The sequence below is a fragment of the Phyllobates terribilis genome, unplaced genomic scaffold (assembly GCF_046119375.1).
Source record: "Phyllobates terribilis strain yellow unplaced genomic scaffold, ASM4611937v1 Scaffold_2__4_contigs__length_985480577, whole genome shotgun sequence".
Taxonomy (NCBI): Eukaryota; Metazoa; Chordata; class Amphibia; order Anura; family Dendrobatidae; genus Phyllobates; species Phyllobates terribilis.
In genome coordinates this window covers 584,168,532-584,745,247 of record NW_027362762.1, presented here as the reverse complement: position 1 = coordinate 584,745,247, position 576,716 = coordinate 584,168,532, and the positions used below count along the sequence as shown (strand labels likewise).

Sequence of the window (576,716 nt, the reverse complement as noted above, 5' to 3'; positions counted from 1 at the left end):
TTTCTGTTGTGCGAGGTTGGGGGGAGAGGACAGAGGAAGGAAGCATGATTGTTACCTCGCCACCAACACAACAGGGACTTGGTGCTCCTGGATGCGCAACACACATGAGTGCCTTCTTGCTGCACTACCTGCAACATGACCCTCGAATTGTGAGAATTAGAAATAATCCTGACTACTGGGTTGCCACACTGTTAGATCCCCGGTACAAAAGTAAATTTGCAGAAATTATTCCTGCCATAGAAAGGGATGCACGCATGCAGGAGTATCAGCAGAGACTGTTGCAGAATCTTACATGTGCTTTTCCACAAAATACCAGTGGTGCACGTAGTGAATCTCACAGTTCCAACTTGCCAACCGTGGGACCGTCAAGTGTTCAGCACTCAAACCGTAACAGAACCACAGTATCTGCTGGTAACATCAATTTTGCGGAATCATTTCACCACTTTTTTAGCCCATCCTTTGCAAGGCCACAGGAGACAAGAAGTCTGAAACATAGTCAACGCCTAGAGACGATGGTACAGGAGTATCTCCAAGTAAACATTGAAGCCACGACTGTGTCACTGGACCCTTGCTCTTTTTGGGCTTCCAATCTGGATAAATGGCCGGAGCTAGCCACTTACGCCTTGGAGATCTTGTCATGCCCCGCAGCCAGCGTTCTGTCTGAACGTGTGTTCAGCGCTGCTGGTGGTGTGCTGACAGATAAGCGCACGCGGCTCTCCACTGATAATGTAGACAGACTCACGTTCATAAAGATGAACAAATCATGGATCCGAAACGACTTTTCTACCCCTGTGTCATCCTGGGGAGAGTAAAAGCTTGATGATTGGTTAAAATCACCCTACCAACCGTTTTAAGCTTTCAAATTACTAAATCATGTTTATCTGTATCTTGGCTGGAAAATAATTTGGGCTTTGTAGCAGTGTGCAGCACTGATTCTATTAGGCCATCTATAATAAGCTCCACCAGATTTAAAATTACTAATCATGTTTATCTGTATCTTGACTGGAAAATAATTTGGGCTTTGTAGCAGTGTGCAGCACTGATCCTATTAGGCCATCTATACTAAAGCTTCACCAGATTTAAAATTAATAATAATTTTTAGCTGCATCTAGCCCGGAAAATAATTTTGGGGCTCCGAGATGCGCAAGACACATAAGTGCCTTCTTGCTGCACTACCTGCAGCATGACCCTCATATTGTCAGAATTCGAAGTAATGATGACTACTGGGTTGCCACACTCTTAGATCCCCCAAACTTTTCGATCAACCTTTTCATTTTAATAAAGACCAAAAAAATGGTAATTTTTAAAATTATAAGCATTAGCAGGTTGTTAGAAACTGAAATCAAACAGTTTTCAACTCAAAACTTTATTCTAGGTGATGTTACATTTTCACATAGGACCCCTTGTTCGAAAGGAGCTTCTGAACTCTCTCGTCCATTGAATTTGTCAGGTTTTGGATGGTTTCTGCTTCAATTGTTTTGCATGAGGACAGAATACCCTCCCAGAGCTGTTGCTTAGATGTGAACTGCCTCCCGCCATCATAGACACTCCTTTTAATGATGCTCCAAAGGTTCTGAATGGGGTAGAGGTCAGGGGAGCATGGGGGTCACACCATAAGTTTGTCCCCTTTTATGCCCATATCAGCCAGAGATGCAGATGTTTTATGTGCAGCATGAGATGGTGCATTATCATGCAGAAAAATGATCTTGCTGTGAAATACACGGTTCTTCTTCTTGAACCATGGCAGGAAGTGCTGTTTGAGAAAATCCACATACATTATGGAGTTCATCTTTAACGCCTTCAGGGATCCTAAAGGGGCCGACAATCTCTCTCCCCATTATTCCAGCCCAAAACATTACTCCACATCCTCCTTGTTGGCGCTGTAGCCATGTTTGCGTGGGGTGTCCATCAACCAGCCATCCTCCACTCCATCCATCTGGACCATCGAGCGCTGCACGGCACTCATCCGTGAACAAAACAGTTTTGAAATCAGTCTTCATGTAATGTTTGGCCCACTGGAGCCGTTTCTGCTTGTGTGAAGTGGATAGAGGAGGTCGACAGGATGGCGTATGCACAGCTGCAAACCTCTGAAGGACCCTGCATCTTGTTGTTCGGGGGACGTTGGAGGCACAAGCAGCTTCAAAAACTTGTCTGCTGCTATGACAAGGCTTTTTTGCCGCTGCTCTTTCAACCTGATGTAATTGCCTGTAGGAAAGAGTCCTCAATTTGCCCTTATCAGCACGCACACGTGTGTACTGTGAATCAGCTACATACTTCTTGATTGCCAAGACACTTCATCCTGATCATCGCACAATGTTGATTGTAGTCATGCCTTGACCTAAACACTCCACAATTTGTTGCTTCTCAGCAGCCGACACATCCTTTTTCTTTCCCATTTTGGCAGAAAATGTAGGCTGCTTAATAATGTGAGACAGCCTTCTTAAGTAGTCTTGCCTTTCATTGGACACACCTGCCAAACTAATTAGCACAGGTGTCTGCAATTGCTTACAGTGATATAAAGAGCCCTGACACACATCACCATCAATGAGTTTAACTGACAAACAAACAAATTCTTCCCTTATCACTCCTAAACACTTTTTGCATAATAATTTGGAACACAGTGTACATGTGCTTTTCCACAAAACACCAGTGGTTCACGTAGTGAATCTTACAGTTCTAACTTGCCAACCATGGTCTGTATGGAGTTGTTCAATAAAGGGCCCAAAATTAAGATAACATAGATGGGAGAGGTCTCTATGAATAGGAATTCCTAAGTATTTGATACCCTGTGAGGGCCAGGCAAAGGGAAAGTTGGACTGGATGGAATCCTATATGGATTTGGGGAGGGAGACATCGAGGGCCTCAGACTTCGCTGCATTGATTTTAAAATTTGACCATGTAACAAAGTGATCTATTTCAGCCATAACAGCATGGATGGATATATGTGATTGAGTGATATATACTAGGACATCATCAGCAAATAGAGAGCACTTGTACTCGGTGCCTCCCACCTCAATCCACCTAATATTGGGGTTATGGCGAATTGATGAGAGCAGGTGCTCCGTCACTAGGATGTATAAGAGAGGGGACAGAGAACATCCCTGCCTTGTCCCATTGGTGATTGTGAAAGGTGATGAAAATGTTCTGACGCGCCCCCTGGGCCTTGGGACACCCGGAGCCGGACCCTTTTTGGTGGATGCTGGTGGTTGTAGTCTCCGTGGCGGCAACCCGGTTCCGTGGCTCAGGGCGGTCAAACCAGTGGCGGAACTATTTATGTGGTTTTGATGTTTAAATGTCCAACTACGCCACCCGTGGATTGCGGTCAGAGTGAACCGCCGCTCCAGGGCAGACCGCTGAGGCTGGTGTTGTGGGTGCAGCAGAGCGTAGCATAACTCCCCACGGGAGGAGTATAGCCTCAGGGCAGTGTATGCGGAGGATGGAGGTGATGGTGCAGGGCAGCAGCAGTAATGACACGGAGTCAGTGATGCAGTCCAGGGCCTTTACTCACAGTTCTTATTATCCAGACCACGTCTGCAGGTAACGGCTGCCCACGTCGTACTGTGCTCACCAGGTGAGGGGCTCAGACAACTCCCAGATAACTTTGGAGTGCTTCACAGGACCCCCTTTGTGTGTCCTTTGTCTGGCCTTTCTTACCAACCCTTCTGTCCGGCTGCCTCGGGCCTCCTCTTGGTAAACTTGGCGCCAGTTTCCCTGACCCTATGTGGTGCCTTCCTAGCGGGTATAGCGAGGGGCTGCGCCACATAAAATGTCACAGCCTCCTGTTTCTAGCTGAGGGTCGTTTCCTGCCTCCACTAGTTTCGGGGACCGGTCTCCCCCTTTGGCCTGACTCATCCACGCAGGTGGATTCGGGCGTGCGGTGGCGACTCGCCCGTCCGCACCCCTGAGATCCCTTCGTTCCTCGTTCCTGGAGCCTTCTCCGCTCCTCTTCCTTCCTTCAACCTCTTCCAGGCCTGGGCCTCTGTTACTAGGCCCGCCTCCGGAGCAGAGCTCATGCAGAACCCTTCTCCCTGCCACTTCTGCTCAGACTTCTCTGCTCTGAACTAAGATGGTGCCCACCTTTTATACTCCCTTCTCAATGCACCCAGGAACTGCTTCCTCCCTGCTCCTGCACTACAGGGTTCCCCTTCCTCAGTGTTCCCTCCCCCCACTCCAGCCAGGGACAGGGACTGTCGTGCCCATCTCAGGGGCATATTGGTCGCCCTGCCCCACGGCAATGTGGTGTAATGCATGCAGGTGTCGGGTCCTGATCCACACTACATCCTTACCTGAGAGTGAGATATCACACCTCTGGGTGAGGTGCAATACCTCTGTAGCAACCGAGCCCTCAGGGTGCTACAGTTCCATTTATGTTCAGCCTAGGTGACGTATTGCGATACAGGGCCGTGATTTTGGCTATAAAAGGGTCCCCTAGACCCCTACCCCAAGCTTTTTAAGAGAATCATATATGGCGTGCCAGGAGACTCTATGGAATGCTTTCTCAGCATCCAACGAGAGTATCTAATTACAAATTTTTAACTGCATCTAGCCCAGGAAATACTTTGTGCCTAGTAGCAGGGTCTGCTAGTCAGCGGATTATCCCGGCTGTTAAGCAAGCTACACCACCTGTAGTTTGGACACTTAATTTTTTCAAAGGAAATGCTTCGGGACCACGGGATACTCAGTGAAGAGCATCAGGAGGCACCCCAAGGCATAGGGGCTCGGACTGGCAGTAGGATGCCTTGCGGTGGACAGCCGAGCTCGATCCTTATAAAAGCTTTTTAACTGCAGCAGCTTTAGTGGACGCTACTGGAGCTGGAATTACGCGGCTGCTGGCATGAGACTTGCCCTCCAATAGATCCTTGTAAATGGATTTAAAGTGTATTTATTCAAATTAGAGAGACAAATTAAATTAAAAAGCTTAGAGCTGCCTCCACCACAGGGGGGCTCGCTCGACCCACCAGCGGACAGGCACCAGTATTGGGAGAGGGGGGCTGGCCGTCAGGGTTCACCGCGGCTCTGGCACAAACCCGGCGACACGGAGGTGGCACGGGCAGGAGCGGACTGAACGTGTCGGCTTCTCACTTTTTGGATTTTAGAAGGGCATGACATGCCTATATCTGTGTCTCCCCCTCCTTTTACTCCTCCACCTCTTTTCTTTTCGCATGACTATATGTACTTGTCACTTTTCCATGTGTTAGTTGTGTCTTCTGAGCAGTTTGTCAGCTTTTGGACACCTTTGAAGGTGTTTTCTATGTGTTTCTATGTGTTTTTGTTTGCCTGCCATTGGTTTTAACGGTGGACGAACAGTTCGGCGGACACACGGGTGTTCGACGAACCGAACCGAACTCGAACACTACGGGGGTGGCTCAACACTACTCTGGAGGTGACCAAGCTCCAACAACACGTGAGTAGCTGTTCTGGAGCGCATTTTGTGGAACCTAAGGTACGTCTGCCTGATCTATTTTTTGGCGAACAACAAGATTTTTTTTCTTTTAAAAATGCTTGTCTATTATATTTTCGTTTGAGACCCGGATCCTCTGGTGATGAATCACAGCGCATAGGGATCATAATGTCACTTTTGAGCAAAGATCCTCAGGGATGGGCCTTCTCTCTCCAACCTAGTGATCCGTGCTTTAGATCAGTGGATAGTTTTTTTTCTGCTTTGGGTTTGTTGTACGATGATCCTGATCGTGTCTCATCTGCTGAGTCTGAATTAAGACGTTTGAGGCAGGGATCAGGTAATGTGAAAAAATATTGTTCTCACTTCCGTCGGTGATCTGCCCAGGTGGGGTGGAACGATTCTGCTTTGAAAAGCTTGTTTCTTGCAGGGCTATGTGAAAGGGTAAAGGATTTACTGATTGCTTATCCCACACCTGGAAACTTGCAGGAGGCAATGTAATTAGCTATACGGGTAGACAGGAGACTGCGTGAAAGGGTTAATGAGAGCAAATCCTCTGCTATGTCAGCTTCGAGTCCTGAGAGGCTCTGTGCTGACAATGGAGAGCCGATGGAAATTGGGGCGATGGCACCCCGCTCTCAGGAAAAAGACCGCCGACTTTCTGAAGGCTTGTGTTTCTATTGCGGAAATTCTGGTCATTTTATTAAGAGCTGTGTGCTTCGTAAGAAGAAAGAAAAAAAAATGGTCAGTTATGTCCGTATTGCCTGTTTAAATTCTAAGGGAGTATTCCTATCTGCCACTACTGCTGCTCAGGATGAATTAATTGAATTTCGGGTATTTGTGGATTGTGGATCTACTCTGAATGTGATTGATGGGGGATTCTTGGAAAAACTTAGATTAGAACCTAAAACTTTGTCATCCCCTATTGCTGTGGTTTCTGTCGATGGCTCTCCCTTGAAGAGTGTTACTCACAAGGTCTGTGAATTTCCCCTCACTATTAATGGTATTCATCAAGAGAATTTGGATTTGGTGGTATGGGATAATTTGCCTTCTCCAGTAATATTGGGGTTACCCTGGTTAAAATTGCACAATCCTGTACTGGATTGGTCTACCAATGAAATTAAGTCCTGGAGCCCTAAGTGTTATGACAAGTGTTGTAACGGGCGCATTGCTGCTGTGGATAGAGGGGAATTGCCTGTACCTATTCAGGATTTTTGGAGAGTTTTTTCTGAGGAGGAGTCGCAGGTTTTGCCTCCCCATAGAGACTATGATTGTACCATTGAATTTGTCCCTGGCGCGACTCTTCCTAAGAGTCGTTTATTTAATCTTACTATTCCTGAAAGAAAGGCTTTGGAAGAATACATACAGACAAGCTTGGCCACCGGTCACATTAGGCCTTCCAAGTCTCCTGTGGCTGTTGGATTTTTTTTTGTAAAAAAAAAAGATGGCGGTTTACGTCCTTATCTGGACTTTCGTGAGATTAATAAAATTACTGTACGCAATCCTTACCCACTGCCATTGATTCCTGATTTATTTAACCAGTTAGTGGGGGCCAAGTGGTTCTCTAAAATTGATCTCCGGGGGGCATACAATTTGTTGCGCATGAAGGAGGGTGATGAATGGAAGACTGCTTTTAACACTCCTGTGGGTCATTTTGAGAATCTGGTTATGCCTTTTGGTCTCACCAATGCTCCAGCATTTTTTCAGAATCTTATTAATGATATCCTTAGACCTTTAATCGGCAAAAATGTGGTTGTGTATTTGGATGACATTTTGATTTATTCGCCGGATCTGGAGTCTCATTGGCGGAGCGTACGTGAGGTATTACAGTTACTAATGGACAATTCGCTTTTTGCTAAGCTGGAGAAATGTGAGTTCGCTGTACAGAGAATTAGTTTTTTGGGCTATATTATCTCCAGTGAAGGTTTTGAGATGGACCCGGTTAAAATTCAAGCTGTGCAGGAATGGCCTAGGCCTATTGGTTTGAAATCGATACAGAGGTTTTTGGGTTTCGCCAATTACAGAAAATTCATAAAAATTTTTTCTATTATTGACAAACCGCTGACCGATCTCACCAGGAAAGGTGCTAATGCGGTTCAGTGGACTTCTGAGGCCATTGAAGCTTTTGTGTTTCTAAAGGAGAGGTTCACCTCTGCTCCCATCCTTATGCAGCCTGATGTGACTAAGCCGTTTTTGGTTGAGGTTGATGCTTCTTCGGTGGGGGTTGGTGCGGTGTTGTCTCAGGAAAACAAGGATGGAGTACATCCCTGTGCCTTTTTTTCAAAAAAAATTTCCGAGACTGAACTTAATTACGATATTGGTAATCGGGAATTGCTGGCGATTAAACTCGCATTTGAACACTGGCGTCATCTCTTGGAAGGTGCTGAATTTCCCATTCAGGTTTTCACTGATCATAAAAATCTGATCTATCTTGATGCTGCCAAGCGCTTGAATGCCCGTCAGGCTAGGTGGGCACGTTTTTTCTCGTGGTTTAATTTTTCCGTTACTTACATCCCGGGTACCAAGAATGTTAAAGCGGATGCTTTGTCTCGCAGCTTTTCTCCCATGGTCGGTCTTGAGGAGGAAGAGGAGAGCATTTTACAAGAAGGTGTTGTGATTGCTGCTTTGGACTCCGTTTTGGAGGATGAGATTCTTAAAGCACAGGAGAATGCCTCATCTAACACTCCCCATGGGAGGTTGTTTGTGCCTAGGACCTTTAGGAGAGATTTGTTTGTTGAGTGTCATGAGTCTCGGTTGGCAGGTCATCCAGGAATTTCTGAGACCAAGAGACTTGTGGGTCGCAGTTTTTGGTGGCCTGGATGCCAGAAGGAAGTCATTAAGTGGGTGCGCCAATGTACTGTGTGTGCAAGATCCAAGTCTTCGCATGCTCCTGCTGCGGGGTTGCTTTACCCTCTGGAGGTTCCTAGTGCACCTTGGACACATCTGGCTATGGAATTTATTACTGACCTTCCTCCCTCTGAAGGTTTCACGGTCATCTGGGTGGTCGTGGACCGTTTTAGCAAGATGTGTCACTTGGTTCCCTTCATCAAACTGCCTTGCGCTAAGACACTCGCCAAGGCCTTTGTCAGGGAAATTGTCAGACTACATGGTGTTCCTACTGACATTGTTTCTGATAGGGGACCTCAGTTCGTGGCTCGTTTTTGGCGTGCCTTTTGTGACAGGTTGGGAGTTCATTTGTCGTTTTCATCCGGATATCATCCTGAGTCTAATGGCCAGACAGAAAGGAAGAACCAGGATGTTGAGCAGTTCTTGCGTTGTTTTGTGGCAGACAACCAAGAGGGGTGGTCTGAGTTTCTGCCACTTGCTGAATTTGCTCTTAACAACCATACATCCTCTTCTGCTGGGTGTTCGCCTTTTTTTTGTTGTTCTGGGAGACATCCGTCTTTTGGGTCATTTTCCAAATTGGTTTCGGCTGTGCCTCAGGAGGAGAGTTTTTCCGGTGATTTGGAGAGAGTTTGGACGGATGTGCGTGGTAATCTTCAGGAGGCTAACAAGAAATCTAAGAGGTACTTTGATAGGAAACGGCAAGAGGTTTTGTTTGCTGTTGGTGACATGGTTTGGTTGTCCTCTAAGAATCTGCGATTGAGGATTCCTTCTAAAAAATTGGGTCCCAAGTTCGTAGGGCCCTTTAAGGTACTTCAGATAGTTAACCAATTTGCTGTTAGGCTGGAGGTTCCTACGTCCTGGAAGATTAATCCGGTGTTTCATGTTTCTCTGTTGAAAAAGGCTGATGTGTCGGATGGTGACGCCTCTGCCACTGTTCCTCCGGTGGTGGAGGACGGGGAATATGAAATTTCCCGCATCCTAAATTCTAGATGGTATAGAGGGAGTTTGCAGTATCTCGTCGCTTGGAAGGGTTTCGGACCTGAGGATAACTCATGGGTGAGGGCGGATGATGTTTCTGCTCCCAGACTTGTCCGAGCGTTTCACAGGAGGTTTCCTGGTAAGCCTGGGCCTAGGGGATCCGGAGGATCCTCTTAGAAGAGGGGGTACTGTTACAACTCTCCTGTTAGTTTTTTTTTCATTTGCTGGTCACATGACCATTTTGCCTATTTAATCCGGCTCCGCCCTCCTGGCTTTGCTGGACTTCATTTGTATTTACTACTGTTGAGCTAGCTTGTTGCTCTGTTGCCGTTCTCTGTTAGTTTTGCTAGGTCTTCTGACCCCTATGCCTTTTTGTTGTGTGTTTGTCTTTGACTGCTACTATTTCTGCTAGGAGGTGTCCAACTTTTCCCAGTCCCTAGATCTTGTAGGGATCCCTCCCTCACATCTATAGGTCTGCGTTCAGACTAGCCGAGGACTTTAGCGGGTCTGATCGCAGGATCAGGTTCCCCGTTACATCGTAGGGATCTAGTTTAGTTCTATTGTAGGGACAGATCTCCTCTCTTTTCCTTAGTCTTCATAACACAGGGTGAAGAAGCTGAAAGTCAGTTGTCCCTGAAACCTGAGCTGGTTGATCGTCTGGAAACCACTGGTGAGACAGAAACGTCTTGCTACAAATGTCTCATAGATGTACCCGAGGATTTGAGAGAAGAATGCACCAGTGAGTCCGTGCATGAAGTGTTTAAGAAGGCCATGGGAGCCTGTAAGGTGTACTCGACCTCAGAAGCTAAACAGCTGGTGGTCCTGTCCACAACCGAAGTCACAATGAAGAGGGCGGCTATCCTAAGTGACATGCACTGGCGATGTATTCGCACAAAGCGGTTTGTCCGGTTGAAGACGGAACAAGCCGTTAGACAACTGGAGCTTATGAGGAAAGCTCACAGTCTGCGGGAAGAGGTCATCCGGGTGCCTCATGTTCTGGTGAGAAAGCTCATTGGGAGAAATGGTCGAGCCATGCAGATGATGGTAAAGAAGTCTGGTGTGATGAGAGTAAGCAGTCCACGTGATCGACAGGACTGGATACCAGATGAAGACGGCATGGTGTCATTCTCCGCTGCAGGAACGGAAGAAAGTCTTACATATATACGCATGCTGATGGAGTACCGAGTGACCTACCTGCGAGAGGTAGAACAGTGGAATCTCGCTAGACTGCAAGTGGAAAGACAGAATCGCCTGAGTGGCAGATGGTGGCAGCCGTCTAGAAAATGTGAGACCAGACAGAGAAAGGGCCCCCTAAATAACAGAACGGCTACTGCTGAAGTTAGGGATCTTTCAAGATGTCCTGAGAGTAGTGGGCGTGGGTTTAGAGGTAGGGAGACATCCAGTAACTCAGGTCTGAGTGGCCTATACAAACGACCCAATAGAGGACTGGACAGTGCGGAGTCAAACCGGACCTTAGATACCAGGGCATGTGAGTCACACCGCTGTATGACTGACCGCTGGGAGCAGGGGAGACCTGACAAGGTTACAACTGACCGCTGGGAGCGGGGGGGGGTATGACAAAGTTACGACTGACCGCTGGGAGCGAGGGAGGTCTGACAAAGTTACGACCCGGAAATGTGACCTGACAAAGTCGGTGACAATGACGGATGGTAGGTCCTTAAGGAATGGGCTAATGTCGATGACTAAGGTTCCAGGGGCTGAGCGGCACAATTGTCAAGTACATGGTCTCTGTGTGAACTGGGGGTTATAATGTGATTGCGTATACTATGTGTTCAACCCCACAAGTTTGAACAGAGGGGGGGGATATGTAATGCAGCGGCTTGCTTGGCATTACTGTAATGGTCCAGGGTGTGTTTTAGCTGACCATGTACCTCGCCCTCAGGTGACTGTTCACATGACTGTGACATAGCACAGGTCCTGTATGCACAGACTGTCTGATCACATGACTGACATCAGCACAGGTCCTGTATGCATTGGAAGATATATAAACCCTGGTAGTTTTGAGACAGGGGTGTGTAAGGCATGAGGCCTGTTCCCATGTGGGACACAGTTAGTGTGAAGCCTGAAAGGTGGAGGCTGGATCCTTAGGTGTAAGCGATGCCAGTGGCCTTGGAGGGCAGAGGCTTGAAAGACAAGAGTCCTGAAAGGCAGAGGCTGGATGTTGAGTGTGAAGACATACCAGTAGCCTTTGAAGGTACGAGGGCTGGAGACCCCCACCTGGGAAGCCTAAAAGCCACAGTGGTGGCAGAATAAGTCTGAAACCGTTAAGACCCGGCAAAAGGTAAAAGCGGTACGTTATATGGACATTGTTAGTTACTTTGCTGAAGGCTGTAACTGGAGCCAAGTGGGCATAGCTGCCACCGGAAAGGCTCGTGGACATTATATGTGTGATAAGCGGTTTATGATAAATAATAAACTGCTGCATTGTGAAATACCGGAAAGATATTGCATGTGTGCTTTAATTGACCCGGTGCAGCGAGTATCCCCCAGTATCATGACTAGCGCTGCCTTATACTCTTCAGATTTTGTGGTATGCTATGCCTGATGAAGAGACCCAAGTAGTCTCGAAAGCTTGCAATTTGTTACCATCTTTTCAGTTAGCCATTAAAAGGTATCAACCACTGAGGATTCTCAAATCTAAATATTTTACAAATCTAGCAGAGAAGGATGAAATAGCGGACACACATTGTAGGATTCTGGGTAGTAAGGAGGTGATATCAGGTCCAGAGAGGTAGATCTATGAGTCATCAGCATATAGGTGATACTGAAAGCAGTGAGACCATAAGCTGTCCCAGACCGAAGGTGTAGATGGAGCAGAGGAGGGGTCCTAGAACTGAATCTTGGGGGACACCGACACATAGGGGGTGAGATGAGGAAGTGGAGTGTGAGTGTGAGACACTGAATGTCCATTTGGTTAGGTATGAAGAGATCCAACATAGGGCCAAGTCAGTGATGCCGGGACAGCGGTACGCTTTGTAGATGAGAGCCAGAAATAACATGTGCTACAGTAGATAACAAGTACTGCGCCAAGTGGCCTCTGCTCCTCTTCCTCCACCTTAACATCACACACAGTACAGTCCTCAGAGGTGCCACCCCAATTACCCTTGTTTTCCCCCACATCACAACTCTACAATTGCCCAACTCACTGTGGGGAACCACAGATGGGCGAATTTGCCAAGCTGTTCACGAACATGTTCTATTATGGGGCATCAGAGGTCTGATACAAAGCTTAACAGACTCAAGAGGGGGAAAGCAAGTGTAGCGATGCCCAAAATTTTTTCAGTTGATCCGGGCCAGACGAAGTAGGGTCAGAGCAGAATCCAAACCCTCGTCACCAGATGTTAACCCCTGGGGGTGGGCATGGATGGATTGGAGAATGAAACAAATACACACCAGAACATGGAGAACTAAACTAATATACAACAGGGGTTGGAAAACTAAACTACTAAACAGCTAGGATTGGAGACATTGAAGACACTGAGTGGCAATAGGTGCACATTTCTCCAGCATGACCTGTTTGTTATTGTTAGATATCAGAGTGAGAACAGAATTTTGCTTTGCGAAGGTGCCAGATTGCATCTTAAGTCTTATAGACCCTGCCCTTGCAGGCTTATATTCTACAGGATGGTGGGGAAGGAGACAGTAGTTGGGGGGTTGCAGTAGCTCCAGTGGTGTTGAGGTGGCAGCAAGGTAATGGCAGGCTGTAGGCTGTCTTGAAGAGATGAGTTTTCAGGTTCCGTCTGAAGGATCCGAATGTGGTGGCTAATCGGACGTGTTGAGGCACAGAATTCCAGAGGATGGGGGATATTCGGGAGAAGTCTTGGAGGTAATTGGGTGAGGAACGAATAACTGTGGAGGAGAGAATGAGAGGAGGACCGGAGATTACATTAGGGAATATATCGGGAGATTAGTTCAGAGATGTACGGATGAGAAAGATTACGGATAGCTTTGTAGGTCAGTGTTAGTAGTTTAACTGGATACACTGGGCAATTGGGAGCCAATGAAGGGATCTTATAGATTGCTGGAACCAGTCCACAGTAAAAAAGCAGCCATAAAGTGTCCGGGAACCTTCAGGCTATGTGCACACAATGCGGATTTGGTGCGTTTTTTTCCGTGCGGAAATGCAGCAGAAACACATTGCACATCTTATTCCATGACTTCCTATGAAATTTTGAAGTTCTGTGCACATGGTCAGAATTTTTTCTGCACGGATTTTAGGTGCGGAAAAAAAACTAAGCATGACCATTTCTTGTGCGTTTCCGCATGCGGATTTGCCTATACAATGCATTAGAAAAACGCATGACAAATCCGCAAGTAAAAACGCTTAAAAACACGTGCAAAGTCAGCATGCGTTTTTTTTGCCAAGGACATTCAGAAATGCTCCGAAAAATTTCTGCTTCGTGGGCACATAGCCTCACACAGACTTTTTTTTTAGCCAGGGCTGCTTTTCAACAGAGTTGGACGGACCCACCAGAGAACTGGAGAATCCTCCTGTTGGCCCTGGCTTCTCCTTCAGGAAAGTTCATAATGCAAACCTTGCAGGTTGTGATGATGATAGAGGCCACCATTTCCTTAGCTTGCTGCTGGTACTTTTCTGTGGTAATGAGCTTGTCGCCAACCAGCATGGAATATTTCTAGTGAATTATGGCATGCCATGGAATTGGCAGTGCACCCAGTACCCAAAGCAAAGCCATCCACAATTTCCTTCTCAGAAATTTTATTTGGTAGACTGAGTGGCTGCCCAAACTTTAGTTTCTCACAAAGGAGCTGAAGACACTGAGTGTCAGTAGGTGCACATTTCTCCATCATGTTAGGTATCAGAGGGAGAACAGAGAGGGCAGCACGGTGGCTCTGTGGTTAGCACTGCAGCCTTGCAGCACTGGGGTCCTGGGATCAAATCCCACCAATTACAACATCTGCAAGGAGTTTGGATGTCCTACCCGTGTTCTCCTGTTTCCTCCTCAGTGAAAAAGCAGCCATATAGTGTCCGGGAACCTTCACACAGACTTTTCTTAGCCAGGGCTGCTACTCGGCAGGGTTGTACGGGCCCACCAGAGAACCGGAGACTCCTCTGGTGGGCCCTGGCTTCTCCTTCAGTAGAGTTCATAGCGCAAACCTTGCAGCTGCTATGGGGCTCTTGAGTGGGGGAGAAAGGTGGGCCCTCAGAATCAAATCCTCTGGTGGGCCCAATGTTCTTCAGTCTGACACCGTTTCTCGGTGAGAGTTGTATTTCACCACAGCCATATTCTTTTGCTCAGTGAAAGGACTGTCATAGAGGGAAACTGTATCTACTCCAACTGTCATTTTTCCCAGGAAGTCCTCTAATGCAGCTTTTTTGCATAAGCAATGGCAGCCCATCCAACATCATCTGACACTTCTCGGTGGTGCTTTGACACACAAAGATCTTTCTTTACGCCTTGAATTTCATGACAGTATATATAAAGAACTTCAGCACTCCAGTTGAGATGCAAGAAAATTATTTATTAAATGAAAACCCCTAGATGGCAAAGCAGCAGAAAAAATAATATGCCGACGTTTTGACCTCTATCGGTCTTGATCACGGTATTTCAAAATAAAAGAAAAATAATGGAATATCAGAATCAAATATATTGAAGAAAATTAACATCTATGAAAAGACAAATAATCTTTCTAGGGACACATTGAAAGTCAATAATATAGGGAAATACAATGGTAATTAACATAATTTCAATAAGTCAATACCCTTCTTATAGTACCGGGTGCCTCCAGGGAGATCACAGTGTGCGCGCTACTTGGGGACTTCTGGACATGTGCAGTGGTGAGTGAAACGCATGAAATGCGGAATGGACCGCATATGACTTCTGGACGTGCGCACTATGCACTTCCGGTTTGAAGCTGGAATGCATCCATGGAACGCAAGCGGTAGTGGCATTCCCATAGAAGGGGAAAGGATGTATAGGAAGATATCAACCGCTATGAGGAAGAAGAGGAGAGAAAAAAGTGATGCATAAGCTAGATTTATCGCCCCAATCTATAACATGTATATTGAAAAGATCTTGGGCACCTCTTTGTAAAGGTACTAGTTGGTGACCTATTAAAGAAGAGAAGGAAAGAGATCAGATACAAACAATTGGGTATGCCGATAATTTTAGCATTTTCTGGTAATGACAGTATATCAATAAGTGGTATAACATGGTATAGCAAAGATACTGATTAAATATTTCAGTAACAGTGATAATGATTCAGCACATAATGAATATGTTGAATCTTTAGTGCAAGAAACATCATAAAATATTAGTTAAACAGATATTTATCCAAACATAAACCTTTACAGACGAAGTTGTACTTCATCACCAGGCCGCAACTCATAGACCGACAGCGAGAGGGATACAAGTTATTCTGGTCATTTTTTACACTAACGCAGACCCTGCCCCGTCAAAACAAGACGAGGAGGGGGAGGCGCGCATCATCAACTAGACAACACCAGGATGACGACTCGGTCCCAGGTAGGACAAATAACATCGTCTTCAACAGTTCATCATTCAACTTGGCACCGGCCGAGCTAACTGTACTCCAAAAAGGATTTTCTTTTTGTCCCACTCCTCCATTTAATACATTCGTTCTGGAACAGGAGTTATTTCGCTTTTACAGGACTTTGAGACTTAAAGTGCATTCTTTCCATGGATAGGGGTCCTAAGGATTCCTCTTTAGAGAACTGTAAGGATGATATGTTTTATTTACATGATTTGCAATTACGTATCCCGAATAATTTTCAACCCCCATGGTCATACCATCATGTTGAAGCATATATTGACTTAGTTCAGAGGGATATTAATGACATTCTACAGGCAATCAAGAGGGACCAGTTCCATAATAAAAACAATCTGACCAAAGAAGAAAACAGAGCTTTATCTTCTCTTAAAAATAGGGAGGATCTGATCATTAAGCCTGCAGATAAGGGGGAGCAGTGGTGGTGATGGACCACTCATACTATGTTTCAGAGATCCATTCACAGTTAATGGACATAGACACATACTTACCTATATCATACAATCCCACCTCCGAAATAACCAGCCTTATTGCTGATTTGATCACCAACCAGCATGCAGGCATGATCGATTCAAAACTTGCTGAATTTTTGGTTAATACTCATCCTACTATGCCTGTATTTTATACACTTCCCAAAATACATAAAAATTTGCAAACACCAACTGGTAGAAAGATCGTCGCCTCAACTGATTCCATCCTATCCCCCTAGCTATTGTCCTAGAGAAGATTCTGACCCCTCATATCTCCAAGATCTTTTTATTTTAAGGATACCTCCCATTTTCTAACTACAATTGGTAGCCTACCCACAGTATACTGGTCACTATGGACGTCAATAGTTTGTACACCAGTATTGATCATGAAGGGAGCATCCGAGCAACATCTCATTTTCTTCATACTTGTACTAACTTCCCAACACAACCGATTCGGCTTTGTATTGATCTACTTACCCTTATCCTAACGAAAAATAATTTTGTCTTTAAAGACCAATTTTATCTGCAGAGAAGGGGGACAGCGATGGGCTCAAATGTTGCTCCCCCCTATGCTAATATTTTTATGGCAGACTTTGAGAACAATTTCGTACATACTCATACCTCCTACCAAACACATGTGCTATATTGGAGATGATATATTTTTGATTTGGACAGGCACAGATAATGAACTTACAATGTTTTTCGATTATCTTAACACGAGAGTACCCAATCTCACTTTTACTAAACATTGTGATCTACACTCCATCCATTTCTTAGATCATATTGCCCTATACAGGAATATTCGAGAGTGATTTATATGTGAAACCAATAGACAAAAATAGCCTCCTAATGTATTCCAGTTGCAATCCGCAGCATGTGAAAAAATCTCTCCCAAAGTCCGAGCATTGTAGGGTTGATCTTATTGTGCTGTCAGAAACAATCCGGAGTATGAGACACACAGAAATGGATGTAAAGTTTTGTCAAAGAGGCTACCCCAATGATTCTTTAAATCAGCAAACAAGACGGACCCCCATTGTGAATAAATCTCCACGATTAGCATTCGTAAATACATATCACCCTTTCAGTGGAGCAATTTATAAATGTATCCAACACCACTGGCCTCTGCTGGGACAGTCTTACCCACGGTACCAGAAATTTCAGTGACACCCTTACTCTGCCATAAAAGATCTTGTAATGTTCATGACTATTTGGTCAGGGCAGATGTTGGGTCCACAAGGGTTGGACCAATCCAACGTACTTTAGCCACTCCACGCCGAGGCACTTTGCCCTGCATGGGACGTCTACAATATTCTAACATCATGAAGGTCAATTCCTTCACACATCCTCAAACCGGAAAACGATATCCCATTAAAGGATATTTTTCATGTGACTCAAGTTACATTATATATTTAATCAAGTGCCCGTGCAGTCTCGGATATGTTGGGAAGACCACTCATCATAACTGGGACCACATCTCACAACATAAATCTACTATTAGGTGTGGTTGCACAATGCTACCAATCCCGGCCCTGTTCTCGGTCATGTCCCATACTGTGTCACAGTCAGGGTCGGCTCCAGGTTTTTGTGGGCCCCGGGCGAAAGAGTCTCAGTGGGCCTCTTTAGCACATACCACCATTCATGATGCACAGATACGGCAGAGAAATTATACATATACACATTATATGGACACAAGACCTACGCATTATACACATACACATTATATGGACACATAACCTACGCATTATACATATACACATTATACGGACACATGACCTGCACATTATACATATAGACATTATACGGACACATGACCTACGCATTATACATATAGACATACGGACACATGACCTACGCATTATACATATAGACATTATACGGACACATGACCTACGCATTATATGGACACATGACCTACGCATTATACGCATTATATGGACACATGACCTACGCATTATACGCATTATATGGACACATGACCTACGCATTATACAGAGACATAATCTGTTGGCACATTATACAAATACATTACCTATATACACATGACCATATATATATATATATATATAGATATATATCTACACACATTATACTGGGACATGACATATACATACTCTCTTCATCAGCATTTATCCAGTGGCAGCAGTGGTGAATCCTGACCTTGGAAATCCGCAGTAGGAGCAGCTTGTACACCCCTTCAGCCCTGCACACCCTCCCCCGTCACGACTGCTGAGCTGTCTGTAACATTACAGGAGGTGGGGGATGGGGTGCTGTGCAGGCACAGAGGAGAGAGTTGTGATTTCTATCACCTCTCCCTAAAGCCAGTGGCTATATTCCCTGACAGACCTGGCCTGAGGCCTCATTAACCTCCTTTCTCCCCCCATCCAACATATACTCCCCCTAGGTGGCGCTGTGCAATTGCTCTGCACTAGAGATGAGCGTTGTTCGACTCGAACTGTTCGCCAATCTCAAATTCGAGCTGTTTTGGGCGGTGTTCGAGCCGTTCGGCGAACACGAACGATTTGAGAAAAATTCGGCTGTTCGAGGTTATGTTCGATAACTGTTCGTGCACAAAAAACATAACTGGATTTTTTCTCAGTAACGATGAAAATTAATGTTAATACGCAGTTTGAGTGTACAGCGGGGCGGGGGGAGGGGCAGGGGATGGATCTCTGCAGGAATAATGAAGATCTCCATTTTTTTTTCTCTTTCCCGCATTTACAGTGGGGAGGTGCAGTCTGTCAGCCTATCAGCAGCGCACACACGGAGCGAACTGCTTTTTTTCACACAAGCAAGGGCATGTGTCATTGGCAGTGTATGTCACATGTCCTTGCCCTATAAGACCCAGCCATTTTCCCCGTCGCCACCATTTTCTCACTGCTGCAGCTGCGTGTTAGACGGCACCGCTGTTGCTGTGTGCGCTATACCTTGTTAATGTCAAGCCAATTTTCGTACAAATCTACAGATAGCTTGGGAGTAGGGAATAGTTGTGATTGCAGTCCTTTTAAGGACTAGGTTACAGCATTTCCTACGACTTTTATCAGGCAGGTCTGTGCTCTTAAATAGATAGGTTGGGAGTAAAGACTAATTGTAATTGCAGTCCTTTTCAGGACTAGGTTACATCAGTTCCTATCAGTTTTTGCCAGGCAGGTCTGTGCAAGTTTTTTTCACAGCATTTGGCTGAATCTAGCAAAGCTAATCCTTTTTGGCCTATTGCTGAGTGTGTTAGTCAGTGGATGAGCCTATCTGTGTTGCAAGATATACCACCTGTGTATAGAATACCAATTTTTTTACTGCACCTAGTGAAGTAAAACCTTTTGGGCATAGCATCATTCTATTAGTCCATCTATACTGACCTCCATCAGGTTGCAAATTGAATAGAATTTTTTTCTGCATCTAGCTCTGAAAAAATATTTGGCCTTCTAGCAGTGTGTGGGACTTGTTCTATTAGTCCATCTATACTGACCTCCATCAGGTTGCAAACTGAATATAATTTTTATCTGCATCTAGCTCTGAAAAAATATTTGGCCTTCTAGCAGTGTGTGGGACTTGTTCTATTAGTCCATCTATACTGACCTCCATCAGGTTGCAAACTGAATATAATTTTTATCTGCATCTAGCTCTGAAAAAATATTTGGCCTTCTAGCAGTGTGTGGGACTTGTTCTATTAGTCCATCTATACTGACCTCCATCAGGTTGCAAACTGAATATAATTTTTTTCTGCATCTACCTCTGAAAAAATATTTGGGCTTCTAGCAGTGTGTGGGACTTGTTCTATTACTCCATCTATACTGACCTCCATCAGGTTGCAAATTGAATATAATTTTTTTCTGCATCTAACCCAGCCAATAGTTTTGGCCTAATACCACAGTTTGGCCACTCAGCTCTGCTCGGTTCACATCCATTGTTTTTTTGTGCAAACAACTCCAGAGTTGTGAATTAGTTAACCACCAAAATGAGTGGAAAAAGGCCTGCTGCTGGTGGAAAGGGGAATAGGCGTGTTGGGAAGGGGAAGAAAGGTTGTGTCCGTGGGGTAGGTGTTAAAGCAATAGTAACATCTGCAGAAGAAAGACCATCTTCCAGCCAAACTAAAATGTCTACTTCTTTTAGCGGACAATGTGATGAGATCCCTTTCTTACGGCCACGCCAATCGCTACAAATTCCAGATGAGGCACAAAAACAGCAGGTGCTTCAACGGATATCAAGTGTTCCTTTAAGTGGGCTCTCCTCCACATCAACTTCAACATCACAAATACTCCAGTCCTCAAAGGTGTCACCCCAATCGCACTTGCTTCCTCACAGCTCCCAAATCTCCAGCTGCCCCTCTGAGTATGAAGTAGAACAGATGGTTGAGTCTGCAGAGCTGTTTACTCATACTATAGCCTGGGAATCAGTGGTCGACTCCAGCGCTTCTGTGAATCCAGACGAGGAAATGATCTGCACTGATGCCCAGAATCTTTATGAGTCAGATCCAGGACCAGACGCAGAAGGTTCTGACCATAATGTAGACCCTCATTCCCAAACTGTAACTCCTGTTGGTGGAGACAATGAGGAAGACGATGATGAGACTCAAATACCTGATTGGAGCGACAACTTTAGTTTTTTGTCAGGGCAGGAACAGGTTGGCTCTGAAGACGACGGGTGTGATAACGCACAGGGTGATGATGATGAGGTTGGAGATCCCACTTACTGTCAACCCACAGTCAGCCAAGAGATGAGGTCAGCAGAGGAGATGGAGGAGGATGCTAGTGACGACGAGGTCAGGTTGCGCCTTCCTGGACAGAGACGTAGTACTGGAAGCACGTCAACAACTGCATCCTCAAACACAACTCTGCCTCTCACCACAAGTCGTGGTGGCTCTTCAGGTTGCATGGGTGCTAAGCCTTGCATAGCCTGGGCATTTTTTCAGATCGATAAAGATGACCCAACTCATGTTATCTGTAACATTTGTCAGCAAAAGCTAAGTAGAGGCCAAAAAATACATAGTTTGAGTACTTCATGCATGAAGCGGCACATGGACATGAAGCATAAGTTGCAGTGGGAAGCTCACTGTGCTACAATGTGCATCCGCGGCCTCTTCATCCTCTGTGACTGGGGGGACAGCAGTCACACCTGTTTTGGGGCGCAGACCTGCCACCTCTTTACCCGCAACAGCCAGCGTGATTGGCAGGTCATCATTTTCTTTGGAGGTGGTAACAGCAGCTGGTGTTGAGCGCTGTCCGACATCGATAGCACCACCTTTGGATCAAGGCAACCTAACATGTCCGCCTGCATCTTCCTCACAGACCGGCAGTTTGCCAGGGACACCCTTATCAACCCCGTCTAAGCACAATAGCCAGCCCTCGGTCCCTCAGATGTGGACAAGTAAAAGACCATTTCCTCCTAGCCATGAGAAAGCTAAGAGGTTGAATTTCACCATCTGCAAGCTCTTGGCTACAGAAATGCTGCCTTTCCGCCTGGTGGACATAGAGGATTTTCGAGACCTTATGTCCGTCGCAGTGCCCCAGTACCAGATGCCCAGTCGGCACTACTTCTCAAAGAAAGGTGTGCCTGCGCTCCACCAGCATGTCGCACACAACATCACCACTTCTTTGAGAAACTCTGTGTGTGACAGGGTGCATTTCACCACAGACACTTGGACGAGTAGGCATGGACAGGGGCGTTACATGTCGCTGACTGGGCACTGGGTAACTATGGTGACAGCAGGACAAGGGGCTGCTGTCCAAGTCTTGCCGTCCCCACGAGTTGTGCGTCAATCCTCTTTATCTCAAAGTTCCTCCACTGCTTCTGCCTCCTCAACCTCCTCTCGGTCCTCCACCTGCACCCAAAGCCTGTCTGGTCCTGCCACAAGCTTTCTAACTGCACAGAAGGGATCCTGCACACCTCCTTACTATGCTGGCAGTAGGGCTCAACGTCATCAGGCGGTTTTTACTTTGAAATGTCTGGGAAATGTGAGTCACACAGCTGAGGAGTTGTGGTCAGCTCTGGAGAACCAATTTCATGAATGCTTGTCTCCACTGGACCTGAAACCAGGGAAGGCAGTGTGCGACAATGCTGCATACCTGGGTGCGGCCCTTCACCGGGGCAATGTCACACACATGCCTTGTATGGCTCACGTGTTGAACCTGGTTGTCCAGCAATTTTTAGCCCACTATCCCGGACTAGATGGCCTTCTGCAGAGGGCACGGTCGCTGTGTGCTCACTTCCGCCGTTCGCATCCCGCAGCTCAGCGACTTACATCTCTACAGAAGTTGTTGGGCCTGCCACTTCACCGGCTAAAATGCGATGTGCCTACCCGGTGGAATTCAACTCTGCACATGTTGCAGCGACTGTGGCAGCACCGAAAAGCCCTGGTGCAATACGTTCTGACGTATAGCCTGGGCCAACGAGATCCAGAGGTGGGGCAAATCACGCTGGAGGAGTGGTCTCAGATCAGGGACCTATGCACACTTCTGCACAGTTTTGAAATGGCGACGAAGATGTTTAGTGCTGACGATGCCATTATCAGCATGACTATTCCGGTGATTTACATGCTGGAGCACATGTTAAACAGAATTCGGAGTCAGGTGGTGGCACAAGAGGAGGTGGAGGAAGTAGAGGAGGAGGAGTTGTATGCGGAAGGGCTAACATCTGCAAGGTCCAGACGGTCGGCAGCACCAAGGCGGCAGGCATGTGAGGGTGGGGGAGATGGTTTTACCAGGGCGCATGGTAGCAGCCAAACTAGTGAGGAAGGTGCAGGAGCCCAGGAAGAAGTGGAGGACGAACTGATGGAAGACTCATCAGATGAGGGAGACCTTGATCACATTTCTGTTGTGCGAGGTTGGGGGGAGAGGACAGAGGAAGGAAGCATGATTGTTACCTCGCCACCAACACAACAGGGACTTGGTGCTCCTGGATGCGCAACACACATGAGTGCCTTCTTGCTGCACTACCTGCAACATGACCCTCGAATTGTGAGAATTAGAAATAATCCTGACTACTGGGTTGCCACACTGTTAGATCCCCGGTACAAAAGTAAATTTGCAGAAATTATTCCTGCCATAGAAGGGATGCACGCATGCAGGAGTATCAGCAGAGACTGTTGCAGAATCTTACATGTGCTTTTCCACAAAACACCAGTGGTGCACGTAGTGAATCTCACAGTTCCAACTTGCCAACCGTGGGACCGTCGAGTGTTCAGCACTCAAACCATAACAGAACCACAGTATCTGCTGGTAACATCAATTTTGCGGAATCATTTCACCACTTTTTTAGCCCATCCTTTGCAAGGCCACAGGAGACAAGAAGTCTGACACATAGTCAACGCCTAGAGACGATGGTACAGGAGTATCTCCAAGTAAACATTGAAGCCATGACTGTGTCACTGGACCTTTGCTCTTTTTGGGCTTCCAATCTGGATAAATGGCCGGAGCTAGCCACTTACGCCTTGGAGATCTTGTCATGCCCCGCAGCTAGCGTTCTGTCTGAATGTGTGTTCAGCACTGCTGGTGGTGTGCTGACAGATAAGCGCACGCGGCTCTCCACTGATAATGTAGACAGACTCACGTTCATAAATATGAACAAATCATGGATCCGAAATGACTTTTCTACCCCTGTGTCATCCTGGGGAGAGTAAAAGCTTGATGATTGGTTAAAATCACCTCATCAACCTTTTTAAGCTTTCAAATTACTAATCATGTTTATCTTTATCTTGGCTGGAAAATAATTTGGGCTTTGTAGCAGTGTGCAGTACTGATTCTATTAGGCCATCTATACTAAGCTCCACCAGAATTAAAATTACTAATCATGTTTATCTGTATCTTGGCTGGAAAATAATTTTGGGGCTCCGAGATGCGCAAGACACATAAGTGCCTTCTTGCTGCACTACCTGCAACATGACCCTCATATTGTCAGAATTCAAAGTAATCCTGACTACTGGGTTGCCACACTCTTAGATCCCCCAAACTTTTCGATCAACCTTTTCATTGTAATAAAGACCAAAAAAAATGGTCATTTTTGAAATTATAAGCATTAGCAGGTTATTACAAACTGAAATCAAACAGTTTTCAACTCAAAACTTTATTCTAGGTGATGTTACATTTTCACATAGGACCCCTTGTTCGAAAGGAGCTTCTGAACTCTCTCGTCCATTGAATTTGTCCGGTTTTGGATGGATTCTGCTTCAATTGTTTTGCATGAGGACAGAATACCCGCCCAGAGCTGTTGCTTAGATGTGAACTGCCTCCCGCCATCATAGACACTCCTTTTGATGATGCTCCAGAGGTTCTGAATGGGGTAGAGGTCAGGGGAGCATGGGGGTCACACCATAAGTTTGTCCCCTTTTATGCCCATATCAGCCAGAGATGCAGATGTGTTATGTGCAGCATGAGACGGTGCAATATCATGCATGAAAATGATCTTGCTGTGGAATACACGGTTCTTCTTCTTGAACCATGGCAGAAAGTGCTGTTTGAGAAACTCCACATATATTATGGAGTTCATCTTTACCACTTCAGGGATCCTAAAGGGGCCGACAATCTCTCTCCCCATGATTCCAGCCCAAAACATTACTACACCTCCTCCTTGTTGGCGCTGTAGCCGTATTTGCGTGGGGTGTCCATCAACCAGCCATCCTCCACTCCATCCATCTGGACCATCGAGCGTTACACGGCACTCATCTGTGAACAAAACAGCTTTGAAGTCAGTCTTCATGTATTGTTTGGCCCACTGGAGCCGTTTCTGCTTGTGTACAGTGGATAGAGGAGGTCGACAGGATGGCTTACGCACAGCTGCAAACCTCTGAAGGACCCTGCATCTTGTTGTTCGGGGGGCTTTGGAGGCACCAGCAGCTTCAAAAACTTGTCTGCTGCTATGACAAGGCTTTTTTTGCCGCTGCTCTTTTAACCTGACGTAATTGCCTGTAGGAAAGAGTCCTCAATTTGCCCTTATCAGCACGCACACGTGTGTACTGTGAATCAGCTACATACTTCTTGATTGCCAAGACACTTCATCCTGATCATCGCACAATGTTGATTGCAGTCATGCCTTGACCTAAACACTCCACAATTTGTTGCTTCTCAGCAGCCGACACATCCTTTTTCTTTCCCATTTTGGCAGAAAATGTAGGCTGCTTAATAATGTGGGACAGCCTTCTTAAGTAGTCTTGCCTTTCATTGGACACACCTGCCAAACTAATTAGCACAGGTGTCTGCAATTGCTTACAGTGATATAAAGAGCCCTGACACACATCACCATCAATGAGTTTAACTGACAAACAAACAAATTCTTCCCTTATCACTCCTAAACACTTTTTGCATAATAATTTGGAACACAGTGTACATGTGCTTTTCCACAAAACACCAGTGGTTCACGTAGTGAATCTTACAGTTCTAACTTGCCAACCGTGGCCTGTATGGAGTTGTTCAATAAAGGGCCCAAAATTAAGATAACATAGACGGGAGAGGTCTTTATGAATAGGAATTCCTAAGTATTTGATACCCTGTGAGGGCCAGGCAAAGGGAAAGTTGGACTGGATGGAATCCTGTATGGATTTGGGGAGGGAGACATCGAGGGCCTCAGACTTCGCTGCATTGATTTTAAAATTTGACCATGTAACAGCATGGATGGATATATGTGATTGAGTGATATATACTAGGACATCATCAGCAAATAGAGAGCACTTGTACTCTGTGCCTCCCACCTCAATCCACCTAATATTGGGGTTATGGTGAATTGATGAGAGCAGGTGCTCCGTCACTAGGATGTATAAGAAAGGGGACAGAGGACATCCCTGCCTTGTCCCATTGGTGATTGTGAAAGGTGATGAAAATGTTCTGATGCACCCCCTGGGCCTTGGGACACCCAGAGCCGGACCCTTTTTGGTGGATGCTGGTGGTTGTAGTCTCCGTGGCGGCAACCCGGTTCCGTGGCTCAGGGAGGTCAAACCAGTGGCGGAACTATTTGTGGTTTTGATGTTTAAACGTCCGACTACGCCACCCGTGGATTGCGGTCAGAGTGAACCACCGCTGCAGGGCAGACCGCTGAGGCTGGTGTTGTGGGTGCAGCAGAGCGTAGCATAACTCCCCACGGGAGGAATATAGCCTCAGGGCAGTGTATGCGGAGTATGGGGGTGATGGTGCAGGGCAGCAGCAGTAACGACACGGAGTCAGTGATGCAGTCCAGGGCCTTTACTCACAGTTCTTATTATCCAGACCACGTCTGCAGGTAACGGCTGCCCACGTCGTACTGTGCTCACCAGGTGAGGGGTTCAGATAACTCCCAGATAACTTTGGAGCGCTTCACAGGACCCCCTTTGTGTGTCCTTTGTCTGGCCTTTCTTACCAACCCTTCTGTCCGGCTGCCTCAGGCCTTCTCTTGGTAAACTTGGCGCCAGTTTCCCTGACCCTATGTGGTGCCTTCCTAGCGGGTGTAGCGAGGGGCTGCGCCACATAAAATGTCACAGCCTCCGGTTTCTAGCTGAGGGTCGTTTCCTGCCTCCACTAGTTTCGGGGACCGGTCTCCCCCTTTGGCCTGACCCCTCCACGCAGGTGGATTCGGGCGTGGGGTGGCGACTCGCCCGTCCGCACCGCTGGGATCCCTTCGTTCCTCGAGCCTTCTCAGCTCTTCTTCCTTCCTTCTCCCTCTTCCAGGCCTGGGCCTCTGTTACTAGGCCCGCCTCCGGAGCAGAGCTCATGCAGAGCCCCTGCTCCCTGTCACTTCTGCTCAGACTTCTGTGCACTGAGCTAAGATGGTGCCCACCTTTTATACTCCCTTCTTAATGCACCCAGGAACTGCTTCCTCCCTGCTCCTGCACTACAGGGTTCCCCTTCCTCAGTGTTCCCTCCCCCCACTCCAGCCAGGGACAGGGACTGTCGTGCCCATCTCAGGGGCATATTGGTCGCCCTGCCCCACGGCAATGTGGTGTAATGCATGCAGGTGTCGGGTCCTGATCCACACTCCATCCTTACCTGAGAGTGAGATATCACACCTCTGGGTGAGGTGCAATACCTCTGTAGCAACCGAGCCCTCAGGGTGCTACAGTTCCATTTATCTTCAGCCTAGGTGACGCATTGCGATACAGGGCCGTGATTTTGGCTATAAAAGGGTCCCCTAGACCCCTACCCCAAGCTTTTTAAGAGAATCATATATGGCGTGCCAGGAGACTATGAAATGCTTTCTCAGCATCCAACGAGAGTATCTAATTACAAATTTTTAACTGCATCTAGCCCAGGAAATACTTTGTGCCTAGAAGCAGTGTCTGCTAGTCAGCGGATTATCTCGGCTGTTAAGCAAGCTACACCACCTGTAGTTTGGACACTTAATTTTTTCAAAGGAAATGCTTCGGGACCACGGGATACTCAGTGAAGAGCATCAGGTGGCACCCCAAGGCATAGGGGCTGGGACTGGCAGTAGGATGCCTTGCGGTGGACAGCCGAGCTCGATCCTTATAAAATCTTTTTAACTGCAGCAGCTTTAGTGGACGCTACTGGAGCTGGAATTACGCGGCTGCTGGCATGAGACTTGCCCTCCAATATATCCTTGTAAATGGATTTAAAGTGTATTCATTCAAATTAGAGAGACAATTTAAATTAAAAAGCTTAGAGCTGCCTCCACCACAGGGGGGCTCGCTCGACCCACCAGCGGACAGGCACCAGTATTGGGAGAGGGGGGCTGGCCGTCAGGGTTCACCGCGGCTCTGGCACAAACCCGGCGACACGGAGGTGGCACGGGCAGGAGCGGACTGGCCGTGTCGGCTTCTCACTTTTTGGATTTTAGAAGGGCATGACATGCCTATATCTGTGTCTCCCCCTCCTTTTACTCCTCCACCTCTTTTCTTTTCGCATGACTATATGTACTTGTCACTTTTCCATGTGTTAGTTGTGTCTTCTGAGCAGTTTGTCAGCTTTTGGACACCTTTGAAGGTGTTTTCTATGTGTTTCTATGTGTTTTTGTTTGCCTGCCATTGGTTTTAACAGTGTTCGAAGGTGTTCGACGAACAGTTAAGCGAACACACGGGTGTTCGACGAACCGAACCGAACTCGAACACTACGGGGGTGGCTCAACACTACTCTGCACATGGATCCTCTGCTCTGACTTGCCAGAAGGACGAGCAGGGAGAGAAGCACATCCACTGCATGCAGGGGAGCCTGAACCCTGCCTGTTGTGTGGTGCGTGCACTCGCACTTATGATCCAGGCCCCGGATCAAAGTGCATAGTGACGCCCCTGACTGGGCCTGATTGGTGGAGCAGCAGCACATGAAGCAGAACAGGGCTCGGACAGCACCTGCGGCCCTGCACAGATGCCGGGGAAGCTGCCCGGGCCCCCCTGATGGTCCAGGGCCCCGGCACTTGCCCGGGTACGCCGGGTGCTGACGCCGGCCCTGGTCACAGTTAAGATATCAGGTGATTGACCATATTCCACCTAATAGGAATAAGGGTAACCGCATTATGAGGCTAAAAGAACGTGAATCCTACTGGATACACACATTGCAAACTTTGACACCAAGGGGTTTAAATAGAGAATATGAAGTACAACACCAATAAAACAGTAGGGATCTGAAATCTTTTGATAAATATCTGTGATCTCCCTGGAGGCACCCGGTACTATAAGAAGGGTCACGTCCTGCCACTTCACACATGGCCCTGTCACCAACACACTCATATGGAAGGCACCCCTTCACACAAGCAGGTATGTCCGTGATCCTTAACCCTTCCTTGTTTTAAAGACACGGTCTGGTATCAGCTCCATATAGGAACTAAATACTCTTTAGATATGCATATTCTCATGTCACCCTCTCCGTTTATCTAGTACTGTATTGGTCTATTCAGCACCCGGTTTATACCTATACTGAACTAAAGCCATTACTCAGTAAGTTTTGAATACGTCATGGTTTCTTCCTAATCTCTTGTCTCTACTTAAATATTTTCTGTATGTCAGTGACAGTGTGTTGCTATCATTCTCTCCATTACATATTGACTTATTGGTATTATGTTAATTACCATTGTATTTCCCTATATTATTGACTTTCACTGTGTCCTTAGATAGATTACAGTAGTTGTCTTTTCATAGATGTTAATTTTCTTCAATATATTTCATTTTGATATTCCATTATTTTTCTTTTATTTAGAAATACTGTGATAAAGACCGATAGAGGTCGAAACGTTGGCATATTATTTTTTCTGCTGCTTTGCCATCTAGGGGTTTTCATTTAATAAATAATTTTCTTGCATCTCAACTGGAGTGCTGAAGTTCTTTATATATACTGGATTTCTATTTCTTCAGAGCACACAATAATTACAGTGAGCGACCCCTCATTTGACTTTATATTGAATTTCATGACTACAGAGTTGGGCAATGGCCTGATCTGCAATGCGTTTTGAGAAATAACACGCATAAGCAAAGCCACGGTTTAGGCCACTGAGGTCATCATTAAACGAAACTCATACAGCTTTCCCACAGACTGAAAGAGGGGTATCAACACTTCCAAGACAGCAAAAACTTCCCTGTTCTCACCATGAGGACAACTGTCCATGTTCTCTTCCTCATCCTCATTATGACCCAATCTGCGTTAAGATGAGATGAGGCTGGGCTCTGTAGCATCACGCTGTATAGTTCCTTGCTTCGCCTGCAATGCCTACTCTTTAATTGTGAGCAGCGAGCATTTCAATACACAGAGAAGCGGGATGGTGACCAGTGTTGAGCCACCCCCGTAGTGTTCGAGTTCGGTTCGGTTCGTCGAACACCCGTGTGTTCGTCGAACTGTTCGTCGAACTGTTCGTCGAACACCTTCGAACACCGTTAAAACCAATGGCAGGCAAACAAAAACACATAGAAACACATAGAAAACACCTTCAAAGGTGTCCAAAAGCTGACAAACTGCTCAGAAGACACAACTAACACATGGAAAAGTGACAAGTACATATAGTCATGCGAAAAGAAAAGAGGTGGAGGAGTAAAAGGAGGGGGAGACACAGATATAGGCATGTCATGCCCTTCTAAAATCCAAAAAGTGAGAAGCCACGTTCAGTCCGCTCCTGCCCGTGCCACCTCCGCGTCGCCGGGTTTGTGCCAGAGCCGCGGTGAACCCTGACGGCCAGCCCCCCTCTCCCAATACTGGTGCCTGTCCGCTGGTGGGTCGAGCGAGCCCCCCTGTGGTGGAGGCAGCTCTAAGCTTTTTAATTTAAATTGTCTCTCTAATTTGAATGAATACACTTTAAATCCATTTACAAGGATCTATTGGAGGGCAAGTCTCATGCCAGCAGCCGCGTAATTCCAGCTCCAGTAGCGTCCACTAAAGCTGCTGCAGTTAAAAAGCTTTTATAAGGATCGAGCTCGGCTGTCCACCGCAAGGCATCCTACTGCCAGTCCCAGCCCCTATGCCTTGGGGTGCCTCCTGATGCTCTTCACTGAGTATCCCGTGGTCCCGAAGCATTTCCTTTGAAAAAATTAAGTGTCCAAACTACAGGTGGTGTAGCTTGCTTAACAGCCGGGATAATCCGCTGACTAGCAGACACTGCTACTAGGCACAAAGTATTTCCTGGGCTAGATGCAGTTAAAAATTTGTAATTAGATACTCTCGTTGGATGCTGAGAAAGCATTCCATAGAGTCTCCTGGCACGCCATATATGATTCTCTTAAAAAGCTTGGGGTAGGGGTCTAGGGGACCCTTTTATAGCCAAAATCACGGCCCTGTATCGCAATACGTCACCTAGGCTGAAGATAAATGGAACTGTAGCACCCTGAGGGCTCGGTTGCTACAGAGGTATTGCACCTCACCCAGAGGTGTGATATCTCACTCTCAGGTAAGGATGTAGTGTGGATCAGGACCCGACACCTACATGCATTACACCACATTGCCGTGGGGCAGGGCGACCAATATGCCCCTGAGATGGGCACGACAGTCCCTGTCCCTGGCTGGAGTGGGGGGAGGGAACACTGAGGAAGGGGAACCCTGTAGTGCAGGAGCAGGGAGGAAGCAGTTCCTGGGTGCATTGAGAAGGGAGTATAAAAGGTGGGCACCATCTTAGTTCAGTGCAGAGAAGTCTGAGCAGAAGTGGCAGGGAGCAGGGGCTCTGCATGAGCTCTGCTCCGGAGGCGGGCCTAGTAACAGAGGCCCAGGCCTGGAAGAGGGAGAAGGAAGGAAGAGGATCGGAGAAGGCTCCAGGAACGAGGAATGAAGGGATCCCAGGGGTGCGGACGGGCGAGTCGCCACCGCACGCCCGAATCCACCTACGTGGAGGGGTCAGGCCAAAGGGGGAGACTGGTCCCCGAAACTAGTGGAGGCAGGAAACGACCCTCAGCTAGAAACAGGAGGCTGTGACATTTTATGTGGCGCAGCCCCTCGCTACACCCGCTAGGAAGGCACCACATAGGGTCAGGGAAACTGGCGCCAAGTTTACCAAGAGGAGGCCCGAGGCAGCCGGACAGAAGGGTTGGTAAGAAAGGCCAGACAAAGGACACACAAAGGGGGTCCTGTGAAGCGCTCCAAAGTTATCTGGGAGTTGTCTGAGCCCCTCACCTGGTGAGCACAGTACGACGTGGGCAGCCGTTACCTGCAGACGTGGTCTGGATAATAAGAACTGTGAGTAAAGGCCCTGGACTGCATCACTGACTCCGTGTCGTTACTGCTGCTGCCCTGCACCATCACCCCCATCCTCCGCATACACTGCCCTGAGGCTATACTCCTCCCGTGGGGAGTTATGCTATGCTCTGCTGCACCCACAACACCAGCCTCAGCGGTCTGCCCTGGAGCGGCGGTTCACTCTGACCGCAATCCACGGGTGGCGTAGTCGGACATTTAAACATAAAAACCACATAAATAGTTCCGCCACTGGTTTGACCGCCCTGAGCCACGGAACCGGGTCGCCGCCACGGAGACTACAACCACCAGCATCCACCAAAAAGGGTCCAGCTCCTGGTGTCCCAAGGCCCAGGGGGCGCGTCAGAACATTTTCATCACCTTTCACAATCACCAATGGGACAAGGCAGGGATGTTCTCTGTCCCCTCTCTTATACATCCTAGTGACGGAGCACCTGCTCTCATCAATTCGCCATAACCCCAATATTAGGTGGATTGAGGTGGGAGGCACCGAGTTCAAGTGCTCTCTATTTGCTGATGATGTCCTAGTATATATCACTCAATCACATATATCCATCCATGCTGTTATGGCTGAAATAGATCACTTTGTTACATGGTCAAATTTTAAAATCAATGCAGCGAAGTCTGAGGCCTTCGATGTCTCCCTCCCCAAATCCATATAGGATTCCATCCAGTCCAACTTTCCCTTTGCCTGGCCCTCACAGGGTATCAAATACTTAGGAATTCCTATTCATAGAGACCTCTCCCATCTATGTTATCTTCATTTTGGGCCCTTTATTGAACAACTCCATACAGACCACGGTTGGCAAGTTAGAACTGTAAGATTCACTACGTGAACCACTGGTGTTTTGTGGAAAAGCACATGTACACTGTGTTCCAAATTGTTATGCAAAAAGTGTTTAGCAGAGATAAGGGAAGAATTTGTTTGTTTGTCAGTTAAACTCATTGATGGTGATGTGTGTCAGGGCTCTTTATATCACTGTAAGCAATTGCAGACACCTGTGCTAATTAGTTTGGCAGGTGTGTCCAATGAAAGGCAAGACTACTTAAGAAGGCTGTCTCACATTATTAAGCAGCCTACATTTTCTGCCAAAATGGGAAAGAAAAAGGATGTGTCGGCTGCTGAGAAGCAACAAATTGTGGAGTGTTTAGGTCAAGGCATGACTACAATCAACATTGTGCGATTATCAGGATGAAGTGTCTTGGCAATCAAGAAGTATGTAGCTGATTCACAGTACACACGTGTGCGTGCTGATAAGGGCAAATTGAGGACTCTTTCCTACAGGCAATTACGTCAGGTTGAAAGAGCAGCGGCAAAAAAGCCTTGTCATAGCAGCAGACAAGTTTTTGAAGCTGCTGGTGCCTCCAACGTCCCCCGAACAACAAGATTCAGGGTCCTTCAGAGGTTTGCAGCTGTGCATACGCCATCCTGTCGACCTCCTCTATCCACTTCACACAAGCAGAAACGGCTCCAGTGGGCCAAACATTACATGAAGACTGATTTCAAAACTGTTTTGTTCACGGATGAGTGCCGTGCAGCGCTCGATGGTCCAGATGGATGGAGTGGAGGATGGCTGGTTGATGGACACCCCACGCAAACACGGCTACAGCGCCAACAAGGAGGAGGTGGAGTAATGTTTTGGGCTGGAATCATGGGGAGAGAGATTGTCGGCCCCTTTAGGATCCCTGAAGGTGCTAAAGATGAGCTCCATAATGTATGTGGATTTTCTCAAACAGCACTTCCTGCCATGGTTCAAGAAGAAGAACCGTGTATTTCACAGCAAGATAATTTTTCTGCATGATAATGCACCATCTCATGCTGCACATAAAACATCTGCATCTCTGGCTGATATGGGCATACAAGGGGACAAACTTATGGTGTGACCCCCATGCTCCCCTGACCTCTACCCCATTCAGAACCTTTGGAGCATCATTAAAAGGAGTGTCTATGATGCGGGATGCAGTTCACATCTAAGCAACAGCTCTGGGAGGGTATTCTGTCCTCATGCAAAACAATTGAAGCAGAAACCATCCAAAACCTGACAAATTCAATGGACGAGAGAGTTCAGAAGCTCCTTTCGAACAAGGGGTCCTATGTGAAAATGTAACATCACCTAGAATAAAGTTTTGAGTTGAAAACTGTTTGATTTCAGTTTCTAACAACCTGCTAATGCTTATAATTTCAAAAATGACCATTTTTTTGGTCTTTATTAAAATGAAAAGGTTGATCGAAAAGTTTGGGGGATCTAAGAGTGTGGCAACCCAGTAGTCATGATTACTTCGAATTCTGACAATATGAGGGTCATGCTGCAGGTAGTGCAGCAAGAAGGCACTTATGTGTCTTGCGCATCTCGGAGCCCCAAAATTATTTTCCGGGCTAGATGCAGCTAAAAATTATTATTAATTTTAAATCTGGTGAAGCTTTAGTATAGATGGCCTAATAGGATCAGTGCTGCACACTGCTACAAAGCCCAAATTATTTTCCAGTCAAGATACAGATAAACATGATTAGTAATTTTAAATCTGGTGGAGCTTATTATAGATGGCCTAATAGAATCAGTGCTGCACACTGCTACAAAGCCCAAATTATTTTCCAGCCAAGATACAGATAAACATGATTAGTAATTTGAAAGCTTAAAACGGTTGGTAGGGTGATTTTAACCAATCATCAAGCTTTTACTCTCCCCAGGATGACACAGGGGTAGAAAAGTCGTTAAGGATCCATGATTTGTTCATCTTTATGAACGTGAGTCTGTCTACATTATCAGTGGAGAGCCGCGTGCGCTTATCTGTCAGCACACCACCAGCAGCGCTGAACACAGATTCAGACAGAACGCTGGCTGCGGGGCATGACAAGATCTCCAAGGCGTAAGTGGCTAGCTCCGGCCATTTATCCAGATTGGAAGCCCAAAAAGAGCAAGGGTCCAGTGACACAGTCATGGCTTCAATGTTTACTTGGAGATACTCCTGTACCATCGTCTCTAGGCGTTGACTATGTGTCAGACTTCTTGTCTCCTGTGGCCTTGAAAGGATGGGCTAAAAAAGTGGTGAAATGATTCCGCAAAATTGATGTTACCAGCAGATACTGTGGTTCTGTTACGGTTTGAGTGCTGAACACTTGACGGTCCCACGGTTGGCAAGTTGGAACTGTGAGATTCACTACGTGCACCACTGGTATTTTGTGGAAAAGCACATGTAAGATTCTGCAACAGTCTCTGCTGATACTCCTGCATGCGTGCATCCCTTTCTATGGCAGGAATAATTTCTGCAAATTTACTTTTGTACCGGGGATCTAACAGTGTGGCAACCCAGTAGTCAGGATTATTTCTAATTCTCACAATTCGAGGGTCATGTTGCAGGTAGTGCAGCAAGAAGGCACTCATGTGTGTTGCGCATCCAGGAGCACCAAGTCCCTGTTGTGTTGGTGGCGAGGTAACAATCATGCTTCCTTCCTCTGTCCTCTCCCCCCAACCTCGCACAACAGAAATGTGATCAAGGTCTCCCTCATCTGATGAGTCTTCCATCAGTTCGTCCTCCACTTCTTCCTGGGCTCCTGCACCTTCCTCACTAGTTTGGCTGCTACCATGCGCCCTGGTAAAACCATCTCCCCCACCCTCACATGCCTGCCGCCTTGGTGCTGCCGACCGTCTGGACCTTGCAGATGTTAGCCCTTCCGCATACAACTCCTCCTCCTCTACTTCCTCCACCTCCTCTTGTGCCACCACCTGACTCCGAATTCTGTTTAACATGTGCTCCAGCATGTAAATCACCGGAATAGTCATGCTGATAATGGCATCATCAGCACTAAACATCTTCGTCGCCATTTCAAAACTGTGCAGAAGGGTGCATAGGTCCCTGATCTGAGACCACTCCTCCAGCGTGATTTGCCCCACCTCTGGATCTCGTTGGCCCAGGCTATACGTCAGAACGTATTGCACCAGGGCTTGTCGGTGCTGCCACAGTCGCTGCAACATGTGCAGAGTTGAATTCCACCGGGTAGGCACATCGCATTTTAGCCGGTGAAGTGGCAGGCCCAACGACTTCTGTAGAGATGTAAGTCGCTGAGCTGCGGGATGCGAACGGCGGAAGTGAGCACACAGCGACCGTGCCCTCTGCAGAAGGCCATCTAGTCTGGGATAGTGGGCTAAAAATTGCTGGACAACCAGGTTCAACACGTGAGCCATACAAGGCACGTGTGTGACATTGCCCCGGCGAAGGGCCGCACCCAGGTTTGCAGCATTGTCGCACACGGCCTTCCCTGGTTTCAGGTCCAGTGGAGACAACCATTCATGAAATTGGTTCTCCAGAGCTGACCACAACTCCTCAGCTGTGTGACTCACATTTCCCAGACATTTCAATGTAAAAACCGCCTGATGATGTTGAGCCCTACTGCCAGCATAGTAAGGAGGTGTGCAGGATCCCTTCTGCGCAGTTAGAAAGCTTGTGGCATGACCAGACAGGCTTTGGGTGCAGGTGGAAGACCGAGAGGAGGTTGAGGAGGCAGAAGCAGTGGAGGAACTTTGACATAAAGAGGATTGACGCACAACTCGCGGGGACGGCAAGACTTGGACAGCAGCCCCTTGTCCTGCTGTCACCATAGTTACCCAGTGCCCAGTCAGCGACATGTAACGCCCCTGTCCATGCCTACTCGTCCAAGTGTCTGTGGTGAAATGCACCCTGTCACACACAGAGTTTCTCAAAGAAGCGGTGATGTTGTGTGCGACATGCTGGTGGAGCGCAGGCACACCTTTCTTTGAGAAGTAGTGCCGACTGGGCATCTGGTACTGGGGCACTGCGACGGACATAAGGTCTCGAAAATCCTCTGTGTCCACCAGGCGGAAAGGCAGCATTTCTGTAGCCAAGAGCTTGCAGATGGTGAAATTCAACCTCTTAGCTTTCTCATGGCTAGGAGGAAATGGTCTTTTACTTGTCCACATCTGAGGGACCGAGGGCTGGCTATTGTGCTTAGACGGGGTTGATAAGGGTGTCCCCGGCAAACTGCCGGTCTGTGAGGAAGATGCAGGCGGACATGTTAGGTTGCCTTGATCCAAAGGTGGTGCTATCGATGTCGGACAGCGCTCAACACCAGCTGCTGTTACCACCTCCAAAGAAAATGATGACCTGCCAATCACGCTGGCTGTTGCGGGTAAAGAGGTGGCAGGTCTGCGCCCCAAAACAGGTGTGACTGCTGTCCCCCCAGTCACAGAGGATGAAGAGGCCGCGGATGCACAAGATATGGCAGACGGCGGTTGGCCCGGCCGGCTAGGCCGCATTGTAGCACACTGAGCTTCCCACTGCAACTTATGCTTCATGTCCATGTGCCGGTTCATGCATGAAGTACTCAAACTATGTATTTTTTGGCCTCTACTTAGCTTTTGCTGACAAATGTTACAGATAACACGAGTTGGGTCATCATTATCGATCTGAAAAAATACCCAGGCTATGCAAGGCTTAGCACCCATGCGACCTGAAGAGCCACCACGACTTGTGGTGAGAGGCAGAGTTGTGTTTGAGGATGCAGTTGTTGACGTGCTTCCAGTACTACGTCTCTGTCCAGGAAGGCGCAACCTGACCTCGCCGTCATTAGCATCTTCCTCCACCTCCTCTGCTGACCTCATCTCTTGGCTGACTGTGGGTTGACAGTAAGTGGGATCTCCAACCTCATCATCATCACCCTGTGCGTTATCACACCCGTCGTCCTCAGAGCCAACCTGTTCCTGCCCTGACAAAAAACTAAAGTTGTCGCTCCAATCAGATATTTGAGTCTTATCATCGTCTTCCTCATTGTCTCCACCAACAGGAGTTACAGTTTGGGAATGAGGGTCTACATTATGGTCAGAACCTTCTGCGTCTGGTCCTGGATCCGACTCATAAAGATTCTGGGCATCAGTGCAGATCATTTCCTCGTCTGGATTCACAGAAGCGCTGGAGTCGACCTCTGATTCCCAGGCTATAGTATGAGTAAACAGCTCTGCAGACTCAACCATCTGTTCTACCTCATACTCAGACGGGCAGCTGGAGATTTGGGAGCTGTGAGGAAGCAAGTGCGATTGGGGTGACACCTTTGAGGACTGGAGTATTTGTGATGTTGAAGTTGATGTGGAGGAGAGCCCACTTAAAGGAGCACTTGATATCCATTGAAGCACCTGCTGTTTTTGTGCCTCATCTGGAATTTGTAGCGATTGGCGTGGCCGTAAGAAAGGGATCTTATCACATTGTCCGCTAAAAGAAGTAGACATTTTAGTTTGGCTGGAAGATGGTCTTTCTTCTGCAGATGTTACTGTTGCTTTAACACCTACCCCACGGACACAACCTTTTTTCCCCTTCCCAACACGCCTATTCCCCTTTCCACCAGCAGCAGGCCTTTTTCCACTCATTTTGGTGGTTAACTAATTCACAACTCTGGAGTTGTTTGCACAAAAAAACAATGGATGGGAACCGAGCAGAGCTGAGTGGCCAAACTGTGGTATTAGGCCAAAACTATTGGCTGGGTTAGATGCAGAAAAAAATTATATTCAATTTGCAACCTGATGGAGGTCAGTATAGATGGACTAATAGAACAAGTCTCACACACAGCTAGAAGCCCAAATATTTTTTCAGAGGTAGATGCAGAAATTTTTTTTATTCAGTTTGCAACCTGATGGAGGTCTGTATAGATGGATTAATAGAACAAGTCCCACACACAGCTACAAGCCCAATATTTTTTCAGAGGTAGATGCAGAAAAAATATATATTCAGTTTGCAACCTGATGGAGGTCAGTATAGATGGACTAATAGAGAAAGTCCCACACACTGCTAGAAGGCCAAATATTTTTTCAGAGCTAGATGCAGACAAAAAATTATTTTGAATTTGCAACCTGATGGAGGTCAGTATAGGTGGACTAATAGAACAAGTCCCACACACTGCTAGAAGGCCAAATATTTTTTCAGAGCTAGATGCAGAAAAAAATTATATTCAGTTTGCAACCTGATGGAGGTCAGTATAGATGGACTAATAGAGAAAGTCCCACACACTGCTAGAAGGCCACATATTTTTTCAGAGGTAGATGCAGAAAAAAATATATTCAGTTTGCAACCTGATGGAGGTCTGTATAGATGGATTAATAGAACAAGTCCCACACACAGCTAGAAGCCCAAATATTTTTTCAGAGGTACTGTAGATGCAGATAAAAATTATTTTTAATTTGCAACCTGATGGAGGTCAGTATAGATGGACTAATACAACAAGTCCCACACACAGCTAGAAGCCCAATATTTTTTCAGAGGTAGATGCAGAAAAAAATATATTCAGTTTGCAACCTGATGGAGGTCAGTATAGATGGAGTAATAGAACATGTCCCACACACATCTAGAAGCCCAAATATTTTTTCAGAGGTAGATGCAGATAAAAATTATTTTTAATTTGCAACCTGATGGAGGTCAGTATAGATGGACTAATAGAGAAAGTCCCACACACTGCTAGAAGGCCAAATATTTTTTCAGAGCTAGATGCAGATAAAAATTATATTCAATTTGCAACCTGATGGAGGTCAGTATAGATGGACTAATAGAGAAAGTCCCACACACTGCTAGAAGGCCAAATATTTTTTCAGAGCTAGATGCAGATAAAAATTATATTCAATTTGCAACCTGATGGAGGTCGGTATAGATGGACTAATAGAACAAGTCCCACACACAGCTAGAAGCCCAAATATTTTTTCAGAGGTACTGTAGATGCAGATAAAAATTATTTTTAATTTGCAACCTGATGGAGGTCAGTATAGATGGACTAATAGAGAAAGTCCCACACACTGCTAGAAGGCCAAATATTTTTTCAGAGCTAGATGCAGAAAAAAATTATATTCAGTTTGCAACCTGATGGAGGTCAGTATAGATGGACTAATAGAGAAAGTCCCACACACTGCTAGAAGGCCACATATTTTTTCAGAGGTAGATGCAGAAAAAAATATATTCAGTTTGCAACCTGATGGAGGTCTGTATAGATGGATTAATAGAACAAGTCCCACACACAGCTAGAAGCCCAATATTTTTTCAGAGGTAGATGCAGATAAAAATATATTCAGTTTGCAACCTGATGGAGGTCAGTATAGATGGACTAATACAACAAGTCCCACACACAGCTAGAAGCCCAATATTTTTTCAGAGGTAGATGCAGAAAAAAATATATTCAGTTTGCAACCTGATGGAGGTCTGTATAGATGGATTAATAGAACAAGTCCCACACACAGCTAGAAGCCCAATATTTTTTCAGAGGTAGATGCAGAAAAAAATATATTCAGTTTGCAACCTGATGGAGGTCAGTATAGATGGACTAATACAACAAGTCCCACACACAGCTAGAAGCCCAATATTTTTTCAGAGCTAGATGCAGAAAAAAATTATATTCAATTTGCAACCTGATGGAGGTCAGTATAGATGGACTAATAGAATGATGCTATGCCCAAAAGATTTTACTTCACTAGGTGCAGTAAAAAAATTGGTATTCTATACACAGGTGGTATATCTTGCAACACAGATAGGCTACTCCACTGACTAACACACTCTAACACACTCTGCAATAGGCCAAAAAGGATTAGTTTTGCTAGATTCAGCCAAATGCTGTGAAAAAAACTTGCACAGCACTGGCACAGACCTGCCTGGCAAAAACTGATAGGAACTGATGTAACCTAGTCCTGAAAAGGACTCCAATTACAATTAGTCTTTACTCCCACAATCTATCTATTTAAGAGCACAGACCTGCCTGATAAAAGTCGTAGGAAATGCTGTAACCTAGTCCTTAAAAGGACTGCAATCACAACTATTCCCTACTCCCAAGCTATCTGTAGATTTGTGCGAAAATTGGCTTGAAATTAACAAGGTATAGCGCACACAGCAACAGCGGTACCGTCTAACACGCAGCTGCAGCAGTGAGAAAATGGTGGCGACGGGGAAAATGGCTTGGTCTTATAGGGCAAGGACATGTGACATACACTGCCAATGACACATGCCCTTGCTTGTGTGAAAAAAAGCACTTCGCTCCGTGTGTGCGCTGCTGATAGGCTGACAGATTGCACCTCCCCACTGTAAATGCGGGAAAGAGAAAAAAAAATGGAGATCTTCATTGTTCCTGCAGAGATCCATCCCCTGCCCCTCCCCCCACCCCGCTGTACACTCAAACTGCGTATTAACATTAATTTTCATCATTACTGAGAAAAAATCCAGTTATGATTTTGGTGCACGAACAGTTATCGAACATAACCTCGAACAGCCGAATTTTTCTCAAATTGTTCGTGTTCGCCGAATGGCTCGAACACCGCCCAAAACAGCTCGAATTTGAGATTGGCGAACAGTTCGAGTAGAACAACGCTCATCTCTAATGGTGACACCAATTATGGCGTCATAGCCGCTCACCATCTTGGTTGAGTCCTCAAACTTTTGGAGGATGGCACAGATGTCAGACATCCATGCCCACTCAGCAGCTCTTATGTGAGGAGGCTGACCTGAAGTCCAATGGGCCTGTTGAAGCTGGTACTCAACAGCTGCCCTCTGCTGCTCACAAATCCTTTCCAACATCTGCAACGTTGATTTCCTACATGTGGTGACATCAAACACCAGTCGGTGAGCTGGAAGCTGCAAATGCTGCTGAAGCACTGCCAGGGTGGCGGAAGCTGTAGCTGACTTTCTAAAATGGACATACACACGGCGTACTTTCACAAGCAGCTCTTCCAGATCTCAGTAGGTTTTGAGAAACCGCTGAACCACTAATTTTAGCACATTTAGTACTTGCTCGTCAAAAATGTGTACCGCTGTATGGAGAACAATATTAGCACCAAAGAATTAAAAGATAAAATGTAGCCTGCGTTATGCACCACGGTAGTAAGAAAACCAATTTCGATTTAATCATATGTACCCCTGTGTGGAGAACAATATCAGCACCCAAAAATTTGAAACTGATATCTGGCCTGCTGTATGAAGTTAGTAACAGAAGAAATATTTTTTTTAGTGTGAATGAGGCCTGTATAACATGGAAGATATGCTCCAAACAATTTCAAACTGAGATGTCCCCTACAGTATCACATTAATAACAGAAGAAGGAATTTTTTTTGGTGTGCATGAGGCCTGTATAACATAGGAGATATGCTCCAAACAATTTCAAACTGAGATGTCCCCGACTATATCATATTAGTAACAAAAGAAATATTTTTTTTCCCCTGTATGGAGAACAATATTTGCATCAAAGAATTAAAAACAAAATATAGGCTGCTTTAGAGCGCCAATCAACATGCAGGGATTGTCTGCCACACACTGTAATGCCGCAGCCATGTTGGTTGTGGCATTACAGTGATTGGCTGACCTCACAGTGTCATCAGGTCTATATCCGACCTGGCGTCGCCGTGCTCGTTATAGTCTAGTCCACAATTAGGCAGTGTAGGGAGAGGTGCTGCTGAGCTAGGGAGAGATTCGGTTGTTTATTAGTTAGTGTAGGTATTCTACAAGATTCTCTACATATCCATCTCAACTAACAGTACTTCTGAGGACTAATCCAACTGCAGAGATATCAGTGCTAGGCAGGCAGGCACTGTATATAGCAGACTGCAGTGCACATAGAAGGGGGGCCATTCCAGTTCTGTCTGCTGGTGCTTTTATAGATATTTGTAGAAATAGCCCCAGGTATCAGGGGCCAGGAATATTTTTTTTTAATCTTAATCCTGATTATTTGCTTAAAAAGCAATCCAGAGAACAGTTTTTCTGCGCCATTTGCTTGTTGGCACTGCAGAATACAGCCAGGTCCTTTCTATATTAAAGCGCTAAAAATCCAGCTATTTAAGACTGTGGTTTGTCCATCACATGGATCACATAAGTTCACTCCAAATTCAGCCATTTGTAGTGAGTGTGGAAGATATTGTCCTGCATTTAAAATGGGGAACTGGACGTGAGGGTGATGGTGCATGCAGAGGCCGAGGCCGTGGGCAAGCTGAAATTGTGCCACAGCAAACACCCACATGTTCTCGCTCGACCTTCCTGTCCCAATAAATAGGGGACTGCAGAATACCACTAGTGAACACAGAGCAGTGTGAAAAGGTTATTGGTTGGATAGCAGATAATGCTTCCAGTCACTTAGCCACCACCACCCTGTCTTCCACACGGTCAAGTCTCAATAGCCGGGAGTCTGGACCGCATATTCCTCACCCTGATCCTCCTTCCTCCCACCATGCTGAGTGCCCAGAGACAACTGATCCCACACTTGGACACTCAGAAGAGCTGTTCACTTTTCCATTTATAGATTCGGACTTCTTGCCTGGTCAACATGAAGGGGGGCAAAAGGAGATCGCATGTAGTGATGCCCAAATATTTGAGCAGCCACAGTCATACAAAGGCGACGGTGGGAAAGTGTCACAAGAGGTGGACGATGATGAGACACAATTGCCAGAAAGTTAGGAGGAGGACCAGGGTGCGGAAGTGGAAGACAAGGTGGTGGATGATATAGTAACTGACCCAACCTGGCAGGAGGACATGCAGAGCGAGGACAGCAGCACACAGGGGGAGGGAGGCAGAGCACCCCAACAGGCAGGAAGAAGCAGTGTGGTGTCCGCAGAGAGAAGGCGGCAACCATTCCCCGTAACACCAACACGACGGAAGTTGCCAGTACAACTATTAGGTCTTCCCGAGTCTGGTTGTTTTTTAAAGACTCTGCAGATAACCCCAGAAAGGCCATTTGCACCACCTGCCAGGCCAACATCAGCAGGAGTAGCAAAAATAGCAGCCTGACCACCACCAGCATGATCAGGCACATGGCAGCAAAGCACCCAACTTTGTGGGCCGAACCCCAGGGTCCAGAAACAGTGTCTGCAGGTGACACCACTGCTTCTTCCGCTGTTGTGCGTGCAAGCCAATTCCCTGTCCATAGTGCATGCGAAGATGCCTCCTGCCCTGCACCTGTCATTGCACACTCAACTAGCACCATCAGCAAGCACGTCCTTGTCCCAGCGCAGCATTCAGTTGTCCATACCCCAGTCCTTGGAACGCAAGTGCAAATACGCAGCCATTGCCACACTACTAAATTCCCACATTTCGCGACTGCTTGCGCTCGATATGTTGCCTTTTAGGCTCGTGGAGACGGGAGCTTTCCGCAACCTGATTGTGGCGGCCGTCCATCGATACTCGGTCCCCAGCCGCCACTATTTCTCCCAGTGTGCCATCCTCGCATTACACAAGCACGTGTCCCACAGCATTAGCCGTGCCCTCAACAATGCAGTTACAGGGAAAGTCCACCTAATCACGGACACGTGGATAAAAACTTGTGGGCAGGGATGGTACATCTCACTGACGGCACACTGGGTTAACATAATGAAAGCCGGGACCCAGTCGGACCTTGGGACGGAACACATCCTCCCGACGCCGAGGATTGCGGGCCCTAGGTCAATCAGGGTTCCCCCATGGTCTACAGCTCCTGCACCTCAGCCTCCACCTCTGAAATGACCACATCAGTCACAAGCTGGAAGCACTGCCTCAGCCAAGCGGCAACAGGCTGTGCTGAAGCTAATATGCTTAGGTGACAAACCACACAATGCTGAAGAGTTATGGACAGCTCTGATAGAGCAGGCAGATCTATGGCTGACACCGCTGAACCTACAGCCAGGCATGGTCATGTGAGGCGTGGTGAGCTCACACATATACAATGCTTGGCCCATGAGCTTAACCTCGTGGTTCAGCGGTTTTTCAAAACCTGCCCTGAAAAAACAGATCTTGCTGCCCGATCTGCTTGTCAAATTACGCCACCTGTGTACCCATTTTAGAAAGTCAGCTACAGCTTCCGCCGCCCTTGCTGTGCTTCAGCAGCATTTGCAGCTTCCGGCTCACCGACTGGTGTGTGATTTCCCCACGCGTTGGAACTCTACACTGCAGATGTTGAGAAGGATTTGTGAGCAGAAGAGGGCAGTTTGACAACCAAGGAGTACAGCCAAGAGAGACACAACTCCAATCTAGCAGAGGCACACTGTCAAAGTTCTGGGAGAGTTTTCTCAGCTCCTCCCATTGCACAGGCCTTGATGCGCGGGGTACTCTCACAAGGAGTGCAAAGTTTGGGAAGATGCTGAGGGAGTACCTTGCCGACTGTACCAACATCCTCCGTGATTCCTCTGTGCCTTATAATTATTGGGTATCCAAGCTGGACACGTGGAATGAACTGGCTCTCTCTGCCTTGGAGGTCCTCGCCTGCCCTGCCGCTAGTGTTTTATCACAGTGAGTTTTTAGTGCCGCTGTTGGAATTATAACTGATAAGCACATCCGCCTGTCAACTGAAAATGCTGACTTGCTGATTCTTCTATAAATGAACAAGGGCTGGATTGGGCCAGACTTCTCAACACCACCGAATGATAGCAGCATAAACTCAAATCCAGTGTCTTTTTTTGGGAAGTATATTCCCATGCACCTTTTCACACCCACACATGGGTATACTCTTCCTGATTTTGGCTATTTGCTCATGTCCGCCTCCTTCTTCTCATTCTCATTCTCCACCACCATATCACCAGAGTGACTGTGGTCCATGATGCAACACCCACAAAATTTTTTAAATGGTCTTTACGATGCCGTAAACATTTTTTTTATACAGTATGTTCATGTATACCCCCAGGGGTAAATGTTTGTCAGCCCATACACTTAGTGCATGGGCATTACAAGTATAGGAGACCTGCTCCTTTCTAATGGGGCATTGGAGTGCCTCCCAATTTTTGGCAGCCCTTGCATTCACTGCATAGGCCAACAATAGACCCACTTCCTAATAATGGGAACATTGTTTTTCAGGAGGCCCTCTGATGGCTATCTAACAATAGTGAGAGCCGACTGCTGGCCCTTTAAGAATAGTAAAGGCCGCCTGATGGCCCTATAAAAATAGGCTTTGTGACTTTCAGAGTCCCTCCTTCATAAATTAAACAGGATGTGTCTGATAATGTCTAACACACCACATGGCCAGATAAGGTTGTAAAATGTTAAAATGACATTTCCCGGTGAATGCATTTGTCACGGTTGAAAGCAATGCAAAAGTGCAAAAATGCATCAAAAACGCTACGTGTGAATGAACATAGCCCAAGGTGTGGAGGAGTATTTTGTTTTTAGTTATTTATTTTGCCATATATACAAGTCATTAACCTGGAAATGATGTTCCTTAACATATTTCCCAGGAAAATCCATTTTGGTTTAGTTTTTGTATGTTTTATTGTGCGTCCATAAAATGTCACGCTGTCTCTGTATACTGGAGGTAGGGGGCCTAAGCTGACCCTAAGCTGGGGCCCTGACTAATCCCTCAACCTGGAGGTACTGTTAAAGGTACAGAGGTCCAGGCCGCCAGCGTAACCCCTACCTCCTGAAGATCCCTGCACCTCAGTAATCTAGTCCTGAGAAGGACCCCGATCACAACCAAAGGGAACAAGAAATAATATGCCCAAACACAGTACTTAGACGAACGAGACAGTACAAGGGAAAAACCAAAACCACCTTGCATACAACAACTACTCAACTACAACAGAGGGAAAACCAACGGGAAAGGAGATAAATGATAAAGCGAGGAAAGGGAAAAGACACATCCAAATACACTTATCTCAGCAACTCCAAACACCACGATCCGCTCTGTCAGTCTGAATGAAATGCTTTCACCGACACCTCCCAAACAGACCAGCAGGTATATGAAGGAGTCTCACTACAGAAGTATTGATTGCAGCTGGGCGAGGCTGGACCTCATCTAGCCCAGAGAGAGAGAGAATTAACTCCCTCACTGCCGAGAAACACAAAGCACCAACAAGTCAGCTGCGAGAAGTCAGGCTGTGTACTCGTGACGATCTTCGTGGCAACACACCCGTGACAGTACCCCCCCTTCTACGAGGGGCCTCCGGACCCTCAGGGCCAGGTTTATCCGGGTGAGTCGTGTGGAAGGCCCGAACTAATCGGTCTGCGTTAATATCCGACGCAGGAACCCACATCCTCTCCTCAGGACCATACCCCTTCCAATGAACCAGGTACTGAAGGGACCGGCGATTAAAGCGTGAATCAATGACCCTCGATACCTGGAACTCCAAGTTACCATTGACAACCACTGGAGGGGGAGGTAAAGGTGATGGTACCACCGGCGCCACATACCTCTTAAGCAATGATCTGTGAAACACGTTGTGAATTTTAAACGTAGGGGGGAGGTCAAGACGGAATGCCACCGGATTAATAATAGAACTGATTCTGTACGGCCCGATGAACCTGGGACCCAGTTTCCAGGAGGGAACCTTAAGTTTAATATTCCTGGTAGACAACCATACCCGATCGTTCACACTTAGGTCCGGACCAGACACTCTCCTCCTATCAGCCATACGTTTGTATCGGTTCCCCATAGTATTCAGATTCTTCAGCACCCCTCTCCATACTGAAGCGAGTGATGAGGAAAATCGTTCCTCCTCAAGCTCAGAGCATACTGCCGAAACCACCACCCCCTCCTGAAGGATAGGAATCGGGTCGTCCGTATTCCCGGCCCCCGGGAAACTACGAGATAAGGCATCCGCCTTTACATTTTTTGACCCAGGACGATATGTAACGACAAAATTAAACCTGGTAAAAAACAATGACCACCTAGCTTGTCTGGGATTCAGACGTTTCGCGGACTCCAGATATAGCAGGTTCTTGTGATCGGTGATGACGGTGACCGGATGAACTGCCCCCTCCAAAAAATGGCGCCACTCCTCAAAAGCTAACTTAATGGCCAAGAGTTCCCTATTGCCGACATCGTAATTCCTCTCAGCGGATGACAATTTTTTAGAGAAAAAGGCGCACGGATGCCACTTACCAGGGGACGAACCCTGTGGCAATACTGCTCCCACCCCTACCTCGGAAGCGTCTACCTCTACAATGAATGGCTGAGACGCATCAGGTTGAATGAGTATGGGTGCCGAGGCAAAACATTTTTTCAAGGAGGAGAATGCTTGACAAGCCTTGTCAGACCACCTAGAAAAATCCGTCCCCTTTTTAGTCATGTCAGTGAGAGGCTTAACCAAGGACGAGAAATTACGAATGAACTTCCGGTAATAATTAGCAAACCCCAGGAAACGTTGTAGTGCCTTAAGATTCTCTGGCCGATCCCACTCAAGAACTGCCCGCACTTTCCCAGGGTCCATACGAAAACCGGACGCTGAAACCAGAAAGCCTAAAAACTGGAGTTCCTGTACGGCGAACACACACTTTTCCCACTTGGCATACAGTTTATTATCCCGCAAGATCTGTAACACCTGCCTAACGTGCTCCTGATGAGACACCAGATCCGGCGAGTAAATTAAGATATCATCCAGATATATGACAACAAACTGTCCCACCAGGCGGCGAAAAATGTCATTAACAAAGTGTTGAAACACCGCCGGGGCATTAGTCAGACCGAATGGCATGACAAGGTTCTCATAATGCCCCTCCGGAGTGTTAAACGCCGTCTTCCACTCATCCCCCTCCTTCATCCTAATCAGATTGTACGCCCCCCTGAGATCCAACTTAGAGAACCATTTGGTGCCCGCGATCTGATTAAAGAGATCGGGAATAAGTGGGAGCGGATACGGATCTCGGACCGTAATCCGATTAAGTTCACGGAAATCCAGGCAAGGGCGTAGGCCTCCATCTTTCTTCTTAACAAAGAAGAACCCCGCAGCCACCGGTGAAGATGAAGGTCTAATATGCCCCTTAGCCAGACTTTCTGAAATATAATCCTTCATGGCCTGCCTCTCAGGACCAGAAAGGTTATACAACCTAGCTTTAGGTAACTTGGCCTCAGGGAGCAGTTTTACAGAACAGTCATACACGCGATGAGGAGGTAGTTCCTGACACCCTTTCTCCGAGAATACATCCTCAAAGTCCGCCAGAAATGGAGGTAAGACCCAAGGAGTAACCGCACCAATGACCGTGTTCATGCAGTTTTTATTACAGAATTTACTCCATTGGCTTATCTCCCTGGTTTGCCAATTAATAACCGGGTTATGCTTAGCTAACCAAGGAAGGCCCAACACAATAGGAGTGGGATGACCCTCCAACACGTAGCAAGACAACAGTTCTTTATGTATTGCCCCCACTTGAAGTTTTACGTCATGCACAGCTTGCAAAAAACTTCCCTGACCGAGAGGCCTGGCATCGATCGAGAATATGGGGATGGGTTTAGCCAACTCACTCAACCGCATACCTTGAACCCGGGCAAACCGAGCATCAACCAGATTAGCCCCGGCCCCACTATCCAGAAGAACAGATATCCTCTCAGTTCTCGTACCCACCACCACCTCCGCCGGTACGAGAAACTGAGACGAACCTAGGGACGAAATACCTACTCCCAGATTGCCGTCCACCACACAACCTGGGATCAACAGTTTTCCGACGACTCTTCACTCTGCAAGGGACGGGATGGACACCCCCCAATAAAATGTCCCTTTCTCCCGCAGAAGAAACACCTTCCTGCCTTATGGCGCACCACTGGTCCCCTCCCCCGAAATGATGTCCCTCCTAATTGCATAGGCTCCTCTGGACTGACCAGGGGAACCACCATATGAGGGGACCTTGTAGGAGGTGGAGTCATCACAGGGGGTAGAGTTATCCCGCACCTCTCCCGAAGCCGTCTGTCCACGCGAATAGCAAGGGCCATAGCGGCTTCCAGTGACACGGGAGAGTCATACTGAGCCAACACATCCTGTAATTTGTCGGATAAACCATGACAAAACTGGCTCCTAAGAGCCGGGTCATTCCACTGGGTGTCCGTGGCCCACCTACGGAACTCCGAACAGAATTCCTCCGCCGGACGATCTCCCTGCTGGATCCTACGTAACTTAGACTCAGCAAGGGAGATCCGATCTGGGTCATCATATACGAGTCCCAGAGCAGCGAAAAACCTATCCACTGACTGGAGAGCCGGGGAAACCGGGGGAAGAGAGAACGCCCAAGATTGTGGGTCCCCTTGTAGGAGCGAGATGACAATTCCCACCCTTTGTTCTTCACTCCCCGATGACCGAGGCCGCAGCCGAAAGTACAATTTGCATGCCTCCCGGAAAACAAAAAACTTGTCCCGCCCCCCAGTGAACCTGTCAGGGAGAGCTACTTTAGGTTCTGGTCCGGCTTGCTCCTGAGGATGCCAAACCTTGGACCTAACGTCCGCCAGCTCCATGGACAAACTCTGCAATTGCCGAGCTAGACCGGCTACTGGATCCATGGTAGCTGGAGAAAAACTAAGTTGGTCGGTGAAAATGTCACGCTGTCTCTGTATACTGGAGGTAGGGGGCCTAAGCTGACCCTAAGCTGGGGCCCTGACTAATCCCTCAACCTGGAGGTACTGTTAAAGGTACAGAGGTCCAGGCCGCCAGCGTAACTCCTACCTCCTGAAGATCCCTGCACCTCAGTAATCTAGTCCTGAGAAGGACCCCGATCACAACCAAAGGGAACAAGAAATAATATGCCCAAACACAGTACTTAGACGAACGAGACAGTACAAGGGAAAAACCAAAACCACCTTGCATACAACAACTACTCAACTACAACAGAGGGAAAACCAACGGGAAAGGAGATAAATGATAAAGCGAGGAAAGGGAAAAAACACATCCAAATACACTTATCTCAGCAACTCCAAACACCACGATCCGCTCTGTCAGTCTGAATGAAATGCTTTCACCGACACCTCCCAAACAGACCAGCAGGTATATGAAGGAGTCTCACTACAGAAGTATTGATTGCAGCTGGGCGAGGCTGGACCTCATCTAGCCCAGAGAGAGAGAGAATTAACTCCCTCACTGCCGAGAAACACAAAGCACCAACAAGTCAGCTGCGAGAAGTCAGGCTGTGTACTCGTGACGATCTTCGTGGCAACACACCCGTGACATAAAAGTAGCTTAATACCTCTGACAACGTTGTTCACAGCAGTGACCAGGGAGTCAGAAATGCTTCCAGGGGTCTTCCCCATGCTGTTCCCATGTCATTTGAGCACTGTTTCCATCGATTTGGGGAATTTTTAGTCCCTCTGCAGACCGCCGTGGGTGTGGGGGGGTGGCGCCTGAAAAATACTTGAGATTCCCATAGACTTACATTGGGCTCATCGCTCGACCCGAGCATCGAGCACCCGAGCTTTTTAGTGCTCGCCCATCACTAGTTATGATGGATTGATAAAGTTGTGGTGGGCTCGTTCTCTGAGATCGGTCAAAACCAGCAGGCATGTCCGCTTCCGTTACAGCTGATGGGCTCTCACTCAGCCTGACTGAAGCGGGTAAAGAATCGGAGGTTCTGTGGTGGGAGACCTGCGTGACAATACTTGGCACGGTAACAGAGGAGGAGGAAGAAGCAGCAAATGTGGTTGATGGGGCGGCTGATGGTTGTTGAGGTCCACATTTTATCGCAGTGAGATTGCCATAGTAACGCATGTTGATTGCGCATGTGAAGGTTCATGCATGTAGTAGTCAAATTATTGCACTTTTTCTCCACTGAGTTTTTTCTTGCAAAGTTGGCAGATAACATGAGTTGGCTCATCCTTTGCGGTGTCAAAAAAGGCCCATGCTAGACAACCTTTGCTGCCCCTGCAAGCTGCAGACCCCTGACTGCTACTGGTCACTGCCACAGTTGTGGGCAAGGATGCAGTGCTCATCGCGGTTGCATCACTCTGTGTCTGCGCCTTTGGACATAATGTGTACCTCTGGCTTCACACCTAGTGCGATCTACAACCTCATCATCACCCAATCTGTTATCCTATTCCTCAACCTAAGAGTCACCCTCCTTCTCTTCTTGTCCTGACAGCACAGTACAGTCCGTGTGACCCTCTGGTATCTGAGTCTCACCAGGATCACCTATCTTTCCCCGGGGGTTAACATCTGTTGACGAGGGTCAGGAAGCTGCTCGGACCCTCCCCACCTCTCCCCCCTCCAGTATGGATAACAATATTTACACCAAAGAATTTTAAGCTGATATGTAGCCTGCTTTATAAACCATGGTAGTAAGAAAACCAATTTTGAGTTTATCATGTCCGTGTACCCCTGTGAAGACAACAATATCTGCACCAAAAAAATTAATTTCACTAGAATATAAATATTGTAATGGAGACCAAAACGTCTTCCACTACAGCCAACCCAGCAGATGGAGACACAATCAGGAGTGTTCACATTTCCAAAAATTTGTGTTAACACCTGCAGCAGCAGCAAGAGCCACGCTAAAGATATCACAGACTGCAATTACACGAGATCAATGCAGCACACTAAAAACTACATCGCCAAGTCTGTACAGTCTGCGATTGGGGTGCAAAAGTCCTTAGAGATCCATGACTTGCTCATCTTGATGAAAGTTAGGTGGTCTACACATTTACAGGGGACAGCCGGCTGCGCTTATCCATCAGTATACCACCAGCAGCACTGAAGACAGGTTCTGAGAGAACATTGGCTGCCGGGCATGAAACCTCCAAGGTACGACAGTCGGGCTCAGGACATGCATCCATTTTTGAAGACCAAAATGTCAAAGGGTCCAAACCCTCCTTGATTGTATTGATATTGAGTTCTAGATACTCCTGCACCATCCTCTCCAGGCGTTCACCACGTGTCAGACTTGTGCTAACGTGGATTACTAGGTTGCTGGATTATTCTGGTTAGCAGCTGAAAAAATAGATTTTTTTACTCTGAAAACAGCTGAAATTCAATTTCACAAAATGACAAGGTGACATATGACGTACTGTATCACGTTTGTCACAGAAAAAAAATATATTTTTTACTCAGGTTAGCAACAGAAAAAATAGATTTTTTTTTTACTGTGCATACAGCTGAAAAATGACAAGGTGGACTAGTATAGCTTGTGGTATCACATTAGCAAATGAAAAAAATAGGCAACCCAGTAGTCAGCACTAATTCGAATCATAACTATACGAGGATCATGTTGCTGATTGTCTTCTTGCTGCACTCTCATATGTCAGGTTCTTCCATGAGGTCCAAGCTCATGTTGTGTTTGTGGCTGGGTAACACTGATGCTTGTTTCCTCCGTCCCCTCCCGACAACCACGAACAACAGAGAGGGAATGATTATCCTCTTCATCTCCTGACTGTTGCTCACCCTTCACCCCTTCCTCCTCCATTTTTTCCTCGGCTCTTGAACCTTCACAACAGTTTGTCTGGTATCATCAGCCCCCCTCGATCGCAGTAGTCCACCCTCCCAGTGTGATGACCATTTGGAACTTTAAAACATTGTTATCCCTTCTGCATCCTCTCCTTCCTCTGGGACGACCACCTCCTCCGACAGTGATGTTGATGATGGCATTGTCAGCACTAACCATCTTAGTAGTGTAAGGCAGCACTAGTCATCATAATGGGGGATACTCGCTGCACCGGGTAAATCAAAGCACACCAGCAATGTATTTCCAGTATTTCACAATGCTGCAGTTTATTGCACTTCATAAACCACAGTTCACCGGGTCCAACTCAGTGGCACGCCGACACACATATATCTAATATTCATGAGCCAAGTGACACACCGGCCCACTTGCTCCAGGTACAGCCTTCAGCAAGGTAATAACATAGCAATGTCCATATTAATGTCCATATAACACAGGGTATTACCTTTGCCGGGTTTAGCTGTCTCAGTCCATTACTCCGCCACCACTGTAGCTTTGCGGCTTCCCAGGTAGGGGTCTCCAGCCATCGTTCCTCGAAGGCTACTGGTATGTCTTCACTCACATCCAGCCTGCGCCTTTCAGGACTCTTCCGCAAACCTCTGCCTTCCAAGGCCACTAGCATCCACACAGGATCCAGGCTTTGCCTTTCAGACACCAGGCTTCACTCGGCCTCACTAGGCCTCACACGGTCGGTGTCCCACACACACGGGAACAGGCCTTACGCCTCTCTCACAGAACACACCTGTCTCCCATCAAGCAGGGTTTATATATGCATCCCGTGCACACACACACACACACACACACATACTGACAGGACCTTGCTGATGTCACAGTCATGTGACCAGTCACCTGAGGGAGAAAGGTACATGGTCAGGTAAAACACATCCTGGACCATTACCGTAATGCCAGCAAGTCGCTGCATTACATATCCCCCCCCCCCCCCTCTGTTCAAACTTGTGGGGTTGAACACATAATATACACAATCACCTCGTATCCCACAGCTCATACAGAGACCATGTACTTGTCAATTGCGCTGTTCAGCCCCTGGAATATTAGTCAATGACATTAGCCCATTCCTTAGGGACCTACCATTTGTCACTGTCACTGACTTCGTCAGGTCACCTTTCCGGGTCGTAAACTTGTCAGAGCTCCCCCGCTCCCAGCGGTCAGTTGTAACCTTGTCAGGTCTCCCCCGCTCCCAGCGGTCAGTCATACAGCGGTGTGACTCACATGCCCTGGTATCTAAGGTCCGGTTCGACTCTGTAATGTCCCGTCCTCTATTGGGTCGTTTGTATGGGCTGCTCAAACCCGAGTTACTGGAGGTCTCACTACCTCTAAACCCACGCCCACTACTCTCAGGACATCTTGAAAGGTCCCTAACTCCAGCTATAGCTGTTCTGTTATTTAGGGGGCCCTTTCTCTGTCTGGTCTCATAATTTCTAGATGGCTGCCATCTTCTGCTACTCAGATGATGCTGTCTATCCACTCGCAGTCTAGCGAGATTCAACTGTTCTACCTCTTGCAGGTAGGTCACTCGGTATTCTAACAGCATGCGCATATATCCCAGGCTTTCTTCTGTTCCTACAGCGGAGAATGATACCATGCCGTCTTCATCTGGTATCCAGTCCTGATGATCACGTGGACTGCTTACTTTCACCACACCAGACTTCTTGACCATCATCTGCATGGCTCGACCATTTCTCCCAACGAGCTTCTTCACCAGTTCATGAGGCTCCCGGATGACCTCTTCACGCATACTGTGAGCTTTCCTCATCAACTCCAGTTTCCTAACGGCTTGTTCCATCTTCAACCGGAGAAACCGCTTCGTGCGAATACATCGCCAGTGCATTTCACTTAGGATAGCCACCCTCTTCACTGTGACTTTGGTCGTGGACAGGACCACCAGCTGTTTAGCTTCTGAGGTCAAGTACACCTTACAGGCTCCCACGGCCTTCTTAAACTCCTCATGCACGGACTCACTGGTGCATTCTTCCCTCAAATCCTCGGGCACATCTACGAGGCACTTGTACCAAGATGTTTCGGTCTCACCAGTGGTTTCCAGACGATCAACCAGCTCAGGTTTCAGGGGCAACTGACCTCCAGCTTCTTCACCCTGTATGCTTCTCCTGAGCTGACTCACAGCTACAAATTCACGAATTTTCGTCTTGACCACTTCCATCTCATATTTATCTGTGGTTAACACTCTCTTAGCTCTCCTCAAGTCCACCTTCTCATGGTATAAGGGAGTGAGTTCAACATGTTCGCCCTTTTCCTTCTCCAAGAAGGCCTCGTTCACTGAGTGATACTTTGTCAGGTGACTTTTGAGCCCGGAAACCTTTTCCTCTAGCTCCGCCACTCACCTCTCAGCGGCCCGTCTCTGAAGCTCTTCCTGCTTCAACTGCTCTTCCAGCAGCAGAGCTCTCTCAGACCTCTCCGTCTCCAATGCACCCACTCGGCTCTCAATAGCCAGTCTCTCACGCTTCTCTTGCGTCCACTGGGTTTGTAGCAACTCCTTGAGCTGCTTGATCTCGGCTCCGACATCCACCGAACCCTCCGAGCCCACATCACTCGAGGAGGTATCTGCTTCATACCTCCCATCACCAGTGGTCAACTCCTGGCCCTGGACTGTGGCTTTTCCTATGGACTCCTCCATCCTCTCTCGCTCAGCTTCCATCTTGCTGACTGTTTCCTTAAGGTATGTCTCCGCCTTCTGGAGAGTATCACAGGACATCTGTAGCTCCTTCACCTGAGCTTCCAGATCTAGGGTCTTTCCCCGGAGATCATCATTCTCCTCACGGGTGTCTTGCAGAGTTGTCTCAACCACTTGGCGCACTTGCTCTGCACCCGCCTTATCCTCCTCTAGTTTTTTCTTCACCTTGAGGAGATCCTCATAATCTCTCTTACTCTGTTGCAGTTCCCTACTACGTTCACCACACTCCTTCTTGGAGTCACACAGCTCCTGGTTGAGGGTTTGTTCACGCCCAGCAACTTCATGCTGCAGCGCCTCTTTGAGGGCAGACAGCTCTAACTGTACCAGGGAGAAGCGATCTTTCACCTCGCATAACTCATCTTCACACACCGCTCTGTCAACCTCTAATGGAAAAACCTCCTCCTTGATTTTGCGGCGGTCCTCCTTAATTCCGTAGAACATTTCCTTCCAATGGTTAATTTCCGCGTTGCTTCCCTCCACGTCTCGCTGCCAGTTCCTCATAACCTGGTATATTTTCTGCTGTTCAGATTCCAGGTTCAGCTGGTCTGAGGACACGTTCCCCAGGTTTTCCCTTAGTTGCTGCACGTCACTCTGATACTGCCGCCTGATAGGCTCCAGCTCTTTGTCATGACTGGCCGCCTCCTCTTTCAGGGCTGTCAGATCCTTCCGACTCGGTACCGTACCGGAGGTTGCTACTGGCAACATCACCTCCTTTTCTATCTCTAATGGAGGATCTACACTTGAAGCAAAGGCACACAGTACTACATTCTCTTTATTTTCATTTTCAGCGAGGACAACCTGAGCAACCTTTTTGTGGCCCTTGCGCCATCGATGACGAGAGGGGGACTCTCTCCCCTCGTCTAGCCCCTGCTGACTGAACTCACTTTTTACTTTCATTGTGTCACAGTCAGCTACGGGGTCTGTGTCACTCCCCATGGTGTTGTGGACTAACAGGTCACCTCCCACTTTGACGTCACCCCCTTCTACTGGAGCTACCCCGTTATCAACGGTCACATTGTCATTTTTAGGAGGTACCAACCCACCACCAGTAATTTTTTTTTATTTTCTATCCTCCGCGCTGTTTTTAACAACCGCCCCTTTTTAGACTCCGCCCCCTTTTTAACAACCACACCAGCAGGGAAATTTTTACAAGAAAAATTAATAATAGTCTTAGGACTCAGTTCACAACAGCTCTTACCACCTCCCCGGGCACTCTGGGACAACACTGGCGACCCCAGAAAGTTCATAGAATGGTCCACTGCCACCATTCCATATGGTGCCCACAGCTCCTGTGGTTCCGGCACCATGTCCAGTTTCATGTCCAGTAGACATTTCTCATATATGCGGTCCGACTCATCAGACCCATTTGCTGCTCCGTTCACAGCCATCGCGGTGCACTGTTCACACCAGAACTTCACCGCTCTCCCCGGAAAATTTTCGTGGCCCCGCTGAACCACAGCAAAACCGGATTTGAGTGCGACGACAACCTTCGCAACCCCGCCGAGTTGCAGCCAGATGCTTTAAACTTCGTGAACCCCGCCGAGCCACAGCAAACCAGGTTTGAGTGCGACGCCAATCTTCGCAACCCCGCCGAGTTGCAGCCAGATGCTTTAATCCACACTCGTCCTGTGCCGTTGCCCCTAGCAACCGGGTTGTCATTGCCGCTAGCAACCGGGCTGCAGCTGCCCGCATTCTCGAACCATATGTAAGGCAGCGCTAGACGTCATAATGGGGAATACTCGCTTCGCTGCGACAATCAATGCACACGTGCAATGTCTTTCCGTTATTTCTCAATACAGCCGTTTATTACTGCATAAACTGCATATGAACCGGGTCCAACTCAGTGGCACGCCGACACACATATATACAATATTCATGAGCCAAGTGACACACAGGCCCACTTGCTCCAGGTTACAGCCTACGGCAAGGTAATAAATTATCAATGTCCATATTAATGTCCATATAACACAGGGTATTACCTTTGCCGGGTTTAGCTGTCTCAGTCCATTACTCCGCCACCACTGTAGCTTTGTGGCTTCCCAGGTAGGGGTCTCCAGCCGACGTTCCCTCAAAGGCCACTGACATCCACACAGGATCCAGGCTTTGCCTTTCAGGACTCTTCACCAAGCCTCTGCCTTCCAAGGCCACTAGCATCCACACAGGATCCGATCTCGACCTTTCAGGTACCAGGCTTCACTCCAAAGCCGCTGCCTTCCAAGGCCACTAGCATCCACACAGGATCCAGTCTCGACCTTTCAGGCTGCCAGGCTTCACGGTATCACGGTGTCCCACACACACGGGGAACAGGCCTCACGCCTCTCTCACAGAACACACCTGTCTCCCATCAAGCATGGTTTATATATGCATCCCGTGCACACACACACACATACTGACAGGACCTTGCTGATGTCACAGTCATGTGATCAGACAGACATTCTGTGCGTGCAGGACCTGTGCTATGTCACAGTCATGTGACCAGTCACCTGAGGGGGAAAGGTACATGGTCAGGTAAAACACATCCTGGACCATTACCGTAATGCCAGCAAGTCGCTGCATTACACCATATTTTGATTATGTCCACATATTGTAGTTATGTCCCCATAAATGTAGTTATGTACTCATATTGTAGTTATGCCCCATCCAAATACCCATATTGTAGTTATATCCCCATTCAGATCCCCATATTGTAGTTATGTCCCCATCCAGATCCCCATATTGTAGTTATGTCCCCATATTGTAGTTACAGGGATTGGACAAAATAATGGAAACACCTAACGTTTTGGCATCATAATCTTCGAACATGTTATAAACATGCAAACCATGACATATGGTAATGTTTTGTAGTTGATTATTTGTGTTATGTGATATGTGTATGTAAATTAACTGTTTGTTTAGCAGAATTGTAAGAACATTGATGAGAACCTGATACCTATGGCAGACCTCTCGGATTTTCAAAGAGGACAAATTGTTGGTGCTCGTATGACAGGCGCTAATGTAACCGAAAGTGTCCAAATGCTTGGCGTGTCAAGAGCTACTGTCTCCAAAGTAATGACTGCGATTGAAAGAGAAGGAAAAACGTCCGCAGCAAAGCACAGGTCCGGCCGAAAGTCGAAGTTGACTGAGAGAGACCGTCGGACTCTAAAGCGAATTGTGAGAGAGGATCGCAAGACCACGGCTCCAAAAATCACTTCTGAGCTCAATGAACACATACAGAATCCAGTTTCCATGAAAACTGTTCATCGGGAGCTGCACAAATCTGGATTCCACGGAAGAGCTGCAATTAGAAAACCGCTGCTCTCAATGACAAATGTTTCCAATCATTTAGAGAGATGTAGAAACCTCAAGAACTGGTCCCTCAAGCAGTGGAAACATGTGATGTTCTCCGGCGAATCATCGTTTACCCATTTTCCGACCTCCGGCCCAGTGTACGTTTGGAGACAGCCGAAAGAAGCCTTCCATCCAGACTGCCTTCTCCCAACCGTAAAACATGGCAGAGGTTCTGTCATGATCTGGGGTGATATTTCGTGGAGATCCGCTGGGCCAATGATATCCCTTCACAGAAGAATGAACAGTCGAGATTATTTAGGCATTTTGAGTGACCAAGTGCATCCTATGGTTCAAGCACTGTTCCCGGAGGGGAAAGCCATCTTTAAGGATGATAATGCAACAATTCATACAGCTAGAATCGTTAAAGCATGGCACGAGGAACATTCTAATTAAGTTGAGCATCTCATCTGGCACCCACAATCCCCAGACCTCCACATTATTGAGCATTTATGGTCGATTTTAGAGATTCAAGTTAGACGTCGTTTTCCGCCGCCATAGTCGCTCAAAGAATTGGAGGGTGTATTAACTGAAGAAAGGGCTAAAATTCCTTGGGAAAGAATTCACACCTTGTATGAATCGCCGCAAAAGGTGGACCTGCACCATATTATATAGTGTTAAGCGAGCACTAAAATGCTCGGGTGCTCGAAGCTCGGGCCGAGCTCACTGTGATACTCGGGTGCTTGACCCGAGCAACGAGCCCAATGTTAGTCTATGGGAGACCCAAACATTTTTGCGACGGCTCCCCCGGCAGTCTGTAGAAAGCCTAAAAAGTGCCCAAAACTATAGTGACAGTGCTCAAATGACATGGGGACAGCATGGGGATCGCCCCTGGAAGCATTTCTGATCCCCAGGTCACTGCTGTCAACAACGTGGTCAGAGGTATTAAGCCACTTTTACAGGCTCACAATAAAACGTTCAAAAATGAAAGTGAAAGTGCTTTCCTGTGAAATATGTTAACCCCTTAACGACCATGGGTCTTTCTGTTTTTGTGTTTTCCTTTTTTGCTCCCCTTCTTCCCAGAGCCAGAACTTTTTTAATTTTCGTTCAATATGGCCATGTGAGGGCTTATGTTTTGCGGGACGAGTTGTACTTTTAAACACCATCACTGGTTTTACCATATCGTGTGCTGGAAAATGGGAAAAAAATTCCAAGTGCAGTGAAACTGCAAAAAAAATGCAATTCCACAGTTGTTTTTTGGGTCCTTTTTTTACCACGTTCACAGATTGCTAAAACTGACCTGCCATCTTTATTTTCCAGGTCGTTACGAGTTCATAGACACCAAACATGTATAGGTTCTTTTTTATTTAAGTGGTGAAAAAAAAATCCAAAGCTTGCTAAAAAAAACAAAAAAAATGACACCATTTTCCGAGACCCTTAGCTTCTCCATTTTTCGGGATCTGGGGCCAGGTGAGGGCTTATTTTTTGCGTGCCGGGCTGACGTGTTTATTGATACCATTTTGGGGTAGATCCGATGTTTTGATCGCCCGTTATTGCATTTTATTGCAAAGTTGTAGCGACCAAAAAAACTTAATTCTGGCGTTTAAAATTTTTTTCTCGTTACGCCGTTTACTGATTGTATTAATTCTTCTTTTATATTGATAGATCGGGCGATTCTGAACGCGGCGATACCAAATATGTGTATGTGTTTTTTTTTTTATATATATATATTTTATTTTGAATGGGGCGAAAGGGGGGTGACTTAAACTTTTATAAATTTTTTATTTTTTTAAAAACTTTTTTTTTACACTTTCTGCTTGCTTCTATAGTCTCCAGAGGAGACTAGAAGCAGCAGTTGTCTGATTGCTTCTACTGCATACAAGCGATGAGCAGATCGCTTGTATGCAGGAGAAATGCTCACTTGCTATGAGCGCTGACCACTAGGTGGCGCTCATAGCAATTGAGACATGACAACCACAGGCGTCTGCTGCAGACCCTGAGTTGTCATGCCCACCCATTGGTGACCCGCGATCACGTGACGGGGTCACTGATGGGCGGGGCTTAGGACTCCCGGAAGCGCGAGTTAAATGCCACTGTCAGAGATTTAACATGTTAACAGCCGCGGGTGGATTGCGATTCCAATAATCAGCTGACATGTGCTCGCTTCAGTGCGGGCTCACCGCCGGAGCCCCCGCTGAACCGGCCTTCCCGACCTGGTGCGTACTATTACTGACCAGGTCGGAAAGGGGTTAAGGAACATCCTTTCCAGGGTAAAGACTTGTGTATAAGGTTAAATAAATAACCAAAAACAAAAATACTCCTCCACACCTTGGGCTATGTTCACAAGTAGCATTTTTTATGCGTTTTTGCACGTTTGTATTGCTTTCAACCGTGACAAATGCATTCACCGGGAAATGTCATTTTAACATTTTACAACCTTATCTGGCCATGTGCTGTGTGACACATGCATACAGTGCTAAAAAGACATGGGAACAGCATGGGGAAGACCCCTGGAAGCATCTCTGACCCCCAGGTCACTGCCTAAAAGTGTGCCCATCAGAAGTGATCCTTGCGGCATCAGAAGATGCAGACTTGCAACTATCCCCGTGCAAGTCCTTGTCCCAGGGCAGTGTTCAATTGTACCTCCCCCATAACTTGCAATACAAGCGCCAGTATGCAGCCTGCCACCCACCCACCCCCAGGCTGCAATACCATACTGCTAGCTTGCTTGCACTTGAAATTGGGCCTTTTAGGCATGTGGAGGTGGAATCTGGCCACCACGTCATGGCTGCGTCAGTAGCCTGGTATTCATACTCAGTCCCCAGCCGCCCGGTGGCCGGGTGTCCACGCTTGGTCCCCAGCCGCCATGGGGCGGCCGGGTGTCCATACTCAGTCCCCAGCCGCCCCGCGGCCGGGTGCCCACACACAGTCCCCAGCCGCGTGGGGGTGGCCGGGTGTCCATAAACGGTCCCCAGCCGCCCCTATTTGTCCCGGTGCACCTTATACACAAGCGCGCATACCAAAACATTACCTGTGCCCTCCCCAGTGCATTTAGTGGGAAGGACAGCCTAACCACAAACACGTGGACAAGTGAATGTGGCCAGGAATGGTCCATCTCACTGACGCCTTCACACTGGGTTAATATTGTGGAAGCCGGGACACAGTTGGACACTGGGATGCAACACGTCCTCCAGACATAGAGGATTGCGGGTCCTGGGTCAATTAGGCTTCAACACAAAGTTCAGAAGGTAGACAGCAGCAGTGGTCGGCCTCCTACACAACGAGTAAATTATTCATGATCATGAGGCCATCCACCTCCTTAGCTTTCTGTTCCTTGGAATGCAAGCGCATGTATGTAGTAGCAGCTAGGCCTGAGGTGGTCAGGGTTTTGGCGCATATCCTACCTCTTCCGAGGATTGCTGGATGTTTTCCTGCTACTATCCCAGTTCTATGACTCCCATTAAAACAAAGCTTCAGGTGATAAATGTTGGATGAGGTGGTGGCAAAGGAGAAAGAGCAGGAGGAACAGGGACCATTCACATCAATATCAGGCCAGTCAACCAGATATGTCTTGTAGGATATGTTTCTGTAACAAAAGGAGCGGTTCGGCTACACAGTTATAGGGCATACAGTGAGTGCAATGCCTACCAAAAATTTCGAGCCACTCCAATGCCCCTTGGAAATGACATGGAGGTCAGAGGGCGTTAACTAAACCTTTTTTTCGATTTATAGCAACTGGGTCTCCCGTGCACTGTTGGCCTAAGCAGTGAATGGAAGGCTTTCCAAAAATTATGAGGAACTGCAATGCCCCTTACAAGAGCCATGTGTGGCACCCCAGGGCTCTGGTCACCACAGTAATAGAGATATTACGTCGGAGAACAAGTGGGAGGTTTCCTGGTCAGGATGCCTTAAACATGCAACATCCTCCTGCCCCAGTCCTGGGAGGGGAGAATTCTGCCCTTATAAACTGGATCTGGGGCAGGGTTGAGTGAGTCAGAGAACAGTCAGAGTCAGAGTGAGAGCAAGGGAAAGTAACAGCAAGGAGCTCTGTAGGAGCTAGGATCTAAAGACCAGGGGCTGGAAGCTGAGCAGAGCTCGCCCTGGCAGAAGACAATAGGAACCGGACACAGGCGTCCGAAGCTGTGAGGACTTATATATCCAGCAGCAGAAACCAGCCAGCAGGGGATTTCAGGTCCTCTGGCCATAGAAGCCCGGAGGCTCAGTCACAAGCAAGGGACCAGCACCGCCGTCGTGGAGCGGAGGCTAACAGAAGGCCCCAAGTCACCAGCCATACGGGTGAGCACTACACGGTACACTCAGGGATGTGGGCTACTTCTACCCGCTTACAGCAAGGTAGCCAGGACGAGTGCAGACAGACGGGGAGGCCTACAACTCCACCTGGCCAGGGGAACTCCTGCTTGCTTACAGACTGACCAGGCCTCTTATGCTAGCCAGTACTCCCGGGAGGGTCTACCTTATAATCATCAGTAAAGACCCTGAACTGCACTGCAAAGACTCTGAGTCGATCCTTCTGCGCTCGTGCACCATCACCCCCATCATCCACACTCACTGCCCTGAGGCTATACTCCTCCCGAGGGGAGTTATCCCATTCTATGCTGCGCACACAACACCAGCCTCAGCGGTCTGCCTCGCAGCGGTGGTACTCCCTGACCGCAATCCACGGGTGGCGCAGTCGGACAATTAACCTCAAAACCTAAGAAAGACTGCCACTGGTTTGACCAGCCTGAGCCACGGGACCGGGTCACCGCCACGGAGACTACAGACCCCAGAGACCCGGCACCGGGTATCCCACACACGTGTACACACGGCCCAGGGGGCGCGTCACATGCAGTACAGCATATTACAAACATAAGTCCCATTATTGGGGAGTGGGTCTCCCATAGTATTTGCTTATGCTTTCCCAGCAAAAGCTGCCAAAAATTAGGATGGAGCAACTTGAAATGCCCCTTACAAGAGCCATGCAGTACAGCATATTACAAACATAAGTCCCATTATTGGGGAGTAGGTCTCCCATAGTATTTGCATATGCTTTCCCAGCAAAAGCTGCCAAAAATTAGGACGGAGCAACTTGCAATGCCCCTTACAAGAGCCATGCAGTACAGCATATTACAAACATAAGTCCCATTATTGGGGAGTGGGTGTCCCATAGTATTTGCTTATGCCTTGCAAGCAAAAGCTGCCAAAAATTAGGATGGAGCAACTTGCAATGCCCCTTACAAGAGCCATGCAGTACAGCATATTACAAACATAAGTCCCATTATTGGGGAGTGGGTCTCCCATAGTATTTGCTTATGCTTTCCCAGCAAAAGCTGCCAAAAATTAGGACGGAGCAACTTGCAATGCCCCTTACAAGAGCCATGCAGTACAGCATATTACAAACATAAGTCCCATTATTGGGGAGTGGGTCTCCCATAGTATTTGCTTATGCTTTCCCAGGAAAAGTTGCCAAAAATTAGGACGGAGCAACTTGCAATGCCCCTTACAAGAGCCATGCAGTACAGCATATTACAAACATAAGTCCCATTATTGGGGAGTGGGTCTCCCATAGTATGTGCTTATGCTTTCCCAGCGAAAGCTGCCAAAAATTAGGACGGAGGAACTTGCAATGCTGGCACCCTGGTGGTATAGTGGTGGTGGAGGCTGAGGATAAGGAGAAGAAGATTAAACAGCCAAAACGAGGAAGCGTATACCCATGTGTGGGTGTGAAGCGGTGCATGTGAAAACACCTCCCGAAATAACACAGTGGATTTGACTTTATGTTACTCTGCTGTCATTTGGTGGTGATGAGAAGTCTGGCCCAATCCAGCCCTTGTTCATTTTGATAAGGGTCAGCTTGTCAGCATTGTCAGTTGACAGGCGAGTGCGCTTATCAGTTATAATTTCCCCAGCGGCACTAAAAACACGCTCGGATAAAACGCTAGCGGCAGGGCAGGCCAGGACCTCCAAGGCGTACAGAGCGAGTTTATTCCAAGTGTCCAGCTTGGATACCCAATAATTAAAAGGCACAGAGGAATCACGGAGGACGCTGGTACGATCGGCAAGGTACTCCCTCACCATCTTTTGAAACTTTCCACTCCTTGTGAGAGTACCCCGCGCCTCAGGGCCTGTAAGCTGGGCGGGTGTCAGAAAACTGTCCCAGAACGTTGACAGTGTTCCCCTGCCTCTGCTGGATTGGAGTTGCATCTCTCTCGCCTGTACGCCTTGGTTGGGCAACGAACTGTGACCTCTGCCGCTAGCGTGTTCAGATGGGAATTTTTTAAGAGTTCTGCAGCAAGGGCCTTCTGGTATTGCCCCATTTTTGTAGACCGCTCCACCTCAGGAATAAGAGAGTGAAAATTCTCCTTGTAGCGGGGGTCTACAAGTGTCACCAACCAGTAATGACTGTCACCCAACATTTTGACAACGCGAGGGTCACGGTTAAGGCAGCGTAACATAAAGTCAGCCATGCGTGCCAGACTGGTAACGGGCAAGATTTCCGTGTCCTCACCAAGATGATGACTGACCATGCTCTTCTCCTCCTCCTCCCCCCTGTCCTCAGGCCACCCACGCTGAACCGACGGTATGACAGTTGTACAGGTACTACCGTCTACAACGCATGATAGCAGCTTCTGTTCTTCCTCCTCCTCCTCCTCCTCTCCCTCATTGTCCCCCAATGCACGTTGGGATGAGATGAGGCTGGGCTGTGTGTAATCGCCCGCTACGGCTTCTTGATCCATCTCATCATACTCTGGCTGCAATGCCTCCTCTTTAATTCTCTGCAGAGAGCGTTGCAAAAGACAGACAAGTGGGATGCTGACACTAATGATGGCGTCATCGCCACTCACCATCTTGGTGGCCTCCTCAAAGTTTGTCAGGATGGTACATCTGTCAGACATCCAGGTCCACTCCTGAGGTCTTATGTGTGGAGTCTGACCTGAATATCGACGGCCTTGTTGCAGCTGGTACTCCACAACTGCTCTCTTCTGCTCACAAATCCTTTGCAACATGTGGAGGGTAGAGTTCCAACGTGTGGGGACATCACACACCAGTCGGTGTGCCGGAAGCTGCAAACGCTGCTGCAACACAGCAAGGGCGGCGGAAGCTGTAGCCGACTTGCGAAAATGAGCTGACAGGCGGCGTACTTTCACGAGCAGATCTGGCAACTCGGGGTACGATTTAAGAAACCGCTGAACCACGAGGTTAAGCACATGAGCCAGGCATGGTACGTGTGTGATCTCACCTCGCCTCAGAGCCGCCACCAGGTTACGGCCATTGTCACACACGACCATGCCGGGATGTAGGTTCAGCGTTCTCAGCCACAGATCTGCCTGCTCTTTCACAGCTGTCCACAACTCACAAGCAGTGTGAGGTTTATCACCTAAGCTTATGAGTTTCAGCACAGCCTGTTGCCGCTTGGCGGAGGCAGTACTGCAATGCTTCCAGCTTGTAACTGATGTGGTGATATCTGAGATGGAGGCTGAACATGAGGAGGAGGAGGAGGAGGAGGATGTGCAGGAGCTGTACACTGTGGGGGCAACTCTGACTGACATAGGGCCCGCAATCCTCGGTGTGGGGAGGATGTGTTCCGTCCCAAGGTCCGACTGGGTCCCGGCTTCCACTATGTTTACCCAGTGTGCCGTCAGAGAGATGTACCGTCCCTGGCCACAAGCACTTGTCCACGTGTCCGTTGTCAGGTGGACTCTCCCAGTAACTGCGTTGTTGAGGACACGGCAGATGCTTTGGGACACGTGCTTGTGTAGTGCGGGGATGGCACACCGGGCAAAATAGTGTCGGCTGGGGACCGAGTACCGAAGGACGGCCACCGCCATAAGATTGCGGAAGGATTCCGTCTCCACCAGCCTAAAAGGCAGCATTTCCAATGCAAGCAGTCGTGAAATGTGCAAATTTAGGACTGTGGCCTGTGGGGCGTTAGCTGCAAATTTCCGCTTTCGTTCAAAGGTCTGGGATATGGACAATTTAACGCTGCGGTGGGACGTGGACGTGAACGTTGATGCTGTTTCTTGAGAAACTGCCATAACAAGTGAAGACTGAGAGGAGGGGGCATCTTTACATGCAGTATAGACAGGGGATTGCCTTGCACACACAACAGGGGGTTCTATTGCACGCACAACAGTGGAAGAAGCAGTGGTGACACCCGCAGACACTGGTCGTGGACCCTGGGTTTCGCCCCACAAAGTCGGGTGCTTTGCTGCCATGTGCCTGATCATGCTGGTGGTGGTCAGGCTGGTAGTTTTGTCACCCCTGCTGATGCTGGCATGGCAGGTGGAACATATGGCCTTTTTGGGGTTATCAGCAGAGTCTTTAAAAAAATTCCAGACTCTGGAAGACCTACCGCTTGTACTGGCAACGTCCCTCGTGTTGGTGTTACGGGGAACGGTTGCCTGCCTTCTGTCTGCGGCCACCACACTGCTTCTTCCTGCCTGTTGGGGTACTCTGCCTCCCTCCCCGTGTGCTGCTGGCCTCACTCTGCATGTCCTCCTTCCACGTTGGGTCAGTTACTAGATCATCCACCACCTCCTCCTCTTCCACTTGCGCACCACGATCCTCCTCCTCACTTCCTGGCAATTGTGTCTCGTCATCGTCCACCTCTTGTGACAGATTGCCAACGTCGACTTCCTGTGGCCGTGACTGTTCAAATATTTGGGCATCGCAACATGGGATCTCCTCTTCCACCACTTCAAGCGTATCAGGCGAGAGGCCCAAATATGGAAATGGATCAGTGAACAGCTCTTCAGAGTGTCCAAGTGTGGGATCACTTGCTGTCTGACGACACTCGGCATGGTGGGAGGAAGGAGCATCAGGGTGAGGAGGAGTATGCGGTCGAGACTCACGGCTACTAAGAGTTGACCGTGTGGAAGACAGACCGGAGGTGGTGGTGCCCAGGTAACTGGAAGTATTGTCTGCTATCCAATTAATAACCTGTTCACACTGATCAGTTCTCAATACTGGTGTTGTTCTGTGCTTCCCTAGTAATTCGGTCAAGAAGTGGGAGCGAGAAGATGTGGCTGTTGGTTGTGGCACATTTTCACCTTGGCCACGGCCCCGTCCTCTGCACGAACAATCACCAGAACGTCAACTTCCACGTCCCTGGCCACGCGCCTTGCCCATTGTAAATGAAGTAAAATAGCTTACACTTGCACTATCAATGGAAAAAGGGTAATAAAGAGTAGATTAGAACCGTGGAAGAGGAAAACCACAGTTATTGTTTACTGGGGTATACCACACTTTTTTAAATAGAGATATTTGCGGCTGAACAGTGAGCGACACACTCAAACTGCTTTTTTTTTAGATACCAAAGGCCCAAAACTGGATAGTACAGCGATTTGACCCGTGGAACTGCGAAACCACACTGGGATGTCGGGCCTACACAAGACTATTTTCAACAGATATATTTTTGTGTCACAACAGTCAGGAGACACTACTGTTTTTCTTTACAGAAAAAACTACCAAAACCTGAATAATAGAGATTTTTTACCGTGGGATGGCAAAACCACAGTTATTGTTTACTGGGGTATACCACACTTTTTTAAATAGAGATATTTGCGGCTGAACAGTGAGCGACACACTCAAACTGTTTTTTTTAGATACAAATGGCCCAAAAGTGGATAATACAGAGGTTTGAACCGTGAAACTGCAAAGCCACACTGGTATTTCTCGGGCCTACACCAGACTATTTTCAACAGATATATTTGTGTCTGAACAATCAGGAGACACTATTTATTTTTTACGGCAAAAAATGCCAAAAGCAGGATAATAGAGATGTTTTACCGTGGAACAGCAAAACCACAGTTATAGTTTACTGGTGTATACCAGACTTTTTTAAATATATATATATTTGCGGCTGAACAGTGAGCGACACACTCAAACTGTTTTTTTTAGATACTAATGGCCCAAAAGTGGATAATACAGAGGTTTGAACCGTGAAACTGCAAAGCCACACTTGTATTTCTCGGGCCTACACCAGACTATTTTCAACAGATATATTTGTGTCTGAACAATCAGGAGACACTATTTATTTTTTACGGCAAAAAATGCCAAAAGCAGGATAATAGAGATGTTTTACCGTGGAACAGCAAAACCACAGTTATAATTTACTGGTGTATACCAGGCTTTTTAAAATATATATATATTTGCGGCTGAACAGTGAGCGACACACTCAAACTGTTTTTTTTAGATACAAATGGCCCAAAAGTGGATAATACAGAGGTTTGTACCGTGGAACTGCAAAACCACACTTGTATTTCTCGGGCCTACACCAGACTATTTTCAACAGATATATTTGTGTCTGAAAAATCAGGGAGACACTATTATTTTTTTTTTTACAGCAAAAAATGCAAAAAGCAGGATAATAGAGATTTTTTACCGTGGAACAGCAAAAGCACACTTCTGTCTCTCTGGCCTACACCAGACTATTTTCAACAGATATATTTGTGTCTGAAAAATCAGGGAGAAACTATTATTATTTTTATACAGCAAAAAATGCCAAAAACAGGATAATAGAGATGTTTTACCGTGGAACATCAAAACCACAGTAATAATTTACTGGTGTATACCAGACTTTTTTAAATATACAGTATATATTTGCGGCTGAACAGTGAGCGACACACTCAAACTGTTTTTTTTAGATACAAATGGCCCATAGAACTGCAAAACCACACTTCTATTTCTCTGGCCTACACCAGACTATTTTCAACAGATATATTTGTGTCTGAAAAATCAGAGGCACACTTTTTTTTTTTTTTGGGGGGGGGACACCAAAAGGTTAATAAGATGGGTATTTGTACATTGTGAAGGAGGAAAAAAAAAGAGGATTTAGATAAAAAAAAAGGATTTTTCCTGGCCCCCGGGACCTGGAGCTAAGTCCAGCAATTTCAGCAACAGGAGCAGCACATAGGACTGTAATGCAGCATTTGCTGGTATAACCACTGCGTCTCCTATACAGTCTGCCTGCCTGCCTGATATACCTTTGATGGATATTAGTCCTGAGAAGGACTGTTTGTTTGATCTGGCAGCCTTTACAGACACTACACTAACTATTTTGCAGGATATATCTCTCCCTAAATCAGCAGCGCTGTACCTACACTGTCTGATCCGGAGCGACTGTGTCCAAGATGGCGGCGCCCGGTTTTAAATACTCGAGGTGATGCTGTGCGGCCAGCCAATCACTGTAATGTCCACAAACAACATGGCTGCGGCATTACAGTGACTGGCTGGCAATCCCTGCATGTTCATTGGCTCTGTAAAGAGCGCCAAACATGCAGGGCGGAGACCCGAGCTCCCGCCCGAGTAACCCGGAAATGCTCGGTGCTCGCCGAACATCCCGAGTAGCGTGATGCTCGGGCGAGTACCGAGCAGTGTCGAGCATGTTCGCTCAACACTAATATTAAACAAACTTTTGTTGATGTTTCAAGGTGTTTCCGTTATTTTGTCCAACCCCTGTATGTTCCCATCCATGTCCCCATATTTTAGTTATATCCGCATCCAGGCCCCATATGGTAGTTATGTCCCCATATTATAACAATGTCCACATATGGTAGTTACAGTTATATGAAAAAGTTTGGGCACCCCTATTAATCTTAAGCTTAATGTTTTATAAAAATTGGTGTTTTTGCAACAGCTATTTCAGTTTGATATATGTAATAACTGTTGGACACAGTAATGTTTCTGCCTTGAAATGAGGTTTATTGTACTAACAGAAAATGTGCAATCTGCATTCAAACAAAATTTGACAGGTGCATAAGTATGGGCACCTCACCAGAAAAGTGACATTAATATTTAGCAGATCCTCCTTTTGCAAAAATAACAGCCTCTAGTCGCTTCCTGTAGCTTTTAATGATTTCCTGGATCCTGGATGAAGGTATTTTTGACCATTCCTCTTTACAAAACAATTTCAGTTCAGTTAAGTTTGATGGTCGCCGAGCATGGACAGCCCTCTTCAAATGATCCCACAGATGTTCAATGATATTCAGGTCTGGGGACTGGGATGGCCATTCCAGATCATTGTAATTGTTCCTCCGCATGAATGCCTGAGTAGGTTTGGAGCGGTGTTTTGGATCATTGTCTTGCTGAAAGATCCATCCCCTGCGTAACTTCAACTTTGTCACTGATTCTTGAACATTATTGTCAAGAATCTGCTGATACTTGGAATCCATGCGTCCCTCAACTTTAACAAGATTCCCGGTGCCGGCATTGGCCACACAGCCCCAAAGCATGATGGAACCTCCACCAAATTTTACTGTGGGTAGCAAGTGTTTTTCTTGGAATGCTGTGTTTTTTTGCCGCCATGCATAACGCCTTTTTGTATGACCAAACAACTCAATCTTGGTTTCATCAGTCCACAGGACTTTCTTCCAAAAAGAAATTGGCTTCTCCAAATGTGCTTTTGCATACCTCAGCCGACTCTGTTTGTGGCGTGCTTGCAGAAACGGCTTCTTTCGCATCACTCTCCCATACAGCTTCTCCTTGTGCAAAGTGCGTTGTATAGTTGACCGATGCACAGTGACACCATCTGCAGCAAGTTGATGCTGCAGCTCTCCGGAGGTGGTCTGAGGAATGTCCTTGACTGATCTCACCATTCTTCTTCTCTGCCTTTCTGATGTTTTTCTTGGCCTGCCACTTCTGGCCTTAACAAGAACTGTCCCTGTGTTCTTCCATTTCCTTACTATGTTCCTCACAGTGGAAGCTGACAGGTTAAATCTCTGAGACAGCTTTTTGTATCCTTCCCCTGAACAACTATGTTGAATAATCTTTGTTTTCAGATCATTTGACAGTTGTTTTGAGGAGCCCATGATGCCACTCTTCAGAGGAGATTCAAACAGGAGAACAACTTGCAAGTGGCCACTTTAAGTAGCTTTTCTCATGATTGCATACACCTGGATATGAAGTTCCATGCTCAATGAAGTTACCAAACCAAAAAAGGGCTTTAGTAAGTCAGTAAAAAGTAGGTAGGAGTATTTAAAACAAGAAAATGATAAGGGTGCCCATACTTATGCACCTGTCAAATTTTGTTTGAATGCAGATTGCACATTTTCTGTTAGTACAATAAATCTCATTTCAAGGCAGAAACATTACTGTGTCCAACAGTTATTACATATATCAAACTGAAATAGCTGTTGCAAAAACACCAATTTTTATAAAACATTAAGCTTAAGATTAATAGGGGTGCCCAAACTTTTTCATATAACTGTATATCCCAATATTGTAGTTATGTACCCATCAAGGTCCCCATTTTGTACATATGTCCCCATCCAGGTCATTTTGTAGTTATGCCCCCATATTGTAGTTATGTCTCCATCGACGTTTACATATTGTAGTTATGTCCTTATTCAGGTCCCCATATTATAGTTATATCCCCATCCAGGTCGCTATATTATAGTTATATCCCAATCCAGTTCCCCATATTGTAGTTATGCCCCCATATTGAAGTTATGTCCCCATCCAGGTCATCATATTGTAGTTATATCCCCATTTAGGTCCCCATATTGTAGATATATCCTCATCCTGTTAAGATCTGCAACATGTACTAAGGAAAGGTAGGGGAAAGCTGTCCCTACAGTAAGACTAAGCTGAATCCCTACGATGTAGTGGGCTGCCTGTTCCTAGCGAACAGACCTGCCTTAGTCCTTGGCTAGTCTAAATGAAGACCTATAGCATAAGGGTAGGGGTCCCTAAAAGAATTAAGGACTGGAACAAAAATGGGACACCTCCTAAACAGAGAAGTTGTTGCAGAACATAAAAAGACAAACTGACAAAAATGTACTAGAGGTCCCAGAATAACCAAGCGAACTGACAGAGATAGGCACCGAAGCACCTGACTAGAAAAACAGTCAAACAACACTGAAGTCCAGCACAGCCAAAAGGGCGGAGCTGGAATATAAAGGCAGGTGGTCACGTGACCACAAAACACAAGATGGAAAAAACAAACAGGAGGATTCTAACAGTACCCCCTCTTTTATGAGGATCCTCCAGATCCTCCAGGCCCATGCCTATCCAGAAATCTCTTGTGGAAAGCTCTAACAAGCCTAGGAGCAGAGACATCATCCGCCCTTACCCAGGAATTATCTTCGGGACTGAAATGCTTCCAGGAGACAAGATACTGTAATCTCCCTCTATGCCATCTAGAATTCAAGATACAAGAAATGTCATATTCGCCGTCTTCCACCACAGGAGGAACTGTGACAGTGGCATCCCTATCTGATACATCAGCCTTTTTCAACAAGGAAACATGAAACAGGATTAATCTTCCAGGAAGTAGGGATATCCAACTTAACAGCAGCACTTTAAATGGACCCACAAACTTAGGACCCAGTTTTTTAGAGGGAATCCTCAACCACAGGTTCTTTGAGGACAACCAAACCATGTCACCCACAGTAAACAAAACCTCCTTACGTTTCCTGTCAAAATACTTCTTGGACTTCTTGTTAGCCTCTTGAAGGTTGCAACGTACATTAGTCCAAACTCTCTCGAAATCACTGGAAAAATTCTCCTCCTCCGGCACCTCCGACCCCAATTTGGAGAACGAACCAAAAGACGGATGTCTCCCAGTATAACAAAAAAAAGGAGAATACCCAGCAGAGGAGGATGTATGATTGTTAAGAGCAAATTCTTCAAGAGGCAGAAACTCAGACCACACCTCGATTGTCCACCACAAAACAATGCAAAAACTGTTCTACATCCTGGTTCTTTCTTTCAGTCTGTCCATTAGACTCAGGATGATACCCAGACGAAAATGACAAATGGACTCCCAACCTGTCACAAAATGCATGCCAAAAGCGAGCCACAAACTGAGGTTCTCTATCAGAAACATTATCCTTGGAAACGCCATGAAGCTTGACAATCTCCTTAACAAACACCTTAGCGAGTGTCTTGGCGCAGGGCAACTTAATGAATGGAACCAAATGACACATCTTACTTAAACGGTCCACGACCACCCAGATGACAGTAAAACCCTCGGACACAGGAAGATCAGTAATAAAATCCACTGTGAGATGCGTCCAAGGTGCACTAGGAACCTCCAGAGGGCAAAGGAACCCCCCAGCAGGAGTATGTGAAGCCTTTGACCTAGCACACATCATACATTAACGCACCCACTTGATGACTTCTTTCTGCCATCCAGGCCACCAAAAACTGCGACTGATAAGTCTCTTAGTCTCTGAAATTCCTGGATGACCTGCCAACCGAGACTCATGACACTCCACAAACAAATCTCTCCTAAAGGTTGAGCTTTTAGAATTCCATTCTCCAAAACGGAGTCCAATGCCGCCACCACAACTCCTTTCTGTAAAATGCTCAACTCCTCCTTGGTACCGACCGTAGGAGAGAAGCTGCAAGATAAAGCATCGGCTTTAACATTCTTAGTACCAGGAATATAGGTAACAGAAAAATGAAACCGAGAAAAAAAAAGTGCCCACCTAGCTTGATGGGCATTCAAGCGCTTGGCGGCATCCAGATAGATCAAATTCTTATGATCTGTGAAAACCTGAATAGGAAATCTAGCGCCTTCCAAAAAATGACGCCAATGTTCAAACGCGAGTTTAATAGCCAGCAACTCTCAATTACCAACATCATAATTCAGTTCAGTTTCCGAAATTTTTTTCGAAAAGAAGGCACAAGGATGTACTCCATCCCTGTTCTCCTGGGACAAAACTGCTCCAACCCCCACCGATGAAGATTCAACCTCGACCAAAAAAGGCTTGGTCTCATCAGGCTGCATAAGGATAGGGGCAGAACTGAACCTCTCTTTGAGATACTTAAACGCTTCAATGGCCTCAGTAGTCCACTGGACTGTATTTGCACCTTTCCTGGTTAGATCCGTTAGAGGCTTAATAATTACATAAAAATTCTTAATGAATTTCCTGTAATAATTGGCAAAACCTAAACATCTCTGTATATATTTCAAACCAATAGGCCTAGGCCATTTCTGCACAGCCTGAACCTTCACCGGGTCCATCTCAAAGCCCTCGCTGGAGAAAATGTAGTCCAAAAAACTAATTTTCTGCACAGCGAACTCATATTTCTCCAGATTAGCAAAGAGTGAATTATCACTCAATAACTACAAAATATCATGTACACTCTGCCAATGGGACTCTAGATCTGGTGAATAAATCAAAATGTCATCCAAATACACAACCACATTCTTACCAATCAAAGGTTTCAGGATGTCATTAATAAGGTTCTGAAAAAATGCAGGTGCATTGGTAAGACCAAAAGGCATCATCAGATTCTCAAAATGACCTACCGGAGTGTTAAAAGCAGTCTTCCATTCATCACCCTCCTTCACTCGTAACAAATTGTATGCCCCCCGGAGATCAATTTTAGAAAACCACTTGGCCCCCACCATCTGGTTAAACAAGTCAGGAATTAATGGCAATGGGTAGGAATTGCGTACAGTAATCATATTAATTTCACGAAAGTCCAGATATGAACGTAAACCGCCGTCCTTTTTTTAACAAAGAAAAATCCAACTGCCACTGGCGACTTAGAAGGTCTAATGTGACCAGCAGCCAGGCTAGTCTGTATGTACTCCTCCAAGGCCTTTCTTTCAGGGATAGTCAGATTAAACAAGCGACTCTTGGGAAGAGTAGCTCTCGGAACAAATTCAATGGTGCAATTATAATCCCTATGAGGAGGTAAAACTTGTGACTCCTCCTCCAAGACTTAATCACATTAGTAGACCAGTCCAGTAAAGGATTGTGCAGTTTTAACCAATGCAATCCTAGAACGACCGGAGAGGGTAAATTATCTAATACAACCAAGTCCAAAATTTCTTGGTGAACTCCATTGATAATGAGGGGAAATGCAGCAACCTTGTGAGTCATACATTTCAAGGGAGTGTTATCAATTGCAATCACAGAAATAGGTGATGACAAAGGTTTGGATTTCAATTTAAGTTTTTCCAAAAACCCTTTATCAATCACATTAAGTGTTGAACCACAATCCACAAATACCTGAAATTCAATCAAATTTTCCTGCAAAGTAGTACTCCCTGAAATAAATACTCCTGCAGAGCGTAAACCAGCTGTAAGGGTGTACCTGACCTTTTTTTTTCTTTACTTAAACAAAGTTCACAATACTTAATCAAATGGCCAGATTTACCACAATAAAGACACAATCCCTCGGCGAACCTCCGGTCTCTTTCCTGAGAGGAGAGCGACTACGCCCCAACCTCCATCGGTTCTCCGCCGTCAGAGCAGATTTTCTGGGGACTAGGACCTGGCATTACAAGAGTCTTTACCTCATCCTGCCTAAATCTCAGCCTCCTATCCACACGAACAGCTAATTGCATGGCATCCTGCAGAGTCTCAGGTGCGGGGAATGCAATTAGCAAATCCTTAACCCTTTCACTCAGACCAGCAAGAAATAGACATTTCAGAGGAGGATCATTCCTTTTGACTTCTGAAGCCCATCTTCTAAAGTGTGTGCAATAATTTTCAACATCACCTGACCCCTGATTCAAACGCCTGAGTTCTGCCTCAGCAGATGAGATTCGATCAGGATCGTCTTATAATAGACCCATAGCCGAAAAAAATTCTTCTACAGACCTTAAGCATGGATATTTGGTTGGAGAGAAAAGGCCCACCCCTGTGGTTCTTTGCGCAAAAGTGACATAATAAAACCAATGCACTGTGATTCATTCCCAGAGGACCTTGGTCTCAAATGAAAATATAATAAACAATCATTTTTTAAAGGAAAAAAAATCTTGCTGTTTACCATAAAAAACATCAGGCAGTCCTACCTTGGGTTCCACAAAATGTGCTCCAGGACAGCTACTCACGTGTTGCTGGAGCTCGGCCACCTCCAGAGACAATCCCTGCAAGCGTTGAGCCAAAACTTGGACGGAAGCCATACTGATCCCTGAATTTCTTTCCTTTAGTTCTTCTTTTTTGGGCTGGACTTACTGCAACATGTACTAAGGAAAGATAGGGGAAAGCTGTCCCTACAGTAAGACTAAGCTGAATCCCTACGATGTAGCGGGCTGCCTGTTCCTAGCGAACAGACCCGCCTTAGTCCTCGGCTAGTCTGAACGAAGACCTATAGCAGAAGGAGAGGGGTCCTTAAAAGAATTAAGGACTGGGACAAAAATGGGACACCTCCTAAACAGAGAAGTTGTTGCAGAACACAAAAAGACAAACAGACAAAAAGTACTAGAGGACCCAGAAGGACCAAACAAACTGACAGAGAAAGGCACAGAAGCACCTGGCTAGAGAAACAGTCAAACACTGAAGTCCAGCACAGCCAAAAGGGCAGAGCTGGAATATAAAGGCAGATGGTCACGTGACCGCAAAAAACAAGATGGAAAAAACAAACAGAAGGGTTCTAACAAGTACTCTGTAGTGACCAGTACGTTGTAGTGACTAGTACATTATGCCCAGCTCATTCTTCGGGAGACATGCACCCATAAATTAGGCAGGCTCTCATTGCTACAGAAATGCCAAACATGTGGACATTAACTGTGGTTTAAACACGCACTGGAGCACAGAATGGAGGGGGACATTTGAATTTGGGAGCGCAGAATTCGCTTGATTACTTTTAGAGGGCGATGAGCCATTTAGTTTTTCCAAAGCATTTGTGCTACCAGTAATGTGGAAGCCCCTATATTATGTTTAGCAGATGACGGACCTGAGTGGGGGCTTTTTTTGTGAATGGAGTTGAAGCTTTTATTGGGAACATTTTACATAACATTTTGGATCACGTTTTTCCTGTGCTCTATGCTGAGCACTTATATCGGGGTTTCCATCTAAATCTCCGAGTGATGTGATTTAGATGAAATTCCCAAGGGATCCATTCACTATAATGAGGCAGCAGAGTTAGTCTGGACTCCGTCTGGCCTCTGTTCAGTGTCGTCCTTCCTTTCAGACGTGCACAGAACTGTGGCCGACGGCACTTTTATGCACGCCTAAAAAAAATACGGACACCGTGGGATCATAGGCCAGACAGCATCCACAGTGCCTCCGTCTGCCTCATTATAGGGAATCTTCCACTGGGGGTCCCGTCTGAATCACATTTCAGAGATTTGCACAGAAACCCCAGTGTAAGCGCTCAGCTCAGAACCAATCAATAGCATGTGAAGAATTGGTTTTATATTTTTTTTACTCCTTTTCTCGTGTGGTATAAGTGATTAGACAACTTTATTCTTCCTGTCAGTGCGATTACAGTGATACCAGATTTATATTGGGTTTTTATGATTGGCTGCTGTCACACACTAAAAGACGCTTTTTATTGTAAAAACAAGTTTTTGCATTGCCATATTTTGAGAGCTATAATATGTCTATATTTCTTGCCAACAAAGTCATGTAAGGGCTTGTTTTTTGCGGAACGAGTTGACGTATTTATTGGTACCATTTTTGGGCATATGACATTTTTTGATCGCTTCCTATTCAGTTTTTTGGGAGGCTGAATGAACATAATCCAGCAATTCAGGATTTTTGGGGGGGATTTTTTTTATGCCGTTCTGCTTGTGGTAAAATTGATGAGGCAGATTTATTGTTCGGGTCGTGCAATTACAGCTATACCACATTTATATTTTTTTTTATGTTTTGGTGCTTTTACAGAATAAAAACAATTTTATAGAAAAAAAATTATTTTGGCATCGCTTTATTCTGAGAACTGTAACTTTTTATTTTTCTGCTAATGGAGCTGTATGGCGACTTATTTTTGCGGGACAAGATGATGTTTTCAGTTGTGCCATATTTATTTACAGGCGTCTTTTTGATTGCCTTTAATTCTACTTTTTGTTTGGCGGTATGATGATAAAGCATCGTTTTTTTCCTTGTTTTTTCCTTTTTTTTTACGGTGTTCACTGAAGGGGTTAACTAGTGGGACAGTTTTATAGGTCGGACACGGCAATACCAAATGTGTACTTTTATTGTTTTTTGTTTTTTTTACACAGATAAATATATTTATTGGATTAATATTTTTTCTTTATTTATTTTGTGATTTTAAAAAAATATATTTTTATAATTTTTATTAAATGTTTTATTAATTTTTTACATTGTCCCAGGGTGGGACATCATTATCAAACTTTCAGATCGCTGATCTGATGCTCTGCAATGCATCTGCACTGCAGAGCATCAGAGCAGTGTTTGACAGGAAGGAAGGAGGCATCTCAGCTCCTGCTCTCAGAACAGGCGCTGACAGGCCACCTTCCTACAGGACCCCATGGCCATCTTGGGACCAGGGATCTCCATGGAGACCATCAACACAACGCAATCATCGCGTTGTGTTGATGGGATCACAGAGGGAGCCCACTCCCTCTGCGATGCCCTGCAATGTCACTGTCACTATTGACAGCGGCAGGGGTGGATTAAGAGTAGCCAGGGTCCCGGGCAGTTTAAAAGGTCTGCCCCCCCCACCCAGGTACCTGATTTATCACATGACATGTCACATGATCCCTTTGATAAATCATGTGATAGTTTATGTGAGTAACACACAGGTGCTCTGGTGCAGATCTGTAAACAGAAAAAGATAGAGATAGCGGCGCGCAAATTTATCCCTTGTGTACAGCGCTCTGCATAACATAGTGCTAAACAAAATAGAGCAGGGTGGGAGATTAATTTTCCTAATGGGCCAAATGAGAGACCGTGACTGTTGTGGAGGCCGCACCAATAGGCTGAAATTAATTCTGCTCAATATTAATATTAATTATAATTATTTTTTCACATTAATTGTATGACTTAATATTGAGCACAATTAAGTATACTGACATCCTCCTGTATACAGTATGATACCCTACATACACACATGGTCAAAATTGTTGGTACCCCTCGTTTAATGAAAGAAAAACCCACAATGGTGACAGAAATAACTTGAATCTGACAAAAGTAATAATAAATTAAAAATCTATGAAAATGAACAAATGAAAGTCAGACATTGCTTTTCTGCTTCCACAGAATTTAAAAAAAAATTAAACTCATGAAATAGGCCTGGACAGAAATGATGGTTCCAGTGAAAATAATGTGACAAAAGGGTCATGTTAAATTAAGTTGTGTCCACTAATTAGCATCACAGGTGTCTACAATCTTGTAATCAGTCAGTGGGCCTGTATATAGGGCTACAGATACTCACTGTGCTGTTTGGTGACATGGTGTGTACCACACTCAACATGGACCAGAGGAAGCAAAGGAAAGAGTTGTTGCTGTTGGAGCCTGTTGCCTTCCTTCACTCCTACAGTTCTGGATTACCCCTAACCTGGCAGGGAATGCCATTATATTTTTGATAGGGGTGACATGCAGGTATATGTATAAATGTGCTGCATTACTGTGTATTAGCATGGTCATGATTTCATGATATGGAGGGAACAAACACATATACTGTATGTATATATTGTTTTGATATTACCATGACTTTTGTCTCCACGGCTGCACGTCCTTTATTCACATAGCCATTTGCATTGTGCACTTTTTCTTCCATTGCCTGTTCTCATTATTTTTTTTAATAAATGAAGATTAATTTCATTAATTTGTATTGTGGCCAGTGTACATAGATAAACAAACACACACACACACACACACACACACACACACACACACACACACACACACACACACACACACACACACGTCACTCACCATCCCTCTGCTCGGCTCCCGTGTCGTCCAGATCCTCTCCGGTGCAGCAGTGCAGGGCGCACTGCCTGACATCATGTTTGCAGACACAGCCGCGTACAGGGCCATGTCTCCTAGCCAAAAGAGGAAGCAGGGGTCCTGCGCAGCTGCTGGGGGAGCGGCCCGCCCCTGCCTGCCAGGATATGTGTTCCGCATCAGCGGCGCACACATTATAAAGAGGGCAATCTTGCCAAGGGCCCCCCCGGAGCTCCGGGCCCCGGGCGGTACCCCAGATTGCCCTCATTATAATCCGCCTATGGAAAGCGGCATCAAGGGGTTAACCGCCTGTGATCGGTGCTAGCACTGATCGTGGGCGGTTCTGCGGGGTGTCTGCTCTCACACAGAGCTGACACCCGCATGTGATCGCGACGGCAATTAGTGTCAGCCCGCCCGATCACTGCACCGTACATGTACTGATCTTTGTGGGAACGCAATCCCCGCAGAGCAGTACATATACGGCACATGTCGGGAAGGGGTTAATAATGGAAACTTTTTTTTAATGAGGCCCTCCTCTATGTCTCTTCAAATGTGTATTGGGGTCTTTCCAAACTTTGGGCAGACCTTGCAGTTACTGTATAATCAACAACAGTATAGGAGGCTTGCTCCTTTATAATGGGAACATTTTTTTAACTGAGACCCTCCCCTACGTCTCTTCAAAGGGATTTTGGGGTGCGTCTACATTTTTGGCAGCCCTTGCAGGCTCTGAATATGGAATATCAATATATTAGATCCGCTCCTTTATAATGGGAACATTTTTTTTTACTGAGGTCCTCCTCTATGTCTCATCAAAGGGGTATTGGGGTGCGTCCAAATTTTTTGCAACCCTTGCAGTCACTGCATACAAAATAACAGTATGGGAGACCCACTCATTAATAATGGGAACAGTTTTTAAACTGAGGCCCTCCTCTACGTTTCTTCAAAAGGGTATTGAAGTGCGTTCAAATTTTGGGCAGCCCTTGCAGTCACTGCATATGCAATAACAATATAGGAGATCTGCTCCTTTATAATGGGATTTTTTTTTTTACTGAGGCCCTCCTCTGTTTCTTCAAAGGGGTATTGGGGTGTGTCCAAATTTTTGGCAGCCCTTGCAGTCACTGCATACACAATAACAATATAGGAGATCTGCTCCTTTATAATGGGAACAGTTTTTATACTGAGGCCCCCCTCTGTCTCTTCAAAGATATGTTGGAGTTTTTCCAAATTTTGGGCAGGTCTTGCAGTCACTGCATATGCAATACCAATATAGGATATTCGCTCCATTACAATAGGAACATTTTTTTTTACTGAGGCCCTCCTCTATATCTCTTCAAAGGGGTATTGGGGTGCGTCCAAATATTTGGCAACCCTTGCAGTCACTGCATACACAATAACAGTATGGGAGACCCACTCATTCATAATGGGAACAGTTTTTAAACTGAGGCCCTCCTCTATGTCTCTTCAAAGGGGTTTTTGGGTGCAACCAAATTTTTGGCAGCCCTTGCAGTCACTGCATATGCAATAACAGTACAGGAGACATGCTCCTTAATAATGGGAACAATTTTTTTGTATGAGACCCTCCTCTACATCTCTTCAAAATGGTATTGGAGTGCGTTCAAATTTTTGGCAGCCCTTGCAGTTGTTAGAACCTTGCTCTTAGGTTTTTTCCTTTGCTGGTCACATGACCTTGTTGGCCTATTTAATCCTGCTCCGCCCTTCTGGCTTTGCTGGACTTCATTGTATAACTACTTTCTAGCTAGCCTGTGCTCTGTATCTAACTCTGTTAGTTTGCTTGGTCTACGGACCTCTATGTTCTATATATTTTGTTTGTTCGTCTGTCTGCTACTATTTCTGTTAGGAGGTGTCCCATTTTCCTCCCAGTCCTTAGTACTTGTAGGGATTCCTTCCCCACATCTATAGGTCTCCGTACAGACTAGCTTAGGACTTTAGCAGGTCTGATCGCAGGATCAGGTTCCCTGTTACATCGTAGGGATTCAGCTGAGTTCTATCGTAGGGACAGATCTCCTCTCTTTCCTTAGCTCTGGTAGCAGAACATAACAGCAGTCACTGCATACACAATAACAGTATGGGAAACCCTCTCATCAATAATGGCAACAGTTTTTAAACTGAGGTCCTCCTCTGTCTCTTCAAAGGGGTCTTGGGGAGCAACCAAATTTTGTCAGCCCTTGCAGTCACTGCATATTCAATAACAATATAGGAGATCTGCTCCTTCATAATGGGATTTTTTTTCTGAGGCCCTCCTCTATATATCTCCAAAGGGGTATTGGGGTGCTTCCAAATTTTTGGCAGCCCTTGCAGCCACTGCATACACAATAACAGTATATGAGACCCACTGATTAATAATGGGAACATTACATCTATTTGCTTTATGAGGATATTCTCTGTTATGTCCCCATTCTGGTCCCCATATTGTAGTTATGTCCCCATATTGTAGTTATATCCCGATATTGTAGTTATGTCCCAATCGAGGTCCCCATATAATAGTTATGTCACCATATTGCAGTTATATTCCCATCCAGGTCCCCATATTACGGTTATGTTCCCATCCAGGTCCCCATATTGTAGTTATGTTTTCATTCAGATCAACATATTGTTGTTATCTCCCCATATTGTAGTTATGTCCCCATTCAGGTCTCCATATTTTAGTTATGTCCTCATACTGTAGTTATATCCCCATCCAGGTCCAAATATTACAGCTATGTCCACATATTGTAGTTCTATCCCAATATTGTAGTTATGTCCCGATTTTTTAGTTATGTCCACATATTGTAGTTATGTCCCCATCCAGGTCCTAATATTGCAGTTATATCCCCATCCAGGTCCCAATATTGTACTTGTGTCACCATTTCGGTCCCCATATTTTTGTTACGTCATTATATTGTAGTTAGTGTTGAGCATTCCGATACTGAAAGATCGGGTATCGGCCGATATTCGCGGTATCGGAATTCCGATACTTAATTCCGATACTTTTACAATATCGAATACCGGAATCGGAAGTTCCCATAATGCCTGCGCTCTGCAAGGTCTCTGAAGTATGACAAGCTGGATGGCAGCGCTCAGCTGAGATCCAGCCTGTCATCAGAATGCCATCCCAGCGTGGGAGAATTCTCCTGATCGGTAAAAAGCCGCCGGCTTTTAAACAATCACATAGCTCCATACTGCTTCCCCGCAGCCTCCCACCCCGATCCTCCGCTCCCCTCGCCACCTCTCATCCCGATCGTAAGTTAGGACCGGGCGGGGAGCGCAGCACCAAGGAGCGGGGAGCGAAGGACCCGGGCGGGGAAGCCGGTAGTGAAAAGACTTCACCGCCGGCTTTCCCGTTCTGTGCTGCGCTTTCCCGCCGGTTATTTCAAATGAACAGCTGAGGTATCAGGTGATGCCGATCAGCTGTTCATTTGAAGTAGCCGCGGTGCCCTCAGAGGGTTCATGTGAGTTCATGCTTGACTGCATTGCATGAACTCACATGAACTTTCCCACGGCCGCACAGGTCAGCCTCACCTCCCAGACCATCAGCCCGTCATGATTGGTGTGTGCGGGGTGTCTGTGCGATGTGTGCGGGGTGTCTGTGCGATGTCTGCGGGTGTGTGCGATGTCTGCGGGTGTGTGCGGTGTCTGTGCGATGTCTGCGAGTGTGTGCGTGCAGGCAGACATAGGCCGATGTGACACTACTACTCCCATCGGCCTATGTCTGTCCCCCGTCCACTCGTGCCAGCAGGATCAGCTCGATGGGAGCAGTAGTTCCCATCAGCCTGATCCTGCTATATAAATTGCCCTACTGTGTCCCCAATAAATGTTAAATACATGTCATTGGTGGCCAGTGGTTGCCTACAATAAATTAGTTTATACATTACCTGTCCCCGCCGATCGCCACCTAAAATAAAGTAAAAAATAAAAAACCACACCTATACTCACCTAGACACCTAATTCCCCGAAGCCATCGATCTCCTGTAATAAAATATAAAATAATAAACCACAACCTTATCCTTACCCCTCCATAGTAGTCCACGAGTGTTCCACGATGATCTCCAGTTTAGAGCAGCCACATAGAATGTGACCGCTCTGAACCGCTGCCGCCGCTAGAATGATGGAGCCGTAAAGCAGCCCCGTCATTGCATAAGCGGGTTCGCCGGAGTTCAGGCAGCGCTGCTCCGGTTAGCTCCTTTACGGCCCTGCTGTATCGTGAGAAATTCCCACGGTACAGCAGTGCCGTAAAGGAGGTCTTCGGAGCTGCGCTGACTGAATACACTCCGGTGACCTCAGTCAGTGGCTCCCGCTGCCGGGAGCGGACGTGTTCCCGGCAGTGTGAGCTTACAGCAGCCATGCACAGCTGTCACCATCTCCAGATGTGACAGCTGTGCATGGGAGATCAGCGCAGGAACGTGGAAAGGTAACTATTTTTTTTTAGTAAACTAAGAATTAAATAAAATTGTGTGTTTTATTTCAAATAAATTATTTTTTTCTGGGTGTAGTGTGTTTTTTCTTTTTAACACTTTGCAGGTTAGTAATGGGGGTGTCTTATAGACGCCCATCATTACTAACCTGGGCTTCATGGCAGCTGGCGCTGACATGAACCCCACCACTATTACCCCCTGCCACCGCACCAGGGCAGCGTGGAAGAGCGAGGCTAAGTGCCAGAGTTGGCGCATCCTATGGATGAGCCATTTCTGGGGTGGCTGATGGTTGGTGTTTCTAGCCTGGGAGGGGGCCAATATTCATGGCACCCTTCCTGGGCTATTAATATCAGCCCCCAGCTGTCTGCCTAGCCTTTGCAAGATATTAAATAGTTGGTACCCCACGTCATTTTTTGGGGGGGTCCCCCATTTTAATAGCTAGTAAAGGCTAGGTATTCAGCTGGGGGCTGATAGTAGTCTGGGAAGCTCCGTGGGTATTACCCACTTCCCAGGCTTCAAACAACTGCCCCAGCCGTCTGCTTAACCTCCGCTAGAGCCTAAAATTATGGGGGATCCCACGCCAATTTTTTTTTAAATAAATCCTTTATTTTAACACTAAATGACATTTGAGGAGTTAATAAAGATGCAGTCCCTAAATTATTATTTATTTTTTAATAAATTTTTCCCAAAAATTTTGACGTGGGCTTTGCCATATTTTTGTATGCCAGCCAGGTACAGCATCCAGCTTCTATGAACGCGCCATTTTCCGGGGTGGCTGCGGACTGCAATTTGCAGCGGGGGGTGGGGCAGAAAGCTTTGGCCTCCCTGCGCTGCAGATTCCATCCCCCAGCTGCCTAGTTGTACCTGGCTGGACACAAATATAGTGCGAAGCCCCACGTCAATTTTTTTTAATTATTTCAGGAAATTCATGAAATAATTAAAAAAAATTGATGTGGGGCTTCGCCTTATATTTGAGTCCAGCCAGGTACAGCAGGCAGGAACGGGCTGCGCCCAACCACCAGCTGCCTATTTGTACCTGGCCGGACACAACAATATAGGGAAGCCCTTTTTTTAAAAAATTATTTCATGAAATAATTTTAAAAAAATTGACGTGGGGCTTCGCACTATATTTGTGTCCAGCCAGGTACAGCAGGCAGGAACCGGCTGCCCCCAACCACCAGCTGCCTATTTGTACCTGGTTGGACACAGCAATATAGGGAAGCCTTTTTTTTCTTAATTATTTCATGAATTTCATGAAATAATTTAAAAAAAAAATACGTGGGGCTTCGCCCTATTTTTCTGTCCAGCCAGGTACAACTAGGCAGCTGGGGGCTGGATTCCGCAGCGCAGGGAGGCCCAAGCTTTCTGGGCCCCACCCGCTGCAAATTGCAGTCCGCAGCCGCCCCGGAAAATGGCGCATTCATAGAAGCGCCATCTTCTGGCGCTGTACCCAACTCATCCAGGGCCCTGGTGCGGTGGCTCACTGGGTAATAAAGGGGTTAAGGCCAGCTTGGCATTATCAGCTGGCCCTAAGCCCGAAATTCATGGGGTCACGCCAATATTAGACATGACCACCATGAATTTCTAGTAAAGTATTTAAAAAAAACACAACACCCAGAAAAAAGTCCTTTAATTGAAATAAACACACAATTCTTTATTCTAAATTAAACTATACTTACTGTCACGCCCATTCCAGCTGAAGCCAACGATCTCCTGCAATAAAAGAAAAATAATAAAGCAACATCATCCTTACCTTTCCATGGTTCCCACGACAGCTTCAGCTCTGCTACATCGAGATGACAGGCTGGACCGCAGCAGAACGCTGCCATCCAGCCTGTCATCCCGCAGACACTGAGAAGCGCAGGCATGCTTGCGCTCCTCAGTGTCTGGCTGTGACGGCATAAAGATGAGCAAAGGTCATGTCCAATGAACTTAGCTCACCTCCTGCACGTCACTGACAGCGTGGGAAAATTCTCACGCTGAAGCGCTGAGTGCAGGAGAATTCTCCCACGCTGTCAGTGACGTGCATGAGGTGAGCTGAGTTCATTGGACATGAACTCGGCTCATCTGGATGCCGTCACAGAGAGACACTGAGGAGCGCAAGCATGCCTGCGCTTCTCAGTGACTGCGGGATGACAGGCTGGATGGCAGCGTTCTGCTGCTGTGTCCAGCCTGTCATCTCGATGTAGCTGAGCTGGAGCTGTCCTGGGAACCATGTAAAGGTAAGGATGATGTTGCTTTATTATTTTTCTTTTATTGCAGGAGATCGTTGGCTTCAGCTGGAATGGGTGTGATGGTAAGTATGGTTTAATTTAGAACAATAAAGAATTGTGTGTTTATTTCAATTAAAGGACTTTATTCTGGGTGTTTGTGTTTTTTTTTTAACTTTGACTATGGGGTTAGTAATGGGGGTGTCTTATAAAAGCCTCTCCATTACTAACCTGAGCTTGATGTCAGCTGGCATTATAAGCTGACATCAACCCCAGCCCTATTACCCCACTGCCACCGCTACAGGGCAGTGGGAAGAGCGAGGCTAAGTGCCAGAATTGGCGCATCCTATGTATGCGCCATTTCTGGGGCGGCTGACTGCTTGTGTTTCTAGCCTGGGAGGGGGCCAATATTCATGGCACCCTTCCTGGGCTATTAATATCAGCCCCCAGCTGTCTGCCTAGCCTTTGCTAGCTATTAAATTAGGGGGGACCCCACGTCATTTTTTTGAGGGGGTCCCCCATTTTAATAGCTATTAAAGGCTAGGTATTCAGCTGGGGACTGATATTAGTAGCCTGGGAAGCTCCGTGGGTATTACCCCCTTCCCAGGCTTCAAACATCTGCCCCAGCCGTCTGCTTAACCTCCGCTAGAGACTAAAATTAAGGGGAACCCCACGCCAATTTTTTTTTAAATAAATCTTTTATTTTAACACTAAATGACAAGTACAGTAATCAACACTGTCACTGTACTTCATATATATGTGACTGACATGTTTCTATCTATCTAATCTATGTGTGAAGCTCTATTCTTTCTGTTGTAAATTGTCGGGTACCGGTGTATGACGCTGATGAATTGCCGGCTTTTCGTGTAATACATTCTACATTATTCTTAGTTGTTTTACTTCATGTAGAATTAACCTACAAGGAAAGAAAGGGTTTATTTTCATTCCGATATTTGTGTCCCATTGACTTGCATTGGTTTCCGGTATCGGAATCGGCGATATCCGATACTTTTTGGGTATCGGTCCGATCCAATCCGATACGATATTTCCTGATATCGGAAGGTATCGCTCAACACTAATTGTAGTTATATCCCCATCCAGATCCAAATATTGTAGCTATGTCCACATATTGTAGTTATGTCCCCATGTTGTAGTTAAGTACCCTTATTGTAGTTATGTTCCCATCCGGTCTCCATGTTGTAGTTAAGTACCCTTATTGTAGTTATGTTCCCATCCAGTTTCCATATTGTAGTTATGTCCCCATATAGTGGTTACAGTAACATAGTTTTTAAGGTTGAAGGAAGACTAAGTATACACACACTGTATACGCCGTACGCACCACACACACACACACACACACACTGTATATGCCGTACGCACCACACACACAATGTATACGCTGTGCGCACCACACACACACAGTGTATACACCATACTCACCACACACACACACACTGTATATGCTGTACACACGACACACACACTGTATACGCTGTACGCACCACACACACATGGTATATGCGATACGCACCACCACACACACACTGTATATGCCGTACGCACCACACACACACAGTATACGCCGTACGCACCACACACACACACACACACGCACACTGTGTATGCCGTATGCACCACACACACAGTGTATACTCTTTACGCACCACACACACACACACTGTATATGCCGTACGCACAACACACACTGTATATGCTGTAAGCAACACACACTGTATACACCGTATGCACCACACACACAATGTATACGCCGTACGCACCACACACACACAGTATACGCCGTACACACCACACACACACTGTGTATGCCGTATGCACCACACACACAGTGTATACGCTTTACGCACCACACACACACACACACACTGTATATGCCGTACGCACCACACACACTGTATATGCCGTACGCACCACACACACTGTATATGCCGTACGCACCACACACACTGTATATGCCGTAAGCAACACACACGCTCTATATACGCTGTACGCACCACACACACACACTGTATACACCGTACGCACCACACACACACTCTGTGTACACCGAATGCACCACACACACACACAGTATACACTGTACGCACCAAACACACACATTATACGCCGTAGGCACCACATACACACGCACTGTATACACTGTACGCACAACCACAAAAACACTCTGTATACACCGTACGTACCACACACACTGTATTCGCCGTACGCTCCACCACACACACACTGTAAACACCGTACGCACCACACACACTGTATACACCGTACGCACCGCCACACATACTCTGTATACGCTGTACGCACCACACACACTGTATACGCCGTACGCACCACCACACAATCAGTCAGTGTACACCGTACAGACCACACACTCACTGTATACGCTGTACTCTCCACACACACTGTATACGCCATACGCACCACACACACACACACACACACACAGTATACGCCATACGCACCACACACACACTGTATACGCCGTACGCACCACACACACACACTGTATACGCCGTACGCACCACCACACACACACACACACACACACACTGTATATGCCGTACGCACTACACACACACACTATATACATCGTACGCACCACCACACACACACTCTGTATATGCGGTTAGCACCACACACACTGTATACGCCGTATACACTACCACACACACACCGTATGCGCCGTACGCACCACACAAACACTGTATATGCCGTACGCACCACACACACTGTATTTGCCGTATGCACCACCACGCACACACATACTCTGTATACGCCGTACGCACCACCACACACACACTCTGTATACGCCGTATGCACCACACACTCTGTATACGCCGTACGCACCACACACACACTGTATGCGCCGTACACACCACACACACACTGTATACGCCGTACGCACCACACACACATGCACTGTATATGATGTACGCACCACACACACTGTATACGCCGTTCGCACCACCACACAAACACTCTGTGTACACCGTACGGACCACACACTCACTGTATATGCCGTACGCACCACACACACACTGTATACGCTGTATGCACCACCACACACACTCTGTATATGCTGTACACACGACGCACACACTGTATACGCTGTACGCACCACACACACATTGTATATGCGATACGCACCACCACACACTCACTGTATATGCCGTACGCACCACACACACACTGTATACGCCGTACGCACCACACACACACAGTATACGCCGTACGCACCACACACACACACACACACTGTGTATGCCGTACGCACCACACACACAGTGTATACGCTTTACGCACCACACACACACACACACACACACACTGTATACACCGTATGCGCCACACACACACTGTATACGCCGTACGCACCACACACCCTCTATATACGCTGTACGCACCACACACACACTGTATACACCGTACGCACCACACACACACTCTGTGTACACTGTATGCACCACACACACACTGTATACACTGTACGCACCAAACACACACTTTATACGCCGTAGGCACCACATACACACGCACTGTATACACTGTACGCACAACCACAAAAACACTCTGTATACACCGTACGAACCACACACACACTGTATTCGCCGTACGCACCACACACACACTGTATACGCCGTACGCACCACACACACACAGTATACGCCGTACGCACCACACACACACACACACACACTGTGTATGCCGTACGCACCACACACACAGTGTATACGCTTTACGCACCACACACACACTGTATACACCGTATGCGCCACACACACACTGTATATGCCGTACGCACCACACACCCTCTATATACGCTGTACGCACCACACACACACTGTATACGCCGTACGCACCACACACACACACACTGTATACACCGTACGCACCACACACACACTCTGTGTACACTGTATGCACCACACACACACTGTATACACTGTACGCACCAAACACACACTTTATACGCCGTAGGCACCACATACACACGCACTGTATACACTGTACGCACAACCACAAAAACACTCTGTATACACCGTACGAACCACACACACACTGTATTCGCCGTACGCTCCACCACACACACACTGTATACACCGTACGCACCACACACACACTGTATACACCGTACGCACCGCCACACATACTCTGTATACGCTTTACGCACCACACACACTGTATACGCCGTACGTACTACACACACACTATATACGTTGTACGCACCACCACACACACACCGTATACGCCGTACGCACCACACACACACTGTATACACCGTACGCACCACACACACACTGTATACACCGTACGCACTGCCACACATACTCTGTATACGCTGTACGCACCACACACACTGTATATGCCGTACGTACTACACACACACTATATACGTTGTACGCACCACCACACACACACCGTATACGCCGTACGCACCACACACACTGTATACGCCATACGCACCACACACACACACTGTATTTGCCGTATGCACCACCACGCACACACTGTATACGCCGTACGCACCGCCACACACATACTCCGTATACGCCGTACGCACCACACACACACTGTATACGCCGTACACACCACACACACACTGTATACGCCGTACGCACCACACACACTGTATATGCCGTACGCACCACACACACTGTATATGCCGTAAGCAACACACACGCTCTATATACGCTGTACGCACCACACACACACACTGTATACACCGTACGCACCACACACACACTCTGTGTACACCGAATGCACCACACACACACAGTATACACTGTATGCACCAAACACACACATTATACGCCGTAGGCACCACATACACACGCACTGTATACACTGTACGCACAACCACAAAAACACTCTGTATACACCGTACGTACCACACACACACTGTATTCACCGTACGCTCCACCACACACACACTGTATACACCGTACGCACCACACACACACTGTATACACCGTACGCACCGCCACACATACTCTGTATACGCTGTATGCACCACACACACTGTATATGCCATACGCACCACCACACAGTCAGTGTATACCGTACAGACCACACACTCACTGTATACGCTGTACGCTCCACACACACACACACACACACTGTATAAGCCATACGCACCACACACACACACACACACACACACACACACACACACAGTATACGCCGTACGCACCACACACACACAGTATACGCCGTACGCACCACACACACACAGTATACGCCGTACGCACCACACACACACTGTATACGCCGTACGCACCACCCACACACACAGTATACGCCGTACACACTACCACACACACACCGTATGCGCCGTACACACCACACACACACTGTATACGCCGTACGCTTCACACACTCTGTATATGCCATACGCACCACACACACACTGTATACGCCATACGCACCACACACACACACTGTATTTGCCGTATGCACCACCACGCACACACTGTATACGCCGTACGCACCGCCACACACATACTCTGTATACGTCGTACGCACCACATACTCTGTATACGCCGTACGCACCACACACTCTGTATACGCCGTACGCACCACACACACTGTATACGCCGTACACACCACACACACACACTGTATACACCGTACGCACCACACACACATGCACTGTATATGCTGTACGCACCACACACACTGCATACGCCGTTCGCACCACCACACAAACACTCTGTGTACACCGTACGGACCACACACTCACTGTATATGCCGTACGCACCACACACACACTGTATACGCTGTATGCACCACCACACACACTCTGTATATGCTGTACACACGACGCACACACTGTATACGCTGTATGCACCACACACACATTGTATATGTGATACGCACCACCACACACACACTGTATATGCGTACGCACCACACACACTGTATACGCCGTACGCACCACACACACACACACACACACACACACACAGTGTATACGCTTTACGCACCACACACACACACACACACTGTATATGCCATATGCACCACACACACTGTATATGCCGTAAGCAACACACACTGTATACACCGTATGCGCCACACACACACTGTATACGCCGTACGCACCAAACACCCTCTATATACGTTGTACGCACCACACACACACTGTATACGCCGTACGCACCACACACTGTATACACCGTATGCACCACACACACACTCTGTGTACACCGTATGTACCACACACACACACTGTATACACTGTACGCACCAAACACACACTTTATACGCCGTAGGCACCACATACAGACGCACTGTAAACACTGTACGCACAACCACAAAAACACTCTGTATACACCGTACGTACCACACACACACTGTATTCGCCGTACGCTCCACCACACACACACTGTATACACCGTACGCACCACACACACACTGTATACACCGTACGCACCGCCACACATACTCTGTATACGCTGTACGCACCACACACACTGTATACGCTGTACGCACCACCACACAAACAGTCAGTGCACACCGTACGGACCACACACTCACTGTATACGCTGTACGCTCCACACACACACACACACACACACTGTATACGCCGTACGCACCACACACACACACACAGTATATGCCGTACGCACCACACACACACTGTATACGCCGTACGGACCACACACACACACTGTATACGCCGTACGCACCACCACACACACACTGTATATGCCGTACGCACTACACACACACTATATACGTCGTACGCACCACCACACACACACTCTGTATATGCTGTTAGCACCACACACACTGTATACGCCGTACACACTACCACACACACACCGTATACGCCGTACGCACCACACACACACTGTATACGCCATACGCACCACACACACACTGTATTTGCCGTATGCACCACCACGCACACACTGTATACGCCGTACGCACCGCCACACACATACTCTGTATACGCCGTACGCACCACACACTCTGTATATGTGTCACCCTGGCCTGGATGCCACAAGTGTAATTAAAGCTGTGTCTGAGCGTAAGGGGGAGGTTCTCTAGTCAGAGGAACATTAGCATGCAGTACCTCCTGTCTCAGGCCAGTAGGGGGTGCAGGCTGCCCCTATAAAAGCTGGTGCTGGGGGCAGGGTTAGGGAGAACTTGATGGCCTGTCTCAGCACTGAGACTTGTCCCAGAGCAGAGCAGGGACAGACAGTCGTATTGCACCTAAGAGGAAGTGTGGCAGGAGGAGAGCCACAGGCCAGAGACAAGAGGCGAAGAGAGCCTGTCTTGGCAGATAAAGGACTTAATTTACCAGACTTTGGTGTCTGAGGCTGGAAGGATTCCACATCCCCCAGCAGATAACCAGTTCGCAGGGGACTGTATATTCCTTGGCCTAAGAAGCCTGGAGGCCCTGCCACAACCGAAGGGACCAGTAAAGCCGTACAAGGCTGGGAGCAGAAAGGAACCCACGTCGCAGGCCATACAGGCGAGAATACACGGAAAGCTTGGAAACGTGGGCTGTTACCCTATAACAAGGAGATAGCCAGAAGGAGCGCAGAAAGCACGGTAGGCCTACACCCTCACCCTGACCAGGGCCAATTTCCCCGTTGCTCTCAGACATCCAGGTCCCCTCCTAGCTGGGACTGTTTATGGGTCAGTTTACCTGTTCTAGTAAAGACCCTGGACTGCAACCTGTTGTCTGCGTGCTCCTTGCTCCCCCATCACTCCCAACATCTACTACACTGCCCTGGGGCCACACTCTTCCCATGGGGAGTCACACTACCCTAGCTGCACACCTCATCAGCCCCAGCGGTCTGCATGCAGCGGCGGTTCCTAATAACCGCAATCCACGGGTGGCGTAGTCGGACATAAACATCAGCACATAACGGACTACCACTGTCCTGACCACCCTGAGCCACGGAACCGGGTTGCCACTACTACTCCCATCGTTCCCCTACTGCCCGGATCCGAGTGCCCCACGGCCCAGGGGGCGAGTCATATACGCCGTACGCACCACACACACACTGTATACGCCGTACACACCAGACACACACTGTATACGCCGTACGCACCACACACACATGCACTGTATACGCTATACGCACCACACACACTGTGAGAGGATGATGGGAGTTGTACTTCACGCAAGACTACGATGTAAGACACAGATGAAGTTATTCTTCCCTTATCTGGACATTTGGACTGACGCCCAGAAACTAGATTGTAACTTGTTTTTAGCTGTCTCAGCAACCTTCTACTAATTATCACTTTTCTGTTTATGAAACTTTCTTATCAACATTCCACTGTTATGAATCATCACTTCACTGCTTGTGAAACAAAGGCATTTTACTGCGCATGTCTGACAAAAAAAAAAAAAAAAAAAAATGAATGAAATGATTATTAATATAAATAAAGGGACTGCACCTATAGAGGCAGACGCGCTCAGGGGCTTCCCAGTACTTGATTATACACTACGTGTCTGTGTATTTCTTGTTACGGGGATACCCCGACTCCAACAAGGACCCTCCATGGCTGAATGATCCTAACAATTCCTGGCGCCTGAAACAGGGACCCGAGGTCTGCGTATTCCTTCAAGTTCATCGACCGGCACGAGTAACCGCTGAGATTGGGACATCGGAACAGCAGATGACAAACCTGGCCAGGTAAGAGACACTGTTAGTTCTCTTACATCTGCTCTGCGATAGTCCGTAAATTTCATGCATATCTTGTGTTGGGATTGAGGAACTAGTAGAGAAGGATACCTATAGCTCGGGTCATTCATGTATATACTGTAGGATCTGCCGAAGGAGAGGTCAGAGAAGGTTATGAAACGGATGGTATGAAAGAGATGTGGATGTCGGGAATAGCCTCATAAGCCGCACTAAGGTAGATGACATAAGTATTACGGAGATTGCCTAACTGAGTCATAAGGTTGTGTCCTTTCGGGGAAACCTTCGCTCACGCTTAACTCCCGAACCTTTGTCCTCCTTTTTGACGGATAAGAGATTGACAGAATGAGCCCATGGAAGTAATGATAATACTCCAGGGACACGATATATAATGGAGACTGTATGGTTCATTTTATGTATTGTTGGTCTTGCCCTTGTTGCCATATATATGTGTGTTAGAATTACTCTACACTTCAGACAAAACGGTCCAGAGAAACCGTTTCAGATACTGGCTCCTTAGGACAGAATAGGTAACGAGGAAAGGTAGAATATAGAATATATTTTATCTAACCCAAAAAGCCTCCTAAGGTAGGAATAGTCAGGAAAAATGGGCAACAAGATACTGGCTCCTTAGGACAGAATAGGTAATGAGGAAAGGTAAAATATAGAATATATTTTATCTAACCCAAAAAGCCTCCTAAGGTAAGAATAGTCAGGAAAAATGGGCAACAAACAGACTAAGACCACAAATGATGAACAAGATGTCTATACAATCGTGAAAGAAAGGTGTGGTGTAGAAGCAACTAAGAATTTAGGGAAAGTTTGCAAAACTTTTCAGGTAGCAAGGCATGACAGGTTTAACAGGAAACTATGGGAGGACATTCGGGCTAGAAAAGCAGGAGTGGTAAGAGACAAAGGATGGTAGAGTCCAAATTTTGGTGCCTGATGACCAAGAGTCTCTAGAAAACATTGTAAAAGTCCAAGCCTTAGAGGATGAGAAAGATCCTGCCCCTACCCAAATTATTTTAGATCTTTCTGAGGTACCAGAAAAATTATGGGCACAACATGACACCGATGTAGGACTAATGCCAATAGCTCCTGTAAAAGTCACTCCTGTTCCAGGTGTGACACTACCCCAATTGAGACAGTATCCTATTAGTGCCCAACAAGAACACGCCATAGGAGAACAGATAAAAGATTATCTAAAAACTGGAGTACTGATAGAAGTAAAGTCACCAGCCAATACACCGTTGTACCCCGTAAAAAAAGAAATCTACTGAGGGGTCAGCTGCTAGATACCGGATGGTACATGATTTAAGAGAGATAAATAAAATTTTGGAACCTATTACTCCTGTTGTGCCAAATCCACACACGTTGCTATCACAGATCCCAGCAACAGCACGAGTATTTTCTGTCATAGACTTATCAAATGCATTTTTTTCAGTACCATTACACCCAGACTGTTACAAACTGTTTGCATTTACATTTAAGAATAGACAATTAGCATGGACAAGATTACCACAGGGTATGATACATTCACCTACCTTGTACTCAGAAGCTATGAGATCAGTTCTTCAAAATTTCAAACCTACGGATGAGGTTGTAATTCTTCAATATGTTGATGACCTATTGTTATGTGCCCCTGCTCAAGAGTCCGCAAACAGCAACACAATAAGGTTGTTAATATTTCTAGCAGACATGGGCTGTAAAGTTAACAAGAAAAAAGTACAACTTTGTATGACTACGGTAGTATTTCTAGGACACTGCATTTCACAAGGTATTCGGCACCTCACCGCCGACAGACTAAAAATCATTAGAGATCTTGTTCCTCCCAAGAACTACAAAACATTAAGAGCATTTTTGGGAATAGTATCACACTGCAGACAATGGGTTATACATGCTAGTCAGCTTATGCAACCTCTATATGATTGTTTAAAAATCGAGCCTTTTCAGTTAACTGAATCAGCACTCATAGCCTTTCAAGACCTCAAGAAAGGTCTCATGTCAGCCCCGGCCTTGGGAATCCCAGACTACGCCAAACCATTCCAATTAATGGCTGCGGAAATGTCTAATCATGCTACAGGAGTACTAACACAGAAACATGAAAATAAACAAAGACCTGTCGCATACTATTCTGCTCAATTAGATAATGTTACCAAAGCTGCACCATCATGTGTCAGAGTAGTAGCAGCTGTCTCTCTTTTGGTAGAAAAAGCCTCAGAAATAGTACTAGACCATGCCCTAATAGTACAAACTACACATGATGTACATGGCATACTGAATCAGGTATTGCCAAAACACATTTCAATGGCTAGACATCTTAGATTACAATGCTCCTTACTAATGCCACCAAACCTCACTTTTCGCCCATATTGTCTCTAAATTTAGCCACTCTGTTACCACTAGAGACAAAGGGGGGAGTGGAAGGAGGTCAGGAAGACGAAGATGAAAATTTTTTACAATACCACGAACAAGACAATATAATACATGATTGCTTACAGTGTATAGAACAAGAAACACAAGGGCTACCTAATGTACAGGACACCCCTCTTGACAATCCAGACCTACATATGTATATAGATGGTAGTAGGTATGCAGATGAAACTGGTAACTTTCACACAGGTTATGCCATTGTATCAGATCATGATGTTATTGAAGCTGAGCCAATGCAGGCCAGCTGTTCAGCCCAGGAAGCTGAACTATTAGCTCTAATACGAGCATTACAGTTAGCAAAAGAAAAAACCGCTAATATTTTTACTGATATGCATATGGTATTGTACATGATTTTGGATGTATATGGAGAGCTAGAGGTTACATGACAGCTTCAGGTCAACCAGTAAAACATGGACAAATGATTAGACAAATCCTAGAATCAGCTGCCTCAACCAAACAAGTAGCAGTAATAAAAGTACCTGCACATGTAAGACTCAACACCGAGATAGCTAGGGGTAATGACCGAGCCGACAAGGCTGCTAAGCGAGCTGCAGTAAAACCTCTGACAACTGACCACACTATTAGTGCAGTATCAGAATTTGACTTAATTACACGGCTCAAAGAAGCCCACCAGCAGGTGAGTAGAGAAGAAAAAGAAGAGTGGCAGAAACAGGGGGCAGAAGAAAAAGAAGGACTATGGAAAAAAGGAGATGAGCTTTGTCTCCCCCGAGCGTGGTACCCTGTTGTGGTCAGTGAAGCCCACGGACCTACACATGTGTCTGCAAACGGTATGATACAGAGGGTCAGACAGAAGTGGTTAGCCCCAGGGTTCGGCCAGGTAGCTCGAGCAAAATGTGGTTCTTGTGAAATCTGTTTAGCCCACAATCCAGGACAGACTGTTAAGACCCCCCAGAAGCACCATGTAAGACCACTATATCCGTTCCAGAGACTTCAGATCGATTACATCCAGATGCCTAAGCATGGACACTATGAGTATGTACTGGTATGTGTGGACATGTTTTCGGGGTGGCCAGAGGCTTATCCAGTTCATACAGCCACGGCTAAAGTTACTGCAGTAAAAATAGCACATGAACTGGTACCCCGTTATGGTATCCCAGAAGTGATCGAGTCGGATAGAGGTACACATTTTACTGGAGAGATCTTTCAGAATGTAATGAAAATGTTGTGTATAAAAAGTGAACTACACACCCCTTACCACCCACAGAGTTCTGGTAAGGTTGAGAGAATGAATGGAACACTTAAGTTAAAAATACAGAAAGCCATGGCAGAAACACAGAAACCATGGACTGAGTGTCTCCCAATAGCATTGTATTCAGTCAGAAACACCCCCCAGGGAAAGAGCAAACTCACCCCCCATGAAATATTGTTTGGTAGAGTTGCCAATACAGGATTGTATTTCCCACAGACTTTAATGTTAGAAACTGAAAGCTTAACTGCTTATGTACAAAATTTATGTAAGCATGTGTCTAAAATACACTCTTTAGTGTTCTCTTCCATTCCAGATCCAGATTCCATTGAGGGAACGCACAAGCTGCAACCAGGAGACGAAGTCTACGTAAAAAGACATAACAGAAGAACGCTAGAACCCAGATTTGAGGGTCCATATCAGGTGTTATTGACAACTCCAACTGCAGTAAAATTGGAAGGAAAATCAGCATGGGTACATGCAAGCCATTGCAAAAAGAAATAGTGGTGATTGTACTTGTGTTAGCTATAACGATAGATCAGGGAGACCTGTGGGATAAACTAAGTTCCCCAAAACCTGCAGGTAATAAATTTATAAAACATCATGAGACATTGGTAAACGGGCTGCTCGATGGCGGACAGAAAATAGCAGACTGTTGGATTTGTACGCATTCTCCAATATCAGCCACGAGCATACCCTTCCTGGCCATACCCATGACCCCTGAGGAAGTGTTTACATGGACTAATTGCTCAGACAAATTAGCAAATAACCAAACCGTTAATTCTAGATTATGGAACACCACTGTTGCCATCCCAGTTGTGGGGTGGGTGGGATTTCCCTGGTGGCAAGGTAATATGACCGGAAAAATAAACAACTTACAATATTTAGCGTTTAAAGGAGGTGTATGGGTTCCTAGAAATAAGACGGGACTAACAGACTTAGGGTTAATTCCTACAGAAAATATACAACTCAGTTTTAGTAGCACAGTATCTTTTTCTCAACCTTTTAAACCTGATATAGTAGAAAAATACATACACAATAATGGTTGGAAATATTCACAATTATTCCCCGATGGAAACAATGATACATGTTCAAAAATACCAGGTAATATATTATGTAATGAGTCAAGTGCATATGACCCAGGTACACCGACTTGTGAAAATCCAGATGCAGGATACTGTAGTCCATTAGGTCAAAAACCCCCTTGGTGTATACTTCAGAATGTATCTAAATTTTTAGATTTGGTACATAGGTTGGTGCTCCAACACTCTGCAATATGGGATCTGCCTGAAGGAACCTTCTGGATTTGTGGAAATGGAGCATACAAATGGCTCCCAGTAGGAATAAAAGGTGCATGTACTCTAGGACGCTTAACACCGGCCACATTTATAGTTCAGAATCAGCAGGTAGATATGCAAGCAGTACCTAAACACACACTATACAAAAGAGCAGCCGACAACTCGCCTAGACCTTCAGGTAGGCCACATGTGGTCCAAATGGGAATTCCTAATAAAATATTCAGCACTTTCTTTGTGTATCCAATGTTGATGCAGATGTGGGATGAATATGACAGACACAATGACCAAAATAAAGATAGCTGGTGGTCAGACACCTTCTCCTTTCTCAACCCAAAGAACTGGTTTAAGGGTATTGGAGGTTGGGTGGCTGGAATTCTGCAAGGTATATTACAGATTGTGCTAATTATAGTAGTCATATATGTAGTGTTTAAAATAGGATTAAATATTATTTTAATATGCATAAATAAGCTTTGTAACACGGACTCAAGAATATGAAAGAAAAGAACTCCCGGACCAGGTCTTCTACCAAAAGTCCATAAGGAAGAATCAAAGGGGGGACTGAGAGGATGATGGGAGTTGTACTTCACGCAAGACTACGATGTAAGACACAGATGAAGTTATTCTTCCCTTATCTGGACATTTGGACTGACGCCCAGAAACTAGATTGTAACTTGTTTTTAGCTGTCTCAGCAACCTTCTACTAATTATCACTTTTCTGTTTATGAAACTTTCTTATCAACATTCCACTGTTATGAATCATCACTTCACTGCTTGTGAAACAAAGGCATTTTACTGCGCATGTCTGACAAAAAAAAAAAAAAAAAAAAATGAATGAAATGATTATTAATATAAATAAAGGGACTGCACCTATAGAGGCAGACGCGCTCAGGGGCTTCCCAGTACTTGATTATACACTACGTGTCTGTGTATTTCTTGTTACGGGGATACCCCGACTCCAACAAGGACCCTCCATGGCTGAATGACATGCACTGTATACGCTATACGCACCACACACACTGTATACGCCGTACGCACCACCACACAAACACTCTGTGTACACCGTAAGGACCACACACTCACTGTATATGCCGTACGCACCACACACACACTGTATACGCAGTATGCACCACCACACACACACTGTATACACCGTACACACCACCATACACACACTGTATACGCTGTACGCTCCACACACACACACTGTTTACGCTGTACGCACCTCACTCACACTCTGTGTACGCCGTATGCACCACACACACACACACACACACACACACACATGCACCACACTCACACTGTATACACCGTACGCACCACACATGCTCTATATACGCTGTACGCACCACACACACACTGTATACGCCGTACGCACCACACACACACACACTGTATACACCGTACGCACCACACACACACTCTGTGTACGTCGTAAGCACCACACACACACTGTATACACTGTACACACCAAACACACACTTTATACGCCGTAGGCACCACATACACACGCACTGTATACACTGTACGCACAACCACAAAAACACTCTGTATACACCGTACGTACCACACACACACTGTATTCGCCATACGCTCCATCACACACACACTGTATACACCGTACGCACCACACACACACTGTATACACCGTACGCACCGCCACACATACTCTGTATACGCTGTATGCACCACACACACTGTATACGCCATACGCACCACCACACAAACAGTCAGTGTACACCGTACAGACCACACACTCACTGTATACGCTGTACGCTCCACACACACACACACACTGTATATGCCATACGCACCACACACACACACACTGTATACGTCGTACGCACCACACACACACTGTATACGCCGTACGCACCACACACACACGGTATATGTCGTACGCACCACCACACACACACTCTGCATATGCCGTTAGCACCACACACACTGTATACGCCGTACACACTACCACACACACACCGTATACGGCGTACACACCACACACACACTGTATACGCCGTACGCACCACACACACAAAGTATACGCCATACGCACCACACACACACTGTATTCGCCGTATGCACCACCACACACACACTGTATACGCCGTACGCACCGCCACACACATACTCTGTATACGCCGTACGCACCACACACTCTGTATATGCCGTACGCACCACACACACACTGTATACGCCATACACACCACACACACACTGTATACGGCGTACGCACCACACACAAATGCACTGTATGCGCTGTGCGCACCACACACACTGTATGTGCCGTACGCACCACCACACAAACACTCTGTGTACACTGTACGGACCACACACTCACTGTATATGCCGTACGCACCACACACACACTGTATACTCGGTATGCACCACCACACACACTCTGTATACGTCGTACGCACCACCACACACACACTGTATACGCTGTACGCTCCACACACACACACTGTATATGCCGTACGCACCACACACACACAATGTATACGACGTGCGCACCACACACACACAGTGTATACACCATACGCACCACACACACACACACACTGGATATGCTGTACGCACCATACACAAACTGTATATGCGATATGCACCACCACACACACACTGTATATGACGTACTCACCACACACACACACTGTATACGCCGTACACACCACACACACTGTATATGCCATATGCACCACACATGCTCTATATACGCTGTACGCACCAAACACACACTGTATGCGCCGTACGCACCACACACACACACTGTATATACCGTACGCACCACACACATACTCTGTATACGCACCACACACCACACACGCAATACGCACCACACACTCTGTATACGCCGAACGCACCACATACATACACTGTATACGCCGTACGCACCACGCGCACGCACAGTGTATACGCCGTACGCATCACACACACAGTGTATACTCCGTACGTACCACACACACACTGTATACGCCGTACGCACCACACACACTGTATACGCCGTACGCACCACACACACACACTGTAAACACCATACGCACCACACACACACTCTTTGTATTCCGTATGCAACACACACACACACTGTATACACTGTATGCACCACATACACACACACACGCACTGTATACACCGTACACACCACCACACAAACACTCTGTATACACCATACGACCACACACACGCTGTATACACCGTGTGACGGGGTATGCAGCAGAGCAAGAAGAGACCACCAGACTAAGAACGCTCCAATGGGATTTATTAAGGCAGGCAGCATACCAAATCAAAAATCCATGTTATTCCTAAGGTTCATAATAAGTCCACAATCACCGACGGGCGTGAGGTCTTGCCGCAGCTAAGAGCCCCCACACTTCTTCCTCCAGAGATCTCCCAACACAACACTGGTCACGCATAAGTCCATTGTCTTGGGCTACCGGGAACAGCCCAAAGGTAGGGGAGGAGAGGTTTCCCCCCTCCTAGTCGATGGTTTAGTCCATGGCATGGCTCCGATGTGTCTATAAAGATGTGTACTGTGAGTTCTCCCCCTGCTTAAGAGAACAATGGGGAGTCCTCTAGCGGTGTTGACACAAGCCCAAGTTAAATTATGGTTGAGGAACAAAGATCTGGGAAAGAGCATGGGTATTTACATCACATCATGACATTTTATACAGAAATGCAGGACAGGGAAAACGATGTACCATGACAATTCCTTCTCCTCCAATTTTGTGTACGTACGAGGGACCTCTACAGTTCGCTTGTTAAGTACACACAGGCAGGGCTGACCGGACTCAGTGCTCCTCCTGTCTGGACAGTCCATCTGCATTTCGGTGTTGGCTGCCTCTTCTATACTGTACTGTAAAGTTATAGGGTTGCAGAGCCAGGCTCCATCGTAGTAAGCGTCCATTGTCCCCAGAGGCTCTGTTCAGCCAAGTGAGGGGATTGTGATCAGTAACCACAGTGAATTCTCGTCCATACAGATACGGCTTTAGTTTCCGGAGGGCCCACTATAGCCAGACATTCTTTTTCTACAGTTGCATAGGCCACTTCTCGGTCCAGCAGTTTCCTGCTGAGGTAGGCGACGGGGTGCTCGTTCCCCACTGCATTCACCTGGCTGAGTACAGCTCCCAATCCATAAGCAGAGGCGTCCATCTGCACAATGAATCACCTCTTGTAGTCCGGAGCAGCCAGAACAGGGTCACAGACCAGGGCGTCCTTCAGCCGGTTAAAAGCCTCTTCACAGGCTGGAGTCCAGATTACCAGCCTGGGCATCGTTTTCTTGGTCAGGTCGGTAAGAGGCTTGGCCACAGTGCTAAAATGAGAAACAAATTTTCGGTAGTAGCTAGCAGTGCCCAAAAAAGCCATAACTTGTTTCTTAGTTTGGGGTACAGGCCAGTCTCTAATAGCCTGGATTTTTGCAGGTTCTGGACGGAGCTTCCCTCCCCCTACTCTATTCCCTAGGTACTGGACTTCACCCATCCCCAATTGACATTTATCGGGTCGAATGGTTAGGCCGGCTGCAAGAATCAGGTCAAGAATAACGGCTACTTGATTCAGATGTTCCTCCCACGTCTGGCTGAAGACGGCGATATCATCTAAGTAGGCACAAGCAAAGTCACCACATCCCCGGAGGATCTGATCTACCATTCTCTGGAAGGTTGCCGGGGCATTTTCATTCCAAAAGGCATGCTTAAACATTCATACAGACCAAAGGGGGTTATAAAAGTGGACCGTCCTCTCCCTTCCTCCGTCAGAGGAATTTGCCAGTATCCCTTAATGAGATCTAAGGTAGTGGCATATCGGGATCCAGCCATTCGGTCTAGAAGTTCGTCAATATGGGGCATTGGGTAAGGATCACTGACAGTATGTTCATTAAGTCGTCTGTAGTCCACACAAAATCGAGTACTCTCATCTGTCATGGTACATCGTTTTCCCTGTCCTACATTTCTGTATAAAATGTCATGATGTGATGTAAATACCCATGTTCTTTACCAGATCTTTGTTCCTCAACCATAATTTAACTTGGGCTTGTGTCAACACCGCTAGAGGACTCCCCATTGTTCTCTTAAGCAGGGGGAGAACTCACAGTATACATCTTTATAGACACATCGGAGCCATGCCATGGACTAAACCATCGACTAGGAGGGGGGGAAAACTCTCCTCCCCTACCCTTGGGCTGTTCCCAGTAGCCCAAGACAATGGACTTATGCGTGACCAGTGTTGTGTTGGGAGATCTTTGGAGGAAGAAGTGTGGGGGCTCTTAGCTGCGGCAAGACCTCACACCCGTCGGAGATTGTGGACTTATTATGAACCTTAGGAATAACTAGGATTTTTGATTTGGTATGCTGCCTGCCTTAATAAATCCCGTTGGAGCGTTCTTAGTCCGTTGGTCTCTTCTTGCTCTGCCGCATACCCCGTCACAAACTGGTTGGCAGCGGTGGGATCAGAGCAGAAGGAATGGAGGACAACGGCCCATCAACTGCTGGAACCAGAGCCTCAGAGTACAAGAACTGGACTGTGGTGAGCTTACAAAGAAAGGTCCGTGAACTGGGGGTCAGCTACAAGAAACTCTCAATGGAGCAGCTAACTGAGGCTTTGGAAGGAGTTCGCCTGCTAGAGGACACTGAGGAAGCACCTCCACGGCCAATGGAGGAAAGGTGACAGGCAGAGGTAAATACCCAAAAAAGTCAGTGGGCTGTGTGGTACGAGGAGGAGATGGCAATGATGGGAGAGTAGGTCTGCATAGACTACAAGATGGAAGTCATGCGAGGAGCTAAGGAGATGGCATTGCTGGAGAGGCAGATAGCTTTGGAAGCAGCTAGAAGTGCCAGACAGACTGTAACCCCAACACCCACCATGAGGGAACTCCCCAGAGTGTCCCGCAAAGATTTCAAGCCGTTCTTGGAGGCTGCAGGTGACATTGAGGGCTTCTTCCAGAACTTTGCGCTTCAGTGTCGATTAATGGAAGTCCCAGAAAGGGAGCGAGTCCGACATCTGGTGGGACTCTTAGAGTGTGGAGCTGCCGCAGCCTATAGAGCTATGGACCCTCGGGGGGACTGTGAGTATGCAGACATTAAACGGACTATTCTGGAACACTACGTTGTGACCCCAGACACTTATAGGACCCAGTTTCGTACTTTGGCCTGTGATGAGGAGGTGTCCTTCAAGATGTATGCCCACAGACTCAAACAAATATGTCATCGCTGGCTGGAGGGAGAGGAGGCCTTAACTTGGGGGGCCTTCCTCCAGGTCATCTTGAAAGAACAGTTTTACTCCAAGTATCCCGCTGAGATCCGAGAATGGGTGCGTGAAAGGAGACAAGCCACGGTGGAGGAAGCTGCAGCTCTAGCGGATGAGGCTCTCACCATCAAGCCTCAATGGAAAAAATTATTACTCAGTGAGAAAAGAACTACCAGCCCCCTGACGATGGCAGCCCCTGGTCCTTCGGCCTCCCATACTCACCATCCCAATAGACCATCCACTCATGGTGACTTTCGTGTGACTGAGCCTCGCATTACTCCTGCTCCGCCTTCGGGACTACGACGTGGAGGAAGAGTCCCAGAGCGCAGATGTTCTAGATGTTGGCAGCCTGGGCATCTGCAATTCCAATGTCCAGGTGTTCGGAGGCAGGACAGCTAAAGACCGCCTTTGCCGGTTCATTATCTACAGACACCCTCACCAGGAGAAGAGCTGGATTCAGTCCCTGACGACTTGCCAAGTGACTCCGATACCCTGGCTCCCATACCAGGAGTCTATGGGGTGCGAGCCCCAGCCACCTGTTCTTCTGACCGTCAGCACAAACATCTACAGGAGGTCGTGCTGGATGGCTAAAAGGTTGTCGGCTTCCGTGACACTGGGGCTTTTCTCACCATAGCCGATCCCCGCGTACTTCAGCCAGAAGCAATTCAAAAGGGACCAGGAATTGCCATTGAATTGGCTGGAGGCACCCAGAGATATATTCCAAGAGCGAGGATATACTGACAGTATGTTCATTAAGTCGTCTGTAGTCCACACAAAATCGAGTACTCCCATCCTTCTTTGGTACTAACACCACAGGAGAGGCCCAAGGGCTATGAGAGGCCTGTATTACCCCCAGCTGTAACATCTCCTCTAGTTCGTGCTGCATGGTGTTTCGAACTGATTCAGGTACCCGGTAAGGAGCCTGTTGTATGGGACGGATACCCTGAGTGTCTACATGATGTTGGGTGACGGTGGTTCGACCTGGTTGAGATGAGAAAGCAGCCTGTCTCTGTTGAAGCACTCCCAGCATCTGGTCTTTCTGTAAGGGGTCCAGGTGATCTCCCAGAGGAACCTGTTCCACAGTGGACGGGGCTCTCGTGGCTTCCACGAGATCTGGTAGGGAGTCCTCTTCCTCGGGACCGTCTTCTGAAGCTAGCCGACAGCTTGCTATCATTGGTCCGGTCGTGGTATTCCTTAATCATATTCACATGGACAGTCTTTTGTCTTAGTCCCTGATCATCTAGAGCAAGAAGGTAATTGGTGTCATTTAGTTTCTTGAGAACCCGGAAGGGACCCTCCCACGTGGTCTGCAGTTTATTTTGTGGATGGGGAATAATCATTAAGACCGGTTGTCCTTCTACAAACTCCCGATAGCGTGCTTTACGGTCATACCAGGTCTTCTGTCGGGTTTGAGCCATATGCACATGACTCTGGGCAAAACTAGCAAGTTGAGCCAGGGTTTCTCGCAGCTTTAGGACATAAGGGACAACAGGGGTGCCTGTATCTTCAACCTGCCCTGCCCAGTATTCATTGAGCAGAGTTAAGGGTCCTCGGACCTTTCTTCCATAGAGGAGTTCAAAGGGGGAAAACCCGGTGGACTCCTGAGGAACTTCCCGATAGGCAAACAAGAGATGGGGTAGGTATTTCTCCCAGTCTGAATCTCTGTCCGTGAAGGCCCTCAGCATATTCTTCAGAGTGCCGTTAAATCGTTCACAAAGTCCATTTGTTTGTGGATGATACGGTGTCGTTCGAATCGCTCGTACTCCACAGGTGCGCCACAGACACTGGACTAGTTCTGACATAAACTGGGAGCCTTGGTCCGACAAGATCTCACTGGGAAATCCTACTCTGGTGAAAATGGTAACCAGGGCCTCGGCCACCTTGGCTGCAGAAATACTGGACAAGGCCACAGCTTCCAGATATCAGGTGGCGTAGTCCACATGAGTGAGAATGTACTGCTTTCCTGATCTACTTGGCTTAGCTAGAGGCCCAATGATATCAACAGCTAATCTTTGAAATGGCTCTTCTATGATAGGGAGTGATTGCAAAGCGGCCTTTGGGTGATCTCCGGGTCGCCCTCTACGCTGACATATATCGCAAGTTCGGCAGAAATGTGCCACTGCCTGAGAAATCCCTGGCCAATAGAAGGTTTGAGTCAATCGTCTCTCGGTGCGGGTTTTGCCTTGATGGCCAGCAGTAGGGATATCATGAGCAAGGTGTAGTAGGGGAATCCTGTATTTCTGAGGAACAATCATCTGTTTGTTACAAGTCCAGGGCTTATCTGGGGAGGCAGCATTGGTAACCCTATACAAAAGTCCATTTTCTCGGATAATCCTTTCCCTGTTCTCCCCTAACTGCCTTGTCTCAGCTCGCGCTCTAAAACTAGCTAGGGTGGGGTCAGTATCGACCTCTTGTCGAAACTGAACTCTATCCCAGGTATCACTCACATTGTCCCCACAAGAAGAATCACTCACCGGCGGTGTCGGCGTTTCTGGTGGCCTCATTTCTATGGATGAGTTGTATGCATCCCCATCTGCTGCTCTCTTGGCTTGACTTCTGGTTACCGCACCGACGAAGTGGCAATGCAGATGTCCCACATAATTTCCTAAAAGAACGTCTGCGGGGAGGCAGCTCATCACACCGACCACGCATTGTTTTGCCCCAAAGCCATAATCCAGGGTCACCCTCGCTCTTGGAATATATCTCTGGGTGCCTCCAGCCAATTCAATGGCAATTTCTGGTCCCTTTTGAATTGCTTCTGGCTGAAGTACACGGAGATCGGCTATGGTGAGAAAAGCCCCAGTGTCACGGAAGCCGACAACCTTTTGGCCATCCAGCATGACCTCCTGTAGATGTTTGTGCTGACGGTCAGAAGAACAGGTGGCTGGGGCTCGCACCCCATAGACTCCTGGTATGGGAGCCAGGGTATCGGAGTCACTTGGCAAGTCGTCAGGGACTGAATCCAGCTCTTCTCCTGGCGAGGGTGTCTGTAGATAATGAACCGGCAAAGGCGGTCTTTAGCTGTCCTGCCTCCGAACACCTGGACATTGGAATTGCAGATGCCCAGGCTGCCCACATCTATAACATCTGCGCTCTGGGACTCTTCCTCCACGTCGTAGTCCCGAAGGCGGAGCAGGAGTAATGCGAGGCACAGTCACATGAAAGTCACCATGAGTGGATGGTCTATTGGGATGGTGAGTATGGGAGGCCGAAGGACCAGGGGCTGCCATCGTCAGGGGGCTGGTAGTTCTTTTCTCACTGAGTAGTAATTTTTTCCATTGAGGCTTGATGGTGAGAGCCTCATCCGCTAGAGCTGCAGCTTCCTCCACCGTGGCTGGTCTCCTTTCACGCACCCATTCTCGGATCTCAGCGGGACACTTGAAGTAAAACTGCTCTTTCAAGATGACCTGGAGGAAGGCCCCCCAAGTTAAGGCCTCCTCTCCCTCCAGCCAGCGATGACATATTTGTTTGGGTCTGTGGGCATACATCTCGAAGGACACCTCCTCATCACAGGCCAAAGTACGAAACTGGGTCCTATAAGTGTCTAGGGTCACAGCGTAGTGTTCCAGAATAGTCCGTTTAATGTCCGCATACTCACAGTCCCCCCGAGGGTCCATAGCACTATAGGCTGCGGCACCTCTACCCTCTAAGAGCCCCACCAGATATCGGATTCGCTCCCTTTCTGGGACTTCCATTAATCGACACTGAAGCTCAAAGTCCTGGAAGAAGCCCTAAATGTCACCTGCAGCCTCCTGGAACGGCTTGAAATCTTTGCGGAACACTCTGGGGAGTTCCCTCATGGTGGGTGCTGGGGTTACAGTCTGTCTGGCACTTCTAGCTGCTTCCAAAGCTATCTGCCTCTCCAGCAATGCCATCTCCTTAGCTCCTCACATGACCTCCATCTTATAGTCTATGGAGACCTCCTCTCCCATCATTGCCATCTCCTCCTCGTACCACACAGCCCACTGACTTTTTTGGGTATTTACCTCTGCCTGTCGCCTTTCCTCCATTGGCCGTGGAGGTGCTTCCTCAGCGTCCTCTTGCAGGCGAACTCCTTCCAAAGCCTCAGTTAGCTGCTCCTTTGAGAATCCCTTGTAGCTGACCCCCAGTTCACGGGCCTTTGTTTGTAAGTGTAGCGTCGGCGTCCCTGCCTCCTGCTAGGCAGGGGCGCTGTTCCCCTCACCTCTCCGCTCCGTGCCCGGCGTCTTCCTCCCGCTCTGCTGGCAGCGTGCGCTGCTTCCCGGCCACTCTGCTTAGGGCGCGCGCTCCCCCTCTCTTAAAGGGGCCGCGCGTGCCGTCCTAAGGAGTCCCCGGCCAATGGCCGGAGGACCTCACCATATATAAGGCACCGCCTCCAAAATGGAGGTGCCCGAGCAATGTTGTTGCAAAGACTTTCAACTCTGCTTCAGCCCTCAGGTCCAGTTACCTGCCAGTTACCTGCCAGTCACCTGCCAGATTCCTGCTTGATAACTGCCTGATACTTATCTATCTGCTTTCATTCCTGCGGTTCAACAGTCTGCCTACCAGCCCTGCCAGTCTGTCTATGGATCAGTCTGCCCGCTCACCTGGGAGCGCTCACCTGCTACCTGCCTGCTAGCCTACCTGGAGACCCTGCAGTCACGTGCCGTGACCACCTGCCTGTCCAGAGACTCTTGCCCTCTCACCTGGGAGCGTTCACCTGCTACCTGTCTGCTAGCCTACCTGGAGGCTCCGCCGTCACGTGCCGTGACCACCTGCCTGTCCAGAGGCTCTTGCCCGCTCACCTGGGAGCGCTCATCTGCTACCTGTCTGCTAGCCTACCTGGAGGCTCTGCCGTCACGTGTCGTGACCACCTGCCTGTCTAGAGACTCTTTCCCTGCTGTCACTTGCCGTGACCACCCGCCTGTCTAGAGACTCTTATCCCGCTGTCACTTGCCGTGACCACCTGCCTGTCTAGAGACTCATACCCTGCTGTCACTTGCCGTGACCACCCGCCTGTCAAGAGACTGTCCCCATCACTTGCCGTGACCTCCTGCCCTTCTACCCAGAGACTGTCCCTGTCAGTTGCCGTGACTACCTTCCCGCCTTCCCTGGGAGCCACCCGCTTCCTTACAAGGACTGCCCCTTTGTATAGTTGCTCCGAGGTTCCACCTCCCAGACCCTTTACAGTAAGCTCACCACAGTCCAGTTCTTGTACTCTGAGGCTCTGGTTCCAGCAGTTGATGGGCCGTTGTCCTCCATTCCTTCTGCTCTGATCCCACCGCTGCCAACCAGTTTGTGACGGGGTATGCGGCAGAGCAAGAAGAGACCAACGGACTAAGAACGCTCCAACGGGATTTATTAAGGCAGGCAGCATACCAAATCAAAAATCCTAGTTATTCCTAAGGTTCATAATAAGTCCACAATCTCCGACGGGTGTGAGGTCTTGCCGCAGCTAAGAGCCCCCACACTTCTTCCTCCAAAGATCTCCCAACACAACACTGGTCACGCATAAGTCCATTGTCTTGGGCTACCGGGAACAGCCCAAGGGTAGGGGAGGAGAGTTTTCCCCCCCTCCTAGTCGATGGTTTAGTCCATGGCATGGCTCCGATGTGTCTATAAAGATGTGTACTGTGAGTTCTCCCCCTGCTTAAGAGAACAATGGGGAGTCCTCTAGCGGTGTTGACACAAGCCCAAGTTAAATTATGGTTGAAGAACAAAGATCTGGGAAAGAGCATGGGTATTTACATCACATCATGACATTTTATACAGAAATGCAGGACAGGGAAAACGATGTACCATGACACACCGTACGCAGCTCCACACACATACTCTGTATACGCCCTATGCACCACACACACAGTGTATACACCGTACGCACCACACACACAGTGTATACGCCGCACGCACCACACACACACACTGTATATGCTGTACGCACCGCCACACACAATCTGTATACGCCGTACGCACCACACGCACAGTGCATACGCCGTACGCACCACACTGTATATGCCGTACGCACCACACACACACTGTATACGCCGTACGCACCACATACACACGCACTGTATACACAGTATGCACCATCACACAAACACTATGCATACACTGTACGGACCACACACACTGTATTCGCCGTACGCTCCACCACACACACACTGTATACACCGTACGCACCACACACACTGTATACACCGCATGCTCCGCCACACACATACTCTGTATACGCCGTACGCACCACATACACACACACTGTATACGCTGTACGCACCACACGCACACACAGTGCTTACGCCGTACGCACCACACACACACACAGTGTATACTCTGTACGCACCACACACACACACACACATGCACCACACACACACACAGTGCATATGCCGTACGCACCACACACACATGCACCACACACACACTGTATACGCCGTACGCACCACACACGCTCTATATACTCCGTACGCACCACACACACACTGTATACACTGTACGCACCACACACACACTGTATACGCCGTACGCACCACATACACACACACACGCACTGTATACACCGTACGCACACCACAAAAACACTCTGTATACACCGTACGGACCACACACACACTGTATTCGCCGTACGCTCCACCACACACACACTGTATACACCGTATGACCACACACACACTGTATTCACCGTACTCACCGCCACACACATACTCTGTATACGCCCTACGCACCACACACTCTGTATATGCCGTACGCAGCACATACACACACACACACACTGTATACGCATTATGCACCACACGCACACACACAGTGTATACACCGTACGCACCACACACACACTGTATACGCCGTACGCACCGCCACACACATACTCTGTATACTCCATATGCTCCACACATACACAGTGTATACGGCGTACGCACCACACACACTGTATATGCCGTTCGCACCACACACGCTCTATATACGCTGTATGCACCACACACACACAGTGTATACTCCGTACGCACCACACACACACTTTATACGCCGCACGCACCGCTACAAACATACTCAGTATACGCCGTACGCATCACACACACACTGTATATGTCGTACGCACCACACACACACACTGTATATGCCGTACACACCACACACACACACACACTGTACTGTACGCACCACACACACTGTATATGCCGTACGCACCACACACGCTCTATATACGCTGTATGCACCACAAACACAGTATACACCGTATGCACCACACACACACACTGTATACACGGTACGCACCACACACACACTCTGTGTAAGCCGTATGCACCACACACACACACTGTGTACACTGTACGCACCACACACACACGCCGTACGCACCACATACACACGCACTGTATACACCATACGCACCACCACACAAACACTCTGTATACACCGTATGGACTACACACACACTGTATTTGCCGTATGCTTCATCACACACACTGTATACACCGTACGCACCACACAAACTGTATACACCGTACACACCGCCACACACATACTCTGTATACACCGTACGTACCACACACTCTGTATACGCCGTACGCACCATACGCACGCACACAGTGTATACGGCGTACGCAACAAACACAGTGTATACTCCGTACGCACCACACACACACTGTATACTCCGTACGCACCACATACACACACACGCACTGTATACGCCGTACGCACTACAACGCACACACTGTATACACCGTACGCACCACATACACACTGTATACACCGTACGCACCACACACACACTGTATACGCCGTACGCACCACACACACACACACAGTGTATACTTCGTACGCACCACACACACACTTTATACGCCGTACGCACCGCCACAAACATACTCAGTGTACGCCGTACGCACCACACACACACACTGTATATGCCGTATGCACCACACACACACACACACTGTATATGCCGTACGCACCACACACACTGTATATGCCGTACGCACCACACACACACACACACACACTCTATATACGCCGTACGCAACACACACACAAATGACCGTGTACGGCCAACCCGGGTTCCACCGTTTAACCTGTTCCTCCCATTTCCCAGCACTCACCTTTTCCCACAAATAAAAACACTGAACCTGTATTTCTTTTGGATAAATTTGGCCACAGTGGCACCACACACTCTGTATATGTGGCACCCCAGGGGTCTGGTTTCCACAGTAACAGCCATGTTATGTCTGAGAGCAGGTGGGAGGTCTCTTGGTCAGGAATCCTATGCATGCCACACCTCCTGCCCAGTCCTGGGAGGGGAAGAACTTCCCCTATATAAAACTGGGGCTGAGGCAGGGTTAGAGAGTTCAGAGGGAGAGTTCAGCCAGGAGGGCTGACAGGGAGCTGTGGCTCCGGCTGGGGCCCAGCTCCTGGGCCATGCCCGGAGTAGAGAAGAAGTAGAGACGAGAAACAGTCATAGGAAGAAACAGCAGAAGCTCAGTGGGAGCAATACTACTACGAGTCAGGGGCTGGCAGCTGCAGAGCTCGCCCTGACTGAGAAGCTTTCTTACCGGACCCGGCGTCCGAGGCTGTGGGGACTAACTCTTACCCAGCAGCAGAAGCCGACCGGCAGGGGATTTCAGGTCCTCAGGCCCAGAAACCCGAAGGCACGGTCACACGCGTGGGACCAGCACCACCATCGTGGAGCGGAAGCCATTAGAAGGCCCCGAGTCACCGGCCATACGGGTGAGCACCACACGGTACACTCAGGGACGTGGGCTACTTATATCCGCTTCTAGCAAGGTAGCCAGAAGAGTACAGTCAGTTTGGGAGGCCTACATCTCCGCCTGGCCAGGGGAGATCCCATCTGCTCAAGGACTGACCAGGCCCCGTTCGCTAGCAAGTACTCCGGGAGGGTCTATCGTTGTTACCAGTAAAGACCCTGAATTACACCGCACCGTCTCTGAGTGGTTCCTGCTACCCCCATCATCCACGTCGGCTGCCCTGAGGCCATACCCCTCCCGTTGGGGGTTATACCATCCACGCTGCACCATCCTTCCACCGGCCTCAGCGGTCTGCCCTGCAGCGGCAGCTCCATAGCTGCATTCAACGGGTGGCGTAGTCATCCACCATGTACTGCTAAAAGACTGCCACTTAGTCTGACTCCCTGGGCACGGACCGGGTCACCGCCACGAGACTACTACCCCCATCTGATCCGGCTCCGGGTAGGCTCCCGCGTGCGCAACGCTGCGCGACTCAGGCCCAGGGGCGCGTCAACTTTTGGCGTAGTCGGCAGGATTTCGTGCCCGCAACCACCGGGTACTGCGTGCCTGAAAAAGAGACTTTTAAAACTTACCATCCGTGAAGTTTTCCCGCCATCCGGCGCCATCTTCAGCCTTCTTCCCGCCATCCGTGAGGTTTTCCCGCCATCCGGCGTCATCTTCAGCCTTCTTCCCGCCATCCGTGGAGTTTTCCCGCCGTTGGCCGCCATCTTGAAGACGCCGCGCGGGAAGAAGAGGGGCGTGGACTCCGAAAGCGCGCGAGAACTGAAGCCCCGCCTCACGTCCGGACGTTGCGTAAGGTCCTGGAAGGAGCCCAGCAGACGCCGACGTCACAGGAGCGCGACGGAAGGTCCTCAACCCTGACGATCTACTGCGGAGCCGCGGCCTACGGAACAGGATCATCGCAAGGTAGGCCACGGTCCACTAGGGGGGAGGAAGATGTCGAATACGGAGGAGAGCTTCACTGCCTCAACCCCCGCCAGCGCCACCGCTGCTGCAGTTATGCCCTTCATCATGCCCTATATCCCGGGGGCAGCCTGGCTACCCCAGTACTCAGGGGAGTCGCATACCCTGCATGACTTTAGAGAAAAGCTGGATAGCCTCTTCCAGGTGTACCCCCTCACAGAAGAGCAAAAAGTGAGCATCCTGGTGGCCCAATTAACCGGGGCAGCCCAAAGGGAGGTAAAGTCCTGGCCACCTGGGAGGAGGACTGTCGCAGAGATACTAACCCAGCTAACCGAGGAGGAGCTGCAGTACTACCAATACGAGGAAAGCCAAGAGGACCCGGACGGGTCTGAGGACTACCCTCAGGAGAGAGCACAAAGAGGACATAGCTACTGAAGGGAAGTAGCGTGAATAAAGAGCTGTAAATAGTTACCCGTAAGGGTACAAGGACTGCTGCTAATTAAAATATGGTCCCCGTTGGGATTAGTGAATTGTTCCCCGTGTGTCCCTATCCCTTACCAGGCTGAGGACTGTGAACAGCCATCCCTTTTTCCCCACAGGCTGAGGACTGTGAGCAGCCATCCCTTATTCCCACTGACCGAGGACTGAGAGCGGTCGTTCTTTCCCTCTACCTGGCCGAGGACTGAGAGCGGCCATATCCTGTAAATAATTATGTGTTTCTAGTAATTTATGGGAGTCTTTGGTGGATTTACCGGGAATCCTTTGTACATAGTTGGAGCGTAACCCAGGACGGACTAAAGACTGTTAAGGACTCGGGGCAGGACAGACCCCTACCGGGTTACGTCTCCCTGTTTTGGTGAAATGGACACCTTGCTTTCTTCAAAGACTGCACCCGGTTACGGACATGCCGTGACCACCTTTATGTGTTTCTTTATTGTATTGTTATTGTTATACCTTGTTATGTTTTTCCAAAAATATGTTTAGTCCCGGAGTACTAAATTTCACTAGGGGGGAATGTGGCACCCCAGGGGTCTGGTTTCCACAGTAACAGCCATGTTATGTCTGAGAGCAGGTGGGAGGTCTCTTGGTCAGGAATCCTATGCATGCCACACCTCCTGCCCAGTCCTGGGAGGGGAAGAACTTCCCCTATATAAAACTGGGGCTGAGGCAGGGTTAGAGAGTTCAGAGGGAGAGTTCAGCCAGGAGGGCTGACAGGGAGCTGTGGCTCCGGCTGGGGCCCAGCTCCTGGGCCATGCCCGGAGTAGAGAAGAAGTAGAGACGAGAAACAGTCATAGGAAGAAACAGCAGAAGCTCAGTGGGAGCAATACTACTACGAGTCAGGGGCTGGCAGCTGCAGAGCTCGCCCTGACTGAGAAGCTTTCTTACCGGACCCGGCGTCCGAGGCTGTGGGGACTAACTCTTACCCAGCAGCAGAAGCCGACCGGCAGGGGATTTCAGGTCCTCAGGCCCAGAAACCTGAAGGCACGGTCACACGCGTGGGACCAGCACCGCCATCGTGGAGCGGAAGCCATTAGAAGGCCCCGAGTCACCGGCCATACGGGTGAGCACCACACGGTACACTCAGGGACGTGGGCTACTTATATCCGCTTCTAGCAAGGTAGCCAGAAGAGTACAGTCAGTTTGGGAGGCCTACAACTCCGCCTGGCCAGGGGAGATCCCATCTGCTCAAGGACTGACCAGGCCCCGTTCGCTAGCAAGTACTCCGGGAGGGTCTATCGTTGTTACCAGTAAAGACCCTGAATTACACCGCACCGTCTCTGAGTGGTTCCTGCTACCCCCATCATCCACGTCGGCTGCCCTGAGGCCATACCCCTCCCGTTGGGGGTTATACCATCCACGCTGCACCATCCTTCCACCGGCCTCAGCGGTCTGCCCTGCAGCGGCAGCTCCATAGCTGCATTCAACGGGTGGCGTAGTCATCCACCATCTACTGCTAAAAGACTGCCACTTAGTCTGACTCCCTGGGCACGGACCGGGTCACCGCCACGAGACTACTACCCCCATCTGATCCGGCTCCGGGTAGGCTCCCGCGTGCGCAACGCTGCGCGACTCAGGCCCAGGGGCGCGTCATATACACCGTACGCACCACATACACACACACACACACACACACACACACACACTGTATACGCCGTACGCACCACACACACACACAGTGTATACTCCGTATGCACCACACACACACTTTATACGCCGTACGCACCGCCACAAACTTACTCTGTATACGCCGTACGCACCACACACACACTGTATACGCCGTACGCACCGCCACAAACATACTCTGTATACGCCGTATGAACCACACACACTGTATATGCCGTACGCACCACACACACACACTGTATATGCCGTACGCACCACACACACACACACACTGTATACGCCGTACGCACCACACACACTGTATACGTCGTACGCACCACACACACACACACACTCTGTATACGCCGTACGCAACACACACACACATGACCGTGTACGGCCAACCCGCGTTCCACCGTTTAACCTGTTCCTCCCATTTCCCAGCACTCACCTTTTCCCACAAATAAAAACACTGCATCTGTATTTCTTTTGGATAAATTTGGCCACAGTGGCCGTTTTATTAACAAACAACATTAATATATTAACAGTGTTATAAAATAAATAAGAAGGGAGGGTTCTTGGAGTTAAAATTAGATCTGGCATAAATTAAACCGAACTTGAACCACCATGTTACCCTCAGCCGTCCATCACCAGCTCAAGGCCACCAAAAGCTCCCAGGGTAAAACCCCGTCCAGAGCCCAAAAACCAAATGCCAGATCACCCCGCTCAATTAACCAACTGCCTGTAATTTTAACCAAATTCTTCCCACTGACACTTCTGTGCCAACTCCAAGAACCCCACCCCCCACCACAAACAAACAGCTCTGACCACCTCAGGCTCGTGAGTGCCCCAACACCGCCAACGCCCTCTCAATCCCCTCCTATATAGCCAATGCCCACAAATCGGTACCAATGTCATTCAAGTGCACACCATCCTTTGCCCAAAAATTTCCAACCCCCGCCTCAAGTTCAAAATGTCGAACGCTTACTCCCCCATTCCTGGACCCAAAGGCTGATATGGCTCTATTTAACTTTACTCTTGCCCTATTAATCCCCTTCAAAGATCTAGCCTCCCTCCACTTTTTCCTTGGCACAATGTCAGACAAGACCATCAACACCTCCGGAAAGGATGTCCACAACCTTAAAAAATCACATCGAATATCCCTCATCAATTCCCTGACCGGGCGAGCCCCCAAGTCATTCCCCCCCATATGCACCACCAAAATATCTGGCGACCGGTCCAAACGGGCTGCCTTATGAAATTCAAGCAGCACCCTTCTCCATACCATGCCTCTGAAGCCGAGCCACCGAACCACAACTTGCTCTCTACTAAAACCCAACTGCCTACCATCTGGCCTCACGTCCGCTCGCAGCGCCCCCCAGTGGACGAAGGAATGTCCCAGAATCCACGCTAACAACGGGATGCCATCTGCAACAAACAACCACAAGGTATTCAATACTTAACAAGATGAAAACAACCTAAGCCCCCCATACCTAATGCCGTACATAGGACAAATAACGATCGGAACTCCACCTCCCGATCCGCTTTATCACGTCCTTGCCTAAACTCAAGCCATCAGCTTCTGACGCCGCGCCAATTCTAAAAGAATGTGAGCTGTACACCTCCGGGCGAAGGCCCAACTCCCGAACTCCTTTCTTAAATACTGCTATGAATTGAAAACATGACAAAAACTCCCCATTTTCATGACATAATAAGGGACCCACACGCCCAGACCAAAACTGCCAGTACGCTGATAAACATTTTTTAGGGCACATGAAAGCTCCATTAACCTCACCCAATACCACTCGCTTACCTCTGCCTAATTGATCAGTCTTCCAACGCCTGATCCAAAATTCAATGCCCCTATCCCAACAGCTCACATCCTCCACAAACAAACCCCCAACCCTATCCCTGCTTGGTGCCACCAATTCACCCAATCTCAGCGCACCAAAAAACGCCAACGAAAAGGCTAACCTAAACAATGTAGCTTCAAAAACTGAACAACAAATTTCATCTAACACTAAACCCAACCTTTCCAAGATGCTAAAAGTCACTGGTCTTCTTTTATCCAGCACCTTACCTCCTCTCCTAAAGCCCCTGAGTGCTAGCTTCACTAAAAAGGACTTTGCAACATCTCTTATCCCCTGCAACTTAAAACCAAACGCAAGTCCTGCAATGAATTTGCCCACTTTTGAAACAGACCATCCAATCTCCGCTGCCCTACCCACAAGAAGTAACACCGCCATCTCCCTATCACCGTCATTCTCCACCAAACCCCACTGCAGTATCCAACTTTGCCATACTCGCCACGATGCCTCGTATGATGACCAGGTCTGCCTCGTAATGGACTCCCGTATTAACCGTCCCGCTCCTCCATAACCAGCTGCCACAGATGCGAAGGGCAGTTCTGTCCCACGTCCTCTGCCTCTGGTGCTATCACCCGAAAACGATCCCACTGAAAACAAGACAAGGCATCTGCGATGGAATTTTGCACACCTGGAACATAGACTGCCATAATCCAAGCGTACATATTAAGACAACAAAGAACAAGATCCCTCAGCAGCCTAATCACCGGAGGAGACGAGGCCGACAAGCTGTTGATGACAGACACTACTCCCATGTTATCGCAATGAAAACGTATCCTCCTGTTCGCAAAACACTCCCCTCAAATTCAAACCGCCACTACAATAGGAAACAATTCCAAAAACGCCAGGTTCCTCGTAAGCCCCCTCTTCTTCCACCCACTCGGTCATACCCCAACACTCTAACGCCCCCTCCAATAGGCCCCATAACCAGCACCTCCTGCAGCATCCGTAAAAATCTCACAATCACAACTGCTCAAAAACTCATGCTGAATTAACGACCTGCGGTTATAATTTTCCAAAAACATTTTCCAAACCTTCAAATCCTCCTTGTGATCCTTATTTAAACGAATGAAATGATGGGGCGCACGCACTCCTGCTGTCACCCCCGACAACCTGCGGCAAAATATCCTGCCCATTGGCATAATCCTACATGCAAAATTTAAACGACCTAACAGGGATTGTAGCTCCTTCAGCGTCACCTTACGCAACCTCCTGACTCTATCGACCTCCTGCTTGAGCAAACTCAATTTATCATCAGGTAACTGACACTCCATCCTTTCCGTATCAATTACACTGTGTTCCAAATTATTATGCAAATAATATTTTCTAAGATTTTACCAAATTACCTATATGAATTGCAATCATTGTAATTTCCCAGTCAAATAACTATTAGAGTACAATTGAAAGGTTTTTGTACAAAGTGCCTATGATAACAGTATATTTTTAAAAAAATAAAACACTCAAACTGCACTCAAAATGCATGTTCCAAATTATTATGCACAGCAGAGTTTTCAACCTTTTCATTTTAATAAAGAAAAAAAAAATGGTCATTTTTGAAATTATAAGCATTAGCAGGTTATTACAAACTGAAATCAAACAGTTTTCAACTCAAAACTTTATTCTAGGTGATGTAACTGTAACGGGGCCGGGTGGTGGAACCTCTGTGCCTAGGAACAAGGAGGGACCCCGAGGGGCAGGTGTTATACTGGGACGACCTTGTAGTAGAGCAGGTGGCTCCCAAGGGTCAGATTGCTGGGACTGACCGGAGTAGCGGGTGGACACAACAGGTAGGTAGCAGTCTCTGGGTGAGCAGGCGGGTGGTCACGGGAAGTGACGGAAGAGCAGGTAAGAGTCTCTTGGCTGGCAGGCAGGTGGTCACGGCAAGTGACGGCAGAGCGGGTAAGAGTCTCTTGGCAGGCAGGCTGGTGGTCACGGCAAGTGACGACAGAGCGGGTAAGAGTCTCTTGGCAGGCAGGCAGGTGGTCACGGGAAGTGACGGCAGAGCAGGTAATAGTCTCTTGGCTGGCAGGCAGTTGGTCACGGCAAGTGACGGCGGAGCCTCCAGGTAGGCTAGCGGGCGGGTAGCAGGTGAGCGCTCCCAGGTGAGCGAGATAGCAGGTACGGCAGGTAGCAGGCAGGTAACTGGCAGGTGCTTCCTTGTCCGCAGGTGGACTTGCCCATAGACAGACTGGCGGATGCAGGAGACAGACTGTCGGGCTGGAGAGAAGACAAGTGTAGCACCCTGAGGATTCGGCTGCTGCAGGGGTATTGCACCTCAACCCAGAGGTGTGATATTCCACTCCCGGGTAAGGATGGAGTGTGGAACTGAGCTCAGTAGGCTGCATGCACTACATACATCCCATTTCCGGGGGACAGATCAATGGTACTCCCACTAGAGAAATGTGCAGGTATGACAGTGTCTGTCCCTGGCTGGAGTGGGAGGGGGGTGGAACATCCCAGTAGTGTAGGGGCAGATAGGGGGAGCAGTCTGGGTAAAGCTAGGAGCTCATTGGGTGCTGGTCACCTGAGCTCACACATAGAGGGAGTATATAAGGTGGGAACCATCTTAGATCAGGGTCAGTCTGTCAGAGTTGAGTCGGAGAAGCAGAGCAGCTCAGCCAGCTCCAAGGCCAAGAGAGAAAGAGAGAGGAGAAAGAAGGACCCAGAGGGGGAGAAGAGGGAACTCCAAGAACCCAAAATTAGATCAGAGGGTGAAGAGTTGGCACAAGGGTACCGGAACCCAAGCTGGTGGAGGGCACTAATCCTCAGCCAGAGACCGGAGGTCGTGGGCAGCATCTGCCACGACCACCCACTACATCCACCCGGAAGGCAAACCAAGAATAGGGTCAGGTGACCCAGAGACAAGGGTTTACCACCAAGAGACCCGAGGGAGCCGGACTTAGGTGGATCCCTGGTGGGGAAGGCCAGAGAGGAGGACAAGTCAGAAAGGGAGCTCAGGACCACGCTCCAGAATCACCTGGGGGTTGGCCGAGTCCAGGACCTGGTGGACGCAGCACGGCTCGGGCGGTCACTCAAGGCCGGAGTGACCACAAGAACAGCAGTAAGTAAAAACCCTGAACTGCATAGCCCGACTCTGAGTCTGATTTCCATCCTCACTGCACCACACAACCACCATCCTCTACAACTGACCCCCTGAGGCTATACCCCTCCCGTTGGGGGTTATACTACCAGAGCTGCACAATCACCACCAGCCTCAGCGGACCCTGCTGCAGCGGCGGCCGTACTGACCGCACATCAACGGGTGGCGTAGTCGACACAAAAGAACACTAATAACATCTGTAAGGACTGCCACACACTGAGCTTGACACCCTGGGCACGGACCGGGTCACAGCCACTCGGAGACTACAACCCCCATCTGATCCGGCTCCGGGTATTCCCCAAAAACAACACTGGCCCAGGGGGCGCGTCAACTTTGGCGTAGTCGGCAGGATAACGTGCCCGCAACAACTGGGTACTGCGTGCCTGAAGAAAAGTTCACCGTTACCTCAAAAAGAAGTCTCCCGCCGGTTCCGGAGGGTCCCCGCCAACGGACCCCATCACAGGTCGTTTCCCGCCGGTTGTCCGCCATTTGCAGCTTTTTCCCGCCATCCATGGAGTTTCCCGCCACTGGGAGACGATTCCCGCCATTTCTAAAGATTTCCCGCCTTGGAAGAGTGGACGCCATTATGGGCGTGCCAGATGGTGGCAGAAGGCCACCTCCCATCGTGGGCCAGGTTGAAAAATGGCGCCAAAAGCGGAAACCGCGCCCACCAACAGAGACTGTGATACTGGAAGTGTCCATCAGCGTGAGAGAACTGCCCCTGGAACTGAAGTTGCCCCGGGACCACCCTCAATGTGGGCGGAGACAGAACAAAAGAGCAAAGATGGGTGCCGCCTGGAGCAGTCTGGAGAGAGAGCACCCGGAGACAAGACGTCTGGAGAAGAGTCCAGAGAAAACGCACCCGGAGATGGAGGGAGAGACAGGCAGCACCGACCCAGTGGTCAGGAGCCTGCTGCAAGCAACGACTCCACTAAGCTTAGTGGAGGTCCTGGCACAGCTCCCCCGAGACCGGGAGTGTGCACAGACCGCGCTGGAGGGCCTCGCACGGAGGATGGCCCGGGCGCAGCGGGAGGCGTTGACGGAGTGGAGCCGAGAGATGGCCCAGAAGACCGAAACCCGTCAGCGGAGCACGCCACCCGAGACGAGGAGACAGACCGCCTCTGAGGATGGTGCAGGAGGACTCGAGGCCGGAGACGGCGAAGAGAAGGGAGCTGAACGGACGGAGGCAGGTAAAGGGGACGTCTCTACCCCGAGCCGGGAAACCGCGTGCCTGCCCCAGCTCCCCGTCGCAGAGCCCGAAGTTCCCCCTGCTGTGCCCGTCGCTGCATCGTCACCGCCGCAGACTAGGCCCCAACCGGAAGCCGCGGCCGCGACCCCTGTGACGTCACGCGCTTCGACCCCGAACGTGGCGAAGCAGGAAATACCATCGGCCTGGTCGCAAGGCCTAGTACCCCCGGGCGCCGCAATACCAACAGCGCCCCCTACCTCCGCGGAGCCCCCGGCCTGGTCGCAGGGCCGAGTAACCCAGGGCGCCGCCGTTCTTACGGTGCCCTTTGCCTTTAGGGTGCCCCAAGCCTGGTCGCAAGGCCTGGTTAACCCGGGCGCCGCTACCACCACAGCGCCCATAACATCTCGAGTGCCGCACCTGGGCAAAGACCTATTTGCCCAGCATACGTGCCCGGATGGGGAGCCCTTTGTATGGCCCCAGGAGTACATTCAGCTGGAACTCCAGAGAGCAAGGCCCATGTGCGAGCCCCTGATTCCGGCTCCGAAGCCCGTAAAAAGGACCCAGCCCCCGCTGGAGGAGGCACAGTTTGAGTGGGACCCCACCGGAGAAGACCTCATGGGGTTCACTCAGGAGACTCGGGCGGCCGCAGCGGAGCGTGCAGAGTGCTGCCGGCAGCAGCTCGAGGACTTCGAGAGGGAGCGGAGAGAGAGGCGGGTCCGGGAACAGCAAGCGCAGATAAGGAGCGCGGAGCAGAAGAGCCGGACCAGGAGGAACCCCCGTGCAGCTCATGGTCCCCGTGCCACCGGGACTGTGATAAAGTTCAATATGCAGCACGGATGGGGCTTTATTAGAGACCATCATACCCCCGGCGACGTTTTTGTAACGCGCAGAGACGTGGAGTCCCATCTGCCGGAGGGACACAGAGGTCGTGACCTATATGTAGGGGACGAGGTCACGTTCACCCGGCACAAGTGTGCCAAAGGACCCTACGCCCTCCATGTGCATCGCCTGACGGAGGAGGAGCTGCGGTGTGAGGAGGAGCAAGAGGACCCGGACGGGTCTGAAACAGAAACTAACCAACAAGAAAGAGCAGGAGGGCGTCGTCGTTGAGTACGGTAGAGAAGAGACTGTATATAGTTACCCGTCGGGGTACAGTGAACTGTTGCTGAGTTAAATATGTTCCCCGTTGGGACAAAGAGTGAACTGTTAACCCGTGTGTCCCTTAACCCCACTGGCCGAGGACTGAGAGCGGCCATATTTCCTTTGTATATAGTTGCGCTTCTTAAAGCGCCCCCTACTGGTTTTATAGGAAAGCCTTGTTCTGCAAGAGACTGTCGCACTTTACCCGGTCACAAGTTGCACCATGGCCGGAGGAACAAGAATGTTTATAGTGAAAAGTTTTATATGAAGAGTTAATTGCTGTTGATGATATATATATATGATGTTTTATTTGTTTATGATGTTTTGAAAAAAAAAAAATTGTATGTTTGATGTTTTTAATATCTTACAGCCCGAGGACGTGCTGTGGTTTACCAGGGGGGAATGTAGCACCCTGAGGATTCGGCTGCTACAGGGGTATTGCACCTCAACCCAGAGGTGTGATATTCCACTCCCGGGTAAGGATGGAGTGTGGAACTGAGCTCAGTAGGCTGCATGCACTACATACATCCCATTTCCGGGGGACAGATCAATGGTACTCCCACTAGAGAAATGTGCAGGTATGACAGTGTCTGTCCCTGGCTGGAGTGGGAGGGGGGTGGAACATCCCAGTAGTGTAGGGGCAGATAGGGGGAGCAGTCTGGGTAAAGCTAGGAGCTCATTGGGTGCTGGTCACCTGAGCTCACACATAGAGGGAGTATATAAGGTGGGAACCATCTTAGATCAGGGTCAGTCTGTCAGAGTTGAGTCGGAGAAGCAGAGCAGCTCAGCCAGCTCCAAGGCCAAGAGAGAAAGAGAGAGGAGAAAGAAGGACCCAGAGGGGGAGAAGAGGGAACTCCAAGAACCCAAAATTAGATCAGAGGGTGAAGAGTTGGCACAAGGGTACCGGAACCCAAGCTGGTGGAGGGCACTAATCCTCAGCCAGAGACCGGAGGTCGTGGGCAGCATCTGCCACGACCACCCACTACATCCACCCGGAAGGCAAACCAAGAATAGGGTCAGGTAACCCAGAGACAAGGGTTTACCACCAAGAGACCCGAGGGAGCCGGACTTAGGTGGATCCCTGGTGGGAAAGGCCAGAGAGGAGGACAAGTCAGAAAGGGAGCTCAGGACCACGCTCCAGAATCACCTGGGGGTTGGCCGAGTCCAGGACCTGGTGGACGCAGCACGGCTCGGGCGGTCACTCAAGGCCGGAGTGACCACAAGAACAGCAGTAAGTAAAAACCCTGAACTGCATAGCCCGACTCTGAGTCTGATTTCCATCCTCACTGCACCACCACAACCACCATCCTCTACAACTGACCCCCTGAGGCTATACCCCTCCCGTTGGGGGTTATACTACCAGAGCTGCACAATCACCACCAGCCTCAGCGGACCCTGCTGCAGCGGCGGCCGTACTGACCGCACATCAACGGGTGGCGTAGTCGACACAAAAGAACACTAATAACATCTGTAAGGACTGCCACACACTGAGCTTGACACCCTGGGCACGGACCGGGTCACAGCCACTCGGAGACTACAACCCCCATCTGATCCGGCTCCGGGTATTCCCCAAAAACAACACTGGCCCAGGGGGCGCGTCACAAGCAGGCAGACAGGACTGGTAGTCAGTCTGGCAACGGGACCTGAGGGCTGAAGCAGAGGTGAGTATGCTTTGCAACAACTTTGCTCGGGCACCTCCGTTTTGGAGGAGGTGCCTTATATATGGGAAGTCCTCCGGCTATTGGCCGGGGACTCCTTAGGACGGCGCGCGCGGTCCCTTTAAGAGAGGGGGAGCGCGCGCGCGCACCTTAAGCACAGTGCCCGGGAAGGAGCGCGCGCCGGCAGCAGCGAGGGAAGGAGCGCTGGAGGATGCAGTGCGCTGAACAGGAAGGTGAGAGGGACAGCGTCTCTGCCTAGCAGGGGGCAGAGACGCCGATGCTACAGTAACATTTGCACATAGGACCCCTTGTTCGAAAGGAGCTTCTGAACTCTCTCATTCATTGAATTTGTCAGGTTTTGGATGGTTTCTGCTTCAATTGTTTTGCATGAGGACAGAATACCCTCCCAGAGCTGTTGCTTAGATGTGAACTGCCTCCCGCCATCATAGACACTCCCTTTGATGATGCTCCAGAGGTTCTCAATGGGGTTGAGGTCAGGGGAGCATGGGGGCCACACCATAAGTTTGTCCCCTTTTATGCCCATAGCAGCCAGAGATGCAGATGTGTTATGTGCAGCATGAGACGGGGCATTATTATGCATGAAAATGATCTTGCTGCGGAATGCACGGTTCTTCTTCTTGAACCATGGAAGGAAGTGCTGTTTGAGAAACTCAACATACATTATGGAGTTCATCTTTACCCCTTCAGGGATCCTAAAAGGGCCGACAATCTCTCTCCCCATGATTCCAGCCCAAAACATTACTCCACCTCCTCCTTGTTGGCGCCATAGCCGTGTTTGCATGGAGTGTCCATCAACCAGCCATCCTCCACTCCATCCATCTGGACCATCGAGATCATTTCATGCATGATATTGCCCATCTCATGCTGCACATAACACATCTGCATCTCTAGCTGCTGTGGGCATAAAAGGGGACAAACTTATGGTGTGGCCCCCATGCTCCCCTGACCTCAACCCCATTGAGAACCTCTGGAGCATCATCAAAAGGAGTGTCTATGATGGCGGGAGGCAGTTCACATCTAAGCAACAGCTCTGGAAGGGTATTCTGTCCTCATGCAAAACAATTGAAGCAGAAACCATCCAAAACCTGACAAATTCAATGAATGAGAGAGTTCAGAAGCTCCTTTCGAACAAGGGGTCCTATGTGCAAATGTTACATCACCTAGAATAAAGTTTTGAGTTGAAAACTGTTTGATTTCAGTTTGCAATAACCTGCTAATGCTTAGAATTTCAAAAATGACCATTTTTTTGTTCTTTATTAAAATGAAAATGTTGAAAACTCTGCTGTGCATAATAATTTGGAACATGCATTTTGAGTGCAGTTTGAGTGTTTTATTTTTTTAAAAATATACTGTTATCATAGGCACTTTGTACAAAAACCTTTCAATTGTACTCTAATAATTATTTGACTGGAAAATTACAATGACTGCAATTCATATAGTTAATTTGGGAAAATCTGAGAAAATATTATTCACATAATAATTTGGAACACAGTGTAGAATGCCCAAATAACTTAACAAGGTGCAAGGTCCCTTTGTTTTTTCCTTCGCCAAAGGTATGCCAAAATGCTCCGCTACCCACACCATAGTTCCTAACAAATTCCTACACAACAACAATTGCGGAGGGCCTATGAACAAAAAGTCATCCAAATAATGAATGACCGACTGAACTGATGCCAGGTCCCTCACCACCCATTCCAAAAAGGTACTAAACATTTCAAACAGGGAACACGAAATTGCACAGCCCATTGGCAAACACCTATCCACGTAGTATTCCCCTTTCCAAAAACAACCTAACAACGGGATGCTATCCGGGTGATCTGGCAGCAACCTAAAAGCCGACTTGATATCAGTCTTAGCTAGCAACGTTCCTGGCCCATATCTCCGTACCCATCCCACCGCCGCATCGAATGATGTATACTCCACAGAACACAATTATTGCGCAATGCCATCATTCACCGAAAACCCCTTAGGGTACGACAAATGCTGAATCAAACGAAACTTATTAACCTCTTTTTTGGGCACAACCCCCAACGGCGAAACAATCACCTTGCTGCTAGGTAAATCCTGAAACGGACCGGCCATCCTGCCCAATTCAACCTGCTTTGCCAGTTTCAAACTAACCACTTCCGGATGAAGGGAAGCCGACATCAAGTTTTTAACAGAAAACGGGACCTCATGATCAGGAGGAGGAATTCTAAAACCTTCCAAAATACCATCTGAAATGACCTTAACCTTCAACTGATCTGGATACCTACTTAGAAAGGGGGCCATCTCGTGAACCCTCACCGGAGTCACCCCCTTGACCGGCACCCATTGGCATTTTTCCCTTACCCTTCTTAAAGCATTTAGATGCTCCGTGTGAACTTCCGTTGCAATGGGAGCACACATGTTTAAATTTGCAGGAGTTCCCGTACTTACACTGGCCATCATTAAATTGCCAGCAAGTTCCCGCTTCCTTCTCGCTGCCCTTGCCGATTCACTCCCCACCTGCGACGCCACAGGTCGACTGGGTAACCAAGCCCCGATCGGAGATAACCCTGCCTCGCTGGCTCCACCAGCGTCTATCCTAGCCAGGATTTGTGGCATGCTTGCCAAAATATCCCTGAGCAACACGACATCTGACCCACGCCTCCCCCTAACATTTTCACCACAGGGCCCTGTCAACTGCCTATCCCCTACCTGATCCACTACCGACCCTGCGGGTGACAAACAATACATAGACGCATACTCACCGAGCTGCGCAGGTACTGTGTCCCCGCCAGCCGTACGTCCCGAGTCCTGTCGATTCCTTGGGTCGTTCCGATCCTCTCCGTATTCCGATCCTCCCTCTCGCTGCTGCTCAAGGCCCGCGCCCCTGACCTCCTCGTCACCAGGGGGGACCTGAGCACGTGCCGATGCCCCCGCAGCTCGTCCGCTGCCCGTCTCTGCGCCGATCCTTCCTGCAGTCCGTGACCCAGAACAATCTCTGGACCCGGGCTGCCCAGCCCAGTCCGTGCTGATCTGTGGGAGGCTGCCAGGCAGCTCCATGCTGCTGCCCGCCGCTCTACTACCTTGACTCAGGTGATTGGAGCCAGGCAACAGGTCTTAAATCTGCTGCTGCCTGCCCGTAAAACCGCCATACTGTCCTCCACTGTTGATTGGACTGGCAGGCACCCCGACTGGTACATCGCCAGGTGTGCCTGCCGTGCTGCTGCTCCTCCTGGCCCCTTTCTTAATGGCCGTCCGCCGCCGGGAACCGCTGCTGGCCCTGGTTGCGGGAGCCAGCGTTATCGCTGCACCCGCGACTTTCTGTCCGGCCCTGTCACGTGCCACAGGCACAGGAAGTGACGCGGGCCGAACTTCCGGCGAAGCCACGTCCCCCGACTTGCTTCCGGCACTGCCCGGGCTCCATTACTGCGGCGTGCCGCTGGAGCAGGCCGCACTTCAGATTGCGATCCACTGATGGAAGTGCCCACAGGCCGGCTGGGCGGATTCCTGCAGCGCGGGCGCGGCGACGGGGGATTCCGCCACCGAGCTCACCTGACTCGGGGTCCCTTGAGGGGCTCCGCAGCCTGCGCCTACGGCACGTGGGAATTTCAGGCAAAAGCCTCTCGGGGGCCGCGTTCTCCTTGCCCTCCTTCCTGACCCCGCCGGCGATTCCTCGGATGAGCCATGCAGCAACCCTTCCAGCTGTGCCTCCAGCCACCCTCCACGCCTGGATCGAGATGCATCCCGCAGTCTGCTAAATAGGGATTCCACCGTCTCCATTACGCCCGGTCAGTGTCCAGAATCAATGGGTGAGCGGTTATTAAAATTTTCTCTCTCTATGTCTGTTTCTGTGAACTTTCTCCTGTAACTCCCCTGCCGGACTGACTATTTCCCGCACTTTTCCATAATATACTCACCCCCCACCACCACCAACTGCCCGCCCCTCTGCTCTAATACCCAATCCTGATCCTTTATTTCAAAAATTGCACCCTCGTAGCCCATCCCGGTCATGTGGGGCTTCCATCTAGCTTCCCTTGCTTCCAGCCCCTTTCTCACTGTATACTCTGTATGCACCACATACACACACACACTGTATATGCCGTCCGCAGCACACGCACACACTGTATACGTCATACGCACCACATACACACACACACACACACTGTATATGCAGTACGCACCACACACATACACACACTGTATACGCCGTATCCACCACACACACTGTTTACGACGTACGCACCACACACACACACACACTCTGTATACTTCGTACGCAACACACACACACACTGTATACGCTGTACGCACCACATACACACATACACACACTGTATATGCCATACGCACCACACACACACACTGTATATGCCGTACGCACCACACACACACACTGTACATGCCGTACGCACCACACGCACACACAGTGTATATGCCATACACACCACACACACAGTGTATATGCCATACGCACCACACACACACTGTATACGCCATATGCACCGCCACACACACACACACTGTATACGCCGTATGCACCACACACACTGCATATGCCGTACGCACCACACACACACACTGCATATGCCGTACGCACCACACACAGACACACTGTATAAGCCATACGCACCACACACACTGTATACGCCATACGCACCACCACACACACACACTGTATACGCTGTACACACCACACACACACTGTATACGCCGTACGCACCACACACACTGTATACGCCGTATGCACCACACACACACACACAAACACACTGTATACACTGTATGCAGCCTCTTGCGTGGTACCACCAGAGGAACACCGTCGCGAACACACCGTACATGCCACCGCTGGCATCAGCCGAATGATTCACTGACCGCCCCCATCTTTGTACAGGAGGAGCGCATGCACAGTATTCATGTGACCGCCGCTATCTGCCTGCACAAAGATGCCGGCAGTCTGATTTACTGCGTGTGGAGACAGCTCAAATGAGAGAACACATGAGGGAAGAAGACAGCACAGGGGTGGAGAGAGAGAGCAGACAAGGGGGAGAGCACATGGGGTACACAGGTCAAAGAAGAGATCACATGAGAGGAGAAAGCAGATGGGGGAGAGAGAAAGCGCACAGGGGGCGAGAGACAGAGCACAGGGGGGAGACAGCTCAAATGGGACAGCACATGAGGGGAGAACACAGCACAGGAAGGAGAGAGACAGCAGACAAAGGAGATAGCAAATGGGGTAGACAGGTCAAAGAAGAGAGCACAGACGGGAGAAGTCAGCACATGGGGGAAAGAGAGAGTGGATAGATGGGTGAGCACATGGGGGAAGAGATTCTCAACGCTGCAAAGCCTGCCCCCATCGTGACATTACTGCCCTCCCGATGTGATAGCATCGGGCCTACATCTAGTATATATATATATATATATATATATATATATATATATATATATATATATACTGTATATATTGTAGATTTTTACTCACTCAGCTGCGGTTCAGGTAGGAACAGGAAATCGGTTTCTTTAAAATGTCCAAGACAGGTTTATTATAGCTGCATAAACTGCACTTTAGTAGTAAACAAAAGAATAGCCTTTTCTGGCACAAAGTGGAAAAACAGAAAATAAACAGTCCATACAGTAGTGCGGGTTTGCCCGCTCAGGTCAGTGTCCTTTAACAAAAACACCCTGGAGGTCTCCACATCTCCAGTCACAGACACTGAATGAGACACTTGGTCTCCATTTTATTTACCAAACCACGCCCCCGGGTTGGGGATATGTGAGCAGCCATTCTCACCCATCTCTTATGACTGCTCATAAAACCAGGTCCTGATATGCCCTAGTAACCCTCTCAGCACTATACGTGCTGGAGCATGCTTTCCCAGGTTTACATCAATGAAGCTACCAACTTCGATGATGCATATCTCCCCTCAAGGATTTGTTCATTGGCCATCTGACATACCCCCCTCTACTCAAAGCTGGGGGGCTTGGCACCTTCCGCTATCAAACAGTGGACTCTCGACAGTGCGTCAGCATTGCCATGCAGTTTCCCAGGCCTATGCTCTACATGGAAGCTAAAATCCTGAAGGGCTAGGAACCACTTGGTCACTCGGGCATTGTTCCCCTTCTCAATCATCCACCTTAGTGGGGCATGGTCTGACACCAGACTGAACTTTCTGCCTAAGAGGTAGTATCTTAGAGTGTCCAACGCCAACTTGATGGCCAAACATTCCTTCTTCACTGTGGAGTAATTTTTCTCACAAGATATCAGCTTCCGGCTTAAATACATTATGGGATGTACTTCCCCGTTCATTTCTTGTGATAGGAGAGCACCCAGCCCAGTATCTGATGCATCCGTCTGCACCACAAACTCCTTAGAGAAATCTGGTGCCACCAACACTGGCTGTTTATACAGGGCATGCTTTAGTTCCTGGAATGCCGTCTCAGCTTCTGGAGACCACTTAGCCATAGCCCATTTTGTCCCTTTTTAGGAGGTCTCTCAAAGGGGCGGCTATCATGGCGAAGTTAGGAATGAACCGGCGGTAGTAGCCCACAATACCCAGGAACAACCTGACCTGCTTTTTTGAGAGAGGCTGCGGTCAACTCTGGATCGCGTCAACTTTATTTATTTGGGGCTTTATCTTGCCCCTGCCTACAACATAGCCCAAATATTTGGCTTCCTCAAGGCCCATGGCATGATGGAAAATCCCGCCTGCCGTAGAGCATCAAATATTGCCTGGACTTGGCTCAGATGGCTTCCCCAATCCTGGCTGTAGATCATGCTGTCATCCAGGTAGGCCGCTGCATACTTCTTGTGGGAAGCTAGGATCCAGTCCATGGCTCTCTGGAAGGTAGCTGGAGCTTTTTGAAACCCAAATGGCATCTTTGTGTACTGGAAACAACCATCTGGCATTCTCCTTGGCATCTTGGGACATAGGAATTTGCCAATACCCTTTTGTGAGGTCAAGTGTGGTAATGTACCTGGCCGGCCCTAGCCTTTCAATCAGTTTATCTACCATGTGCATTGGGTATTGTGAGGCAGTGACCGGGATCATATACGAGGGACATTATATATATCCCAGAATGTGTACAGAGACCTATTAAATCCATTGGAGTGCATTGCAGGCACACACACAGCTGCGGCTGCAATGCAGGAATGAAGGTGAGCAATGACCTGGTCAGACTACCTGGCTAAGGCAGATTAAGTAAAACCCGGCAGGGCCTTCATTTCTTGAAGGAGGTCACAGGAGGCAGTGGGGCGGCCTCCTCCCTCCAACCCGGGTTTTCCAGTGGCTCTTGCCACAGGTCCTTTAAAACTCCTGCACTAACTATTTGTGTTGTTCTATGTTGCAACCTGCTAGGAGCACAGCAGGTTAGCTCAGCAGGACTGAGGGTGGCTGAACCACTGCCTGGGAAGGCTCTGCACCTGTCAGGCTCTAAGCGGCCCGGTGTGGCCGTTGTCCCCGGCAACCATTGTGTATGGACTTTCTGGTAACCCGGCTGCGAACCGGAGGACTTTCTGTTAACCCGTGAGTTGCTGAAATAAAAGCTGTTTATGTTGGACTTGCTTGGGTCACTGCCTCAGTTACTGCATGGTGTGAACACCGCCGCCTTACAGCTTGGTGGAGAATGCAGGCATAGTGACTGAGGCATACCCCACCGGCCGCTGCATGACCACAATTCGGCCTGCCACCTTTCAGTTCCACCCCATGGACAAAATGGAGGAGCTGTTTAAGCAGCTGGTACTCACCCAGCAGCAGCAGATGCAGTCTCAGCAGCAACAGCAGGAGCAGTACCTGAGTCTCCAACGGCAACAGCAGGAGCTGCACCAGGATCTCCAACGGCAGCAGCAAAAAACAAATGAACTGATGATGCAACAGATTGCTGCCCTGTGGGAGACGCCGACGGCATCAGCCCCGGAACGTCGAGACGCCCGGGACAAGGTTCGTTCAGCGTTGAGGAAGATGGGACCGGAGGACGACGTGGAAGCCTTCCTTACCATCTACGAACGCACAGCAGAGCGGGAAAACCTGCCAGCCGACCAGTGGGCGGAAGTGGTGGCTCTGTTTTTAGTTGGCGATGCCCAGAAGGCCTGTTTCGACCTCAGTCAGGAGGACGCCCGGGACTACCAGAGGCTCAAAGGTGAGATCCTTGCCCGGCTGGGGGTCAATACATACGTGAGGGCTCAGCGTGTGTTTTCGTGGGCCTATGTGGAGACCCGACCTGCCCGGTCTCAGGCTTATGACCTCCTGCAGCTGGTAAAGAGGTGGCTCCAACCTGAGACTTTGTCCCCAGCCCAGATAGTGGAGAGGGTGGTGGTTGACCGGCTGGTGAGGACTCTGCCAGTCGCTATCCAACGTTGGGTGGGGCAAGGGGACCCCGGCACCCTCAACCAGGTGGTCAGTTTGGTCGAGCGCTACTCGGCTACTCAGGACTTCATTCGAGACTCCGCCCCCTCTCGGCTGTCACGCCGATCCCTGCCAACCCAGGAGTCTGGAAAGGGGTCGCATCCCTCTGCTGGGGACAGTCAGCACTGTACCCGTGCTGAAGGGGAACCCCGGAGTGAGAGTGGCAGGAGACCGGTTCCCTCCCAAACTGTCATAAGACCTAACAGTGCCACCACCCTTAGGTGCTGGCGGTGTCAGGGGCTGGGACATGTGATTGCTAATTGTCCCCTGACTACGGAACCCATGGACTGCGGATATAACCGCCGGGTCTCAATGTACGCCCAGACTGTCTGCACAGAGAGCGCCGAATCCCGGGACAGTGAACTCCAACTATGCCAGGTACTGGTTAATGGGTACCCCACGGAGGCCCTCTTGGACTCAGGGAGCCTTGTGACTTTGGTACATGGGTCGTTGGTGGCAGGAGACAACCCCGGTGAACGGCCCGTTGGGGTTGTGTGTATCCATGGGGACCTCCGAGAGTACCCAACTGAGGAGGTAGTCCTGTCCACGCCGTGTGGAGAAATAAAACATGTGGTAGGGGTGGTAAAAACTCTTCCCTATGGGACTGTGTTGGGAAGAGACTTGCCCCTGTTCTGGACTCTGTGGAAAAACAAAATCCACTCTCCCCCGGTAAAATGTATTACAGGCATTGTACCCGACGAAACAGAGTCAGGGGAACCTGCCATAGGGGTGTCCAACCTAGGGACAGAGTGTGACCCCGATAGGTTTCCCTTAGAGGTGCTGGCAGGAGAGGTCAAGGAGATCCCATCGATCCCCGAGCTGGAAGTGTCCCGGGCCATGTTTGGAACGGCTCAGCTACAGGATCCCACCCTGGCTCAGGCGCGGGAAAGGGTGTTAGAGGTAAATGGCGTAGCTCAACAGCCCGGTGCCGATACTGTATTTCCACGCATGGTAATCAACAGTGAGTTGCTCTATAGGATAGATAAGATCAGGGACGAGGTTGTGGATCAGTTAGTGGCACCTCAGTCGTACCGTCGGGCGATTCTCGAGATGGCACACTCACACCTGCTGGGTGGACACTTAGGGGTAAAAAAGACGCTAGAACGTATCTTGCAGCGGTTCTTTTGGCCTGGGGTTTACTCGGAGGTCAAAAGGTACTGCGAATCCTGCCCCGAATGTCAGTTGACCACACCCACTGCAAGTTTCCGTAGCCCATTGGTACCTCTGCCAGTGATAGAGGTGCCTTTTGAACGGATTGCAATGGATTTGGTTGGACCCATTGTAAAATCCGCCCGTGTACACCAACATATACTGGTAGTCGTCGACTATGCCACTCGGTACCCGGAAGCTATACCACTACGCCACACCTCGGCAGAACTGATTGCACGTGAGCTGTTTGCCATGTTCTGTCGCCTTGGACTCCCCAAGGAGATCCTGACGGATCAGGGGACCCCCTTTATGTCCAAAGTGACAAGGGAACTATGCAAATTGCTAAAAATTAAACAATTGCGCACCTCGGTGTACCACCCTCAAACCGACGGGCTAGTAGAACGGTTCAATAAAACCCTCAAGTCCATGTTAAAAAAGGTGGTTTCTAAGGATGGAAGGGATTGGGACATGTTGTTACCCTATTTGACGTTCGTCGTCCGTGTGGTACCCCAGGCTTCCACAGGGTTCTCTCCCTTTGAGTTATTGTACGGCAGACACCCTAGGGGGTCTTTTGGACGTAGCCAAAGAGACATGGGAACAAGAGCCAACTCCGCATAGGAGTATAATTGAACACGTGGCTAGTATGCAGGACCGGATCGCGGCGGTCATGCCCATCGTGAAAGAGCATCTGTTAGATGCCCAGGCAGCTCAGAGGTGCACATATAATAAAAGAGCCAGAGTCAGAACTTTTAACAAGGGTGATCGGGTGTTAGTACTGGTACCCACAGCCGAGAGTAAGTTCATGGCCAAGTGGCAAGGACCATATGAGATTCGAGAAAAAGTGGGGGAGGTAAATTACCGGGTGTATCAGCCCAGAAGGAGGAAACCTGAGCAGCTTTACCATGTAAACCTGCTAAAGCCTTGGAAAGATGGAGAGTGTTTAGTTACAGACGTCACCCCGGGCATAACACCAGAGAATTCTCCACCTTCAGCCAGGGAAGCATCCGAGGGGGAGGTCAGGATAAGTGATGCCCTTACTAAACAGCAGCGACGGGAGGCTCGCTCGCTGGTGCAGCACAATACCGACGTGTTCTCAGAGCTACCAGGTAGGACTACGGTTATCCAACATGACATTGTCACCGAACCTGGGGTACAGGTACGAATAAGACCGTACCGGGTACCCGAGGCCCGGAGGCAAGCCATCACGGCTGAGGTAAAACAAATGCTTCAGTTAGGCTTCATAGAGGAATCACGGAGTGAGTGGGCTAGCCATATCGTACTGATTCCAAAACCAGACGGATCATTACGCTTCTGTAACGATTTCTGGAAATTGAATGAAGTGTCAAAGTTCGACCTTTATCCAATGCCCCGGGTGGACAAGCTGATTGAGAGACTGGGGCAGGCCCAGTACTTTACCACGCTCGATCTCACCAAGGGTTACTGGCAGGTACCTCTCACAGATTCGGCGAAGGAAAAGACCGCCTTCGTAACTCCAGAGGGTCTATACCAGTATCTGGTCTTACCTTTTGGGTTACATGGGGCCCCGGCTACATTTCAGAGGTTGATGGACATAGTGCTAAAGCCTCATCAGGAGTACGCGTCCGCGTATCTAGATGATATTATCATCTTTAGCACCAACTGGCATACCCACCTATCACAGGTACAGGCAGTGCTGGATTCTCTCAGAGCCGCAGGGTTAACGGCAAACCCCAAAAAATGTGCGATAGGGCTAGAGGAAGCCCGATATTTGGGGTATGTGATAGGCCGAGGAGCTATCAAGCCTCAAATCAATAAAGTTGAGGCTATAAAAAACTGGCCTAAACCGTCAAGTACAAAACAGGTGAGGGCGTTCCTTGGCATCCTTGGGTATTACCGCCGGTTTTTACCTAATTTTGCTGGGTGAACGGTGGCCCTGAGCGATCTCTTGAAGGGAAAAAAATCGGTAATGGTTCGGTGGAACCCTCAGGCAGAAGAAGCTTTTCAGTCCATGAAGTTGGCCCTGTGTGGACAGCCGGTCCTCATCAGCCCCAACTTCAGTGAAATCTTCATTGTACAGACAGATGCCTCGGACGTAGGCCTAGGGGCGGTATTGTCACAAAAAGTGAATGGTGAAGAGCACCCGGTCACCTACTTGAGTAGAAAACTTGTCTCGGCAGAGAAAAACTATAGCGTGGTAGAGAAGGAGTGTTTGGCTATTAAGTGGGCCTTGGAATCACTACGTTATTATGTACTCGGGCGTCAGTTCCGCTTGGTGACGGACCACTCACCCTTGGTATGGATGAGGAATGTCAAGGAGAGGAATGCGCGAGTCACCAGGTGGTTCCTGTCTCTGCAAAATTTCAGTTTCTCTGTAGAACATCGCCCTGGGAAGTTGCAAGCAAACGCGGATGCCCTGTCCCGGGCACCCTGTATGGTGGCAAATGTTCAACCCCACAAGTTTGAACATAGGGGGGGGGGATATGTGAGGCAGTGACCGGAATCATATACGAGGGACGTTATATATCCCCCAGAATGTGTACAGAGACCTATTAAATCCATTGGAGTGCATTGCAGTCACACACACAGCTGCGGCTGCAATGCAGGAATGAAGGTGAGCAATGACCTGGTCAGACTACCTGGCTAAGGCAGATTAAGTAAAACCCGGCAGGGCCTTCATTTCTTGAAGGAGGTCACAGGAGGCAGTGGGGCGGCCTCCTCCCTCCAACCCGGGTTTTCCAGTGGCTCTTGCCACAGGTCCTTTAAAACTCCTGCACTAACTATTAGTGTTGTTCTATGTTGCAACCTGCTAGGAGCACAGCAGGTTAGCTCAGCAGGACTGAGGGTGGCTGAACCACTGCCTGGGAAGGCTCTGCACCTGTCAGGCTCTGAGCGGCCCGGTGTGGCCGTTGTCCCCGGCAAATATTGTGTATGGACTTTCTGGTAACCCGGCTGCGAACCGGAGGACTTTCTGTTAAACTGTGAGTTGCTGAAATAAAAGCTGTTTATGTTGGACTTGCTTGGGTCACTGCCTCAGTTACTGCATGGTGTGAACACCGCCGCCTTACAGTATGAATCAAACTTAGAGACCTCATTCAGTTTCCTATAGCCATTGCAAAACCACCATTTTCCATTTGGTTTCGGCACTGAGACTATGGGTTAGGACCAGCCATTCTTGGACTCTTCAATGACTCCCAGACTTAGCATCTTTCGAGATCACCTCTCGGTGGTCTTCGGGAATCTGATACGGCTTCAGGTTTACCCAGACATGAGGCCCCATAAGAACCTAATGCTCTATGATCTGGGTATAACCTGGTAGTTCAGAGAACAGGTCTCTGTTCCGATGTAGCAACTCTCGGCACTGTTGCTTTTGGGCATGTGACAGCATTTCTGCCATCTTGACTTCTTTCACGTTGGCTTCAGACTTAGCCACCAAACATGGAGCTTCCAAAGGCTCCCTATCTCACCATTGCTTAGTCAGGTTGATGTGGTACACCTGATAGGGCTTCCTTCTCCCTGATTGGTGGACTTTTATAGTTGACGTCACGCACCTTCTCAACTACTTCATATGGGCCCTGCCATTTGGCCAGGTATTTGCTCTCCACCATAGGTACCAGCACCAGTACCCGATCCCCAGGTTTGAAGTGTCTCACGCTCGCCGATCTATTGTACACCCTTGACTGTGCCTCTTGTGCTTTGAGGAGGTGCTCTTTCACAATGGTCATCACCTCTGCAATCCTCTCTTGCATCCGGGCCACATGTTTGATTACACTCCTGTAGGGTGTAAACTCTGACTCCCAGGTCTCCCTCGCTACGTCCAGGAGTCCGCGGGGGTGTCGGTCATACAACAGCTCAAGAAGGGAGAATCCTGTAGAGGCCTGTGGGACGTTGCTGATGGAGAATAGAAGGCCACATGTTTGATTACACTCCTGTAGGGTGTAAACTCCGACTCCCAGGTCTCCCTCGCTACGTCCAGGAGTCCGCGGGGGTGTCGGTCATACAACAGCTCAAGAAGGGAGAATCCTGTAGAGGCCTGTGGGACGTTGCTGATGTAGAATAGAAGGTACGGCAGTAGACAGTCCCAGTCTAAGCCGTCCTTCTCTATGACCTTCTTAAAAATGGCCTTCAAGGTTTTATTAAACCTTTCTACCAAGCCATCTGTCTGGGGATGGTAGACGGAGGTCCGGAGTTGTGATTTGCAGGGTTTTGCACTACTCCCTTATCATCCTTGGCATAAATGGGTTTCCTTGGTCTGTTAGGATCTCCTTAGTCAACCCCGTTCTAGAAAAGATATGGACCAACTCCCTGGCTATGCATTTGACAGAGAAGTAGTGGTACGACCTCTGGGTACTCTGTAGCATAGTCCAGAATACCAGGATATACTGATGCCCCCTGGCAGACTTGACCAGGGGTCCCACTAGATCCTTGGCTATGTGATCAAATGGCACCTCAATGATCGGTAATGGCACTAAGGAGCTACGGAAGAGAGCCACCAGGGAGGTCAGCTGGCAGGTGGGACATGACCTACAATCATTTACAATTTCCTGGGTTTTTTCTACCCCCAGATGACCACCTAACACATGTGCATGGGCCATGTCTAATACTTTGCGTTTTTATGGTCCTGGCACTAGTAACTGCTTGATTACCTCCTTTCTGAGCTTCATAATCCGATATAGTAACTCCCCATTTACATCAAAGTATGGATATCGGGTGTCAGTACCCGACTCTTGAGCCACACCATTCAGAACAGTGACATTATTAAACGCCCCTTTTAGAGTTTGGTCCCTGAGCTGGGCGGTTCCAAAGTTTCCCCTGGACACATCGAGCTCAGGGATGTTGGCTTCCGGGGATGCTGCCTCATCCTCATCTCCAACAAGCACACAAAAGGGAAACCTGTCAGCTGCGTCCTGCGACAAGTTACTTTAGGAGCGACTTGGCTGTTGTCCGGACAACCCGACTTCCTCCCTTTCTCCCACAAGTCCAAAACAAGGCAAAGTCCTGCCCTATTATAACAGGGTGCAATAAGTCCTTGACTACGCCCACCTCATGTGACTGGGGTCCACAATTTGTGTCTATGACCACGCGGGCCACAGGGTAGTCCTTAACGTCCCCATGGATACAGTGGACACCCACCTTTTTCCCCAGAATCACCCAATGAGCAATTGTGGCCCTCACTAGGGTTACCAAACTCCCGAGTCCAACAAACCAGTCATTGGCACTACATTCACTGACACGGGGCAGGACTGTGGTCCCTCGCCAGGTTGAGGGACAGCACTGCAGGCAGGATATGCAAAGTACGAACAGTGCCGTCCTATGCTGCAGTCCATTGGCTCGTTGGTTATGTGGCAATGGGAGGCTATGTGACCCGGGGTGTGACATCTCCAACAAATTACGCAATTGGATGGGGCCTTTGGCAGCAACTCAGACCCCTCCGGGGCTCTTGGACGCCCCACAGATATGGCTTTAGTTCCCCTCTTTTGGGTGTCAGTCTCCCTTTGGGAACCCCAGTATGGAGATGCTACAACCCCTTGCTTCTCCAAAGCACTCTCAACCACCTGGTACCTTTCCACCAACCCCACCAGGTCATCAGCATTATGGGGATCTCCCTGGGCAACCCAGTATTGTACTGGCCTCGGAAGAGAGTGTATAAACCTGTCCATGATGACCCTCTCCACCATCTGTGCTGGGGAGGAAGATTCAGGTTGCAACCACTTTTTGACCAGGTGTAGGAGGTCAAACATTTGGTACCGGGGAGGTTTGTCACTGCAATAGGCCCAGTGGTGCATCCATTGCGCCCTGACAGTCAGAGTCACTCTTAAGTGTGTTAAAATCTCAATTTTCAACTTAGCGTACTCTTTTGTGTCCTGCAAGGCCAGGTCATAATAGGCCTTCTGCAGCTCCCCTGTTAAATATGGCGCCAGAACCTCCGCCCACTGCTCCAGAGGCAATTTCTCCCGCTTCGCCATCCTTTCAAAAACCGTCAGGAAAGCCTCGACATCATCACCCGGGGTCATCTTTTGTAAGGCTCTTCTTACCGCCTTCCTCACATGTGAGTCATCACCTGGAGTGGGGCGTACAGTGTCCATTTTAGGACATAATCAAATATCAAAATCAAACATCAGAATTATGTTATTCTGAGGCTAAATACCCTGTCTGAGAACTGACTTTGACAAGTGACTTTGACAAGGGACTTTTAGAACTGTAATAATAATAAAAAAAAGTCACTGTTCGCAGATGGGACTTGAACCCAAAACTCTATATCTAGAAACCAGCGCACTAACCATTGAGCTATAAACTAAATTGAAGAAATGTAGGCGTTCTATTTGGTTATGGGATTTTCAGTACAAACCTGTCTGAAACTCATTGAGACTTTAACAAATACCCCCTCAAAGCCAAATTCAAATGATGTGTGATTTTGATGTGTGAGTCTGATGTGTGACTTTCTTCAAACATCAGAATCACAATGAGGCTGAGTTCACACGATGCGTATTTCATGCGTTTCCGCGGCGTTTTTGCAGTTGCGTAAACGCCGCGGAAACGCATGAAAAACGCATGGTAGAAGGGAAGCAATGTTCCCCAATGGAAATCCGCATGTGCTGTGCCCATGATGCGGATTTTTCCGCAGCGTTAACGCTGCGGTCAAAAATCCGCAGCATGTCAATTAATTTTGCGGAAACGCGGCGATTTCGCCGCCATTGACTTGCATTAGAACGCGCCAATTCCGCAAGACAGCATTTGTACTTGCGTTATTGGCACGTTCTAATGTGCGGATGGTACCCGGGTGTGGAGGAGAGGAGAGTCTCATCCACACCCAGGTACCATTAAAAAAGCTGTAAAAAAAAGAATAAAATAAAAAATAAATGTATTCTTACCTTCTGTCGGCCCGCGCAGTGCTCCCGCTTGGTTCCCGGCACTTGCAGTGAGTTGTAGGACCTGCGGTGACGTCAGAGTCATGTGACTGGTCACGTGACGCTGACGTCGGCAGGTCTTTCAATTCAAAGTTGCCGGCGAGGGAGAACGGAGTGAGCAGGACAGCGCGGGCCATCGGAGGTAAGTATATACACTCTCTCGGGTCACACTATATAAATCCATGCTGTTTGCATGGATTTATATAGTGTGACCTAGTTGTCAAGCACTTTCCAAGTGATGCTATCGCCTGGAAAGCGCTTGTCAATCTGCATGCGGAAACGCATGTGAATCTGCATGTGGATCCGCATGTATTCTGCAGGAAAAATGCATGCACAATCTGCATGCGTTTTTTCTGCCAGGGAGATGCAGAAATGATGCAGAAATTTTCTGCTTCATTTCTGCTTCGTGTGCACATACCCTGACTTTTAGTCACCCTTAGTATTTTCATGGTTGATCTCATAACACAAGAAAAGCTAACAGTCACTATCATTTGACCTCATTGGCTTAATGGTAAAGCATCAGCCTCTGACACTACCGTGTCTGGGTTCAAATCCCAATAGAAATAGAATTGTTGATTAGTTAGCACCCAAACTACAAGGGTATTTTACTTTTAATATCTGACATTCTGATTGTCATCCTGACGAGTTAAAAGTTTCAGACACGCTGTCTATTTGCATGGTAAATCACATAGCCAAAATAAATTGGAAGTTTGCAGCTAGTTCTTGGGTGGATGGAAAGAAAAATTTACAATAAAGAAATTTATCATTAGACCCCTTTAAGAAATTATGCAAATGTACAGTCACTTGGAAATAGATATGTAGTAAATTAGTGCCTCCCAATTTACTTTGGCTATGTGATTTACCATGCAAATAGACAGCGTGTCTGAAACTTTTAACACGTCAGGATGACAATCAGAATGTCACATATTAAAAGTAAAACATCCTTGTTGTTTTTGTGCTAACTAAGCAAAACATTTTTAAAACAAAATTCTACTTTTATTGAGATTTGAACCCAGACACTGTAGTATCAGTGGCTGATGCATTACCATTAAGCCATCATGTCAAGTAATAGTGATTGGTAGCTTTTCTTGTGTTATGAGATCAACCATGAAAATACTCAGGGTGACTAAAAGTCATTGTGATTCTGATTCTGATGTTTGCATCAAAATCACACATCATTTGAATTTGACTTGGAGGAGGTATTTGTTAATGTTCCAATGAGTTTCAGACAGGTTTGTACTGAAAATCCCATAACCAAATAGAACACCTAGATTTCTTCAACTGAGTTTATAGCTCAATGGTTAGTGCACTGGCTTCTAGATGCAGAGTTTTGGATTCAAGTCCCATCAACAAACAGTGACTTTTTTATTATAATTGTAAAAGTCCCTTATCAAAGTCACATGTCAAAGTCACATGTCAAAATCAGTTCTCAGACAGGGTATTTAGTCTCAAACTGACATCATTCTGATGTTTTGATTTTGATATCTGATCATGTCCTAAAATGGACACTGTAGGGGCGGTTTCCCTGCCACGGATCACCTCAGCTAGGGGTTCCATCTGCTGCTTGTGCTGCTGCAGCTGCTGTTGTTGATGCCACTGCTGCTGCTGCTCTTGATGCTGCTAGAGATTAGCCTACACCTTTTGCTTTATCAGATCCTCCATGCTGCCGGACGTCCCTTGCTGACTGGCAGCCTTCACCCAGGATATATACGGTTTCCTGTAGCAGTCACACTGCCCCTTGAGATTCATGCCCATGATTCTAGCACTAATTGTAGGGTTCTACTCACTCAGCAGCAGTTGAGGTAGGCACAGGAAACTGGTTTCTTTAAAATGTCCAAGGGAGGTTTATTATAACTGCATAAACTACCCTTTAGTAGTAAACAAAACGACAGCCTTTTCCGGCAAAAAGTGGAAAAACAGAAAATAAACAGTCCATACAGTAGTGCTGGTTCGTCCTTTCAGGTCAGTGTCTGTCCATAAACATAAACAACCTGGAGGTCTCAACACCTCCAGTCACAGACATTGATTGAGACACTTGGTCTCCATTTTATTTACCAACCACGCCTCCGGGGTGGGGATATGTGAGCAGCCATTTCCACCTATCTGTTATGAGTGCTTGTAAAACTCGGCCCTGATACACCCTATTAATCCTTTCAGCATCTTAGGTGCTGGAGCATGATTTCCTGGGTTTACATCACCGAAGCTACCAACCTTGATGATGCATATCTCCCCTCAAGGACTTGTCGGGCAGCCATCTTACAACATATATATACAGTATATATCTATAATATAACCGGGGATGCGTGTCTCTGTCTGAAGCCTCGATAGACTGCGCATGTGCGATGCGCAGTCTGGCTCCAGACAGAGGCAGGCATCCAGCCGTTACAGGTAAGAGGAGGTGTATGGCGTCGGAGATCGCGGTATGCGTAGGCACTGAAAGCATACCGCGATCTCCAGCGCCATACTTACCTGACCGGAGGAGTGTTGCCGCGGCGCCTCTCTTCACCGGAGACTGGGGCAGGAGTGAGGTGTTGGATCAGCGACATTTTACTGAAAACACATTTACAGTGTGTCTTCAGCAAAATAGCGCCGGACAGCACGGTGCTCCGGCGCCGCACTCCTCCCTCGGCCTCCGGCAGAACAGGACGCAGCAGCGCTGGAGCACAGAGAAGATAGGTGAGTATAAGTGTTTATTTTTTTGTATGTGTGTACAGTGTGAAAGGGATGAGCGGGGCCATACATACCTGGATTGGGGGGTAAGGGGGCCACACATACCAGGATTGGAGGGTGAGGGGGCCACACATACCAGGATTGTGGGGTGAGGGGATCATGCATACCAGGATGAGGGGTACCACACATACCAGGATTGGGGGGTGAGGGGACCATGCATACCAGGATTGGGGGGTGAGGGGTACCACACATACCAGGATTGGGGGGTGAGGGGTACCACGCATACCAGGATTGGTGGGTGAGGGGTACCACACACACCGGGATTGGGGGTGAGGGGTGCATATCCTCTTCAGCGTAAGGCAAAATGACCTCTTCAGGTATTTTAATTTATGCAAACTGGTCTATGATCCCTGGTATGCGGTGAATAGGTCTGGCACCATAGTGAGAGAAACATGCTGTGGGGTTTCTACTCACTTGGGTGCGTCGGGAGGCAAACAGGAAGCGTTTTCCTTTAAATGTCCAATTCGGTTTATTACTTCTTAAACCAGGCAAAAGCAAAAGGAATACAAACAGCCTAAAGGCAAAAACAAAGTAAAGAGTCCTTCAGTCAAAGTCTCTGGTTATCCAGTCCTGTGGCTCAGTCGGGAGACTACAACACACAGGAGGCCTTCTCCCTCCAAACACACAGACCATGTGTCAAACAACGGCCTCCATTTCATACCTTAACCACACCCAGAGGTGAGATATGTGGGTAGATAAACCCGCCTATCTCTCCAACTACCCGTAATCCGGCTCCCAGGTGCACCAAACAGTCCTCTTAATGCTTATGTGCACTAAAGCAATAATCCGGATTACATCACAGAGGACAGCCATCTCTATGATACATACCTCCCATCAACTATGTGTCTGTTAGCCACCTTACAATGCCCATATCATGATGCTTGCATGACAATGTATCACTGTCTTCAGAATGTACTGTGGCTTGAATGTAGAGTTTGGGAGTCGTCTGATGAACTGTCTGCGGCCCTCGTACCCAAAAAGAACAATTTTACTTTCATTAGTCCACAAATATTTCTCTATTTCTCTTTAGGCCAGTTGATGTGCTCTTTGGCAAATTGTATCCCCTTCAGTACATGTACATGTTTTTTTTTTTTTTGTTGTTTTTTTTTAACAGTTGGACTTTGCGGGGACTTCTTGTTAAGAGATTAGCTTCACACAGGTGTCTTCTAACTGTCACAGTACTCACAGGTAACTTGAGGCTGTATTTGATCATCCTGGAGCTGATCATTGGCTGAGCCTTTGCCATTCTGGCTATTCTTCTATCCATTTGAATGGTAGTCTTTCGTTTTCTTCCATGTCTCTCTGGTTTTGCTTTCCATTTTAAAGCATTGGAGATCATTTTAGCTGAATAGCCTATCATTGTCTGCACTTCTTTATAAGTTTTACCCTCTCCAATAAATGTTTTAATCAAAGTACGCTGTTCTTCTGAACAATGTCTCGAACAACCCATTTTCTCAGGTTTTCAAGGAGAAATGCAAGTACTACATGTGCTGACTTCACCCTTAAATAGGGGCCATCTGTTTCTTCACAGAATGATTAACCTCACTAATTGAACTCCACACTGCTATTATTTTGAACATACCCCCTTTCAATTAATTATTCAAATACACAGACTCAAAATCATGCAGATCATGAATGCTGAGCCTGTTAGTTTTCTTACAATCTACTGCACCAACTTGTACATTGTTTGACATGTGGTAATATAATTTATACCAAAAACCGTGATTGGACTGCTATTATTTTGAACACTACTGTAGTTCGCGCTGACACTGATGCACCCTGATCTCGCAGCACAGCTTGCATTTCTTTGGAACTTTTTTTGGGCTGCTTATCCACCATCCAGACTATCATGTGCCATGGATTGCAAACTTCTAGCTTATGTTGCGCACCATGGACAAAGGAACATCAAAATCTGTGGAGATTAACTTGTAACCTTAAGATTGTGGATTATATCCAACAATTTTGGTTCTCAAGTCTTCAGACAGTTCTCCTCTTTCTGTTCTCCAAGCTTAGGGCAGCACACACAGTCACAGTCAATGCAAACATTGAGTCAAACTCTCCCCTTTTTATCTGGTTTTAGGTGTGATTTTCATATTGCCCACACCTGTTATTTGCCACAGGTAAGTTTGAATGAGCATCACATGCTTGAAACAAATTTTGAACAAGTTTTGAAAAGTGCCAACATTTTTTTCCATATCATTTTTGGTGTTTTGTGAGAAATGATGTACAATTTTACTTTTTTTCCCTTTTTTTGTTGTATTGCTACAATACACACATATGAAATAAACATGTGTACAACAAAACATGTGTAATTGCAATAATTTCCTGGGAGAAATACTTCATTTTCTGGAACAATTTAAAAGGTTTCAACACTTTTGGCCATGACTGTATATTTTATTCATGCGATTCATTAAATACATAATTCAAAAGAAAGAAACAAGCCATTTTCCTGCGCTCACTACAAGCGCAGGAAAATTTTCCTACGCTGTCAGTGATGTGCATGAGGTGAGCTTAGTTCATTGGACATGACCTCAGCTCATCTTTATGCCGTCACAGCCAGACACTGAGGAGCGCCAGCATGCCAGCGCTTCTTAGTGTCTGCGGCATGGCAAGCTGAATGGCAGCTTTCGGCTGCGATCCAGCCTGTCATGTGAATGTAGCAGAGCTGGAGCTGTCGTGGGAACCATGGAAAGGTAAGGATGAGGTTGTTTTATTATTTTACTTTTATTGCAGGAGATCGTTGGCTTCAGCTGGAATGGGCGTGATGGTAAGTATGGTTTAATTTAGAACAATAAAGAATTGTGTGTTTATTTCAATTAAAGGACTTTATTCTGGGTGTTGTTTTTTTTTAAATACTTTACTAGAAATTCATGGCGTTCATGTCTAATACTGGCGTGACCCCATGAATTTCGGGCTTAGGGCCAGCTGATAATACCAAGCTGGCCCTAACCCTTTATTACACAGTGAGCCACCGCACCAGGGCCTTGGATGAGTTGGGTACAGCGCCAGAACATGGCGCTTCTATGAACGCGCCATTTTCTGGGGTGGCTGCGGACTGCAATTTTCAGCGGTGGGGGCACAGAAAGCTTGGGACTCCCTGCGCTGCAGATTCCAGCCCCCAGCTGCCTAGTTGTACCTGGCTGGACACAAAAATAGGGTGAAGCCCCACGTATTTTTTTTTTAATTATTTCATGAAATTCATGAAATAATTTGAAAAAAAAAGGGCTTCCCTATATTGTTGTGTCCGGCCAGGTACAAATAGGCAGCTGGTGGTTGGGGGCAGCCCGTTCCTGCCTGCTGTACCTGGCTGGACACAAATATAGTGCGAAGCCCCACGGCAATTTTTTTTTTATTATTTCATGAAATTCATGAAATAATTAAAAAAGGGCTTCCCTGTATTTCTGTTTCCAGCCAGGTACAAATAGGCATCTGGGGGTTGGGGGCAGCCCGTTCCTGCCTGTTGTACCTGGCTGGACACAAAAATATGGCGAAGGCCACGTCAAATTTTTGTTGAAAAATTCAATAAATTAAAAAAAAAAAAAACACATTTAGGGACTGCATCTTTATTAACCCCTCCACATGAGAGGTTAAAAAAGATGCAGTCCCTAAATTATTTTTTTTTATTATTACTTTTAATTAATTTTCCCCAAAAATTTTGACGTGGGCTTCGCCATATATTTGTATGCCAGTCAGGTACAGCATCCAGAAACGGGCTGCCCCCAACCACCAGATGCCTATTTGTACCTGGCCGGACACAACAATATAGGTAACCCTTTTTTTTTTATTATTATTTCATGAACTTCATGAAATAATTTTAAAAAAATTGCTGTGGGGCTTTGCCCTATTTTTGTGTCCAGCCAGGTACAGCAGGCAGGAAAGGGCTGCCCCCAGCCACCAGCTGCCTATTTGTACCTGGCCGGACACAACAATATAGGGAAGCCCTTTTTTTTTAATTATTTCATGAATTTCATGAAATAATTAAAAAAAAAAAATACGTGGGGCTTCACCCTATTTTTGTGTCCAGCCAGGTACAACTAGGCAGCTGGGGGCTGGAATCCGCAGCGCAGGGAAGCTCAATCTTTCTGGGCCCCCCCGCTCAAAATTGCAGTTCGCAGCCACCCCAGAAAATGGCGCGTTCATAGAAGCGCCATGTTCTGGCGCTGTACCCAACTTATCCAGGGCCCTAGTGCGGTGGCTCACTGGGTAATAAATGGGTTAGGGCCAGCTTTGCATTATCAGCTGGCCCTAAGCCCGAAATTCATGGGGTCACGCCAATATTAGACATGACCGCCATGAATTTCTAGTAAAGTATTTAAAAAAACACAGCACCCAGAATAAAATCCTTTAATTGAAATAAACACACAATTTTTTAATGTTCAAAATTAAACCATACTTACCATCACGCCCATTCCAGCTGAAGCCAACGATCTCCTGCAATAAAAATAAAATAATAAAGCAACCTCATCCTTACCTTTCCATGGTTCCCACGATGGCTCCAGCTCTGCTACATTCACATGACAGGCTGGATCGCAGCCGAAAGCTGCCATTCAGCTTGCCATGCCGCAGACACTGAGAAGCGCTGGCATACTTGCGCTCTGCAGTGTCTGGCTGTGACGGCATAAAGATGAGCCGAGGTCATGTCCAGTGAACTCGGCTCATCTCATGCACGTCACTGACAGCGCGGGAAAATTCTCCTGCGCTCAGCGCTTCAGCAGGAGAATTCTCCCATGCTGGGATGGCATTGAGATGACAGGCTGGATCGCAGCTGAGTGCTGCCATCCAGCATGCCATCCTTCATAGACACTGCAGAGCACAGGCATGCTTGCGCTCTGCAGTGTCTCTGAAGGATGACAAGCTGGATGGCAGCGTTCAGCTGCGATCCAGCCTGTCATCTCAATGCCATCCCAGCGTGGGAAAATTCTCCTGCTGAAGCGCTGAGCGCAGGAGAATTTTCCCACGCTGTCAGTGACGTGCATGAGGTGAGCTGAGTTCATTGGACATGAGCTCACCTCATGCACGTCACTGACAGCGTGGGAAAATTCTCCTGCGCTCAGCGCTTCAGCAGGAGAATTCTCTCATGCTCATAGCAAGCGCAGGAAAATTTTCCTACGCTGTCAGTGACGTGCATGAGGTGAGCTGAGTTCATTGGACATGACCTCGGCTCATCTTTATGCCGTCACAGCCAGACACTGAGGAGCGCAAGCATGCCTTTATTCTGGGTGTTTGTGTTTTTTTTTTAACTTTGACTATGGGGTTAGTAATGGGGGTGTCTTATAGATGCCTCTCCATTACTAACCTGGGCTTGATATCAGCTTGCATTATACGCTGACATCAACCCCAGCCCTATTACCCCACTGCCACCACTGCAGGGCAGTGGGAAGAGCAAGGCTAAGTGCCAGAATTGGCGAATCCTATGGATGCGCCATTTCTGGGGCGGCTGACGGCTGGTGTTTCTAGCCTGGGAGGGAGCCAATATTCATGCCACCCTTCCTGGGCTATTAATATCAGCTCCCAGCTGTCTGCCTAGCCTTTGCTAGCTATTAAAATAGGGGGGACCCCACGTCATTTTTTTGGGGGTCCCCCATTTTAATAGCTAGTAAAGGCTAGGTATTCAGCTGGGGGCTGATATTAGTAGCCTGGGAAGCTCCGTGGGTATTACCCCCTTCCCAGGCTTCAAACATCTGCCCCAGCCGTCTGCTTAACCTCCGCTAGAGACTAAAATTACGGGGAACCCCACGCCAATTTTTTTTTTAATAAATCCTTTATTTTAACACTAAATGACAAGCACAGTAATCAACACTATCACTGTACTTCTTATATATGTGACTGACATGTTTCTATGTATCTAATCTATGTGTGATGCTCTATTCTTTCTATTCTAAATTGTCGGGTACAGATGCTGAATTACCGGCCGGCTTTTTTAAAGAGACGGTGCATGAAAACACTATTATTTTTTTTCATAAATCCTTTAACACTAAATGACAAGTACAGTAAGCAACACTGTCACTGTGCTTCTTATATATGTGACTGACATGTTTCTATCTATCTAATCTATGTGTGATGCTCTATTCTTTCTGTTATAAATTGTCGGGTATCGGTGTATGCCGCTGCTGAATTGCTGGCTTTTCATGTAATACATTCTACGTTATTCTTAGTTGTTTTCCTTCATGTAGAATTAACCTACAAGGAAAGAAAGGGTTTATTTTCATTCGGATATTTGTGTCCCATTGACTTTCATTGGTTTCCGGTATCGGAATCGGCAATATCCGATATTTTTTGGGTATTGGTCCGATCCAATTCGATCCGATATTTCCCGATATCGGAAGGTATCGCTCAACTCTAGTTAGGATACAAGAAAAGTAATTTATTTGTATGTTTATTGGTCTATACAAGAAGCCCCTCCAAGGCAAAAATTTCATTTGTATTCATGTACCAAAAAATGTTATGATCATAAACCAACGTTTCGACCTATATCGGTCTTTATCAAGGTTTCTCTAAACATTAAGAAAAAGAAAAACAATAAGAAATATTGTCCTTGAAAAGATTCTGACTCCCCACATCTCAAAGATTACTTCATATTTGAAAGATACTTCTCATTTCCTAACTATTAGAGAACTAGGCCCAATTCCTTTTAACAGTATATTAGTCACTATGGACGTTAATAGTCTATACACTAGTATAGACCATTAAGGGGGCATCCGAGCAACTTCTCATTTCCTCCACACCCACACTGATCTTACATCACAACAGATCTGTTTCTGTATTGATTTGCTTACTCTCATCCTAACCACAAATTTCTTCCTTTTCGAAGATCAATTTTACCTACAAAAAAGGGGGACCGCCAGGGGTTCGAATGTTGCTCCCCCATATGCAAATATTTTCATGGCAGGTTTTGAGAATAGTTTTGTATATACCTATTCCTCTTACCAAAAAAACGTATCATATTGAAAAAGGTTTATAGACGACATTTTTTTGATCTGGATGGGTACAGACAACGAACTCACAACGTTTTTTGATTACCTGAATACAAGGGTACCTAACCTTACTTTTACCAAACATTGTGATCAACACTCTATTCATTTTTTGGACACAATAATAATAGTGTCCAATACAGGAACACTTGAAAGTGATCTATACATAAAACCAACTGACAAGAATAGCCTTCTTATGTATACCAGTTGCCATCCATGACATGTAAAGAAATGACTGACAAAATCCCACGATTGGCGTTTGTTAACACGTATCACCTATTTAGTGGGTTTATTTTCAAATGTTTCAAACGCCATTTGACCCTGTTGACACGATCCTATCCTACAATACCAGAGTCCTCAGCTACACCCTTACTTTGTAATAAAAGGACTCGGAATGTTCAGGACTATTTAGTTAAGGCGGATGTGGGCTCAACACGTGTTGGACCAATCCAGCGCACCTTAGCTACCCCTCGCAGAGGTACCTTTCCCTGTTTGGGATGTTTACAATGTTCCAATATCACAAAGGGCGACTCTTTCACACATCCTCAATCTGGTAAAAGATATCCCATCAAAGGGTATTTCACATGTGATTCTAGTTATGTTGTATACTTAATCAAGTGCCCGTGCGGTCTCGGGTATGTTGGGGAAACCACACAACATATCTGGGACCACATCTCACAACATAAATCTACAATTAGGTGCAATCGGACTATTTTACCAATTCCAGCCCATTTTTCAGCCATGTCCCACTCAGTGTCTCAGTTAAGATTTCAGGTGATTGATCATATTTCACTCAACAGAAGAGGGCGCAATCGCATATTGAGACTTAAAGAACGCGAATACTATTGGATTCATACATTGCAAACCCTGACACCAAAGGGTATGAATAGGGAGTATGAACTACAACCGCGGTGCTCATGTGCTCCTCCTCTATTGGGCATAACCGGCAATGTCGAAAAGAGCGCGTTTCTCAATTTATTTTGGGACACTGGGCATATATAAGCAAGTAGATATGCCATGTTTCTTTGCACATAGTCCCTGTCACTGGCACTTATCCTGAAGGCACTTTCCATAATGAGCAGGTACGTACATGAGCCCCATTTTCTCACAGATCATGACATGTTTTGCTGGTAGCATTATGTTAAGGCTATACTATTTTCCACATGCCAATCTTTTTTCTTTACATAGGGTCTTATTGACCTATTCAGCACCGGGTATACATCCATATTGAACCTAAACCACTGCTCAGTGAGTCTTACATCTATTATGAATCCCTTCTTGTTTTGGAATATTTAAATTCATATGTTATAACGGTATGTTGCTATCAATTCCTCCTCTTTCGAATGAATTAATTGAATCTTTGTTCGTTGCCATGAATATCTCTATTATTTTGCTGAATACATAAGTTTTGTCTTTAGACAGTCCTTTATTTCTTTATATCTAAATCTCGATATAATATATTTGAATTTGATGCTCTTATTGTTTTTCTTTTTGTTTAGACAAACCTTGATAAAGACCGATATAGGTTAAAACATTGGTTTTTGATCATAACGTTTTTTGGTACATGAATACAAATGAATTTTTTTGCCTTGGAGGGGCTTCTTGTATAGACCAATAAACATACAAATAAATGGTTTTTCTTTTATCCTAACTGGAGTGCCGAAGTTTTCTCTACATATATTGGATCTTTTTTCTTCAGAGCACCCTAACTCTTTTAAATAACAGTGAACGACCGACCCCTCATTAGACTTTATATTGGTTCTCTAAACTTTTGATTGCACATGTCCAACTGTATAATATTTCAGTACTTTTTGCACAACTTGATGTTCTCTAACAAGGAGCTTAATGGCAAAATTCACAACAGGTGTTTGATCCATGAATCGGCCAATACATTTCGGGGTTCAATTAGAATTCATATTTAAACAGTCCTCCACATCATGTTGTTCACATTTTGACATCATAGAATTGAAGAATTCACACTATCTATAAACAGAGAGATAGTGAGAGAATACTTAGCTAACAAAAAATAATTCAAGTCTGCAGGTCTAGATGAATTACATCCTAGTGTACTGAAGGAGATAGCAGAGAAAATTGTTGAATCACTCTCCATAATCTTTGAAAATTATTGGAGAACAGGAGAAGTGCCAGAAGACTGGAGAAGAGCAAATGTTGTCCCTATCTTCAAAAAGGGGAAGAAGGTAGACCCAGGGAACTATAGGCATATGTGAGCCTTACTTCTATACCAGGAAAGATCTTTGAACAAATTATTAAACAACATGCATGCAAGTACATGGGTTTGTAACTAATAAGTCATGTCAGACTAATTTAATTTCCTTCTATGACAGAATCAGGGAAACACAGTAGATATTGTATATCTTGTCTTCAGCAAAGCATTTTCCAAAGTATCTCACACCATACTTACAGAAAAAAAGACCAACTAGGGAATTGGCAAGGCAACTGTTAGGTGGATTCACAACTGGCTTAGTGATTGGACCCAAAAAGTGGTCATAAATGGTTGCACATCCAAATGGAAGAATGTCTCAAGTGGGGTACTACAAGGCTTTGTCCTGGACCCTATGTTGTTCAACATTTTTATCAATGATTTAGATGAAGGAATTGAGGGTAAACCACTGGAACTGTGGGCAGCAACTAATAGAAAGGTTTTTAACAAAAAAGAAATGCAAATTCCTACATCTGGGCAAGAAAAATGAAAAAAGAATATACAGAATGGGAGGAATATGGCTAAGCAAAAGCACATGTGAAAAAGACTTGGATATACTAATAGATCACAGACTGAACATGAGTCCACAGTGTGATGCAGCAGCAAAAAATGCAAACACAATTCTGGGTTGCATTAACAGAAGCATACAATCTAGATCACATCAAGTAATTATCCACTTCTACTCCCCTTTGGTCAGGCCTCATCTGGAATTCTGTATCTACTTTTGGGCACCACATCTTAAAAATTACATGAAGAAACTGGAGCAAGTTCAGAGAAGGGTGACTGGTTTGCAAACAATGACATATTAGGAACGATTAGAAGATTTGGGGATGTTTCAATTACAAAAGTCAAGACTGAGAGGAGACGTGATAGCTGTCTACAAATATCTCAAGGGCAGTCACACCGTAGAGGGATCAGCTTTATTCTAATTAGCACAAAGAAAGACTAATAGTTATGGTATGAAATTGAATGGGAGAAGATACAGATTAGATGTTAGAAAAAACTTTTTGACAGTGAGGGTGATTGATGAGTGAAACAGGCTGCCACAAGAGGAGGTGAGTTCTCCTTCAATGGCAGTCTTCAAACAGAGGCTGGGCAGACATCTGTCTGAGATGGCTTAGTGAATCCTGCATTGAGATTATCAGATGACCCTGGAGGTCCCCTCCAACTCTACATTCTATGATCAATTAATCAACAATACCTCACCTTTGCAAGGCTTCAAGCAGGATGTTTTCAGATGGAAGTAGCCATTGAGCTAAGTGTGTCAGAGAGTGTCATCAGCACATTGCAACAGAGATACAGAGAGACTGTAAGAGTGACAGAAAGGTAGAGAAGTGGACATTCTTTGGCCAAAATCCCACACTCCACTTCATTGTGAAAAATGCCCCTCGGAACCGGGTGATGAATGCCAAACAACTCCAGGCACATTTAAGGGAGGTAAGAGGCACCCGAGTGTCACGTCAGACCATTCAAAATCATTTATATCAGCGTGTTCTGCGAGTTAGGCGGTCTGCAAGGGTACCTGACCACACCACCAGGCACTGGCATCATTGTCTTACATGGACCAGGGAGCATCTATGCTGGATGAGGGACCAGTGGGCCTCAGTGCTATTCACCGATGAAAATCAATACACGCTGAGCAGAAATGATTGCCACAATTGATGTTGAAATCGTCAAGGAGAGTGAAATGCATCAGCCACTGCCACTGTTGTTACCATACGAGCCTTTTGTGGTGGTTTTACAGTGTGCGCAGGTGTGTCTAGGCAATTCAAAACTGCCCTACACTTTGTGAATGGTATAGTGACAAGCCTTTACTACTTGAATAACTGCTGGAGACTCAAATGGAGTGGCCTCCACTTTCTCCAGACCTGGATCTCATAGAAAACCTCTAGGTTCAGCTGAGTCGCCGTGCCTCAGCAGACAATATCTCGACTTGTGAACAGCATGAGACATCGTTGTCAAGCAGTAATTGATGCTCAAGACCACATGACAAGTTATTGAGACATTGACAATTTTTGCTGGGATATACCGACCACTGTTGGCTTTTGTTTCAATAAATTGTTTGAAATGAGGAAATCACCATTGCATGCTTCTACTTAAAATGCCATACTTTCATGATAAAATATCACTGTAATTGTGATGTTTCGACCTTCATTACGGTTCTTTCTCAAACACTTTATTAGCATAAAACAGAAAAAGAAATAACATTCCATAACAAAAGAGAACATATCCACATTATCTGAATAATCTGAAAAGAAAACAGATTTTGGAGAGATCTATCTGTGAAAACTATATCTGTGAAACTGGCTCAGTTGCCTTTAGCAACCAATCAGATTCCACCTTTCATTTTACAAAGAGTCTGTGAGGAATGAAAAGTGGAATCTGATTGGTTGCTAAGGGCGACTGAGCCAGTTTAACTTTACACCATGTTTGATAAATCTCCCCCTTCATAACCTTATTACATTTTCTGTCCACCTACTTTTGGACCACACTGTATATATATTCATCTGAACTAACAGTCTTACCGAGGACTAATCCAGCTGCATATATTACTGGTGATAGCAGGAGTTAGGCAGGCAGAGATTGTGGACACTGTATACAGCTGAATAGTGTCCATTGCACGTTTTGTCTGCTGCTACTGTTACATATACAAGGAGGGCATTTGTATGGATACACCTAAATAAAATGGGAATGGTTGGTGATATCAACTTCCTGTTTGTGGCACATTAGTATATGGGAGGGCCATTTTGGATCCAACTTTATTTTTTTCAATCTAAAGAGGGTCATGTGACACATCAAACTTATTGAGAATTTCATAAGAAAAACAATGGTGTGCTTGGTGTTAACATAACTTTATTCTTTCATGAGTTTTTTACAAGTTTATGACCACTTATAAAATGTGTTCAAAGTGCTGCCCATTGTGTTGGATTGTCAATGCAACCCTCTTCTCCCACTCTTGACGCACTGATGGCAACATCGCAGAAGAAATGCTAGCACAGGCTTCCAGTATCCGCTGTTTCAGATGCTGCACATATCGTATCTTCACAGCATAGATTATTGCCTTCAGATGACAAAGATAAAAGTCTAAGGGGGTCAGATCGAGAGACCTTGGTGGCCATTCAACTGGCCCATGATGATCAATCCACTTTCCAGGAAACTGTTCATGTAAGAATGCTCGGACCTGACACCCATAATGTTGTGGTGCACCATCTTGTTGGAAAAACTCAGGGAACGTGCCATCTTCAGTGCATAAAGAGGGCAACACATCATCATGTAGCAATTTCAGATATCCAGTGGCATTGAGGTTTCCATTGATGAAGAATGGCCCCACTATCTTTGTACCCCATACACCACACCATACCATCAATTTTTGTGTTCGAACAGTCTTGGAGGGATCTATCCACTGTGGGTTAGTGTCAGACCAATAGCGGTGGTTTTGTTTGTTAACTTCACTATTCACAAAAAAGTTTGCCTCATCACTGAACATAATGTTCTGTGTAAACTGAGGGTCCTGTTCCAATTTTTGCTTTGCCCATTCTGCAACTTCAGTGCACCGATCTGGGTTATCCTCGTTGAGATGCTGCAGCAGTTGGATTTTGTAAGGGTGCCATTTGTGAGTAGCTAATATCCGCCGAAGGGATGTTCGACTGATGTCACTCTCCAGTGACATGCGGCAAGTGCTACGCTGTGGGCTCTTGCTGAATGAAGTTGGACAGCCACTGATGTTTCATTAGTGACAGTTTTCTTGCATCCACATTTTGGCAAATCCAACACTGAACCAGTTTCACGAATTTTGGCAAGCAGTTTGCTAACTGTAGCATGGGAGAGAGGTGGTCTCATAGGGTGTCTTGCATTGAAATTTGCTGCAATGACCCAGGTACTGCGTTCACCAGACATCAACGCAATTTCTATCCGCTCCTCACGTGTTAACCTCTGCGACATGTCAATGGCTGTAAACAAAGAGAAACTTGTAAATAACTCATGAAAAAATAAAGATACGTTAAAACCAAGCACACCATTGCTTTTTTTATGAAATTCTCAATAAACTTGATATGTCACGTGACCCTCTTCCCATTGAAAAAAATAAAGTTGGATCCAAAATGGTCGACTTCAAAATGGCCACCATGGTCACCAACCACCTGGAAAAGTTTTCCCCCTCCCATAAACTAATGTGCCACAAACAGGAAGTTGATATCAGCAACCATTCCCATTTTATTTAGGTGTATCCATATAAATGGCCCACCCTGTATACCTAGCCCTATATATCAGGGCTAATTTTTTTTTGCTCTTAATCCTGATTATTTGCTTAAAAAGCAATAAAGTACACCATTTTACTGCTCCATTTGCTTGTAAGCAGAATACCGCCAGTTTTTTTTTATTTTATTCGCATTGCTGTATTGTGGAAGCAGAGAAACTTGTTAATCATCAGACGTGATCCCATATTACTGCGGTAATAATACACATTAAAAAGGGGTTAAAGTCAGCCAGCTGTGTGTTGTTGAACCTATTCACACTTGGTCACTGACCAATACTATACTACAAAGCCACTGCCAAAAACCGTGGTCGCCACACGTGATCCCATATTACTGCGGTAATAATACAGACATTTTGAGAGCGTGCCAAATATGCTCCATTTAAAGAAGTTGTCCACTACTTTATATGAACCCCCCGGGGCCCAGAAGGGTTTTTGTAAATACCTTGAGGTGCCTTTTTTGCCTCTGAGTGGCACTATTGCTAGCGGCTCAGAGGCATCACGTGACCCGTCACTGATGTCACGTCAAGTGAGGCGTGACATCAGTGACGAGCTCCCCGTGGTGGATGCTGGGCTGTGGGCGGTGTTACCCAGCACGTCACACCCAGCATCCACTGCACGCTTTCCCAATGAATGAGGAGAGGGAGAGCATGCAGTGGATGCAGGGTGTGACGTGCTGGGTAACCCCGCCCACAGCCCAGCGTCCACCGTGGAACGCAGAAATGAATACCCCCTGCTGCAGCAGGAACTTGACGTAACATCAGTGGATGTCAGAGCCAGCTGCAGCTGGGGGTCACGTGATGCCTGTGAGCGGCCAGTGATGGCACGGATCACAGGCAGAAAAGGCACCACAAGATATTTAGAGAAACACTTAGGGGCACAGGGGAAATACATTGGGGGAACATATAAAGTAGTAAAGTAACCCCTTTAAGGTCAGCCAGCTGTGTGTTGTTGAACCTATTCACACTTGGTCGCTGACCAATACTATACTACAAGGCCACTTCCACAAACTGTGGTTGTCACACGTGATCCCATATTACTGCGTTAATAATACAATTTGTGGAGAATTCCGAATATACTCTATTTGACCCTTTTACCACCGAAGGTGGTTTGCATGTTAATGACCAGGCTAATTGTTACAATTCTAACCAGTGTCACTTTATGAGGTAATAACTCTGGGAGGCTTCAGCGGATCCCACTGATTCTGAGATTGTTTTTTCATGACATATTGTACTTCATGATAGTGTTAAAATCTATTCAATATGACTTGCGTTTATTTGTGAAATAATCGGAAATTTGGCAAAAAATAGTTAATAAATAACATTTTGCACATGTCTGCTTTACAGCAGCACAATTTTGGAGCCAAATTTTTTTTTGTTGGAAAGTTATAAGGGTTAAAAGTTGACCAGCCATTTCTCATTTTTACAACACCATTTTTTAGGGACCACACCACATTTGAAGTCACTTTGAAGGGTCTATATGACAGAAAATACCCAAAAGTGACACCATTCTAAAAACTGCACCGCTCAAGGTGCTCAAAACCACATTCGAGAAGTTTAATAACCCTTCACATGTTTCACGGCAATTAATCGAATATGAAAGGAAAAAATTACATTTAACTTTTTTCACAAAAATGTTACTTTAGACCCCAATTTTTTTATTTTCATGAGGGTAACAGGAGAAATTGGACCCCAGAAGTTGTTGTACAATTTCTCTTGAGTATGCTGGTACCCGAAGATTGGGGGAAATCCATTGTTTGGGTGCACAGTAGGGCTTGGAAGGGAAGGAGTACCGTTTGACGTTTTCAATGCAAAAATTGCTGGAATTGAAAGCGGACGCCATATCGCGTTTGGAGAGCCCCTGATATGCCTAGGCACTCGAAACCCCCCACAAATTACCTCATTTTGGAAACCAGACCCCAGATGAACTTATTTAGATGTAGGGTGAGCACTTTGAACCCCCAAGTGCTTTGTCAAAGTTTATGACGTAGAACCGTGAAAAAAAAACACTTTTTTCCAGAAAAACAATCTTTTAGCCGCAATTTTTTTTATTTTCATCAGGGTAAAAGGAGAAATTGGACCTCAAAAGTTGTTGCAAAATTTCTCCTGAGTACGCTGATACCCTATGTGTTGGAGAAAACTACTGTTTGCACGCACGTAAGGGCTCCAAAGGGAAGGAGTGACGTTTTGTAATGCAGACTTTGATGGAATGGTCTGTGGGTGTCATATCGCGTTTGCAGAGCCCCTGATGTGCCTAAACAGTGAAAATGCCCAACAAGTGCTCCCTTTTTGGAACTGATCTACTGATTCCTGATATGTGAATTTTATAACGTAGTGTCATACGTCAGTTGTGTGGTGTTCGTCAGGTTGTCATACGTTAGTTGTGTAATGTTTGTCAAGTTGTCATGCGTCAGTTGTGTAAGTCAGAAATTAATTTAGTTGTCCATGGATGTGTGGTACAGTCTGAAGCATTCTTTCATGCACAGGCCAAGTTTGTCGGGGCAGGTGTCACATTGATAAATGGTGTCGTTACGTATTCCCCTTTTGTAGCACACTCTTTTTGACTTACCTTTTTTTCCGTTTTGAGGGATCTCCCCCGGGAAATGCTGGCCTGGAACGATTCAAGGTCTTTCAGTTATGGAAGTAATGGGGCCCGCTCCTACACCACTGCCAAATATCAGGGCGTTGATCACTACCTCCTGGAACTGAAGGTATGACGTAAAAGTCTGGCCTGCACATTGGGTAGGCAGGAAAGCGTTGTACATTGCATCTGTTTGTTATGCACGAACAGCCTCTTGTACCACACCTTGGCCTTTCTCAAAGCTCTGTTCGGTTGGAGGACTTGATCAAAGAGATCAACTCCCCCCATGTACTTGTTGTACCCCACTACACAGTCTGGTTTGACGATCTATGTAGAGGAACCTTGTACAGTGCTGGGGGTGCCGCCATCACCATGTTTAGTGATCAAGAGAAGGACATCCCTTTTGTCGTTGTACTTGACCACCAGCTGGTGGTTGCTATATTGGGCTCTGCTCTCACCCGTTCTGAGCATCTGCCCAATTATAATCTTCGGGAGGCTTCTCTGAATTTTGCGGACAGTACTACAGGTTGTGGTACCTTGTGCAGAGAGGGACGTGAACAGTGGGATGCTGGTATAAAAGTTATCCATGTAGAGGTGATAACCTTTATCCAGCAGTGGGTGCACCAAATCCCACACAATTTTCCCACTCGCTTCAAGGACAGGTGGGCATTCAGGAGGTTCATTCCGGGAGTCCTCTCCTTCATAAACCCTAAACTTGTGGGTGTAGCCTGAGGTACTCTCACAAAGATTGTACAGCTTAATTTCCTACCTGGCCCTCTTACTGGGCAGGTACTTCCAAAATCCAAGCCTCTCTTTAAAATTAATTAGGAACTCATCCACGCAGATGTCCCTTTGGGGCACATACACTTCAGCAAACTTGTTGTTGAAGTGCTCGATAACTGGCCGAACTTTGATAAAACGATCAAAGTTGGAGTCATATCGTGCAGAACACCGTGCATTATCGTTGTAATGCAAGAACTTGTGGATGGCCTCAAAATGTGTCCGGTAGTGATGAGCAAACGTGCTCGCCACTACTCGGTACTCGCCTGAGCATCATGGTGCTAGACAAGCTCGGCGCTCAGCGAGTATTTCCGGGTTGCTCGGGCAGGAACTTGGGTCCCCTCCCTCCATGTTTGGCGCTCTTTAGAGAGCCAATGAACATGCAGGGATTGCCTGCCACTCACTGTAATGCATTAGCCATGTTGGTTGTGGGCATTACAGTGATTGGCTGGCCGCACAGCATCATCAGGTCTATATCAGACCTGGCGCCGCCATGCTCTTCACAGTCACTCCGGATCAGACAGTGTAGGGAGAGCTGCTGCTGTGTCAGGGAGAGATTTAATCGTGTATTAGGTAGCGTAGGGATAAAAACAGTACATTACACATATCCATCTTAACAAGCAGTCCTTTTGAGGACTAACTAATCCATCTGCAGAGATATCAGCCAGGCAGTGTATATAGTCAGGCAGCGTATATAGCAGACTGGAGTGCATATAGCACAAGATGCTCCATAATAATTTTTTCTGCATCTTAATCCTCATTATTTGCTTAAAAGCAATCCAGAGAACATGGTTTTTCTGTGCCATTTGCTTGTTGACACTGCAGAATACAGCCAGGTCCTTTCCATATTACAGCGCTAAAAATCCATCTATGTAAAACTGTGTTTTCTCCGTCACAAGGATCACATATACGTTTTCAGAAAATACTGCCATTTCTGGCCTCCATTAAAAAAAAATTTCCGTGTGTCAGCAAAGTTTTTGACACTGGTTTGCTACAGGCCAGGTATTTAAAACTGTGTTTTCTTCGTCACACGGATTACATATACGTTTTCTGAAAATACTGCCATTTCTGGCCTCCATTAAAAAAAAATTTCAGTGTGTCAGTGAAGCAATTGACAACAGATTGCTGTTCAAAACAGTTACCTACAGGCCAGGTATTTAAAACTGTGTTTTCTCCGTCACACGGCTCACATATACGTTGTCAGAAAATACTGCCATTTCTGGCCTTCATTAAAAATTTATTTCAGTGTGTCAGTGAAGCAATTCACACCAGTTTGCTGTTCAAATTACTTACCTACAGGCCAGGTATTTAAAACTCTGTTTTCTCCATCACACGGATCACATATAAATTCGCTCCAAACTCAGTCATTTGTAGTGAGCGTGGAAGATACTGTCCTCCATTTAAAATGGGCAAGGCACGTGGCAAGGGACGGGGAACTGGACATGATGGTAATGGTGCATGCAGAGGCCGAGGACAAGGCCATGTGCAAGCCAAAATTGTGCCACAACAAACACCCACATCTTCTTGCCTGGCCTTCCTGTCCCAATTTCTAGGGGACCGCAGCACACCACTATTGAACCCAGAGCAGTGTCAAAAGGTTATTGGTTGGATAGCGGATAATGCTTCCAGTCACTTAGCCACCACCACCACCATCCTGTCTTCCACACGGTCAAGTCTCAGTAGCCATGAGTCTGGACCGCATATTCCTCACCCTGATCTTCCTTCCTCCCACCATGCCGAGTACCCAGAGACAACTGATTCCACACTTGGACACTCTGAAGAGCGGTTCACTTTTCCATTTATAGATTCGGGCCTCTCGCCCGGTCCACTTGAAGCGGGGCAAGAGGAGATCACGTGTAGCGATGCCCAAATATTTGAGCAGCCACGGTCACACAAAGGCGACGGTGGGAAAGTGTCACAGGAGGTGGACGATGATGAGACACAATTGCCAGAAAGTCAGGAGGAGGACCAGGGTGCGGAAGTGGAAGACGAGGTGGTGGATGATATAGTAACTGGCCCAACCTGGCAGGAGGACATGCAGAGCGAGGACAGCAGCACACAGGGGGAGGGAGGCAGAGCACCCCAACAGGCAGGAAGAAGCATCGTGGTGGCTGTAGATAGAAGGCAGGCAACCGTTCCCCGTAACACCAAACACGAAGGAAGTTGCCAGTACAACTGTTAGGTCTTCCCAAGTCTGGTAGTTTTTTAAAGACTCTGCCAGGCCAGCATCAGCAAGGGTGGCAAAACGACCAGCCTGACCACCAACAGCATGATCAGGCACATGGCAGCAAAGCACCCGACTTTGTGGGCCGAACCCCAGGGTCCAGGAACAGTGTCTGCGGGTGGCACCATTGCTTCTTCCGCAGTTGTGCATGCAAGCCAATCCCCTGTCCATTGTGCTTTCGAAGACGCATCCTGCCCTGCACCTGTCGTTGCACACTCTCAAGTAGCAGTATCAGGAAGCACGTCCATGTCCTTGTCCCAGCGCAGCATTCAGTTGTCCATACCCCAGCTCTTGGAACGCAAGCGCAAATATGCAGCCAACACCCCACAGGCCACACTACTAAATTCTCACATTTCACGACTGCTTGCGCTCGAAATGTTGCCTTTTAGGCTCGTGGAGACGGAAGCATTCCACAACCTTATGGCGGCGGCCATCCCTCGGTACTTGGTCCCCAGCCGCTACTATTTCTCCCGGTGTGCAGTCCCCGCATTACACAAGCACGTATCCCAAAACATTAGCCGTGTCTTAACAGGGCAGTTACCGGTAAAGTCCACCTAACCACGGACACGTGGACAAGTGCTTGTGGGCAGGGATGGTAGATCTCGCTGATGGCACACTGGGTTAACATAGTGGAAGCCAGGACCCAGTCAGACCTTGGAACGGAACACGTCTTCCCGAAGCCAAGGAGTGCGGGCCCTAGGTCAATCAGGGTTGACCCCACGGTCTACAGCTCCTGCACCTCATCCTCCGCAGCCTTCGCCTCCTCTTCAGCCTCCATTTCCAAAATGACCACATCAGTCACAAGCTGGAAGCATTGCAGCACTGCCTCGACCAAGTGGCAACAGGCTGTGCTGAAGCTAACATGCTTAGGTGAAAAACCGTACAATGCTGAAGAGTTGTGGACAGCTCTGAAAGAGTAGGCAGATCTGTGTCTGACATTGCTGAACCTACAGCCAGGCATGGTAGTTTGTGACAATGGCCGGAACCCGGTGGTGGCTCTGAGGCGAGGCGAGCTCACACACGTACCATGCCTGACCCATGTGCTTAACCTCTCAAATCCTACCTGGAGCTGCCGGATCTGGTTGTTAAAGTACGCCGCCTGTGTGCCCATTTTAGAAAGTCAGCTACAGCTTCAGCCGCCCTTGCAGTGTTTCAGCAGCGTTTGCAGCTTCCGGCTCACAGACTGGTGTGTGATGTCCCCACGCGTTGGAACTCTACACTGCAGATGTTGGGAAGCATTTGTGAGCAGAAGAGGGCAGTTGTTGAGTACCAGCATCAACAAGGCCGTCGGTATTCAGTTCAGACTCCACACATAAGACCTCAGGAGTGGACATGGATGTCAGACATATGCACCATCCTCCAAAACTTTGAGGACTCCACCAAGATGGTGAGCAGCGATAACGCCATAATTAGCATCACCATCCCGCTTCTCTGTCTTCTGAAACACTCTCTGCTCACAATCAAAGAGGATACATTGCAAGCGGAGCATGGTGAGATGGAGCAAGGAACCATAAAGGGTGATTACACACAGCCAAGCCTCATCTCATCCCAACATGGATTGGGTGACAATGAGGAAGCGGAGCAGGAGGAGGAAGGACAGGAGCTAGTTTCATGCACTATAGACGGTACTACCTGCACAGCTGTCATACCGTCTGTTCAGCGTGGTTGGCCAGAGGACAGAGAGGAGGAGGAGGAGAGCATGGTTATTCATCCTCTTGGTGAGGACATGGAAGTCTTGCCTGTTAGTAGTCTGGCACGCATGGCTGAGTTTATGTTACGCTGTTTTTCCCATGACCCTCGCGTTCTCAAAATTTTGAGTGACAGTCATTACTGGTTGGTGGCACTTCTAGACCCACGCTACAAGGAGAACTTTCTATCTCTTATTCCTGAGGCGGACAGGTGTACAAAAATGGGGCAGTACCAGAAGGCCCTTGTTGCGGAACTATTAAAAAAATTCCCATCTGAAAACGCTGGCGGCAGAGGGCACACTTCGTTGGACAACCAAGGAGTACAGGCGAGAGAGACACAACTTCAATCCAGTGGAGGCAGGGGAACACTGCCAAAGTTCTGGGAGAGTTTTCTCAGACCCTCCCATTGCACAGACCCTGAGGCGCGGGGTACTCTCACAAGGAGTGCAAAGTTTGGGAAGATGCTGAGGGAGAACCTTGCCGACCGTATCAATGTCCTCCGTGATTCCCGTGTGGAATGAACTGGCTCTCTATGCCTTGGAGGTCCTGGCGTTTTATCTGAGCGGGTTTTTAGTGCCGCTGGGGGAATTATAACTGATAAGCGCCTCTGCCTGTCAACCGAAAAAGCTGACAGGCTGACTCTTATAAAAATTAACAAGGGCTGGATTGGCCCAGACTTTTCAACACCACCGAATGATAGCAGCGTAACATAAACTAAAATCCAGTGTCTTTTCTTGGGAGGTGTATTGCCATGCAACTTTTCACACCCATACATTAGTATACGCTTCCTGATTTTGGCTATTTACTCTTGTCCTCCTCCTTCTCCTTATCCTCCACCACCATATCACCAGGGTGACCGTGGTCCGTGATGCCCGTGAAAAATTCTTTTTATACAGTATGTTTATGTATACCCCCCAAGGGGAAAATGTTTGTCAGCCCATACACTTAGTGCATGGGCATTACAAGTATAGGAGGCCCACTCCTTTCTAATGGAAACATTTTTTTTATGAGGCCCTCCTCCACGTCTCTTTCAAGGGGCATTGAAGTGCCTCCAAATTTTTGGCAGCCCTTGCATTCACTGCATAGGCCAACACTATGGGAGACTCTCTCCTTTCTAATGGGAATTTGTCGTTACTGTGGCCCTGTTCTTTGTGTCTTTAAATTCTTAGTGGGGTTTTTTTCTAAAATTGGTCAGCCGTTGGACTCACTGCATACCCTATAACAGTATAGCAGACTCTATCATTTCTAATGGGAATTTGTCATCACTGTGGCCCTGCTCTATGTGTCTTTAAATTTTTAGAGGGGCTTTTCCTAAAATTGTTCAGCCGTTGGACTCACTGCATACCCTCTAACTGTATAGCAGACCCTTTCCTTTCTAATGGGAACATGTCGTACTTGTTACTGTGGCCCTGCTCTGTGTGTCTTTAAATTCTTAGAGGGGTTTTTCCTAAAATTGGTCAGCCGTTGGACTCACTGCATACCCTATAACTGTATAACAGACCCTCTTCTTTCTAATGGGAACATGTCGTACCTTGTTACTGTGGCCCTGCTCTGTGTGTCTTTAAATTCCTAGTGGGGTTTTTATAAAAAAAATGGTCAGCCGTTGGACTCACTGCATACCCTATAACTGTATAACAGACCCTCTCCTTTCTAATGAGAACATGTCGTACCTTGTTACTGTGGCCCTGATCTATGTGTCTTTAAATTCTTAGTGGGGTTTTTCCCAAATTTTGGCAGCCATTGCAGTCACAGCATGGGCATTACCACTATAGGAGACCCGCTCCTTTATAATGGGAACCTTTTTTTTACTGAGACACTCCTGTATGTCTCTTCAAAGGGGTATTGGGTTGCGTCCAAATTTTTGGCAGCCCTTGCAGTCACTGGATATGCAATAACAGTATAGGAGACCCACTTGTTAATAATGGGAACAACAAAGCATAGCCGGCTGATAGCTCTCTAACAATAGCTAGGGCCGACTGCTGGCCTTTTTAGAATAGTAAGGGCCGTCTGATGTCCCTATAAAAATAGGCTTTATGACTTTCAGAGTCCCTCCATCATAAATAAAACAGGATGTGTCTGATGATGTGACACACATCACATTGCAAGATAAGGCTGTAAAATGTTAAAATGGCGTTTCCCGGTGAATGCAATTGTCTTAAATAAAAAAGTAAAAAAAAAACAAAACAATATGATCTTTCTTTAGTATAAAAAACAGCGTCACCAATTTAAAAACAATGTAATCACATTGTTCATCTCATGCACCTCCTCCTACATCTCCGAAATGACCACATCAGTCACAAGCTGACAGCACTGAAGCACTGCCTTGGCCAAGCGGCAACAGGCTGTGCTGAAGATAACATGCTTAATGCTTAATTGACAAATCGCCCAGCGCTGCAGAGTTGTTGAAAGCTGTAACACAGCACCCTGATCTGTGGCTCTCACCGCTGAACATACAGCCAGGCATGGTAGAGTGTGACAATGGGTGGAACCTGGTGACGGAGAAATGACAGCCTGGGTAGATACGGTTTCCCTCTATGCCAGTCCTTTCACCAAGCTAAAGAATATGGCTGTGGTGAAATAAAACTCCCACTGAGAAGCTGCTTCAGATTGAAAAACATTGTGCCCACCAGAGGATTTGATTCTGAGGGCTAACCTTTCTCCCCCGCTCAAGAGCCCCATAGTAGCTGCAAAGTTAGCGCTATCATGAACTCTCCTGAGGTAGAAGCCAAGACACACCAGAGGATTCTCTGGTGGGACCGTCCAACCCTGCCAAGAAGCAGTCCTGGCTAAGAAAAGTGTGTGGAAAGGTTCCCGGACACTCTATGGCTGCTTTTTTACTGAGGAGGAAAAACACGTAAACATGGGGAGAACATACAAAGTCCTTGCAGATGTTGTCCATGCTGGGATTTGAACCCAGTATCCCAGTGCTGCAAGTCTTCAGTGCTAACCACTGACCCAATGAGCTGCCGTTCACCTGCTAATATCTAACAGGCTGGAGAAACTTGCACATACTGCCACTATATCTTCAGCTCCTTTGTGAGAAAATGTATTTGGGCAGCCACTCAGTCTACCAAATAAAATTCCTGAGAAGGAAATTGGGGATGGCTTCACTACTGGTACTGGGGGCAGTGCTAATACCATGGCGTCGAACCATAGTTTGCTGGAAATATTCCAGGCTGGTAGGAGGCAAGCAAATTCCCACAGAAAAGTACCAGCAGTAATGTTCAGGGACCCGAGCTTGTAGAAGACGGAGACAACACCGGGAGAAATAGTGACGGCTGGGGACCGAGTATGGACACGAGGCATGAGGTTGTGAAAAGCTTGCGCCTCCACGAGCTTAAAAGGCCATATTTCAAGTGCAAAAAGCTGCCCAGAAATCTGACAGTTTAGTGTTGCAGCCTGTGGGTGGGTGGGTGGCTGGCTGCATACTTGCACTTGCATTCCAAGTAACAGAAAACTAAGCAGATGGTGGCCTCTATCATCACCATGGCCTGACCTCGGCACTATAACTCTCCTGAAGGAGAAGCCAGGGCCCGCCGGTGGAGTCTCCGGTTCTCTGGCCCTTGCTAAGAAAATGTGGGGGAAGGTTCCCGGACACTCTATGGCTGCTTTTTTAATGTGGTTGGGCCATGCTTATGCATGTTTTTTCTCAAACCGCTTTACAGATCAGGCCATTGTCCAACTCTGTATTCAAGAAATTAAATGCGTAAAGAAAGATGTGTGTGTATTAAAGCACCACCAACAAGGGCGAGTTGATGTTGGATGGGCTGCCATTGCTTCTGCAACAAGCTGCATTACAGGACTTCCTGTGAGAAATAACATGCAGGGTAGATAGGGTTTCCCTCTATGCCAGTCCTTTCACTGAGCTAAATTCAACTGTCAGCAAAAAAAGCTGTGGACTGGCTCCGTACCGTCCCTGGCCACATTCACCTGTCCACGTGTTTGTGGTTAGGCGGTCCTTCCAAGTAAGTGCACTGGGGAGGGCATGGGTAATGTTGTGGAACCCGTGCTTGTGGAAGGCGGATGCGATACCGGGAAATATAGTGTCGGCTGGGGACCGAGTATGGACACCCGGCCGCCGCCGGCATGAGGTTGTGTAAAGCTTCTGCCTCCACGAGCTTAAAAGGCCATATTTCAAGTGCAAAAAGCTGCCCATAAATCTGGCAGTTTAGTGTTGCAGCCTGTGTGTCAGTATTCCAGGTTTTTTAGGTAACCTTGTGAATGATTTTGCCCTTTGTTAAGATGGAGTTTGCTGTTTTTGTATGCCCTACTTCCTGTTCGTTTGTTTAAAACCCGGCTCAGGTGCTGGCTTCCTTGCTGGAGTATTCTGCTTCTGCTTCCCTTCAGTCAAGCTGCCTTGTCCTACTATTATCTCCCAGATCTCGTGTGTATTTACCAGGTTAATCTTCACGCCTGTGGCTCTGGACATTCTCTGCCTATGTAAGCTACACTCACTGTGTTATCATTAACCTGTTGACTTTGGAATTTAACCCTTGCCTCACTCCACCCCGTAAGAACTGTGTTTCTGAACTGTGTTGTTGTTTAACCTTTCGTTCACTCTCTCCGGTGAGGGCTGCTGGAACTATTTACTGGAATATTACTTAAATGTGAACTTTTTTCTGGACTTCCCTGAATCTACGCCTCATCTAGGATTAACCTGTGAACTTGTTCTTGGACTTCCCTGTGGCCACGTCACCAGTCTGTTAGACTTTCCTTTTGATCACATTTGTGTGAGGACTTCGTCGTAAGAACATTGCAGACTTGCTATATAGGTTCCAAAGACTTAATATCGCTGGACTTATTTCATTGTATGTCACTACGGGTTATCTGTATATTGTTTTTGGGTGTTATTGCTGTTGCACAAATACATTATTTGCATTAAAGAAACCTGTCTCTGCTTGTTCATTGCCCCACGCTATCAGAATCCTCGAGTTCCTTCAATAGTATTACACTGTGGGTGGGTGGGTGGATGACTGCATACTTGCACTTGCATTCCAAGTAACAGAAAACTAAGCAGATGGTGGGCTCTATCATCATCATGGCCTCACCTCGGCACTATGAACTCTCCTGAAGGAGAAGCCAGGGCCCGCCGGAGGAGTCTCCGGTTCTCTGGTGGGCCCGTCCAACCTTGCTGAAAAGCAGCCCTGGCTAAGAAAAGTGTGGGGGAAGGTTCCCGGACACTCTATGGCTGCTTTTTTAACGTGGATCGGCCATGCTTATGCATGTTGTTTCTCGAACCTCATTACAGATCAGGCCATTGTCCAACTCTGTATTCAAGAAATTAAATGCGCAAAGAAAGATGTGTGTGTGTGTGTGTCAAAGCACCACCAACAAGAGTGAGTTGATGTTGGATGGGCTGCCATTGCTTCTGAAACAAGCTGCATTACAGGACTTCCTGTGAGAAATGACATGCAGGGTAGATAGGGTTTCCCTCTATGCCAGTCCTTTCACCGAGCTAAACACAACTGTCAGCAAAAAAAGTTGTGGACTGGCTCCGTACCGTCCCTGGCCACATTCACCTGTCCACGTGTTTGTGGTTAGGCGGTCCTTCCCAGTAAGTGCACTGGGGAGGGCACGGGTAATGTTGTGGGACCCGTGCTTGTGGAAGGTGGAGGCGATACCAGGAAATATAGTGGATCATAGGGACCGGGTATGGACACCTGGCCGCTGCCGACATGAGGTTGTGAAAAGCTTCCACCTCCACGAGCTTAAAAGGCCATATTTCAAGTGCAAAAAAATCTGGCAGTTTAGTATTGCGGCCTGTGGGTGGGTGGGTGGCTGCCTGCATACTTGCGCTTGCATTCCATGAAATGGGGTAGGGACAACTGAACGCTGCAGTGGGACAATAACGTGGACGGTGATTGTTGCAAGTCTGCAAAGACAGGTTCATGGTGGGAGGCATCTTCGCATGCGCCAAGGATCACTTATTATGGGCACACTTTTAGGCAGTGACCTGGGAGTCAGAGATGCTTCCAGAGGTCTTCCCCGTGCTGTTCCCATGTCTTTTCAGCACTGTAGGCATGTGTCTGATGATGTCTCACACATCACATGGCCAGATAAGGTTGTAAAATGTTAAAATGAAATTTCCTGGTGAATGCATTTGTCTTGGTTGAAAGCAATGCAAAAGCGCAAAAACACATAAAAACGCTACGTGTGAACATAGCCCAAGGTGTGGAGGAGTATTTTTGTTTTTGGTTATTTATTTTGCTTTATTCATATTGTACATGTTAAGGAACATCCTTTCCATGACATATTTCCCAGGAAAATCCATTTTAGTTTCGTTTTGGTATGTTTTATTGTGAGTCCGTAAAAGTGGCGTAATACTCTGACAACGTTGTTGACGTCAGTGACCTGGGGGTCAGAAATGCTTCCAAGGATCTTCCCCATGCTGTCCCCATGTCATTTGAGCACTGTTCCCATCGATTTGGGCAATTTTTAGGCCCTCTGCAGACTGCCGGGGGGAGCTGCCTGAAAAATGCTTGAGTTTCCCATAGACTTACATTGGGCTCGTTGCTTGGGTCGAGCACCCGAGCAACTTGCTCAACCCGAGCAACGAGTAGCCGAGCATTTTAGTGCTCACTCATCACTATTTGACACCTTTCCACACTGCCAAAAGTACCAATACCTCGTTTAAAAACAACAGTATCACTGTGCTTGATTGGCCAGCAAACTTGCCTGACCTTAATTGTCAAGAGAAAGATGAGAGACACCAGACCCAACAATGCAGAAGAGCTGAAGGCTGCTATCTAAGAAACCTGGGCTTCCATAACACCTCAGCAGTGCCACAGGCTGATTGCCTCCATGCCACGCCACGTTGATGCAGTAATTGAAGGAGGCCCGACCAAGTATTGACTGCATTTACTGAACATATATTTCAGTAGGCTAACACTTCAGATTTTAAAAACATTTTTCAAGCTGGTGTTATGAAGTATTCTAAATTACGGAGATAATAACTTTTGTGTTTTCATTGGCTGTAAGCCATAATCATCAACATTAACAGAAATAAACACTTGAAATCGAACACCCTGTTTATAATGACTGTATATAATATACAGTTTCACTTTTTGTATTGAAGAGCTGAAATAAATTAAATTTTTGACTATATTCTAATTTTGTGAGAAGCACCTGTACAAGTAGAGATGGCATATTTATTTTTTTTTTTGTCACTTTATCTCCCCTTCATGTATTGAATTCTTATGAAGGCCTAATTATTTGTCACTTTATTTCCCCTTCATATATTGAATTCTTATGAAGGCCTAATTATTTGTCACTTTTCACTTTTTGATCTATTGGTTATTATTTATATTATATGAATTTTATTTTCGTAGGGGGCTTGTGGCTCTGGACAATGGTCCTGAGTATTTTGGTGTCGGTATCACTTTAAATGTGTCTCTTTTTATATTTTCCCATAATTCATTAATTTGGTATTCAATATGACCTTGATTGACCAATAAGCACTATAGTCCTGCTATATCTGGATAATAACTATGTTATCATTAAGTGAAAAGTGTTTATATGGTATGTAAAATCTCACCTGGTTTATGATCTTATATAGATATGAAATCCGGTGTTGCCATTCTCTCCCCCTCCTAGAGCGTAAATTGCACCAGGTACTGGAGACTAGTAAGCACATGCGCCTCACGATCTCACGGGGGGGAATCCTTTGACGGCTTCAATATAGCTAGTGAGCATGTCAGTGACGTCAATGAGGGAATTCACTATGACGTGCGCGCTACGTGAATGCCGGAAGTGGATTTCTTCTTCCGTGGTCATAGGGCGATGCGCATGCGCAACTCAGATTAGTTTATGACAGCTTCACTAAAAAAAGCAGCACAGCATAACGGGGTCAGTACCTCCTTGTTGATAAAGCTAACGCGAAACGCGCGTTCAAGGGTGTCTCCCGGGTGTGAGTATCACCATTGTGATGGGTAAGTCACTTTAATTACAGTGCCAACAAGTAGTATTCAACCCCCTGCAGATTTAGCTGGTTGACACATGCGGAATTAACTTGGCATTGTGACATTTGTACTGTAGATCAGCCTGGAAGTCGGAAATGCACTGCAGCAAATTTTGTTTTTGTTTTTGTTTTTTTAAACGTTAAAAGTTAATTCAGAGTGTCATTTATTATTCAACCCCTCAAACCACAAGAATTCTGTTTGGTCCCCCTAAAGTATCAAGAAGTAGTTCAGGCACCAAGAATAATGAGCTTAACATGTGTGGATTAAAGATCTCTTTTGCCAGCCTTTTCTGACTATTTAAGACCCTTCCCAAACTTGTGAACAGCACTCAGACATGGTCAACATGGGAAAGACAAAGGAGCATTCCAAGGCCATCAGAGACAAGATCGTGGAGGGTCACAAGGCTGGCAAGGGGTACAAAACCATTTCCAAGGAGTTGGGCCTACCTGTCTCCACTGTTGGGAGCATCATGCGTAAGTGGAAGGCTTATGGAACTACTGTTAGCCTTCCACGGCCTGTACAGCCTTTGAAATTGTCCTCCCGTGCCGAGGCCAGGCTTGTCCGAAGAGTCAAAGCTAACCCAAGGACAACAAGGAAGGAGCTCTGGGAAGATCTCATGGCAGTGGGGACATTGGTTTCAGTCAATACCATAAGTAACGTACTCCACCGCAATGGTCTCCGTTCCAGACGAGCCCGTAAGGTACCTTTACTTTCAAAGCGTCATGTCAAGGCTCGTCTACAGTTTGCTCATGATCACTTGGAGGACTCTGAGACAAACTGGTTCAAGGTTCTATGGTCTGATGAGACCAAGATCGAGATCTTTGGTGCCAACCACACACGTGACGTTTGGAGACTGGATGGCACTGCATACGACCCCAAGAATACCAACCCTACAGTCAAGCATGGTGGTGGCAGCATCATGCTGTGGGGCTGTTTCTCAGCCAAGGGGCCTGGCCATCTGGTCCGCATCCATGGGAAGATGGATAGCACGGCCTACCTGGAGATTTTGGCCAAGAACCTCCGCTCCTCCATCAAGGATCTTAAGATGGGTCGTAATTTCATCTTCCAACAAGACAACGACCCAAAGCACACAGCCAAGAAAACCAAGGCCTGGTTCAAGAGGGAAAAAGTCAAGGTGTTGGAGTGGCCTAGTCAGTCTCCTGACCTTAACCCAATTGAAAACTTGTGGAAGGAGCTCAAGAATAAAGTCCACATGAGACACCCAAAGAACCTAGATAACTTGGAGAAGATCTGCATGGAGGAGTGGGCCAAGATAACTCCACAGACCTGTGCCGGCCTGATCAGGTCTTAGAAAAGACGATTATTAGCTGCAATTGCAAACAAGGGTTATTCCACAAAATATTAAACATAGGGGTTGTATAATAATTGACCCACACTTTTATGTTTAAAATTTAATAAAATTCAACTGAGCAACATAACTTTTTGGTTTGTAAGATTTATGCTTCTGTTCATAAAACCTACTCTCGTTTGCAGTTTGAAGGCTCTAACTTATTTGCATCTTATCAAACCAGCTAAATCTGCAGGGGTTGAATACTACTTGTAGGCACTGTAAATCTATGCATATAATTGCTGCATGAGTCTTGTTTCCCATGTTTGGCGCGGGGATTAACTTGATGTGTGGCTACATAATCAGCATATGGCACTTAATGAGATTAATGGGAGTTATGTGGCATTTGGGCATTTATTAATTATGTGTGCATATGCTGAAATATACGAATATATTCATATATAAGTGACGTGGTGCATATTTTGTTGCTGCTCACCCTACAGGGATTATATTCTGAGTCCTTCTGTTTGCACCTCTATGTATTTTAAAATAATTTATTTGTGGTATTTGTATCTATGTTTTTTTAATAAATTCTATGATTTTATAAGTGTATGACTCCGGTTTTTGTTTGTAGGCATTACAAGTAGAGATGAGCATGGTTTGTGTGAAACTTGGTTTGTGTGAAATTTCGTTGGTTTGAAATAAAAAAGCAAAATTGGCCTGAAACAAGTGTAGAAAGTTGGTTCTTCAAACATAGACAATTGTCACATATACTCCAAAAATTGGTTTGTGTGTAATTTTGTTGGTTTTAAAAAAAAACAACACAAAAATAGCCTGCTGCATGTGTAGAAATTAGGTTGTTCAAAAATTGACTATATTACCATCAAGATTTTTTTTTTACAACAAAGATTTTGTCACACGGTTTGCTTTTTGTTAACAATCTTTTCAGTAAAAGATATTTCATTGCTGCAAACTGTACAGTTAATTTTTTTTTTAAATGATGTAGAAAAAAGGTGACCTACTTGTGATATATACTGTTGAAGTTGGTTCATGTGAAATTTTGTTGTTTTGACATAAAAAACAAAATTGGCCTGGTGCAGCTATAGAAATTTAGTTTTTCAAAATTTGACTATTGTCACATATACTGTAGAACTTATTTTATGTGAAATTTTGTTGATTAGAAATAACAATAAACAATAAAATTGTCCTGATACCAGTGTCAAAATTTGCTTCCTCGCTACTCGGTCCCCAGCTGCCACTGTTTCTCCCGTTGTGTTTCCCCAATCTTCTACCAGTACATGTCCAGGAACATCACCCATGCTCTTACCAATGCACTTACTGGAATTTTCCACTTAACGACCAACGTGTGGACAAGCATTTGTAGCTAGGGACGCTACATTTTCCTGACATCACACTGGGTGAATAATGTAGTGGCCGGGGCCGAGTCACGACATGTGCTCTCTACGCTGAGGATTGTTGGTCCTACTTCTATCAGGGTTTCCTCCACCTCCTACATCAGTTCCTGCACCCCCTCTTGCTCCTTCTCATCCTCCATTTCCAATGTGCTATCTCAGAGCACGTCGTCCACATCAGCCGGAAGCTCTGCAGCACTGCTTTAGCAAAGCAGCAACAGGCTCTGATGAAGCTAATTTGTCTGAGACAAAAAGCACACCATGGGAGAGTTACTTAAATAAATAATAGACCAGGCAGATCTGTGTTTTTTGCTGCTGAACCTCCAACCAGGCATTGTCATGTGCTCAACTTGGTAGTTCAGTGTTTTCTGAAAACCTACCCAGATTTACCAAAGCTTATGGTCAAGGTACATGTGTCAATGCACATTTACACAAGTCAGATAGAGCGGCCTTCATTCTAGCAGTGTTGCAGCAGCTCATGCAAGTGCCAGCTCATCAACTGGTGTGCGATGTGACCACTCACTGGAACTCCACACTGCACATGCTGGCAAGGATTTGTGAGCAGTAGAAGCCAGTTGTGGAATACTAACATGTATTGGTATTCTGGTCAGCCTCCACACGTAAAAATTGAAGAGCGGGCATGGATGTCTGACATTTGTGCAGTTCTTCAAGACTTTGAGGACTCCACAAAGATGGTGAGTGGCAATGACACCATCATCAGCACAACGATCATGCTTCTGCGCCTATTTAAAAAGTTGCTGGTGACAATTAAACATGAAGCTTTGAATGCGGACCTGGTGAAGCTGGAGAATGACACGAGACAGGGAGCTAATACCCAGCCCAGCCTCATCTCATCTGCTCAGCACAGATTGGTTAATAATGAGGAGGTGAAGGCTGAGGAGGAGGATCAGAATCTGGCTGATAGAGATGGAGGAAGACACAAAACAGAGAGAGTCTACCAAGCCTCATCTCATCTGCTCAGTGCGGATTGGGTAATAATGAGGAAGTGGACGCTGAGAAGGAGGAGGAAGAGGAGGAACAGGACATGGTGGCTAGCGCAAAAGTGAGTATTACCCACACAAGCTTAGTCCCGTCTACCCGACATGGATAAGCTGAGGATGTGAATCAGGAGGAAGAGATGGAGGAGGAAGAGGAGATAGAGAGTTGTCATCATAGTGGAGACGTGTTAACTGTAGGGAGCTTGGCAAATATGGCAGAATTTATGTACCGCTGCCTTTCCCTCATGTTACCCTCACATTACATTTATCTTGGCCAAAAAAGAGTACTTGTTGTTCACCCTGCTAGACTCATGCTGCATGAAGAACTTTGCATCTCTTCTTCCTGAGGCAGAGAGATGGGTCTTCTAAAATGGTGCTATATCAGAAGGCCATTATGGAAAAGTTGTTGAAAAAATTCTCATGAGGCAACGCTAGTGGCAGAGGGCAACCTTCCTTGCCCATCCAAGGAGGATAGATGAGCGAGACACACAGTAGGGGTACAGTGTCAAAGGCCTGGGCCAATTTGATGACAACCTCCCAGCATCCATGCCTTCATGACGGGTATTTTTGACTTGGAAGGAAAAGTTTTAAAAGATGGTCACTAGTGTTGAGCGAGCATGCTCGACACTGCTCGGTACTCGCCCGAGCATCTGACTACTCGCGATGTTCGGTGAGCACCGAGCATTTCCGGGTTGCTCGAGCGGGAGCTCGGGTCTCCGCCCTGCATGTTTGGCGCTCTTTACAGAGCCAATGAACATGCAGGGATTGCCAGCAAGTCACTGTAATGCCGCAGCCATGTTGTTTGTGGGCATTACAGTGATTGGCTGGCCGCACAGCGTCACCTCAAGTATTTAAAACCGGGCACCGCCATCTTGGACACAGTCGTTCCGGATCAGACAGTGTAGGGAGAGTGCTGCTGAGTTAGGGAGAGATATATAGTGCGAAATAGTTAGTGTAGGGTCTCTAAGGCCTGCCAAATCAAACAAACAGTCCTTCTCAGGACTAATATCCATCCCAGATATCAGGGAGGCAGGCAGGCTGTATAGGAGACGCAGTGCATTACAGTCCTGTGTGCTCCTGTTGGTCAAATTGCTAGACTTATCCCCCGGTCTCAGGGGCCAGGAAAAATCCTTTTTTTTACATCTAAATCCTGTATTTTTTTTTTCCTCCATCAGACTGTACAAATACGCATCTTATTAACCTTTTGGTATTTTTTTCCCACCAAAAAAAAAATTGAGTGTGTCTGTGACTGTTCAGACACCAATATATCTGTTTAAAAGAGTCTGGTGTAGCCAAGAGAAATAGAACTGTGGTTTTGCAGTTCCACGGGTCAAATCTCTGTATTATCCTGCTTTTGGTATTTTTTGCCATAAAAAAAACTGTAATAGTGTCTCCCTGACTGTTTAGACACCAATATATCTGTTTAAAATAGTGTGGTGTAGGCCAGAGAAATAGAACTGTGGTTTTGCAGTTCCACAGGTCAAATCTCTGTATTATCCTGCTTTTGCCATTTTTTCCATTAAAAAAAACTGTAATAGTGTCTCCCTGACTGTTCAGACACAAATATATCTGTTTAAAAGAGTCTGGTATAGGCCAGAAAAATAGAACTGTGGTTTTGCAGTTCCACGGGTCAAATCTCTGTGTTATCCTGCTTTTGGCATTTTTTCCGTAAAAAAAAACTGTAATAGTGTCTCCCTGACTGTTCAGACACAAATATATCTGTTTAAAAGAGTCAGGTGTAGGCCAGAGAAATAGAACTGTGGTTTTGCATTTCCTCGGGTCAAATCTCTGTATTATCCTGCTTTGGGCATTTTTTCCGTAAAAAAAAACAGTAATAGTGTCTCCCTGACTGTTCAGACACAAATATGTCTGTTTAAAATATTCTGGTGTAGGCCACATAACCATAACTGTGGTTTTGCAGTTCCACAGTTCAAATCTCTGTATTATCCACCTTTTTGCCTTTTTTACATAAAAAATAAAAAAATTGAGTGTCTCGCTCAGTGTTCAGACACAAATATATCTGTTTAAAAGATTCTGGTGTAGGCCAGAGAAATAGAACTGTGGTTTCCCTCTTCCACAGTTCTAATTTCCTTTTTATTACCCTTTTTCCATTGATAGCGCGAGTGTAAGCTATTTTACTTCATTTACAATGGGCAAGGCGCGTGGCAAGGTAAGTGGAACTGGACCTTCTGGTGATGGTGGGTGTAGAGGACGGAGCCGTGGCCAAGGTGAAAATGTGCCACAACCAACAGCCACATCTTCTCGCTCCCATTTCTTGACCAAATTACTAGGGAAGCACACTACAACACCAGTATTGCGAAGTGATCAGTGTGAACAGGTTATTAATTGGATAGCAGATAATGCTTCCAGTTACCTGGGCACCACCACCTCCGGTCTGTCTTCCACACGGTCAAGTTTTAGTAGCCATGAGTCTCGACCGCATACTCCTCCTCACCCTGATGCTCCTTCCTCCCACCATGCCGAGTGTCGTCAGACAGCATCTTATCCCACACTTGGACACTCTGAAGAGCTGTTCATTGGTCCATTTCCATATTTGTGCCCCTCGCCTGCTTCGCTTGAAGTGGTGGAAGAGGCGATCCCATGTAGCGATGCCCAAATATTTGAACAGCCACGGACACAGGAAGTCGATGCTGGCAATTTGTCACAAGAGGTGGACGATGACGAGACACAATTGCCACGAAGTGAGGAGGAGAATTGTGGTGCGCAAGTGGAAGAGGAGGAGGTGGTGGATGATCTAGTAACTGACCCAACGTGGCAGGAGGACACGCAGAGCGAGGCCAGCAGCACACAGGGGAAGGGAGGCAGAGTACCCCAACAGGCAGGAAGAAGCAGCGTGGTGGCCGCACACAGAAGGCGGGCAAACAGTTCCCCGTAACACCAACACGAGGGACGTTGCCAGTACAAGCGGTAGGTCTTCCAGAGTCTGGAATTTTTTTAAAGACTCTGCTGATAACCCCAAAAAGGCCATTTGTACCACCTGCCAGGCCAGCATCAGCAGGGGTGACAAAACTACCAGCCTGACCACCACCAGCATGATCAGGCACATGTCAGCAAAGCACCCAACTTTGTGGGGCAAACCCCAGTGTCAGCGGGTGTCACCACTGCTTCTTCCGCTGTTGTGCATGTAATAGAACCCCCTGTTGTGCGTGCAAGGCAATCCCCTGTCCATACTGCATGCAAAGATTCCCCCTCCTCTCAGTCTTCACTTGCTATGGCAGTTTCTCAAGAAACAGAATCAACGTCCACGTCCATGTCCATGTCCCACCGCAGCGTTCAATTGTCCATATCCCAGATCTTTGAACGAAAGCGCAAATTAGCAGCCAACGCCCCACAGGCCACAGTCCTAAATTCGCACATTTCACGACTGCTTGTGTTGGAAATGCTGTCTTTTAGGCTGGTGGAGACGGAATCCTTCCGCAACCTTATGGCGTTGGTCGTCCCTCGGTACTCAGTCCCCAGCCGACACTATTTTGCCCCGTGTGCCATCCCCGCACTACACAAGCACGTGTCCCAAAACATCTGCCGTGCCCTCAACAATGCAGTTACTGGGAGAGTCCACCTGACAACGGACACGTGGACAAGTGCTTGTGGCTAGGGACGGTACATCTCCCTGACGGCACACTGGGTAAACATAGTGGAAGCCAGGACCCCAGTCGGACCTTGGGACGGAACACATCCTCCCAACACCGAGGATTGCGGGCCCTATGTCAGTCAGAGTTGCCCCCACAGTGTACAGCTCCTGCGCATCATCCTCCTCCTCATGTTCAGCCTCCATCTCAGATATCACCACTTCAGTTACAAGCTGGAAGCACTGCAGTACTGCCTCAGCCAAGCGGCAACAGGCTGTGCTGAAACTCATAAGCTTAGGTGAGAAACCTCACACTGCTTGTGAGTTGTGAACAGCTCTGAAAGAGCAGGCAGATCTGTGACTGAGACCGCTGAACCTACATCCAGGCATGGTCGTGTGTGACAATGGCCGTAACCTGGTGGCGGCTCTGAGGCGAGGCGAGGCGAAATCACACACGTACCATGCCTGGCTTATGTGCTTAACCTCGTGGTTCAGCGGTTTCTTAAATCGTACCCCGAGTTGCCAGATCTGCTCGTCAAAGTACGCCGCCTGTCAGCTCATTTTCACAAGTCGGCTACAGCTTCCGCCGCCCTTGCTGGGTTGCAGCAGCGTTTGCAACTTCCGGCACACGTTGGAACTCTACCCTCCACATGTTGCAAAGGATTTGTGAGCAGAAGAGAGCAGTTGTGGAGTACCAGCTGCAACAAGGCCATCGATATTCAGGTCTGACTCCACACATAAGACCTCAAGAGTGGACCTGAATGTCTGACATATGTACCATCCTGACAAACTTTGAGGAGTCTACCAAGATGGTGAGTGGCGATGACGCCATCATTAGTGTCAGCATCCCACTTGTCTGTCTTTTTCAACGCTCTCTCCAGAGAGAGGGGACAATGAGGGAGAGGAGGAGGAGGAGGAAGAACAGGAGCTGGTATCATGCGCTGTAGACGGTAGTACCTGTACAATTGTCATACAGTCGGTCCAGCGTGGGTGGCCTGAGGACAGGGGGGAGGAGGAGGAGAGCATGGTCAGTCGTCATCTTGGTGAGGACACGGAAGTCTTGTTCATTACCAGTCTGGCACGCATGGCTGACTTTATGTTACGCTGCCTTAATAGTGACCCTCGCGTTGTCAAAATGTTGGGTGACAGTCATTACTGGTTGGTGACACTTTTAGACCCCCGCTACAAGGAGAACTTTCACTCTCTTATTCCTGAGGTGGAGAGGTCTACAAAAATGGGGCAGTACCAGAAGGCCCTTGCTGCAGAACTGTTAAAAAAATTCCCATCTGAACACGCTAGTGGCAGAGTTCACAGTTCGTTGACCAACTAAGGCGTACAGGCAAGGGAGATGCAACTTCAATCCAGTAGAGGCAGGGGAACACTGTCAACATTCTGGGACAGTTTTCTGAGACCCGCCCAGCTTACAGGCCCTGAGTGCGGGGTACTCTCACAAGGAGTGGAAAATTTCAAAAGATGGTGAGGGACTACCTTGCCGACCGCACCAGCGTCCTCCGTGATTCCTCTGTGCCTTTTAATTATTGGGTATCCAAGCTGGACACTTGGAATGAACTCGCTCTGTATGCCTTGGAGGTCCTGGCCTGCCCTGCCGCTAGCGTGTTATCGGAGCGTGTTTTTAGTGCAGGTGGGGGAATTATAACTGATAAGCGCACTCGCCTGCCAACTGACAATGCTGACAAGCTGACCCTTATCAAAATGAACAAGGGCTGGATTGAGCCAGACTTCTCATCACCACCAAATGACAGCAGAGTAACATAAAGTCAAATCCACTGTGTTGTTTCGGGAGGTGTATTCCCATGCACCTCTTCACACCCACACATGGGTATACACTTCCTCATTTCGGCTGTTTTTTGCTCTTCTCCTTATCCTAAGCCTCCACCACTACTAAACCACCAGGGTGACCATGGTCCGTGTTGCCAGCATTGCAAGTTCCTCCATCCTAATTTTTGGCAGCTTTTGCTTGGAAGGCATAGGCAAAGACTATGGGAGACCCACTCCCCAATAATGGGAATAATGTATTTAATATGCTGTACTGCATGGCTATTGTAAGGGGCATTAAAATCGTCTTGTTAAGCTACTGCGACCTCCACGTCTCTTCCAAGGGGCATTAAAACCGTCTTGTTAAGCTACTGCGACCTCCACCGCTTTTCCAAGGGGCATTAAAACCGTCTTGTTAAGCTACTGCGACCTCCATCATTCTTCCAATGGGCATTAAAACAGTCTTGTTAAGCTACTGCGACCTCCACCATTCTTCCAAGGGGCATTAAAACCGTCTTGTTAAGCTACTGCGACCTCCACGTCTCTTCCAAGGGGCATTAAAACCGTCTTGTTAAACCACTCTGAACTCCACAGCTCTTCCAAGGGGCATTTAAATGTTGTTTTTAATTAACTCTAACCTCCACGACTCTTCCAACGGGCATTGCATTTCCTCCTAATTTTAGTTAGCTTTTGCTTTTCAATGCATAGGCGAACACTAAGGGAGACCCACTCCCCAATAATGAGTAGAAGGTTTTTAGTATGCTGTAATCCACGTCTGTTTCAAGGGGCATTGCAGTTCCTCATAATTTTTGGAAAGCCTTCCATTCACTGCTTAGGCCAACAGTGCACAGGAGACCAAGTTGCTATAAATGGAAAAAACGGTTTAGTTAAGGCCCTCTGACCTCCAGGTCACTTCCAAGGGGCATTGGAGTGCCTCGAAATTTTTGGTAGGCATTGCACTCACTGTATGCCCTATAACTGTGTAGCCGAACCGCTCCTTTTGGTACAGAAACATATCCTACAAGACATGTGTGGTTGACTGGCCTGATATTGATGTGAATGGTCCCTGTTCCTCCTGCTCTTTCTCCTTTGCCAACACCTCATCCATCATTCATCACCTGAAGCTTTGTTTTAACGGGAGTCATAGAACTGGGATAGTAGCAGGAAAACATCCAGCAATCCTCGGAGGAGGTAGGATATGCGCCAAAACGCTGACCACCTCAGGCCTAGCCGCTACTACATACATGCGCTTGCATTCCAAGAAAACAAAGCAGATGCTAACTTCTATCATCACCATCATCATGCTCCTCACCTTGGCACTCTCAACTCACCTGATGGAGAAGCCAGGGCCCACCGGAGGAGTCTGGTTCTCTGGTGGGCTCGTCCAATGCTGCCCTAAAGCAGGCCAGTCTAAGAAAAGTGTGGGGGAAGTTCACAGGAGAAATAGGGGCGGCTGGGGACCGTTTATGGACACCCGGCCGCCCCCTGGAGGCTGGGGACCGAGCGTGGACACCCGGCCGCCGAGCGGCTAGGGACTGAGTATGGATACCAGGCCGCCGACGCAGCCATGACATGGTGGCTGGCGTCTGCCTCCACATGCCTAAAAGGCCTAATTTCAAGTGCAAGCAAGCTAGCAGTATGGTACTGCAGCCTGGGGGTGGGTGGGTGGCAGGCTGCATACTTGCGCTTGCATTGCAAGGAATGGGGGAGGTACAATTGAACACTGCCCTGGGACAAGGACTTGCACGGGGATAGTTGCAAGTCTGCATCTTCTGATGCGGCAAGGATCACTTCTGATGGGCACACTTTTAGGCAGTGACCTGGGAGTCAGAGATGCCTCCAGGGGTCTTCCCCATGCTGTTCCCATGTTTTTTCAGCATTGCATGCATGTGTCACACAGCACATGGCCAGATAAGATTGTAAAATGTAAAAATGACATTTCCCGGTGAATGCATTTGTAACGGTTGAAAGCAATACAAAAGTGAAAAAAAGCATAAAAAATGCTACTTGTGAACATAGCCCAAGGTGTGGAGGAGTATTTTTGCTTTTGGTTATTTATTTTACCTTATACACAAGCCTTTACCCTGGAAAGGAAGTTCCTTACCATATTTCACAGGAAAACCGTTTCAGTTTCGTTTTTGAACGTTTTATTGTGAGCCCGTAAAAGTGGTTTAATACCTCTGACCACGTTGCTGACAGCAGTGACCTGGGGGTCAGAAATGCTTCCTGGGGCGATCCCCATGCTGTCCCCATGTCATTTGAACACTGTCACTATCGTTTTGGGCACTTTTTAGGCTTTCTACAGACTGCCGGGGGTGCCGCCGCAAAAATGCTCAGGTCTCCCATAGACTAACATTGGGCTCATTGCTCGGGTCGAGCACCCGAGTATCACGGTGAGCTCGGCCCGAGCTGCAAGCACCCGAGCATTTTAGTGCTCGCTCAACAATAATGGTCACGCAATACCTGGCTGACCAAACAGCGTATTCCCTAATTCCCCTCTAACCTTCAGCTATTGAGTCTCAAAGCCGGACAATTGCCATGAGCTGTCTCTCTATGCCTTGGAGATATTGTGCTGCCCTGCAACTTACATCTTGTCTGAGTGGATTTTTAGTGCCGCCGGGGAAATCCTTTCGTCTGTCAACAGAAAGTGCTGACAGGCTTACTCTGATAACAATGAACAAAGCATGGCTTAGACCCTACTTTTACACACCACCAGATGACAGCAGCACATAAAGAGTGTTTAATGTTATATTTTAATGAGGCCCGCCAGTCGCTGCCCTCTAGGGTCTATGGATGACCCTAACTTCTAATTTTTTTAGTTATGAGCGTAGGAGTACCATAACTACACTTTTTTTCAAAATATTTGAATAAAGCACTACATGAGTCTAGGAGAACCCCTACATTAAAATTTGAACAGAATGTGAACAGATTGTGTATGAGGCCCTCCTTTATGTCCAAAACAGGATGTATCTGAGTCCCTCTGAGTCCCTAATTTTTGACGTTCTTGTATCCTTCATAAATTACACTGAAATTTCCTTTTTATCATAAACAATTCAATTTTGGTTTACTTAAATTATAATTTATTTTAATCTTTTCCTTTTTAAATTTTGCCAAGTCATTATACAGGAAAAAATGTTTTTTAACATTATTGATCCTGTCAACTGCAATTTCTTGTTGATTTGGAATGTTTTATTGTCAGTACTTAAAGTGGAGTAAAAGTGTGGCAGCATTGTTCTCAGCAGCGATCTGGGAGTCAGAGATGTTTTCAGGGACCTTCTCCATACTGTTCTCCTTCCATTAAGCACTTTTCCCATCCATTTGAACATTTTCACTGTCCCCAAGACCACCTTGTAGGATTTTCTGGAAAAATGCTTGAATTTCCCATTGACTGCCATTATACTCATTACTCGAAACAAGCACTTGAGCATTAGGAATTGCTTGGTCCAAGTAACAAGCACCCAGGCATTTTAGTGCTTACTTAATTATGATCCTAACTAAACACACACACAATAGACTACCTCAAAAGATGCGAGCTGAAGGTTTTACAATGTCCCTAACAGTTCCCGAATCTGAACATCATTGAAAATCTGTTGCTAGACCTCAAAATAGCACTGCACGCAAGAATCTCAGAGGAATTATAAAAATTTTCAGGGATTAATGGATTACAATCCTTCAAACAAAAATTGTAAGACTCTTGTCTGGCTACAAAAAGCATGTGATACCTTCAAAAGGTGGTGCTACTAAGTAGGGTGCACCATGCACGGTGGCCAAATGTTTCCAATGGCCCATTTTTCTTTTTGTAATTTTTAAAATGTGTCATCTTTAACTTTAGGCCTTTTAGAAATCATTTTACCTTCAACTTTCTTAACTGTTCGCAACAACAGTAATTTTGACCAGAGATGCCCAAACTTTTACATGCCACTGTATATAAACTATATTAACATATATATATATATACATACATACAAAGTGGGCCATTTACAGTACAGACCAAAAGTTTGGACACACCTTCTCATTTAAAGATTTTTCTGTATTTTCATGACTTTGAAAATTGCACATTCACACTGAAGGCATCAAAACTATGAATTAACACATGTGGAATTATATACTTAACAAAAAAGTGTGAAACAACTAAAAATATGTCTTATATTCTAGGTTCTTCAAAGTAGCCACCTTTTGCTTTGATGACTGCTTTGCACACTCTTGGCATTCTCTTGATGAGGTTCAAGAGGTAGTCACCGGAAATGGTTTTCACTTCACAGGTGTGCCCTGTCAGGTTTAATAAGTGGGATTTCTTGCCTTATAAATGGGGTTGGGACAATCAGTTGTGTTGTGCAGAAGTCAGGTGGATACACAGCTGATAGTCCTACTGAATAGACTGTTAGAATTTGTATTATGGCAAGAAAAAAGCAGCTAAGTAAAGAAAAACGAGTGACCATCATTACTTTAAGAAATGAAGGTCAGTCAGTCTGAAAAATTGGGCAAACTTTGAAAGTGTCCCCAAGTGCAGTTGCAAAAACCATCAAGCGCTACAAAGATACTGGCTCACATGAGGACCGCCCCAGGAAAGGAAGACCAAGAGTCACCTCTGCTTCTGAGGATAAGTTTATCCGAGTCACCAGCCTCAGAAATCACAGGTTAACAACAGCTCAGACTAGAGACTAGGTCAATGCCACACAGAGTTCTAGCAGCAGACACATCTCTACAACAACTGTTAAGAGGAGACTTTGTGCAGCAGGTCTTCAAGGTAAAATAGCTGCTAGTAAACCACTGCTAAGGACAGGCAACAAGCAGAAGAGACTTGTTTGGGCTAAAGAACACAAGGAATGGACATTAGACCAGTGGAAATCTGTGCTTTGGTCTGATGAGTCCAAATTTGAGATCATTGGTTCCAACCACCATGTCTTTGTGCAACGCAGAAAAGGTGAACGGATGGACTCTAAATGCCTGGTTCCCACCGTGAAGCATGGAGGAGGAGGTGTGATGGTGTGGGGGTGCTTTGCTGGTGACACTGTTGGGGATTTATTCAAAATTGAAGGCATACTGAACCAGCATGGCTACCACAGCATCTTGCAGGGGCATGCTATTCCATCCGGTTTGCGTTTAGTTGGACCATCATTTATTTTTCAACAGGACAATGACCCCAAACACACCTCCAGGCTGTGTAAGGGCTATTTGACCAAGAAGGAGAGTGATGGGGTGCTACCCCAGATGACCTGGCCTCCACAGTCACCAGACATGAACCCAATCGAGATGGTTTGGGGTGAGCTGGACCGCAGAGTGAAGGCAAATGGGCCAACAAGTGCTAAGCATCTCTGGGAACTCCTTCAAGATTGTTGGAAGACCATTTCCAGTGACTACCTCTTGAAGCTCATCAAGAGAATGCCAAGAGTGTGCAAAGCAGTCATCAAAGCAAAAGGTGGCTACTTTGAAGAACCTAGAATATAAGACATATTTTCAGTTGTTTCACACTTTTTTGTTAAGTATATAATTCCACATGTGTTAATTCATAGTTTTGAAGCCTTCAGTGTGAATGTACAATTTTCATAGTCATGAAAATACAGAAAAATCTTTAAATGAGAAGGTGTGTCCAAACTTTTGGTCTGTACTGTATATGGATAAACCTAAATTAAATGGGAATGGTTGGTAATATCAACTTCCTGCTTGTGGCACATTAGTATATGGGAGGGGGGAAACTTTTCCAGATGGGTGGTGACCATGGTGGCCATTTTGAAGGCGGCCATTTTGAAGTTGGCCATTTTGGTAACAACGGATACTGGAAGCCTGTGCTAGCATTTCTTCTGTGGTGTTGCTATCAATGTGTCAAGAGTGGGAGAAGAGGGTTGCATTGACAATCCAACACAATGGGCAGCACTTTGAACACATTTTATAAGTGGTCATAAACTTGTAAAAACTCATGAAAGAATAAAGTTACGTTAAGAAAAACAATGGTGTGCTTGGTTTTATGAAATTCTCAATAAGTTTGATCTTCCCATTGAAAAAAATAAAGTTGGATCCAAAATGGCTGACTTCAAAACGGCCGCCATGGTCACAACCCATCTGGAAAAAGTTTTCCTCCTCCCATATACTAATGTGCCACAAACAGGAAGTTGAAATCACCAACCATTCCCATTTAATTTAGGTGTATCCATATAAATGGCCACCCTGTGTATTATATATATATATATATATATATATATACCGTATATTCCGGCGTATAAGACGACCTGGTGCATAAGACGACCCCCCTACTTTCCTGTTAAAATATAGAGTTTAGGATATATTCACCGTATAAGACTACCCCTTTTCCAACGCATACCAAACACCGGTAAAAATTAAAAAAAAACAGATTTGAATTTAACATGGTCCTTTTTTAATTTAAATTCTTATGACATGCAGGTATATAGCAGGAAGACTGTCACTCATAAACATATTAAAATAGGGGGGACCCCACGTCATTTTTTGGGGGGGTCCCCCATTCTAATAGCTAGTAAAGGCTAGGTATTCAGCTGGGGGCTGATATTAGTAGCCTGGGAAGCTCCGTGGGTATTACCCTCTTCCCAGACTTCAAACATCTGCCCCAGCCGTCTGCTTAACCTCCGCTAGAGACTATAATGATGGTGGATCCCACGCCAATTTTCTTTTTAAAAAATCCTTTATTTTAACACTAAATGACAATTGAGGGGTTAATAAAGATGCAGTCCCTAAATTATTAATTTTGTAATTAATTTTTCCCAAAAATGTTGACGTGGGGCTTCGCCATATTTTTGTGTCCAGCCAGGTACAGCAGGCAGGAACGGGCTGCACCCAACCACCAGCTGCCTATTTGTACCTGGCCGGACACAACAATATAGGGAAGCCCTTTTTTTTTTAATTATTTCATGAAATAATTAAAAAAAAAAATACGTGGGGCTTCGCCCTATTTTTGTGTCCAGCCAGGTACAACTAGGCAGCTGGGGGCTGGAATCTGCAGCGCAGGGAGACCCAAGCTTTCTGGGGCCCCCCCGCTGCAAATTGCAGTCCGCAGCCACCCCGGAAAATGGCGCGTTCATAGAAGCGCCATCTTCTGGCGCTGTACCCAACTCATCCAGGGCCCTGGTGCGGTGGCTCACTGGGTAATAAAGGGGTTAGGGCCAGCTTGGCATTATCAGCTGGCCCTAAGCCCGAAATTCATGGGGTCACGCCAGTATTAGACATGACCGCCATGAATTTCTAGTAAAGTATTTAAAAAAACACAACACCCAGAATAAAGTCCTTTAATTGAAATAAAGACACAATTTTTTAATGTTCTAAATTAAACCATACTTACCGTCACGCCCATTCCAGCTGAAGCCAACGATCTCCTGCAATAAAAGTAAAATAATAAAGCAACATCATCCTTACCTCTCCATGGTTCCCAGGACCGGTCCAGCTCTGCTACATTCACATGACACGCTGCACCGCAGCAGAATGCTGCCATCCAGCCTGTCATCCCGCAGACACTGAGAAGCGCAGGCATGCTTGTGCTCCTCAGTGTCTGACTGTGACGGCATCCAGATGAGCCGAGATCATGTCCAATGAACTCGGCTCACCTCATGCACGTCACTGACAGCGTGGGAAAATTCTCCTGCTCCCCGCATGCGCAGTAGAAGTTTCCCACGCTGTCAGTGACGGACGTCCAGGAGGTGAGCTGAGTTCATTGTCGGCTCATCTTTATGCCGTCACAGTCAGACACTGAGGAGCGCAAGCATGCCTGCGCTTCTCAGTGTCTGCGGGATGACAGGCTGGATGGCAGCGTTCTGCTGCGGTCCAGCCTGTCATCTCGATGTAGCAGAGCTGGAGCCGTCCTGGGAACCATGGAAAGGTAAGGATGAGGTTGCTTTATTATTTTACTTTTATTGCAGGAGATCGTTGGCTTCAGCTGGAATGGGCGTGATGGTAAGTATGGTTTAATTTAGAACAATAAAGAATTGTGTGTTTATTTCAATTAAAGGACTTTATTCTGGGTGTTTGTGTTTTTTTGTAACTTTGACTATGGGGTTAGTAATGGGGGTGTCTTATAGACGCCTCTCCATTACTAACCTGGGCTTGATGTCAGCTGGCATTATAAGCTGACATCAACCCCAGCCCTATTACCCCACTGCCACCGCTACAGGGCAGCGTGGAAGAGCGAGGCTAAGTGCCAGAATTGGCGCATCCTATGGATGCGCCATTTCTGGGGCGGCTGACGGCTGGTGTTTCTAGCCTGGGAGGGGGCCAATATTCATGGCTCCCTTCCTGGGCTATTAATATCAGCCTCCAGCTGTCTGCCTAGCCTTTGCTAGCTATTAAAATAGGGGGGACCCCACGTCATTTTTTTGGGATCCCCCATTTTAATAGCTAGTAAAGGCTAGGTATTCAGCTGGGGGCTGATATTAGTAGCCTGGGAAGCTCCGTGGGTATTATCCCCTTCCCAGGCTTCAAACATCTGCCCCAGCTGTCTGCTTAACCTCCGCTAGAGACTAAAATTAAGGGGAACCCCACACCAATTTTTTTTTTAATAAATCCGTTATTTTAACACTAGATGACAAGTACAGTAACCAGCACTGTCACTGTACTTCATATATATGTGACTGACATGTTTCTATCTATCTAATCTATGTGTGATGCTCTATCTTTCTGTTCTAAATTGTCGGGTACAGATGCTGAATTGCCGGCCGGCTTTTTTAAAGAGACGGTGCATGAAAACACTATTATTTGTTTTAATAAATCCTTTACACTAAATGACAAGTACAGTAAGCAACACTGTCACTGTATTTCATATATATGTGACTGACATGTTTCTATCTATCTAATCTATGTGTGAAGCTCTATTCTTTCTATTCTAAATTGTCGGGTACCGGTGTATGCTGAATTGCCGGCTTTTCATATATTGTCACAGAAGCGATGCGAACTTCCCTGCTCCGGACACAGCGCAGCGCTTCTGTGACAAGTGAAAGCTGTCGGCACAGAAGCCCTGCGCTGTGTCCGGAGCTGGGAATACGCAGCGATGTGTCAGTTTCAGCACAGAAGCGCTGACTGTCTGGACCTACCGCCGCCATATTTTAACTCCCTCCACCTTATATTAACTCCGACATGGCAGGGATACGGCCACGGCAGCTTATTAACACCCCCAGAGTATCCCCGCATGTCAATTTCTGAAAGTTCAAAAGCATTACCGGCGTATAAGACGACCCCAGACTAGACAGAAGATTTTTCAGTCTTCAAAAGTCGTCTTATACGCCGGAATATACGGTATATATATACAGCACAGACCAAGAGTTTGGACGCACATCCTCATTTATAGATTTTTCTGTATTTTCATGACTATGTACAATTTTTCAAAGTCATGAAAATACAGAAAAATCTTTAAATGAGAAGGTGTGTCCAAACCTTCGGTCTGTACTGTACATACAGTGTTTTGTAGAAGTATTTATACCCTATGAACTTTTCCACATTTTTCACGTTAGACCACTTAAATGTATTTTATTGTAATTTTATGTGATAAAATCCCGGGATTATAATAAATGTAAAAGTAACATGTGAAAAAAAAAATTTTTATTCACCTTACCGCTCACCTGCTCCACTCTGCTCCCGGCCATCTGTTTAGTCCTTTACGTATCTTTGGTTTGCCATCGGTTGTGCAGAAATCTCCAAACCTTTCACACTAGACTAAGGCTTCTTCGTTTTAAAGGCTCAGGAGGGTTCTGCACATGCTCCCACAAAAGGCACATGTGCAGAGTCCTCCCAGGCCTATCAAATCCAGAAGCCCTAGGCTAGCGTGAGAGGCCCAGGAACCTTTGCGCAAATGAAAGTGATCTGAAAATGCACTGAGGACAAGACTGTTTGCTGTAAGTAACAAAGGGAGGTGAGCAGTGAGAGGAGTATTTTGATGGCCTACTCTGGGTCAGAATAATGGAGGTCAGAGGCAGCTCAATACGTGTAGATTCGATTTACAAAAGATCTGCGTTTTGGCAAATTCATATGTTTGTAAAATTTGAGAATTCAATTGCAATTAAATTTATTTGCTCATCTCTAATCTCAAGTTCTCAGTTTCCTTGCCTCAGCAAGTATTTTTCACTTTTAAAATCTACAAAGGTATCCTTGTTCATATTGCATTTGCTATAAACCCAGTTGCCTGACTACTGTGGCACTATGACTAGGAGGCTTCTGACCTCTTGCACCAACCAATGGTGTTTACTCCAGGGGCTGTGACCTGGATCTCTCCCTTGGAGAGTCCATACCCCTTTGCAATGTTAAGGATGGAGAACACATATTTCATTAGACTCCATTTCCTGATTTAGTCTAAGGCAACTCTATTAGCGACCTAGCTGTTATCTAGTGTTGGCTTCGTATGAAGCAATTCTATCATTGTTGGCACTGTTTTACATTACTGTGAATAGGAAGACTTAGAATTAACACATACTTTATTGTAATTAACCTGTTACTTCACTATTTATAAAGAATTTCTATTTCATTTAATAAACGTTAAAGTGGAAATCAACAACATCTTTAGATGAAAGAAAAACATACAAGTTATTAAATGATGAAAATTTAGGACACATTTTTATAGGCGTGAAATGTATTTGGCAGTATTGTAATCTCTACAGAATAAAGAAATAATTGATTACACCCATTAAGAAATCACATTTTATCAATATGCACCAATATGTTCAATATCTTCAGTCTGTTCCTAGCAATGAATTTATACATTTTAACTCTACACCCATATTGGCACTTTCTGGGTTTAATTAACAGGTTATGTACTATAATAAATAATGCTTATAAAACATATTACTTCATAGAGTTATACAGACTGACAAACATTAATTCGCATAAAGCTTTGCTCTAAGTGTTCCCTTATTTTTATAATATGCTTGCAATGCTTTTTGGTCATTATGTCCTGCTTTCTCCCCACCTCCCATTGTCCTGCAAGGTCATTGAGTCCAGTAGGTCTCACATCAGTGAGTACTTCTAAAGCCCGCAAGTAATAAAGAAATCCAAGTAACTGTACTGTTTAAACTTTTTTGTGTCGGATAGTGTCTCTTGAAGCATGACATTTTGCAAACAGCATATTTGTGATGTGCACCAGGGCTTGCTCACTTTGGCAAAGAGAAGAATCTATTGCTATTTTTCACAAAAATGATCTGTAGAAAATAGTCTCTACAAGAATGTATCTGTTCTTCTAGTTGCTCGCACATGCAGATTTTTTCTTTTCTGTCACATAACCATTTTAGAATTTATGTGTAGACTTTACAGTGGTTGCACAAACTGATACACAAGACGTTGAGACACATCAGGCTTACGGATGATGCCTTTTTTGTAGTACTGTCGAATAGAGCGGCTTAGTTTATCATAGTTCATTGCAGGACGGTTTTTTCTGATACCCCAAAGACGTGCAACTTGAGCAGAATCTTCAATTTTAAAGATACCTGAGAAAACATTACATTAGAATTGTCAGTTGTTTATAGTTCATTTTAGAAATCATTATTTGGTACAGATCTTTAGCTCCCATAGAAATCTACTGGCCCAGTCTGTAACATTGTTGCCTGCTGCAATATCAAAGCAGTATCTTCCATAAGTTTAGTACATTTAGGGAGTGTACTCTCAAAAGACAAGAAGGGACCCCCACCATCTAGAGGAAAAAACAGTTTGGTCTCCAGAAGTGACAAGAATTCTTTATTATGAGAACTGTGATTCTGTGGACTAGACTATCTTATCAAAATTGTTGTAGTGGAAACAATTAATTAATTCAAAGACTTAAAGCACCACTCCAGCCCCCGGTCATATACTCACGGAGTCTTCACCATTTTTCGGCACTGCTCCAGTCCCACTGCGTCATTTTGTGAACGCAGCTTCTGACTGGCCAGAAGTCAGAAGTAGGCATGAGCAAACATTTCAATGTTCGGTTCAGAAAAGTTTGCCGAACAAATTGATATTTGCCGAATTTATTCGCCGAATGTTCGTCGAACATTTCTGAATCACAAAGGAGTCAATGGGGGACCAAAAAAATGCATAGACAACACCTAGAAATGGGACCAAAAGCTGCCAAAACACATCAAATTAGGTGTAGACACCAGGGGAGAGCCATCAATTGACCCAGAGTACAAGTACTATAATTATTATTACTGTGACAGCGACAACTAGTCAGTTGCGCTTTACATGTCAAATGGGGTCACCGACTGGTACAACAGGAGAGAGGACCCTGCCTGCGAGGGTGCACTGTCACAAACCGGACTGTTCACTAGAGCCTCTGATAGTGAGGTTAGACTTGGCTCCCGATGAACGCTAGGTGCCACTCCAGGACAGATCAATGGACGCACAGCAGCTGGACTCAGTAGGACAGACTAGATGGTGCAGCAGGCAGAGTCTGTATCAGAGTATAGCAGGCAGAGTCTGTATCAGAGTGCAGCAGGCAGAGTCTGTATCAGAGTGCAGCAGGCAGAGTCTGTATCAGGAGTGCAGCATGCAGAATCTGTATCAGGAGTGCAGCAGGCACAGTCTGTATCAGGAGTGCAGCAGGCAGAGTCTGTATCAGGAGTGCAGCAGGCAGAGTCAGTATCAGGAGTGCAGCAGGCAGAGTCTGTATCAGGAGTGCAGCAGGCAGAGTCTGTATCAGGAGTGCAGCAGGCACAGTCTGTATCAGGAGTGCAGCAGGCAGAGTCAGTATCAGGAGTGCAGCAGGCAGAGTCAGTATCAGGAGTGCAGCAGGCACAGTCTGTATCAGGAGTGCAGCAGGCAGAGTCAGTATCAGGAGTGCAGCAGGCACAGTCTGTATCAGGAGTGCAGCAGGCAGAGTCAGTATCAGGAGTGCAGCAGGCAGAGTCTGTATCAGGAGTGCAGCAGGCAGAGTCTGTATCAGGAGTGCAGCAGGCAGAGTCTGTATCAGGAGTGCAGCAGGCAGAGTCTGTATCAGGAGTGCAGCAGGCAGAGTCTGTATCAGGAGTGCAGCAGGCAGAGTCTGTATCAGGAGTGCAGCAGGCAGAGTCTGTATCAGGAGTGCAGCAGGCAGAGTCTGTATCAGGAGTGCAGCAGGCAGAGTCTGTATCAGGAGTGCAGCAGGCAGAGTCTGTATCAGGAGTGCAGCAGGCAGAGTCTGTATCAGAGTGCAGCAAGCAGAGTCTGTATCAGGAGTGCAGCAGGCATAATCTGTATCAGGAGTGCAGCAGGCAGAGTCTGTATCAGGAGTGCTGCAGGCAGAGTCTGTATCAGGAGTGCAGCAAGCAGAGTCTGTATCAGGAGTGCAGCAGGCAGAATCTGTATCAGAGTGCAGCAAGCAGAGTCTGTATCAGGAGTGCAGCAGGCAGAGTATGCATCAGAGTGCAGCAAGCAGAGTCTGTATCAGGAGTGCAGCAGGCAGAATCTGTATCAGGAGTGCAGCAGGCAGAATCTGTATCAGGAGTGCAGCAGGCAGAATCTGTATCAGGAGTGCAGCAGGCAGAATCTGTATCAGGAGTGCAGCAGGCAGAGTCTGTATCAGGAGTGCAGCAGGCAGAGTCTGTATCAGAGTGCAGCAAGCAGAGTCTGTATCAGGAGTGCAGCAGGCAGAATCTGTATCAGGAGTGCAGCAGGCAGAGTCTGTATCAGGAGTGCTGCAGGCAGAGTCTATATCAGGAGTGCAGCAGGCAGAGTCTGTATCAGGAGTGCAGCAGGCAGAGTCTGTATCAGGAGTGCAGCAGGCAGAGCCTGTATCAGGAGTGCAGCAGGCAGAGCCTGTATCAGGAGTGCAGCAGGCACAATCTGTATCAGAGTGCAGCAGGCAGAGTCTGTATCAGGAGTGCAGCAGGCAGAGTATGCATCAGGAGTGCAGCAGGAAGAGTCTGTATCAGGGGTGCAGCAAGGAATGGTACATAACCTTACACAACTTAGACTGCAGAACATGAAGGTTCCACTACAGCCAACCCAATAGATGGAGACCCAATCTGGATTCCCCACATTTAAAAAAATTAGTGGCAGACACTAGCAATGTCTAATCAATTTCACTACAGTAGAAATAGAGTAAATAAGATCCATACCTCTTCCAGTACAGCCAACCCAGGAGATTGAGACCTAACCAGGAGTGTTCACATTGCCCTAAATGAGGGCCTAACACCACTGAAGTGGCATCAATGACATCAGACTACAAGTAGTTTAAGGCAGACCCATACCTGTCCCACTACAGCCAACCCAGGAGATGCAGACTCAATCGGAACTGTTTACATTTAAAAAAATAGGGCCTAAGACCACCATTTCCATGGCCAACATATTGGAGATGGTGAAGTTCAATCTCTTAGCTTTGTCATGTGTAGGATGAAACAATCTTTTATGTGATCACAACAGCGGGATTGAGGGCTGGCTGCAGTGCTGAGAGAGGACAGAGTACGGTGAAACGGACAAACCGATAGACCGTGAGTGAGGTGCAGGCGGAGATGTTACGGTGGATTGAGAAACGTGTGGTGTGCTCAGATATACAAACACAGCTGGCATGTCCGCTTCACTTACAGCTGACGGTCTGTCACTCAGCCTAACTGCAACGGGTATACAGCTGGTTCTATCGGACACCTGCGTGACACAAATTGGCATGGTAACAAAGGAGGAGGAAGAAGCAGCAGAGGTATTTGATGGGGCGGCTGATGGTTGTTTATTGAAAATCAATTTAGAGTTTATCACGTTTGCATACCCGTTTGGAGAGAACAATATCTGCACCAAATGCTCAATTTCACTACACAATAACTATAGAAATGCATGGAAACCAAAACCTCTTCCACTATAGTCAACTCAATGGATGAAGACCCATTCAGGATTCCCCACATTTCCAAAAATTATTGGCAGACGCCAGCAAAAAGTAATCAATTTCACTACAGTAGAAATAGTGTAAATGAGACCCACATCTCTTCCAGTACAGACAACCCAAGAGATGGAGACTTAACCAGGAGTGTTCACTTTGCCCTAAATGAGGGCCTAACAACACCAAAGTGGCATCAATTTCACCAGTTCCTCTACAGCCAGGCTCGGACTGGCCCACCGGGAAGTCGGTGGATACTCCGGTAGGCCCTGACACCCGACAGTTTCTCTCTTCTCAGCATACAGCACATGGGCTGCATACCCAATTTAAGCCCCGCCCCTACCCGTTCATCAGACAAGGGGAGAAATGTCAGCTTCTGCTTTGTCTATTCAACACATAGCTGGAGAGGTGGGGATCAGAGCCTGAGCAAGCTCAGACTGCAGCATCCATGAATCCTCCGTTGGGTGAGTATCCTCTCTCCTTCTCTCCCCCTCCCCAGAAGTGTCTGTGTAGGATATGGGGGAGGGAGGCTCAGCACAGTCATTCCCCTGCACTGCACTCACTATGCTGCTCCTGGAGCCTCACCCGCTCACAAGCACAGAACTGCTGTGAATGCAGATAGGAGAGCTGTGTAATCCCAACTGCAGAACTAAGAGAAAGATCTAAAGAGATCGTGTCCCCTCTCTCCTGCAGTGCTGTCAGCTAAGTTCTGTAGTTGGCACTAGCAGGAGGGGGATGGGTGGCTACAGAATCACATCATGCTGGACTTGAAGTGAGTACTGGAGCTTCTTGTATTATGTCTCTGTCCCCATCACCCTCTACCATCCTCACTCCAACAAAAGCCGCTTTTTCCAATTTGACCCACACAGCTGCACTTTTCTTACTCCCCCTCCCCCCACACCTTCCCACTGCCCTCTAGTTGATAATGTAACAATGTTTTCCCCTACTGCTGTCCTGTGATGGTGACAGGGGGTCCAATATTTTTATGGTGCTTGCTGTTAAGAGATTCGGCTAATCTCTTTGTGTGTATAGCGTATACATAAATGCACACATGTACACTCAGGCGGATTATAATGAGGGCAATCTGGGCTGCCGCCGGGGGCCCGAGGCTCCGGGGGGCCCATGAATTGCCCCCATTATAATTCGCAATCCCATATGTTAAGTCACCGCCGTGGGCTCGCGGCCGCAGGCGGCTTGAATGATGCTGAGCCCGCCTTGCTGCATGACGTCAGGCAGAGTGAACCCAGCATACACAGCGAGGGTGGCCAGGCGCATTTATTTAACAGTTATGGTACCATCTGGAGCACAGCGTCGGGGGTACGGGAGCGAGGTGAGTATTTGTTATGTTTATTTTTTTAGTTATACTGTATATATATATATATATATATATATATATCCAGCTATGGGGGCTCATACTGTATATAACTAGCTGTGGGGGTTCATACTGTATATAACTAGCTATGGGAGCTCATACTATATATAACCAGCTATGGGGGACTCACAGTATATAACTAGCTATGGGGGCTCATACTGTATATAACCAGCTATGGGGGCTCAAACTGTATTTAACCAGCTATGGCGGGCTCATACTGTATATAACCAGCTATGGCGGGCTAACACTGTATATAACCAGGTATGGGGGGCTCATACTGTATATAACTAGCTATGGGGGCTCATACTATATATAAGTAGCTATGGGAGCTCATACTGTATATAACTAGCTATGGGGGCTCATACTGTATATAACCAGCTATGGGGGGCTCATACTGTTTATAACTAGCTATTGGGAGCTCATACTGTATATAACCAGCTATGGGGGGCTTATACTGTATATAACCAGCTATGGGGGCTCATACTGTATATAACCAGCTATGGGGGCTCATACTGTATATAACCAGCTATGGGGGCTCATACTGCATATAACCAGCTATAGGAGCTCATACTGTTTATAACCAGCTATGGGGGCTCTTACTGTATATAACCAGCTATCGGGGCTCATACTGTATATAACTAGCTATAGGGGAGGCTCATACTGTATATAAACAGCTATTAGGGCTCATACTGTATATAACTAGCTATAGGGGAGGCTCACACTGTATATAACCAGCTATGGGGGCTCATACTGTATATAACCAGCTATGGGGGCTCATACTGTATATAACTAGCTATAGGGGAGGCTCATACTGTATATAACCAGCTATGGGGGCTCATACTGTATATAACCAGCTATGGAGGGTTCATACTGTATATAGGGGGATGTCAGCATACTTAATAGTGCTCAATATTAAGTTATTAAGTTATACAATTAATGTAAACAAATAATTATAATTAAAATGTTAATATTAATATTGAGCAAAATTCATTTCAGCCTATTGGTGCGGCCTCCACAACAGTCACGGTCTCTCATGTGGCCCCTTGGGAAAATTGATCTCCCACTCCTGCTCTATTTTGTATAACGCTATGTTATGTATAATGCTGTACACAAGGGAAACATTTGCGCTTTCTGCTTTTTTCCATCTACAGATACAGATATGCACCAAAGCACCTGTGTGTTGCTCATATGACCTATCACATGATTTATCAAAGGGGATCATGTGACATGTCACGTGATGCATCAGGTACCCGGGTTGGGCCCCCCTTCTAAATTGCCCTGGCTACTCTTAATCCACCCCTGTGTACACTATATAAATACTAGCTACTGAACCCATTGTACGCCCGGGCGGCAAGCATTTTTATTGGTATATGGTCTCCCATGCTGGTATGTGCTGCCCCCATCCTGGTATTTGTGCGGCCCCCATCCTGTCCCCACCATCCTATCCTGGTATGCATGGCACCCCTCATCCCCAATCCCGGTATGCGTGGCACCACTCATCCCCCATCCTGGTATGCGTGGCACCCCTCATCCCCAATCCTAGTATGTGTGGCACCCCTCATCCCCAATCCCGGTAAGCGTTCCACCCCTCATCCCCAATCCCGGTATGCGTGGCAACCCTCATCCCCAATCCCGGTATGCATGGCTCCCTCATCCCCAATCCTGGTATGCATGGCACCCCTCATCCCCATCCTGGCATGCATGGCTCCCTCATCCCCAATCCCGGTATGCATGGCTCCCTCATCTCCAATCCTGGTATGCATGCCTCCCTCATCCCCAATCCTGGTATGCATGGTACCCCTCATCCCCAATCCTGGTATGCATGGCTCCCTCACCCCCATCCTGGTATGCATGGCACTCTTCATCCCTATCCTGGTACGCATGGGCCCCTCATCCCCTATCCTGGTATGCATGGGCCCCTCATCCCCAATCCTGGTATACATAGTACCCCTCATCCCCAATCCCGGTATGCATGGCTCCATCATCCCCAATCCTGGTATGCATGGCACCCCTCATCCGCAATCCTGGTATGCATGGCTCCCTCATCCCCAATCCTGGTATGCATGGCTCCCTCATTCCCAATCCTGGTATGCATGGCTCCCTCATCCCCAATCCTGGTATGCATGGTACCCCTCATCCCCAATCCTGGTATGCATGGCTCCCTCACCCCCATCCTGGTATGCATGGCACTCCTCATCCCTATCCTGGTATGCATGGGCCCCTCATCCCCAATCCTGGTATACATGGTACCCCTCATCCCCAATCCTGGTATGCATGGCTCCCTCACCCCCATCCTGGTATGCATGGCACTCCTCATCCCTATCCTGGTATGCATGGGCCCCTCATCCCCTATCCTGGTATGCATAGGCCCCTCATCCCCAATCCTGGTATACATGGTACCCCTCATCCCCAATCCTGGTATACATGGTACCCCTCATCCCTATCCTGGCATGTATGGTACCACTCATCCTTATTATAGTATGTATGGTACCCTTCATCCTGGAATGCATGGCTCCCCATCCCTCATACTGGTATGTATGGTACCCCTCATCCCTATTCTGGTATGCATGGCACCCCTCACCACCCAATCCTGATATGCATGGTCCCCTCATCCCCCAATAATGGTATGTGTGGTACCCCTCATCCCCCAATCCTAGTATGCGTGGCACCACTCATCCCCCATCCTGGTATGCGTGGCACCCCTCATCCCCAATCCTAGTATGTGTGGCACCCCTCATCCCCAATCCCGGTAAGCGTGGCACCCCTCATCCCCAATCCCGGTATGCGTGGCACCCCTCATCCCCAATCCCGGTATGCATGGCTCCCTCATCTCCAATCCTGGTATGCATGCCTCCCTCATCCCCAATCCTGGTATGCATGGCTCCCTCACCCCCATCCTGGTATGCATGGCACTCTTCATCCCTATCCTGGTACGCATGGGCCCCTTATCCCCTATCCTGGTATGCATGGGCCCCTCATCCCCAATCCTGGTATACATAGTACCCCTCATCACCAATCCCGGTATGCATGGCTCCGTCATCCCCAATCCTGGTATGCATGGCACCCCTCATCCGCAATCCTGGTATGCATGGCTCCCTCATCCCCAATCCTGGTATGCATGGCTCCCTCATCCCCAATCCTGGTATGCATGGCTCCCTCATCCCCAATCCTGGTATGCATGGTACCCCTCATCCCCAATCCTGGTATGCATGGCTCCCTCACCCCCATCTTGGTATGCATGGCACTCCTCATCCCTATCCTGGTATGCATGGGCCCCTCATCCCCAATCCTGGTATACATGGTACCCCTCATCCCCAATCCTGGTATGCATGGCTCCCTCACCCCCATCCTGGTATGCATGGCACCCCTCATCCCTATCCTGGTATGCATGGGCCCCTCATCCCCTATCCTGGTATGCATAGGCCCCTCATCCCCAATCCTGGTATACATGGTACCCCTCATCCCCAATCCTGGTATACATGGTACCCCTCATCCCTATCCTGGCATGTATGGTACCACTCATCCTTATTATAGTATGTATGGTACCCTTCATCCTGGAATGCATGGCTCCCCATCCCTCATACTGGTATGTATGGTACCCCTCATCCCTATTCTGGTATGCATGGCACCCCTCACCACCCAATCCTGATATGCATGGTCCCCTCATCCCCCAATAATGGTATGTGTGGTACCCCTCATCCCCCAATCCTAGTATGCATGATCCCCTCACCCCACAATCCTGGTATGCATGGTCCCCTCACCCCACAATCCTGGTATGTGTGGCCCCCTCACCCCCCAATCCTGATATGCATGGTCCCCTCACTCCACAATCCTGGTATGTGTGGCCCCCTCATCCCTTTCACGCTATACACATATACAAAAAAATAAACAGTTATACTCACCAGGGCCGGCTTCAGGTTTTTGTGGGCCCTGGGCGAAAAAGTCTCAGTGGGCCCCTTTAACACATACCACGATTCATGATGCACAGATACCGCAGAGAAATATATATATAGTACAATGTCAAAGATTTCACTTCTTACATTACATGACCGATATCTATTGTAAATTCCACAATAGCTCAGGTGAATACAGAATACTGGGCCCCATAAAATGCTCCATACAGGATACTGGCCCCCATATAATGCTCCATACAGGATACTGGCCCCCTTATAATGCTCGATACAGGATACTGGCCCCCATATAATGCTCCATACAGGATAGTGGCCCCCTTATAATGCTCCATACAGAATACTGGCCCCCATATAACGCTCCATGCAGGCTGTGCCCCCACACAATGCTCCATGCAGGCTGTTCCCCCACATAATGCCTCATGCAGGCTGTTCCCCCCACATAATGCCCCATGCAGGATGTCACCCCCCCTTATAATGCCCCATGCAGGATGTCCCCACCCCTTATAATGCAGCATGCAGGATGTCACCCCCCTTATAATGCCCCATGCAGGATGTTACCCCCCCTTATAATGCCCCATGCAGGATGTTACTTTCCCCCCCATATAGTGCCCCATGCAGGATGTCACCCCCCTGTTTAATGCCCCATGCAGGATGTCACTCCCCCCCTTTTAATGCCACATGCAGGATGTCACTCCCCCCCTTTTAATGCTACATTCAGGATGTCACTCCCCCCCATATAATGCCCCATGCAGGATATGCCCCATGCAGTATGTCACTCCCCCTTTTAATGCCCCATGCAGGATGTCACACCCCCCCTCCCTTATAATGCCCCATGCAGGATGTTACTTGTCCCCCCCCACACCCTTATAATGCCCATGCATTAAAAAAAAAAAAATCAAATACTCACCTCACTTCTCATCTGCTGCCACTGCTCTGGACTCCAGCGTCGCCGGCGTCTTCCCACTCTGCACTGTGACGGCTCAGGAGAGAGTGCAGTGGAAAGACGTCACTGCGACCTCTGACCAGAGACGTCACAGTCAGAGTACGTGTAAGAGACCGGAGCTGCTGCGGAGGCACGGGAAGAGGTAAGTATTGTGTCGGGGCCCTGAGCAAGCGGAGGGGAGCGGGCGTTGACACCGCTCTCCTCCACTCACGGGTCCCATAGCGCGGCGGAGAGCCCAACGGCGAGGGGGCCCCCCGCCTGCTCAGGGCTCCGGCACTTGCCCTGGGTGCGCCGGGTGCTGACGCCGGCCCTGATACTCACCTTTCTCCTCTGTGCTTCAGCGCTGCTGTGTTCTGTTCTGCCGGAGGCCGGGGGAGGAGTGCAGCACCGGAGCACCGTGCTGTCCAGCGCCATTTTGCTGAAGACACACTGCAAATGTGTCTTCAGTAAAATGGCGCTGGATAGCGCTATGCTCATGCGCTGATCCTGCACCGATCCGACGCCTCACTCCTGCCCCGGTCTTCGGCGAAAAGAGAAGCACCGCGGCAACGCTCCTCTCAGTCAGGTAAGTATGGCGCCGGAGATCGTGATCTCCGGCGCCATATACTCCTCTTACCTGTAATGGCTCCAAGCGTTCTGTCTGGAGCCAGACTGCGCGTCGCACATGCGCAGTCTATAGAGGCTTCAGACAGAGGGACGCTTAGCCGATTATATTATAGATACAATTATAGTGCATACAGTATGTGTGCAGTTGTGTGAATAAGTGAATGTATATATGTGGGACATTTTTAGTGATACAATTCAGGCATTAAAAAGCATAATTTATACTAAAAGCGCCACAAAAAATTATAAAAAATGCCAAAACACATGTCCCTACTTGTACCTTTCACCCCTGATTGATTTTCCATTATTCGTTTGTTTTTCCCTCCCCTTCTGCCAAGAGCTATAACTTTTTTATTTTTCCAGCCATATAGCTGCATGAGGGCTTGTTTTTTGCGGACAAATTGCAAAAAAGTGCAATTCCACAATGATTTTTGTTTTTTTTTATCTACCATATTCACTATGTGGTAAAACTAACCTGTCATTATGATTCCCCATATCAGTACAAGTGCGCAGATACCAAACATATGTAGGGTTTTTTTTTATTTAAGTGATGAAACAAAATTCAGAAATTTGTCAAAAATAAAACTTTTGTCACCATATTCTGAGACCTATAACGTTCTCATTGTTCGTGATCTGGGGCTTGATGATGACTTATTTTTTGCACCCTGAGCTGACATTTTTATTGCTACCATTTTGGGGTAGATACGATGTTTTGATCGCCTTTTATTGCATTTTATTGGAATGTCGTAGAAACAAAAAAAACGTAATTCTGGCATTTAAATTTTTTTCTCATTACACCGTTTCATCGATTAGATTTAATTATTTAATATTTTCATACATTGGACATTTCTGAACACGGAATTACAAATGAGTATTTTTTGTTTGTTTTGTTTTATTTTTAATAGGACTAAAGGGAAGCGATTTGAACTTTTGTATTTTTTTCTTTATTATATTTTTAAAAATTTTTTTTTTTTTTACTTTTTGTTGTATTTAATAATCCCCTTCAGAGACTTGAAGCTGCTATCATCTGATCTCTTGTGCTATAGATAGCAGGGCTTCAGCACTGCTGTGTATAGCAGAAATCACGATCTCCTATGAACGCCAGCCATGGGCCGGGGTTCGCAGGAGTATCGTAATGACAGGCACGGGGGTCTTCACCAGTCCTCTGGCTGTCATGATAACCCATCGGCACCCTGCTATTACCTGACAGAAAGGATCAATGACACGCTTCCTGTCTGTGTGTGTTAAATGCCGCTGTCATTGATTGACAGTGGTATTAAACTGGTTAACAGCTGTGGGTGGTTCTGAGATTGTTAGAGGCACTTGTTGGTTGATTAGATTAGCCATCAAGTGCGGGGACAGATGCCGACTCAGTGTGTGAGCCCGCATCTAAGGCAGGGACAAGGCCGATGATGTAAATGTACGTCATCCGTCGTGAAGGGGTTAAAAAAATAACCCCAGAATGAATAAGTTAATACATCTATAATGTTATTTATAGCAAAAATATGAAAGAAACCTACCCAACCCTAAAGAAGTTAATAATCTTTTTTGGGGTTGCCATTTCAACAATTACTTCATACGCTTTAGGGCAAATAGAAAAACTGAGGTTTTACTCTTTCTATGCTCTTTGTTGATTGACTACAGCGTTGCAGCCAATCACTCGACTTATCGTTTGATATAGATGTTACAAGGTACTGAGCTCAGTGATAGCGCTGTAGACATGCAGTCACCACTATAGCCAATCAACAAAGGCCAGATCGGCAGCAAGAGGTAGAGTGAGTAAGATTATATGCACACAGAGTTTTTTTCAGGATTATTGAGCTGGGAAAATACCCCCCAAAAATTGAATAGCAATGTAAAAATGACTAAATTCATACTTTTTCTAATCACCTCTTTAGGTTTTCAAAGATGAAAAATGGTTAAAAGAAGTCAGCAGTCCATTATTGTGGCATCTTCTGCTTAGAAGAAACTCACTATTAACACACACAAAAGAATTGCAATAAGATGTCTGTAAAGACTCGCCTCCGTCATGTTCTTGAAGACTGCTCTGTAGCAAAAACGTGCATATCATAGAAACTCATTTCTTCTTTCTTGTGTCCCCGAGCCTACGAAATAATAATCTTTTATGCTGGACAACCCCTGTAAATAATATGCACCCTCAGTTGATGACATTGAAAAAAAAAATAAGCCGTTATGTAAAGTTAAAAATAAAAAATATCTGAAAAAAAAATAATGCATCCTGAAGGCCTAAAAATGAAATATGATCATATTGGTGTTCAGGGTTCTGTTTTTTTCTCTTGTATTGTTATAGAAACAGAAAAATTTAACTCATAAAACAAATGGATCTGTTACATGACAAACACAAATAGATAGACAGAACCATTTGAATATAATCAGGTCTTTTTTGTTTCCGTTAGGGTGTCAATGTTTTTAACGGAAGAAAACGTGGAGCATTGTTGCTCCTGATCCTCCAGTAAATATGATGAACTTACGACTGAGTCTCCTAACAAATACTACAATGCGAATGTGAACCTAGCCTGAGTATTCAAATTTAGAGTGGGCCCCTAGAGTTAGTTCTACCGGTGGGCCCTAGGTACCCCAGTCCGACACTGTCTACAGCCAACCCAATACCTCTTTCAGTACAGCCAATGCAGGAGATGGAGACCTAACCAGGAGTGTTCACATTGCCCTAAATTAGGGCCTAACACCACCAAAGTGTTATCAATGTCATCAGACTACAAGTAGTTTAACGCAGACCCAAACCTACCCAAACCCAATACAGCCAATCCTATGGATGGAGACACAATCAGAATTCTCCACATTTCCCAAAATTAGGGCCTAAAACCTGCAGCAGCAGCAGCAGCAAGAGCAGGCACAGAAGCCATATCACAGACTGCAATTTCAAGAGATCAATGCAGCACACTCAAAATGACAACATTGTCTACTTTGTACAGTCTGCAATTGGGGTGCAAAAATCCTTGGAGATCCATGACTTGTTCATCTTGATGAAAGTTAGGTGGTCTACACTTTTAGGGGACAGCCGGGTGCGCTTATCCGTCAAGACACTACCAGCAGCGCTGAAGACACATTCAGAGAGAACGCTGGCTGCCGGGCCTGATAAAACCTCCAAGGCATGAAGGCGAGCTCAGGCCATTCATCTATTTTTGAAGACCAAAATGTAAAAGGGTCAAAATCCTCCCTGATGGTATTCATATTAAGCTCTAGATACTCCTAAACCATCCTCTCCAGTTGTTCACCACGTGTCAGTCTTTGGTGCAAAAAATGTGTGAAAGGACTCCCAGAAATTGCTTCTGCCACTTACTCTGCTGCAAATGTTTCGGCGTTGATGAACTGACGTGCCGGAGGTTGAAAGACTACAGCTGTGATGCACACTGTGTGAGTCACTTAACTCTATTAAGGTTGCGTAAAAGCTTGTTTCGATACTCCAACATAAGCGGGTCCCTTTCCAGGGCGTAAAGCATCAGGCAAAATTGACTTTTATAACATGGATCTAACAGAGTGGTAACCCAGTAGTCAGCATTATTTAGAATCCTAACTATATGGGGATCATGTTGCAGATAGTGCATCAAGAAGACAGTCATATGTCGGGCTCTTCCAGGAGGTCCAAAGCCAGGCTGTATTGTGAGCTGCGTAACACTGATGCTTGTTTCCTCTGTCCCCTCCTGCCAACCGCGTTCAAACGAGAGGGGATGATTATCCTCTTCATCCTCTGAGAGCTGCTAGCCCATCACCTCTTCCTCCTCCATTAGTTCCTCAGCTCTTGCACCTTCACTAACAGTTTGCCTGGTATCACCAAACCCCCTCGATCGCTGTAATCCACCGTCACTTGGCATTCGCCTGTGTGATCACAGTCTGGAAATTTGAGACATTGGTATTCCTTCCTCATCCTCCTCTTCTTTTGGGGCCACCACCTCCTGCCGCAGGTTATTCAAAGTTTACTCCAGCATGTACAGTACAGACCAAAAGTTTGGACACACCTTCTCATTTAAAGATTTTTTTTGTATTTTCATGACTTTGAAAATTGTACATTCACACTGAAGGCATCAAAACTATGAATTAACATGTGGAATTATATACTTAACAAAAAAGTGTGAAACAACTGAAAATATGTCTTATATTCTAGGTTCTTCAAAGTAGCCACCAAACTTTTGGTCTGTACTGTATATGACTGTAATAGTGATGCTGATGATGGCATCATCAGCGCTAACCAGTTTAGTAGCCATTTCAAAACCGTGCAGAAGGGTGCAGAGGTTCTTAATCTGTTCCCACTCCACAGACGTGATATACCTCTAGTCCGTATTGCGTTGCCTCAAGCTTTACGTCATGACATACTGCGTCAGAGCTCATTGCTGCAACATGTGCAGAGTGGAATTCAACAGTGTCGGCACATTGCAGATCAACCTGTTAACTGGCACGGACAAAGACCTCTGTATCGATGCAAGTCGATGACATGAGGGGTGCGAATGGCGGAAGTAAGCACACAGCTTCCGTACTTTGTGAAGCAGCTCATCCAGGCCAGGATAGTGGCCTGGATGAGTACCACCAGGTTGAGGACGTGAGCCATACAAGGCACGTTTGTGAGCTTGCCTCGGCCTAGGGCCGCAAACAGGTTCGCACCGTTATCGCACACGGCCTTCAATGGCTCCAGGTTCAGCGGAGACAGCCATTGCTCAAACTGAGCCTGGAAAGCTGCCCACAACTCTTCACCTGTATCACTGCGATCTCCAAGGCATATTAATTTGAAGACTGCCTGATTACGGTGAGCCCTGACTGCCCAGTACGGAGGTGGTGTGGCTCCGCACTCTGGGAACGCGTGTCTCATTAAGGCAGAGGTTGAGTGCGCAAGTGGAGGCCCTAGAGGAGGTGGAGGATGCAGATGCAGCGGAGGAAGTGGGAAATACAGAGATTTCTTCTGCAAGCCTTGAGGATTCCAAGATTTGTGGAGCAGCCCCCGGTGGAGTTCAATCTCTTAGCTTTGTCATGCATAGGATAAAACAATCTTTTACGTGACCACAACTGAGGTCTGGCTAACGTGCTGAGAGAGGGTGGAGTATGGTGAACCGGAAAAACTGGTGGAGCGTGAGTGATGTGCAGATGTTACGGTGGATTGAGAAACATGCGATGTGCTCGGTGAAACAAACACAGCAGGCATGTCTACTTCCGTTACAGCTGACGGGCTGTCACTCAGCCTGACTGGAGTGGGTAAAGAACCAGAGTTTCTGCGATGGGAGACCTGCGTGACAATACTTGGCATGGTAACAGAGGAGGGGGAAGAAGCAGCGGATGCATTTGATGGGGCAGCTGATGGTTATTGAGGTGCGCTGGTCCGCATTTCAGCGCAGTAAGATTCCCAGCGTAAAGAATTTTGTTTGAGCATGTGAACGGTCATGCATGTAGTAGTCAAATTATTGCAGTTTTTCCCTCTACCTCTAGTTTTTATCGCAAAGTTTGCAGATAATGTGAGTTGGCTCATCCTTTGCAGTGACAAAAAAGGCCCATGCTAGGCAGCCCCTGCGAGCTGCAGACCCGTGACTCCTGCTGGCATGTGGCTAAAGATGCAATGCTCCTCGTGCTAGCATCACTCCGTGTCTGCGCCATAGGGCGAAATGTAACTTTCTCGTCTTCCTCCTTCACCTTCTCAGATGAGCTACTCGGCTGCAGGACTCTGGGTTCACATCAAGTAGGATCTTCAACCTCGTCATCATCCAATGTGTTATGCCATTCCTCGCCCTCAGAGTGACTCCTCTCCCCTAGTTGCCCTGACAGCACAGTACAGTCCACATGAGCCTCAGGTATCTGAGTCTCATCGGGATCACCTCTCTCCCCGGAGGTTAACGTCTGGTGACTAGGGTCAGGAACCTGCTCGGACCCTATTTCGTCCTGCCCCGTATCCAAGCTAAAAAGTAAAAAAAAAATTGGGCATCAGTACAGATGCTTTCCTCCTCTGCACTCTGTGACTGTTTGGAGTACACTTCTGTTGCCCATGGTGTAGGATGGGTTAAGAGTTCTACAGACTCGCCCATCTATGGTTCGCTACAGTCAGTTGGGCAGTTGGCCAGTTGTGACGCAGGGGGAAGCATGGGTAATTGGGGTGCCACCTCTGTGGACTGTACTGTGATGTTGAGGGGGAGGAAGAAGAGGAGAGGCCACTGGAAGCAGAGCTTGCCATCCACTGGAGCACCTGCTCTTTCTGGGCCTTATCAACAAGGCGTATAGCTGTGCGGCTGCCAAAGGAAGAGAGTGCAGTAGGTCATCCACTAACATAAGTTGTCAGCTGTTTTTGGATAGGACCTGTTTGTGTTGGTTCACTAGTGTTTTCACTAACATTACCACTTACCCCACGTACACCTTGAACACCAAGCCTATTCCCCCTTCCACCACACCCTCTCTTTTTCCCACTCATGTTGGTCAGATACAGTGGTAGAAGCACACAATTAACTAAAAAAAAATATGTTTTTTTCCTGTGCAGCAAACACCTGAATTTCAGCGACACTAAATGACAAGGTAAGATATGGCCTGCCATATAACGTTGCTAACAGACAAAAGAAATTTGTTAGTCTGCATGAGGCCGATAAAACCTACGAGATATTCTCCAAACAATTTCAAACTGAGATGTTCCCTGCTGTATTACTGTAGCGCCCCGAGGGCTCGGCCGCTACAGGGGTATTGCACCTCTGCCAGAGGTATTCCACTCCCGGGTAAGGATGGAGTATGGACCAGGGCTCAGTTAGCTGCATACAGCACAAACACCCCATTTCCGAGGGACAGCTCAACGGTGCTTCCACTAGACAGAAGTGCAGGCACGACCGACTATGTCCCTGGCTGGAGTGGGGAGGGGGGTGGAATTCCCAGTGCTGTAGGGGCAGATAGGGGTTGGTTCCTGAGCGTAGGAAGGAGCCCATTGGTTGCTGGTCACCTGGGCTCATGGTCAGAGGGAGGTATATAAGGTGGGCACCATCTTAGCTCTGGAGTAGTTCAGTCTGTTCAGTCAGTGAGAGGAGAAGACCGGGAGTGGAGGCTCTGTAGGAGCTCCACTCAGGAGCGGGCCTAGAGAGAGGCCAAGGAAGAGAGAGTGAAAGAGAGAGAGAGAGGAGGTGAAAGGGAGCTGTGATTACGTCTCATCCCAGCTCCACGAGAAAGGAACAGGAAGGAACAGAAAAAGAGAAGAAGAGACAGAGAAACAGAAGAGCTCAGGAACAAGAAGGTGGAAGGGACCCTAAGAACCCACGAGAATACAGGGTGAAGGGTCAGGCAGATTAAGGGTGCCGGATCCCAAGTTGGTGGAGGAGAAACTACCCTCAGCCAAAGACCGGACGTCGTGATGATTTATTGGTGCGACGCCTCATCAAACCTGCTAGGAAGGCACCATATAGGACAGCGGAGAACGGGGCCCACGTTTACCCGCACAAGTCCGCGGCAGCTGGACAAAAGTGGGTCACTGATGAGGCAGGCCAGAGAAAGGAAAGAAGGGGGTCCTGTGCCATATTCCTGAGCTGCCTGGGAGTTGACCGAGCCCCTCACCTGGTGGACGCAGCACGGCTCGGGCGGTCACTACCTGTACAGAAGTGACCCGGAGTACCTGAACTGTGAGTAAAAGACATTGGACTGCAGTACGTTGTCTGTGTGCTCTTTCGCTCCTCCAGCACTAACGGCACTGGGACTCTCACCACCATCACTCCCACCATCCACTACACTGCCCTGGGGCCGCACTCTTCCCGTGGGGAGTCACACCATCCCAGCTGCATACATCATCGGCCCCAGCGGTCTGCCCTGCAGAGGCGGTTCCTAATAACCACAATCCACAGGTGGCGTAGTCGGACATTATCTAAAACATCTAAAAGACTGCCACTGGTCTGACCACCCTGAGCCACGGGACCGGGTCACCACTACTACCCCCATCGTCTCCCTATTGCCCGGTTCCGAGTGCCCCACGGCCTAGGGGGTGAGTCATTACCTTAGGAACAAAATAATTTTTTTTTTAATGTAGATGAGGCCAGTATGATATAGAATATATGCTCCAAAATATTTGAAACTCAGATCTAGCCAGCTGTATCACTTTACTCAGAGCAAAAAATCTTTTAGGGTTACTCTGCATAAGCTCTGCGTCCAGCTGACTTTGACCGCCACTGACATTGTTGTGGCTTATAGCACGGTATGACTTTTTCCACAGGAAAAAATCTTTTTTGGAGTGGGCCTAGTAAGAGAAGTTGTTTTTTTTTTACTGTGAAACCAGACTGGATCAACTTTGCCACAGTAAAAAAAACCTTTGGTGGACTCCGCCTGCCAACCAAAAATATATATAGATTTGACTGTGCGTACAAGCTGAATTTGACCGCCACTGACATAGTAGCTGGCTTATAGCACAGTATTATGGATCCGGGTGGTGAAACCTCTGTGCTGCGGTGCAAGGAGGGACCAGAGGGGCGTGACTAAGTACCTACTCAGCCTGACCAAAGTTGCACGTCGGCTCAATCGACTCCATGAACCAGGGAGGGACCGAGCAGGGGGACTAGGTGCCACTCTGGGTCTGACCTTGTATGAGAGCAGGTGACTCCCACGGGTCAGATTGCAGGAACTGACCGGTACAGCGGATGAGCACGGCAGGCAGGCTGACGGGTGGTCCGGGTAGACAAGCAGGCTGATAGCCAGAAGGGTGCTCCGGGTAGGCAGGCTGGCGAGCACAAAGGGTAACTGGCAGGTGCTTCCAGATAAGCAGGCTGGCGGGCACGGCACATAACAGGCAGGTGTTTCCAGGTAGGCAGGCTGGCGGGCATGGCAGGTAGCAGGCAGGTGCATCCAGGTAAGCAGGCTGGCGGGCACAGCAGGTAACAGGCAGCGGCTTCCAGGTAAGCAGGCGGGCAGAGCCCATAGACAGACTGGCGGACTGGACTGTAGAGAGACTGTTGGGCTGGATAGTAGTCAGACTGGCGGGCTGGACTGACTTGCAGAGGGACCAGAGGACTGAAGCAACAGTAAGAATCACAGAGAAACAACCTTGCACGGGCATCTCCATATTGGAGGAGGAGTTTAAATAGGAAAAGTCCTCCGGCCATTGACCAGGGCCTTTTTAGGATGGCGCGGCCCCTTTAAGAGGGAGGGAGGGAGTGCGTGCCCTAAGCACAGTGCCCGGGAAGCTGCGTGCACCAGCAGCAGCAAGTGAGGCCGGAAGACGCCAGACCAGGAGCACGGCGGAAAGGGGGGCGGCGTCTCTGCCTGGCAGGGGGCAGAGACACCGATGCTACACACTGTATGACTTTTCGCACAGGAAAAAAAAATTTTTGGACTGGTCCTAGTAAGAGAAGTTTTTTTTTTCACTGTGAAATCAGGACAAGTTGAACACCACTAAAATAGGATCTGCCTTTTAGCGGACTGGATCAACTTTGCCACAGTAAAAAACCTTTGGTGGACTCTGCCTTCCAACCAAAAATATATATAGGTTTGACTGTGCGTACAAGCTGAATTTGACCGCCACTGACGTAGTAGCTGGCTTATAGCACTGTATGACTTTTGGCACAGGAAAAAAATATTTTTTGGACTGGGCGTAGCAAGAGAAAAAATGTATTGTTTTACTCTGAAACCACCTGAAGTTCAACTCCACTAAAATAGTATCTGACACTAAAGAAAACTTTAGTGCACACAGCTTTCAATATCACAATAGCAACAGAAAAAAAAACTGATTTTGTGCTCTGCAACAAGAAGCTCTGCAGACTGTGCAGAGCACAATTTCAACCCCACTAAATGAAAAGGTGCACTGTGCTTGATCACATTAGCAAGTGCAAAAAAAGATTCAAGGTATACTGAGACATGGAGCTCTATACCAGCTGTGCACATCACTATTGTATGGCATGGGCCCTCTGTTTCTGTCAGAATCTCAGTACTTGCACAAGAACACCAAAAATGTGCTGCACCATCAGTTACAGAGGTACACAGGCCAAGAATTATCTACACTATCTGACTACCGCACAAGCGCCCATCTATCTAGCTAATATCTCTCATTACACAGGAGAACACTGAGCTGCGTCTGTCTCCATCAGTGACATGGATATAATGGCGCTGAGGGAACATGGCCGCTTTTTATATTGAGAGGACATGTGATTTCTGCAGCCAATTGCAGAAGCCCTTATGTCTGGATAGTGTAGATAGTTCCTGCGCCATGATTGGCTGGCCACACTTTCCTCAGTTAAAGTTACCGCCCACAGGAAAAAAAAAAACAGTGCACCGCTGATCTTACCTGTTCTAGTCTTTTCACAGCCCCCACACTCACCTGGCACATGTCACCGCTCATCATACGCTTGCACTATGCTAACAAAACTGTTCAAAATGCCGTGGTCGCCCTGTATTCGCAGTCCCACGCAAATTCCTCGAACTTTTCAGATTTTAAGAAAATTTGCTCGCCTTTGCGATCACCAATCCGAATGTGCCATATTCGTGCCGAATTTGAAACTTTTGAAAATTCGCTGAACAAATTCGCTCAACACTAGTCAGAAGCTACGTGGCAAGCTCTCATTGTAAGTCTATGAGCAGATTACAAAAGGAACTATATACTCTTTAGGGGTATTTAAACATTTTTACAAGAAGGAACCCTCTAAAAATAAACTTTTATTAAAATAATTCTAAAATATATAACATGTACAGTGCTGAGCACAAAGAATAGAGTAAAAAACTGCAGTGCTTAAAGTGACACAGGGCATAGACAGCCAGATACCGGATTAACTACTCTACTGCCAAATCCGATATCTTAGAGTATGGGGAGTAAGGGGGGCACAATCCCCGCCACTTCACAATCCTGAGAAACTATTCCTGACCTGAAATACAATAATAGTAGGATATACAATAATTTGTAACATAGAAATTTTCATCTCCAAAAAGCTTGTCGGCAGAGGGAAGCATGAAGTGCTCTAAAATTTCCTGGTAGACGGCAGCGCTGACCTTGGTCTTGGCACAGTGGGCCTACACCAGCAGATGACATGACTCCCCAAACCATCACTGATTGTGGAAACTTCACACTAGACCTCCAGCAGCTTGGATTGTGTGCCTCTCCACTCTTCCTCCACACTCTGGGACCTTGATTTCCAAAAGAAATGTAAAATTTACTTTCATCTGAAAACAACACCTTGGACCTCTGAGCAACAGTCGAGGTCTTTTTCTCCTTGGCCCAGGTAAGGTGCTTCTGGCGTTGTCTATTGGTCATGAGTGGCTTGACACAAGGAATGCGACACTTGTAGCCCATGTCCTGGATATGTCTGTGTGGGCTGGCTCTTGAAGCAATGACTTCAGCAGCAGTCCACTCCTTGTGAATCTCCCCCAAATTTTTGAATGACCTTTTCTTAACAATCCTTTCAAGGCTGCGGTTATCCCAGTTGCTTGTGCACCTTTTTCTACCACACTTTTTCCTTCTATTAAACTTTCCATTAATATGCTTGGATACAGCACTCTATGAACAGCCAGTGTTCCAGCCAATGACCTTTTGTGGCTTACCCTGCTTGTGGAGTGTGTCAATGACTGCCTTCTGGACATCTCTCAAGTCAGCAGTCTTCCCCATGATTGTGAAGCCTACTGAAACAGACTAAGTGTAACGGGTCTGGGAGGCGGAACCTCTGAGCTACTATACAAGGGGGCGGCCCTTGTAAGGGAGCGGGTGGCAGTCTCTGGATGAACGGACAGGGAGATACGGCAAGTGATCAGGGCAGTCTCTGGGTAAAGGGTAGGTACGACCTGTGATGGCAGAGCCTCCGGGTAGGCTAGCAGGCAGATGCACCCAGGTGAGCAAGCGAGAGTCTCTGGAATAGCAGGTGGTCACGGGACGTGACGGCGGAACCTCCGGGCTGGCAAGCAGGCAGGTAACGGAGAAGCGCTCCCAGGTGAGCGGGCAAGAGTCTCTGAAGTAGCTGATGGTCACAGCACGTGACAACGGAGCCTCCGGGCTAGCAAGCAGGCAGGTAACGGAGAAGCGCTCCCAGGTGAGCGGACAAGAGTCTGAAGTAGCTGATGGTCACAGCACGTGACAATGGAGCCTCCGGGCTGGCAAGCAGGCAGGTAACAGAGAAGCGCTCCCAGGTGAGCGAACAAGAGTCTGAAGTAGCTGATGGTCACAGCACGTGACAACGGAGCCTCCGGGCTGGCAAGCAGGCAGGTAACAGAGAAGCGCTCCCAGGTGAGCGAACAAGAGTCTGAAGTAGCTGATGGTCACAGCACGTGACAACGGAGCCTCCGGGCTGGCAAGCAGGCAGTTAACGGAGAAGCGCTCCCAGGTGAGCGGGCAAGCTGGTCCATAGACAGACTGACCGGAGTTGTAAGGCAGACCGTCGGACCTCAGGAAAGCAGGCAGGAAGCTGATGTGCGCTCCCAGGTGAGCGGGCAGGCTGGTCCTTTAGACAGACTGACAGGAGTAGTAAGGCAGACCGTCGGACCTCAGACTGGCAGACAGGTAACAAGTATTCAGGCAGGAATCAGGCAGGTAACTGGCAGGAAACTGGCAGGTAACTGGCAACGGGACCTGAGGGCTGAAGCACAGGTGAGACACAGGTGCAAACAACATTGCTCGGGCACCTCCATTTTGGAGGAGGTGCCTTATATATGATGAAGTCCTCCGGCCATTGGCCGGGGACTCCTTAGGACGGCGCGCGCGGCCCCTTTAAGAGGAGGGGAGCGCGCGCGCGCGCGCCCTAAGCACAGGGGCCGGGAAGGAGCGCGCGCTGAGAGCAGAGCGGGAGGAGGACGCCAGGAAGGAGCGCGTGCTGACAGCAGAGCGGGGAGAGGACGCCGGGCACGGAGCAGAGCGGTGAGGGGAGCAGCGTCCCTGCCTAGCAGAGGGCAGGGACGCCAGCGCTACAGTACCCCCCCCTTTAGGCCCCCCCTTTTTTAGGCCAGACAGAAATTTAGCTAGGATGAGAGGGGCATGGATGTTCTCCCGGGGCTCCCACGTTCTCTCCTCAGGACCAAACCCCTTCCAATCTACCAGAAAAAAGGTCTTTCCTCTTACCCTTTTGGTGGCAAGAATGTTCTCTACCTCAAACTCGTCCTCAGCAGAAACCGGAGCAGGAGGCGTACCTGTAGACTTGGAAAAAGAGTTAAGTACCACAGGTTTGAGGAGAGATACATGGAAGGAGTTAGGGATCCGTAAGTTGGCCGGGAGTTTCAATTTATAGGCCACCGGGTTGATCTGACTGATGACCTCCAGTGGGCCGATGAACCGAGGCCCTAACTTATAGGAAGGGATCTTGAGTCGGACATATTTGGACGAGAGCCAGACTTTATCCCCAGGACGGAATTGAGGAGGGTCCAGACGTTTTTTGTCAGCGTGTCTTTTCATACGCTCAGAAGACTGAAGGAGTGCGGATCGGGTACTCTCCCAAATGGAGGAAAATTTGCTAACGAGAGATTCCGCAGCCGGGTTGTCCACCGAGGTGGAGACAGGAAAAGGAATCCGAGGATGCTGACCAAAGACTACAAAAAACGGGGATTTGGAGGAGGATTCGCTCTCGTGATTATTGTAAGAGAACTCGGCCCATGGTAGGAGATCCACCCAGTCAGAATGGTGGGCATTAACGAAGTGCCGGAGGTAACTGGTCAGGTTCTGATTGATCCGCTCCACTTGACCATTGGACTGTGGGTGGTAAGCGGAAGAGAAGTCCAGGGTGACGTCTAGTAGTTTACAAGTGGCTCTCCAGAAGCGTGAGGTGAACTGTACCCCACGATCCGACACGATGTGGAGGGGCAGGCCATGAAGACGGAAGATGTGACGAATAAAGTCTCTAGCTAGCTCGGGTGCAGACGGGAGGCCTGGCAGGGGAACGAAATGAGCCATCTTGGAGAAGCGGTCAGCGACCACCCAAATAACCGTACAACCGGCAGAGAGTGGGAGGTCAGTTATGAAGTCCATTGCAATATGCTGCCAGGGGGCAGCAGGTACTGGGAGCGGAAGGAGGCGACCGGCTGGCAGATGTCTCGGAACCTTGTTGCGGGCGCAGGACACACAGGCAGAAACAAAGTCTATTACATCCTTGTGCAGGGTAGGCCACCAGTAGTGCCGGGAAATAAGCTGGAGGGTCTTCTTCTGACCAGCGTGGCCAGCCAGTTTAGACGAGTGACCCCAGTGAAGGATCTTCTCCCGATCAGGTACTGATACGAACGTCTTTCCGGGAGGGAGACGATTTAGACTCACGGGAGCCACCTGCATTACTCTGGCGGGATCGATGATGTGTTTCGGATCTTCCTCGAGATCAGATACCAGAAAGGATCGAGACAAGGCGTCCGCCTTGACGTTTTTGTCAGCCGGGCGAAAATGAAGGACAAAATCAAAACGAGCAAAAAACAAGGACCACCGGGCTTGGCGCGGGTTAAGTCTCTGGGCATGCTGGAGGTAAGCCAAGTTCTTGTGGTCAGTGTAAATTATTACCGGGTGAAGAGCCCCCTCAAGCAGGTAACGCCACTCCTCCAATGCCAGTTTGATGGCCAATAACTCTCGATCTCCTATGGAATAATTGCGCTCTGAGGAGGAGAAGAGTTTAGAGAAGAAGCCGCAAGTTACCATCCTCCCGGAAGAAGATTTTTGAGTAAGTACCGCTCCAGCTCCAGAGGAGGAGGCGTCCACTTCCAGGAAGAACTGCTTGTTGCCGTCCGGGCGATGCAGCACCGGGGCGGAAGAGAAGGCCTGTTTTAAGGAAAGAAAGGCTTCTTCTGCTTCGGGCGGCCACTCTTTGGGATTAGTACCCTTACGGGTGAGCGCGGAAATTGGGGCAGTCCGGGAAGAGAAGTGTGGTATGAAGAGGCGGTAGTAATTGGCGAAGCCCAGGAACCGCTGAATGGCCTTCAGCCCCTCCGGTCGAGGCCATTTCTCGATGGCAGACAGTTTCTCTGGATCCATTCGTAGGCCGGTCTGAGAAATAATGTAGCCCAAAAACGGAAGCGAGGTCTGCTCAAAGAGGCACTTCTCGTATTTAGCGAAGAGGTGATTCTGCCTGAGCCTGAGCAGAACCTGACGAACGTCCCTCCGGTGAGTCTGGAGATCCGGAGAGAAGACCAAGATGTCGTCCAGGTACATCACTACGCAGGAGTAGAGAAGGTCCCGGAAGAGGTCATTGACCAACTCTTGAAAGACGGCAGGAGCGTTACAGAGACCAAAGGGCATTACCAGGTATTCATAGTGGCCGTCCCGGGTGTTGAATGCCGTCTTCCATTCATCCCCTTGACGGATACGAACCAGGTTGTACGCCCCACGGAGGTCTAGTTTGGTGAAGATTCTAGCCCCCCTCAGACGATCAAATAATTCTGGAATGAGCGAAAGGGGGTACTTATTCTTCACCGTGATCTGGTTTAGGCCTCTATAGTCTATACAGGGACGGAGAGAACCGTCCTTCTTTTTGACGAAAAAGAAGCCCGCTCCCGCCGGGGAGGTAGATTTCTGGATGAATCCCCTGGCCAGATTCTCCTCAATATATTCGGACATCGACCGGGTCTCAGCAGCGGATAAAGGATAAATACGCCCACGGGGAGGAGTAGTACCGGGTAACAGGTCGATGGGACAGTCGTATGGTCTATGAGGGGGTAATGTCTCTGCCTCCTTTTTATTAAAGACATCAGCATAAGACCAATAAGGAATTGGAAGTCCAGGTAGATTAGCTGGGGTAGGAGAGGGACGGACGGGATGGACGGGAACCAGGCAGGTCTTATGACAGTCTTGTCCCCAGCGAAGGACTTCTCCGGTTTGCCAGTCAAGCACGGGTGCATGTTTCTGGAGCCAAGGCAGACCTAGCAAGAGGGCGTGAGAGAGTCCAGGCAGAACATGAAAGGAGATACTCTCAGAATGTAGCATTCCCACCTGCAGAGTAATGGATTCGGTGAGGAGTTGGATGGGGCGTGGTAAGAGCCCCCCATCCACGGCAGCCACAGACAAGGGTACAGCCAGAGGTTTGGTGAGGATGCGGTATTTCTCTACCAGGGACTGTGAAATAAGATTCCCGGCTGCTCCAGAGTCCAGTTGGGCTAGTTCGAAATAACGGTTCTCCCCGTAGACGATTGAAACTGACAACAGCAGGGATGGAGAGGATTTATTCTTGTCTAGGTGGACCTCTCTGAGCGAACCTAGACACAGGCGTTTCCCGACCTCTCCGGGCAGGCACGGATCCGGTGCTCCTTACTGCCACAGTAGAAGCAGGTCCCCTCGGCACGGCTTAAGTCCTGACGGGTCTTGACCATCTTGGTCTGGTCGACCTGCATAGGCTCAGGAGGGTGTACCTGGTTAGAGACAGAAGGAGTGACGGGTTTCTGAAAAGTAGGGGCTAGACGTGGTAACCTCCTCTCACGGGTGACCTCTCTGGCACGCTCCTGGAACCGTAGGTCAATCCGGGTGGCAAGAGTTATTAAGTCATCGAGAGTGGTAGGAATGTCCCGACCGGCAAGTTCATCTTTAATACGGCCGGACAGACCCTCCCAGAAGACGGAAACCAGAGCGTCGTTATCCCAGGCCAGCTCCGAGGCAAGGGTACGGAACCGTATGGCATATTGGCCCACGGTGAGACTCCCCTGACGGAGGCGTAGCAACGATGATGCAGATGAGGTCTTCCGTCCGGGTTCGTCGAAGACTTTCCGGAAAGCCGTGAGAAAAGCAGGCAAGTTGGACACCAGGGGGTCTCCTCTCTCCCATAGAGGATTCAGCCAGGCCAGGGCCTCCCCGGTGAGATGGGACATGATGAAGGCAATTTTGGCCCGTTCGGAGTTAAACTGGTAGGACAAAAGTTCAAAATGCAGGGTGCACTGATTTAAGAAGCCCCGAGCCTGGACGGGGTCGCCTCCGAAGCGAGGAGGTGCAGAAAGCCGGGGTCCGGGGTAGGATACCATAGTATTAGTGGGCAGCGGAGCTGCCGGATTGCAAGATATGGCACTGGCGGAGGTTGTTGGTGGATCAGACAGAGTGTTCAGGCGAGTATTAACATTCCGCAGGTGACCCAGGATGGCCTCCTGTTGGGACCTCTGACGGGACAGTTCAAGACAGAGGTCCGAGAGCGAGGGAGCTTGGGTGCCACCGGGTTCCATGGCCCGAGCAAACTGTAACGGGTCTGGGAGGCGGAACCTCTGAGCTACTATACAAGGGGGCGGCCCTTGTAAGGGAGCGGGTGGCAGTCTCTGGATGAACGGACAGGGAGATACGGCAAGTGATCAGGGCAGTCTCTGGGTAAAGGGTAGGTACGACCTGTGATGGCAGAGCCTCCGGGTAGGCTAGCAGGCAGATGCTCCCAGGTGAGCAAGCGAGAGTCTCTGGAATAGCAGGTGGTCACGGCACGTGACGGCGGAACCTCCGGGCTGGCAAGCAGGCAGGTAACGGAGAAGCGCTCCCAGGTGAGCGGGCAAGAGTCTCTGAAGTAGCTGATGGTCACAGCACGTGACAACGGAGCCTCCGGGCTAGCAAGCAGGCAGGTAACGGAGAAGCGCTCCCAGGTGAGCGGACAAGAGTCTGAAGTAGCTGATGGTCACAGCACGTGACAACGGAGCCTCCGGGCTGGCAAGCAGGCAGGTAACAGAGAAGCGCTCCCAGGTGAGCGAACAAGAGTCTGAAGTAGCTGATGGTCACAGCACGTGACAACGGAGCCTCCGGGCTGGCAAGCAGGCAGGTAACGGAGAAGCGCTCCCAGGTGAGCGGGCAAGCTGGTCCATAGACAGACTGACCGGAGTTGTAAGGCAGACCGTCGGACCTCAGGAAAGCAGGCAGGAAGCTGATGTGCGCTCCCAGGTGAGCGGGCAGGCTGGTCCTTTAGACAGACTGACAGGAGTAGTAAGGCAGACCGTCGGACCTCAGTCTGGCAGACAGGTAACAAGTATTCAGGCAGGAATCAGGCAGGTAACTGGCAGGAAACTGGCAGGTAACTGGCAACGGGACCTGAGGGCTGAAGCACAGGTGAGACACAGGTGCAAACAACATTGCTCGGGCACCTCCATTTTGGAGGAGGTGCCTTATATATGATGAAGTCCTCCGGCCATTGGCCGGGGACTCCTTAGGACGGCGCGCGCGGCCCCTTTAAGAGGAGGGGAGCGCGCGCGCGCGCGCCCTAAGCACAGGGGCCGGGAAGGAGCGGGCGCTGAGAGCAGAGCGGGAGGAGGACGCCGGGAAGGAGCGCGCGCTGACAGCAGAGCGGGGAGAGGACGCCGGGCACGGAGCAGAGCGGTGAGGGGAGCAGCGTCCCTGCCTAGCAGAGGGCAGGGACGCCAGCGCTACACTAAGGGACCTTTTTAAATGCTTAGGAAGCCTTTGCAGGTGTTTTTTGTTAATTATTCTAATTTACTGAGATAATGACTTTTGTGTTTTCATTGGCTGTAAGCCATAATCATCAACATTAACAGAAATAAACACTTGAAATAGATCACTCTGTTTGTAATGACTCTATATCATATATGAGTTTCACTTTTTGTATTAAAGAACTGAAATTAATTTTTTGATGATATTCTAATTTTGTAAGAAGCACCTGTATCTCCCCTTCATATTGCTCTTTGAAGAAGGTAGGATGCAGGGAACACAGCCATCATCTCTGCTCCCTAAAGCACAGAATCTGCACATTGCTCACTTTCTGCCTACTTGTGACTAGTGCATGACAGCGTGGCTAATCATGGATGTTCATGGGCGGAGCTGATTTTTTGGCGTGAACAAGCCGGAACCCCGAACACGAACCCGAATTTGAAATGCAGAACAAATTCGCTCAACACTACTTGTGACAGCCCTTGAGTTAAGAAGCTGCATTCCTCTTACCTTTCCTTTCTTTCACTCATGTTGGTCAGACCCCTGCTGCCAGTCCTACTACTACATCCCCTGTATAAGAAAACATGATGGACTGTCGTCTGAGCCCCACAACTCAATACCTTACCACCACCTTCCAGTAGGATCACAATAAAACAGAAAATTACGTTCATGATATGGACCCCATCTCTCACTGTCAATACAGTTTTCCCATGAAAAGTGCCAGGCACTGGGAATCACCAACATCATGACACAACATCCCAGACACTTGTCATATACGATTGTGACAGTTCCCAATGCCACACAGCAAGCTCTGGAGCCACAAGTGCTATTTTTCCATAGTATACACTCCTATTGCCTGAAGTAGTCTAAATTCTCAAACATCATATTACAAGCTTTGCTTTTTGCTTTTACCTTCTAGACATGATATGGACTTTCTAGCTATGGATTTAAAACAAGCCTGACATCAAGATCTGCAAGTAGTCCAATTTTATATTACCTTGCTGCCCATTAGGATCCAGTAATCGCTAGAATTACAGTAATTTATTTATCTATTTTATTTTACACACTTATATAGTGCCATTAATTCCACAGCGCTTTACTGGCATTATCGAAACTGTCCCCATTGGGGCTCACAATCTAATTTTCCTATCAGACTGTCTTTGTAGTGTGAGAGGAAACCCATGCAAACACGGGGAGAACATACAAAGTTCTTGCAGATGTTGTCCAAGGTTGGATCTGAACCCAGGACAAGAGATGAGCGAACATCTCAAGGTTCGATTCGTTTCAGATCGGCGAACTTCCCGATGTTCTCCGAACAATTCGTTGAACAGTTCGTTTAACATATCTGAATCCCATTGCATTCAATGGGAGGCAAAACCAAATGCATACACACCTTCAAAGGGGCCCCAAAGCTGCCAAAACCGCTCAAATTGTGGGAAGACACCAGGAAAAGTGGCATCAATTGACCCACAGTACAAATAATATAATTATTATTATTATTTATTATTATAGTGCCATTTATTCCAAGGGGTTTTACATGTGAAAAGGGGTCACCAACTGGTACAGGAGGAGAGATGACCCTGCCCGCGTGAGGGCTCACAAACAAACTACAAGGGATGGGAGAGGATACAGTGGGTGAGGGTAGAGCTGGTTGTGCCGCAGTATGGTGGATCGAGGGTTACTGCAGGTTGTACACTTGTCGGAAGAGGTGGGTCTTCTGGTTCCTTTTGAAAGTTTGCATGGTAGGCCCTTCCCCCATAACCTCCCTTCCCAACATCACGGAAAGAGACTTTACTCGTCTCCTCTCCAAATCACAACTCACCACTTGTGCACTCGACCCCATCCCATCTCACCTCCTCCCCAACCTCACCCCCACATTCATCCCATCCCTAACCCATCTCTTCAACCTATCACTAACTTCTGGTACCTTCCTCGCTGCCTTCAAACATGCTACAATCACGCCCATCCTCAAAAAGCCATCCCTCGACACAATCGCCTTGTCAAGCTACCACCCCATATTGCTGCTCCCATTTGCCTCCAAACTCCTTGAGCAAAACGTTCACGCTGAACTTTCCTCTCACTTCTCATCTAACTCTCTCTTCAACAACCGACAATGCGATCTTGGATCTTCTCATACCTTTCTAACCGCACATTTAGCGTCTCCCACTCCCACACTACCTCCTCACCCCGCCCCCTCTCTGTATGTTTTATTGTGAGTCCGTAAAAGTGGCGTAATACCTCTGACAACGTTGTTGACAGCAGTGACCTGGGAGTAATAAATGCTTCCAGGGGTCTTCCCCATGCTGTTCCCATGTCATTTGAGCACTGTTCCCATCGATTTTGGCAATTTTTAGGCCCTCTGCAGACCGCCGGGGAGAGCCACCTGAAAAATGCTTGTTTCGTATAGACTTACATTGGGCTCGTTGCTTGGGTCGAGCACCAGAGCATTCCAATTTGCTCGACCTGAGCATCGAGCACCCGAGCATTTTAGTGTTTGCTCATCATTAGTGAGGATCCACTTCTAAAAAATATCAAATAATATTGTCTATTAATAACATTGAGAGTTGGTAGTAATCCCTCAAGCAGGGTTTAAAGCAGCTAAGTATATGGGCCGTACATAGAAAAAATGTGAATTTGAAGGGCCGCATTCTTTGCAGGATGATATGAAATTTTTAATGATACCATATTGTTTTTTCTATACATCTTTTGGATAATTTTTTGAGCATTTTTGGCTTTATTTCATTTTTTTACAGTTTTATAGTTTTTACAAGTTGACAGTTTTTACAATTTTGATTTCCTTTTTGTGTCCCCTAATTGGCCACATAGTGATTTTTTTCTCTTACAGTTTTCACCATATAGTAGTTCTGACCAACTTCTTATAGTAATGTCCCCATCTTGTAGTACTTTCCCTATCTCATGGTAATGTCACCATCCTTGTTCACAATCTTGCAGTAATGCCCCCTATCTTGGTCCTCATCGTGTAGTACTCTGCCCATCTTGTAGTAATGTGCCCATCCTGGTCCCCATCTTGTAGTATTGTCCCCATCCTTCTCCGCATCTTGTAGTAAGGTCCCCATCCTTGTCCCCATCTTGTAGCAATGTCCTCATCCTTGTCCTCATCTTGTAGTAATGTCCACATCCTGGGCCCCATCTTGTACTAATGTGCCCATCCTGGGCCCCATCTTGTACTAATGTGCCTATCCTGTGCCCAATCTTGTAGTAATGTGCCCATCCTGGGCCCCATCTTGTATTAATGTGCCTATCCTGTGCCCCATCTTGTATTAATGTGCCTATCCTGTGCCCCATCTTGTAGTAATGTGCCCATCCTGTTCCCCATCTTGTAGTAATGTGCCATCCCGGTCCCCATCTTGTAGTAATATGCTGTTCCCGGTCCCCATCTTATAGCAATGTGCCCATCCTGGTCCCCATCTTGTAGTAATGTGCCCATCCCGGTCCCCATCTTGTAGTAATGTGCCCATCCTGGTCCCCATCTTGTAGCAATGTGCTCATCCTGGTCCCCATCTTGTAGCAATGTGCTCATCCCGGTCCCCATCTTATAGCAATGTGCCCATCCTGGTCCCCATCTTGTAGTAATGTGCCCATCCCGGTCCCCATCTTGTAGTAATGTGCCCATCCTGGTCCCCATCTTGTAGTAATGTGCCCATTCTGGGCCCCATCTTGTAGTAATGTGCCCATCCTGGGCCCCATCTTGTAGTAATGTGCCCATCCTGGTCCCCATCTTGTAGTAATGTACTCATCCTGGTCCCCATCTTGTAGTAATGTGCCCGTACCGGTCCCCATCTTGTAGTAAAGTGCCCATCCTGGTCCCCATCTTGTAGTAATGTGCCCATCCTGGGCCCCATCTTGTAGTAATGTGCCCATCCTGGTCCCCATCTTGTAGTAATGTACTCATCCTGGTCCCCATCTTGTAGTAATGTGCCCGTACCGGTCCCCATCTTGTAGTAAAGTGCCCATCCTGGTCCCCATCTTGTAGTAATGTGCTTATCCCAGTCCCCATCTTACAGTAATGTCCCCAACCTGGTCCCCATCTTGTAGCAATATGCACATCCTTGTCCGCATCTTGTAGTAATGTGCCCATCCTGGGCCCCATCTTGTAGTAATGTGCCCATCCTGGTCCCCATCTTGTAGTAATGTACTCATCCTGGTCCCCATCTTGTAGTAATGTGCCCGTACCGGTCCCCATCTTGTAGTAAAGTGCCCATCCTGGTCCCCATCTTGTAGTAATGTGCTTATCCCAGTCCCCATCTTACAGTAATGTCCCCAACCTGGTCCCCATCTTGTAGCAATATGCACATCCTTGTCCGCATCTTGTAGTAATGTGCTCATCCTGATCGTCATCTTGTAGTAATGTGCCCATCCTGGTCCCCGTCTTGTAGTAATGGCCCATGTTGGTCCCTAACTTGTAGAACACTCAACTGAAAAGAATCTGTGGCACCCTGATGTTCACAGGTACCACAGGACCCAAAAGGGTGCATGGACGGACTTCTCCACAAGAGGCCCTCGTTACAAACAAATACCTCCACCCTTCCACCTCATACCACCAGAGGGAGCCCGGATAGGGATATATATATGGAGGGTGGAGTTAGGCAGTCAGTCTGAGAGAGAGTTCAGAGAGTTTGCTGCCACTGAGAGCAGTGAAGACGCAGCACCTCTGCTGCAGGATTGAGGGTCCCGAGAGTGGCCGGAGGCAGTAAGGAGAGGAGAAAGGAGTTGAGGGGGCAGAGGAGCATCATAGGCTCACCCCAAGACACAAACCGGACATCGGGTCCGCGCCTAGAGGGTCCTTTATACCCAGTAGAGATCACCGACATACCAGAAGGACTACAAGTCCCTGGTCGACCTGAAGCTAAACCCTTGACAGGACTAGGAACCACGAAGGCCCCAGCGTCCAGGGATAGTGGTTGCCAGAAAAAGGTCCTACTACCAAGCGACAGGTGAAGGAACAGCATGACACAGAAGCTAGGCCCAGTTGCAGGCTGGCCAGGAGCTTAGAGAGAGGGAGACACGGACCAGGAGGCCTTATACCCGCTCACTGGGGAGAAGTCCTCAAGTGCACCTTTCCTACTGAGTACCCTGGACCGTACCTGACATCCGCACCAGTAAAGGTACTGAAGTGAATCCCCTGTCTCTGTCAGTTACTCCTGCTGCGCCATCTTGCCTGCACTACAATCCCCAGCATCACCACCATCTGCACGTACACTGCCCCGGGGGCCCGCTCCGCCTGTGGGGAGCAAGAACATCCCAGCTGCCATCCCATCACCCCCGGAGGTCTGCAGCAGCGTCGGTAACCATTACCGAAAACCACAGGTGGCGTCACGTGATAAACTGTACACTAAAACCCCTTTTTAAAGAGAGACCCAGAGTACGGGCCCGGGAGCCGACTGCCGTGACCTCCTAAACAAGGTAAAAGGCCCGGGTACCGAGTCCCCTACATTCCCCCTGGGTGACACAAATCACTGACTTCAGCAGCCCTCAGGACCAGGCCTAATCATTACTGGGGCTCCGGTGCCTGCGGGCCTCATTAAGCAGCCTCAGGGGCCGCATGCGGCCCTCGGGCAGCGTTTTTGAGACCCCTGGTTTAGAGCATGCCCAAGGGAATTAATTTGGTGCAAGGTGATCCAAGATTATTTCTGGATCAGCCACAGCTGCCAAATAAAGACACAGGAACATACAATACAAAAATAGCCCAAATAAAGACAAAGAGGTAGATAATATTTAAACAGTATTTATCCTCCATGATAGTCCAATATTCATCCCTATTCATTTTCTGCCCCTCTAGTGGTAGAGGTTCATCAGGGGATTAAATGTCTAAATGCCTAAAAAGGAAGCATCACAACGGGCACTCTCCCAAATAGGAGTGATGGTATGCTGGCCTGGAACGCACTCAGCATTCTAAATTTAAAGTAGTGCTCACCATTTTATGGTAAGGTCAGCCTCATTGGCATGTCACAGCCAAGCCCCCCCTGTCTCAGCTGCTCAGTCAATGGGAGCTCCAATCCAGCCCATCTCATTACTCGCTGGATCAGCCTACAAACATGGCGCGCTGGAACGCAGATGCGGCCACATCACCGGAAATGCACGATAAAGGTAACATGGAGATAAGGCATAGATGTATCACCACATAAGTGAAAAAGGAGCCTATCAAAAGGCCGAAAGTGCTCCTATGATTGAGTCACCGAATCCTTAAGTGCAGATGCGGTAACAGGTAGTACGTGTGCATCAATATTCCCCAGAGAGTTATAACCAAAACATTAGGCTATCCATATTAATGTGACCAGTTAATAGGCAAATGTTGGTAAGATATTATATGTCACTTGTTCAGAAGATTACAAGATATCAAACTGAGAAATGCCATAGACCTTAATCAACATCAGTAAATATATGATTGTATAACCAGTTTATAACATGAGAGGGAGTTGACAGAAAGATGGAATAGCCAAATGACACCCCCCAAACAAAAGAGAAGAATAAGTAGATAAAAACAAGTCAGCAATAAATCTAGGCACGCCAAGAATGCCTATATACTCATTATGCTATGCAATTCCATAAACAGGACCATCAAATAGTGGACGCAAGGAGATCATAGAAAGCTGGCAAAGCTAAGCTGCTCTTTTAGCCCTCCTGGGGCCACAGACTCAAGACAAAAAATCCATCTAACTTTGCGTTGAAGAATTTTTTTATCCCAATCACTTAATTTAGCTGAGAGGGTAACTACCTCGATGATCCCTTTATGCGCCTGATTCACATGACGTGCTAGGAGGGTATCCCTACCATTCCACATATCCCTCAAATGCTCACTAATCCTAACCCAGAGTTGTCTTTTAGTTTAGCCTATGTAATCCATAGGACATGAGCAGGTGCATTGGTACACTACCCCAGAGGTTCTAAAATTGGCAAAATCCTTCATCCGGTAATCCTTACCTGTTCTGGTTCCACAAAATGTTTTAGACTGGGTAACAAATCTGCAGAAATTGCACAAGCCACACTTAAAGGCCCCCAGTGGATTGCGATCCAGCCAGGTACCTTCAGGTTTGGGGGGGGGGTGTAGTGACTATGGACTAAGTGTTCCTCAGAGGCCTGCGTTTTCTAAATGTAACTGATGGTACTGGTGCTATGTATCTATCAATATCTGGGTCCGCCCTGAGAACCCCCAGAACCTCCTCAAGATTCCCATGACTTTATCAATTTGATTATCATACAGTATGTCCCAATAAGTCTCGTGATCTTTTTATTCTCCTGCTTGATTCGTGGTACAAGAAGGGATCTCCTATCCCTTGATGATGCGTGGCGATGTGCCTCATCTATGACATAACCAGGGTAACCTCTCCTCCTAAATCTGGCCTTCAGCTCATTGCTCTTTTGCTGAAAGTCACCAAAGTCAGAATAATTTTGCCGTAATCTCAGGAATTGACCCCTGGGAATGCCTGTGAAGAGATTCTTGGGGTCGTGACTCTCTCATCTCAACAAATTGTTTGTTAAAGTTTTTTTGTGAAACAGAGATGTTCTTAGAGAGCCATCCCTCTCTTTTGAAATAACTGTGGCAAGGAACACAATATTATCCTCATCTAACTCGCAGGTGAAGGTTAGTCCAATTTCATTACAGTTCAGATGTGCCTCAAAAGACTTAAAGGGGTATTCCCATCTCCAAGATCCTATCTCAATATCTAGTAGGTGTAATAATAATAATAATATTAGCAAATACCTCCAATTAGAAATGTAGTATAGTATTTTAGATTCACTAGGTTTCTTTCCTCATGTGCAGGTATCACAGGACCTTAGGTATCCATGGTTATGTGTCACCCTGGCCTGGATGCCACAAGTGTAATAAAGCTGTGTCTGAGAGAAAGGGGGAGGTTCTCTGGTCAGGGGAACATTAGCATGCAGTACCTCCTGTCTCAGGCCAGTAGGGGGAGCAGGCTGCCCCTATAAAAGCTGGTGCTGGGGGCAGGGTTAGAGAGAACTGGACGACCTGTCTCAGGACTGAGACTTGTCCCAGAGCAGAGCAGGGACAGAAAGTTGTATTGCACCTAAGAGGAAGTGTGGCAGGAGGAGAGACACAAGCCAGAGACAAGAGGCGAAGTGAGCCTGTCTTGGCAGATAAAGTACTTAATTTACCAGACTTTGGTGTCTGAGGCTGGGAGGATTCCACATCCTACAGCAGATAACCAGTCCGAAGGGGACTGTATATTCCTTGGCCCAAGAAGCCTGGAGGCTCTGCCACAACAGAAGGGACCAGCACAGCCGTACCAGGCCGGGAGCAGAAAGGAACCCACGTCGCAAGCCATACAGGCGAGAGTACACGGAAAGCTCGGAAACGTGTGCTGTTACCCTATAAGGGGGAGATAGCCAGAAGGAGCACAGAAAGCACGGAAGGCCTACACCCTCACCCTGACCAGGGCCAATTTCCCAATTGCTCTCAGACATCCAGGTCCCCTCCTAGCCGGGACTGTTTGTGGGTCAGTTTACCTGCTCTAGTAAAGACCCTGGACTGCAACCTGTTGTCTGTGTGCTCCTTGCTCCTCCAGCACTATCAGCACTGGGACTCTCACCACCATCACTCCCACCATCCACTACACTGCCCTGGGGCTGCACTCTTCCCGTGGGGAGTCACACCACCTCAGCTGCATACACCATCAGCCCCAGCGGTCTGCCCTGCAGCGGCGGTTCCTAGTGACCGCAAATCCACGGGTGGCATAGTCGGACGTTATCAACAGCACATAGCAGACTACCACTGGCCTGACCACCCTGAGCCACGGAACCGGGTTGCCACTACTACCCCCATCGTTCCCCTATTGCCCGGATCCGAGTGCCCCACGGCCCAGGGGGCGTGTCAGCTTCGTCCACTGATAAATTCACAGTTAGTTAGCTAGCTGCTGGTGGTCGTAACCATGGATACTTAAGGTCCTGCAATGACTGCACATGAGGAAAGAGAGATAGTGAATCAAAAATACTATACTACATTTCTAATTGGAAGTATTTGCTAATATTATTACACCTACTACATATTGGGATAGGATGTTGGAGATGGGAATACCCCTTTAAAAGATTGTTCGTCTCCAGCCCAGAGTACCAGAATATCATCTATGTAGAGCCCCAATATGTAATTCGGGGAAACCACAAAGTGTCCTCCTCACTAAACATGGTAGTATCCTCCCATCAGTCCAAGGAGCAGGTTTGTGTTAAACGAACGCCACTAGGTTCAGATAGGGAGAGACGTGTTTCATGAATTCTTTGGAATCCTGGGGGAACCGTTACTCAGGGCAACCATAGGCGACAGCTTCTCTCAGGCACAAGATAGATTCAATTGCTGACCAGACACATCTAACAAGAGTCTTCGTAACCAGTTGAACAGTGGAGTTTAATCAAGTACGGCCAGTACCATTTAACTCTTTGAAGCAACAGGCTTCACCACAGTACAGTCTATTAAAGCAGGCACAGTAAGGTCAGTCTCTTCAGTAGCATAATTCAGCACAGATTAGATCTCTTTGCAGCACACTTCTATGCACCCACAACCACAGGCTTTTCCTTCACAAGGACAAAATAGTGCACAGCATGGAGGGGGGAAGGTTTGATGAGGGAGATGATCCCTGTGACACGATTCCTTCCACTCCTTATCTTCCTGCCCAATAATACTCTGCACTGTTAGTTCAGGGAGTCTCTGACCCATGTTTAGCTTCCCTCCTGACCTGAATTCTGTTCACTTGGCTTCTGTGAGATACAGATCACACACCACCTTTCTCTTAGGCTCCAGCCAGACTAATAAACAAGTTCCCCACAATCCCCCTGGGGCACTGCTAAACCCTGCCTGTCTCCCGTGACTGTGTTAAACCCTCTAGTTGTTGGATGCCTCTGAAGCACAACACTTCCTGTCTCTTGTGGCTGTGTTAACTCTTATAGTTGCTAGATGCTTTTGAAGCAACAGCACTACTTCTGCATGTCACACTCACCCCTCCTTTTTGAATGTCGTCCTCGACATTCGCCTTAATTGGTCGATCTGACCAATTCTGAGACAGTGGTGAAAGTTGAGTAACTTTATATACAAACTGGAATTGTCAAATTGGTATAACATTCATTAACATTGATAACCTATTCTTATGACCTTTTTCTTGTTGGACTCCTGTAAGAAATAAACAACACAATTAAAACAATCAGCTTCTCTTCAGCTGGAGCTTTTTATACGTCTTCAACCAGCACTCTCTCACTCTAGGCCTTAACAGTTCTTTGTTTCTACAAAGTCTTTTAAGGAAAATCAAAGCATGAAAACAAGTCTTTCAACCAGGCAACATCTTCCATACTGCCTCTCGGTGGTGAATACCAAGTAGGCTTACCTGGTCCACAGGAAGAGATACCTGTTTCCAGTCGACAGTCCTTGGCACACCAAGTGTCTCGTACTTCAGCATCACGGGCCTCCTCACTTCTCGAATCAACATCCTCCTGGTGGATTGTTCCTCAGATAGCACAGGTTGTTCGGTCACAGGAGTTTCTTCCACCGCACTCATTTCCCATGCTTCCTCAGATGCTCTTGGATCTGCCTCTGTAAAATCCTGTACTTCTGAATTACCTGTTTGCGCATGGTCTGGTAATTCCGCTCCTCCTGAGTGTTGATCGGTCTCTTCAAGGACCGGTGTTCGATCATCAGATCTGAATTGGACTTCATCTGTGCTCCTTGGTACAAACTCTGGAGCCTCGGGACTTATTTCACTCTCCTGAGGATGGTACATCCCTCTCCTTGCGGGTCCGAGAAATACAACGGTGTGCTCTTCTTCATCGTAACTTTCAAGGTCACTATCCACCTCCGGAGCTTCAGTCTGTGGTGGTCCCTTAGTCGATCTCGGACGATGTCAGTCTACTTCTGGGAAGTCTTGTTGCGGTGGGAGATAATCACAGGGTAGTAGTAAATTCTGATGGACTATTCTGGTTTTCTTGTCTCCCGTTTTCAATCGGATTTCATACAATGGACTGTCATCAGCTTTCCTCCTTACGACCACATACACCTTGTCTTCCCAGTACGAACAAAGTTTTCCTGGACCACCTTTCTCACATACGTTCTTGACTAGCACCCGGCTTCCGGATTCCAATTCTGCTCCATAACATTTTCGATCATAGTAGTCCTTACTCTTGCTCTGTCCTTGAATAACCACTTTGGACGCTATGTTGCATACCTCTGCCATCCGTTCCTTCCATTTCTGAATGTACTCTGGATATGTTCTGTAAGTCTCTGACACCGGCGTACCGAACATGATGTCGATTAGCAGTCTTGGCGATCATCCGCACAATAGGAAGAAGAGTGAGTAACTTGTTGCATCGCTCTTTGTACAGTTATAGGCATGTACCAATTTTGACAGAGAACTCTTCCAGTCTTTTTTCTCGTTAGCTGTTAAAGTGCCCAACATAGACAATAATGTCCGGTTAAAACGTTCAACTTGTCCATTACCCTCTGGGTGATAGGGTGCTGTGTGGGATCTCTGAATTCTACAGTACTTTCCTAGCTTGGCAAAGAGCTGGTTCTCAAATTCTCTTCCTTGGTCATGGTGTAACCTCGTGGGGAATACAAACCTCAAAGCAAAATCATTGAAGATCTTCTCTGCCGCTGTTTGACCCACTTTATTGGTGGTGGCATATGCTTGAGCAAATCGAGTAAAATGGTCTATCACTAGTGTTGAGCGAGCATGCTCGACACTGCTCGGTACTCGCCTGAGCATCACGCTACTCGGGGTGTTCGGCGAGCACCGAGCATTTCCGGGTTACTCGGGCGGGAGCTCGGGTCTCTGCCCTGCATGTTTGGTGCTCTTTACAGAGCCAATGAACATGCAGGGATTGCCAGCCAGTCACTGTAATGCTGCAGCCATGTTGTTTGTGGACATTACAGTGATTGGCTGGCCGCACAGCGTCACCTCGAGTATTTAAAAACGGACGCCGACATCTTGGACACAGTCGCTCCGGATTAGACAGTGTAGGGACAGCGCTGCTGAGCTATGGAGAGATTTATCCTGCAAAATTGTTAGTGTATGGTCTGTAAAGCCAGCCAGAACAAACAAACAGTCCTTCTCAGGACTAATATCCATACCAGATATCAGGCAGACAGGCAGGCTGTGTAGGAGACGCAGTAGGGTTATACCAGCAAACGCTGTATTACAGTCCTGTGTGCTCCTGTTTCTGAAATTTCTGGACTTAGCTCCAGGTCTCTGGGGCCAGGAAAAATCTTTTTTTTCATCTAAATCCTCTTTTTTTTTTCCTCCTTCACACTGTACAAATACCCGTCTTATTAACCTATTGATGTCCCCCCCCCCCCAAAAAAAAAAAAGTGTGTCTCTGATTTTTCAGACACAAATATATCTGCTGAAAAGAGTCTGGTATAGGCAACAGAAACAGAAGTGTGGTTTTGCAGTTCCACTGGTGAAATCTCTGTATTATCCAGTTTTGTGCCTTTTGTATCTAAAAAAAAACCAGTTTGAGTGTGTCGCTCACTGTTCAGCCGCAAATATATATATATTAAAAAAAATCTGGTATACAACAGTAAATTATAACTGTGGTTTTGCTGTTCCACGGTAAAAAATCTCTATTATCCTGCTTTTGGCTATTTTTGGCGTAACAAAAAAAATAATAGTGTCTCCCTGATTTTTCAGACACAAATATATCTGTTGAAAATAGTCTGGTGTAGGCCCGAGAAATACAAGTGTGGTTTTGCAGTTCCACGGGTCAGATCTCTGTATTATCCTGCTTTTTGCAATTTTTGGCTGTAAAAAAATAAATAATAGGGTCTCCTGATTGTTCAGACACAAATATATCTGTTGAAAATAGTCTGGTGTAGGCCCGAGAAATACAAGGTTTTGCAGTTCCACGGTTCAAATCTCTGTATTATCCACTTTTGGGCCATTTGTATCTAAAAAAAAACAGTTTGAGTGTGTCGCTCACTGTTCAGCCGCAAATATATATATTTAAAAAAGTCTCGTCTACATACACCAGTAAATTATAACTGTGGTTTTGCTGTTCCACGGTAAGAAATCTCTATTATTCAGCTTTTGGTATTTTTTCCGTAAAGAAAAACAGTAATATTTTCTCCCTGATTGTTCAGATTGTTTAAAAGAGTCGGGAGTAGGCCAGAGAAATAGAACTGTGGTTTTCCTCTTCCACGGTTCTAATCTACTTTTTATTACCCTTTTTCCATTGATAGTGTGAGTGTAAGCTATTTTACTTACATTACAATGGGCAAGGCGCGTGGCAAGGGATGTGGAAGTGGACGTTCTGTTGATGGTGGGTGCAGAGGACGGGGCCGTGGCAAAGGTGAAAATGTGCCACAACCAACGGCCACATCTTCTCGCTCCCACTTCTTGACCAAATTACTAGGGAAGCACAGAACAACACCAGTATTGCGAACTGATCAGTGTGAACAGGTTATTAATTGGATAGCAGATAATACTTCCAGTTACCTGGCCACCACCACCTCCGGCCTGTGTTCCACACGGTCGACTCTTAGTAGCCGTGAGTCTCGACCGCATACTCCTCCTCACCCTGATGCTCCTTCCTCCCACCATGCCGAGTGTCGTCAGACAGCAACTGATCCCACACTTGGACACTCTGAAGAGCTGTTCACTGGTCCATTTCCAGATTTGTGCCCCTCGCCTGCTCCGCTTGAAGTGGTGGAAGAGGAGATCCCATGTAGCGATGCACAAATATTTGAACAGCCACGGCCACAGGAAGTAGATGCTGGCAATTTGTCACAAGAGGTGGACGATGACGAGACACAATTGCCAGGAAGTGAGGAGGAGGATCGTGGTGCGCAAGTGGAAGAGGAGGAGGTGGTGGATGATCTAGTAACTGACCCAACGTGGTAGGAGGACATGCAGAGTGAGGCCAGCAGCACACAGGGGAAGGGAGGCAGAGTACCCCAACAGGCAGGAAGAAGCAGTGCGGTGGCCGCAGACAGAAGGCGGGCAACCATTCCCCGTAACACCAACACGAGGGACGTTGCCAGTACAAGCGGTAGGTCTTCCAGAGTCTGGAATTTTTATAAAGACTCTGCTGATAACCCCAAAAAGACCATTTGTACCACCTGCCTGGCCAGCATCAGCAGGGGTGACAACACTACCAGCCTGACCACCACCAGCATGATCAGGCACATGGCAGCAAAGCACCCAACTTTGTGGGGCGAACCCCAGGGTCCACGACCAGTGTCAGCGGGTGTCACCACTGCTTCTTCCGCTGTTGTGCGTGCAATAGAACCCCCTGTTGTGTGTTCAAGGTAATCCCCTGTCCATACTGCATGCAAAGATGCCCCCTCCTCTCAGTCTTCACTTGTTATGGCAGTTTCTCAAGAAACAGCATCAACGTCCACGTCCACGTCCCACCGCAGCGTTCAATTGTCCATATCCCAGACCTTTGAACGAAAGCGCAAATTCGCAGCTAACGTCCCACAGGCCACAGTCCTAAATTCGCACATTTCACGACTGCTTGCGTTGGAAATGCTGTCTTTTAGGCTGGTGGAGACGGAATCCTTCCGCAACCTTATGGCGGTGGCCATCCCTCGGTACTCGGTCCCCAGCCGACACCATTTTGCCCGGTGTGTCATCCCCGCACTACACAAGTACGTGTCCCAAAGCATCTGCCGTGCCCTCAACAACGCAGTTACTGTGAGAGTCCACCTGACAACGGACACGTGGACAAGTGCTTGTGGCCAGGGACGGTACATCTCCCTGACAGCACACTGGGTAACATAGAGGAAGCCGGGACCCTGTCGGACCTTGGGACGGAACACATCCTCCCCACACCGAGGATTGCGGGCCCTATGTCAGTCAGAGTTGCCCCCACAATGTTCAGCTCCTGCGCATCATCCTCCTCCTCCTCATGTTCAGCCTCCATCTCAGATATCAACACATTAGTTACAAGCTGGAAGCACTGCAGTACTGCCTCCGCCAAGCGGCAACAGGCTGTTCTGAAACTCCTAAGCTTAGGTGAGAAACCTCATACTGCTTGTGATTTGTGGACAGCTGTGAAAGAGCAGGCAGATCTGTGGCTGAGACCGCTGAACCTACATCCAGGCATGGTCGTGTGTGACAATGAACGTAACCTGGTGGTGGCTCTGAGGCGAGGCGAAATCACACACGTACCATGCCTGGCTCATGTGCTTAACCTCGTGGTTCAGCGGTTTCTTAAATCGTACCCAGAGTTGCCAGATCTGCTCGTCAAAGTACGCCGCCTGTCAGCTCATTTTCGCAAGTCGGCTACAGCTTCCGCCGCCCTTGCTGTGTTGCAGCAGCGTTTGCAGCTTCTGTCACACCGACTGGTGTGTGATGTCCCCACATGTTGGAACTCTACCCTCCACATGTTGCAAAGGATTTGTGAGCAGAAGAGAGCAGTTGTGGAGTACCAGCTGCAACAAGTCCGTCGATATTCAGGTCAGACTCCACACATAAGACCTAAGGAGTGGACCTGGATGTCTGACATCTGTACCATCTTGACAAACTTTGGGGAGTCCACCCAGATGGTGAGTGGCGATGATGCCATCATTAGCGTCAACATTCCACTTGTCTGTCTTTTGCAACGCTCTCTGCAGAGAATTAAAGAGGAGACATTGCAGCCAGAGTATGATGAGATGGATCAAGAAGCCGTAGCGGTCGATTTCACACAGCCCAGCCTCATCTCATCCCAACGTGCATTGGGGGACAATGAGGGAGAGGAGGAGGAGGAGGAGGAGGAGGAAGAACAGGAGCTTGTGTCATGCGCTGTGGACGGTAGTACCTGTACAACTGTCATACCGTCGGTTCAGCATGGGTGGCCTGAGGACAGGGCGGAGGAGGAGGAGGAGAGCATGGTCAGTCGTCATCATGGTGAGGACACGGAAGTCTTGCCAGTTACCAGTCTGGCACGCATGGCTGACTTTATGTTACGCTGCCTTAACCATGACCCTCGCGTTGTCAAAATGTTGGGTGACAGTCATTACTGGTTGGTGACACTTCTAGACCCCCGCTACAAGGAGAACTTTCACTCTCTTATTCCTGAGGTGGAGAGGTCTACAAAAATGGGGCAGTACCAGAAGGCCTTTGCTGCAGAACTGTTAAAAAAGCTTCCATCTGAACACGCTAGCGGCAGAGGTCACAGTTCGTTGACCAACCAAGGCGTACAAGCGAGAGAGAGGCAACTCCAAACCAGCAGAGGCAGGGGAACACTGTCAATGTTCTGGGACAGTTTTCTGAGACCCGCCAAGCTTACAGGCCCTGAGGCGCGGGGTACTCTCACAAGGAATGGAAAGTTTCAAAAGATGGTGAGGGAGTACCTTGTCGACCGTAACAGCATCCTCCATGATTCCTCTGTGCCTTTTAATTATTGGGTATCCAAGCTAGACATTTGGAATGAACTCGCTCTGTACGCCTTGGAGGTCCTGGCCTGCCCTGCCGCTAGCGTGTTATCGGAGTGTGTTTTTAGTGCCGCTGGGGGAATTATAACTGATAAGCACACTCGCCTGTCAACTGACAATGCTGACAAGCTGACCCTTATCAAAATGAACAAGGGCTGGATTGGGCCAGACTTCTCATCATCACCAAATGACAGCAGAGTAACAAAGTCAAATCCACTGTGTTTTTTCGGGAGGTATATTCACATGCACCGCTTCACACCCACGCATGGGGATACGCTTCCTCATTTAGGCTGTTTTATGTTCTTCTCCTTATCCTCAGCCTCCACCACCACAATACCACCAGGGTGACAGTGGTCCGTGTTGCCATTATTGAAAGTTCCTCCGTCCTTATTTTTGTCAGCTTTTGCTTGGAAGGTATAAGCAAAGACTGTGGGAGACCCACTCCCCAATAATGGGAATAATATTTTTAAGATGCTGCACTGTATGGCTCTTGTAAGGGGCATTGCAAGTTCCTCCATCCTAATTCTTGGCAGCTTTTGCTTGGAAGGCATAAGAAAATACTATGGGAGACCCACTCCCCAATCATGGGAATAATGTTTGTAATATGCTGTACTGCATGGCTCTTGTAAGGGGCATTGCAAGTTCCTCCATCCTAATTTTTGGCAGCTTTTGCTTGGAAGGCATAAGCAAAGACTATGGGAAACACACTCCCCAATAATGGGAATAATGTTTTTAAGATGCTGTACTGTATGGCTCTTGTAAGGGGCATTAAAAGCGTCTTGTTAAGCTACTGTGACCTCCACGTCTCTTCTGAGGGGCATTAAAACCATCTTGTTATACCACTCTGACCTCCACGTCTCTTCCGAGGGGCATTAAAACGGTCTTGTTAAGCTACTGGGACCTCCACGTCTCTTCCAAGGGGCATTGAAATGTTGTTTTTAATTACCTCTAACCTCCACGACTCTTCCAACGGGCATTGCATTTCCTCCTAATTTTAGTCAGCTTTTGCTTTTCAATGCAAAGGCGAAAACTAACGGAGACCCACTCCCCAATAATGGGTAGAAGGTTTTTAGTTTGCTGTAATCCACATCTGTTTCAAGGGGCATTGCAGTTCCTCATAATTTTTGGAAAGCCTTCCATTCACTGCTTAGGCCAACAGTGTACAGGAGACCAAGTTGCTATAAATGAAAAAAACGGTTTAGTTAAGGCCCTCTGACCTCCATGTCACTTCCAAGGGGCATTGGAATGCCTCGAAATGTTTGGCAGGCATTGCACTCACTGTATGCCCTATAATTGTGTAGCAGAACCGCACCTTTTGTTACAGAAACATATCCTACAAGACATGTGTGGTTGACTGGCCTGATATTGAAGTGAATGGTCTCTGTTCCTCCTGCTCTTTCTCCTTTGCCACCACCTCATCCATCATTTATCACCTGAAGCTTTGTTTTAACAGGAGTCATAGAACTGGGATAGTAGCAGGAAAACATCCAGCAATCCTCGTAGGAGGTAGGATATGCGCCAAAACGCTGACCACCTAAGGCCTAGCCGCTACTACATACATGTGCTTGCATTCCAAGAAAACAAAGCAGATGCTAACTTCTATCATCATCATTCTTCTCACCTTGGCACTCTCAACTCCCCTGATGGAGAAGCCAGGGCCCACTGGAGGAGTCTGGTTCTCTGGTGGGCTCGTCCAATGCTGCCCTAAAGCAGGCCAGTCTAAGAAAAGTGTGTGGGTCAGTAACAGGAGAAATCGGGGCGGCTGGGGACCGTTTATGGACACCCGGCCGCCCCCAGGTGGCTGGGGACCGTGCGTGGACACCCGGCCGCGGGGCGGCAGGGGACCGAGTGTGGACACCCGGCCGCCCCCTGGCGGCTGGGGACCGAGCATGGACACCCGGCCGCCGGGCGGCTGGGGACTGAGTATGGATACCTCGCTGCCGAAGCAGCCATGAGGTAGTGGCCAGCTTCGGCCTCCTCAAAACTAAAAGGCCCCATTTCAAGTGCAAGCTAGCAGTATGGTATTGCAGCCTGCGGGTGGGTGGGTGGTTGGCTGCATATTTGTGCTTGCATTGCAAGGAATGGGGGAGGTACAATTGAACACTGCCCTGGGACAAGGACTTGCACGGGGATAGTTGCAAGTCTGTATCTTCTGATGCGGCAAGGATCACTTCTGATGGGCACACTTTTAGGCAGTGATCTGGGATTCAGAGATGCTTTGAGGGGTCTTCCACATGCTGTTCCTGTGTTATTTCAGCACTGTTTCCATCAATTTCAGCAATTTTTAGGCACCTTCCAGACCCCCCGTGGCCGCTGGAAAAATGTTCGGGATTTCCATTGACTTACATTGGGCTCGTTACTTGGGTCGAGCACCCAACTCAACCCAAATAACGATTCCCCGAGCATTTTAGTGCTTGCTCATCACTACTTTGCAATCCTTTTAAGGCTATGGCCCCACTATCAGTATTTGGTCAGTATTTGGTCAGTATTTTTTCTCAGGAGTGGGAGCCAAAACCAGGAGTGGGTGATAAATGCAGAATTGGTGACTTGTTTCTATTATACCTTTTCTCTGATTGTTCCTCACCTGGTTTTGGCTCCCACTGCTGAGAAAAAATACTGACAGAATACTGATAGTGAGGCCGGGGCATAAGGCTCAACAGTAAAAATCCTTTGTCTTCTGCTTGGAAAAAAGTCTATGTAATGTCATTAATTCAGTTATTAACAAAAATACTGAGCAGCTAATTATAATTAACTTGAAATAAAGATTGGATTATTATTATATACACATGCATGTCATCTGAATTACTTCATTATAATGTGAATGCTAAAATACACCTACTTTTCCATCATGTGTTTGTAATAATACAGTTTTAAGAAAAATAGAACACTTCTTACCTTTTTCTTTGTTGAGCCAACGTATGGAACGTCCATAACTGTGTGGTTTTAGCAAAAGCTCTTTTAAAAATTGCCATAAATGAATTGGCTGCCCAGAACTGGAGGAGTCGACCTCTGCATCTGCCCAGCACTCTTCAGTAACTCCATTTCCTGCTGAATACAGAAAATAAGGAAGTAAAAAAAATTATTGTTAAAAGCTCAGCACAGAAACAGTCAGGAGTTTACCTCAAGCTTACCTTAACCTCTTCACACATATGATATACAGTTATGTCATATGCCCTGCCTTGATACCTTGATGCGGTCTCACATTCCGGGCTCACATCTTTCCCATGAGATTATGGCTGATTTATTCAGCCATCATGTGTCTCCACCAGTTGCAGGTGTGGTTGTTAACATGTTAACTGACACTGTTAATCTCTGACAGCGGCATTTAACACACACAGAGGGTGCATCATTCCACGCACCCATCGACGTGCTCCTGATGTGATCGCATGCTGCCGATGGGTTGCCATGATAGCTGAGGATCTGCTGAAGACATCTGTGCCTGTCATTACGATACTCTTATGAAAGCCAGTGTTAAGCTGACGTTCATAGGAGATTGTGATTTTACCTACACATAGCAGTTCTGATGCACTGCTATGTATAGCACAAGCGATTAGATGATAACAGCTTCAAGTTTTTAACAAATATGGTGAAAACTAAGAAAAAAAAAATTTAAAAAAAAATCTGAACAAATTTAAAAAACACAAGTTTAAATTATTTCCTTTTGTCCACTAATAATAAAATAATTAAAAGAAAACAACACATACAGTATTTGGTAGTGCCGCGTTCAGAAAAGTCTGATCTATGAAGATATTAAATAAATTAATCCGATCGGTAAATAGCGTAACGAGAAAAAAATGTAAATGCCAGAAGTAAGGCTATGTGCCCACGCTGCGGAAATGAAGCAGAAATTTTCTGCTTCATTTCTGCATGTCCTCTCCCGGATAAACACATGCGGAATTCCGCACGCATTTATCGTGCGTTTATCGCGCGATTTCCACATGCAGAATTGCCTTGCGTTTTTTATTGCACTGCAACGGCAATTCTGCTTGCAGAAAAGCAACATTAATGAACATGCTGCCCATTTTTCTCCGGAAAAATCCGCAGCATGGGCATTGAACTTGCGTAATCACATTGGGGACTATGGAGGGCGGATAACATAGCGTTTCATAAGCGTTTACGCTGTGGAAATTCCGCAGCATATCCGCTTGAAAAACGCTACGTGTGCACATACCCTAAGGTTTTTTTGTCCACTGCTACATTGCAATAAAATGGAATAAGAGACGATAAAGACATTTGTACCTACCCCAAAATGGTATAAGCAAAAATGTCTGCTCATTGCACAAAAAATAAGCCCTCAAACAGTCCCATATCCTGAAAACTGAAAACGTTACTGGTCTTGAAAAATGGTGAGAAAATATATATATTATTTTACTGATCTTTTTTTCATCACTTAAATAAAAAAGAAAACTATAAATGTTTGATATATGCACAGTCGTACTGACCTGGACAATTATATTGCCAGGTCAGTTTTACCATATAGTGAACGTGCTAAATAAAAAGCCCAAAAAACAATTGTGGAATTGCACTTTTTTTTGCAAATTCAAATTTTGTACCCGCTTTCCAGTGCATCACATGATAAAGTGAATGGTGTCATTTAAAAGTACAACTCATCCCACAAAAAATAAGCTGTGACGCTCGCTAGTCACTGCTCATGGACAATCCATTAGACAGTGGAGTCAAAGATTCTGGTGCCAAATACCAGAAGTGTATGTCAAAGGCAAAGAGACAGGACAAAGGAATAGTCAAAGACAAAGTCCAAGGTCCGGCAACAGAGATCAGAGAAACAAAACACAGAGCACATGAAACACAAACCACTGAGCTAAGCTATGATTAGCTATAGTCTGACTGTTGTCAGATAGCTAAATAGCCAGCCAATCACACAGGAGAGGTAACATCTGGAGAAAACTCAGCAAGTCCAGATTGATTGGGCTGCTGGATAGTTCTTAATTTGCATGGAGATAGCCCGACATGCTCCAGCCCTTGATTGGGCAGCCAAATCATGCCATTCACAAAACTGACAGCCCAGCACGCCCCTGAAATCCTCCATGATTCCTCTGTGCCTTATAATTATTGGGTATCCAAGCTGGATACGTGGAATGAACTGGCTCTCTACTCCTTGGAAGTCCTGGCCTGCCCTGCCGCTAGCGTTTTATCAGAGCGGGTTTTTAGTACCGCTGGTGGAATTATAACTGATAAGCGCATCCGCCTGTCACCTGAAAATGCTGACAGGCTGACTCTTATAAAAATGAACAAGGGCTGGATTGGGCCAGACTTCTCACCACCACCAAATGAAAGCAGCGTAACAAACTCAAATCCAGTGTCTTTTTTTGGGAGGTGTATTCCCATGCACCTCTTCACACCCACACATGGGTATACGCTTCCTGATTTTGGCGATTTGCTCTTGTCCTAATCTTTCTCATCCTCCTCATCCTTCACCACCATATCACCAGGGCGACTGTGGTCCGTGATGCAACACCCACATAATTTTTTTAAAGGGTGTTTATGATACCCGTAAAAAAAATTTTTTATACAGTATGTTCATGTATACCCACCAGGGGTAAATGTTTGTCAGCTCATACACTTAGTGCATGGGCATTACAAGTATAGGAGACCAGGTCCTTTCTAATGGGATAATTTTTTTATGAGGCCCTCAACGTCTCTTCCAAGGGGCATTGGAGTTCCCCCAAATTTTTGGAAGCAGTTGCTTCACTGCATAGGCAAACAGTATGGGAGACCCTCTTCTTTCTAATGGGAATTTGTCATTACTGTGGCCCTGCTCTATGTGTCTTTTAATTGTTAGTGGGGTTTTTCCTAAATTTTGTCAGCCCTTGGCCTCACTACAAACCCTATAACTGTATAGCAGACCTTCATCCTTTCTAATGGGAACATGTCATTACGGTGGCCCTGCTTTATATTGTTAGTGGGGTTTTTCCCAAATTTTAGCAGCCCTTGCAGTTGACGCGCCCCCTGGGCCTGTGTTGTGCAGGGGATACCCGGAGCCGGATCGCTGAGGGTTGTAGTCTCAGTGTGGCGGTGACCCGGTCCGTGCCCAGGGCGGTCAAACCAGTGGCAGTTTTAGTGGTGTTATAATAAGTGTCCGACTACGCCACCCGTGGATTGCGGTCAGTGGGGACTGCCGCTGCGCTGCAGACCGCTGAGGCTGATGTTGTTTGCGCAGCTGAGTATGGGATAACTCCCCACGGGAGAAGTATTGCCTCAGGGCAGCTAGTGTGGAAGATGGGAGTGATGATGTGAGCGTCCCAGTACTAATGGTGCTGGTGTGGCGATGAAACACAGAGACGTGTGGTTGCAGTTTCCAATGCTTTACTCACAGTTGTTACTCGTGTCAATCCTGCAGGCGATGACTGCCCAAGCCGTGCTGCGTCCACCAGGTGAGGGACTCGGTCAACTCCCAGGCAATTCCAGAGTGTGGCACAGGGCTCCCTTCTCTTCCTTTCTCTGGCCGTCCCCACCAGTGACCCACCTTTGTCCAGCTTCCTCGGGCCTTCTCTTGGCGAAACCTATCTCCGGTTTCCCTGACCCTATGCGGTATGCTTTCCTGGTGGATGTAGTGAGGGGTCGCACCAAGATGTGGTAACGACCTCCGGTCTTTGGCTGAGGAATCTGTTGCCTCCACCAATTTGGGTTCTGGTACCCTTATCTGCCAACCCTTCACCCTGTATCTCCTGGGCATATGGGGGTTCCTTCTTTACTCGTGTCTCTGGGCCTCTCTTGATGTTTCGTTCCTTGCCTCCTTTCTCCTCTGTTCCAGTTCCTTTCCTACTTTCCTTTCTGTTCCTTCTCCTCTCTCTCTCTCTCGGGCCCCGGCCTCCTGACAAGGCCTGCCCGTGGAGCAGAGCCCATGCAGCAGCTCTGCTCTCTGTCACCACTCCTCTCTGAACTGACCACAGGACTGAACACTGTTCTAAGATGGTGCCCACCTTTTATACCTTCCTCTATGTGTGAGCCCAGGTGACTAGCAACCAATGGGCTCCTACTTATGCCCGGAGACCCACCCCTATCTGCTCCTACACCACTGGGTGTACTTTCCCCTCCCCACTCCAGCCAGGGACAGATGCTGTCGTGCCTGCACTTCTGTCTAGTGGGAGCACCGTTGAGCTGTCCCTCGGAAATGGGGTGTGTGTGGTGCATGCAGCCTACCGAGTCCTGGTCCACACTCCATCCTTACCCGGGAGTGGAATATCACACCTCTGGTTCGAGGTGCAATACCCCTGTAGCAGCCGAGCCCTTGGGGTGCTACATTCCCCCCTGGTAAATCACAGCACGTCCTCGGGCTGGAAAAGAGCAAAACAATTTAAACATACAAATTTTTAGAATGCATTCGTATATAAGACAATAACTTTTAACCCATCCCTTTATGGGAGGTACTCTTTTCCTTTTAAACGTTACTGGTATAAACATCATAAAACATTATAAGACTTTCTTCACACACATATAAAATACTATAAACTCTTTTAGCAGCATATGAAACTTTTTCAGTATAGGACATTCTTAAGCAAAAATATTTTCAAGTAAAACATTTCCAAGACCGATTCTTGAGTTCTGGCCGCTGTGCAACTTGCGACCAGGTAAAGGTGCAACAGTCCATTTAATTCCGAGGTAGACGTTGCAGTTTCGTATAAAATCAGTAGGGGGCGCTTTAAGAAGCGCAACTATATACAAGGGTGGCCGCTCTCAGTCCTCGGCCAGTGGGGATAGGGGAATGGCTGCTCACAGTCCTCAGCCTGGTTAGGGACAAGGGGTAACTTTCAAACAGTTCCACAACAGTTCCATGACAGTCCCAACGGGGATCACACTTCAATCAGCAACAGTTCTTATACCCTGACGGGTAACTATGTACAGTTTGTGTACCATCACCTTTCAGTGGCGATGTCCTCCTGCTTCATACTCTTCAGACCCGTCCGGGCCCTCAGGGTAGTTCATATCTGGGCGGTACCGCAGCTCCTCCTCGGTTAGGCGGTGGACATGGAGGGCATACAGTCCCTTTGCGCCCTTGTGCCGGGTGTAGGTGACCACGTCACCGGGGTACAGGTTACGGCCGTGATGTCCCTCGGGCAGGAGGCTTTCCATGTCTCTCCTGGTGACAAAGACGTCGGTTGCAGCCTCCGGGTCTCGGATGAAGCCTCAGCCATGCTCCAGCTGGAACTTGACTACGGTCCCGGTGGCTCGGGGACCGCGGATGGCGTGGGGGTTTTGCCGGGCCCTCCTCTTCTGCTCCGCGCTCCGGGCTTGGAGTCGCTCCTCCCTGATGCGTCTCTGCCGCCGCTCCCTTTCAAAGGTGGCCAGGTGCTGATCGCAGCAATCCAGGTCATGAGCTGCGTCCGCCTGTGTTTCCTGGGGGAACCCCATTAGATTCTCGCCGGTGGGGTCCCATGCAACCTGGGCATCCTCCGGCGGGGGTGGAGCGATGTTGGCGGGCTCCGGGGCCGGGATCAGAGGCTCACTCAGGGGTTGTTGTCTCCGGAGACGGGGGTTGACAAACTCCGGTGGCCACTCAAAGGGCAGTCCGTCCGGGCTGGTATGTTGGGCGTACAGGTCCGCACCCAGGGGTGGTACCGCGGGCTTCGGGCGGGTGGCAGCGCCCGGGGTCACTCGGCCTTGTGACCAGGCCGGTGGTCGCTGGTTGGTCGCGCCCGGGGGTGGCACCGCCAAGGTAGGGGGCGCTGGTGAGGCAGCGGCGCCCGGGTTCAGAGGGCACAGTGCGGGGCGGGGCGTGATGACGGTCCTTGCTGCCTGAGGCCTAGCTGGCGGCGGTGGAGTCGTGGTGTCAGGTACGGTCCCCGGGGCTTCGGGTCCCGCAACGGAGGGTGGGGGCAGGCTGGTGGTCTCAGGGCTTGGGGTAGTGGCGTCCCCGTTACCTGCCTCGGCCTCCGCGGCCTCCTCCGCGGCGTCGTCTGCAGCTGCTGACCCCTCTTCTCCGCGCCCAGCAGCAGGCGCGCTGCTCGGTCCCCGCGGGGTCCTCTGCTGGTCATCTTCGTGCTGCCGGGCCAACTCCTCTCTCCACCTGGCAAACACTTCTTGCTGCACCCGGACCATCCTCCTGTTCAAATCTTCTAGCGCTGTGCGCGCACAGTCCGGGTCCCTGGGCAGCTGGGATAGCAACTCTGTCAGGCTGCAGGGTGGCTCAGCTTGCAGCAGGCTGCGGGCCAGGGTGCTGGTGGAGTTCGCTGCTCCCTCCATCTTCGGGTGCAGCAGGTCCAGACTGATCATGGCCGCACCCAGCCCCTCAGTTTTCTTTCCTATCCGCCCCCATGGGGGGTGGTCTTGGGGGCATCTGCTGAGAATCACCCTTAGGGGCAGCCCCCCCACGTTGATGGACATCTCCACTGCTGCATTCATGGCTGGTGGGGGCGGGCTCCTTCTTTGGCGCCATTCTGGGACCTGGCCCACGATGGGAGGTGGCTTCCTGCTGTCTTCTGGTGCACACATAATGGCGTCCGCTCTGCCAGGGTGGGAAAAACGGATGAAGATGGCGGGAAACGGTCCAAGATGGCGTCCGATGGCGGGAATCGGCTCCGGATGGCGGGAAACTTCTGGAAATGGCGGGAGACTTCTTTTTAAGGTACATGTACAATCTTCTTCAGGCACGCAATACCCGTTTGTGGCGGGTTGGTCACGATCCTGCCGACTACGCCAAAGTTGACGCGCCCCCTGGGCCTGTGTTGTGCAGGGGATACCTGGAGCCGGATCGCTGGGGATTGTAGTCTCAGTGTGGCTGTGACCCGGTCCGTGCCCAGGGCGGTCAAACCAGTGGCAGTTTTAGTGGTGTTATAATAAGTGTCCGACTACGCCACCCGTGGATTGCGGTCAGTGGGGACTGCCGCTGCGCTGCAGACCGCTGAGGCTGATGTTGTTTGCACAGCTGAGTATGGGATAACTCCCCACGGGAGAAGTATTGTCTCAGGGCAGCTAGTGTGGAAGATGGGAGTGATGATGTGAGCGTCCCAGTACTAATGGTGCTGGTGCGGCGATGAAACACAGAGACGTGTGGTTGCAGTTTCCAATGCTTTACTCACAGTTGTTACTCGTGTCAATCCTGCAGGCGATGACTGCCCAAGCCGTGCTGCGTCCACCAGGTGAGGGACTCGGTCAACTCCCAGGCAATTCCAGAGTGTGGCACAGGGCTCCCTTCTCTTCCTTTCTCTGGCCGTCCCCACCAGTGACCCACCTTTGTCCAGCTTCCTCGGGCCTTCTCTTGGCGAAACCTATCTCCGGTTTCCCTGACCCTATGCGGTATGCTTTCCTGGTGGATGTAGTGACGGGTCGCACCAAGATGTGGTAACGACCTCCAGTCTTTGGCTGAGGAATCTGTTGCCTCCACCAATTTGGGTTCCGGTACCCTGTTCTGCCAACCCTTCACCCTGTATCTCCTGGGCATATGGGGTTCCTTCTTTACTCGTGTCTCTGGGCCTCTCTTGATGTTTCATTCCTTGCCTCCTTTCTCCTCTGTTCCAGTTCCTTTCTGTTCCTTCTCCTCTCTCTCTCTCTCGGGCCCTGGCCTCCTGACAAGGCCTGCCCGTGGAGCAGAGCCCATGCAGCAGCTCTGCTCCCTGTCACCACTCCTCTCTGAACTGACCACGGGACTGAACACTGTTCTAAGATGGTGCCCACCTTTTATACCTTCCTCTATGTGTGAGCCCAGGTGACTAGCAACCAATGGGCTCCTACTTATGCCCGGAGACCCACCCCTATCTGCTCCTACACCACTGGGTGTACTTTCCCCTCCCCACTCCAGCCAGGGACAGATGCTGTCGTGCCTGCACTTCTGTCTAGTGGGAGCACCGTTGAGCTGTCCCTCGGAAATGGGCTGTGTGTGGTGCATGCAGCCTACCGAGTCCTGGTCCACACTCCATCCTTACCCGGGAGTGGAATATCACACCTCTAGTTCGAGGTGCAATACCCCTGTAGCAGCCGAGCCCTCGGGGTGCTACACAGTCACAGCATGGGCATTACCACTATAGGAGACCCGCTCCTTTATAATGGGAAAAAATTTTTTACTGAGACCCTCCTCTATGTCTCTTCAAAGGGGTGTTGGGTTGCGTCCGACTTTTTGGCAGCCCTTGCAGTCACTGCATGTGCAACAACAGTATAGGAGACTCACTCATTAATAATGGGAACAACAAACTATAGCCAGCTGATGGCTCTCTAACAATAGCGAGGGCCGACTGCTGGCCTTTTAAGAATAGTAAGGGCCGCCTGATGGCCCTATAAAAATAGGCTTTGTGACTTTCAGAGTTCCTCCATTATAAATGAAACAGGATGTGTCTGATGAGGTGTCACACACCACATTGCCAGATAAGATTGTAAAATGTTAAAATGAAATTTCCCGGTGAATGCATTTGTCTTAAAAAATAATGTAAAAAAACAAAAAACAGTATTTAAAAAACAGATCTTTCTTTAGTATAAAAAACAGAGTCGCCAATGTAACCTCAATGTAATCACATTGTTAAGCTCCTGCACCTCCTACTCCATCTCCGAAATGACCACATCAGTCACAAGCTGACAGCACTGCAGCACTGCCTTGGTCAAGCGGCAACAGGCTGTGCTGAAGATAATATGCTTAATGCTTAGGTGACAAACCTCCCAGCGCTGCAGAGTTATTGAAAACTGTAACACAGCTGCCTGATCTGTGGCTCTCATTACTGAACATACAGTCAGGTAAGGTCGTGTGTGACAATGGACGGAACCTGGTGACGGAGAAATGACAGCCGGAGTAGATACGGTTTCCCTCTATGCCAGTCCTTTCACTGAGCTAAAGAATATGGCTGTGGTTAAATACAACTCCTACTGAGAAGCTGCTTCATATTGAAAAACATTGGGCCCACCAGAGGATTTGATTCTGAGGGCTCACCTTTCTCGCCCGCTCAAGAGCCCCATAGATGCTGTAAAGTTAGCGCTATCATTAACTCTCCTGATGTAGAAGCCAGAGCACACCAGAGGATTCTCTGGTGGGACTGTCCAACTCTGCCGAGAAGCAGTCCTCCCTAAGAAAATTGTGTGGGAAGGTTCCCGGACACTCTATGGCTGCATATGCGCAGTTGTTGATGTTACGGAATGAGTTTAGAGCTTTTGAAGTGTGAGCACTAGTGATGAGCGAGCGTGCTAGCAATTTCTCGGCGAGTACTTCCGGGATGCTCGAGCGGGAGCTCGAGTCCCTTCCCATCATGTTTGCCACTCTTCAGACAGAGAATAAACATGTGGGGATTGCCTGCCACTCACTGTAATTCCATAGCCATGTTCGTTGCGGCATTATAGTGATTGGCTGGCGGTCGCATAGCGTCATCAGGTCTATATAAGACCTGGTGACCCTATGCTTGTCAAAATCTACCCCGGAAACAGGCTGAGTAGGGAGAGGTGCTGCTGAGTGAGGGAGAGAATTGGCAGTTTATTAGTTGGTATCGGTGTTCCACAGCAAGATATATATCCATCTGAACTAACAGTCCTTCTAAGGACTAACCCATCTGCATATACAGTTATATGAAAAAGTTTGGGCACCCCTATTAATCTTAAGCTTTATGTTTTATAAAAATTGGTGTTTTTGCAAAAGCTATTTCAGTTTGATATATGTAATAACTGTTGGACACAGTAATGTTTCTGCCTTGAAATGAGGTTTACTGTACTAACAGAAAATGTGCAATCTGCATTCAAGCAAAATTTGACAGGTGCATAAGTATGGGCACCTCACCAGAAAAGTGACATTAATATTTAGTAGATCCTCCTTTTGCAAAAATAACAGCCTCTAGTCGCTCCCTGTAGCTTTTAATGATTTCCTGGATCCTGGATGAAGGTATTTTTGACCATTCCTCTTTACAAAACAATTCCAGTTCAGTTAAGTTTGATGGTCGCTGAGCATGGACAGCCCTCTTCAAATGATCCCACAGATGTTCAATGATATTCAGGTCTGGGGACTGGGATGGCCATTCCAGAACATTGTAATTGTTCCTCTGCATGAATGCCTGAGTAGATTTGGAGCGGTGTTTTGGCTCATTGTCTTGCTGAAAGATCCATCCCCTGCGTAGTTACTGTGGGTAGCAAATGTTTTTCTTGGAATGCTGTGTATTTTTGCCGCCATGCATAACGCCTTTTTGTATGACCAAACAACTCAATCTTGGTTTCATCAGTCCACAGGACCTTCTTCCAAAAAGAAATTGGCTTCTCCAAATGTGCTTTTGCATACCTCAGCCGACTCTGTTTGTGGCGTGCTTGCAGAAACGGCTTCTTTCGCATCACTCTCCCATACAGCTTCTCCTTGTGCAAAGTGCGTTGTATAGTTGACCGATGCACAGTGACACCATCTGCAGCAAGTAGATGCTGCAGCTCTCTGGAGGTGGTCTGAGGATTGTCCTTGACTGATCTCACCATTCTTCTTCTCTGCCTTTCTGATGTTTTTCTTGGCCTGCCACTTCTGGCCTTAACAAGAACTGTCCCTGTGTTCTTCCATTTCCTTACTATGTTCCTCACAGTGGAAACTGACAGGTTAAATCGCTGAGACAGCTTTTTGTATCCTTCCCCTGAACAACTATGTTGAATAATCAGATCATTTGACAGTTGTTTTGAGGAGCCCATGATGCCACTCTTCAGAGGAGATTCAAACAGGAGAACAACTTGCAAGTGGCCACTTTAAGTAGCTTTTCTCATGATTGCATACACCTGGCTATGAAGTTCAAAGCTCAATGAGGTTACAAAACCAAAAAAAGTGCTTTAGTAAGTCAGTAAAAATTAGGTAGGAGTATTTAAAACAAGAAAATGATATGGGTGCCCATACTTATGCACCTGTCAAATTTTGTTTGAATGCAGATTGCACATTTTCTGTTAGTACAATAAACCTCATTTCAAGGCAGAAACATTACTGTGTCCAACAGTTATTACATATATCAAACTGAAATAGCTGTTGCAAAAACACCAATTTTTATAAAACATTAAGCTTAAGATTAATAGGGGTGCTCAAACTTTTTCATATAACTGTATAACTGGTGATAGCAGGAGTTAGGCAGGCAGAGTTTGTGGACACTGTAAACAGCAGAATAGAGTCCATTGCACGTTCAGTCTGCTGCTGTTACAGATATCCATAGCCCTAGATATCAGGGCTATTTTTTTTTGTTCTTAATCCTGATTATTTGCTTAAAAAGCAATACAGTACACCATTTTACTGCTCCATTTGCTTGTTAGCAGAATACAGCCAGATTTTTTTTTTATTTTATTCGCATTGTTGTATTGTGGAAGCAGAGAAACTTGTCCATCATCAGACGTGATCCCATATTACTGCGGTAATAATAGTGATATTTTTTGGAGCGTGACAAATATGACACTCTATTTAAAGTCTTCCAATTGTGTGTTGTTCAATCTATTCACACTTAGTCGTTAACCAATATCTTATCTCTAACTCTACTGCCTAAAACCGTGGTCATCAGACAGGATCAGATATTACTGCACTAATAATCCCAAATTTTTTGGGAGCGTGCAAAATATTACACTCCAGTTAAAGTCTGCCAGTTATGTGTTGTTCAAACATATTTACAGTTGGTCGTTGACCAATACCATATCAGTGAACCATGTTATCAGAGTATTACGCCACTTTTATGGACTGACAATAGAACATACTAAAACAAAGCTAAAATGGATTTTCCTGGAAGAAATATTAAGTCTGTGTGTCCACGGTGCGTTTTTTAAGCGTTTTCGCAGAGGAAAAAACGCTGCAGAAACGCTTAAAAAATGCATGGTAGAAGGCCTGCCATGTTCTCCAATGATAATCCGCATGTGCTGTGGATTATCATTGCGGAAAAAAACGCAGCACTACCAATTATTTTGCGAAAGTGCTGTGTTTTCGCCGCCATTGACTTGCATTAGAACGCATGCATTCCGCTTCACTAGATAAGGACATGCGGAATGCATGAGTTCAATGTGCGGATGGTACCCAGGTCTAGAGGAGAGGAGACTCTCCTTTGGAACCCGGGTACCACAGAAAACTGTGAAAAAAAGAATAAAATAAAAAATAAAGATTATATTTACCTTCTGACAGCCCCCGCTGCACTCGTCCTTTCATGCCGGCAAATCGCGATGGACTGAAGGACCTGCGCTGATGTCATAGTCATGTGACAGGTCACGCGACGCTGACATCGGCAGGTCCTTCAGTGTACCACTGCCAGCAAGGGAGAACGGAGGGAAGCAAGACACCGGGGGGCCATCAGAGGGTAAGTATATATTTATTTTTTTATTTTTTAACATTCTTCCGGTCACAGTATATAAATCCATGCCGTTTGCATGGATTTATATAGTGTGACCAAGTTGACAAGCACTTTCCAAGTGATGCTAAAATCGCTTGGAAAGTGCTTGTCAACCCCCATGCGGAAATGCAAGTGAAGAACGTCCTGGCATGTCCCTGGCAGGAAAACGCATGTACAATCCGCATGTGTTTTTTTTCTGCCAGGGAGATGTAGAAACGCTGAGGAAAAAATCCTGAGCATTTCTGCATCCTGGGCACATAACCTTAGAAACATTCTTTGCTTTGCCATGAGTTGTATATAAGGCCAAATAAATAACAAAAAAAATAAAAAGTTATGGACTGTGAAAGATATTTATGTGACCAGAGTGAACACCCATCTCGAGCTGATGATACCACCTAGCAGCACCGGTCCCTATTGTAAATGCATCTAACAGCAGATTCGATACGGAATAGAATAGATTTGTATTTGTTTTTTGCAGCACCAGCAGCACGCAGTATGAGGCAATACTACCTGGCTGGATCGGTGTAATACGCTATCCCTACTGTTATGGCTCACCCGTAAACGAATTGCAGATAAGACAGGTAATATTCTAGAATATAGAGTCTATTTGAATTGTCCTTCCCATTATTAAGGAGTGGATCTCCTATACTGTTATTGCGTATGCAGCAATTTTAAGGGCTGCCTAAAAAAAAACAAACAAACAAAAAAAAACAGCAGGATATTTAGTATAAAAACCAGACTCACCAATGTAACCTTAATGTGATCACATTCTACAGCTCCAGTTCCTCCTTCTCCTCTCCTTCGGCCTCCATCTATGAAATGACAACATCAGTGTCAAGCTGGAAGCACTGCAGCACTGCTTCAGCCAAGCGGCAACAGGCTGTGCTGAAGATAGTATGCTTAGATGACACACTGCTGCAGAGTTGTTGAAAGCTGTAACAGAGCAGACAAATCTGTGGCTCTCACTGCCACCCTGAACCTGGTGGTGGAGAAATTACAGCTGGAGTAGATACGGTTTCCCTCTATGCCAGTCCTTTCACTGAGCTAAAGAATATGGCTGTGGTGAAATACAACTTTCACTGAGAAGCAGCCCTGGCTAAGAAAAGTCTGTGTGAAGGTTCCCGGACACTGTTTGGCTGTTTCTTTACTGTGGAATGGCTCCAGAAATTTATAAGACTTATGACTTGCAATGGGCGAACCCATCACTGTTCGGGTTCGGCTAATATAGCCAAACACTGAACAGCTTTTTAAAAGTTAATTTGAATGGGGGACCCAAATTCACCTGGTTTCCCATGCTGTCATTTGTGTAACAGCGCAGGAAACACAGGCTCTGATCGGCGGTAATTGCATTACCGCGATCAGAGCGCTGTGGCATCATGATGACAGGTGTCAGGATGATGCCACAGCTGTGACAGTGCCTGCGGTAAAAAGCTTACCGTGGATCATAGGCGCCAGCTAATGGTACTACTACCACCATCAGCCAGCGCCTCCTGCCATTGGAAACAGCGAGCACAGGCACCGCTGGATGGGAGCAGTAATCTCCCATTCGCTGGCGCCTGTGCTGTGCTGAATGTTTAAAAAAAAAAAGTTACAATTATTAAAAAAATATTAAAATAAAAATAAAACACATTATACTCACCTACATCTTCTCTCCGATGTTGCAAAAAAAACAAAAACACCATATACTCACCTTACCGCTAATCCCCCGAAGCCCACGATCACCTGTAATAAAAGTAAAATAATAAACCAACCTCATCCTTACCTTTCCGACGCAATCCAAATAACGAGGCAATACACTGACTCAGTGTATTCCTGGCAAAAAAGGTCTGCGCATGCACAGTGTGTATTTTCAAGCACATGCAACGAGTTGAACTCGGCGAGTATTTCCGGGTTGCTCGGATGGGAACTCGGGTCTCCTCCCTGCTTGTTTGGTGCTCTTTAGAGAGGCAATGAACATGCAGGGATTGCCTGCCACGCACTGTAATGCAGTAGCCATGTTGAAAGTCGGCATTACAGTTATTGGCTGGCTGCACAGCGTCATCAGGTCTATATATGACCTGGCGCCGCTATGCTCATCACAGTCTATCCCGGAATCAGGCAGAGTAGGGAGAGGTGCTGCTGCGTCAGGGAGAGATTTGCTTGTTTATAGTTAATATAGGTATTCCACAACATATATATATATATATATATATATATATATATATATATATATATATATATATATATATATATACAGGGTGGTCCAAAAGTAGGTGGACAGAAAATAATAACATTTATTTTGATTTATATATAAAATTATATTTACTAACACAAGCATAACATTGACAATTAAATTTTATTTTGAACAATAATACAAAAGTCCTTAAATTATATCATCGCAGGTGCTCAAACTGTTTTCCATTACAATTTGCACAGCTTTGAAGTCTGCCTCTTACACTTCGACAAACTTTTTTGTACCAGTCTCTTTGGGTATTAATTTCTTGAAATGCATCTCTTATGTAATTTTTCAAATCACTGACACTTTTTGGTTTTCGACTATAAACTTTGTGAGGAATGAAAAGTGGAATCTGATTGGTTGCTAAGGGCAACTAAGCCAGTTTCACTTTACACCATGTTTGATAAATCTCCCCCTTCATAACCTTATTATACTTTCTGTCCACCTACTTTTGGACCACCCTGTATATATATATATATATATATATATATATATATATATATATATATATATATATATATATAGTACAGACCAAAAGTTTGAACACACCTTCTCATTTAAAGATTTTTCTGTATTTTCATGACTTTGAAAATTGTACATTCACACTGAAGGCATCAAAACTATGAATTAACACATGTGGAATTATATACTTAACAAAAAAGTGTGAAACAACTGAAAATATGTCTTATATTCTAGGTTCTTCAAAGTAGTCACCTTTTGGTTTGATGACTGCTTTGCACCCTCTTGGCATTTTCTTGATGAACTTCAAGAGGTAGTCACCGGAAATGGTTTTCACTTCACAGGTGTGCCCTGTCAGGTTTAATAAGTGGGATTTCTTGCCTTATAAATGGGTTTGGGACCATCAGTTGTGTTGTGCAGAAGTCTGGTGGATACACAGCTGATAGTCCTACTGAATAGACTGTTAGAATTTGTATTATGGCAGGAAAAAAGCAGCTAAGTAAAGAAAAATGAGTGGCCATCATTACTTTAAGAAATGAAGGTCAGTCAGTCTGAAAAATTGGCCAAACTTTGAAAGTGTCTCCAAATGCAGTTGCAAAAACCATCAAGTGCTACAAAGAAACTGGCTTACATGAGGACCGCCCAAGGAAAGGAAGACCAAGAGTCACCTCTGCTTCTGAGGATAAGTTTATCCGAGTCACCAGCCTCAGAAATCGCAGGTTAACAACAGCTCAGATTAGAGACCAGGTCAATGCCACCAGAGTTCTAGCAGCAGACACATCTCTACAACAACTGTTAAGAGGAGACTTTGTGCAGCAGGCCTTCATGGTAAAATAGCTGCTATGAAACCACTGCTAAGGACAGGCAACAAGCAGAAGAGACTTGTTTGGGCTAAAGAACACAAGGAATGGACATTAGACCAGTGGAAATCTGTGCTTTGGTCTGATGAGTCCAAATTTGAGTTCTTTGCTTCCAACCACCGTGTCTTTGTGCGATGCAGAAAAGGTGAACGGATGGACTCTACATGCCTGGTTCCCACCGTGAAGCATGGAGGAGGAGGTGTGATGGTGTGGGGGTGCTTTGCTGGTGACACTGTTGGGGATTTATTCAAAATTGAAGGCATACTGAACCAGCATGGCTACCACAGCATCTTGCAGCGGCATGCTATTCCATCCGGTTTGCGTTTAGTTGGACCATCATTTATTTTTCAACAGGACAATGACCCCAAACACACATCCAGGCTGTGTAAGGGCTATTTGACCAAGAAGGAGAGTGATGGGGTGCTACGCCAGATGACCTTGCCTCCACAGTCACCAGACATGAACCCAATCGAGATGGTTTGGGGTGAACTGGACTGCAGAGTGAAGGCAAAAGGGACAGCAAGTTCTAAGCATCTCTGGGAACTCCTTCAAGATTGTTGGAAGACCATTTCCGGTGACTACCTCTTGAAGCTCATCAAGAGAATGCCAAGAGTGTGCAAAACAGTCATCAAAGCAAAAGGTGGCTACTTTGAAGAACCTAGAATATAAGACATATTTTCAGTTGTTTCACACTTTTTTGTTAAGTATATAATTCCACATGTGTTAATTCATAGTTTTGATGCCTTCAATGTGAATGTACAATTTTCATAGTCAAGAAAATACAGAAAAATCTTTAAATGAGAATATGTGTCCAAACTTTTGGTCTGTACTGTATATATATATATATATATATATATATATATATATATATATATATATATATATATATATACATACAGTATATATCCAACTGAACTAACAGTCCTTCTGAGGACTAATCCAGCTGCATATTATCAGTGCTAGGCAGGCAGGCAATGTATGTGGCAGACTGCAGTGTATGATACAGCACAAGAGGGTCCATTGATCGTCCTGTCTGCTGCTGCTGTAATAATTACAGATATTTGTAGACATAGCCCCAGATATCAGGGACCAGAACAATTTTTTTTTATCTTAATCCTGGTTATTTTCTTAAAAAGAAATCCAGAGTACGCCATTTTTCATCTCCATTTGCTTGTTCTCACTGCAGAATAAAGACAGATTGGTTCCATATTTCAGCGATACAAATCCAGAAATTTGAATTGAACGTGGAAAATATTGGTCTCCTTTTCCATTCTGTTGCAGTGTGTCGGTCAAGCTATTCACACTAGGTGTCTGTGAAGAATAGTATTAGTAAATTACAGGCCTGCCATTTAAAACCGTGGTTCTCTGTCAGGCATATCACTTATAAGAGTGTTCCAAAATCAGCCATTTCTTCCATTTTCATTCTGTTGCAGTGTGTCGGTCAAGTTATTCACACTAGGTGTCTGTTAAGAATAGTATTAGTAAATTACAGGCCTGCCATTTAAAACCTGTTAGCACCACACCGGATCCCTCCTCTGACAGGCAGGGTCTCGAGCATGTCACTTCACTCATCCGCGCTGCGGTCGGTGCTTCCCTTCCCCATGCTCTGCCTGCTTCTAGCAGGGCTTCCAGCCATGTCCTTAGGGCACGCGCGCACGCTCCCTCCCTCTTAAAGGGCCAGCGTGTGCACTTGCTATTTCCTCCCCAGCCAATGGCTGTTTGGCATTATGTATATATTGTTTCCTGCCCACTGGGGAGGAGCCTGAGCAACCTTTCTGCTCTGCAGTCTAAGTTGTATAAGGTTTCTTACCAGTCCTTGCTGCACTCTGATGCAGAGCCTGCCAGCCAGCGACACTCTGGTGCAGATCCTGCCCGCCGCACTCTGGTGCAGATCCTGCCCGCCGCACTCTGGTGCTAATCCTGCCCGCCGCACTCTGGTGCTAATCCTGCCCGCCGAACTCTGGTGCAGAGCCTGCCAGCCAGCGACACCCTGGTGCAGATCCTGCCCGCCGCACTCTGGTGCAGATCCTGCCCGCTGCACTCTGGTGCAGATCCTGCCCGCCGCATTGTGTTACAAAGTCCACCGGCTCCACCATCCAGTCTGTCCTACTGCGCATCCGTTGGTCTGTGCTGGAGTGGCACCTGGCGTTCATTGGGAGCCAAGTCTAACATCACCATCAGAGACTCTATAGTTAACAGTCAGGTGCTCAATTAGTCACGCCCCTCCAGGCTCTCCGCGGTCCGTAGCACAGTGGTTCCACAAACCAAGTCCGTGACAGTTTGCTCAGGCCATTGACCCCGCTGGATCCCGGATCCCGCCTGAACAGACCATGTACCAAGAGCTCTTCCGACAGAAAAGCATGCAGGAGAAGTTGTCGATGCAGTTGCAGTCCCTGACTACCAAGTTGGAGGCCTTAAACATCTCTCCAGAGTCTCCTCACATTCAAGCAGCCGTGTTTTCTTTGGAAAATTCTCAATCTGTTTGCTTAACTCGAGCTTCAGGTCCCGGACTCGCAGCTCCACCATGCTTTGACGACAATCTGAAGCTTTGCCATGGGTTCATCAATGCCGGCTACATTTTGAACTTCTTCCTCATCACTTCCTGTCGGACCGAACAAAGGTAGCATTCCTTATGTCGCACCTTGGAGGTGAGGCCCTGGCGTGGTTGAACCCATTATGGGAGAGAGAGAACCCGATCATCTCCAATTTGCTGGTATTCGTGGAGGCTTTTCACAAAGTATTCGATGAACCACCTCTTTAGCTTCAACTCTTCTCCGTTTACGTCAGTCCAACTCATTTATAGGATGAGTGGTATGCTTCTGTACTCTGGCATCCGAAGTGGGATGGAATAATGAAGCTTTGGTGACGACATTCTGGGAGGAGCTTTCCAGAAACATTAAGGATGAGCTAGCCGGTCGAGACCTACCAACTACCTTCGACGACCTGATCTCCCTCGCCATCCGTATAGACCTTCGTTTCAAAGAGCGTGCCTGTGAGGTGGCTTGCGAAAGAGGATTGCGGCACCTGCCTCCATCCTTTCAAAGACGCTTGTTCCTCAGCCCTCCCCTGTCGAGGGTTCACCGGAACCCATGCAGGTCGATCGCTTTGCCCTCACCAGTCATGGGCCACTCCATTCACGCCTGTCCAATGAAGCCGGAAAACTCCAGCATCTAGGGTCGGTAGGAGAGGCATCCCTAGACGGAAAAGACACCTCTCTACTAGTGATGACAAAACATACTGGTAAGTACTCGGTACTCGCCGGAGCATCTCAGTACTTGAGATGCTCAGAGCTCGCTGAGTACTTGCGAGATGCTCGGGCGGATGCTCGGGTCCCCTCCCTGCATGTTTGGCGCTCTTAACAGAACCAATTGTAACGGGTCTGGGAGGCGGAACCTCTGAGCTACTATACAAGGGGGCAGCCCTTGTAAGGGAGCGGGTGGCAGTCTCTGGATGAACGGACAGGGGGATACGGCAAGTGATCAGGGCAGTCTCCGGGTAAAGGGTAGGTACGACCTGAGATGGCAGAGCCTCCGGGTAGGCTAGCAGGCAGATGGTAGATGTGTGCTCCCAGGTGAGCAAGCGAGAGTCTCTGGAATAACAGGTGGTCACGGCACGTGACGGCGGAACCTCCGGGCTGGCAAGCAGGCAGGTAACGGAGAAGCGCTCCCAGGTGAGCGGGCAAGAGTCTCTGAAGTAGCTGATGGTCGCCGCACGTGACAACGGAGCCTCCGGGCTAGCAAGCAGGCAGGTAACGGAGAAGCGCTCCCAGGTGAGCGGACAAGAGTCTGAAGTAGCTGATGGTCACAGCACGTGACAACGGAGCCTCCGGGCTGGCAAGCAGGCAGGTAACGGAGAAGCGCTCCCAGGTGAGCGGGCAAGCTGGTCCATAGACAGACTGACCGGAGTTGTAAGGCAGACCGTCGGACCTCAGGAAAGTAGGCAGGTAGCTGATGTGCGCTCCCAGGTGAGCGGGCAGGCTGGTCCTTTAGACAGACTGACAGGAGTAGTAAGGCAGACCGTCGGACCTCAGACTGGCAGACACGTAACAAGTATTCAGGCAGGAATCAGGCAGGTAACTGGCAGGAAACTGGCAGGTAACTGACAGGAAACTGGCAACGGGACCTGAGGGCTGAAGCACAGGTGAGACACAGGTGCAAACAACATTGCTCGGGCACCTCCATTTTGGAGGAGGTGCCTTATATATGATGAAGTCCTCCGGCCATTGGCCGGGGACTCCTTAGGACGGCGCGCGCGGCCCCTTTAAGAGGAGGGGAGCGCGCGCGCGCGCGCCCTAAGCACAGGGGCCGGGAAGGAGCGCGCGCTGAGAGCAGAGCGGGAGGAGGACGCCGGGAAGGAGCGCGCGCTGACAGCAGAGCGGGGAGAGGACGCCGGGCACGGAGCAGAGCGGTGAGGGGAGCAGCGTCCCTGCCTAGCAGAGGGCAGGGACGCCAGCGCTACAGTACCCCCCCTTTAGGCCCCCCCTTTTTTAGGCCAGACAGAAATTTAGCTAGGATGAGAGGGGCATGGATGTTCTCCCGGGGCTCCCACGTTCTCTCCTCAGGACCAAACCCCTTCCAATCTACCAGAAAAAAGGTCTTTCCTCTTACCCTTTTGGTGGCAAGAATGTTCTCTACCTCAAACTCGTCCACAGCAGAAACCGGAGCAGGAGGCGTACCTGTAGACTTGGAAAAAGAGTTAAGTACCACAGGTTTGAGGAGAGATACATGGAAGGAGTTAGGGATCCGTAAGTTGGCCGGGAGTTTCAATTTATAGGCCACCGGGTTGATCTGACTGATGACCTCCAGTGGGCCGATGAACCGAGGCCCTAACTTATAGGAAGGGATCTTGAGCCGGACATATTTGGACGAGAGCCAGACTTTATCCCCAGGACGGAATTGAGGAGGGTCCAGACGTTTTTTGTCAGCGTGTCTTTTCATACGCTCGGAAGACTGAAGGAGTGCGGATCGGGTACTCTCCCAAATGGAGGAAAATTTGCTAACGAGAGATTCCGCAGCCGGGTTGTCCACCGAGGTGGAGACAGGAAAAGGAATCCGAGGATGCTGACCAAAGACTACAAAAAACGGGGATTTGGAGGAGGATTCACTCTCGTGATTATTGTAAGAGAACTCGGCCCATGGTAGGAGATCCACCCAGTCAGAATGGTGGGCATTAACGAAGTGCCGGAGGTAACTGGTCAGGTTCTGATTGATCCGCTCCACTTGACCATTGGACTGTGGGTGGTAAGCGGAAGAGAAGTCCAGGGAGACGTCTAGTAGTTTACAAGTGGCTCTCCAGAATCGTGAGGTGAACTGTACCCCACGATCCGACACGATGTGGAGGGGCAGGCCATGAAAACGGAAGATGTGACGAATAAAGTCTCTAGCTAGCTCGGGTGCAGACGGGAGGCCTGGCAGGGGAACGAAATGAGCCATCTTGGAGAAGCGGTCAGCGACCACCCAAATGACCGTACAACCGGCAGAGAGTGGGAGGTCAGTTATGAAGTCCATTGCAATATGCTGCCAGGGGGCAGCAGGTACTGGGAGCGGAAGGAGGCGACCGGCTGGCAGATGTCTCGGAACCTTGTTGCGGGCGCAGGACACACAGGCAGAAACAAAGTCTATTACATCCTTGTGCAGGGTAGGCCACCAGTAGTGCCGGGAAATAAGCTGGAGGGTCTTCTTCTGACCAGCGTGGCCAGCCAGTTTAGACGAGTGACCCCAGTGAAGGATCTTCTCCCGATCAGGTACTGATACGAACGTCTTTCCGGGAGGAAGACGATTTAGACTCACGGGAGCCACCTGCATTACTCTGGCGGGATCGATGATGTGTTTCGGATCTTCCTCGAGATCAGATACCAGAAAGGATCGAGACAAGGCGTCCGCCTTGACGTTTTTGTCAGCCGGGCGAAAATGAAGGACAAAATCAAAACGAGCAAAAAACAAGGACCACCGGGCTTGGCGCGGGTTAAGTCTCTGGGCATGCTGGAGATAAGCCAAGTTCTTGTGGTCAGTGTAAATTATTACCGGGTGAAGAGCCCCCTCAAGCAGGTAACGCCACTCCTCCAATGCCAGTTTGATGGCCAATAACTCTCGATCTCCTATGGAATAATTGCGCTCTGAGGAGGAGAAGAGTTTAGAGAAGAAGCCGCAAGTTACCATCCTCCCGGAAGAAGATTTTTGAGTAAGTACCGCTCCAGCTCCAGAGGAGGAGGCGTCCACTTCCAGGAAGAACTGCTTGTTGCCGTCCGGGCGATGCAGCACCGGGGCGGAAGAGAAGGCCTGTTTTAAGGAAAGAAAGGCTTCTTCTGCTTCGTGCGGCCACTCTTTGGGATTAGTACCCTTACGGGTGAGCGCGGAAATTGGGGCAGTCCGGGAAGAGAAGTGTGGTATGAAGAGGCGGTAGTAGTTGGCGAAGCCCAGGAACCGCTGAATGGCCTTCAGCCCCTCCGGTCGAGGCCATTTCTCGATGGCAGACAGTTTCTCTGGATCCATTCGTAGGCCGGTCTGAGAAATAATGTAGCCCAAAAACGGAAGCGAGGTCTGCTCAAAGAGGCACTTCTCGTATTTAGCGAAGAGGTGATTCTGCCTGAGCCTGAGCAGGACCTGACGAACGTCCCTCCGGTGAGTCTGGAGATCCGGAGAGAAGACCAAGATGTCGTCCAGGTACACCACTACGCAGGAGTAGAGAAGGTCCCGGAAGATGTCATTGACCAACTCTTGAAAAACGGCAGGAGCGTTACAGAGACCAAAGGGCATTACCAGGTATTCATAGTGGCCGTCCCGGGTGTTGAATGCCGTCTTCCATTCATCCCCTTGACGGATACGAACCAGGTTGTACGCCCCACGGAGGTCTAGTTTGGTGAAGATTCTAGCCCCCCTCAGACGATCAAATAATTCTGGAATGAGCGGAAGGGGGTACTTATTCTTCACCGTGATCTGGTTTAGGCCTCTATAGTCTATACAGGGACGGAGAGAGCCGTCCTTCTTTTTAACGAAAAAGAAGCCTGCTCCCGCCGGGGAGGTAGATTTCCGGATGAATCCCCTGGCCAGATTCTCCTCAATATATTCGGACATCGACCGGGTCTCAGCAGCGGATAAAGGATAAATACGCCCACGGGGAGGAGTAGTACCGGGTAACAGGTCGATGGGACAGTCGTATGGTCTATGAGGGGGTAATGTCTCTGCCTCCTTTTTATTAAAGACATCAGCATAAGACCAATAAGGAATTGGAAGTCCAGGTAGATTAGCTGGGGTAGGAGAGGGACGGACGGGATGGACGGGAACCAGGCAGGTCTTATGACAGTCTTGTCCCCAGCGAAGGACTTCTCCGGTTTGCCAGTCAAGCACGGGTGCATGTCTCTGGAGCCAAGGCAGACCTAGCAAGAGGGCGTGAGAGAGTCCAGGCAGAACATGAAAGGAGATACTCTCAGAATGCAGCATTCCCACCTGCAGAGTAATGGATTCGGTGATGAGTTGGATGGGGCGTGGTAAGAGCCCCCCATCTACGGCAGCCACAGACAAGGGTACAGCCAGAGGTTTGGTGGGGATGCGGTATTTCTCTACCAGGGACTGTGAAATAAGATTCCCGGCTGCTCCAGAGTCCAGTTGGGCTAGTTCGAAATAACGGTTCTCCCCGTAGACGATTGAAACTGACAACAGCAGGGATGGAGAGGATTTATTCTTGTCTAGGTGGACCTCTCTGAGCGAACCTAGACACAGGCGTTTCCCGACCTTTCCGGGCAGGCACGGATCTGGTGCTCCTTACTGCCACAGTAGAAGCAGGTCCCCTCGGCACGGCGTAAGTCCTGGCGGGTCTTGACCATCTTGGTCTGGTCGACCTGCATAGGCTCAGGAGGGTGTACCTGGTTAGAGACAGAAGGAGTGACGGGTTTCTGAAAAGTAGGAGCTAGACGTGGTAACCTCCTCTCACGGGTGACCTCTCTGGCACGCTCCTGGAACCGTAGGTCAATCCGGGTGGCAAGAGTTATTAAGTCATCGAGAGTGGTAGGAGTGTCCCGACCGGCTAGTTCATCTTTAATACGGCCGGACAGACCCTCCCAGAAGACGGAAACCAGAGCGTCGTTATCCCAGGTCAGCTCCGAGGCAAGGGTACGGAACCGTATGGCATATTGGCCCACGGTGAGACTCCCCTGACGGAGGCGTAGCAACGATGATGCAGATGAGGTCCTCCGTCCGGGTTCGTCGAAGACTTTCCGGAAAGCCGTGAGAAAAGCAGGCAAGTTGGACACCAGGGGGTCTCCTCTCTCCCATAGAGGATTTAGCCAGGCCAGGGCCTCCCCGGTGAGATGGGACATGATGAAGGCAATTTTGGCCCGGTCGGAGTTAAACTGGTAGGACAAAAGTTCAAAATGCAGGGTGCACTGATTTAAGAAGCCCCGAGCCTGGACGGAGTTGCCTCCGAAGCGAGGAGGTGCAGAAAGCCGGGGTCCGGGGTAGGATACCATGGTATTAGTGGGCAGCGGAGCTGCCGGATTGCAAGATATGGCACTGGCGGAGGTTGTTGGTGGATCAGACAGAGTGTTCAGGCGAGTATTAACATTCCGCAGGTGACCCAGGATGGCCTCCTGTTGGGACCTCTGACGGGACAGTTCAAGACAGAGGTCCGAGAGCGAGGGAGCTTGGGTGCCACCGGGTTCCATGGCCCGAGCAAACTGTAACGGGTCTGGGAGGCGGAACCTCTGAGCTACTATACAAGGGGGCAGCCCTTGTAAGGGAGCGGGTGGCAGTCTCTGGATGAACGGACAGGGAGATACGGCAAGTGATCAGGGCAGTCTCCGGGTAAAGGGTAGGTACGACCTGAGATGGCAGAGCCTCCGGGTAGGCTAGCAGGCAGATGGTAGATGTGTGCTCCCAGGTGAGCAAGCGAGAGTCTCTGGAATAACAGGTGGTCACGGCACGTGACGGCGGAACCTCCGGGCTGGCAAGCAGGCAGGTAACGGAGAAGCGCTCCCAGGTGAGCGGGCAAGAGTCTCTGAAGTAGCTGATGGTCGCCGCACGTGACAACGGAGCCTCCGGGCTAGCAAGCAGGCAGGTAACGGAGAAGCGCTCCCAGGTGAGCGGACAAGAGTCTGAAGTAGCTGATGGTCACAGCACGTGACAACGGAGCCTCCGGGCTGGCAAGCAGGCAGGTAACGGAGAAGCGCTCCCAGGTGAGCGGGCAAGCTGGTCCATAGACAGACTGACCGGAGTTGTAAGGCAGACCGTCGGACCTCAGGAAAGTAGGCAGGTAGCTGATGTGCGCTCCCAGGTGAGCGGGCAGGCTGGTCCTTTAGACAGACTGACAGGAGTAGTAAGGCAGACCGTCGGACCTCAGACTGGCAGACAGGTAACAAGTATTCCAGCAGGAATCAGGCAGGTAACTGGCAGGAAACTGGCAGGTAACTGACAGGAAACTGGCAACGGGACCTGAGGGCTGAAGCACAGGTGAGACACAGGTGCAAACAACATTGCTCGGGCACCTCCATTTTGGAGGAGGTGCCTTATATATGATGAAGTCCTCCGGCCATTGGCCGGGGACTCCTTAGGACGGCGCGCGCGGCCCCTTTAAGAGGAGGGGAGCGCGCGCGCGCGCGCCCTAAGCACAGGGGCCGGGAAGGAGCGCGCGCTGAGAGCAGAGCGGGAGGAGGACGCCGGGAAGGAGCGCGCGCTGACAGCAGAGCGGGGAGAGGACGCCGGGCATGGAGCAGAGCGGTGAGGGGAGCAGCGTCCCTGCCTAGCAGAGGGCAGGGACGCCAGCGCTACACCAATGAACATGCAGGGATTGCCTGCCACTCACTGTAATGCCGCAGCCATGTTCGTTGTGGCATTACAGTGATTGGCTGGCCGCACAGCGTCATCAGGTCTATATCAGACCTGGCGTCGCCGTGCTCGTCAGTCTACTCCGCAATCAGACAGTGTAGGGAGAGGTTCTGCTGAGCTAGGGATAGATTTGCTTGTTTATTAGGTAGTGTAGGTAGAACAGAAGTATGTTACACATATCCATCTCAACAAACAGTCCTTCTGAGGTCTAATCCATCTGCAGAGATATCAGGCAGGCATTGTGTATAGCAGACTGCAGTGCATATAGCACAAGAGGTTCCATTCAAGTTCTGTCTGCTGCTGCTGCTGTTAGACATTTCTAGACATAGGCCCACGTCTCAGGGGCCAGGAATAATGAGTATTAAGATCCAAAAAAAATTATTTGCTTAAAAAGCAATCCAGAGAACACCGTTTATCTGCGCCATTTGCTTGTTAGCACTGCAGAATACAGCCAGGTCCTTTCCATATTACAGCACTAAAAATCCAGCTATTTAAAACTGGCACCAGTTTGCTGTTCAAAATAGTTACCTACAGGCCAGCTATTTAAAAATGTGGCTTGTCCATCACACGGATCACATATAATTGCGCTGAAAATATTGCCATTTCTGGCCTCCATTACAATTTTGTTTCAGTGTGTCAGCAAAGTTTTTGACACCGGCTTGCTGTTCAAAATAGTTACCTACAGGCCAGGTATTTGAGACTGTGGTTTGTCTGTCACACGATTTACATATCAGAAAATAACCTGGCACTCAGGTTACAGAAAATGATGATGATGTGAATGAGGCTGAAGCCTGGAAGGGGAAGGTGAGCTGTGTGGTGTTCAGACCAAGTGTAGCCATGGAGCTCACCTTCCCCTCCAGGCTTCAGCCTCATTCACATCATCATCATTTTCTGTACACCAATGAAGGTCCCCGTGACCGAAACGTCTGCATATTGTACTACGTTATAATTATTAAACATTTACTAAAGAAATACTTACTAGTCTATTTAATGCCAGGTTATTTTCTGATATTACTTTCGGCTTGCAACCCTACCTGGGCACCTCACCACTCCAGGAGTGCGGTAGTTTCTCTATTCTACACGATTCACATATAACTTCGCTCCAAATTCAGACATTTGTAGTAAGCGTGGAAGATTTTGTCCTCCATTTAAAATGGCCAAGGCGTGTGGCAAGGGACGGGAAACTGGACATGATGGTGATGGTGATGGTGAATGCAGAGGCCGAGGCCGTGGGCAAGCTGAAATTGTGGCACAACAAACACCCACATCTTCTCGCCCGACCTTCCTGTCCCAATTCCTAGGGGACCGCAGGACACCACTATTGAACCCAGAGCAGTGTCAAAAGGTTGTTGGTTGGATAGCGGATAATGCTTTCAGTCACTTTGCCACCATCACCACCCTGTCTTCCACATGGTCAAGTCTCAGTAGCCGTGAGTCTGGACTGCATATTTCTCACTCTGATCCTCCTTCCTCGCACCATGCCGAGTGCCCGGAGACAACTGATCCCACACTTGGACACTCCGAAGAGCTGTTCACTTTTCCATTTATAGATTCGGGCCTCTCGGCCGGTCCACTTGAAGGGCGGCATGAGGAGATCGCATGTAGCAATGCCCAAATATTTGAGCGTCCACGGTCTCATGAAGGTGACAGTGGGAAAGTGTCACAAGAGGTGGACGATGATGAGAAACAATTGCCAGAAAGTCAGAAGGATGACCAAGGTGCGGAAGTGCATGATATAGTAACTGACGCAACTTGGCAGGAGAACATGCAGAGCGAGGACAGCAGCACACAGGGAGAGGGAGGCAGAGCACCCCAACAGGCAGGAGGAAGCAGTGTGGTGGCCGCAGAAAGAAGGCAGGCAACCGTTCCCCGTAACACCAACGTGAAGGAAGTTGCCAGTACAACTATTAGGTCTTCCCGAGTCTGGTTGTTTTTTAAAGACTGTGCCGATAACCCCAAAAAGGCCATTTGCAACACCTGCCAGGCCAGCATCAGCAGGGGTGGTAAAACTACCAGCCTGACCACCACCAGCATGATCAGGCACATGGCAGTAAAGCACCCGACTTTGTGGGCTGAAGATGCCTCCTGCCCTGCACCTTTCGTTGCACACTCTCAAGTAGCAGCATAAAGAAGCACGTCCATGTCCTTGTCCTAGCACAGCGTTCAATTGTCTATACCCCAGTCCTTGGAACACAAGCGCAAATACGCAGCCAGCGCCCCACAGGCCACACTACTAAATTCCCACATTTCGCAACTGTTTGCACTCGAAATGTTGCCTTTTAGGCTTGTGGAGACGGAAGCATTCTGTAACCTGATGGAGGCGGCCGTCCCTCGGTACTTGGTCCCCAGCTGCCACTATTTCTCCCGGTGTGCCATTCCCACATTACACAAGCACGTGTCCCAAAACATTAGACGTGGCCTCAACAACACAGTTACTGGGAAAGTCCATCTTAAACATGGACACGAGGACAAGCGCTTGTGGGCAGGGACAGTACATCTCGCTGGCGCCACACTGGGTTAACATAGTGGAAGCCGGGACCTTGGGACAGAACACGTCCTCCCGACACCAAGGATTGCAGGCCCTAGGTCAATCAGGGTTGCCCCCACAGTCTACAGCTCCTTCACCTCCTCCTCTTAAGCCTTCTCCTCCTCTTCAGCCTCCATCTCCGAAATGACCACATCAGTCGCAAGCTGGATCACTGCAGCACTGCCTCAACCAAGTGGAAACAGGCCGTGCTGAAGCTAATATGCTTAGGTAAAAAGCAGCACAACGCTGAAGAATTGTGGACAGCTCTCAAAGAGCAGGCAGATCTGTGGCTGATACTGCTATCCCTACAGTCAGACATGGTCGTGTGTGACAATGGCCGGAACCTGGTGGCGGCTCTGAGGCGAGGCAAGCTCACACACGTACCATGCCTGGACCATGTGCCTAACCTCGTGGTTCAGCGGTTTCTCAAAAGCTACCTGGATCTTCCAGATCTGCTTGTCAAAGTACGCCACCTGTGTGTCCATTTTAGAAAGTCATCTACAGCTTCCGTCACCCCTGCCGTGCTTCAGCAGAGTTTGCAGCTTTCAGCTCAACGACTGATCTGCGATGTTCCCACGTGTTGGAACTCTACATTCCAGATGTTGGGAAGGATTTGTGAGCAGAAGAGTGCAGTTGTTGAGTACCAGCATCAACAAGGCCGTCGGTATTCAGTTCAGACTCCACACATAAGTCCTCAGGAGTAGACATGGATGTAAGATATATGTACCATCCTCCAATTAGCGTCACCATCCCGCTTCTCTGTCTACTGAAACGCTCTCTGCTCACAATTAAAGAAGATACATTGCAGGTGGAGCATGATGAGATGGAGCAAGGAACTATACAGGATTATTTCACACAGCCTAGCCTCATCTCATCCCAACGTGGATTGGGTGACAATGAGTAGGAGGAGGAGGAAGAACAGAAGCTAGTTTCCTGCACTACAGTATAAACGGTACTACCGGCACAACTGTCATACCGTCTGTTCAGCGTGGATGGCCTGAGGACAGGAAGGAGGAGGAAGAAGAGGAGGATGAGCAGGTGAGCATAGTTAGTCATCCTCTCGTGAGGACATGACTCATGTGAGGACACAGAAGTCTCGCCTCTTTGCAGTCTGGCACACATGGCTGAGTTTATGTTACGCTGCCTTTCCTGTGACCCTCGCGTTCTCCAAATTTTGGGTGACAGTCATTACTGGTTGGTGACACTTCTAGACCCATGCTACAAGAAAAACTTTCTGTCTTTTATTCCCAAGCTGAAAAGGCCTAATAAAATTGGGCAGTACCAGAATCCCCTTGTTGCGGAATTATAAAAAAATTCCCATCTGAAAACGCTGGGGGCAGAGGTCACAATTCGTTGGACAACCAAGGAGTACAAGCAAGAGAGCCATAAATGCAATCCAGCTGAGGCAGGGGAACACTGTCAAAGTTCTGGGACAGTTTTCTCTGACCCTCCCATCGCACAGGCCCGGAGGCACGGGGTACTCTCCCAAGGAGGGAAGAGTTTCGGAAGATGGTGAGGAAGTACATTGTCGACCGTACCAACGTCCTCCGTGATTCCTCTGTTCCTTATAATTATTGGGTATCTAAGCTGGACACGTGGCATGAACTGGCTCTCTACACCTTGAAGGTCCTGGCCTGCCCTGTCGCTAGCGTTTTGTCACAGCGGGTTTTTAGTGCCGCTGGCGGAATTATAACAGATAGGCGCATCCATCTGTCAACTGAAAATGCTGACAGGCTGACTCTTATAATAATGAACAAGGGCTGGATTGGGACAGACTTCTCAATACCACTGAATCATAGCAGTGTAACATAAACTCAAATCCAGTGTCTATTTTTTGGGAGGTCTAACTCTATTCCCATGCACCTCTGTCTTCATACCCAGACATGGGTACTCGCTTTCTGATTTTGTCTACTTGCTCTTGTGCCCCTCCTTCTCTGCATCCTCATTTTCCACCACCATATCAACACCATATGTATTATATCAACTTATCTACGTCTCTTGTAAGGGACACTGCAGTTCCTCCAAATTTTTGGCAGCCATTGCTTCACTGCATAGGCAAACAGTATGGGAGACCCACTTCCTAATAATGGGAATATTGCTTTCAGGGGGCCCTCTGACCTCTACGTCTCTTGCAAGTGGCATTGGAGTGCCTCCAAATTTTTGACAGCCATTGCATTCACTGCATAGGCAAACAGTATGGGAGACCCTCTCCTTTCTAATGGGAACATGTCATACTCGTTACTCTGACCCAGCTGTATGTGTCTTTAAATTGTTAGGAGGGTTTTTTCCTAAATTTCGGCAGCCGTTGCACTCACTGCATACCATACAACTGAATAGCAGACCCTCTCCTTTCTAATGGGAACATGTCGTATTCATTACTGTGGCCCAGCTCTATGTGTCTTTAAATTGTTAGTGTTTTTTTTCCCAAATTTTGGCAGCCCTTGCAGTCACAGCATGGGCATTACCACTATAGGAGACCCGCTCTTTTATAATGGGAACAATTTTTTTACTGAGACCCTCCTCTGTCTCTTCAAAGGGGTATTGTGTTGCGTCCAAATTTTTGGCAGCCCTAGCAGTCACTGCATAGGCAATAACAGTATAGGAGACCGACTCGTTAATAATGGGAACAACAAAGCATAGCCGGCTAATGGCTCTCTAACAATAGCGATGGCCGACTGCTGGCCCTTTAAGAATAGTAAGGGCCACCTGATGGCCCTATAAAAATAGACTTTGTGACTTTCAGAATCCCTCCATCATAAATTAAACAGGATGTGTCTGATGATATGTCACACACCACATGGCCAGATAAGGTTGTAAAATGTTAAAATGACATTTCTAGGTGAATGCATTTGTCTTGGTTGAAAGCAATGCAAAAGTGCAAAAATGCATCAAAAACGCTACATGTGAACATAGCCCAAGGTGTGGAGGAGCATTTTTGTTTTTGTATAGTTATTTTGCCTTTTCTACAAGTCATTACCCTGGAAAGGATGTTCCTTAACATATTTCCCAGGAAAATCCTTTTTGGTTTAGTTTTTGTATGTTTTATTGTGAGTCCATAAAACTGGTGTAATACCTCTGACAACACTGTTGACAGCATTGACCTGGGATACTTTTAAAATAAGTATAATGTTCCTATGGTCAAATATCAAACTGTCATCATATCAAAACCGCAATTTTAAGATATAACTTTTATTGATCAATGCTAAAAAAGGTCTCAAGACCATAACAAGACATAATGCTATAACAGAGGCTGTGTTACCTGTGCTGTCATGCAAGTGACAGCGTGGAAAACCAGGCCACTGTGACATCTGTGGCATCATGCTGACACCAGTCAGCAAGCATGATGTCACAGCACTCTGATTGCGGTAATGCAATTACCGCCGATCAGAGGCTGTGTTTCCTGCACTGTCACGAAAGTGACAGCGTTGGAAACCAGGCCACTGTCACTGCTGTGGCATCATGCTGACACCTGTCAGCATGATGGCACAGCGCTCTGATCACGGTAATGCAATTACCGACGATCAGAGGTTGTGCTTCCTGCGATCAGTAACACGTGTTTGGGGTCCGGGACCGTACAGTAAATATTCGGTACGGACGTCAAACTTTACAGTTCGTGTTCGCCCAACAATACTTAAGAGCAATCTGGCACCTTGGCAAAGCCCAATTCTGTTCTTCCTCTGATATCTAACAAACCGGTCATGCTGGAGAAACTTGCACATACTACCACTCAGTGTCTTCAGCTCCTTTGTGAGAAGATAATGTTTGGGCAGCCCGTCTACCAAATAAAATTCCTGAGAAAAAAATTGTGGATTGCTCTGCTTCTAGTACTGGGTGTTAATACCAAACCATGGCGTGCCATTCACTGGATATTCTTGGCTGGTTGGAGACAAGCTCATTCCCGCAGAAAAGTACCAGCAAGCTAAGGAGATGGTGGCCTCTATCATCATGAAGGAGTTTGCTCGTTGTCTAGGAGACCGACAACCTCTGCTGTCCACCTTATGAACATTGTGCTGAAGTTTGATTGACCCAGGGCCCTCAATCCTCTGCGTCGGGAGGATGTGTTCCGTCCCAGCGTCCGACTGGATCCCGGCTTCCACAATTTTAACCCAGTGCGCCATCAGTGAGATATACTGTCCCTGGCCACAATCACTTGTCCATGTGTCTGTGGTTAGGTGGTCATTCCCAGTAACTGCATTGGTGAGGGTACGGGTAATGTTCTGGGACCCGTGCTTGTATAAGTTGGGGACAGCACACCGGGAGAAATAGTGGCGGCTGGGGAACGAGTACTGCCATGAGGTTGCGGAAAGCTCCTACCTCCATGAGCCTAAAAGGCAAAATTTCTAGTGCAATCAGTCGAGAAATGTGTCAGTTTAGTGTTGTGGCCTGCGGTTGGATGGGTGGGTTGCTGCGTATTTGCGCTTGTGTTCCAAGGACTGAACGCTGAGGGACATATGAGGAATATGCCAACTCCAAGTAAAAAAATCTCCCAGATCCGCACATTCCTCAAACAAGAATCTGCAAAAACAATTGTACATGCCCTCATCATCTCCCGCCTCGACTACTGCAACCTCCTACTCTGTGGCCTCCCTTCTCGCACTCCCCAAATCTATCCTAAACTCTGCTACCCGACTAATCCACCTGTCCCCCCGTCAATCCCTTCACTGGCTCCCCATTGCCCAGAGACTCCAGTTCAAAACCCTAACCTTGGCATGCAAAGCTATCCACAAACTGTCTCCTTCATATATCTTTGACCTAGTCTCCCGGTACTTACCTGCACGCAACCTCCGATCCTCACAAGATTTCCTTCTCTACACCACTCTTATCTCCTCTTCACACAATTGCATACAAGATTTCTCCCGTGCACTCCCCCCCCCTACTCTGGAACTCTCTACCCCAACATATCAGGCTCTGACCTACCGTGGAAACCTTCGAAAGGAACCTGAAGACTTACCTCTTCTGATAAGCCTACAACCTGCAGTAACCACCGCTCCACCATACCGCTGCATGACCAGCTAAAACCTCACCTACTTTATCCTCACCCATCCCTTGTAGACAGAGCCCTCGCGAGCAGGGTCCTCTCTCCTCCTGTACCAGTCACCATCACATTTTTGTTCAAGATTACTGAAATTCTTTTTGCTATTTATACCCCTTTTTCACATGTAAGGCACTATAATAATAAATAATAATAATGTGGTCCAGACTCACGGCTACCGAGACTGGACCATGTGGAAGACAGGGTGGTGGTGGTTGCAAACTGACTGGAAGCATTATCTATTTATCTGCTATTCAACCAACAACCTTTTCACACAGGTCTAACTTCAAGAGTGGTATTCCATGGTCCCCTAGAAAGTGGGACAGGAAGTTAGGCCGACATGATATGGGTGCTTGTTGTGCTCCCTCAGCAGGCACAGTTTCATCTTGCCCACGGCCTCGGCCTCTGCGTGCACCATCACCATTTCGTCCACATCCCTGTCCCTTGCCACGCGCCTTGCCCATTTTAAATGGAGTTTAACATTTGTCAAGTTGCCAAAAATGTCTGTATTATTACTGCAGTAATATAGAATCACGTCTGATGACCGCGGTTTTAGGCAGTGACCTGGGATGCAGAGATGCTTCAGGGGTCTTCCCCATGCTGTTCCCATGTCATTTCAGCACTGTATGAATCTGTCTGATCATGTCTCACACATCACATGACCAGATAAGGTAGTAAAATGTTTAAATTACATTTACCGGTGAATGTATTTTTCACCATTGAAAGCAATGAAAAGTGCAAAAATGCATCAAAAACGCTACGTGTAAATATAGGCCAAGGTGTGGAGGAGCATTTATTTTGCCTTATATACAAGTCATTACCCTGTAAATAATGTTCCTTAACATATTTCCCAGGAAAATCCATTCTGGTTTTGTTTTTGTATGTTTTATTGTGAGTCCGTAAAAGTGGCATAATACCTATGACAACGTTGTTGACTGCAGTGACCAGGGAGTCAAAAATGCTTCCAGGGGTCTTCTCCATGCTGTTCCCATGTCATTTGAGCACTGTTCCCATCGATTTGGGCAATTTTTAGGCCCTCTGCAGACCGCCGGGGGGAGTCGCCTGAAAAATTCTCAAGTTTCCCATAGACTTACGTTGGGCTCGTTGCTCGAGTCAAGCACCCGAGCATTCCAATTTGCTTGACCTGAGCATCAAGCACCCGAGCATTTTAGAGCTCACCCATCACTAATTCTCAGTTTGTAAAAATGCCGTTTTTGTTATGTTCTGCTACCAGAGCTAAGGAAAGAGAGGAGATCTGTCCCTACGATAGAACTCAGCTTAATCCCTACGATGTAACAGGGGACCTGATCCTGCGATCAGACCTGCTAAAGTCCTAAGCTAGTCTGTACGGAGACCTATAGATGTGGGGAAGGAATCCCTACAAGTACTAAGGACTGGGAGGAATAAGGGACACCTCCTAACAGAAATAGTAGCAGAGAGACGAACAAACAAAATATATAGAAAATAGAGGTCAGTAGACCAAGCAAACTAACAGAGCAAGACACAGAGCACAGGCTAGCTAGTAAGTAGATATACAATGAAGTCCAGCAAAGCCAGAAGGGCGGAGCAGGATTAAATAGGCCAACAAGGTCATGTGACCAGCAAAGGAAAAAAAACCTAAGAGCAAGGTTCTAACAGTACCCCCCCTTCTAAGAGGATCCTCCGGATCCCCTAGGATCAGGCTTATCAGGAAATCTCCTGTGAAACGCTCTGATAAGTCTGGACGCGGAAACATCATCTGACCTCACCCAAGAGTTATCCTCGGGTCCGAAACCTTTCCAGGCCACAAGATACTGCAAACTACCTCTATACCGTCTAGAGTTAAGGATGCGAGAAATTTCATATTCCCCGTCCTCCACCACCGGAGGAACAGAGGCAGAGGCGTCACCATTCAACACAACAGCTTTTTTTAACAGAGAGACATGAAATACCGGATTAATTCTCCAGGAGGTAGGAACCTCCAACCTAACAGCAGATTGGTTGACAACCTGAAGCACCTTAAAGGGCCCTACAAACTTGGGACCCAATTTCTTAGAAGGAATCCTCAACCGCAGATTCCTAGAGGACAACCAAACCATGTCACCAACAGCGAACAAAACCTCCTGTCGTTTCCTATCAAAGTAGTCCTTAGATTTTCTGTTGGCCTCCTGAAGATTACCACGCACATCCGTCCAAACTCTCTCCAAATCACCGGAAAAATTCTCCTCCTCAGGCACGGCAGATCCCAACTTGGAGAACGACCCAAACGACGGATGTCTCCCAGAACAACAAAAAAAAGGCGAACAACCAGCAGAAGAAGATGTATGTTCAGAGCAAATTCAGCAAGTGGCAGAAACTCAGACCACCCCTCTTGATTGTCTGCCACAAAACAACGCAAGAACTGCTCAACATCCTGGTTTTTCCTTTCTGTCTGGCCATTAGATTCAGGATGATATCCGGACGAGAACGACAAATGAATTCCCAACCTGTCACAAAAGGCACGCCAAAAACGAGCCACGAACTGAGGACCCCTATCAGAAACAATGTCAGTAGGAACGCCATGAAGTCTGACAATTTCCTTGACAAAGGCCTTAGCGAGAGTTTTAGCGCAGGGCAGTTTGACGAAGGGAACCAAGTGACACATCTTGCTAAAACGGTCCACGACCACCCAGATGACAGTAAAACCCTCAGAGGGGGGAAGGTCAGTTATAAAGTCCATAGCCAAATGTGTCCAAGGAGCACTGGGGACCTCCAAAGGACAAAGTAACCCCGCAGCAGGAGTATGTGAGGACTTAGATCTAGCACATATAGTACATTGGCGCACCCACTTAATGACTTCCTTCTGCCATCCAGGCCACCAAAAACTGCGACCCACCAGTCTCTTGGTCTCAGAGATTCCGGGATGACCTGCCAACCGAGATTCGTGACACTCAACAAACAAATCTCTCCTAAAGGTCCCAGGCACAAACAACCTCCCATGAGGAGTGTTAGATGGGGCATTCTCCTGTGCTTTAAGAATCTCATCTTCCAAAACGGAGTCCAAAGCAGCTATCACAACACCTTCTTGTAAAATGTTCTCCTCTTTCTCAGCACCGACTATGGGAGAAAAACTGCGAGACAAGGCATCCGCCTTAACATTCTTAGTACCAGGGATGTAAGTAACGGAGAAATTAAACCGCGAGAAAAACAGTGCCCACCTAGCCTGACGGGCATTCAGGCGCTTGGCAGCATCAAGATATATCAGATTTTTATGATCCGTAAGAACCTGAACGGGAAATTCCGCACCTTCCAAGAAGTGGCGCCAGTGTTCAAATGCGAGTTTAATAGCCAATAATTCCCGATTACCAATATCGTAATTCAGTTCAGTCTCCGAAAATTTTTTTGAAAAAAAGGCACAGGGATGTAATCCATCCCCGTTATCCTGAGACAATACAGCGCCAACCCCCACAGAGGAAGCATCAACCTCAACCAAAAACGGCCTAGTAACATCAGGCTGCATAAGGATGGGAGCAGAGGTGAACCTCTCCTTGAGATACACAAAAGCTTCAATGGCCTCAGAAGACCACTGAACCGCATCAGCACCTTTCCTGGTGAGATCAGTCAGAGGTTTGACAATACTAGAAAAATTTTTTATGAATTTTCTGTAGTAATTGGCGAAACCCAAAAACCTCTGTATCGATTTCAAACCAATAGGCCTAGGCCATTCCTGCACAGCCTGAACCTTAACCGGATCCATCTCAAAACCTTTGCTGGAGATAATGTAGCCCAAAAAACTAATTCTCTGTACAGCGAACTCACATTTCTCCAGCTTAGCAAAAAGCGAATTGTCCATTAATAACTGTAATACCTCACGCACGCTCCGCCAATGAGACTCCAGATCCGGCAAATAAATCAAAATGTCATCCAAATACACAACCACATTTTTGCCGATCAAAGGTCTAAGGATGTCATTAATCAGATTCTGAAAAAATGCAGGAGCATTAGTAAGACCAAAAGGCATAACCAGATTCTCAAAATGACCCACAGGAGTGTTAAAAGCAGTCTTCCATTCGTCACCCTCCTTCATGCGCAACAGATTGTATGCCCCCTTAAGGTCAATTTTAGAGAACCACTTGGCCCCCATTAACTGGTTAAACAGATTAGGAATCAATGGCAGTGGGTAAGGATTGCGTACAGTAATTTTGTTAATCTCACGAAAATCCAGACAAGGACGTAAACCGCCGTCCTTTTTTTTTACAAAAAAAAATCCAACCGCCACAGGAGACTTAGAGGGCCTAATGTGACCGGCGGCCAAACTTGTCTGTATGTATTCCTCCAAAGCCTTCCTCTCAGGAATAGTAAGATTAAATAAACGACTTTTAGGAAGAGTCGCTCCAGGGACAAATTCAATAGAACAATCATAGTCTCTATGGGGAGGCAAAACCTGCGATTCCTTCTCAGAAAAAACTCTCCAAAAATCCTGAATAGGAACAGGCAATTCTCCCCTATCCAAAGCTGCAATACGCCCGTTACAACACTTGTCATAACATTTATGGCTCCAGGATTTAATTTCACTGGTAGACCAATCCAGTACAGAATTGTGAAATTTTAACCAGGGCAATCCCAATATTACTGGAGAAGGCAAGTTATTCAACACTACCAAATCCAATTTCTCATGGTGAACACCATTAATAGTGAGAGGAAATTCACAGACCTTGAGAGTAATATTCTTCAAAGGGGAACCATCCACAGAAACCACAGCAATGGGGGATGATAAAGGTTCAGGTTTTAAATTGAGTCTTTCCACGAATCCCCCATCAATTACATTCAGAGTAGACCCGCAATCAACAAATACCCGAAATTCCATTAATTTTTTCTGAGCAATCGTGGAAGCAGCTAAAAATATACCCTTGGAATTTAAACAGGCAATACGGGCGTGACTGACCATTTTTTTTTCTTTCTTCATACGAAGCTCACAGCCTAATCAAATGACCAGATTTTCCGCAATAGAAACACAAGCCTTCAGAAAATCGACGGTCTTTTTCTTGAGAGCGAGGTGTCACCGATCCAATCTCCATCGGTTCACCACTGTTAGTACACACATTCTCATAACCAGAAACTGACATAGCAGAGGATTTGCTCTCATTAACCCTTGCACGCAGTCTTCTATCCACCCGTATAGCTAATTGCATAGCCTGTTGCAAATCTTCAGGTGTAGGATAAGCAATTAGCAGGTCTTTAACCCTTTCACTGAGTCCAGCAAGAAATAGACTTTTCAGAGCAGAATCGTTCCACCCTGTTTGAGTAGACCAACGACGGAAATGAGTACAATATTTTTCCACATTACCTGATCCTTGTTTTAAACGTCTCAACTCAGTCTCAGCTGATGCGACACGGTCAGGATCATCATATAATAGCCCCAAAGCAGAAAAAAAACTATCCACTGATCTGAAGCATGTATCACTAGGTTGCAAAGAAAAGGCCCACTCCTGAGGCTCTTTGCGCAAAAGTGACATTATGAACCCTACGCGCTGGGATTCATCCCCAGAGGACTTAGGTCTCAAACGAAAATACAATAAGCAAGCATTTTTAAATGAAAAAAATTCTCGGTGTTCACCAAAAAATAAATCCGGCAAACATACCTTAGGCTCCAAGAAATGTGCTCCAGGACAGTTACTCACGTGCTGATGGAGCTCGGCCACCTCCAGAGAGAGTCCCTGCAGGCGTTTAGCCAAATCCAGAACCGACACCATGATGGAACAGAAAAATCTTTCCTTAGAGAATTTGCAGGCTGGACTTACTGTTATGTTCTGCTACCAGAGCTAAGGAAAGAGAGGAGATCTGTCCCTACGATAGAACTCAGCTTAATCCCTACGATGTAACAGGGGACCTGATCCTGCGATCAGACCTGCTAAAGTCCTAAGCTAGTCTGTACGGAGACCTATAGATGTGGGGAAGGAATCCCTACAAGTACTAAGGTCTGGGAGGAATAAGGGACACCTCCTAATAGAAATAGTAGCAGAGAGACGAACAAACAAAATATATAGAAAATAGAGGTCAGTAGACCAAGCAAACTAACAGAGCAAGACACAGAGCACAGGCTAGCTAGAAAGTAGATATACAATGAAGTCCAGCAAAGCCAGAAGGGCGGAGCAGGATTAAATAGGCCAACAAGTTCATGTGACCAGCAAAGGAAAAAAAACCTAAGAGCAAGGTTCTAACAGTTTTCCACTCCTCACCCTTCTGGATGTAAATTGTAAGCCCCTCTAAGACCAAGCTTAGAAAATCACTTAGCTGATTAAATAGAGTGACGATGAGTGGAAGTGGGTATGTATTCTTAACTGTGATTTTGTTCGGCTCTGGGAACTCAAAGCAAGGACTGAGGCCACCATCTTTCTTTTTTACAAAGAAAAATCCAGCCACTACAGTGGAGGAGGAACGATGGATATGAACCTTCTGTAAACTTTCGTTCACATACTCTTTCATGGCGGAATATTCAAGCCCAGACAAAATGTAATCAATAGCATAATCATAGGGACAATTCTAAGGTAATATCTATGCCTCATTTTCCGAAAACACATCAACACAACCCAAGTCTTTCAGAAGTCTTTTAGTCTGGCAGAATCTCCAGACTAAAGGAGCATACAGTGGGAAAAAAAGTATTTAGGCAGCCACCATTGTGCAAGTGCTCCTACTAAAAAAGATAAGAGGCCTGTAATGGATATTATAGGTAGACCTCAACTATGAGAGACAAAATGAGAAAACAAATACTGAAAATCACATTGTCTGATTTGGAAAGAAATTTTTATCAAATTTTGGAGGAAAATAAGTATTTGGTCAATTACAAACAAGCAAGATTTCTGGCTCTCACAGACCTGTAACTTCTTCAAGTACAGGCCTCTCTCATCTTTTTAAGTGGGAGAACTTGCACAATTGGTGGCTGACTAAATACTTTTTTCCCCACTGTATTTGTACTGAACCAAGACATTCCTCATAACAATTGGGGCTCCACTTAATAATTTATTTCTGACAGCAACTAATTACAGGGTTGTGAATCAGCAGCCATGGAAGCCCCAGTACCAACCTTGAAAGTAAATTATCCAAAATAAAACAAGAGATGGATTCAGTGTGAAGTGTTCCAATTTGGATTGTGAATTCCACTGTTACTCCACTGGCAAAAAATTTGAATGGGTCTTTCCAAACTAACAGTCCCTAATTCTAATTTCAGAACCTGTCCCAAATCAATAAAGTTAGCTGCAGACACACAGTCAATAAAAGCCAATGCTGAAAATCTCTGGTTCTTGAAAGATAGGACCACATTATAAGGTAATTTATCAGAAGAGAAAAAGAGTACCTGAAAGTCTGAGTGACTCGACAATCACTCAGTCCTAGGCATTTCTTGACGGCTTGCTTGAGTTTGGGTTAGACAATCATTTAGAAAGCATCCAGCAAGACCACAATAGAGACAGAGTGAAAGATTGTGCTAACTTCTCTCCACAGCATGAGAACTGGAAGCTCCAACTTCCATCTGCTCCACCTTATGTAAATGGACATGCTCAGGGGGAGAATAAAAGGCACCTTTTTGATCACCATGTCTCTCACAAATTCTACAGTCCATCTGTATGATCTGGGACATGGCATTCACCAGATAAAAAGAGGGAGCATGAAGAGCCAGAGCGTCTTTATGAGCTTTGGAAAGGTCCCTGTGGAATTGACACCTGAGGGCTGAATCATTCCACTGAACCTCAGTGGATCATTAACAGATTTTGGTGCAGCTTCCCTGTGAAATGTTCATGATCTTAGCCTCAGTGACCAGGATTCTCCCAGGTTTGCCATAGATTAACCCTAAGCTGTCACAGAAACTTATTAGTAATGCTACTGTAGGTTCGAGAGAAACCAACTGCACATCTGAGGGTACCAACATCTCAGTCCCTGCCGGCAGTGAAGAGCTATAGGAAACTTTCATCAAGCTAGAAACCTGACTCTGCAACTGGGACAGTGATGAATCAAGGCTCTGGTACTCTTTAACCAGGTCCTGAATCACTTGAGTCACATTCACCACCTGATCACAAAGTGTATGAATGGGATCAGTACTAGAGAAGAAAAAAAAATCAACATGGCCAGTCATAATATAACTGTCACAGGTGTGTCAGAAGTGACAGACAGTCGCCCTGCAGTTGGCTGCAGGAGATCTCTACGTTTGCCATTACAGACATCTTCTTAGAGGCTGTGTCTAGAACCCAGCGGCTACCTTCTTCTGGCTAATTAACACCCTGCCTGGGTGTATAAATACCTGCTGTGTTTCAGAGGGAGGTGCCGGTGATATTCATTACTACTTGTGAAGGCTTAAGCAAGAGCAGTACTTCGTCCTCTCTGGAGCTTGAGGATGTGTGCACATTTGTCTGGAGTCATCTAAAGCTAAGCTAAGCAATTTCCCCCTGTTTTTCTACCCTTGTTGTATTTAGTGGAGATCGACTAGTGCTCATCTCCTCCCGTCCCTAGCCTAAGCCTAACGCCAGGGAAAGACAGGGCGAGGTATGCATGCAGTGATTGGTGAAGAGCCAATATAGGGACGTTAGGGAACACAGGGTGACGCTTGATCAACCTAGGAGGTCTCCACTTCCCCCCTTTCCCTAGAGTCTGGGCTCCCTTTCCCTCTTCCCTTTGTGTTGCACTAAGTCTTTCCCACACCTTGCGTGACAAGGACGCTGGCTAGTCACTTCTCATGTACAATCCATGAGACAGGGGAGTCAAGGAGTCCATGGTCAAATACCAGGTGTTTATGTCAAAGGCAAAGGGCCAGGACAAACAAATATTCAAACGCAAAGTCTGAGGTCAGACAACAGAAATCAGAGTACATCACACGCAAAGTGGCAAAGACAAACTAATAGTCAAAACAAAGTCCAAGGTCAGGCAACAGAGATCACATTACATCACAGGCAAAGGAGCAAAGATAAACAAATAGTCAAAGACAATATCTGAGTTCAGCAACAGAAGTCAGAGTAACAAAACACTGAGCACAAGGAACACACACCACCTAGCTAGATAGTTAAATAGCCAGGTAATCATCCCAAAATTGTGGGAGCTGGAGGAAACCCAGGAGGCTCGGATTGATTAGACTGCTGGACAATCCTTAATTTGCATGGATATAGCCCGGCACACCCGAGCCCTTAATTGGGCAGCCGAGCCATCCCATTCATAAAACTGACAGCCCAGCATGCCCCTGAAATCCATAGGGCTGCTAAGCTGTCACTCACTGCATCCCTAGGACATAATGAGTGGTGGAATTGTGACACAATCCCTCAAAAGAAAAAGAAAAAAGTTTATGCTCTTGGAAGAAGGGGAGGAAAAGTGAAAACACGGAAAATAGTTCAGGAATGAAGGAGAAGAGTTAAACTTAAATCATACTTTCATTCACTAAGATGAGGGAAGTATTCAACAAGAGGTTTAATATTTTGTCAGTAGTGGAAACTTTACTTATTTATGCACAGTCTAGTTAGGTTGAATGTATCATAAAAAATTACTTTAATCAGGTTTCTATTATCAAGGTTTTGATAAGAAAATGTTTTGCTGTTTTTGCTTTAATGCTAACAGAAATAGAAGAGAAATCTGATTATCATTAGAGAACGAATGAGTTAGGCAAATCTATTTTACATGACTATTAAATGCCACTTGCTTAACCCAGCAGGAAGTACGGCGGCGTCTAAAAATCACTAAAGTTGACAAATCCCCGGGCCCGGATGGGATACACCCGCGAGTACTGCAGGAATTAAGTAACGTCATAGATAGACCATTATTTTTAATCTTTAAAGATTCCATAATAACAGGGTCTGTACCACAGGACTGGCGTATAGCAAATGTGGTGCCAATATTCAAAAAGGGGACAAAAACTGAACATGGAAATTATAGGCCAGTAAGCTTAACCTCTACTGTGGGTAAAATCATGGAGGGTTTCCTAAGAGATGCTATACTAGAGTATCTGAAGAGGAATAACCTCATGACCCAATATCAACATGGGTTTACGAGGGACCGTTCCTGTCACACTAATCTGATTAGTTTTTATGAGAAGGCAAGTTCTGGACTGGACCAAGGAAATGCAGTGGATGTTATGTAGATGGACTTTTCAAAAGCTTTTGATACGGTTCCACACAAAAGGTTGATACATAAAATGAGAACAATGGGGATAGGGGAAAATATATGTATGTGGGTTAAGAATTGGCTCAGTGATAGGAAACAAAGGGTGGTTATTAATGGAATACACTCAATCTGGGTCACAGTTAACAGTGGGGTACCACAGGGGTCAGTATTGGGCCCGCTTCTTTTTAACATATTTATTAATGACCTTGTAGGGGGCATAAATAGTAATATTTCAATGCTTGCAGATGACACTAAACTCTGCAGGGTAATCAATACAGAGGAGGACTATTTTATATTACAGGAGGATCTATGTAAACTAGAAGCTTGGGCTGATAAATGGCAAATGAGCTTTAATGGGGATAAATGTAAGTTAATGCACTTGGGTAGAGGAAATAAAATGTATAATTATATGCTTAATTGTAAATCACTGGGCAAAACTGTCACTGAAAGATCTGGTTGTATTGGTGGACGACAAGCTCACGTTTGGTGGCCAGTGTCAGGCAGCTGCTGCAAAGGCAAATAAAATAATGGGATGCATTAAAAGAGGCATAGATGCTCATCAGGAGAACATAATTTTACCTTTATACAATTCACTAGTGCGACCACACTTGGAATACTGTGTACAGTTCTGGTCTCCGGTGTATAAGAAAGACATAGCTAGACTAGAGCGGGTGCAGAGAAGAGCGATCAAGGTTATTAGAGGACTGGGGGGTTTGCAATACCAAGACTAGTTATTACACTTGGGATTATTTAGTTTGGAAAAACAAAGGCTTAGGGGTGATCTTATTACTATGTACAAGTATATGAGGGGACAGTACAAAGACCTTTCTACTGATCGTTTTACTCTGAGGCCAGAGACGGGGTCAAGGGGGCATCTTCTACGTCTGGAGGAAAGAATGTTTAATCGTAATCACAGACGGGGATTCTTTACTGTAAGAGCAGTGAGACTATGGAACTCTCTGCCGCATGATGTTGTAATGAGTGACTCACTATTAAAATTTAAGAAGGGCATGGATGCCTTTCTTGAAAAGTATAATATTACAGGTTATATATACTAGATTCCATGATAGGGCGTTGATCCAGGGAACTAGTCTGATTGTCGTATGGAGTCGGGAAGGAATTTTTTTTCCCCAATGTGGAGCTTAGTGTTTGCCACATGGTTTTTTTTGCCTTCCCCTGGATCAACATGTTAGGCTATGGGTTGAACTAGATGGACTTAGTCTTCTTTCAACCTTAAAACTGTTACTGTGTTGTTACCTGACTATCCTAATAAAATTGTTAAACTGCTAATGTTTTCACTCCAGCCTCTGCAGCAGTCACAGTAAGTCTGCATTTCCTGTGTTCTGTTTCTCGCCAGTTAGCTTTACTGTGTAAACTGGAACAGAGTCCCTCTGAGTTAGGTGAATTATATCTCTATTGTGTGAGGTAAGTCTTGCAACACTAAATATTCAAATAAGGGCTTTGAAAAATAAACATATTTATGGTACATCTTGTAAATTAAGCAATGTGTCAGGATATATTTTTTATCAGAGATTGTAAGGATATCCTACTTTGCGGCAAAACTCAGTGAGGGTAAAGACTTTCTTACCACAATATCTCATGTTCCCAGGTCCTGTTTTCTCTTTCATCCAGGCTGCTGCAAAGACAACCAAAATATAAAAAAAAAAAAGAAGAAAAAAAAAGCTACAAAGCTATCCAAAATCACATTCAAATTCTACTAGTTGTTTCAGAAATGTTACCTGACTTCCAAATGTCCAAATGAGCATACAAGACATCTCCACACAATGGGGACCTGTCTCTAAAGCCATCTTCACTCAGTGCACATAAGTCTCTTCCTGTTAAGTCTTGGAAGCTGCGACCCACTTGCGGAAGTCGATACTGGTGCTCTGTCCATAGTATCCACTTCTGAACATTACCTGAGGACCATTCCATTGGGTCTAATTTAAAGAGAAAAGTGCTTAGGCTGTGAAGATCTATAGTCATGTACATTACAATCAATTTGAGTGTAGCCAGTCCAATATGTTAATTGTGCACAGGCTGCAGGATTAAAAGTCATTCTGTGCTGACAGAGTCCATTTAAAGTCTAACTGGATCATTCAGCAGAAATTAGTATCTTCAAAACATTTGTATAGTGCCAAAGACATATGCTTAATATTGTTGTTTTTCTAGTCAGTGAGAGCAGGCCCGGCATCAGCACCCGAATGAATCCGGCAAGTGCCTGGGTCCTGAGCAAGCGGGGGAGCCACTTGCCTTTGGGGACACAGTGACTCGGGGAAGCCCGGTGCCAGTGGTCGCGATTCCCCCCCTTCCCCCGCTTACTCAGGGCCCCGGAACTCGGAATACTTACCTCTCCCCGTTCCTCTGCAGGTCCTGTCTCTCTCATCCGCGTCTCCTGACAGTGATGTCTAAGTGCAGAGGGCGCGATGACGTCACTACAGTGCGCCCTATGCTGAGTAATTACAGTGCAGAGGGGGAGCGGGAAGACGCCCACAATTAGGAGTCCAGAGCAGCGGCCAGCAAGGAGAGTTGAGTATTTGATTTTTTTTTGTATGGAGCATTATATGGGGCCCATTATATATGAGCATTATATGGGGCCCATAATGTATGGAGCACTATATGAGTTCTATAATGTATGGAGCATGATATGAGGCCTACAGTGTATCAAGCATTTTATGGGGCCCATAATGTGTGGAGCATTATATGGGGCCCATTATATGGGGAGCATTATATGGGGCCCATTTTTCTGTATAAAGCATTATATGGGATTCATTATTCTGTATGGAGCATGATATGGGGTCTATTATTTTGCATGGAGCAATATATGGGGTCCATTATTTTGTATAGAGCAATATATGGGTTCCATTATTCTGTATGGAGCATTATATGGGGTCCATTATTCTGTATGGAGCATTATATGGGGCCCATTATTCTGTATGGAGCAATATATGGGGTCCATTATTCTGTATGAAGCAGTATATGGGCTCATTATACTGTATGCAGGGCTACGTGGTGCACACAACACTGTATTGGAGGACTATACTGTCTGGTCTAAAATGAAAACTTTCGAATCCTCCCAAGTCATGCACTGTGCGCTGCAAGGATTCGCCGATTTCTGAGCTATTGTAGAATTTAAAATAGATATCACTCATGTAATGTAAGAAGTAAGTGAAATCTTTAGCATTGTGTTAGGGCCATGCCTGATCCCCGCTCTGACAGGCGGGGACTCCGGTGTGTCACTTCACTCACCCGCACTGCGCCCAGCGCTTCCCTCCCCGTGATCTGCCTGCTTCCAGCAGGGCTTCTGGTCGTGTCCTTAGGGCACGCGCGTGCGTGCTCCCGCCCTCTTAAAGGGCCAGCATGCACACTTGCTATTACGTCCCCAGCCAATGGGTGTGGGACATTACATATATATTGCTTCCTCCCTGCTGGGGAGGTGCCTGGTCAACCTTCCTGTTCTACAGTCTATGTTGTAAAGGTGCAACCCTTCTGCACTCTGGTGAAATCTAGCCTGCTTCACTCAGGTGCAACTAGCCCTGCTGCACTTCAGTGCAACCTTGCCGCTCTCCGATGCAACCCAGCCTGACATTCTCCAGTGCTATCCTGTTTGCCACTCCTGAGCACCATCCTGCCTGTCCTACTGGGTCCAGCTGCTTCACGTCCATTGGTCTAGCCTGGAGTAGCACCTGGGACACCTCCCTCATCCTTCCTAGGGTTGCGGAGCCGTAAAACCGCCGTGCATCCGGGGTCAGATTGGGCGAGGCCCATAGTTACGCCCCTCCAGGCACTCCTTGGCCCGTAGCACAGTGGTTCCACAAACCACGTTCGTGACAGTTTGCTCAGGCCATGGACTCCTCTGGACCCCGGATCCCATCTGATCAAACCATGTACCATGAGCTCTGCTGACAGAAAGGCGTGCAGGAGAAGTTGTTCATACAGTTACAGTCCCTGACTACCAAGTTTGAGGACTTAAATATCTCTCCAGAGTCCCCTCATGTTCAAGCAGTTGTGTCTTCTTCGGAACCTTCTCAGTCTGTTTGCTTATTTCGAGGTTCAGGCCCCCGACTCGCGGCTCCACCACGCTTTGACAGCAATCCAAAGCTCTGCCGCGGGTTCATCAATCAGTGCCGGCTACATTTTGAACTTCTTCCTCACCTCTTCCCGTCGGACCGAACAAAGGTAGCATTCCTTATGCCGCACCATGGAGGCGAGGCCCTGGCGTGGTTGAACCCATTATGGGAGAGAGAGGACCCAATCATCTCCAATTTTCCGGCATTCTTGGAGGCTTTTTGCAAAGTATTCGATGAACCCAGGCGAACCACCCCTTCGGCTTCCGCTCTTCTCCGTTTACGTCAGTCCAATTCTCCTGTGGGACAATATGCGGTACGCTTCCGCACTCTGGCATCTGAACTCATATGGAATAATAAAGCTTTGGTGGCGGCGTTCTGGGATGGGCTTTCCAGAAACATTAAGGATGAGCTAGCCGGTCAAAGCCTACCAACTATCTGATCCGTATAGACCTTTGTTTACAAGAGCGTTCGAGAGTTGGCACCCAAGAGGATCGCAGAGCCTGGTTCCATCCTTCCAAAGGCCGCTTGTTCCTCTGCCATGCCCTGTTGAGGCCTCACCTGCCCTCGCCAGTCAGCAACAGAGGGATCGCCGCGCTAAAGGCCACTGCCTGCATTGTGGAAACATGGACCACTTCGGTGAGGCCGGAAAACTCCAGCATCTAGGGTGGGTAGGAGAGGCCTCTCTAGATGGAAAAGACACCTATCTACCCCTGACCCTTACTGTGGCCGTGACCACCAGTGAATCCAAGTTTATTGAGACTGCATATTTGGATTCCAGGGCAGCAGGAAATTTTATCCTCCACGCTGTAGTGGATCACTTCCAAATCCCAGTTCGTCTGCTCTAAAACCCTCTGGCAATAACATCTGTCGATGGGAGAACTCTTCAGGAGACGGTTCATCTGGCTACTGAGCCGCTTGAGGTCCATATAGGGATGCTTCATACTGAGAAGATAGTCTCCTATGTTCTTTCCCACATGTCTCATGCCTTTCTCTTAGGCCTACCATGGCTATGACAACACAAACCTGTGTTGGACTGGAGGACTGCAGAGGTGCTCCGCTGGGGACATTCCTGCCAATGAGCATTGTCTCACCACTCTACGTCCGGCTAAGGCGCCGTCTTCTCCAGCTTTGTTGCCTGGTCTGCCGTCCGCTGAGACTGTGCCACCTTACAGGTCGTATGACTGCCCTATCAACTTGATTCCCAGATCTACACCCCCTAGAGGCTGAATTTATCCACTGTCTCCAGCTGAGACTCAAGCTATGTCAGAATACATTCTGGAGAATCTGGCCAAGGAGTTCATTCGGAAGTCCTCCTCTCATGCTGAGGCCGAGTTTTTCTTCGTTAAAAATAAAGACGGATCAGATCGCCCCTATTGGGGCCTCAACCAAATCACGGTGAAAAATAAATACCCTATCCCACTATTCCCTGAGTTGTTTGACCAATTAAGGGGTGCCAGGTTTTTCACCAAATTAGATTTAAGAGGCGCCAACAATCTAATCCACATTCGCCGGGGAGATGAGTGGAAGACGGCCTGCAACACCAGGGACGGGCATTATGAATACCGAGTGATGCCCTTCCGTCTCAATAATGCACCGGCAGTTTTTCAAGAGTTCATCAATGATATCTTCCGGGACCTGTCTTTATTCTTGCGTTGTTGTGTATCTTGACGATATTTTGGCATTTTCTACGGATGTGGCCTCTCACAGACGTTCAGTAAGTTATTTAGCGTCTTAGGGAGAACTGACTCTAAACATGAGAAGTGTGTTTTTGAACAGTCTGCCCTTCCCTTCTTGGGTTACGTTATCTCGGATACCAGACTCAGGATGGATCCTGAGAAAGTCTCTTCCATCCTTATAATAATAATAATCTTTTTATTTATATAGCGCCAACATATTCCGCAGTGCTTTACAATTCAGACAATTTACAAACATTATTGGCACTGTCCCCATTAAGGTTCACAATCTACATTCCCTATCAGTATGTCTATGGAGTGTGGGAGGAAATCGGAGAACCCAGAGGAAACCCACGCAAACAAGGGGAGAACATACAAACTCCTTGCAGATGTTGTTCTTGGTGGAATTTGAACCCAGGACCCCAGCGCTGCAAGGCTGCAGTGCTAACCACTGAGCCACCATGTTGCCCTTAGATGGTCGCTGCCCGTTGGAGTCAATGCAATTCAGAGATTCCTTGTCTTTGCTAACTATTATCGACAATTCATTACTCAGTTCTCCACTCTTACCGCTCCCATCTCTGCCATGACCCGAAAAGGAGCCGATCCAAAGAACTAGTCCCCAGAAGCAGAAGAGGCCTTTCACTGTCTGAAAAGGTCCTTCTCCACCGCTCCCATCCTGCATCGTCTGGACCTGAACAAACAGTTCTTCCAAGAGGTGGACGCATCTTCGCTAGGGACTGAGGGCTGTACTCACTCAAATGCACTCCTCGGGTCGCCGAGTGTCCTGCGGTTTCTTCTCTAAGACCTTCTCCGCTCCAGAGCGTAACTACTCCATCGGTGACCGAGAGTTACTCGCCATTAAAATGACTTTGGAGGAGTGGCGATACCTGCTGGAGGGTGCAGTCTATCGAGTGGTCATCTACACGGATCATAAGAACCTGGCGTATCTTCAGTCTGCCCAGAGACTTAATCCACGTCACGCAAGGTGGTCTTTGTTTTTTGCCCGCTTTAACTTTTTTTACATTTCAGGTCCGGTGACAAGAATATCATAGCTGATGCCCTCTCTCGCTCATTTCTGTCAGGGGACCAAGAGGAAGATCCTGAAGTAATCATCGATCCGTCCAAGATGGTTACTGTCGCTCTAGTGAACCTGTCGCGAATTCCCCCAGGAAAAACCCTGGTGGCCGAATCAGAGAGGGAGTGAGTTTTGTCATGGGGCCATTCATCCAAGGTGGCTGGTCACGCGGGACAAAGGAGGATGCAGCAACTGATTTCTCACCACTACTGGTGGCCATCCATGAGGAGAGAGATCTATGCCTACGTGGCTGCTTGTCCGATTTGTGCTCACAATAAAGTCCCCAGACGACTTCCTTCTGGTTCTCTCCTGCCATTAACCGTACCATCTGGCCCATTGCAGCACATAGCTATGGACTTCATCACAGATTTGCCGATATCAGAGGGCTGCACCATCATCTGGGTAGTCATAGACCGCTTCTCCAAAATTGCGCACTTTACCTTGTTGTCTGCTTTTCAGTCTGCTCCCAAACTGGCTGACAGCTTCATCAAACATATTTTTCGTCTGCACAGATTTCCTCGTCACATTGTGTGTGATTGAGGTTCGTAGTTCACATCCAGGTTCTGGCGAGCTCTCTGTAAGCATCTGGATTTCATCTTGGACTTCTCTTCAGCCTATCACCCTCAGTCCAATGGGCAAGTGGAGCGTGTTAACCAGGTCCTGGGCAACTACCTGAGACACTTCGTTAATGTCCACCACAATGATTGCGTGAAGTTATTTCCCTGGGCTGAGTTCTCGTACAACAATCACGTTGGTGAAGCCTCAGGAGAGTCTCCTTTCTACATTGTTTTTGGTCCGCAACCCGAGGTTCCCCTCCCGATGACGGTGCCTTCTGAGGTCCATGTGGCAGATGTCCTCTTCAAGAATTTTGTAAAGTTTTGGGAGGACACCAAAGCCACTCTAGAAGTGTCCTCCGCCCATATGAAGAGAATTCCGAATGCCTTCCACGTATCTCTGCTGAAGCCGGTCATCCTGAGCCTCTTCTTCAAGGATTCTGGCACCACGCCCACGCCAGCCACCTCGGATGATATTTTTGTGGTGGAGAACATCTTGGCCATGAAGAGGGTGAGAGGCAAGACTTTCTTCCTTGTTGACTGGAAGAGATTTGGCCCCGAAGAGAGGTCCTGGGAACCTAAGGTGAACATTCACGCTCAAATTCTCCTCTGGAACTTCCTCAATGGCCTAAAGAGGAGAGGGCATAAAGGGGGGGGGACTGTTAGCGACATGCCGGATCCCTGCTCTGATAGGCAGGGACTCCGGCGTGTCACTTCACTCACCCACGCTGCGGCCAGCGCTTACCTCCCCCATGCTTCTGGTAGTATCCTTAGGGCACACGTGCGCACACTCCCGCCCTCTTAAAGGGCCAGCGTGCACACTTGCTATTACTTCCCCAGCCAATGGCTGTGGGAAATTACATATATATTGCTTCCTCCCTGCTGGGGAGGTGCCTGAGCAACCATCCTATTCTACAGTCTATGTTGTAAAGGTTGCATGGTAGTCCATGCTAACAAGCGTGCTGCACTCTGTTGCAAACCAAGTCTGCACTCTGGTGCAATCTAGTCTGCTGCACTCTGGTGCAACCAAGCCTGCTGCACTTCGTTACAAACCAAGCCAGCTGCACTCCAGTGCAATCTTGCTGCACTCCGGTTTAACCCATCCTTACGCTCTCCAGTGCTATGCTGTTTGCCGCTTCTGGGCACCATCCTGCCTGTCCTACTGGGTCCAGCTGCTGCGCGGCCATTGGTCTGTTCACGAGTAGCACCTGGGCCACCTCCCTCGTCCTTCCTTGGGTCGTGGAACCGTAAAGCCGCCATGCGTTCGAGGTCGGTATTGGGCGAGGCCCCTAGTTATGCTCCTCCAGGTACTCCTCGGTCTGTGGCACAGTGGTTCCACAAACCATGTTTGTGACACATTGTACTATACCTATATTTTTCTGCCGTATCTGTGAATCTTGAATCGTGGTATGTGTTTAAGGGGCCCACTGGGACTCTTTTGCCCAGGGTCTATGAAAACCTGGAGCCAGCCCTGAGTGAGAGAACTGAATGCACACCTATATTACAGAAGCATAATTGAGGCATCTGCTATATTGTGATTTTTTTTTTATTACAATTTATGGAACTGAATATAAATGAAACAAAAAAATTCTATAACACATCACATGTACAATTACCTCACAGTATAAGGTTACATTCAGATATTGCAGATTTGGTGCAGAAATTTTGCAACTGTTCTATATTAAGTGATGATGAGGTTTAATGTAGATAAATGTAGAGTAATGCACCTAGGACGGAGTAATCCTATTGCTGCTGTGGTAGGACGACTCGCTCGGCCACTTCCGGAAGTAGACTCAGGAACCCGGGTTTTCTTTACAGGCTTTATTAACAGCATAAAGCTCTGCACTCCAGCTTAATAAATACAGCCTTGCTTGGCTAAACTATAGCACAGTCCTTATATGTGTGCACGGGTCGCTCACACAAGTTATGTCCAGCCTTCAGCTCCCTCCTGAGCTCTGGCTGTCCAGTCTGGAGACCTTGCCTCTCCAAACACAACACAGAGAAAAAAAAAACAGGCCTGAACATTTAAACGTTGCTCAGCCACACCCGGGGGTGGAGGTATGGGGAATGACGTCCCTCCCATCTCAATGTCATTCCCCTAAAACCACGCCCTTTAAGTGAGTTAACCCACCAGCATATAACATGCTGGCAGAAAGTCCATTGGTTTCAGTTCACACAGGCTAGCAACCTGTGCGACACATTCCTCCCCTCACAAATTATACCAGTGACTCTGTCACATATTCCCCCCCTCTGCCCAAAGCCAGGGGTTTGGGCACCTTCCGATACCAGACAGGGAATTCTAGAAAGGGTATCAGCGTTCCTGTGTAACTTCCCGGGCCTATGCTCTACATGAAAGTTGAAGTCCTGAAGCACTAGGAACCCTCTAGTCACCCTGGCATTTTTACCCCTCTTTTCCGTCAATCATCTCAATGGGGCATGATCTAACACCAACTTAAACTTCCGGCGTAGCAGGTAGTATCTTAGTGCATCTACGGCCCACTTTATGGCTAAACACTCTTTTTCTATTATTGCGTAGTTTTTCTCACAGGACAAAAGCTTTCAGCTCAGATAGAGAATGGAATGCTCTTCCCCATTTATCTCTTGAGAGAGTACGGCTCCTAGACCAACCTCTGAAGCGTCAGTCTGGACCACAAACTCTTTCTTGAAGTCTGGTGCGACCAGGACAGGCTGTTTACAGAGTGCTGACTTCAACAGTTGAAACACGCTCTCTGTCCATTTCATTATAGTTGATCTGGTGCCTTTTAGGAGACCTGTCAGTGGCGCAGCCATCATGGAGAAATTTGGGATAAACCGTAGGTAATATCCCACCATTCCCAGGAACGCTCTCACTTGCTTCTTGGAGAGCGGTTTCGGCCAGGTCTGGATTGCCTCCACTTTATTAACTTGCGGCTTTATTTCGCCTCTCCCGACGACATAGTCCAAGTACTAAGGCCTCCTCTTTTCCGACGGCACATTTTTTTGGATTTATAGTAAATCCCGCCTTCCTTAAAGCATCCAGAACAGCCTGTAGCTTAGGTAGATGACTAGCCCAGTCTGGGCTAAAGACTACAATGTTGTCAAAATAGGCTGCAGCATACTTCTTATGTGGGGCTAGGATCTGATCCATAGCCCTCTGGAAGGTGTCTGGGGTCCCCTGTAGTCCGAACGGCATCTGAGTATATTGAAAGCACCCATCAGGTGTCGAGAAAGCCGTCTTCTCCTTGGCCATCTGCCAGTAGCCCTGCGTCAGGTCAAGAGTGGTGATGTACCTTGCCGGTCCAAGTCTCTCGATGAGTTCGTCGACGCGGGGCATCGGGTACGCGACACACTTGGACACCTAATTCAGCTGGCAGTAGTCATTACAAAGTCTCCACTCCCCGATGGGTTTTGGCACGAGGACTATTGGGCTCGACCACCCACTCTTTGACTCCTCTATTACCCCAAGGTCTAGCATCCTCTTTACCTCATCGGAGATCACCTTCCGGAGTGCTTTTGGAATCCGGTACGGCTTCAGATTCACTCTTACATGTGGCTCTGTAAGTACGTCATGCTCTACCACCTGAGTATGCCCCGGCAACTCTGAGAACAACTCCCAATTTCACTGTAGTAGTTCTCAACATTGTTGCTTCTGGGCTGGCGATAGAGTCTCTGCTATAGTGACCTCTTCCACTTTGCCTTTAGGAGCGGCTCCCAGACAGAGAGATTCCATTGGTTCCCGGTCCCGCCACGGCTTGAGCAAGTTCACATGGTATGCTTGGTGCGGCTTTCTTCGGCCAGGCTGGTGGACTCGGTAGTTCACTTCACTGAGATTCTCCACCACCTCATAAGGGCCTTGCCACTGGGCCAAGAATTTACTTTCGGCAGTGGGAATGAGAACCAGAATGTGATCCCCAGGCTGGAACTGTCTCAGAATTGCCGACCGGTTATACACCCTCGCCTGGGCTTCCTGCGCCTGGAGGAGATGTTCCTTCACGATGGGCATCACTTTCACCATTCTCTCCTGTAACTGGGTGACATGTTCAATGATTCTCCGGTGGGTGGTGAACTCGGCCTCCCAGGTTTCTTTGGCGATATCTAGGAGACCCCTTGGATTCCGGCCATACAGAAGCTCAAACGGAGAGAAACCAGTGGAGGCTTGGGGAATGGAAGCAGGTAGTCCCCGTCTCGACCATCCTTCTCGGCGATCTTTTTGAGCTTTGCTTTCAGAGTCTTGTTAAAGCGCTCCACCAGACCATCGGTCTGTGGACGGTAAATGGAGGTTCGCAGCTGGGTAATTCGAAGCACTTTACACAGCTCCTTCATCATCTTGCTCATGAATGGGGTTCCTTGGTCCATCAGGATTTCCTTTGGCAGGCTGGTCCTGGCAAAGATATGGACAAGTTCCCGAGTTATGCTCCTACTGGTCAGGTCCCGAACTTGTGCAGTCCCAAAGTTTTCTCCAGACACATCTAACACAGGGAGGTCGGCCTCCTCGGTCACCGTGTCGCTCTCATCGCCGGGAAGGATGCACAGTGGGAACTCATCCACTTGAAACTTCGTTGGGGGTTCTTCTCCAGGGACCTGGCTTTTCCCCATGCTACTTAGTCCGGTTCCCTTCCCCCACAAGTCCCAAAATAAAGAAAAATCACTGCCCAGTATGACGGGATGTATCAGGTCATTAACCACCTCAACCTCGTGGGACTGGGCACCACAGTCGGTTCCCACTGTCACTGTGGCCATGGGATAGTCCTTGGCGTCGCCATGGATGAACCGAACGCCCACAGTTTTGGAAAGGATCAACTGGTGGGGAAGGGTAGCTCTGATTAAGGTCACCAGACTCCTAGAGTCCAACAGTCCAAGCACCTTTACTCCATTAATGGATGTGGCACATGACTGAGACCCTCGCCAGGTTAACAGTGCGCACTGCTGAATAAGCATAATAGGAACCCAGTCTTCCTAGGCTGCAGTCCATGGACTCAGGGGACATATGACACAGGTCAGTAACGTGTCCAGGGTTGTGACACCACCAACATACTGTGTCTTTACCAACAATCCTGGTGGCACCTTCAGTGGAAGTGGGACGCCTCCTAGTGGTGGCTCTAGACCCCTTCCATGGTGAACCTACCCACTTTTGGATATCCCATTATGGACAAGTGACTATATCCGGTTTCCCAAGGGATTTCTCAACCACCTGATACCTCTCTACCAGGCCGATGAAGTCATCTGCATTCTGGGGATCACCCTGGGCAACCCAAGTCTGTACCAACTTGGGAAGGGAGTGCACAAATCTATCAGTCACCACCCGCTCAACCATCTGGGCCGGAGTGGTGGACTCTGGCTGCAACCACTTCTGAATGAGATGCAGTAGGTCAAACATCTGCGAGCGAGGGGGTTTGTCGCTGGCATACGCTCAGTGGTGGACTCGTTGGGCTCTCACTGCAATATTCACTCCCAGGCATGCCAAGATCTCTGTCTTTAGCTTGGCATATTCCTTTGCATCCTGCAGTGCCAAGTTGTAATATGCCTTTTGGGGTTCACCCTACAAATATGGCGCCAAAACCTCTGCCCATTGTTCTGGTGGAAGTCTCTCCTGTTCAGCCACCCTCTCAAAGACTGTCAGAAAGGCGTCTACATCATCCCCGGGGGTCATCTTCTGCATGGCCCATCTTACCACCTTCCTGACGTGGGAGTCATCAGTCGGCCCTGGGGGTGGGGCGGTTGCTCTGCCCTGGATGGTGTCTGCCAGAAGGTGTATCTGCCATTGCTGCTCCTGCTGGTGCATTTGTTGCTCCTGCTGGTACTGCTGCTGCGACTTTTGCTGTAACTAGATCTGTTGCAGCAACAGTTTAGTTGTCTCCTGGTGCTGCTGCATGCTCTACTGGTTTTTCTGCATGCTCTGCTGGCTTTGTAAGTGCTACAGGTTCATTTGTTGTTGACTCTGCACCAGGTGCTTAATGAGCTCCTCCATGCTGCCGGACATCTCTGGCTGGATTGCGGCCTTCACCCAGGATATCCACTGGTCTCTGTGGTAGGTACACATGTTCCTGGAATCTTGCCAGCACTCTCACATCAACTATGGTAGGACGACTCGCTCGGCCACTTCTGGAAGTAGACTCAGGAACTCGGGTTTTCTTTGAAGGCTTTATTAACATCATAAAGCTCTGCACTCCAGCAAAATAAATACAGCCTTACTTGGCTAAATAACAAAACAAAAGCTAAACTATAGCACAGTCCTTATAAGTGTGCGAAGGACAGCTTTCAGCTCCCTCCTGAGCTGTAGCTGTCCAGTCTGAAGACCTTGCCTCTCTAAACATAACACAGAGAAAAAACAACAGGACTAAGCATTTAAACTTTGCTCAGCCACACCCGGAGGTGGAGGTATGGGGAATGATGTCCTTCGCATCTCAATATCATTCCCCTAAAACCACGCCCTTTAAGTGAGTTAACCCACCAGCATATAACATGCTGGCAGAAAGTCCATTGGTTTCAGTTCACACAGGCTAGCAAACTGTGCGACACATACCTTCCCTCATAAATCATACCAGTGACTCTGTCACACTGCATACGCATTAAATGGGAGTATACTCAGGACTACAGAACAGGAGAAGGACTTGGGTAGTCTGGTTACAAGTAAGCTGAGCAGGAGTACTCAATGTCAAGCAGCAGCCGCAAAAGCAAATAAGATTTTAGGATTAGTGATGAGCGAGCATGTTCGCTACTGCTTGGTGCTCGCCGAGTATTTCCGGGGTTGCTTGGCGGGAGCTTGGGTCTTCTCCCTGCATGTTTGGCGCTCTTCATTAACATGCAGGGATTGCCTGCCACTCACTGTAATGGCGTAGCCATGTTGGTTGTGGCATTACAGTGATTGGCTGGCCGCATAGCGTCATAAGGTCTATGTCAGACCTGGCACCGCCATGCTCGTCACAGTCACTCCGGAATCAGACAGTGTAGGGAAAGGTGCTGCTGAGCTAGGGAGAGATTTGCTTGTTTCTAGTTAGTGTAGGTATACCAAACTATATTAGAGACACATATCCATCTCAACAAACAGTCCTTCTGAGGACTAATCCATTTGCAGAGATATCAGGCAGGCAGTGTATATGTGCAGGCAGGGTATATAGCAGACTGCAGTGCACATAGCACAAGAGGCTCCATTCCAGTTTTGTCTGCTGCTGCTGTTCGATATTTCTAGAAATAGGCCCAGGTCTCAGGAATAATTTTTTTTGGGATCTTAATCCTCATTATTTGCTTAAAAAGCAATCCAGAGGACACCGTTTTTCTGTGTCATTTGCTTGTTGGCACTGCAGAATACAGCCAGGTCCTTTCCATATTACAGCGCTAAAAAATCCAGCTCTTTAAAACTGTGGTTTGACCATCACATGGATCACATATAACTGCGCTGAAAATACTGCCATTTCTAGCCTCCATTTAAAATTTGTTTCAGTGTGTCAGTGAAGCAATTGACACCAGTTCAAAATAGTTACCTACAGGCCAGGTATTTAAAATTGTTGTTTGTCCGTCACACGGATCACATATAAGTTCGCTCCAAATTCAGTCATTTATTGTGAGCGTGGAAGATATTGTCCTCCATTTAAAATATGCAAGGCACGTGGCAAGGGACGGGGAACTGGACTTGATGGTGATTGTCAGGAAAACTTGGTCAGACCTTGCAGCCCTCTGGCGCCCCCTTATCCTGCTGGTCAAACACGGTATTGACCGAAGATAAGCAACAGGGCGCAGCTGCTCTACTATTGTGGCACGTGATATGACAGGATGTATATATACCCCCAGTTCCTTCCAGTAACGTATATATACCTCAATCCAGCCACCCTCAACCACAATATCACATAAATACACCGTATGCTGCCACCACCGATCTCTTAACAGGTGGATCGGGTACCCGTTAGTTAACGTGAATTAGCGGGTGAGGAACGTGTTTGCTCGACATAGGACAAGAAGAACGAAGCTGGTAAATAATAATAATTTACTCCCGAAAGTTGGCAGTGTTTACAAAAGATATACAAGATATAAAAGAGACAATTTACATATATTCATAAACCAATTATTAAAATAAAAGGGGTGAATAATAGCAAAACCTGCTTCACGATGTGATGGTCTCAGATTCTGTGGGAGGGACGGCTCCCTGGAAATTAGGGGAGTGCTTGCGTCTGATGTCCCTGAGTTGGAATAAGCCAAAATGGACGTTCTGGTTTTTAGTAAGGAGGCAAAACACTAGGACACACCCATGTTGTTTACCTCACACGGGGGCTCAGTTTTATGAACCCGCCCAGCTGTACAAGACATAAAAATCCTTCATCTTTCATATCTTGGTATGGGGGGGCCCCACATCCAATATGGATACATCATGTTTGCCGTCACCAATATTCACGAAGATTGATATCAAATATGATATTTCTATGACGTTCAGAAGCTCAGAACACATTTCCTAGGTTTCTGGTGGTTTCCCAGTTATGAAAGATACACCATCATAACTGGAAAAAGGTAAGCATCCCAAAAATGTGGTCCATGTGTTTGTGACAGTCATGTGCATTATTAAACTCGACATTATAGTTTGCACAGTTACACAATAGGACTTTGGAGGGGAAATCCAGTGTACACCAGAATGCTTGCTCTTGGCTGAGGTTTATGGCGGTTATTAAAATTCCTTGTTTGGGGGAAGCAAGAGTAGAGTTCTATGGATGTCCCTTCCAAGTGAACAGGGGGCGGAGATTTAAGACATCTCTGGCTGTCCTTTCAACATTTTTAAAACTATGACAAAAATACATTTTGCCTGACAGTGATGATGGTGCATGCAGAGGCTGAGGCCGTGGGCAAGCTGAAATTATGGCACAACAAACACCCACATCTTCTCGCTGGACCTTCCTGTCCCAATTAATAGGGGACCACAGAACACCACTATTGAACACAGAGCAGTGTGAAAAGGTTATTGGTTGGATAGCAGATAATGCTTCCAGTCACTTAGCCACCACCACCGCCACCTTGTCTTCTACACGGTCAAGTCTCAGTAGCTGTGAGTCTGGACTCCATAGTCCTCACCCTGAACCTGCTTCCTCCCACCATGCCGAGTGCCCGGAGACAACTGATCCCACACTTGGACACTCCGAAGAGTTGTTCACTTTTCCATTTATAGATTCGGGCCTCTCGCCCAGTCCACTTGAAGTGGGGAAAGAGGAGATTGCATGTAGCAATGCCCAAATATTTGAGCAGCCACGGTCACATGAAGGAGACGGTGGGAAAGTGTCACAAGAGGTGGACAATGATGAGACACAATTGCCAGAAAGTCAGGGGGAGGACCAGAGTGCAGAAGTGGAAGACGAGGTGGTAGATGATATAGTAACTGCCCCCACCTGGCAGGAGGACATGCAGAGCGAGGACAGCAGCACACAGGGGGAGGGAGGCAGAGCACCCCAACAGGCAGGAAGAAGCAGTGTGGTGGCTGCAGAAAGAAGGCTGGCAACCGTTCCCCGTAACACCAACATGAAGGAAGTTGCCAGTACAATTTAGATCTTCCCGAGTCTAGTTGTTTTTTAAAGACTCTGCCGATAACCCCAAAAAGGCCATTTGCACCACCTGCCAGGCCAGCATCAGCAGGGGTGACAAAACTAGCATCCTGACCACCACCAACATGATCAGGCACATGGCAGCAAAGCACCCGACTTTGTGGCCGAACACCAGGGTCCAGGAACAGTGTCTGTGGGTGGCACCATTGCTTCTTCTGTTGTTGTGCATGCAAGTCAATCCCCTGCCCATGATGCATGCCAAAATGCCTCCTGCCCTGCACCTCTCAATGCACACTCTCAAGTAGCAGCATCAAAAAGCACATCCACGTCCTTGTCCCAGTGCAGCGTTCAGTTGTCCATACCACAGTCCTTGGAACATTTGGAACATAAGCGCAAATATGCAGCCAACGCCCCACAGGCCACACTACTAAATTGCCACATTTCACGACTGCTTGCACTCGAAATGTTGCCTTTTAGGCTCATGGAGATGGAAGCATTCCGCAACCTGATGGCGGCGGCCGTCCCTCGGTACTCGGTCCCCAGCCGCTACTATCTCTCCCGGTGTGCCGTCCCCGTATTACACAAGCACGTGTCCCAAAACATTAGCCGTGCCCTCAACAACGCCGTTACCGGGAAAGTCCACCTAACCAAGGACACGTGGACAAGTGCTTGTGGGCAGGGACGGTACATCTCGCTGACGGCACACTGGGTTAACATAGTGGAAGCCAGGACCCAGTCGGACCTTGGGACGGAACACGCCAAGGATTGCGGGCCCTAGGTCAATCAGGGTTGCCCCCACAGTCTACAGCTCCTGCACCTCATCCTCCTCAGCCCCCTCTTCAGCCTCCATCTCCGAAATGACCACATCAGTCACAAGCTGGAAGCACTGCAGCACTGCCTTGGCCAAGCAGCAACAGGCTGTGCTGAAGCTAATATGCTTAGGTGACAAACTACACAATGCTGAACAGTTGTGGACAGTTCTGAAAGAGCAGGCAGATCTGTGGTTCACACCGCTGAACCTACAGCCAGGCATGGTCGTGTGTGACAATGGCCGGAACCTGGTGGTGGCTCTGAGGCGAGGCGAGCTCACACACGTACCATGCCTGGCCCATGTGCTTAACCTCGTGGTTGAGCAATTTCTTAAATCCTACCCAGAGCTGCCAGATCTGTTTGTTAAAGTACGCCGCCTGTGTGCCCATTTTAGAAAGTCACCTACAGCTTCCGCCGCCCTTGCCGTGTTTCAGCAGCGTTTGCAACTTCTGGCTCCCAGACTGATATGTGATGTCCCCACTCATTGGAACTCTAGACTGCAGATGTTGGGAAGGATTTGTGAGCAAAAGAGGGCAGTTGTTGAGTATCAGCATCAACAAGGCCGTCGGTATTCAGTTTAGACTCCACACATAAGACCTCAGGAGTGGACATGGATGTCAGACATATGTATCATCCTCCAAAACTTTGAGGACTCCACCAAGATGGTGAGCGGCGATGATGCCATAAATAGCGCTACCATCACGGTTCTCTGTCTTCTGAAATGCTCTCTGCTCACAATAAAAGAGGATGCATTGCAGGCAGAGCATGATGAGATGGAGCAAGGAACCATACAGGGTGATTCCACACAGCCCAGCCTCATCTCACCCCAACGTGGATTGGGTGACAATGAGGAAGAGGAGGAGGAAGAACAGGAGCTAGTTTCATGCGCTATAGAGGGTAGTAAATGAACAGCTGTCATACTGTCTGTTCAGCGTGGATGGCCAGAGGACAGAGATGAGGAGGAGAGCATGGTCAGTCATCCTCTTGGTGAGGACACGGAAGTCTTGCTTGTTAGCAGGATGGCACGCATGGCTGAGTGACACTTCTAGACCCACCCTACAAGGAAAACTTTATATCTCTTATTTCTGATGTGGACAGGTCTACAAAAATGGGGCAGTACCAAAAGGCCCTTGTTGCGGAACTATTAAAAAAATTCCCATCTGAAAACGCTGGCGGCAGAGGTCACAGTTCGTTGGACAACCAAGGAGTACAGGCGAGAGAGACACAAATGCAATCCAGCAGAGGCAGGGGAACACTGTCAAAGTTCTGGGATAGTTTTCTCAGACCCTCCCATCACACAGACCCTGAGGTGCGGGGTACTCTCACAAGGAGTGCAAAGTTTGGGAAGATGCTGAGAGAGTACCTTGCCGACCGTACCAATGTCCTCCATGATTCCTCTGCCTTATAATTATTGGGTATCCAAGCTGGATACGTGGAACGAACTGGTTCTCTACGCCTTGGAGGTCCTGGCCTGCTCTGCCGCCAGCGTTTTATCAGAGCAGGTTTTTAGTGCCGCTGGTGGAATTATAACTGATAAGCGCATCCGCCTGTCAACTGAAAATGCTGATAGGCTGACTCTTATAAAAATGAACAAGGGCTGGATTGGGCCAGACTTCTCAACGCCACTGAATGATAGCAGCGTAATATAAACTCAAATCCAGTGTCTTTTTTTTATGAGGTGTATTCCCATGCACCTCTTCACACCCACACATGGGTATACGCTTTCTGATTTTGGCTATTTGCTCTAGTCCTCCTCCTTATCCTCATCCTCATTCTCCATATACTCATTCTCCATCACCATATCACTAGGGTGACCGTGGTCCGTGATGCAATACCCACATCATTTTTTTAAAGGGTGTTTATGATGCCCGTAAAAAATATACGATATGTTCAGGTTTACCCCCAGGGTTAGATATTTGTCAGCCCATACACTTAGTGCATGGGTATTACTAGTATAGGAGACCCGCTCCTTTCTAATGGGAACATTTTTTATGAGGCCCTCTAAGTCTCTTCCAAGGGGCATTAGAGTGCCTCACAATTTTTGGCAGCCCTTACATTCACTGCATAGGCTAACACTATGGGAGACCCTCTCCTTTCTAATGGGAAATTTGTCATTACTGTGGCCCTGCTCTGTGTCTTTAAATTCTTAGTGGAGTTTTTCCTAAAATTGGTCAGCCGTTGGACTCACTGCATACCCTACAACTGTATAGCAGACCTTCTCCTTTCTAATGGGAACATGTTGTACTTGTTACTGTGGCAGTGTTTTGTCTGTATTTAAATTGTTAGTGGGGTTTTTCCCAAATTTTGGCAGCCCTTGCTGTCACAGCATGGGCATTACCACTATAGGAGACCCGCTCCTTTATAATGGGAACATTTTTTATACTGAGACCCTCCTCTATGTCTCTTCAAAGGGGTATTGGGTTGCAGTCACTGCATACGCAATAACAGTATAGGAGACCCACTTGTTAATAATGGAACAACAAAGCATAGCCGGCTGATGGCTCTCTAACAATTGCGAGGGCTGACTGCTGGCCTTTTAAGAATAGTAAGGGCCGCCTGATGGCCCTATAAAAATAGGCTTTGTGACTTCCAGAGTCCCTCCATCATAAATGAAACAGGAGGTGTCTGATGATGTATCACACACTACATTGCCAGCTAAGGTTGTAAAATGTTAAAATGACATTTTCCGGTGAATGCATTTGTCTTAAAAAATAACGTAAAAAACAAAAAAAACTGTAGGATCTTTCTATAGTATAATAAACAGAGTCACCAATGTAACCTCCTCCATCTCCGAAATGACCACATCAGTCACAAGCTGAAAGCACTGCAGCACTGCCTTGGCCAAGTGACAACAGGCTGTGCTGAAGATAACATGCTTAATGCTTAGGTGACAAACCACACAGCGCTGCAGAGTTATTGAAAGCTGTAACACAGCAGCCTGATCTGTGGCTCTCACCGCTGAACATACAGCCAGGCATGGTCGTGTGTGACAATGGGGGGAACCTGGTGATGGAGAAATGACAGCAAGAGTAGATACGGTTTCCCTCTATGCGAGTCCTTTCACCGAGCTAAAGAATATGGCTGTGGTGAAATAAAACTTCCACTGAAAAGCTGTTTCAGATTGAAAAACATTGTGCCCACCAGAGGATTTGATTCGGAGGGCTCACCTTTCTCCCCCGCTCAAGAGCCCCATAGCAGCTGCAAAGTTAGTGCTATCATGAACTCTCCTGACGTAGAAGCCAGGGCACACCAGAGGATTCTCTGGTGGGACAGTCCAACCCTGCAGAGAAGCAGTCTTGGCTAACAAAAGTGTGTGGGAGGGTTCCCAGACACTCTATGGCTGCATTTTTACTGAGGTGGAAACACACGTAAACATGGGTAGAACATACAAAATCCTTGCAGATGTAGTCCATGCTGGGATTTGAACACAGGATCCCAGCACTGCAAGGCTTCAGTACTAACCACTGATCCAATGTGCTGCCGTTCACCCTCTAATATCTAACAGGCTGGAGAAACTTGCACCTACTGCCACTGTATTTTCAGCTCCTTTGTGAGAAACGAATGTATTTGGGCAACCACTCAGTCTACCAAATAAAATTTCGGAGAAAGAAATTGGGGATGACTTTGCTACTGGTCCTTGGGGCAGTGCTAATACCATGGCGTCGTACTATACTTTACTGGAAATATTCCAGGCTGGTAGGAGGCAAGCAAATTCCCACAGAAAAGTACCAGCAGTAATGTTCAGGGACCCACGCTTGCAGAAGGCGAAGATAACACAGGGAGAAATAGTGACGGCTGGGGACAGAGTATGGACACGAGGCATAAATCATGAGGTTGTGAAAAGCTTCCACCTCCACGAGCCTAAAAGGCCACATTTCAAGTGAAAGCAGCTGCCCAAAATTCTGGCAGCTTAGTATTGCGGCCTGTGGGTGGGTGGGTGGCTGGCTGCATACTTGCGCTTGCATTCCAAGTAACAGAAACCTAAGCAGATGGTGGTCTCTATCATCATCATGGCCTCACCTTGGCACTATGAACTCTCCTGAAGGAGAAGCCAGGGCCCACCGGTGGAGTCTCCGGTTTTCTTGTGGGTCTGTCCATCCCTACCGAGAAGCAACCCTGGCTAAGAAAAGTGTGGGGGAAGGTTCCCGGACACTCAATGGTTGCTTTTTTAATGTGGATCAGACGTGCTTATGCAAGTTATTTCTCAAACCGCATTGCAGATCAGGCCATTGCACAACTCTGTAGTCATGAAATTAAATGTGCAAAGAAAGATGTTTGTGTGTCCAAGTACCACCGATAAGTGCGAGTTGATGTTGGATGGGCTGCCATTGCTTCTGCAACAAGGTGCATTAGAGGACTTCCTGGGAGAAATGACACCCAGAGTAGATACGGTTTCCCTCTATGTCAGTCCTTTCACCGAGCTAAAGAATATGGCTGTGGTGAAATACAACTCTCAGCAAAAAAAGCTGTGGACTGGCTTTGTACCATCCCTGGCCACATTCACCTGTCCACGTGTTTGTGGTTAAGAGGTCCTTCACAGTAAGTGCACTGGGGAGGGCACGGGTAATGTTGTGGGACCCGTGCTTGTGGAAGGCGGAGACTATACCGGAAGAAATATTGGCGTCTGGGGACCGAGTATGGACACCCGGCCGCCGCCGGCATGAGGTTATGAAAAGCTTCTGCCACCACGAGCCTAAAATGCCACATTTCAAGTGAAAGCAGCTTTAGAGGACTTCCTGGGAGAAATGACAGCTATGCAGATATGGTTTCCCAAGTCCTTTCACCAAGCTAAAGAATATGGCTGTGGTGAAATACAACTCAGCAAAAAAAGCTGTGGACTGGCTCCTTACCATCCCTGGCCACATTCACTTGACCACGTGTTAGGCAATCCTTCCCAGTAAGTGCACTGGGGAGGGCACGGGTAATGTTGTGGGACCCGTGCTTGTGGAAGGCGGAAACGTCATCAGGACAAATAGTGGCGGCTTGGGACCGAGTATGGATACCCGGTCGCCGCCGCCATATGATTGTAGACAGCTTCCGCCTCCACGAGTCTAATAGGCCACATTTCAAGTGCAAGCCGCTGTCAAAAATTTGGCAGTATAGTATTGCAGCCTGTAGGTGGGTGGGTGGCTGGTTGCCTACTTGCGCTTGCATTCCAAGGAATGGGATAGGGACAACTGAACGTTGCACTGGGACAAGGACGTGGGCGATGTTTGTTTCAAGTCTGCAACGACAGGTGCATGGCGGGAGGAATCTTTGCATGCGCCAAGGATCACTTATGATGGGCACACTTTTAGGCAGTGACCTAGGAGTCAGAGATGCTTCCAGAGGTCTTCCCCATGGTGTTCCATGTCTTTTCAGAACTGTATGCATGTGTGTGATAATGTGTCACACACCACATGGCCAGATAAGGTTCTAAAATGTTAAAATTACATTTCCCAGTGAATGCATGTCTTGGTTGAAAGCAATGCAAAAGTGCAAAAATGCATCAAAAACGCTACGTGTGAACATAGCCCAAGGTGTGGAGGAGTATTTTTGTTTTTGGTTATTTATTTTGCCTTATATACAAGTCATTACCCTGGAAAGGATGTTCCTTAACATATTTCCCTGGAAAATCCATTTTGATTTCGTTTTTGTATGTTTTATTGTGAGTCCGTAAAAGTGGCGTAATACTCTGACAACGTTGTTGACAGCAGTGACCTGGGAGTCAGAAATGCTTCCAGGGGTCTTCCCCATGCTGTTCCTATGTCATTTGAGCACTGTTCCCATCGATTTGGGCAATTTTTAGGCCCTTTGCAGACCACCAGGGGGGGACCCGCCTGAAAAATGCTCGAGTTTCCCATAGACTTACATTGAGCTCGTTGCTCGGGTCGAGCACCCGAGTATTCCAATTTGCTCGACCCGAGCAACGAGTACCCAAGCATTTTAGTGCTCGCTCATCACTATTTAGGATGTATAAAAAGAGAAATAAAACCCCGCGATCCCAATGTACTGTTACCCCTTTATAAATCACTGGTGAGGCCACAACTGGAATATGGGATCCAGTTTTAGGCTCCACATTTTAAAAAGGATATTCAGAAGTTAGAGTCAGTTCAAAGGCGGACAGCTAGATTATTACAAGGGATGGAAGACCTCTCATATGATCACCTTTTCTCGGGGTGAAGAAGGAATTTTTCCCTCTGATGCAAATTGTCTGAATGTGTCCTAGGGTTTTTGTCTTCTGGATCAATAGATTTAGGCATAGGGATTTTAGTACTACCATTATTAGAATCACAAGAGTAATACAAAATATAAAACTAATTAAAAAATTATAAACAGGTTCATTTTTAATTGTAGTAGTGCAGCAATAATAAAAATGGTAATATATTTGTGAGGCCTAGTCCCAGTAAGTTAATAAGTTAGTGTAGGGAGTACAAATGGGGGAGAAAGGTTGAACTGGATGGACCTAGGTATTTATTCAACCTACGTTACTAAATAAACCCAATTGTATATCTAATTGGGTTTTAAAAAATTAATAAACATTTCCAAGGTAATTTTGAAATGTCAGTATTTTCATCAGAATTTAGAATCAGTAGTTAAAGACTGAAGTAGGATTGGAACTAGATGTGAGCTGATCAGGAAAAATTCTAATTCGCCCTGATTTTCCTGAGAAATTTGATTCATGAAGAACTTAGAGGTTGTCCACTACACTACATAATGCCCTTATCTATTTAAAAAGTAGAAAGAATATTTTTTGTAATCCTCTGCATTCGTTGGGAAAGCGCTTGTTGCCGAGTGAGCAGTCAGCAATAGCGCAGCGCACAGGAAACAAAAACAATGAAAGGTAATTACAAAAAATATTCTTTCCACTGTTTAAATAGATCGGGGTAGTATGTAGTATAGTGGACAACCTCTTTAAACGCAAAGATTTTAATGTCCCTTATTATGCACCAGTCTCTCAAGACCCCAAAGCATAAAAAAGGTAATATATAAGAAATAAAAAAAAGTTATACTTACCTCACTACTTACCTTTCTTGTACCTCTGCTCCTCATTACCACCCGTCTGCGCCTCAGATCATCATCGTTCAAAAATCCTCAGGCCTCTCACTCAAGGCAGAGGATTTTGGGATTGACAGGTCCACAAGCATTCTGTCAATGCATTGGCAAGAGCAAAGATGTCACGGCATGCCATTGACTATGTGCACAAAGAGTTTTTTTACAAGTTTTTGGAGCTGAAAGTTGCTATGTTCATAAGTCTATTTCAGGAGGTTTCCACCGCAGAATCAGAAAACATTCAAAAGAATGAAGAGAAGGATGTCAATGGTTAAACGAATTGCTGTGCACATGTTCATGCTTTCATTACTTCTTATAACTGTTTCAGGGTTCGTTACACGGTTAAAAGAAGTTACTTCTTCGAGCAGTTTACTAACCTTTCTCTTAATAGAAGATATAGCTAAAAAAAAAAAACCTGCTAACAGTATTTTTCTGAAGCGGCTTTGTGAGCAAAAACTCTTTGGAAACTGCAAGTTTTTGAGGAGTTTTGCATTTATTCTCAGTTTTTGCTAAAGTTTTTACTACAGAAACTCTCAAAAAAACTCTGGCTATGTGCACACGCCATCTTTTTCAAATAGATTCTGCCTGGAAACTGCCTGAAAAAGCCCTGCAAAATCGCTACAAAAAGTGAACATCATGCACAGCAGTGTAAAAACGACATTGCTGTATATATGTTCAGTCTATTGTTATTTATTTTGGAAATTGTGAACAGGTGAAAAAAAAGTAGTATGTGCATGTCATAGTTTAATTACCAGAAAAAAAGTGGCTAAAAAAGGTCTGCAAAGCAGCCAGCAAGTTTTTTCTGAAACGGCTTCACATAGGAAAACCTTGGTGAGTGCGCCCGTGTCTTAAAGATGCCATGTGCACAAACTCTGGATATGTGAGCACAGAGTTTTTTGAGCAGAAACTCCAAGTTTTTGATGAGTTTCGACATTTGGAGGAGGATTTGCAAAGTTTCTACTCAGTTCCTGCTCATTTCTGCTCCAAAACCTCCTAAAAAAAAAAAAAAAACATGTACACATAACCACTGAGCGGAAACTTATTAGAATCTCTCCAAATCCTCCTCTAAAACTCAAAGGGTATGTGCACACAATGTCATTTAAACTAAAGCGAACCCGCTAAGTCTTTTAAGCAGAAGACGCTTCAGAAAACTCTGACTTTTTTCCCCCGAATCTTTAGATTTTTTTGGAGGGTTTTCCCATGGTTTATGTGAATTTTTTTTTTACTGTTGTTTTAAGGTGTTTTATTTTCAATACATTGGATAATCTAGAAACCACTATCATTTTGTTTTTTTTAAGCAAAAACTATTGCAAAACACTCCAAAAGACATCCAGGCATCTTCTGGGTATCTTTTCAGCTTTAACCTTGTATTGTAAAGTACAGAGCATCTTCTGTGTGGAAAACACCAGCTGAATGGACATGTCACTTATTTTAGCCGCTTTCTGTTACAAAAACCTCTCATTAGACTATGTGTACACATAGTTTCTTTCTTTTTTTTTTAGAAACCTGAAGCAGTTAAAAAACATTCAAAATCCTGAATATACAGTAGGCACAGCAAGACTTAAGTACTTTTTTTCAGGGGTTTGAAAAAACCTGCAGGCGATACCATCTGCCACGTGATCAGTGGGCACAGTATTTAACTCCAGGGCTGAAAGGCAAAGCCTTGGAAGCTTTTACCAGATCAAGGTGGGGACTTTGAGTCTAGAAAAGAGGCTTTGTTAAGGAAATACAACCTTACCCCAGAGGTATATCGGAGAAAGTTCAGGAATCTACAGCGGGGATCAACTGACAGCTATGCGGATGTCATGAGCACCTTGAGCACCATGTTCTGTCAATGGATTCAAGGACTTTCTGTTACCAGCTTTGAGGAACTAGAGGATCTTATGGTTAAGGATCAATTCCTCAATGTCTGTCCCATGAATGTAAAACAATTTGCCTGTTTACAGGGTAGTCTACATCTACTTCCTCTGTGACCCTTGGGACTAGACATTATTTTGTTGATACACGTCGATGCTTTAAGTGTAACAAAGTGGGACATATTAGTGTCGCTTGCCCTGGTAGGAAATTAGGCCCCAATATGACTACCAAGCCACCAGGGCCCTCACCTTCTGTCTTATTTGTGGCTGGCTCTAATGTGAGGAATTATGAGAACTGTCAAACTATCACTGTGGGCAGTAAAGTTACTCTTGGCCTCAGAGACATTGGAGCAGAATTAACACTGGTGCGTCCAGAACTGGTGACCCCTGCGGATATAATTCCAGGAAAGACAATGGCTGTGCCCATGGCTTGTGTGTATCTAGTCTTGAGAGTACTTCCAAGGATGCAAGAAAGAGAAAATAATGTTTAAAAAACTTTCAAATTTATTGAGTTACGCATCATGGAGCTGGACCAGCCCCTTCATCAGACTCATACAGACTGAATAATACATGACATAATTTATACCATCCCTTTATACCATCCCTAGAGACCTGACAATTTTACTGATTGGTTGGCCTCACAAAGCTAATTCATTATTTTGCCTATATTAAAAAATATACATCCAATAGCAATTACCCATGCCATTTGCAATCCCTGCAAACCATATATCCATAGAAATTGTTTTTTACATACAATGAATCATTAGTAGTGATGAGCAAGCACTAAAATGCTCGGGTACTCGTTTTTCAAGTCGAGCAAATTGGAATACTTGAGTGCTCGGACTGAGTAACGAGCCCAATGTAAGTCTATGGGAAACTCGAGCATTTTTTCTTCGGCTCCCCCCGGCAGTCTGCAGAGGGCCTAAAAATTGCCCAAATCGATGGTAACAGTGCTCAAATGACATGGGAACAGCATTGGGCTTTGTTCACACTTAGCGTTTTTGATTAGTTTTTGCACTTTTGCATTGCTTTCAACGGTGAAAAAAACATTTACCAGTAAATGTCATTTTAACATTTTACTAACATATCTTTCCATGTGGCATGTGAGAAATGTTCTGACACATCCTGTTTCATTTATGATGGAGGGACTCTGAAAGTCACTAAGCCTATTTTCATAGGGCCATCAGACGGCTATACTTTGATGTTCCCATTATTAATGAGTGGGTCGCCTATACTGTTATTGCGTATGCAGTGACTGCAACGGCTGCCAAAAATTTGGAGGAACTCCAATGCCCCTTGCAAAAGACGTATATTTGTTGATATGGTACATATGGTGGTGATATGGTGATGGAGGATGAGGATGCGGAGAAGGAAGAGGAGAAGAGCAAATAGACAAAATCAGGAAGCGTATATCCATGCCTGGGTGTGAAGACAGAGGTGCATGGGAATAGAATTAGGCCTCCCAAAAAAGAAGACATTGTACTTGAGTTTGTTACGTTGCTATCAATTGGTGGTGTTGAGAAGTGGGGCCCAATCCAGCCCTTGTTCATTTTTATGAGTCAGCCTGTCAGCATTTTCAGTACCTCCAAGTTGTAGAGAGTCAGTTTATGCCATGTGTCCAGCTTGGATACCCAATAATTATAAGGCACAGAGGAATCACGGAGGACGTTGGTACAGTCGGCAAGGTACTCCCTCATCAGCTTCCGCAACTTTTCTCTCCTTGAGAGAGTACCCCGCGCATCAGGGCTTGAGCGATGGGAGGGTCTGAGAAAACTGTCCCAGAACTTTCACAGTGTTCCTCTGCCTCTGCTTGATTGTATTTGTGTCTCTATCGCCTGTACTCCTTGGTTGTCCAATGAACTGTGTCCTCTGCCACCAGCATTTTCAGATAGGAATTTTTTTAATAATTCTGCAACAAGGGCCTTCTCGTACTGCCCAATTTTATTAGGCCTGTCCTGCACAGGAATAAGAGACAGCAAGTTCTCCTTGTAGCGTGGGTCTAGAAGTGTCACCAACCAATGATGACTGTCACCCAAAATTTGGACAAGGCAAGGGTCATAAGAAAGGCAACGTAACATAAACTGAGCCATGTGTGACAGACAGCAAAGAGGCAAGACTACCGTGTCCTCATCACGAGGACGACTGACCATGCACTCCTCCTCATCTTCCTCTTCTTCCTCCTCCTCCCTGTCCTCAGGCCATCCACGCTGAACAGACAGTATGACAGTTGTGCAGGTAATATCATCTATAGAGAAGGAAACTAGCTCCTGTGCTTCCTCCTTCTCCTTTTCCTCACTGTCACCCAATCCACATTGGGATGAGATGAGGCTGGGCTGTGTGGAATCACCCTGTATGGTTCCTTGCTCCATCTAATCGTGCTCCGCCTGCAATGCATCCTCTTTAATTGTTGGCAGAGAGTGTTTCAGAAGGCAGAAGTGGGATGGTGATGCTAATTATGGCGTCATCGCCGCTCACCAACTTGGTGGAGTCCTCAAAGTTGTTTGACATCCATGTCCACTCCTGAGGTCTTATGTGTGGAGTCTGACCTGAATACCGACGGCCTTGTTGATGCTGGCAGTCAACAACTGCCCTTTTCTGCTCACAAATTATTCCCAACATCTGCATTGTAGAGTTCCAATGTGTGGGAACGTCGCAGATCAGTCAGTGAGCTGGAAGCTGCAAATGCTGCTGAAGCACGGCAAGAGCGGCAGAAGCTGCAGCTGACTTTCTAAAATGGGCACACAGGCGGTGTAATTTGACAAGCAGATCCGACAGATCCGGGTAGGTTTTGAGAAACCGCTGAACCATGAGGTTAAGCACATGAGCCAGGCATGGTACGTGTGTGAGCTCGCCACAGAGCCGCCACCAGGTTCCGGCCATTGTCACACACGACCATGCCTGACTGTAGGTTCAGCGGTGTGAGCCACAGATCTGCCTGCTCTTTCAGCGCTGTCCACAACTGTTCAGCATTGTGCAGTATGTCACCTAAGCATATTAGCTTCAGCACCACAGCCTGTTGCCGTTTGGCCGAGGCAATGCAGCAATGCTTGCACCTTGCGACTGATGTGGTCATTTTGAAGATGGAGGCTGAAAAGTAGGAGGTGCAGAAGCTGTAGAATGTGGGGGCAACCCTGATTGACCCAGGGCCCGCAATCATCGGTATCGGGAGGACATTTTCATGCCGTAAACGGCGAAAATGGGAGATGGCTGAGAGTTGGAACCCGGATCTGTCCCTGTCACACTAGGGGAGCCCTGACTTTCCCTTATCTCAGTGGTACCTTTGAAGATGAAGAGGCCCGAGCCGCCAGTATCTCCCTATCTCTTGCACAGGCCCTGTCAGTGACCTCCTCTCCCCCAGGGAAGAAGACTGGATGTTACTGTAACAAGACAGGGAAAACAGACAGGGTAAACTGAAATGGCTATCTCACCAAAAAATACAATCACAACCACAAGGGAAAACACAGGGAAAGAATAGGTAGAAAAACTAAATGGGATAGAGGAAAGGAAAACACACAGCCAAACAACAAGCAGCAATCCCAAGGTAAACCTCCAACTACTCCAGACAACAGACTTCTTCTCCTCACTCCAGGTTAGGCAGAATGAACTGAACACCAACATCAACTGAAGGGTCATGCGACTATTTATTGGGTGGAGCAAGAGATCACACCCGCATTAGCTGAACAATCAACACACCAAGCTTAGCAAGGAAAACTGACATTAACCCTTGATTGCCCAAAGGAAAAAACAGCATTTAAACAGCAAAATGACAGGGCCGTCACGAATCATTTAATACTTTGTGACAGACGTGTTCCGTACCAAGGTCTGACTGGGTCTCAGCTTTCACGTGTCCGTGGTTAGATGGAATTTCCCAGTAACTGCGTTGTTGAGGGCACATCTAATGTTGTGGAACACGTGCTCGTGTAATGCGGGGACGGCACACCGGGAGAAATAGTGTTCGCTGGGGACCAAGTACCGAGGGACGGCCATCAGGTTGTGGAAAGCTTCCGTCTCCACAAACCGAAAAGGCAACATTTCGAGAGCAAGCATTCGGAAATGTGTGAATTTAGTAGTGTGGCCTGTGGGGCGTTGACTGCATATTTGCTTTCCAAGGACTGAACAATGCGCTGGGACAAGGATGTGGACCTGCTTCCTGATGGTGCTAGTGGAGAGTGTGCAACGACAGGTGCAGGGTGGGAGGCATCTTGGCATGTGCGATGGACAGGGGATTGGCGTGCATGCACAACAGCGGACAAGTAGTGGTGTCACCCGCAGACACTGTTGCTGGACCCTGGGATTTGGCCCACTTAGTCGGGTGCTTTGCTGCTATGTGCCTGATCATGCTTGTGGTGGTCAGGCTGCTAGTTTTGCTTCCCCTGCTGATGCTGGCCTGGCAAGTGGTTTAAATGGTCTAAATCAGAGGTCCCCAACCTTTTTTGCACCAGGGACCGGCTTTAAGCAAGACCAGTTTTCCATGGCCCGGTGGGGGTGGGGGTGGGGCTTTGGTCATATGGGGGTGGGGTTATGGAGGGGTGGAGCTGTATGGGGAGGATGCTGGCGGGACCTCGGTGTACAGCGCTGCTAAGTAGCAGCATTGTACATTGAGCGTCAGTGTATACAGCGCTGCTGCTTAGCAGCACTACACACTGAACACCGGTACCGGGAGCCGCGTCACTGAAGCCAGTCTGCTGCCTCAGCACGCCCCACATAACATGTTCTGCCGGGGGCGTGTCAGTGAGGAGAGCCTGCTGCCCCACCCCGTCAGGAACACACCATGCTGTGCAGGAGGGCCGCGTCACTAAGACCCGCCCCGTGACGTACAACAGGTACCATGCTGTGCTGTGGAGGGCTGCATCACTAAGACCCGCCCGACGCCCCACCCCGTCCCGCATAATGTTCTCTGCCGGGAGCTGCGAGCTGTCACGGCTATGGCAGAAAACATTATAAATCCACACAGAGCGAGCTCTGACCAGGCGCAGGGCCGCGGAGCTAGCTGTCAGCGGCGCCGCGGACCGGCTGAAAAACCCCAACGGCCCGGTCCTGGTCCGCGGACCGGCGGTTGGGGACCTCTGGTCTAAATGGTCTAAAATTGTATACTCTGGATTGCTTTTTAAGCAAATAACTAGGATTAAGATAAAAAAAAAATTCCCTGGCCCCTGATATCTGGGGTTATGTCTACAAATATCTGTAAGAAGAGCAGCAGCAGGAGCGTTCAATGGTCCCTCTTGTACTATATGCACTGCAGTCTGCCACATACACTGCCTGCCTGCCTAATTCCTGCCATCACCACTGAATATATGCAACTGGATTAGTCCTCAGAAGGACTGTTAGTTCAGATGGATCTATATATATATATATATGTTGCAAAATACCTATACTAACAGGACGTTCAATGGACCCTCTTGTAGTGTATCATGCACTGCAGTCTGCCACATACACTGCCTGCCTGCCCAACTCCTGCTATTACCACTGAATATATGCAGCTGTATTAGTCCTCAGAAGGACTGTTAGTTCAGTTGGATATATATATGTTGTGGAATACCTATACTAACTATGAAGAAGCAAATCTCTGCTTGACGCAGCAACAGGTCTCCCTACTCTGCCTGGTTCCGGAGTAGACTGTGACGAGCATGCCGGTGCCCAGTCTTATATACACCTGATGATGCTGTGTGGGCAGCCAATCACTGTAATGCCCACAACCAACATGGCTACGGCATTACAGTGCATGGCAGGCAATCCCTGCATTTCACTGGCTCTCTAAAGAGCGCCAAACATGCAGGGAGGGGACATGAGTTTCCGCCCGAGCAACCCGGAAATACTCGCCGAGCTCGTTGAGCACAGCCTGAAACAGAGGTTGAGTGCTGGACTGAGTGAGAGGAGGTAAATTAACCCTTGCAGGCACACTCTGTGTCATGTGCTGAGAAAGTGACAAAGTGCAAAGCCAGAAAAAAATTATGAGAAGGGACATCCAGTCATTCATAGATCCCTGAAATGCAACAACTGAAAGGCCTCATTCAAATATTGAAGATTTAAAAAACACTTTATGTGCAGCTGTCGTCTGATGGTGTGAAAAAGTCAGGGATAATCCAAGCTTTGTTCATTTTTATCATAGTGAGCCTGTTAGCTCTTTCGGTTGACAGATAAAAGTGCCTGTAGGTTATAACCGCCCCAGCGGCACTAAAGACCTGCTCAGATAAGACACTAGCAGCAAGACAGCACAACACCTCCAAGACATAGAGAAACAGTTCATGCCAGGTGTCCAGCTTTGAGACCCAATAGCACTGAGCAGATGAGATGATGCTGGGCTGGGTATTATCTCCCTGTCTCATGTCTTCTTCCATCTCCCCCTTGTTTGCATGCAAAGCTTCATGTTTATTTTTGAGCAACGACTGTTTAATTAGGCACAGAAGTGGGATCGTTGCGCTCAATATGGAGTCATCGCCACTCACCATCTTTGAGGAGTCCTCAAAGTCTTTGAGAACCACACAAATGTCAGACATCCATGCACACTCTTCAGTTATGTGCGGAGGCTGCTCAGAATACAGACAGGCATCTTGGAGCTGGTATTCCACAAGTGGCCTCTGCTTCTCACAAAGTCTTGTCAGCATGTGCAGTGTGAAGTTCCAGCAAGTGGTGAAGTCACACACTATTGCGTGAGCTGTTGGCACTTGCATGCACTGCTACAGCACTGCCAGAGTGGCAGCAGCTGTAGCTGACTTCAGAAATGGGTGCTAATGTGGCATATCTTGACCAGAAGCTCCAACAAATCTGGGTAGGTTTTCAAAACTGCAAAGTTGAGCATGTGGGCCAAGCATGGTACATATATGAGCTTGCCAAGCTTCACAGCCACCACCATATTACGGCTATTATCACACATGACCATACCTGGTTGTAGGTTTAGAGCCGAGAGCAGCAGATCTGACTGGTCTGTTTTTCCTTTCAAAAACTCTGTTGGTGTGCAGTTTCACTCCTAGAAAAATTAGCTTTAGATGAACCTGTTGCCGCTTTGCTGAGGCAGTGCAGCCGAGCTTCCAGCTGATGAGGACGACTTGTTCTGAGATAGCATATCGGAGATGGAGAATGAGGAGGAGTAGGAGGGGGTGCAGGTACTGGTGTAGGAGGTGGAGGAATCCCTGATAAAAGTAGGGCCAGCAATCCTCAGCATCGGGAGGACATGTGCCGTGCCAGGGTGGGCCTCGGCTCCAGCCTCCACAATGTTTACCCATTGTGCCGTCTGGGAAATGTATTGTCCCTGGCCATGAGCGCTTGTCCGCGTGTCTGTCGTTAAGTGGACATTCCCAGTAATGACGTTTGTAAGGGCACGGGTTATGTTCCTAGGCGGGGACGTCAAACCGGGAGAAATCGTGACGACTAGAGGCTGAGTACTGAGGGACCAAATTTGTACACCTATAGTAGGCCAATTTTGTTTTTTATTTCTAACCAACGAAATTTCACTCTAATCAGGTTCTGCAGTATATATGACAATAGTCAATTTCTGAGCAACCAAATTTGTACACCTGTAGCAGGCCAATTTTTCTTTATTTCAAATCAGCGAAATTTCACATAATGCAGGTTATACAATATGTATAACTAGTCAATTTTTAGAACAAAAATATTTTGTGAACTGTACCAGGCCAAATAGGTTTTAAAAAATTTGAACCATCTTAATTTTACACAACGCACGTTAAACTGTATGGATGACTAATTGAATCCAGAAAAAAAATGTAACTTTTTTTTAGTTTTAGATACCACTGTAATGTAACACAAAGCATGTAATAATCTACAGATGACAAATTCAATCCAGATATTTTTTTTAAAGTAAATAATTTGAAAAAGTGTAGTTGAAGTATGGTGTTGAGCGAATTTCTTCGGCATTTCAAATTCAGGTTTGTGTTCGGGGTTCTGGCATGTTCGCGCCAAGAAATCGGCTCTGCCCATGAACATCCCTGATTTGCCACGCTGTCACACAGATGTTATCTGGCTAGGATAGTGGTGCTGTATCAATGGGGGTGACGTGTTTGATGAGGCAAGGGGATGAGGAGAGGTCAGAGGAGCGGCAGACTGTTTTTTTTCTTTTTTATTAACTTAATGTGTGGAGATTCCAGCAGCCAATCAGGGTACACAAGCCATCCACAATGTTCAGACACAAGGGCTTGTGTCATTGGCTGCCGAAGTCACATGTTCTTCTCCATAAAAAGAGTGGACATGTTGTTTTGGCGCCATTTTGTCAATGTAACAGCACAAAGAGGCTGCTCCTGCTGCTGCTACAGGATAGTCAGATAGTTATCTAGGCTGTTGATTGTCAGTCAGGTAGTTCAGATAGATAGGATCCTGTGTGAAATCAACCTTCCAGCATATCAATTCTTTGTGCTAATTGTGTTGTCCAGACAGCAGACCACATTTCACTATTTAAATCCTTTGTGGTAATATTTTTGCTCCAATCCAGAGTCCACATTTCAGAATCTAAATTCTTTGTGCTAATAGCGTGCTCGATAAACCAGGCCACATTTCAGTATTTACAGTTTTTGTACTAATAATTTTGCTCCAGCCACTAGTTCACATTTAAGAAAAAAAATCTTTGTGCTAATAGCATGCTCAAGAAGCCAGGCCACATTTTAGCATATAAATCTTCTGAGCTAATATTTTTACTCCAGCCAGGAGTCCACATTTCAGAATCTAAATTTATTGTGCTAATAGTGTGCTCCATGAACCAGACCACATTCAAGCATATAAATATATTGTGCTAATATTTTTGCTCCAGCCAGGAGTCCACATTTCAGAATCTAAATACTTTGTGCTAATAGCATGCTCCAGAAACCAGGCAATATTTTAGTATATACATTTTTTGTTCTAAGATTTTTCCTCCAGCCAGGAGTCCTCATTTCAGCAGCTAAATTCTTTGTGCTCATAACGTGCTTAAGAAACCCGGCCACATTTCACTATATAAATCTTTGGTGCTAATAGTGTGCTCCAGAAATCAGGCCACATTTCAGTATATAAATTGTAGCGTTGGCGTCTCTGCCTTCTGCACGGCAGAGACGCCGATCCCCTTACTGCCGTGGCCGCTGGCCGGTGTCTCCCGCTCCACCGGCTGTCTCCCATACTGGCTGTGTCCGGGGTGCATTCACTGCGCGCAGATCCCCAGGCACTGTGCTTAGGGCGTGCATGCTCCCTGTCTCATAAAGGGGCCCCGCACGCCATTCTAAGATGTCCCCGGCCAATGGCCAGAGAAAAGTTATTATTTAAGGCACCTCCTCCAACACGGAGATGCCTGTGCAAAGTTTTCAGTTTAGTTCCTAAGCTTCCTGTTAGGCAGGCTGGTGGGCAGAAGTGGGACCTTAAAACTACCAGCCATGTCCGCCTGCCTGTCTATCAGCCGTGCCCGCCAGCTAGTTTAACACTCGTGCCCGAATGCCTGCCGTGCCCATATACCTGCTTATCTACAATGCTAGTCAGCGCCTGTCACCAGTCCCATGGGAGTCGCCTGCTCTCACACAAGGTCGGTCCCGGAGTAGCACCTGGCCCACCTCCTCGGTCCTTTCTTCACTCACGGAGTTGACTAAGCCGCCGTATAGCCAAGGTCAGTCCGGGTGAGGCCCCTAGTTACGCCCCTCCGGTCCCTCCTTGTACCACGGAAAAGTGGTTCCACCATCCGGAGCCATAACATAAATCTTTTGTGCTAATATTTTTGGTCCAGCCAGGAGTCCACATTTCAGAATCAAAATTCTTTACATTCTGAAATGTTAATAGCATGCTAATAGTGTGATCCAGAAACCAGGCCACATTTCAGTATATAAATCTTTTGTGCTAATATTTTTGCTCCAGCCAGGAGTCCACATGTCGGAATTTAAATTATTTGTGCTCATAGCTAAAGATGAGCGAATATATTAGAAAAACATTTGCCAATTTCAAATTCTGCACAAACGTTGCACATTTGTGATGGGTCACCCGAGCATTTTTATTTCAAATCGGCAAAATTTGGTAAAAGTCCAGCAAATTATTGCGTTTACATTACAGTATTTTTATCACTTTGGCTAGGATAGTGGTGATTTATGATGAGCGGGGGGGGACGGGACATGTTTGATGAGGGGAAGGGTTGGGGAGAGGTCAGAGGAGCGGCGTGCTGGTAATCTAATTTATATTTATTTTTCTTAACTTAATGTGTGCAGATTGCAGCAAGCCAATCAGGGCGCAGTAACCATCCACAATGTCCAGAAACATGGGCTTGTGCCACTGGCTGCTGAAATCACATGTGAGAGCGGACATGTTGTTTTAGGGCCTTTTTTTTGTATCACAGCTCAGAGAGGATGCTCCTGACACAGCTCATGGATACTAAAAGATTTTAGATAGTTAGCTAGGTGGTTTAGATAAATAGGGTCCTGTGTGGCAGTGAAATCGACCTTCCAGCAGATCAAAATTTTTTGCTATTAGTGAGGTCCAGACAGAGACAGCAGGCCACATTTCAGCAATGAACTCTTTTGTGCACTGCTTATATTGTGCTCCATGCATGAGTACACCTTTGAAATTGTATTTTTTTTCTGTTACTACCGTGATACATACAGCAGGTCACATCTCAGCTTGAAATTTTTTGGCACATATATTTTACTGTATGCAGAGCTCATCTACAGTATAAAATCGAATTCTTCTCTTATTAACGTGATACAGCAGGCCACATCTCAGTTTGTATTTTTTTCGAACATATATTCTATTTTATACAGGCCTCATCTATAGATGAGCGAATATTTCAATGTTCGGTTCGGATTACGAACGTCAAATTGGCAATATTTGCCGATTTATTCGTCGAATATGTGCCAAACATAGCCGAACATCATTGGATTCCCTGGGAGGCAAAACCAAAAGCATACACAACACCTTCAAACTGGCCCAAAAGCTGCCAAAATAGATCAAATTAAGGGCAGACACCAGGAAAGTGGCATCAATTTACCCATAATACAAGTAGTATAATTATTATTATTTATTATCAGAGCGACGTTTATTTTATGACCCTGTATGTGTGAAAAAGGGTCACTGACTGGTACAGGAGGAGAGATGACTCTGCCCACAAGGGCTCACAATCTACAAGGGATGAGTGAGGTTACAGTAGGTGAGGGTAGAGCTGGTCATGCAGCAGTATGGTGGAGTGGTGTTTACTGCAGGTTGTACGCTTGTCAGAAGAAGTGGGTCTTCAGGCTTCCTTTTGAAGGTTTCCATGGTAGGCAAGAAGAGATAAGAGAAAAGTAGAGAAGGAGATCTTGTAAGGATGGGAGGTTGCACGCAGATAAGTACAGGAAGATTAGGTCACAGATGTATGGAGGAGAAAGGTTTTCGATGGCTTTGTATGCCAAAGATAGGCTTTTCAACTGGAGTCTCTGGGCAACGGGGAGCCAGCGCAGGGATTGATAAAGATGAGAAGCCAGGGAATAGCATGGTGACAGGTGGATTAGTCAGTCAGCAGAGTTTAGGATAGATTGGAGGGGTGCGAGAGTGGTAGAAGGGAGGCCGCAGAGCAGGAGGTTGCAGTAGTCAAGGGGTAAGATGGAGGGCATGCACTGGTGTTTTTGTAGATTCATAGTTGAGTAATGTGCGGATCCCGGAGATATTTTGGAATTGGAGTGGCAGCAAGTGGAAAGGGATTGGATCTGACATTTGAAGGACAGATCAGAGTCAAGCTTGCGGGACTGGGGAGAGTGGGCAACCACTTTGATGGATAGGTCAGTTGGGGGGGATGAATGTGATGGTGGAAAGATGATGAATTCGGTTTTATCCATGCTAAGTTTTATAAATCTAGCAGAGAAGAAAGATGAAATAACGGACATACATTGTGGGATTCTGGTTAGTAAGGAGGTGATATCAGGTCCAGAGAGGTAGATCTGTGTGTCATCAGCATAGAGGGGATACTGAAAGCTGTGAGACTATGAGCTATCCCAGGCCGAAGGTGTAGATGGAGAAGAGCAGGGGTCATAGAACTGAACCTTGGGGGACACCAATGCATATGGGGCGAGATGAGGAGGTGGTGTGTGAGTGGGAGACACTGAATGTCCTGTTTGTTAGACATGAGGAGATCCAACAAAGGGCCAAGTCTGTAATGTGAAGACATCAGAAAGGTAAAAGGAAAACTGGAAAACAAATAAGCGCAAATAGGGCATTAACTGGTTAACACATGAATAAATAAAAAGCGATTACACGCTCACCTTGTAAAGTTGAAGTCCGCAACATTATACATGCATATGCCAGCTGCTGCAGAGCCACAGATCTAACAGACGAGGTTAAAGACAATGCGGATAAAAAGCAGCTTTTGCTTGCGCTGCTGGTGGAACCACATGAAAGGATGCATTCGAATTAAAGAGTTCCAATAAATGATATTTTTATTTTTTCAGGTTATAAAATCTACGTGTTTCAAGTTCATCTAACTTCTTCATCAGGACAAGAGATAACCAAACTGGAGAGTGTCATGGTACATAGTTTTCCCTGTCCTGCATTTCTGTATAAAATGTCATGATGTGGTGTAAGTACCCATGCCCTTTCCCAGATCTTTGTTCCTCAACCATAATTTAACTTGGGCTTGTGTCAACACCGCTAGAGGACTCCCCATTGTTCTCTTAAGCAGGGGGAGAACTCACAGTACACATCTTTATAGACACATCGGAGCCATGCCATGGACTAAACCATCGACTAGAAGGGGGGAAACCTCTCCTCCCCTACCCTTGGGCTGTTCCCGGTAGCCCAAGACAATGGACATATGCGTGACCAGGGTTGTGTTGGGAGATCTCTGGAGGAAGAAGAGTGGGGGCTCTTAGCTGCGGCAAGACCTCACACCCGTTGGTGATTGTGGACTTATTATGGACCTTAGGAATAACATGGGTTTTTGATTTGGTATGCTGCCTGCCTTAATAAACCCCTTTGGATCGTTCTTAGTCTGGTGGTCTCTTCTTGCTCTGACGCATACCCCGTCACAAACTGGTTGGCAGCAGTGGGATCAGAGCAGAAGGAATGGAGGACAACGGCCCATCAACTGCTGGAACCAGAGCCTCAGAGTACAAGAACTGGACTGTGGTGAGCTTACAAACAAAGGCCCGTGAACTGGGGGTCAGCTACAAGGGACTCTCAAAGGAGCAGCTAACTGAGGCTTTGGAAGGAGTTCACCTGCAAGAGGACGCTGAGGAAGCACCTCCACGGCCAATGGAGGAAAGGCGACAGGCAGAGGTAAATACCCAAAAAAGTCAGTGGGCTGTGTGGTACGAGGAGGAGATGGCAATGATGGGAGAGGAGGTCTCCATAGACTATAAGATGGAGGTCATGCGTGGAGCTAAGGAGGTGGCATTGCTGGAGAGGCAGGTAGCTTTGGAAGCAGCTAGAAGCGCCAGACAGACTGTAACCCCAGCACCCACCATGAGGGAACTCCCCAGAGTGTCCCGCAAAGATTTCAAGCCGTTCCAGGAGGCTGCAGGTGACATTGAGGGCTTCTTCCAGGACTTTGCGCTTCAGTGTCGATTAATGGAAGTCCCAGAAAGGGAGCGAGTCCGACATCTGGTGGTGCTCTTAGAGGGTGGAGCTGCCGCAGCCTATAGAGCTATGGACCCTCGGGGGGACTGTGAGTATGCAGACATTAAACGGACTATTCTGGAACACTATGCTGTGACCCCAGACACTTATAGGACCCAGTTTCGTACTTTGGCCTGTGATGAGGAGGTGTCCTTCAAGATGTATGCCCACAGACTCAAACAAATATGTCATCGCTGGCTGGAGGGAGAGGAGGCCTTAACTTGGGGGGCCTTCCTCCAGGTCATCTTGAAAGAGCAGTTTTACTTCAAGTGTCCCGCTGAGATCCGAGAATGGGTGCGTGAAAGTAGACCAGCCACTGTGGAGGAAGCTGCAGCTCTAGCGGATGAGGCTCTCACCATCAAGCCTCAATGGAAAAAACTACTACTCAGTGAGAAAAGAACTACCAGCCCCCCGATGATGGCGGCCCCTGGTCCTTCGGCCTCCCATACTCACCATCCCAATAGACCATCCACTCATGGTGACCTTCGTGTGACTGTGCCTCGCATTACTCCTGCTCTGCCTTCGGGACTACGACATGGAGGAAGAGTCCCAGAGCGCAGATGTTATAGATGTGGGCAGCCTGGGCATCTGCAATTCCAATGTCCAGGTGTTCGGAGGCAGGACAGCTACAGACCGCCTTTGCCGGTTCATTATCTACAGACACCCTCACCAGGAGAAGAGCTGGATTCAGTCCCTGACGACTTGCCAAGTGACTCCGATACCCTGGCTCCCATACCAGGAGTCTATGGGGTGCGAGCCCCAGCCACCTGTTCTTCTGACCGTCAGCACAAACATCTACAGGAGGTCGTGCTGGATGGCCAAAAGGTTGTCTTCTTCCGTGACACTGGGGCTTTTCTCACCATAGCCGATCCCCACGTACTTCAGCCAGAAGCAATTCAAAAGGGACCAGGAATTGCCATTGAATTGGCTGGAGGCACCCAGAGATATATTCCAAGAGCAAGGGTGACCCTGGATTATGGCTTTGGGGCCAAACAATGCGTGGTCGGTGTGATGAGCGGCCTCCCCGCAGATGTTCTTTTAGGAAATGATGTGGGACATCTGCATTGCCACTTCGTCGGTGCGGTAACCAGAAGTCAAGCCAAGAGAGCAGCAGATGGGGATGCATACAACTCATCCATGGAAATGAGGCCACCAGAACCGCCGACACCGCCGGTGAGTGATTCTTCTTGTGGGGACAATGTGAGTGATACCTGGGATAGAGTTCAGTTTCGACAAGAGGTCGATACTGACCCCACCCTAGCTAGTTTTAGAGCACGAGCTGAGACAGGGCAGTTAGGGGAGAACAGGGAAAGGATTATCCGAGAAAATGGACTTTTGTATAAGGTTACCAATGCTGCCTCCCCAGATAAGCCCTGGACTTGTAACAAACAGATGATTGTTCCTCAGAAATACAGGATTCCCCTACTACACCTTGCTCATGATATCCCTACTGCTGGCCATCAAGGCAAAACCCGCACCGAGAGACGATTGACTCAAACCTTCTATTGGCCAGGGATTTCTCAGGCAGTGGCGCATTTCTGCCGAACTTGCGATATATGTCAGCATAGAGGGCGACCCGGAGATCACCCAAAGGCCCCTCTGCAACCACTCCCTATCATAGAAGAGCCATTTCAAAGAGTAGCTGTCGATATCATTGGGCCTCTAGCTAAGCCAAGTAGATCAGGAAAGCAGTACATTCTCACTGTTGTGGACTACGCCACCCGATATCCGGAAGCTGTGGCCTTGTCCAGTATTTCTGCCGCCAAGGTGGCCGAGGCCCTGGTTACCATTTTCACCAGAGTAGGATTTCCCAATGAGATCTTGTCGGACCAAGGCTCCCAGTTCATGTCAGAACTAGTCCAGTGTCTGTGGCGCACCTGTGGAGTACGAGCGATTCGAACGACACCGTATCATCCACAAACAAATGGACTTTGTGAACGATTTAACGGCACTCTGAAGAATATGCTGAGGGCCTTCACGGACAGAGATTCCGACTGGGAGAAGTACCTGCCCCATCTCTTGTTTGCCTATCGGGAAGTTCCTCAGGAGTCCACCGGGTTTTCCCCCTTTGAACTCCTCTATGGAAGAAAGGTCCGAGGACCCTTAACTCTGCTCAATGAATACTGGGCGGGACAAGTTGAAGATACAGGAGCCCCTGTTGTCCCTTATGTCCTAAAGCTGCGAGAAACCCTGGCTCAACTTGCTAGTTTCACCCAGAGTCATGTGCATATGGCTCAAACCCGACAGAAGACCTGGTATGACCATAAAGCACGCTATCCGGAGTTTGTAGAAGGATAACCGGTCTTAATGATTATTCCCCATCCACAAAATAAACTGCAGACCATGTGGGAGGGTCCCTTCCAGGTTCTCAAGAAACTAAATGACACCAATTACCTTCTTGCTCTAGATGATCAGGGACTAAGACAAAAGACTGTCCATGTGAATATGATTAAGGAATACCACGACCGGAACCTTCCAATGATAGCAAGCTGTCGGCTAGCTTCAGAAGACGGTCCCGAGGAAGAGGACTCCCTACCGGATCTCGTGGAAGCCATGAGAGCCCCGTCCACTGTGGAACAGGTTCCTCTGGGAGATCACCTGGACCCCTTACAGAAAGACCAGATGCTGGGAGTGCTTCAACAGAGACGGGCTGCTTTCTCATCTCAACCAGGTCGAACCACCGTCACCCAACATCATGTAGACACTCAGGGTATCCGTCCCATACAACAGGCTCCTTACCGGGTACCTGAATCAGTTCGAAACACCATGCAGCACGAACTAGAGGAGATGTTACAGCTGGGGGTAATCCAGGCCTCTCATAGCCCTTGGGCCTCTCCTGTGGTGTTAGTACCAAAGAAGGATGGGAGTACTCGATTTTGTGTGGACTACAGACGACTTAATGACCATACTGTCAGTGATCCTTACCCAATGCCCTGTATTGACGAACTTCTAGACCGAATGGCTGGATCCCGATATGTCACTACCTTAGACCTCAGTAAGGGATACTGGCAAATTCCTCTGACGGAGGAAAGGAGAGGACGGTCCGCTTTTATAACCCCCTTTGGTCTGTATGAATTTCTAAGCATGCCTTTTGGAATGAAAAATGCCCCGGCAGCCTTCCAGAGAATGGTAGATCAGATCCTCCGGGGATGTGGGGACTTTGCTTGTGCCTACTTAGATGATATCACCGTCTTCAGCCAGACGTGGGAGGAACATCTTAATCAAGTAGCCTTTATTCTTGACCTGATTCTTGCAGCCGGCCTAACCATTCGACCCGATAAATGTCAATTGGGGATGGGTGAAGTCCAGTACCTAGGGCATAGAGTAGGGGGAGGGAAGCTCCATCCAGAACCTGCAAAAATCCAGGCTATTAGAGACTGGCCTGTACCCCAAACTAAGAAACAAGTTATGGCTTTTTTGGGCACTGCTAGCTACTACCGAAAATTTGTTTCTCATTTTTGCACTGTGGCCAAGCCTCTTACCGACCTGACTAAGAAAACGATGCCCAGGCTGGTAATCTGGACTCCAGCCGGTGAGGAGGCTTTTAACCGGCTGAAGGACGCCCTGGTCTGTGACCCTGTTCTGGCTGCTCCGGACTACAAGAGGCGATTCATTGTGCAGACGGACGCCTCTGCTTATGGATTGGGAGCTGTACTCAGCAAGGTGAATGCAGCGGCGGACGAGCATCCCGTCGCCTACCTCAGCAGGAAACTGCTGGACCGAGAAGTGGCCTATGCAACTGTGGAAAAAGAATGTCTGGCTATAGTGTGGGCCCTCCGGAAACTAAAGCCGTATCTGTATGGACGAGAATTCACTGTGGTTACTGATCACAATCCCCTCACTTGGCTGAACAGAGCCTCTGGGGACAATGGACGCTTACTATGATGGAGCCTGGCTCTGCAGCCCTATAACTTTACAGTACAGTATAGAAGAGGCAGCCAACACCAAAATGCATATGGACTGTCCAGGCAGGAGGAGCCCTGAGTCCGGTCAGCCCTGCCTGTGTGTACTTAACAAGCGACCTGTAGAGGTCCCTCGTACGTACACAAAATTCAAGGGGAAGGAATTTTCATGGTACATAGTTTTCCCTGTCCTGCATTTCTGTATAAAATGTCATGATGTGATGTAAGTACCCATGCCCTTTCCCAGATCTTTGTTCCTCAACCATAATTTAACTTGGGCTTGTGTCAACACCGCTAGAGGACTCCCCATTGTTCTCTTAAGCAGGGGGAGAACTCACAGTACACATCTTTATAGACACATCGGAGCCATGCCATGGACTAAACCATCGACTAGAAGGGGGGAAACCTCTCCTCCCCTACCCTTGGGCTGTTCCCGGTAGCCCAAGACAATGGACTTATGCGTGACCAGGGTTGTGTTGGGAGAACTCTGGAGGAAGAAGAGTAGGGGCTCTTAGCTGCGGCAAGACCTCACGCCCGTTGGTGATTGTGGACTTATTATGGACCTTAGGAATAACATGGATTTTTGATTTGGTATGCCTCCTGCCTTAATAAACCCCTTTGGATAGTTCTTAGTCCGGTGGTCTCTTCTTGCTCTGCCGCATACCCCGTCACAGAGAGATGTCACAGATCATCAGTTTTATACACTCAGAAATAAAAAAAAAAAAAAGGTTGTCAAACAGGAAGAAGCACATGACAAGGAATGTCAGAGTTCAACTTTAGCGTGTCATCATGTCAAATATAGAGCAACTAACAGAACATTAAAAATCTAAAGCCTTTCTGGTATATTTCACTTTTTATACAACCAACATCATACATATAATGCAGAAATGTTAAATTTCATACTGCAAACATAGAAATAAAAATATTTTCAAAAAATTGGGATTGAACTTACTGACTCAAAAAAAATATCTTACTGGCAATGAAAGTTGATTTGGGTGAAGCAACACACCATATCACGCCACAATAGGTCTCTGATGCTTTATTCAAATGGGAGGTTCAAGCCTGTTATGGCAAGATCCTAGAGAAAAGGCTATCTCTGGAATCCAGTGACAGGGACTAGAAATAGGTGCTGGGGTGAGATGGCTTAAACCCACAGTCACGGTGCCCGAGAGGAGACACATACACTTGACTACATTGGAGCGTGTTCAAGATCCAACCAGAATAGTTAACATTGACAATATACAGGTGCATCTCACTAAATTAGAATATCATCAAAAAGTAATTTTTTTTCAGTTCTTCAATTTAAAAAGTGAAACTCATATATTATATAAAGTCATTACAAACAGAGTGATCTATGTCAAGTTGTATCTGTTAATGTTGATGATTATGGCTTACAGCCAATGAAAACACAAAAGTCACATGTAAATTAAAAAAGTGCATTAAAAAATGAAGAAGAATAAACAACTATATTTACATTCATCAAAAATACAATCAGAGTAACAGAGTAGAAATCTCCATTCTAAAGTCCGTATAGTCTGGAAAAATGGCCGCAACACTAGCACGCATAAAGATCGAAAAAAACTATTTTGTTGATATTTTGAAGGATCTACTTTTTTTTTTCATTATTAAAACTGAGGTAAATATATTTTTGATACAAATAAATCTAAAAAATATTACAATTGTTTAGATATAATCAAAAAGATTTCTTTATTACAAAAAAAATCTGTGATCTCTTTAAGACCGTTCGGGGTAAGCGTATTAAGATTATATATCCAGTAAACTTTCTTTCTGTTTAATTGCTCTACACGATTTTGTAAAGGTGAAGGAATTTGTTTTGTTGGAAAGATATGCAATTTCTTATATTGCTTGTCATGTTCAATTGTACAATGGCGAGACAAGCCATGTTAAAGGAAACCATTCATAATATTAAATCTATGTGAGTTAAGCCTCTTGTGTGCAGGCTGCATAGTTCTCCCAACATATAATTTATTGCAAGAGCAAAAAATGACAAATATAATAAAGTTGCTAGAACAAGATATACGGTGTTTGATGAGAAAAATTGTACCCATTTGATCATGGGTGAAAGAGGTGAGTCCATGGCAAATCGACTGACGACACAAACAGTTTCGTATATTAAATTTAAAAACTCCAGGGTTAAAATTCCAGGTCAATGGCTCTCTTACTTCTTCTCCAAGTCGACTTGGTGCTAACATATTTTTCAGGGAGGGGGGCTCTATGGAAAGTCACTAAGGGATTTTTTGACAAAGATTTTCCTAAAATGGGATCATTTAAAAGAATAAGCCAATTCTCCTGAATAATATTATAAATCTTTTTAAAACACATATTATAAGTGGTAACAAAATTAGTATCAAATTTTCCAATACTATCCGATTTTTTTATTTTTTTCTTAATCAAGGACATCTGTTTCAAATCTTTTGTGCTATTGAACGTACATTGAATAAGCATTTTTGGATATTTGTGTTCAAAGAACCTCGGTTTTAAAATTTCCACTTGGTTGGTGAAATCGGTAGTTAGTAGTGATGAGCGAGTACTAAATAGCTCGGTTACTTGTTGCTCGAGTCAAGCAAATTGGAATGCTTGAGTGCTTGACCCATACAACGAGGCCAATGTAAGTCTATGGGAAACTAAAGCATTTTTCCGGCGCCCCCCCCCTCCTTCCCCGGAGGTCTGAAGGGGACCTAAAAATTACCGAAATCAATGGGAACAGTGCTGAAATAACATGGGGACAGCATGGGGAAGACCCCTGGAAGCATCTCTGACTCCCAGGTCACTGCTGTGAACAATGCTGTCAGGGTATTACGCCACTTTGTACCGGCTCACAATAAAACTTACAAAAATAAAACCAAAATGGATTTTCCTGGGAAAAATGTTAAGCAACATCTTGTATATAAGGCAAAATAAACAACCAAAAACAAAAATGCTCCTCCACACCTTGGGCTATGTGGAGGAAGCCTTTTTGCACTTTTGCATTGCTTTCAATGGTGAAAAAAACATTTACCAGTAAATTTCATTTTAACATTTTACTAACATATCTTCCCATGTGGTGTGTGAGAAATGATCTGACACATCCTGTTTCATTTATGAAAGAGGGACTCTGAAAGTCACAAAGCCTATTTTCATAGGGCCATCAGGCAGCCCTTACTATTCTTAAAGGGCCAGCAGTCGGCCCTCACTATTGATAGAGGGCCATCAGCCGGCTATGCTTTGTTGTTCCCATTATTAATGAGTGGGTCTCCTATACTGTTATTGCATTCGCAGTTACTGTAAGGGCTGACAGAAATTTGTATGCACCCCAAAACCCTTTTGAAGAGACATAGAGGAGGGCCTCAGCGAAAAAAATGTTCCCATTATAATGGAGTGGGTCACCTATAGTGGTAATGCCCATGCAGTGACTGCAAAGGCTGCCTAAATTTGTGAAATACCCCAATACCAATTTGAAGACCCATAGAGGGTCTCTGTAAAAAAATGTTCCCATTATAAAGGAGTGGTTCTGCTATACTGTTATTACATATGAAGTGACTACAATGGCTGCCTACATGTAGGAAAAAACCCCAATACCAATTTAAAGACATATAGAGGAGAGCCTCCGTAACAACATGTTCCCATTAGAAAGGAGCGGTTCTGCTATACAGTTATTGCGTATGCAGTGACTACAATGGCTGCCTAAAGTTGGGAAATACCCCAATACCAATTTGAAGACACATAGAGGAGGGCCTCCATAACATGTTCCCATTATAAAGGAGCGGTTCTTCTATACAGTTATTGCGTATGCAGTGACTACAACGGCTGTCTAAATTTGGGAAATACCCCATTAACAATTTAAAGACACATAGAGGAGGGCCTACGTAACAACATGTTCTCTTTAGAAAGGAGCAGTTCTGCTATACAATTATTGCATATGCAGTGACTGCAACGACTGCCTAAATGTAGGAAAAACCTCAATATCAATTTAAAGACACACAGAGGAGGGCCTCTGTAACAACATGTTCCCATTAGAAAGGAGCAGCTCTGCTATACAGTTATTGCATATGCAGTGACTGCAACGGCTGCCTGAATTGAGGAAAAAGCGCAATTCCAACTTAAAGGCACATACAGGAGGGCCTCCATTATAAATTGTTCCAATTATAAAGGAGCAGTTCTGCTATACAGTTATTGCGTATGCAGTGACTGCAATTTGGGAGGACTAAGATGTGGATGTGGTTGCTGATGGTGGTAGTTGCGAGTGTGAAACGACAAGTGCAGAGCAGGAGGCATCTTTGCATGCACCATGGGCAGGGGATTGGTGTGCATGCACAACAGCGGAACAAGCAGTGGTGTCACCCGCAGACACTGTTTCTGTACCCTAGCATTTTGCCCACCTAGTTGGGTGCTTTTCTGTCATGTGCATGAGCATGATGGTGGTGGACAGGTTGCTAGTTTTGCTACCCCTGCTGATGCTGGCCTGGAAGATCGTGCAAATGTGTTTTTTTTGGGGGGTTATCTGCAGAGTCTTTAAAAAACAACCAGACTCGGGAAGACCTAACAGTCGTACTGGCAACTTCCGTCGTGTTGGTGTTAGAGGGAACGGTTGCCCACATTGTGTCTGTGGCCACCACACTGCTTGTTCCTACCTGTTGTGGTGCTACGCCTCCATCCCCTTGTGTGCTGCTGTCCTCGATCTGTATGTACCCCTGCCAGGTTGGGTCAGTTACTATGTCATCTACCACCTGGTCTTCCACTTCCACACCCTGGTCCTCCTCCTGACTTTCTGCCAATTGTGTCTCATTATCATAATCATCATCCACCTCTTGCGACAGTAATTGCACTCTCCCATCGTCGCCTTCTTGTGACCGTGGTTGCTCCAATATTTGGTCATCACTACACGCGTTCTACTCTTGACTCGAATCTACAAATGGACAAGTGATTAGCTCTTTGGAGTGTCCAAGTGTGGGATCAGTTGTCTCTGGGAACTCGGCATAGTGGGAGGAAGGAGGATCAGTGTGACCAATATGAAAAACAAGGTGGTGGTGGTGGCAAAATAACTGGAAGCATTATCTGCTATCCAACCAACAATCTTTTGACACTGCTCTCCGATCAATAGTGGTATGCTGCGGTCCCCTAGTAATTGAGACAGGAAGGTAGGGTGTCATGATATGGGTGCTTGTTATGGCACAATTCCAGCTTGCCCACGGCCTCGGCCTCTGCATGCACTATCACTGTCACGTCCACTTCTCTGTCCCTTGCCACGTGCCTTGCCAATTTTAAATGGAGTCTAATATATTGAATGTCCCCTACAAATTGCTAGATTTGTACTGCAATAATATCTGATACATGTGACGGATGCCCACGGTTTTAAGAACTGCTCTTCTAGTTTAGTATTGCTCAGCGACCACATGTGAATACGTTCACTACCACACTGCTGATAAACTGTAAATGGAGTATAATATCTTGAACGCCCCCTACAAATGGCTGAATTTGTACTGCAGTTACATGTGTTATGTCTGATGGACGCGGTCGGTTTTAAATAGAGGGCTTGTAGTCTCCTAGTCTTGACCTCCTTGTTGATAAAGCTAACGTGAAAAGCGCATTCAAGGGTGTTTCCCAGTAGAGATGAGCGGTGTTCGACTAGAACTGTTCGCCAATCTCAAATTCGAGCTGTTTTGGGCGGTGTTCGAGTTGTTCGACGAACCCGAACGATTTGCAAAAAATTCGGCTGTTCAAGGTTATGCTCGATAACTGTTCGTGCACCAAAAGCGTGTCCTGCATGTCTGGCGCTATTTAGAGCACCAATCATGCAGGGATTGTCTGCCACTCACTGTAATGCCACAGCCATGGTGGTTGTGGCATTACAGTGATTGCCCAAATCGATGGGAACAGTGCTCACAGTGAAACATGAAAAGCCGGCAATTCAGCAGCGGCATACACCGATACCCGACAATTTAGAACAGAAAGAATAGAGAATCACACATAGATTAGATAGATATAAACATGTCAGTCACATATATATGAAGTACAGGGACAGTGTTGCTTACTGTACTTGTCATTTAGTGTAAAGGATTTATTAAAAAAAATAATAGTGTTTTCATGCACCGTCTCTTTAAAAAAGCCGGCCGGCATTTCATCAGCGGTACCCGACAATTTAGAATAGAAGGAATAGAGAATCACACATAGATTAGATAGATAGAAACATGTCAGTCACATATATATGAAGTACAGTGACAGTGTTGATTACTGTACTTGTCATTTAGTGTTAAAATAAAGGATTTATTTAAAAAAAAATTGGCGTGGGGTTCCGAATAATTTTAGGCTCTAGCGGAGGTTAAGCAGACAGCTGGGGCAGATGTTTGAAGCCTGGGAAGGGGGTAATAGCCACGGAGCTTCCCAGGCTACTAATATCAGCCCCCAGCTGAATACCTAGCCTTTACTAGCTATTAAAATGGGGGAACCCTCAAAAAAATGACGTGGGGTCCCCCCTATTTTAATAGCTAGCAAAGGCTAGGCAGACATCTGGGGGCTGATATTAATAGCCCAGGAAGGGTGCCATGAATATTGGCCCCCTCCCAGGCTAGAAACACCAGCCGTCAGCCACCCCAGAAATGGCGCATCCATAGGAGGCGCCAATTCTGGCACTTAGCCTCGCTCTTCCCACTGCCCTGTAGCGGTGACAGTGGGGTAATAGGGCTGGGGTTGATGTCAGCTTATAATGCCAGCTGACATCAAGCCCAGGTTAGTAATGGAGAGGCGTCTATAAGACACCCCCATTACTAACCCCATAGTCAAAGTTAAAAAAAGACACAAACACCCAGAATAAAGCCCTTTAATTGAAATAAAGACACAATTCTTTATTGTTCTAAATTAAACCATACTTACCGTCACGCCCATTCCAGCTGAAGCCATCAATCTCCTGCAATAAAAGTAAAATAATAAACCAACATCATCCTTACCTTTCCATGGTTCCCACGACGGCTTCACCTCTGCTACATTCACATAACAGGCTGGATCGCAGCAGAACGCTGCTATCCAGCTTGCCATGCCGCACACACTGAGAAGCGCAGGCATGCTTGCACTCCTCAGTGTCTCGCTGTGACGGCATAAAGATAAGCCGAGTTCATGTCCAATGAACTCGGCTCACCTCAGGCACGTCACTGACAGCGTGGGAAAATTCTCCTGCACTCAGCGCTTCAGCGTGAGAATTCTCCCACGCTGTCAGTGACGTGCATGAGGTGAGCTGAGATCATTGGACATGAACTCACCTCATGCACGTCACTGACAGCGTGGGAAAATTCTCACGCTGAAGCGCTGAGTGCAGGAGAATTTTCCCACGCTGTCAGTGACGTGCATGAAGTGAGCTGAGTTCATTGGACATGAGCTCACCTCATGCACGTCACTGACAGCGTGGGAGAATTCTCACGCTGAAGCGCTGAGTGCAGGAGAATTTTCCCACGCTGTCAGTGACGTACATGAGGTGAGCTGAGTTCATTGGACATGAGCTCACCTCATGCACGTCACTGACAGCGTGGGAAAATTCTCACGCTGAAGCGCTGAGTGCAGGAGAATTTTCCCACGCTGTCAGTGACGTGCATGAGGTGAGCTGAGTTCATTGGACATGACCTCGGCTCATCTGGATGCCGTCACAGCCTGACACTGAGGAGCGCAAGCATGCCTGCGCTTCTCAATGTCTGCGGGATGACAGGCTGGATGGCAGCTTTCTGCTGCGGTCCAGCCTGTCATCTCGATGTAGCAGAGCTGGAGCGGTCCTGGGAACCATCGAAAGGTAAGGATGATGTTGCTTTATTATTTTTCTTTTATTGCAGTAGATCGTTGGCTTCAGCTGGAATGGGCGATACGGTAAGTATGGTTTAATTTAGAACAATAAAGAATTGTGTGTTTATTTCAATTAAAGGACTTTATTCTGGGTGTTTGTGTTTTTTTTAACTTTGACTATGGGGTTAGTAATGGGGGTGTCTTATAGACGCCTCTCCATTACTAACCTGGGCTTGATGTCAGCCGGCATTATAAGCTGACATCAACCCCAGCCCTATTACCCCACTGCCACCGCTACAGGGCAGTGGGAAGAGCGAGGCTAAGTGCCAGAATTGGCGCATCCTATGGATGCGCCATTTCTGGGGTGGCTGACGGCTGGTGTTTCAAGCCTGGGAGGGGGCCAATATTCATGGCAACCTTCCTGGGCTATTAATATCAGCCCCCAGCTGTCTGCCTAGCCTTTGCTAGCTATTAAAATAGGGGGGACCCCACGTCATTTTTTGGGGGGGGTCCCCCATTTTAATAGCTAGTAAAGGCTAGGTATTCAGTTGGGGGCTGATATTAGTAGCCTGGGAATCTCCATAGGTATTACCCCCTTCCCAGGCTTCAAACATCTGCCCCAGCCGTCTGCTTAATCTCCGCTAGAGCCTAAAATTACGAGGGAACTCCACGCCAATTTTTTTAATAAATCCTTTATTTTAACACTAAATGACAAGTACAGTAGCCAACACTGTCACTGTACTTCTTATATATGTAACTGACATGTTTCTATCTATCTAATCTGTGTGTGATGCTCTATCTTTCTATTCTAAATTGTCGGGTACCGCTGCTGAATTGCCGGCCGGCTTCTTTAAAGAGACCGTGCATGAAAACACTATTATTTTTTTAAATAAATCCTTTACACTAAATGACAAGTACAGTAACCAACACTGTCACTGTACTTATTATATATGTGACTGACATGTTTCTATCTATCTAATCTATGTGTGAAGCTCTATTCTTTCTGTTCTAAATTGTCGGGTACCGCTGCTGAATTGCCGGCCGGCTTTTTTAAAGAGACGGTGCATGAAAGCACTAATATTTTTTTTAATAAATCCTTTACACTAAATGACAAGTACAGTAACCAACACTGTCACTGTACTTCTTATATATGTGACTGACATGTTTCTATCTATCTAATCTATGTGTGATGCTCTATTCCTTCTTGTCTAAATTGTCGGGTACCGGTGTATGCCGCTGCTGAATTGCCGGCCGGCTTTTTTTAAAAAGAGCGTCTTCTGAGCAGTTTGTCAGCTTTTGGACACCTTTGAATGTGTTTTCTATGTGTTTCTATGTGTTTTTGTTTGCCTGCCATTGGTTTTAACGGTGTTCTAAGGTGTTCGACGAACAGTTCGACGAACAGTTCCTCGAACATCCCGGTGTTCGACGAACCGAACCCGAACACTACGGGGGTGGCTCAACACTATTTCCCCGGTGTGAGTATCACCATTGTGATGGGTAAGTCACTATAATCGGGTCTATGTATATAATTGCTGCATGATTCTTGTTTCCTATGGTTGGCGCGGGGATTAAGTTAATTTGTGGCTGCATAAACAGCATAATGCACTTGCTGATATTAATTGAAGTAATGTTGTACTTGGGAAATTATTAATTATATGTGCATATGCTGAAATATACAAATATATTTATATATAAGTGACTTGGTGTATATTTTGTGTTGCTGCTCACCCTACAGGGACTATATTCTGAGTCCTTCTGATTGCACCTCTATGTATTTTAAATAATTGTGGTATTAGTATTTATGATCATCTAATAAATTCTATGATTTTATAAGTGTATCACTCAGATTGTAGTTTGTAGGCATTATATTTATGATGGATGTCAGGAAAATATTAATATCAGGGACAGATTAATAGAATATTAGCCTCTTCTCCCATGCCCTCTCCTGTAGTGTTTGTCCAGAGATGACAATTATACTGTGTCTTCCTGCAAATTATCCCCCACAGCCAAAAGGCTTTACACATGAAGTGTCACAAGCTAAAATGCAAATGTATTTCCTCTTAACACAGACCTGAGATAGATTAACACCTTCTCCCAAGCAATGAGTTTGAAGGAAAGAGGAAATGGTTCGTTAAGTTCAAAGAGACCCACAGATAATTTCTGGCCACCAGCCCTAGCCAGATCGGCTCCGATATTAGATATGAAATAGTATGAGTTCCATACGTCCGGCAATAACGAGACCCAAATGGGTAGTGACCAAATCAGCCCAGGAATGTGTAGGTAATTTTCCAGGGCTGTAACCAAAATCAGGGAGCTGTAGCGGAAAAACCCCAGAATAGCAGACTGCAGCTATGTGAAGTGTGATATCAAAATAAAGATAAAATCATAAGGGAAAAAATGGCGTAGTTTGCAAGCTTCTGCGATCAACGAGCAATGAGTTATTGCAGAAGTTAGCATTTCTAATAAAAATGTACAGGCTGGAGACCGGCCCACATGATGTCACCACAAGGGGCGTGTGGCCAGAACTCCCCTTAGGTATAAAAGAATCTATGGAGAAGACAGGAGCACTCATTGCCAGGGGGGAATAAGAATTATAAGCAATGGGTCCTGTTCAATAACAGCATATTCCAACCGGGGAGCCCCTCCTCCACCTATATTGAGTCATCGCAGCGAACTTTATTGTGGAAGTTTCACTTTTCATCCTGTTTTATTTTAATGTCCCCTTTGTACCATCCTTGTATATATTTTTCCTAAACACTGCCTCACTTTTGGATTAAATATAAAATTTAATAGTTCTGTTTCTTTTGTTCTGTAATCGTTCCCTTTCCCGAAGCCATATACGCTACAAAAACGCAGGCGTCCGGCCAGGCCTGTATTATATTTTAAACTCGGCCGGTGGTGGCAGAGAGTATTAATAATTGGGCTATTGTGAAGCTGACAGTGATCGTACGGAGGGCGTTATACACGGATTCCAATCTGTGGAACCCAGGGTGTTGCGCCATACCCTCACTGGTTGCTTACCGATACCTACGTCGAGAGTAGTCTGGATCGCGTGATCGCGACTCTGGACGAAATACGGATATTGCGTGATCTCCCCGGTGTCGTCCTGACTGTGTGTGGGTGAAATCCCTGACAATGGAGTTCACTTTTGGTAGATATTAGGTCCCGACAAATAGTGGGAGATCATTCTGATCAATTATTGAAATTCCCCAAAATGTGGTTTTCTGTGAATTTAATAATAGTCGCCTATTATTGTCAGCGACCACGTGTGAATAGCTTCACTGACACGCTGCTGCCGAACTGTAAATGGAGGACAATATTTTGCACGGTCGCTACAAATGGTGGGATTTGTACCACAGTTATATGTGATATGTCTGACGGACGCCCACAGTTATAAATAGTGGGCTTGTAGTTTCCTGTTATTACCAGCGACTACGTGTGAATAGCTTCACTGACACACTGCTACAAACTGTAAATGGAGGACAATATTTTCCATGGTCGCTACGAATGGCTGGATTTGTACCGCAGTTATATGTGATACGTCTGACGGACGCCCACGGTTTTAAATAGCGGGCTTGTAGTTTCCGATTATTGCCAGCGACCACTTGTGAATAGTGTCACTAACACATTGCTGCCAAACTGTAAATGGAGGACAATCTTTTCCAAGTTCACTACAAATTTCTGGAAAAGATCTGGCTGTATTCTGCTGTGCTAAAAAGCAAATGGAGCAATAAAATGTTGGACTTAATTTTTTTAGAAAATAATTAGGATTAAGATAACAAAAAAAATTAACCCTGGCCCCAGATATCTGGGGCTATGTCCACGAATATCTGTAACAGCAGCAGCAGCAGACAGAACGTGCAATGGACCCTATTGTGCTGTATAGTGTTCACAAATTTCTCTGCCTGCCTAACTCCTGATATCACCACTGAATATATGCAGCTGGATTAGTTCTCGGAAGGACAGATAGTTCAGATGGATATGTATCTTGGCGTGGAATACCTATACCTAACTATTACACCGTTAAATCTGTCCCTCACACAGCAGCACCTCTCCCTACTCGGCCTGTTTTCGGGTTAGATCGTAATGTGCATAGGGGTACCAGGTCTTATATAGACCCGATGATAATATGCCGCCAGCCAATTACTGTCATGCCACAACCAACATGGCTACGGTATTACAGTGTGTGGCAAGCAATTCCTGCATGTTCATTGGCTGTCTAATGAGCGCCAAACATGTAAGGCGGAGACCCAAGCTCCCACCCGAGCATCCCAGAAATACTCGCCGAGCATGTCAAGCAGTGAGATGCTGGGGCGAGTACCGAGCAGTGGCGAGCACGCTCGCTCATCACTAGTAGTTAGAGTACAATTCCTTCTAATCCTTTTAAGCTGGTTAATCGGGATGTTTTCTACCCATTTATTGTATTATCCACTCTCAAAATGCATGTAACTATTTGCATCCACCTTTTTTAAAAAAAAAATCTTAGTGCATGTGTGATAATCGATAATAAAAATTAACAAATCTAAAAATTGAATTGTCTCACTTTTAAATTTAGGGGTAAAAGCTTCAAAATCACCCTTTGAGCTATCCCAGATGATAAAAATATCATCAATGAGCTTTTATATAGGATTATATTATCCTTAAAGGGCCCCTAATATATAAATGAATCTTCAAAGATGCCCATAAACAAGTTCGCATACGTTGGTGCGACTTTAGAGCCCATCACAGTCCCTTTAACCTGTTGATAAATGGCCCCTGAGAACGAGAAATAGTTGTCCTTTAATATAAAAGAAAGACTAGCATAGATAAATTAATTTTGTTTGATGGACAACCTGTCATCTATTGATAGATACTAGTGATGAGCGAGCGTGCTCGCCACTGCTCGGTACTAGGCCAAGCATCTCACTGCTCGAGATGCTCGGCGAGTATTTCCGAGTAGCTTGGGCGGAAGCTCGGGTCCCCACCCTGCATGTTTGGTGCTCTTTAGAGAGCCAATGAACATGCAGGGATTGCTTGCGATGCACTGTAATGTTGAAGTCATGTTGGTTCTGGCATTACAGTGATTGGCTGGCCGCATAGCGTCATCGGGTCTATATAAGACCTGGTGCCCCTATTCTCGTCACAGTCCGACCTGGAGACAGGCAGTGTAGGGAGAGATGCTGCTGAGCTAGGACAGAATTGGCGGTGTAATAGTTAGATATAGGTATTCCAAACCAGGATACATATCCATCTGAACTCACAGTCCTTCTGAGGACTAATCCAGCTGCATATATTCAGTGGTGATAGCAGGAGTTAGGCAGGCAGGCAGAGTTTGTGGCAGTGTATACAGCATAATAGTGTGCATTGCACGTTCTGTCTGCCCGCTGTTACAGATATCCGTAGGTATACCCCAGATATCAGGGGCCAGGGCTAATTTTTTTTTTATCCTAATCCTGATTATTTGCTTAAAAAGCAATCCAGAGTACACTATTTTACTGCTCCATTTGCTTGTTAGCAGAATACAGACAGATTTTTTTTATTTTATTCACATTACTGTATTGTGGAAGCAGAGAAACTTTTTCAATGATCAGACATGATCCAATATGACTACTGTAATAATACAGAAATTTTGTGGAGCATGCCAAATATTCCAATGGATTGAAAGTCAACAGCTGTGTTTTGTTGAAACAATTGACACTTGGCTGCTGACAAACACCATTCTATTAGGCGACTGCCTGAAATCGTGGCCATCAGACGTGATCCCATATGACTGCCGCAATAATACAGAAATTTTTGGGAACGTGTCAGATATCACACTACATTTAAGGTACAGTATGGCAGTTGTGTGCTCAAACCTATTATCAGTTGGTGTCTGACAAATACCATACTATTAGACGACTGCCTGAAACTGGTCATCAGACATGACTGCCGTAATACAGAAATTTTGTGGAGCGTGTCAAATATTGCACTCCATTTAAAGACAGCCAGCTGTGTTTTGTTGAACCAATTGACACTTGGTCGCTGACAAACACCATACTAATAGGCGACTGTCTGAAACCATGATCATCAGACGTGATCCACATGACTGCCATAATTCAGAAATTTTGTGGAGCATGCCAAATATTCCAATGAATTTAAAGTCAGCCAGCTGTGTTTTGTTGAACCAATTGACACTTAGTCGCTGACAAATACCATGCTACTAGAAGGTTGGAGGAGTGTTTAAACTAGGGACTGGGGGGGGGGGGGTATTCATTTTATAGGTGGGGAAGATTGTGCCCAGGTCACTAGCTGCACTAATAAAAAAATTGAGGGTGGGGTTAGAACAGTCAATATAGTAAGAAGGAATAGAGGTTCAGAGAGATACATAAAATGCATGTACACTAATGCCAGAAGCCTCACCAACAAAATGGAGGAATTAGAATTACATTTTTTGGAAAATAATTATGACATGGTGGGGATATCCGAGACATGGCTGGATGAGAGCCATGACTGGGCAGTTAATTTACAGGGCTATAGTCTGTTAAGAAATGATCGTACAAACAAGTGAGGGGGGGGGGGGGGGTGTTTATATGTAAAATCATCCTTAAAACCCATGCGTGAGAATATATGTGAAACTAAAAAAATGTAGAGTCCCTGTGGGTTGAGATAAGGGGAGGGGGAAAGATTAATAAATTACTGATAGGGGTGTGTTATAAGTCTCCAAAAATAATGGAAGCAACGGAGAATATCCTCATAAAGCAAATAAATGAAGCAGCGACTCAAGGAGAAGTCATTATTATGGGGGACTTTAACTACCCTGAAAAACATTGGGAAACAGAAACCTGTAGTTCAAGCAAAGGTAATAGGTTTTTGACAACTATGAGAGACAATTACCTTTCACAACTGGTTCAGGAACCAATAAGAAGGGGGGCACTGCTAGACCTAATATTAACCCACAGGCCAGACTGTATATCAAATATAAGTGTGTTGGGGGTTACTTGGTTAATAGTGAGTACAAAATAATAAGCTTTCATGTATCCTTTAATAAGATGTGTAGTAGAGGGGTTACAAGGACACTAAACTTCATGAAGGCAAATTTCCAAAGGTTGAGAGATGATCTTAGTGCAATAAACTGGGACGATATCCTGAGTCATAAAACTACACAAAGCAAATGGGAGACATTTATTAGCATCCTGAATAGGACCTATGCACAATATATACCCTATGGGAATAAACATGCTAGAAATAGGAGGAAACCACTGTGGTTAAATATAGCTGTAAGGGGCGCAATAAGTGACAAAAAGAAAGAATTTAGAGAACTAAAGCAAGTAGGTAGTGAGGAGGCATTAAATAAATACAGAAAATTAAATAAATTCTGTAAAAATCAAATCAAGGCTGCAAAGATTGAGACATAGAGACTCATTGCCAGAGAAAGTAAAAATAATCCCCCCAATTTTTTGTTATTTAACTACATAAATAGTAAGAAATAGTGTTGAGTGAGCACTAAAATGCTCAGGTGCTCGAAGCTCGGGCCGAGCTCGCCATGATACTCGGGTGCTCAACCCGAGCAACGAGCCCAATGTTAGTCTATGGGAGACTCGAGCATTTTTGCGGCGGCACCCCCGGCAGTCTTTTAAAAGCTTAACAAGTGCCCAAAACGATAGTGACAGTGCTCAAATGACATGGGGACAGCATGGGGATCGCCCCAGGAAGCATTTCTGACCCCCAGGTCACTGTTGTCAACAACGTGGTCAGAGGTATTAAGCCACTTTTACAGGCTCATAATAAACGAAAGTGAAACTTTTTTCCTGTGAAATATGTTAAGGAATTTCTTTTTCAGGGTAAAGACTTGTGTATAAGGTAAAATAAATAACCAAAAACAAAAATACTCCTCCACACCTTGGGCTATGTTCACAAGTAACATTTTTTATGCGTTTTTGCACTTTTGCTTTCAACTGTGACAAATGCATTCACCGGGAAATGTCATTTTAACATTTTACAACCTTATCTGGCCATGTGCTGTGTGACACATGCATACAGTGCTGAAAAGACATGGGGACAGCATGGGGAAGACCCCTGGAAGCATCTCTGACTCCCAGGTCACTGCCTAAAAGTGTGCCCATCAGAAGTGATCCTTGCCGCATCAGAAGATGCAGACTTGCAACTATCCCGTGCAAGTCCTTGTCCCAGGGCAGTGTTCAATTGTACCTCCCCCATTCCTTGCAATGCAAGCGCAAATATGCAGCCAACCACCCACCCACCCGCAGGCTGCAATACCATACTGCTAGCTTGCACTTGAAATGGGGCCATTTAGTTTTGAGGAGGCCGAAGCTGGCCACTAACTCATGGCTTCTTCGGCAGCGAGGTATCCATACTCAGTCCCCAGCCGCCCGGCGGCCAGGTGTCCACGCTCAGTCCCCAGCTGCCAGGGGGGGGCCGGGTGTCCACACTCGGTCCCCAGCCGCATGGAGGCGGCCGGGTGTCCATAAACGGTCCCCAGCCGCCCCGATTTCTCCGTGGAACATCCCCACAGACCTTTCTTAGCCCGGCCTACTTTAGGGCAGCATTGGACGAGCCCACCAGAGAACCAGACTCCTCCGGTGGGCCCTGGCTTCTCCATCAGGGCAGTTGAGAGTGCCAAGATGAGGAGCATGATGATAGAAGTTAGCATCTGCGTTGTTTTGTTGGAATGCAAGCGTAAGTGTTCTACCTGCCACCCACCCACCCCCAGGCTGCAATACCATACTGCTAGCTTGCTTGCACTTGAAATTGGGCCTTTTAGGCATGTGGAGGCACACGCTGGCCACCATGTCATGGCTGCGTTGAAGGCCCTTTTATCCATACTCAGTCCCCAGCCGCCCGGCGGCTGGGAGTCCACGCTCAGTCCCCAGCCGCCAGGACGTGGCAGGGTGTCCACACTCGGTCCCCAGCCGCCTGGGGGCGGTCAGGTGTCCCTAAACGGTCCCCAGCCGCCCCGATTTCTCCTGTTACCGACCCACACACTTTTCTTAGACTGGCCTGCTTTAGGGCAGCATTGGACGAGCCCACCAGAGGACAAGACTTCTCCGGTGGGCCCTGGCTTCACCATCAGGAGAGTTGAGAGTGCCAAGTTGAGGAGCAGATGATGATAGAAGATAGCATCTGCTTTGTTTTTTTGGAATGCAATTACATGTATGTAGTAGCGGCTAGGCCTTAGGTGGTCAGCGTTTTGGCGCATATCCTACCTCCTACAAGGATTGCTGGATATTTTCCTGCTACTATCCCAGTTCTATGACTCCTGTTAAAACAAAGCTTCAGGTGATAAATGATGGATGAGGTGGTGGCAAAGGAGAAAGAGCAGGAGGAACAGGGACCATTCACATTAATATCAGGCCAGTCAACCACACATGTCTTGTAGGATATGTTCTGTAACAAAAGGAGCGGTTCTGCTACATAGTTATAGGGCATACAGTGAGTGCAATGCCTACCAAACATTTCGAGGCACTCCAATGCCCCTTGGAAGTGACATGGGGGTCAGAGGGCCTTAACTAAACCGTTTTTTCCATTTATAGCAACTGGGTCTCCTGTACACTGTTGGCCTAAGCAGTGAATGAAAGGCTTTCCAAAAATTATGAGGAACTGCAATGCCCCTTGAAACAGACATGGATTACAGCATACTAAAAACCTTCTACCCATTATTGGGGAGTGGGTGTCCGTTAGTTTTCGCCTTTGCATTGAAAAGCAAAAGCTGACTAAAATTAGGAAGAAATGCAATGCCCGTTGGAAGAGTCGTGGAGGTTAGAGGTAATTAAAAACAACATTTCAATGCCCTTCGGAAGAGACGTGGAGGTCAGAGTGGTATAACAACACGCTTTTAATGCCCCTCAGAAGAGACGTGGAGGTGGCAGTAGCTTAACAAGATGGTTTTAATGCCCCTTACAAGAGCCATACAGTACAGCATATTACAAACATTTTCCCATTATTGGGAAGTGGGTCTCCAATAGTCTTTGCTTATGCCTTCCAAGCAAAAGCTGCCAAAAATTAGGACATAGGAACTTGCAATACCCTTACAAGAGCCATGCAATACAGCATATTACAAACATTATTCCCATTATTGGGAAGTGCGTCTCCCATAGTATTTGCTTATGCCTTCCAAGCAAAAGCTGCCAAAAATTAGGACGTAGGAACTTGCAATACCCTTACAAGAGCCATGCAGTACAGCATATTACAAACATTATTCCCATTATTGGGGAGTGGGTCTCCCATAGTATTTGCTTATGCCTTCCAAGCAAAAGCTGCCAAAAATTATGAGGAAATGCAATGCCCGTTCGAAGAGTCGTGGAGGTCCCAGGAGCTTAACAAGACCATTTTAATGCCCCTCAGAAGAGACGTGGAGGTCAGAGTGGTATAACAAGACGGTTTTAATGCCCCTCAGAAGAGACGTGGAGGTCACAGTAGCATAACAAGATGCTTTTAAAGCCCCTCGGAAAAGTGGTGGAGGTCGCAGTAGCTTAACAAGACGCTTTTAATGCCCATTACAAGAGCCATACAGTACAGCATCTTAAAAACATTATTCCCATTATTGGGGAGTGTGTCTCCCATAGTCTTTGCTTATGCCTTCCAAGCAAAAGCTGCCAAAAATTAGGATGGAGGAACTTACAATGCCCCACACAAGAGCCATGCAGTACAGCATATTACAAACATTATTCCCATTATTGGGGAGTGGGTCTCCCATAGTCTTTGCTTATGCCTTCCAAGCAAAAGCTGCCAAAAATTATGAGGAAATGCAATGCCCGTTCGAAGAGTCGTGGAGGCCCCAGTAGCTTAACAAGACCGTTTTAATGCCCCTCAGAAGAGACGTGGAGGTCAGAGTGGTATAACAAGACGGTTTTAATGCCCCTCAGAAGAGACGTGGAGGTCACAGTAGCATAACAAGACGCTTTTAAAGCCCCTCGGAAAAGTGGTGGAGGTCGCAGTAGCTTAACAAGATGCTTTTAATGCCCATTACAAGAGCCATACAGTACAGCATCTTGAAAACATTATTCCCATTATTGGGGAGTGTGTCTCCCATAGTCTTTGCTTATGCCTTCCAAGCAAAAGCTGCCAAAAATTAGGATGGAGGAACTTACAATTAGTGTTGAGCCACCCCCGTAGTGTTCGAGTTCGGTTCGGTTCGTCGAACACCCGTGTGTTCGCCGAACTGTTCGTCGAACTGTTCGTCGAACACCTTCGAACACCGTTAAAACCAATGGCAGGCAAACAAAAACACATAGAAACACATAGAAAACACCTTCAAAGGTGTCCAAAAGCTGACAAACTGCTCAGAAGACACAACTAACACATGGAAAAGTGACAAGTACATATAGTCATGCGAAAAGAAAAGAGGTGGAGGAGTAAAAGGAGGGGGAGACACAGATATAGGCATGTCATGCCCTTCTAAAATCCAAAAAGTGAGAAGCCGACACGGCCAGTCCGCTCCTGCCCGTGCCACCTCCGTGTCGCCGGGTTTGTGCCAGAGCCGCGGTGAACCCTGACGGCCAGCCCCCCTCTCCCAATACTGGTGCCTGTCCGCTGGTGGGTCGAGCGAGCCCCCCTGTGGTGGAGGCAGCTCTAAGCTTTTTAATTTAAATTGTCTCTCTAATTTGAATGAATACACTTTAAATCCATTTACAAGGATATATTGGAGGGCAAGTCTCATGCCAGCAGCCGCGTAATTCCAGCTCCAGTAGCGTCCACTAAAGCTGCTGCAGTTAAAAAGCTTTTATAAGGATCGAGCTCGGCTGTCCACCGCAAGGCATCCTACTGCCAGTCCCAGCCCCTATGCCTTGGGGTGCCTCCTGATGCTCTTCACTGAGTATCCCGTGGTCCCGAAGCATTTCCTTTGAAAAAATTAAGTGTCCAAACTACAGGTGGTGTAGCTTGCTTAACAGCCGGGATAATCCGCTGACTAGCAGACACTGCTACTAGGCACAAAGTATTTCCTGGGCTAGATGCAGTTAAAAATTTGTAAGTAGATACTCTCGTTGGATGCTGAGAAAGCATTCCATAGAGTCTCCTGGCACTCCATATATGATTCTCTTAAAAAGCTTGGGGTAGGGGTCTAGGGGACCCTTTTATAGCCAAAATCACGGCCCTGTATCACAATACGTCACCTAGGCTGAAGATAAATGGAACTGTAGCACCGAGGGCTCGGTTGCTACAGACGTATTGCACCTCACCCAGAGGTGTGATATCTAACTCTCAGATAAGGATGGAGTGTGGATCAGGACCCGACACCTGCATGCATTACACCACATTGCCGTGGGGCAGGGCGACCAATATGCCCCTGAGATGGGCACGACAGTCCCTGTCCCTGGCTGGAGTGGGGGGAGGGAACACTGAGGAAGGGGAACCCTGCAGTGCAGGAGCAGGGAGGAAGCAGTTCCTGGGTGCATTGAGAAGGGAGTATAAAAGGTGGGCACCATCTTAGTTCAGTGCAGAGAAGTCTGAGCAGAAGTGGCAGGGAGCAGGGGCTCTGCATGAACTCTGCTCCGGAGGCGGGCCTGGTAACAGAGGCCCAGGCCTGCAAGAGGGAGAAGGAAGGAAGAGGAGCGGAGAAGGCTCCAGGAACGAGGAATGAAGGGATCCCAGGGGTGCGGACGGGCGAGTCGCCACCGCACGCCCGAATCCACCTGCGTGGAGGGGTCAGGCCAAAGGGGGAGACCGGTCCCCGAACTAGTGGAGGCAGGAAACGACCCTCAGCTAGAAACCGGAGGCTCTGACATTTTATGTGGCGCAGCCCCTTGCTACACCCGCTAGGAAGGCACCACATAGGGTCAGGGAAACTGGCGCCAAGTTTACCAAGAGGAGGCCCTAGGCAGCCGGACAGAAGTGTTGGTAAGAAAGGCCAGACAAAGGACACACAAAGGGGGTCCTGTGAAGCGCTCCAAAGTTATCTGGGAGTTGTCTGAGCCCCTCACCTGGTGAGCACAGTACGACGTGGGCAGCCGTTACCTGCAGACGTGGTCTGGATAATAAGAACTGTGAGTAAAGGCCCTGAACTGCATCACTGACTCCGTGTCGTTACTGCTGCTGCCCTGCACCATCACCCCCATCCTCCGCATACACTGCCCTGAGGCTATACTCCTCCCGTGGGGAGTTATGCTACGCTCTGCTGCACCCACAACACCAGCCTTAGCGGTCTGCCCTGTAGCGGCGGTTCACTCTGACCGCAATCCACGGGTGGCGTAGTCGGACATTTAAACATCAAAACCACATAAATAGTTCCGCCACTGGTTTGACCGCCCTGAGCCACGGAAACGGATCGCCGCCACGAAGACTACAACCACCAGCATCCACCAAAAAGGGTCCGGCTCCGGGTGTCCCAAGGCCCAGGGGGTGCGTCAGAACATTTTCATCACCTTTCACAATCACCAATGGGACAAGGCAGGGATGTCCTCTGTCCCCTCTCTTATACATCCTAGTGACGGAGCACCTGCTCTCATCAATTCGCCATAACCCCAATATTAGGTGGATTGAGGTGGGAGGCACCGAGTACAAGTGCTCTCTATTTGCTGATGATGTCCTAGTATATATCACTCAATCACATATATCCATTCCTGCTGTTATGGCTGAAATAGATCACTTTGTTACATGGTAAAATTTTAAAATCAATGCAGCGAAGTCTGAGGCCCTCGATGTCTCCCTCCCTAAATCCATATAGGATTCCATCCAGTCCAACTTTCCCTTTGCCTGGCCCTCACAGGGTATCAAATACTTAGGAATTCCTATTCATAGAGACCTCTCCCATCTATGTTATCTTAATTTTGGGCCCTTTATTGAACAATTCCATACAGACCACGGTTGGCAAGTTAGAACTGTAAGATTCACTACGTGAACCGCTGGTGTTTTGTGGAAAAGCACATGTACACCGCGTTCCAAATTATTATGCAAAAAGTGTTTAGGAGTGATAAGGGAAGAATTTGTTTGTTTGTCAGTTAAACTCATTGATGGTGATGTGTGTCAGGGCTCTTTATATCACTGTAAGCAATTGCAGACACCTGTGCTAATTAGTTTGGCAGGTGTGTCCAATGAAAGGCAAGACTACTTAAGAAGGCTCTCTCACATTATTAAGCAGCCTACATTTTCTGCCAAAATGGGAAAGAAAAAGGATGTGTCGGCTGCTGAGAAGCAACAAATTGTGGAGTGTTTAGGTCAAGGCATGACTACAATCAACATTGTGCGATGATCAGGATGAAGTGTCTTGGCAATCAAGAAGTATGTAGCTGATTCACAGTACACATGTGTGCGTGCTGATAAGGGCAAATTGAGGACTCTTTCCTACAGGCAATTACGTCAGGTTGAAAGAGCAGCGGCAAAAAAGCCTTGTCATAGCAGCAGACAAGTTTTTGAAGCTGCTTGTGCCTCCAACGTCCCCCGAACAACAAGATGCAGGGTCCTTCAGAGGTTTGCAGCTGTGCATGCGCCATCCTGTCGACCTCCTCTATCCACTTCACACAAGCAGAAACGGCTCCAGTGGGCCAAACATTACATGAAGACTGATTTCAAAACTGTTTTGTTCACGGATGAGTGCCGTGCAGCGCTCGATGGTCCAGATGGATGGAGTGGAGGATGGCTGGTTGATGGACACCCCACGCAAACACGGCTACAGCGCCAACAAGGAGGAGGTGGAGTAATGTTTTGGGCTGGAATCATGGGGAGAGAGATTGTCGGCCCCTTTAGGATCCCTGAAGGCGCTAAAGATGAACTCCATAATGTATGTGGATTTTCTCAAACAGCACTTCCTGCCATGGTTCAAGAAGAAGAACCGTGTATTTCACAGCAAGATCATTTTTCTGCATGATAATGCACCATCTCATGCTGCACATAAAACATCTGCATCTCTGGCTGATATGGGCATAAAAGGGGACAAACTTATGGTGTGACCCCCATGCTCCCCTTGACCTCTACCCCATTCAGAACCTTTGGAGCATCATTAAAAGGAGTGTCTATGATGGCGGGAGGCAGTTCACATCTAAGCAACAGCTCTGGGAGGGTATTCTGTCCTCATGCAAAACAATTGAAGCAGAAACCATCCAAAACCTGACAAATTCAATGGACGAGAGAGTTCAGAAGCTCCTTTCGAACAAGGGGTCCTATGTGAAAATGTAACATCACCTAGAATAAAGTTTTGAGTTGAAAACTGTTTGATTTCAGTTTCTAACAACCTGCTAATGCTTATAATTTCAAAAATGACCATTTTTTTGGTCTTTATTAAAATGAAAAGGTTGATCGAAAAGTTTGGGGGATCTAAGAGTGTGGCAACCCAGTAGTCATGATTACTTCGAATTCTGACAATATGAGGGTCATGCTGCAGGTAGTGCAGCAAGAAGGCACTTATGTGTCTTGCGCATCTCGGAGCCCCAAAATTATTTTCCGGGCTAGATGCAGCTAAAAATTATTTTTCATTTTAAATCTGGTGGAGCTTATTATAGATGGCCTAATAGGATCAGTGCTGCACACTGCTACAAAGCTCAAATTATTTTCCAGTCAAGATACAGATAAACATGATTAGTAATTTGAAAGCTTAAAACGTTTGGTAGGGTGATTTTAACCAATCATCAAGCTTTTACTCTCCCCAGGATGACACAGGGGTAGAAAAGTCGTTTCGGATCCATGATTTGTTCATCTTTATGAATGTGAGTCTGTCTACATTATCAGTGGAGAGCCGCGTGCGCTTATCTGTCAGCACACCACCAGCAGCGCTGAACACACGTTCAGACAGAACGCTGGCTGCGGGGCATGACAAGATCTCCAAGGCGTAAGTGGCTAGCTCCGGCCATTTATCCAGATTGGAAGCCCAAAAAGAGCAAGGGTCCAGTGACACAGTCGTGGCTTCAATGTTTACTTGGAGATACTCCTGTACCATCGTCTCTAGGCGTTGACTATGTGTCAGACTTCTTGTCTCCTGTGGCCTTGCAAAGGATGGGCTAAAAAAGTGGTGAAATGATTCCGCAAAATTGATGTTACCAGCAGATACTGTGGTTCTGTTATGGTTTGAGTGCTGAACACTTGACGGTCCCACGGTTGGCAAGTTGGAACTGTGAGATTCACTACGTGCACCACTGGTATTTTGTGGAAAAGCACATGTAAGATTCTGCAACAGTCTCTGCTGATACTCCTGCATGCGTGCATCCCTTTCTATGGCAGGAATAATTTCTGCAAATTTACTTTTGTACCGGGGATCTAACAGTGTGGCAACCCAGTAGTCAGGATTATTTCTAATTCTCACAATTCGAGGGTCATGTTGCAGGTAGTGCAGCAAGAAGGCACTCATGTGTGTTGCGCATCCAGGAGCACCAAGTCCCTGTTGTGTTGGTGGCGAGGTAACAATCATGCTTCCTTCCTCTGTCCTCTCCCCCCAACCTCGCACAACAGAAATGTGATCAAGGTCTCCCTCATCTGATGAGTCTTCCATCAGTTCGTCCTCCACTTCTTCCTGGGCTCCTGCACCTTCCTCACTAGTTTGGCTGCTACCATGCGCCCTGGTAAAATCATCTCCCCCACCCTCACATGCCTGCCGCCTTGGTGCTGCCGACCGTCTGGACCTTGCAGATGTTAGCCCTTCCGCATACAACTCCTCCTCCTCTACTTCCTCCACCTCCTCTTGTGCCACCACCTGACTCCGAATTCTGTTTAACATGTGCTCCAGCATGTAAATCACCGGAATAGTCATGCTGATAATGGCATCGTCAGCACTAAACATCTTCGTCGCCATTTCAAAACTGTGCAGAAGGGTGCATAGGTCCCTGATCTGAGACCACTCCTCCAGCGTGATTTGCCCCACCTCTGAATCTCGTTGGCCCACGCTATACGTCAGAACGTATTGCACCAGGGCTTGTCGGTGCTGCCACAGTCGCTGCAACATGTGCAGAGTTGAATTCCACCGGGTAGGCACATCGCATTTTAGCCGGTGAAGTGGCAGGCCCAACGACTTCTGTAGAGATGTAAGTCGCTGAGCTGCGGGATGCGAACGGCGGAAGTGAGCACACAGCGACCGTGCCCTCTGCAGAAGGCCATCTAGTCTGGGATAGTGGGCTAAAAATTGCTGGACAACCAGGTTCAACACGTGAGCCATACAAGGCACGTGTGTGACATTGCCCCGGCGAAGGGCCGCACCCAGGTTTGCAGCATTGTCGCACACGGCCTTCCCTGGTTTCAGGTCCAGTGGAGACAACCATTCATGAAATTGGTTCTCCAGAGCTGACCACAACTCCTCAGCTGTGTGACTCACATTTCCCAGACATTTCAATGTAAAAACCGCCTGATGACGTTGAGCCCTACTGCCAGCATAGCAAGGAGGTGTGCAGGATCCCTTCTGCGCAGTTAGAAAGCTTGTGGCATGACCAGACAGGCTTTGGGTGCAGGCGGAAGACCGAGAGGAGGTTGAGGAGGCAGAAGCAGTGGAGGAACTTTGACATAAAGAGGATTGACGCACAACTCGTGGGGACGGCAAGACTTGGACAGCAGCCCCTTGTCCTGCTGTCACCATAGTTACCCAGTGCCCAGTCAGCGACATGTAACGCCCCTGTCCATGCCTACTCGTCCAAGTGTCTGTGGTGAAATGCACCCTGTCACACACAGAGTTTCTCAAAGAAGCGGTGATGTTGTGCGCGACATGCTGGTGGAGCACAGGCACACCTTTCTTTGAGAAGTAGTGCCGACTGGGCATCTGGTACTGGGGCACTGCGACGGACATAAGGTCTCGAAAATCCTCTGTGTCCACCAGGCGGAAAGGCAGCATTTCTGTAGCCAAGAGCTTGCAGATGGTGAAATTCAACCTCTTAGCTTTCTCATGGCTAGGAGGAAATGGTCTTTTACTTGTCCACATCTGAGGGACCGAGGGCTGGCTATTGTGCTTAGACGGGGTTGATAAGGGTGTCCCCGGCAAACTGCCGGTCTGTGAGGAAGATGCAGGCGGACATGTTAGGTTGCCTTGATCCAAAGGTGGTGCTATCGATGTCGGACAGCGCTCAACACCAGCTGGTGTTACCACCTCCAAAGAAAATGATGACCTGCCAATCACGCTGGCTGTTGCGGGTAAAGAGGTGGCAGGTCTGCGCCCCAAAACAGGTGTGACTGCTGTCCCCCCAGTCACAGAGGATGAAGAGGCCGCGGATGCACACGATATGGCAGACGGTGGTTGGCCCGGCCGGCTAGGCCGCATTGTAGCACACTGAGCTTCCCACTGCAACTTATGCTTCATGTCCATGTGCCGGTTCATGCATGAAGTACTCAAACTATGTATTTTTTGGCCTCTACTTAGCTTTTGCTGACAAATGTTACAGATAACACGAGTTGGGTCATCTTTATCGATCTGAAAAAATGCCCAGGCTATGCAAGGCTTAGCACCCATGCGACCTGAAGAGCCACCACGACTTGTGGTGAGAGGCAGAGTTGTGTTTGAGGATGCAGTTGTTGACGTGCTTCCAGTACTACGTCTCTGTCCAGGAAGGCGCAACCTGACCTCGTCGTCACTAGCATCTTCCTCCACCTCCTCTGCTGACCTCATCTCTTGGCTGACTGTGGGTTGACAGTAAGTGGGATCTCCGACCTCATCATCATCACCCTGTGCGTTATCACACCCGTCGTCCTCAGAGCCAACCTGTTCCTGCCCTGACAAAAAACTAAAGTTGTCGCTCCAATCAGGTATTTGAGTCTTATCATCGTCTTCCTCATTGTCTCCACCAACAGGAGTTACAGTTTGGGAATGAGGGTCTACATTATGGTCAGAACCTTCTGCGTCTGGTCCTGGATCCGACTCATAAAGATTCTGGGCATCAGTGCAGATCATTTCCTCGTCTGGATTCACAGAAGCGCTGGAGTCGACCTCTGATTCCCAGGCTATAGTATGAGTAAACAGCTCTGCAGACTCAACCATCTGTTCTACCTCATACTCAGACGGGCAGCTGGAGATTTGGGAGCTGTGAGGAAGCAAGTGCGATTGGGGTGACACCTTTGAGGACTGGAGTATTTGTGATGTTGAAGTTGATGTGGAGGAGAGCCCACTTAAAGGAGCACTTGATATCCGTTGAAGCACCTGCTGTTTTTGTGCCTCATCTGGAATTTGTAGCGATTGGCGTGGCCGTAAGAAAGGGATCTTATCACATTGTCCGCTAAAAGAAGTAGACATTTTAGTTTGGCTGGAAGATGGTCTTTCTTCTGCAGATGTTACTGTTGCTTTAACACCTACCCCACGGACACAACCTTTTTTCCCCTTCCCAACACGCCTATTCCCCTTTCCACCAGCAGCAGGCCTTTTTCCACTCATTTTGGTGGTTAACTAATTCACAACTCTGGAGTTGTTTGCACAAAAAAACAATGGATGGTAACCGAGCAGAGCTGAGTGGCCAAACTGTGGTATTAGGCCAAAACTATTGGCTGGGTTAGATGCAGAAAAAAATTATTTTGAATTTGCAACCTGATGGAGGTCAGTATAGATGGACTAATACAACAAGTCCCACACACAGCTAGAAGCCCAAATATTTTTTCAGAGGTACTGTAGATGCAGATAAAAATTAGTTTTAATTTGCAACCTGATGGAGGTCAGTATAGATGGACTAATAGAGAAAGTCCGACACACTACTAGAAGGCCAAATATTTTTTCAGAGCTAGATGCAGAAAAAAATTATATTTAGTTTGCAACCTGATGGAGGTCAGTATAGATGGATTAATAGAACAAGACCCACACACAGCTAGAAGCCCAATATTTTTTCAGAGGTAGATGCAGAAAAAAATATATTCAGTTTGCAACCTGATGGAGGTCAGTATAGATGGACTAATACAACAAGTCCCACACACAGCTAGAAGCCCAAATATTTTTTCAGAGGTACTGTAGATGCAGATAAAAATTATTTTTAATTTGCAACCTGATGGAGGTCAGTATAGATGGACTAATAGAGAAAGTCCGACACACTACTAGAAGGCCAAATATTTTTTCAGAGGTAGATGCAGAAAAAAATATATTCAGTTTGCAACCTGATGGAGGTCAGTATAGATGGACTAATACAAATAGTCCCACACACAGCTAGAAGCCCAAATATTTTTTCAGAGGTACTGTAGATGCAGATAAAAATTAGTTTTAATTTGCAACCTGATGGAGGTCAGTATAGATGGACTAATAGAGAAAGTCCGACACACTACTAGAAGGCCAAATATTTTTTCAGAGGTAGATGCAGAAAAAAATATATTCAGTTTGCAACCTGATGGAGGTCAGTATAGATGGACTAATACAAATAGTCCCACACACAGCTAGAAGCCCAAATATTTTTTCAGAGGTACTGTAGATGCAGAAAAAAATTATATTCAGTTTGCAACCTGATGGAGGTCAGTATAGATGGATTAATAGAACAAGACCCACACACAGCTAGAAGCCCAATATTTTTTCAGAGGTAGATGCAGAAAAAAATATATTCAGTTTGCAACCTGATGGAGGTCAGTATAGATGGACTAATACAACAAGTCCCACACACAGCTAGAAGCCCAAATATTTTTTCAGAGGTACTGTAGATGCAGATAAAAATTATTTTTAATTTGCAACCTGATGGAGGTCAGTATAGATGGACTAATAGAGAAAGTCCGACACACTACTAGAAGGCCAAATATTTTTTCAGAACTAGATGCAGAAAAAAATTATATTCAGTTTGCAACCTGATGGAGGTCAGTATAGATGGATTAATAGAACAAGACCCACACACAGCTAGAAGCCCAATATTTTTTCAGAGGTAGATGCAGAAAAAAATATATTCAGTTTGCAACCTGATGGAGGTCAGTATAGATGGACTAATACAACAAGTCCCACACACAGCTAGAAGCCCAAATATTTTTTCAGAGCTAGATGCAGAAAAAAATTATTTTTAATTTGCAACCTGATGGAGGTCAGTATAGATGGACTAATAGAACAAGTCCCACACACTGCTAGAAGCCCAAATATTTTTTCAGAGATAAATGAAGAAAAAAATTATTTTTAATTTGCAACCTGATGGAGGTCAGTATAGATGGACTAATAGACCAAGTCCCACACACTGCTAGAAGCCCAAATATTTTTTCAGAGCTAGATGCAGAAAAAAATTATTTTTAATTTGCAACCTGATGGAGGTCAGTATAGATGGACTAATAGACCAAGTCCCACACACCGCTAGAAGCCCAAATATTTTTTCAGAGCTAGATGCAGAAAAAAATTATATTCAATTTGCAACCTGCTGGAGGTCAGTATAGAAGGACTAATAGAACAAGTCCCACACACTGCTAGAAGCCCAAATATTTTTTCAGAGCTAAATGAAGAAAAAAATAATTTTTAATTTGCAACCTGATGGAGGTCAGTATAGATGGACTAATAGACCAAGTCCCACACACCGCTAGAAGCCCAAATATTTTTTCAGAGCTAGATGCAGAAAAAAATTATATTCAATTTGCAACCTGCTGGAGGTCAGTATAGAAGGACTAATAGAACAAGTCCCACACACTGCTAGAAGCCCAAATATTTTTTCAGAGCTAAATGAAGAAAAAAATTATTTTTAATTTGCAACCTGATGGAGGTCAGTATAGATGGACTAATAGACCAAGTCCCACACACTGCTAGAAGCCCAAATATTTTTTCAGAGCTAGATGCAGAAAAAAATTATTTTTAATTTGCAACCTGATGGAGGTCAGTATAGATGGACTAATAGACCAAGTCCCACACACCGCTAGAAGCCGAAATATTTTTTCAGAGCTAGATGCAGAAAAAAATTATATTCAATTTGCAACCTGCTGGAGGTCAGTATAGAAGGACTAATAGAACAAGTCCCACACACTGCTAGAAGCCCAAATATTTTTTCAGAGCTAAATGAAGAAAAAAATTATTTTTAATTTGCAACCTGATGGAGGTCAGTATAGATGGACTAATAGACCAAGTCCCACACACCGCTAGAAGCCCAAATATTTTTTCAGAGCTAGATGCAGAAAAAAATTATATTCAATTTGCAACCTGCTGGAGGTCAGTATAGAAGGACTAATAGAACAAGTCCCACACACTGCTAGAAGCCCAAATATTTTTTCAGAGCTAAATGAAGAAAAAAATTATTTTTAATTTGCAACCTGATGGAGGTCAGTATAGATGGACTAATAGACCAAGTCCCACACACTGCTAGAAGCCCAAATATTTTTTCAGAGCTAGATGCAGAAAAAAATTATATTCAGTTTGCAACCTGATGGAGGTCAGTATAGATGGACTAATAGAATGATGCTATGCCCAAAAGATTTTACTTCACTAGGTGCAGTAAAAAAATTGGTATTCTATACACAGGTGGTATATCTTGCAACACAGATAGGCTACTCCACTGACTAACACACTCTGCAATAGGCCAAAAAGGATTATCTTTGCTAGATTCAGCCAAATGCTGTGAAAAAAACTTGCACAGCACTGGCACAGACCTGCCTGGCAAAAACTGATAGGAACTCATGTAACCTAGTCCTGAAAAGGACTCCAATTACAATTAGTCTTTACTCCCACAACCTATCTATTTAAGAGCACAGACCTCCCTGATAAAAGTCGTAGGAAATGCTGTAACCTAGTCCTTAAAAGGACTGCAATCACAACTATTCCCTACTCCCAAGCTATCTGTATATTTGTGCGAAAATTGGCTTGAAATTAACAAGGTATAGCGCACACAGCAACAGCGGTGCCGTCTAACACGCAGCTGCAGCAGTGAGAAAATGGTGGCGACGGGGAAAATGGCTTGGTCTTATAGGGCAAGGACATGTGACATACACTGCCAATGACACATGCCCTTGCTTGTGTGAAAAAAAGCACTTCGCTCCGTGTGTGCGCTGCTGATAGGCTGACAGATTGCACCTCCCCACTGCAAATGCGGGAAAGAGAAAAAAAAATGGAGATCTTCATTGTTCCTGCAGAGATCCATCCCCTGCCCCTCCCCCCACCCCGCTGTACACTCAAACTGCGTATTAACATTAATTTTCATCATTACTGAGAAAAAATCCAGTTATGATTTTGGTGCACGAACAGTTATCGAACATAACCTCGAACAGCCGAATTTTTCTCAAATTGTTCGTGTTCGCCGACCGGCTCGAACACCGCCCAAAACAGCTCGAATTTGAGATTGGCGAACAGTTCGAGTAGAACAACGCTCATCTCTACTTACAATGCCCCATACAAGAGCCATGCAGTACAGCATATTACAAACATTATTCCCATTATTGGGGAGTGATTCTCCCATAGTCTTTGCTTATGCCTTCCAAGCAAAAGCTGCCAAAAATTATGAGGAAATGCAATGCCCGTTCAAAGAGTCGTGGAGGTCCCAGTAGCTTAACAAGACCGTTTTAATGCCCCTCAGAAGAGACGTGGAGGTCAGAGTGGTATAACAAGACGGTTTTAATGCCCCTCAGAAGAGACGTGGAGGTCACAGTAGCATAACAAGATGCTTTTAAAGCCCCTCGGAAAAGTGGTGGAGGTCGCAGTAGCTTAACAAGACGCTTTTAATGCCCATTACAAGAGCCATACAGTACAGCATCAAAAAACATTATTCCCATTATTGGGGAGTGTGTCTCCCATAGTCTTTGCTTATGCCTTCCAAGCAAAAGCTGCCAAAAAATAGGATGGAGGAACTTACAATGCCCCATACAAGAGCCATGCAGTACAGCATATTACAAACATTATTCCCATTATTGGGGAGTGGGTCTCCCATAGTATTTGCTTATGCCTTCCAAGCAAAAGCTGCCAAAAATTAGAATGAAGGAACTTGCAATGCCCCTTACAAGAGCCATGCAGTACAGCATATTACAAACATTATTCCCATGATTGGGGAGTGGGTCTCCCATAGTAAAAAGCTGCCAAAAATTATGAGGAAATGCAATGCCCGTTCGAAGAGTCGTGGAGGTCCCAGTAGCTTAACAAGATCGATTTAATGCCCTTCAGGAGAGACGTGGAGGTCAGAGTGGTATAACAAGATGGTTTTAATGCCCCTCGGAAGAGACATGGAGGTCGCGGTAGCTTAGCAAGACACTTTTCATGCCCCACAGAAGAGACGTGGAGGTCAGAGTGGTATAACAAGACGGATTTAATGCCACTCAGAAGAGATGTAGAGGTCGCAGTAGCTTAACAAGACGCTTTTAATGCCCCTCAGAAGAGACGTGGAGGTCAGAGTGGTATAACGAGACGCTTTTAATGCCCCTCAGAAGAGACGTGGAGGTAAGAGTGGTATAACAACATGCTTTTAATGCCCCTCAGAAGAGACATGGAGGTCAGAGTGGTATAACAACACGCTTTTAATGCCCCTCAGAAGAGTCGTGGAGGTCAGAGTGGTATAACAACACGCTTTTAATGCCCTTCAGAAGAGACGTGGAGGTCAGAGTGGTATAACAACACGCTTTTAATGCCCCTCAGAAGAGATGTGTAGGTCAGAGTGGTATAACAAGATGGTTTTAATTCCCCTCAGAAGAGACGTGGAGGTCGCAGTAGCTTAACAAGATGCTTTTAATGCCCCTCAGAAGAGACGTGGAGGTCAGTGTGGTATAACAAGATGCTTTTAATGTCCCTCAGAAGAGACGTGGAGGTCAGAGTGGTATAACAAGACGGATTTAATGCCCCTCAGAAGAGACGTGGAGGTCAGAGTTGTATAACAACATGCATTTAATGCCCCTCAGAAGAGATGTGGAGGTCAGAGTGGTATAACAACAAGCTTTTAATGCTCCTCAGAAGAGACGTGGAGGTCAGAGTAGTATAACAACACGCTTTTAATGCCCCTCAGAAGAGACGTGTAGGTCAGAGTGGTATAACAAGACGGTTTTAATGCCCCTCAAAAGAGACGTGGAGGTTGCAGTGGCTTAACAAGAAGCTTTTAATGCCCCTCAGAAGAGACTTGAAGGTCAGAGTGGTATAACAAGACGGGTTTAATGCCCCTTCGAAGAGACGTGGGGGTCAGAGTGGTATAACAACGCGCTTTTAATGCCCCTCAGAAGAGACGTGGTGGTCCCAGTAGCTTAACAAGATGCTTTTACTGCCCCTCGGAAAAGTGGTGGAGGTCCCAGTAGCTTAACAAGATGCTTTTAATGCCCCTCGGAAAAGTGGTGGAGGTCGCAGTAGCTTAACAAGATGCTTTTAATGCCCCTTACAAGATCCATGCAGTACAGCATATTACAAACATTATTCCCATTATTGGGGAGTGGGTCTCCCATAGTCTTTGCTTATGCCTTCCAAGCAAAAGCTGACAAAAATTAGGACGGAGGAACTTGCATTGCCCCATACAAGAGCCATGTACACAGAACCCAGAAGGGTGCATGGATGGACTTCTCCACAAGAGGCCCTCACACATTCACACACCTCCACCCTACCACCTCAGACCAGCAGAGGGAGCCCGTTAGGGACATATATAGGGAGGGTGGAGCCAGGCGGCTTAGTCAGTTGTTTATTGTTGGGAGTCAGACTGAGAGAGCGAGTCTGAGAGCATGCTGACGCTCAGAGAGCAGCAAACAGGCAGCAAGCTGGCTGCTGTGCTTAGGCGAGCCAAGGCCTACAGCTTGTGTGAAGGCCTAGTGAGGGCCCTGAGTGTGGCCGAAGGCGAGAGGAGAAGGAAGAAGTAGCAAGGGGGCAGAGGAGCATACCTGGCTCACCCCGATATATATACCGGACACCGGGTCTGCACCTACAGGGACCCTTAATACCCAGTAGGAACCACCGGAACCCCTGGAGGACTACAGGTCCCAGGTTCACCAAATGCTGATTGCAGTACCAGGACTAGGAGTCACGGAGGCCCCAGCGTCCAGGGAGAGTGATCTCCAAAGAGAAGGCCCTACCACCAGGTCAGCAGGTGCAAGGAGAGACAGTAACCAAGCTAGGCCTAGTTCCAGGCAGGCCAGAAGCTTAGAGAGTAAAGCCACAAATCAGGAGGCCCTATAGCCGCTCACTGGGGAGAGTCCAAAAGTGCGCCCTTCATCCGGAGTACCCTGCATCGTGCCTGCAACATCACCAGTAAAGGTACTGAAGCTTACCCCCGTGTGAGTGTCTGTCTTTCCTCCGGGACCCTGCTGCCGTCTCTCCCCTGCACCACCATCCATTACATCCCCATCCTGCCCTGGAGCTAGCTCTACCTGTAGAGAGCCACACCATCCTTGCTGCCGTATCACCAGCTCCAGAGGACTGCTCCGCAGCGGCGGCTCCCCTTAGTCTCATTCCACAGGTGGCGTCAAGAACTTTCCAAATCCCATATAAATTTACCCCCCTTTTAACTGACCGCCCTGGGTCACGGACCGGGCCAGCTACCGTGATATCCCCCAAGCAACCAGAGGCCCGGCTGCCGAGTACCCCACGGCCCAGGGGGCGCGTCATATATACCTCTCCTAACATTCACATTATGTATATATACCTCTCCTAACTCCCACATTATGTATATATACCTATCCTAACCCCACATTATGTATATATACCTCTCCTAACCTCACATTATGTATCTATACCTCTCCTAACCACACATTATGCATATATATCCATGAAGGAGGAAGAGAAAACATATATCCTGCTGGGGGAAGAAGAGTGCGCGGTGGAGATAGCAGCGCAGTATGTGAATGCATGCCATAGGCTGCGAGAAAGAGGACTATGATATGCCATGGACTTCCACAGCCCCCACCCTGAATATGGCCCATCCATCACCCCCACAGTCCCCATTCTTCACCCTCACAGTCCCCATTCATCACCCCCACAGTCTCCATACATCACCCCCACAGTCCCCATCCCTATACCCTACTGTACACTTACTTTGGCAAAACTAATGTTTATTTGGTCCTGCCAATAAAGCTTCTTTGTATTGTATTGTATATACCTCTCCTAACCACACATTATGTATATATACGTCTCCTAATCCCACAATATGTATATATACACCTTTCCTAACCCCACATCATATATATATACCTCTCCTAACCCCATATTATGTATATATACCTCTCCTAACCCCCACATTATGTATATATACCTCTCCTAACTCCCGCATTATGTATATGTACAGTACCTCTCCTAACCCCACATTAGGTATATACCTCTCCTAACCCCACGTTATGTATATATACACCTCCCCTAACCCCGCATTATGTATATATACCTCTCCTAACCCCACATTATGTATATAGACCTCTCCTAACTTCCACATTATGTATATAGACCTCTCCTAACTCCCACATTATGTATATATACCTCTCCTAACTCCCGCATTATGTATATGTACAGTACCTCTCCTAACCCCACATTAGGTATATACCTCTCCTAACCCCACGTTATGTATATATACACCTCCCCTAACCCCGCATTATGTATATATACCTCTCCTAACCCCACATTATGTATATAGACCTCTCCTAACTTCCACATTATGTATATAGACCTCTCCTAACTCCCACATTATGTATATATACCTCTCCTAAGCCCCACATTATATATATATATACTGTATATGACGCGCCCCCTGGGCCATATTCTTTAGGGGAATACCCGGAGCCGGATCAGATGGGGGTTGTAGTCTCCGAGTGGCTGTGACCCGGTCCGTGCCCAGGGCGTCAAGCTCAGTGTGTGGCAGTCCAACAGATGTTATTAAAGTTCTTTATGTCGACTACGCCACCCGTTGAATTGCGGTCACTACGGCCGCCGCTGCAGCAGGGTCCACTGAGGCTGATGGTGTGTGCGCAGCTCAGGTAGTATAACCCCCAACGGGAGGGGTATAGCCTCAGGGGGTCAGGAGCAGAGGATGGTGGTTGTAGAGGTGCAGAGAGGATGGTAATGAGACTCAGAGTCGGGTTGTGCAGTTCAGGGTTTTTTACTTACTGCAGATGTTCCGGTCACTCCGGCCTTGAGTGACCACCCGAGCCGTGCTGCGTCCACCAGGTCCTGGACTCGGCCAACCCCCAAGTAGTTCTGGAGCGTGGTTCTGAGCTCCCTTTCTGTCCTGTCCTCGTCTCTGGCCTTCCCCACCAGGGATCCACCTATGTCCGGCTCCCTCGGGCCTCTTGGTGGCAAACCCTTGTCTCTGGGTTCCCTGACCCTATGCGTGGTCTGCCTTCCGGGTGGATTTAGTGGGTGGTCGTGGCAGATGCTGCCCACGACCTCCGGTCTCTGGCTGAGGTGTGCTGTAGCCTCCACCAGCTTGGGATCCGGTACCCTGTTGCCAACTCTTCACCCTCTGGTCTAATCTTGGGCTCTTGGAGTTCCTTCTTTCTCCCCCTCTGGGTCCTTCTTTCTCCTCTCTCTCTCTGGGCTTTGGAGCTGCTCTGCTTCTCTGCTCTCTTCCTCTGACTCTGCAAAAAGACAGGCTGACTGACCCTGATCTTCGATGGTTCCCACCTTATATACTCCCTCTATGTGTGAGCTCAGGTGACCAGCACCCAATGAGCTCCTAACATTACCCAGACTGCTCCCCCTATCTGCCCCTACACTACTGGGATGTTCCACCCCCCTCCCACTCCAGCCAGGAACAGACACTGTCGTACCTGCACATTTCTCTAGTGGGAGTACCATCGGTCTGTTCCTCGGAAATGGGATGTATGTAGTGCATGCAGCTAACTGAGCTCAGTTCCACACTCCATCCTTACCTGGGAGTGGAATATCACACATCTGGGTTGAGGTGCAATACCCCTGTAGCAGCCGAATCCTCAGGGTGCTACATTCCCCCCTGGTAAATCACAGCACGTCCTCGGGCTGTAAGACAATAAAACATCAAAACATACAATTTTTTTCATAAACATCAACATATAAAACTTCACATATATATATATCATAAAACTTTTTCATAAATAACATTCTTATTAGAAACATTCTGGTTCCTCCGGTCACGGTGCAACGTGTGACCGGGTAAAGTGCGACAGTCTTTTGTAAATAAACTCGGCTTTCCTATAAAACCGGTAGGGGGCGCTTTAGGAAGCGCAACTATATACAAAGGGAAGGTGGCCGCTCTCAGTCCTCGGCCAGGTTATGGATAGGGGACACACGGGTTAACAGTTCAATTCGCTGGTCCCAACGGGGACTATAATAGCAGCAACAGTTTTTGGTACCCCGACGGGTAACTATTTACAGTCTCTCCTCTACCGTACTCAACGACGGCGTCCTCCTGCTCTTTCTTTGTGGACAGTTTCAGTTTCAGACCCGTCCGGGTCCTCTTGCTCCTCCTCACACCGCAGCTCCTCCTCCGTCAGGCGATGCACATGGAGGGCGTAGGGTCCTTTGGCACACTTGTGCCGGGTGAAGGTGACCTCGTCCCCTACATAAAGGTCACGACCTCTGTGTCCCTCCGGCAGATGGGACTCCACGTCTCTGCGTGTGACAAAGACGTCGCCGGGGGTGTGGTGGTCTCTGATGAAGCCCCATCCGTGCTGCATGTTAAACTTTATCACAGTCCCGGTGGTATGGGGACCATGGGCTGCACGGGGATCCCTCCTGGTCCGGCTCTTCTGCTCCGCGCTCCTTATTTGGGCTTGCTGTTCCCGGACCCGCCTCTCTCTCCGCTCTCTCGCAAAGTCCTCAAGCTGCTGCCGGCAGCACTCTGCACGCTCCGCTGCGGCCGCCCGAGTCTCCTGAGTGAACCCCATGAGATCTTCTCCGGTGGGGTCCCACTCAAACTGTGCCTCTTCCAGCGGGGGCGAGGTCCTCCTTACGGGCTTCGGAGCTAACTGAGCTCAGTTCCACACTCCATCCTTACCTGGTAGTGGAATATCACACCTCTGGGTTGAGGTGCAATACCCCTGTAGCAGCCGAATCCTCAGGGTGCTACATATATATATATATATATATATATATATATATATAAAACTCTCCTAACTCCCACATTATGTGACAGGAAGTGGTTGTCCCAGAAGAATAGGAGGATGCGGAATGGATAAGAATGTCTCAAATTTCCAGACTGTCGTCACACAGGTGCATGCCAAGTGACAGCGGCTTCCTGTGATCGAGGGGGTTTGGTGATACCAGACATGTATAGTGACTAGTGATGGGCAAGCACTAAAATACTTGGGTGCTCGTTGCTCGGGTCGAGTACATTGGAATAGAGCAACGAGCCCAATGCAAGTCTATGGGAAACTTGAGCATTTTTCAGGCGGCTCCCCCCGGGGGTCTACAAGGGGCCTAAAAATTGCCCAAATCAATGGGAACAGTGCTCAAATGACATGGGAACAGCATGGGGAAGACCCCTGGAAGCATTTCTGACTCCCGGGTCACTGTTGTGAACAATGTTGTCAGAGCTATTACGCCACTTTCAGGGACTCACAATAAAACATACAAAAACGAAACCAAAATGGATTTTCCTGGGAAATATGTTAAGGAACATCCTTTCCAGGGTAATGACTTGCATATAAGGCAAAATAAATAATCAAAACCACAAATACTCCTCTACACCTTGGACTATGTTCACACATAGCGTTTTTGATGTGTTTTTGCACTTTTGCATTGCACTGATAAAACGCTAGCGGCACAGTAGGCCAGGACCTCCAAGGCATAGAGAGCCAGTTCATTCCACATGTCCAGCTTGGATAGCCAATAATTATAAGGCACAGAGGAATCACGGAGGACGTTGGTACGATCGGCAAGGTACTCCCTTAGCATCTTCCCAAACGTTACACTCCTTATGAGAGTATCCCGCGCCTCAGGGCCTGTGCGATGGGAGGGGCTGAGAAAACTCTACCTTAACTTAGACAGTGTTCCCCTGCCTCTGTTGGATTGGAGTTGTGTCTCTCTTGCCTGTAGTCCTTGGTTGTCCAATGAACTGTGACCTCTGCCACCAGCGTTTTCAGATGGGAATTTTTTTAATGGTTCCGCAACAAGGGCCTTTTGGTACTGCCCCATTTTTGTAGATCTGTCCGCCTCAGGAATAAGAGATGGAAGTTCTCCTTGTAGCGTGGGTCTAGAAGTGTCACCAACCAGTAAAGACTGTCACCCAAAATTTTGAGAACGCGAGGGTCACGGGAAAGGCAGCGTAACAAACTCAGCCATGCGTGCCGGACTGCTAATAGGCAAGACTTGCGTGTACTCACCAAGAGGATGACTGACCATGCTCTCCTCCTGCTCCTCCTCTTTCCTGTCCTCAGGCCATCCATGCTGAACAGGCAGTATGGCAGTTGTGCAGGTAGTACCATCTATAGCGCACAAATCTAGCACCTGTTCTTCCTCCTCCTCCTCTTCCTCATTGTCACCCAATCCATTTTGGGATGAGATGAGGCTTGCCTGTGTAATCACCCTGTATGGTTTTTTGCTCCATCTCATCGTGCTCCGTCTGCAATGCATCCTCTTTGATTGTGAGCAGAGAACATTTCAGAAGACAGAGAAGCGGAATGGTGACGCTAATTATGGCGTCATCGCCGCTTACCATCTCGGTGGAGTCTTCAAAGTTTTGGAGGATGGTACATATGTCTGACATTCATGTCCACTCCTGAGGTCTTATGTGTGGAGTCTGAACTGAATACTGAATACCGACGGCCTTACTGATGCTTTTAGTCAACAGCTGCCCTCTTCTGCTCACAAATCCTTCTCAACATCTGCAGTGTAGAGTTCCAAAGTGTGGGGACATCACACACCAGTTGGCGAGCCGGAAGCTGCAAACGCTGCTGAAGCACTGTAAGGGTGGTGGAAGCTGTAGCTGACTTTCTAAAATGGGCACACAGGTGGCGTATGACCATGTCTGGCTGTAGGTTCAGCGGTGTGAGCCACAGATCTGCCTGCTCTTTCAGAGCTGTCCACAACTCTTCAGCATTGTACGGTTTGTCACCTAAGCTTATTAGCTTCAGCACAGCCTGTTGACGCTTGGCCAGGGCAGTGCTGCAGTGCTTCCAGCTTGCGACTGATGTCGTCATTTCGGAGATGGAGGCTGAAGAGGATGAGGAGGCTGAGGTGCAGGAGCAGTAGAATGTGAAGGCAACCCTGACTGACCCAGGGCCCGCAATCCTCAGCGTCAGAAGGACGTGTTCCGTCCCAAGGTCTGACTGGGTCCCGGCTTCCACTATATTAATCCAGTGTGCCGTCAGCGAGATGTACGGTCCCTGCCCACAAGCACTTGTCCACGTGTCCGTGGTTAGGTGGACTTTCCCAGTAACTGCATTCTTGAGGGCACGGCTAATGTTGTGGGACACGTGATTGTGTAATGCGGGGACGGCACACCGGGGAAATAGTGGCGGCTGGGGACCGAGTACCGAGGGACGGCCACCGCCATCAGGTTGCGGAAAGCTTATGTCTCCACGAGCCTAAAAGTCAACATTTCGAGCGCAAGCAATTGCGAAATGTGGGAATTTAGTAGTGTGGCCTGTGGGGCGTTGGCTGCGTATTTGCGATTGCGTTCCATGGACTGCGATATGGACAACTGAATGCTGCACTTGGACAAGGACGTGCTTGCTGATGGTGTTACTTGAGAGTGTGCAATGACAGGTGCAAGGCTGGAGGCATCTTCGCATGCACTATGGACAGAGGATTGGCTTGCAAGCACAATAGCGGAAGAAGCAGTGGTGTCAGACACTGTTCCTGGACCCAGGGGGTCGACCCAGAAAGTTGGGTGCTTTGCTGCCATGTGCCTGATCATACTGGTGGTGGTCAGGCTGGTAGTTTTGCTACCCCTGCTGATGCTGGCCTGGCAGGTGGTGCAAAAGGGTTTTTTAGGGTTATTGGCAGTATCTTTAAAAAACAACCTGACTCGGGAAGACCAGTTGTACTGGCAACTTCCGTTGTATTGGTGTTACAGGGAACGGTTGCCCGCCTTCTGTCTGCGGCCACCACACTGATTCTTCCTGCCTGTTGGGGTGCTCTGTCTCCCTCCCCCTGTGTTGTCCTTCCTCTGCATGTCTTCCTGCCAGGTTGGGTCAGTTACTATATCATCCACCACCTCGTCTTCCACTTCCGCACCCTGGTCCTCCTCCTGACTTTCTGTCAATTGTGTCATCATCGTCCATCTCTTGTGACACTTTCCCACTGTCACCTTCGTATGACCGTGGCTGCCCAAATATTTGTGCATTGCTACATGCAATCTCCTCTTGACCCGCTTGAAGTGGACCAGGCGAGAGGCCCGAATCTATAAATGGAAAAGTGAACAGCTCTTCGGAATGTTCAAGTGTAAGATCAGTTGTCTCCGGGCACTCAGCATGATGGGACGAAGGAGGATCAGGGTGAGAAATATGTGGTCCAGACTCACGGCTACTGAGACTTGACCGTGTGGAAGACAGGGTGGTGGCAAAGTGACTGGAAGCATTATCTGCTATCCAACCAACAACCTTTGATACTGCTCTGGGTTCAATAGTTGTGTGCTGCAGTCCCCTAGTAATTGGGACAGGAAGGTCGGGCAAGAAGATGTGGGTGTTTTTTGTGGCACAATTTCAGCTTGCCCACAGCCTCTGCATGCACCATCACCATCACAATCACGTCCAGTTCCCCATCCCTTGCCAAGCGCATTGCCCATTTTAGATGGAGGACAATATCTTCCATGCTCACTACAAATGGCTGAATCTGGAGCGAACTTATATGTGATCCATGTGACGGACAAACCACAGTTTTAAATAGCTGGCCTGTAGGTAACTATTTTTAACAGCAAACTGGTGTCAATAAGTTCGCTGACACACTGAAACAAAATTTTAATGGAGGCCAGAAATGGCAGAATTTAGAGCAAACTTATATGTTATTCGTGTGATGGACAAACCACAGTTTTAAATAGCTGGCATGTAGGTAACTATTTTTAACAGCAAACTGGTGTCAATAAGTTCGCTGACACACTGCAACAAGATTTCAATGTAGGCCAGAAATGGCAGAATTTTCAGCGCAATTATATGTGATCCGTGTGACAGACAAACCATAGTTTTAAATAGCTGCATTTTTAGCTCTGTATGGATAGGACTTGGCTGTATTCAACAGTGCCAACAAGCAAATGGTGCAGAAAAACAGTGTTCTCTGGATTGCTTTTTTATCAAATAATCAGGATTAAGATAAAAAAATATATACCTGGCCCCTGATACCTGGGGCTATTTCTGAAAATATCTGTAAAAGCACCAGCAGACAGAACTGGAACTCTTTTTATTCTAAAAGTATAAAACAAACCATAAATACATACTATACAAAGAACAAAATGCAAAACCCCAACGAAACACAAACCAGTCCAAAATTATAATGTCCAGTAAACTTATAAAGCAAAAATGTCCTGTAATGTTTTTTTGTTTTTTCAAAGAACATGAAATGTCCATTTCCCAAAATCCCGCCCAGCAAGGGAAGACCTCAACCTTTTTTTTTAAAAAACCTAATTATCCCCTTCCAACATTCACTCACATTCATAACCATTCACACCTAACCCCCTAACAAAAGGAAACTAAAAAACCTGGCCCATCGCCCAAAATAAGAGACAGGCCACCTGGCCAAAAAAAAACACCTATACACATGAAAAACCCTCTCCCCCTTTTTTATATATATATATATATATATATATATATATATATATATATATATATATATATATATATATATATATAAATATTTTATTTTTTATTTTTATTTTTTTACATTTTTTATTTTTTTTATTTTTTTTCCCACCACCATTTTTAAACACCCAAGGTCCCTCGAGAGTCTGTGGCCTTAACACAACAAGGTCCCACTACAGTTTGTGGCCATTTCACACAAAAAGGTCCTTTTGCCTTTTTCGGCATCCCGCAGGACGTCCAATTTCCCACACAAAACCACCACAACCCCTCCCCCCTCCCCCCTAAAGCCCCCCGCCCAACCTAAACTAACCCCCCCACACGCAGCATAATACACATACCACTTAATATACATACATACAATGAATGATATACAACATGACAGTACAATACACAACATAACATTCTATAGACAACATAACAAAACAATCTATCAAGACAACATAATAATCTTATAACCAAAATCAGACCCAAGTTTGGTGCTTGCAAGCCCCATACTCCGCTTTCCAATATCTCAAAACAAAAAACTACACGTGAGGGTAACAGCCCACCACCGGGAACTGGAGACTACAGAGGCTCTCACCCTAATCTACCACACAGCATCCTATCCCTCTCTAATAAAGAAAAATAAAAAACTGTCCCTACCACCCTGCCAATCTTTCCCTACCTGTCCCTACCTGTCCCTACCTGTCCCTTACTACCAACCTAATACTAACTACCTGTCCCTAAAGACTGTCCCTATCTGTCCCTACACATCTATCTGACCCTACAAATAAAGATAAAAAGACTAAACTCACCCTATCACAAGCACACAGAACCTAACTCTCCCTAGGGCACATTAAATGAGAACCCCCTCCATAGAAGGGAGGCTCTCCCTGCACCCAGCCTCTCATACTCCAGCGAGCGCACTTTTGCCAGGTCACCCAGGATGTTCCTAATCACCTCTTCCCGGGGGAGGACTTTCTGCTGGGTGGACACTAAACACCATGCGTTCCATGTGTAGAACCTAGTCACTAAACTAACTAAGAAAACAGTGCCCCAATCTCGGCCACCAAGGGACCTGAATGCCCCATAGGCCCACTCCGCATAGGAAAGGCCTGCCAGCCTAGGCCAGCCAATGGAAGCACCCACCCTACTGTAGACCTCTGTATTAAAGGGACACTGAAGCAGGAAGTGCTCCATGCTTTCAAGCATGCCACCACACTCCTCGCGGGGACAATCCCGGTCATCAGAGTTCCTGTATTTCAGGTTGCCCCTCACATACAGTCTCCCATGGAAGCAGCGTCAAGCTAAGTCCCAAAACTTCAAGGGGATCTGCTTAGAGTTTAATAACCCGAGCCCCACCTCCAGATCCCGGCTTGGGCAATCCTTGAGGGCCAGGGGCTTCTGGAAGTGGGCCAACAGAACCCTATTGTCAAGTAACCTTCTTGACAAGGTCCTGATCTCCCACACTCCCAGACCCCACAGGCGGATCACCTTCACAACCAGGGTAGCATAAGCTGGAAGATGCCCATGAGGCGTTCGAAGGTCCTTCACCCGCCCTCCTGTCTCCCATTCCTGAAAGAAAGGCCGAAACCACCCCCTACAGGAGAATACCCACGGAGGAGCCCTCTCTAACCAGAGGTTGGCGATGTTTGCCTTAAGAAAGGTGTTTACTAGAAACACCACTGGGTTGACCATACCCAACCCTCCTAGTCTCCTCGTGCGGTACGTGACCTCCCTCTTGATTAGGTTCAGCCTATTCCCCCATAATAGTTGGACGAACAGGCTGTAGACCCGTGTCCAAAGAGGCTCTGGCAAGATGCAGACGCTGCCCAAGTATATTAATAAAGGGAGTAAATACCCCTTGGTCAGGTTAACCCTTTCCCTCAGGGTCAAGGACCAGCCCTTCCACTGATCCACCTTCTGGGCGGCGATCTTAAGTCTGCACTCCCAGTTTTGCTGGGGATAGTCCCCCGGGCCAAAACTGATGCCTAAAATTTTTGCTGTGGCCTGAGGCCCTGGAAGGGTGTCCGGGAGATCAAAACTTGGATCTGCCCCTCCCAGCCAGAGACTCTCACATTTATCCCAGTTGATCATGGACCCAGATGCCACCGAGTAGCGCTCAACCTCAGACATGACCCAGTCTGCCTCCTCTCTCGAGGATACAAAAAGGGAAACGCCGTCGGCTTATGCCACTACCCTCAAGGTGGCCTCTGGCTCCGCCCGGTCCATCCCGACTCCCACCAACGGTCCGCATTCCACTCTCCTTAAAAAGGGGTAGATCGCGAACACGTATAACAGTGGGCTCAGAGGACAGCCCTGGCGGACACCAGACTTCACCTCAAAAGGGTGTCCGACCCAACCGTTCACAAGCGGAAAAGTCTCTGCCCCATTGTATAACACTCTCAACCAATCAACAAACCTCCCAGGCAGACCGTACCTCAGAAGGACGGACCAGAGGTACTCATGGTTAACCCGGTCAAAGGCCTTCGCCTGATCTAAGGACAGCAAGTACCCCTTCCAGTGATCTGCCCTGCTCTGCTACACTGCCTCCCGAACACCGAGCAAAGCACTAAAAGAACTGCGGCCTGGAACAGAGCAGTGCTGGGCACCCAAAAGGAGCCGGGGTGCAAACTTCACCAACCGATTAAAAGCACCTTTGCCAGAACCTTTCGGTCCGTATTGGGAAGCGCTATGGGACGCCAATTCTCAATAAGGGATGAGTTTTTACCCTTTGATAGAATAATCAGGGCGGACTTCCTCATTGAACCGGGCAGAATGTCCGAGGAGAGACATTCATTAAAAACCTCAGTCATGAGGGGGACCAAAGAGTCCCTAAAAGTTCTGTAAAACTCAGATATTAAGCCATCCGGACCGGGCGATTTTTTTGGCCGGAGCTCATCAATGGCCCGTCTCACTTCCTCTTCCCTGATTGCTTCTGCCAAAACATGAAGAGAGGGGTCATCCCCTGGCTCAGGGATAGTTTCAGCCAGGAAAGCCGACATCTCATCCCGATCTGGATCCCTCCTTCCCAAGAGGTGCTAGTAGAAGGATCTGACCACCTCCAGGATCCCTGATTTGGATCTGTTCAGGGAACCCGTACTGTCGATCAGTCCTGTTACCATCTTGCAACTCACTGACATCCTGCAGTTCCTGTAGGGGTCGGGCGAGCGGTACCTCCCGAAATCCCTCTCAAAAACTAAGGATGTGTGCCTATCATACTGGCACCCCTTGAGAAAAGCCTTCACCCTGGAGATTTCCTCACGGTCCCCTCCAGTCGAGACGAGCGGCTCAAGTTTTCTCCCCAGCTCCCGATACAGGCGGTACCTGTTCAGGCCTCTGAGGCTCGAGAGCTGACGGAAGAACCCTTCTTTTGAAGATCTCCCACCACTCAGACTTACTGCTACAGAGACCCAAGAGAGGTACCTGGCTCAGAAGCAATTCCTCAAAGGATTGTCTTACATCCGCCTCTTCCAACAGGGACGAATTCAGCTTCCATAGGCCTCTCCCTATCCGGGGAGTCTCTGTAACATTCAAGGAAAAGAAAATGAAACAGTGATCAGAGAATTCCACCTCAACAGCGGACACTGCAGAAGAGACGGCTTCCTCCTTTAAAAAAAACCTATCTATCCTAGACCTACAACTACCCCTATGAAAGGTGAAACCCCTGTGACCTGGGGTGTGCCGGATGTGGACATCCACCTGGCGAGCTTCGCTTGCTATGCTATTAAGAGTATTACTATCAAAAGCCAGCCTTCGGTCTCCGGGGCCTCCCCTATCACGGGATCTAGTTATAGTATTAAAGTCCCCACCGAAGACCACCAGCCGGCTCGTAAAAAGATAGGGCTTGATCTTCAGGAAGAGACATTTATGGTCCCACTTTGACTGTGAACCATAGATGTTAATGAGCCGGAGCTCCTGTCCCCTCATGAAGACGTCAAGGACCAAGCACCTCCCCATTTCTACCTCGATCACCCGTCTGCATTCCACCGAAGCGGCCTTAAAAAGGACCGCTACTCCACTATACGGCTCGGCCGCAAGAGACCAGTATGAGGGCCCACACCTCCACTCCCTCCTTGCTTTGTAAATGGCCCCCATGTCCGTTAGTCTAGTCTCCTGCAAAAATAAAATGTCAACCTCAACTCGGTTGAAAAAATCAAAGGCCATAAATCTGGCCGCATCTGACTTTATACTGGCGACATTAATCGACGCCAGAGTCAACGGGGTAGGTTCCGCCATCATGGGTGATTGAGTTAGACGGCCTTCTTTTTGACCGTACCCCCCGATTTTTTTGTCTCACCTTCAGAGGAAGAGCCAGACTCTCCCCTCCTCTTCAGTGACACAGAGGTGTCCATAGTAGTCGACACCTCCTTCCCAGTACTGGGTTCCTCACCTCTGGACCCCGGGGCAGTCCCCCCCCCCAGAGGAAAATGAGCCCCCCGGAGGACGGACCCCGCCGCTCCCTGAAGGCACCTCAGATGTTACAGCCGGTCCCTCACCCCCGACCTCCGACACAGCAGAGTCATCGAGGGCATGGAACTGGTTGGAGAGGGGGATCAGAGGGGAGCCAGTGAGACCTTCCGTAGGCACCTTAGTGGCCAGGGGGGGCTTTAGATGTTTTTGCCCCTTTTCGGTTCCTCCTCCTCCGACTCTTACTGGTCTTACTGTCACCTGATTATTTAGGCTGCTCCACAACATCCTCGTCCAGACTTTCATACTGGGAGGAGTCATCAGAAGCAGCCACCTCCTCCCTCTCCATCCTCCTGATCTCCTCGTTCACCGCCTCCTCCTCCAGGGCCTCAGGGGCTCCGGCTGCCAATTCTGGGGTGGGGACAGACATCACCCCAGTCGCCTGAGGCTTATCCTGCCCCCTACCCCCACGGCGCCTCACCTGTTGCCACTGGTGGGCAGATGTACTGGCCTCGCCTTCCCTCACTGGCCCCTCAGCTCCTCTCCCACCCCCACCTCCAGCTCCAGCAGAGGATGCACCGCCGGGGACCCCCCCACGGCTCTCCCTCGCCTGACCAGAGATGGTGTTAGAAACGGAGCGGGGGCAGCGGCTATATGGGTGACCTAGGTCACCACACAGGTGACACCTAATGTCACCACAGGCCGTGGCAAGATGACCTACCCCGCCTCACAAGGCACATTTCTGCACCTTTCGGCCCGCGCTGACGTGGCGGGGATCACCGCACCTGTGGCAGACCTTCAGTTGCCCCTGGTAGAAGATCAGGATCCTGTCCCTCCCCAGAAATGCTGAGGAGGGGATGTGGGTGACCGTACCACCTGAGACCTTCAAACTCATCATGAAGGTCCAGCCCCCTGACCAAATGCCAAACTCGTCCCTGTTCTTCTTTGGGACGTCCGTGACCTCTCCATAGCGAGAAAGCCACGTCATGATATCGATTCCAGAGAGTGACTCGTTACTTGTCAGAACGGTCACCTTCTTTACGCCATTTTGGCGAGACACCGCCTGCACGGCAAAGTCTCGTCAGCCGAGCTCCCCCTTCACCAGTTCAAAATTCGACCAGAAAAGCTCTAGGCCCTCCGGCCGAACAAAACTGATGTCGAAGATGGGGGTACCAAAAGGATGGATCAGGGCAAAGATGTCAGTCGCCTTTAGGCTCCTCTTCAGGAGGAGCTCCACAACCCTTGCTCTTGGCGGGCACGCTTCACTGCCCCTCCACCGAAGATGGACAACATTCCTCCTGGCCACCCCCTGCCCGGCTGTCGGAAGGGACCACACTGTCTCCCCCTCCCTTTTATCTTGGAAGGCGGCCAGGCCATGTCTATCCAGCCAAAAGGCCAGGTCCACCTCTCTTCCCTCTACCTGGATCATCCGTTCTTCCTTCTTGAGGGCCTCCAGGAAACGGCGTCGCAAGTCACCATCCCTGAGGTCCAGAGGTGAGGAAGCCCCCCGAGAAGTACACGCCGCCCCCTGCATGCCAGCAGGCACACCAGGTGCCAGGCCAGACCCCCCCTCGTACAGGGGATGCAGCCCGAGCACCACCACAGATGACACCCACCGTCGGGCCGCCCTCCGCGCCATGCTCCATATCAGACACCTTTGATCCACTGCCTCCATTACCACAAACAGAGGCAGCGCTCTGAGTGCCATGGCCTATTTTCTCCCCGCTCCCTCACTGTGGACCCACAACAGAGTCCAAGCCGGGGTGGGTGGTGGGTGCCGCACAACGGGACAGGGGGGCCCCAGAGAGGGGGACATACACAAACTTGTGTGCAACCGATGTTTTTCTCTTTTTTTTTGCTTTTCTCTTCATCCCCCTCCCAGGTGCCTCATCCTCGCAGATCTCATCCCCAAACGCAAGCTGACCAAAACGTAACAGGGACTCGATCTGCTGGATCTGCTGCATGATGAGGCAGCCCCCCTCACTGCTACTACTCCCATCCTCCTCATCCTCCCCCTCGCTCCTGCTGCCCTCTGAAGGGATAAAATCAGACGGGAGAGGCATCTGCTCAGGGGCTATCCCGCTATGCGATGCCTGAAGATCACTTACCAGGCCACCAGGCGGTGTGTAGGGCGCAACCTCCTCCACGCATACCTCTTCCTCCTCCACGCCTGGCCAGGGCCCTGCGACCCCTCCAGAGCTCTGAACCGGTCATCGTTTTCCAGCTTCTCCTTAAAGGGTCCACTGCCCGCCAAGATGGTGCTCCTGTGGTCCTCCAGCTCTTGAATGGCCCGTTTGATCTTCCAGACCGCGGCGGATAGCTCAGGCTTCTTGCTGCCAGAGGCCCTCTTGGACCTCTCCTGAGCTACCCTCAACTCCCCCCAGAGGGAACTTAGCTTCTTTGAGGCGTCCTCATACTCACAGAGGTGCGCATGGATACGGGAGGCATAGGTGATGGTTGCCTTCCTCTCCACCTTGGCACCCCAATCAAGGGGCTCCACTGCAGCACCTCTGCTAGTACTCGACCTACCTCCGGAGGGAGGAGCTGCCGCGGTCGTAGCCTCGGGGGTCCTCCGGGTCCTCATGCCGGAACCCTTGCTGCCTTGGCCTGATCTTGCATCCTCAGCCGAGTTGGTGTTCCTCCCACCTCCCGCTGGCTTAGACCGGGAGGTGGGAGCCGGGGGCTCAGCCCCGGAGGCCAGTCCTACCATGAGCCTTGTTCCCCGGGAAGGGGGCAGACAAAAAGTCCCAGATGGAAAAAATTACCTCCCTTCCCAGGAGCTCTCTCCACACATAGCTCACAGCAAGCAGCACACTGCAGGCTCCGCCTCCTCCTCTTCCTGTTGAAGCTGCAGCAGACAGAACTGGAATGGACCCTCTTGCTATATGCACTGCAGTCTGTTATATACTTTGCCTGCCTTGCACTGATATCTCTGCAGCTGGATTAGTCCTCAGAAGGACTGTTAGTTGAGATGGATATGTAGAGAATCTTGTGGAATACCTTCACTAACTAATAAACAAGCAAATTTCTTCCTAGCTCAGCAGCACCTCTCCCTACATTGCCTGATTGCCGAGTAGACTGTGACAAGCACCGCAACGCCAGGTCTAATATAGACCTGATGACGCTGTGCGGCCAGCCAATCATTGTAATGCCACAACCAACACGGCTGTGGCATTACAGTGTACAGTACTGAGATGCTCGGGTGAGTACTTGCGAGTCTGCTCGCTCATCACTAATAGTGACATGTATATTGTTAGCAAAGGTGAAAGCGCCGAGGAACAAATGGAGGAAGAAGAGGTGAGGGGCGAGCAACAGTCAGAAGATGAATAGCATAATCATCCCCTCTCTGTTGAACGTAGTTTGCAGGAGGGGACAGAGGAAACATGCATCAGTGTTACGCAGCCAACAATAGAGTCTGGCTTTGGACCACCTGGAAGAGCCCGACATATGAGTGCCTTCTTGCTGCACTTTCTGCAACATGATCCCTTTATAGTTAGGATTCGAAATAATGCTGACTACTGGGTTGTCACTCTGTTAGATCCACATTATAAGAGTAAATTTTGACAGATGCTTCCTGCCCAGGAAAGAGGCACGCTAATATTGAAGTATCGAAACAAGCTTTTAAGCAACCTTAAGCTTTTCCCCAAAAAATAGGAGTGAAGCACACAGTGTGCATCACAGCTGTAGTCTTTCAAACTCCGGCACGTCAGTTTGTCGATGCCAAAACATTAGCAGCATCAGCAGCAGAGTAAGTGGCAGAAGCAATTTCTGTGAGTCCTTTCACACATTTTTTAGACCAGCTCGTGAACCAGAACAACATAGTACAAGTCTGACACGTGTAGAATGATTGGAGAAGATGGTGGAAGACTATCTAGAGCTCAAAACGAATATCATCAGTGATGATTTTGACTCTTTTACATTTTGGTCTTCAAAAATGGATGAATGGCCTGAGCTTGCCTGTCATGCGTTGGAGGTTTTACCATGCCCGACAGCCTGCGTTCTCTCAGAACGTGTGTTCAGCGCTGCTGGTGGTGTACTGATGGATAAGCGCACCTGGCTGTCACATGAAAGTGTTGACCGCCTAACTTTCATCAAGATGAACAAGTCATGGATGTCAAAGGACTTTTGCACCCAAATTGCAGACTGTAAAGAGTAGGAAATGTTGTAGTTTTTAGTGTGCTGTATTGATCTTGCGGAATTGCAGTCTGTGATATGGGTTGTGTGCCTGCTCTCGCTGCAGCCGCAGGTTTTAGGCCCTAATTTTTTGAAATGTGGGAAATCCTGATTGGGTCTCCATCTATTGGGTTGGCTGTAGTGGAATAGGTGTCGGTCCCATTATACTACTTATACTCTAGTGAAAGTGATGCCATTTTGGTAGTTTTAGGCCTAAATGTTTTCAAATGGGAACAGTCCTGATTGTGTCTCCATCTACTGGGTTGGCTGTAGGGGAAGAGGTTTTGGTCTCCTTTACCATAGTTCTACTCTAGTGAAAATAATTTTTTGGTGCAGATATTCTTCTTCACACAGGGGTACACAGATCTGATAAACTCAAAATGGGTATATAAAGCAGACTACATCTGGCTTAAAATTGTTTGGGGCAGATATTCTTCTCCGCACAGGGGTACACAGACCTGATGAACTCAAAATGGGTATATAAAGCAGACTGCATCTCCGCTTAAAATTGTTTGGGGCAGATATTCTCCACACAGGGATGAACGGACCTGATAAAGTTAAAATGGGTATATAAAGCATACTACATCTCAGCATAAAATTGTTTGGGGCAGATATTCTTCTCTACACAGGGGTACACAGACTTGATAAACTCAAAATTTGTATATAAAGCAGAGTGCATCTCAGCTTAAAATTGTTTAGGTCAGATAGAGGAGGAGGGTGACCCTGATGGCGAGGAATGGGATAACACATTGGATGATGATGAGGTTGCACATCCAACTTGGTGTGAACCCAGAGGCACGCAGCTGCGTAGCTCACCTGAGAAGGTGGAGGAGGAAGACGAGGAGGTTACATCGTGTCTTATGGCGCAGACAAGGAGTGATGCAAGGACGAGGAGCAGTGCATCCTTAGCCACAACCGTGGCAGTGACGAGCAGCAGTCGTGGTTCTGCAGCTCACAGGGGCGGCAAGGGTTGCCTAGCCTGGGCCTTTTTTGAGACGGCAAAGGATGAGCAATCTCACTACGATAAAATGCAGACCAGCGGACCACAACAACCATCAGCTGCCCCATCAACCTCATCCACTGCTTCTTCCTCCTCCTCTGTTACCATGCCAAGCATTGGCATGCAGGTCTTCCACCGCAGAACCTCAGTGTCTCTACCTGCTCCAGTCAGGCTGACTGAGAGCCCATTAGCTGTAATGGAAGCAGACATGCATGGTATGTTTGTTTCACCGAGCACACCACATGTTTCTCAATCCACCATAACATGTCCCCCTGCACCTCACTCATGGTCCAGCAAGTTGTCTGTTTCACCGTACTCCGCCCTCTCTCAGCACCGCAGCCAGCCCTCGATCCCGCATTTGTGGTCACGTAATAGATTGTTTCCTCCCACACATGACAAAGCTAAGAGGTGGAAATCTATAATCTCCAATCTGTTGGCCACGGAAATGGTGGTGTCAGGCCCTAATTTTTTGAACTGTGAACACTCCTGTATGGTTGCTTTTTTACTGAGGAGGTAACCGGAGAACCTGAAGGAAACCCCCGCAAACATGGGGAGAACATAAAAACTACTTGCAGATGTTGTCCTCTATCATCATAAAGGAGTTAGCTCATGTTCTAGGAGACTGACCACCACTGCTGTCTACCTTGTGAACATTACGTTGAAGCGTACAAGGTGTCACGGGCTTACCATGACAGAGAGGAACCAGAAGACCGCAGCGTCTGATTCCTCCCACTCCTGCAGTCATTAAAAATAAGCATTTAGCCTTCATATTAATCGATGCAGGGGTTAATCTGCTCAGTTGTGAGCTCCTAGAAGTTTAATGTGATTTAGGCTCTCGACAGATTTGTCCCATGCATCTCCCCTACTGTGATAACACTGTACCCCAACACATCAGACTGTCGCCTACCGAGGAAACCTTTAAAACTAAGTTGAAGACCCACTTCAAGTGTACAATCTGCGGTAAGCCTCGCTCCAGGATACCGCTGCAGGACTAGTTGTACCCTGACCTACTGTATCCTCATCCATCCCTTGTAGATTGTTTGTATGCCCTCGCGGGCAGGGTCCTCTCACCTCTTGTACCAGTCAGTGACCCCTTTTGACATGTAAAGCGCCACAGAATAAATGTCGCTGTAATAGTAATAATAATTATATATCTAGTACTCTGGGTCAATTGATGGCACTTTCCAGGTATCTACCTCTAATTTGATGTGTTTTGGCAGCTTTTTGGCCAGTTTTAAGGTGTTGTATATCCGTTTTTTTTTGTCCCCCCATTGGTACCATTTGATGAATATCGCAAATTCGGCAATCGTAATCCAAATCGAATATTGAAACATTCGCTCATCTCTACTCCTAAACTCATAAAGGCTTTGCACTAAGTGCAAAGCCAGTAAAAAATTATTAGGAGGGTAATACAGTAATTCTTTTCAAGTGTGCACTTCTTCTCCTTCCTCCGGAGCCAGGGGGAATTGCCTCCATCTCCTTCCTAAAGTCCGATTCCCAGATGTCCGGGTTGTAAGTGACCCAGCTTTAGGGTAGTGCCGGAGAACCCAACAGCCCCCTGTTTCACTTGTACCATTGCTTCCTCCCACATAAGAGGTGAGGAACCCCAAGGACAGTCTGATCTCTCGGTGGTGGAAGCCCCATCTCAAGCCGCCTCGAGGAGCCTCTCCCAAGCCCATTCATTTTGGAAGAAGGTTTCATCCTGCTCCCTTCCTTTTCGGATCACACCCACCTCATACCAGTGATGTTTCCCCTCCATTTTGAGGAACGTGACCCTGGTTCCAGCCATCTGCTCTTGTAGTCTTCAAGGCAAGTATTTCGTCTATACTGCCCGCTGGTTGAATGAGATATGATGATGGGTCCCAAACTCTTCTATGGACCCCCCATCTCCACTTCCGGTCGTATGCAATGGCCTCCCCCAGGGATACCAACTGTTGGTACTTTACGTCAAGCATTTCTACAACTCTGGTCATGGCTCACCTCTTTCTTTCTTCCAACTACCCTAGGCCCCACAGTCCACTCACTAGTAGCTGGATCCTGGCTCTCCTGTCCGCAGTCCACAAGAAAAGGGAAAACGACTGGTTCCAGACCACAGTTTCTTGCCACCTCTGCTGATGTGTCAGCTTTGTCTGGCTCCAATATTCCCCTGGTCGCACATTCAGGAGTAGAGATGAGCGAATATTTCAATGTTCGGTTCAGATTACGATTGCTGATTTTGCAATATTCGCCGATTTATTAGTTGAATATTCGCCGAACATATCCAAACGCCATTGGATTTAATGGGAGGTATAACAAAACGCATACACAATACCTTCAAATGGGTCCAAAAGCTGCCAAAACAGATCAAATTAGGGGCAGATACCAGGAAAGTGGCATCAACTGACTGAAAGTACAAGTAGTATAATTATTATTATTTATTATTATAGCGCCATTTATTCCATGGAGCTTTACATGTGTAAAGGGGTCACCGACTGATAAAAGAGGAGAGAAGACTCTGCCCACGAGGGTGTACAAACAATCTACAAGGGATGGGTAAGGATACAGTAGGTGAGGGTAGAGCTGGTCGTGCAGCGGTATGGTGGAGCAAGGGTTGCTGCAGGTTGTACGTTTGTCAGAAGAAGTGGGTCTTCAGCTTCATTTTGAAGGTTTCCATGGTAGACAAGAGTCTGAAGTGTTGGGGTACAGAGTTCAAAAGTAGGGAAGATGCACGGGAGAAATCTTGTATGCAATTGTGGCAAAAAGAGAAAAGAGGGAAGTAGAAAACGAGATCTTTTAAGTATGGGAGGTTACGCGCAGGTAAGTACAGGGAGACTAGATCACAGGCGTATGGAGGAGACAGGTTTTCAATGGCTTTGTATGCCAAAGTTAGGGTTTTCAACTGTAGTCTCTGGGCAACGGGGAGCCAGCGCAGGGATTGACAGAGGGAGAAACCGGGGAATAGCAGGGTGACAGGTGGATTAGTCCAGCAGCAGAGTTTAGGATAGATTGGAGGGGTGCAAGAGTGGTAGAAGGGAGGAGGTAGATCTGTGTGTCATCATACATAAAATACAGGTGATACTGAAAGCCATGAGACTCTATGAGCTGTCCCAGGCCAAAGGTGTAAATGGAGAAGAGCAGAGGTCCCAGAACTGAACCTTGGGGGACACCGACACATAGGGGGCAAGATGAGGAGGTGGTGTGTGAGTGGGAGACACTGAATGTCCTGTCTGTTAGGTACGAGGAGATCCAGCAAAGGACAAGTCTGTAATGCTAAGAGATCAGAAAGAATGTAGTAAGAGGGAATGGTTCACTCTGTCGAGGGTAGATACCAGACAAGCTAGCATTGCTGTGATTTGGCGGTTAGTAGGTCATTGGTGACTTTAGTCAGGGCAGTTTCAGTGGAATGGTGCGGTCAGAAGCCAGATTGTAAGTGGTCAAAAAGGGAGCAGGAGGAGAGGTGGGAGGATAGTTCAAAATGGATGTGATGTTCCAGTAGTTTGGAGGCACAGGGGAGAAGTGAGATGGGATGATAGCTAGACACAGAGGATGGGTCTTTGGGCTTTTTGAGGATTGGTGTGATCAAGGCATGTTTGAATCATGAAGGAAAGACACCAGTTGTTAGTGACAGGTTGAAGAGGTGGGTTAGGCTTGGGATGAAGACTTCTTCATCAATGTCCAAGACACTAGACATTGTAGCAATATCCATATCTACTTAATTCAACATTGTTATTATTTCAAGCCAGCAGGATGACAGAGACTCTAGCTTTAATTGAAAACATTTTTTCAATAAACTATATGTCTTCAATAAAAATTGAGTCAGGGTGGGAACAAGAAACCTCCAATGCAGAGAGATTCGGGGCTAAGCTAAGTCATATCTCAATTCATATGATATTCCAATAATCAAATAAAAATACTTCAATGAAAAAAAGTGGCAATAGTGCAAAGAAAGATAATCAGTTAAGATTAATGGGACCAGGTATTAAATCAAAATAAATATAAAGTGCTAAGTGCTAATATGATTTGGAGAAAATACCTAGGCTGCCATATTCCACAAAGTTAACCTGAAATCACATTACTGTTTGCTGACACAAGAGGTAACATATAATAATTACCTGTTGGGGGAATAGATAGAGACTGACCACTTGATAGAGCTTCACCTCCGAGAGCTTGACCTCAGAGGTGAAGCTCTACCCAGTGGTCAGTAGAGTAAAAAAAATGCAATAATTTGACTACTACATGCATAAACTGGCACATGCGCAATCAACATGCGTTAATCTGGGAATCTCACGATGCTAAAATGCAGACTAGAGGGCGTTGCAAACCACCGGCTACTCCATCAGTCGCATCTTCTGCTTCTTCCTCCTCCATCACCATGGCAAGTGTTCTCACACAGGTCCCCGGCGGCAGAACCTCCACTTGTTTACCCGCTACAGTAGTGGTGAGTGAGAGCCCATCAGCTGGTACAGAAGTGGATGTGCCTGCTGTTTTTGACTGATCTCAGACACCGAGTACACCCCATCTTTCTCAATCCACCATAACATCTCCGCCTGCACCTCTCTCACAGTCCAGCAGCATCCTCTCAGCACAGCAGCAAGCCCTCAATCCCATAGTTGTGGTCATGTAAAAGATTGTTTCCTACTACACATGCCAAAGCAAAGAGCTTGAATTTCACCATCTCCAATCTGTTGCCCACAGAAATGCTGCCTTTCCAACTGGTGGATACAGACGGTTTCCGAAAGTTGATGGCCGTCGCAGTCCCCCAGTAGCAGTTGCCCAGTCGCCATTACTTTTCTAAGAAATCTGTGCCTGCGCTACACCAGCATGTTGCAGACAACATTGCCCATTCCTTAAAAAAACTTAGGTCGGACAGGATGCATTTCACCACTGTGACACCTGGACAAGCAAGGATGGCCGGGGGCGTCACATCTCAATGACTGGGCACTTGCTGACTCTGGTGGCAGGTGGGGAATGGGCTGCTCCACAAGTCTTGGAACCCCCAAGGCTTTCAGGGTGCTTGGGGATGGAGAACTAAACCACTAAACACCTAGAGTTGGAGAATGAAGCAAATACACACCAGAACATCAAGAATCAAACTAAAAGACAACAGGGGTTGGAGAACTAAACTACTAAACAGCTTGGGTTGGAGAACTAAACTACTACACACCAAGGGATGGAGAACTAAAGCACTAGACACCAAGGTGTCACTAGACACCAAGTCTTGGAATCCCCAAGGCTTGCGAGACAAACCTCTGTATCTAACGCTACTTCCAGTGCGTCTTCCTCCTCCATCTCCTCAAGGGCCTCCCCTTGCACCCTCAAAATCTGCCTTAATGAGACACACATTCCAACACTGCAGAGAGAATCCCCCCCACCTCTGTACTGCACAGCCAGGGCTCACTGCAATTAGGCAGGATTTAAATTAATGTCTTGGATATCGGAGTCATACAGATGAAGAGTTGTGAACAGCTATCCATGCCAAGGCCATGTGCAATAATGGTGCAAACCTGGTGGAGGCCCTATGCCGGTGCAACCTCACACACGTGCCTTGCATGGCTCGCATCCTCAACCTGATGGTACAGCAATTTCTGTGCCACTATCCTGGCCTGGATGCACTGCTGCAGAATTCATGGTCTCTGTTTGCTCACTTCTGCCATTCTTAACCCACGTTGCTACAGAGATCTTTCAGCCTACCGGTTAATCGGATGATATGCGATGTGCCGACACGGTGTAATTCAACTCTGCACATGTTGCAGCGACTGTGGCAGCAGCAACAAGTCCTGACGCAGTATCTCATGTTGTATAGACTGGACAAAAGCAGTACCGACGTGGTGCAAATCACACTTGCGGACTGTACAATGATGAAGGACCACTGCACCCTTCTGCACATTTTCAAAATGGCTACTAAGATGGTTAGCGCTGACGATACCATCATCAGCATCACTATTCCGGTCATTTACATGTTAGAGCACACTTTGAATAGTCTGCGGGAGGAGGTGGTGGTGGTCCCAGTGTAAGAGGAGGAAGCAGAGGAGGATGAGGAAGGGTTAACAATATCTCTAAGTTCCAGTCTGTCGTCTCACAGGCGGTTGCCATTGGAGGAGCAAATGGAGAAGGACGAGGAGGAAAAGGTGATGGACACATAACAGTTAGGAGATGAAGAGGATAATAATTCCCTCTCTGTTGTCTGTGGTTGCCAGGAGGGGAGGAGGAAGCAAGCTTGAGTGTTATCCCACCACTAACACACTATGGACTTGGACCTCATGAAAGAGACCGACCCATGAGAGCCTTCTTGCAGCACAACATGATCGTTGCCTGTATTGTTAGGATTCAAAATAGTGCTGACTACTGGGTTGCCACTCTGTTTGATCCACAGTAAAAAAGTAAATTTTGCCAGTTGCTTCCCCCCCCAGAAAGGGACATGCCCATGCTGCAGCATCAAAACATGCTTAAAGACAATCTTGAGAGTGGTTTTCCCCAAGACAGCAGTGAGGCACACAGTGTGCATCGCAGTGATAGATTTCCAACCTCCAAAACGTTGTCGTCAATGCAAAATTATTAGCAGCCTTGCAGCGCTGGGGTCCTGGGTTCCAACCCCACCAAGAACAACACCTGCAAAGAGTTTGCATGTTTGTAAGGGTTTCCTCTGGGTACTCATTTTTCTTCCCACACTCCAAAGACATACTGATAAGAAATTTAGATTGTGAGACCCAATGGGGACAGTGCCACTAATGTCTGTAAATGTCTGTAAAGCGCTGTGGAATTATTGGCGCTATATAACTGAGAAAAAATAAATAAATGAATAGAAATTAATGCCACTTTAGTGGTATCTGCCCATAATTTTTGGACATGTTTGGTCTCCAAGTTGGGTCTCCTTCATTTGTGTTGCCTGAATTTGGCAGAGCTCTCAGAGCACCATGCCTACACCTGTCACTCATCCAGCAGTTACTGATCAAACTTTAAGCAAGAAATGCTGCTCCAAGCCCTGTTCAATGCTTAAATGTGGCATGGTTTCAGGACCACACTATTAGCACAAAGAACTTATATTGTGAAATGTGGACTCCTGCCTGGAGCACAATACTAGCACAAAATAATTAAAAGATAAAATTCAGCCTTCTTTTTCACTGTGGATGAGCCTTGGATACAGCAGCATCTCAGCACAAAATAACTACAACCTCGGATGTGGCCTACCTTTTAGGAGCACGGTAGTAAAAGAACAAATTTATATTTTATGATGTGTACTCCTGTGTAGAGAACAATATCTTCACCATAAATTTAAAGATGAAATGTAGCCTGCTTTGTATACCACGGTAGTAAGAAAACCAATTTTGATTTTATCATGTGTACCCCTTGCGAGATGCTTGGGCGGATGCTCGGGTCCCCTGTTGGTTGAGGCATTACCGTGATGGGCTGGCCGCACAGCGTCATCAGGTCTATATCAGACCTGGCGCCACCGTGATCATCAGTCTACTCCGCAAGAGGCTCCATTCCAGTTCTGTCTGCTGTTGCTGTTAGACATTTCTAGACATAGGCCCAGGTCGCAGGGGCCAGGAATATTTTTTTTTTGGATCAAATCCTCATTATTTGCTTAAAAAGCAATCCAGAGAACACCATTTATCTGCGCCATTTGCTTGTTGGCACTGCAGAATACAGCCAGGTCCTTTACATATTACAGTGCTAAAAATCCAGCTATTTAAAACTGGTTTGTCCATCACACGGATCACATATAATTGTGCTGAAAATATTGTGGCATACATTGAAATTTTCTTGCAATGTGTCAGTGAAGGTATTGACACCGGTTTGCTGTTAAAATAGTTACCTACAGGCCAGGTATTTAAAACTGTGGTTTCTCCATCACATGGATCACATATACATTTTCAAAAAATTCTGCCATTTCTAGCCACCATTAAAAAAAATTTCAGTGTGTCAGCAAAGTTTTTGACACTGGTTTGCTGTTCAAAATAGTTACCTACAGGCCAGGCATTTAAAAATGGTTTGTCTGTCACACAGATCACATATAGATTCACTCCAAATTCAGCCATTTGTAGTGAGCGTGGAAGATATTGTCCTCCATTTAAAATGGGCAAGACGCGTGGCAAGGGACGAGGAACTGGACGTGATGGTGATGGTGTATGCAGAGGCCGAGGCCGTGGGCAAGCAGAAATTGTGCCACAACAAACACCCACATCGTCTCGCCCGACCTTCCTGTCCCAATTCCTAGGGGAACGCAACACACCACTATTGAACCCAGAGCAGTGTCAAAAGGTTGTTGGTTGGATAGCGGATAATGCTACCAGCCACTTTGCCACCCCGTCTTCCACACGGTCAAGTCTCAGTATCCGTGAATCAGGACTGCATATTCCTGATCCTCCTTCCTCCCACCATGCCAAATGCCCGGAGACAACTGATCCTACACTTGGACACTCCAAAGAGCTCGCTCGGTCCAATTGAAGCGGGGCAAGAGGAGATTGTATGTAGCGTTGCCCAAATATTTGAGCAGCCATGGTCACACGAATGCGACGGTGGGAAAGTGTCACAAGAGGTCGACGATGATGAGACACAATTGCCAGAAAGTCAGGAGGAGGACCAGGGTGCGAAAGTGGAAGACGAGGTGGTGGATGATATAGTAACAGACCCAACCTGAGAGGAGGACATGCAGAGCGAGGACAGCAGCACACAGGGGGAGAAAGGCAGAAAACATCAACAGACAGAAAGAAGCAATGTGGTGGCCACAGAAAGAAGGAAGGCAACCATTCCCCATAACACCAAAACGAAAGAAGTGCCAGTACAACTGTAAGGTCTTCCCGAGTCTGGATGTTTTTTAAAGACACTGCCGATAACCCCAAAAAGGAAATTTGCACCTCCTGCCAGGCCAGCGTCAGCAGGGGTGGCAAAACTACCAGCCTGACCACTACCAGCATGATCAGGCACATGGCAGCAAAGCACCCAACTTTGTGGGCTGGACCCCAGGGTCCAGGAACAGTGTCTGCGGGTGGCAACACTGCTTCTTACGCTGTTGCACATGCAAGCTAATCCCCTGTCCATGGTGCATGCAAAGATGCCTCCTGTCCTGCACCTGTCATTGCACACTCTTAAGTAGCAGCATCATGAAGTACGTCCACGTCCTTGTCCAGCGCAGAGTTCAGTTGTCCATACCCCAGTCCTTGGAACGCAAGCGCAAGTACGCAACTAATACCCCACAGGCCACACTACTAAATTCTCACATTTCGCAATTGCTTGCACTTGAAATGTTGCCTTTTAGGCTCATGGAGAAGGAAGCATTCCACAACCTGATGGCGGTGGCCGTCCCTCGGTACTCGGTCCTCAGTCCCCAGCTGCCACTATTTCTCCCAGTGTGCCGTCCCCACATTACACAAGCTCGTGTCCCAAAACATTAACGTTGCCCTCAACAACGCAGTTACTGGTAAAGTCCAACTAACCACGGACACGTAGACAAGTGCTTGTGGGCAGGGATGGTACATCTCGCTAATGGCACACTGGGTTAACATAGTGGATGCCGGGACCCAGTCGGACCTTGGGACGGAACACGTCCTCCTGACGCCAAGGATTGTGGGCCCTAGGTCAATCAGAGTTGCCCCCACAGTCTACATCTCCTGCACCTCATCCTTCTTAGTCTCCTCCTCCTCTTCAGCCTCCATCTCCGAAATGACCACATCAGTCACAACCTGGAAGCACTGCAGCACTGCCTCGGCCAAGCGGCAACAGGCTGTGCTGAAGCTACTATGCTTAGATGACAAACTGCACAATGCTGAAGAGTTGTGGACAGTTCTGAAAGAACAGGCAGATCTTTGGCTCACGACGCTGAACCTACAGCCAGGCATGGTCGTGTGTGACAATGGCTGGAACCTGGTGGTGGCTCTGAGGCGAGGCGAGCTCACAGATGTACCATGCCTGGCCCATGTGCTTAACCTCGTGGTTCAGCGGTTTCTCAAATCCTACCCGGAGCTGCCGGATCTGCTTGTCAAAGTACGCTGCCTGTGTGCACATTTTAGAAAGTCACCTACAGCTTCCGCCACCCTTGCTGTGTTTCAGCAGCGTTTGCAGCTTCCGGCTCACAGACTGGTGTGTGATGTCCCCATGCGTTGGAACTCTACACTGCAGATTTTGGGAAGGATTTGTGAGCAGAAGAGGGCAGTTGTTGAGTACAAGCATCAACAAGGCCGTCGGTATTCAGTTCAGACTCCACACATCAGACCTCAGGAGTGGACATGGATGTCAGACATATGTACCATCCTCCAAAACTTTGAGGACTCCACCAAGCTGGTGAGCGGCAATGGCATCATAATTTGTGTCAGTATCCCACTTCTCTGTCTGCTGAAAAGCTCTTTGCTCACAATCAAAGAGGATGCATTGAAGATGAAGCATGATGAGATGGAGCAAGGAACCATACAGGGTGATTACACACAGCTCAGCATCATTTCATCCCAACATGAATTGGGTGACAATGAGGAAGAGGAGGAGGAAGAACAGGAGCTAGTTTCATGCGCTATAGACGGTACTACTTGCACAACTGTCATACAGTCTGTTCAGCGTGGATGGCCTGAGAACAGAGAGGAGGAGGAGTAAGAGAGCATGGTCAGTTGTCTTCCTGTTGAGGACACGCAAGTCTTGCCTGTTAGCAGCCTGGCACGCATGGCTGAGTTTATGCTACGCTGCCTTTCCCATGACCCTCACGTTTTAAAAATTTTGGGTGACAGTCATTACTGGTTGGTGACAATTCTAGACCCACGCTACAAAGAGAACTTTATATCTCTTATTCCTGAGGCGGACAAGTCTAAAAAAGTGGGGTAGTACCAGAACGCCCTTGTTGCAGAACTATTAAAAAAATTCCCATCTGAAAACGATGGCCGTAGAGGTCACAGTTCGTTGGACAACCAAGGACTACAGGCGAGAGAGACACAACTCCAATCCAGCAGAGGCAGGGGAACACTGTCAAAGTTCTGGGAGAATTTTCTCAGCCCCTCCCATTGCACAGGCCCTGAGGCACGCGGTACTCTCACAAGGAGTGCAAAGTTTGGGAACATGTTGAGGGAGTACCTTGCCGACTGTACCTATGTCGTCCGTGATTCCTCTGTGCCTTATAATTATTGGGTATCCAAGCTGGACACGTGGAGTGAACTGGCTCTCTATGCCTTGGAGATCCTGGCCTGCCCTGCCGCTATCGTTTTATCAGAGCGGGTTTTTAGTGCCGCTGGTGGAATTATAACTGATAAGCGCATCCGCCTGTCACCTGAAAATGCTGACAGGCTGACTCTTATAAAAATGAACAAGGGCTGGATTGGGCCAAACTTCTTAGCACCACCGAATGATAGCAGCGTAACATAAACTCAAATCCAATGTCTTTTTTGGGAGGTGTATTCCCATGCACCTCTTCACACCCACACATGGGTATACGCTTCCTGATTTTGGCTATTTGCTCTTGTCCTCCTCCTTCTCCTCATCCTCATCCTCCACCAACATATCACCAGGGTGACCGTGGTCCGTGATGCAACAGCCACATCATTTTTTTAAAGGGTGTTTATGATGCCAGTAAAAAAAAAGTTTTTTATACAATATGTTCATGTATACCCCCCAGGGGTAAATGATTGTTAGCCCATACACTTCGTGCATGGGCATTACAAGTATAGGAAATCCTCTCCTTTCTAATAGGAACATTTTTTTTATGAGGTCCTCCTTCACGTCTTTTTCAAGGGGCATTGGAGTGCCTCCCAATTTTTGGCAACCCTTGCATTTACTGCTTAGGAAAACACAAAGGGAGACCCACTTCGTAATAAAGGGAACATTGTTTTCAGGGGGCCCTCTGACCTCCATGTCTCTTCCAAGGGGCATTGGAGTGCCTCCAAATTTTTGGCAACCCTTGCATTCACTGCATAGGCCAACACAATGGGAGACCCACTTCCTAATGATGGGAACATTTTTTTTCAGGAGGACCTCCTCTACGTCTCTTCCAAGGAGCATTGTAGTAGGTTCAAATTTTTGGCAGCCCTTGTATTCACTGCATAGGCAAACAGTATGGGAGACCCACTGGGAACATTGTTTTCAGGAGGCCCTCCTCTAAGTCTCTTCAAATGGGTATTGGGGTACGTCCAAATTTTTAAAGGGGTAATGGGGTGCGTCAAAAATTTTGGGCAGCCCTGCCACTTACTGCATACGCAATAAAAGTATAGGAGACCCACTCTTTAGTAATGGTAACAACAAAGCATAGCAGGCTGATCTCTCTCCAACAATACCGAGGGCTGACTGCTGGCCCTATAAGAATAGTAAAAGCCGCCTGATGGCCCTATAAAAATAGGCTTTGTGACTTTCAGAGTCCCTCCTTCATAAATGAAACAGGATGTGTCTGATGATGTGTCACACACCATATCTCCAGATAAGGTTGTAAAATGTTAAAATGAAATTTCCCGATGAATGCATTTGTCACGGTTGAAGGCAATACCAAAGTGCAAAAACGCATAAAAAATGCTACTTGTGAACATAGCCCAAGGTGTGGAGGAGTATTTTTGTTTTTGGTTATTTATTTTACCTTATACACAAGTCTTTACCATGGAAAGGATGTTCCTTAACATATTTCACAGGAAAGCAGTTTCAGTTTAGTTTTTGAACGTTTTATTGTGAGCCCGTAAAAGTGGCTTAATACCTCTGACCACGTTGACAGCAGTGACCTGAGGGTCAGAAATGCTTCGAGGGGTGATCCCCATGCTGTCCCCATGTCATTTGAGCACTGTCACTATCGTTTTGGGCACTTTTTAGGCTTTCTACAGACTGCCGGGAGTGCAGCCGCAAATATACTCGGGTCTCCCATAGACTAACATTGGGCTCGTTGCTCGGGTCGAGCACCCGAGCATCATGGTGAGCTCGGCCCGAGCTTCGAGCACCCGAGCATTTTAGTGCTCGCTCAACACTAGTAAGCACCACACACACATGCACTGTATAAGCCGTAAGCACCACACACACACACACTGTATACGCAGTATGCACCACACAAAAACACCCTGTATACGCCGTACACACACACACATACTGTATATGCCATATGCACCACCCACACACACACACTGTATACGCTGTACGCACAAAACACACACACTGTATACGCTTTATGCACCACACACAAAAACACTGTATGCGCCGTACGCACCACACACACACATAAACTGTATACGCCATATGCATCACACACATACACACTGTATACACCGTACGCACCACACACACTGTATACGCCGTACTCTCCACACACACACACTGATAAACGCCGTACGCTCCACACACACACTGTATACATGCCATATGCACCACAGACACACACTGTATATGCACCACACACACACATGCACTGTACATGCCGTACGCACCACACACACTGTATACGCCGTACGCACCACACATACACTGTGTACGCCGTACGCACCACACACACACACTGTATACGCAGTATACACCACACAAAAACACACTGTATACGCCGTGCGCACCACCCAAACACACACACTGTATACGCTGTACGTACAAAACACACACACACTGTATACGCTTTATGCACCACACACAAAAACACTGTATGCGCCGCACACACCACACACACACATAAACTGTATACGCCATATGCATCACACACACACACACTGTATACACCGTAAGCACCACACACACAGTATACGCAGTACGCACCATACACACACACTGTCTACGCCGTAAGGACCACACACACACACACTGTATACGCCGTACGCATCACATAAACTGTATACGCCATACGCTCCACACACACTGTATACTCCGTACGCTCCACACACACACACTGTATACGCCATACGCTCCACACACACACTGTATACACGCCGTATGCACCACAGACACACACTGTATACGCCATACGCACCACACACACATGCACTGTACATGCCGTACGCACCACACACACACACTGTATACACCGTACGCACCACACACACACTGTGTACGCCGTACACACCACACACACACAGTATACGCCGTACGCATGACACACACTGTATACGGCGTACGCACCACATACACACACACTGTAAATGCCGTATGCACGACACACACTGTATACGCCATACGCACCACCACACACACACTCTGTATACGCCGTACGCACCACACACACTGTATACACCGTATGCACCACCACCACACACACAATGTATACACTGTATGCAACACACACACACTGTATACGCCATACGCACCACACACACCCACTATATATGCCATACACATCACACACACACTGTATACGCCGTATGCACGACACACACCCACATTGTACGCACCACATGCACACACATTGTATAAGCCGAACGCACCAGACACACACACTGTATACCGTGCGCACGACATACACACGCTGTATACGCCGTACGCCACACAAAAACACATTGTATTCGCCGTACGCACCACATACACACACGCACTGTATAAGCCGTACGTACCAGACACACACACACTGTATACGCCGTACGCTCCACCTCACACACTCTGCATACGCCGTACGCAACACACACGCACACACTGTATAAGCCGTACGCACCACACTCACTATATACGCTGTACGCACCACACACACACTGTATATGCCGTAAGCATCACACACACACACACTGTATACGCTGTACGCACCACACACACACTGTATACGCTGTAGGCACCACACACACGCTGTAAGGCAGCGGTGTTCACACCGTGCAGTAACTGAGGCAGTGACCCAAGCAAGTCCAACATAAGCAGCTTTTATTCAGCACTCATGGGTAAAACAGAAAGTCCTCCGGTTCGCTGCCGGGCTAACACAAGTCCATAACAACGTTTGCCGTGGGCAATGGCTACGCCGGGCCGCTCAGAGCCTGATGGGTGCAAAGCCTTCCCAGGCGTAGGTTCAGCTACACACTGGCCCGCCAAGCTTTCCTGCTATGTTCCTTGCAGTTCCCAACACTGAACAATACTAATCCTTAATGCAGGGTTTTTAAAGGACTTGTGGCCAGAGCCACTGGAAAACCCGGGATGGAAGGAGGAGGCCGCCCCACTGCCTTCCTGTAGCTTCCTCCAAGAAGTGAAGGCCCTGCCGAGTTTTACTAATCTGCCTTAGCCAGATAGCCTGACCAGGTCAATGCTCACCTTCATTCCTGCATTGCAGCCACAGGTGTGTCTGTGACTGCAATGCACTTCAATGGGTTTAATAGGTCTCTGTATACATTCTGGGGGATATATACCTTCCCTCGTATACGATGCCCGTCACTGCCTCACATATCCCCACCCTCTGTTCAAACTTGTGGGGTTGAAAATTTGTCACCATACAGGGTTCCTGGGATTGGGCATACGCGTTTGCCTGCGACTTCCCAGGGCGATGTTCTACAGAGAAACTGAAATTTTGCAGTGACAGAAACCACCTGGTGACTCGCGCATTCCTCTCCTTGGCGTTCCTCATCCATACCAATGGTGAGTAGTACGTCACCAAGCGGACCTGACGCCCGAGTAAATAAAACGTAGCGATTCCAAGGCCCACTTAATAGCCAAACACTCTTTCTCTACCACGCTATAGTTTTTCTCTGCCGGGATAAGTTTTCTACTCAAGTAGGTGACCAGGTGCTCTTCACCATTCACTTTCTGTTACAGTACCGCATCTAGCCCTACCGCCGAGGCATCTGTCTGTACAATGAAGGCTTCCTTGAAGTTGGGGCTGATGAGGACCGGCTGTCCACACAGGGCCAACTTCATGTTACTGCCAACAGTAACTGAGGCAGTGACCCAAGCAAGTCTAAGATAAGCAGCTTTTATTCAGCACTCACGGGTAAAACAGAAAGCCCTCCAGTTCGCAGCCAGGTTAACACAAGTCCATAACAATGGTTGCTGTAGGCAATGGCCACGCCGGGCCGCTCAGAGCCTGACAGCTGCAGAGCCTTCCCAGGCATAGGTTCAGCAACACACAGGCCTGTCAAGATTTCCAGGAGGGGGCTGGAGTTGAGCGTAGCTAAAGGGAAGCCCCCCATGACTGGGATTGGCCGGGAGGAGTTTGAGTTTGGAAGATTCGGGGGTTTAGGATTGGGTGAGGAAGTATGGGGGCGGGCATTATAAAGAGTTGTGGGGTGGTCTATGGGGAATAGTGCGGGAAGGGCCATTCTCCTGTAGGACTCTGACAGGGAAGACCCCATAGCACAAAATCCCTACCTCTATGGAGTCAGTGGATTCATTGGTGGCCCAGCTGTGGGACACGGCCTGTTATATGGATGGAGGCTGGCTGGTGTCCCAGCTGTCAGCCTTGCTGGGGGCAGTACGTGCAGTGGACCACGCACCGGGACCCAGCGGGAGACCTGGAAGATCGCGGCGTCAGTAGCGGCTGTCGCATGGAGCATCTGCGGGCAGCAGGCGGCGGCTGTGAAGCCCCTCACGGGACCCTGTGGGTAGCGAGCAGCGTAATGTGGTGCCACGCCACCATGCTCGCTCAGGCAGGAATCCGCACAGCCAGCCTGCGGGCCCTGGACGGCATGGAGCCGAGGTACAGGATGCACAGGAAGTTCGGGCCGCACAGGTAGGTGGAGCAGTCGGGACGGACATCTTGAACGGCAGGTATCCCTGGAGATGCTCCTGCCAGATGGAGCGGGAGACTCACCATACGGCGGCGATCGGAGGGCAGGCAGCAGCAGGTAGAAGCAGCAGTGGCAGGCCCAGCTATTCAGTCAGCGATGGGTGGCAGAGTGGAGTTGCCTGGCAGTCACAGCACATCCAGCATGGGCCGGGCAGGTCAGTCCGGGTCTGGGGGCGACCAGGGTCACAGGCCTACTAAGCGGAGCAGAGTGAGGACAAGCGGGAGGCGAACTCCAGGCGTGGGAGCACCAGGGGCTGTGGCAGGTGCTCGGGTCCCCCCCGGTGACGAGGAGGCCGAGGGCGCGGGCCTGGAGCATGGCCGCCAATCAGAAGGATCGGATTTGGAACAAGGAACCGACAATTCACGGGATCGGCAGGACTCAGGATTGTCGACTGGCAGAGACACAGCACCTGCACAGCTACGCAAGTATGATTATATGTCTGGTTTGTTGCCCGCAAGGGCTGTATCACAAAGGGTAGCAAGTAGTCAATTAGTGGCGTACGATGCGAGGAATGTAGGTGGGTCGAGTTGGGCACAGGTACAGGGGCTTAGTGATATTTTACGCACTATGTCACAATTCTTGTTGAGGTTAGATGGTCGGACAGCAGGCGAGACAGGTGTCTCGCCCGTGAGAACTTGGTTGCCTGGGCAGGTGGCGGTGCAGCGGGCTGGTCTTGAAGGGGTCAGGTCAATGGTTCCTAGTGAGGTGGTGTTATCTGGGGTTTCGGTGTCGGTGCAAACCGAGAAAGAAAAAGGCGATATGGTAAAGCTGGATGATAAGGCAAGGGGTGAGGTGTACTTTTGTTTTGAAGGGCCTTTGGAGGTGCATTTAAAAAAAAAGAGGTAAGGGAAAAAATTTGGCGAGAAGAGTATGTAGAAATTTTCTCCCTCCTCCCCTTGGAAAAGTTCAATTTAGATAAGGGAAAGAAGGACGATAGCAAGAAGGAAAAGGAAGAAAAGCTGAGGTGACGTTTGATCCTCCAGACGTTTGTAAATTGGTTGCAAGTGTTTACAATATTGGCTAGCGTTATCGGGGAGAAGTTTCCGGAAAATTGCCCCAGTTTATTTTGTTATTTGGATTCTACAGGGGAGTCCCACTGTACATACGGGGGGCAGGTATGGTTATGTTAAGACGAGCAGCTCAGGCAGAGGAAGGCGGTGAGGCCAGAAATTAAGTGGGATCAGAAGGACATAGGGTTGTGGCTTAAGGTAATGGCTCCGGCCAGGTGCGGGCAGTCCTTTCACGGGAGCGGAGGCAGTGGTAGTAAATCATCTGGACACGGGGGGGGTAACGCGGTGGCGCAGGGTGGAAAAGAAAAATCGGGAACGTGTTTGCAGTTTAATGACGGCCAATGCAAGTATGGGAACAGTTGTAGGTTCAAACACGTGTGTTCCCATTGTAACGGGAGTTCCCACAGTGCCTCTAGATCTTTCAAGAAAGGAAAAGGGAAGCCTTCAGTGGGTCCCGGTCAAGGGGGAGACTCCAGTGAAACTTCCCGGGATGGGCCCCTTTCTAATTAGATATCCAGATCGGGAAAAAGCGGATGTTATTAGTCACCGTTTTTTAGAAGGTTTTAGGATTCCTCCACCCGCACATAAAGTTCCTTTTTCACTTAAGAATTTGAGGTCGACCCAGTTTCATCCGGATGTGGTCAGTGCACAGTTGTCTAAAGAGGTGGAGTTGGGTCGTATGGCTGGTCCTTTTCAGCATTTGCCGGGTGAGGGTGTGATTATTTCTTCTTTGGGAGTTGTGCCAAAGAAGGAACCGAATAAATTTTGTTTGATTCAGCACTTGTCATATCCAAAAGGGCTTTCGGTGAATGATGTTATTGATCAGGATCTATGTTCGGTGGTGTATACATCATTTGATGCGGCAGTAAAATGGGTGCACAGGTACGGGCCTAGGTCATTGTTGGCTAAGACCGACATTGAGTCAGCATTCAGATTGCTTCAGGTGCACCCGGATAGCATTCCATTGTTAGGGTGTTTTTGGCATGAGGAGTACTACCTAGATAGATGTTTGCCCATGGGTTGTGCAATTTCTTGTTCATTGTTTGAAACTTTTAGCACTTTCTTGGAATGGGCGGTACGGGACGTTGTAGGTGTACAGTCGGTCGTTCATTATTTGGATGATTTTTTGTTTATAGGTCCTCCAGAATCGTTAGTTTGAGGGAACTAGTTAGCATCTATGTTTTCGGTGGCTAAGCGTTTTGGCTTTCCGCTAGCAGAACAAAAAACAGAAGGGCCTTGTACTGTGTTGAGTTTCTTAGGTATTCTGATTGACTCAGAAAAGATGGAATGTCGTTTACCGGTGGAAAAATTGCTCATGCTGAAGCAGGAGGTGAACAGGGTGGGGAGCTTGCGTAAGGTAACGTTGAAGGAGTTGCAATCCTTGTTGGGGAGGTTGAATTTCGCTTGCAGAATTATGCCTATGGGCAGAATTTTTGTCACAGGTTGTCCGGGGAGACTGCAGGTGTGAGGGCACCGCACGATTTCTTTCATTTGAATACGGACCACAGAGGTGACTTGGAAGTGTGGAAACTTTTTTTGGAGAATTACAATGGGAAGTCGTTAATTCAGCAGGATTTCGTGGACAGTTTTAATTGCGAAATCTATACGGATGCAGCCGACGGGGCAGGTTTCGGAGCGTAGTGTAAGGGGCGGTGGTGTGTTGGAGCGTGGCCAACATCGTGGAAACAGTTGGGTTACTCAAAAACTTGGCCTTGTTGGAGTTGTTCCCAATAGTGGTGGCGGTTTCTATTTGGGGGGAATTTTTCTTGAATAGGAGGGTACGTTTTCATTGCGACAATATGGCAGTGGTGGCGGTGATTAACAGTTTGTCAGCCTCATCCCCTCCGGTCATTAAGCTGCTGAGGGAACTCGTGCTCAGGTGTCTTGAATTGAATGCTTGGATTTTGGCTGTACATGTTCAAGGTGTTCAGAATTCTATAGCGGATGCATTATCTCGTTTTCAGTGGGACCGTTTCCGGGCTCTGGCGCCAGAGGCGGAGGACTTGGGAGACGAATGCCCTTCGTACTTGTGGCAACTGGTTACGGAGGAGCAGGAAGGCTAATTCGGGAATCTATAGTGAGTAATACCTGGTGTGCTTACGAGGCATCATGGCGAGTATGGCAAACTTGGGTGGCTGAATGGGGGCCAATTGTAAGTGATGAGGATAGAAGATTGGCGGTTTTGTTTCTGATTGGTAAGGCGTCAGAGATTGGGTGGTCCGGGTCAAAGGTTAGTAAGTTCATGGCTGGGCTGGCGTTCGGTTTTAAATTGCATGGAGTAGGGGACGCTACAAAATCTTTTCAGTCAGGCAGGCGTTAAAGGGTTTCAGGAGGGGCAGACACATATCAGACAAATGGAGACCATTGTTGTTTACTACGTTAGAGGGTCTGGGTGCAGTACTAAGGGCGATTTGTAGTTCTAGTTTTGAGTTGGCATTGTTTAGGCTGGCTTTTTCGTTAGCTTTCTTTGGCGCATAGCGAGTTGGGGAATTGGTGGTTCCAAGTAAAAGCAGGATGGGGGGACTGCAGGCTGAGGATGTGGGATATTGGGTTGGGGGCATTGATTTTTGGTTAAGACACTCTAAGACGGATCAAGCTGGAAAAGGCAGGCGTGTGGTGTTGGCCAAGGTGGACGGGGCAATGATGTGCCCAAGTAGATGTTTGGAAGAATATTGGCAAGTATGGTCGGGTAGAGTTGGCTCGCTTCTATGCCATGAGGACGGAACGTTTTTTTCCCGTTTTCAGTTTACTGCACTACTTAAAAAAGGGATTCTCAATTTGGGGCTTAGCCCCGAATTATATGGCTCACATTCATTTAGGATTGGCGCAGCGTCAGAGGCAGATAGTTGCGGTTTGGGTCCTGAGTTGATAAAGCGCATCGGCAGGTGGAATTCTGACCGCTATCTTACGTATGTGAGGTATTAATTATGATAAGGCAATGGAAAAAGTAGTTAGTCAAGTTGGTTAATATGTTTTTCGTTAATTATTTTAGGTGCTGGTCCATTGTTAGCCTGGATTTTTGGACATTTGTTCGTGCATTGGGGGGCACTGTGGGCCGACGTAAGGCCGGACGGTAGGCAACTGGGTTTTGGTAGGGAGCAGATTGTAGTCCGCTGGCTGGGTTTTAGGGGGATGGTGTGGAGTCAGTTTTTGTCCGAATTCCACAAGGCAATACGGTTGGATAGAGCACCTGATATCTTGGTGGTTCACATAGGTGGGAACGATTTGGGAACAAGGCCCGTTAGGGAATTAATTTGCGACATTAGGTTCGATATTTTCAGATTATAGACAACTTTTCCAGGGTTGCTGACGGTGTGGTCAGATATCGTGCCTAGACAGAAGTGGAGGGCGGCGAGATCATTAAAAAGGGATCAATAGAGCGAGGGTGAAGTTGAATAGGGCTATAGGGGCCTTTGTATCCAGGAATGGAGGTAAAAGTATTAGACATTCAAATTTAGAGTCAAGAACGGGGAATTTTTGGATGGCGGACGGTGTTCATTTGAGAGCCATTGGTATTGATCTCTGGGCTTTGGCAATACAGGATGGGATCAAAAGGGCATTGTTGGGGTTGGGGCACTCACGAGCCTGAGGTGTCAGGGCTGTGCGTGGTTGGTGGGGGGTGGGGTTCTTGGAGTTGGTACGGATTTGTTGGTACATGGAATTTGCGAGAATTCTGGGTAATTTGAAGTTACATTGGGGGTTGTCTGTCAATTTTTGGTCAGGGCTCTGGATGGGGTTTTACCCTGGGAGCCCTTAGGTGATTAATCTTTCATGCATTGTAGAAGTATGGTGCCCTTGAGCTGGTGGTGCACGGTTGAGGGTAAGATGGTGGCTTGATTTCTTTCGTGTTATAAAAGCCAGACCTATTAGCTCCAAGAACCCTCCCCTCTTAATTTATCTGGTATTATTATTGTTATTATGCTAATGTTTGTTTGTTAATAAAATGGCCGCTGTGGCCAAATTTTATCCAAGAATCCTGTATTGAAGTGTTTTTTATTCGTGGGGGTAAGGTGTAGCGTTGGAGAAGGTGGAACGAGGAAAATACAATAAGAAAACCGTACTGGCCGTACACGGTCAAGGAGGGGGCTGGAGTCGGGCGTAGCTAGAGGGAAGCCCCCCATGACTGGGATTGGCTGGGAGGAGTTTGAGTTTGGAAGATGTGGGTTTAGGATTGGTTGAGGAAGTATGGGGGCGGGCATTATAAAAGTTGAGTCGTGGTCTATGGGGAATAGTGCGGGAAGGGCCATTCTCCTGCCGGACTCGGACAGGGAAGACCCACCCACCCTTTTCTTTACTGCATTATTTATATGTTTTGTAATGCAGGGAATAGGGCTAGTTCGCATAGGGAGGTTTTAGATGGGCGGTGAGGCTTAGTGACTGTCATAGTGGCTGCATTGGCGGGGGGGTGAGGTTCTTAGAGTTGGTATTGATTTGTTGGTACGAGGAATTTGCGAGAATTCCGGTCAGTTTGAAGTTACATGGGGGGTGGTCTGGCAATTTTTGGTCAGGGCTATGGACGGGGTTTTACCCTGGGAGCTCTTAGGTGATTAATCTTTCACGTATTGTTGAAGTATGGTGCCCTCGAGCTGGTGGTGCACGGCTGAGGGTAAGATGGCGGTTGGATTTCTTTCTTGTTATAAAAGCCAGACCTTTTAGCTCCAAGAACCCTCCCCTCTTAATTTATCTGGTATTATTATTGTTAATATGTTACTGTTTGTTTGTTAATAAAATGGCTGCTGTGGCCAAATTTATCCAAAGAATCCATTAGTGAAGTGTTTTTATTTTTCGGGGGAGAGGGTAAGGTGTAGCGTTGGAGAAGGTGGAACGAGGTAAATACAGTAAGAAGCTGTACCCGGTCATGTATACGCCGTACGCACCACACACGCTGTATACGCAGCACATACACACACATTGTATAAGCCGTACGCACCATACACAAACACTGTATATGCCGTACGCACCACACACAGTGTATATGACGCGCCCCCTGGGCCATGTTTTCAGGGGATACCCGGAGCCGGATCCGATGGGGTTGTAGTCTCCGAGTGGCGGGGACCCGGTCCGTGCCCAGGGTGTCAAACTCAGTGTGCGGCAGTCTTGGTAGATGTTGTTTTAAATGTCGACTACGCCACCCGTTGATTTGCGGTCACAAGGCCGCCGCTGCAGAACAGTCCGCTGAGGCCGGTGGTATGTGTGCAGCAAAGGTGGTATAACCCCCAACGGGAGGGGTATGGCCTCAGGGCAGCAGCAGTGGATGATGGAGGTAGTGATGGTGTAGTAAGGAGACTCAGAGACGTACGTTGCAGTTTCAGGGTTTTTACTCACGGATGTTCTTTCTGTCACTCCGGCCTTGAGTAACCACCCGAGCCGTACTGCGTTCACCAGGTGCGGGACTCGGCTAACCCCCAGGCAGTTCCGGAGCGTGGTCCTGAGCTCCCTTCTCTTTCTCTCTCTGCTGGCCGTCCCCACCAGGGATCCACCTTTGTCCAGCTCCCTCGGGTCTTTTAGTGGTTAAACCTTCTCTGGCTCTCCTGACCCTATTCTTGGTGTGCCTTTCTGGTGGATGTGGTGAGGGTCGTGGCAAAGCTTGACCACGACCTCCGGTTCCTGGCTAAGGGTTACTTTTGCCTCCACCAGCTTGGGATCCGGTGCCCTCTTCCGCCAACCCTTCACCCTTCTGGCTTAATTCTGGGATCTTAGGGTTCCCTCTGGTTCTGTGTCTCTGGGCCTCTCTTCCTCCTCTCTCTCCACTGCAGGCCTGGTCCTGGAGCTGGGCCCAGCCGGAGCCACAGCTCCCTGTCAGCCCTCCTGGCTGAGCTCCTCTGCTCTGCTTCTCCTCAGACTGACTGACTGACTGACCCTGATCTAAGATGGTGCCCACCATATATACTCCCTCTATGTGTGAGCCTAGGTGACTAGCACCCAATGAGCTCCTAACTCTATGCCCAGAGCCCCTCCCCTATCTGCCCCTACACTACTGGGATGTTCCACCCCCCCTCCCACTCCAGCCAGGGACAGACGCTGTCGTACTTGCACATTTACTGGTGGGAGTACCGTAGTTCTGTCCCCCGGAAATGGTATGTATGTAGTGCATGCAGCCTACTGAGCTCAGTCCCACACTCCATCCTTACCCGGGAGTGGAATACCACACCTCTGGGTCGAGGTGCAATACCCCTGTAGCAGCCGAGTCCTCAGGGTGCTACATTCCCCCCTGGTAAATCACAGCACGTCCTCGGGCTGTAAAAGAGCAAAACATACAAACATACAAAATTTTTAAAGTGCACTTACATATAAAATATAACTTTCAACCCATCCCTTTATGGGAGGTACTTCTCTTTTAAAATGTTACTAGCATAAAATGTTACGGACACATCATACAATAATATTAACTCTTTCAGCATAATAAAACTTTTCCTATAAAACATTTTTGACCTCTGGCCACTTGTGCAAATTGTGACCAGGTAAAGTGCCACAGTCTCTTGTAGAAAAACAGTTTCCTATAAAACCAGTAGGGGGCGCCTTAGGAAGCGCAACTATTTACAAAGGATATGGCCGCTCTCAGTCCTCGGCCAGTGGGGAAAGGGATGGCTGCTCACAGTCCTCAGCCTGTGGGGAGATGGGACACACTGGAACAGTTCACTGGTCCCAACGGGGACTATATCTTACTGGCAACAGTTATTGTACCCTAACGGGTAACTATTTACAGCGCTCTTACTGTACATCAGTGGCGACGTCCTCCTGCTCCTGCCTGAGGGTAATCTTCAGACCCGTCCGGGTCCTCTTGATCCTCCTCACACCGCAGCTCTGCTTCCGTCAGGCGATGTACATGAAGGGCATAGGGTCCTTTGGCACACTGGTGCCGGGTGAAGGTGACCTCATCACCCAGGTAAAGGTCACGACCTCTGTGTCCCTCCGGTAGGTGGGACTCGACATCTCTTCTGGTCACGAAGACGTCGCCGGGGGTGTGATGATCTCTGATGAAGCCCCAACCGTGCTGCAGTTGGAATTTAATTACAGTCGACGGGAGTGGGAAGTTCGGATTATGGAGGATTTTAGTTTCAAGTCATTTGCAGAATGGAGGGCACGTGTAGGGTGGTAGACTGAGACAAGGGAGGAGATGTAGGGGGGTACTGAAGCATGGAGCGCTTTGTGGGTAAGCGTGATAAGTTTAAAACGAACTCTATATTGGATGGGCAACCAATGCAATGACTGGCACAGGGAAGAGGCATCTGAGTAGCGGTTGGCGAGGAATATGATCCTGGCTGCTGCGTTCAGGACGGATTGGAGAGGGGAGAGTTTAGTAAGAGGGAGACCGATTAGTAGAGCGTTGCAATAGTCAAGACGAGAATGAATAAGAGCGACAGTAAGAGTTTTTGCCGAGTCAAAGGTGAGAAAAGTCCTGATTCTTGAGATGTTTTTGAGGTGTAGATGACATGAACGAGCGAGTGATTTGATGTGAGGAGTGAAAGAAAGATCTGAATCAAAAATGACCCCAAGACAGCGGGCTTGTAGCTGGGGAGTAATGGTTGAGCCACAAACGGAGATGGCAATATCGGGCACAGGTAGATTAATGGAGGGAGGAAAGACGAGTAGTTCAGTTTTTGACAGATTCAGTTTTAGGTAGAGTGAGGACATAATGTTAGACACAGCAGAAAGACAATCACTGGTCTTTTGTAGTAATGCAGGGGTGATGTCCGGAGCAGAGGTGTATAATTGGGTGTCATCAGCATAGAGATGGTACTGAAAACCGAATCTACTGATTGTTTGTCCAATAGGAGCGGTGTATAAGGAGAAAAGAAGGGGGCCTAGGACTGATCCTTGAGGAACCCCGACAGTAAGAGGAAGTAGGGAGGAGGAGGAGCCGGCAAAAGACACAGAGAAGGAGCGGTCAGAGAGATAAGAGGAGAACCAGGAGAGAACCGTGTCCTTGAGGCCAATAGTGCGGAGCATAGTGAGGAGGAGCTGGTGATCCACAGTGTCAAATGCTGCAGAGAGATCCAGGAGAATCAGCAGGGAGTAGTGACCATTAGATTTAGCTGTTAGTAGATCATTAGAGACTTTAGTGAGGGCAGTTTCAGTAGAATGTAAAGAGCTTCTCTGGAATGCACTACCCAGGACAGTTCGATTAATTCCCAATACCCACAGTTTCAAGCGAACCCTAAAAACACATTTCTTTAGACTGGCGTATCACCTAAACACACTCTGTCCATCCCAGCTTTCCCCCATATTAAAATCTTCTTCAACTTCGGGTTCAAACCAACCATGCACATAAAAGCCTCTGTCAGGACTGCACACATACTGGCTGGCGACCAGTCCATGTATTATTATTTATCCTATTCAGTATATCAAGGCTGCATTATACAATATATGTACTTTTTACCTTTTGTGTCTCCCCAACTTCCTCATAGACTGTAAGCTTGTGAGCAGGGCCCTCACTCCGTTCGATATGAGATATGCTTATTCTGTATTGTCTGTATAAGTCCCCCCTAAAATTTGTAAAGTGCTGCGGAATATGTTGGCGCTATAAAAATAAACTATTATTATTATTATTATTACAGTCCCGGTGGCACGGGGACCGTGGGCTGCACGGGGGTTCCTTCGGGTCCGGCTTTTCTGCTCTGCACTCCGGATTTGCAGCCGCTCCTCGCGGACCCGCCTCTCTCTCCTTTCTCTGTCGAAGACCTCTAACTGCTGCCGGCAGCACTCTGCACGCTGGGCTGCGGCCGCCCGGGTCTCTTGGGTGAACCCGATGAGGTCTTCTCCAGTGGGGTCCCACGCGAACTGCGCCTCCTCCAACGAGAGTGGGGTGATCTTGGCGGGCGCCGGAGCCGGGATCAGGGGCTCATCCAGAGGCCGTTCTTTCCGGAGTCGGGGATGGTGGTACTCCGGTGGCCACACAAAGGGCTGCCCATCCGGGCAAGTGTGCTGGGCCAACAAGTCCTCACCCAGGTGCGGCACAGTGGAAGTTGAGGGCGCGGTGGTGGTAGCGGCGCCCAGGTTTACCAGGCCTTGCGACCAGGCTTGGGGCACCCTGAACGTAAAGGGCACCGTGAAGACGGCGGCGCCCGGGGTTACTTGACCTTGCGACCAGGCCGGTGGCTCAGTGGAGGTAGAGGGCGCTGTTGGTACTGCGGCGCCCGGGGGCACTCGGCCTTGCGACCAGGCCGATGGCGTCTCCTTCTTGGCCGCGCTCAGGGTTGAGGCGCGTGACGTCACAGGTGGCGTGGCCGCGGCTTCTGTTTGAGGCCTAGTCGGGAGCGGTGACGGTGCAACGACGGGCACGGCAGGGGAATTTTCGGGCTCTGCGACGGGGAGCTGGGGCAGGCTCACGGCTTCTCGGCTCGGGGTAGTGACGTCCCCTTTACCTGCCTCCGTTTCTTTAGCTCCTTCCTCGGCGTCGTCTCCGGCCTTGATTCCTCCTGCACCATCCTCAGAGGCGGTCTGACTCCTCGTCTCGGGTGGCGTGCTCCGTTGGCGGGTTCCAGCCTGCAGGGCCATCTCTCTGCTCCACTCCGTCAGTGTTTCTCGCTGCACCTGGGCCATCCTCCGTGCGAGGCGCTCCAGCTCGGTCTGCGCACACTCCCGGTCTCGGGGGAGCTGTGCCAGAATCTCCACCAGTTCTTGTGGAGTGGTAGCTTGCAACAGGCTCCTGACCACAGGGTCGGTGCTGCCTGACTCTCCCTCCATCTCCGGGTACGGCTTCTCCAGACTCCTCCAAGCTGCTCCCATCTTCTCTCTTTTGTTCTCTCTCCGCCGCCATTCAGGGTGGTTCCGGGGCAACCTGGTGATTGTCAGCTCCAGGGGCAGTTCTCTCACACTGATGGACATCTCAATCATTGCAGTCTCTGCTGGTGGGGGCGGTCTTTTCTTTTGGCGCTCTTCTGGGACCCGGCCCACGATGGGAGGTAGTCTCTTGCCACCCTCTGGCACGCCCATAATGGCGTCCGCTCTGCCAGGGCGGGAAATCTTCTCAGATGACGGGAATCGTCTCCCAGTGGCGGGAAACACCGCAGATGGCGGGAAAAGACTGCAGATGACGGGCAAATGGCGGGAACCGATCCGAGATGGCGTCCGATGGCGGGGACCCTCCGGAACCGGCGGGAGACTTCTTTTTGAGGTAAATGCGAACTTTTCTTCAGGCACGCAGTACCCGGTGGTTGCGGGCACGTAATCCTGCCGACTACGCCAAAGTTGACGCGCCCCCTGGGCCATGTTTTCAGGGGATACCCGGAGCCGGATCCGATGGGGTTGTAGTCTCCGAGTGGCGGGGACCCGGTCCATGCCCAGGGTGTCAAACTCAGTGTGCGGCAGTCTTGGTAGATGTTGTTTTAAATGTCGACTACGCCACCCGTTGATTTGCGGTCACAAGGCCGCCGCTGCAGAACAGTCCGCTGAGGCCGGTGGTATGTGTGCAGCAAAGGTGGTATAACCCCCAATGGGAGGGGTATGGCCTCAGGGCAGCAGCAGTGGATGATGGAGGTAGTGATGGTGTAGTAAGGAGACTCAGAGACGTACGTTGCAGTTTCAGGGTTTTTACTCACGGATGTTCTTTCTGTCACTCCGGCCTTGAGTAACCACCCGAGCCGTACTGCGTTCACCAGGTGCGGGACTCGGCTAACCCCCAGGCAGTTCCGGAGCGTGGTCCTGAGCTCCCTTCTCTTTCTCTCTCTGCTGGCCGTCCCCACCAGGGATCCACCTTTGTCCAGCTCCCTCGGGTCTTTTAGTGGTTAAACCTTCTCTGGCTCTCCTGACCCTATTCTTGGTGTGCCTTTCTGGTGGATGTGGTGAGGGTCGTGGCAAAGCTTGACCACGACCTCCGGTTCCTGGCTAAGGGTTACTTTTGCCTCCACCAGCTTGGGATCCGGTGCCCTCTTCCGCCAACCCTTCACCCTTCTGGCTTAATTCTGGGATCTTAGGGTTCCCTCTGGTTCTGTGTCTCTGGGCCTCTCTTCCTCCTCTCTCTCCACTGCAGGCCTGGTCCTGGAGCTGGGCCCAGCCGGAGCCACAGCTCCCTGTCAGCCCTCCTGGCTGAGCTCCTCTGCTCTGCTTCTCCTCAGACTGACTGACTGACTGACCCTGATCTAAGATGGTGCCCACCATATACACTCCCTCTATGTGTGAGCCTAGGTGACTAGCACCCAATGAGCTCCTAACTCTATGCCCAGAGCCCCTCCCCTATCTGCCCCTACACTACTGGGATGTTCCACCCCCCCTCCCACTCCAGCCAGGGACAGACGCTGTCGTACCTGCACATTTACTGGTGGGAGTACCGTAGTTCTGTCCCCCGGAAATGGGATGTATGTAGTGCATGCAGCCTACTGAGCTCAGTCCCACACTCCATCCTTACCTGGGAGTGGAATACCACACCTCTGGGTCGAGGTGCAATACCCCTGTAGCAGCCGAGTCCTCAGGGTGCTACATATATGCCGTAAGCACAACACACACACACTGTATACGAAGCAAGCACCACACACACTGTATACACCGCACGCACCACACACACACACTGTATACGCCGTACGCACCACACACACTGTATACGCCGTACGCACGACACACACACACTGTATACGCCGTATGCACCACCACACACACTGTATACACCGCACGCACTACACACACACTGTATACACCGTACGCACTACACACACACTGTATATGCTGTACGCACCACACAAACACTGTATACGCCGTACGCACCACCACACACACTCTATATATGCCATACGCACCACCACACACACTGTATACGCCGTACGCACCACACACACACTGTATACGCCGTACGCACCACGCACACACAGTATACGCTGTACGCACCACACACACACACTGTATATGCCATACGCACCACACACACTGTAAATGCTGTATGCACCATGTTCACACACACTGTATACGCCGTACGCACAAGACACACACACTGTATACGCCATACGTACCACACACACTGTTTACGTCGTACTAACCACACACACACACACACTGTATACGCCGTACGCACCACATACACACACACTGTATACACCGTACGCACCACACACACACACTGTATACGCCGTACACATCACACACACACACTGTATATGCTGTACGCATCACACCACACTGTATATGCCGAACGCACCACACACACTATATACACTGTACGCACCACACACACACACACTGTATACGCCGTAGGCACCACACACACACACACACACACTCACTGTATATGCCGTACGTACCACACACACACAGTGTATACGCCGTTCACACACACACTGTTTACGCCGTACTAACCATACACACACACTGTATACGCCGTACGCACCACACACACACACACACTGTATACGCCGTACGCACCACATACACACACACTGTATACGCCGTATGCACCACACACAAACACTGTATATGCCATACGCACCACGCACACACACTGTATACGCCGTACGCACCACACACACACACACAGTGTATACACCGTACGCACCACACACACACACTGTATACGCCGTACGCACCACACACACAGACTGTATACGCCGTACATACCACCACACACACATACTCTGTATACGCCGTACGCAGCTTCTTGCGCGGTACCACCAGCGGAACATCGTCGTGAACACGCCGTACATGCTGCCGCCAGGATAAGCCAAATTAATTACTGACCACCACCATCTTTGTACAGGAGGAGAGCATGCGCAGTTTTAATGTGACCGCCGCTATCTGCCTACACAAAGATGCCGGTCTGATTTACTGCGTGTGGAGACAGCTCAAATGAGAGAACACATGAAGGAAGAAGACAGCACAGCGGAACGCCAAAACGCTTAGCCACCCAAAGCATAGATGCTAACAAGTTCCCACAAACTAACGATTCTGGAGGACCTATAAACAAAAAATCATCCAAATAATGAATGACCGACTGTACACCTGCAACGTCCCGTACCGCCCATTCCAAGAAAGTGCTAAAAGTTTCAAACAATGAACAAGAAATTGCACAACCCATGGGCAAACATCTATTTAGGTAGTACTCCTCGCACCAAAAACACCCTAATAACGGAATGCTATCCAGCTGCACCAGAAGCAATCTGAATGCTGATTCAATGTCGGTCTTAGCCAACAGAGACCCAGGCCCATTTTACTGCAGCATCAAATGATATATACACCACCGAACATAGTTCCTGATCGATACCATCATTCACCGAAAGCCCTTTTGGATATGACAAGTGCTGAATCAAACTAAATTTATTCGGTTGCTTCTTTGGCACAACTCCCAAAGGAGAAATAATCACACCCTCACCCGGAAAACGCTGAAAAAGACCAGCCATACGACCCAACTCCACCTCTTTAGTCAACTTTGCACTGACCACATCTGGATGCAACTGGGCCGACCTCAAATTCTTAAGTGAAAAAGGAACTTTTTGTGTGGGTGGAGGAATCCTAAAACCTTCTAAAAAAACGTAACTAATACCATCCGCTTTTTCCCGATCTGGATATCTACTTAGAAAGGGGGCCATCCCGGGAAGTTTCACTGGAGTCTCCCCCTTGACCGGGACCCACTGAAGGCTTCCCTTTTCCTTTATTGAAACATCTAGAGGTGCTGTGGGAACTCCCGTTACAATGGGAACACACGTGTTTGAACTTACAACTGTTCCCGTATTTGCATTGGCCGTCATTAAACTGCCAACACGTTCCTGACTTTTCTTTTCCACCCTGCGCCACCGCGTTACCTCCCCCGTGTCCAGATGATTGACTACCGCTGCCTCTGCTCCCGTGAAAGGACTGCCCGTACCTGGCCGGAGCCATTACCTTAAGCCACAACCCTATGTCCTTCTGATCCCACTTAATTTCTGGCCTCACCGCCTTCCTCAGCCTGAACTGCTCATCGTAACGTAACCATGTCTGCCCCCCGTATGTACGGTGCCTCCCCTATGAATCCCAATAACAAAATAAACCGGAGCAATTTTCCGGAAACTTCTCCCCGTTAATGCTAGCCAGTATTGCAAATGCTTGCAACCAATTTACAAACGTCTGGGGAGTCAAACGCCACCTCCGTTTTTCTTCCTCCTCCTTCTTGCTATTGTCCTTCTTTCCCTTATCTAAATTGAACTTTTCCAAGGGGAGGAGGGAAAAAATTTCGACATACTTATCCCGCCCAATTTTTTCCCTTACCTCTTATTTTAAATGTGCCCCCAAAGGCCCCTCAAAACACACGTACACCTCACCCCTTGCCCTATCACCCAGCTTTACCATATCACCTTTTTCTTTCTCGGTTTGAACCGGTACCGAAACGCCAGATGACACCTCCTCGCTAGGAACCATTGTCCTGACCCCTTTAGGCCCAGCCCGCTGCGTTGCCGCCTGCCCAGGCAACCAAGCTCTCATGGGCGAGACTCCAGTCTCGCCTGCTGTCCAACCTTCTAACCTCAACAAGACTTGCGACATATTTTTCGCACTAAGCCCTGGTACCTGTGCCCCACTCGGCCCACCCACATTCCTCGCATCATACCCCACTAATTGACTACTCGCTACCCCCTGTGATACAACTCCTGCGGGCAACAAACCAGACATATAATCATACTCACGTAGCTGCGCACGTGCTGTGTCCCCGCCAGCCGACAGTCCTGCCGATCCCATGAGTTGTCTATTCCTTCTTCCAAATCCGATCCTTCCAATTGGTGGCTATGCTCCAGGTCCGCGCCCCCGGCCTCCTCGTCACCGGGGGGGCACCCGAGCGCCTGCCGCAGCCGCTGCTGCTCCCACGCCTGGAGTTCGCCTCCCGCTTGTCCTCACTCTGCTCCGCTTAGTAGGCCTGTGACCCCGATCGCCCCCAGACCCAGACCGACCGGCCCGGCCCGTGCTGGATGGGATGTGACTGCCAGGCATCTCCACTCTGCCGCCGCCGCTGACTGAATAGCTGGGCCTGCCAGTGCTGCTTCTCCCTGCTGCTGCCTGCCCTCCGATTGCCGCCGCATGGTAAGTCTCCCCCTCCGTCTGGCAGGTAACCCAAGAGAAGCATCGCCAGGGATACCTGCTGTTCCAGATGTCCGTCCCGCCAGCTCCACTGCTGCGTGCCTCCGATCCCCTATTTGTTGCCGTGTGCAGGCAGATCTGCTTGGTGCAGGGATGTCATTGCAAGGCGCTGTCCTGACTTCCGGTCGGGCCTGAGTTGCTGACGCCGGCCGCACTTCCTGTTCAGCCCGCACTTCCTGTGCAGCCTGTACCTTGGCGCCGGTCCCCGATCCACGCTGTCCAGGGCCCGCAGGCCGGCTGTGCGGATTACTGCCAGTGCGAGCACGGCGGCGTGGCACCGCACTGTGCTGCTTGCTACCCGCAGGGTCCCGTGAGGGGCTCCGCAGCCACCGCCTGCTGCCCGCAGATGCTCCGGGCGACAGCGGCTCCGGAGGCCGCGATCTTCCTGGTCTCCCGCTGGGTCCCGGTGCATCGTCCTCCACACGTGCTGCCCCCAGCAAGGCTGACAGCTGGGACACCAGCCAGCCTTCATCCCTATAACGGGCCGTGTTCCGCAGCTGGGCCACCAATGAATGGACGGACTCCATAGAGTTAGGGATTTTTGCTATGGGGTCTTCTCTGTCCGAGTCCTACAGAAGAATGGCCCCTCCCACACTATTCCCCATAGACCACCCCTCAATCCTTATAGTGCCCGCCCCCATACTTCCATACCCAATCATAAACCCCCGCATCTTTCAAACTCAAATCCTCCCGGCCAATCCCAGTCATGGGGGGCTTCCCTCTAGCTACGCCCGACTCCAGCCCCCTCCTGGAAGGAGAGAGACATCAGACAAGGGGGAAAGCACATGGGGTAGACAGGTCAAAGAAGAGAGCACAGATGAGAGAAGTCAGCACATGGGGGAAAGAGACTGGATAGGTGGGTGAGCACATAGGAGGAGAGATTCCCAACGCTGCAAAGCATGCCCCCATCGTGACATTACCGCCCTCCCAATGGATCGGGCCTCCATCTAGTACAGATAATAAAAATGTATCTAGCACACAGAAGAAAACCGGTTGATTCATACTGATTTACATGGTTGTGTTGTAATCATGGTAAAGGAAGGAAAATTGACCACAACAATGGAAAGCACAATTAGAGTTTGCTACAACTGTATCCAAAGTGTATCCAAACTGTATCCAAACTGCATCCACTAAATTCCTTATGTATTAGTGTAGGTAAAATTTATTTCCCTGGAGCTTAAGTTTTCCAAACTTTTTCCCAAAGGCTCAGCTAGGAGATAAAAAACAAACAATGAGCTTTACTTACCCTCACAGTGTTGTATCTCCACTGCTGCTCTGATCTCCTTTGTTTGGCTTTAAGGGTGACATCATGCCAGAAGTGCTGCAGCCAATCATTGTGCTTAGTTGCTTGTTTGGTAAAAGTGGATAACTTCTTTTAGTTAACAAACTGAACACAATTGTAGCAGATTCTCATATGTGTAAAGTTATTGAATGGGTTTAAATATTTGCATGTGAACAAGAATGTTTTCTTTCACTGTGGCTGAATTAACATATCCTTTTTTTTCTTTTATTCATTTACCTGGCTCTCCTGGACACATTCACTTGAATGGCAGAGTTTAGCAAATGGGTCTTGGTAAAACTAAAGATCTTGAAAAATATATTTTATTTGATCTTTTTCATTTTGTTTTTGCCACATGGTCAGCATGGCGACTCAGTGGTTAGTACTGTTGCTCTGGGGTCCTGGGTTGAAATCTCACCAAAGACAATACACGTAAGGAGTTTGTATGTTCTCCCTGTATTTTTGAGGACTTCCTTTCACACTTCAAACACGTACTGATAGGAAATTTAGATTTTGAGCTTCCTCTAAAGTGCTGTGTAATATGATGGTGCTATATAAGTGAGTATACTAAGCATGTATTTACATCAGGGTTGAGGAACCTCTGGCTCACGTGCCGTAAACATATATTTATATATAAAAGATATGTATATGTAAACATATGTTTACACATAAAAGATTCCCAGGGATCACAGTGCTTGGGCTGGCGGCCCCATTTTTCCAGCCTCCTGCCCTTTAATTGCTCCTTATCTTGTAAGCATGCATACCCAGCTTTCAATGTTGAATGTTGTGCTGCATGCAATGAAGGATTACGTCCTAACACTGACAGTGTCAGCATCAGGATGTACTTTGTGGGCAGAGTCAGCGCGCTCTGCACGCCCAAGCTGCCGATGAAGACAGCAGCACCAGCATCTCCTGTGATTTATATTTTCCAGCCCCAGTGTCTCCTTTGATGTATATGCTCCAGCCCCAGGGTCTCCAGTGATGTATATGCTGCAACCCCCGCATCTCCTATTTGATTTATCTGCTGCAGCTCCAGTGTCTCCTATGTGATGCATATGCTGCAGTCTAAGTGTCTGCTATGTGATGTGTAGAGCAGTCTCTGTGTTTCCTATATGATGTATATAGAGCAGTCTCGGTGTCTCCAATGTGATATACAGTAAATACAGCAGTTTCAGTGTCTCCTATGTTATGTATCTACAGAATTCTTGGTGTATTCTGTGTGATGTATATCAGTCTCAGTATCAGTATCAATCTCAGTGTATCCAAATGATGTATAGAGCACACCTCCCACTCCTTGAGTTCTATAACTTTAATTTGAGCAATGATGACTTTCCCCCTTTGAGGAGACCTGCAGTGTAATATATATCTGCTTCATTGTTATGCAAATCTGGAAAAACAGTTGCGAGTAGCAACATCATCAACATAACATCACATGTCTCACCAGAGATTCAGCTCCAGCCCTCACATTAGGGGTGAGTTAATTAAATGTTTGACCAAATATAGAAGAAAACATTTCAAGTTGATAATTTTGCACGGTCCCCATATCATGATATATATATATATATATATATATATATATATATATATATACCTCAAAAGGACCCTTTGCCGAAAAAAGTGTGTGATTGTAAAAAAAATAACTACGTTCTACTGTTAAAAAAAAAACCATCAAAGTCATGGTATTTTACAACCCATAAAAAAAGTTTGTTTGAAGGTAGTGTGACGCCCAGCTGCGCTTGGTATCACAAATCCTAGAAGGGTGTATTGATGGATTCCTCCACAAGAGGCCCCCCATAACCATTCACACATCTCCACCTTCCACCTCAGACTACCAGAGGGAGCCCATTAGGGATATAAAGAAGGGAAGGTGGAGCCAGGCAGTCAGTTCCTGCAGAGTGAGACACAGAAACAGTTCAGTTTGCAGTGGAACTCAGTGACTCAGCAATTCCTCTGGAGAGTTCAGTTAGTGCAAGCCTGAATACAGAGTTGAGCCCAGTTGAGTCGTAGCTCAGAGAAGTGAGCTTTAGGTGTGTCGGCACCATAAGATCGGGGAAGCGCGGCAAGCTGCCGTTAGTGTGAGTAGCCTAATAAGGGCCCGAGTAGGCCGAAGGCGAGTAGAGAGTTAGTTCATAGGGGGCAGAGGAGCCTAACTAGCTCACCCCGAAGCGGTTACCGGACACCGGGTCCGAAGTTTACCGGGATCTCTATGACCCAGTAAGATACAACCGGAATCCCTGGGGAACTACAAGTCCCAGGATCGCTAAAGTGCTGATATGTAACAGAGCCAGGAGACACATAGGCCCGCAGCTCAGGTGCGTTTACTCCGAGAAAAGGGCCCTACCATAAAGTCAGCCAGCGCAGGACAGAGACAAAGTTAGGCCTGGCTCCAGGCAGGTCAGAAACTTACTACGCAGAGGCAAGAGACAGGAGGCCCAAAACCCGCTCATTGGGGAGGATCCTGACATGCACCCTTCACCCTACAGTGCTCCGGGGAGTGCCTGAATTTCCATCAGTAAAAGGTACTGAACTGACTATCGTGTCTGTCCCTGTTCTTGCCCTGATCCAGCTGGGTCGCGTCTGTCCTGCATACCCCGTCATACACTGCCCTGAGGCCCAGCTCCACCTGTGGGGAGCTATACCATCAAGCTGAATTATCATCGGCCTCAGTGGACTGCGCAGCGCTGGTGATCCTCACCTGAAGCCACAGGTGGCGTCACAAACTCTTTCTTTTATAAAATCAATCAATTACCCATCCTTTTTAACCCCTTTAAAGCCCATGACATACTAATACGCGTCTGTGCCCTGGGCTTTAAGAGCCTGACCCGTATTAGTACGTCATCGCAATCGCGCGCGCACACAGGCTGTGCGGGCGCGATCTCCGCCGGGTGTCAGCTGATTGTCACAGCTGACACCTGGTACTATGTGCAGGGAGTGGTCCCGCACCTCTCCCAGCACATTAACCCCCGCAATGCTGCGATCGAAGTCGATCGCAGCATTGCGGAGGCAAGGGGAGGTGATCGCAATACTCACCTCCTCTTCTGGCCTCCAGCGCCGTCTGCCGCGGCTTCCCGGGTGTTGTCATGATGACCCGATGTCGTCATGACAACATCCGGGTCACCACACAGCAGTAAGATTGTTTGGACATGCGCAGTGCATCTCCAAACTATCTTCTCCCTGTCCAGCGCTGACTGCCTGCATGGCACAGGGATGGTGCTCCATCCCTATGCTGTGCAGGCGATCAGAATAAAAAAAGTGAAAGTTCCACAGTGGGACAAAGTAAAAAAGTGTAAAAACTCCCAGAAAGTGAAAAAAAAAAAAAAATTGTAAAAATATAAAAAAAAAAATAAAAAAAATAATCCACTAAAAATAAAAATATAATGTACCCATCAATAAATATTATTATGAAAAACAAACAAACAATAAAAGTACACATATTTGGTATCGCCGCGTCCGTAACGACCTGGCCTATAAAACTGTTCCACTAGTTAACCCCTTCAGTGAACACGGTAAAAGAAAAAAAAAAAAAAAAGCAAAAAACAATGCTTTATCATCATACCGCCAAACAAAAAATGGAATAACACGCGATCAAAAAGACAAATATAAATAAAAATGGTACCGCTGAAAACGTCATCTCGTCCCGCAAAAGACAAGCTACTACACAGCTCCATTATCCAAAAAATCAAAAAGTTACAGCTCTCAGAATAAAGCAATGCAAAAAAAGAATTCTTTCTATAAAATAGCTTTTATTGTGTAAAAGCGCCAAAACATAAAAAACGATAGAAATGTTGTACCGCTGTAAACGTACTGACCCGAAGAATAAAGCTACCTTATCAATTTTACCACACCCAGAGCAGAATAAAAAATAAAAAAAAAAAACAATTCCTGAATTGTTGGTTCTTGTTTATTATGCCTCCCAAAAGCTGGAATAGAAAGCGATCAAAAAATGTCACATGCCTGAAAATGGCACCAATAAAAACGTCAACTCATCCCGCAAAAAAAAAGCCGTCACATGACTCTGTCGGACAAAATATGGCAATGCAAAAACTAGATTTTACAAAATATGTGTCTTTTAGTGTGTGACAGCTGTCAATCATAAAAACCCAATATGATTCTGGTATCGCTGTAATCGCACCGACCCGAAGAATAAAGTAATCTCATCACTTATACCGCACGAGGAACGGCGTAAAAAATAAACGCTAGGGCTGGGGTTGGTTTTTTTTTCAAAAGTAAAAAAAAAAAAAAAGATGACGATATGGCAACTAGTGTTGAGCGCAAGTGCTCGCTACTTGAGTTTGCATCGGGTGCTCGGGTATGCATTGAGTATCGCGGGTGCTTGAGTCTCCGCCCCATATGCTTCGCGGCCAAAAAAACCTCACGGGGATTGCCTGCCATGCACGAGCGATCCCCGCATGTTTTTTTTGGGGTGTCTAAAAACCGTGAAGCATGCGGCCGGGGACTCGGGCATTTCACATGAGCACCCATGATACATGGTGCATACCTGAGTACCCGATGCAAACTCAAGTAGCGAGCACTTGCGCTCAAGAGTAATGACAACTTATTCAATATGATGACCTAATGTTATCAAATTCTGTGTCGTACCTCTGGGTTCAAAATGTTCACTATACCCCTTAATAAAATCCTTGAGGGGTATAGTTTCCAAAATGGGGTCACTTGTGGGGGAGCTCCACTGTTTTGGCACATCAGGGACTCTCCAAACGCAACATGGTGTCCGCTAACAAATTGAATGGAAAATCGGCTCAAATTGTTAGCGGACACCATGTTGCATTTGGAGAGCCCCTGATGTGCCTAAACAGTGGAGCTCCCCCATAAGTGACCCCATTTTGGAAACTAGACCCCCCAAGGCACCTATCTAGATGCATAGTGAGCACTTGGAACCCTCAGGTGCTTCATAAGTTGATTCGTAAAAATGAAAAAGTGGAAAAAAAAATACTTTTTCATTTTTACAAATCAATTTGTGAAGCACCTAGAGGTTAGAAGTTCTCACTATGCATCTAGATAGGTGCCTTGGGGGGTCTAGTTTCCAAAATGGGGTCACTTGTGGGGGGTTTCCACTGTTTAGGCACATCAGGGGCTCTCCAAACGCAACATGGCATCCGCTAATTATTCAAGCAAATTTTACAATCAAAAAGTCAAATGGTGCTCCTTTCCTTCCGAGCCCTGCCGTGCGCCCAAACAGTGGTTTTTCCCCACATATGGGGTATCTGCATGCCCAGGGGAAATTGCACAACAAATTTTGGGGTCCATTTTTTCCTGTTACCCCTGTGAAAGTAAAAAAAATTGGGTCTAAAGTAACATTTTTGTGAAAAAAGTTAAATGTTCATTTTTTTCTTACACATTCCAAAAATTCCTGTGAAGCACCTGAAGGGTTAATAAAGTTCTTGAATGTGGTTTTGAGCACCTTGAGGGGTGCAGTTTTTAGAATGGTGTCACTTTTGGGTATTTTCTGTCATAAAGACCACTCAAAGTGACTTCAAATGTGTTGTGGTCCCTAAAAAAATGGTTTTGTAAATTTTGTTGGAAAAATGAGAAATCACTGGTCAACTTTTAACCCTTATAGCTCCCTAACAAAAAAAAAATTTGTTCCAAAATTGTGCTGATGTAAAGTAGACATGTGGGAAATGTTATTTATTAACTCTTTTGTGTGACATATCTCTCTGATTTAAGGGCATAAAAATTCAAATTTTGAAAATTGCAAAATTTTAAAAATTTTCAGCAAATTTCCGTTTTTTTCACAAATAAACGCAAGTGATATCAAAGAAATTTTACCACTATCATGAAGTACAATATGTCACAAAAAAACAATCTCAGAATCATGGGGATCCGTTGAAGCGTTCCAGAGTACCTCATAAAGTGACAGTGGTCAGAATTGTAAAAATTGGCCTGGTCATTAACGTGCAAACCACCTTGGGTTGTAAAGGGGTTAAAGGAGAGACCCCAGGGTATGGGCCCGGGAGCCGACCACCGCGATATCCCTAAAGGCCAGGCTAAAAAGTCCCGGGTACCGAGTCATCCCCATCCCCTGGGCTAGTCAGTAGTCTAGCTCTTCTTTCTTGTCATACATATCTAAATATGGGTGACAAAAAGGCAGAGCTAGGCTATGTTCAAACTGGTTTTCTTATCAATTAATCTCTGCTTAAAAAAACATTGGGATGAAAATAAATAACAGCTTTTGTAAAATGACAGTAATGTTGTGAAAGTACATTTTAATCACAGAAGAAATAGACATTGCACCTAATTACACTCTGGTTTGGACAAGGGCTGTGGAGAAGATGGATATAATGCCTTTTTTTGGTAAAGAAGTTGCTGACTCATAGTTCAGTCCCTCATTGAACTAATATTCAGAATATACTAACAAAACCATGTAGCGCATATTCCACATATCAGATTATATTTACCCATAACATAATATTCATAAGAAAATTATTTCCTAAATCAATAAACATATTGCACTATGCATGAAATATCACTCACCTGATGAAATATTGAGCAGTTTACAAGCTGTTTCAATATCTTTCAAAACTTCTCCCACTACCATAGTTTGCATTTGTTCAAGGGAATGATCTTCAAGATGTAGTGATGTTTGGTACTCCAATTCATGGTGAAGTCCTTGACTGTCTATGACAGGGCACTGTTCAGGCTCTTTTGCTTCTTCACCTCTGGAACCACTTGGCACCAAATTTTTAGGAGCCCAGCTTCCTCCATCACTACTGTATAAGATGTCACAAAATGGCAAGTAGTACCCAGTTGTCCCCTCTTCAAGAGGTTCATCTAGGCTAGTGAGGGATGAATCCTGTAGTTCCAGGTGTGTGTGTGTAACACTGGGAAGGTTTGTCCCACTGCTGCCCATTCTGAAGTATTTCTATGCACAAAAACCTGAAGGAAAAGTATTTAAAAGAATACAGGTATCTATCATAATTTGGCACACGTTTTTGTTTGTTGTTTAAATATAACATGCAGGTATCATATTGACTATACTAAAATAAGAAAAAATACAATGCTGCAGACATGCAATATGTTCTATGTATTATTGTCACTGGTGCACTGTTCATGGAAGCCTGGCAGAAGTTCATAAGGCTTCCACAGACAGACTTAGCACAAAGCCACTCCATTTACAAGATCACAGGGCATGCCCTGGCCTTCACCCTTTAACCCCTGGCGGCAAGAAGTATTGTCATGCAGGATCCATACCAAGAGGTGACGTCAGAGACAAAATTAGAAAGCAGGTGGTCAAAATACAAGTCAAGGTCAGAAAATGTATTATACAAAGTAGCAAAACAGGTGCAATGAATCAGTGTGACCAGGTCTAGCTGAACTAAATAACTGGCATCCAGAGACTGCCTGATGGGGTTTTTATAAAAAGGGGCCTCACCCAAGGCTCCCAGCAGAGAGCTAATTACATAAATTCTCATTGCAGTAAAACACAGATGAATAGGAAGGTCTCAGCATTCTAAAAGCTAAACTGTCATTCTGCATTCTTCCAACAGTATCCGCACTCTGGGTGTATCAATTATGCAATATGTCAGGGATTTGGCACACGCACGATCCCGGTTACTCACTACGTAGTTACCGGCAAGCGAGCAGTGAGCGTATGGCATACACACTTCCGAATTCCAACGTATGGAATATGTGTATATGCCCCCGTACAACCACTGCCAGCCTCACAATAATCCAATTAAGATTATTCGCTGCCACCATTGATCAGTTTTACAACATAATACAGGCCTGGTCGGACTCCTGGTTTCTGGTAGCGTATGTCTTTTGGGGAGGAACGATTACAGAACACAAGAAACAGGACTATTAAATTTTATATTTAATCCAAAGGGAGGCAGTGTTTATGAAAAAGATACAAAAAGTTTTACAAAGGGGGACAATACAATACAGAATATACAGTTACACAAAATAAAAAGGGATTAACAAAAGAACTTACTAGACAGATCGCAGAGACGATGCAGTTTAGTTGGAGGGAGGCGCTCCAATGGACCGTTATGGAACGGGACCCGTGCTTACAAAATATGTATCTTCCGGCATGAGTATAGACCCATCTTCAGCTGGATCTTTTATGCCGAAGGGGGCCCTGCCCACACACTCCCCTGTGATGACCTCACATGGGTTGGTCTCCGCCCTTCATGGTTCTATTAAAATCTCTAATTTCTGCAATAGCTTCTCACTGGTTCATCTCAAACGTTTGCAAGTGACACCATATTTTTTATTGCGAATTTACCTTTCCGTGGAGACCAGTCAAGACATGGCTGCTGGTATTTTGGTATTATTTTGGTACTTTTGGTACTTTTGCATTATAGCTCACAGGCAGGGCTCTCAGATACGGAAAAAGTAGGCATTAGACCTACTGGTAATAGGGTTTCCAGGAGTCCCTCATGACAGCACCATCAGGAGGTCATCCTTCATATCCTTGATAGGGACAGGAAACACACAAGAGGTTAAAAGGCCCCTCCCTCCACCCTCACTCCAGTGATTTTCCAAGTACCACACCAGGATGGATGCAACTCTATTTTATTTGCCTTTCAACAATCTATGTTAATTTCACATAGCCGTTTAGGAATATTTAGGGAGGGAATATAATGGGTGCTGTCATGAGGGACTCCTGAAAATCCTATTACCGGTAGGTCTAATACCTACTTTCCAGGACGTACTTCCTGACAGCACCATCAGGAGAATACCAGAGTATACATTTAGGGGGGGACCACTGCCTGGAGGACCTTCCTTCCGAAGGCCATCTTTTGGCCTGATAGAATGTCCAATTTATAATGTTTACAGAAGGTGTTCAGATATGTCCAAGTTGCCGCTCTGCAGATCTGGTCCACAGATGCCCCTGCTCTTTCTGCCCATGATGCGGACACAGCTCTGGTAGAATGGGCTCTAATATTTTCTGGAGGGGACCTCGGCTAAATAGGCTAGACTAATTACTGATCTGACCCATCTTGCTAATGTAGATTTTGTTGCTTTTTTCCCCCTGTTTTTTCCCCCAAACTCTATAAATAGGTTGGAATCTATACACCAGTCCTTCGTGATCTCTAGGTATTGTAGAACTACTCTCCTGACATCAAGTGAGTGGAAAGTTAGTTCCTGATCATTCTTATAGTCCTGACAAAAAGAGGGTAGAACTACCTCCTGATTCATATGGAAAGGGGTAACTACTTTTGGCAAAAAAGCTGGGTCTAACCTAAGGATAATACAATCGTCTAGGCATTTCAAGTATGGGTCTCTGATTGAGAATGCTTGAATTTCCCCTATCCTCCTCCCTGTGGTTATTGCGACTAGGAATAATGTCTTAAGAGAGAGGAATTTTATGTTTGATTCTATGAGAGGCTCGAAGGGTTTGTTGCATAGGCTCTTTAGGACCATATTCAAGTCCCATGGTGGGATATGGGTTTTAATTGTTGGTCTTAACCTTGTTGTAGCCTTAACAAATCTTTCTACCCATGGATGGTGAGCTAGTGGGTAATCCATGAAAGCACTCAATGCAGCGATTTGTACTTTTAATGTGCTGGGCCTTAGACCTTTTTCAAACCCTGTCTGCAAGAATTCTCAGATGCTGCTTGGTACTGTAAACAGAATCTCTTCCAGATTTTTGTATAGATAGCCGATGTTACCGGTTTCCTACTATTTTGCATGGTTGAGATTACTGCGTCTGATAGGCCTCTAGATCTCAGAATCAGCTTTTCAGGGTCCATGCCGAAAGCTGGAGAAATTTCACATCGGGATGGAATATCGGGCCCTGAAACAGCAAGTCCTGCCTCTACGGAAGGATTATTGGATCCTCCAGGGACATTTTCTTCAGTAAGGGGAACCAACTTCTTTTGGGCCAGAAAGGTAGGATTATTATCACCCTGGCTCGGTCTTCCTGAATCTTCTTTAGTACCCACGGTATCAAGGGTATAGGAGGGAATGCTATGCTAGATTCATGTTCCATTTCTGAGATAACGCATCTATCCCTTCTGGTCTGTCTTCTGGATTGAGGGAGAAGAATTTTCCTGCTTTTGCGTTTTTACGAGTAGCGAAAAGATCCCATTGGGGAATGCCCATCGATGTGTTACCTGACGAAACACCTCACAGTTCAATTCCCATTCTGACTGTAGAACAGTTTCTCGACTGAGGAAGTCTGCTACTGTATTTTGAGAGCCTTTTAGATGTACTGCAGATATTGAAAGGACCGAACTTTTTGCCCACTTGAAGATTTTGCCCGCCAAGGATTGTAGAAGGTGGTGACGAGGACCTCCCTGATGTTTGATGAAGGCTACTGATGTCATGTTGTCTGTTAATACTCTGACATGTTGACCTTTTAGATGTTTTTGACCCTTTTTCAACGCCTCCCAGATGGCCTGAAGCTCTCTTAGATTTGAAGATCTGGGACGATCCTGCGTTCGCCAGGTACCTTGTAGATATTGACCGTTTACTTGAGCCCCCCAGCCTCTGCTGCTCGCATCGGTAGTGAGAGTCACGAATGGGGTCAACCTCCACATGACTCCTTCCTGTAGCTTGGCTTTGGAGATCCACCAAGTCAATGATCTTTTGGTTACCTTTGATAAGGAAACCTTTTTGTCCAGATCGACCATTTTCCGATTCCAGGTTGATAGAATTTGTTGTTGCAACTTTCTTGAATGGAATTGGCTCCACCTGACTCCCGGTATGGAAGCTGTCATGAGACCCAGGATTTTCATACATTCCCGAATGGTAACTTTTGCGTTCCTCATGAATTTCTTGATCCTGACTCTGAGCTCTGTCTGTTTCTTTTCCGGCAGAAAAGACATTTGTTGTTCTGAGTCTAGAAGGATTCCCAAAAAAATCTTTCATCTTTCTGGTACGAGATGTGATTTTTCCCAGTTTATAATCCATCCTAAATTTTTCAGGGTCAGGATAGTTGATGTCAGGTTAATCTTTGGCTGCTGTGGAGAGTCTGCCAATACCAGGAAGTCATCTAGATACTGAATTATTAATATTCCTTGTTCCCTGAGGAACGCCATAACTTTGGCCATCAGTTTGGTAAAGATACGTGGAGCTGATGATAGTCCAAACGGAAGACAAGTGAACTGGTAATGTTGAATGGTGTCTCCTTCTTTTAGAGCAAACCGTAGAAATTTTTGACTGTGACGGTGAATTGGGACATGATAATAGGCCTCTTTGAGATCTTTTGTACACATCACCATGTTGTGTCCGATTAAGGGAATTGTCGACCTGATTGATTCCATTTTGAATTTTTTGTAAATGACTGATTTGTTTAGAGATTTCAAATTTATTATGGTGTGATAATCGCCCCCGGGTTTCTTTATTGAAAAAAGACCCGAGTAAAAGCCCAGGAACTGCTCTGCTTTTGGCACTGGTATTACTGCTCCCGATTTTATTAGCTTCCTCACGTTTGTTAACAGCCTTTTGGAGACCTGGGCGGAATGGGTTGTTGTCAGGTGAAACCTTCCCTGCTGAATCTGTCCGAATTCTATCTTGTAGCCCTCTGCGATAGACTGGAGAATCCATGGGCTGTTGGTAATCTTCATCCAAGCTCCGTGGAAAAGTTGGAGTCTTCCTCCCACTTTCCTGGCGTTATCCTCTACGTGTGTTAGCACTTGTAGAGAGAAGGGAATTCCTCAAGATACCTCCCTTCTGGTAGCTCTATCTACCTGACTTCCCTTTCCTGGAATATTCTGGCTTTTGCTGGTAACGAGGTTTCCGAAAGGAGGTCACCTACTTAGGTTTCTCCTCCGGAAAACCCTTTTTTTTAATCTGAGGCCTTCTCCGGTATTTCATCCAATACTGGACCAAACACCCGGAGGCCTGAAAAGGGAATGGCACATAATTTACTTTTAGAATGACTGTCACCTGACCAGGTTTTTAGCCATAATGCTCTTCTGGATGCAGTAGAAAGGGCCCCATTTCGAGCAGCACATCTTATTGATTCTGCCGAGGCATCGGCGACGAACCCTGTTGCCATCTTAAGTAGTGGAATAGAGTCGAGGATCTCCTCTCTGGATGTCCTCAGGTTGTCTTCCAGTTGTTCCAGCCATATACTCATGAATCTTGTAACTGAAGTGGATGCGATATTGGCTTTTATTATTGCTGCAGATGTTTCCCAGGTGTTTTAAGGAGACTGTCTGCTTTCCTATCCATTGCATCCTTTAGAGATGGTGAATCCTCAAACGGGATGGATGTTTTTTTTGCTACCATGGCAATCGAGATATCAATTTTTGGGGTTTCCTCTCATAATTTTATATCTTCTGGTTCGAATGGTAGGCGCGTTCCGAAGCTTCTGGGAATTATTAGCTTCTTCTCTGTGTCCTCCCACTCTTCCAGGATCATTGCCTTAATGTGATTATTCACGGGAAAAACCTTATTCCTGCGGGTTCTCAAGCCCCAAACATCTCATCCTGCACTGATGATGGTTGGTAAGTGTCTTCTATCGGCATAGTGTTTCTTACTGCAGTTAACAGTGTATCGGTATCTTCCCAGGAGAAGAAATATTTTTTCTTCTCTTCTGGAGGGTTAATGATAGAGTCTTCCCTGTCCTGATCGGGGGTAGAAAAATCTGACAACTCTTCTTCCCCAGAACTGGACTCCAGCTCCTGACGTGGCCTCTTGAGACTGGGCGCACCCTGAGGAGCTTGTGGAACGACTAAGTCTGTGACAGTATTCTGCACTTCCTCTCTTACTATGGCTCTTAAGTCTGACATGAAGGAGGAATGTTCTTCTTTGACAATTTTTGCAATACAGGTAGAGCATAACTGTTTTCCGTATGTGTCCGGTAGTTTCTTGTTACTGATGGCGCATCTCCTTTTCTTAGGAGGTGATGTCATTGAGTCTTTTTTAGGTGTCTTCTTGTTCTAAAATTACAAGGAGCACAAGACTTTTACTACCGTATACCAATGGGAATTAGGTGAGAAGAGGGGAAGTACCCAGTAAACTTACTTGGGCTGGAGGTTCAGTCAGAGTGTCAGAATGACCAGTGGTTTGATCTGCCATTGCTGGTGTGCTGATTGATTGATGACCTTAGTCCCATCCCCCCTTAAATAGATCTCACCTGTCTTCCATCTGAATCGGCAGAAAAAAGGGCATTTCTCCTTTAATTTTTAGTTTGGAGCCATTTTTTTCAAATTTTCCGGAAGTGCGTTCCACCGTGGAACACACGCCGGTTACTAGAGGTTCGCATATCGCTCCCTCTGTAACCGGAAGTGCCGTCTCCGCCATCTTGCGCACGCTGGAGTATGCAGGGCTGCAGCAGCCGGAACCAAGAGCCCCCTTTGCGGGGAAGATGGTTCCACTCCCACCGGAAAAAAAGGCTGAGGGACCCCTGGATTCAGCGTGGTGTCGGCCTCCGGACCCTGGCAGGAGGCAGGGGAGGAGTGCAAGGACCCCGGCCCGATCCTCCTGCGCCCGGCTTCAGGAACTTCTGCTCCCGGTACGTAACCTCTTCTGTGTCCGTCCCTGATAGGGACAGGAACAACACTGGAGTGAGAGTGGAGGGAGGGGCCTTTTAACCTCTTGTGTGTTTCCTGTCCCTATCAAGGATATGAAGGACGACCTCCTGATGGTGCTGTCAGGAGGGACGTCCTGGAAATTTGTATTGTTCCTTAGCTAACCCTGCTGCTAAAAATATGTGTCCCATCGCAATCGGAAATATAGAACTTCTGATATTCCATATTTCATGTCGGTGCCTACGAGACAGCAGATCACACACATGTGCAAATGAGAATGTCCTAGCTATTGTGGAGAGTGAGATAGATTGCCTTTGAGGTTTTAACGAGCTGTTTCCTATTTAGCCAGGTGTCTACTCATCACAGGTCTCTGCTACTATGAGCTACATTCATATGGTAACTAGCCTGAATAATTGAGTTTGCCACCTATTGTGTGTGCTGAGATTTGCATAGAGACAGGTCTGTAGATTACAAGCTCTTCTCCTTGCCAGTCAGATAGGAGAGGGGGGATGAGTGGTTTGGAGGAAGATAGAGAGATTTCACAAAGAGGGAGAGATTCATAATATTTTCTGTGACACAATATATAAGTTATTTGTGACTGATGTATGTCAGGGATGTCATATTCAAATACACAGAGGGCCAAAATCAAAAGCTTGGACAAAGTCGCTGGCCAGCCTTGAAATTTATTAAAATAAATGTCTACAATTGAGAGTGTTATATTTGATGATAAGGAAAAACTATGAACTTTTTTATACTGTAGAAATGAACTTAAAGGGGTTATCCCAAAATAAAGTTTTTTTCTGATATAACTTACAGCCACCATTTTTCAGCCCCATGTGAGACCAATTTATAATGCTGCACATATGACTCCAATTCGCCCTGCAAGGCAAAAAATAATAATTTAGAATTCTCACCTACTGGGCAGTCCAATGGGCATTGCTGGTCTTGATCCCGTGCCTCCTCTCTTCTTGCAATGCTGTCCTACTTCTGTGCTTCATGTGGATGATGCATACTACGTCATTCACACAGTGTTCCCCTTCACACTTCTGCGCAGGCACACTTCTCTCAGCCCTGAGCTTCCCAGCATATGCACATTGCAATACTTTGCTCTGCCCTCAGAAGGGCAGAGAAAAGTGCACCTGAAGGGGAACACTGTGTGGATGATATAGGACGCATCATCCACATGAAACACAGAAGGAGGACGGCATTGTAAGAAGAGTGCAGGCACCGGACCAAAACCAGCGACTCCCATCAGACCGAACTGCCCCATAGGGGAGTACAATAAAAGGTCTTTTTTTTGCCTTGCAGGGCGAATTGGAGTCATACAGTGGCTTGTGAAAGTATTCATCCATCTTAGCTTTTTGCCTTTTTTGTTACATTACAACCCATGTTTAAACTTTTTTTAATGCGATTTTCTAAGATGCATCAGCACTAAATAGTCTAAGTTGGTGAAGTGAAGTGAGAAAAATATATGTATAAATAAAATGTATGGGATCAAATAGCTAAAAATTGTCATGTGCATATGTGCATATGTATTCACCTCTTTTGCGATGAAGCCCCTAAAAATTTATGGTGCAAGCAATAATCTTCATAAGTCACATGCTTAGTGAAAGGAAGATCACCTGTGTGCAATCTGTGTGTCACATTGTCTGTCAGTATATACACACCTTTTCTGAAAGGCCACAGAGGCTGCAACATCATTAAACATGAGGCACCACTAACCAAACAACACCATGAAGACCAAGGAGATCTCCAAACAAGTCAGAGACAAAGTTGTTGAAAAGCACAAGTCAGGGTTGGGTTAAAAAAATAAATAAATAACCCAATCTCCGATGATCCCCCGGAGCATCATCAAATGGAGGAAACATGGTACAACAACACAAGAGAGAACAGCCTACCAAAACTCTCAGCCCAGGCAAGGAGGGCATTAATCAGAGAGGCAGTACAGAGATCAAAGGTAAGACTGAAGGAGCTGCAGAGTTCCAAAGCAGAGATTGGAGTATATGTCCATGAGACCACAATTAGCCATACACTCCATAGAAGTGTTCTTTATGGAAGAGTGGCCAGAATAAAGCCTTTACTTACACACAAGAATTGCAAGGCTCGTTTTGAGTTTGCCAAAAGACATGTGGGAGACTCCCCCACTGTATGGAAGAAGGTGCTGTGGTAAGATGAGACCAAAATTGAACTTTTTGGCCACCAAGGTAAACTTTATGTTTGACGCCAAACAAACACAGCTCATCACACCAAGAACACCATCCCCACAGTTAAACATGGTGATGGCAGCATCATGCTGTGGGGATATTTTACAGTAGCAGGGACAGGGAAAATGGTCTGAGTCAAGGGGAATATGGATGGTGCGAAATACAGGGATATTCTTGAGCAAAACCTGTTTCAGTCTGTGTTACAATACTGGTGTAATACTGTTGGAAACCAGTGGCTGAAGGAGCACAAACAGGAACAGCAAGCTGTAGTAGAAATTCTTGAAGTTAGCAAGGAATTCTAAGAAACAATCTGTAGATGAATTACAACAGCCTGGTAAGAATTTTGAGGAGCTGGAGACTGAAACTAGGCTATAGCTAGACACAATATTCAAGCAATGAGTGAGAGGTCCATGTGGCTTTAAGTAGGCCCAAACAGGATGAATTCCAAAGATTCAGAACCCACCATCTTTGTAAAGGGCAGTTGCAGAACACAATGTTACGGGTCCGGGTGGTGGAACCTCTGTGCCGAGGTGCAAGGAGGGACCCAGAGGGGCGTGACTAAGTATCCACCCGAACCGACCCTGGTTGTACGGCAGCAAACGACACCGTGACCAGGGAGGATCCGGGCTGAGGGACCAGGTGCTACTCTGGGGATGACCTTGTAAGAGAGCAGGTGGCTCCCACGGGTCAGATAGCTGGGACTGACCAGTATGGCGGATGGACACGGCAAGCAGGTGGAAGTCTCTGGTAGCAGACAGGTGGTCACAGTTCGAGAAAGCAGGGCAAGTAGCAGTCTTTAGTTTTACCAGGAAGGTGGTCACAGCAAGTGGCGGCAGGGTCTCCAGGCAGGCTGGCAGGAAACAGGCAGGTGCTCCCAGGTGAGCGGGCAGACAGATGAGGCGGGTAACTGGCAGGTAACTGGTGGGTGCTCCCAGGTGAGCCGGCAGACAGACGAGGCAGGTAACTGGCAGGTAACAGGTGGGCGCTCCCAGGTGAGCGGGCAGACAGACGAGGCAGGTAATTGGCAGGTAACAGGTGGGCGCTCCCAGGTGAGCGGGCAGACAGACGAGGCAGGTAACAGGCGGGTGCTCCCAGGTGAGTGGTCTGACAGACAAGGCAGGCGGATGCTCCCAGGTGAGCGGACAGATAGCCAAGGCAGGTAACCATCAGGTAACAGGTGAGCGCTCCAGGTGAGCAGGCTGGCAGGTAACGGGCGGATAATAGGCTGGCAGGCGGGACGAGAAGTCAGGCTAGCAGCGGGACCTGAGGGCTGAAGCACAGATCAGACACAGTGCAAACAACTTTGCTCGGGCACCTCCATTTTGGAGGAGGTGCCTAATATATGGGAGGTCCTCCGGCAATTGGCCGGGGACTCCTTAGGACGGTGCGCGCGGTCCCTTTAATAGAGGGGGAGCGCGCGCGCCGTAAGCACACAGCCGGGGAAGGAGCGCGTGCCGGAAGCAGCGGGGAGAGAAGTGCTAGACAATGCCGCGCCAGAAGCGGGGAGGTTAGAGGGACGGAGTCTCTGCCTAGCAAGGGGCAGAGACGCCGATGCTTCAGGACCCCCCCCCTTTAGGCCCCTTCTTTTTTAGGCCAGAAATACATTTTTCAAGGAGAAGCGGGGCGTTGATGTTCTCCCTGGGTTCCCAAGTTCTTTCCTCAGGACCAAACCCCTTCCAATCTACCAGAAAAAAGGTATTTCCTCTTACCCTCTTGGTGGCCAGAATACTCTCTACCTCAAAGACGTCTTCAGCGGAAACCGGAGCAGGGGGAGCACCTGGATTGTGGGAAAAAGAGTTAAAGACAACGGGTTTGAGGAGAGATACGTGGAAGGAGTTGGGAATCCGTAAGGTGGCCGGGAGTTTTAATTTGTAGGCCACTGGATTAATTTGCCTGAGGATTTCGAAAGGGCCGATGAAGCGAGGACCTAACTTGTAGCCGTACATGTTTGGAGGAGAGCCAAACCTTGTCTCCCGGACGAAATTGAGGCGGATCCAGACGTCTCTTATCAGCATATCTCTTCATCTGCTCGGAGGACAGAAGAAGTGCGGACCTAGTGCTCTCCCAAATAGTAGAAAACTCGGTGACAAGAGACTGCGTGGCAGGGTTGTCCACAGAGGCGGAGACGGGAAACGGAATCCGGGGGTGCTGGCCATAGACAATAAAGAACGGGGACTTGGAAGAGGATTCGCTCTCGTGGTTATTATAAGAGAATTCGGCCCAAGGAAGGAGGTCCACCCAATCAGAATGGTGGGCATTAACAAAGTGCCGGAGATAGCTGGTAAGGATCTGATTGATCCGCTCCACTTGACCATTGGACTGGGGGTGGTAAGCGGAGGAGAAATCCAGGGTAACGTCCAGCAGTTTACATGTGGCTCTCCAGAAGCGTGAGGTGAACTGAACCCCTCGATTCGACACGATGTGGAGGGGTAGGCCATGGAGACGGAAAATATGGCGGATAAAGTCCTTAGCCAGCTCAGGTGCAGACGGGAGACCAGGCAGGGGAATGAAGTGGGCCATTTTAGAAAAGCGGTCCGCGACCACCCAAATGACAGTACACCCAGCAGAAACAGGGAGATCGGAAATGAACTCCATAGCGATGTGTTGCCACGGGGCAACAGGTATGGGAAGCGGCAGGAGATGACCAGCTGGTAAGTGTCTGGGAACTTTGTTGCGGCCACAAGATGAACAGGCAGAGACGAAGTCTACCACATCCTTACACAGGGTAGACCACCAGTAATGCCGGGAAATGAGTAGGAAGGTCTTCTTTTGGCTGGCATGGCCAGCTAGTTTAGAAGAATGACCCCAGCGAACAAATTTCTCACGGTCAGGAGCCGCCACGAATGTCTTGCCGGGTGGTAGACGAGTCAAATCCAAGGGGGCCACATTCATCACCTTGGAGGGGTCGATAATGTGCATAGGCTCCTCCTCTTGGTCGGAGGACAGGAAGGATCGGGACAAGGCATCAGCTTTGACATTCTTGTCCTCCGGGCGGAAATGAAGGATGAAATCGAAGCGGGCAAAAAACAAAGACCACCGGGCCTGACGTGGATTAAGTCTCTGGGCATTTTGGAGATATGCCAGGTTTTTGTGATCCGTGTAGATGATCACCGGGTATAGAGCCCCTTCAAGCAGATAGCGCCACTCTTCCAGCGCCAATTTGACGGCCAGCAGTTCTCGGTCTCCTATGGAGTAATTGCGCTCAGAGGAGGAGAATATTTTGGAGAAAAAGCCACAGGTTACCATTCTCCCGGATGAAGACTTTTGGGTGAGCACCGCTCCGGCTCCGGAGGAGGAAGCATCAACCTCCAGGTAGAACTGTTTGTTGCAGTCCGGACAGTGCAGCACAGGGGCAGAGGAGAAGGCTTGCTTCAGGGACAGGAAGGCCTCCTCAGCTTCGGGTGGCCATACCTTGGGATTCTCTCCCTTACGGGTGAGCGCAGATATGGGAGCAGTCCGAGACGAGAAGTGAGGAATGAAGAGGCGATAGTAATTAGGGAAGCCTAGGAATCGCTGTATCGCCTTCAAGCCCTCCGGACGGGGCCACTTTAGGACAGCAGAGAGCTTCTCGGGATCCATTCGCAAGCCTGTCTGGGAGATAACATAGCCTAGAAATGGAAGAGAGGTCTGCTCAAAAAGGCACTTCTCGTATTTAGCATAGAGGTGGTTCTGCCTGAGCCTAAGCAGGACCTGACGAACATCCCTCCGGTGTGTGGGAAGATCCGGAGAGAAGACCAAGATGTCGTCCAGGTATACCACTACGCAGGAGTAAAGAAGGTCACGGAAGATGTCGTTGACCAGTTCTTGGAAGACGGCGGGAGCATTGCAGAGGCCGAAGGGCATCACACGGTACTCATAGTGTCCGTCCCGGGTATTAAATGCCGTTTTCCACTCGTCTCCTTGACGGATACGGACCAGGTTATACGCTCCACGTAGATCCAGCTTGGAAAAGATCCTGGCGCCTTTAAGGCGATCAAATAACTCAGAGATGAGTGGAAGGGGGTATTTATTTTTAACCGTGATCTGATTGAGTCCTCTATAGTCAATACAGGGGCGTAGCGAGCCATCCTTTTTCTTGACAAAGAAGAATCCGGCTCCAGCTGGGGAAGTAGACTTCCGGATGAATCCCCTGGCCAGATTCTCCTCTATGTACTCAGACATGGCCCGGGTTTCAGCCACAGACAACGGATAAATACGCCCACGGGGTGGAGTGGCGCCAGGTACCAGGTCGATCGGGCAATCATATGGCCTATGAGGTGGCAATGTCTCTGCTTCCTTTTTACCGAAGACGTCAGCATAGGGCCAGTAAGGAGCCGGAAGACCGGGTAAATTAGCTGGGGTAGGTGGAGGACGAACCGGACGAACTGGAACCAGGCAGGTCTTATGGCAGACCGGCCCCCACTGGAGTACTTCACCGGAATGCCAGTTCAACACGGGTTCATGTGTCTGGAGCCAAGGTAGACCTAGCAATAGGGAGTGGGAGAGTCCGGGCAACACATGGAAGGAGATTACCTCAGAGTGCAGCATTCCCACCTGCAGGGTTATGGGTTCCGTGACGAGCAGGATGGTCACCGGAAGGAGTCTTCCATCCACGGAGGCGACTGACAAAGGTTCAGCCAGAGGCTTGGTGGGAATACGGTATTTCTCAACCAGGGATTCTAACTTTGTGAGAAGCACCTGTAGTTCTCCATAGAGTATAATGGCTTCATATAATACTCCATACAGCATAAACAGTACCACATAGTACTCCATACAGTATAATAGCCTCATATAGTGCTCCAAACAGTGTGATGGGCCCAAATAGTGCTCTATTTGGTATATTGGCCCCACATAGTACTCCATACAGTAAAATGGACACATATAGTGCTCCACACAGTACAAAGGATCCCACATTGTACTCAATACCGTAAAATGGCCTCACATAGTGCTCCATACGGTATAATGTGATCCACATAGTGCTCCATACAGAATAATGGCCCCACATAGTGCCCACTGTATAATAGCCCCACATAGTGCTCCTTACAGTATAATGGGCGCCACATAGTGCTCCATACAGTATAATATGCCCCACATAGTGCTCTATTCAGTATAATGGCCCCACATAGTTCTCCATAGAGTATAATGGCTTCACATAATGCTCCATATAGCATAAATGGACCCACATAGCACTCAATACAGTATAATAGCCTCATATAGTGCTTCAAACAGTGTCATGGACCCAAATAGTGCTCTATATAGTAGTGCTCCACACAGTACAAAGGGTCCCACATTTTACTAAATACCGTAAAATGGCCTCACATAGTGCTCCATATAGTATAATGCACCCCACATAGTGCTCCATACAGAATAATGGCCTCACATAGTGCTCCATACAGTATAATGTCCTCACATTATGTTCCATACATTATAATGGCCTCACATACTTCTCCATACAGTATGATGGCCTCATATAGTGCTCCATATAGTATAATGTCTTCATATAATGCTCCATACAATATAAAGGCCTCACAAACTGCTCCATACAGTAGAAAGGCCTTACATAGTGCTCTATACTGTATAATGGCCCCACATAGTGCTCTATGCAATATAATGGCCTCATGTTATACTCCATACAGTATAATGGCCTCACATAGTGCCCACTGTATAATAGCCCCACATAGTGCTCCATACAGTATAATATGCCCCACATAGTGCTCTTTTCAGTATAATGGCCCCACATAGTTCTCCATAAAGTATAATGGCCTCATATAGACTCCATACAGTGTGATGGGCCTACCAAGTGCTCCATATAGTATATTTGCCTCACATAATGCTCCATATAGTATAATGGCCTCACATACTGCTCCATACATTATAATGGCCTCACATACTTCTCTATACAGTATAATGGCCTAATATAGTGCTCCATATAGTATAATGTCCTCAAATAATGTGCCATACAGTACAATAGCCTCACATACTGCTTCATACAGTAGAATTATCTTACATAGTGCTCTATACTGTATAATGGCCTTACACAGTGCTCCATACAGTATAATGGGCCCCACATAGTAATCTTATACAGTATAATGGTCTCACATAATGATCCATATAGTATGATGGCCTCACATAGTGCCCACTGTATGATAGCCACACACAGTGCTCCATACAGAATAATATGCCCCACATAGTGCTCCATACAGTATAATGGGCCCCACATAGTGCTCCATACAGTACAGTATGTCCCACATAGTGCTCTGTTCAGTATAATGGCCCCACATAGTCCTCCATAGAGTATAATGGCTTCACATAATGAACCCTAATTAAAATGGCCTCACATAGTGCTCCATACAGCATAAATGGACCCACATAGTAATCCATACATTATAATGGCCTCATATAGTCCTCCATACAGTGTGATGGGACTACATAGTGCTCCATATAGTATATTGGCCCCACATAGTACTCCATACCGTAAAATGTCCCCACATAGTGCTCCAAACAGTACAAAGCGTCCCGCATTGAACTCCATACTGCATAATGGGCACACATAGTACTCAATATCGTATAATCGCCCCACATAGTGCTCCATACAGTATAATGTCCTCACATAATGCTCCATACAGCATAATGGCCTCACATACTGCTCCATACAGTATAATGGCCTCATATAGTGCTCCATATAGTATAATGTCCTCAGATAATGTTCCATACAGTATAATGGCCTCACATACTGCTCCATACAGTATAATGGCCTTACATAGTGCTCTATACTATATAATGGCCACACAGTGCTCCATACAGTATAATGGGCCGGACATAGTGTTCCATACAGTATAATGGCCTCACATTATGCTCCATACAGTATAATGGCCTCACATACTGCTCCATACAGTAGAATGGCCTTACACAGGGCTCTATACTGTATAATGGCCCCACATAGTGCTCCATACAGTATAATGGGCCCCACATAGTGCTCTATACAGTATAATGGCCTCACATAGTGCAATATAATAGCCCCACATAGTGCTTGATACAGTATAATGGGCCCCACATAGTGTGCCATACATACCTATATGCCTCACATACTGCTCCATACAGTTTAATGGCCTCATAGGTTGGTATACAAAATGAGAATGATGGGGCTGGGGGGAAATGTCTGCAAGTGGGTAGCTAACTGGCTAAAGGATAGAAGGCAGAGGGTGGTTATAAATGGAATATGCTCAGATTGGGTAAGCGTCATTAGTGGGGTACCACAGGGGTCTGTACTAGGCCCAATGTTATTTAATATCTTTATTAACGACATAGTCAACGGGATAAATAGTAAAATATCAATATTTGCAGATGACACAAAGTTATGTAAAACAATTAATACAAAAGAGGACAGTGCAGACCTACAGAGGGATTTGGATAAGCTGGGTATGTGGAGCATTAAATGGCAAATGAGGTTTAACGAGGAGAAATGTAAGGTCATACATATGGGAAGGAAAAATGGAAGTCACCAGTACTCACTGAATGGGAAATCATTGGGGAATTCAGAGATGGAGAAGGACTTGGGCATCTTGATTGATAGCAAACTAAATTGGAGTGCCCAAAGTCAGGCCGCTGCTGTAAGGGCAAACAGGGTAATGGGATGTATCAGAAGAGGTATAGCTGCAAAGGATGAGAACATTGTTCTTCCACTGTACAAAGCACTGGTCAGACCACACTAGGAATACTGTGCTCAGTTATGGGCCCCAATACATAGAAAGGATATAAATGAGCTTGAAAAGGTACAAAGGAGGGCAACAAAATTAATAAAGGGAATGGAGGGACTGCAATATCCAGAGAGGTTGGCTAAACTAGAACTATTCAGCCTGGAAAAGAGAAGGTTGAGGGGGGACATAATAAATGTGTACAAATATGTTAGGGGACAGTATAGAGACCTTGCCAGGGATTTGTTCAAAAGGAGGAATATTACGGTAACAAGAGGGCATTCACTAAGACTGGAAGAGAAAAGGTTTCAGCACCAGCATAGGAAGGGGTTCTTTACGGTAAGAGCAGTGAGAATATGGAATTCACTGAGTGAGGAGACGGTAATGTCGGATTCACTACACCAGTTCAAGCGGGGACTGGATGCATTTCTAGATACCAGGCAGATTTCAGCATATACTTAAAAATAAAATAAAATAGTAAGTTGATACAGGGATTTATTCTGACTGCTGGTTTCAGAGTCGGGAGGGAATTTTTCCTCAGGTGAAGATTGGCCAAATCATTTGGGGTTTTTGCCCTCCTCTGGATGAACTTTAGCAATTACAGAACTAACAGGTCGAACTTGATGGACGCAAGTCTTTATTCGGCTTTACAAACTATGTTACTATGTTATAGTGATCCATATAGTATAATGTCCTCAAATAATGCTCCATAAAGTATAATGGCTTCACATAGTGCTCCATACAGTATAATGGCCCCACATAGTGCTCCATACAGTATAATGGCTTCACATTATGCTCCATACAGTATAATGGCCTCACATGGTGCTCCATACAGTATAATGTGCCCCACATAGTGCTCCATACAGTATAATGGGCCCCACATAGTGCTCTATTTAGTATAATGGCCCCATATAGTCCTCCATAAAGTATAATGGCTTAACATATTGCTCCATAGAGTATAATGGCCCCACATAGTACTCCATACAGTAAAATGGCCCCACATAGTGCTCCACACAGTACAAAGGGTCCCACATTGTACTCCGTACTGTATAATGGGCACACATAGTACTCAATACCATATAATGGCCTCACTTACTGCTAAATACAGTATAATGGCCTCATATAGTGCTCCATTCAGTATAATGTCCTCACATAATGCTCCATACAGTAAAATGGCCTCACATACTGCTCCATACAGTATAATGGGCCCCACATAGCACCCACTGTATAATAGCCCCAAGTAGTGCTCCACACAATATAATGGCCTCTCATAATGCTCCATACAGTATAATGGCCTCACATAGTGCCCACTGTATAATAGCCCCATATAGTGTTCCATACAGTATAATGACCCCACAAAGTACTCCATACAGTAAATTGGGCCACATAGTGCTCCATACAGTATTTTGGGCCCACCTAGTGCTTCATACAGTATAATGGGCCCCACATAGTGCTCCATACAGTATAATGGCCACATATAGTGCTCCATACAGTATATTGGGCCTATCTAGTGCTCCATACAGTATAATGGTGCCACATAGTGCTCGATACAGTATTTTGGGACCACCTAGTGCTCCATACAGTATAATGGCCCTAGAGTGCTCCATACAGTGTAATGGTCCCACATAGTGCTCCATACAGTATTTTAGGTCCACCTAGTGCTCCATACAGTATAATGGCCTTAGAGTGTTCCATAAAGTACATTTGTCCCCAAATATTGCTCCATACAGTATAATATGCCTCACATAGTGCTCCATATGTAAGAGGGAAGAACGGGGTGTAAGTACTTTCAGAACAAGGAATCCGGAACTGTACCTCTGGTTGCAGGGGGAAGATAGACTTCCAGCACAGGAGTCAGGTGACTGGGAAGCTGGGGGTATGTCCAGAGTGAGAGCTGGGAGGTCAGGTGACCGAAAAACTGGTGGCGTGGCTAGAGAGAGGGAGAGACGAGGACTTTTGCGTGGGAAAGGGATAGCAGAGTCCCACTCAGGAGAGCAGTGTGAGAGAGTCCAGGCTCCTGGCTCCAGTACTGGGAGCAAGAGCCGAGTGCAGTGGACCGGAGGAGTCAAGCCGACTAGAGGGAGAGGAGACACAGGGTCTGTGAAGCCGAACACGTGAGGTGCCGTGTTATGGACTAGGGGCTCAGCGGGTAAAACCGGAGATCGCATGCTGCCGCCAGAAAACGGAGCATTGTTTGGGAGGGGAAGCCTGAAGAAATCAACACCGGCATCAGCTGGCAACTGCTTTGTAGAGGAAGAGAGTCAGCTAAGTGTAAAAACTGTTGTTTACAACTGCTTCGACTCTGCTATATCTAGTTAAACTGTGAACTGTCAGTTAAAGACTTTTACTTGCTACTTCCCTTGTTTTCCCCCATATTTTCCCCTGTTACTCCCTGCGTGGAGATTGACCCTGTTATCATAAACTTCCCCTGTTTATTAACCCTGCATTGGCAGCTCTGTGTTTCTGTGTCGCTGCATCTAAAGTACCTGTGTTACACATACACTATAATGGGCCCCACATAGTACTCCATACAGTATAATGTGCCCTTTATAGTGTTCCACACAGTATAACTGTCCCACATAGTGCTCCATACAGTATAATGGACCCACATAGTGCTGCATACAGTATAATGGGCCCACATAGTGCTGCATACAGTATAATGGGCCCACATAGTGCTCCATACAGTATAATGGCCCCACATTAGTGCTACATAAAACATAATGGCATCACATAGTGCTCCACGCAGTATAAAGAACCCCACATAGTACTCCATACAGTATTATGGCTACCACATAGTGCTCCATACAGTATAATGTACCCCACATAGTGCTCCGTACAGTATAATGCTTCACATAGTGCTCAGTACAGTACACTGGCCTCACATACAGTATAATAGCCTCACATAGTGCTCCGTACATTATTATGGCCTAACATAGTGCTCTATATGGTATAAATGGCCCCACATATTGCTCCATACAGTATAATGAGCCCCACTTAGCGCTGTATACAGTGAGATGGGCCCCCTAGTGCTCCATATGGTATATTGGCCCCACATAGTACTCCATACAGTAAAATTGCCCCCACAAGGGTTCGACATAGTCCTCCATACTGTATAATGGACCCACATAGTGCTCCATACAGTATAATGGACCCACATAGTGCTCCATACAGTATAATGGCAACACATAGTGCTCCATACAGTATAATGGCCAAACATAGTGCTCCATACAGTATAATGGGCCCACATAGTGCTCCATACAGTATAATAGCCACACATAGTGCTCCATACAGTTTAATGGCCCCTCATAGTGTTACATACAGTATAATGGCACCATATAATGCTCCGCACAGCATAAAGAATCCCACATAGTACTACATACAGTATTATGGCTCTCACACAGTGCTCCATACAGTATAATGAACCTCATATAGAGCTCAATACAGTATAATAGGCCCACATAGTACTCCATACCGTATAATAGCCTCACATAGTGCTTCATACTGTATAATGGCCCCACATAGTGCTCCATACAGTATAATTGGCCCTACACAGTACTCTACACAGTATAATGGACCGCGCATATGCTCTAAGATCCGTGCGCTACCGCGCGGTCTCTGCTGGTCACGCGAGGCGCCCACACAAGCATCATGGGAAGTGCACGCCCCCGGGGGTGACCTCTGGGACTGGAGCTCATGCGCAAATACAGTACAGACCAAAAGTTTGGACACACCTTCTCATTTAAAGAAGCTCATCAAGAGAATGCCAAGAGTGTGCAAAGCAGTCATCAAAGCAAAAGGTGGCTACTTTGAAGAACCTAGAATATCAGACATATTTTCAGTTGTTTCACACTTTTTTGTTAAGTATATAATTCCACATGTGTTAATTCATAGTTTTGATGCCTTCAGTGTGAATGTACAATTTTCATAGTCATGAAAATACAGAAAAATCTTTAAATGAGAAGGTGTGTCCAAACTTTTGGTCTGAACTGTATGTCCTTCACATTAGATTAGAGATGAGCGGTGTTCGACTAGAACTGTTCGCCAATCTCAAATTCGAGCTGTTTTGGGCGGTGTTCGAGTTGATCGACGAACCCGAACAATTTGCAAAATATTCGGCTGTTTGAGGTTATGTTCGATAACTGTTCGTGCACCAAAAGCGTGTCCTGCATGTCTGGCGCTATTTAGAGCACCAATCATGCAGGGATTGTCTGCCACTCACTGTAATGCCACAGACATGGTGGTTGTGGCATTACAGTGATTGCCCAAATCGATGGGAACAGTGCTCAAAGTGAAACATGAAAAGCCGGCAATTCAGCAGCGGCATACACCGGTACCCGACAATATAGAACAAAAAGAATAGAGCATCACACATAGATTAGATAGATAGAAACATGTCAGTCACATATATAAGAATTACAGTGACAGTGTTGATTACTGTACTTGTCATTTAGTGTAAAGGATTTATTTAAAAAAATAATAGTGTTTTCATGCACCGTCTCTTTAAAAAAGCCGGCCGGCATTTCAGCCGCCTTACCCGACAATTTAGAATAGAAGGAATAGAGAATCACACATAGATTATATAGATAGAAACATGTCAGTCACATATATATGAAGTACAGTGACGGTGTTGGTTACTGTACTTGTCATTTAGCGTTAAAATAAAGGATTTATTAAAAAAAAAATTGGCGTAGGGTTCCCCATAATTTTAGACTCTAGCGGAGGTTAAGCAGACGGCTGGGGCAGATGTTTGAAGCCTGGGAAGGGGGTAACACCCACGGAGCTTCCCAGGCTACTAATATCAACCTCCAGCTGAATACCTAGCCTTTACTAGCTATTAAAATGGGGGACCCCCCCAAAAAATGACGTGGGGTCCCCCCTATTTTAATAGCTAGCAAAGGCTAGGCAGACAGCTGGGGGCTGATATTAAAAGCCCAGGAAGGGTGCCATGAATATTGGCCCCCTCCCAGGCTAGAAACACCAGCTGTCAGCCGCCCCAGAAATGGCGCATCCATAGGATGCGCCAATTCTGGCACTTAGCCTCGCTCTTCCCACTGCCCTGTAGCGGTGGCAGTGGGGTAATAGGGTTGGGGTTGATGTCAGCTTATAATGCCAGCTGACATCAAGCCCAGGTTAGTAATGGAGAGGCGTCTATAAGACACCCCCATTACTAACCCCATAGTCAAAGTTAAAAAAAAAACACAAACACCCAGAATAAAGTCCTTTAATTGAAATAAAGACACAATTCTTTAATGCTCTAAATTAAACCATACTTACCATCAGGCCCATTCCTGCTGAAGCCAACGATCTCCTGCAATTAAAGTAAAATAATAAAGCAACATCATCCTTACCTTTCCATGGCTCCCAGGACAGCTTCAGCTCTGCTACATTGAGATGACAGGCTGGACCGCAGCAGAACGCTGCCATCCAGCCTGTCATCCCGCAGACACTGAGAAGCACAGGCATGCTTGCGCTCCTCAGTGTCTCGCTGTGACGGCATCCAGATGAGCCGAGGTCATGTCCAATGAACTCGGCTCACCTCATGTACGTCACTGACAGCGTGGGAAAATTCTCCTGCACTCAGCGCTTCAGTGTGAGAATTCTCCCACGCTGTCAGTGACGTGCATGAGGTGAGCTCATGTCCAATGAACTCAGCTCACTTCATGCACGTCACTGACAGCGTGGGAAAATTCTCCTGCACTCAGCGCTTCAGCGTGAGAATTTTCCCACGCTGTCAGTGACGTGCATGAGGTGACTTCATGTCCAATGATCTCAGCTCACCTCATGCACGTCACTGACAGCGTGGGAGAATTTTCACGCTGAAGCGCTGAGTGCAGGAGAATTTTCCCACGCTGTCAGTGACGTGCATGAGGTGAGCCGAGTTCATTGGACATGAACTCGACTCATCTGGATGCCGTCACAGCGAGACACTGAGGAGCGCAAGCATGCCTGCGGTTCTCAGTGTCTGCGGGATGACAGGCTGGATGGCAGCGTTCTGCTGCGGTCCAGCCTGTCATCTCGATGTAGCAGAGCTGAAGCTGTTGTGGGAACCATGGAAAGGTAAGGATGATGTTGCTTTATTATTTTTCTTTTATTGCAGGAGATCGTTGGCTTCAGCTGGAATAGGCGTGATGGTGAGTATGGTTTAATTTAGAACAATAAAGAATTGTGTGTTTATTTCAATTAAAGGACTTTTTTCTGGGTGTTGTGTTATTTTTAAATACTTTACTAGAAATTCATGGTGGTCATGTCTAATATTGGCGTGACCCCATGAATTTCGGGCTTAGGGCCAGCTGATAATGCCAAGCTGGCCCTAACCCCTTTATTACCCAGTGAGCCACCGCACCAGGGCCCTGGATGAGTTGGGTACAGCGCCAGAAGATGGCGCTTCTATGAACGCACCATTTCCCGGGGTGGCTGCGGACTGCAATTTGCAGCGGGGGGGGCCCAGAAAGCTTGGGCCTCCCAGCGCTGCGGATTCCAGCACCCAGCTGCCTAGTTGTACCTGGCTGGACACAAAAATAGGGCGAAGCCCCACACATTTTTTTTTTTTAATTATTTCATGAAATTCATGAAATAATTAAGAAAAAAAGGCCTTCCCTATATTGTTGTGTCCGGCCAGGTACAAATAGGCAGCTGGTGGTTGGGGGCAGCCCGTTCCTGCCTGCTGTACCCGGCTGGGCACAAATATAGTGCGAAGCCCCACGTCAATTTTTTTTTTCATTATTTCATGAATTTCCTGAAATAATTTTAAAAAATTGACGTGGGGCTTCGCACTATATTTGTGTCCAGCCAAGTACAGCAGGCTGGAACGGGCAGCCCCCAACCACCAGCTGCCTATTTGTACCTGGCCGGACACAACAATATAGGGAAGGCCTTTTTTTCTTAATTATTTCATGAATTTCATGAAATAATTTAAAAAAAAAATACGTGGGGCTTTGCCCTATTTTTGTGTCCAGCCAGGTACAACTAGGCAGCTGTGGGCTGTAATCTGCAGCGCAAGGAGGCCCAAGCTTTCTGCCCCCCCCCCCCCCCCGCTGCAAATTGCAGTCCGCAGCCACCCCGGAAAATGGCGCGTTCATAGAAGCGCCATCTTCTGGCGCTGTACCCAACTCATCCAGGGCCCTGGTGCGGTGGCTCACTGGGTAATAAAGGGGTTAGGGCCAGCTTGGTATTATCAGCTGGCCCTAAGCCCGAAATTCATGGGGTCACGCCAATATTAGACATGACCGCCATGAATTTCTAGTAAAGTATTTAAAAAAAAACCACAACACCCAGAATAAAGTCCTTTAATTGAAATAAAGACACAATTTTTTATTGTTCTAAATTAAACCATACTTACCATCACACCCATTCCAGCTGAAGCCAGCGATCTCCTGCAATAAAAGTAAAATAATAAAGCAACATCATCCTTACATTTCCATGGTTCCCAGGACTGCTTGAGCTCTGCTACATCGAGATGACAGGCTGGACCGCAGCAGAATGCTGCCATCCAGCCTGTCATCCCGCAGACACTGAGAAGCGCAGGCTTGCTTGCGCTCCTCAGTGTCTCGCTGTGACGGCATCCAGATGAGCCGAGGTCATGTCCAATGAACTCGGCTCACCTCATGCACGTCACTGACAGCGTGGGAAACTTCTCCTGCACTCAGCGCTTCAGCATGAGAATTCTCCCACGCTGTCAGTGACGTGCATGAGGTGAGCTGAGATCATTGGACATGAACTCACCTCATGCATGTCACTGACAGCGTGGGAAAATTCTCACGCTGAAGCGCTGAGTGCAGGAGAATTTTCGCACGCTGTCAGTGACGTGCATGAAGTGAGCTGAGTTCATTGGACATGAGCTCACCTCATGCACGTCACTGACAGCGTGGGAGAATTCTCACACTGAAGCGCTGAGTGCAGGAGAATTTCCCCACGCTGTCAGTGACGTACATGATGTGAGTTCATGTCCAATGATCTCAGCTCACCTCATGCACGTCACTGACAGTGCAGGAGAATTTTCCCACGCTGTCAGTGACGTACATGAGGTGAGCCGAGTTCATTGGACATGACCTCGGCTCATCTGGATGCCGTCACAGCGAGACACTGAGCAGCACAAGCATGCCTGCGCTTCTCAGTGTCTGTAGGATGACAGGCTGGATGGCAGCGTTCTGCTGCGGTCCAGCCTGTCATCTCGATGTAGCAGAGCTGAAGCTGTCCTGGGAACCATGGAAAGGTAAGGATGATGTTGCTTTATTATTTTTCTTTTATTGCAGGAGATCGTTGGCTTCAGCAGGAATGGGCGTGATGGTAAGTACGGTTTAATTTAGAACAATAAATAATTGTGTCTTTATTTCAATTAAAGGACTTTATTCTGGGTGTTTGTGTTTTTTTTTTACTTTGACTATGGGGTTAGTAATGTGGGTGTCTTATAGACGCCTCTCCATTACTAACCTGGGCTTGATGTCAGCTGGCATTATAAGCTGACATCAACCCCAGCCCTATTACCCCACTGCCACCGCTACAGGGCAGTGGGAAGAGCGAGGCTAAGTGCCAGAATTGGCACATCCTATGGATGCGCCATTTCTGGGGCGGCTGACTGCTGGTGTTTCTAGCCTGGGAGGGGGCCAATATTCATGGCACCCTTCCTGGGCTATTAATATCAGCCCTCAGCTGTCTGCCTAGCCTTTGCTAGCTATTAAAATAGGGCGGACCCCATGTCATTTTTTTGGCGGGGTCCCCCATTTTAATTGCTAGTAAAGGCTAGGTATTCAGCTGGGGGCTGATATTAGTAGCCTGGGAAGCTCCATGGGTATTACCCCCTTCCCAGGCTTCAAACATCTGCCCCAGCCGTCTGCTTAACCTCCGCTAGAGACTAAAATTAGGGGGAACCCCACGCCAATTTTTTTTTAATAAATCCTTTACACTAAATGACAAGTACAGTAACCAACACTGTCACTGTACTTCATATATATGTGACTAACATGTTTCTATCTATCTAATCTATGTGTGATGCTCTATTCCTTCTTGTCTAAATTGTCGGGTACCGGTGTATGCCGCTGCTGAATTGCCGGCCGGCTTTTTTAAAGAGAGCGTCTTCTGAGCAGTTTGTCAGCTTTTGGACACCTTTGAAGGTGTTTTCTATGTGTTTCTATGTGTTTTTGTTTGCCTGCCATTGGTTTTAATGGTGTTCGCCGGTGTTCTAAGGTGTTCAACGAACAGTTCGACGAACAGTTCCTCGAACATCCCGGTGTTCTACGAACCGTACCCGAACACTAGGGGGTTGGCTCAACACTACATTAGATACACCTGGAGAGCATGGACACTATATAAAGGACGCTGAAACACTCTGCATACTAGCAAGACATTCACCTTGAAAATGGTGCATTGAGCACCGAAACGTGCGTATGGGCACAAGACTGTGCAGTGAAGCACGTGGGCAAGGTAATGACCATGCTGACATTACTACAACTACTGAGCTGATATTGATACTGTCTTGTTATCACTGGGGGGAACTTGTGATCTTTTTCCATGCTGTACACCAATCTGTTGGACACTCTCCCAGGCATGGTCTTAGTAACATGATTTCCTGAAGGGGAATACAGACTTTAATATAACTTCTGTGACATAGTTGTAGCGCCCCGAGGGTTCGGCCGCTACAGGGGTATTGCACCTCTGCCAGAGGTGTGATATTCCACTCCCAGGTAAGGATGGAGTATGGACCAGGGCTCAGTTAGCTGCATACAGCACACACACCCCATTTCCGAGGGACAGCTCAACGGTGCTCCCACTAGACATAAGTGCAGGCATGACCGACTATGTCCCTGCCTGGAGTGGGGAGGGGGGGGTGGAACACCCAGTGCTGTAGTGGCAGAAAGGGGTTGGTTCCGGAGCGTAGGAAGGAGCTCATTGGTTGCTGGTCACCTGGGCTCATGGTCAGAGGGAGGTATAAAAGGTGGGCACCATCTTAGATCTAGGTTCTGTCCAGAGAGGAGAAGACAGGGAGTAGAGGCTCTGCAGGAGCTCTACTCCAGAAGGGCCTAGTGAGAGGCCGAGGAGGAGGTGAAGGGGAGCTGAGATTTTGGCTCATCTCAGCTCCAAGAGAAAGGAACAGAAAGGAACAGAAACAGAAAGGAACTGCAAAGAAAGAGAGAGAGAAACAGAAGGGCTCAGGAACAAGAAGGTGGAAGGGACCCTAAGAACCCACGAGAATCCAGGGTGAAGGGTCAGGCAGATTAAGGGTACCAGATCCCAAGTTGGTGGAGGAGAAACTACCCTCAGCCAAAGACCGGTCGTCGTGATCATCTATTGGTGCGACACCTCATCAAACCTGCTAGGAAGGCACCATATAGGACAGCGGAGGACGGGGCCCACGTTTAACCGCACGAGTCCGCGGCAGCTGGACAAAAGTGGATCACTGGTGAGGCAGGCCAGAGAAAGGATTAAAGGGGGTCCTGTGCCATGCTCCTGAACTGCCTGGGAGTTGACCGAGCCCCTCACCTGGTGGACGCAGCACGGCTCGGGCGGTCACTGCCGACGGAAGTGACCCGGAGCAAACGAACTGTGAGTAAAGACCCTGGACTGTAACTTGTTGTCCGTGTGCTCCTTCGCTCCTCTGGCACTACCGGTACTGGGACCTTCACCACCATCACTCCCACCATCCACTACACTGCCCTGGGGCCGCACTCTTCCCGTCGGGAGTCACACTACCCTAGCTGCACACCTCATCAGCCCCAGCGGTCTGCATGCAGCGGCGGTTCCTAATAACCGCAATCCACGGGTGGCGTAGTCGGATATTATCTGAAGCACGTAGCAGACTACCATTGGCCTGACCACCCTGAGCCGCGGGACCGGGCCGCCACTACTACTACCCCCATCGTTCCCCTATCGCCCGGATCCGCGTGCCCCACGGCCCAGGGGGCGAGTCATAGTCACTGGTCTTATATGCGAGGGGAGGTATGTGTCACTCCGGCTGCTAGCCTGTGTGAAATAAAACTTACAAACTTTCCTCCAGCATGTTATATGTTGGAGGTTAATTCCTAAAGGGTGTGGTTTTATGTGAATGGCAAAGAGGTTGGGAGGCCATTCACCATACCTCCCCTCAGGGTGTGACTGAGCAAGCTTAAATGCTCAATCACAATTTTTTTTTCTGTAGTGTGTGGTCTAGAGAGTGAAGTCTCCAGGCTGTGTTTGGTGAAGCCAGAGAGCAATACTGGAGGACTGGTGTTTTGTGGGACTTCACTGTGCTACTCGGAACGGGCAAAAACTCGCTCGCTAATGGACTCTGCTATATTTATCTTTTTGTTTTCCCGTCAACCCCCGAGAGGGCCTGTTTATTTTTGTGGAACACTGTTGGAGTTTATGCCACACAATAAACCAGCAGGAAGTTAACCTGAACCGTGTGTCCTGTGTCTGCCTCTGGGAGAGCCGAGCAAGTCGCTTTGTCACACTTCTTTATTCATGTATGATATTTAGACACTGAATACATCTATATATAACATTTCTTACAAAGACCACACATGGGATTGCACAGTTTATACTAAGCTAGGATCACAGGCCCCCTTTATGTGAATGCTTCTTATACCTGTTGTGGCAAAGTGACTTACTTGGCTATATGCAGAGGTAAACAAATGACATTGTGTCTTTAAATTTTCAGTTGGTTTATTTAGCGGCATAAACCAACGCAAAGTTCATGAAACATAAACATAGCCCATCTGGCATATTGGCAAAACATACTTAAGAAAGTGTCCAGCAAAGTCCTTGCACCCAGCCGGGGTCCAGCCACTCAGGATCAGCAACAGAGACCCACACGGTTCAGTTTAGCACAAGCAAACACAAACTCCTCTCTCTGGAGCTGGCCTCCAGGCACTGAACACATCTGAGTGTCAAGGCTGGCTATTTAAAGCCCAGACACTCCTCTGATTGATGGTGAATCACCTTCCACCCCTCACAATGATCATTCACAAAAAAACACTCCCTTTTGGAGATTTAACCCCCAACATATAACATGCAGGAGAATAGTTGTAGGTTCAGTTCGCTAAGGCTAGCAGCCGTAGCGAAACATACCTCTCCTCACATATAACACCAGTGACTCTATCACATCTTTCCCCTCTCTGCCCAAAGCTGGGGGTTTGGGCACCTTCAGATACCAAACAGGGAATTCTAGAGATGACATCAGCATTCCCGTGTAACATCCCAGACCTATGCTCCACATGAAAATTAAAATTCTGGACACCTTAGAACCATCTACCCAAACATTTTTACTGTTCTTTTCCCTCAACCACCTCAAATTGGCATGGTCTGACACGAGCTTGAACTTCCGGCCTAATAGGTAATATCTCCGTGTATCTATGGCCCATTTTATAGCTAAGCACTCTTTTTCCACTATCGCGTAGTTCTTCTTGCAGGAAGAGAGCTTCCGGCTCAGATAGAGAATGGGATGTTCTTCCCCATTTATCTCTTGAGAAAGCATGGCTCCTACGCCAGCTTCTGAAGCGTCTGTCTGGACCACAAATTCCTTCTCAAAGTCTGGTGCCACCAGGACCAGCTGCTTGCACATTGCCAGCTTCAGCTGTTAGAACGCTGTCTCCGTTTCATCCGTCCATTTCACCATCGTTGACCTGGTGCCTTTGAGGAGATCCGTAAGTGGTGCGGCCATCATGGCAAAATTTGGGATAAACCGCCGGAAATGCCCCACAATTCCCAGAAATGCTCTCACTTGCTTCTTGGAGAGTGGTTGCGGCCAGTTCTGGATTGCCTCGACTTTATTGACTTGTGGTTTAATTTAGACTCTCCCGACGACATAGCCCAAGTACTTGGCCTCCTCCTTTCCAAAGGCATATTTTTTCAGATTTATAGGAAACCCCGCCTTCCTCAGAGCATTCAGAATTGCCTGTACCTTCGGCAGATGACTAGCCCAGACTGGGCTAAAAACCACAATGTTGCCAAGGTAGGCTGAGGCATACTTCTTATGTGGGGCTAGGATACAATCCATAGCCCTCTGGAAGGTGACTGGGGTCCCCTGCAGTCCGAACGGCATCCGAGTTTATTGGAAACACCCATCAGGTGTCGAGAAAGCCATCTTCTCCTTGGCCATCTGGGACATGGGAATCTGCCAGTAGCCCTTTGTCAGGTCGAGGGTGGTGATATACCTCGTCAGTCCAAGCCTCTCGATGAGTTCATTGACGCGGGGCATCGGGTATGCATCACACTTGGACACCTCATTCAGCCGGCAGTAGTTGTTACAAAATCTCTACTCCCCATTGGGTTTTGGCATGAGGACGATGGGACTCAACCATCCACTTTTCGACTCCTCTATCACACCGAGGTCTATCATCCTTTTCACCTCAGTTGAGCTCACCTCTCTGCGTGCTTCAGGAATCCTGTAGGGCTTCAGGTTTACTCTTACATGTGGCTCTGTTAATACATCATTCTCTATCACCTGCGTATTCCCCGGCAACTCTGAGAACAGATCACGATTCTTCTGTTCTCGACCCTGTTGCTTCTGGGTCGGCAATAGAGTCTCTGCTATTGTGACATCTTCCACCTTGTCTACGGTAGCGGCTTTCAGGAAAGGAGCTTCCACGGGTTCCCAATCTCGCCACAGCTTGAGTAAGTTGACATGATATATCTGGTGCGGCTTTTTTCAGCCTGGGTGGTAATTAACTTTGCTGAGTTTCTCCACCACCTCATATGACCCTAGCCACTTAGCCAGAAACTTGCTCTTGACTGTGGGGATTAGAACCAGAACATGGTACCTTGGCTGGAACTGCCTCAGCCTTGCTGATTGGTTATAGACCCTTGCCTGGGCCTCCTGTGCCTGGAAGAGATGTGCCTTCACAATAGGCATCACTTTTGCCATTCTCTCCTGCAACTGGACAACATGTTCAATGATGCTTCAGTGGGGCGTGACCTCAGCTTCCCAGGTTTCCTTGGCGACGTCCAGGAGTCCTCTTGAATGCCAACCATAAAAGAGCTCAAATGGAGAGAAGCCAATGGAGGTTTGAGGAACTTCTCTGACCAAGAAGAGCAGGAACAGTAGCAGGTAGTCGCAGTCACGACCATCCTTCTCGATGACCTTTTTGAGCATCACTTTTAAGGTCTTATTAAAGCGTTCCACCAGACCGTCTGTCTGCAGATGGTAATGGAGGTTCACAGCTGGGTAATCTGGAGGACCTTACACAGCTCCTTCATTACTTTGCTCATGAATGTGGTTCCTTGGTCCGTTAGTATCTCCTTTGGCAGGCCGGTCCTGGCAAATATATGGACCAGTTCCCGGGCTATGCTCCTACCTGATGAGTTCCATAGTGGTACTGCTTCCTGGTACCAGGTTGCATAGTCAACGACCTTCAGGATGCATTGGTGGCCCCATGTTGATTTAACTAAGGGCCCTACTAGGTCCATGGCAATCCTCTCAAAGGGAATTTTGATAACAGGTAGTTGGATTAAAGGACTGCGGAAGTGGGGAGAGGGGGCGGTTATCTGGCAGGTGGGGCAGGACCTACAATAGTTTAGGACCTCCTGGTAACACCCAGGCCAATAAAATCTCCTCAATATCCTCTCCCGAGTCTTCTTGACTTCCGGGTGTCCCCCCAGAACATGTGAATGGGCCATATCTAATACCATCCATTGGTATGGCCCTAAAACTAACAGCTGCTCCACTACCTCATCACCCCTTGGTTTGGTCACCCTATACAATAATTCTCCCTGAACTGCGAAGTGTGGCTACTTGGTGTCTGCCCCCAGTTCTTGAGCCACCCCGTTACAGACAGTAAGATTGTCCCACGGCCCCTTCAAGGTCAAGTCCCGAACTTGAGCAGACCCAAAGTTCTCTCCAGGCACCTAACTCAGGGAGGTTGGCCTACTCGTCACAGTCTCGTCCTCATCACCAGCAAGGACTCACAGTGGGAACTCATCCACTTCAGATGTCGACTGGGGTAATTCCCTAGAGACCGTGCTTTTGTCCATGTGTCTCAGTCCAGTTTCCTTCCCCCACAAGTCCAAGAACAAAGGGAAATCACGCCCCAATATGATGGGATGTATCAAATCCTTGACCACTCCGACCTTGTGGGATTGGGAGCCACAGTCTTTTCCCACTGTCACTCTGGCCTCAGGGTAGTCCTTGGTGTCCCCATATATGCAACGTACACCCAGTTTTGGCAGGGATCAGCTGGTGGGGAACGGTAGCGCTGATCATAGTCACAAGACACCCTGAGTCCAATAGTCCAAGCACCGTCACCCCATTGATGGAAATGGCACATTCCTTCGGACCCTGACCATGTTGGCCATCCACGCTACAGGCCGGATAGGCATAATAGGAACAATGCCGGCCTAAGCTGCAGTCCATTGGTTCAGGGGAGATATGGCACCGGGCAGCTATGTGTCCAGGATTAAGACACCGCCAACATACCACATCCCTCACAGCAGTCTTTGCCGGGCCCTCAGTGGGATTTGGATGACCCCCGTTTGTGACTCTAGACCCCTTACGTGGTGAGCCCTCCCCCTTTGGGTATTCCAGTATAGGGAAGTAACAATGTCCAGTTTCCCATGAGATTTCTTGACAACCTGGTACCTTTCAATTAGGCCTACCAGGACGTCCGCATTCCGTGGATCACCCTGGGCAACCCAGGTGTGCACCGGCCTGGGAATGGAGTGGATGAATCTGTCCATCACCACACGCTCGACCATTTGGGAGTGGAAGACTCTGGCTGCAACCATTTTTTGGACTAGATGTAACAAGTCAAACATCTGTGAGCGCGGAGGTTTGTTGCCAGCATATGTCCAGTGGTGAACCCTTTGCGCTCTGACAGACATAGTCACTCCTGAGCGTGCCAATATCTCAGTTTTTAATTTGGCGTATTCCTTTGTGTCTTGCAAAGCCAGATCATAAGAGGCCTTCCGCGGCTCCTCAGTTAAATATGGTGCCAGAACTTCCACCCACTGCTCTGGAGGCAATCTCTCCCTTCCGCTACCCTCTCAAAAACAGTCAGGAACGCCTCAATGTCATCCCCCGGGGTCATCTTTTGTAATGCTTTTCTTACTGTCTTCCAGATGTACGAGTCATCACCAGGATTTGGGGGTGGGGCGCTTATCCTGCCACAGATCTCCCCTGCTAGGAGCTCCATCTATCCTTGTTGCCGCTGGATTTGCTGTATCAGGAGTTTATTTTTCTTCTGCTGCTGCTCCCGTTGCTGCTGTAGCTGCTCTCGGTGCTGCTGCATGCTCTGCAGGTGTTGCTGCTGCATGCTCTGCTGGCTCTGCAGGTATTGCTGCTGCATGCTCAGCTAGCTCTGAACCAGGTGCTTAATGTGCTCCTCCATGCTTCCGGATGTCTCCTGCTGGCTGACAGCCTTTACCCAGGACATCCACCATTCTCTGTGGCAGGTAGACATGTTCCTGGAATCTTGCTCACGCTCTCACACCAACTGTGGCAAAGCGATTTACTTGGCTGTATGCGGAGGTAAACAAGTGACACTGTCTCTTTAAATTTTCAATTGGTTTATTTAGCGGCATAAACCAACGCAAAGTTCATGAAACATAAACGTAGCCCATCTGGCATAATGACAAAACAAACTTGGGAAAGTGTCCAGCAAAGTCCTTGCACCCGGCTGGGGTCCGGCCACTCAGGATCAGCAACAGAGATCCACACGGTTCAGTTTAGCACAAGCAAACACGAGCTCCTCTCTTGGGGCTGGCCTCCAGGTACTGAGCACACCAGAGTGTCAAGGCTGGCTATTTAAAGCCCAGACACTCCCCTGATTGGAGAGGTATGGTGAATGACCTCCCACTAATGATGAGCGAGTATGTTCGGTTAACCCTTCTGGCGAGTATGCTCGGGCGAGTACCGAGTATCTTCAGCGTGCTCAGTGATATGTTTGAATCACTCCCGTGTGCATGATTTACGACTGTTTGACAGCTTTAATACATGTGTGGAATGCTTAAGAAACAAGCATACTCGATCATCAATACCTCTCACCCTTCACAACGGTCATTCACAAAAAACACTCCCGTTTGGTGATTTAATCCCCTACATACTGTATAAAATGCTGGAGCATAGTTGTAGGTTCAGTTTACTAAGGCTAGCAGCCGTAGCAAAACATACCTACCCTCACATATAACATGTCCTTTCTCCGTTCTTGTTGTGAGCCCATATTGATACCTCTATATAACTAAGACGGAATTATCCTCTTGTGCTGACGCTAATGAGCACGGCTCTTTTTAATGTATATGTTCAATACTGTGTATGTGTGTTGTTCAATAAAATGATGTTTTTATTATATTGTGACTATTTGTTTTGGTCCTTTATGACTCATAATGGTACTTTGTAGGGTTAATTATAATGGACCCTATACAGTGCTCCATACAGTACAATGGACCCACATAGTGCCCCATACAGTATAATGGCCCCACATAGTGTCCATATAGTATAATGACCTCACATTGTGCTCTATACAGTGTAATGTGTCCCATATAGAGCTTCATAAAGTATAATGAGCCCACATAGTACTCACTACAGTATAATAGCCCCAGATAGTACTCCAAATAGTATAATGACCTCAAATAGTGTTCCATAGAATGTAAGGGGCACACCCAGTGCTCGATACAGTATAATGGCCCCACATAGCGCTCCATGAAGTATAATAGCCCCACATGGTGCTCCATACAATATAAAGAATCCCACATAGTACTCCATACAGTATAATGGCCCAAAATAGTGTTCCATACAGTTAGTGATGAGCGAGCACTAAAATGCTTGGGTACTCGTTGCTCAGGTCGAGCAAATTGGAATGCTCGAGTGCTCGGTCCAAGTAACGAGCCCAATGTAAGTCTATGGGAAACTTGAGCATTTTTGCGGCAGCTCCCCCCGGCGGTCTACAGAGGGCCTAAAAATTGCTGAAATCGACGGGAACAGTGCTCAAATGACATGGGAACAGCATGTGGAAGACCCCTGGAAGCATTTCTGACTCCCAGGTCACTGCTGTCAACAACTAAACCAAAATAAATTTTCTTGGGAAATATGTTAAAGAACATAATTTCCTGGGTAATGACTTGTATATAAGGCAAATAAATAACCAAAAACAAAAAAGCTCTTCCACACCTTGGGCTATGTTCACACGTTACTATTCTTAAAGGGCCAGCAGTCAGTCCTCACTATTGTTAGAGAGCCATCAGTCAGCTATGCTTTGTTGTTCCCATTACTAACGAGTGGGTCTCCTATACTGACTGCAAGGGCTGCCAAAAATTTGGAGGCAATCCAATGCCCCTTGCAAGAGACATAGAGGTCAGACAGCCTCCTAAAAACAATGTTCCTATTATTAGGAAGTGGGTCTCCCATAATGTTTGCCTATGCAGTGAAGCAACGGCTGCCAAAAATCTGGAGTTCCTCCAATGACCCTTGCAAGAGACGTAGAGGTCAGAGAGCCTCCTAAAAACAATGTTCCCATTAGTAGGAAGTGGGTCTCCCATAGTGTTTGCCTATGCAGTGAAGCAACGGCTGCCAAAAATTTGGAGGAATTCCAATGCCCCTTGGAAGAGACGTAGATATTAGACTTCCCCCAAAAAAGACAGTGTATTTGAGTTTATGTTACGCTGCTATCATTCGATGGTGTTTAGAAGTCTGACCCAATCCAACCTTTTTTGATTTTTATAAGAGTCAGCTTGTCAGCATTTTCAGTTGACAGGCGAATGCACCTATCGGTTATAATTCCACCGGCGGCACTAAAATCCCGCTCTGACAAAATGCTAGCGGCAGGGCAGGCCAGGACCTCCAAGGCGTAGACAGCCAGTTCATGTCACGAGTCCAGCTTAGATACCCAATAATTCTTTGGCACAGAGGAATCATGGAGGATGTTGCTACGGTCACCATCTTCCGAAACTTTGCACTCCTTGTGAAACTTTGCACTCCCAGGGCCTGTGCAATGGGATGGTCTGAGAAACCTGTCCCAGAACTTTTACAGTGTTCCCCTGCCTCTGCTGGATTGCATTTGTGGCTCTCTCGCCTGTACTCCTTGGTTGTCTAAAGCAGGGTTCCCCAACTCCAGTCCTCAAGGCCCACCAACAGGTCATGTTTTCAGGATTTCCTTAGTATTGCACAGGTGATAATTACATCACCTGCACAGGCAATAATTACATCACCTGTGCAATACTAAGGAAATCCTGAAAACATGACCTGTTGGTGGGCCTTGAGGACTGGAGTTGGGGAACCCTGGTCTAAAGAACTGTGACCTCTGCCGCCAGCATTTTCAGATGGGAATTTTTTCACTAATGCCGCAACAAGGGCCTTCTTGTACTGCCCCATTTTATAAGGCCTGTCCTACAAAGGAATAAGAGACAAAGTTCTCCCTGTAGCATGGGTCTAGAAGCGTCACTAACTAGTAATGACTGACACCCAAAATTTGGACAACGCGAGGGTCACGGAAAAGGCAGCGTAACATAAACTTAGCCGTATGTGCCAGACTACAAAGAGGCAAGACTTCCATGTCCTCACCAAGAGGGCGACTGACCATGCTCTCCTCCTCCTCTTCCTCCTCCTCCCTGTCCTCAGGCCATGCACGCTGAACAGACTGTATGACAGTTGTGCAGGTAGTACCGTTTATAGAGCAGGAAATTAGCTCCTGTTCTTCCGCCTCCTCCTCCTCTTCCTCATTGTCACCCAATCCACGTTGGGATGAGATGAGGCTGGGCTGTGTGTAATCACCCTGTATGGTTCCTTGCTCCATCTCATCGTGCTCAGCCTGCAATGCATCCTCTTTAATTGAGAGCATAAGACAGAGAAGCAGGATGGTGATGCTAATTATGGTGTCATCGCCGCTCACCATCTTGGTGGAGTCCTCAAAGTTTTGGAGGATGGTACATATGTCTAATATCCATGTCCAGTCCTGAGGTTTTATGTGTGGAGTCTGACTTGAATACCGACGGCCTTGTTGATGCAGGTAGTCAACAACTGCTCTCTTCTGCTCACAAATCCTTCCCAACATCTGCAATGTAGAGTTCCAACATGTGGGGACATCACATACCAGTCGGTGAGCCGGAAGCTACAAACACTGCTGAAGCACGGCAAGAGCGGCGGAAGCTGTAGCTGACTTTCTAAAATGGGCACACAGGTGGCGTTCTTTGACAAGCAGAACCGACAGATCAGGGTAGGTTTTGAGAAACCGCTGAACCACGAGGCACATGAGCCAGGCATGGTACGTGTGTGAGCTTGCCTCGCCTCAGAGCCGCCACCAGGTTCCGGCCATTGTCACACATGACCATGCCTGGCTGTAGGTTCAGCAGTGTTAGCCACAGATCTGCCTGCTCTTTCCGAGCTGTCCACAACTCTTCAGCCTTGTGTGGTTTGTCACCTAAGCATATTAGCTTCAGCACAGCCTGTTGCTGCTTGGCCGAGACAGTGCTGCAGTGCTTCCACCTTGCGACTAATGTGATAATTTTAGAGATGGATGCTGAAGAGGAGGAGGAGGTGCAGGAGCTGTAGACTGTGGGTGGCAACCATGATTAACCCAGGGCCCGCAATCCTCGGCGTCGGGAGGACGTTTTCTGTCCCAAGGTCCAACCGAGTCTCGGCTTCCACTATGTTAACCCAGTGTACCATCAGCGAGATGTACCATCGTTGCCCACAAGCACTTGTTCACGTGTCCGTGGTTAGGTGGACTTTCCCAGTAACTGCGTTGTTGAGGGCACGGCTAATGTTGTGGGACACGTGCTCGTGTAATGCTGGGACGGCACACCGGGAGAAATAGTGGTGGCTGGGGACCGAGTACTGAAGGACGGCCGCCGTGTGGTTGTGGAAAGCTTCCGTCTCCACGAGCCTAAAAGGCATCATTTCGAGCGCAAGCATTCAAGAAATATGTGAAATTAGTAGTGTGGCCAGTGTGTCATTAGCTTTGTATTTGCACTTGCGTTCCAAGGACTGGGGTAGGGACAACGGAATGCTGCGCTGGGACAAGGACGTGGACGTGCTTGCTGATGGTGCTACTTGAGAGTGTTCAACAACAGGTACAGGGCAGGACAGGGGATTGGCGTGCATGCACAACAGCGGAACAAGCAGTGGTGTCACCCGCTGACACTGTTGCTGGACCCTGGGGTTCGGCCCACTTAGTTGGATGCTTTGCTGCCATGTGCCTGATCGTGCTGGTGGTGGACAGGCTGCTAGTTTTGCTACCCCTGCTGATGCTGGCCTAGCAGGTGGTGCAAATGGCCTAATTGAGGTTATCGGCAGAGTCTTTAAAAAACAACAAGACTCAGGAAGACCTAACAGTTGTACTGGCAACTTGGTGTTACGGGAAATGGTTGCCCGCCTTCTGTCTGCGGCCACCACACTGCTTGTTCTTGCCTGTTGTGGTGCTACGCCTCCTTCCCCCTGTGTGCTGCTGTCCTCGCTCTGTATGTCACCTTGCTAGGTTGGGTCAGTGACTTCATCGTCCACCACCTCATCTTGCAATTCCGCACCCTTGTCCTCCTCCTGACTTTCTGGAAATTGTGTCTCATCATCATCCACCTCTTGTGTCAGTTTCCCACCATCGCCGTTGTGTGACCGTGGCTGCTCAAATATTTGGGCATCGCTACATGCGATCTCCTCTTGCCCCGCTTCTAGTAGACCGGGCGAGAGGCCTGAATCTATAAATGGAAAAGTGAACAGCTCTTCGTAGTGTCCAAGTGTGGGATCAGTTGTCTCCGGGCACTCGGCATGGTGGGAGGAAGGAGGATCAAGGTGAGGAATATGCGGTCCAGACTCACGGCCACTGAGACTTGACCGTGTGGAAGACAGGGTGGTGGTGGTGGTAACTAAGTGACTGGAAGCATTATCTGCTATCCAACCAATAACCTTTTCACACAGCTCTGTGTTCAATAGTGGTATTCTGCGGTTTCCTATTAATTGGGACAGCAAGGTCGAGCGAGAAGATGTTAGTGTTTGTTGTGGCACAATTTCAGCTTGCCCACGGCCTCGGCCTCATCCTCTGTGCATGCACAATCATCACCATCATGTCCACTTCCCCGTCCCTTGCCACGTGCCTTGCCCATTTTAAATGGAGGACAATATTTTCCACTTTCACTACAAATGACTGGATTTGAACCGCAGTGATATGTGATGGAAAACGACAGCTTTAAATAGCTGGCCTGTAGGTTACTATTTTTTACAGCGACCTGGTGTCGATAACTTCACTGACACACTGCAACAAAATTTAAATGGAGGCCAGAAATGGCAGAATTTTGAGCCCACTTATATGTGATCCGTGTGACGGACAAACCACAGTTTTCAATAGCTGGCCTGTAGGTAACTAATTTTAACAGCAAACTGGTGTCAATAACTTCGCTAACACACTGCAACAAAATTTAAATGGAGGCCAGAAATGGCAGAATTTTGAGCGCACTTATATGTGATATGTGTGACGGACAAACCACAGTTTTCAATAGCTGGCCTGTAGGTTACTATGTTTTACAGTGACCTGGTGTCGATAACTTCACTGACATACTGCAACAAAATTTAAATGGAGGCCAGAAATAGCAGAATTTTGAGCCCACTTATATGTGATCCGTGTGACGGACAAACCACAGTTTTCAATAGCTGGCCTGTAGGTAACTAATTTTAACAGCAAACTGGTGTCAATAACTTCGCTAACACACTGCAACAAAATTTAAATGGAGGCCAGAAATGGCAGAATTTTGAGCGCACTTATATGTGATATGTGTGACGGACAAACCACAGTTTTAAATAGATGGATTTTTAGCGCTGTAATATGGAAAGGATCTGGCTGTATTCTGCAGTGCCAACAAGCAAATGGAGCATAAAAACGGTTTTCTCTGGATTGCTTTTTAAGCGAATAATCAGGATTAAGATCCCCCAAAAAAATTATTCCTGGCCCCTGATACCTGGGGCTATTTATACAAATATCTGTAAAAGCACTGGCAGGAGACAGAACTGGAACTCTTTTTTAATTAGAAAAATACAAAACACAATACAAAAACTATACAAACATTTCTTTTAACAAACCAAACACAACAAAGTACGAAAACCAAAATAGACCAGTAAGGCCAAAACAAGACCCCCCAGCAAAGGCCCAAACCTTTTACCTCAACATACACCTAGCTTACCAGTTTTTCACATACTCTCACATTCATACCCCCAATACAGTTTTTTTTAAAAGAAAACGAAAACAGAAAAAATTCTGGCCCACTGCCCAAAAGAAAAAAAAAGGCCATCAGGCCCAAAATATCACCACACAAGAAGCATCTTTTTTTTTTTCTTTTATAAACTTTAAAAAAAATATATATTTTTTATTTCTCCACACCTAGACTAATTTTATCCCACACACCTCACTACAAGGTCCACGAGAGTTTATGGCCTTTTTACCGCACCGCACCACAAGGTCCATGAAAGTTTATGGCCTTTTCTTCCCGTACACTGCATCACAAGGTCCATGAGAGTTTATGGCCTTCATTTGCCTCCCATAGGATGTCCATTTCTTTTTTTTTTTTTTTTTTAAATCCCATCCTACCCCCACATAACCCCCACCCAACCTAAAGCTAACCCCCCCAACAAACACTATTACACACGAATAACAATAACAACAACAACCTTACAATACTAGCAATAATAAACCTAATAACAATAACAACTTTACAATACTAGCAACAATAACAACAAACCTATCCTATTACAGAAAAAACAACCTTTATCCAGACCCAAGTTCGGTGCCTTTATCCTATTACAGAAAAAACAACCTTTATCCAGACCCAACCTTTATCCAGACCCAAGCCCTATATCCAAAACTTTGATATTCTTTTCAAAACAAAAAGCTAAACGTGAGGATAATAGCCCACCACCAGAAACTGGAGATCAAAGAGGCCCTCGCCCTAACTTGCTTATCATCCTGTCCCTCTCTAACAAAGAGAGAAAAGAAAAGGTCTGTCCCTAAGGCCCTACCAACCTATCCCTATCTCTCCCTATCAGCCTCTCACTGACCCTCACTAACAAACCTAATACTATCTGCCTATCCTTAAAGCTGTCCCTGACTCTCTCTACCCATCTACCTTGCCCTACCAAAACAAAGAAACAAAAAAAAAATAAAAAAGACTAGACTCTCCCTATCCCACCCGTGCAGAAACTAACTCTCCCTAGGGTACATTAAAAGAGAACCCCCTCCACAGAAGGGAGGCTCTCCCTGCACCCAGCCTCTCAAACTCCAAAGAGCGCACTTTTGCTAGGTCACCCAAGATGTTACTAAACACCTCTTCCCGGGGAAGGGCTTTTTGCTGCGTGGACACTAGACACTATGCGTCCCAAGTGTAGAACCTAGTGACTAAACTAACTAGAAAAACAGTGCCCCGATCTCGGCCACCAAGGGACCAGAATGCCCCATAGGCCCACTCCGCATAGGAGAGGCCTGCCAGCCTGGGCCAGCCTATGGAAGCACCCACCTCACTGTAGACCCTTGTATTAAAAGGACACTGAAGCATGAAGTGCTCCCATACTTTCAAGCATGCCACCACATTCCTCGTGGGAAAAATCCTGGTCATCAGAGTTCCTATACTTCAGGTTGTCCCTCACATACAGTCTCCCATGGAAACAGAGCCAAGCCAAGTCCCAAAACTTCAAGGGGATCCGTTTAGCGTTTAATAACCCGAGCCCCATCTCCAGATCTCAGCTTGGGCAATCTTTGAGCGCCAGAGGCTTCTGAAAGTGGGTCAACAGGACCCTATTGTCAAGAAACTTCCTCGGCATGTTCCTGATCTCCCACACTCTCAGACCCCACTGGCGGATCACCTTCAGAACCGGGGTAGCATAAGCTGAAAGATGCCCATGAGGCGTTCGAAGGTCCTTCACCTGCCCTCCTGTCTCTCATTCCTGGAAGAAAGCCCGAAACCATCCCCTGCAGGAGAATACCCACGGAGGAGCCCTCTCTAACTAGAGGTTAGCGATGTTTGCTTTAAGAAAGGTGTTCACTAAGAACCATACCCAACCCCCCTAGTCTCCTCATGCAGTATGTGACCTCCCTCTTGATTAGGTTCAGCATATTCCCCCATAATAATTGGAAAAACAGGCTGCAGACCCGTGTCCAAAGAGGCTTTGGTAAGATGCAGACACTGCCCAAGTATATTAGCAAAGGGAGCAAATACCCCTTGGCCAGTCTAACCCTTTCCCTCAGGGTCAAAGACCAACTCTTCCACTTATCCACTTTCTGGGCGGCGATCTTAAGTCTGCCTTCCCAATTTTGCTGGGGATAGTCCCCCGAGCCGAAACTGATGCCTAAAATTCTTGCCGTGGCCTGAAGCCGTGGAAGGGTGTCCGGGAGATCAAAACTGGCTCTCCCAGCCAGAGACTCTCACATTTATCTGGGTTGATCATGGCTCCAGATGCCACCAAGTAGCACTCAACCTCAGAGATGACCCAATCTGCCTCCTCCCTCGAGGATACAAAGAGGGAAACGTCATTGGCATAAGCCACTACCCTCAAGGTGGCCCCTGGATCCACCAAGTCTATCCCGACTCCCACCAACGGTCCGCCCTCCATCCTCCTTAAAAGAGAGTCGATCACGAACACGTATAACAGTGGGCTCAGAGGACAGCCCTGGCGGACACCAGACCTCACCACAAAAGGGTGTCCGACCCAACCATTCACAAGCGGAAAAGTCTCTGCCCCATTGTATAACACTTTTAACCAATCGACAAACCTCACAGGCAGACTGTACATCAGAAGGACGGACCAGAGGTACTCATGGTTAACCCGGTCAAAGGCCTTTGCCTGGTCTAAAGACAGCAAGTACACCTTCCGCCCTGCTCCGCTCCACTGCCTCCCGGACACCGAGCACAGCACTAAACGTCCTGCGGCCTGGAACAGAGAAGTGCTGGGCCCCCGAAAGGAGATGAGGTGCGAATTTCATCAACCGATTAAAAAGCACCTTTGCCAGAACCTTTCGGTCCATATTGAGAAGCGCTATGGGAGACCAATTCTCAATACGGGACGAGTCTCTACCCTTTGACCGGATAATCAGGGCCTACTTCCTCATTGAACTGGCAGAATGTCCGAGGAAAGATACTCATTAAAAACCTCAGTCAAGAGGGGGACCAAGGAGTCCCTAAAAGTCTTATAAAACTCGGATGTTAAGCCATTCAGACCTGGAGACTTTTTGGGTCGGAGCCCATCAATCGCCAGTCTCACTTCCTCTTCCCTGATTACCTCTGCCAAAACATGAAGAGAGGGGTCATCCCCTTGCACAGGGATAGTTTCAGCCAGGAAAGCCGACATCTCATCCCGATCAGGATCCCTTCCATTCAAGAGGTGTGAGTAGAAGGATCTGACCACTTCCAGGATCCCTGATTTGGAACAGTTCAAGGTACTTGTATCGTCAATCAGTCCTGTTACCACCTTACAACTCACTGACATCCTACAGTTCCTTTAAGGGTCGGGCGAGCAGTACCTCCCGAAATCCCTCTCAAAAACCAAGGATGTGTGCCTATCATACTGACACCCCTTGAGTAAGGACTCCACCATGGAGATCTCCTCACGGTCACCCCCAGTTGAGACGAGCTGCTCGAGTTTCCTCCCTAGCTCCCGATACAGGCGATACCTGTTCAGGCCCCTGAGACTCGAGAGCTGACGGAAGAACCTTGCCACCCTTTTCTTGAAGATCTCCCACTACTCAGAATTACTACTACAGAGACCCAAAAGCGATACCTGGCTCTGAAGGAATTCCTCAAAAGATTGTCTTTAGTGATGATAAAGCATGCTCGTTGCTCGAGATTAACGAGCATGCTCGGGCAAGTGTGACACCCCAGGGGTCTGGTTGCCACAGTAATAGAGATATTATGTCTGAGAGCAAGTGGGAGGTTTCTCTGGTCAGGAGCCCTAAACATGCAACACGGCCCACCCAGACCTGGGAGGGGAGGAATCTGCCTTTAAAAACTGGGTCTGGGGTGGGATTAGAGCAGTCAGAGCTTGGAGAGGGAAAGTGAGAACAGGAGCTCTGTAGGAGCAGCAGCTGAAGGCCAGGGGCTGTGAGTAGAGATATAGCTCGCCCTGGCTGAAGTTACTAAAACCGGACACAGGAGTCCGAGGCTGTGGGGACTGATATATACCCAGCAGCAGAAACCAACCGGCAGGGGATTCCAGGTCCTCTGGCCATAGAAGCCCGGAGGCTCAGTCACAAAGAAGGGACCAGCGCCGCCATCCAGGAGCGGAGGCTAACAGAAGGCCCCAAGTCACCAGCCATACGGGTGAGCACCACACGGTATACTCAGGGACGTGGGCTACTTGTAACCGCTGACAGCAAGGTAGCCAGGAAGAGTGCAGATAAACGGGGAGGCCTACAACTCCACCTGGCCAGGGGAACTCCTGCTTGCTCGCAGACTGACCAGGCCCCTTATACTAGCCAGTACTCCCGGGAGGGTCTGCCTTGTACCATCAGTAAAGACCCTGAACTGCACCTCACGTCTCTGTGATTCCTTGCCGCACCAGCACCATTAGCACTGGGACCCTCACACCATCACTCCCATCATCTCTCACATTAGCTGCCCTGAGGCAATACTTCTCCCGTGGGGAGTTATCCCATACTCGGCTGCGCAAACAACATCAGCCTCAGCGGTCGGGAGCGCAGCGGCGGTCCCCACTGACCGCAATCCACGGGTGGCGTAGTCGGACAATTGCTATACATTAAGACTGCCACTGGTTTGACCACCCTGGGCACGGACCGGGTCACCGCCACAGGGAGACTACAACCCCCAGCATTCTACAACAGGCCCGGTTCCGGGTTCCCCTGCACAACACATGCCCAGGGGGCGCGTCAACTTTGGCGTAGTCGGCAGGATTTCGTGCCCGCAACCACCGGGTACTGCGTGCCTGAAAAAGAGACTTTTATACTTACCTGTGGTGAAGTTTCCCGCCGTCCGGAGTCGTTTCCCGCCATCCGGAGCCGATTCCCGCCATCAGACGCCATCTTGGACCGTTTCCCGCCGTCTTCTGCCTTCTTCCCGCCATCCGCAGCTGCTTCCCGCCTTCGGACGCCATCTTCGGGACGCCGCACGGGAAGAAGAGGGGCGTGGACGCCGAAAGCGCGCGAGATCCGAAGCTCCGCCCCACGCTCCGCCCCACGCTCTGACGCTGCGCAAGGTCCTGGAAGGGAGGAAGAGCGACACTGACGTCATCGGAGCGCGACGCCAGGTCCTCAACCCCGACGATCGACTGCGGAGCCGCGGCCTACGGAAGAAGAGCATCGCAAGGTAGGCCACGGTCCACTAGGGGGGAGGAGGATGCCGGATACCGAGGGGAGCTCCACTGCCACAGCCACCGCCAGCGCAACCGCTGCAGCAGTCATGCCATTCACCATGCCCTATATCCCGGGGGCAACCTGGCTACCCCAGTACTCAGGGGAGTCACATACTCTAAGTGACTTTAGGGAAAGACTGGATAGCCTCTTCCAGGTGTACCCCCTCACAGAAGAGCAAAAAGTGAGCATCCTGGTGGCCCAATTAATTGGGGCAGCCCAAAGGGAGGTAAAGTCCTGGCCACCTGGGAGGAAGAGGACTGTCAGAGAAATACTAGCCTGGCTGAAAGACACATTTGACACCCGCACCTCAGCCGAAATAAAACTAAGATTTTATGGGTGCAAACAACGGGCACATGAGAGTATAAGAGACTATGCGCTAAACCTACAAGAGGCCCTGAGAGCCATTAAGCAGGCAGACCCTGACAGCGTGGGAAATGAAGATAAGCTGTTGACTGAACAATTTATTGAGGGTCTACTGTGCAATGCCCACCGAACCCAGTTGCGGGCAATGGCCTTACAGGACCCTGACCTGGACTTTGCACAGTTCAAGGACAGAGCCATCCGGGTGCTCCGAGAACCGGCACCAGGTGGCGCTGTGACCCACAGGCGCCCTGCTATCACTTACCATCAGGAGATGGCGCCCTTGTCTGCAGGGCCTGTGGGAGCTGATGCGCAGGCTTTAAACAGTGACCCGGCTACAGACCTGCACCATCAGGTCCAAGAGCTGACTAAGAGCGTTGCCGCGCTAACTAGAACTGTGCAGTCTTTACAGGTCTCTTCTCCAGGAAAGATCCAGCTGGCATCCGGACTGGAGGACGTCCCGTGGCGCCGACTGAGGATTACCCCACCGGCCAGAGGAAGGTAACGGCTCTAAGAAACCAATGGAGGACTGGTGTCAGCAACTGCATTTGGGTACTGACTCCACTCCCTCACACCAGAAACAGGGAGTCTATCGGGTGGTTCGAGAGTACGAGAGAGTGTTTAGTAAACACCCGCTAGACTTCGGGCGAGTAAAGGGGGTAGAACACCACATCCCCACGGGAGACCATCCTCCCATAAAGGAGAGATACCGACCCGTACCCCCGGCACACTACCAACACGCCAAGGGGATGCTTAGAGACATGAAGGAGGCTGGGGTAATCAGGGACAGCTGTAGCCCCTGGGCAGCTCCACTAGTCTTAGTGAAAAAGAAAGACAACACCATGAGAATGTGTGTAGACTACAGAAAGGTTAACCGTATCACACACAAAGATGCGTACCCGTTACCAAGGATAGAAGAGTCCTTAGCTGCATTAAAATCTGCTAACTTCTTCTCTACTTTGGATCTCACTAGCGGGTACTGGCAGGTTCCTGTAGCAGAGGCGGACCGGGAGAAGACCGCATTCACCACCCCGATGGGTCTCAGCGAATTTAACTGTATGCCGTTCGGGCTCTGCAACGCACCAGGAACCTTCCAACGGTTGATGGAATGCTGTCTGGGACACCGGAACTTCGAGACGGTCCTGTTATACCTGGACGATGTCATCGTCTATTCCAAGACCTACGAGGACCACCTGAAACACCTGGCATAAGTGTTTGAAGCTCTGGCAAACTACGGCCTAAAGGTGAAACCCCCCAAGTGTCACCTCCTGAAACCAAAGGTGCAGTACCTGGGACACGTGGTGAGTGCTGACGGAGTGGCTCCCGACCCTGATAAGATCACCGTAATTAAGGACTGGCCAAGACCCTCCAGCATAAAGGAAGTGCGGCAGTTCCTCGGGTTGGTAGGCTACTACCGAAGATTCATTCCCGGTTTCACCAAAATGGCAGCCCCTATGCAGGACCTCCTGATAGGTCAATCTCGGAAAGCCAAAAACCAGAAGCCGCCCTTCAGGTGGGAAAAGCTGGAAGAGGAGTCCTTTTGCCAGCTGAAGATGGCCCGCACGGGGGATGAAATCCTGGCATATCCAGACTACAGCCAGCCCTTTATCCTCCACACGGACGCAAGCAACATCGGGCTAGGAGCCATACTGTCCCAGATCCAGCAAGGGAAAGAACGGGTAATCGCTTACGCCAGCCGAAAGCTACGGCCCACGGAGAGGAACCCTGAGAATTATAGCTCATTCAAGCTGGAGTTCCTGGCAGTAGTGTGGGCAGTGACCGAACATTTCAAGCATTACCTTGCCTCTTCCAAATTCACCGTGTACACGGATAACAACCCGTTGACACACCTGGACACTGCAAGGCTCGGTGCCCTGGAACAGAGATGGATGGCCCACCTGTCCAACTTTGAATTCACCATCAAATACCGGGCGGGACGCCCAAATGCCAACGCGGATGCCCTGTCTAGAATGCCGAACTTACCAGACGTAGGGGAAGATCCAGAAGATCTGGAAGAAGTCGAGTTCCCTGCGTTCCACCGTCATGGGATTACCCTGTATTCCCACCGTGTGAAGGACAGGTGCTCCGTGACGTTCAATCCCTTGCCCACTACAACTGGGCGGAGACGCAAGACAGTGATCCCGCAGTCCGTTTGGTGAAGGAAATGCTGACCTAGGCCGATGCCAGTCTTGACCCAGACGCTCCGGAGGAGACCAAGCAACTGTGGAAGGAGAAAAGTAAGCTGTTCCTCTACAGGGAGAAGCTGTGCCGGAGAATGGTTAGCTGTAGCGTCGGCGTCCCTGCCCTCTCCTAGGCAGGGACGCTGTTCCCCTCACCTCTCTGCTCCGAGCCCGGCGTCCTCCTCCCGCTCTGCTGGCAGCGCGCGCTCCTTCCCGGCCACTGTGCTTAGGGCGCGCGCGCGCGCGCTCCCTCCCTCTTAAAGGGGCCGCGCGCGCCATCCTAAGGAGTCCCCGGCCAATGGCCGGAGGACTTCACCATATATAAGGCACCTCCTCCAAAATGGAGGTGCCCGAGCAATGTTGTTGCACTGTTCACTACTCTGCTTCAGCCCTCAGGTCCCGTTGCCAGCTACCTGCCAGTTACCTGCCTGATTCCTGCCAGAGTCCTGCCAGTTTGCTGTCTGTTTCCTGCCTGATAATCCTGCTACCTGCTTGCTAGCCTGAGGTCCGACGGTCTGCCTTCCTACTCCTGTCAGTCTGTCTATGGACCAGCTTGCCCGCTCACCTGGGAGCGCTCCTCCGCTACCTGCCTGCTTGCCTACCTGGAGGCTCCGCCGTCACGTGCTGTGACCACCAGCTATTCCAGAGACTCTTGCCCGCTCACCTGGGAGCGCTCCTCCGCTACCTGCCTGCTTGCCTACCTAGAGGCTCCGCCGTCACGTGCTGTGACCACCAGCTATTCCAGAGACTCTTGCCCGCTCACCTGGGAGCGCTCCTCCGCTACCTGCCTGCTTGCCTACCTGGAGGCTCCGCCGTCACGTGCTGTGACCACCTGCTATTCCAGAGACTCTTGCCCGCTCACCTGGGAGCGCTCCGCCGCTACCTGCCTGCTTGCCTACCTGGAGGCTCTGCCGTCACGTGCTGTGACCACCTGCTATTCCAGAGACTCTCGCTTGCTCACCTGGGAGCACACATCTTCCATCTGCCTGCTAGCCTACCTGGAGGTTCAGCCATCACAGGTCGTACCTACCCTTTACCTAGAGACTGCCCCGGCCACTTGCCGTGACCTCCAGCCCGTTCATCCAGAGACTGCCCCGGTCACTTGCCGTGACCTCCAGCCCGTTCATCCAGAGACTGCCCCGGTCACTTGCCGTGACCTCCAGCCCGTTCATCCAGAGACTGCCCCGGTCACTTGCCGTGACCTCCTGCCTGCTCTTCCAGAGACTGCCCCGGTCACCTGCTGTGACTGCCTGCCCGTCTTCCCTGGTCGCCACCCGCTCCCTTACAAGGACCGCCCCCTTGTATAGTAGCTCAGAGGTTCCGCCTACCAGACCCGTTACAGTTTGCTCGGGCCAGGGAACCCGGTGGCACCCAAGCTCCCTCGCTCTCGGACCTCTGTCATGAACTGTCCCGTCAGAGGTCCCAACAGGAGTCCATCCTGGGTCACCTGCGGAATGTCAATTCTCGCCTGGACACTCTGACTGCTCCACCAGCAACCACCGCCAGTGCCATGACTCGCAACCCGGCAGCTCCGCTGCCCACCAATACCATGGTATCCTACCCCGGACCCCGGCTTTCTGCACCCCCTCGCTTCGGAGGCGACTCCGCTCAGGCTCGGGGCTTCATAAATCAGTGCACCCTGCACTTTGAACTCCTGTCCCACCAGTTTAACTCTGACTGGGCCAAAATTGCCTTCATCATGTCCCATCTCACCGGGGAGGCCCTGGCCTGGCTAAATCCTCTATGGGAGAGAGGAGACCCCCTGGTGTCCGACTTGCCTGCCTTTCTCACGGCTTTCCGGAAAGTCTTCGACGAACCCGGACGGAAGACCTCATCCGCATCATCTCTGCTACGCCTCCACCAGGTAAATCTCACCGTGGGCCAATATGCCATACGCTTCCGAACCCTTGCCTCAGAGCTGGCTTGGGATAACGACGCTCTGGTATCTGTCTTCTGGGAGGGTCTGTCCGGCCGTATTAAAGATGAACTCGCCGGTCAGGACATTCCAACCACTCTCGATGACTTAATAACCCTTGCCACCCGGATTGACCTACGGTTCCAGGAGCGTGCCAAAGAGGTCACCCGTGAGAGGAGGTTTCCACGTCTAGCTCCTACTTTTCAGAAACCCGTCACTCCCTCCGTTTCTCCCCAGGTACACTCTCCTGAGCCTATGCAGGTCGACCAGACCAAGATGGTCAAAACCCGTCAGGACTTACGCCGTGCCGAGGGGAGCTGCTTCTACTGTGGCAGTAAGGAGCACCGAATCCGTACCTGCCCGGAGAGGTCGGGAAACGCCTGTGTCTAGGATCGCTCAGAGAGGTCCACCTTGACAAGAATAAATCCTCTCCATCTCTGCTACTGTCAGTCTCTATTATCTGCGGGGAGAATCGTTATTTCGAACTAGCCCAACTTGACTCTGGAGCGGCCGGGAATCTTATTTCACAGTCCCTGGTAGAAAAATACCGCATACCCACCAAACCCCTGGCTGTACCATTATCTGTCGCTGCTGTGGATGGGGGCCTCTTACCACGTCCCATCCAACTCATCACCGAATCCATAACTCTGCAGGTGGGAATGCTGCATTCTGAGAGCATCTCTTTTCATGTTCTGCCTGGACTCTCTCACGCCCTCTTACTAGGTCTACCTTGGCTCCAGAGACATGCACCCGTGCTTGACTGGCAGACCGGAGAAGTCCTTCGCTGGGGACAGGACTGTCATAAGACTTGTTTGGTTCCTGTTCATCCCGTCCGTCCTTCTCCTACCCCAACTAATCTACCTGGACTTCCGATTCCCTATTGGTCATTTGCTGATGTCTTTAATAAAAAGGAGGCAGAGACATTGCCCCCTCATAGACCATACGACTGTCCTATCGACCTGTTACCCGGTACTACTCCTCCCCGTGGGCGTATTTACCCATTGTCCGCTGCTGAGACCCGGTCGATGTCCGAATATATTGAGGAGAATTTGGCCAGGGGATTCATCCGGAAATCTACCTCCCCGGCGGGAGCAGGCTTCTTCTTCGTAAAAAAGAAGGACGGCTCTCTCCGTCCCTGTATAGACTATAGAGGCCTTAACCAGATCACGGTGAAGAATAAGTACCCCCTTCCGCTCATTCCAGAATTATTTGATCGCCTGAGGGGGGCTAGAGTCTTCACCAAACTGGACCTCCGTGGGGCGTACAACCTGGTCCGTATCCGTCAAGGGGATGAATGGAAGACTGCATTCAACACCCGGGACGGCCACTATGAATATCTGGTAATGCCCTTTGGTCTCTGTAACGCTCCTGCCATCTTTCAAGAGTTGGTCAATGACATCTTCCGGGACCTTCTCTACTCCTGCGTTGTGGTGTACCTGGACGACATCTTGGTCTTCTCTCCAGATCTCCAGACTCACCGGAGGGACGTTCGTCAGGTCCTGCTCAGGCTCAGGCAGAATCACCTCTTCGCTAAATATGAGAAGTGCCTCTTTGAGCAGACCTCGCTTCCGTTTTTGGGCTACATTATTTCTCAGACCGGCCTACGAATGGATCCAGAGAAACTGTCTGCCATCGAGAAATGGCCCCGACCGGAGGGGTTGAAGGCCATTCAGCGGTTCCTGGGCTTCGCCAACTACTACCGCCTCTTCATACCACACTTCTCTTCCCGGACTGCCCCAATTTCCGCGCTCACCCGTAAGGGTACTAATCCCAAGGAGTGGCCGTCCGAAGCAGAGGAGGCCTTTCTTTCCTTAAAACAAGCCTTCTCTTCCGCCCCAGTGCTGCATCGTCCGGACGGCAACAAGCAGTTCTTCCTGGAGGTTGACGCCTCCTCCTCTGGAGCCGGAGCTGTACTTACTCAAAAATCATCTTCCGGGAGGATGGTAACTTGCGGCTTTTTCTCCAAACTCTTCTCCTCTTCTGAGCGCAATTATTCCATAGGAGACCGAGAGTTATTGGCCATCAAGCTGGCATTGGAGGAGTGGCGTTACCTACTCGAGGGGGCTCTTCATCCGGTAATAATTTACACTGACCACAAGAACTTGGCTTATCTCCAGCATGCCCAGAGACTTAACCCGCGCCAAGCCCGGTGGTCCTTGTTTTTTGCTCGCTTTGATTTTGTTCTACATTTTCGCCCGGCTGACAAGAACATCAAAGCGGACGCCTTGTCCCGATCCTTTCTGGTATCTGACCTCGAGGAGGAACCTAAACATATCATCGATCCCGCCAGAGTAATGCAGGTGGCTCCCGTGAGTCTAAATCGTCTCCCTCCCGGTAAGACGTTCGTATCGGTACCTGATCGGGAGAAGATCCTACACTGGGGTCATTCGTCTAAACTAGCTGGCCACGCCGGTCAGAAAAAGACCCTCCAGCTTATTACTCGGCACTACTGGTGGCCTAACCTGCACAAGGATGTAATAGACTTTGTTTCTGCCTGTGTGTCCTGCGCCCGCAACAAAGTTCCGAGACACCTGCCAGCCGGTCGCCTCCTTCCTCTGCCAGTACCTGCTGCCCCCTGGCAGCATATAGCGATGGACTTCATAACTGATCTTCCCGTCTCTGCCGGTTGTACGGCCATTTGGGTGGTAGCTGACCGCTTTTCTAAGATGGCTCACTTCATTCCCCTGCCAGGCCTCCCGTCTGCACCCGAGCTGGCTAAAGACTTTATCCGCCACATCTTCCGTCTTCATGGCCTGCCCCGTCACATCGTGTCGGATCGTGGGGTACAGTTCACTTCTCGTTTCTGGAGAGCCACTTGTAAATTGCTAGACGTCACCCTGGACTTCTCCTCCGCTTACCACCCACAGTCTAATGGTCAAGTAGAGCGGATCAATCAGATCCTGACCAGTTACCTCCGGCACTTCGTTAATGCCCACCATTCTGACTGGGTGGATCTCCTGCCATGGGCCGAATTCTCGTACAACAATCACGAGAGCGAATCCTCCTCCAAATCCCCGTTTTTTGTAGTCTTCGGTCAGCATCCTCGGATCCCGTTTCCCGTCTCCACCTCGGTGGACAATCCGGCTGCGGAATCTCTTGTTAACAAATTTTCCTCCATATGGGAGAGTACCCAGTCCGCACTCCTTCTGTCATCCGAGCGTATGAAAAGACATGCTGACAAAAAACGTCTGGACCCTCCTCAATTCCGCCCAGGGGATAAGGTCTGGCTCTCGTCCAAGTATGTCCGGCTCAAGATTCCTTCCTATAAGTTAGGGCCTCGGTTCATCGGTCCTCTGGGGGTCATCAGTCAGATCAACCCGGTGGCCTATAAATTGAAACTCCCGGCCAACTTGCGGATCCCTAACTCCTTCCATGTATCTCTCCTCAAACCTGTGGTACTTAACTCTTTTTCCAAGTCTACAGGCACGCCTCCTGCTCCGGTTTCCGCTGAAAATGAATTTGAGGTAGAGAACATTCTGGCCACCAAAAGGGTAAGAGGGAAGACCTTTTTTCTAGTAGATTGGAAGGGGTTTGGTCCTGAAGAGAGAACGTGGGAGCCCCGGGAGAACATCCATGCCCCTCTCATCCTTGCTAAATTTCTGTCTGGCCTAAAAAAGGGGGGGCCTAAAGGGGGGGGTACTGTAGCGTCGGCGTCCCTGCCCTCTGCTAGGCAGGGACGCTGTTCCCCTCACCTCTCTGCTCCGAGCCCGGCGTCCTCCTCCCGCTCTGCTGGCAGCGCGCGCTCCTTCCCGGCCACTGTGCTTAGGGCGCGCGCTCCCTCCCTCTTAAAGGGGCCGCGCGCGCCGTCCTAAGGAGTCCCCGGCCAATGGCCGGAGGACTTCACCATATATAAGGCACCTCCTCCAAAATGGAGGTGCCCGAGCAATGTTGTTGCACTGTTCACTACTCTGCTTCAGCCCTCAGGTCCCGTTGCCAGTTACCTGCCAGTTACCTGCCTGATTCCTGCCAGAGTCCTGCCAGTTTGCTGTCTGTTTCCTGCCTGATAATCCTGCTACCTGCTTGCTAGCCTGAGGTCCGACGGTCTGCCTTCCTACTCCTGTCAGTCTGTCTATGGACCAGCTTGCCCGCTCACCTGGGAGCGCTCCTCCGCTACCTGCCTGCTTGCCTACCTGGAGGCTCCGCCGTCACGTGCTGTGACCACCAGCTATTCCAGAGACTCTTGCCCGCTCACCTGGGAGCGCTCCTCCGCTACCTGCCTGCTTGCCTACCTGGAGGCTCCGCCGTCACGTGCTGTGACCACCAGCTATTCCAGAGACTCTTGCCCGCTCACCTGGGAGCGCTGCTCCGCTACCTGCCTGCTTGCCTACCTGGAGGCTCCGCCGTCACGTGCTGTGACCACCTGCTATTCCAGAGACTCTTGCCCGCTCACCTGGGAGCGCTCCGCCGCTACCTGCCTGCTTGCCTACCTGGAGGCTCTGCCGTCACGTGCTGTGACCACCTGCTATTCCAGAGACTCTCGCTTGCTCACCTGGGAGCACACATCTTCCATCTGCCTGCTAGCCTACCTGGAGGTTCAGCCATCACAGGTCGTACCTACCCTTTACCTAGAGACTGCCCCGGCCACTTGCCGTGACCTCCAGCCCGTTCATCCAGAGACTGCCCCGGTCACTTGCCGTGACCTCCAGCCCGTTCATCCAGAGACTGCCCCGGTCACTTGCCGTGACCTCCAGCCCGTTCATCCAGAGACTGCCCCGGTCACTTGCCGTGACCTCCTGCCCGTTCTTCCAGAGACTGCCCCGGTCACCTGCTGTGACTGCCTGCCCGTCTTCCCTGGTCGCCACCCGCTCCCTTACAAGGACCGCCCCCTTGTATAGTAGCTCAGAGGTTCCGCTACCAGACCCGTTACATTAGCTCTCGAACACATGAGTTGACCTGGCAGGTAGTGGTCCCAAGACGAGACGCGGCTATGGTTCTGGAGGCATACCACAACGGAGCAGGGCATTTCGGATGGAAGAAGCTGGAGTTCTTGTTGCGTGAACGGTTCTACTGGGTAGGCATGAGAGGAGCCATCGAGAGGTGGTGCAGAGACTGTGGCCCGTGCCACCTGAGAAGAAAAGACCGAGCCAGCCAGAAGACTCCCCTGCAGCCCATCATCACCAGACAGCCACTGGAACTGGTAGCCCTGGACCATGTGAAACTGGCTCCAAGCAGATCTGGGTATGTCTACGCCCTCACAATCGTAGATCATTACTCCCGGTTCCTGGTGGTGGTCCCGGTCAAGGACTTAACGGCTCAAACAGCAGCTAGAGCCTTCCAGCAGCACTTCTGCCGTCCACACGGGTACCCGGACCAAGTGTTGACAGACCAAGGACCAGCCTTCGAAGCGGAGGTCTTCCAGGAGTTCTGCAACCTGTATGGCTGCAAGAAGATATGAACAACGCCCTATCACCCTCAAACCAATGGACTCTGCGAGAAGATGAACCAGGTGGTGATAGATCTGCTAAAAACATTGCCCCTGGAAGAACGCAGTCTGTGGCCTGAGAAACTGCCCGATCTGGTGGACCTGTATAACCACATCCCTGTAGGTTCCACCAACTGTACCCCGGCTTACATAATGAGAGCAAGACCTGGTAAGCTGCCTATTGACCTGGATATGGGAGTCCTGATGCCTGAGGACACCTTGCCAGAGGCAGACTGGGATACAGAACGGCAGCAGCAGTATCGGAAAGTACAGGAGAGCGTCGAGCGAAGTCTGTCTCAAGCTAGAGAAAGGCAAGAGAAGGCTTATAACCAGTATGCTCCCGCTGTTCCCCTGGTACCTGGAGAGCAGGTCTTGAAGAGGAAGAGGCGGCTCCACAAGTTGGACGACCAGTGGGAGAAGGACCCGTACACCGTACTGCCATCAAGCCATGAGAACCCAAAAATCGGCGTAATCAGTAAGGATGGAGGAGAAACCACAGCCATTGTCTCCAGAGACCACCTGAAGAAGTGTCCCGAGCAGCTGCAAAGCCCTGAAGAAGATCAAGAAAACCCTCAACCCGCAGAGGAAAGGGAAGAAATGATCAGTACCGTACTAGGAGACTTCCCCCGGTCTTGGACACAAGTAAACGGCTCTGTCGTGGTACCCGTCCTCACCTTTCTCCAGCCAGCCCCGCAAGTGCCTACAGAGGAACCGGTAGAGCTGGAAGAGCAGCCGGCCCAAGAGGCAGAAGAGTCCACACCAGCAGTACAGGAGGATCAACCCTCTGCTAGTAGTGAGCCTGCCGTGCCCCTAGTGAGCCAAAGAGTGCGCAGACAGCTGCCCAGCTTACCTATAACATCCCCTACACCCTGTAGTGCAGAACCAGTTAGTGAGCTCCGTAGGTCCACTAGAGTCACTAGAGGTCAGATGCCCGCTCGCTGGAGAATCTAAACCAATGCACTGTAGAGTTGACTGTTTATTGAAAAATGTTTATGGTTTATGTGTGTTGCCTGTTACTAATTATGTTTCTCAGTTACCCTGCAGATTTATTTGGACTAACAGGTTATGGACAGTGGATAACCGGAACAGTTTTGTAGATAGTTGCACCTTGGTGCCTCTTGCGAAGACGGCCGCGGAAGAGAAAACCTGTCTGGCGTGGCCTCCTTGCGGCCCAAAGTAGTTAGTCTACCCTTGCAGCCACGCCCAAGGACAACGCAAGGGGTTTGCTTTGGACAGGTCCCCTATTCTGTGCCAAGACTTCGCCTTGTTGGGTGACATGGACACCCCCTTTGTTTCATAAACTTCACCTTGGGTGATATGGACACCCGGTCACGGAAACGCCGTGACCTCTACAGACTAAAGTTTCTTGTGAATATGTTATTGTATTATTGTTATACCTTGTATTTATGTTTCTTTAAAAAAAATGTGTTTAGTCCCGGAGTACTAAAATTTACTAGGGGGGAATGTGACACCCCAGGGGTCTGGTTGCCACAGTAATAGAGATATTATGTCTGAGAGCAAGTGGGAGGTTTCTCTGGTCAGGAGCCCTAAACATGCAACACGGCCCACCCAGACCTGGGAGGGGAGGAATCTGCCTTTAAAAACTGGGTCTGGGGCGGGATTAGAGCAGTCAGAGCTTGGAGAGGGAAAGTGAGAACAGGAGCTCTGTAGGAGCAGCAGCTGAAGGCCAGGGGCTGTGAGCAGAGATATAGCTCGCCCTGGCTGAAGTTACTAAAACCGGACACAGGAGTCCGAGGCTGTGGGGACTGATATATACCCAGCAGCAGAAACCAACCGGCAGGGGATTCCAGGTCCTCTGGCCATAGAAGCCCGGAGGCTCAGTCACAAAGAAGGGACCAGCGCCGCCATCCAGGAGCGGAGGCTAACAGAAGGCCCCAAGTCACCAGCCATACGGGTGAGCACCACACGGTATACTCAGGGACGTGGGCTACTTGTAACCGCTGACAGCAAGGTAGCCAGGAAGAGTGCAGATAAACGGGGAGGCCTACAACTCCACCTGGCCAGGGGAACTCCTGCTTGCTCGCAGACTGACCAGGCCCCTTATACTAGCCAGTACTCCCGGGAGGGTCTGCCTTGTACCATCAGTAAAGACCCTGAACTGCACCTCACGTCTCTGTGATTCCTTGCCGCACCAGCACCATTAGCACTGGGACCCTCACACCATCACTCCCATCATCTCTCACATTAGCTGCCCTGAGGCAATACTTCTCCCGTGGGGAGTTATCCCATACTCGGCTGCGCAAACAACATCAGCCTCAGCGGTCGGCAGCGCAGCGGCGGTCCCCACTGACCGCAATCCACGGGTGGCGTGGTCGGACAATTGCTATACATTAAGACTGCCACTGGTTTGACCACCCTGGGCACGGACCGGGTCACCGCCACACGGAGACTACAACCCCCAGCATTCTACAACAGGCCCGGTTCCGGGTTCCCCTGCACAACACAGGCCCAGGGGGCGCGTCACAAGCACTTATAATCTTCAGCGTGCTCAGGCACTACGTTTTCATCGCTCCTTGAACATGATTTGCAACTGTTTGACAGCTTTAATACATGTGAGGAATGCCCCATGTCTGTTAGTCTGGTCCCCTCTCCATTACTAACCTGGCTTGATGTCAGCTGGCATTATAATCTGACATCAACCCCAGCCCTATTACCCCACTGCCACCGCTACAGGGCAGTGGGAAGAGCGAGGCTAAGTGCCAGAATTGGCGCATCCTATGGATGCGCCATTTCTGGGGCGGCTGACGGCTGGTGTTTCTAGCCTGGGAGGGGGCCAATATTCAGCCCCCAGCTCTCTGCCTAGCGTTTGCTAGCTATTAAAATAGGGGGGACCTCACGTCATTTTTTTGGGGTCCCCCATTTTAATAGCTAGTAAAGGCTAGGTATTCAGCTGGGGGCTGATATTAGTAGCCTGGGAAGCTCCGTGGGTATTACCCCCTTCCCAGGCTTCAAACATCTGCCCCAGCCGTCTGCTTAACCTCCGCTACAGACTAAAATTACAGGGAACCCCACGCCAATTTTTTTTTTAATAAATCCTTTATTTTAACACTAAATGACAAGTACAGTAATCACCACTATCACTGTACTTCTTATATATGTGACTGACATGTTTCCATCTATCTAATCTATGTGTGATGCTTTATTCTTTCAGTTCTAAATTGTCGGGTACCGGTGTATGCCAATGCTGAATTGCCGGCCGGCTTTTTTAAAGAGACTGTCTTCTGAGCAGTTTGTCAGCTTTTGGACACCTTTGAAGGTGTTTTCTATGTGTTTCTATGTGTTTTTGTTTGCCTGCCATTGGTTTTAACGGTGTTCTAAGGTGTTCGACGAACAGTTCCACGAGCATCCCGGTGTTCGACGAACCGAACCGAATCCGAACACTATGGGGGTGGCTCAACACTAATGATAACCAGACGAAAATGACGCATGAACTCCCAACCTGTCACAAAAAGCACGCCAAAAGCGAGCCACAAACTTAGGTCCTTTATCAGAAACAATATCCGTGGGAACGCCATGGAGCTTGACAATCTCCTTAACAAACGCCTTAGCGAGTGTCTTGGCGCAGGGCAACTTAATGAATGGAACCAAATGACACATCTTACTAAAACGGTCTACGACCACTCAGATGACAGTAAAACCCTCAGACACAGTAAGATCAGTAATAAAATCCATAGAGAGATGCATCCAAGGCGCACTAGGAACCTCCAGAGGGCAAAGCAACCCCGCAGCAGGAGTATGTGAAGCCTTTGACCTGGCACACACAGTACACTGACGCACCCACTTGATGACTTCCTTCTGCCATCCAGGCCACCAAAAACAGCGACTGATCAGTTTCTTGGTCTCCGAAACTCCTGGAGACTCATGACACTCCACAAACAAATGTCTCCTAAAGGCTCTAGGCACGAACAACCTCCCATGGGGAGTGTTAGTTGGAGCATCATCTTGAGCATTCAGAATCCCATTCTCCAAATCGGAGTCCAATGCCGCCACCACAACTCCTTTCTGCAAAATGCTCTCCTCCTCCTCGGCACCGACCGTAGGAGAGAAGCTGTGAGATAAAGCATCGGCTTTAACATTCTTAGTACCAGGGATATAGGTAACAGAAAAATGAAACCGAGAAAAAAAAAGTGCCCACCTAGCTTGACGGGCATTCAAGCACTTGGCAGCATCCATATAGACCAAATTCTTATGATCTGTGAAAACCGGAATAGGAAATCTAGCGCCTTCCAAAAAATGATGCCAGTGTTCAAACGCAAGTTTAATAGCCAGCAACTCACGATTTCCAACATCATAATTCAGTTCGGTTTCCGAAATTTTTTTCGAAAAGAAGGCACAAGGATGTACTCCACCCTTGTTCTCCTGAGACAAAACTGCTCCGACCCCCACTGATGAAGCATCGACCTCGACCAAAAAAGGTTTGGTCTCATCAGGCTGTATAAGGATAGGGGCAGAACTAAACCTCTCTTTGAGATACTCAAACGCTTCAATGGCTTCAGTAGTCCACTGAGTCATATTCGCACCTTTCCTGGTGAGATCGGTTAGAGGTTTAACAATTACAGAAAAATTCTTAATGAATTTCCTGTAATAATTGGCAAAACCCCAAAACCTCTGTATAGATTTCAAACCAATAGGCCTAGGCCATTCCTGCACAGCCTGAACCTTCACCGTGTCCATCTCAAAGCCCTCGCTGGAGACAATGTAGCCCAAAAAAAAATTTTTCTGCACAGCGAACTCACATTTCTCCAGCTTAGCAAAGAGTGAATTATCACTCAATGACTGCAAAACTTCACGTACACTCTGCCAATGGGACTCTAAATCTGGTGAATAAATCAAAATGTCATCCAAATACACCACTACATTCTTACCAATCAAAGGTCTCAGGATGTCATTAATAAGGTTCTGAAAAAATGCAGGTACATTGGTAAGACCAAAGGGCATCACCAGATTCTCAAAATGACCTACCGGAGTGTTAAAAGCAGTTTTCCATTCATCACCCTCCTTCACACGTAACAAATTGTATGGCCCTCGGAGATCAATTTTTGAGAACCACTTGGCCCCCACTAACTGGTTAAACAAGTGAGGAATTAATGGCAATGGGTAGGAATTGCGTACGGTAATCTTATTAATTTCACGAAAATCCAGACATGGACGTAAACCGCCGTCCTTTTTTTTAACAAAGAAGAATCCGACTGCCACAGGCGACTTAGAAGGTCTAATGTGACCAGCAGCCAGGCTAGTCTGTATGTACTCCTCCAAGGCCTTTCTTTCAGGGATAGTAAGATTAAACAAGCGACTTTTGGGAAGAGTAGCACCTGGAACAAACTCAATGGTGCAATCATAATCCCTATGAGAAGGTAAAACTTGCGACTCCTCCTCCGAAAAAACCCTCCAAAAATCTTGAATAGGTACTGGTAATTCCCATTTTTCCACAGCCGCAATGCGACCATTACAACATTTATCATAGCACTTCGGACTCCAAGACTTAATCACATTAGTAGACCAGTCCAACAAAGGATTGTGCAGTTTTAACCAAGGCAATCCTAGAACAACTGGAGAGGGCAAATTATCCAAAACAACCAAATCCAAAATTTCTTGGTGAACACCATTGATAGTGAGAGGAAATGCAGCAGTTTTGTGAGTAATACATTTCAAAGGCATGTTATCAATTGCAACCACAGAAATAGGAGATGACAAAGGTTTGGATTTCAATTTAAGTTTTTCCAAAAACCCTTTATCAATCACATTAAGTGTTGAACCACAATCCACAAATACCTGAAATTCAATCAAATCTCCCTGCAGAGTAGTACACCCAGAAAGGAACACTCCTGCAGAGCGTAAACAATCTATACGGGCGTAACTGACCTTTTTTTTTTCTTTACTTAAACGACGCTCACAATACTTAATCAAATGATCAGCTTTACCACAATAAAGACACAAACCTTCGGCGAATCTCCGATCTCTTTCTTGAGAGCGGAGTGACATCGCCCCAACCTCCATTGGTTCTCCGCTGTCAGAGCAGATTTTCTGGAAACTAGGACCTGAAGTTACAGGAGTTTTTACATCATTGACCCTGGACCTTATTCTCCTGTCCACACGAACAGCTAACTGCATAGCTTCTTGCAGAGTCTCAGGTGCAGGGAATGCAATTAGCAAATCCTTAACCCTTTCACTCAGACCAGCAAGAAATAAACTTTTCAGTGCCGAATCATTCCACTTAACTTCTGAGGCCCATCTCCTGAAGTGTGTGCAATAAATTTCAACATCATCTGACCCTTGATTCAAACGTCTAAGTTCTGATTCAGCAGATGAGATTTGATCAGGATCGTCATATAATAGCCCCATAGCAGAAAAAAAATCCTCAACAGAACTTAAACACAGATCATTAGGTTGGAGAGAAAAGGCCCACCCTGTGGTTCTTTGCGCAAAAGTGAAATAATAAAACCAATGCGCTGTGATTCATTCCCAGAGGACCTCGGTCTCAAACGAAAATATAACAAACAAGCATTTTTAAAGGAAAAAAAATCTTGCTGTTTACCATAAAAAATATCAGGCAGTCCTACCTTCGGTTCCACAAAATGCGCTCCAGGACAGCTACTCACGTGTTGCTGAAGCTCGGCCACCTCCAGAGACAATCCCTGCAGGCGTTGAGCCAACTCCTGGACGGAAACCATATTGATCCCCGAATTTCTTTCCTTTTAGTTTTTTTTTTGGGCTGAACTTACTGTTATGATCTGCAACATAAACTAAGGAAAAAATGGGAAAAGTTGTCCCTACAGTAAGGCTAAGCTTAATCCCTACGATGTAGTAGGCAGCCTGTTCCTTGTGAACAGACCCGCCTTCATCCTCGGCTAGTCTGAACGGAGACCTATAGAATAAAGGGAGGGGTCCCTAAAAGAACTAAGGACTGGGACAAAAATGGGACACCTCCTAACAGAAGTTGTTGCTGAGCAAAAAGACAAACTGACAAAAGTACTAGACATCCCAGAGGACCAAGCAAACTAGACAGAGATAGGCACCGAAGCACCTGGCTAGAGAGACAGGCAAAAAACACTGAAGTCCAGCAAAGCCAGAAGGGCGGAGCTGGAATATATAGGCAGCTGGTCACGTGACCGCAAAACACAAGATAGCAAAAACTAACAGGAGGGTTCTAACATGTGGCAGACCTTCGGCTGCCCCTGGTAGAAGATTAGGATCCTATCCCTCCCCAGGAACGCTGAGGAAGGGATGTGGGTGACCGTACTACCTGAACACTTCAGTTTTATCATGAAGGTCCAGCCTCCTGACCAAATGCCAAACTCGTCCTGATTTTTTTTGGGGACCTCCGTGACTTCCTCATACCGGGAAAGCCACGTCAAGATGTCAATCCCAGGAAGTGACTTGTTGCTTGTTAGGATTGTCACCTTCTTGATGCAATTCTGGCGAGATATTGCCTTCACGGCAAAATCTCGTCAGCAGGGTTCTCGCTTTGCCAGCTCATAGTTCGACCAGAAGATCTCCAAGCCCCCCGGCCGAACAAAGGTGACGTCGAAAAACGGAGTGCTAAAAGGATGTATCAGGGCGAAGATGTCAGCTGCCTTGAAGTCCATCTTCAGGAGGAGCTCCACCATCCTAGCTCTTGGCGGGCATGCTTTACTGCCCCTCCACCGAAGACGGACCACATTACTCCTAGCTACCCCCGGCCCGGCTGTTGGGAGGGACCATATGGCCCCCAGGAGCCCCACCGGTCATGGCTCTGAACCGGTCGCCATTCTCCCGGCGAAAAGGGCATGGAGAATGGCGAAAAGGGCCACTGCCAGCGAGGATGTCACATCTTCTGGTCTCCAGTGCCTGGATGGACCCCATCAGCTGCCTAACCGCGGCGGAGAGGGCGGTCCTTTTATTTTTGGAGGCCCTGTTAGCTCTATCCCTTGCTACCGTCAACTCCCCCCAGATGGTCCTTAGCTGTTTAGAAGCTTCCTCATACTCATAGAGGTACGCATGTATGCGGGAGTCATAGCTGACAGTAGACTCCTCCATCGCATCCTTAGTGCCCCAGTCAAGGGGCACGGCTGCTGCACCCCTGCTCGTACTCTCACTCCCCCCATGAGAAGGAGCCGCCGCGGCCATGGCCTCAGGGGTCTTGCGGGTCCTCGCACTGGAGCCCTGGCCTGACCTGGTGGTCACCCTAGCTGGATTCTGAGCTCTCCCACCCCCCACCGGCTTGGACCGGGAGGTGGGAAGCCAGTCCCAGGCTCACCTCCCTTAACTGGGAAGGGGTCAGATGAAGTCCGGGAGATGTTTTTCCCTCCTTCCCAGCTCCTACAGCAGTACATGATCCCAGCACCAACAGGCTCCCCCTCCTCTTCTTCCTGTCTGGAGATGCAGCAGACAGAACTGGAATTCTTTTTTATTATAAAAAGTACAAAACACAGATACAAAACACAAATACAAACATTATGCAAGAAAAAACCCCAGCAAGACATAGCCCAAGTCTGAAATTTCCAGAGTCCAACAAAATAATACATGACACAGAAATGTCCTCGCTCTCCAGGAGACCCCCCAGCAAGGGAAGACCTTAACGTACCTCTTTACCAGACCTCGCCCTAAGGCGCACAAAGCCCCCAACAGCCTACATTCATACCCGCACATTCACACTTAACCCGTTAAAAAAAAAGAAAACTAAAAACTGGCCCATCGCCCAAAATAAGAGATAGGCCACCTGGCCAAAACTTAACTCTACACACACGGAAAACTCTTTTTTTTTAATTTTTATTTATATTTTTTTTCCCCCGCAACCAACACCCAAGGTCCCACGAAAGTTTGTGGCCATTTATCACACACAAAAAGTTCCTTTTTCGCCTTTTTTTCGCATCCCGCAGGACATCCATTCTACCAAAACCCCTCTCCACTCCCCCCCTGAAATCCCCCACCCAACCTAAACTAAACCCCCCCAAGCGCAATACATATACATACAATAAACAATAACACAACATAAAAATATAACATGACGACATAACAACTAACCATAAACATGACAACATAACAACTAACCATAAAAAACCAGCCATGAATCAAAAATCAGACCCAAGTTCAGTGCTTGCAAAAAAAACCTACAAGTGAGGGGAGCCCTAAAATATCACATAACTCCCTGTCCCTCCCTAATAAAGAAAAAGAAAAACCTGTCCCTACCGCCCTACCAATCTTTCCCTACCTGTCCCTGGCTGTCCCTCACTGACCCTCACTACCAACCTAATACTAACTACCTATCCTTAAAGACTGTCCCTATGTGTTCCTCCCTGACCCTACACAACAATCTGACCCTACAAATAAATATAAAAGACTAAGCTCATCCTATCACAAACACACAGAACCTAACTCTCCATAGAAGGGAAGCCCTCCCTGCACCCAGCCTCTCATACTCCAGCGAGCGCACTTTTGCCAGGTCACCCAGGATGTTCCTAATCACCTCTTCCCGGGGGAGGGCTTTCTGCTGGGTGGACACTAAACACCGTGCGTTCCACGTGTAGAACCTAGTCACTAAGCTAACTAAGAAAACCTTGCCCTGATCTCGGCCACCAAGGGACCTGAATGCCCCATAGGCCCACTCCGCATAGGAAAGGCCTGCCAGCCTAGGCCAGCCAATGGAAGCACCCAACCTACTGTAGACCTCTGTATTGAAAGGACACCGAAGCAGGAAGTGCTCCATGCTTTCAAGCATGCCGCCAAACTCCTCGCGGGGACAATCCCGGTCAGAGTTCCTGTACTTCAGGTTGTCCCTCACATACAGTCTCCCATGGAAGCAGCACCTTGCCAAGTCCCAAAACTTCAAGGGGATCCACTCAAATAACCAAGCCCCACCTCCAGATCCCAGCTTTGGCAATCCTTGAGCTCCAGGGGCTTCTGAAAGTGGGTCTACAGGACCCTATTGTCCATAAACCTCGTTGACATGGTCCTGATCTCCCACACTCCCAGACCCCACCGGCAGATCACCTTCAGAACCGGGGTAGCAAAAGCCGGAAGATGCCCATGAGGCGTTCGAAGGTCCTTCACCTGCCCTCCTGTCTCCCATTCCTGGAAGAAAGTCCAAAACCATGCCCTAAAGGAGAATACCCATTAAGGAGCCCTCTCTAACCAGAGGTTGGTGATGTTTACCTTAAGAAAGGTGTTTACTAGAAACACCACTGGGTTGAACATACCCTACGTGACCTCCCTCTTTATTAGGTTCAGCCTATTCCCCCACAATAATTGGAAGAACAGACTGTGGACCCATGTCCAAAGAGGCTCTGGCAAGATGCAGACACTGCCCAAGTATATTAATAAAGGGAGCAAATACCCTTTCCCTCAGGGTCAAGGACCAACCCTTCCACTGATCCACCTTATGGGAGGCAATCTTAAGTCTGCCCTCCCAGTTTTGCTGGGGAAGGGTGTCCGGGAGATCAAACCTTGGATCTCACCCTCCCAGCCAGAGACTCTCACACTTATCCTGCTTGATCATGGACCCGGATGTGTGGCGCCCCTTCTGCACATTAGTGCCACAGATCCTAGAGGGGTGCATGGACGGATTCCTGCACAAGAGGCCCTCACAGCATACACACACCTCCACCTTCCACCTCAGACCACCAGAGGGAGCCCGTTAGGGATATAAATAGGGAAGGTGGAGCTAGGCAGTTCAGTTGAGTCTGGAATCTACAGCCTGGAGTATGCAGTCTAGTCAGTCTGCTGCAGCCAGAGAAGTTGCCAGTCCAGTACAGACTCAGGGAGCTCAGTTAGTGAGCCCAAGGCATGCCGACGCCATAAGAGCGGTGAAGAGTAGCGAGGCCTACTGCCAGTGTGAAGCCTAGTGAGGGCCCCGAGCGCGTCCGAAGGCAAGTGGAGTAGCGAGCTACATAGGGGGGCAGAGGAGCTTAACCGGCTCACCCCACAAGCATTTACCGGACACCAGGTCTGCGTCTGCAAGGATCTCTAGGACCAGCAGAAACAACCGGAACCCCTGTAGAACTACATGTCCCAGGAATACCAAAAGCTGACCGTAATACCAGGGTCAGGAGTCACTGAGGCCCAAGAGTCCAGGGAGTGTGAACTCCAACAGAGGGCCCTACCAGAGACCAAGTTAGGCCTAGCTCCAGGCAGGTCATAAACTTAACAGGAAAAGGCAAGAAACAGGAGGCCCCACACCCGCTCACTGGGGAGAGTCCTGAAATGCACCCTTCACCTTACAGTGCCCCGGATCGTGCCTGAAACACCACCATTAAAGGTACTGAAGTGAACTGTTGTGTGTGTGCCTATTCTTCCTTTGACCCGGCTGGATCCCCTCTGTCCTGCATCCCTTCTCCTACGCAGCCCTGAGGCCCCGCTCCACCTGTGGGGAGCCGCAACAACTAAGCTGCCGGACCACCGGCCTCAGAGGACTGCAGCAGCGCTGGTGATCCTCACCAGATACCACGGGTGGCGTCACGAACTTTCCCCTTTCCCAAACACCTTTTCCCCCCCAATTCCTTGCTTTTAAGAGTGACCCCAGGATACGGCCTCGGGAGCCGGCCACCGCGGCATCCCCCAAAACTAAGAGCAAGGCCCGGGCTCCGAGTCGTCCCCATCCACTGGGCGCGTCAGATGCCACCAAGTAGCGCTCAACCTCAGACATGACCCAATCTGCTTCCCCTCTCGAGGATACAAAAAGGGAGATGTCATCGGCGTACACCACTACCCTCAAGGTGGCCTCTGGCTCCACCCGGTCCATCCCGACTCCCATCAATGGTCCACGATCCACGCTCCTTAGAAGGGGGTCGATCGTGAACACGTATAACAGTGGGCTCAGAGGACAGTCCTGGCGGTCACCAGACTCCACCTCAAAAGGGTGTCCGACCCAACCGTTCACGAGCGGAAAAGTCTCTGCCCCATTGTATAAAACTCTCAAACAATCAACAAACCTCCCGGGCAGACCGTACCTCAGAAGGACGGACCAGAGGTGCTCATGGTTAACCCGGTCAAAGGCTTTCGCCTGGTCTAAGGACAGCAAGTACCCCTTCCAGTGACCTGCCCTGCTCTGCTCCACTGCCTCTCAGACACCGAACACAGCACTAAATGTACTGCGGCCTGGAATAGAGCAGTGCTGGGCCCCCGAAAGGAGCCGGGGTGCAAATTTCACCAACCAATTAAAAAGCACCTTTGCCAGAACCTTTCGGTCCGTATTGAGAAGCGCTATGGGACACCAATTCTCAATACGGGATGAGTCTTTACCCTTTAACAGAATAATCAAGGCTGACTTCCTCATTGAACTGGGCAGAGTGTCCGAGGAGAGACACTCATTAAACAACTCTGTCAAGAGGGGGACCAAAGAGTCCCTACAAGTCTTGTAAAATTCGGATGTTAAGCCATCTGGACCAGGCGACTTTTTGGGCCGAAGCCCATCAATCGCCCATCTGACTTCCTCTTCCCTGATTGCTTCTGCCAAAACATGAAGAGAGGGGTCATCCCCTGGCTCAGGGATGGTCTCAGCCAGGAAAGCTGACATCTCATCCCAATCAGGTTCCCTCCTCCCCAAGAGGTGCGAGTAGAAGGATCTGACCACCTCCAGGATCCCTGATTTGGATCTGTTCAGGAACCCCGTACTGTCAATCAGTCCTGTCACCACCTTACAACTCACTCACATCCTGCAGTTTCTGTTAGGGTCTGGCGAGCGGTACCTCCCGAAATCCCTCTCAAAAACCAAGGATGTGTGCCTATCATACTGGCACCCCTTGAGCAAGGTCTTCACCCTGGAAATTTCCTCTCGGTCCCCTCCAGTCAAGATGAACTGCTCAAGTTTCCTCCCCAGATCCCGATACAGGCGGTGCCTGTTCAGGCCCCTGAAGCTCGAGAGCTAATGGAAGAACCTGGCGACCCTTCTTTTGAAGATCTCCCACCACTTAGACTTATTGCTACAGAGACCCAAGCAAGGTACCTGGCTCTGAAGAAATTCCTCAAAGGATTGTCTTACATCCGCTTCTTCCAACAGGGACGAATTCAGCTTCCATGGGCCTCTCCCCATCCGAGGGGTCTCTGTAACATTCAAGGAAAAGAAAATGAAACAGTGGTCGGAGAATTCCACCTCAACAGCGGACACTGCAGAAGAGACGGCTTCCTCATTTTAAAAAAACCTATCTATCCTAGACCTACTGCTACCCCTATGAAAGGTGAAACCCCTGTGACCTGGGGTGTGCCAGATGTGGACATCCACCAGGCGAGCCTCACTCGCTATGCTATTAAAAGAATTACTATCATAAGCCAGCCGGTCTCCGGGGCCTCCCCTATCACGGGATCTATCTTTAGTGTTAAAATCCCCACCGAAGACCACCTACCGGCTTGTAAAAAGATAGGGCTTAACCTTCAGGATGAGACATTTACAGTCCCACTTAGACTGCGGGCCATAGATATTAATGAGCCGGAGCTCTTGTCCCCTCATGAAGACGTCAAGAACCAAGCACCTCCCCATTTCTACCTCAATCACCCATCTGCATTCCACCGAAGCGGCCTTAAAATGGACCGCTACCCTGCTATACGGCTCGGCCGCAAGAGACCAGTATGAGGGCCCACACCTCCACTCCCTCTTTGCTTTGTAAATGACCCCCATGTCCGTTAGTCTGGTCTCCTGCAAAAATAAAATGCCAGCCTCAACTTGGGTGAAAAAATCAAAGGCCTTAAAACTGGCCGCATCTGACTTTATGCTGGCGACATTAATTGACGCCAGAGTCAACGGGGTAGGTTCCGCCATCATGGGTGAATGAGTTAGACGGCCTTCTTTTTCACCGTCCCCCCCGATTTCCTCTCGCCCTCTGAGGAGGACCCCGACTCACCCCTCCTCTTTAGCGACACTGAGGTGTCCATGCCCACCCCTCCAGCATCGGACACCTTCTTCCCATCACAAGATTCCTCACCTCTGGAACCCGGGGCAGTCCCCACCCCAGGGGAATGAGAGTCCCCCGGAGGACGGACCCAGTCGCTCCCCGAAGGCACCCCAGATGTTACCACCGGCTTCTCACCCCCGACCTCCGACACAGCAGAGCCATCGAGGGCTTGGAACAGGTTGGAGAGGGGGATCAGAGGGGAGCCGGTGAGCCCTTCCATAGGCACCTCAGCAGCCAGGGGGGGGGCTTTAGATTTTTTTGCCCTTTTCCTGTTCTTTTTCCGATTCTTACCGGTACTTTTGTCACCCGTTTTTTTTGGCTGCTCCACCACCTCCTCATCCAGACTTTCATACTGGGAGGAGTTATCGGAAGCAGCAGCCTCCTCCCTCTCCATCCTCCTTATCTCCTCGCTCACCGCTTTCTCCCCCAGGGCCTCAGAGGCTCTGGCTGCAGCCTCTAGGGAGGGGACAGTCATCACCCCAGTCGCCTGAGGCTTATCCTGCCCCCTGTCCCCTCGGCGCCTCACCTGTTGCCACTGGTGGGCAGGTGTACTCGCCTCGCCTTTCCTCACTGACCCCTCAGCTCCCTTCCCGCCCCCATCCTAGATCACCACACAGGTGACACCTAATGTCACCACAGGCTGCGGCCAGATGACCTACCCAGCCACACAAGGCACCTTTCTGCAACTTGCAGCCCACGCTGAAGTGGCGGGGGTCACCGCACCTGTGGCAGACCTTCGGTTGCCACTGGTAGAAGATCAGTATCCTGTCCCTCCCCAGAAAAGCTGAGGAAGGGATGTGGGTGACAGTACCTCCTGAAACCTTCAACTTCATCATGAAGGTCCAGCCCCCTGACCAAATGCTGAACTCGTCCCTGTTCTTCTTTGGGACGTCCGTGACTTCCCCATAGCGAGAAAGCCACGTCATTATATCAATCCCAGAGAGTGACTCGTTACTTGTCAGAACGGTCACCCTCTTTACGCCATTTTGGCGAGACACCACCTGCACGGCAAAGTCTCGCTAGCCGGGCTCGTACTTCACCAGTTCAAAATTCCACCAGAAGAGCTCTAAGCCCTCTGGCCGAACAAAACTGATGTTGAAGATGGAGGTACCAAAAGGATGGATCAGGGAAAAGATGTCAGTCGCCCTGAAGTCCATCTTCAGGAGGAGCTCCACGACCCTCGCTCTTGGCGGGCATGCTTCACGGCACCTCCACCGAAGATGGACCACATTCCTCCTGGCTTCCCCCTGCCCGGCTGTCGGGAGAGACCATACTGTTTCACCCTCCCTTTTATCTTGGAAGGCAGCCTGGCCATGTCTGTCCAGCCAAAAGGCCAGGTCCACCTCTCTTCCCTCTACCTTGATCGTCCGTTCTCCGTTCTTGAGGGCCTCCAGAAAACGGCATCGCAAGTCACCATCCCTGAGGTCCAGAAGCGAGGAAACCCCCCCGAGAAGAACCCCACCCCATGCTCCCTGCTACCAACAGACACTCCATTCACGCACCCTGCCGCAGACACACTGCCATTTGCATCCTCAACCACAGACACATTCATACCCACACCATCCCCATTCATGTCTACAATCACCCCACTCGCCCTGCGGTCAATGTTTTTTCCCTTTTGGGTGCACTTTCTGTGCTCCGTTTCCTTTCCACCGTCCGCTTTACCTGTAATGTTGGTACTGCCGTCTGCTGGCGGCGTCTTCCCTGCCGGGGGTTTCTGCACGCTGAGCACTGTTGGCCCTTTAAGGACCACGCTGCAGGGCTTAAGCAGCGCAGCACCACTGTTCCCAGCATACCTGGAGCTTCCTGCCTTACTGGCAGGAAGAGAGCCAGGAGTAGCTCCTCCCCCAGCACCACCCAGCCTTGCTGCAGCACCTTTGGATGCCCGCACTGCCGGAGCCCCTGCCCCAGGTAAGCCCCCAGACACAGGGGACCCCGACAGGCAGGCACCCCCATCAGCCACAGCCCCCACACTCGCACACGCCCCCAGTGCCCGGCAGCACAGTTCTCTGGAGCCACTCCCACATGGGCGGGCCCGTCCCCCACCCGGGAAGCCACGCTCCACCCAGGAAGCCACGCCCCCAGCACCTGGCAGCATAGTACGGCCCTCTGAGGCCACTCCCACATGGGCTGGGGATGACAGGGAGGCCACACCCCCCAAAACCGGCCATGGCAGGACGCCCAAACGTGACCGGGAGCCGGGTCTACTCTCAGGGGCACTTGGTCCTGCGGCACCAGCTCCCAGGGGCACAGCACCCCCCAACGTCACACCTTTAGCCGCAAAGAGTCTGGCTACAGCAACTCCTGCGGCCGGCCCCAGGCTAGGCCACTCCCCCTCGGCATACACCAGCGGCAGAGCCCCCGGCGCTGACCCATTACTGGGCCCCAACTTCGCTGCGGACCAGCTCTGCCAGAGCCGCAGGCCCCTTACTCTTTGCCTTATCAGGTGCCTTACCAGGTGCCTGGGTCCCTAAAGGTGATCAAGTTTTAACGGATCTGTGAGTGGGGGACCCAGACACCCCAGCACACGCTGCCAGAGATGCGACCCTGGCTGTCAGTGTGCCACCAGCAGTGCAGGAGGCAGCGGCAATTACGCTCGCCGCCGCCCGCACACCAACAGGCAAACCAGATGCCAGGCCAGCCCCCTCACTCACATGGGACACAGCCTGAGCACCACCACAGTTTTTGCCTGCCGCCGGGCCGCCCTCCGCGCCATGCTCCATGTCAGACACATCCGACACACCGCCTTCATTACCACAAACAGAGACAGCGCTCTGTGTGCCATGGCCTATATTTTCCCCGCTCTCCCGCTGCAGACCCACAACAGAGCCCGAGCTGGAGTGGGTAGCGGGTGCCACACAATGGGACCGGGGGGCCCCAGAGAGGGGGACAAACACAAATTTATGTGCTACCGATGTTTTTCTTTTTGCCTTCTTTGTCTTTTTCCTCTTCATCCCGCTCCCGGTTGCCTCGTCCTCGCAGATCTCATTCCTGAACGTCAGCTGGTTAAAATGTACCGGAGACTCGATCTGCCGGATCTGCTGCATGACGAGGCAGCCCCCCTCAATGCTACTGCTACCGCCTTCCTCATCCTCCCCCTGGCTCCTGCTGCCCTCTGAAGAGCCAGAATCAGATGGGAGAGCCATTTGCTCAGGGGCTATCCCGCTGTGCGACGCCTGGAGATCACTTACCAGGCCACCAGGCGGTGGGTAGGGCGCGACCTCCTCCTCGAACTCCTCTTCCTCCTCATCATCCTCTTCTACTACCTGGCCGGAGCTCCGTGACCCCTCCAGAGATCCACCTGTCATGGCTCTGAACCGGTCATCGTTTTCCAGCTTCTCCCGGAAAGGCCCGCTGCCAGCCAAGATGACACACCGCCGGCTCTCCACCTCCTGTATGGCCCGCTTGATCCTCCTGACCTCGGCGGATAGCTCAGCCTTTTTACTGCTAGAGGCACTGTCGGACCTCTTCTGAGGTACCCTCAACTCCCCCAGAGGGATTTTAGCTTCCTTGAGGCGTCCTCATACTCGCAGAGGTTCGCGGGAGCTATAGCTAATGGTTGACTCCTTCGCCACCTTGGTGCCCCAATCAAGGTGCACCACTGCAGCACCCTTGCTCATACTCGACCTACCTCCGGGGGGAGGAGCCGCCACGGCCATGGCCTTGGGGGTCCTTCGGGTCTTCATGCTGGGTCCTGAGCCTTGGCTAGACTTGGTTGTCCTAGACGGGTTGATAATCCTCCCACCCCCCGCCGGGTTGCCAGAGGGCAGACAAAAGTCCCAGGTGAAAAATTACCTCCCTTACCAGGAGCTCTCTCCACAAGGCCAAACAGTCCTAGCAGCAGATGGCAGGCTCTGCCTCCTCCTCTTCCTGTCTGGAGCTACAGCGGACAGAACTGGAATGGACCCTCTTGCTATATGCACTGCAGTCTGCCACGTACACTGCCTGTCTGCTTAGCACTGATATCTATGCATCTGGATTAGTCCTCTGAAGGACTGTTAGTTGAGATGGATATGTGTATAATTTATTGTGGTATACCTACACTTACTAAGAAACAAACAAATCTCTCCCTAGCTCAGCAGCACCTCGTCCTACACTGCCTGATTCCGGAGTAGACTGTGAAGAGCATGGCGGTGCCAAGTCTGATATAGACCTGATGACGCTGTGCGGCCAGCTAATCACTGTAATGCCACAACCAACATGGCTGTGGCATTACAGTGTGTGGCAGACAATCCCTGCATGTTCATTGGCTCTCTAAAGAGTGCCAAGCATGCAGGGAGGGGACCCGAGCTCCTGCCGAGCTTCCCCGGAAATACTCGGCGAGCACCGAGCATCTCGAGCAGGAGATGCTCGAGTGAGTACCGAGCAGTAGCGAGCATGCTTGCTCATCACTACAGAAAGTATAATGGGTGTCATAGAAATATTAAGAATTTCTCGCAAACCGCTCTCCCCCCCTCCCTTATCGATCATCTGTCAGAGTAAAAGAAGCCCAATAGTCCAATCAAATTAACACACGAGTGTATTTCTTAGTGGCACAGGCTTGTGATAATATACATCTAGGTGAGGAAGATGCAGTTTCTGGCTTCAAAAGAATTCTCTCTCACCCCCTAGGGCATCCCCATGTGCTCGCCGGCACCAACATGAAATATGGAATATTGGAAGTTCTATACTTCCGATAATATTGGGACACATATTTTTAGAGGCCGGGTCAGCTAAGGAACACTACGCAGAATTTTACGAATCTGTGAGCCCTTCTGGTGAGCTATAATACAAAAGTACACGGTAACCAACAGCAGTCACATCATGTCTAGTCTCTAAATAAAGGTAAATTTGTAAGACAAAATATGACATCACTTGCGAGCTTCTGCCATCAACCAGCGAGAAGTTATCGCGGAAGTTAGATATTTTAATAAAAAACATGAAGGGTGGAGCCCCGCCCACATGATGCCATCACAGGGGGTGTGTGGACAGGTCACCCCTTCAGCATAAAAGACCCAGCTGAAGATGGGTCCATACTCATGCTGGGAGTATATATTTTATATAACAGGGGTCATGTTCGATAACAAATCAATTGGAGCTCCTCCCCTCCAGCTAAACTGAATCGTTTCTCCGATCTGTATAGTAAGCTTCTGTTGTTAATCCCTTTTTATTTTGTGTAACTGTTAGTGATGAGTAAGCACTAAAATTCTTGGGTGCTCGATGCTCGGGTCGAGCAAATTGGAATGCTCGGGTGCTCGACCCGAGCAACGAGGCCAATGTAGGTCTATGGGAAACTCGAGCATTTTTCAGGCGGCTCCCCCCCGGCGGTCTGCAGAGTGCCTAAAAATTGCCCAAATCGATGGGAACAGTGCTCAAATGACATGGGAATAGCATGTGGAAGACCCATGGAAGCATTTCTGTCTCCCAGGTCACTGCTGTCAACAACGTTGTCAGAGGTATTACACTACTTTTATGGACTCACAATAAAACATACAAAAACGAATCCAAAATGGATTTTCCTGGGAAATATGTTAAGGAACATCCTTTCCAGGGTAATGACTTGTATATAAGGCAAAATAACCAAAACTAAAAATACTCCACACCTTGGACTACGTTCACACGTAGCGTTTTTGATGCCTTTTTGCACTTTTGCATTGCTTTCAACCAAGACAAATGCATTCCCAGGGAAATGTCATTTTAACATTTTACAACCTTATCTGGCCATGACGTATGCGACACATCATCTGACACATCCTGTTTCATTTATGATGGAGGGACTCTGAAAGTCACAAAGCCTATTTTTATAGGGCCATCAGGCGGTCCTTACTATTCTTAAAAGGCCAGCAGTCGGCCCTCGCTATTGTTACAGAGCCATCAGCTGGCTATGCTTTGCTGTTTCCATTATTAACGAGTGGGTCTCCTATACTGTTATTACTCATAGAGAAGGCCCACAGTAATGAGTACGACATGTTCCCATTAGAATGGAGAGGGTCTGCTATACAGTTATGGGGTATGCAGTGAGTCCAACGGCTGACCAAATTTAGGAAAAACTCCACTATCAATTTAAAGACACATAGAGCAGGGCCACAGTAATGACAAATTCCCATTAGAAAGGAGAGGGTCTACCATAGCTTTGGCCTATGCAGTGAATGCAAGGGATGCCAAAAATTTGGAGGCACTCCAATGCCCCTTGGAAGAGACGTAGCGGGCCTCATGAAAAAATGTTCCCATTATTAGGAAGTGGGTCTCCCATAGTGTTGGCCTATGCAGTGAATGTAAGGGCTGACAAAAAATGGGAGGCATTCCAATGTCCTTTGGAAAACACTTAGAGGGCCTCATAAAAAAATGTTCCCATTAGAAAGGAGCGGGTCTCCTATACTTGTAATGCCCATGCACTAAGTGTATGGGCAGACAAACATTTACCCCTGGGGGGTATATATGAACATACTGTATAAAAAAAAATATTTTACGGGCATCATAAACACTCTTTAAAAAAATTATGTGGGTGTTGCATCACAGTCCACTGTGACCTTGGTGATATGGTGGTGGAGGATGAGGATGAGGAGAAGGAGGAGGACAGGAGCAAATAGCCAAAATCAGGAAGCATATACCATTGTGTGGGTGTGAAAAGGTGCATGGGAATACACCTCCCAAGAAAAGACACTGGATTTGAGTTTATGTTACGCCGCTATCATTCGGTGGTGTTGAGAAGTCTGGCCCAATCCAGCCCTTGTTCATTTTTATAAGAGTCAGCTTGTCAGCATTTTCAGTTGACAGGGACACTCGCATATCAGTTATAATTCCACCAGCAGCACTAAAAACCTCTCTGATAAAACGCTAGCGGCAGGGCAGGCCAGGACCTCCAAGGTGTAGAGAGCTAGTTCATTCCCTGTATCCACCTTGGATACCCAATAATTATAAGGCACAGAGGAATCACGGAGGATGTTGGTACAGTCGGCAAGGTACTCCCTTAGCATCTTCCCAAACTTTGCACTCCTTGTGAGATTACCCCGCACCTCAGGGCTTGTGCGATGGGAGAGGCTGAGAAAATCATCCCAGAACTTTGACAGTGTTCTCCTGCCTCTGCTGGATTGAAGTTTTGTCTCTCTCACCGGTAGTCCTTAGTTGTCCAACGAACTATGACCTCTGCCGCCAGAGTTTTCAGATGGGAATTTTTTTAATAGTTCCCGAACAAGGGCCTTCTGGTACTGCCCCATTTTTGTAGACTTTTTCGCCTCAGGAATAAGAGATATAAAAATCTCCTTGTAGCGTGGGTCTAGAAGTGTCACCAACCAGTAATGACTGTCACCCAAAATTTTGAGAATGCGAGAGTCATGGGAAAGGCAGCGTAACATAAACTCAGCCATGCGTGCCAGACTGCTAACAGGCAAGACTTCCGTGTCCTCACCAAGAGGACGAGTGACCGTGCTCTCCTCCTCCTCCTTCTCCTCCTCCTCTCTGTCCTCAGGCCATCCATGCTGAACAGACGGTATGACAGTTGTGCAGGTACTACTGTCTATACCACAAAAAACTAGCTCCTGTTCTTCCTCCTCCTCCTTCTCTTCCTCATTGTCACCCAATCCACATTGGGATGAGATGAGGCTGGGCTGTGTGTAATCACCCTATATGGTTCCTTGCTCCATCTCGTCGTGCTCCACCTGCAATGCATCCTCTTTAATTATGAGCAGAGAGCGTTTCAGAAGACAGAGAAGCGGGATGGTGACGCTAATTATGGCGTCATCACCGCTCACCATCTTGGTGGAGTCCTCAAAGTTTTGGAGGATGGTACATATGTCTGATATTCATGTCCACTCCTGAGGTCTTATGTGTGGAGTCTGAACTGAATACCAATGGCCTTGTTGATGCTGGTACTCAACAACTGCCCTCTTCTGTTCACAAATCCTTCCCAACATCTGCAGTGTAGAGTTCCAACTTGTGGGGACATCACACACAAGTCTGTGAGCCGGAGGTTGCAAATGCTGCTGAAACACGGCAAGGGCGGCGGAAGCTGTAGGTGACTTTCTAAAATGGGCATACAGGCGGCATACTTTAATAAGCATATCCGGCAGCTCCGGGTAGGATTTGAGAAATTGCTGAACCACGAGGTTAAGCACATGGGCCAGGCATGGTATGTGTGTGTGTGGCGCCCCTGCGGGTTCAGTCGCCACAGAGGTACTGCATCTCACCCAGAGATGTGGTACCCCACTCTTAGGTAAGGAGGGAGTACTACCCGGGACCCACACACTTGCATCCAATACACTCCACTTCAGTAGGGAAGGGCGAGATTGCTCCTAAGGGAGAGCACAGTCCCTAGTCCCTAGCTGAAGGGTGGAACCATGTAGTGAGTGTGGCTGGAGGAAGTGAACCAGGGGAGCACCGTCAGAAAGAGTATTAGAGTGAATGGAACCATCTAGAAAGGGTTGAGTTCAGTCAGACAGTTGGGAGTGGGAGCTCAGGAGGAGCTCCGCTCAGGAGATAGAGGAGCGGGCCTCGTCTGAGAGGCCCAGGAGAAAAGACAGAGAGGACGGGAGCAGAGGGAAGGCTCCAGAGACAGAGGGGATCCCAGGGGCATGGTGAGTGTGGATGCCACCCGTGCGCCCCCAAATCCACACGGTCGTGGAGGGATCAGGCCGCAGAGGGGACCGGCCCTTAAACTAGTGGAGAACAACCAGGCTCAGCTAGATAACCGGAGGCTGCTGTACTTGTAAGGTGCAGCTGCCAACAACCACAATTACATCGCCAAAAATGTGGCCGCATAGGGTCCAGGGGATTGCAAGTCGCCCGACAAGACCCGAGGCTACCGGCTTGGGACGGTGATTGTGATGTGCAGGTAAAGAGGGCGAAAGCCAAGCGCAGGGAAGGTGACCGAGGATGAACATAGAACAGGGTCCCGTTTAAGTACTCCTGAGAGACTTGAGAGTTTGCTGAACCCCTTCCCTGGTGAACACAGGACGACGTGGGAGGTTACACACTGACCCTTGTAACCTGGAGTCTTGAACAACTGTGAGTAAAACCTGAAGACTGCACCCCACTGTGTCCTTGAATTATTGCTGCGCCATCACCAGCCCTGCACTACAAAACACCAGCAACATCTACCTCATAAAACCCTTTTTTCCTGCCCTTGAGCTTAGCTCTGCCTGTGGAGAGCTGAACCAACTCTGCTGTGTCACCATCAGCTCCAGAGGATCTACACCGCAGCAGCAGCCCCATATAGCCGCTTACCACAGGTGGCATCATGAACATTATCTCTAAAAACTTTAGTCCCCTTTCCTTTTAGTTTTCTCTTTAATTGACCGCCCTGGGTCACGGACCGGGTCACTGCCACCATGACTACCCCAATCCAGGACCGGCCCAGCTGCTGAGTACTCCACGGCCCAGGGGGCGCGTCATTTGAGCTCGCCTTGCCTCAGAGCCGCCACCAGGTTCCGGCCATTGTCACACACTACCATGCCTGGCTATAGGTTCAGCGGTGTGAGCCACAGATCTGCCTGCTCTTTCAGAGCTGTTCACAACACTTCAGCATTGTTTGGTTTGTCACCTAAGCAAACATATTAGCTTCAACACAGCCTGTTACTGCTTGGCCGAGGCAGTGCTGCAGTGCTTCCAGCTTGTGACTGATGTGGGCATTTCAGAGATGGAGGCTGAAGAGGAGGGGGAGGCTGAGGAGGATGAGGTGCAGGAACTGTAGACTGTGGGGACAACCTTGATTGACTTAGGGCCTGCGATCCTTGGCGTCAGGAGGACGTGTTCCGTCCCAAGGTCCGACTGGGTCCCGGCTGTTATGATCTGCAACATGTACTAAGGAAAGATAAGGGAAAACTGTCCCTACAGTAAAACTAAGCTGAATCCCTATGATGTAGCGGGCTGCCTGTTCCTAGCAAACAGACCCGCCTTAGTCCTCGGCTAGTCTGAATGAAGACCTATAGCATAAGGGGAGGGGTCCCTAATAGAACTAAGGACTGGGACAAAAATGGGACACCTCCTAAACAGAAGTTGTTGCAGAACACAAAAAGATAAACAGGCAAAAAAGTACTAGAGGTCCCAGAAGGACCAAACGAACTGACAGAGAAAGGCACAGAAGCACCTGGCTAGAGAAACATTCAAACACTGAAGTCCAGCACAGCCACAAGGGTGGAGCTGGAATATAAAGGCAGATGGTCACGTGACTGCAAAACACAAGATGGAAAAAGCAAACAGGAGGGTTCTAACACCTGCCGCCATCAGGTTGCAGAATGCTTCCGTCTCCACGAGTCTAAAAGGCAACATTTCGAGGACAAGGAGTAACAAAATGTGGGAATTTAATAGTGTGGCCTGTGGGGCGTTGGCTGCGTATTTGCGCTTTCATTCCAAAGACTGAGGTATGGACAACTGAACGCTGCGCTGGGACAAGAATGTGGACGTGCTTCCTGATACTTCTACTTGAGAGTGTGCAATGACAGGTGCAGGGCAGGAGGCATCTTCGCATGCACCATCGACAGGCTTGCCTGCACAACAGCAGAAGAGGCAGTGGTGCCACCCGCAGACATTGTTCCTGGACCCTGGGGTTCGGCCCACAAAGTCGGGTGCTATGCTGCCATGTGTCTGATCATGCTGGTGGTGGTCAGGCTGGTCATTTTGCCACCCCTGCTGATGCTGGCATGGCAGGTGGTGCAAATGGCCTTTTTGGGGTTATCGGCAAAGTCTTTAAAAAACAACCAGACTTGGGAAGACCTAACAGTTGTACTGGCAACTTCCTTCGTGTTGGTGTTACGGGGAACAGTTGCCTGCCTTCTTTCTGCGGCCACCACACTCCTTCTTCCTGCCTGTTGGGGTGCTCTGCCTCCCTCCCCCTGTGTACTGCTATCCTCGCTCTGCATGTCCTCCTGCCAGGTTGGGTCAGTTACTATATCATCCACCACCTCATCTTCCATTTCCGCACTCTGGTCCTCCTCCTGACTTTCTGGCAATTGTGTCCCATCATCGTCCACCTCTTGTGACACTTTCCCACCATCCCCTTCGTGTGAATGTGGCTGCTCAAATATTTGGGCATTGTTACATGCGATCTCCTCTTGCCCCGCTTCAAGTGGACCGGGCGAGAGGCCCGAATCTATAAATGGAAAAGTGAACAGCTCTTCGGAGTGTCCAAGTGTGGGATCAGTTGTCTCCGGTCACTCGGCATGGTGGGAGGAAGGAGGTTCAGGGTGAAGAATATGTGGTCCAGACTCACAGCTACTAAGACTTGATCGTGTGGAAGACAAGGTGGTGGTGGTGGTGGCTAAATGACTGAAATCATTATCTGCTATCCAACCAGTAACCTTTTCACACTGCTCTAAGTTCAATAATGGTGTTCTGCGGTCCCCTGTTAATTGGGACAGGAAGGTCAAGCGAGATGATGTGGGTATTTGTAGTGGCACAATTTTAGCTTGCCCACGGCCTCGGCCTCTGCATGCACCATCACCATCACGTCCAGTTCCCCGTCCCTTGCCACGTGCCTTGCCCATTTTAAATGGTGGACAATATCTTCCACGCTGACTACAAATGACTGAATTTGGAGCGAACTTATATGTGATCAGTGTGACGGACAAACCATAGTTTTAAATACCTGACCTGTAGGTAACTATTTTGAACAGCAAACTGGTGTCAATAGCTTCACTGACACACTGAAATTTTTTTTAATGGAGGCCAGAAATGGCAGTATTTTCTGAAAACATATATGTGATCTATCTGACAGAGAAAACAGTTTTAAATACCTTGCCTGTATGTAACTATTTTGAACAGCAAACTGGTGCCAGTTTTAAATAGCTGGATTTTTAGCGCTGTAATATGGAAAGGACCTGGCTGTATTCTGCAGTACCAACAAGCAAATGGTGCAGAAAAACTGTGTTCTCTGGATTGCTTTTTAAGCAAATAATGAGGATTAAAATCCCCCAAAAAATTATTCCTGGCCCCTGAGACCTGGGCCTATTTCTAGAAATATCTAACAGCAGCAGCAGCAACAGACAGAACCGGAATGGAGCCTCTTGAGCTATGTGCACTGCAGTCAGATATATACACTGCCTGCCTGACATCTGCAGATGGATTAGTCCTCAGAAGGACTGTTTGTTCAGATGGATATGTGTCTCTAATATAGTTTGGTACACCTACTCTAACTAGAAACAAGCAAATCTCTCCCTAGCTCAGCAGCACCTCTTCCTACCCTGTCTGATTCCGGAGTGACTGTGACGAGCATGGCGGCGCCAGGTCTGATATAGACCTGAAGACGCTGTGCGGCCAGCCAATCACTGTACTGCCACAACCAACATGGCTGCGGCATTAAAGTGAGTGGCAGGCAATCTCTGCATGTTCATTGGCTCTGGAAAGAATGCCAAACATGCAGGGAGGGGACCCGAGCTCCCGCCGAGCAACCCTGGAAATACTCTGCGAGCGCCAAGCATCTCGAGCAGTGAGATGCTCGGGCGAGCACCGAGCACTAGCGAGCATGCTCACTCATCACTAGTAACTGTATATTCTGTACTGTATTGTCTCCTTTTGTAAAACCTTTTGTATATTTTTCATAAACACTGCCTCCCTTTTGGATTAAATATAAAATGTAATAGTCTGTTCCTTCTGTCCTGTAATCGTTCCTCCCCCGAAGCCATACGCTACCAGAAAGCAGGCGTTCGATCAGGCCTGTATTGTATTTTAAAGCTGATCGGTGGTGGCAGCGAATAAGCATAATTGGGCTATCGTGAAGCTGTCAGTGACTTACGGGGGTGTATACACATATTCCATGCGTTGGAATCCAGAACTGTGTACACCATACACTTTCAACTCACTTGCCGATAGCTGCGTAGTGAGTAATCGAGATCGTGTGTGCTCCATACAGTATAATGGGCCCCACATAGTGCTCCATACAGTATAATGGGCCCACATAGTGCTCCATGAAGTATAATGGCCCCACATAGTTCTCCATATGGTATAATGGCCACACATAGTGCTCAATACAGTATAATGGCCACACATAGTGCACAATACAATGTAATGGGCCCACCTAGTGCTCCATACAGTATAATGGCCCCCGATAGTGCTACATAAAGTATAATGGACCACATAGCACTCCACATAGTATAAAGAATCCCACATAGTACTCCATACAGTATTATGGCTCCCACATAATGCTCCATACAGTATAATGGCCCTCATATAGAGCTCCATACAATATAATAGGCCCACATTGTACTCCATACAGTATAATAGCCTCACATTGTGCTTCATGCAGTATAATGGCCTCATATAGTGCTCCATACTGTATAATGGCCCCACATAGTGCTCCACACTATATATTGGCCCCACACAGTGCACAATACAGAATAATGGGCTCACATAGTGCTATATACAGTATAATGGGCCATATATGCTGCTCCATGCAGTATTTTGGACCCACATTGTTCCATGCAATATGATGGCCCTACACAGTGTCCATACAGTAGAATAGCCTCACATAGTGCCCCATACAGTATTATGGCCTCATATAGTGCTCCATACAGTACAATTGCCTCACATACTCTTCCATACAGTATAATGGACCCAAATAGGGTTTCATACAGTATACTGGCCCCCCTTGTGCTCTATACAGTATAATTGCACCACATAGTGCTCCATAAAGTATAATGGCTCCACATAGTGCTCCACACAGTATAAAGAGTCCCACATAGTACTCCATAGAGTATAATGGCCCCCACATAGTGCTCCATACAGTTTAATGAGCCCCATATAGAACTTCATACAGTATAATATGTCCACATAGTGCTCCATACTGTACAATGGCCCCACATAGTGTTCCATATAGTATAATGGGCCCACATAGTGCTCCATGCAGTATAATGGTCCCATATAATGCTCAATACTGTATATTGGGCCCACCTAATGCTCCATACAGTATAATGGCCCCACGGTGTTCTATGCAGTACAGTGGCCTCACATAGCGCTCAATACAATATAAAGGGTCTCGCAAAGTGCTCCATACAGTATAATGATCCACACATAGTGTTCCATACAGTATAATGAACCCACATAGTGCTTCATACAGTATAATGGCTTCACAGTGTTCCATACAGTATAATTGACCACACATAGTGCTCCTTACAGTAAAAGGGGCCTCATAGTGTTCCATACAATATAATAGGTAGCACATATTGTGTCATATCATATAATGGGCCATATATGGTTCTCCATACAGTATATTGGATCCACATAGTGTTCCATACAGTATAATGGCCCCACACAGTGTCCATACAGTATAATGGCCTCATACAGTACTCCATACAGTATAATGGCCTAATATAGTGCTCCATACAGTATAATGGCCCTACATAGTCCTCCATACAGTAAAATGACTTCACATAGTACTCCATACATCATAATGGCCCTTCATAGTGCTCCATACAGTATAAAGTGCCCCACATAATGTTCAATACAGCTATACAGTAAAATGGCCCCACATAATGTTCAATACAGCTATACAGTAAAATGGCCCCACATAGTGCTCCCTACACCCTACAGTATAATGTGCTCGACATAGTGCTCCATACAATATGATGGGTCCACCTAGTGCTCCATATAGTATAATGGGCCCCATTTAGTGTTCCATACAGTGTGATGGCCCAACAAAGTACTCCATGCTATATAATGGCTTTACATAGAGCTATATACAATATAATGGCCTTACACAGTAACCTGTACAGTATAAAGGGCCGCATGTAGTGCTCCACACAGCATAACAAGTCCCACATTGTACTCCATACAGTATAATAAGCCCGCATATTGCTCCATACAATCGAATAGGCCCCAGATAAAAAAAAAAAAATGACTCACCGCTACCTGTTCTACCATTTCTCTGGTCTCCTTATGGTGTCTTCAGATCCTCTGTACATTTCGGTACAGCGGGTGTATTGTAATGACGTCATTGCGCCCGCTGAGACGTCATATGCAGAGGAGGAATGATGGGAGAACGAGCATCAGTTGACACTTCCTCCTCCGTCATTGTTTTCAACTGTAAGTTTCAACTGTAGTTGAAACTGTGATGCTGGGTGAAAGCGCGATGCCGAGCGTGGAACCAGGGGGCCAGATATACTCATCTTGCACGCCAGAGTTTGACATATGTGATGTATGTCATCACTGCTTCCAAAACTCAAAATAATCAATATATCTAAACTGTCTCAGAAGGTTGATCTTGTTTGCAGCAGCAAATTTCTCATTTGATCTCCTGAAATCGACAGAATGAATATGTACATATGCTACAGACCTATCCCACACCCATAGACAATCATTTGTAAACAAACCATGTCTACTCCCTAGCAGCTGTGATCCCAGAAGCTTATATTAGAAAGTGAAGTTTCAAAGGATGAAATCAGATACAATATGTAAAAGACCCATTCTTGTATATAATAAAATGTGAAAACTGTTTCATAACTTTTTTTCATCTATGCTGAGGTTTGTCAATTTGATGAAGGTATAGGCATGCTATTATTCTATGGCCCTTTAGAACATTTCCTGCTTTGTCAAGTATAGTTTGTTTAAAGGATTATTGTATATCAAAATCACTTATCATGAAAGTGTATGTTCTTACCAGCTTTGTGGAACTGGTAAAAGTAAGATCACAGTTGGTTTAAGAACGTTTACATCCACATTATTAATTACATATATCTCTGCTTCATTATGGGAACAGAAATACAAAAAAATGGCATTAAGGGTCTTATTGACAGGGATGAGGTCCGTTGGGTTTCAAGGAAGCGGATCATCATTCTTTTAACAGGAATCTGTAAGGATTATGCTTTATTCCTTTTCCTCTCTCAAACTATTCCTTCTCAAAATAATTTTTACAATTAAAAAACTTGTAAGTACATTTCACTAAGCCCACAAGGTATGTCAGTTTGTGTCTCTTGGCAGAGTCAGTTGAATCAGTTGTTCGTGCACAGTCTTGAGATGATTTGCTTATATAGTGACGCTGTAGGACTAGCTGCTCAACAAATGCAAACAGTACACTTCCATGTCATTTGTTTTATTTTTGACAGTTTTCTAGTCTCTGTTTTCAGTTCTGGGAAAACTAGTGTAATGATCAAGATTGTGACAATTGGTAATGTTCAACAAATTATGGCCAATATTCAAAATATAGGACATATAACAAAATATTTTACTACACTTTGACAAAAGATGGTATATTGTAATTGTGAACCTGCAGAACAGCGCTAAACCCTATTATTCAGGGAAATGACTTTGATACAGGTAACTGTTTCTCTTTATGGTGAAAGTGCAGTCATTACAGGATTCTTCCTTTACAGAAGTAGGAAACCTATAGATGTTGTAGCTCAGTCAATTATTCCTGAAGTATTTATATGCCACCAAGTCTGAATTGTAAAGTTCTGCGGAATATGTTCACGCTATAGAAATAAAAATTATTATTATTATTACTAGTAGAATTGAGAGTCCTAATATTCTACAGACAAGTGCTGTGCGTCATAAGAAATGTTACAGTCCACACTGAATCACAAAGAATTTCAAAGCCGGTAAAAGTAGGGAGATCAAAAAGCAACCAAATTAGTATAGATTGGTACAGGTAGTCACAAGGGATTAAAAAGTCTCCATATCACTAGCAACCAGAGACCAAATGCTAGAAAATGACCAGAGAACATAACTCGCTGCTAATCAAGATGGTCTTGAGAGCTGTAAGGTACTAGTTCTGATGTTTTTATACTATGCTGTAAGAAAGTATTATTGACCTTTGATGGAGGCCAAAATATTTCATAGTGCTGAAAAAAACATGTATCCCACACATAAGTAATATGCAAAGTGTATACAATGTTCATACAGCGTGAAGTTATCAGTGCTTTGTGGCTTATGTTTGGGAGAAGTCAAATAGGGAGTCAATAAGCAAAGCCTATGTTCACAGTAATTTCTATTGGTGTGGAGATGAGAGCATTGAAAGTAGAGAATAGAGATGCTGTTTCTCAAACATATAACCATTTGCAATAAATTTGACAGATGCATAGTTAGATGCTATTTTTGTAGTTTCTCTGCCATGTGACAATCCATGTTATAAAGCCAATAATATAAACAGTCCCAAGCCTGTATGGTCTTCAGGTCCATTATAACGTATATATCTATAGCTGTCCCTTTCTCATACCATTTTTTTTTTTTAACATTAATGTTTTTCTTATTAATGTACCGTTTATTGTATATTGTAGTTCTAAGGATTGCACAAAGTTGTACTGTTTTATTATTTTTAATAAATATAACAATAAGGTAAAATGTCATATGTTAAGAAAAAGCCTTCATTCACAGTGTTCGATTCCACTGATTTTGGGGAAGAGAAGAATTGGACATTCTGAAGTTAAATACCCAGTCCTTTTCCCTTTCTTCACTACGGAGAAAAGCCACTTACTCCGACGCCTGGCAACAGCTTACTCTCCTTTGTTCATACAGGACACTTGCATCCTCAAATAAGTGTGTATGCTTATGCGGATGTGGAAGGACAGAAAACTATCGGATGTGTAAGACCACCATTAGTAGCAAGTTACATGTTACTAAAATAGCAAGAAAAATGACAATTTCAGTGCAAAATCTTACAAATGATGAGCGTTACAGGTTTAACTCGATATGATTCACACAGCACGACGAGGAAGCTGAGTTGCTACCTTTACTGACATATTATTAATACTACTGATGCCAAAGAGGAAAAATAATTAAGACTCATTCCAAATAGTTTTACTGAAAAATAATCAGAGCTTAAATTTTTACTGTCAATGAGAAGCACTCACTTTACAGTCCTGAATTATACTTTATCATGTAATGAAATATTTATTGCGCTGTTCCCAGGCTTTCCTCCCAGTCAGTTCTATAGAAAGAAAAAATTCAGACCTCATTCACAGTGCCGTTTTACAGCCTTACACAATGTCTGCGTTTTATGGAGCAATCGAAAAACACCCCAAAATGTCTATAGGTCTCTACTATACCCTTGTAAATTATCCATTTTTTTAGTAGAAGATATTTCAATAATATGACACTGTACAAAGCTACCAGACAACAGTATATTGAGTGCCTAAGTTGATGCGATACCTACACATAGGGGGATGTGATACCTAAACTATAAGTCATAGGGGGTGACTCATCAAGACCAACGATTCATGGGTTTTGATGAGGGGGGGGCGTTTTGATGCTCACAGGTCTTAATGGATAAGGTGAGGGGTGTAGTGGCATGTGCCTCTATATGTGCCTCACAACAAAGCTTATTCCAGCCCTTCATGAATTTTGACAAACGGGAGGCGCTATGTCCGTCTCACCCTGTTCTGCACCAGCCCAATTTGTTGGAGCTGGGGCAAAAAAGTCACTATTTTTCACAATCTTGCATTTGAGCAAAAAATGTGACTTTTCAAAAAAATTCTCTCCATAAATTTGGGAATAAAGATTTGATGAATCTCCACCATAGACTTTACTATGTGCATGAATCCTGAACTTGGCAATATAACCATGATAGTCTTTGTCCCACTGCATTACATAGATATTAATTGTTAGTGTGACTTAGACTACAGTCACACTTACGTGTCTATTTTTTAAAATCTGTGTCAAGTGGATAGTATTTCTCCAGTATTTCTTCTCTTGCCTCTGTTTTACACCTGTGTTGCAGCCATTATTTTCTCATCCATATTTTAAAAACTAAAAGAGGGAGATGTGGCGCCCCTGAGGGTTCAGTCGCCACAGAGGTACTGCACCTCACCCAGAGGTGTGGTGTCTCCCTTCTCTCAGGTAAGGAGGGAGTGCTGCATGGTACCCCAAACACCTGCATCCAACACTACACTGCTCCAGGCTGGCTGGAGGGGCAACATGCAGAACGCAGCTGCTGAGCCCTGACCCTGGCTGGAGTGGGGGGAACCCAAAGGTAGGGGGAACCAGTAGTGGGTGTGGGTGGAGGAAGTAGTTAGAAGGAGCACTTTGGTAGGAGTATAAATAGGGAACCCATCTTAGGGTGGCAGTTCAGTTCTAGGGAGCAGTTCAGAAGAACAGCTCGGGACAGTTCAGAAGAACAGTCCGGGAGCAGAGTCTCATTAGGAGATCTGCTCCACAAGTAGGGCCAAGTCAGGAGGCCCAGGAGGGGAGCAGGGAGTAGGCTCCATTCTAAGAAAGGATCCTAGGGGGTACGGCGCGTGCAGGACGGCATCGGTATGCCCCGCATCTGTCAGAAGACAGAGGGATCGAAGCCGCATTCTAGTCTCCTGAGGGTCAAGCAAGTCTGTATAACTCCGACGGACAGGAGGGACTTCAGAGTACCTGAACAGGTACCTGAGAGTGGGCAGTGCAGAGCAAGAGGGAGAAAGACCAGTGTAAAGACGGTCAAAATAGGAACACGAGAAAGTGGGGTTCTGCCAGGTATTCCCAAGCTGCCTGAGGAAGGATTGAACCCCTGCCCGGTGAACGTAGCGTGACGCGGGAGGCCTTAACCTGTACAGTGCACCTGTGGACTGCTTTAAGAACTGTGAGTAAAGACACGGATGACTGCACTGCACCGCCTCTGTCCAATTATTTCGTTCGCGCCATCACTCCCTCCCTGCACTACAACGCCCAGCGCAACCACCATTCACTTACACTGCCCTGAGGCCTGCTCCACCTGTGGGGAGCCATCCCATCACAAGCTGCCCTAACATCTGCCTCAGAGGACTGTTGCAGCGCTGGTGATCCTCACCAGACACCACCGGTGGCGTCACGAACTGTCTAAAAATAACCCCTTTTTGCACTGACCGCCCTGGGTCACAGACCGGGTCAGCCACCGTGATATTCCCTGCCAACCGGCATCTAGAGGCCCAGCTGCCGAGTACCCCACGGCCCTGGGGGCGCGTCAGACCCCTGAACTTTTATTATTTATATATTGTCTCTTAAAGCGCACCTGTCAGCAGGATTGTGCTCAGTAAACTACATACACTGTCAGGTGGGTGACATTACACTGATTAAAATGATACTTTGGTTGATGAAATGTGTAATCTTTACTTTCAGTTTGGAGATAATGATATGCTCGTGCTTCGGGGCAACCTGTGGGGTGGCTCTATCTGGTGCTCTGCTTACATATTCATCTGTATGCTCTTATGACAGCTCACTATGCCTTCACTGGCCTGCCTCCTATTTTACATAATGCATCTAGTAGTGCGGGGCTAGTTAAAATAGGAGGCAGGTCAGTGAAGGCACGGTGAGCTATCATAAGAGCATACAGATGAATATGTAAGCAGAGCAGCAGATAGAGTGCCCCCCACAGGCCGCCCCGAAGCACGAGTGCTATCATTATCTCCAAACTGAAAGTAAAGATTACACAAGAACCACAGGACAGATTTCATCAACCAAGGTATCATTTTAATCAGTGTAATGTCACCCACCTGACAGTGTATGTAGTTTACTGAGCACAATCCTGCTGACAGATGCGCTTTAGCAATGAACAATGAATAATGAATGATAAAATGGAGGGAATACAGTGTATAAAGTATATCTTTCATGTTTCATCAGTGTTATACAAATCCCCATAAAGTTTAATGGCCGTGTTTGAGCTGCAAAACGGACGAAAATAGGACTTGTAATAATTTTCATGGACCAGACATTGATATATGAAACTCTATGGGATCATGTGCTGTCCAGGAGAAACATGGATAAGTGAATGTAGCCTTAAATCAAAATGCATGTTTAGTCAGGTTAAGCACATTTTTTTCTGTAATTTTAGGAAACTGAGGTTTACAGATAAATCACACATGCTACATTTCTATTTTAATACATTTTGGACTATTTTACTATTGAATTTAAATACAATTGCTGGGATACCTCATTAGAAAACCATCAGACTATTGCAGTGGCAGAAAATGATTGCTCTACTCAAGGTAATTGCTTCTGGGGATCAATTGTAATTGTGCTATATATGTTGCTCAGTTGTGTTTGAAACACTAAAATCTCATATATTCCAGTGGTTGAACAGAGATAAAGACATGTTTAAGCTTGTTAAAAGAGACCAGGCTCTGTATAATGAAAGTCCTTTCTTCCAAGGAATAAGATAAGGAGAATAGCAACCATAGTTCTACTAAGGTCAAATGGTTTATTCCCAGAGCATATTTCATCTCCACACGTTTTATACCCCTAATTGTTTAGGGTAATTCAATTCTTTATGAAATACTACAAAGGCAAAAAAGTATTACTACCAAAATGTAAAACAAGACTTTGACCATATTTCTATATTGTAAAGTAAAGGAATAAAATTAATTTAAAAATATATAAAAAAGTGCCAGCAATTGTAAATATTACCCACAAATAGACATACAGTTGAACAGTAGGACTACAAAATACAATTTATAGTTGTGGGCAGTTAGTTGCTCTTTATAAGCTCTTAATTGTAAATAAGAATAAAAAATCTTTGAAACACTACAAAGTCTTTGCACAGAGCGTCCTGTACATAAAAACACAATGACACATGAAATCATAAGGGACACACAGAGATATACTAAACTCCTATGATCTTGTCATCTTTTCTGTGCCATCTATGGTTCAATATAGCTTGACAACAAAAAACTTTGCTTTTGGTCCACTTAATGGACATCCTGATTTTTGAGAAAAAAGTTTGCCTCCAGGAACTTTCAGAAGTTGGCTAAATAATTATAGGATACGGTAGGAACGAGTTAATAATAGAGGACAAATTTCTGAAAAACTCCTTATTTTACCCGCTAACAACACATGTAACATAATATCAAGAATGGAACCAATTCGAAAAATAACATGTTCTACAACAAGACCTGACATGTACTATACACTGCATGTGACACTAAAAGGTACAAGACACAAGATGGGTGTAAAGCAACACAGATCCAAAATGCAAACATTGTTAAAATTAAATCTCAAGGTAGATTTAAAGACCAGATAAGTATTAAACAATTTCTTTAAAGTTGTTCTTAAAATATTACCTGCCCAAAATGAGAGTATCTTGCAAGATTTTAGTGTTATTTATGTCAATTCTTTCACACTTCTCTTTTACCTCTGTATTATCTTGATCTCTTTGCCAGTGTTTATTTCAGTTCTCTCCTTTCCCTCCTCTTTTTCTCTAAGTCTCTCTCTCCTCCCTCTGTCTCTCGCTGACGATGCTTTAAATCCTGGAAGAGACACGTGTCCCTGTTGCAAGGGATGTCTCTCCCATTTTCTTCTTCCTTCTCACCTTATCGTGAATTCCTTATGGCATACTAGTTATGTTTTGGCTTCAGATTTATCATCAAAAACTATCTTATTATTATTATTTCTGATGCTGTTTTTACCACTGTTTCTGCTACTATTTCTGCTAACACTTATTTAATTTCTTCTTTACTTTTTGTGTGTTCCATATCACTTTTTTAGTTTTTTTTTTACCTTAAGCCCTTTTCTTTTCTCTTTTCGTGGATTCACAATTCTTTCTTCACACTACCTTCTCTCTCTTTCTGCTTTCTTAGTTGTTTTCTTCCTCTCTCCCATGGAATCATCTTAGTTTATATAGTACTGTCCCTTACCTGAGTAAACACACCCTGTGTGCTCACATTTAACAGGTGCAGGACCTGCCCGCTTAACCCTTCGGGGAAACTCAGGCACTTTAAAACAGTTGTATAGCTCTGCAAACAAAAGATATAATAAAATACATTAACATGATGTATATCACATGTATATGCATATATACACACATATATATATATATATATATATATATATATATATATATATATACATACACACATATATATATGCACAGTGGGGAGAATAAGTATTTGATACATTGCCGATTTTGCAAGTTTTCTCACCTACAAAGAATGGAGAGGTCTGTCATTTTTATTGTAGGTACACTTCACCTGTGAGAGACAGAATCTAAAAATAAAAAAACAGAAAATCACATTGTATGATCTTTACATAATTTATTTAATTGCATAAGCATATGTATTTTCCCCACTGTATATATATAAATAATATATACATATATATACATATCTATATCTAAATATAAATATATAGACATATATATATATATATATATACATATATATATATATATGCTTGTATATGTATTGGAGGCATCATTGCTGCATCATGTTGGTGCTGCTGTTTAAACATTTTTATAATGTTCATCTCATGTGACTTGGCTAAGCAAGTCTTCTCAGTGTTTGCTTTTCTCCTTGTTGGCTGTTTAAAAAAAACTGTCACCCTTTTCTGGGTAACAATACATGTTTTATTACAATATACTTCAGGCAGATAATTGAAGGGGTTTTTCAATATACTATTTTTTATAAAGGCAGGGAGGCAGGGAATGTTGTAAAATAGTTAAATTAGTTAATGTATGAGATGCTCAAGTAGTCTCAACAGGGAGAAGGGAGAGATGACATCTAACAACTGACTGTTGTTGTTTGTGATTGGCTGCAGCAGTTAGGTGCCTGAAAAGGGCCATCATCCAATGCACTGTGATGTCCCATTCCAGGCACATTACATTTTTATCAGACAATTTGATCCAATGAAATCAGTTTTCTTAGGCTAAAGACATACCATATTTGTGCACTTTCAATAGAAATGCCAGGAAAATCTGTTTAAAGTAATGAGTCCATGGATTTTACTTATGTGTGCCAAAATGGTACCCCTTTGTAATAAGTTGAGCCAGTATACATAACTCCATCAGCTCCAGCTGTATAATATAGTTTAATGTACTATTGAAATGATACAACTGAAAAAGAAAGTCAGATGAGCAAACTTATTTTTTTCACCTAATCAATTTAGTCTTTGGCCCTGATTGTTAAGAATGACATTTTTAATGAAGAGAACACTGAAGTATGATGCTCCAAATTCAATCAAGGGCTTGTGCCGTCTTCTGGTAAAAGTCTGCAGTTACTCTATGTGATTCTCATTTGGTCTGACATGCACTGTGAGCTGTGAGGTCTTATATAGACAGGTGTGTGTGCCTTTCCAAATCAAGTCCTATCAGTTTAATTAAACACAGCTGGATTCCAATGAAGGAGTAGAACCATCTCAAGGAGGATCACAAGGAAATGGACAGCATGTGACTTAAATATGAGTGTCTGAGCAAAGGGTCTGAATACTTATGAACATGTGATATTTCAGTTTTTCTTTTTTAATAAATTTGCAAAAATTTCTGTAACATCCCTGGCGGCATGCTGGCATGGCTTACCATCTCCCACCATGCAAGACCGCCAACTTACCTATCAGTCCAGGCTGCACACTTTGCTCCATTACTTGCTGTGTGCATGTCTCTTGTCTGATTGCTTAGTGCGGCGGCCCTGTTACTTCCTGATTCTTAAAGTTACAGTGTGCGCAGCCTATTGCTGTGAGTCACTGGATACTTAAACCCCCTCCACCTAGTAGGAGGTGCCTGAGCAACACTTTCTTTCAGTGTGTTCTGTGCAACTGAGTTGCCAGGTCCTGTCCTGTATCTTGTCTGTTTCCGCCACCCTGGGGACTGAGTACCCAGGCCCGTTACCTGTATCTGTGACTTCTAGTCTGTTTCCGCCACCCTGGGGGCTGAGTACCCAGGCTCGTTCCTGTATCTTGTTCCAGGTTCAGTTCCTGTCTGAACTGTGTCCTAGCCTGTTACCACTTTGTCTCTATGTCCGATCCTTCCCTTTTCCTGCAGTGTCTGAACCTGCACCTAACTCCAACTCGTTGTCTCTGTACTTCTGTTTGTGAGTTTTGTGTCCACTCGCTACTTCATTGCAAGTACCTTGTGTGTATCTGGTTCTGCTTGTCCCGTTTCCCTGCCCCCGTATCTACCTCCTGTGTTCTAGCTATCTTCCTGTGTTTCCCAGTCTGTTCCATGTGAAGAGAGCCCTGTCCTGTCTGCCTACACCTGCGGCTCTGCTCCGCTCTGCTTTTCTTGCCCTCTGCACCTGCAGCTTAACTCTGCTCTGCTGTCCTCCGCGTTTGCGGTTCTGCTCTGCTCCGCTTGTCCTCCGCGTCTGCGGTTCTGCTCTGCTCTGCTCCGCTTGTCCTCCGCGTCTGCGGTTTTGCTCTGCTCTGCTCCGCTTGTCCTCCGCGTCTGCAGTTCTGCTCTGCTCTGCTCCACTTGTCCTCCGCGTCTGCGGTTCTGCTCTGTTCTGCTCCGCTTGTGCTCTGCATCTGCGGTTCTGCTCTTCTCCGCTTGTCCTCCGTGTCTGCGGTTCTGCTCTGCTCTGCTCCGCTTGTCCTTCGCACCTGCGGTTCTGCCCTGCTCTATCCTGCTCTGCTTGTCCTCCGCGCCTGCGGTTCTGCTCTGTTTTGCTCCGCTTGTCCTCTGTGTCTGCTGTTCTGCTCTGCTCCAATTGTCCTCCACATCTCCGGTTCTGCTCTGCTCTGCTCCGCTTGTCCTCCGCACCTGCGGTTTTGCTCTGCTCTGTTCTGCTCTGCTTGTCCTCCGCCCCTACAGTTCTGCTCTGCTTGTCCTCCGCACCTGCGCCTCTGCTCTGCTTGTCCACCGCACCTGCGGCTCTGTTCCTGTATCCCAGTCAGTACTGGTCCCTATCCAGCCTGTTTCCCTACCAGCCAGTAACCGCCTGTCTGCATTATCAGCCTGTTTACATACCAGCCGTGCCTGCCAGAACCCGCCTGCCTGCATACCAGCCATGCCTGCCAGTACCCACCTGTTTGCATACCAGTCATGCCTGCCAGCACCCGCCTGTCTGCATACCAGCCAAACCTGCCCATTCCTGCATTCCCCGGTGTGGGTCAACAGCTGTGACCGGGGTCTGATCTGGAGTAGCACCTGGGCCACCTCCCATGTCCCTCCTCAGACTACAGAGTCGATTAAGCCACCATGTGTTCGTGGTCGGATCTTGCAAGACCCCTAGTCATGCCCCTCCAGGCACTCCTCGGTTTGTGGCCCAGTGGGACCACTAACCACGCTCACGCCAGTCAGTCCGGGCGTGAGCGTAACAGTTTGTTCAGGCCATGGTCCCCGTTGAGCCCCACGGCCCTTCGCTCTCGGAGACATTTGAATCCTTGTCTGGCAAATACGTGCACCAAGGAAAAAAATTTTCACAAGCTGAGGTCCAGGCGATTTACGCCCCAGCCCAAATGGAGCTATCAGCACTCATTCCTGCGGATTCACCACGGTACTATGGGGATCCAAAACAAAGCCATGCGTTTGTGGAGCAATACATGCTGCATTTCAAATTCTATGCTCACTATTTTCCCACCGATCAGGTTAAAGTAGCATTTCTGATGTCCTACCTAGCGGGTGATGCCTTGAATTTGATCACCCCCCTATGGGAAGCATGGGATCCTATCGTCTCTGACCTGCAGGCCTTCCTGGTGGCCTTTCTAATGGTCTTCCATGACCCTAACCCTGAAGCTTCTGCTAAAGCTTCCCTTCCCAATATCCTGGAGCAGTCCCAATGGGTGATGCGTGTAGGTAGCCCACCAGTTCCCCAGTATGAAGAGGCTGCGATCACGCAGAATCTACACAGGATAACAATGCTCTGCAGAATACTTCTCTTCCCAACCTCAAGAGGCAGTCCAGACGTGCAAAGCGTAGAGGTAAACCATCATTTCAGGTTCTGTTCTCCCAAAGACCTCCTGTTCCCCAGTCTGTAGAGGCAGCTATCCGCACAGAATCCATGAAGGTTGACCGTGTTCATCAGGCAAAGCATAGGCCGGAATTCAGTCATAAAAACAGATTTCGGACCCGCTGCGGTTGTTTGGGTCACCCTGATGGTCTTTGTCCAGCAAAGGTTGGAGAGTCTCAAGACATTTGGCCTGTAGGAGAGGCTGCCCTTGGAGTTAGTGTTTCCTCTCCACAGATGACCATGACTGTCTCCGTGGCAAGTGAAGGCCTCAGTTTAAGCGGAAGTTTCATGCTTAAAGCCTTGAAGAGTCGATGTCTGATTTCCGTCCGACAACTCCAGAATCCGGTTTGGGCATTGTCAGCGAGGGACAAGCCCTACTTAGAAACAGTCAAAATATGTCTGTACAAATTAAGCTCCAGATTGGAGCATTACACATGAAGAAGTTCACATTCCAGGTGCTGTCTGGTTTACCCACAGGTCGTCCAGAGCAGAGAGATCTAGTGCCCGCTCAGGTCTGGAGATCCTGCATGGTGTTTCCTGGGGGACTGCTTAGGTACAAGGGGTGTCCAGTCCCCATACCTTCAGGACAGTCAGCAATGTCTTCTTCTTCTTCACCAGATCTGCTAGTCGCTGACTCACTGTACGCTGAAGTCTCCGAAGGAAGGGAAGCGGAGGCAATGTCCCCACACAGTCTCAACGATTGTACCAATGATCTGGCTTCATGTACTGCCCCGCCTCGCAGACGTGTCATCTCTGAAACCAGACTGAAGTTGGTCCCAAAGCAAGGATCCTCAATCTATAATAAATCTGGCAATAAGTCCATCAAGGCTGTGGCTACCTCCAAGTCTCTGCACCCCTCCAACCAGGAGGAGGACCTCCAATTGTCATTTGAATCCTCCGGGGTGCTACCTGATAACAAATGGAGAGAGACTTTCCTATACCCTGTACCTGGTACTTCGCCCACTTCATCCAGTAAGCTTGGCAAAGTGTACGTCAAGGCAGTGGTTACCCCTGAGTCTCTGCACCCCTCCAACCCGGTGGAGGATCTCCAGTTGTCCCGTGAATCCTTTGGGGTGCTACCCGATATTAACAAATGGAGAGAGACTTTCCTGTGTCCTGTTCCTCGTACTTCACCCACTTCATCTGATGCTGAGGATGGCTCGATGGGAGGAAGCATCCTAGTCACCAAAATGGTGAGACCAGTCTCATTCCCTTTAGTGGACAGAAGAGGTAATCTTCTTGAAGAGAAGAAGCGGCCTTCAAATTCTCTGCAGAAAATCCTTGCAGGCTTGAAGAAGAGGGGTCATAAAGGGGGGGGGTACTGTAACATCCCTGCTGGCATGGCTTCCCATCTCCCACCATGCAAGACTGCCAACTTACCTATCAGTCCAGGCTGCACACTTTGCTCCATTACTTGCTGTGTGCATGTCTCTTGTCTGATTGCTTAGGGCGGCGACCCTGTTACTTCCTGATTCTAAAAGTTACAGTGTGCGCAGTCCTAATGCATCCCCAGCCTATTGCTGTGAGTCACTGGATACTTAAACCCCCTCCACCCAGTAGGAAGTGCCTGAGCAACACTTTCTTTCAGTGTGTTCTGTGCAACTGAGTTGCCAGGTCCTGTCCTGTATCTTGTCTGTTTCCGCCACCCTAGGGGCTGAGTAACCAGGCCTATTACCTGTATCTGTGACTTCTAGTCTGTTTCCGCCACCCTGGGGGCTGAGTATCCAGGCCCATTACCTGTATCTGTGACTTCTAGTCTGTTTCCGCCACCCTGGAGGCGGAGTACCCAGGCTCGTTCCTGTATCTTGTTCCAGGTTCAGTTCCTGTCTTAACTGTGCCCTAGCCCATTACCAGTTTGTCTCTATGTCTGATCCTTCCCTTTTCCTGCAGTGTCTGAACCTGCACCTAACTCCAACTCGTTGTCTCTGTACTTCTGTTTGTGAGTTTTGTGTCCACTCGCTACTTCATTGCAAGTACCTTGTGTGTATCTGGTTCTGCTTGTCCCGTTTCTCTGCCCCCGTATCTACCTCCTGTGTTCTAGCTATCTTCCTGTGTTTCCCAGTCTGTTCCTTGTGAAGAGAGCTCTGTCCTGTCTGCCTGCACCTGCGGCTCTGCTCCTCTTGCCCTCTTGCCCTCTGCATCTGCAGCTTAACTCTGCTCTGCTTGTCCTCCATGTCTGCGGTTCTGCTCTGCTCTCCTCCGCTTGTCCTCCGCGTCTGCAGCTCTGCTCCGCTTGTCCTCCGCGTCTGCAGTTCTGCTCTGCTTTGCTTGTCCTCCGCGCCTGCGGTTCTGCTCTGCTCTGTTCTGCTCTGCATGTCCTCTGCACCTGCGGTTCTGCTCCGCTTATCCTCCACGCTTGCGGCTCTGCTCTGCTTGTCCATCGCACCTGCGGCTCTGTTCCTGTATCCCAGTCTGTACTGGTCCCTATCCAGCCTGTTTCCCTACCAGCCATTAACCGCCTGTCTGCATTATCGGCCTGTCTGCATACCAGCCGTGCCTGCCAGTACCCGCTGTCTACATACCAGCCGTGCCTGCCAGTACCCACCTGCCTTCATACCAGCCGTTCCTGCCGGTATCCACCTGCCTACATACCAGCCGTGCCTGCCAGTACCCACCTGTTTGCATACCAGTCGTGCCTGCCACACCCGCCTGTCTGCATACCAGCCAAACCTGTCTGTTCCTGCATTCCCCGGTGTGGGTCAACAGCTGTGACCGGGGTCTGACCTGGAGTAGCACCTGGACTAACTCCCATGTCCCTCCTCGGACCACAGAGTAGATTAAGCCACTGTGTGTTCGTGGTCGGATCTGGCGAGGCCCCTAGTCATGCCCCTCCAGGCACCCCTCGGTTCGTGGCCCAAAGTGACCACTAACCACGCTCACGCCAGTCAGTCCGGGCGTGAGCGTAACAATTTCTACATTTCTGGGGTTTTTTTCAGTCAAGATGAGGTGCAGAGTGTACTTTAATGAAAAAAAAATGAACTTTTTAGAATTTACCAAATAGCTGCAATGAAACAAAGAGTGAAAAAAAGCCTGAATACTTTCCGTACCCACTGTACCCTGAGTCCAGACTATACCCGGGGTTAAAGCGGCCTAGTTTTGATTATATCCTGAGTATGTTATGGCCTAGGCCAATTTTTACTCCGAAGTATAAATTGGCCTAGGCCATTTCATGACCCCCCCATGCCAGATTATACTCCTGTGTTAGATTGACTCACTTGACTGCTTCCAGAATTAGATACAGGAACATTTTTGTCTGCAGGTTTATTTAAATCGGCATTAAGCACTGCAGGTTCAATGAAATAAACACGGCCTTATTGGCAAAATGGCAAAAGAAAAGATAAACAATAGCAGAGTCCATAGCATGTGAGATTCGCCCACTAAGATTGCAGCACACTTCAGCTCTTCCTGAGCGGAAGTTCCACACAGTCTGGAGACTTCTTTCTCCAAACACACACCAGAGAAAAAAAACTCACTACTGGAGATTTACCTTCTCCTGCCACAAACTTGAGGTGAAGATATGCTGAGTAGGCTCCCACCTATCTCACAAAGAACCAGACCCAAAATGGCTGATTAACCTGTTCAGCACCTAATATTCTGAAGGAAAATTCAAGGTTCAGTTCACTGAAGCAAACAGCTGCTGTGAAACATATCTCACCTCACATATATTGCCAGTGACCCTGTCACATATTCCCCCCCTCTGCCCAAAGCCAGGGATTTAGGCACCTTCAGACACCAAACAGGGAATTCTAGAGAGGGCATCTGCATTACAGTGTAACTTTCCGGGCTTATGCTCTACGTGGAAAATAAAGTCCTGGAGACCTAAGAACTAGAGATGAGCGAATGTTTCAATATTCGATTCGGATTACAATCGCTGAATTTGCAATATTCGCTGACTTATTTGTAGAATGTTCGTCGTACGCTACCGAACGCCATAGGAAGGGGGGCAAAAAAAACGCATTCACAACACCTTCAAATGGGCTCAAAAGCTGCCAAAACACATCAAATTAGGGGTAGACACCTGGAAAGTGCCATCAATTGACCCAGAGAACAAGTACTATAATTATTATTACTATTACAGCAACATTTCTTCCGTGGCGCTTTACATGTCGAAAGGGGTCACCAATTGGTACAAGAGGAGAGAAGACTCTGCCCGCGAGGGTGCACAAACAATTTACAAGGGATGGGTGAGGATACAGTAGGTCAAGTGCAGCGGTATGCTGGAGTGAGGGTTACCGCAGATTGTACGCTTGTCACAAGAAGTGGGTCTTCAGCTTCCTTTTCAAGGTTTGCACGGTAGGCAAGAGTCTGATGTGTTGGAGTACAGAGTTACACAGTAGCAGAGATGCACGGGACAAATCTTGTATGCGATTGTGACAAGAAGAGATAAGAGGGAAGTAGAGAAGGAGTTCTTGGAAGGATGGGAGGTTGCATGCGGGTAACTAGTACAGTGACACTAGGTCACACATATATAGAGGAGACAGGATTTTGATGGCTTGGTATGCCAAGGCTACGCTTTTCAACTGGAGTCTCCGGGCAACAGGGAGCCAGCGCAGGGATTGACAGAGGGGAGAAGCCTGGGAATAGCGGGGGGTGACAGGTGGATTAATCGGCCAGCACAGTTTAGGATAGATTGCTGTGGTGCGAGAGTGGTAGAAGGGAGGCCACAGTGCAGGAGTAGTAGAGGCGGGAGATCATGAGGGCGTGCACTGGTATTTTTCTAGATTCATGGTTGAGGAATACGCGGATCCCCGAGATACTTTGGAGTTGGAGTCAGCAGCAAGTGGAAAGGGCTTGGATCTGACATTTGAATGACAGGTCAGAGTCAAGCTTGCGGGACTGAGGAAAGTGGGCTGCCATTCACTTTGATGGATAGGTCAGTTGGGGGGGGTCAGAGGCAAGTGACCTCTGCTCCTCTTCCTCCACCTTAGCATCACACACAGTACAGTCCTCAGAGGTGGCACCCAAATTACCATTGTTTTCACCCACGTCACAACTTTCCAACCGGCCAACTAACTATGGGGAAGCACAGATGGGCCAGTGTGCAGAGCTGTTCACACATTCTATTCCGGGGCATCAGAGGTCTAATACAAACTTCACTGACTCAAGAGGGGAAAAGCATGTGTAGCGGTGCCCAAATTTTTTTTCAGTTGATCCGCACCTGGATGAAGTAGGGTCCAAGAAGAACCCCTGGGGGTGTACGTGGATGGGTTGGAGAAAGAAATAAATAGACACCAGAACTTGGAGCACTAAACTAATAGAAAACAGGGGTTGGAGAACTAACCTACTAAACAGCTAGGGTTGGAGAACTAAACCATTGCACACCAGGGGATGGAGAGCTAAGCCACTAGACACCAAGGTGTCACTAGACAGCAAGTGTTGCAATTCCCAAGGCTTTCAGGACCAACCTCTGTATCTAACACTTCCTCCAGTGCTTCTGCATCCTCCACCTCCTCTAGGGCCTCCACCTGCACCCTCAACCTCTGCCTTACAGAGACACATGTTCCAACAGTGCAGAGAAAATCCCCCCCACCCCCGTACTGCACAGCCAGGTCTCACCGCAATCAGGCAGTGTTAACATTAATATGCCTTGGAGATCGCAGTCATACAGCTGAAGAGTTGTAGACAGCTCACCAGGCCGAGTTTGAGCAATGGCTGTCTCCACTGAACCTGGAGCAAGGGAAGGCCGTGTGCGATAACAGTGCAAACTTGTCTTGCATGTCTCGCATCCTCAACCTGATGGTACAGCAATTTCTCTGCCACTATCCCAGCCTGGATGCGCTGCTGCAGAAACTACAGTCTCAGCGTGCTCACTTTAAACCATAAAAATGAGCAGGATCTTTTTTTTAAATCAAATATTTTTTAATTGTTAAAACTTTTTTTGTAATACAACAGCGAAACAAATAAAACAACCCAACCGAAGAAGGGACCCAGTCCCTATTCTGTCCCTCCCCCCACAACACATTGCCCTTTCAAAGAAAACATTTTGAGTTAAATGTTTCACAGTTCTGTCCACAGCAAATTAACAATCTTACAGTATGAATAGTCACAATTGTATTAAGGGGTATCTAACTCTTGCTTTGGAGCAGTTGTATACGTGCCTAAAGCAGTCAAATGTAGGATTTTGCACCTGTCAAGTAATCTATACACCAATCATAGCAGACCAAGTCAAAATCTATGCAGTTCTCTGGATGCTAGGCCGGAGCCGTCAATCCATGGAGCCCATATTTTTTCAAATTTGGAGATGGCCTTCCTTTTCAGATATATACTTTTTTCCAGATTTAATAACCAATTAATCTTATTTATAAATTCCGTCACCGTGGGCGCCTGCTCTGATAACCAATGTTGGGCTATTAGTTTCCTAGCCATGTATAACATGCGTGCCACCGCTATTTTGCCATGTTCGTCAGTGCTCAGATCTTCTATATATCCCAGTATACATACTAATGGTGAGGGATCTGAATCGACTGAGTATGTTCTATCAATGATCGCTATTACATCCCTCCAGAAGTTTTCCAGAGCAGGGCAGGTCTACATCATATGAAGCATGTTAGCCGGGGATGTTGTACATTTAGCACATAGGGAGTCTGGTCGAAGCCCTATATCGTGGAGAAATTGGGGTGTTCTATATGACTGGTGCAGCACCTGAAAGTGGGAGAATCTATGGGACTCACTCAGAGATAACTGGGGAACTCTTTCCAGTATTTCAGACCACAGCCCCTCTTCAATAGGGCCTATCAAGCCCTCTCATTTTTCTTTTGATCTTATGGGGTGTTTTGCTAATACTAGGTCCAGCAGACCCCTATAAAGCAATGAGATTAGCCCCCCAGAATTATGTGAGCTAGCCATTCTCTGTATTATAGTATTTTGAGGAACTCCGTTACTTAGGACAAGACTCTCTGCCTGATATGCATGTCGTAACTGAAGGTACGGTGTTGGGCAGTCCATATTCATTTTGTATCTGTGAAAACTCCTTGAGTGAATCTCTCGCTAAAACATGAGTGAATCTTTCTAGTCCTTTTAGACTTAAATTTTTAAACCCTTCCAATTTATATAGGTTAGGGAGCCATGGCATTTCCCACAGTGATGTAAATTGTGAGATCCCTTGTATCCCCTGTAATTTCCTCACTGCCCACCAAAGTTTGTGTATTAACAGCGTAGTTGGGGTTCAACAAGAGGGTGTCTTAAATTTGTGAGCCTCCAATGCTTCATAGAGTCTGAGTGATTTAAAATGTGATTGGAGTAGAAGACGTTGAGCCCCCCCTCCCCCTCCAGGGTCGTCCCACCTACGAATGTGCTGGAGCTGAGCTGCCATATAATAAACCCACGGATTTTGGACAGCAAGGCCACCCATTGTTTTATCTCTTTGCAAAGTTTCCAGTTTAATTCTTGGAGCTTGTTTTCCCCAGATTAAGTCCCTAAACATGCTGTTTACTTTAAGGAAATAACTCTGGGGAAGCCATATTGGAGAATTATGCAATACATATAGCAATTGTGGCATCCAGATCATCTTGACCAAATGAGCAGGATCTTTAGAATAAAAGCCAGACTACTAGACAATGAGCAAACTCATTCACAGAGGCCACCATCTCCTTAGCTTGCTGGTACTTTTCTGTGGGAATGAGTTTGTGACGCGCCCCCTGGGACATATTCCTTTTTGAGGGGAATACCCGGCACCGGATCAGATGGGGGGTTGTAGTCTCCGAGCGGCTGAGACCCGGTCCCGTGCCCAGGGCGTCAAGCTATGTGTTATGTGGCAGTCCTTACTGATGTTATAAGAGTTCTTTTGTGTCGACTACGCCACCCGTTGTAATGCGGTCACTGTGGCCGCCGCTGCAGCAGGGTCCGCTGAGGCTGATGGTGGATGTGCAGCTTGGTGGGATAACCCCCAACGGGAGGGGTATAGCCTCAGAGGGGACAGGCGCAGAGGATGGGGGTTGTGGTGGTGCGGTGCAGCCGGCAATGAAGACAGACTCGGGTTGTGCAGTTAAGGGAGTTTACTTACTGCGGATGTTTCGGTCACTCCAGCTGTTAGTGACCACCCGAGCCGTGCTGCGTCCACCAGGTCCTGGATCCGGCCAACCCCCAAACAAGTCCGGAGCGTGGCCCTGAGCTCTCCCTCTGTCCTTTCTTCAGCCGTCCCCACCAGTGATCCACCTAGGTCCAGCTCCCTCGGGCCTTCCGTTGGGCAACCCTTGGCCTTAGGTTCCCTGACCCTCCATGTGGTATGCCTTCAGGGTGGATGTAGTGGGTGGCCGTGGCAGATGCTGCCCACAGCCTCCGGTCTCTGGCTAGGGATGTTTTTGCCCCCACCAGCTTGGGTTCCGGTACCCTTGTGCTGACTCCTCACCCGGTGCTCTAATTTGGGTTCTTGGGTCCCTTCTGCTGTCCCCCCTGGGTCTTTCTCTTTCTTTCTCCTCTCTCTCTCTCCAGGGCTGCTGTTTCCTTTTCTCTCTCCAACTGACTTGTTCTCAGCGTCTGACCCTGATCTAAGTTGGTGCCCTCCTTATATATCCCTCTATGTGTGAGCTCAGGTGACCAGCACCCAATGAGCTCCTATCACTACCCAGACTGCTCCCCCTATCTGCCCCTACACTACATGGGATGTACCACCCCCCTCCCACTCCAGCCAGGAACAGGCTCGGTTGTACCTGCACATTTCTAAGTGGGAGTACCGTCGGCCTGCTCCTCTGGAATGGGATGTATGTAGTGCATGCAGTCTATCTGAGCTCAGTTCCACACTCCTTCCTTACCCGGGAGTGGAATATCACACCTCTGGGTTGAGGTGCAATACCCCTGTAGCAGCCGAATCCTCAGGGTGCTACATTCCCCCCTGGTAAATCACAGCACGTCCTCGGGCTGCAAGACAAAACACCAAAACATACAAAATTTTTATATGAACATATAAAACATGTAAAACATTATATATATATAAAAACTTTTCATATAAACATTCTCGTCGACTTCTCTGGTTTCAGGTTCCTCCTCCGGACACTGTGCAACGTGTGTCCGGGAAAAGTGCGACAGTCTTTCTAGAAAAATGGTTTCTCCTATAAAACCGGTAGGGGGCGCTTTAGGACGCGCAACTATTTACAGGGGAATTTGGCCGTTCTCAGTCCCCGGCCAAGTAAAGGGAAAGGGATGGCTGCTCACAGTCCTCAGCCTGGTTTGGGTAGGGGACACACGGGTTGAACTGTTCACTGGTCCCAACGGGGACTAAACTTTAAAGCAGCCACGGTTACTTGGGTACCCCGACAGGTAACTATATACAGTCCTTTGTACTATCTCAGTCATAGTACCTTCTAGCCTTGAACCCGTCCGGGTCTTCTGGCTCCTCCTCCCTACACCGCAACTCCTCCTCTGTCAGGCGATGCACGTGGAGGGCGTAAGGTCCCTTGGCACACTTGTGCCGGGTGAACGTTACCTCGTCACCGACGTAGAGGTCACGGCCTTTGTGACCCTCTGGCAGGTGGGACTCGACATCCCGTCGGGTAACGAAGACGTCACCCATGGTGTTCCGGTCCTTTATGAAGCCCCACCCATGCTGCGCATTAAACTTTATTACCGTCCCGATGGTACGGGGACGATTTGCTGCATAGGGGTCCCTTCTGGTCCGACTCTTTTGCTCCGCGCTGCGGGTCTGGGCCCATTGCTCTCTGACCCGCCTCTCCTCCCGTTCTCTCTGAAACTCTGCCAGCTGTTGACGGCAACACTCTGTGCGTTCAGCTGCAGCTGCCCGAGTTTCTCCGGTGAACCCCATCAAATCTTCTCCCGTGGGGTCCCACACGAATTGGGCTTCTTCTAGTGGAGGCGAGACCCGAGTCACGGGCTTTGGAGCCGGGATCAGGGGCTCACACAGGGGACCTAACTTCTTTTGTCGCTCCAGTTCCAAGAATTCTTCGGGCCAGATGAAAGGCCGCCCGTCCGGCCACGCCAGCTGGCTGAAGGGGTCCTCTCCCAGATATGGCACCCTTGGTGTTTCGGGTGCGGGCGTGATGGTGGGGGCGCCCAGGTTACCCAGGCCTTGCGGCCAGGCCGGGGGCATCTGGAAGGTAAATGGAACTGTTAACACGGCGGCGCCCTGGGCTACCTGGCCTTGCGACCAGGCCGGAGGCTCCGCGGAGGTAGATGGCTCTACTGGGGATGCGGCGCCCGGAAACGCTAGGCCCTGCGACCAGGCCGGAGGCTCCTCCTCTTCCTTCGCCACGCTCCGTGTCACGACGCGTGACGTCACCGGGGTCGCGACGGCGGCTTCCGGTCGGGGCCTAGTCGGTGGCGGTGTCATGGCGGTCTCGGGTACGGCCGGGGGACCTTCGGGCTCTGCGACGGGGAGCTGGGGCAGATAAGCGGTCTTCCGGTATGGGGTATAGGCGTCCCCCTTACCTGCTGCCATGCGTCTCGCTCCCTCTTCTGCGCCGTCTCCGGCCTTGGGTCCTCCCGCGTCATCCGCAGAGGCAGTCGGTGTCTTCTTCCAAGGGAGCGGGTTCCGTGGACGGGTTCCAGCTTGCTGGGCCATCTCCCGGCCCCACTCCGCCAGGATCTCCCTCTGCACTCGGGCCATCCTTCCCGCGAGGCCCTCCAGGGCACTCCGCGCGCACTCCCGATCTCGGGGAAGCTGCGCCAGGATCTCCGCTAAGCCTAGCGGGGTTGTTGACTCCAGCAGGCTCCTGACCATCGGGTCGGTGCTGCTCTGCTCTCCTCTTTCTTCTTTTTGCAGGCTCCTGGCCAGCGGGCCGGTGCTGCGCTGCTGCCGCTCCATTCCCGGGTCTATTCTTCCTCTCCTCGACTCCGGGTAAGCTCCTCCGCTACTCCTCGTTAGACCTCTTGCCTCCGGGTGCGCTCGCTCCAGACTGCTCCAAGCGACACCCATCTTTTCTCTTCTCTTTCGTCTCCTCCCACTTAGAGGGCGGTCCCGGGGCAACTCGGTGACTGTCAGCTCCAGGGGGAGTTCTTTCACGCTGACAGACACCTCCAGCATCACAGTCTCCGTTGGTGGGGGCGGTTTCCACTTTTGGCGCCATTTTCTGTCCTGGCCCACGATGGGAGGTGGCCTCCTGCCCTCCTTTGGCACGCCCATAATGGCGTCCGCTGCTCTTCCAAGGCGGGAAATCTGCGGTTTTGGCGGGGATCGCTTCCCAGTGGCGGGAAACTCTGCAGATGGCGGGAACAAGCTGGAAATGGCGGACAATCGGCGGGAAACGACTGGTGATGGAGTCCGATGGCGTGGACCCTCCGGAACCGGCGGGAGACTTCTTTCTGAGGTAAACTTGCACTTTTCTTCAGGCACGCAGTACCCGGGTGTTGCGGGCACGTAATCCTGCCGACTACGCCAAAGTTGACGCGCCCCCTGGGACATATTCCTTTTTGAGGGGAATACCCGGCACCGGATCAGATGGGGGGTTGTAGTCTCCGAGCGGCTGAGACCCGGTCCCGTGCCCAGGGCGTCAAGCTATGTGTTATGTGGCAGTCCTTACTGATGTTATAAGAGTTCTTTTGTGTCGACTACGCCACCCGTTGTAATGCGGTCACTGTGGCCGCCGCTGCAGCAGGGTCCGCTGAGGCTGATGGTGGATGTGCAGCTTGGTGGGATAACCCCCAACGGGAGGGGTATAGCCTCAGAGGGGACAGGCGCAGAGGATGGGGGTTGTGGTGGTGCGGTGCAGCCGGCAATGAAGACAGACTCGGGTTGTGCAGTTAAGGGAGTTTACTTACTGCGGATGTTTCGGTCACTCCAGCTGTTAGTGACCACCCGAGCCGTGCTGCGTCCACCAGGTCCTGGATCCGGCCAACCCCCAAACAAGTCCGGAGCGTGGCCCTGAGCTCTCCCTCTGTCCTTTCTTCAGCCGTCCCCACCAGTGATCCACCTAGGTCCAGCTCCCTCGGGCCTTCCGTTGGGCAACCCTTGGCCTTAGGTTCCCTGACCCTCCATGTGGTATGCCTTCAGGGTGGATGTAGTGGGTGGCCGTGGCAGATGCTGCCCACAGCCTCCGGTCTCTGGCTAGGGATGTTTTTGCCCCCACCAGCTTGGGTTCCGGTACCCTTGTGCTGACTCCTCACCCGGTGCTCTAATTTGGGTTCTTGGGTCCCTTCTGCTGTCCCCCCTGGGTCTTTCTCTTTCTTTCTCCTCTCTCTCTCTCCAGGGCTGCTGTTTCCTTTTCTCTCTCCAACTGACTTGTTCTCAGCGTCTGACCCTGATCTAAGTTGGTGCCCTCCTTATATATCCCTCTATGTGTGAGCTCAGGTGACCAGCACCCAATGAGCTCCTATCACTACCCAGACTGCTCCCCCTATCTGCCCCTACACTACATGGGATGTACCACCCCCCTCCCACTCCAGCCAGGAACAGGCTCGGTTGTACCTGCACATTTCTAAGTGGGAGTACCGTCGGCCTGCTCCTCTGGAATGGGATGTATGTAGTGCATGCAGTCTATCTGAGCTCAGTTCCACACTCCTTCCTTACCCGGGAGTGGAATATCACACCTCTGGGTTGAGGTGCAATACCCCTGTAGCAGCCGAATCCTCAGGGTGCTACATTTGTCCCCAACCAGCCAGGAATATCCAGTGAATGGCATGCCACAATTTGGTATTAGCGCCCAGTACCAGAAGCAAAGCCATCCACAACTTCCGTACTTCAGGAATTTTATTTAGAAGACTGGCTGAACAAACATTAGTTTCTCACAAAGGAGCTGAAGACACTGAGTGGCAGTAGGTGCAAGTTTCTCCAGCATGACCTGTTTGTTATTGTTAGATATCAGAGGGAGAACATAACTGGGCTTTGCCAAGGTGCCATATTGCATCTTAGGTCTTATAGACCCTGCACCTGCGGCCTTAAACTCTACAGGGTGGTGGGGAAGGAGACAGTAGGTTGTGGAGTTGCATTAGCTCCGGTGGTGTTGAGGTGAGGTGGCAGCGAGGCAATGTAAGGAACAAATAAATGTGGAAAAAAGGAGGTCTTGGGAGGACCGGAGATTACGTAAGGGAATATATCAGGAGATTAGTTCAGAGATGTACAGAGAAAAAAGGATATGGATGGCTTTGTACATCAGTGTTAGTAGTTTGAACTGAATACACTGGGCAATTGGGAGACAGAGTGAAGGGATCTCATAGATTACAATCTTATGGATTGCCGGAGCCAGTTCACAGTAAAAAAGCAGTCATAGAGTGTCCAGGAATAGTGATGAGCGAACATGCTCGCCACTGCTCGATGCTCGCCCGAGCATCTCACTGCTCGAGATGCTCGGTGTTCGCCGAGTATTTCCGGGGTTCCTCGGCGAGAGCTCGGGTCTCCTCCCTGCATGTTTGGAGCCATTGAACATGCAGGGATTGCCTTTCACTCACTGTAATGTTGTAGCCATGTTGGTTGTGGCATTATAGTGATTGGCTGGCCGCACAGCGTAATCAGGTCTATATCAGACCTGGCGCCACCATGCTCATCACAGTCACTCCAGAATCAGGCAGTGTAGGGAGAGCTGCTGCTGAGCTAGGGAGAGATTTGCTTGTTTCTAATTAGTGTAGGTGTGCCAAACTATATTAGAGACACATATCCATCTCAACAAACAGTCCTTCTGAGAACTAATCCATCTGCAGAGATATCAGGCAGGCAGTGTATGTAGGCAGGCAGGCAGTGTATATAGCAGACTGCAGTGCACATAGCAAAAGAGGCTCCATTCCAGTTTTCTCTGCTGCTGCTGCTGCTGTTAGATATTTCTAGAAATAGGCCCAGGTCTCAGGGGCCAGGAATACTTTTTTTTTTGGATCTTAATCCTCATTATTTGGTTAAAAAGCAATCCAGAGAACACAGTTTTTCTGCGTCATTTGCTTGTTGGCACTGCAGAATACAGTCAGGTCCTTTCCATATTACGGCGCTAAAAATCCACCTATTTAAAACTGTGTTTTCTCCGTCACACGGATCACATATGTTTTCAGAAAATACTGCCATTTCTGACCTCCATTAAAAATTAGTTTCAGTGTGTCAGTGAAGCAATTGACACTACACTGTGTTCCAAATTATTATGCAAATAATATTTTCTCAGATTTTCCCAAATTACCTATATGAATTGCAGTCATTGTAATTTTCCAGGCAAATAACAATTAGAGTACAATTGAAAGGTTTTTGTACAAACTGCCTATGATAACAGTATATTTTAAAAAAAATAAAAAACTCAAACTGCACTCAAAATGCATGTTCCAAATAATTACACACAGCAGAGTTTTCAACCTTTTCATTTTAATAAAGAACAAAAAAATTGTCATTTTTGAAATTATAAGCATTAGCAGGTTATTACAAACTGAAATCAAACAGTTTTCAACTCAAAACTTTATTCCAGGTGATGTTACATTTGCACATAGGACCGCTTGTTGGAAAGGAGCTTCTGAACTCTCTCGTCCATGGAGCTTCTGTTATGTGCAGCATGAGACGGGCATTATCATGCATGAAATGATCTCGATGATCCAGATGGATGGAGTGGAGGATGGCTGGTTGATGGACACTCCATGCAAACATGGCTATGGCGCTAACAAGGAGGAGGTGGAGTAATGTTTTGGGCTGGAATCATGGGGAGAGAGATTGTCGGCCCTTTTAGGATCACTGAAGGGGTAAAGATGAACTTCATAATGTATGTTGAGTTTCTCAAACAGCACTTCCTTCCATGGTTCAAGAAGAAGAACCGTGCATTCCGCAGCAAGATCATTTCATGCATGATAATACCCCGTCTCATGCTGCACATAACACATCTTCATCTCTGGCTGCCATGGGCATAAAAGGGGACAAACTTATGGTGTGGCACCCATGCTCCCCTGACCTCAACCCCATTGAGAACCTCTGGAGCATCATCAAAAGGAGTGTCTATGATGGCGGGAGGCAGTTCACATCTCAGCAACAGCTCTGGGAGGGTATTCTGTCCTCATGCAAAACAATTGAAGCAGAAACCATCCAAAACCTGACAAATTCAATGGACGAGAGAGTTCAGAAGCTCCTTTCGAATAAGCGGTCCTATGTGCAAATGTAACATCACCTAGAATAAAGTTTTGAGTTGAAAACTGTTTGATTTCAGTTTGTAATAACCTGCTAATGCTTATACTTTCAAAAATGACAATTTTTTTGTTCTTTATTAAAATGAAAAGGTTGAAAACTCTGCTGTGCATAATAATTTGGAACATGCATTTTGAGTGCAGTTTGAGTTTTTTATTTTTTGAAAAATATACTGTTATCATAGGCAGATTGTACAAAAACCTTTCAATTGTACTCTAATAGTTATTTGACTGGAAAATTACATTGACTGCAATTCATATAGGTAATTTGGGAAAATCTGAGAAAATATTATTTGCATAATAATTTGGAACACAGTGTAGTGTTGAGCGAGCACAAAAAAACTCGGGTGCTCAAAGCTCAGGCCGAGCTCACCGTCATACTCGGGTGCTCGACCTGAGCAACGAGCCCAATGTTAGTCTATGGGAGACCCGAGCATTTTTGCGGCGGAACCCCCGGCAGTCTGTAGAAAGCCTAAAAAGTGCCCAAAACGATAGTGACAGTGCTCAAATGACATAGGGAAAGCATGGGGATCGCCCCAGGAAGTATTTATGACCCCCAGGTCACTGCTGTCAACAACGTGGTCAGAGGTATTAAGCCACTTTTACGGGCTCACAATAAAATGTTCAAAAACGAAACGGAAACTGCTTTCCTGTGAAATATGTTAAGGAACATCCTTTCCATGGTAAAGACTTCTGTATAAGGTAAAATAAATAACCAAAAACAAAAATACTCCTCCACACCTTGGGCTATGTTCACAAGTAGCATTTTTTATTTGTTTTTGCACTTTTGTATTGCTTTCAACCGTGACAAATGCATTCACCGGGAAATGTCATTTTAACAATTTACAACCTTATCTGGCCATGTGCTGTGTGACACATGTATACAGTGCTGAAAAGACATGGTAACAGCATGTGGAAGACCCCTGGAAGCATCTCTGACACCCAGGTCACTGCCTAAAAGTGTGCCCATCAGAAGTGATCCTTGCCGCATCAGAAGATGCAGACTTGCTACTATCCCCGTGCAAGTCCTTGTCCCAGGGCAGTGTTCAATTGTACCTCCCCCATTCCTTGCAATGCAAGCGCAAGTATGCGGCCTGCCACCCGCCCACCCACCCCCAGGCTGCAATACCATACTGCTTGCACTTGAAATTGGGCCTTTTAGGCATGTGGAGGCGGAATCTGGCCACCACGTCATGGCTGCGTCGACGGCCTGGTATCCATACTCAGTCCCCAGGCGCCCGGCGGCCGGATGTCCACGCTTGGTCCCCAGCCGCCAGGGGGCGGCTGAGTGTCCATACTCGGTCCCCAGCCCTCCCGCGGCCGGGTGCCCACACACGGTCCCCAGCCGCCTGGGGGCGGCCGGGTGTCCATAGACGGTCCCCAGCCGCCCCTATTTGAAGGACAGCCTAACCACAAACACGTGGACTAGTGAATGTGGCCAAGGATGGTACATCTCACTGACGCCTTCACACTGGGTTAATATTGTGGAAGCCGGGACACAGTTGGACACTGGGATGCAACACGTCCTCCCGACAGAGGATTGCGTGTCCTGGGTCAATCAGGCTTCAACACAAAGTTCAGAAGTAGACAGCAGCAGTGGTCGGCCTCCTACACAACGAGTAAATTATTCATGATCATGAGGCCATCCATCTCCTTAGCTTTCTGTTCCTTGGAATGCAAGCGCATGTATGTAGTAGTGGCTAGGCCTGAGGTGGTCAGCGTTTTGGCGCATATCCTACCTCCTCCGAGGATTGCTGGATGTTTTCCTGCTACTATCCCAGTTCTATGACTCCCGTTAAAACAAAGCTTCAGGTGATGAATGATGGATGAGGTGGTGGCAAAGGAGAAAGAGCAGGAGGAATAGGGACCATTCACATCAATATCAGGCCAGTCAACCACACATGTCTTGTAGGATATGTTTCTGTACCAAAAGGAGCGGTTCGGCTGCACATTTATAGGGCATGCAGTGAGTGCAATGCCTACCAAAAATTTCGAGACACTCCAATGCCCCTTGGAAGTGACATGGAGGTCAGAGGGCCTTAACTAAACCGTTTTTTCCATTTATAGCAACTGGGTCTCCTGTACACTGTTGGCCTAAGCAGTGAATGGAAGGCTTTCCAAAAATTATGAGGAACTGCAATGCCCTTTGAAACAGACGTGGATTACAGTGTACTAAAAACCTTCTATCGATTATTGGGGAGTGGGTCTCCCTTAGTGTTCGCCTATGCATTGAAAAGCAAAAGCTGACTAAAATTAGGAGGAAATGCAATGCCCGTTGGAAGAGTCGTGGAGGTTAGAGATAATTAAAAACAACATTTCAATGCCCCTTGGAAGAGCTGTCGAGTTCAGAGTGGTTTAACAAGACGCTTTTAATGCCCCTTGGAAGAGATGTGGAGTTCAGAGTGGTTTAACAAGACGATTTTAATGCCCCTTGGAAGAGACGTGGAGGTCACAGTAGCTTAACAAGACAGTTTTAATGCCCCTTGGAAGAGTGGTGGAGGTCACAGTAGCTTAACAAGATGGTTTTAATGTCCCTTGGAAGAGACGTGGAGGTCACAGTAGCTTAACAAGACGGTTTTACTGCCCCTTGGAAGAGTGGTGGAGGTCACAGTAGCTTAACAAGACAGTTTTAATGCCCCTTGCAAGAGTGGTGGAGGTCACAGTAGCTTAACAAGACAGTTTTAATGCCCCTTGGAAGAGTGGTGAAGGTCACAGTAGCTTAACAAAACGGTTTTAATGCCCCTTGGAAGAGACGTGGAGGTCACAGTAGCTTAGCAAGACAGTTTTAATGCCCCTTGGAAGAGACGTGGAGGTCACAGTAGCTTAACAAGACAGTTTTAATGTCCTTGGAAGAGTGGTGGAGGTCACAGTAGCTTAACAAGACAGTTTTAATGCCCTTTGGGAGAGTGGTGGAGGTCACAGTAGCTTAACAAGACGGTTTTCATGCCCTTTACAAGAGCCATGCAGTACAGCATATTAAAAACATTATTCCCATTATTGGGGATTGGGTCTCCCATAGTCTTTGCCTATGCCTTCCAAGCAAAAGCTGCCAAAAATTAGGATGGAGGAACTTGCAATGCTGGTGACGCGCCCCTGGGCCTGTGTCGCGCTGCGTTGCGCACGCGGGAGCTTACCCGGAGCCGGATCTCTTGAGGGTTGTAGTCTCGTGGCGGTGATCCGGTCCGTGCCCAGGGAGTCAGACTAAGTGGCGCTGTATTAGCGGTAGATGTTGGACGACTACGCCACCCGTTGAGTACAGCTAAGGAGCTGCTGCTGCAGGGCAGACCGCTGAGGCCGGTGGTAGGATTGTGCAGCGTGATAGTATAACCCCCAACGGGAGGGGTATGGCCTCAGGGCAGCCGACGTGGATGATGGGGGTAGCAGGAACCACTCGGAGACGGTGCGGTGTAGTTCAGGGTCTTTACTGGTGACAACGATAGACCCTCCCGGAGTTCTGGCTAGCAATTGGGGCCTGGTCAGTCCTTGAGCAGATGGGATCTCCCCTGGCCAGGCGGAGTTGTAGGCCTCCCAAACTAACGATACTCTTCTGGCTACCTTGCTAGAGGCGGGTATAAGTATCCCACGTCCCTGAGTGTACCGTGTGGTGCTCACCCGTATGGCCGGTGACTCGGGGCCTTCTAGTAGCTTCCGCTCCACGACGGCGGTGCTGGTCCCACACGTGTGACCGTGCCTTCGGGTTTCTGGGCCAGAGGACCTGCAATCCCCTGCCGGTCGGTTTCTGCTGCTGGATAGGAGTTAGTCCCCACAGCCTCGGACTCCGGGTCCGGTGATAACTTCTCAGTCAGGGCGAGCTCTGCAGTTGCCAGCCCCTGACTCCTTGTAGCACTGCTCCCACAGAGCTCCTGATGTTCTTTTCCTATATCTGCTTCTCTGTCTCTACTTCTTCTCTACTCACTAACCCTGCCTCAGCCCTAGGTTTATATAGGGGAAGTTCTTCCCCTCCCAGGACTGGGCAGGAGGTGTGGCATGCACAGGATCCCTGACCAAGAGACCTCCCACCTGCTCTCAGACATAACATTGCTGTTACTGTGGAAACCAGACCCCTGGGTTGCCACACTGGCAACCAAGAGCCATGCAGTACAGCATATTAAAAACATTATTCCCATTATTGGGGAGTGGGTCTCCCATAGTCTTTGCCTATGCCTTCCAAGCAAAAGCTGCCAAAAATTAGGACGGAGGAACTTGCAATGCTGGCAACACGGACCACGGTCACCCTGGTGGTATAGTGGTGGTGGAGGCTGAGGATAAGGAGAAGAGCAAAATACAGCCGAAATGAGGAAGCATATACCCATGTGTGGGTGTGAAGCGGTGCATGGGAATACACCTCCCGAAATAACACAGTGGATTTGACTTTATGTTACTCTGCTGTCATTTGGTGGTGATGAGAAGTCTGGCCCAATCCAGCCCTTGTTCATTTTGATAAGGGTCAGCTTGTCAGCATTGTCAGTTGACAGGCTAGTGCGCTTATCAGTTATAATTTCCCCAGTGGAACTAAAAACACGCTCCGATAACACGCTAGCGGCAGGGCAGGCGAGGACCTCCAAGGCGTACAGGGCGAGTTCATTCCAAGTGTCCAGGTTGGATACCCAATAATTAAAAGGCACAGAGGAATCACGGAAGGACGCTGATACGGTCGGCAAGGTACTCCCTCACCATCTTTTGAAACTTTCCACTCCTGGTGAGAGTACCCCGCGCCTCAGGGCCTGTAAGCTGGGCGGGTCTCAGAAAACTGTCCCAGAATGTTGACAGTGTTCCCCTGCCTCTGCTGGATTGGAGTTGCGTCTTTCTCACCTGTTCGCCTTGGTTGGTCAACGAACTGTGACCTCTGCCGCTAGCGTGTTGAGATGGGAATTTTTTTTTACAGTTCTGCAGCAAGGGCCTTCTGGTACTGCCCCATTTTTGTAGACCTCTCCACCTCAGGAATAAGAGAGTGAAAGTTCTCCTTGTAGCGGGGGTCTAAAAGTGTCACCAACCAGTAATGACTGTCACCCAACATTTTGACAATGCGAGGGTCACGGTTAAGGCAGCGTAACATAAAGTCAGCCATGTGTGCCAGACTGGTAACGGGCAAGACTTCCGTGTCCTCACCATGATGACGACTGACCATGCTCTCCTCCTCCTCCTCCCCCCTGTCCTCAGGCCACCCACGCTGAACCGACGGTATGACAGTTGTACAGGTACTACCGTCTACAGCGCATGATACCAGCTCCTGTTCTTCCTCCTCCTCCTTCTCTCCCTCTTTGTCCCCCAATGCACGTTGGGATGAGATGAGGCTGGGCTGTGTGTAATCGCCCATTATGGCTTCTTGATCCATCTCATCATACTCTGGCTGCAATGCCTCCTCTTTAATTCTCTGCATAGTGTTGCAAAAGACAGTGGGATGCTGACATTAATAATGGCCTCATCGCCACTCACCATCTTGGTGGACTCCTCAAAGTTTGTCAGGATGGTACATATGTCAGACATCCAGGTCCACTCCTTAGGTCTTATGTGTGGAGTCTGACCTGAATATCAACGGCCTTGTTGCAGCTGGTACTCCACAACTGTTTTCTTCTGCTCACAAATCCTTTGCAACATGTGGAGGGTAGAGTTCCAACGTGTGGGGAAATCACACACCAGTCGGTGTGCCGGAAGCTGCAAACGCTGATGCAACACAGCAAGGGCGGCGGAAGCTGTAGCCGCCTTCCGAAAATGAGCTGACAGGCGGCGTACTTTGATGAGCAGATCTGGCAACTCGGGGTACGATTTAATAAACAGCTGAACTACAAGGTTAAGCACATGAGCCAGGCATGGTACGTGTGTGATCTCGCCTCGCCTCAGAGCTGCCACCAGGTTACGGCCATTGTCACACATGACCATGCCTGGATGTAGGTTCAGCGGTCTCAGCCACAGATCTGCCTGCTCTTTCACAGCTGTCCTCAACTCACAAGCAGTGTGAGGTTTATCACCTAAGTGTATGAGTTTCAGCACAGCCTGTTGCCGCTTGGCTGAGGAAGTACTGCAGTGCTTCCAGCTTGTAATTGATGTGGTGATATCTGAGATGGAGGCTGAATATGAGGAGGAGGAGAAGGAGGAGGATGATCCGCAGGAGCTGTACACTGTGGGGGCAACTCTGACTGACATAGGGCCCGCAATCCTCGGTGTGGGGAGGATGTGTTCCGTCCCAAGGTCCGATTGGGTCCCGGCTTCCACTATGTTTACCCAGTGTGCCGTCAGGGAGATATACTGTCCCTGGCCACAAGCACTTCTCCACGTGTCCGTTGTCAGGTAGACTCTCCCAGTAACTGCGTTGTTGAGGGCATGGCAGATGTTTTGGGACACGTGCTTGTGTAGTGCGGGGATGGCACACTGGGCAAAATAGTGTCGGCTGGGGACCGAGTACCGAGGGACGGCCACCGCCATAAGGATGTGGAAGGATTCCGTCTCCACCAGCCTGAAAGGCAGCATTTCCAACTCAAGCAGTCGTGAAATGTGCAAATTTAGGACTGTGGCTTGTAGGGCATTGGCTGCGAATTTTCACTTTCGTTCAAATGTCTGGGATATGGACAATTGAACGCTTTGGTGGGACGTGGACGTTGATGCTGTTTCTTGAGAAACTGCCATAACAAGTGAAGACTGAGAGGAGGGGGCATCTTTGCATGCAGTATGGACAGGGGATTGCCTTGCACGCACAACAGGGGGTTCTCTTACACGCACAACAGCGGAAGAAGCAGTGGTGACACCCGCTGACACTGGTCGTGGACACTGGGGTTTTCCCCACAAAGTCAGGTGCTTTGCTGCCATGTGCCTGATCATGCTGGTGGTGGTCAGGCTGGTAGTTTTGTCACCCCTTCTGATGCTGGCATGGCAGGTGGTACAAATGGCCTTTTTGGGGTTATCAGCAGAGTCTTTAAAAAAATTCCAGACTCTGGAAGACCTACCGCTTGTACTGGCAACATCCCTCGTGTTGGTGTTACGGGGAACGGTTGCCCGCCTACTGTGTGCGGCCACCACACTGCTTCTTCCTGCCTGTTGGGGTACTCTGCCTCCCTCCCCCTGTGTGCTGCTTGCCTCGCTCTGCGTGTCCTCCTGCCATGTTGGGTCAGTTACTTGATCATCCACCACCTCCTCCTCTTCCACTTGCGCACCACGATCCTCCTCCTCACTTTGTGGCAATTGTTTCTCGTCATCGTCCACCTCTTGTGACAAATTGCCAGCATCGACTTCCTGTGGCCGTGGCTGTTCAAATATTTGGGCATCGCTACATGGGATCTCCTCTTCCACCACTTCAAGCGGAGCAGGCGAGGGGCACAAATATGGAAATGGACCAGTGAACAGCTCTTCAGAGTGTCCAAGTGTGGGATCAGTTGCTGTCTGACGACACTCGGCATGGTGGGAAGAAGGAGCATCAGAGTGAGGAGGAGTATGCGGTCGAGACTCACGGCTACTAAAACTTGACCGTATGTAAGACAGACCGGAGGTGGTGGTGCCCAGGTAACTGGAAGTATTATCTGCTATCCAATTAATGACCTGTTCACACTGATCAGTACGCAATACTGGTGTTGTAGTGTGCTTCCCTAGTAATTCGGTCAAGAAGTGGGAGCGAGAAGATGTGGCTGTTGGTTGTGGCACATTTTCACCTTGGCCACGGCCCCGTCCTCTACACGCAACATCACCAGAACGTCCATTTCCACGTCCCTTGCCACGCGCCTTGCCAATTGTAAATTAAGTAAAATAGCTTACACTCGCACTATCAATGAAAAAAGGGTAATATAAAGGAGATTAGAACCGTGGAAGAGGAAAACCACAGTTCTATTTCTCTGGCCTACACCAGAATCTTTTAAACAGATATATTTGTGTCTGAACACTGAGCGAGAAACTCAATTTTTTTATTTTTTATGTAATAAAGGCAAAATAGTGGATAATACATAGACGTGAACCGTGGAACTGCAAAACCGCAGTTATAGTTATGTGGCCTACACCAGAATCTTTTAAACAGATATATTTGTGTCTGAACAGTCAGGGACACACTGTTACTGGTTTTTTTTGCGAAAAAAATGCCAAAAGTAGGATAATACAGAGATTTGAACCGTGGAACTTCAAAACCACAGTTATAGTTATCTGGCCTACACCAGACTCTTTTAAACAGATATATTGGTGTCTGAAAAGTCAGCGAGACACTATTACTGTTTTTTTTTTACGTAAAAATTCCAAAAGCAGGATAATACAGAGATTTGAACCGTGGAACTGCAAAACCACAGTTCTAGTTATCTGGCCTACAACAGACTCTTTTAAACAGATATATTGGTGTCTGAACAGTCAGGGAGACACTATTACTGTTTTTTTTACAGAAAAAGTGCCAAAAGCAGGATAATACAGAGATTTGAACCGTGGAACTGCAAAACCACAGTTCTAGTTATCTGGCCTACACCAGACTCTTTTAAACAGATATATTGGTGTCTGAACAGTCAGGGAGACACTATTACTGTTTTTTTACAGAAAAAGTGCCAAAAGCAGGATAATACAGAGATTTGAACCGTGGAACTGCAAAACCACAGTTCTAGTTATCTGGCCTACACCAGACTCTTTTAAACAGATATATGGGTGTCTGAACAGTCAGGGAGACACTATCACTGGGTTTTTTTTACGGAAAAAATGCCAAAAGCAGGATAATACAGAGATTTGAACCATGGAACTGCAAAACCAAAGCTCTAGTTATCTGGCCTACACCAGAATCTTTTAAACAGATATATTGGTGTCTGAACAGTCAGGGAGACACTATTACTGTTTTTTTTTACGGAAAAAATGCCAAAAGCAGGATAATACAGAGAATTGAACCGTGGAACTGCAAAACCAAAGTTCTAGTTATCTGGCCTACACCAGACTCTTTTAAACACATATATTGGTGTCTGAACAGTCACAGACACACTCAATTTTTTTTTTGGCGGGGGGGATACCAAAAGGTTGATAAGACGCGTATTTGTACAGTCTGACTGAGGAAAAAAAAATACAGGGTTTAGACGAAAAAAAATGGATTTTTCCTGGCCCCTGAGACCTGGGGATAAGTCTAGCAATTTGACCAGCAGGAGCACACTGGACTGTAATGCAGTGTTTGTTGGTATAACCACTGCGTCTCCTATACAGCCTGCCTGCCTGCCTGATATCTGGGATGGATATTAGTCCTGAGAAGGACTGTTTGTTTGATTTGGCAGGCTTTAGATACCCTACTCTAACTATTTCGGAGTATAAATCTCTCCCTAGCTCAGCAGCACTGACCCTACACTGTCTAATCCGGAGCGACTGTGTCCATGATGGCGGAGCCCGGTTTTAACTACTCGAGGTGACGCTGTACGGCCAGCCAATCACTGTAATGCCCACAAACAACATGGCTGCGGCATTACAGTGACTGGCTGGCAATCCCTGCATGTTCATTGGCTCTGTAAAGAGCGCCAAACGTGCAGGGCGGAGACCCGAGCTCCCGCCCGATTAACCTGGAAATGCTCGGTGCTCGCCAAACATCCCGAGTAGTGAGATGCTCGGGTGAGTACCGAGCAGTGTCGAGCATGCTCGCTCAACACTAATTGACACCAGTTTGCTGTTCAAAATAGTTACATACAGGCCAGGTATTTAAAACTGTGTTTTCTCCGTCACATGGATCACATAAACGTTTTCAGAAAATGCTGCCATTTCTGACCTCCATTAAAAAATTGTTTCAGTGTGTCAGTGAAGCAATTGACAACTGTTTGCTGTTCAAAATAGTTACCTACAGGCCAGTTATTTAAAACTGTGTTTTCTCCATCTCACGGATCACGTACACGTTTTTAGAAAATACTGCCATTTCTGACCTCCATTAAAAAATTGTTTCAGGGCGTCAGTGAAGCAATTGACACCAGTTTGCTGTTCAAAATAGTTACCTACAAGCCACATATTTAAAACTGTGTTTTCTCCGTCACACGGATCACATTTATGTTATCAGAAAATACTGCCATTTCTGACCTTCATTAAAAAAAATTTCAGTCTGTCAGTGAAGCAATAGACACCAGTTTGCTGTTCAAAATAGTTACCTACAGGCCAGGTATTTAAAACTGTGGTGTCTCCGTCACACAAATCACATATACGTACGCTCCAAACTCAGTTATTTGTAATGAGCGTGGAAGATATTGTCTTCCATTTAAAAAGGGCAAGCGACGGGGAACTGGACGTGATGGTGATGATGGTGCATGCAGAGGCCGAGGCCGTGGGCAAGTTGAAATTGTGCCACAACAAACACCTACATCTTCTCGCTTGACCTTCCTGTCCCAATTAATAGAGGACCAGAGAACACCACTATTGAACACAGAGCAGTGTGAAAAGGTTATTGGTTGGATAGCAGATAATGCTTCCAGTCACTTAGCCACCACCACCACCACCTTGTCTTCCACAGGGTTAAGTCTCAGTAGCTGTGAGTCTGGGCCGCATATTCCTCACCCTGAACCTCCTTCCTCCCACCATGCCGAGTGCCGGGAGAAAACTGATCCCACACTTGGACACTACGAAGAGATGTTTACTTTTCCATTGATAGATTCGGGCCTCTCACCCAGTCCACTTGAAGCGGGGCAAGAGGGGATCGCAAGTAGCGATGCCCAAATATTTGAGCAGCCACGGTCACATGAAGGCAATGGTGGAAAAGTGTCACAAGAGGTGGACGATGATGAGGCACAATTGCCAGAAAGTCAGGAGGAGGACCAGTGTGCGGAAGTGGAAGACGAGGTAGTGGATGATATAGTAACTGACCCAACCTGGCAGGAGGACATGCAGAGCGAGGACAGCAGCACACAGGGGGAGGGAGGCAGAGCACCCCAACAGGCAGTAAGAGGCAGTGTGGTGGCCACAGAAAGAAGGCAGGCAACCGTTCCCCGTAACATCAACACGAAGGAAGTTGCCAGTACAACTGTAAGGTCTCCCCGAGTCTGGTTGTTTTTTAAAGACTCTGCCGATAACCCCAAAAAGGCCATTTGCACCACCTGCCAGGCCAGTGTCAGCAGGGGTGGCAAAACGACCAGCCTGACCACCACCAGCATGATCAGGCACATGGCAGCAAAGCACCCGACTTTGTGGGCTGAACCCCAGGGTTAAAGAACAGTGTCTGCGGGTAGCACCACTGCTTCTTCCGCTGTTGTGCATGCAAGCCAATCCCCTGTCCATGGTGCATGCGAAGATGCCTCCTGCCTTGCACCTGTCATTGCACACTCTCAAGTAGCAGCATCAGGAAGCACGTCCACATCCTTGTCCCAGCGCATAGTTCAGTTGTCCATACCTCAGTCCTTGGAACGCAAACGCAAATACGCAGCCAACACCCCACAGGCCACGCTACTAAATTCTCACATTTCACGACTGCTTTCGCTTGAAATGTCACCTTTTAGGCTCGTGAAGATGGAAGCATTCCGCAACCTGATGGCAGCAGCTGTTCCTCGGTACTCTATCCCCAGCACCCACTATTTCTCCCGGTGTGCCGTCCCTGCATTACACAAGCACATGTCCCAAAACATTAGACGTGCCCTCAACAACGCAGTTACCGGGAAAGTCCACCTAACCATTGAAACGCGGACAAGTGCTTGTCGCAGGGACAGTACATCTCGCTGACGGCACACTGGGTTAACATAGTGGAAGTTGGGACCCAGTCGGACCTTGGGACGGAACATGTCCATCGACGCCAACCAGACTCGGGGAGACCTTACAGTTGTACTGGCAACTTCCTTCATGTTAGTGTTACAGGGAGCAGTTGCCTGCCTTCTGTCTGCAGCCACCACACTGCTTCTTCCTGCCTGTTGGGGTGCTCTGCCTCCCTCCCCCTGTGTGCTGCTGTCCTCGCTCTGCATGTCCTCCTGCCAGGTTGGGTCAGATACTATATCATTCACCACCTCGTCTTCCACTTCCACACACTGGTCCTCCTGACTTTCTGGCAATTGTGTCTCATCATCGTCCACCTCTTATGACACTTTCCCACCATCGCCTTCATGTGACCGTGGCTGCTCAAATATTTGGGCATCGCTACACGCGGTCTCCTCTTGCCTTCTTCAAGTGGACCGGGTAAGAGGCCCGAATCTATAAATGGAAATGTGAACAGTTCTTCAGAGTGTCCAAGTGTGGGATCAGTTGTCTCTGGATACTCGGCATGGTGGGAGGAAGGAGGATCAGGGTGAGGAATATGCGGTCCAGACTCAAGGCTACTGAGACTTGACCGTGTGGAAGACAGGGTGGTGGTGGCTAAGTGACTGGAAGCATTATCTGTAGCACCCTGAGGATTCGGCTGCTACAGGGGTATTGCACCTCGACCCAGAGGTGTGATATTCCACTCCCGGGTAAGGATGGAGAGTGGAACTGAGCTCGGTAGGCTGCATGCACTACACACATCCCATTTCCGAGGAGCAGACCGACGGTACTCCCACTTAGAAATGTGCAGGTACGACCGAGTCTGTTCCTGGCTGGAGTGGGAGGGGGGTGGTACATCCCAAGTAGTGTAGGGGCAGATAGGGGGAGCAGCCTGGGTAAAGATAGGAGCTCATTGGGTGCTGGTCACCTGAGCTCACACATAGAGGGTGTATATAAGGTGGGCACCAACTAAGAACAGGGTCAGATGCAGAGAACAAGTCAGCGAGCAGAGGAGAAGAAAGACCCAGAGTGAGAGAGGAGAAGAGAGACCCAGAGGGGGAAACAGCAGAAAAGGACTCCAAGATCCCAACTTAAATCCCCGGGTGAAGAGTCGGCACAGGGTACCGGATCCCAAGCTGGTGGGGGCAGAAAACACACCCTAGCCAGAGACCGGAGACCGTGGGCAGCGTTTGCCACGGTCACCCATCACATCCACCCCGAAGGCACACCACATGAAGGGTCAGGGAACCCAAGGCCAAGGGTGTCCCAACAGAAGGCCCGAGGGAGCTGGACCTAGGTGGATCACTGGTGGGGACAGCCAGAGAACGGGACAGAAGGAGAGCTCAGGGCCACGCTCCGGACTTGTTTGGGGGTTGGCTGGATCCAGGACCTGGTGGACGCAGCACGGCTCGGGTGGTCACTCGAAGCTGGAGTGACCAGTACAACATCTGCAGTAAGTAAACACCCTTAACTGCACAACCCGACTCTGTCTTCATTGCCGTCTGCACTGCACCACCACAACCCCCATCCTCTGCACCTGTCCTCCCTGAGGCTATACCCCTCCCGTTGGGGGTTATCCCACCAAGCTGCGCACCCACCATCAGCCTCAGCGGACCCTGCTGCAGCGGCGGCCACAGTGACCGCATCACAACGGGTGGCGTAGTCGACACAAAAGAACTCTTAATAACATCTGTAGGACTGCCACATAACACTGAGTTTGACGCCCTGGGCACGGGCCGGGTCACAGCCGCTCGGAGACTACAACCCCCCATCTGATCCGGTGCCGGGTATTCCCCTCAAAAAGGAATATGTCCCAGGGGGCGCGTCAACTTTGGCGTAGTCGACAGGATTACGTGCCCACAACAACCGGGTACTGCGTGCCTGAAGAAAAGTGCAAGTTTACCTCAGAAAGAAGTCTCCTGCCGGTTCCGGAGGGTCCACGCCATCGGACTCCATCACAGGTCGTTTCCCGCCGATTGTCCGCCATTCCCAGCTTGTTCCCGCCATCTGCAGAGTTTCCCGCCACTGGGCGACGCTTCCCGCCAAATCCGAAGATTTCCCGCCTTGGAAGAGCAGCGGACGCCATTATGGGCGTGCCAAAGGAGGGCAGGAGGCCGCCTCCCATCGTGGGCCAGGACATAAAATGGCGCCAAAAGTGGAAACCGCCCCCACCAACAGAGACTGTGATGCTGGAGGTGTCTGTCAGCGTGAAAGAACTACCCCTGGAGCTGACAGTCACCGAGTTGCCCCGGGACCGCCCTCGAAGTGGGAGGAGACGAAAGAAAAGAGCAAAGATGGGTGCCGCCTGGAGCAGTCTGGAGCGAGCGCACCCGGAGGCAAGAAGTCTAACGAGGAGTAGCGGAGGAGCTTGCCCGGAGATGGAGAGAAAGCAGAACAGCACCGGCCCGCTGGCCAGGAGTCTGCTGGAAGAAGAGCAGAGCAGCACCGACCCGTTGGTCAGGAGCCTGCTAGACACCACGACCCCACTAGGCCTAGTGGAGGTCCTTGCACAGCTCCCCCGAGACCGGGAGTGTGCACAGACTGCCCTGGAGGGCCTCGCACGGAGGATGGCCCGGGTACAGCGCGAGATATTGGCGGAATGGAGCCGTGAGATGGCCCAGCAGACCGAGACCTGTCAGCGGAGCACGCCACCCGAGACGAGGAGACAGACCGCCTCTGAGGATGGCGCGGGAGGACCAAAGGCCGGAGACGGCGCCGAGAAGGGAGCCGGACGCAAGGAGGCAGGTAAAGGGGACGCCTATACCCCAAACCGGGACACCGCTTACCTGCCCCAGCTCCCCGTCGCAGAGCCCGAAAGTTCCCCTGCTGTGCCCGTAGCCGCCATGTCACCGCTATGGACTAGGCCCCGACCGGAAGCCGCCGCAGCGACCCCTGTGACGTCACGCGCCTCGACCCGGAGCGTGACAAAGCGGGAAATACCACCAGCCTGGTCGCAAGGCCTAGTACCCCCGGGCGCCGCATCACCAACAGCGCCCCCTACCTCCGCGGAGCCTCCAGCCTGGCCGCAAGGCCAGGTAGCCCAGGGCACCGCCGTCCTAACGGTGCCCTTCACCTTCCAGGTGCCCCAGGCCTGGCCGCAAGGCCTGGGCAACCCGGGCGCCACCACCACCGCGCCCATAAGACCAAGAGTGCCGCATCTGGGAAGAGCAAGAGGACCCGGACGGGTCTGAAGTTACAACCAGCTACAAGCAAAGAGCAGGAGGAAGACGCCGTTGAGTGCGGCAGAGCAGTAGATGTAAATAGTTACCCGACCGGGTACTAAAGAAACTGTTGCTACATATATATAGTCCCCGTTGGGACCAGCATGAGTGAACTGTTTACCCGTTATTCCGTATCCATACCAGGCTGAGGACTGTGAGCAGCCATTCCCTTCCCTTTACCTGGCCGAGGACTGAGAGCGGCCAACTTCCCCTGTATATAGTTGCGCTTCCTAAAGCGCCCCCTACTGGTTTTATAGGAAAACCAGTTTTCCAGAGAGACTGTCGCACTGTACCCGGTCACACGTTGCACAGTGACCGGAGGAGGAGCCAGAGGCGACGAGAATGTTTTATTTGCTAATATATGTTGTTTTATATGTTTATGAAAAAAAAATAAAAATGTATGTTTGGTGTTTATGTCTTACAGCCCGAGGACGTGCTGTGGTTTACCAGGGGGGAATGTAGCACCCTGAGGATTCGGCTGCTACAGGGGTATTGCACCTCGACCCAGAGGTGTGATATTCCACTCCCGGGTAAGGATGGAGAGTGGAACTGAGCTCGGTAGGCTGCATGCACTACACACATCCCATTTCCGAGGAGCAGACCGACGGTACTCCCACTTAGAAATGTGCAGGTACGACCGAGTCTGTTCCTGGCTGGAGTGGGAGGGGGGTGGTACATCCCAAGTAGTGTAGGGGCAGATAGGGGGAGCAGCCTGGGTAAAGATAGGAGCTCATTGGGTGCTGGTCACCTGAGCTCACACATAGAGGGTGTATATAAGGTGGGCACCAACTAAGAACAGGGTCAGATGCAGAGAACAAGTCAGCGAGCAGAGGAGAAGAAAGACCCAGAGTGAGAGAGGAGAAGAGAGACCCAGAGGGGGAAACAGCAGAAAAGGACTCCAAGATCCCAACTTAAATCCCCGGGTGAAGAGTCGGCACAGGGTACCGGATCCCAAGCTGGTGGGGGCAGAAAACACACCCTAGCCAGAGACCGGAGACCGTGGGCAGCGTTTGCCACGGTCACCCATCACATCCACCCCGAAGGCACACCACATGAAGGGTCAGGGAACCCAAGGCCAAGGGTGTCCCAACAGAAGGCCCGAGGGAGCTGGACCTAGGTGGATCACTGGTGGGGACGGCCAGAGAACGGGACAGAAGGGGAGCTCAGGGCCACGCTCCGGACTTGTTTGGGGGTTGGCTGGATCCAGGACCTGGTGGACGCAGCACGGCTCGGGTGGTCACTCGAAGCTGGAGTGACCAGTACAACATCTGCAGTAAGTAAACACCCTTAACTGCACAACCCGACTCTGTCTTCATTGCCGTCTGCACTGCACCACCACAACCCCCATCCTCTGCACCTGTCCTCCCTGAGGCTATACCCCTCCCGTTGGGGGTTATCCCACCAAGCTGCGCACCCACCATCAGCCTCAGCGGACCCTGCTGCAGCGGCGGCCACAGTGACCGCATCACAACGGGTGGCGTAGTCGACACAAAAGAACTCTTAATAACATCTGTAGGACTGCCACATAACACTGAGTTTGACGCCCTGGGCACGGGCCGGGTCACAGCCGCTCGGAGACTACAACCCCCCATCTGATCCGGTGCCGGGTATTCCCCTCAAAAAGGAATATGTCCCAGGGGGCGCGTCATTATCCGCTATCCAACCAACAACCTTTTGACACTGCTCTGGGTTCAATAGTGGTGTGCTGCGGTCCCTTAGAAATTGGGACAGGAAGGTCAGGCGAGAAGATGTGGGTGTTTGTTGTGGCACAATTACAGCTTGCCCACGGCCTTGTCCTTGGCCTCTGCATGCACCATTTCCTTCACGTCCAGTTCCCAGTCCCTTGCCATGTGCCTTGCCCATATTAAATGGGGGAAAGTATCTTCCACGCTCACTACAAATGACTGAGTTTGGAGCGAACTTATATGTGATCCGTGTGAGAAAACAGAGTTTCAAATACCTGGCCTGTAGGTAAGTAGTTTGAACAGCAAACTGTTGTGAATTGCTTCATGGACACACTGAAAGAAATTTTTAATGGAGGCCAGAAATGGCAGTATTTTCTCACAACGTACAGTTTTAGATACCTGGATTTCTAACGCTATAATATGGAAAGGACCTGGCTGTGTTCTGCAGTACCAACAAGCAAATGGCACAGAAAAACGGTGTTCTCTGGATTGCTTTTTAAGCAAATAATGAGGATTAAGATCCAAAGAAAAGTATTCCTGGCCCCTGAGACCTGGTCCTTTGTATAGAAATATCTAACAGCAGCAGAAGGCAGAATTGGAATGGAGCCTCTTGTGCTATATGCACTGCAGTCTGTTATATACCCTGCCTGCCTATATACACTGCCTGCCAGATGGATTAGTTAGTCCTCAAAAGGACTGTTTGTTAAGATGGATATGTGTAATGTACGTTTTTTCTCCCTACACTACCCAATACACAAGCAAATCTCTCCCTGACGCAGCAGCACCTCTCCCTACACTGTCTGATTCCGGAGTAACTGTGACGAGCATGGCGGCCCCAGGTCTGATATAGACCCGATGATGCTATGCGGCTAGCCAATCACTGTAATGCCACAACCAACATGGCTATGGCATTACAGTGAGTGGCAGGCAATCCCTGCATGTTCATTGGCTCTGTAAAGAGCGCCAAACATTCATGGAGGAGACCCGAGCTCCCGACTAGCAACCCTGGAAATACTCAGCGAGCACCGAGCATCTCGAGCAGTGAGATGCTCGAGCGAGTACCAAGCAGTGGCAGCATGCTCGCTCATCACTACTGGCCTTTTAAGAATAGTAAGGGCCGCCTGATGGCCCTATAAAATTAGGCTTTGTGACCTTCAGAGTCAGACAACACATGGCCAGATAAGGTTGTAAAATGTTAAAATGACATTTCCCGGTGAATGCATTTGTCTTAAAAAATAACATAAAAAGCAAACAAACAGTAGGATCTTTCTTTAGTATAAAAAACAGAGTCGCCAGTGTAACCTCAATGTAATCACATTGTTCTGCTCCTGCACCTCCTCCTCGATCTCCGAAATGACCACATCAGTCACAAGCTGAAAGCACTGCAGCACTGCCTTGGCCAAGCGGCAAAAGGCTGTGCTGAATATAACATGCTTAATGCTTAGGTGACAAACCGCCCAGCGCTGCAGAGTTGTTGAAAGATGTAACACAGCGCCTGATCTGTGGCTCTCACCGCTGAACATACAGCCAGGCATGGTCATGTGTGACAATGGGTGGAACCTGGTGACGGAGAAATGACAGCCAGAGTAGATACGGTTTCCCTCTATGCCAGTCCTTTCACTGAGCTTAAGGATATGGCTGTGGTGAAATACAACTCCCACTGAGAAGCTGTTTCAGATTGAAAAACATTGGGCCCACCAGACGATTTGATTCTGAGGGCTCACCTTTCTCCCCCGCTCAAGAGTCCCATAGCAGCTGCAAAGATAGCGCTATCATGAACTCTCCTGAATGTAGAAGCCAGGGCACACCAGAGGATTCTCTGGTGGGACTGTCCAACTCTGCCAAGAAGCAGTCCTGGCTAAGAAAAGTGTGTGAGAACGTTGCCGGACACTTTATGGCTGCTTTTTTACTGAGGTGGAAACCCACACAAACACGGGGAGAACATAGAAAATGCTTGCAGATATTGTCCTTGCTGGGATTTGAACCCAGGATCCCAGTGCTGCAAGGCCAAATAAAATTCTTGAGAAGGAAATTGGGGATGGCTTCGCTACTGGTACTGGGGACAGTGCTGATACCATGGTGTCGTACCATAGTTTACTGGAAACATTCCACGCTGGTAGGAGGCAAGAAAATTCCCACAGAAAAGTACCAGCAGTAATGTTCAAGGACCCGCGCTTGTAGAAGGTGGAGACAACACCGGGATAAATAGAGGCGGCTGGGGACCGAGTATGGACACGAGGCATGAGGCATGAGATTGTGAAAAGCTTCTGCCTCCATGAGCCTAAAAGGCCACATTTCAAATGCAAGCAGCTACCCAGAAATCTGGCAGTTTAGTATTGTGGCTTGTGGGCGGGTTGGTGGCTGGATGAATACTTGCACTTGCATTCCAAGTAACAGAAAACTAACCAGATGATGGCCTCTATCATCATCATGGCCAGTAATGTTCAAGGACCCGCGCTTGTAGAAGGTGGAGACAACACCGGGAAATATAGTGGCGGCTGAGGACCGAGTATGGACACCCGGCCGCCGCCGGCGTGAGGTTGTGAAAAGCTTCCACCTCCACGAGCTTAAAAGGCCATATTTCAAGTGCAAAAAGCTGTCCAGAAATCTGGCAGTTTAGTGTTGTGGCCTGTGGGTGGGTTGGTGGCTGGATGAATACTTGCACTTGCATTCCAAGTAACAGAAAACTAACCAGATGATGGCCTCTATCATCATCATGGCCTCACCTCGGCACTATGAACTCTCCTGAAGGAGAAGCCAGGGCCCACCGGAAAAGTATCCGGTTTTCTGGTGGGCCCGTCCAACCCTGCCGAGAAGTAGCCCTGGCTAAGAAAAGTGTGGGGGAAGGCTCACAGACACTCTATGGCTGCTTCTTTAATGTGGATCAGACGTGCCAATGCATGTTATTTCTGAAACCGCATTGCAGATCAGGCCATTGCCCAACTCTGTAGTCATGAAATTAAATGCGCAAAGAAAGATGTTTGTGTGTCAAAGCACCACCGACAAGTGCGAGTTGATGTTGGACGGGCTGCCATTGCTTCTGCAACGAGATGCATTAGAGGAGTTCCTGTGAGAAATGACACCCAGAGTAGATACGGTTTTCCTCTATGCCAGTCCTTTCACCGAGCTAAAGAATATGGCTGTGGTGAATACAACTCTCAGCAAAAACAGCTGTGGACTGGTTCCGTACCGTCCCTGGCCACATTCACCTGTCCACTTGTTTGTGGTTAGGTGGTCCTTCCCAGTAAGTGCACTGGGGAGGGCACGGGTTATATTGTGGGACCTTTGCTTGTGGAAGGCGGAGACGATACCGGGATAAACAGTGGCGGCTGGGGACCGAGAATGGACACTCGGCTGCCACCGGCATGAGGTTGTGAAAAGCTTCCGCCTCCACGAGCCTAAAAGGCCACATTTTGAAGTGAAAGCAGCTTTAGAGGACTTCCTGGGAGAAATGACAGCTGGAGTAGATATGGTTTCCCAAGTCCTTTCACCAAGCTAAACAATATTGCTGTGGTAAAATACAAGTCAGCAAAAAAAGCTGTGGACTGGCTCTGTACCGTCCCTGGCCACATTCACCTCTCCACTTGTTTGTGGTTAGACGGTCCTTCCTAGTAAGTGCACAGGTGAGGGCACGGATAATGTTGTGGGTCCCGTGCTTGTGGAAGGCGGAGACGATACTGGGAGAAACAGTGGTGGCTGGGGACCGAATATGGACACCAGGCCGCTGCCGACATAAGATTGTGGACAGTTTCCGCCTCCACGAGCCTAAAAGGCCACATTTCAAGTGCAAGCAGCTGTCAAAAAATTGGCAGTATAGTATGGCAACCTGTGGGTGGGTGGGTGGCTGGCTGCATACTTGGGCTTGCATTCCAAGCAATGGGGTAGGGACAACTGAACGCTGCATTGGGACAAGGACATAGACGGTGAGTGTTGCAAGTCTGCAATGACAGGTGCATGATGTGAGGCATGTTCGCATGCGCCAAGGATCACTTATGATGGGCACACTTTTAGGTAGTAACTTGGGAGTCACAGATGCTTCCAGAGGTCTTCCCCATGCTGTTCCCATGTCTTTTCAGCACTGTATGCATGTGACGCACCCCCAGGGCCGTGGGGTGCTCGGCAGCCGGGCCTCTGTGTATGCTGGTGGGGGAGTATCACGGTGGCTGGCCCGGTCCATGACCCAGAGCGGTCAGTGCAAAGGGGGATAATTTTATATGGAGTTTTTGGGATTGTTCATGACGCCACCTGTGGAATGCGGCCAAAGGGTGCCGCCGCTGCGGAGCAGTCCTCTGGAGCTGGTGTTACGGCAGCAGGGATGGTGTGGCTCTCCACAGGTAGAGCTAGCGCCAGGGCAGTGTAGTTAGTGTAAGTTGGTTGCACTGGGCGTTGTAGTGCGGGGAGGGAAGATGGCGCGGATGAAAGAATGGACGGAGGCAGTGCGGTGCAGTCATCCAAGTCTTTACTCACAGTTCTTATGACAGTTCCACTGGTGCACTGTATAGGTGTCAGCCTCCCACGTCGCACTGCATTCACCAGGCAGGGGTTCAGTACTTCCTCAGGCAGGTTAGGAGTACCTGGAAGAACCCCACTTTCTTGTGTTCCTAACTAGACCGTCTTCACGCTGGGTCTTTCTCCCTCCTTCCCTGCGCTGCCCACTCTCAATCCCGTTCAGGTGATCTGAATTCCCTCCTGTCTGTCGGAGTTCCCGGACCTGCTTGACCTTCACGGGGATTAGAATGCAGCTTCGGCAACTGACTATATAAGCCAGAAGCCTCTGGTTTTCCCAGCCGAGAAGTAGAGTAACACGGCTGGACCAGGGGCCGGTCCCCTTCTTGCGGCCTACAATCCCTCTGTTTTCTGACAGATTCGGGGCATACGGGTGCCATCCTGCACTCGCCGTACCCCCTAGGATCCATTCTGTAGATCGGCGCCTACTCCTCTGCTCCCCACCTGGGCCTCTAGGACTGGGCCCTACTTGTGGAGCAGAGCTCCTAAACAGACTCTGCTCCCTGACTGTCTTCACTCACTCACTCCTCTTACTCCACTGCCACCCTAAGATGGCTTTCCCTTTATATACCTACTTCCATGGTGCTCCTCTAAACTGCTTCCTCCACCCACACCCACTACTGGTCCCCCCTACCTCTGGGTTCCCCTCACTCCAGCCAGGGTCAGGGCTCAGCAGGAAACACATTGCATCTTGCCCTTCCAGCTGGCCTGGGGCAGTGTAGTGTTGGATGCAGGTGTTGGGGTTCCGGGCAGCACTCCCTCCTTACCTGAGAGAAGGAGACACCACACCTCTGGGTGAGGTGCAGTACCTCTGTGGCTACTGAACCCTCAGGGGCGCCACACTCCCCCCTTGTAAAACACAGCACGTCCGCAGGCTGGAACAGAGTAAAAACAGGGTTTATTACAGACATGCAAATTTTTAAGAATGCATTCGCATATAAGATTATAAAACATAACATTTCTTCCCTTTATGGGAGGCACATCACTTTAACGCTACAGGGTATCATAACATTATAAGAGCACTTTTCCATAAAATTTCTGTAACAGGGTGTAACAGTAGCAGCATGAGGGACCCGTCCGCAAACCCTCAACGTAGGCCCTGGACGTGGCTGCAGGGCATAGGTGATCCTGGAGTTGGACCACATCTTCTGCCACACCAAAAGGGCTTTTCTTCTGAGGTCATGGTTGCTAATGTAAAACCAATAGGAAGCACTTTAAGAAGTGCTGAACTATTTACAAAATAAGTTTCTGGCTGTGGTGACTTCAGGAAGGCAAATTTCCAACGGTTGAGAGATGATCTTAGTGCAATTACCTGGGACGATATCCTGAGACATAAAACTACGCAAAGCAAATGGGAGACATTTATTAGCATCCTGAATAGGACCTGTGCACAATATATAACCTATGGGAATAAACATGCTAGAAATAGGAGGAAACCACTATGGCTAAATAGAGCTGTAAGTGACAAAAAAGTGACATAAAAAAGCATTTAGAGAACTAAAGCAAGTAGGTATTTAGTGGTGTAATACCTCTGACAACGTTGTTGACAGCAGTGACCTGGGAGTCATAAATGCTTCCAGGGGTCTTCCCCATGCTGTTCCCATGTCATTTGAGAACATGTGGAGGGTAGAGTTCCAACGTGTGGGGAAATCACACATCAGTCGGTGTGCCGGAAGCTGCAAACGCTGATGCAACACAGCAAGGGCGGCGGAAGCTGTAGCCGCCTTCCGAAAATGAGCTGACAGGCGGCGTACTTTGATGAGCAGATCTGGCAACTCGGGGTACGATTTAATAAACAGCTGAACTACAAGGTTAAGCACATGAGCCAGGCATGGTACGTGTGTGATCTCGCCTCGCCTCAGAGCTGCCACCAGGTTACGGCCATGGTCACACATGACCATGCCTGGATGTAGGTTCAGCGGTCTCAGCCACAGATCTGCCTGCTCTTTCACAGCTGTCCTCAACTCACAAGCAGTGTGAGGTTTATCACCTAAGTGTATGAGTTTCAGCACAGCCTGTTGCCGCTTGGCTGAGGAAGTACTGCAGTGCTTCCAGCTTGTAACTGATGTGGTGATATCTGAGATGGAGGCTGAATATGAGGAGGAGGAGAAGGAGGAGGATGATCCGCAGGAGCTGTACACTGTGGGGGCAACTCTGACTGACATAGGGCCCGCAATCCTCGGTGTGGGGAGGATGTGTTCCGTCCCAAGGTCCGACTGGGTCCCGGCTTCCACTATGTTTACCCAGTGTGCCGTCAGGGAGATGTACTGTCCCTGGCCACAAGCACTTCTCCACGTGTCTGTTGTCAGGTAGACTCTCCCAGTAACTGCGTTGTTGAGGGCATGGCAGATGTTTTGGGACACGTGCTTGTGTAGTGCGGGGATGGCACACTGGGCAAAATAGTGTCGGCTGGGGACCGAGTACCGAGGGACGGCCACCGCCATAAGGATGTGGAAGGATTCCGTCTCCACCAGCCTGAAAGGCAGCATTTCCAACGCAAGCAGTCGTGAAATGTGCAAATTTAGGACTGTGGCTTGTAGGGCATTGGCTGCGAATTTTCACTTTCATTCAAATGTCTGGGATATGGACAATTGAACGCTTTGGTGGGACGTGGACGTTGATGCTGTTTCTTGAGAAACTGCCATAACAAGTGAAGACTGAGAGGAGGGGGCATCTTTGCATGCAGTATGGACAGGGGATTGCCTTGCACGCACAACAGGGGGTTCTCTTACACGCACAACAGCGGAAGAAGCAGTGGTGACACCCGGTCGTGGACACTGGGGTTTTCCCCACAAAGTCAGGTGCTTTGCTGCCATGTGCCTGATCATGCTGGTGGTGGTCAGGCTGGTAGTTTTGTCACCCCTTCTGATGCTGGCATGGCAGGTGGTACAAATGGCCTTTTTGGGGTTATCAGCAGAGTCTTTAAAAAAATTCCAGACTCTGGAAGACCTACCGATTGTACTGGCAACATCCCTCGTGTTGGTGTTACGGGGAACGGTTGCCCGCCTACTGTGTGCGGCCACCACACTGCTTCTTCCTGCCTGTTGGGGTACTCTGCCTCCCTCCCCCTGTGTGCTGCTTGCCTCGCTCTGCGTGTCCTCCTGCCATGTTGGGTCAGTTACTTGATCATCCACCACCTCCTCCTCTTCCACTTGCGCACCACGATCCTCCTCCTCACTTTGTGGCAATTGTTTCTCGTCATCGTCCACCTCTTGTGACAAATTGCCAGCATCGACTTCCTGTGTGCTACTGTCCTCGCTCTGCATGTCCTCCTGCCAGGTTGGGTCAGATACTATATCATCCACCACCTCGTCTTCCACTTCCACACACTGGTCCTCCTGACTTTCTGGCAATTGTGTCTCATCATCGTCCACCTCTTATGACACTTTCCCACCATCGCCTTCATGTGACCGTGGCTGTTCAAATATTTGGGCATCGCTACATGGGATCTCCTCTTCCACCACTTCAAGCGGAGCAGGCGAGGGGCACAAATATGGAAATGGACCAGTGAGCAGCTCTTCAGAGTGTCCAAGTGTGGGATCAGTTGCTGTCTGACGACACTCGGCATGGTGGGAAGAAGGAGCATCAGAGTGAGGAGGAGTATGCGGTCGAGACTCACGGCTACTAAAACTTGACCGTATGTAAGACAGACCGGAGGTGGTGGTGCCCAGGTAACTGGAAGTATTATCTGCTATCCAATTGCTATCCTTCTTTCTGTGGCCACCACACTGCCTCTTACTGCCTGTTGGGGTGCTCTGCCTCCCTCCCCCTGTGTGCTGCTGTCCTCGCTCTGCATGTCCTCCTGCCAGGTTGGGTCAGATACTATATCATCCACCACCTCGTCTTCCACTTCCACACACTGGTCCTCCTGACTTTCTGGCAATTGTGTCTCATCATCGTCCACCTCTTATGACACTTTCCCACCATCGCCTTCATGTGACCGTGGCTGCTCAAATATTTGGGCATCGCTACACGCGGTCTCCTCTTGCCTTCTTCAAGTGGACCGGGTAAGAGGCCCGAATCTATAAATGGAAATGTGAACAGTTCTTCAGAGTGTCCAAGTGTGGGATCAGTTGTCTCTGGATACTCGGCATGGTGGGAGGAAGGAGGATCAGGGTGAGGAATATGCGGTCCAGACTCAAGGCTACTGAGACTTGACCGTGTGGAAGACAGGGTGGTGGTGGCTAAGTGACTGGAAGCATTATCCGCTATCCAACCAACAACCTTTTGACACTGCTCTGGGTTCAATAGTGGTGTGCTGCGGTCCCTTAGAAATTGGGACAGGAAGGTCAGGCGAGAAGATGTGGGTGTTTGTTGTGGCACAATTACAGCTTGCCCACGGCCTTGTCCTTGGCCTCTGCATGCACCATTTCCTTCACGTCCAGTTCCCAGTCCCTTGCCATGTGCCTTGCCCATATTAAATGGGGGAAAGTATCTTCCACGCTCACTACAAATGACTGAGTTTGGAGCGAACTTATATGTGATCCGTGTGAGAAAACAGAGTTTCAAATACCTGGCCTGTAGGTAAGTAGTTTGAACAGCAAACTGTTGTGAATTGCTTCATGGACACACTGAAAGAAATTTTTAATGGAGGCCAGAAATGGAAGTATTTTCTCACAACGTACAGTTTTAGATACCTGGATTTCTAACGCTGTAATATGGAAAGGACCTGGCTGTGTTCTGCAGTACCAACAAGCAAATGGCACAGAAAAACGGTGTTCTCTGGATTGCTTTTTAAGCAAATAATGAGGATTAAGATCCAAAGAAAAGTATTCCTGGCCCCTGAGACCTGGTCCTTTGTATAGAAATATCTAACAGCAGCAGAAGGCAGAATTGGAATGGAGCCTCTTGTGCTATATGCACTGCAGTCTGTTATATACCCTGCCTGCCTATATACACTGCCTGCCAGATGGATTAGTTAGTCCTCAAAAGGACTGTTTGTTAAGATGGATATGTGTAATGTACGTTTTTTCTCCCTACACTACCCAATACACAAGCAAATCTCTCCCTGACGCAGCAGCACCTCTCCCTACACTGTCTGATTCCGGAGTAACTGTGACGAGCATGGCGGCCCCAGGTCTGATATAGACCCGATGATGCTATGCGGCCAGCCAATCACTGTAATGCCACAACCAACATGGCTATGGCATTACAGTGAGTGGCAGGCAATCCCTGCATGTTCATTGGCTCTGTAAAGAGCGCCAAACATTCATGGAGGAGACCCGAGCTCCCGACTAGCAACCCTGGAAATACTCAGCGAGCACCGAGCATCTCGAGCAGTGAGATGCTCGAGCGAGTACCAAGCAGTGGCAAGCATGCTCGCTCATCACTACTGGCCTTTTAAGAATAGTAAGGGCCGCCTGATGGCCCTATAAAATTAGGCTTTGTGACCTTCAGAGTCAGACAACACATGGCCAGATAAGGTTGTAAAATGTTAAAATGACATTTCCCGGTGAATGCATTTGTCTTAAAAAATAACATAAAAAACAAACAAACAGTAGGATCTTTCTTTAGTATAAAAAACAGAGTCGCCAGTGTAACCTCAATGTAATCACATTGTTCTGCTCCTGCACCTCCTCCTCGATCTCCAAAATGACCACATCAGTCACAAGCTGAAAGCACTGCAGCACTGCCTTGGCCAAGCGGCAAAAGGCTGTGCTGAATATAACATGCTTAATGCTTAGGTGACAAACCGCCCAGCGCTGCAGAGTTGTTGAAAGATGTAACACAGCGCCTGATCTGTGGCTCTCACCGCTGAACATACAGCCAGGCATGGTCATGTGTGACAGTGGGTGGAACCTGGTGACGGAGAAATGACAGCCAGAGTAGATACGGTTTCCCTCTATGCCAGTCCTTTCACTGAGCTTAAGGATATGGCTGTGGTGAAATACAACTCCCACTGAGAAGCTGTTTCAGATTGAAAAACATTGGGCCCACCAGACGATTTGATTCTGAGGGCTCACCTTTCTCCCCCGCTCAAGAGTCCCATAGCAGCTGCAAAGATAGCGCTATCATGAACTCTCCTGAATGTAGAAGCCAGGGCACACCAGAGGATTCTCTGGTGGGACTGTCCAACTCTGCCAAGAAGCAGTCCTGGCTAAGAAAAGTGTGTGAGAACGTTGCCGGACACTTTATGGCTGCTTTTTTACTGAGGTGGAAACCCACACAAACACGGGGAGAACATAGAAAATGCTTGCAGATATTGTCCTTGCTGGGATTTGAACCCAGGATCCCAGTGCTGCAAGGCCAAATAAAATTCTTGAGAAGGAAATTGGGGATGGCTTCGCTACTGGTACTGGGGGCAGTGCTGATACCATGGCGTCGTACCATAGTTTACTGGAAACATTCCACGCTGGTAGGAGGCAAGAAAATTCCCACAGAAAAGTACCAGCAGTAATGTTCAAGGACCCGCGCTTGTAGAAGGTGGAGACAACACCGGGATAAATAGAGGCGGCTGGGGACCGAGTATGGACACGAGGCATGAGGCATGAGATTGTGAAAAGCTTCTGCCTCCATGAGCCTAAAAGGCCACATTTCAAATGCAAGCAGCTACCCAGAAATCTGGCAGTTTAGTATTGTGGCTTGTGGGCGGGTTGGTGGCTGGATGAATACTTGCACTTGCATTCCAAGTAACAGAAAACTAACCAGATGATGGCCTCTATCATCATCATGGCCAGTAATGTTCAAGGACCCGCGCTTGTAGAAGGTGGAGACAACACCGGGAAATATAGTGGCGGCTGAGGACCGAGTATGGACACCCGGCCGCCGCCGGCGTGAGGTTGTGAAAAGCTTCCACCTCCACGAGCTTAAAAGGCCATATTTCAAGTGCAAAAAGCTGTCCAGAAATCTGGCAGTTTAGTGTTGTGGCCTGTGGGTGGGTTGGTGGCTGGATGAATACTTGCACTTGCATTCCAAGTAACAGAAAACTAACCAGATGATGGCCTCTATCATCATCATGGCCTCACCTCGGCACTATGAACTCTCCTGAAGGAGAAGCCAGGGCCCACCGGAAAAGTATCCGGTTTTCTGGTGGGCCCGTCCAACCCTGCCGAGAAGTAGCCCTGGCTAAGAAAAGTGTGGGGGAAGGCTCACAGACACTCTATGGCTGCTTCTTTAATGTGGATCAGACGTGCCAATGCATGTTATTTCTGAAACCGCATTGCAGATCAGGCCATTGCCCAACTCTGTAGTCATGAAATTAAATGCGCAAAGAAAGATGTTTGTGTGTCAAAGCACCACCGACAAGTGCGAGTTGATGTTGGACGGGCTGCCATTGCTTCTGCAACGAGATGCATTAGAGGAGTTCCTGTGAGAAATGACACCCAGAGTAGATACGGTTTTCCTCTATGCCAGTCCTTTCACCGAGCTAAAGAATATGGCTGTGGTGAATACAACTCTCAGCAAAAACAGCTGTGGACTGGTTCCGTACCATCCCTGGCCACATTCACCTGTCCACTTGTTTGTGGTTAGGTGGTCCTTCCCAGTAAGTGCACTGGGGAGGGCACGGGTTATATTGTGGGACCTTTGCTTGTGGAAGGCGGAGACGATACCGGGATAAACAGTGGCGGCTGGGGACCGAGAATGGACACTCGGCTGCCACCGGCATGAGGTTGTGAAAAGCTTCCGCCTCCACGAGCCTAAAAGGCCACATTTTGAAGTGAAAGCAGCTTTAGAGGACTTCCTGGGAGAAATGACAGCTGGAGTAGATATGGTTTCCCAAGTCCTTTCACCAAGCTAAACAATATTGCTGTGGTAAAATACAAGTCAGCAAAAAAAGCTGTGGACTGGCTCTGTACCGTCCCTGGCCACATTCACCTCTCCACTTGTTTGTGGTTAGACGGTCCTTCCTAGTAAGTGCACAGGTGAGGGCACGGATAATGTTGTGGGTCCCGTGCTTGTGGAAGGCGGAGACGATACTGGGAGAAACAGTGGTGGCTGGGGACCGAATATGGACACCAGGCCGCTGCCGACATAAGATTGTGGACAGTTTCCGCCTCCACGAGCCTAAAAGGCCACATTTCAAGTGCAAGCAGCTGTCAAAAAATTGGCAGTATAGTATGGCAACCTGTGGGTGGGTGGGTGGCTGGCTGCATACTTGGGCTTGCATTCCAAGCAATGGGGTAGGGACAACTGAACGCTGCATTGGGACAAGGACATAGACGGTGAGTGTTGCAAGTCTGCAATGACAGGTGCATGATGTGAGGCATGTTCGCATGCGCCAAGGATCACTTATGATGGGCACACTTTTAGGTAGTAACTTGGGAGTCACAGATGCTTCCAGAGGTCTTCCCCATGCTGTTCCCATGTCTTTTCAGCACTGTATGCATGTGACGCACCCCCAGGGCCGTGGGGTGCTCGGCAGCCGGGCCTCTGTGTATGCTGGTGGGGGAGTATCACGGTGGCTGGCCCGGTCCATGACCCAGAGCGGTCAGTGCAAAGGGGGATAATTTTATATGGAGTTTTTGGGATTGTTCATGACGCCACCTGTGGAATGCGGCCAAAGGGTGCCGCCGCTGCGGAGCAGTCCTCTGGAGCTGGTGTTACGGCAGCAGGGATGGTGTGGCTCTCCACAGGTAGAGCTAGCGCCAGGGCAGTGTAGTTAGTGTAAGTTGGTTGCACTGGGCGTTGTAGTGCGGGGAGGGAAGATGGCGCGGATGAAAGAATGGACGGAGGCAGTGCGGTGCAGTCATCCAAGTCTTTACTCACAGTTCTTATGACAGTTCCACTGGTGCACTGTATAGGTGTCAGCCTCCCACGTCGCACTGCATTCACCAGGCAGGGGTTCAGTACTTCCTCAGGCAGGTTAGGAGTACCTGGAAGAACCCCACTTTCTTGTGTTCCTAACTAGACCGTCTTCACGCTGGGTCTTTCTCCCTCCTTCCCTGCGCTGCCCACTCTCAATCCCGTTCAGGTGATCTGAATTCCCTCCTGTCTGTTGGAGTTCCCGGACCTGCTTGACCTTCACGGGGATTAGAATGCAGCTTCGGCAACTGACTATATAAGCCAGAAGCCTCTGGTTTTCCCAGCCGAGAAGTAGAGTAACACGGCTGGACCAGGGGCCGGTCCCCTTCTTGCGGCCTACAATCCCTCTGTTTTCTGACAGATTCGGGGCATACGGGTGCCATCCTGCACTCGCCGTACCCCCTAGGATCCATTCTGTAGATCGGAGCCTACTCCTCTGCTCCCCACCTGGGCCTCTAGGACTGGGCCCTACTTGTGGAGCAGAGCTCCTAAACAGACTCTGCTCCCTGACTGTCTTCACTCACTCACTCCTCTTACTCCACTGCCACCCTAAGATGGCTTCCCCTTTATATACCTACTTCCATGGTGCTCCTCTAAACTGCTTCCTCCACCCACACCCACTACTGGTCCCCCCTACCTCTGGGTTCCCCTCACTCCAGCCAGGGTCAGGGCTCAGCAGGAAACACATTGCATCTTGCCCTTCCAGCTGGCCTGGGGCAGTGTAGTGTTGGATGCAGGTGTTGGGGTTCCGGGCAGCACTCCCTCCTTACCTGAGAGAAGGAGACACCACACCTCTGGGTGAGGTGCAGTACCTCTGTGGCTACTGAACCCTCAGGGGCGCCACACTCCCCCCTTGTAAAACACAGCACGTCCGCAGGCTGGAACAGAGTAAAAACAGGGTTTATTACAGACATGCAAATTTTTAAGAATGCATTCGCATATAAGATTATAAAACATAACATTTCTTCCCTTTATGGGAGGCACATCACTTTAACGTTACAGGGTATCATAACATTATAAGAGCACTTTTCCATAAAATTTCTGTAACAGGGTGTAACAGTAGCAGCATGAGGGACCCGTCCGCAAACCCTCAACGTAGGCCCTGGACGTGGCTGCAGGGCATAGGTGATCCTGGAGTTAGACCACGTCTTCTGCCACACCAAAAGGGCTTTTCTTCTGAGATCATGGTTGCTAATGTAAAACCAATAGGAAGCACTTTAAGAAGTGCTGAACTATTTACAAAATAAGTTTCTGGCTGTGGTGACTTCAGGAAGGCAAATTTCCAACGGTTGAGAGATGATCTTAGTGCAATTACCTGGGACGATATCCTGAGACATAAAACTACACAAAGCAAATGGGAGACATTTATTAGCATCCTGAATAGGACCTGTGCACAATATATAACCTATGGGAATAAACATGCTAGAAATAGGAGGAAACCACTATGGCTAAATAGAGCTGTAAGTGACAAAAAAGTGACATAAAAAAGCATTTAGAGAACTAAAGCAAGTAGGTATTTAGTGGTGTAATACCTCTGACAACGTTGTTGACAGCAGTGACCTGGGAGTCATAAATGCTTCCAGGGGTCTTCCCCATGCTGTTCCCATGTCATTTGAGAACTGTTTTCATCAATTTGGGCAATTTTTAGGCTCTCTGCAGACCGCCGGGGGAGCCGCCTGAAAAATGCTTGAGTTTCCCATAGACTTACATTGGGCTCATTGCTCGGGTTGAGCACCCGAGTATTCCAATTTGCTCGACCCGATCAACAAGTACCCGAGCATTTTAGTGCTAGCCCATCACTAGTCCCCATGTGTTGGAACTCTACATTGCAGATGTTGGGAACGAATTGTGAGCAGAAGAGGGCAGTTGTTGACTACCAGCATCAACAAGGCCATCAGTATTCAGTTCAGACTCCACACATAAGACCTCAGGAGTGGACATGGATGTCAGACATATGTAACATCCTCCAAAACTTTGAGGACTCCACCAAGATGGTGAGCGGCGATGACGCCATAATTAGCATCACCATGCCGCTTCTCTGTTTTCTGAAACGCTCTCTGCTCACAATTAACATAGTAACATAGTAACATAGTTTTAAGTTGAAGGAAGACTAAGTCCATCTAGTTCAACCCATAGCCTAACATGTTTATCCAGAGGAAGGCAAAAAAAAACCATGTGGCAAACACCAAGCTCCACATTGGGGAAAAAAAATCCTTCCTGACTCCATACGACAATCAGACTAGTTCCCTATATCAATGCCCTATCAAGGAATGTAGTATATATAACCTGTAATATTATACTTTTCAAGAAAGTCATCCATGCCCTAAATTTTAGTAGTGAATCACTCATTACAACATCATGCGGCAAAGAGTTCCATAGTTTCACTGCTCTTACAGTAAAGAATCCGCATCTGTGATTATGATTAAACCTTCTTTCCTCCAGACGTAGAAGATGCCCCCTTGTCCCCGTCTCTGGCCTCAGAGTAAAAAGATCAGTAGAAAGGTCTTTGTACTGTCCCCTCATATACTTGTACATAGTAATAAGATCACCCCTAAGCCGTCGTTTTTCCACAGTAAATAACCCCAAGTGTAATAACCTGTCTTGGTATTGCAGACCCCCCAGTCCTCTAACAACCTTAGTTGCTCTTCTCTGCACCCGCTCTAGTTCAGCTATGTCTTTCTTATACACCTGAGACCAGAACTGTACACAGTATTCTAAGTGTGGTCGCACTAGTGACTTGTATAGAGGTAAAATTATGTTCTCCTCATGAGCATCTATGCCTCTTTTAATGCATCCCATTATTTTATTTGCCTTTGCAGCAGCTGCCTGACACTGGCCACCAAACGTAAACTTGTCGTCCACCAATACACCCAGGTCTTTTTCAGTGACAGTTTTGCCCAGGGTTTTACAATTAAGCATATAATTATGCATTTTATTTCCTCTGCCCAAGTGCATTACCTTACATTTATCCCCATTAAAGCTCATTTGCCATTTATTAGCCCAAGCTTCTAGTTTACATAGATCCTCCTATAATATAAAATTGTCCTCCTCTGTATTGATTACCCTGCAGAGTTTACTCTCATCTGCAAATATCGAAATACTACTCTGTATGCCCCCTACAAGGTCATTAATAAATATGTTAAAAAGAAGCGGGCCCAATACTGACCCCTGTGGTACCCCACTGTTAACTGACACCCAGTCTGAGTGTGTTCCATTAATAACCACCCTTTGTTTCCTATCACTGAGCCAGTTATTAACCACATACATATAATTTCCGTTATTCCCTATGTTCTCATTTTATGTATCAACCTCTTGTGTGGAACCGTATCAAAAGCTTTTGAAAAGTCCATATACACAACATCCACTGCATTTCCTTGGTCCAATCCGGAACTTGCCTCCTCATAAAAGCTAATCAGATTAGTTTGACAGGAACGGTCCCTCGTAAACCCATGTTGATATTGAGTCATGAGGTTATTCTTCTACAGATACTCTAGTATAGCATCTCTTAGGAAACTCTCCAGGATTTTACCCACAGTAGAGGTTAAGCTTACTGGCCTATAATTTCCAAGTTCGGTTTTTGTCCCCTTTTTGAATATGTGCACCACATTTGCTATACGCCAGTCCTGTGGTACAGATCCTGTTATTATGGAATCTTTAAAGATTAAAAATAATGGACTTTCTATGACGTTACTTAATTCCTGCAGTTCTCGCGGGTGTATCCCATCTAGGCCCGGGGATTTGTCAACTTTTGTGATTTTTAGACGTCGCCGTACTTCCTGCTGGGATAAGCAAGTGACATTTAATGGAGAATTTTTGTCATCACTAATCATGTTTTCTGTCATGAGATTTTCTTGTGTAAATACTGTTGAAAAAAAATCATTTAGCATATTGGCTTTTTCCTCATCCTCATTCACCATTTCACCCAGACTATTTTTAAGGGGGCCAATGTAACGGGTCTGGGAGGTGGAACCTCTGAGCAACTATACAAAGGGGCAGTCCTTGTAAGGAAGCGGGTGGCTCCCAGGGTAGGCGGGCAGGTAGTCACGGCTAGTGACGGGGACAGTCTCTGGGTAGAAGGGCAGGAGGTCACGGCAAGTGACGGGGACAGTCTCTGGGTAGAAGGGCAGGAGGTCACGGCAAGTGACGGGGACAGTCTCTGGGTAGAAGGGCAGGAGGTCATGGCAAGTGACGGTGACAGTCTCTTGACAGGCGGGTGGTCACGGCAAGTGACGGCTAAGCCTCCAGGTAGGCTAGCAGGCAGGTAGCAGGTGGACGCTCCCAGGTGAGCGGGCAAGAGTCTCTGGACAGGCAGGTGGTCACAGCAAGTGACGGCTACGCCTCCAGGTAGGCTAGCAGGCAGGTAGCAGGTGGATGCTCCCAGGTGAGCGGGCAAGAGTCTCTGGACAGGCAGGTGGTTACAGCAAGTGACGGCTGAGCATTCAGGTAGGCTAGCAGGCAGGTAGCAGGTGAGCGCTCCCAGGTGAGCGGGCAAGAGTCTCTGGACAGGCAGGTGGTCACAGCAAGTGACGGCTAAGCCTCCAGGTAGGCTAGCAGGCAGGTAGCAGATGAGCGCTCCCAGGTGAGCGGGCAAGAGTCTCTGGACAGGCAGCTGGTCACAGCACGTGACAGCAGAGCCTCCAGGTAGGCTAGCAGGCAGGTAGCAGGTGAGCACTCCCAGGTGAGCGGGCAGACAGATCCATAGACAGAATGGCAGGGCTGGTAGGTAGACTGTCGGACCACAGGAATGTAAGCAGATAGACAAGTATCAGGCAGGTATCAAGCAGGAATCTGGCAGGTAACTGGCAGGTAACTGGCAGGTATCTGGTAACGGGACCTGAGGGCTGAAGCAGAGTGATAGGCTATGCAACAACATTGCTCGGGCACCTCCATTTTGGTGGAGGTGCCTTATATATGGTGAGGTCCTCCGGCCATTGGCCGGGGACTCCTTAGGACGGCGCGCGCGGCCCCTGTAAGAGAGGGGGAGCGCGCACCCGCGCGTGCCCTAAGCACAGGGGCCGGGAAGCAGCGCGCGCTGCCAGCAGAGCGGGAGGAAGACGCCGGGCACGGAGCGGAGAGGTGAGGGGAACAGCATCCCTGCCTAGCAGGAGGCAGGGACGCCGACGCTACAGTACCCCCCCCTTTAGCCCCCCCCCTTTTTAGGCCAGACAGAAATTTATCAAGGATGAGAGGGGCATGGATGTTCTCCCGGGGCTCCCACGTTCTCTCCTCAGGACCAAACCCCTTCCAATCTACTAGAAAAAAGGTCTTTCCTCTTACCCTTTTGGTGGCCAGAATGTTCTCTACCTCAAACTCGTTTTCAGCGGAAACCGGAGCAGGGGGCGTACCTGTAGACTTGGAAAAAGAGTTAAGTACCACGGGTTTGAGGAGAGATACATGGAAGCAGTTAGGGATCCGCAAGTTTGCCGGGAGTTTCAATTTATAGGCCACCGGGTTGATTTGTTTGATAACTTCCAGTGGGCCGATGAACCGAGGCCCTAACTTGTAGGAAGGAATCTTGAGCCGGACATACTTGGACGAGAGCCAGACTTTATCTCCAGGACGGAATTGTGGAGGACCCAGGCGTTTTTTGTCAGCGTGTTTTTTCATCCGCTCGGACGACTGAAGGAGTGCTGATCGGGTACTCTGCAAAATGGAGGAAAATTCGCTAACGAGAGATTCTGCAGCCGGATTGTCCACCGAGGTGGAGACGGGAAATGGGATCCGAGGATGCTGACCGAAGACTACAAAAAATGGGGATTTGGAGGAAGATTTGCTCTCATGATTGTTGTAAGAGAATTCGGCCCATGGTAGGAGATCCACTCAGTCCGAATGGTGGGCATTAACGAAGTGCCGGAGGTAACTCGTCAGGATCTGATTAATCCGCTCCACTTGACCATTGGACTGTGGGTGGTAAGCGGAGGAGAAGTCCAGGGTGACGTCAAGCAGCTTACATGTGGCTCTCCAGAAGCGTGAGGTGAACTGAACCCCACGATCCGACACGATGTGGAGGGGCAGGCCATGGAGACGGAATATGTGGCAGATAAAGTCTTTAGCCAGCTCGGGTGCAGACGGGAGGCCCGGCAGGGGAATGAAGTGAGCCATCTTGGAAAAGCGGTCAGCGACCACCCAAATGACCGTACAACCGGCAGAGACAGGGAGATCCGTTATAAAGTCCATAGCTATATGTTGCCACGGGGCAGCAGGTACTGGAAGAGGAAGGAGGCGACCGGCTGACAGGTGTCTCGGAACCTTGTTGCAGGCGCAGGACACACAGGCTGAAACAAAGTCTATTACGTCCTTGTGCAGGGTAGGCCACCAGTAATGCCGGGTAATAAGCTGGAGGGTCTTTTTCTGACCGGCGTGGCCAGCTAGCTTAGACGAGTGACCCCAGTGTAGGATCTTCTCCCGATCAGGTACTGTTACGAACGTCTTACCGGGAGGGAGACGATTTAGATTCAAGGGGGCCACCTGCATTACTCTGGCGGGATCAATGATGTGCTTAGGTTCCTCCTCTAGATCAGACACCAGGAAGGATCGGGACAAGGCGTCAGCTTTGATGTTTTTGTCTGCTGGGCGAAAATGAAGAACGAAATCAAAGCGGGCAAAAATCAAGGACCACCGGGCTTGGCGCGGGTTAAGTCTCTGGGCGCTCTGGAGGTAAGCCAAGTTCTTGTGGTCCGTGTAAATTATTACCGGGTGAAGAGCCCCCTCGAGCAGGTAACGCCACTCCTCCAGTGCCAGCTTAATGGCCAATAACTCTCGGTCTCCTATAGAATAATTGCGCTCAGAAGGGGAGAAGAGTTTGGAGAAGAAGCCGCAAGTTACCATTCTTCCGGAAGGCGACTTTTGGGTAAGTACCGCTCCGGCTCCAGAGGAGGAGGCGTCAACTTCCAGGAAGAATTGTTTGTTGCCGTCCGGACAATGCAGCACCGGGGCGGAAGAGAAAGCCTGTTTTAAGGAAAGAAAGGCTTCCTCTGCTTCGGGCGGCCATTCTCTGGGATTAGTGCCCTTACGGGTGAGCGCAGAGATTGGGGCAGTCCGGGAAGAGAAGTGCGGTATGAAGAGGCGGTAGTAGTTGGCGAAGCCCAGGAACCGCTGAATAGCCTTCAACCCCTCTGGTCGGGGCCACTTCTGGATGGCAGACAGTTTCTCAGGATCCATTCGTAGGCTGGTCTGAGAGATTATGTAGCCCAAAAACGGAAGCGAGGTCTGCTCAAAGAGGCACTTCTCATATTTAGCATAGAGGTGGTTCTGCCTGAGCAGGACCTGACGAACATCCCTCCGGTGAGTGAGAAGATCCGGAGAGAAGACCAAGATGTCGTCCAGGTACACCACTACGCAGGAGTAGAGAAGGTCCCGGAAGATGTCATTGACCAACTCTTGAAAGACGGCGGGAGCGTTACAGAGACCGAAGGGCATTACCAGGTATTCATAGTGGCCGTCCCGGGTGTTGAATGCCGTCTTCCATTCATCCCCCTGACGGATACGGACCAGGTTATACGCCCCACGGAGGTCCAGCTTGGTGAAGATTCTAGCCCCCCTCAGACGGTCAAATAATTCCGGAATGAGCGGAAGGGGGTATTTATTCTTCACCGTGATCTGGTTAAGGCCTCTATAGTCTATACAGGGACGGAGTGAGCCGTCCTTCTTTTTGACGAAGAAGAAGCCTGCTCCCGCCCGGGAGGTAGATTTCCGGATAAATCCCCGGGCCAGATTCTCCTCAATATATTCAGACATGGACTGGGTCTCAGCAGCGGACAAAGGGTAAATGCGCCCACGGGGAGGAGTAGCGCCGGGTATCAGGTCGATTGGGCAGTCGTATGGTCTATGAGGGGGTAATGTCTCTGCCTCCTTTTTATTAAAGACGTCCGCATAAGACCAATAGGGAACCGGAAGACCAGGTAGATTGGCTGGGGTAGGAGAAGGACGGACAGGAGGGACAGGAACTAAACAAGTCTTATGGCAGTCCTGTCCCCAGCGAAGGACTTCTCCGGTCTGCCAATCAAGCACGGGTGCATGTTTCTGAAGCCAAGGTAGGCCTAGCAAGAGGGCGTGAGAGAGTCCAGGCAGAACATGAAAGAAGATGCTCTCAGAGTGCAGCATTCCCACCTGCAGAGTTATGGATTCGGTGATGAGTTGGATGGGATGTGGTAAGAGGCCCCCATCCACGGCAGCGACAGATAAGGGTACAGCCAGAGGTTTGGTGGGAATGCGGTATTTCTCTACCAGGGACTGAGAAATGAGATTTCCGGCAGCTCCAGAGTCAAGTTGGGCTAGTTCAAAATAACGGTTCTCCCCGCAGATGATAGAGACCGACAGCAACAGAGATGGAGAGGGTTTACTCTTGTCTAGGACGACCTCTCTGAGCGATCCTAGACACAGGCGTTTCCCGACCTCTCCGGGCAGGAACAGATCCGGTGCTCCTTACTGCCACAGTAGAGGCAGCTCCCCTCGGCTCGGCGTAACTCTTGACGGGTTTTGACCATCTTGGTCTGGTCGACCTGCATAGGCTCGGGTGAGTGCACCTGGGGAGTAACGGGAGAAGTGACGGGATTCTGGAAGGTAGGGGCTAGACGTGGAAACCTTCTCTCACGGGTGACCTCTTTGGCGCGCTCCTGGAACCGGATGTCAATCCGGGTGGCAAGTGTTATTAAGTCGTCGAGAGTGGTAGGAATGTCCCGACCGGCGAGTTCATCTTTAATACGGCCGGACAGACCCTCCCAAAAGACAGACACCAGGGCGTCGTTATCCCAGGCCAGCTCCGAAGCAAGGGTACGGAACCGTATGGCATATTGGCCCACGGTGAGATTTCCTTGACGGAGGCGTAGCAGAGATGATGCGGATGAGGTCTTCCGTCCTGGTTCGTCGAAGACTTTCCGGAAAGCCGTGAGAAAGGCTGGCAGGTTGGACACCAGGGGGTCTCCTCTCTCCCATAGAGGATTTAGCCAAGCCAGTGCCTCTCCCGTGAGATGGGACATGATGAAGGCTACTTTGGCTCGGTCGGTGGAAAACTGGTGTGCCAACAGTTCGAAGTGCAGAGTGCACTGGTTAATGAAGCCCCGTGCCTGGCTGGGATCTCCGCCAAAATGAGGAGGGGCGGAGAGGCGGGGACCGGGAAGAGATGCCATGGTGTTGATGGGCTGCGGCGGTGCCGGGGTAGTAAGTGTGCGAGTGGAGGCAGCTCCCGATGAGGTAGTCAATGTGTCCAGACGGGAGTTAACACTACGCAGGTGACTCAGGATGGACTCCTGTTGGGACCTCTGACGGAAAAGTTCATGACATAGGTCCGAGAGCGAGGGAGCTTGGGTGCCACCGGGTTCCATGGCCCGAGCAAACTGTAACGGGTCTGGGAGGTGGAATCTCTGAGCAACTATACAAAGGGGCAGTCCTTGTAAGGAAGCGGGTGGCTCCCAGGGTAGGCGGGCAGGTAGTCACGGCTAGTGACGGGGACAGTCTCTGGGTAGAAGGGCAGGAGGTCACGGCAAGTGACGGGGACAGTCTCTGGGTAGAAGGGCAGGAGGTCACGGCAAGTGACGGGGACAGTCTCTGGGTAGAAGGGCAGGAGGTCACGGCAAGTGACGGGAACAGTCTCTTGACAGGCGGGTGGTCACGGCAAGTGACGGCTAAGCCTCCAGGTAGGCTAGCAGGCAGGTAGCAGGTGGACGCTCCCAGGTGAGCGGGCAAGAGTCTATGGACAGGCAGGTGGTCACAGCAAGTGACGGCTGAGCCTCCAGGTAGGCTAGCAGGCAGGTAGCAGGTGGATGCTCCCAGGTGAGCGGGCAAGAGTCTCTGGACAGGCAGGTGGTTACAGCAAGTGACGGCTGAGCCTCCAGGTAGGCTAGCAGGCAGGTAGCAGGTGAGCGCTCCTAGGTGAGTGGGCAAGAGTCTCTGGACAGGCAGGTGGTCACAGCACGTGACGGCTGAGCCTCCAGGTAGGCTAGCAGGCAGGTAGCAGATGAGCGCTCCCAGGTGAGCGGGCAGACAGATCCATAGACAGACTGGCAGGGCTGGTAGGCAGACTGTCGGACCGCAGGAATGTAAGCAGATAGACAAGTATCAGGCAGGTATCAAGCAGGAATCTGGCAGGTAACTGGCAGGTAACTGGCAGGTATCTGGTAACGGGACCTGAGGGCTGAAGCAGAGTGATAGGCTATGCAACAACATTGCTCGGGCACCTCCATTTTGGAGGAGGTGCCTTATATATGGTGAGGTCCTCCGGCCAGAGGGGGAGCGCGCGCGTGCATGCCCTAAGCACAGTTTCCGGGAAGCAGCGCGCGCTGCCAGCAGAGCGGGAGGAAGACGCCGGGCACGGAGCGGAGAGGTGAGGGGAACAGCGTCCCTGCCTAGCAGGAGGCAGGGATGCCGACGCTACAGCCAACACTATCATTTTTTAGTTTTTTACTGTTTATGTAGTTAAAGAATATTTTGGGATTATTTTTACTTTCTCTGGCAATGAGTCTCAATCTTTGCTGCCTTGATTTGGTTTTTACAGAATTTATTCAATTTTCTATATTTATTTAATGCCTCATCACTACCTACTTGCTTTAGTTCTCTAAATGATTTTTTTTTGTCACTTATTGCACCCCTTACAGCTCTATTTAGCCACACTGGTTTCCTCCTATTTCTAGCATGTTTATTCCCATAGGTATATATTGTGCACAGGTCCTATTCAGAATGCTAATAAATGTCTCTCATTTGCGTTGTGTAGTTTTATGTCTCAGGATATCGTCCCAGTTTATTGCACTAAGATCATCTCTCAACCGTTGGAAATTTGCCTTCCTGAAGTTTAGTGTCCTTGTAACCCCTCTACTACACATCTTATTAAAGGATAAATTAAAACTTATTATTTTGTGATCACTATTATCCAAGTGACCCCCAACTCGTATATTTGATTTGCGGTCTGGCCTGTTGGTTAATATTAGGTCTAGCAGGGGCCCCCTTCTTGTTGGGTCCAGAACCAGTTGTGAAAGGTACTTGTCTCTCAAAGTTGTCAAAAACCTATTACCTTTGCTTGAACTACAGGTTTCTATTTCCCAATGTATTTCAGGGTAGTTGAAGTCCCCCATAATAATGACTTCTCCTTGAGTCGCTGCTTCATCTATTTGCTTTATGAGGATATTCTCCGCTGCTTCCATTATTTTTGGAGACTTATAACAAACCCCTATCAGTAATTTATTATTTTTTCCCCCTCCCCTTATCTCCACCCACAGGGACTCTACATTTTCATTAGATTCACATATATTCTCAGGCAAGATGGGTTTTAAGGATGATTTTACATATAAACACATCGCCCCCCCCTCGCTTGTTTGTACGATTATTTCTGAACAGACTATAACCCTGTAAATTAACTGCCCAGTCATGGTTCTCGTCCAGCCATGTCTCAGATATCCCCACCATGTCATAATTATTTTCCAACAAAATTAATTCTAATTCCTCCATTTTGTTGGTGAGGCTTCTGGCATTAGTGTACATGCATTTTATATATCTCTCTGTACCTCTATTCCTTCTTACTATATTGACTGTTCTAACCCCATTGCATTGCAGGCGGAGCACGATGAGATGGAGCTGAGAACCATACAGGGTGATTCCACACAGCCCAGCCTCATCTCATCCCAACATGGATTGAGTGACAATGAGGAAGAGGAGGAGGAGGAAGAACAGGAGCTAGTTTCCTGCTCTATAGACGGTACTACCTGCACAACTGTCATACCACCTGTTCAGCGTTGATGGCCTGAGGACAGGGAGGAGGAGAAAGAGGATGAGGAGAAGATGATGGTAAGTCGTCCTTTTGGTGAGGACACGGAAGTCTTGCCTCTTTGCAGTCTTTGCAGTCTGGCACACATGGCTGAGTTTATGTTACGCTGCCTTTCCCGTGACCCTCGCGTTGTCCAAATTTCAGGTGACAATCATTACTGGTTGGTGACTCTTCTAGACTCACGCTACAAGGAAAACTTTCTGTCTCTTATTCTCACGCTGGACAGGCCTAATGAAATGGGGCAGTACCAAAATGCCCTTGTTGCGGAATTATTAAAAAAAATTCCCATCTGAAAACGCTGGTGGCAGAGGTCACAGTTCATTAAACAACCAAGGAGTACAGGCGAGAGAGACACAAATGCAATCCAGCAGAGGCAGGGGAACACTGTCAAAGTTCTGGGACAGTTTTCCCAGACCTTCCCATCACACAGGCCCTGAGGCGTGGATTACTCTCCCAAGGAGGAAAACATTTCGGAAGATGCTGAGGAAGTACCTTGCTGACTGTACCAACGTCCTCCGTGATTCCTCTGTTCCTTATAATTATTGGGTATCCAAGCTGGACAAGTGGCATGAACTGGCTCCGTACGCCTTGGAGGTCCTGGCCTGCCCTGCCACTAGCGTTTTGTCAGAGCGGGTATTTAGTGACGCTTGTGGAATTATAACCGATAGGCGCATCTATCTGTCAACTGAAAATGCTGACAGGCTGACTATTATAAAAATGAACAATGGCTGGATTGGGCCAGACTTCTCAACACCACCGAATGATAGGAGTGTAACTCAAATACAGTGTCTTTTTTTTGGGAGGTCTAACTCTATTCCCATGCATCTGTCTTCACACTCAGACATCGGTATACGCTTCCTGATTTTGTCTATTTGCTCTTGTCTGCCTCCTTCTCCGCATTCTAATCCTCCACCACCATATCACCACCATATGTACCATATCAACATATCTACGTCTCTTACAAGGGGCATTGGAGTTCCTCCAAATTTTTTGCAGCCGTTGCTTTACTGCATAGGCAAACAGTATAGGAGACCCACTTCTTAATAATAGGAACATTGTTATCAGGAGGCCCTCGGACCTCTACGTCTCTTGCAAGGGGCATTGGAGTTTCTCCAAATTTTTGGCAGCCGTTGCTTCACTGCATAGGCAAACAGTATGGGAGACCCACTTCCTAATAATAGGAACATTGTTATCAGGAGGCCCTCCGATCTCTATGTCTCTTGAAAGGGACATTGGAGTTTCTCCAAATTTTTGGCAGCCATTGCTTCACTGTATAGGCAAACAGTATGGGAGACCCACTTCCTAATAATGGGAACATTGTTTTTAGGAGGCCCTCCGACCTCTATGTCTCTTGCAAAGGGCATTGGAGTTCCTCCAAATTTTTGGCAGCCGTTGCTTCACTGCATAGGCAAACAGTAAGGGATACCCACTTCCTAATAATGAGAACATTGTTTTCAGGAGGCCCTCCGACCTCTATGTCTCTTGCAAAGGGCATTGGAGTTCCTCCAAATTTTTGGCAGCCGTTGCTTCACTGCATAGGCAAACAGTAAGGGAGATGCGCTTTCAAATAATGGGAACATTGTTTTCAGGAGGCCCTCTGACCTCTAAGTCTCTTGCAAGGGGCAATGGCATGCCTCCAAATTTTTGACAGCCATTGCAGTCACTTCATAGGCAAACA

The 576,716-nt window shown here is 47.9% G+C and overlaps 1 protein-coding gene across 7 annotated transcripts; it reads right to left on the bottom strand.

Annotated features, from left to right (window-relative positions):
• Window positions 1-195,084: 195,084 nt before the first annotated feature.
• On the bottom strand, window positions 195,085-514,526 carry SPDEF (SAM pointed domain containing ETS transcription factor). Of its 7 annotated transcripts, none has more exons than XM_073670630.1 (7): window positions 514,312-514,526; window positions 491,016-491,113; window positions 423,134-423,535; window positions 288,741-288,938; window positions 288,590-288,637; window positions 243,646-243,798; window positions 195,087-195,964 (listed from the first exon to the last, which is right to left on the bottom strand). In XM_073670630.1, exons 3-7 carry the CDS (start codon window positions 423,507-423,509, stop codon window positions 195,786-195,788), a joined length of 954 nt encoding a protein of 317 aa, XP_073526731.1. In that variant the 5' UTR covers window positions 423,510-423,535; window positions 491,016-491,113; window positions 514,312-514,526; the 3' UTR covers window positions 195,087-195,785. The 7 variants fall into 7 exon arrangements, with proteins under 7 accessions (XP_073526733.1, XP_073526731.1, XP_073526730.1 ...); XM_073670629.1 differs by lacking the exon at window positions 514,312-514,526 and adding an exon at window positions 513,876-514,275; XM_073670631.1 differs by lacking the exon at window positions 514,312-514,526 and adding an exon at window positions 513,947-514,275.
• Between the last annotated feature and the right edge of the window lie 62,190 nt (window positions 514,527-576,716).

What these genes read in the sequence shown, in the direction of transcription:
- SPDEF (XM_073670630.1), bottom strand. Translation starts at nt 423,509, where the DNA reads ATGGGCAGCAGTGGGACAAACCTTCCCAGTGTTACACACACACACCTG. An exon ending in ACTGCTCAATATTTCATCAG is followed by an intron (nt 288,939 to 423,133) that starts GTGAGTGATATT and finishes TCTTTAAATTAG; the next exon opens with ACCCAATGGAATGGTCCTCA. An exon ending in TTTGGACATTTGGAAGTCAG is followed by an intron (nt 288,638 to 288,740) that starts GTAACATTTCTG and finishes TTGTCTTTGCAG; the next exon opens with CAGCCTGGATGAAAGAGAAA.